This window comes from Pleurodeles waltl, chromosome 7 (genome assembly GCF_031143425.1).
Source record: "Pleurodeles waltl isolate 20211129_DDA chromosome 7, aPleWal1.hap1.20221129, whole genome shotgun sequence".
Taxonomy (NCBI): domain Eukaryota; kingdom Metazoa; phylum Chordata; class Amphibia; order Caudata; family Salamandridae; genus Pleurodeles; species Pleurodeles waltl.
The window spans coordinates 860816021-861392736 of record NC_090446.1 but is presented as its reverse complement, the minus strand read 5'-3'; the positions used below and the strand labels follow the sequence as shown (position 1 = coordinate 861392736).

Genomic DNA, 576716 nt, shown 5'->3' with positions numbered 1-576716 from the left:
CTGTGCGCCTACTGAGTGGTACAAAAACCTGTGAAGATGTTTGGCGGCATTTCAAGCGACCCCTTCAGTTACATAAGCTCTCTGCTGATGACGGACAAAAGCCAGAAACACGTGTCCAGAGATACGGCACTCTCTGCACCTACCTTAGGTGAAAGACTTTCTACAGCGATACAGCACTTGCTGCACCTACTTAGGGCAAATACTTTTTTTGAACAATTCTCACTATTTATATTTAAATGACTGCATTTACCATGATGCCTTGGGGCTATTTTCCACTTGAATGCAAGGCAGTGTGCTCCCTTTGTCTTTTGGATATCTTTTTCATCCCCTGCATGTCATTCTGAACAACTACAGTCCCTAACTCTGGTCTGCACATCATGTCAACTCCATGCCCTCTATCTCTCACTTGAGGCTGAAACATAACAGCTCTCTGCTGCGGCGGCATAGGCGGTACTATAGCTCCCTGCACTCCTGTTTGAGCAGCCTTTATTTGCTTTACCATCGCTTTCTTCTTCAACTTTTTCTGTTTTAATTCAATCTCGTCACTAAAGTATTTTGCATATTTCAACACCTCATCAATTGGTTTTGCCTGCCAGCAAACAAATGATTCTTAATCATCTGTCCTACTTCTGGTCTTAACCCTTCGACAAATCTGAACACAAAATGCAACATGTCTTTCGGCTAAATTGCTTTTTTACCACTGTACTCCTTGAATGCTTTTAACAATCTTTCAAAACAAGTATGTATTGACTCTTTAGTCTCTTGGACTGTTCTGTCAATCCTTTGCCAATCAATATTTTTAGGAGAAATTCTTGTCTTCAGGAACTTGATCACCTTATAATAATTTTTCATTACCTCAGGTTAAGGTGCACCCGTGACCTTATTCCTTTCTGGTTCACTTGTTGGCAGTCCACTGCGCTCTTACACTCAACCCATAAGTCAGCTGTATGACTATCTCCAATAGTGTGTTCAAGTGTTCCCACAGACATTTAGAAAGTTTCACAAATCTTTCTGTTTGCTGATACCAATTGACCGGCTTCTCTCTCAATTTTGGGTAATCATTTGTAAAGGACAATATATCACTCCTGTGCCATGGGACATAAACAAACAACCCTCCTGGAATCTCTCTCATCGGAAGCATCTTTACTGATTGCTTTTCTCTTTGAACTTCCTCAGACCCTTTTTGTGAATCCCGCTTCCGCTTATCTTTTTTCTTTGTCCATCTACCTTCCCACTTCTCTAATGCCCCCCAAATCTGAGCACTCTGCAACAATTCCCTCAAATGTACCTTCTTTCCTGTTGATCTCATGTGCTTGAAATCCTTTGCCTCAAAATCTCATCTGTGACTGCGTTTCAAATGCTTTGTTTTCTCAATCTCAATGTCATGTTTTTCTGCTAGCTCTGCCAATTTCTTTATTTTTTATTTTTATTAGAACACACAGCGGGTTACATGTTTGCAACACAAAAGACCATGAGTACATCAATGTTGTCATACAGGAGAAACACCCGTTCTAATCAATAATCATAGTTTCTGCTTTTGGAGGTCTCATATAAGATTAATTACTTAGCTAACACATTCTCGGGGGCCAAGAGCCATGCAGAAAAGGGTGCCCAAACTCTAGTGAGTCTTTTACCGGCCGCTGCTCCTTTTAGTTCATACAGACTATTCTCCAAGTGAAACATAGATAAAAGTCGTGAATACCATTGATTAAATTGTGGGGGGTCTACATCACGCCACAGAGATGCTATGCAGCTGCGAAATACCGACATTGCTATGAACAGGAAGTATCTATCTCGACTATTACAGACTGAATGATCAACTCCCAGCGAAACCATTTGAGGTGTCAGATAGATAGTCTGTTTCAAGATTTTCTTCAATATATCGGATATCTCGGTAATCAAACTTTCCAGTTTTACACATTGAAAGAACATATGGCAGAGATCTGCTTTCGGGCAACCACATTGTGGACACATGATTCCCACCATTTTACCCCAGCTCGCAATCTTAGCAGGTGTGTAATATAAATTATACAATACCATAAAATGTTGAGGAGCCCCTGCTTGTACTTCAATAAATAAGTTAAGTAGCTGTTTACATATCTCCACAAAAAAAACTTTATAGAATTCTAGTGGAATTAAATCCCCCCCTGCCGCCTTCCCGTTTGGCAAGGCGCGAGTTGCTATATCCAATTCTTCCAATGTCATAGGTGCTTCTAAAGCTGCCTTATCTTCCTCTCTTAACTGATCTGATATCTCATTGCCCGTAGCATCGATCCCTTCCTCTTCTTGGGGCTGTTCTTCCTGGGTATATAATTTTTGATAGAATCGTCTAAAGACTTCCATAATTTCTGGACCGTTGTGTACCATCCGCCCCTCTTCATTCACTAAGCTTTTAATGCTCCCAAATACCTGCTTTTGTCTTATTCTTAAGGCCAGCTGTTGGCCCACTTTCGCACTATACTCATAGCATTTCTGGCGATATACTAAAAATTTTACAGCAACCTTATCCATAAAAATCTTGGTGGCTTCTGCCTTAATGATATTCACCTCACACAGAATGTCTGAGATCTCTACTCCGCTGCAGATCACCTCCCCTAGTCGTTGCTCTGCTATATCCAACTTTGTCTGAACTAATTTTAACTGATCCATGCGTATTTTCTCCTTTCTTAACCCATAACTCAGGGTTTCTCCTCTGACAGCAGATTTAAATGTATCCCAAACTGTCTGGCAAGAGGCAGAGCCCTGATTTATCTTTAAAAATTCCGGGATCCATTCCTTCATTTTTTGGATATACCCTGGATCGGCTAATAGTGCCCTATCAAATGTCCAAGATCTAGGCTGCGGGCCCTTTCTCCCAATCTCCAAAGCCAGAATCAATGGGTTATGGTCTGATATGATTCTAGGAAGTCTGTTGACCCTTATTTGGTTTTGTAGAGAGGCTGTCACAAAAAAGTAGTCTAGCCTGACTAATTTCTTATGCGGGGCAGAGAAAAAGGTGAACCCTGAATCCTGCGGGCAACACAACTGCCAGACGTCGATCAAGCCATGATTAATAGCCAATGACTGAAGTGCCCTAAAAACTTTATTCTTTCTACCCAGGTAGAGTGTTTGTTCCTGAATGGGTTCTTTATTATCTAAATGTATATTGAAATCTCCACACATTATAATAGGCGTTGCCCAAGTCGTAAGTTCTAAATTAAGCCATTCCAGTATCTCTGGATCATCTGTGTTGGATCCATAAATAGAACATAGAGTGAACCTTAGCCCCTTAACCGAACATTCCAACAGAACCAGCCTGCCGAGTTTATCAGCAAATTGTTTATGTATAACCAAAGTACTGATCCGAGTTAATATCGCGACCCCTCCAGTGGTTGTGTGTTGCCATGTAAAAACCGCTAGATTCCACCCATAAAACTCCATTAGCTGCTTTTGTGTGCCTGGAATATGTGTTTCCTGCATACAAATAATATCGACATTCCATGACTTGAAAACCTCTCCTACAAGCTGCTGCTTTTTGTTATTATTGAGCCCACAAACATTCACTGTGGCAATACGTATTTCACTTTGCTGTCCCATTTTTGTGGATGTTGATCCTTCTGGCTCCCCTGTATGCCCCATTCAACTTTGCTGCTTTCACAACCTGACCCTTTTTCCACTGATAAGAGCCATCCCCACTCCCCCTGCTGTGTGTCCCATTATCCTTTTTGTCCCTGTGACCCCCCGCCCTCCTCTAACCCACACCCCAACCCTTACCCCTACAAATGGAATCGCCAGGCTCCTGAGCCTGTAAGATGGAGTTTGCCAGTCCCGTTAGCCCACCCATACGTAAAACACCTTCACACATCTATGGCTTGCCAATCCTTACCCGCGGCCCCTCGTCTTCACCCTCCCGATCAAAGCCCTTGACCAAAAACAATCGAAAAGAGGCAACAAAAAAAAAAAAAAGGAGATACATAAATACAAAGAAAGAAAAAAATAGGGGAGTAGAAAGCGGAGAGAAGGGGGAGTTTGCCTACCCCAAATCAGTATCACATATATTTACATATAAACGGCTATTTACGGCAATCCCTCCCCCCCCTTCTCCCGTACCCCCTGCACTTGACCGGTTTTCAGTTGCTGTACATATTCCCCTGCCTTAATTTCTGAGAGAAAAAATCTTGTAGTTGTTTTGTAGACAACTTTTAGACGCGCAGGGCTTAACAAGTAGGCTTCCGCCCCCAACTCTTGGAATTGAGCAATCATCTGCCTGAGTCGCCACCGTCTCTCTACTGTGGCATGTGCAAAGTCTGGCCTACTAAAGAATGATACACCTTCCACCATCACCTTTGAATTGGGGCGAGTTTTTTCAAACACAGCTTGTCTCAATAAAAAATTACCAAAATATACTATAATAGCCGTGGATAGCTCTGGTCTCTACCGGTAGAAGTCAAGGCTTGTTTTTTCCTCATTAACGGAAAGCGGTGTGCTCTCTGAATCTCCTTTTCCCAATCCCACCCAATCAGGTCTGGGAATGCTTTCTTAAAAAGTGAAGCTATGTAGGCCCTAGTATCCTGCCCCTCAAGGTCCTCCGCTATACCCAAAATCCTCAAGTTATTCCGCCGCTGGCGGTTTTCCGCATCTTCCAGTTTCCATTGAATATCCGAGATCTGCTGCCCTTGTGTCGTCGTCTGTGCTGTTGCTGCTTTAACTTCAATTTCCAGCTCCTCAGTTCGAGTCTCCATGGTGGCGATGCGTACACCAATGTCCTGGCAGGATTTGACCACTTTTTTAATGGATAATTGTAACTGTCTCTTTGCTGCTTTCATTTTCCTGCTCTCCCTCTGAGCCTGTTCATGATTCTGAACCATTGTCCTGTAAATAAGATCCAACGAGGGAGGCTCTGCAGGGCCACCCATAGAAGGGGACACTAGAGTACTACAGGCTGAATCGCTTTTCGATAAGGCCTGTTGGGTGGCAGTATAATCCCACTGCATTTCACCATCCTCCTCTTGAGGCTTAAGCAGGTCTCTCCTAAGCTTGGCCCCTGAACTACCCCTAGAGTCAGTTTGCTCGCCTGATTTTCTTCTGCATGTTGAGTAGTTAGACACCGAGATACTTGCTGCAGAGCTACTCTCAATATCTGAATCTGTTAAAGGAATTTCTTTGTCTAAATCTGAGTCTCTAGACTGATCGGAGAGAGAAAAAAAGCTTTCTGCTGTATCGAATGGCCCCTGATCAATGTTTGCTGGTTTCGCTTGTTTCCCCCTCTGGACTTGAGCTGAGGGGATAGTCTCATATATCGTTAAGGACTTGGCCATACCCTCAGCTTGTTGCGAGTTTAGCTTGCAGCTTAATGCACAAGGTTGTACTTCGCATTTCTCTGGATTAGACTCCTGAGGCCCCTGATCTGACTCTTTGGGTTCCTGCTCAGATAGCTTCTCGCACCCCATTGGGGGGGGGAACCACCACCTCCCCGCTATTTCCTGGACTTGTACTGGCAGTCTCTCGACTGGGTGGCTCCCTCCCCCTGCATCACATATAGGTGTGACTACTTCAAGAGATGTAGATGCAACAGGTACCTGCTCATCATTGACTCCTGGCACTTTGAATTCCGAATCACATGCTGCCTTTTCCGTGGACCTTTGCTTAAGCCGCATCATGCTAGTAAACATTGTTGGAACCGAGTACCTTGCGTCTTTTTCCATGTCAGTTATTTTATGCAGGCCCCCTTTCACATGAGGATTGCTGTGCTTCTTCAATCCGGGGACCGGATGTCTTTTCTCGTTCCTCCTGGATCTTGGTTCTGTCGTGCTCGTAGGGAGCGAGGGGTCCTGTTTAACTTCGGCACCATCCGGGCATCCCACACACCCCACATACCAACTAATGTTGCCAGGAAACGGCGGGGTGATCGCGCTCGGCGAGAGGAACAGGAGCGCGGATCTAGGGCGAGCGCCGCGCTCGCATCTTCCTGCGGGGCCCTCCGGTGCTTGCCGTCGCGGCCACAATCCTTGCGGGGGCCACCAGAAAGCCGCGGAGCGCCCCCAGCGGTCCGTGCTGCTGCGCATGGCGTCCGCGGCATCCACGCCTTTCGCGGGTGAGTGGAAGCCGCATGCGGTGTAGGGATGGGCTAGAGCGGCAGTGGCGATCAGCCGGGAAATCCGTCCGCCATCTTGGATTTGCTCTGCCAATTTCTGATGTATTTTACTCACTTCTCTTGTAATCTTTGGGCACAAATACCTCAGCTCTTCTTCAGTGTAAGATTCCAGTCTGTTAGCACCCATTGTTCCCTCAACTAGTTTGGTTGCTTCTATAGTCATTCTTAAACGGTTTATTTGATCTTCACCATTGGATGCATTTTGAGGAGTGTTTAGACTGTCTAACCATTCACTCAACTGCTGAGCTGGTAATCCCTGTATTGGAGTGTTACTCGCATTTGGCACTGGTAACTGTTGCACCACTGCACCTGAAGCTTGCTGTGTCAAAAGTTTCAAACTCTGACCCACATTCGGGCCATTCACTGCATCTGGGAGAGCTACAAGTGAACTAAGATCCATTAAAGGTCTAGATCCATTGATAGTCTGTCCTGCAGACGACATCATCTGTACAGGATCACTCACTCCCCTCCTCACAAGACTCTGTGACATTTCATTCTGTTTTCCTGCGTCTGATTTCTTTTGCGCAAATAAGGGTACCGATGGACCAAAGTAATTGGTAGCGATATTGCATCTGGCGCTACCCTAACACTTGCACCCTATGGGAATGTTACCCCATTGTCTGGTTCACAACTGGTGTAATATCTGACTGTGTTCCTGTCATTGGTGTAAACTTCGGCAAACCCTGCACCTGTGCTGAAGGCAATAACATTGAGGTCGGTTCTGTCTCAACTAGCATTGGCTTTGAAAGCACTTGGTCCCTCAGCACCATTATGTTCGAGACTGTCTCAAGAACTGGTACATCTGGATACATTCTCTTTACCATAGGTGGATGCATCTGCGCTTGAACCACAGTAGTAGTTCCTGAATTAGGTATACTCTGTACTACCCCTGGTATTTGTCCGCCTTCTGCCTGTACTGCTCCCTCAGCTCCCTGTGCTTGTGCTGGAGCAGTAGTAGTAGCAGCACTAGTGCCTGGATCCCCTGAATAGGTAGTTAAAGGTGGAGGTCAATCTCTTAACAGTTGCGTAATGAGATCCTCAACATCGGATCTTCATCAACATAAGACTTTCTCTTTTTCTTTTTCCATGCACTTTCATCCTCTTTAGCGCCATCCTCCTTCTCTGCCTCATCCTCCTCCGTAATGGCAGGAAACAATTTAGCACACTGTAGTGTCTCTGCTGTCCATCTCTTCTGTTCCCAATCCCATCTAGCTTCAGCTAAAGAATTCTCTACACGCTTTATTCTCCTTTTAAACTTCATTTCTTGTTGATGTCTAGCCACCAGTTCCCATACCTCTAAAGCCTCAAACTGTGCTGGTCTTGGTAACGGCTTCATCTCATATAATGCCATTCGCAGCTGGTCCAGAATTCTCAAATTATACGTTCCATGCTCTGGAAATGCTAAAGACCCTTGCTTCTTGGTTAGTTTACACCACTGCTTCAACCACAAACACAGTGCTACACCTCGCTCCTCCATCACAATGTAAGCCAGAGAATTTTCCGGTGGGGTCGGCTCCCCCACTGATGCCTTAATGTAAGAATCACCCTTCATTGCACTTCTGAATGCCTTGAAAAACTTAATTTTGTCTGTTTTGTTTATTTCGATCCAATAATGAAATTACTTTTACTCCCAAGATTCCCTTCACCTGCTTACTCAACCAATTGCCTCTTACAGACGGCTTCCAATCTGCTCGCGGCTCTCCTCACTAACTGACCAATCCCAGCGTGGCACAACCTGACGTCATACTCACACACAGCCGCTTACCAAATAACCAATACACCTGCTGGGTTACTACAGGAAGGGACACTATCGCTTCAGAGACCTTGCCGATTTTCACTAATGACTCTTTTGGCTCATGTAGCTATTCCTCTTTCTCAGTCTCCCTCATTCGCAAGCAAAATTCGACCCGCACATTTTCACTCTCAACTGATCAATGGGTCTGCCCTGGTGCACATAGAACTCGCTGAATCTCAGTCTAAATTTATTTTACTCACTTATCACTCACGCTGACTTATTGACAACGCTCGATTAACCTACTAACCCAGATTACAACATATACCCAAGTATCTCCTACACTTGTCAATATACTCCGGAGTCTTAGACCACGCAGGGTCCGTACATCACCAACAACCACATGGATAATTTTTTAGCACAAAGCACCACACACATGTGAAGTTCGACGACTTCCCTACTCTCATACTACGGAGTACGCACACTCCTACTAACCTCAACTGGAGTATGCAGACTCCCTACTTACCTCACATACATCACAATTCACCTGCGGTTTGCTTAAGCTTGTGCAAGCGCAACCTACCACTTTTACACTATCTCAAAACACGTTGAGAACATACCCAACTCTACTAACAGGATCCAGGATTTGGGAAAGTCATTTCTGGGCTTAAGGGGACATCATCTTGGCAACAATTGCCATTTCAGAAAAACAAAATTCAAACCTCATAAAAATATGAACAACTAATCCTAATTTAAACTACTACCATAACCAATAATCACCACATAACTAGTTCCCCAAGGAAACTAACCATCAAGCTGCTACCAAGAACTGTTAGCGCGCCTGGTCCTTAGTAAGTAAACTTACAAGGGGACACGTATAGGTCGCTGAACCTTTTGGATCGCATGGAGTATCCTAGTCATGCGGTGACTATTGAATCAATAATCTCACATCAATAATCAAGGAGACCACACTGTGAAACACAACGTTATACCATACTAATCAAGAATAACCACTACTCAGGAAAAGGGTTAACAATTTTTATTTCCCTATTGCTTACAATTCTAAAGCATCTGTTAGATCAACTTTATTCAAATCAACTCTTTATTAATTCATCAGTTAAAAGACATTGGTGGTCATTACAACCTCAGCAGTCTTTTTGCAAGACCGCTGAGGGACCGTTGTGCTGAAGACCGCCAGTGGAGGCGGTTTTCTGCTCGGCGAATTATGACTGCTGGCAGCCCTCTGTCCTTTTCCGGACAGAGAGCCGCAGCAGCCATACTGGAGGTCGGCGGGGAAGTGGAGGTTGCTCCACCTCCACGTCAACATAACACCACCCACCGAATCACACTCCGTGATTCAGCGTGGCGGTGTTCTGTTGACGGGGTGCTGGCGGCGGAGCAGCCCCTATGGATCCCGCCCCCTCCCAGAGGATCAACAGACCAGGTAAGTTGATCATCCATTATGGGAGGGGGTGGGGGGTGTTGTGTGCGTGCATGGAGGTGTGCGTGTGAGTATGTAGAGGGTGTGTGGGAGTGGGTGTATGCATGCGCGGGGGTGTTGTGTTTGGAAATGTGTGCGTGTCTGTCTGTATGTATGTCTGAATGGATGTGTACGTGTATGTCTGTGTGTGTGTCTGTTGGCATGTTTGTTGATATGTGTGCAGGTATGTGTGAGGGTGGTGTCTGCATGCGTGTATGGTGTGTGTCTGGGTTGCGATGTTGGTGGTAGGGGTGGGGAGGAGGGTCCTGCCACCTTTGTGGGGTGGCAGGGTGGCAGGGTGTGGGGGGAGGGCTCAGGGGTGGAGGGTGGGGAAGACCCCTATCAGTACCAGGGAAGGAATTCCCTGGCACTGATAGTGCTTACCGCCAAGGATTTCATGGCGGTTCCCAACCCCATGAAATCCATGGCAGTCAGCCGGGTCGTGATACCGGCGGCGGTCTTGTGACGGCCACCGAGGGCTGGAGACTCAAGTCTCCAGCCCAGCAGTCGTCTCCGCCCAGGCGGTCAGGACGGAGAAGTGGCGGGACCGCCATGGTCATAATTCCATTTATTTTACCGCCAGCCTGTTGGCGGTAAGACCGCCACTTTTCCGCCAACCGCCAGGGTCGGAATGAGGGCCATTATCTCTTAAGGAAACATATGCAACAATGCAATACTATAAGCTATGAATACCAGCATTAACAATGTAATTCAGCAATTAAGTTTGTTAGTCATTTGTCACCGTCAACGTCATCCCTAACAGCCTACCTGACCCAGATTAGCATTAGCATGGGGCTTCATTCGAAAACAATTTAGGGAAAACATTAATTTGGAGAAGTCTACCTAAGTGTGAATCTCTATAAACAGAGCAGTTGGTACCTAGAAGAAAAGGCACAAAATCGTTAGTCACATTTTCATAGCTACCTATCCAGGATGGATCAGCAACAAGTCAGTCTTCGTCTTCAGGTCATCAATTAGTCAGCTACAGATCAGGCTCACAGAGTATGAGCACAATATCAGTACCTCGGACATTGTCTCCTAACGTCATCAATTTTCTCCCCGCAGTTCTGATTCCTCCCCCCTTCTCATGACTTTTTATAAGGGTCTCCCAGTCCATCCCCCTAATTGCTAATTGGTCAGTCGGTCAGCAGATATGACTTTAACCCCTTCGCTGCCAGGCCTTTTCCCCCTCCTGTGCCGAGCCTTTTTTGGCTATTTGGTGCAGTTCGCGCTTAGGCCCTCATAACCTTTTGTTCACATATGCTACCCACGCCAAATTTGCGTCCTTTTTTGCCAACATCCTGGGGATTCCAGAGGTACCCAGACTTTGTGGGTTCCCCAGAAGGAGGCCAATAAATTAGCCAAAATACAGTGAAAATTTCGTTTTTTTCAAACAAATTGGAAAAAGGGGCTGCAGAAGAAGGCTTGTGGTTTTTTCCCCTGAAAATGGCATCAACAATGGGTTTGCGGTGCTAAAATCACCAGCTTCCCAGCTTTCAGGAACAGGCAGACTTGAATCAGAAAACCCAATTTTTTAACACAATTTTGGCATTTTACTGGGACATACCCCATTTTTACGATTTTTTGTGCTTTCAGCCTCCTTCCATTCAGTGACAGAAATGGGCATGAAACCAATGCTGGATCCCAGAAACCGCAACATTTCTGAAAAGTAGACAAAATTCTGAATTCAGCAAGGGGTAATTTGTGTAGATCCTACAAGGGTTTCCTACAGAAAATAACAACTGAAAAAGAAAAATATTGAAATTGAGGTGAAAAAAACATCAATTTTTCTCTACGTTTTACTCTGTAACTTTTTCCTGCAATGTCAGATTTTTGAAAGCAATATACCGTTACGTCTGCTGGACTCCTCTGGTTGCGGGTATATATAGGGCTTGTAGGTTCATCAAGAACCCTAGGTACCCAGAGCCAATAAATGAGCTGCACCCTGCAGTGCGTTTTCATTCTATACCTGGTATACAGCAATTCATTTGCTGAAATATAAAGAGTGAAAAATAGCTATCAAGAAAACCTTTGTATTTCCAAAAAGGGCACAAGATAAGGTGTTGAGGAGCAGTGGTTATTTGCACATCTCTGAATTTCGGGGTGACCATACTAGCATGTGAATTACAGGGCATTTCTCAAATAGATGTCTTCTTTACACACTCTCTTATATTTGGAAGGAAAAAATGTAGAGAAAGACAAGGGGCAATAACACTTGTTTTGCTAATCTATGTTCCCCCAAGTCTCCCGATAAAAATGATACCTCACTTGTGTGGGTAGGCCTAGCGCCTGCAACAGGAAATGCCCCAAAACGCAACGTGGACACATCACATTTTTTTAAAGAAAACAGAGGTGTTTTTTGCAAAGTGCTGACCTGTTGATTTTGGCCTCTAGCTCAGCCGGCACCTAGGGAAACCTACCAAACCTGTGCATTTTTGAAAACTAGAGACCTAGGGGAATCCAAGATGGGGTGACTTGTGGGGCTCTGACCAGGTTCTGTTACCCAGAATCCTTTGCAAACACATTTTCCTCACATTTCGGTGACAGAAAGTTCTGGAATCTGAGGGGAGCCACAAATTTCCTTCCACCCAGCGTTCCCCCAAGTCTACTGATAAAAATGATACCTCACTTGTGTGGGTAGGCCTAGCGCCCGTGACAGGAAATGCCCCAAAACACAACATGGACACATCACATTTTTTTAAAGAAAACAGAGGTGTTTTTTGCAAAGTGCCTACCTGTAGATTTTGGCCTCTAGCTCAGCCAGCACCTAGGGAAACCTACCAAACCTGTGCATTTTTTAAAACTACAGACCGAGGGGAATCCAAGATGGGGTGACTTGTGTGGCTCTGACCAGGTTCTGTTACCCAGAATCCTTTGCAAACCTCAAAATCTGGCTAAAAAAACACATTTTCCTCACATTTCGGTGACAGAAAGTTCTGGAATCTAAGAGGAGCCACAAATTTCCTTCCACCCAGCGTTCCCCCAAGTCTCCCGATAAAAATGATACCTCACTTGTGTGGGTAGGCCTAGCGCCCGCGACAGGAAATGGCCCAAAACACAACGTGGACACATCACATTTTTTTATAGAAAACAGTGCCTACCTGTGGATTTTGGCCTCTAGCTCAGCCGGCCCCAGGGGGGGGGGCAGAAATGGCCTAAAATAGATTTGTATCCCCCCAACCCCCCCAACCTCCCCCCGGGGGAGCGACCCTTGCCTATGGGGTCGCTCCTCCTGCGTGACATTGGCGCCCAAAAAAAAATCCCCGGTGCCTAGTGGTTTCTGCCCCCTTGGGGGCAGATTGACCTAAAATCGGCCAATCAGCCCCCAAGGGGGGCAGAAATGGTCTAAATACAATTTGCCCCCCAGGGGAGCAACCCTTGCCTAATGGGTCGCTCCCCATCTCTAAAAAAACAAACAAACAAAAAAAAAAAACACAAAAAAAAATTTGCCCTGGCGCCTAGAGGTTTCTGCCCCCCCGGGGGCAGATCGGCCTAATACCAATAGGCCGATCTGCCCCCAGGGGGTCAGAAATGGCCTAAAATAAATTTGCCCCCCGCCCCCTCCCTGGGGAGCGACCCTTGTCTACAAGGTCGCTCCCCTTGCGTGACGGCGCCAAAAAAAGAACCCTGGTGCCTTGTGGTTTCTGCCCCCCTTGGGGGCAGATTGACCTACAATCGGCCAATCTGCCCCAAAGGGGGGCAGAAATGGTCTAAATACAATTTGGACCCCAGGGGAGCGACCCTTGCCTAATGGGTCGCTCCCCATCTCTAAAAAACAAACAAACAAAAAAAAAACCACAAAAAAACAATTTGCCCTGGTGCCTAGAGGTTTCTGCCCCCCCTGGGGGCAGATCGGCCTAATACCAATAGGCCGATCTACCCCCAGGGGGTCAGAAATGGCCTAAAATAAATTTGCCCTCCGCCCCCTCCCTGGGGAGCGACCCTTGCCTACAAGGTCGCTCCCCTTGCGTGACGGCGCAAAAAAAAGATCCCTGGTGCCTAGTGGTTTCTGCCCCCCTTGGGGGCAGATTGACCTACAATCGCCCAATCTGCACCAAAGGGGGGCAGAAATGGTCTAAATATAATTTGCCCCCCAGGGGAGCGACCCTTGCCTAATGGGTCGCTCCCCATCTCTAAAAAAACAAACAAACAAAAAAAAACCCACAAAAAAACAATTTGCCCTGGCGCCTAGGTTTCTGCCCCCCCTGGGGGCAGATCGGCCTAATACCAATAGGCCGATCTGCCCCCAGGGGGGGCAGAAATGGCCTGAAATAAATTTGCCCTCCCCCCCCCCCAGGAAGCGACCCTTGCCTACAAGGTCGCTCCCCTTGCGTGACGGCGCAAAAAAGATCCCTGGTGCCAAGGGGGGCAGAAATGGCCTAAATATAATTTGCCCCCTAGGGGAGCGACCCTTGCCTAAGGGGTCACCCCCACCTCAAAAAACAAAAACTAAACAAACAAAAAAATTGTATCCCTGGTGCCTAGAGGTTTCTGTCCCCCCTGGGGGCAGATCGGCCTAATAATAGGCAGAAAAGGCCTTGAAAAAAAATGCCCCCCCTGGGAGCGACCCTTGCCCAAGGGGTCGCTCCCTTGTGTCACTTTCATTAAAAAAGACATCCCTGGTGTCTAGTGGGCGTTTTGACAGCCGGATTGCTTTACAATCCGGCGGCCAAAACGCAGAGAGAGACTTCAAAGGGAAGGAAATACATTTCCTTCCCTTTGAAGCCTCTCTGCCTCCTCCCCGTGATCGGAAGAGAAATGCTTTGCATTTCTCTTCTGTCTTCCAGCACGAAGGAGGAGGCATTGTGATTGTCAGCGCGAGCTCGCACGCTGACGTCACAGGGGGGGCTGGGGGGAAGACGGTGGAAGGGGAAGGGCTTCCTCTTCCATCCCTGACTTGGGGGGGTGGGGGGAACCCCACAGAGGGAGCGCTAGCGCTCCCTCTTGGCTGGGTGCCCAGGATGTAATGGTTACGTCCTGGGCACAGCAGCACTGTGCCGCAGGACGTAACCATTACGTCCTCGGCACAGAAGGGGTTAACCTATAGCTTTTGTTTACCGAATCTACAAATTTTCATAAACTTCAAGTTACACAAAATGGATTGGTTCTTCATGCGATGCTCTCATCATCCGGTCCTTCAGGTATCAAAATTGTTGCATATGGCTCTCCATTCACAAATAGCAGTTTCTATCATTTTTTTCCATGCAAAGAAAACATAAGTTGATGCTCATGCAGTACTAAATAGATTTAAATGCATAGTTTCGAATCCCGGGTAATCAATGCAAAGGGGGTGTTACGGTCAGCAACAGAGCATGTGTCCCTTGAATTTCAGCCTGATCTACGGATATAGCATGACCTGGCTTTGCCTGAAACCATGAGCAAACAACGGACATATGAAATATCACATTATATTTCAGTGTAAAGTGTGTGTAATTTCCATTAAAATCTACATTTTATATGGCTTACACTTGGATGGTTAACACTGTCTAGAAACGTCTTCCAGGGAGTGCACCTTCTATACAGATGTCACACGAAAACCCCATTGCTCAAGTCTGCGCATGCCACAATGTCTCAAATTTCACAGAATCAGCTGAGGACAGTGGAGGGGCCCAACTCTTTGCAAATAAGGGATTTCGAATTTATTTGCCATTTGTGCACTGCAGCAAAGATTTTCAAACTGAGGGGCCAATTTTCAAGCCCCTTGCACCTCGGGTGCATAACTTTTTATGACGCCCCAGTGGTGCAGACTGCAGTACCATATTTACAAGGCCACACAAAGCCACTTTGCGTGGCTTTTCATGGCCTAGTCGATATGGTGTAGGGCAACACAGTGCAAGTAACTGTGTTGCCTTACACTGCATCAGGGGGCATTTCATGGGCGTTGTGCTGGGTTTTCCCACTCAACACACATGGGTTTTGACACATTCCCAAATTGACAAGGATGTGTGGGGTAGCGCACTTGTGAGCAGGAGGAGGGGCCAGCCGCCACACGTCAGGGCAAGGAGCCCTTTAAAAACATTGTCGCGCTCCCGCTGCCGCGGGTAGCGCACTTGTGAGCAGGAGGAGGGGCCAGCCGCCACACGTCAGGGCAAGGAGCCCTTTAAAAACATTGTTGCGCTCCCGCTGCCGCGGGTAGCGCACTTGTGAGCAGGAGGAGGGGCCAGCCGCCACACGTCAAGGCAAGGAGCCCTTTAAAAACATTGTCGCGCTCCCGCTGCCGCGGGTAGCGCACTTGTGAGCAGGAGGAGGGGCCAGCCGCCACACGTCAGGGCAAGGAGCCCTTTAAAAACATTGTCGCGCTCCCGCTGCCGCGGGTAGCGCACTTGTGAGCAGGAGGAGGGGCCAGCCGCCACACGTCAGGGCAAGGAGCCCTTTAAAAACATTGTCGCGCTCCCGCTGCGCGGGACGCGCGCGGGCGGCGCCCGGGCCAAGCCCGGGCCAAGGGCGGGCCCGTCCTTGCCCGTCATTGCCAGGAAGAGCCAGGGCAGGGCCACCCCCCTAATAATTTGAACGAGGTAGGCTCAAATGTGATGCCCCTTAAAAGCAGTGCGCCTGGGTATATTTAAGTACAAACAATCTTACCCATATCGCACTACCTCCCAATTAGGGCCTATCGGCTTCTGGAATTTATTACCCAAGGTATTCATAACTCCCCCTTCGCGCACTAGTTATAAACGTCTTTGAGGCAAATAGCCTACCAAGATGGGGAAAAGGAAAGCTACCAGTAATCCTACTGAGCAGGGAAGGGCAAAAAGAGCACCTCGACACGCGGCCGAAAATTGTACGCTCACCCAAATTGACGATCTTATAGAGGAAGTGGAGAGTTTGCTAGCCACGAAACCCTCAAAATCTCGTAGGAAAGATGCTTCTTCCTCCTCTAATGTCATAAAATCTTTCTTCGCTCCTGTACACAGAGATTCGCAGATATCTATACCCCAAGGCACCAGCACAGAACTTAGGAAGTTAGAAATTTTAAAGAATCCAACAGAGAGCCCTAACTTAAATCTGCCTAACCAGCAAGATGGTGTATCCCCCCTGCCAAACTGCAATAACCGCTTCTTACCCCTTGTCCTACCATCGCCAGCTGAATTAGAGAGAACCATCTCAAGGGAAATTGAGAAACCAGTCCCAGTCATAGCCACTCAAGATGAACATCTAGCTGTCTTCCAGCTAGTACAGATAAGAGATGAAATTTTAAGCCTTAGAGAGCATCTTACATCTTTTACTCATATGATATATGAGAAGCTGGACGGCATATCTGCAGTAATTGGGGATATAAGGAAGATACCACAAAAATTAGACCTTAATTCCTTACCAAAGTCAGTTGAAACACCGGAAACACCCATCCCACAGAGGTGTAGGCGTCAAAGGGTCGAAATGGTAACACAGACTACTCAGGGGGGCAATAGCGCACCTCCTGCAGCGTGTGTTCGTAATAACTACAATCCACCCTTGGACACAGGGAATAATTGGAAGGTGCACAGAGAAAGACACCTAGATACAAGCTCCAAATGCCCCTTGGGAAATAACCTCCAATGCCAGACTAGACATAACGTCTATGATATTTACATAACAAACGTCCCGAAGCTAAGTAAAGATCAATTTGAGCAAGGGGATTCCCTTAAAAACAAAGTTATACATTGGATAAGAAGGACAAAGAAGTGTAGATCCATTATAAGGGACGATATAGTCATTGCACAGAGACTTATAAAAATAGGTTCAACATCAGATCTCATAGGGATAAAATTGACCAGTCAGAATCTAGTTAAGGGCCTTTTGGCACTTGAGGAAAGAATGAGACCGGGCACCTCCTCCCAAATGACACTTGTTCACAAACTTCCGCAATCATTGACAAACCGGTCTCCACAAGAGATAAATAGTACTATAATGGCCCAATATTCTTGCCCACAGAGAAGGGACCGAAAGCAAACCCATACTTCAGACATAGATTGACGCGAAGTCTCTGCCGTTGAAGTTCCTGCCGTTGAAGTTGGGAGCAATGGCATACCCAATCCCGACTCTTATACTACAAAAAATGACTTACCTAATATCCTGGGAGCAGAGCCTAAAACTTATTGTAGTGGCTCGCCAAAGGAAAAGTCCCAGCAAGAAATATTTTGTACATATGAGACTAGGGAAAATCTACCAGAAAATGGGCATGACCATGACCCACCGATTAAGATTCTATCCTGGAATGTGGCAGGCCTGACTCAGAAAATAGCTAATCCTGACTGGTGCAGACTTATAGATCAACACCACATCATTTTATTACAGGAGACCTGGGCGCCATCTGTAGTAAATAGAGAAGGCTATTGGACCTTCCAGAAGGCTGCATTACCATCACCATCAGGTAGGGCTTCAGGCGGCCTGATAATTTGGTTAAAACACGACTTGTTCCCAAAAGTTAAAGAGATAGTATCCCCTTTGAGGGATTTATTAGCCGTTGCAGTTGAAATTAGTACTGTTAAAGGTCTTGTTAACATAATAATTGTAAATTTATATTTTAGACCTGGCACCCAAAGGACCCAGACCATCCAGATGAGTTCAATAGTAGAATTTCTTAACTGCTTACCTATTGGGCGGGGTATAATGGTTGCGGGCGACTTCAATATGCAATTGAACCGCGGAGATGGCAATCAGCAAGAGGGATCCCAGTTCACAGACTCATGGGATAGATCAGGGCCGGTGCAAATTACATCTAAGAAAGAAGGAGGAGCCTTAGACCTACTGGAAGACCTAATAAAAATAAAGGGATTAAGAATAGTAAATGGAATACCAGATCAGACAATCCGGCGTCACCTACATATAGGAGAGGTGTATATACTAGCCACCTGGACTATGTCTTAGTAAATGACGCCCTCTGGAAATCCCTAACTGACATGATAGTTCTCCCTCGCATTGATAGTGACCATCTAGCCTTAAGTACCTCCTTTTCCACTATCTTATTTAGTTCCAAGACACTATCAACGTGGACTTCAAATAGTGCCCTCATTAGGACCAATGACCGTAAAAATGTGAAATGGGATCGGGTTGAAAGTGATGTAAATTTCCAGCTAGCGATCTATAGAACAGTTGCAACAACACTTTCCCCCCTGAAACATACAAATATCAAATTGGTTGATTTGGTCTATCTTCATAATATCTTGGCCATCCGACTAAAACCACACTTTCAGACGGTAAGGAGGCGGACAGAGACTGTGATTAAAACCTCTATGTGGTTCTCCAACTCCTGCCGTCAAGCTAAGATACACTTACTGGGAGCACTTAAGGAAGGGAATTTAAGAGAGATAAGGAAGAGCAGGACTGTATACAAAGATGTACTTAAAAATGCAAAAAAAGAATGGGCGAATAGGAATTGGAACAAGATGGTTGTGGCGCTCCAGGAGAAAGATCTTAACCTATTCTGGAAACTAGTGTCAGATAAGAGTAGCCCTCAAGAAATGGAAAGTTACCCTGTCATCCAGCCAGAAATTTGGATGACGCACTTTTCAAATATATACAGAAAACCACATACCAATAGCACTATTACACCCCTACTAAAACCTAATGATCCTGTTGGCAATACCCTAACGTGGGGGAGTACAACACCACCCAAATTTGACCTGGACTTATTCTCCATAAAAGAAACAACAGAGGCTCTCCAATCCACACGCAAGGGAAAGGCCCCTGGTCTTGATGGTATCCCAGGAGATTTATATCTTTCTCGTCTGACAACGTGGTCATTGTATCTAAACGCACTTAGTAACGAAATACTGAGGGGGGGAGGACTCCCTACTACATGGCAAGGAGCAGTTATAGTCCCTATTTATAAGAAAGGGCCAAGGGAACAACCTAACAACTATAGACCTATCAGTCTTATTGATGTTAGCCAAAAAATCTTCGCTAAGCAAGTGCTGAACAGATTACAGACATGGATAGATGATGCCCAAATTCTCTCAGAATCCCAGGGAGGCTTCAGAAGAGGAGTGAGTACAATAGACCAGGTATTTAGGTTTAACCTCCTCTGCTGGAAATACCTGTCATTCAACAAAAGTCAACTGTATGTAGCTTTTATCGACTTAAAAGCTGCTTTTGACATGGTACCTCGGGATACATTATGGGAAGTTATGGAGAGTTATCAACCCAATAGCGAACTACTAAGACTGATTAGATATCTCCATGAAGGGACTTACGCTCATGTACGTTGGTCAGATAGTGGCGACCTAACGGAAGCCATACCCGTCAATAGAGGGGTTAGGCAGGGCTGCATCTTGGCACCAACACTATTTAACCTCTACATAAACGGTGCTGTGGACCAATTGCTACACTGTAATCATGATGCCCCTAGATTAGCTGGAACCCCAGTCCCTATTTTAATGTTCGCCGATGACACCTTACTAATTTCAAGAACACCTATGGGCTTGCAAAATGAATTGGACACTTTTTATAATTTTTGCTCTAACAGAGGACTTGAAATTAATTCAACAAAATCTAAGTTTATGGCCTATAACCCACACAAACTATTTAGGGGGAAAATTATGATAGCAGGCCAACCAGTGGAGAGAGTCAGACAATTTGATTATTTGGGGATTAGGTTAAGTGACGACCAACGTTGGTCGGCACAGATTAAGAAGAGTCTGACAACACTTAGGCAAAGGTCTATAGTGATAGCTAAGAAAATAGCTAATACTTGTGAAGGGGAGATAACACCTGCCATCACCGTTTACAAATCAGTGGCAGTAGCGGCCTCAATTTATGGTGCCGAGCTTTGGGGTCATACCAACTCTAGGTGTCTGACCACTGTAGAAAACCGGTTTATTCGAAATTTCCTAAAGTTGCCGATGAGCACCCCTCTCACTCCACTAAGATTTGATTTAGCCCTAAATGAAATACACAATGAAATTGCATTAAGACCCCTAATGTATTGGATTAATCTTTGGTCCTCAGAGGACCGGTCCATTCTCCATAAAGCACTAGATGAATTTCTTGCAAATGACAGCGTATTAAAGATCCCTTGGTTCAGATACATCAGAGATACGTGTAAATTTCTTAAAATGGAGGAGGTGTGGAGTGCTCCCCACAATTTGGCAAAGAGAACAAAGGAACGTGTAAAAAGGTGTTACTGGGAGAGCATTTTGACCCAAATTTGGTTAAAAAATCATGGTAGTCTGACTTTGCAGTTCTTAGACCATAAATGTAGTCCCAAGTTCGAGGCCTATATGGATAATGTAAATCCTCCATATACCAAAACACTATTTATTAAATTTAGACTAGGGACTCTTCCGCTTAAGTCATTTACAGCGCAATGGAGACCGGAGGACTGCAATTCAATATACTGCCATCATTGTCAAAAGACAAAAGAGTCACTCGCGCACTTTATGTTTTTCTGCCCTAGATATTTGGTACCTAGGAAAAAGTGGATTGCTCCACTATGTAGGGCTATTGGGATAAGGGAATGGAATACGGCATTACGACTCCTAACAACTGATACAAATGATAAAATAGTTTTTTCTGTGGTGGGATATCTGCGAAGTGCATGGTTACTAAGAACAAAAGAACTATTATAAATGTGTAATTTTAATACATTGGTTCTAGACTATATTCACTTAATACATCAGTTTTTAACCGGATGAACCTAAAACCTAAACGGTCTGGATTTTAGTTTAAAGAATAATGACGATTTGTATGTTTTATAAATATATGACCTTACTATTTAATTAGGGTTCTTAAAAAAAAAAAAAAAAAGTAAATTATGCAATTTTCTTCTTTTATCTCGGATAACAGAGACAAATGTTAAAATTGGTCACTCAGCGGCAAGGTTCTTGTAAAATACACAGGTGACACGAACTAGAATTCTGATAATCATGTGCTTCTAATGTCCTGATTTTAGATTATATTTAATTAGTTTGATAAAATTTTAATTAATTGAAGTTAAATTTTAACAACCTAATACTTTTATATGTCTTTGAGATTTCGTAAAAACAAAAAATGTTTAAAAATAACGTTGTCTATACATTCTTAAAATTTTTAAAGTGCTATGCTTCTTAATCATGTTATGTCTTGTATTGTTTACTTTTATGGCTTATAGCCGAAATAAAGTTATATATGATGATGACAAGGATGTGTAAACTTGGGAATGCGTCAAAACTGTACACTTCTCCACTGGAAGCGTATCAAGGAGAAATGTCTTTATTTCTCATCTTCCTAAAAGTAGTATGCAGGTGACAATTGTCTTTGAAACTCACATTAGGCCACATTTCTTGTACTAAGTTTGAATTAGGTAGTCAAAGAGAGGAAGGTGAGGTTGGTGATGGTTATAGAGTATACTTTATATTATTAACAATATAATACACTATTATTTGCTATTTAGTCTTTCATAAACATCGCTGTCACTACTTGTTGATATTTATAATAGTTATTATTCATATTGTATGCACTCGCATAGTATTTTGATTTTAAAATAATACATCTTTAAAATAAATCCATGATTCCCTAGTGTTCTTGAGTGTGTCCTACCATAGGTTTAGGTTCCACTATTTATCCCTCTGATATCTCATATGTTTGACCTTTACCTATAATACATCTCACTTTAATAGAGCTCAGTGGGTTGTGGAGTGGTTGCAGTACAACTGGTTTTCTGTCTCAGGTTGTCTTTACTGCCAAGGAGTCTAGAAAGCCTATTTGTGAACCGTGTTCTGGAAAAGTCCGGAAAACTTATCAAAATAAGTCACAGGCATTAATCTGTTCTTTATTATTGAGAAGAACTCTCTTTAATGGTCACTATTAGTTCTACACATCAAACGTAAATTTACACAAGCAATATAATAATTTTTACCAACATTTTAAAAAGCTGAAACTGTCAATTATGGAAACAAATCTCTGTAGATCACACATATCCATGCTGAAGAACAAGGATAGGAAGAGGGACAAATAATGTCTGACTTATGCTCTCTCCATTTCTCTCCCTCCTCTGCTTCTCACCCACCCCAACATTCTCAGAAGAGCCATCACAAGTGAGGGAAGGCCCAGAAAAAGGAGCAGACTACCACCATGACTGACCCCACCACTCAGACCCCTCAGAACTACAGTTGCCCCACGTTGCCTTCCCCTAAAACTAAACAGTGTGGAGGAGAAGGCTGTCACAACCTGGCTGAGAGGATGTATTTCCCCACACATGGTCCACTCAACTTCTTTTTCATCACCAGGCATGCTTTCTTCCATTCCAAAGCTTCATGGTTAGTGTTAAGAAACAACAGAAGGTTATGATTACAGCAGCAGTTTGCAACATCCTCAGCTCTTTCAACTTGAAGACACCCACCGGTGTGTGACATTCTACCCATGCAGCCATATGCAACCTCCTAGTGACCGGGTGGCCTAGTAAACCAGAGGGGGCTGCCAGACCATAGCTTCCCCTTTGCAAACAAGTTACCACCCAGCTTGGGAAGTGGGAGCTTTTCTATGCAATTTAGGCCACACAACACTGATTCTTTCCTTTTGATTCACTAGCAGGAAGGGAACACCTGTTTCATGCCCACTACTGCTTGCAGTTTGGAACGGGCAATAGAAAGATTTTTGTGACTCATAAAATGGGTTTAGTATGTTGTGAAAATGTGTTTTTGGTCACAACACATGTACCATTTATGCAGTTGAAGAAACTATCCTTATCACCTTGCAGGGTTTATTCCTTATCAAAGCAACTTCTCCAATAGACAGGAGCAGCTCAAATTCAGGAATACCTCAGCTTGAGCAGGTATGATGTGGAGCCTGCAGAAGTTGATGAGGTTTAAGTAAAGGTCTGACTTTAGCAAAGGGCCTTTGTCAGCTTCCACTGGGCCTTTCTGCTTCAGGACATCAACCCTTGCTCTCTCTCTGAAGGGCTAGTGTGGCCTCACTGGTGTTTCACAGAGGCTACACCACAGACCCAAGTTTTGGAATAAATCCCATAGCTCTAATTCTGTATCATCTTTATATTCAGAGTCTCCACTGATCTCCTCTTTAAAGTCCTACTCAGGCTGTATCTGAAGCTCCCTACAGTATGGACTGGGCTTAACACCATTTGAACCTGGCTGGCCTGCTACTCAGGGTGCTCCAGCCACCAAAGGCTGGTCTGCCACAGCCTTAAGGGGATACACCTCACAGCTCTTGTAGCAGTCCTCAGAATCTAGATACCTGGTTGATTCCTGACAAGCACAACATTGCTCAACCTTTTCTGCAATCTGAATTCCCATATTTGTTTTATGGTGTCATAGCAAATGTCAAACTGTATTGCAAAGTACAATTCCTTTGGAATGCTGATGATTCATAACTGGTTAGCCTTATTGAGGATTTGTTCTTTAATCCTGAAATTAAGGATTTTCTAAAATAGCTTTGGGTTTAGCAGCTTCTCTAGGAGGATGAAAAGGGACATAGTGGCCTCTTTTTATGATATACTCTTCTGGGGCATCCGGGAAAATGTGAATTTTAGTCAGGTGAGTAACAAATTTCAACAATGGTATGAACATCATCTTGTTTTTCTGACATGGCAGCAATTTGTAGATTCCGCATTCAGAAGCTTTTTTTTAATCCTGTTTTGTTTTTGGTAGAGTTATTTCAAGCATACATCAATTTTGGCTTGTAGCTGTATCTTTGAATCTGCAGTTTGAGAAGCTTTCAATTCTACATCATCTAAATACATCAAAAATCTTAACATGTTTTCTTAGTGTAATTTAATTTACTGTGCCTCATGCAGGCTGTGAGAGGCATTGTAAATGTAGGCCCATATTTAATCTTTTTCATGCAAAACTGCTCTAATGCAGATTTGCATGAAAAAGTTTACTGCCTGCTAGCGCCATTCTAGAGCACCAGCCGGGCACCATATTTAAGGAATGGTGCAAGCCGGCATTAAGGGTGGGCTAATGTCAAGGAAATTGACTTTAGATGGGTGGGGGTGATGGTAGGGGGAAGGAGGCTGTGCACTAAAAAAAGACGTTAAGCTGGTTAGAGTACAAAAGAAATGACTAACCAGCCTAGCATCATTTCTCAACGCAAAACCTACTATACCACATGACTCCTGTCTTACAAAAGCCAGGAGTCATGTCCACCACCCCAATGGACAGCACAGGGGACAAGGGTCCCCTGGGCATGGCCATTGCACCCAGTGCCATGTAGGGCGGCCCATTTCAGGGCCCCCAATGGCACTTTTAAAAATTAAACCAAATACTTACCTCTACTTACCTGGGATGGGGTCCCCCATCCTCTGCTGTCCCTCTGGTGTGGGTGTCCCTGGGGAGGGCACCTGTAGGCTTATTCTATGGCGTTCCATCATGGAAATAGGCCCACAGGTCCCCTACCGCCTGCACTGACCCCAGCGTTAAATAATGGTGCTAAGCGACCTAAGCGTCATTCTTTCATACCTTTGGGATGAAAATCTTTCTGAAATATAGGACAGTAAATAGCAATACTTGCAGGCGTGTGAGGGCTGGGTATCAAGAAGGTTTGAATTGATCTGAGTTGAACACATATATTGATGGATTGATACTCTGTTGATCAATAATCTGCAAAGGGAAGTATGTTGATCAGGAAAGAAATTACATACAATCCCTTTCTCTACATAAAAACGAAGACCCAGGCTGGAATCACAAATATAGCTTTGATCTGATGAGATGACTAGGTTTCTTTTACGGGGTCTGCTGCTGGTGCCTTATCTTCCTCATTTGTTGTAAAGCTTGGTTGAGACACTTTTTTCCATTGCAGTATTTTTTTCACAAATAGTATTATCAATAGGAGACTGGTCTGAGGGTGGAACATAGGGAGTAATTGTTTGCTGTGTATGTTGATGGTGAGGCACAGCATGTTTATGAATGTCCTAATGCTCCTGTCACCAATTTCTGGAGTGTTACTTTCTTGATGAGTGGCTTTGTCTGTTACGATAGGTGAAGAATGCCTAGTTACTACTTGTAAATCTAATTGTCCTTAGTCCCTATTATTGTCATCACAGTCATTACTTTTGAAGTGAACTCCACCTCAAGCAGGAGACAAAAACAGGAAGGGGTGGGCTAACACCACCTACTGAGGGGTAGTACATATACCCCTATTACACACATCACTTCCTGCCCCTACCAATCTGCAAGAAGGCAAGATGGCATTGAGGGTCATAATGATTGTGACAAGGACACTATGAATTAAGGATAATTAGATTTACTTGTAGTAACAAGGCATTACCCCCTACGTCCCATGTCCTCCCTGAGTCATACCTTTGAGGTATAACAAAGCAAAAGATGGCCTTCAAGACCAACACAATTCTCAGCAGGGAATGGACAGGAAAATACACTAATCGGGCTCACCAAAATTGTAATCAGTGTAATGACAGAAGACATTAAATCATGTGGAAAATACAGCTTTCAAATCATTTTCCCAAATGATTTGCCCTCCATAACACTTTCAATATAGTAGAGCTTCACAAAGGTATGAGCAGAGTTCCAAGTGGCTGCACTACAAATTTTCAAAAGATGAACTCCTCGTGCTTCTGCCCATGAGGCTCCTACACCCCTTGTGACTCTACCTTGAATTCTTTCTGGCAGGGTAGTATTTAGCAAACAATACGTCAATACACCAGTAGATCTACTCCATCTACTTAAAGTAACATTGAAAACCCTGTGACCCACCAAAGGTTACAAAAAATGTTTAGATTTTCTATAATTCTCAAATCCTCGAAGATACAATTAAACCATTCTAATAAATGAAAACCATACTCAGAATGAGTGGAAAAAAACACCACAGGAAGCAATACTTTTTGTTCTCTGTGCATTTTGGATGCCACCTTAAGAAGGAAAGTTATGTTGTGTTTAAATAAGACTCCATTGTCCAGTATCTTTAAGAAAGGAGGCTTACACAACTATGCCCCAGTTCTGCAATTCCCCTAGCAGAAGTAACAGCCACTAGGATTGCCAATTTAAATTATATGTAAATAAACTGAAATAAGGGTCTCAAAAGGTATGCCCTGCAGCACTTTAAGCACTACAAGTAAGTTCCAGGGAGGAACTGAAGGTCTACATGTAGATCTAGAAATGGAAAAACTCTTCAGAAGTCTGACCACTAAGTCAAACTCAGTACAGGAAGTGTCCCAAGATTCTATAACTCCCCTTAACACAGCCTACTGGTCTCTGAGAGTAGTCATAGCCAATTAATCCTGAAACCCATCCGGAATAAACTGAAGATGAGAGGAGATTCCACAACGGACGGCAGAAATAGATTTGAAGGCACACCAAACCTCACAATTCCTCCAATGCTTGGTGAAAGATGTTAGCGTGGAGGGGCATCTAGAACCTTGAATAATCTCAGCTACATGTTGAAATACCTCTCGCCTCTGGAGCTCAGTCTCCAGACCGACAGAGCCAGTCTGTGAATGGGTATACACCCCACTGACCTGAGAGGGAAGGGGGACAATTGGACTCTCAAAGGAGGAAGAACAGCCAGACACTTCAGGAGAGGGAACCAAGCGTGTGTCGGCCAGAACGGGACTACTACTATGATGTCCTCACCCTTGAGAGAATGACAGGAATAGGTGGGAATGCACAAAGAAGCTGTGGAGACCAAGGTGATGACACAGTACCTTCCCTCTATGTTTCTCAATCCTGATATCAAGAAAAGAACCTTAAGAGATTAGTGTATTTTCTAGAAGTAAACAGATCTATAAAACGTTCCCCGAACCTTTGACATATTTGGATAAAATATCAGAGAACAGAGGGATAGGGTTTGAGATGAGGAGAATAACTTACCAAGTCTGTCTTTTACTGTATTGTCTTCTATGGAACACTCTCAGATAAAGATGTATCGTCGACAAGATCCCAACCCTCAAGGCCTCTAGATTGAGAGACAGACTTTGTTCCATCTTGTCTGCCCACATACTATACCGCTGTAGTGTTATGTGTCCTGATCAACACATGTTGATTCGGAATGTAAGGTTTGACATGCAAAAGAGCCTGCTCTCTACCCGTAGCCTTTTTGGACATTAAGGGGCATATTTACACTTTTTGACGTAAAACTGTGCTAATGCAATTATGCATCAAAATGTATAGTGCCAGCTTGTGCCATTCGACAGTGCCAGCCAGGCACCATATTTAAGGAATAGCGCAAGCCGACGTTAAGCTTGGGCTAGCGTCCAAAAAAAAGACACTAGCTGGGTGGGGGTGGCGTTATGGGAAAAGGAGGTTGTGCGACAGAAAATGACGGTAGACTGGTTAACGGCAAAAATGATACCGGTAACCAGCCTAGCGTCATTTCCTGAAGAACAACCACTCAAAAATGACTCCTGTTTTAGTGAAGACAGGAGTCATGCCCACCACGCCAATGGCCAGCACAGGTGACCAGTGTTCTCTGGGCATGGTCATTACACCCAGTGCCAGGCAGGGAACCCCATGTAAGGGCCCCCAATGGCAATTTAAAAAATATTTATAAACTACTTGCCTTATTCACCTAGGGTGGGACTCCTCCATCCTATGGTGTCCCTCTGGTGTGGGTGGGAGTTTTCCTGGGGCTTAGGTTGGGCACCTGTGGGTGTTTGAATCTGCTCGTTCTTATGAATGTTATTTTGATTTTAGCACTCTTCTAGTAACTAGGAGTTTGTCTGTAAAAGTTACATTTGGGGCTTTGTGGTCAACGGCTTTTGCTCCACCTGGCAGAGCTCGCATTGCTTGTCTAGTACTTGCCCGGCTTGTAACTTGCTAGCTGAAACCATAGCAGATTTGCTGTTCTTTTGCACAGCCTATAAAACTGATAAGAGGTAGTGGTTAATACTAATTATTTGCCAACAGCTGGGGGTAACCCAACTTGTATGAGCATTAAGGATATTCAGAGCAGATACTTGCACACCCATTTTTGTATGTAGTCTGGCTAGGTACCTCTATAGTGCCTGGTGTATAAGCAGAAAGTTCACAAATATGTTAGCAGTACGAGGAAAATGTTAAGAATGACCCATCAAGCAGAGTTGGTGTATTTTGCGAAACAGAAGGAATATTATTGTATGTTTATATATTAGTCATAAGTCTTACTCATCAGATTTTATTTTGTTTGTGATATGAATTGTAAATATATTGTTTTAAATCTTTAATTACAGCTGTGGCTTGAGTATAATGATTTTTTTTACTAATGTCTTAATTGAATTGTTGTTTTATCTTTTATAGTTTTAATTAACTGAAGTAAAGACCTCTGAACTAAACTGAGCAATAGAGGCTGTAGCATTGCCAATAACTACTTCAACCTGACCCTTAAAGATCATTTCTCCTTGGTCTGTAAGGTGGTACCCCAACTTAAGAAAGTACCATCTGTACTTACAACCATGCCCACTGGAACGTGAAGTGGAAACACCTGCACAAGGACTCCTCCTTCTGCCATCATTGAAGTTAGTTTGTGATCCACTCTGGGATACACTTCTCACAATCCACTGAAGATAGTTTCTAGTATACTGCTAGATGAGATGGTAGAGGTCTAATGTGCAGTCTTGCCCATGGGATCAGAAACACACAAGACGCAATGTGACCCTGAAACTCTGAGCCACAAACTCACTGTTGCTTCTTTTAGGGCCAGAAGAGACAGGAGAGTTGACCTCAGTCTCACTGCTCTCATCTCTGAAAGGTAGATTAGGACCAAGTCCATCCCATAATGGGTGCTGATGAGAGTGCTGTTCTGGGAGGGATCCAATTTGTATTTCTCCAGGTTGATGAGAAGGCCATGTTACTATAGGCAGTCCCTCATTAGATTCCAGCCTCTTAATGCCTCCACATTTGATTCTGCATGAAAAAGCCAGTCGTCCAGGTACAGAAAGACTTTCCAGACCTGAAAATAGAGGAGCACTATCAAAGGTGCCATAATTTTGTAAATACCTAGGAGCAGATTCGATGCCAAATGGCAATACCTAAAACAGAAAGTGCCCCTTCTGAGAGAAAAACCTAAGGTATCTTTGATGATCGGTGCAATTGGAATATTGAAATATGCATCTGTTAGATACATGGTACTCATGAAGGCTTGGTATGGTATTAACAGTATAATCCTCTGACCAGTCTCTATTTTGAAAGAAATCTTCCTTAAACACTTGTTGGCCCCTTTCAGGTCTATGATCAATCTGAATTGAACCTGAAGTTTTGGGGACCAGGAAGAGCCACAAGTACAATCCCCTATCTGATCTTGGGACTGGTACCACCTCTCCCCTCTGAACTAGACTGGGAATAATACAAATTCACATCATGCATTAAAAACTAGCAATGGCAGTGCAAACCATTTTGTTTTTTGTGAAGTGGGACGTTTTATACAGAGCTTCACAACAAATGTACAACATGGTGGCAGCAACACAAACTTCCTTAAAACAAAGAATAAAGGAAGGATAGGCGGCAGTAGCAGGAGCACCATCACACAATTCTCTCATACATACATAACAGGCATCTGCAGGAAAGAATTGAGGCCAAAGATGAAAAAGTTGTGACCACCCTTGTCATCTCAGCTGCCCTCACAAGTCTTCATGGAGTTTCCAGAGCTGTTTATTTAGCTTATTCCCCTTCAATGTTTTTTAAGTTAAAGTAACTTCTCAGGAATTGAAGCCAAAATTCTTTTGTATAGCAGCAAAGTTAAATAGTTGAACAGGTGTTGAAAAGCAACATCGCTAGACTCCCAGTGCTTTTTCCCCATTATCTTATGAATCCACAACTGCAAACAACAGCATTCTCAAATCGGAAGTGCTGGGTGGGGTACCTGGGGCTTAAGGACACTGGTGGTGGGTGTAGAGTCAGGCAAAGGAACTGAAAGGCTAGGGCCAGAAGTGGTGAGCCCTCAAAAGGGACAGTATGTGAGGGATACAGTAGAAGGAATGGCGATGAGAGAGCTGCAAGGGACAATGTGGGGAGCAGAGCCAATAAAGGAGCTGCTGTGCACCACACCTGGTCTGTGTTTTCTTTTGCAGGGTCAGCCCGGCTGATATCAAAGGTGGCAACAAAGCTGTGACAACCTGCAATAGACCCATACACTTGAGTGACCGCCACGCCGTGACCACAACTGCAGTGGTGAGATAAACACTACCAGCTGGCCGAAACCCCATCCTGCTCTATGGCATCCACTCAGTCCCACCGGAAGACAGTCTGCAGCCACAAGTGCAGGAGCAAAGCATGCCCCAGCAGGCACCACAGCCCCCAAGATGATAGAGCCAGGCAAGCCCTAGCATGCTCTGCACAGGAAGGAAAAGCAGAGCATGGCCATGCACCCCATTCCCTACCAGTTGGAGTCCAAGACCCTGGAAATCCCCAACTAAGGCATGGGGCATACAAAAAAAGGGAGCAAGCAAAGTGGCAAGAGAAAGAAGACTGCTCACCACCTGTACTCATAAGGTCCATCAAAGGCAGCCATCTTGAATTGGGATAATGTACCTCCACTCACAGGGGCCTCTCCAGTGGCAATTTTGATTGGGCAAGAAACCCATCAAAGGCGGCCATTTTGGACTGGGCCAAAAGCAGGCTCAAGCATTTACAGGGCAAAGTCAGCCATCCTAAAAAGGGAAGAATGCCTTGCCTGAAACCACTGACAAAGGGTGAAGGCACCCAGCAAGAGAATGTGCACCTCATACAAGCACACAACCATATGAAGCAAGATACCACATCTCCGATCAGTATGTTGCGAGACAGAAAAGCCAAATATGATGTGGCAGCTGTCTGAAGCTGCCACCACCATTTGACCTCAAAACCTTGGTGTCAGATGGGCCAACTGGATCGAGATATGTGATGACTTCATTGACACGCTGGAAGAAACAGAAAACACAAAGATTATCAAATACCTCAAGAATATAGCAGGTGATAGGGTCAGATAAGTCCCTAAAAAACTTCAGAAGGAAGAAATAACCTCATACCAGAAAATCAAGGACGCACTTGCCAAGAAATTAGACCCAAACCCAACATAGACTATGCACGATACATCTTCAACAGGGCATCACAACAACTGGGAGAAACAATGGACACATTTTTCGAGGGTCTGCAAATACTTCTCAAGCACTGCAATTTCAGTGACTTCAATGACAAAGAGGCCATGTAACCCAGGATAATCGTCGGGTGCTAGTCTGACTTATTCCGAAGAAGGATGCTCAGAGAAGCACAAACCCTAGACAAGATATGAACAGTGGCAAGCGCTGAAGAGCTGGCTGAAAGACAAACAGCTGCCATGGAAGCAGGAACCACTCCCAAAGATACAGTACATGCCATGAAGAGCTGTAACAAGACAAGCAAAGACAGAAACAAGCCTGCATCCGACAGACCATTGCAAGGGTGCTACAAGTGTGGGCTATCATTTGTCCACAAAAGAGAGTGCCCTGTACTTAGACAAACGTGCAAAAGATGTGGGAAAGAGAATCACTTAAAGTCCGCCTGTTGAGTGCAGGACAAAAAAGGGAAGCATGACCATCTCACAATGACAGAGAAACAAGAGGACAAATGCTGGCACGGCTGTAGGTTGATAGACAAGGTGAGGCATCATGTACATAACATGGAGCCCAATTCCAGATGGAGGCCATGCCCATAATGATCCAGTGACAATGATGATGAGGGCTACCTCCAGATGATGTCCGTAGAAAAATCAGAGACTCATCAAGCTACAATCGACCTGAAGATGGGAGCGAGCAGTACAATGTGTGGTGGACAGCGTTGTGTCTTTGAATGTAGGAGGAATACAAGAACTAGCATGCGTTCCACAAAAGCCGCAACTAGCAGAGACCCAATGCAAAATCTACACCTGGTCAGGTAAGAAGCTTCCAAAGGGCACTGGAAAGTTCAAATATTGGGGGTGAGAGACAGTCTCCAATGTCTATGTTCTAGAAGGACAATTGCCCATGCCCAAAGTCCTGTATCTAGAAAAAATAGGCAAGCTTGGGAGTAGCAAATGTACACCCTGCTGGAAAGGAGATACAGCAGATGAAGTCAGCAGGTGCGGTGAGAAAGAAATCCAATAGTCCAACTACATGTGAATAATCACTCATCGACAGCGGAGCATCCATAAATGTGATGCTATTCAGCAAATTCAGATAACTTAAGCCAACCCCACACTTAAAACCAGTCAGATGTCCAAGTATTCACATGTGTGGCATCCAAGCAACTAAGCAACCGAAGGTCATTCAAAGGAACAGTGCAACACAAGATGACTGTTAAAACAATCATATATGAGCTACAAGGAAAAGCATCAGATGCATGCCTCATCAGTTTTGCAATAAATGTGGAAATGGGACTGATCTCAGTTAACTATCACATAACACAAACCTATGAATAACCAAAACAATCTCCACGCTTTTTCGCAGACAAGGAAAACTGAAGCGACTAAGCTTTGGCAGCTGTTATCTTCCAAGATGTCCTTCACTGAGTTATCCAGCCAGTACCAAATGTGTTCAACTTCAGCAATGACATCCTAATATTCAGAGCTACCCAAGAAGCACATGACACAGTGCTCCATTATGTGTATCAACTATCCGCAGATGCAAGCCACACTCAAACCTGAGAAATACAAATTTCACAAAACAAATCTGAAATTCTTTGGCCACATATTCTCATGGGAAGTTATGATGCTAGACCCAGGCATAGTCAAGGCCAATGCTTTAAATAGGCCGGTACTGTCCGGTAAAGAGTACTGACACTTTTTATTTTGAGAGGTAGAGTACCTGCACTTCTCAAGAAAAATGCAATACTTTTAATTGGAGAGTACTGGCACTTCTCAGAAACAACTGCACTTCTATTTGTCCATTTCAAGCACTGGTCAAGACCCTCACCACCAGCACCTGCCACAAGATGTCAGCATGCTATGATCTTTCCTGGGCTTGGCCAGTTACTGTTCCAGGTATATCAATGACTATGCCACCATTAGTGCACCCCTCTACAACAAAACGTGGACTTCACATGGTCACCGGCGTATGAGCAAAGCTTTTAAAGAATAAAAACTGCAATAGAAAGGGTGGTTGTCATGACATACCTCAACCCAAAACTACACACAGAAGTGACAATAGACTCTAGCCTGGTAAGTCTATGGGCCATACTAATACACAGCAACACAGAAGCCCTGCAACATATTGTGACATACGACAGCAGGAGCCACTCCGACACAGAAAGGGCAACCTCACATCCTGAAAAAGAGAGCCCAGCAGTTGCCTGGGTAAGCAAACACTTCCACGTATTTGTCTATGGCAAATTATTTACCAGCATAACAGACCATACAACCTTATTAATCATTTTTGGCAACCCCAAAGCAAAAATGCATCCAAGGAGTGAAAGTTGGAGGATATTTTTACAGGAATAAGACTATGAAATTGTCCACAAGCCAGGAAAAGAACGAAATCACACAGACTACTTCTTGAAACACCCCTTGCAATCGACTAGACCAAAGCCATTAGTTGTAGAGGAATATAGCCATTTAACCATCCACACAAGCATACTCTGGCACTGTCAATCACACAGGTAGCTGCTGCAACAATGGCTGGTCATATACCTAATTGAGAGACAAAAGAGGAAACACCGCAAACAGTGGGAATGTGACTTTGAGGAAATCAAAGTGTCCAACAACAGCCAAGAAGAGTTAGCCGTGGCCCAAGAAGAAATTATACTGAGAGGGTCATGAATCATGATCCCCAACAGTGTACAAAAGCAGGCTATAGAGCTAGTGCATGAGGGACACAAAGAAATTGTTGCAACCAAACAAGTGCTACGAAAAACAGACTATGGGTTTCAAAACTAGATGACATGGTAGAGTCAGAACTGTGTGCATGTCACATGTACACATGCTTGTCCTCAGCAAGAAATAAATCATAAAAATAAAAAATAATAAATTGTCCTTTTCGGGGAAGTATGAGCCTGGACTTTCATGGCAATTTTAACAAAAAACTTGCAGGAGATATTTCACAAAATGAATTAATTTATATCATAGATAATCTGCGTTAAGTCAAACATCAAATCTGAATCAAAAAGTGATACGGCGAAATGAAAGTGATTACGTTAGATGGTTTTTCTATCTACAATGCCAATATACCAATGACTGGTATGGAAATACAAATAAAATGGATCACACTCCAGCCTAAAAGTGTTGCTGTCCTTTGATTAACTTCCTTTGAAAACCAGTCCAAATGTATCACATTTAATTGGATGGAAAGGAAGTATGATCACAGAGACCCATCCTGGAAAGTCTATCACATGAAACATGTCACACTTCAAGCCAACCACCGACCCACCCACCCGGGGTGATCAACACCCCCAGGGAGCCACCCGAAGGGCTAGGACCATCAAATGGCCAAACCAATGCAAGAAGAGATTCAACAGCCCACAACTCAGGTCGAGACGACCACTTGATCAGGTTGGAAAGTGAATTGCCCTTGACGACTCCTTGAAGAGATGTCAACTCATGCAAAGAGCCTGAGTTAGTGTTTAAAATGGGGGAAAGTGTGCAGTCACACACAAGGATACCACAAAAGGAACTAGAGGGCTAGCACTGGAAGTGACAAGCCCTCAAATGGGAAAAGAGCGTATTTTGTAAATGGATTAGGCGGACGTTTGGTGAACCTGGGTTGGCTTGAAGACTTCACCCTGAAAAAGTGATTATCGTTTCAGGGGGGCCCATGTTAAACTACATGGAAGTGATGGATAGTCCTCTGAACGTGATATATATATGTGAGGTACTTGAGAAATAAATTGGCATTGTCAAATACGAATCCCACTTTGGAAAATTTTGTGAAACTGGTGTACTTAATAGGAAACGTACCTTCATATCAAGTAATAAATATAAAAGTCCTACAACAGGACGAAACACTTGTCGGCTGAATCCTGTCAACATTTGCGAGAATACCTGCAGATGGACTTTTTTTGAACAGTTTAAAACTAGGCTGGATTATATATTAATACTTAGTGGGTGATTCTGAGTCTGGCGGGCGGCGGAGGCCGCCCGCCAGACTTCCCCCCTCCAAAATACCGCACCGCGGTCGAAAGACCGCTGAGGGTATTTTGGGTTTTGCACTGGGCTGGCGGGCGACCGCCAAAAGGCTGCCCGCCAGCCCAGTGCAAAACACCCTTCCCACGAGGACGCCGGCTCAGAATTGAGCCGGCGGAGTGGGAAGGTGCGACGGGTGCAGTGGCACCCGTCGCAAATTTCATTGTCTGCAATGCAGACAGTGAAATTCTTTGTGGGGCCCTCTTACGGGGGCCCCTGCAGTGCCCATGCCATTGGCATGGGCACTGCAGGGGCCCCCAGGGGCCCCATGACAACCCATACCGCCATCCTGTTCCTGGCGGGCGAACCGCCAGGAACAGGACGGCGGTATGGGCTGTCAGAATCCCCATGGCGGCGCAGCTCGGATTCAATTGGGCAGCGGAAAACCGGCGGGAGACCGCCGGTTTTCCCTTTCTGGCCGCGGCTGAACCGCCGCGGTCAGAATGCCCAGTGGGGCACCGCCAGCCTGTTGGCGGTGCCCCCGTCATTTTAGCCCTGGCGGTCTTGGACCGCCAGGGTTAGAATGACCCCCTTAATATCTTTTTAATGTATTTGAAGTATGATTATTAAAAATTGTATTTTGCAATGAAAACATTTGTGCTGAATAAGTAGATATATATATAGTAATCTGCAACATACCTATATATATTTGTAGTAATTACTGTTTCTGACTACATTTTGTTTTTTTGGTTTTTATTCTATCTTTGCATATTCTTACTGACAAATTGGGGGTCATTCTAACCCTGGCGGTCCAAGACCGCCAGGGCTAAAATTACGGGGGCACCGCCAACAGGCTGGCGGTGCCCCGCTGGGCATTCTGACCGCGGCGGTTCAGCCGCGGCCAGAAAGGGAAAACCGGCGGTCTCCCGCCGGTTTTCCGCTGCCCAATTGCATCCTCCATGGCGGCGCAGCTCGCTGCGCCGCCATGGGGATTCTGACAGCCCATACCGCCGTCCTGTTCCTGGCGGTTCGCCCGCCAGGAACAGGATGGCGGTATGGGTTGTCGTGGGGACCCTGCAGTGCCCATGCCAATTGCATGGGCACTGCAGGGGCCCCCGTAAGAGGGCCCCACAAAGAATTTCACTGTCTGCATTGCAGACAGTGAAATTCGCGACGGGTGCCACTGCACCCGTCGCACCTTCCCACTCCGCCGGCTCAATTCTGAGCCGGCGTCCTCATGGGAAGGGTGTTTTGCACTGGGCTGGCGGGCGGCCTTTTGGCGGTCGCCCGCCAGCCCAGTGCAAAACCCAAAATACCCTCAGCGGTCTTTCGACCGCGGAGCGGTATTTTGGAGGGGGGAAGTCTGGCGGGCGGCCTCCGCCGCCCGCCAGACTCAGAATCACCCCCATAGTGACTAATGAATTCATTATTTTGGACAGTTAGGACTCATGTGTGTGTGTGCTCCACTAATTGTTTTTTTTTTATTTGATATTTATTAACTGGTTTAGTTTTATTTCTATTCCAGTATACATCATTTGGCAATGGTTATGTTTTAGTGTTTGGGCACCACTTATGTACTTAAGAAAACTTGCAGCTAAACAAAAGTCATTGTTGCCAAAGATTTTAGTAAGCCGTCAAATGGGTCAGGAAACAGGTGATACAGTAGTAGGAATGATGAGGAAGGGGCACTCTAAGGGACAACGTGAGGAGAACAGAGAAGAAAGGAGCTGCTGTGCACCACACCTTGTCTGTGTCGTCCTTGCATGGCCTGGCTGGCCGATATCACAGTGGGAGCACCCAGCATTCCAATCCCCTTGAAAAAAAAAATCTTACAGGAAAATGACACTGTTCCACCCTCCTCCACCAGACCAGTACACTTGCTGGTTACCAGGGCTAAGTGTGGGATTCATAGATCTTTGCTGGCATCTATTTCTGTTCTCCATGCAGCTAACTACCATGTCGTTTACAAGGTATCTTGGCTTCTGACTTTTTCCCTCTGTCCTCCTGACTCCAGACACAGTCATAGTCTCCCCATGACAAAAGGCCACACTTCTGTGAAGCAAGCTGGAAGCCACAGGGTGGGATGACTCCCACCAGCCCTGACAGGTTCTCATTTATTGCATCCTGAAACACCTCGGAGGCTGATGAGATGCCAATGAGATGCTAAGCCTCTTGAAAATCACCAGTCCTACATGAGTAGAAAATGTTGTTATATATCTGCTTGATTCATCTACCTGGTGGTAGCCAGAGTTTAGGTCAATTTTCCAAAACCAACAGGCCCCATTGAGATTAGCCACTATCTCATTGATGGTTGGAGTGATATGTCTTTCACTTTCCGATGGCCTAGTTGGGCAATCTCATGTCCACACACAGTGGTAGGTCCCCTGGCTGCTTGGGTTCTGGGGCAATGACCTATGGTGATACCCATGGGGTGGGTCAGGTCCCCTTTTCAATCATTCCAGCTTGCTCCAGGTGTTCGACCTCCTTTTGTACCAAAGGCTGTAGATGAAACAAAACCCTCGGTGACGCAAGGCTCATGGCTGTACTGTTTCATCAATTTGAAGTTTAACTTGCACTCCTTTCAAACATCCAAGGCCCTCGAAGAGTCCTGGGAATTCATCCAGAATGTCATCTGCATAAGAATGGTGTACCTGCCTCGCAAAAAATACCAATCCAAGGTCTTAATTGGTGTGACACTCTAGTGGGGTACCGGTGTCTCACTGGGTGTCTCCCTGGATCACATGAAGCTTAGCGCATGTCTTGGTGTCTCCATGCACCACTTTCACTTCAATGTATCTCCATAGCAGGATGGGGTCCGTGGCCCTGAAGGTGTATATCTTTGCTTTCATTGGGAGTATGTCAGGTTTAGGGTCCAGTTTCTCATACTGACTAGTATCTATAACATTCACTGGTGCTCCATTGTCTGTGCTCCAATGTCCACTTGACATATGGGTGGAAGTCTTCTTCTCTTGTTGTTTCTGCCTGTGAATGATATTGTAAACACTTCTTCCTCTTCATCCTCGTCCTGAGCTGGTGAAAGGGCATCGTTCAAGGGTATTTGTGTCCTCATCCATCCTCTAGCGACAGCTGTCTTATGTTTGCAATTTGCCTTCCGTTCTTACCAGCCCCCAAGGCAGCACCTGGGGTGTGGCACATCTTGGAAAATGATTCAGGTGTCCACATTTAAGGCACGTCCTTCCTTGTGCTTCCTTGTGCTGGGCAACCTCTCGGCGGATGGTGTACGATTCCATAACTCCCACACCCTTTCTCACTAGGCCTTGCCATAGGTTTTGCTCTCACTGTCACTAGCTAGTGCAAGAATTGCATCTACCTGTTCCTCTTTGACCCTCACTCCTTGTGTAGAGGCCGGAACCAACGCACTCCATACTAGAGCCAACTCCATCTACCCCGCTCTGCTATTCACTGGCTCGTGAGATCAGGCCAGTGTTAAGATGTCATCTACTGAGATACCAGACTGCCGCATGATGAGTTTTTGCAGACTGGAAGATTGACACACTTGAATCAGTTGCGCCCTGATCTCATCTTGCTTGTCAGTGCACGGGCATGGGCTTGCCAGCTTGCGTAAATGTGCAAAGAAAGTGTCCACTGACTCCCCTTCCACCTGCCTGGACTACCACAGCTTAAACCTTTCATAATGGGGGTCAAAATGCCTGTTCAAAGCTGCTACCTCCACATCAAAATCATCATCGGCATCTGTGTTGGGTAAGTCCTAGAACAGTTCATACAGCTCATCACCCCACGTGTGCAGCATCATGGATCTCATCACAGCACCAACAGTTTCACACGTGGTGTTAAAATAATGCTAGTCTTCCAATTCACTTGCGCCATCGCAGGGTAGTTGTTCCAAGATCCGCCAACTACCTGAACGACGGACATGCCATGACTGACGCTGATCGCACTTCTGGGTGCCTGCTTCCCGCCGTGATGTAGACATCGCACTTGCTTTCAAACTGCTCTTTCTTTTTTTCTTTAAGGGCTGAAAATATCTGTAGCTTCTTCTTTTCTTTCCTTCTTTTTATGTTCTTCCTCTTTGGGCTGTCGACTGCCTATCACCTGGTCTCGAGCAGGCGCCGCTTCAGTCGAGGCTCCCTCCTTGGAGTCCACAGTCGCGCTCTAGTCAGCTCTGCATGCACTGCTCAGCCACGCCTCCCGGGTGCAGCCATGGTCCCTGCGGCTCTCCTTACTCACATGCCAGACCGCATCAAAGTGCCCAACAGTGATTTGCGGTCACCTTCTGATGGAATGTGGGACGTTGCGCACCCACGCCTCCGACAGAGACTAGGGGTAAGCCTCCAAGGCCACATATAACTATGGCAGAAAACTAACGTGATACACAGGACAAAAATATAGGGGGTCATTCCAACCCTGGCAGTAAAAGCTGCTTACTGCTGTCAGAAGACCGCCAACATACCGCCGCGGCCGGGGTAAACCGCCACGGTCATTCTGACCCACAACAGGCAATCCGCCAAAATACAGACATCCACAAAAGTCCGCCACACCAAAGGCCAGCGAGAAACTGGCGATGACCAAACCTCCACCGTCACGCCAACAGAAATACGCCCACACTATCACGACACACGAATCCACGTGGCGGTCTTTCAACCGTGGTATTCTATTGGCGGTACACACCGCCGCGCTCAAAATACACGCACACTTACAAAACACAGCCACATTGGACAATTCGAAACACACACACCTGATACACATACACACACCACTTCCACACACCCAATTAAATATAAAACACACACCCACATCACCCACAAACCTCCACTCCTAGAGAATCGGGACCACTCACAGAGAAATAGAGAACCGAGCACCCAGACGCGCATATTACATACACCCAGCAATATTACCACGCACTTCACACAACACACCAATACACATCACCACACTTAGCACCACACAATCCACCCCACACATCACCCACACCACCCCATGGCACCGCAAAGACACCCCAGGTTTTCTGAGGATGAACTCAGGGTCATGGTGGAGGAAATTGTACGGGTAGAGCCACAGCTCTTCGGGACACAGGTGCAGCACACCACCATTGCCAGGAAGATGGAGCTATGGAGCAGAATAGTCGACAGGGTCAACGCTATGGGACAGCACCCAAGAAATAGGGACATCAGGAAGCGGTGGAACGACCTACGGGGGAAGGTGCGTTCAATAGTATCCAGGCACAACATCGCGGTGCAGCGGACTGGCGGCGGACCCCCACCTCCTCCCCCAGAATTTACAACATGGGAGGAGCAGGTCTTGGCGATCCTGCATCCTGACGGCCTTGCAGGAGTATCTGGAGGAATGGACTCTGGTAAGTCTCATCTTCACTACTTCATCCCCCCCACCCCACCAGCATGCCAACTCATACCCCCACCCTCACCCTCAACCCCATCACACTTACTCCTTGTAAATGTCTCACCATCACAACCCACCCATCCCAACCCCAAGCCCTGCATGCGACCACAAAGCATGGACACCCATCACCAAAGCATGCCCACTGCACATCCCCATCCCCCCCAAACCACCGTCACAAAAGCCCCCACATAGGAATGCCAGCACTGGGGTACACGGGCACCCACCCATTGCACGCTATGGCACACACAGATGCAATAAGCATCCATTTATACCCCTGCAGGACCCGAACACCACGTCACCGCGCAGGAGGGTCCACAATTGTCCACTCCACCCCCAGAAGAGGCCCACAGTGATGACAGCACCTCTGTCGACCTGGATCTAGATGACCAGCCCGGCCCATCGGGGACCTCGGACAGTCGGTTCCCCTCAGACAGCCACAGGCCACAGCAGACCTTCCCCCCTCTGGGAACACCAGCACAGCACCCACCCAGCGGGCCCATCCCTCTGTCCCCAGGACACGTCAATCAGCGGTGTGTCCACCACTACAGGGCACCCAGGTTAACCCACCACCCCAACAACAGGGACCTGGGAGCGGTGGTAGTGGGCACACGGTCCAGGGGACAGAGGCCCAGGGAAACAGGGGAACTGGGAGGGCTGCAGTGCGACAGGGGAGGGGACAGGCCCAGGGAACCCAGTCTCCATGAGGCCCTCTCCTCCATCATGGGAGCCTACCATCATTCCCAGGAAACGATGGCGACGGTCCTGGCCAGGTTTCAGGAGATCCAGCTCCTGCAGGAGGAACAGTATTTGGGGTTCAGGGAGGAACTACGAACCATCAGTTCCGCCCTGGGCACCATTGTAGGGGCTCTGAATCAGGTAGTCACCACATTGCGGGACACTGTGGTACCACAAAGGCCCCTGACACTAGCATGGACCAAGAACTGCCTACCACCTCTTCCGGCGCTAGTAGACAGGAGGCCCCGCCACAGGACCAACAGGCCACCAGCACCCCACCCCCTGCAGAAGGAGAACCACCCCACAAACGGGCCCTGAGATCCAGGAAGAAGACAGAGTAAGATGCCAAGACCCCCGCCAGGAAAGGATACCTCCCTGATTGTCATCCCACTGTCCCACATTGTCACCCTGTCCATCCTTAAACTGCCCCTGTTCCACTTCCCACAGCCATTTGGACAATGCAACTGTGATACAAATATTCTGGACTCTGCCATGGACAATCCTCCACCATCACCCCTCACCGATTTGCAACCACCCACCAATATAGAGCACTGTAATAAACACAGTTATTGCACAAAACAATCAGGAATCTGGCTGTGATTTTGTACAAATGTGTTAGACATTACCGTTCCAAAATGCTTATTTACATTGTGATGCCAACATACCACTGTCACACAGCTGTAATCCATGGGGAAACAAAGCAGATGTCACGCAGTGGGGCCCACATCTCTGAAATCGGAAGGGAAAGTCACAACTCAGTTACCATACACTGTGGGAAAAGGACAGACAGTAGAGAGGTAGTAGTGTTTAAGTATATGTAATATGCCGGTGTGTATTCTTACCTGTGTGTCATTGAAAATACTGCTGTTTTACTGTGTTCCTGTTGTCTATGTCGTCTTCTTCGGCTTCCTCGTCTTCACTCTCCACAGGCTCCACAGCTGCTACAACACCACCATCTGGACCATCCTCCTGCAGAAAAGGCACCTGTCGTCGCAAAGCCAGGTTGTGAAGCATACAGCAGGCCACGATGATCTGGCACACCTTCTTTGGTGAGTAGAATAGGGATCCACCTGTCATATGGAGGCAGCGGAACCTGGCCTTCAGGAGGCCGAAGGTCCGCTCGATCACCCTCCTAGTTCGCCCACGGGCCTCATTGTACCGTTCCTCTGCCCTTGTCCTGGGATTCCTCACTGGGGTCAGTAGCCATGACAGGTTGGGGTAACCAGAGTCACCAATTAGCCACACACGGTGCCTCTGGAGTTGACCCATCACGTAAGGGATGCTGCTATTCCGCATGATGTACGCGTCATGCACTGAGCCAGGGAACTTGGCATTAACATGGGAGATGTACTGGTCTGCCAAACACAGCATCTGTACATTCATCGAATGATAACTCTTCCTGTTTCTGTACACCTGTTCACTCCTCTGTGGGGGAACCAAAGCCACATGGGTCCCATCAATGGCATCTATGATGTTGGGGATATGTCCAAGGGCATAGAAATCACCCTTCACTGTAGGCAAATCCCCCACCTCAGGGAAAACAATGTAGCTGCGCATGTGTTTCAGCAGGGCAGACAACACTCTGGACAACACCTTGGAAAACATAGGCTGGGACATCCCTGATGATATGGCCACTGTTGTTTGAAATGACCCACTTGCAAAGAAATGGAGCACTGACAGCACCTGCACTTGAGGGGGGATCCCTGTGGGTTGGCGGATTGGTGACATCAGGTCTGGCTCCAGCTGGGCACACAGTTCATGAATAGTGGCTCGGTCAAGCCTGTATGTCAGTATGACATGTCTTTCCTCCATTGTCGACAGGTCCACCAGCGGTCTGTACACAGGAAGATTCCGCCATCTCCTCGCATGTCCCAGCGGACGGTGCCTATGAAGGACAACAGCGAGCACAGAGTCAATCAACCCACAGGTACGTAACCACAGCTTGCACATAACACGATTCTCAATCCATTGAATGGTTTGTATGAGTGTTGATGCAAGGCCTAGGTATGTGTGATGCAGTAGAAAGTAAGCCATGTGGGCCCCTGAAATGGTGGCTGCCTGACCTGTGAAGTGCAACAATGGGATGTGAGGTAACTGCGCTGGCGTGGCACACCGTGGAGGTAGGCGGTCAAAGACCGCAGCGCTAAGCAGCATTGGTTAACATTGGACCCTATGGGTCTCAGGAGCCAATGACGATGTGCGCCGGCGGTCACGGTAAGCACCGCCGCGATACGCACCGCCGCGGGCGTGGCCGCCATTTTATATCTGCTTAATCACTCGATACCTGATCTTCGACAGGAGAGGACCTACACTGCAAGTGCTGCTGTGACCTCGGTCTGGAAGAGACAATGGCTGCTGCGACTGGTGAAAGGGCCCCTGCCTTCACTGCTCAGGAATTGGAGAAACTTGTGGATGGGGTCCTCCCCCAGTACGCGCTACTCTAAGGTCCTCCAGACCAACAGGTAAGTACACTGGGACCATGCTTTGTGGGCAATGCCTGTGTTGAGTGGGGTGGATGAAAGATGGTGGGGAGGGGAGCGATTGAGGCATGCATCAGATGAGAGCATGTGCCACATGGCAAGGGTGGGGATGGGGGGCCACTCACATTGAGCGTGCAGAAGGTGATGACTATTTTTCTCCCCCTGTACATTTCACATAGGTCAGCGCCCACCAGAAGATCGATATTTGGCGTGCCATCGCCAAGGACGTCCGGACCCTGGGGGTCCACCACAGACGGGGCACCCACTGCCGGAAGAGATGGGAGGACATCCGCCGCTGGAGCAGGAAGACGGCGGAGGCTCAGCCGGGGATGGCCTCCCAACGTGGGAGGGGTGCCAGTCGGACTTTGACCCCCCTGATGTCACTGATCCTGGCGGTGGCCTACCCCAATTTGGATGGGCGCGTGAGGGCATCACAGCAGACACAAGGGGGTGAGTACACTCTCATCCTGGTGACTTTGCGCGCCAGTGGGAGTGTCTGGGTGGGGGAGGAGGGCTGTGGGTATCCCTAGGCCAGGGCGATTTCTGTAGGCTAGGCCCCTCCGTAAGGCATGGCCCTGTGCCCCCGCCCCCCACCTCTGTAGGGTGCCAAGTACAGCTATTCATGGCCCTGTGTCATCTATGTGTGCAGATGTCGTCCATAGGCTTGTAGGCCATGTCCCACGGATTGAGTAGTTGACCCAAAGTGCGCGGCGTAGTGCAGGGGGCTTCTGTGTCTGTCCTGTCCGCCAACGGTGTCGCCAATGCATGTACTCAACATGTCTTTATTTTCTCCCCCCCCTTTTTTTTGTGGTCTTCCTGTTCATGTGTGCATTAGCATCATCAGGCGGAGGAGCAGTGGCATTGGAGCACGAGGGAGCTGCATCCCACATGGCCATGGAGGGCCATGCAACGGACTCCGAATTCACCAGTGGGACAGAGGGCGAAGGGAGCTCCACAGCGGGGACTCGGGCAGACATCAGTGACACCTCTGAAGGGAGCTCCCTTGTGGTGACGGCAACATGTGTGACCCCCGCAACAACAGGTACAGCCGCCACCCACCGCACCAGCACCGCCCTCCCAGCAGCCCGCTCACCCAGGAAGGTGGGCATCTCCTTCGCCCCAGGCACCTCAGGCCCTGCCCCAGTCACCCCTGCTGCCCTCAGTGAGGAGATCATCGACCTCCTGAGGACGCTCACTGTTGGGCAGTCTATCATTTTGAATGCCATCCAGGGTGTCGAAAGAGAGGTGCACCAGAGTAATGCATACCTGGAGGGCATTCATTCTGGTCAGGCTGCCCTTCAGCGATCGTTCCAGACTCTGGCCTCAGCACTGATGGCAGCCATTGTCCCTGTCTCTAGCCTCCCCCCTCCAACTTCCTCCACCCATACCCTATCACCTGTACCTCTGCCTATCCCAGACACACCATCAGACCAGCCTGCACACACCTCAACACCCAAGGGAAGCTCAGCCAGACATAAGCACCACACATCACACAGGCATTCACACAAGCAACATCCACATACAGACATACCAACACCCACTGCCTCCACTGTGTCCCCCTCCTCCTCGTCTCCCTCCTCCCTCCCTGTCACATCTCCACTCACACCTGCATGCACAACATCTTCAGCCACTACGTCCATCACCAGCACACACACCAGCACCCCCCGCACACGTGCACTCACCACCCCCACTACCATTTACACATCCCCTGTGTCCTCTCCCAGTGTGTCTGTGACCCCCTCTTCCAAGATACACAAACGCAGGCAGCCACCCACCCAACAGCCATCCACCTCACGACAGCCTCCAGCCCAAGCACCTGCACCCAAAGACACCAGACTTAAAACTCCTACAACCACCACCTCTTCCTCCACTCCCATACCCACTACACCTACCTGTCCCACTGCTCCTAAAAAGCTTTTCCTGTCCAAACTCAACATCTTTCGTCCAAGTCCCCCACCCCGTCCATGTCATAGGACTACAGTCAGCACCTCAGACACGACAAAACCGGCCACTGTCATCACAGTCTGCCATGGACTGTGGAGTGCCCCACCCTCCAGGGCAGCCAGTTCGGTAAGAAGCCAAGGCATGGGCAGCCCACCCCCGGAGAAACATCTCAAGATAGGCAGTGGCTGGCGCGAGAGGGTGAAAACACTAGGGACTAAAACCCCTACCATGGCTGCGGCAGGAAGTGTGGAGACAGCTGGCACACCGCCCAAGGTGGGGAAGGGCCACAGGCGATCAGGGAAGGCTACGAAGGGCATCACGCTCGACAACACCGCCATCAGCCCAGCTGGCCAGGAGGGCCCCGCCAGCCCCATCCCAGGTGGGCAGGAGGCCACCAACAGGCCCGGCACTGCAGCCCAGGAGGGCCCCGCCATCCACAAGTCAGGTGGCAAATGACCTCCCCGCCATGGCCGGATCCGCTGAACTGGGCCCTTCATCTCAAGCACCGCTGCGCTGGGCACCGCCGTCTCAAGCACCGCTGAACTGGGCCCTTCATCTCAAGCACCGCTGAACTGGGCCCTTCATCTCAAGCACCGCTGCGCTGGGCACCGCCGTCTCAAGCACCGCTGCGCTGGGCACCGCCGTCTCAAGCACCGCTGAACTGGGCCCTTCATCTCAAGCACCGCTGAACTGGGCCCTTCATCTCAAGCACCGCTGAACTGGGCCCTTCATCTCAAGCACCGCTGCGCTGGGCACCGCCGTCTCAAGCACCGCTGAACTGGGCCCTTCATCTCAAGCACCGCTGAACTGGGCCCTTCATCTCAAGCACCGCTGAACTGGGCCCTTCATCTCAAGCACCGCTGAACTGGGCCCTTCATCTCAAGCACCGCTGCGCTGGGCACCGCCGTCTCAAGCACCGCTGAACTGGGCCCTTCATCTCAAGTACCGCTGTGCTGGGCACCGCCGTCTCAATCACCGCTGAACTGGGTCCTTCATCTCAAGTACCGCTGCGCTGGGCACCGCCGTCTCAAGCACCGCTGAACTGGGCCCTTCATCTCAAGTACCGCTGCACTGGGCCCTTCATCTCAAGCACCGCTGAACTGGGCCCTTCATCTCAAGTACCGCTGCGCTGGGCACCGCCGTCTCAAGCACCGCTGAACTGGGCCCTTCATCTCAAGCACCACTGCGCTGGGCCCTTCATCTCAGGAACCGCTGAACTGGGCCCTTCATCTCAAGTACCGCTGGCCCATGAGCGGCAGGGGATGGCCCGCATCTGTGTCGGACAGGGCTGCACGAAGCACTCTGGGCACCAGGCCCCCTCCAGAACCAGTGGAGACTGTTATCCACTTATGAGACTGTGGCTTTGCACTCCCCAGGATGTAACAGTGGGAAGCCCACCCACTGTCTGGACTTGTGAGACTGTGGCTGTGCACTCCCCAGGATGTAACAGTGGGAAGCCCACCCACTGTCTGGACTTGTGAGACTGTGGCTTTGCACTCCCCAGGATGTAACAGTGGGAAGCCCACCCACTGTCTGGACTTGTGAGACTGTGGCTTTGCACTCCCCAGGATTGAACAGTGGGCATGGAGGCCCCTCGTGGATCTGGCGTTGTGCACTCCTCTGGCTGAGGTGCCCCCACTTCCCTTCCCCCTGAGGTGCCTGTAGTTTTGCTATCTGATGCCCCTGCAGTGTTCTCTCCGTTGGAGTCAGGTATCCTGTGTGGGCTTTGCCCATGTGATTTGGGCCCAGTGGTCCACGAACAATGCCTGCTACAATGCTCGGACTTGTACATTTATGTATATAAGAGTTTTTGATGTGTATATATATTTTTTTGGCAGTATTACAATATATTCCAATGTTTAGAATCATTTCCTTTGGTATTTGCATTCTTCCGGGGGGTTTGGAGGGTGTCACTCTGATGTGTTGCTATGCATTGATGTGTGTGTTGTAGTGGGTGAGGGTGAGGGTGGGTGTGTCGCGTATGTGTGTACCCGTAATAATTTCCCCTCCCCCCTCCCCTGTGTCGTAGGTACAGTACTCACCGTTGTCTTCTGCGCCGGCGTTCGTGCTCCTGGTAGAGGAGTAGGAACACTATCGCTGGGAGTATGTGGAGTTCGGGTTCCATGCTGTCCTGATTCCTCATGGGCTGTATGGAGGTGAGCGCTTTCCCTTCGAAATGGCTGTTTCCGCCGTGTTTTTATCGGCGGAGCTACAGCCCCGGAAATGGTGGCGGATTGGTAGGTTGTGATAGAGTGGGCGGTACATTGTCTCCCGCCTATCTGTTGGCGGTGACCGCCGCGCTGTTTGTTTGTCCGCCGTGGCGGGCGGTGTGTTGTTGTGGCGGTCGCTGTTGGCGGTTTCCGCCAGGGTCGGAATTCCATTTTTTTTCCCGCCAGCCTGTTTGCGGTTTGGCCGCAGCTTTAACACAGACCGCCAGGGTTGGAATGACCCCCATAGTGTATAGATGTACTACCTCAAACAGAAGGCACACACTTATTTATACCCTCGGCCGCGCCCAGCCCTCGGGATATGTGCCTCATACAAAGTATTGTAGTGGCCGGGTGGTTCACTACATCTTCCTCGCGTTTTATACTGCGTAAATGTACATAAACAAAAATGGAAAATCAAAATAATTTTCCCCGCAGTAAATGTGATCATCTCCCTAGAAAATATAGGATCATCACCTGCACCTAATTAACAAATAGTTCTCCGCTGTCTCCCAAATGCACCGTGAGTACATCCAGGGTGCGCGATCACTGTGGGAATTGAAGGTTCCTACCTGCCTTAAATAGCAATCTAAATCGGAGGATTGTATACATTTTGCCTTTTCCATACAACAGTTAGTTTCGTTATAATTGGGTAATTTTTGCTATCAGTAGTTAGTTTCGTTATTATCATTAATATAATTGGGTCATTGTTGCTTTCAGTAGTATGATGATTATTAATAACAACATACCATCATTATTAGTCTTATTGACTTTTTATTATAATTATTTTCATTCATAGCTGAGCTTCTCTTTCAACTTCACGGGGCGATGAAATTTTCGTCAGAGTTGGAAATTAATTGTTGCATTTATCCTTCCTACTACCATTGCCCATCAGTGATAGAAATCCTTGTATATTCCAGTAGATGGCGCTGACACGCCTCAGCAACACCTCGGCTACTTTCAGATTCACACGCGCCTACCTGCTGATGCCGCAGGCAGCTGCAACGCTTCCCACTCACGTGTCAGACCTCAGGCCGCTGATGGAAAACATATTTGCACAGCTACACGCCTCCATCTTCGGGGCCGGAGAGCAAAAGAAGTGAACTCGAAGGTTCATAAGCTGTATTAACCGCTGCGCAGCGTACAATGTCATCCTATGGCACAGCACTGGAACAGTCTTGTTTTTCTTGACGAGTACAGATTAACATCTACGCTCTTACTTTTGCGGCTGCACAGCCACTCAATGGCAGCGGCTCTCTCTAGGTGTGCGTGCACCCGTTTTTAGGCTTGGGGTTTCAAAGATTTCGCATTCGGTTTGCAATACTTTGTTTGACGCAGACCCGACACAAAATACATTTTAGCATTTACGAAGAAACAAAAATGTCGATTTGGACTGCTTTTTATGTATAGAAAAAAGTATTGTAACGCTGCCTTGCGTTACTTTGCATCGTTGAGGCGTTCCATGGGTGGTACATCGGTGTTCAAATGCATCCACCCACGGATTTTGAAGTAAACCCTGGACACAAGCCCTAAAAAACGAATTGGGGAGACTAACCAAATTAGACAATAGTCAAAGGACATCATGGTGTGTGACATCACAGAGCATGGCATCACAGCACGTGACAGCACAGGAAGTGACATCACATAAAGTGTTATAGATCTTAACAAGTGAAATTTTGCAACAGGGTTGTGCCAAAAAAGTGATGCAACCCCAATGAAAAATCTGAGCATCAACCTATACATTTATTTTTTTAAACTCTGTCATAAGGAGATTGGTAGCAAGGAGAAACATGACAATAAATCTGCTCTGACTGATTAATTGCAGTCTGCATTTTCATTTGTCTTATGGGGTAAAGGTACCTACTGCAGAGATCTTTGTGTGCCCAATAAATCTCAGGGAATAATAATGATGGCAGGATAACTCTGGAGGTTAACACATTTTCTGGAGAGATCTGTTTTTTGTCTACTCCCAGATTTGAAACAAAGTAGCATAGAGGGTTATTAATGTGTCTCCTGCAAAGTACCCCATGTGATATACAAATGACAGATTTGTATTTTATGTTGATAGGTCAGTTGACTACTGTTTTAACACAGAGATCCTTTTGTTACTTGCAGTTCATAAATTGTAATCCTTCTAATATAGCACAGTGAGCTATGAAGGACATATGACTCCTACACCTTGGAGCCCTCGCTCTCTTATGTAAAGTTCCTGTACATTGGTTTACACACATATGATGTATTGTACATTTATAATATGTACATGTGATGTAAAGTGCTCTTATGCCCTGCATTGGGATGAGTAGTGCTATAAAAGAAATAAAACAAAATAGCAGTATTAGAACTGTTATCTGTGTAAATACTGAAACACAACAACACACCTGACTCAGTCGTGGCTCGCGGGGATTCCTGGGGTGGGGCGGCACGGGGCGGCGGAATAACTAACATCTAATAAAATAAAATTTTAAAAAACTTACCTCCGCTCTCGCGCTGCGCCGCTCCTCTGCTGCACGCAGGCACAGTCTCCCAGCCTGCTTTTCCGCCAATCCTGACGCTGCTCAAAGCAGTTTCAGGATTGGCTGGGAGTGCCCACCCAGGGTGCTCCCAGACAGACTGGGAGCCTGTGCAGGCTTTCTCCAGCCCAGCAACTGTGCGTTGCTGGGCTGCAGAGAGCCCTGTGAGCATGTGCGTTTGGCTGGCTCGAGACGGCCGGCCAAACACACATGCACTCTTGAGGGGAGTGCACAGTGCACTCCCCTCCGCTCATCACCCCGAACGCCCCACCCCTTTCACAAGAAAGGGATAATAAACACTGTTTATTATCCCTTTCTTGTGAAAGAATTTGCAGCGGTTGCTTCTCTTTTGGGCCCAGCTGGAATTTAAAATAACAAAGCCCCCTCCCTGCCTGCATGTTGCTTCTCAGAACTAAAGCAGACAATGTGCAAATACTGCTGAGTATGTCCTGGTGTCTCAAACTGACACCGAGAAAAGTTCTGCATATTTCAGTGGGGCCCAGCTTAACATGGTGGATGGTGTCCACCCTGTGAAATTAGTGGGTGGATGCCATCTGCCCATGTATACCTCCAACTTGTGCTCTGCGCAAACCCATATTTACAAAGAGTTGTAGACATGGTTTGTGCGAAAATGGTGTACTTGCCTGAGGCTGGCTTAAGGTAAAGAAACCTCTCTATTTCTCCTCATTATTACCTCTTTGCATGTGTGCTGCATTCTGCAGCACACATGCAAAAGGGAAAGAAATCTCCAAGGATAGTTTTTGTTCAGGAAGGTGCAACTTCTTTCACAAAAACTATCCCGACTAGAATGCAGGAACCTCTGCACTATGGTGCAAGGGTGCCTGCAGTGGTGTGAGGCAGCCCAAAGTGCATCTGCATAGGGAAAGAGAGGGAACTGTGCCTTTTTTTTCAACATATCGTGCAGTTCTGCTTTCTTCCTTTTACGCAGCAGAGCACATTAACCTCACCTGCTGTGCTACATGAAATGTTTGTAAATCCAGGCATTAGAATAATAGCAAAACTCATGCACAGGAGCATATGTGCCACATGTGTGCATCCTACTGCTTACCAACACCACTCACAACAATAAAAGTGTAGGTGTCTAGTAACCACTGTGATGTGGTCCAGCACGCACACAATGACTGCATTGTGCACAGCAAACAGACAAAAGATAACAGGAGAAATGCTAGCAACACATCTAATCACTTGCAGTCGCTCGGAAAGCATTACAATACATCATTGACCACCATGCCACCTCAGATTATACCAGCCATGTGCAAATAATCATGGTCCTGCTCCAACAGTCCAGCCTGAACTGCCAAACCAGGATTTCATAAATTGGGGGTCAGAAATTATGTGGCAGCAGAAGGGGCTGGGGACCCGTGGTGCAGTGTCATGAAGAGCAGTGTCTTTTTAAAAGTTTGGCTGAAAAGAAATTGGCAACAGGGACACATTCAACTGTAACTCTGCTCTGTCTTACTTAATTGGTCACAAACAGTCTGCATTTTCAAATATCTTACTGGGTAAGGCACCATTTTCTGAGATATTTGTGTTGCCAGAAAGTTTCTGGAGATAATATTATGGTAAGATAACTTTGTTTATGTAATGCACTAGCTTGATAGATCTGTGAATCACTTAGCCACAGTTTTGACTCATCGTGACGTCGCATAGAAGTTTATTGTATCTGTTGCAAAGCACAACATGTAACATGCAGATTAGAATATTTGTATTTTATGACGATAGCTCAGTTCAGTGCTTTTGTTGCAGAGATCTCATTATTTGCAGTTCACAAGTTTTACTGACATTCAAATAAAGCAGAGGGAGGCAGGAAACAGCAGCAGGGAGCTGCATGCATAAGTTTAGAACCTTTTTTGTTATTTTTCACAATCTTTTGTTGTTCTAAAGCTGCTAAAAAGAGATCCTCTCAGTAGTAATAAAGTGTTATTAGTATAGACAACTACACCCACTGCATTGTTTTTAAATTCTGACTTTCTCTTGCCTTGAATCTTGCACTCTTAATATATAATGCAACAGTCGCGGCTCACATCGCTAATAAGGAGGGGGTGGGTGCAGGAGCGGGACTAAAATATATTTAAAAATAAAATAAAAACTTACCTCACTTCTTGCCGCACCCCTCCTCTTCTAAGCCTTGCTGCAGGCAGGCAGGCACAGGCTCCTAGCCAGTCCTGAGCCAATCCTGATGCTGCTCTGTGCAGGCTCTTTCCAGTCCGGCAACACAGTACCGGGCTGGAGAGAGCCTACTGCGCATGTGTGTTTGGCTGGCCCGAGACAGCTGGCCAAACACAAATGCGCTCTAAGGGGAGTGCACAGTGCACTCCCCTCCCTGCCCGTCACCTCCATGGCCTGCCCCTTTCAGCACGAAGGGATAATACACCTAGTTTATTATCCCTTCGTGGTGAAAGGTTTGCAGCTTCTGCTGCTGGCGGGGGGTGCGATTCTCCTCGGCCCTAAAGGAGGAGCCACCCCTGTAATGCAAGCTAGTTTGGATATATTACTCCTGTACCTTGAAATCCTGTCTTATGTAATATTTCTGGTACGGTAGTATATGTGTGAGTAAATCACTTTGACACCCTCCATTGGATGAGCAGCAGGATGAAAGAAAAAAAGTAACTAAAACAATAAATTAGTATATATTAATCAATTTGGTATTAGTCACACTCATACAAACAGATACTTCTGATATTCTTATAGTGCATGCACATGTCTTACATATAGGGGTTGAACAAAGTCAAAAACCTGTCTCCAAATCATTTATTTTCTTAAGCACTGTGAAGTGATGAGAGGGTGAGTTCCTATGTTTCCTTCTATTACACTGGCATCTAGGTGTTAGGTCCCATATAGCTCTAGCCAGGATGAGACCCAAAATCAGGCAAGAACATTCCCATTGGATAGAGTGCCCAGTTTAGCATTCCAAGCAACAAATTACAAGAGCAGATGTGTTATAGCACAGATGTTACAGTTGGTTTCCATTTCCCCTCCAGCTCACAACTATTTGTAAATCAGGTTACAAAATCTAATCTTGATAGCCCTATTTGCACCAGCCTCCTAAATGGATCCCAAATGGAGCAGTAGTAAGTAAAAACTGGTGTAAACATGTGTATAGCTGTTTACACCGGAGTCACATTTTAAATGAGGGCACAAGTGTATTCCTTGAGAGACATCCAGACCCAGATTTACTAAGTTTTTATTCAACGCATCATTCAGATTTGCTACCTTGCATTGCAGTGTGATGATCTGGTTGTAAATGGGTGAATGAAAGGGAACAGGTTGTGGAGGTGAGTGAAGGGAAAGGATAGACTGCTGTACAAATACTTTTGCTCAAGTGTCCCAATGAATAGCTATTGAGACTTGGTGAGTAGTTTCACCCACAATGTAATCTGTCATGGAGCCGGTGAAGAGCCTTTGGCTTACTTGTAGAGCACATCTAGTTCAGAGTTGCTTTTGGTAGGTAGATCTCTTTCCGAAAAAACGAGTGAAATGAGAACAAAATACATCACATGAAGAATATTTTTCAAGAATGTTAGCTAAATACAGTCGCTCTGATCGATCAAAGGCAAATTTGAGTACAAGGTAGAACTGATTGTTTGCAAATGTTAGTATCCAAGCATTTAAATTTGAAAGAGTAGAGAAAATATATTAGAGGTAAAATGTCAGGTATAACGTATCTGTGTAAAATAAAAATATGTAATGGTAAACAAGTCGAAGGTGTACCACTACATTTGTGAATTGTATTTAGACATACATTAACCCTTATTCTAAACCCCAACTCTTACTTCCTCTCCCTAACATATTTGTCCCTCACACCTTTTTGTCTGCAATTTTACAAGGTTTTGGGCTACCCCCTTTGATGCTGTTGCAGCGCAGATCCTTGTCTCATCTTATTATTTTATATTAGAACATTGGAAGTTGGCAGCTCCATTGAAAACAATGGAGTGCTGCAGGCTTTTACTGGCCAGTAAAAGCCCGCAGCGCCAACATTCCAATGGGCTTTGTTCACAGCAGCAGCTGTGAACAAAGCCTCACGGAGCCCGAGGGGATTCTAATCCCCTTGGGCTCCGTGAGCAATTTGTCTTTTTTAAGAGAACATTCTGCCCTGAGTGGCAGAATGTTCTAATAGCCTTATAACCCGCCGTAGCGGGCTCTACCGGCTATTAAAGGCCCTTTCCCTTGCTAAATGCCCTCGCCTTCGGCTCGGGCATTTAACTCGGGAGCGGGCCTTTAATAGCCGGTAGAGCCCGCTACGGCGGGTTCTAAGGCTATAATAGTGAGTGATTGGATGCTGCCTTAAGGTCGATGAACCTTTTGACCTGTATAGATTGTATTGGTTGCCACAATGATTATTGACACATGATACAACAACATTAAACAATAATAGTATTCACCAAAGAATCAATGTATGACACGCCATGACCCACTTGGCCATGAATAACCACACCTTTTAGTCTCAATTAAAATATTTATTTCCCTATATTAACAATGCTAAAGTCACAAAAATAATTCTCAACACCAAATGGTTCAAAGTGAGCAGCATCACAGACTGGCGAATTGCTCTGAAAAATCTTAGTTTAAACAGAGAAAATAAAACACTCAATAATTAGAACACAAATCAATAACATGAGTATTTGTACAAGAGAGATATACATTGAATTCAGCAATAGACAATGTTAAATCATGGGCATAGAGAAAACACCTCACTAACCTCAAATTAGCATGTTGGGCATCATGAAAAAGGTTTAGTAACATAAATTTAGAAAACATCTAGCTATGGCACCATAAAGCAGAATTTAAAGCAGTAGCAGTTTGGTACCTGTAAAACAAAAGACAAATACAAATACACAGAATTCATTGTTACCTCTCCTTAAGGTAAACAGCTCTAAGGTTACAGCTTCATCAGCATCAAAAATCGAAGCATTGGAAAAAAAAGGTGACAATTCAGAAATTTGGACTGTAAATTCTATGAACCATCAAATTAATTATATAAAGCAGGCAGCATAGCACTATAGGCTCTAAGCACTAAGTGCTAAAATAAGCACAGAGCTTAGAAAATAATTCAAATTAATAAAGTAACAGAAGTCAGTGGACTGACTGGCAAAACATGAAATTTCAAAGTGACAGATCATAAGAATGAGAAGTGAAGCCTCTAGAAACCAGGGAAATGATGCACATAAATGAATAACATGAATGACTGAAAAATGAATGCAATAAGAATCCCCATGTCTGATTCACAGATATTAAATTAAACTTGCTAAACGTCTGTGATTGGCTGAAAACGGCATATGTACTAAAATCATCCAATCACAAAATATCAGCACATCAGAAAATATTCCACTATTGACTTAAATATTTCATTTTTCCTCTGCCTCTTCCTTTTTGCGTAAGTACAAAAATATATTAATTATTGTTTCCTGCAGTCTTCTCTGCAGTGGGCTTGTGAAGGTCTGCTGCTCAACACATTCCAGAATGGATAGACATGAAGAAATATTAAAACTTTTTTTAAAATCAGCACCATACCCTCTGAAGAAATACATTCATTAGAACGAGAACATAGATTAAATTCACAATTCAAACAAAAGAAGCTTGTAATTCTACAGAAGCATTTGACACTTCCAACTCCGCAAAAACAGATAACTACATGTGAGGACCTTGCTTACTCGAGCCAGAGCAGAGAACAACTGTTTTAAGGAATACATTTCATTAGTAAAACATTGGCAGATGTTCAACATCAGCTCTGGCCTTGTTCTGCCGAAAGGCACTACAGAAAACTCAAGAATGAACACACATTTATTTCTAACAATATTTTTTCAAAGCACATGTTCTTAAAGAGACAGAATATGTTTCTTTCATCACTAAGTTAACAAATATAAATATATATGTGCAGGCCTTTCACTCTGATGGTGGCCACTAAGTAGGCACATTTCATGTTTACATTTATATATTTTTTTTCATTTGAAGCATTTCTCATGTTAGTGTGATTACATAAAATAATTATTTCATTTCAAATCTGCGCTCAAAATGCCGAATTTATACCACATCCTTTACTAAACCTTCACTTACTCCTTAAATTGCTTTAACCTTATACTAGCCCCGTACGTGTCACCTGATCTAACCTAATCTTAATTCCATTTCCTTGACCCAATCCTTGCCTTGGTACCAACACTAGGCCTGGCTCCAAGTCAATGTAAACAACGTCCCTTACTCGTTCCGTTTCACTCTAATTCTGACCCTATATCAATCCCTTACCACCACTTTCACACATAGCACAGTCCTAATACTTACCCTAACCCAACCATCACTCTGACCATAACCTTAATCTAATGCTAAACCTCTCTCTAAATCCAAGTGTAACCCATACAATTTTGTCACAACCTTTTGGTATATTCCACAATCCATAGAGTCTAATTTTCAACTTTTTAGTTACTCTTTTAATTCTATTTTTTTTTACTGCAAACCGTAGAACATGGGTTGAAAATAAAGATTACTTGCTAAATTTAGGGTTTGACATCTTAAGCAAGCAAACAGGAAAAGGGTGATTAAACTGTCATTAGAAAAACTACACCCATCACTTTGGACATCCACTGCATTTGAATAAAAAACTGCACACATAGTAGGGGTGGGTGAAAGATTCTGCTCTGCCGGCGTAGTTTGAGGAGTTTTGCTCACTGTGCATTCTGCCTGGAGTGCAGAGTTCCTATAAAACTCCGCCAACTGCCGTGTGGTGATATTGTTTCAGGAGCACCCCTCACCAGTATTAAGTTGGTGAGTGCAAGCAAGAATTTGTGTCCGCTAGCTTGATACTCAGGTGCTACAACATCTCCTGGAGAGATTTCTCAAAGAGAGCTGTTGCGGCAGGTCGCAACCGTTCCGATTGAGAAAGCTGCAGATTGCGTAGAAAATCTACTGAAGTGGTAGGACTCTAGTGCACTGTGTGGTGCAGTTTGCGCTGATTTTACAGAGCAGAACAAGCTCCTCGTGCTAAAAATCAGCACAAGGAGCGCTACATACTGAATTCCATCCGCTCACTGAACTCCATGGAATCTCACTGAGTTTTTATGTAACTCCACGGAATTTCGCCGAGTGAACCTCTGCGAGTTCTGCCCATCCTGCACGAAAAGCTGAGAGTCCTAAACAGCAAAATCGAAATGTAATCAAATAATACGTAACACTCATCACAACAAACATAACATGTGAAATTAATGAGTGCAAGATTCTTAAAAACATTCTTACAATATTTTGTATTTTCAAATTTGACAAGAATTCACCCTTTTAGAGCTAACCAGCAATCAGGTCATAGTGCTTTACACTTAAGAGAAATATTCAGATACATTTTCCAGTGACTATAATCCCACAATTTGATTTGAAGGAAACACATATATGTCCTATTTATGACACTTCTCCACAGGGTTGAAAGAAGGAAAAATGAAGGAGAAAAGGAGAACAGAAAATGCCCACTCAAATACCAATATAGTCCATCAGTAAACCCCACTGTCAGTTATAGCGTGGCTAGAAACTATTTATGAGAATGCAGTGTTACAAGACTGTTTCCACAGGCTCTAGTGCTACCCATAACTACTCTAGACAAATCAACGCTTGGGGAAATTAGTAGAGGCTGCAAAAGGCTATGCAGGCTATATATCCAATTGAGGTATGTGGTGTGGTTGTGTCCTCCTAAAGTCAGTCTGTACTGCATTTACTGCTCTATTCACTGTTCTATGTCTTATTAATTCCTGTCCCTTTCAAGGTAGGGGCTCCAAATTTGATTCTAAATGTCCTTTTGATAATTGACCCTGTAAATTATCTTTCTGCAGGATGCCACTCTTCACCCCCCATTCATCTCCTCTCTAAAAGTCTGTACCACAGAAGATGTTCTAATGCCAGTGGATATATTTGTTAGCCATTGCTATAGTGCTTATAATCCCCCTACTCCTATGGTGAGAAGCACCCATAACATCCATTAGGTCAAGTAATATATTTAATAGTGTCATATAGTGCCATGTGAACACATCGAAGGCCTTCATTACGGGTTTGGCAGTCGGAAAACTCCGACAGCCAAACTCACGGGGAGGCGGCAGTGGTCATACTGGGTGCCCATGCCCCTGGTCGTATTACAGTGTTTCCACCAATCAGACCGGTGGGAACAGTACTACGATATTGGTCTTGGCTCCCTTAAGGGGATAATAAACTCATGTTGTAGAGTGTTCGTCAGGGCTGTTTAGAAGGGGCTACGACTGGTTTGGAGAAGAAATTGCCTATATAAAGTCCTGACACTGTCCCTGTGACGTGACCCAACATCTTTAGATAACGGACAGTTGGGGAGTCTTGAAATGGGAATGGTCGTAAGCTACCTACACGTGCCTTGGTTAGACAGAATTCAGTCCACAAGGAAAGATAAGACTTGAGCAAGTTGCCTGTCAATAGTGATTCAAGGTGCATGATCCCTTGAATGATTTAGTCATATCAATGCACTTTGGATCCCCAATGACAATAGATGCAAATTGGCGCCGAGGCATGGACCAAGGACTACCTTTGTGATCTGTGTGAACATGTTTCCAGTTAAGCAGCATGGCTTTAATTGTACAGAGTTATAAATAGGAGCTGTTAGGGATTTCATCAGTAGGCTGGTGCTAGATCCCGCATACATTGAAGTAGTTTTGTTTTCAGATGAATCCACACTAGGGTTTTTTCTGTCAGCGGCATAAAATATTCTCGTTTTCACAGCTGATGTGCCTGATAATAATTATCTACATTTGGTAAGACTATGGGGGTCATTCCGACCTCGGCGGTCTTTTCAATAGACCGCCGAGGGACCGCCGTACGGAAGACCGCCAGTGCTGGCGGTCTTCCGCATGGGCCATTCTGACTGGTGGCAGCGCTCCGCCCGTTTCCGGACGAAGAGCCGCCAACAGCCATACTGGCGGCAGGCGGGGAAGTGGAGGTAGCTCCACCTCCACCGCCACGCCAACAGAACACCGCCCAGCGAATCACGACCTGTGATTCGCTGTGGCGTTGTTCTGTTGGCGTCGCGGTGTCGGCGGAGCTGCCCGTTCCCTCCCAGAGGATCACCAGGAACAGGTAAGGTGATCATCCGCTAGGGAAGGGGGGTGGTGGGGTGTTGTGAGTTATGTGCGTGCATGGGGGTGTGCGTGTGTGTATATTGAGGGGGCGTGTGAATGCGTGCATGAATGCGGGGGGGGTGTGTGTATGTGCATGAATGCGTGCATGAATGCGGGGGGGTGGTGTATGTGCATGAATGCGTGCATGAATGCGGGGGGTGTGTGTATGTGCATGATGAATGCGTGCATGAATGCGGGGGGGGGTGTATGTGCATGAATGCGTGCCTGTATATGTGTATATGTTGGGGATCGGGGTGGGGGACGGGGGTCCTGCAACCTTTTGGGGGTGGCAGGGGTGGTGGGGGGGTAGGGGAGGGAGTCGGGGTTGGGGTTGGGGGTGGGGGAGACCCCTATCAGTGCCAGGGAAGGGATTCCCTGGCACTGATAGTGCTTACCGCCATGGATTGAATGGCGGTCCCCAACCGCATGAAATCCATGGCGGTAAGCCGGGGTCAGGCGGGTTGGAATACCGCCGGCGGTATGTGACGACCGCCGGGCTGGAGACCCAGGTCTCCAGCCCGGCGGTCGTTACCGCCGTGGCAGTCGGAACGGTGAAGCGGCGGCTGACCATGGCGGTAACCGCCATGGTCAGAATACATGAAAAAAGACCGCCAGCCTGTTGGCGGTCTTACCGCCGCTTCACCGCCGACCGCCAGGGTCAGAATGACCCCCTATGTGTACGATGGAAGAGCATTGAATGGAACTTATTTCGAACTTTGTTCGGTCGTCCGTGCTCAGCCTCACAAGATCAATACAGTTTAGAAGAATTCCAAATGTAGGATCAGTCTCATAAGCAGAAGGCTGCCATTGCCTGATTGTGGTTCAGGTTTCAACAAGCAGAAGAAGAGTCATTCAGAGGAACACTGATACAACTATTGGACTCCCTAGCACTTTACAATGTAACTACTTGGCATGAGGCAAAAAATAGTCTTATACAGCAACTGCCAATGCCCACATTATGGGAGCAAGGTGTTACATGTGACTGCTTTAAGACCATTTTAAAGAATTTTTCTAATTTAATGACCCACAGTTGTTAAAAACATAGCAAATAGCACTTTGATAAAATAAAAAAACTAGCGATGAAATTAACCAAACTTAGTTTAATTATTAGGCATTACCATTAATCTGGAAAACTAAAATACAATATTTTCAACTGTGATTTGGTTTGTTTGATACAATTAAATCCACCAGTATTGGAATACACTAGAAAAGATCTTAAATGCCTTTTCTGTGGTTACAAACTTGTAAGTTTGGCACACGTGTTCTGCTCCTGTCCTGCTTTTGCAACGTATGCTAAAATACTTATTTCCATCACTTCTTAGACTCAGGGCCTCATTACGAGTCACTAGTCATGAGACAAACCAAACTCGTGGTGGCGGTCGGACTGCAGAGCACTCCTGGTGGTTGGATTGCCAGGAGACCTCTGCCACCGCCAGGGTCATGGATCTCGACTGGTTGGCAACGGTTGAAGTCTTGGTCAGCTACGGCAGCGCTGAATTCAGCACCGCAAAGTCCTGTCATGAAAAGGCTGGCAGAAAGGCACTGCTAGGGCCAACAGGAGGGCCCCTGCACTGCCAGTCCCCCCAGAATGTGCACTCTTTGCTATGGCAGACAGGGCGCTGGGGTCACACTCTATGCGATAGCATTGGTCTCAGCTCCTCGAGGAGCATTGTGAAGCACACATAGAAAGGGGAAATGCCTCTTAGGATTGTTTTTGGGCAGGAAGGCGTCCCTTCATGCACAAAAACAACCCTCCCTGTAATACTAGCACCCTTGCACCATGGCACAATGGTGCCTGCGTTGGTGCGAGGCAGCACACTGCCCCAGACCTGGAAAGCATCAAAAATGTGCTTAGCAGATATGGCATATTTTGCTCTCTCCCTGCTATGCAGCACACTGCAGAAAGTTTTCTTGCTGTGTTTCTCTGTCTGACTCCAAAAGGAAGGCATCAACCTGATAGCACCTCAAGCACCTCCACAAAGATTCTGGTGTCACCCAACTCACCCACCAGACCTTTGTTACATTAAATCACACGTACAATATTCTATTTAGAATGTTCCACAATTTCATGCTTTCCACTGATGGATTCCATGTTAAAGGTGCTGCTAATCTGCAGGGCTCTTCTCACTCTCTGGACCGACTCAGGATGCTAGGATGTCTCTCTAATAATTTGTCTCTCAGAATAATATCTTCATTCCTGGACCACTACTGCCTTTTTCAAGAAGAAGCACAGCCACATTTGCTGCTATGTTCAGGAAGCTATAGCACCATAACCACCTGGTAAGTATCAATGACTGAAGGAAGGTAGCAATCGCCCGTTTGATGTGTTGCTGACTCTCTTCTCCCAAATCGACAAAAGCATTATGGAGTTCTACACTTGCCTCGAATTGGTATTTTGGACATAGGTAACAGGAAGCCCCCCACTAATCTCCAGGGACTGACACCAGAGGTTCTGCCACTGCATAGACTGCTTGTCTGATTCCTGAGAGTTTTTATCAAGTCACTCGAGGTCCGCCTCTCAGCTGGACTTGGATCACACTTGCAGAGGAGACAGAATCATGTTTACTACACACATGCATGAGATGTTTGAGGCATTGGTTTGTTGTATGGTAAATTAAGGGGTTTATGATATTGTTTACATTTTCTAACAGGGTTCCCAGGCATTCCAGGTTGAAGAAGTACGGTAAGGCAGACCTGCTACTCCGACTGCTGATACTGTGTTATCTGCATTACTGCTCATTAGATCGGTGTAATGTCTACAGGACCTTACTGTTGTAGTTTAGCAGCGATTAGATTAAGCATTAGCAGAAGACATCTTGTATTTAGTAACTATTGTGAACATTTGGCGGAATCCATTTTGTATTCATGGCAGCCATTTTCTCTGCCACATGCTGCCATGTGCTCACCATGTGCTCTGTCCTACCTTTCTGTTAACTACTCTTGAAAATCTGCCTAGTGACAAGTTATATTTAGCATCTCTCACTTTTGCACATGCTCAATAAGGTCTGCAGCTGTTAGTCCTTGAAAATTGTTAGCTCCTCCTACCTGTCGACTGTGCATTTCCACATGACCTTATATGTATAGAAGTCTTGCTTCTATAATTGTACCACCTCCTTTTAGCCCCTGTGTGGGTATAAAAGGACCATGCTCTCTCAGTTCAGTGTGCTACTTCAAACATTACCGAAGTGTGCTGTTTGAACTGTAGTACCACCTCATGAGGTTAATAAACTTTGTCTTTTATTTCAGTTTCTGTGCCAACTTCTTCCTACATGGTCTGAGGACTTTGTGCAGAGAAAGGTGAACCCTTTGCACTAGTAGGCCTTGCTGAGGCTTACTTCAACAAATTGGCGCCCGAACAGGGACTCATCGGTGACTCGGACGCCCAACGGATTGGTCGCGACGAAGGATTAGGATCTCGTTGCGGACGATCAATGCCTGAGGAGACCCGAGTCTTGGCAACCACTGCGTTTTTCCCTTCCTTCTGATTTGACCATACAGGTGGCACCGGTCCTCGACTGAGATCCTTTTTTGTTCATTCGTCATGCAGTGAGCATTTGGTCGATTTTAGAACTTGGCAGTTGGAACCTGGACACCCTGTGATTGGTAAGAGCCGTTTTACGGCACTTGCTGTGGGTTTTGATGCCTTTGTTTGGTAATGTAGTTCAGCACTACTTACTGTGGCTCTCGTGTTTTGGGTGACTAGTCAATTTGTGTCCTTTGAATTGATATATAAATTGCAATTGATATAGGCAGGTAATGAGGAGAATTTTCTCCAATTTAATTTTGATTTGAACAGCACCTTATTGTAATGGTACCAATTTGAGACTGGAAGAATCGCAACCAGCACCCCCAGAGGGGACGCCAAATAGAGATATGTATGTTAAAAATGGTCTTTCTTCTATAATGTACAGCACATTATGGAATAAATACACTCGTGCGGATCCTGAGTTACGTTGGCCTATGCATGGGTCATTTGATTTGCGAAAGATTGAGTATGTGGAACAATGTATGTGTAAGCGAAAGTCTAGGCAAGATATATTTGACTGTGTACGAATGTGGGAGAAAGAAGTGCATGGACGAGTGGAGCGTGAGCAAGCCTTGCTTGACAAAGAGCAGCGGAAGAATGTATATGTGAAAGCATTGGAAATGAGAAAGAAAGAAATAAATGACTTAAAGGAGCTAGAAGAGAAAGAATGTAAATTACAGGTAACTGGCCAATACACCGTTAGGCAACCTCTCTATCCTATCCTTAATAAACCACATGATGATTTTTTGTTACTAGATCGCCCTCCACCTCTGTATGTCGTTCCTTCTGCCCCTCATGAGTTAGCTAAGGTCTCCAGTTCGGAGCAACAGAAGATGCGGGATAGTCGCTCTATGTTGTCTGCTGACTTTGCGTCTGAGCTTAGATCTATTGCTCGTAAAACAATTTGTAGCGTTGTCTCTGCTTCTGAACTTTTAGATAACATGAAAGGGTGGACGGAAAAGGAGCAGCTATATTTTACTGAGGCATTTGGCACAAAAGTTATTGAACTATTTCGGAACTATTCTGATGAGTTAGAGCCCGATGATGTAGCAGCTGATCATAAGCAAATGCGTGATGGTCTTTTTGTTTTCTCCCAGGTGGCTGATGCAATCAGGCGTTTGGTGAAATTATGTGTTGCAGCAGACCGTTTGCGAGAGGAGAAAAGGGCCGTGGACGTAGTTGCACGGACATCTCAGACCGGCGGGGTGCAAGCTTCTATCTTTGGAACAGATAAGATTATGATAGTTCATGCGAAACCAATGTGGGAGGCTGTGCCTTTGTATGTTCCTCCTAAAGGATCGGGTACAAGTGATGATAAAACTTCTGTTGATGCTAAGGGGTATTTTATTTATAATTGGGTATATACTCCTTGGAATAGGGCAGATGTAATGGCACTTAAAACAGCATTACCTGACCTGTGGAAAAATACAGCCGCCTTTTATGAGGAAGTTGAGGGAGCAATTAGTTCTTGTACTATGACTTTGGACAACTTGATTCTTTTGTTTAGCCTGAAGGTGTGGCTCTCATACAATATGTAGATGATATTTTGTTGGCAGGTGATACCCCTGAGCAATGTGAAAAGTGCACTTTGTCCTTACTTTCTTTTCTTGCTTCACACCATCATAAAGTGTCACGAAAGAAATTGCAATATTGTAGACCAAAGGTAACCTATTTAGGTCACCTTTTGTCTAAGGAGGGCCGTGCACTTACATCAGATCGTATTCAAGCAATTTTAGACACACCAGTACGCTCTACTCAGAAAGATGTTCGTGCATTCCTTGGTCTTACTTCTTTTTGTAGGCAATGGATATTAGGGTTTTCACACATTGTCAAACCTTTGCTAGCACTTTTGACTAAAGATACTCCAATGCCCCTCCCATGGACAGATGAATGTGAGACTTCTTTCCGGCAGCTACAACAAGCCCTTTGTTCAGCACCAGTGTTAGATACTCCAGATTACATGAAGCCTTTTGCACTTTACGTACATGAGAAAGATGGATGTGCATTGTCAGTTTTAGTACAGACACATGGCGATAAGCAGCGTCTCTTTGCATATTTTTCAGCGTTGCCTGGGTGTTTTCGTTCAGTTGCGGCAACAGCTGTGTCAATACATCAGAGTGAAGGGATAGTTTTCTCACATAAGCTGTTGGTGTTAATACCCTATGCGGTTGATGCTCTTTTAAATCAAACAAAGACGCAACATTTAACTAGCGCTCGCCTGATAGGCTATGAATTGACATTGCTGGCTCCTCACTTTACACTGAAGAGATGTGCAACACTAAATCCAGCCACATTGTTGCCATATCCGGTGACTCAGCCTCAGTCACAAGAAACACATGATTGTATATTCCTTACCAAAGAACAGACAAAGGGTCGTATTGATTTACAAGATACGCCCCTTCCAGATGTAGACGGGGAATTGTGGGTTGATGGGTCTTGTTTGAAGTTGCCAGATGGTACGACCTCAGCTGCATATGCAATCGGCACAATACACACGGTAGTGGAGGCAGCTCTTATACCACAGAAGTCAGCTCAAGCAGCTGAACTAATAGCTTTGACACGAGCATGTGAGCTTAGTACTGACTTATGTGTGAACATTTATACAGACAGTCGCTATGCTTTTGGAGTGGCTCATGATTTTGGTTTGCTTTGGAAGGAGAGAGGCTTTCTCACATCCCACGGGATGCAGATAATGCACAGAGAATTAGTGCACAACCTCTTGACTGCGTTAACATATCCAAAGAATCTAGCTATTGTGAAATGTAGTGCACACAAGAAAGTGACCGATAAGATAGGGCAAGGTAATGCTCTTGCGGACCACGTAGCACGTGAGACTGCGATGCAGCGAAGTACTACTTCTATGTATGTAGTGAAGTCACAAGCTGAACGTTGGCATAATGCTAGACAAGACGTATTAGATATACAGAAATCTGCTTCTGTGAAAGAATGTGACCAATGGTCTGAAGAAGGAGAATTGGATGATGAGGGCTGTTGGCGGAATAAGCAGATGGATAAATGGAAATTGCCTATAGCTTTTGTACAACCTATGGTTCAGATGGCACATGGGCTGGCACATGTTAGAGCTTCAACAATAACGAAGTTGCTTACGCAAGTTTGGGAGCATCCAGAAATTTCCAGTACAGCTAAGAGGGTAGTAGTCTTGTTTGATCTGTTTACAATACAATCCTGGAAAAGGGACACGTACTCCTGCGGGAGGGTTTGCTACACCAACTGCACCTTTTGAAGTTCTACAAATTGATTATATTCAGCTTGAACGCTGCAACAATTTAAAGTATGTCTTGGTGGTGGTAAGTGCCTTCAGTAAATGGATAGAGGCGTACCCCACAAAGGATAATACTGCCATTACCACAGCGAAGGTGCTTTTGAAAGAATTTTCCCCTAGGTTTGGTGTTTGCAGACTTTTATGGAATGATAACGGACCTCATTTTGTTGGGAAAGTTATTAAGTATGTCCTGAAAGGCTTAGGGATCAAACAGAAGTTCCATGCAGTTTTCCACCCACAATCAGCAGGGTTGGTGGAAAGGTATAATGCTACTTTGAAGCTGAAGTTAGCGAAGATACAGGCTTTCACATCCTTAACTTGGCCGGATGCATTACTGTTGGCATTATTGTCTATTAGGTCAGTGCCACACTCTCGACTTGGCCTTAGCCCATACGAAGTGGTTTTCGGGAGGCCAATGAACATTTGGGGAGTTCCTAAGCCAAATTCTGTATATGATGTACCTTGTGTCCTGATGAATGATTATTTGGCACAGTTAACCGACAATTTGGTTTCTATTCATCAACAGGTTCGAGAAGCACTTCCTGACAGATCTACAGGTGAAGGCCATGAACTCCGACCTGGTGACCAGGTGATGATTAAGTCCTTTGAAAGATCAAGCAGCTTGGAACCAAGGTGGCGAGGCCCAGAACAGGTGCTCCTTGCGACAAGGACAGCAGTTCGAGTGACGAACCGAAAGAATTGGGTCCATAGTACTCACTGCAAGAGAGTGCTACCTACCTTGGTGGAACCTGCTGTGCTGACCGATCATCGAGAGATTTTGACTACGGAGAAAGGCCGTGCTATACCACCTGATGAATCTGTAGAGGTCTTCCCGGACCATACGACTTCTGGAGTGTCGCGATATAATTTAAGACCGAGGAAAGAATCTGAAAATGTTTTGAAAAAAAACTGGTTGAGCTACCGCCCTGGGTTAGTGAAACGGAGAGCCAATGTGGCAAGGGGGGGGGATCAGCCATGCATTAGAGTAGTGACACCCGTCTTGGCCCGTGGTGAAGAAATCAGCGGCTGCCCAGGGATAAGAGCTCCAACGATTGTTTTTAATTCATTTCTGAAAGGGTCGATTATCACTGTTGCTAAAATGAATAACAAACTGATCATTAGTACTATGGGGTTTGTTGTTGTTTTGGTGGTTATAGCAATAATCACCTGGTTTGTTGAAAAGAAGGCTCCTGCTCGTGAGCTTTTTGTTGCCACTACTCCAGTACCAGAGGATCACTATTACTTTACGCTTCCCTATCAGGAGCAGAAGCACCGCCAATCGTACTTCAATAATACTTTCATTCAGATGTTGCATCAAACTCATAATGCTACAAATACTACTAACTGTTGGGTATGTGGAATAATACCTGCGTATCAAAAGAAAGGAGGAACACCTTTCATTCCTCTTCCATTTTCACACAATGGTTCTTGTCAAGCGTGGTACACGCTTTTGTTTGCATCTGGAAAAAGTACAGAGGGCGGACTTCTTTTTCGCCTTAATAAAGTATGCTACCAAGACAAAGATGGGTATCCCCAAGCCAAAGGAACTAAATGGGAATGGGAAGAGTATCAACCGGACAATGTTTCAATACCATATGTCTTCACAAATATAAGAGACTTTGACAAGAAAGAACAATTTGTGATTTCTGTTACAAAAACTAAAGCAGATTTATGTATACGTAGCATTGGGCGAATTCCAGTAGGGATAAGCGATTGTACCTTGATTTTAACTATTTAGGGTGTAAATAATAGTAGTTTTACAGCTTCACATAATACATATTTTGTTTGTGGTAACTATGGATATTACCAACTACCTGTTGGGTGGTCAGGTGTGTGTAATGATTGCAATATTTTTCACATGCTGTATCTGTATTCAGTGTGGTCCAATGTTCTGCTCCATGTGTATCACTGCTTGTATGCCTACCAAAAGAAATATTACAGAAATGAAAGCACAACATATGTTAGGTAAGGAAATAGCTGAAATGATGAGCATAAATATACGAGATGAATATTTAGATTATCCTAGAAAGACGAATGTCTTCAGCTAATGCTGAAAGGGTCGTCTGTTGTAGTTTAGCAGCGATTGGATTAAGCATTAGCAGAAGACATCTTGTATTTAGTAACTATTGTGAACATTTCGCGGAATCCATTTTGTATTCATGGCAGCCATTTTCTCTGCCACATGCTGCCATGTGCTCACCATGTGCTCTGTCCTACCTTTCTGTTAACTACTCTTGAAAATCTGCCTAGTGACAAGTTATATTTAGCATCTCCCACTTTTTTTTCTTTCTCAGGGTGTCTTTTTTAGTTGGGGTAATTGCTTTGCAAATCTATATGTTTGCTTCACTGGAACTTTTCCTTTTACACACATGATTTTTGTCCTTCCTTAATAAATCTAACATATTAGAACTGGCTGTCTGGTTGTGAAAGACCTTTCTGTAGGCCTACTGTAGGCCTAGAGACTGTCTACTGCTTCCATAGGTAGACATTGTTGTCACTCTAATTTTCTTGCTTTTTATTTGATGACTTTCCTTCCTTGTCTTGTGTTTTCCCGTCCCATGGAGCATACCTTCCTTGCCATCCTAACTGACTGTCTGACTTGTATCCTTCCACTACTGTCATTTAAATAACTACATTTTACTTTTTCATTAAGCACTCAATGACAGTGCATGTATTGTTTTGCTGTCTCCCTCATGTTCTTCTCTCTGCCAACTACCTACCCCATGCTCAGTATTGCTTTCTCCCTCCTGGACCGCTTTCCCTGTCCTCCCCCAGAGATCATTATTTTTATTTTCCCTCACCCTGCTTTCTGTTGCTTCCTCCACCCACTCCTCTGTTGCTTCCCTACTCCTGAACGTTAGTTTTGTTAAAAAAAATTGACCTAAATAGAAAATTGTAAAGTTGGATATTTTGGATGACCCCACAGCTGTAATTTGCTGCTGGGCACTTCACTACAACAAAAATTGTACACACGTTTTATGTACATATTTTAGAAATACGATGATAATAATTTATCAATATTTTAGCGTTTTTAATATAAATATGTCAAAAAAATATATATTGAAAATGACAATTTATAAAAATAATGACTAAATAGCATGTTTTAAAAAAATAGTATAACTACACATTACAATGGATGTACACCAAAACTATATCATATATGAAATCACAATTATTCTGAGACAAAAAAAAAGTTTTTTCTTGCAATTCAAAAAGTATTCTAAAAAATGTAGTTACTGAAAAATAATGTACAGTAAAAAAGGATTATATTAAAATAGGTGTTTAGAAAATGTACATAACACCCCAAACTTAACCGAACTGGGGAACGTTTTCCAATTTTGGGGTGTTTAAACTTACTATGCCTAATTCAAAATTCACCACATTGAAGAAAGTGTTGGACTTTGATGGATTCGGATTTATTACTGCCAGTTCAAACTCAGACTCATTAGGGAAGTTAACAACATTGGGGAAAGTTTTTAACTGGGAAGGGGTGCGATTTGCTATTCCCACTGCAAGTTTTAAAATATGAAGGCAAATGCTATACCTTTTTATTTAAAATTAACTAATATCACAATTTTTAAATATACATTACACTAAAAGGATCACATTACCAAAATACATTTTAATTATTCCAATAACACACAGAATGAGAACATTACATTGTGGCTAGTACCAAAAACTAAACGAATAACAATGATTTACTATAAATATAAGATTATTAACTATCTTTTAGAAAAATAATAAAAATATTACAATCCTGTTTTTAAAATAGAGTTAAATAATATAAGTTTAAAACATCAAGTGCCAAATAAAAGTGCAAAAATTCATTCAAACTAATCAATTGATTGCAATTAACTCAATTCTATAATTCAAATGAATATAAACAAAAAGGTTCAATTATCACAGAACAAAACACGTTTGATCAAGCTATAAACCAAAAATAGAATTATTAGAAATTATACAAACTATCACAAAATTAAAAACAAATGGCCATATGGGAAAGTAATGCAGTGCAGTGCAGCAAGTCATCCTGATGCGCTGCATTACATCACTGGAAAGGGCAGGAATCTGCCGTATTTAAGGTAAACAGCACATTCCCGTCCATTCCTCCTGCACTGGTGCACAATAGGCTGCCTACTGCAAACACAGGCACTCTTGCGCCATGGTGCAAGAGTGCCTGCGTTGCATAGAGGATTGTTTTTGTGCAGGATGGGATATCTTCCTGCACAAAAACAATCCTAAGAGGCATATTCCTCTATGTATGTGTGCTGCAAAATGCAACACCCATAGAAAGAGGAAGTAGGGAGGAGAAATAAAGATATTTCCCCGCGTTAAGCATTTTCCAGCTCACAGAATGCAGCCCATTGTGCACCTGCACAGGGGGAAAGGGCAGGAATGTGCCATATGCACTAAATACTGCTCATTCCTGCCCTTTCCCAGTGACGCAGTGCAGCACAGGAAGGACACTTGCTGTGCTGCACCACACGGCTTTGCCATAAATATGGATCTTAATTTTAAAAAGTATTCAAAAATATTACATATAAAATTTAAATTATACACAATTGAACAAAACATATATTTTCATAAAAAATAATTATGAAATTGTGAAAAATACACAAATAAAAACAAATACAATGTATTAAAAAAATAAAGTATACAAAATACACCTCGAAAACAAAATAGATTACAAAGATAAAACACAATATTTTTAACGATGTAAACAATGTTTTAAAAGCCCGGTAGTCTTACAGCTGGTATTCTGAACAGCAATATTTTGACATCGCAATGTTTCAAAACACGATATTTGTGACTTGTGATTTTTTGATGATATTCTTTTAGAAAAGTACCTTTAGCAGATGAAAATATACAAAATGTTGTTCAGCAACAAAATTCATAGAGCACAGGCACACCATTTCGTTATCACAGACCTTTCTTCCTCACAGTCAGGTTGTTTTAAAGAAGCAAAGCTCTTGTGTGTATGCTTCTTGGACTTCAGTGGTGCATCTTTATTCTACACATCAGAATTATGATTTCAAATTGCTACTTTCTTTCGGGGTTACTCAGTGTTTACACTTTAAGACCTATGGGACCACCTCTTTTCATTAAGAACCCCCTATAATGAGCCAGATAGGGCATTGCATATTTGTTATTTGATACGTGTGTATCTCACTAAAACACAAGGTAAGGCACCAGAATATAAAGAGATGGAAAACATTTGAGAATTTTCCAAATTCAAATGATCTCATAAAATACCTGCTGAATTGAGAACAGCAACTGCGGTGCAAATGTTAATGGATGTTTACAATGAGAAAGAATATTTAATTGCCAAAATACGGAAACCCGTTTTTACCCTGATGGAATTGCATGGAAATATGTAGAGCTTTTGTTTCATACTACAAACAGATGTCCACATCTAGTCCTTTAATTAGCAATATTAAGAACACCCCTGGAACATTATCATATTTGTATTAGCTGGATACAGAAATAAAAAAAACTGAAAAGTAACCCCTTCACTTGTGCAAAGTGCCATGTGTATAGATATTAGTAATTTATTATCTTTTGGGTTAAAATGACAACTGTTGTGAAGCTGCACATTATGCCAATTGTGATATGTATGTAATGTAGCAAAGGCAATACATTCATAATTATGCAGAAACAATTGTGGAATCACATATTTCCAGTGGACCTGCAGTTTAAATACAAATGATCCAGAACAAATTCTGTTACTAGAGTTATGTATTTATGAACATGAAAACTACAAAGAGAAATTATACTTCTAGAAGGATTCGGACCCAGCATATTTTATATATGGTGCTTTGGCTCTTGGTGTTTTCTGTCAACATTTTCCAGAGTGCACCTATCAATAGCTCATATATATGTAGTGAGAGGGAATGTGCTTTCTGAAACTTGATTCCTAGAGGTCAGTCTTAATCACCCATTTGGCCACTTACCATGCTTGCACGTGTATTTTGCCAACTAAATAGCTTCTCTAATCCAGCAGAAGTATGCAAGTTGCAATGCAAATCTCTAGGAGGTGTAGTATTTTTCTATGCCTTCCGTAGGCTGGTCCTTTAGCATTGCTAGTCATTTTTTGCTGGATGACTAAGTCTGTGAGTAAGGGACCTCATCTTGCTTTGCACAGTCTGAGGCAGGACAAAAAACTATTCTAGCAAGGACAGACATTGCTACACATTTTTTAGCATTTATTTACATTTATGAAAACGTTGATGACTTTGTATTGCTATTAGTGAGACATTTGAGCTACCAAACGTCCCTACAGCCAGACGGCACCTCCCTCTTTGAATTTGACTGACTTGGTCTAGTGTTGTTGTATTCCTCAGGGTGTGTTCCTGACATTGTCCCCTGGTCCAAGTTATGTCTCTCAAAACTGAGCATAGACATTGTTTTTTTGCTCATGTGTACCGCCAATAGCGCTGCTTCACTCCTAAACAACAACATGAGATTAACATACATTATCAAATACAGATTAGTGGTGTGTTATGGAGTTACACACATTGTGGTTCAAACAGGCCATTCATCAATCACAGCCCACACACGCGTGGCATTGCATACCATCTTGTGCCACAGAGTGGCCATTCTTCCAGTTTGGCTTAATCACAAGGAATAGGCAAAAAGATGGTATGCTTAACATTGGGAATGTAGTGGAAAATCAGCATTATCGATTATGCACTAGTAATGTGATAATGGTATGTCAGTTGTTACTTCATGATATTTTATACTGTGGTATATAACATATTAGTATTTACATTGAATGTATTGCATTGCAATGTAATGTACCTCTTAGTAAAACACCTGTATAACACATACCATTATATTGCATTACTTTTGTAACATTGCATATATGTTAAAAAGCAAATGTTTAATTTTCCCTCCAAAATTGTTTCCTACACATTTTACTATTAACACTTCTACAATGTCAAACCAAAGCAGAAAATATCTCTAACCAAGATGACAACCAAAGAAACACATAAATATAGGTCAAACTCTTTTCTTTAAAGAAGAAAAAGAAAATAGATTTTTAATCATCAATTTAACACAAAAGTACACAGACACAATTAAATAGTTTTGACAGGAAAAACGATAAAACATACTCAAATCGTATAAAAATATGTGACTACCATTTTGTGGTCACTTGTCTGGAGACCTCTCAGGTGAAAAAATGCGAAACCAGGACCAGAGCATCTTCACAGCACGGTGCAATCTCCATACGTACATTCTTAAGCACAACTTAAAAATAATAATAAGTAATTGTCTAGATGACCAAAAATAAAAATGAACAACAACATATAATACATTTTCTCACTATTCTACGTCTTTCAGTAAATTGGAATACTTTTCAAGCAAAAATAGATCTGTGATAAGAAGAAAAAACAAATTGCTACAATTTTCTCTGGTAACTAAACACAAAACATGCAGGATAAAATGTCACAAAAACAAGAAAATATAATGAAATTGATTACCAAAATGATATACTCACAGGGAAAAATTATTCTAATACGACAGATATCAGGTAAAAGCAGAATACCACAAAAACATTTTGCAGTAGAGGAACGAAACAACTGTTGCAGGCAGTCACAAGAATGACAAGAAAAATTCAAGCAAATTATACACACGGCAAAACATTAAAATGTTAAATATCAAAATACAAACAATTGTTTAAACTTTTAGTCTGTATTTCTGTAAAAATTGAAAATTGGAGAGCATGGCCCCTGTCACTTATGTGACCTCCAAAAGAGGGACCAATTACCACATGATATGGGGTACTTATAATGCAAGGGAAAACACACTGAACCAAGAGGGATTTGAAAGTGTGTCAGCTATTTCTCTACTAGCTGCAGGAGCATAATAGTTACTTGGGGGGACTTTGTTGAAAGAACCTCAGAACATATCCTCTGCAACTGAAATAGTGGTTAAAGAAACAGTGGCACAAATTAAGGCATTAGCCAGCATTTCCAATGAGCCCTTTTGTACAGTAGTAAGAGAGGTCACTCATAATGTCCACATGCATGCTACCGGTCAAATGGCTGCCATTCAAAATTGAAAAAAACAAATGACTAGGAAACATGGGTGGGTAAAGATCTTCTACTCACCATAAAACATTTGCAGACATACCTAACTGAGACATTTAACCTTGAATTCTTTCTACTGTATAAAAATAACCACTTTCTGAAATGCATACTCATATACGCTTACTCTGCATAGTAGCCATAGAAAATAGTGAAATTGGGATGATAGATTGTACTTTTAAAATTATGACCCATCCTTTCACCCAATTTACACTGCATATGCTAAAACTAAAAACACCAATATGCACCTGGATTACGGTTTGCTTTCAGATGGTGTTACACATATAATGAAGTTTTGACTGTAATCAGAGCAAAAACAAACAACAAAGGAATGATTATAATATTAAAAGGCCTTTCCTGAAACCCAAATTCAGGGGTGTTTATTTCCATTTCAACCAGGCTCTGGAGAAAAATGCAGGAAACATCCCTAGCAGCAGATATGTCTGAAAATACACTGCAACTCAAAAATAAAAAAGTATCTGCTTTCCTTTTGTTCCCTCCTGAATACGCAAACTATATCTAGAGAGCATTTATCCAATCAAATACCTTCAATGAAGAAAAATGGGCATGTTTATTAAATTATGGTGAAGGAACATGAATTGTCCACCTAAACAGATCGAGTGGTAGATGACTTTCAAATTGTTTTGTTTCTTTTATTGGTTAACAATAAAACAATAAAGTGCAGGTATAAGTGGGAATACACTATAGGCATGGAACACTCACTATACCATGAGTTGAAAGATACACATCTGGAGTGTTTTTAATCACATTAGTGAATTAGTGGTGCAGGACCAGTCATTGTGTATACAGCAGCCAACGGGTCATTATTGTAAAGCCCTTCAAAGGTGCCTTCTCCATGAAACAAGATAGAGCAATCATCTCTTCCAAATTGTACCTGGTTTGTGGTGTCAAGCATGGGGAGCAAGGAGTAGCACATTCATTCACAGCGCCCCTTATGTTTTGTCAACATCATTGGTCTGACTTCCTAAGTAGTATTTTAGTGAGCCCCAGGTGTCTCTTAGCTGCGCTTGTAGTACCTGTAGTTCTGGGTACATCTCAGGTGTCATGGTGCGGAACACATCATTTCTAACCAGTCTCACTTTTGGTAGTGATTCCTTCATCCATGAGCACAGTGCTGTGTGCTTCAGTAGTAATTTTAGTACTTACAAAAGTCATTGAGTTGCCTTGGAATTCATATTCTAATTCATATATCTACTCCCAAATGCAGTGTCAGAGATGTACATTCTACATGTGTGTCCACTATTTCTCCACTGGTCCGTCATACTGCTTTCCAGTATGCTCTAACTGTTGGGCAGTCCTATGCCAAATGGAATATCCTAGCATGGTCCCAGTTGCATCTAGTACAGTGTTAAGACTTAGTAGGGTCAATTTTGTATAAAAAAGAAAGAAAAGCTGTGCAATCTGTTCAGTAATTTAAAATGAAATTGTGCCCATAATATCTGAATACAAGCATTGTTTAGGTACATAGCTATTTCCAGATCTTAGCTTTTATAAACTCTCCCAGATCCAAATCCCATTGTCCATTCAGTCATGAGAATTAACCTCTCCCCTTAGGGGCCTGAATCATGTGGGTCAGTAGAAGGAACTTCACAGGCTTGCCGGAAATGAGGGCTATCTAGTTGACACCACATGTTGAACTCTAAACTAAGTAAATGTATCCCATGCATTTATTCCAGGGGAATTGTACCACAGGCAAAAATCTGATGTTGATAAATAGCTGACTTACTTGTGCCATGCCAGTTTTAAACAAGCTGGGTATTGCCACATTGTCAAACATTGAAGGAGTAGACGTGTATCCAGTTTGTATGAGCTGGACAGGCTTATGTAGCCTAATTGTAATATTTGTTTTTGGATTTCCTGCATATGCCCGGTCTCTTTCGATCAGAAGATCTGCATAGCGGTGTGGGTTAAGCCAGTATACAACAAAAAGAGATTTCATTTCATGGTTGTACTTTTCTAGGTCAGGTACTGTGAACCCTCCACTTTCAATCAATCAGTATTTATAGAGCGCGGCTACTCACCCGTGAGGGTCTCAAGGCACTTTCATATGGTAGTGTGAGGTCTCCCAGTTTAATCTAGGACTACAACCCCTTCCTCCACCCCTCACCCCCATTCTCCACCCCATCAAACCAGGCTGGTCAATGAGGATCTTAGTATGCCAAAGAATTGTTTGATAAGATGCATTGGTATATTGTTATACAGATACCAGAATCTGGGCAACACTTAGCATATTTATCATGGCAACTCTGCCCACCATTGATAAGGGCAGTGTTATCCATCACTCAGTCTGTCCAATTAATATTTCCAAAACCAGGCCATAATTATACCGACAACAAATTTCTTATCTCTCTTTATAATATACCTACATATGTAACTGATTCCTCACACTAGCAGAGTATAGAGATATTCCCCCAATTAATTTGTATGCACAATAGGAAATAGTGTGTTTTTCTCTAAAACTTTCTTCCAAATTGGCCTCCAGATCTTTCACAAAAAGCATTGTATTGTCCACATATAATGATAGTAATACTCATCTCGTTGGGAATATAATGCCCCTACGGAGATGACGGTTGTCAGCAGCACCATGGTCAGAGCGAAAAAAAAGGGTGACAGAGGACACCTCTGCTGCATTCCTCTCTAGACTTGGAATAGTCAGTAAGTGTACATTTCAATGTGCACTCAAGCCATTCAGTCTGAGTAAATGAAGGAGTCTTTTGATGGTGGGGCTTAGTCCCATCATGCACAGTACCACAAATAAAAAGGCTCACTCTAGAATCAACAAACATCAAGAGGGGAAGCGGAGCTTGGTATCCTCCAAAATGACTGCACCCTGCTAGAGCTCTGCCAGTGTGGCCATTGGCAGCCACGGTCCCGCTTCCGGGGTGCTCCCTCACTTACGTGACCGTCAGGAGTGGGCTGTATTCCTGTGGGAGACCCGCTCATAGAGGCCCGCTGCCACATGGAATCTTTGGAAGTGCTTTCACTGAAGGAGCCACTTTCTGGGCTTGCCTCTCCACTCTCTCCCCGGCATATTATCCAACTTCACTGGGACCTTGCTTTCGGCCGGTCCACCCTTGTAGACTGTGATACCTTCGCTGTAATTCTGCCACCTCCCCAAGCAAGAGGCAAGACAGGTGTGGCTCAATGAGCTCGAGTGTCCACCTTCACTGCTACCGGAGAAGACTTTAGGTGGATGATGTAGTGGCCCCTCCCCCTTTGGTCCTGTTACTTGGTGGCCATGCTTGACGCAGCCAGCATCCCTGCCACTGCCGGTTCTGGGGTGCGAGTTGAGGCATGAACCTGGGCTCCATCTCTGATTGGCGGCCCATACTCAAGGGGCCCCCCACCTAGCCCTCAACTGGAGGCGCCCCACTAGGACTTCTACAGAAGGCGTGCCCCTGTGGTGCTACGTACTAAACTCAGCAGCACATATCTAGAACCTGAGAGGCACCGGGAGAGTGACAAATGATCACAACTGTAGTGATTTTTGGGACGCCTCACTCTGCTTTGGCCAGGATCCATGTTTGGCCTGGTGATCCCCACTGGAGACCTCTGTCATCAGCCCCTACCACAGGGGTGTACCAGGAGCTCACAGGTCAAACACCTGCCAAGAGTTCTGATTTAGCACCAGACTCTAGAGAGGCGTTGGAGGGGCGGAATGCAGTGTGATTCCAGAAACGCCTCTCTCCACCTCCTCTGTACCAACTTGAGCCACCTGGGAGCTACACCAACAGCTGCCTGACACCTGTGTCCTCCCATTGCTTGTGAAGTGGGGCTTTTTGAATGCTTCACCACCCCTCCATGCCTCAGCCCAGGTCATCATCCCACCAGCTACAATTTGCGGAGGCAGTGACACGTTCTAAAACCCAAGCCCCTCCATGCTTTGGGCACCCCACCAGTGGAGGACACGGATGCCCTACTGAAGCAAATAATGGCCATTGGAACTAACATTGCTGACATGAATGACAAAATGACGAAGCTCACTGCGGAGATGAAGTCCCTATGGGTGGAGGTTACCATGTTCCATACACACCTTTACACCCTATATGCCGGGTGGACCATTTCGACACTCAGTATGGACTAGGACAAGGACATTGATTTACTCCTCCATAAAGTCATGGACATGGAAGATAGGTAATGCAGTGACAATGTTCATGTTCTTGGGGTTCCAGAGGGAGATCATATGCTGACATTTCTGGGGATTGTCATCCCCAAACTGTTGGATATCCACTTTCCTTAACCCTTAGAGGTCCAACGGACGCACATGGTCAACTCTGACTCTTCAGCTGCCATTGGCTATCCTTGCGCAATTAATATTGGTCTTCTGTGCCATCAGCATGCCTTTGCTATTCTCCAGGCAGTGAGACAGGCACCAGCACTGCTGCTTTTCAAGGGTCACCTTATCTCCTTCATGGCCAATTACTTGCAAGCCACTTCTATTCAGCTGGGACCTCAAGTATGGACTCCTCGATGTGGCATGCCTGAAGGTCACAATGGATGGAAAAACGTGCATCTTTGCCGACTATGGTGAGCTGATTGCCTTCCTGGGTGACTTTGAGGACTCCACAGTGGACACCGGAATGCTCTCCAATTCCTTGGCAGACATGTCGCCTGACAAGGCGGCCGGGCTCCCATTCCACCCATGACACCATGCCTTAGTGTACTCAGAGTCTGACCTGCAGGGCTTTAACTGGGTCATTGAGGCCTTGAGTGGGGGTCAGTATAAGGACAAGTCTTGCTCCCCCTCAAACAGCTGCCCCCATCCCCGCTGGGCTGATCCCTCACCATGGGTGCCCCTTCTGCTCACCTGCCGGCTTGTCCCTGTTGTGAGGCGTGTCCTTTTTCTTGTCCATGTGGGACTGCCCTACCAGACCACAATATGAATGTGAATATGAATATGAATTAGGAATTATATTGTTAGAGGTCACGTAGGATTTACTGTCTTTTTCATCTTTACCAGGATTTAATATTACAGTGATTACAGCTTCAGTGAGTGTGGGTGAGAATCTAACCTTCTCTAGAGCTTTCTGCTATAGTTCAGCCAGACACAGGGCTAATAGCATCTTAGACTCCTTATAGCAGTGGTTCCGAATGTTTTGACTTCTGTGGACTTCCACATTATCATTACTGGATCACGGGGGCCCCCACTAAATCATTATTGAAATCCGGGGGCCCCCCACTGAGTCAGTACTGAAAGATAGGGACCTAATCTGTTCATCTTATTTAATTTTCTATGCAGTCATGGACCCCCTGTGGAGGCTTCGTGGAGCCCCAGGGTTTCCCGGACCACAAGTTGGGATCCACTGCCTTATAGAATTCTGCAATGAGGCCATCAGAGCCAGCGGCATTTCCTCCTGAGAATTCCTCAAAAGCATTTTTTAATTTACTGCATGACAATGGCCTCTTGCAAGTTGGTAAGAGTGCCATTCTTTATTCGAGCCAATGCTATCCCATCCAGGTAGTCTATATGGATAGTGTCTGCATTTGTCCTGTGGGCATATAGGTGTTCGTAGTAACTCTTCTGCTCCTTCAGTATTGTATAATTTCCCCCCTTCTATCTCTGTAGAAGCGATTCTAAAGGGATGTATGGTGTTTTAATGGTGGGGCATCTGCAGCAGCCATAAAACGTTCTACTTTGTCTTTCACTCTTACCATATTTATGCACTTGTGCATTCTTCCACCAGGTATTTACTTCCCCTGCCTGCCATTTTCATGTATAAAACATGAGTCTCATTTATATTTTTGATTGCATTGGGAATGTGTGCTGTTCCATAATTTGTCCGGAGTTCAGTAGAGTGTTGTCATGCTTTTCCAGCTGCATTCTCCATGACTGGAGGACTCCACTGTGCTTAGCAATTGTTATTCGCCTACTATATAGCATGAATGCCTCCTAGACTGTTGCAAACTGTGCAATAGACCCTATGCTTATTTCAAAAAGCTCCATAATAGATGACTGCATGAGACCCCTAAATCCAGTATCTCAAATAGCCTCCAAGCGTAAGTGCCACAGATGCTGTTGTCACAGGGATTCAGTTATCTTTCACTTGTACAACAGGGGTGTATTCTGATAGTGTTTGTGGCAGATATTCAGGGGTATATTTATACTCCGTCTGCGCCGAATGTGTGTCAAAAATTTTGACGCACATTTGGCGCAAAACTTGCCCCATATTTAAACTTTGAAGCCCACGGACGCCAAAATCCCGCCGTGTGCGCCATTTGTCACCTTGCAAAATGTAAGCGTCTCATGATGTTTAAATTAATCCATTGCCTAAGTCTAAAGGTATGGGATGTCCAGGGTACATAGATGCTAACGTGTTACTACCACTTTCAAAATGAATCTGTGTATGGAACTATCATCTCACCCCCTGTGTAGACACAGGGACACCTGTATCAAAGTCACAATGCTAGGAGTGCACACTGTACTGCAGATCCCAAAACATACTGCTGACAACTGGTCAGCAGGCAAACACTCGTTCAGCCAAGTAAACAACACAATGCAGATGGTACATCCTACAAGCCTAGGAAGCAACACAATAACACAAAAGAGTCACAGACAACACAAGACAACTACTGCCATGCAAGGTGATATTAATGGGACAAGCTACATCAACATGATCCCGATCATTTTCTTTTTCAGCTGATCAGGGATATGGGATCCAGCCATGGATTATGACACCATTTGGCAACCCAAGCACTGCAGCAGAGCGTGCCTACAATGAGGCACATAGAAGGACACGCAGCTTAGTCGAGAGGAGCTTCGGCATCCTCAAGTCGAGATTCAGGTGCCTCAACATCACTGGTTGCAGCCTCCTATATTCCCCAGAAATGGTCTGTAAGATCATTCTAACATGTGCCATCCTGCACATCTTTTGCATACGAAGGAACATTCCCCTCTTAGAACCAGAGCCACAAATGCCTGAAGAGGAGGAAGAGGAGGATGCTGGCCTGCAACATGAGGGGGAACAACAAAACATAGCTGCTGGATTGCGTAGGCGCCAACATATTGTGAACAATTTCTTTTAAAACAGCTCACCATCACCACTGTATTAACTAATGTAAATAAACACCGATAATAATCACCATATCATGGTATGGCTAATCATTTGTGCTCACCTTTATATCTAACTATCAGAATAAGAGTGTAGCCTCATGGAGCATTGCTGATATACCGATCATGACACAGACATTTCCTGAGCAATTGTGATGCGTATTATACAACAGTCACATACATGCACACTGTAAATGACATATATCCTGTACATTTCACCTTTGAAGGGCAATAGCAGAGGACCACACCTATTTCACACATACATGTTGGCAACATGGTTCATCGCAGCATATGGCACACAACTAAGACACCATCAGTCTATAAGGGAAAAAAATGCCTCATACATGAGGCAGTGGATATGCTATTGCATTGGTAACAGGAATGAATGTTCAGACCCTTGACAGCAGTAAGTCGTACAGCACCTATCTTTGCAAGGACTATGTGTGACTAGAGTTCCCTAGAAGCAGAACATAGACAGCACAAGTGCCATACCTATGACAAGCGCACATTGCGCACATGACATTCCATGTACATGTCAGCCCATTTCCTAACTCCTGACACACCCATGCTCCTGGTCTCAACCCACCTGACTGAAGAGGTCCCTGGAATGGTAATATGTGTACCCCGATATTCCCTCCTCTACACACACAGACTAACAATAGTAATCCAGTGTGCTACACCCTTTCCTATGGTATGCCATTGTCATAGTACATCTAACTGCATGGACGTCAGGTCAATTAATACACTGGCTTGTAGTTTCTAAGCCCTGTTATCACCTGCACATTGCTTCCCGTGTGAAAGGTACTGTTGGCCATTTGAACTCGAATCTCACCTACAGGACTTGTGATAAACTGATGCAGCACACACCAGTTGTCGGTATGGCTAGAGGTTGTTAATTAGGCCCTAGTTAATGTAGGGGGTATAGTGGCTGACGTGTGACAGATGTCAGTTTGACGTTGTGCCCTTCCCTCCTGGCGTGGCTTTACCTTTGCTACATCATTGGCATGGCAGCATACCCCCATGGGACTGTTGTTGGTGTTGTGTTATGGTGTGCCCCAGCTTCTCTTTGTACAGGCCATGCCCCCATGCCATACCCCTTTACCCATGCCTCTCCATGTATATCATGGCTTCCATGCATTTTGTTGTCGCTCACATTTAACATTAAGTGCATTTTAATTCCCCATGCGACTTACCTTGCATGTGTGTTGTCTCCTGGTAGTCTGCGCTGTCCTGTCCTTGAATCCCTGTGGCGATCTCCTCAGGGATGACGGCTGCGACCATCTCCTCCATGTGGTCCAGGGCCTCCTGGTGTGCTGGACTCCCACCTCCAGTCTGCAGTGCTGCCTTCCTGGCCATCTTTTCCTTGTGTCTTTCCAAGTACTCCCAGGATTACCTGTCTCTTCTTTGGGCTGCCTAAAGTCCTGATATTCCAAGTCACTATTTTAAGTGTTTACATTTCCCTGCCTCTGCTGCCTATCGGTAAATGGTTTGCCTGCCATGAATCGATTCTTCACGTGACATACTTGCAATGTATCTGACCCATAAAAGAATAGCAATGCATCTTCTGCAGGTATAACATTTTGCCTTCACCACCTTCCCACTAGCTATGCTGAACACTCTAACTTTCAGTGCAATATTCCCACAATATGGTAATCATTTCACAAAACATTTACTCCTACGGGAAGTCCACCAATGCCATTGCAATGTTCCATTATATGATAAGTCCTGCACAAGTATGTTGCAGTTGCCATTTTTAATTTCCTGCATGGCAATGGGCTCTTGAAGGTAGGTACGAGTATGGCACATTGATTTTCCTGTATCTTCAGTACTGCAGAGGGACGCCTGCATTTCACTGTCTCAACAAGCAGTCTCCAAGCTCCAATATAATGTGTGTACTTACAGGGTCATATGCGAAAGACAGGGGCCAGTGGGGTCTCAAATCACTAGTCACCAATACCCTCCCTCGTTATCTGTCATGCACACTTCATCTTCTCCTGTATCTCCAGTGGCTTTGCGGAGCGGCTCGTAGGGAAATTTATGCCAGTAGTTATGAGGCATTGCTCTCCCCAAGTCACTAGAATCAATTCTCCTGGTCTCATTTATCATACTGAGACTGTCTTGCCTTCCCTTTTCCCACTCGGACTCTCTCTTCTTCAAGCAAAATTTCTACTTTATAGTACCATAGAAGAACTCATAGGGATTAACTTGAAATGGACAACTTAATGTCAAAGAGTGGAAGCAGTCAGGTATATCTAATGGAGTACATGAGACACCAGATCTGACCAGTGAAGATGAAGGACATTACTCATGATGCATTGACAGCCATATCTCTCTGTAACTTACCTCATTTCTGTAGGAAGGAATCTTGTACAAGGTGTGTACTTCTGTTAGTATACACCTACTCAATCTAGCAGTACATAACTCAGTGTACTCCTGTACAGAGAGATTTTCTATTGTATCATTTGTCATAGATGTCTTTTCGAGAAATACGTTGACTGTATGATAAACTTTTAATGAAACAACATAACTGACCCACCTCAGTAAGTAACTGGAAATAAACAAATAACTTCACAGTGCTTATTAATGGTACAGTGTGCTCTACAATTAGATACATTAGTTCCAGAGAAATGTAGGACAACAATATTTATTACATTTATTGCCACTCCGAGCTTGGACAAAAATAGTTATTACATTTTTCCCCACTCCGAAGTATGTTTGGCAGCCAACAGCCATTGAAATAGAACATTGAAATAAAAGCAGACAACTATCAGATATGCTTCAAAGATACAACTGTAATCTGAATAGAGGTTAGCTGACTCCAGTCTGATAAAAAAGTAGATTCCATCACTGCATAGGATACAATAAGTTTGGAGAGTATGTTATGTTCTACTTGAGCCAATCTGTCTATGTTGGCACATATATGTGTTGTGCATTTGTATTGTATTGTATTTGCACTGATATAGGCTAACTACTCCTCCCAAGGCACTGGAGTGCTTTGCAACAAACGATATGCTGCTCCGGAATGGAAGGATAGTGGTTAGTTCCGAGTTATTGGTTATTGCTGGTTTTTAGTATTAGTCTTGTGTGAGCATTCCATGCAGTAACTGTACTTTCTTTGTAGTAGACTAATTTCATAGAAGTTAAGTGTGATCATTTAGTGGTGGGGTATGTGAGTTTGTTCAGATGGTTTGTTGGGTTAATAGATGAGCTAGAGGAGAGTAGGTATTATTAGGGTGTAGGGGTTTGACTTTCAAAGAAGGAGAGGTTGTTATTTTTTAAGTGATCTTTAGACAGTTTGAAGAAATACAGTTGTAGAGATTAGGGCAAATATGCATGTGACTAAAAGTGGGCAGGCAGCAGATGGAAGGAAAGGAGAGGCACCAATCAAAAGCATTGAATAAACGTAAGTGTTTCATTCAGGGTTTTAGGAATATAGAAGGTGGTTTTAAGTTGGTTTGCAACATGAAGATGCAAAAACTGTGAAACGAAGCAGTATTATTTGCATAGGAGGTAGTGCTTTATTAGGTACTTTTCATAGGCACTAAAATCAGGTGAACAGTCGCACTCCTCCAGGCTACTGCTAGACGACCACTCCAGCAAGGTCAGCTGATCAGCTCAGTGGTTTTTAGTGAAATGTAATTGCTGGGCACATATATGAGACCTTCAATTATGCTCAAAGTAACCAGTAACCTCAATATCATAGTATTGTGATAAATCTAAAGATAAATAATATAAACATTAAAAATGCTGGAATGGATATCTTGTGTTGTTCATCCTCACGTTGGCTCACAGTATTAATTTACAAATGCAAAGTGAAATACATTTGGAATCCCCTGCATTGGTATGGCACCAGGTGGAGGGAGAGGAGACAGCTAATATTTGCAGTGTATTGCCTCAGTTTCTGTGGCTGGAGGGTGGCGATCCAAACACCGAGGTGAGGCTGGTGGTGACTGGGCTTGCTTTAGGATTTTATTGAAGGATGCGTTAATTAGACTTCCTAATTCATTGCCCGATGATAAGGGACCGGGCTGTGACTGCAAATACTGTTGGGAAAAGTGAAGGAAACTATAAGAAATTGGATTATTGGTTGATGGGGGTACGTATCCAGCTCAAATAATAACCACTACCCTTCTTAGAATGAAATGCTAAGGGCCTGATTATGACCTTGTCGGATGGGACACAAACGTTACGGATATCCCAACCGCCATATTACAAGTTCCAATATATCCTATGGATGTTGTAAAATGGCGGGCGGGATATCTGTCACGTTTGCCACAGACTATCCAATCCACCAAAGTTGTAAACAAGCCTTTAGGCACTAAATTAACTTGAGATCAAACCCCTGGTACCTATGACACAGAGCAGACAGGCTTAACTTAGATGCGATGTTTAAAATATGTATGTAATACCAAAACAGTAATAAAGTCAAAACCCATCACAAGAAAAATCCTAAACCAATTTAGAAACAATAGAATACATTTTCATAAATAAAATGACACCAAAGAAACCAAAATCTAATAAGTGAAACTGGAGTTATGAATGTTTAAAGTTTAAACATAAAAACAATGCAAAAAAGTGTTAAGCTCCAACTGCTGTCCTCTGGTTGTACTTTATTGGTACCTAGGTGGAAGGTCGGCTGTGTTGAAGTACAGGGACACAGAAACCAGGTTCGACCCATCTGAACTTTTACCTTAGAGTCAGAGCCCTATTTATGGCCATAGGGCACAATGCAGGGCAGCAAGTCACCTTGTTGCTCTGCATCACAGGGAAAGGATAGGAATGTGCAGTATTTATCCAAACACTGCGTATTCCTGTCCTTTCCCCGGCACTGGCACACAATGGGCTGCCTAGCGCCAATGCAGACACCCCTCAACCATTGTGCACGGTGCCTCTGTTGCATGTAAGATTGTTTTTGTGCAGGAAGGTCACTTTCACACAAAAACAATCCCCTGAGGCTTTTTCCTCTTTCCGAGAGTGCTGCAGACTAAAAGGGGGAAAATGAGGTATTTCTCCTCTTTATGCCTCACCTGGGGAGGAGTAGGTTTTTGGTGCATTCCCAGGTTTACCACTTTTGGTAAATCTGGGAATGCGTCACTATCCATGAGTGTTACATGGGAACACCCACGAAACAGCCCTGGAACACCTCCCTGTTTCAGAGTAAGGCAGTGCAGCGATTTTGCTGCACTGCTTTTCTCAATATTTATGAAGCCACTCAACCATGCATGGTGGCTTTGCATGGCATCATAAATCTCATTTTTTTGTTGCGTTGCCCTTTTACCATGTTTAGTGAGGAAAATGAGCAATCCCTCCTCAGTGGTGACTCTAAAAGAGTTCTGGGGTCAGCTCCTCTCCCACTGGGATTAGTGTATGTCTGACTGCAGGAGCAAAGAAGCTCCCCGCCCAAGTTTCAGCTAACATCTACGTGTGACAGGGTAGGCCTGTTTGAAGGTAACATCTACGTGTGACAGGGTAGGCCTGTTTGAAGGTAACATCTACGTGTGACAGGGTAGGCCTGTTTGAAGGTAATCAAGTTCCTGGGTGCAGCCCAGATGGTGATCCTGCCAGAGGAACAAAACACCTAAATGCGTTTTAATCTCAGCTATGGGAGCAAATGCACACCTCATCAAGGGGCAATTCAGCTCCTGAGTGACAGTTGGAATCATGCACATGGGTCCTTGGAGGTTTTAGGCAGGGAAAAGATAATTTTCTAAAAGTATATTGCCAATATGTTTATGACAAATCTGACTTCACCAGTGAATTGTGCTTGTAATATGTATTTCAAAAAAGTTCAAAGGGCTACGAAAAGTGTTTCCTAGCACTAGATAACATGATTACATTTATAATCGTTTCCTGGTGTTTTTCTATGGAATAGCCAACCCTGATACAGAGAAAATAGCCTTTCTGGCCTGTTCACTGTAAGGACATACTTAACATCAAACTTTTAAATATCCTACTTTTAAATAGCATGCACAGTTATTTATGGGCAGTAAGGTATACTTAGGAGTTACTTGTTATTATTTAAAAGGAAGGTTTAAGAGTGTCAAAATATATTATTTTAACAGGTTGAAACTGTAGTATTAAAACTGCAGAGCCAGGCTACAAAGGGTAGGCCTGCAGTCATGTTTGGACTGTCACCTAGGGGATGGCACAGTGAGTGCTGCAGTACACTTGTGACATTCAACTTACAGGCCCTGCTATACTTGTGAGTCCTATACTAGGGTTTTATAGGTAAGTTAAATATACCAATTAGGGGTATCCCAACTCCATCATGTTGAAAGAGGAAGCACAGGCACTTTATGCTAGGTGTGCAGGAATAAAGCGTACAGAATTCTACAGCCAACAAAAACAGCCAACAAAAACAGCCTACAAAAACAGCCAATAAGCAGTCAAGGCGAAAATTTGAAATTACACCGAGCAAGATATGTCTATTTCCAAGAGTGACCATTTAGTTAAGGCCCAGCCTCATCTTCTGTGATCACTTTTTCAGTTGGGTTGATGACAGTGAAGTGCAGGAACCTCAAACCTGTTTGTCCTTCTGTATTGATTTCTCCAGGCTAGAGACTACACTGGTGTTTATCGCCTAATAATCAGATTTGTGAAATACCTCACCCTTCGATAAATTTCATAAAGTCAAACATGCTGAAATTTAAAAGGACAAACATGAACAGTATTTACCATACCATGCGGATTTTGTTGCATTAAACACCCAAATCCGTATGTTATCCCTCGAAAACTCCTAACAAGCACTATATATTGCACCTGATAAATAACATACCTTCTGGTATCTTTATTTATAAGTTGCGATAAATAGCACCTTGTTACGATCCACTCTCAATCAGTCCCAAAGACTGCCTTGAGAGCAGCCGGGAAAGGGAATTTGAAAGAGGAAATAATCTAAACCAGTTCTGCAGCATGACAGAGTGGATGCACTTGCAACATGAATCAAGTTAAAATTCTGTAGTGGTAAATGCAGGGTTTACAAACAGTGTAGTTAAATAAAAATAAAAAAAACATGTTGCAGCGGGGTCATCATGATTTAAACATATTGCCATCCTGATGAAAAGCCAGGACGCCACTATCTCATAAGGTAATCGTGTTCATAACAATGGGCCTTGGTTTTCACATATCTAACAATGCTACAGATAAGAGTATTGCCTCCTCTTGTCATAATGCAAGGCATCCTCACCATCCTCGACTACTTCCACGAAGTTATCTCTGCTAGCCACTGATGCTTCATGTCTATCTCTACTGTTTTTCTTTCTACGTGTCTTTCTTTTATTGTTTTATTCTTTTCGCTTTCTGTCTTAATTTCTTTGTCACATCCATTCACTCTATTAGCTTTCATTTTTTTGGCCCTATTTCTTCTTTTTCTTATTTCCTTTTTGTCTCTTTCTTTGCTCTTTCCCTTCCCTTGTCCCATCCAATCTTCTCCCCGAGACCCGGTGCTTTAAAGATTACTTTTTTCCACATTTTATGTTTAAATAAATGCCCGACACAGACTCAGTCTTACAGCTCTAGGGCCAGGCTGTGCCCTTAGCACTACAGCAAGCACGCTCACTCATGGGGGATAGCAACCTCCTATCTGGAGATGTGCAGGCTACATCCCACTGAAGCGTCCGCTTTCCCTCCACTGGCCCACACACCTGGTAAATGTCCTCATACTCCATGTTCAGCTTCAAAGCAGATGTTTGACTGTGTCATGCTAAGGATCGCCACAGCTGACTTATGGGTTCTTGTATGTCATTGTCGGTGCTGTGTGCACCCGTGTTTATGTCTATATGTATTTTCGCAGGCTTGTGTAAGCTTCATTGTGACAGTGTAGTTTTGCGTGAAAGTGTGTTCGTCAGTGTTTTTTGGCTGTTATTGAAAATGCCTTTATTGAGTTCAACAGTTTTTACAGAAATGCGTGCCTTAGTCTTTGCTGACGACACTTGTACTACAGACGTTGACCCCAAGCAGAACAACCCTATCTATGTACTGGTATAGCGCGCAGAAGTAACCAGTTTACACTTTGTAGGAGGTGATTACTCACCAAAAAGTCTCGACAAAAGTCATTGAGAAGGCAGTCAACAGACAACTAACACGCTTCCTAGAAGAGAACAGCACTCTGGATGCTTCCCAATCGCAGCAACCACAGCCCGAAACTGCCCTCATCGCTGCCACCGATGACATCAGAGCCATACTGCACAGCAGCAAAACCACGGCCCTCACCCTCCTTGACCTCTCGGCCGCATTTGACACAGTCTGCCACCACACCCTACGCTCACCCCTCAGCAATGCTGAAATCCACGACAGAGCCCTGGACTGGGACACCTCCTTTCTCACCGGCAGAACCCAGAGAGTCTGCCTTCCCCCATTCCGCTCAGAGGCCACCGAAATCATCTGTGGCGTAACACAGGATTTGTCCCTCATCCCGACCCTCTTCAATGTCTACATGGCCCCACTCGCTAACATCACCCGATCCCACAACCTCAACGTCCTCTCATACGCCGAAGACACCCAGCTGATCTTCTCCCTCACCAAGGACTCCGCCAAGACCTACCTCCACGAAGGAATGAAGGCCATCACCAAATGGATGAAGAGCAGCTGCCTCAAACTCAATTCGGACAAGACGGAAGTCCTTATCTTCGGCTCCACCCCCTCCGCATGGGATGACTCCTGGTGGCCTGCCACTCTTGGAACCGCTCCGACTCCCACAGACCACGCACGCAACCTAGGAATCATCTTGGACCCCTCACTATCCATGACCCAGCAAGTGAACACCATCTCCTCCTCCTGTTCCAACACCCTCCTCATGCTTGGAAAGACCTACAAATGGATACCCACCGCAACCAGAACAGTCACCCAAGCCCTCGTAAGCAGCAACCTGGACTACGGCAATGCCCTTTACGCAGGAACCACGGCCAAACTCCAGAAGAGGCTGCAACGCATCCAGAATGCATCCACACACCTCATCCTGAACATCCCCCGCCACTGCCACATCACAGACCACCTGAAAAACCTGCACTGGCTCCCAGTCAACAAGAGATTTGCCTTCAAACTCCTCACCCACGCTCACAAAGCACTGCACAATACCAGACCAGAATACCTCAACAAACGACTCTCCTTCTACACCCTGACCCGGCCTCTCTGCTCCGCTGACCTCACCCTCGCACTGTCCCACGTATCCACAGAACTACAACCGTGGTAGATCATTTTCACACCTTGCCGCCAAAACGTGGAACACTCTTCCCACCCACCTACGCAAGACCAAAGACCTCCTTACCTTCAGGAAACTTCTCAAGACCTAGCTGTTCGAGCAGTAGCAGCACCTCCCTCCACCTTCTTCCCCTCCCCTGCTCAGCGACTTCAGACCCTCACAGGTGAGTAGTGCGCTTTACAAATCTCTGATTGATTGATTGATTGATTACTGCCATGCGACCAATTAACTTGCCATACTTGTGCAACATTCACTTTACTTGTGCCATTCACTAATTCCCCTCATCATCCTGTGTTCATGACTACCTCCTGCCACGCTTTCCCATCACAGTCTCCTTTCACATGTTCCTCTCTTGTCACCTACCATTTTCGTTCATAACCTGCCTCACTCTGCACCCACCAGCGGCACCCAGCTATATGCCGTTACCCAGCGAGCATGTTAGCAATACGTGCTACACTTTACATTTACTGATTACGCTCTCCTGCTCTCTTTGTAGGCCCATATTTCACCCCTTATACTCTCTCCTTTCTTCCCCCGACCAAACCAGGTTCTACCTAAATCACCACCTAAAATGTTTATATCACCTGTTAATGTATCAAATCGGACACTCCTATTATTCCACACAAAAACACACCTAAACATAACCTACACTATACTGCCCACAGCTCTTTACTCCCTCCATTTCCATGTCGCATCACACGTGCAGATCTTACTCACTCACACGTGCAATATAACACACAAGCCTTATTAGTCATCCCTTCCATGGATGGCGACAACTCTGAAATTCTAACACCATTGGGCCAATTATATGTTGAGGCAATAAGCTGATGGACAATGTGGAGGTTCAAAGGTAATAGGGAGCAGGAGGAAAGGTGGGAATTCTAGCAGTGCAGTATGCCTGGCAGCAAAACCCAAGTATAATGACTGATGTCCATCTAGGCTGCCGAGGTTTGAGCAGAAAACAACAATTTCTTCATGTTGGCAATGTTTCATGTTATATGTCTGACACTGAACTCCACACACCATCAAAACATGAAATATCTGTCAATACAAAGATATCAAAGAGTTTGGATTTAGAGTAACTGTATTGGGACCTTGATGAAGTGGGATATTATTGTTTATTGTGATCTTGAATTGTAATGCGCTATGGACATACTTTGAGCAGCATCATGTTTGAATATTGAAATTCAAAATATTAATAAAAGAACGGAAGTGAAGACTTTGGACAAGTTTTGTTTTGATTACAAGCAACTTACTTTGTCTACACCTGAAACCTAAGGGCCTTAAGGTAGTGCTTCTTAGGTCTGGCTAACTAGTTGGTCACCGGCAATTGACTTTAAAAGGGTGATCTGACCAGGTCAAAATCCTGGTTGCGGGGCATTGCAAGAACCTGTACAGAGGTTGCGATGTGCAGCGGTGGTTCCAGTGGGCTGCTGCGATGATGCGAAGTCCTGCGTCGAGGATGTGTTGTGCAGCAGTGATTCTGGGGAGCTGTGCCACTGTGATGCAAGGTCTTGAATGGAGGCTGCATAGCTCAGTGGTGTTTGTGAGGAGATGTGGGACGGCAATGCAAAGTCCTGGATTGGGGAGGTATTGCACAGCAGGGGCTCTGAAGAGCTGTGTCGAGGATTCATCATGCAGAGGCGGTTCCGATGTGGAGTTGCGCAGCAGGGTGTCGCATTGTGTTGGTTCTGCTTGGACCACAGCTGGGCTGTCAAGGCACATTCAGACCCACTTCTTAGGACCCAGGACTGGTGGGGCACCTTTTGGGGGTAAAACTCACAGCAGACAGAGTCCAGGTACTCCGTTCAAGGTGGTTGGAACCTTTTCTGTCCGAGTCTCTGATCAGGTGATCAGCCAACTAGCCGATGGAGTCCCACTAGTGGTTTTGAGTTAAAGATGCTTTTCACTCAGGCAGCAGAGTAGCAATCATTCTCGCAGAGCAGCACAGCAGTCCTGAGTCTTCCACAGGTCCAGAGGTATAGTGAAGAGCTGGGTCTGAGGGTCAGTTATTTATACCAGTTGGCCACATTGAAGTAGGAGAAGGTTCTAGTGGTTTCTACCCCCAATGGTGCTTGAGATTTCCCATCTCTCTACATTGGTCCCAGTTTCTCTGAGGTAAAGACTAGTGTCAAACTAGTGTGCTCAGAAAGAGCCTTTGTGATGTGCATGTGTGGTAGGTGACAGCTCCTTCCCATATCAAGTCACAAGTCGGAGATGGCCCATCCTGCCAAAACCTTTTCCCTATTTGTCTCACTATCTGGGAGCAAACACTGAGACCAACTGGCACAACTAATCATGTAACCAAGGATACAGGCTGCAGTTACCAAATGGTTAAGACAAGAAAATGCCAACTCTCTAAAAGTGGAATTTTCATAATTGTGACTTACAATCCCACTTTAACATTAAAGAGCAGTTTAAATTACAATTCTTTAGACATTAAACTCAAATACCTACTTGCTCCTACTTGAAAGCACATATTAAATGTAATACGGGAACCCAATCTATTAATATAGGAAAGGTAGGCCTTTCAGTAATGAAAACCAAATGTAAACGTTTTCACTATGAGGACTGTTGGACCTGACTATTTTTTCTGGGTTATCCCCAAAACATTTTGCCTTCTTCCTCATATTTTTTCCGACCTGTTTTTGTTGGCTTTAGGACTCTGGGCACTTTACCACTGTTAACCAGTGCTAAAGTGCATATTCTTTCTATTTAAGTTGTATTGGTGGTTGGTTTATCCATGATTGGCATATCTGATTTACTAGCAAGCCCCTAGTATAGTGCAGCAGGTGTGCACAGGGTCTGTTACTCAAATGCTACCAGTGGACTTGCAGCACTGATTGTGCCACCCACATGAGTAGACCGGCAAACATGTCTCAAGCCTGCCATTGCAGTATCTGAGTACACAGTTTTAAACTGCCACGTCGACCTCCCAAGTACACCCACTTACCAGGCCAATAACTTCCCTTTTTATTACATATACGTCACCCCTAAGGTGGGCTCAAGGTAGCCCCAGGGGCAGGGTGCAGTGTATTTAAAAGGTAGGATATGTAGTGGTGTGTTTTACATGCCCTGATGCTGATTACTATTAATTACATTTTCACTATTGCAAGATCTATCTTTTCCATAGGGTAACATGGGGATTGTCTTGAAATATCTCTTAAGTGTAATTTTCCATTGGGAGCAGATAGAGATGTGGAGTTTGGGGTTTCTGAATTCACAATTTAAAAATACATCTTCTGGTGAAGTTAGTTTTTGAATTATAAGTTTGAAAATGACGTTTTTAGAAAGTGGGCATTTTCTTGCATAACCATTATGTGCTTCTGCCTGTCTGCTGAATACACGTCTGGGTCAGGATAACAGTTGGGCTCTTTGTGCGTTCACACTGGACAGACACAAAAAGGGAGCTGAGGTGTGCCCAGCATATCCTGATGGCCCATCACCAGGCTGATGGCTCTTCCTGAGCTAGATTTATGGTGGGAGGAGCTGACACTTAGACCTGAATAGGGTTGTTCCTGCCCTCACACAAAGCAGTCTCCAACCCCATGGAGTGTGTTTGGGGTTAGGGAAGAGAAATGCAGGGTCTTGTGCACCACAAAGATTTCTCTTTGAAGTTTGCCTACTTCAAAGACAGAAATGGGTATACATCTGGCCTGGCGAATACTTCTAGACTGAGACATTCTGCCAGAAAGAAGAGCTGGATGCTATAGGAGGGACTGACACTCTGCCTGTTGCTTTGTTGTGCTGGCCTGTTGCTTGCTGCTTCTGTCCTGGGAGTGAAAGGACTGGACGTGGCTTTCTACATCTTGCTTCCAAAGGTTCTCCAAGGGCTTGTACTGAGCTTGCCACCTGTTAAGAAGCCTCGGGACATCAAAGACTTCATCTGCAGTGCCTGGGCTCTTCTGCTGAGAGTACTAACTTGCCAAGTGGTGCCAACTCCAGTTCCTGGGCCCTTGGAAGTGCAAGCTGGCAATCTGAAGGAGAAAAGCCATACATAAATGTTCCGTGTTGGAAGAATTGCTGCAGGGCCTGTCTCAAGGCTGAAGAATCAATGCAGCACCTGCCCCGCGGCTGGAGAATCGACACAGCTCCTGTCTGGTGGCTGCAAAATTGATGCAGCACCTGCTTCACCGTGCTGCCATCAACACAGCACATCTGGATTTTTCAGGCATCATCCCTGGGTGCCAATTTTTCATCAACCCCACAACACAGTAAAGAACCTGGGCCTCGTGTCCGGTAATCAGTCACCTTTACTGCGAGGAAAGCATAGCTGCATCACCTCCCCTGCGCAGTAAGGAACCAACATCTCACTTGCGAGGAAACAACTGACACATCACCTCCCCTGCGCAGTAAGGAACCAACGCATAACTTTGCTTTTCAAGCACCTCACCTCCCAGGTGGCCCGCATTTCCATGCATCCCAGGTACTTTGTGCTAAAGAGATACATCCATTTATTCCTATCGATTTTTTGACTTATGTTGGGTTAAAAAAGGTGTGTGTGTGCATCCACACACACACACACACACACACACACACACAAATACTCTTCACATTGCCTCTGAGATAAGCCTGTCTGTTTGGCCCAAGCTACCAAAGGGGTGAGCAGGGGTTATCTTAGCTGTGTGGCTCCCTTACCCTGACTAGAGTGAGGGTCAATTCTTGGACAGGGTGCAAACCACTGCCAACTAGAGACTCCATTTGTAACAAGGACATTTAAAAGTACATCTCCAGCTTTTTAAATACACTGCACCCTGCCTTCAGGGCTGTTTAGGGCCTACCCTATGGGTGACATATGTATTGAAAAGGAAGGTTTAGGCCTGGCAAAATGTTTCATTTGCCAGGTCGATTTCACAGTTGAAAACTCTGCACACAGGCTGCAATGTCAAGCCTGAGATGTTTAAAAAGGCTACTTTTTTGCTCTGCTGCTCTCTATTAACATTTAATTACAGGTCATGGGTACATTTAGCACAACTTTACTAGGGATTTTGCAGATAAATTGCACAAGCACTTTAGCAATGGTTAGCAGCAAGTGTGCAGTGTTATACGCTTCCTATTAGGATAACAGGAATGCGTATTAGGACAACAGAACTTAATATTGTGGAGGACTGACTCCATCCACACCATCATGAGCTGCTGGCCCAATTCTGGGCTATCTCACAATGCATCGCCCAAACCCCTAACCTTACTGGGGTGGAAGGTGATTATGGCAACCTAAACTAGATACTCTGACTTCCAAGAAAGTCGTGGAAACAGCTCTTACCCTTTTTCTATTACTCATAGATGTCCATTCGAATGCACAAGAGGTGTAGGAGATGCGTTTTAATACATTTATTGTAACAATTGTAGTCCTGCATAGAGCGAATGAGCTGCGATAATTAGGCAGATGAAACAAAGGAAAGTAACAAGCGTTATGAACATGGTAAAGAAAATAAATTGTCCAACCATGTTAAATGATTTCTAGAGATTCCTACTCGACACTAAGCCCAGACTGACAGCATAGTGCATGTATCTTCTGCAATCGCCCCATCTAAGAGGATATCCTTAACCCCCATACCTGAAGAACTAAATCAGGAATCAGCATGTAGCATAGCTGGCAATCCTTTTTGGGAAACTGGGAGATTAGCTCCAGCAGAGCTGCATGTTGAACATTGCATTCATCCCAAGATGGTCGCGGCTGGAGCGCCCTAAGCCTCCCCTGGGTCAGTGCATCATTTCTATAATAAAAGCCACACTGTGTTAGAGGCACAGCTCTGATGCAATGCTACGTTTAGATGTCAGAAGCTATCTCCGAATGGACAAGGCGAGTACTAAGATATCGTGTTCTGTGTTCCTAGCCTTGAACAGAACGTACTGATTATATGTGAAGAAAAGGCTAAATAAAACAATCAATCTGGTACCATATATTCCTAGAATAATATAATGCAAACAAGGTGTGTAAAATGTCCCTGCTAAAAGTGATGCAACTAAAACATGTAAATGTAAAATCTAAAACGAAGGTAAAATGGGACCAATGTGGGTGTTCAAAAGGGCAGCAGAGTCCTAAAGCCAGCAAGAATGAAGTCTGCAAAAACCAGAGGATGGAATGCACAAAACTGGGGGAAACCATGCTGAGGATGTCATGTTCAACAGTGGTTTTGAAAGACATTGATACTTTGAGCAAGGACAGGAAATACGTGCATTACTAAATCTCCAAAGAGGAGAGTCTGGCTATTGGAACTTTAAAAAATATTGGAGATTGTAATGAAAGTAGCAGATAAGGGAGGAGGAATAGTTACCAGAATACTAACCGTTATTGCAGGGAGATCATCTGCCACCTGTGTGACAAAAATTGCTATCAGACATAGGGCATGAGATAATAAAAAAAAAAATCAGATCAATAATTTGGGAGTTAACAGAGCGAACATTTGATTTTCTGAGCAAAAATTAACAGGATTTCTCAATAACATCACCACATACCCCAGAAATATACACTCTTGCTAAGATGCATGAAAGAATAAAATGATCTCCGGGAAGGCCCACAGTCCCTGGTGATGGGTCTGTTTTGGAGCTCATATGCCAATATAGTGATTTCTTTCTAAAAGCACCAATTTCCAGTACCAGCGCCTATATCAGAGACAGTGCACACTCCATTAACAAGGTTAAGGACAGGGAATTTGACACCAGTAGGAGCATACTGGTAACAATGGATATTTAGTCGCTGTATACTAATATGCCACCAGGGGAAGCCCTGCATGTGATTTAGGACATTCTGGGCCAGTGTAAACAGCCATGCAAGGTACCCAGCTGGTTTATGATTGCTCTATTGGATATTGCCCTGAGCTAGGACTACTTTAAATTTGATTTGAAAATGTATTCTACTTTCAGACTATGGCTATGGGTGCTGGCTTTCCCCCGATCTAGCGAACATGTTCATGGCAGATTTTGAGGAAATACATTTTTCACCCTGTTAGATCTGACAGCCTTAGGATGGTCATCCCCTCAACTTTTTGCCTGCCTCTCTCCACTTTTCTAACACTGTTTTTGCTGGCTTTAGGACTCTGCGCACTTTACCACTGCTAACCAGTGCTAAAGTGCATATGGTCTCTCCCTTAAACATGGTAACATTGGTTTATCTCCAATTGGTGTATTTGATTTACTTGTAAGCCCCTAGTAAAGTGCACTACATGTGCCCAAGGCCTGTACATTAAATACTACTAGTAGGCCTGCAGCACTGATTGTGCAACCCACATAAGTAGCCCCTTAACCATGTTTGAGGCCTGCCATTGCATGTGTGCAGTTTATATGCCACTTCGACCTGGCATTTAAAAGTACTATCCAAGCCTGTAACTCCCCTTTTCCTACATATGTCACCCTTAAGGTAGGCCCTAGGTAACCCACAGGGCAGGGTGATATGTAGGAAAAAGGCAGGAAATGTACATATGTATTTTATATGTTGTGGTAGTGAAAAACACCTACAATTCTTTTCCACTACTGTGAGGCCTGCTCCTTTTATAGACTGGAATTAGGTTTGCCCTCATATACTTTTTGAGTGGTAGATTCTGATCTGAAAGAGGTAACCAGGTCATATTTAGTATGGCCAGAATGGTAATGGAAAATCCTGCTTATTTGCGAGGTTGTATTTTATATCACTGTTTTAGAAATGTCACTTTTAGAAAGTGAGTATTTCTCTGTACTTAAAGCCATCTGTGCCTTACAGCCTGTCCCCAATCATCGTCTGGTCTGTGCTAGTTGACAGCTCCCTTGTGCATTCCACCCTGACAACCCCAAACACAGGACACTCAGTCACACCTGCATTCATCAGCATACTGAATGGGTCTTCCTGGGCTTGAAAGGTGGAGGAGCTGACACATTTCAAAGGCCAGTGGCCTGCCCTCTCGCAATGGACTACTAAACCCCCTACTGGGACCCTGGCAGACAGGGCTGAAGTGAAAGGGGAACATATGCACTTCAAAACCACTCTTTGAAGTCTCTCCCGCTTCAAAGGCATTTTTGGGTATATAAACTGGGTCTCTGACCCCACCAACCCAGACACTATAGATCTTCACCTGCACCTTGTCAGAGGAGCTGCCTGGGTGGCCAAAGGACTCATCTGGACTGCTTTGCTGAGAAGGACTGCTGCCCTGCTAGCATCTGACTTTGCTGAGAAGGACTTGGTCTTCCCCCAAAAGTGCTCTCCAAGGCCTTGCCTCCTGTTTTCTAAAGTCTCAGGGCCAAAAAGACTTAGGGGGTCATTCCGACCCCTGGACGGAAGCACCGCCAACAGGCTGGCGGTGCTTCCCTGCCCATTCTGACCGCGGCAGTAAAGCCGCGGTCAGAAAACCGGGTCCGGCGGTTTCCCGCCGGATTTCTCCGGCTGGGCGGGATTCTGACCCCCTTACCGCCAGCCTGTTTCTGGCAGTTTACACCACCAGGAAGAGGCTGGCGGTAACGGGTGTCTAGGGGCCCCCTAACAGGGCCCCAGCCTGCTGAAAAGCGCGACGGGTGCAACTGCACCCGTCGCACACCTGCAACACCGCCGGCTCCATTCGGAGCCGGCTTCAGTGTTGCAGGCCCCCATCCCGCTGGGCCAGCGGGCGCTAACAATGTTAGCGCCCGTCGGCCCAGCAGGAAGGTTGGAATGGCTGCAGCGGTCTTTTGACCACGGAGCGGCCAAATGGCAGTTCCCGCCAGGCGGGCGGCGACCGCCGCCCGCCGGGGTCAGAATGACCCCCTTAATCTCTTCAGTAAACCCCTTTTGCATTGAAAATTGTTGCACCGCCTGCCGAAATCGACACAAAGCCTGTATTGTGACCAAGAAATTGCCACACAACAGACCGGATCGACGCAGCCCTGACTTCCCAACTGGAAATTCAATGCAGTGCCTGCCTTACGGTATAAAATTTGCATTGCCTACTGGATCCACACAGCACCCATGCCTTTTTCCAGCACGTCAAGGATTTTCCCTGCATCATCTCTGGGCATCAAAATATCCCGACACCGCAGTGAGGGACTAAGACTGCATGCCTAAAAATGACACAAATCCCTTTCAGCGTCCACACATCTCCTCCTCTATGGTCTCTGTGCGTCATTGTTGGCGCATACCAGGTACTGTGTGTAAAAAAGAAACAACTGCTTCTTTTTAAGGATTAAGACTCTTTTAAACCTTTTAAAAGTGATATTTCAACTTGTGCTTATTGAATCTTTGTTGTTTTTACCTTATTTTATTCAGATAAATATCATATATTTTTCTAAACCTGTGTGGTGTATTTTTGTGGTGTGTTCACTGTGTTACTGTATGATTTATTGCACAAGTAGTTTACACATTGCCTTCCAAGTTAAGCCTAACTGCTCAGTGCCAAGCTACCAGAGGGTGGGCACAGGATAATTTAGATTGTGTGTGACTTACCCTGACTAGGATTGTGGTCCCTACTTGGACAAGGGTGTATACCTCTGCCAACTATAGACCTGATTTCTAACACCCCCCACAGATAACCCTTTCAATGAGAACATCGTACAGTGCCTGAGGAACATCACCAATGTTATTCTGATTTGGGTAGGACCGGAGTCTATGTTGCGTGAGTTCCATACCTGGTTCAATTGCAGATCCGAACACATTCAATTAATCTATTCACCAATATAGTGCAAATACCATTCGTGGACCTTTGGGTGAACATGGATGAAGGCAAGATTTTACATCATTCAACAAGAAGCCTACAGTGAGACGCTATCTACTGCAGTATCAAAGTCCCCACCCCAGAGGTCTTAAAGGTAACCTTCCATTTGGCCAGGATTTTTTCAAAGAATCAGACATCTTAGGATCAAGACTAATAGAACGAGCTTCACCACATAAGGGTGGTCATGCAAGAGATTATGGTTTAATCCAAGAAAGGTACTCCTAGGACCCAGAGTATGGGAAGAAGACTTATCTCACCTAATGTGTGCCAGCACATTCAGCACAATGACATTAAAATATGCCCTAAAACATTGAGACTTAGTAAAAGATCAGTTATCCTGCACAGACAAGCCACTATTTTCTTTTTTAAGGGGTGCAAATTGAAGTATAACATTGTCATGACAGCTTTGCCCAAGAGAGCTTAAACCACACCAACTTCACAGTGCGGTTTACCTCTTGGTAGATCACCAGAAACATGGGAGATGTCTAGCCTGCAAATATACCAATAACCCAAAAACCTTCTGTCATGGAAATTTAAAAATTAATTTGAAAAGGTTTACTAAGCGCAATTCGTGAAATGTGACTTATGCCATCTGATGCCCCTGTGACTTTATCTACATCCGTCATGCCACCTACATGGTCAAGAGTCGGATCCTGCAACATACAAGCTTCATTAATTGCACAGTCACAGGTGCTCCCCCTGCAGACCATTTTCAAGAACTGGGGCACACAACTGAGGAAACTTGCTGGCAACTGTTGGAGAGTAGGAGACATCTTCAATTTGTTGATAAGGAAGAGCTTCAGTGGATCGATCGAGTGGGTCCGATATTATATCTTTTCTATTCTAACTATAGTGAGGTGTTTTTGTTTGCGGTTTAGTTTCTTTTGGGCTTTGGTGTCAAATATACATGTTTATTTGCATCACGGCTATACTGTAAACATTTATGATGCACGACACTCTACAGTTGAGTTTCAAATGGGCCCATTCATGCCTGAGGGTTTGATTGGGTTTATATTTTGTTTAGTTTCAGGCCCCATGGTTTTATTGGATGTTACTCATATTTAACATGTATGTGTGCTGAGACATATTTACTATTTCATTGAGCGAAATCTATATTCCACAATAAGCAACATGACATTCAGCAAGAATCCAGGTACTCTTGTGCAGCCTTGTACATCGCATTTTCACATAAAGACAGGAGATAGTATTTCTTCTGTCAAATGTAGTCTCCAAATATTCGAGTACCACAACTCTTCAAAGGTTGCTTCCACAATGTTTTCAACCAGGACTGAGTTAGAACTTTTCATAAGCCGTTTGCAGCCTGTATTTTTGTAACAATTAAAGCGGGATACAGTGCTTGAACCCGTGGCTATTTCGTCTTGCAAGCTGCCCGATACACAGATGCAAGGCCAGAGTAAGTTCCTTTTCATTCAGCTTGAGGCCGGAGGGTTTCCTGTACACGGCGGACTTTCTTTTTGCTAATTTGTTTCTGCAATTTCATGTTTACAGATCAGCAACCGACCAGCATGACAGTGCTTTTTCTGGAATGGAAGAGAGCGATTTTCTACGTGATTACAATTATTGGCAGTGAGTGGTGACTTTTATCAATGTAACACGCTTTTGCTATAAATTATGCGACTTGTTATTGATTACGTTTAGGGAATATGTGTGCCAACCAATTCGTCTGTGTTGTTGCCTTAATTTCCTTTTAAAGGGATTTGTCCTCGTTTCCTTGTGTACCCATTAATGGACACAGTTTACGTTACGACATTTGGGGGAGCGGGGGTGAAAAACCATGAGAAATCACGGCTCGCCCAGTTACTCCTAAATACATTTTTAAGCCCATTGTAATATGAGAAAGGAAAGGTTGGGGAATGAATGTGCAGGGAATGGTCGCCAATTAAATTAAGGGTTTGGTCATCTTCTTACCGCCTCAATATCCTATGATGTTTAAGAGAGATTTAAAACCATGACTAACTTTGTTCACTTTCTGGGTCATTTGCATACGTTTAAGAAGGGTGGGGGTACTACTTCACGGGGCAGGATTGCCAATTAAACAATTCCGTCTTCTTTTTACCCCGTAGATACACACATAGGAAGGTTTTGAAGCCAAACACCTTCTGCACAAAATATATTTTTGTATGTTAAGTGATATGCTCAGTATGTACTGTTTGAGCACACACTGATGGCAGGGCCATATTCCTGATTGAGGTTTTCACTCGCTTGCCTCTATAGGTGCTTCTTACATTCAGTCCTGATGAAGACTCCTCAAAATTTGCCCGGGGGGGGGGAAGGGGGGGCGGATTTCGAAACATCAACACTATGACAGGCAGATTGACATTGTTTTTCGCCAGGATTCTACTGAACATGATGGTACAATTCTAAAAATTGCATTACAGAACAATCTGCATTGTCTTGTTCTTGTTTTATGATTACACATATACTCACCTATAACACATTCACTACGCTGATTACTGGAACACCTCTTTCATGTAAAAATATTGAAAGCGTTTTTTTACCAATCTGTAAGCATAACTGAAATTGAAACCCATTTTGATATTTCTGTATAGGTTGATTTTGTGATTAAAGGGAGCCTAGGCTTATGGCTTCCTCCAGTGGAACCACTGTTTGCCTGACTTTTCAGCTAGGCTGCTGTGGCAGCCATAGAGTCATACTTAACTTGGTGACTTTCATGGTGTCCTCATGCCTTGGATGAGCACACATTGCAAATAAATAACACCATTATTCCTGCACCACCATTTTACCAGGGTTCACCAATATGTCAGTTCCAGCAGTTAACAAGGGGCAGGTGCTGGGCAATGGACGTAAAGCTTATCCATGGCCTTGCATGCACACACGGACAAATACAAGACATTGTCTTTAAACTTACATTCAGCTAGCACTCTTTTCTCAAGTCCTGCTATGGGCTGTTTCAACTCTCCCACCTCAATCGCACAGAATTGCGTATTGTCTGAGAATCTTGGGCTGGACATGAAGGTATGGAGGTACCTGTTTGGTGCTCCGGGAGGAAGGAGAGAACAAGCAGTTGTGTAGGGCCTCTCTGGGACAGGATAGAGGCAAACAAAGGAAGTTTGGTCAGGATGTCAGTGCAGGAAGAGACCAGGAGACGGGTGAGCTATTTCAGTGCATCTTGGAGGTAGGAGTTGGGCAGGTTTGTGTTGCTTCTCAGGGTGTTGGGGATGGGGGGAAACACAGCAAATTGGAAAGTCTCTCTCGGTGCAGAAAGAGCAAAGTTATAGGTGAGTTTGATACTCAAGGTACAAGTTCGCATGTGCTCCTGGTGGGAAAGCGAGATCAGTCTTTAAGCCAGAAAATCATCTGCCCTCATAGAAACTTCCCCTCTGGCTGAGGGATTTTGTTTTTCTATTTTGTTATTTTTCATGCTGTAAACAGACACTCTTTCTCTGTTTTTTAGGTCTTACCTGAGACAGCTCATGTGCTGTCACTTGTGAGACATTTTGTTCCCATAAAAGAGGCTTAGGGCAAGCACAATACTTACCATTGCTTGGCTTCATCATCACTCATTTCCTTGCTTTTCAGTGGTTAGCTTGTGCCCGTTTGACTTTCGCTTCGTGTGCTCGTCCCTTCTCTGGAGCATGGACCAAGTACTGCTTCCTCTTGGCAGCCAGTGTCCTTCAACTAATTGTGTGCTTACGGCAGTGCTTTTATTTATTTATTTTTTTAAAAGATTTAGCACTCAAGAGTGTGTGCGTTTGCAAGCCATATCCTCTCCTCTCCCCTATCCTTTGCTGTGTAATTGTGTGACAGGTTACTCTTTCACAAATGTGACGAATAGCCTGTCCACCTTGTTACAATCTCATTGGCTATAATGTGATCTTAATACGGCGGGATATCCATTGAATTTGTGATGGAGTATTCCCATCTGCCAAACTCTGAATCAGGCTCTCTGTTTCCCATGCTCACTGTGCCACTGGAACCAAGCTACACTCCACTGAAAAGCCCCAATCAGGGTGAAAGTGGTATTGGGTTGCTTTTGTTCCTGTTCAGGGAGGACCTGGTCTGGCAGTTTGGGCAAGAGTGTTCCTATTTGAGCAGGATCAAGACTGACTGGCATATCTGTGGGTCCAGTCTGAGGTGGCATGGTGGGCAACTGAATGATAAGCTAGAATGCTACTCCATGCAAATGCCAGTAGCTAGACTAACTGCAAGCATTCTCCCATCACCTTTTGTGTGTTTTGTGTTATTTGTGGGCCAAGTGATCTGGAGATTTAGCAATGCAAATATACCTTCAAGAGATCATGCACTGAGAAACTATCTTTAGTACTGTCAAGGGTAAGAGATCTATGCCTTTCTATTGTGTGCAGTCGTATGATAAAAACCACTTGCCCTAAATCATTTTGGGACATTCAACACTACTGATGACCTTGGGCAATAGTGATGCTAATGGTGACAATTAAATACAGTCGTTTACTTTATCACTGCTCTAGATGCTAATCATCCTGTTGTCTGTAAAACAATGTAAGTGAACTAAAAGATAAGCAAACAAAAACTTAGTGCTTATTTGTTTGCACCAACTGTTTACTGTTCAAGGAAGTACAGTACATTCAAACGCAATCAAGTACAGTAAACATAGCACCTACGGAGGATCAGTATGTAAGGTGCAGTCACCAAAGTTTAGCATTCTCTCATGCAACCAATAATCACTTGGAGAAAGAACTGCAGCACGGATGTAGGTAAAATATCTGAAACCACGGAAGTGAAGCATATTTAAAAAACACTTTTATTTGGTCTAGCACGTTTATCGTTACTAAAAGAAATGTACAAAAAGTTGCTTGTGCCTGGCAATAAAGGTAGACAAAACAGACAAAAAAAGAATGAAAAAATATTAATCACATTACTATACAAATAACAATCGCCTCTCCAATAAAATAAATAAGTTACATTAAAGTCTTGCATAGTTAAGAATCTCCTTGAGTCACATTGTTTGTCGATTAGTGTAAACTGAACATTTTGATTCTCGAGAGCACCAAGAAAAGTTCGCATTAAAGATAGTAACAGGTTCTGTAGGGGACAAAAGCAAATTGGCACTTTTATCTTTTTGGGCTCCCCTCCCCACATAAAAACAGGTTTTAAATTTTATTCAGATGCAAGAGAGCCTCCAGGGGCAGCACATATGCGATATTAATAAATGAAGCATGGTATTAACACCCACTTTATTAAGAAAAAAAACCGAGAGCCATGTCGGAAGAGGAAGGGAGGATGTTGATCCGTAATGCTCCTAAGTAATGGGGAAAATACCTGTGCTTAATTACAGACACTCATAGGTGAAGCTTAGCAGCATAGAGGAAGCCAGTGCTTCCTTTTTCAGGGTAGAAAACACGTTTGTGGAAGACACCATGTTTTTATTTAAATTAAAGCGCCCCCCGTTTGGCACAGAATGTTCTTTTCGAGGACAGCTTTTACAGTCTGTTGTGAGAGAAGTACACAGCAAAAAAACCTTTTGAGGTCAGGTGCAGGTGTAACTTGGTTACATTTGTTGCCTGACTGAAAAAAGGCACCATATACATATAACAAAAGAAGCAAGAAAATGTGTTTCCAAATTTAGTATACGCTACGGTTTATCTCTTGTAATATAACACTACCTGGGGTAAACGTTTACTTTGATTGTGAACATTTTTTTTATTTATTAAAACTTATTTGTTTACATTTTCCCCCTTAATTTCTCTTTGACATGACATTGCCACATCTCTTCTCCATCTCACCAGTGTGGCTTTTTACACCATCTGAGATCATTAATGATCTATGGGAGAAAGGGAAATGGAAATATAGAAATACGGTGTTGTTTGAATGAAAAACTGGTAACAGTTAGAAGAAATGCATCCTTCCCATTGTTTGATGACAAAAAGAAAGCCATGTCTCCCAAAAGACAAAGTAGAAGCCAGCAAAAAATAAAAATATACCATCCACCTTCATGGTGAATGTGATAATGACAAAAAATAAGCTTCAATTTGTGCTCATGAAGCATTACGCACAGTATCCAAGATGCTGCAGAAATATTTCACATTCCTACTTTTCGCCAATTGGCCTCCAAAGGATATTCGCTGATGTATAAATGTTTAGCAAAATGGGTCATTTGAAAGCCTCAGTTTAGACGAAAATAGTAATTTTACAAAGCCATTTTACATTTTCTTAGGTGCAAGATTCATATGCAATCTATCGTCCTGGTGGCCTATACGAGTGAGGCTAACTTTCCAAAGTGTGAGGTTCACGTCGAGGTGTCTATGGAAGTAGAGAGCAGCCCCGGATTTTTTTTTAAGGAAGACCGTACTGTTAAGAAAAAAAAAAAATTTAAAAAAAAATTCTGGAATGTGTCCTCAACATTTTTTGCGTTAGATGTTTTTCTATTTAAGTACAATTGTGTGCAAGTTTGCCGTTCCTAGGTGTAGCTTACTGTGACAGACTATTTCTGAACAGGGGGCCTATTAGAGGCAATGTAGCTGTAGTTCGACTCAATAACCTGAGTATTCAACTGCAAAGGTGACAATCATGAGCAGAAGGCTACAGCATGTGTAAATGGTTTTGGCTGTTTAGGTACGGTGTTGGTACCCAGTATATGGTGGAGAGCAGCATGTTGGACTTAAAATGCTGTAGTTCGGAAACTACATTTCTTTCTTGCCCAGTTTGTGTTGATGTGCATACTTTCCATCTGGGGTTGAGATCCTCAGATCATAGGACATCACACAGCATAACCTCCCAAAAAGGATTTAATATATTGAAAGAAATATGTATGGTGAGAAGAGTTAGGGACCTCGATTGCTCTCACGTTTTGCTGCTTCATGTTATTTTGAGTATCTTTCAACTTAGTCACAATACCATGCACACTTCGAAAAGCTGTGTAAAAGGAGCAGAATGGAAGTACATGATAATGCGATACAGTTAAGGGTCTATGTTTCCTGGGCCCTTTCCTACTGAAGTGCTACTTCATTTGATACAGTGATATGAACTTTACATCTCATTGAAATATTTTTTAAATAAATAAAGTTAAGTCAAAAGGGGTCAAGCGCAGAGTTCTGGTGGCCATGTAAACCTAGAATAAGAGGCTAAGCATGGGAACTCTCTACTAACAAACTAGAGAGCCACACTCTAAAACCATCTCTGCACCACACTGGGACATTATTAATCCTGGATAACATGACTCATAAAAAATACAGTTAAAAAAATAATTATTTCACAAACAAGATTCAGTACAGAGTGAGAAAAAACAACACATTAGTTTGAGTTGCATTGAGGTACTTCTTGAGCATCAGATTCTTAAATGAGAGTACTGAACAACGCCAGGGCCCGTGGTGAGATGAGGTGGCCATTTGCTCTGATTGAGTATACCTGGACATCACCATCTAACATGGTTGGCACTCTCTTCCTGCCATTTTCTTCTTGACATTTGTAAAACTTCGTGCCTGTGGCACATCATTACTAAATGTGATGACTAGGCATCAAATCTTTCACATTTCACAGACAGTGATGCATACATATGTGTGACACAAATAAACTTAGAAGGAGCACGCAGAAGATAAGCTCAATGATACCCTGTATGGTTTTTATATGGCATTCTCTTTCAGTATCATTCAGCCTCCGAAATGACATAAGAAAATCCTCACCCAGTTGCTAGTATCACCCACAAGGTGTTGAGTACCCAGTTTTTTAATAATGAAGTCTCGTGAGAGGCACCAGTAATGCATGTCAGCTGACTCGCAAACATGTCCTAAGATGCCTCTCACTCTGGAGAAGCAATTCTGAAGAACAATGATAACCCTAGCCATGCCAATAGATGATTGCTTTGGACTGTAAGCAGTGGCCATCTCCTAGCTTAGCAAAATTCATACAGCTGGCACAATGGGGAGGCAGGTGAATCTGTAAGCCACTGGTGTTGCAGCTTGTTTAAAAAATCTCCTCGAAATTTCACATATTGCACATTCATAATTCCTTCACAGGACCATCGTGAGTTTGTGTTTAATATTTCACAGCTAAAAACAAGGAGAGTTGGTGGTGCCCTTCCATTCCAACTGTGTAGAGGTATCCCAATATGGGATGTAAGGCACTGTTGGTCTGGATGGAATGTAAGTTTTCCTAGGCCTCTCTAGACCCAAGTGAGTATTAACCATCGTTTCACACAGTGACCACACTGATAGATCTTCTATGATTAGCTCTTGTAAACTCCTCTGTTTCACTAGTCAAAACTCCATCCTGACCACGGGCAGTTCTACTCCTCTCAGGCACCATCATCCCGTGCAGTGTCTGAGAAGGCCTAGATGATCTGGAGGCAATACCCTCAGAAGCCTCTTCCACATAGAAATTGATAGAGTTGCAGTTGTCATCCTCGGGCTTCAGGATATATGTGCCGCCAGGGAACCTCTTCTCATGGATAGTGGGGAGCACATTAGTTCTTCCTGAAATCCCGGGACCCAACTCCCAATCCGATGGTTCTCCAGTCAAAGTGGCAGTATTTTGGCTCTGCTGTCTCCAGGCTTTGATCTCCTGCTCCCGCTTAGCCTCACTGAGCTTGTCCAGTTGTTGGGCCTTGCGAATGGGGGACAGTCGGAAATGACCTTTTAGTGCCTTGATGTAGTACCTGGCAAGAGGCAACAAGAAGTAGTGAGTTTCTATAAGACACCAGGCTCGCTGATCCACAGTTTATTTTCAAACATTTACTCCATTACTTTCACATAAACAAGTTGAAGTTCTGACAAGCTGTCAATAAACACTTGGGGGAAAGGGTAGAGTTTCATCTTTTTTCATTTTCCACATTACCAAATCACATTCCTGTATGACCAAACATGAGGGGGTTTGACAAATAATGGAATTTGGCCAATCAACAGAGGTGTATAGAAGATGGAAAGACAAGCCCCATTAAATATATAGATGCCAGGGTGCTACAAAAGCTGAAAGAAAAGGAAGGCAAAGGAGGATAATCGAGCAGAATAGGTTTTCAGATGATTCCTGCTTGTTGAATGTTCAGTCTTACGCTGTGGACCTCTGCTGAAGCATTCGCGGAGGTCTTAGCCAATTTTAAGTGAACATTTATTGGGAGAATGATGGTAAATTTCCAATGAAATAGCAGAGCTAATAGCCCCAAAGCATGATAAGTTAAATAATCATCCTCTTAACTCAACTTCTAATCAGTCACATTCACTAAATCCATACAAGGATAGATACATTAAATTCCCCTGCGGAGAATGCTCTTACATCAGAAAGCAGGCATTGAAGAGTTGCATATTGTCAATATCAGATCGAAGATTAAGTTGGAAACAGTCCTGATCGGAAAACTGAAAAAAAGGCAAAACCCTTCAGGATTGCCTTTATACACGGCACAACAAATAATTCCATTCTGGACAGCTGCAATACCTGCTCAGCACACTCCTGTATAAATTGCAGGTTTGGATTACACTATGCATGTATGATCTGAATTTGCTATTTTTAAAATGCGCACACTAGACTGAAAGAACTCTGTGGGATGCCATATCGATACTTGGTTCTGCTAGGGGTTGCCTTGGCAGCGCTGTCAGGCATCCAGATGGCAGGAGGTGTGAGCTAGTGGTTGAAGATGGATTTAGCCTAAGAAGCAGTGCAGCAAGGTAGCATGTGAAATAAACACTACAAAACAGACTAAGTCCCAGACCACCAAAATTAGTATAATACCTGGAAGTCACCCTACAAAATTTTTGTCTGCATGTAAGCACATTATCAAGCATATGCTGTAGGACTGACGTTAGAATAGGTCATTAATCCAATCTTGAAATTTGTGTGATGCGAGTCTAGCTGGATTTTACAAAGGTGAATATTTGCGTTTATAGTTAGCATTCATCAGTTTTGATTTATTTTACGTGAAACCGTGGTTCAAGTACTTGCACACAATGGCATATACCCATCTTGAGGGACAATCAATTTCGTTCTACAGAAGCATCTATAAACTCTTGAAAGGCTATATCATGCTTAGTCTACGAGCCCATCAGTCAACTGTCCAAAAAACAGACAATCATGGTATCACAGGCCAGGACAAAAGAAATCATGTAAAGTATACTAACCTTGGCAGAAGAGCGATAACCGGTGTGATTATACACACAATATAAAATGTGGCTTGAGACATCTGCACCTCCATGAGCCAATATGGTGAAGGGCTGTTGCAGAGTACGCAGATCCCGCTGTAGCCCAATGAGACAACAAAATAGGCCACAATGCTGCCAACAATGCTGACCCAATGGAACCATGTCTGTAAAGCAGAAAGAACACCATTGTTAATATTGTGCTTCAAAATATGTTGAATCATACTGAAGAAAAAGCACCCTGCCTTGGACTCCATGTACAACAGATCATTAGCACCTTTCCATTCAGTTGTATACTACATGGCCCCTAAATGAGGGCCTAGTTTCGATTCCACATCATTTGACAAGTTTGATAAAAATATGTTTAAGTCAACTATCATTTTAAAAATACACAACAGCTGGGTCTGTGTTTGGCACAATCATCCCTTTTGATAGGTTTTGTCCCCTACAGTCCATTAAGGACAATGAGATGCGAGAGGTACCAGAAACGTTTTAAAATAGTTAAATGTTAAAATAAGACATATTTTGCTTGATTAGAAAAAGTAGGATAGTTGGATCTGAACATGAAAACTGAGTCAAAAACAGCTGCAAAGTAAAAATATTGTAGTTCTGAAGACTCCGTCTCACTGGTCGCTTTTCCATCTCACACCTCACATATAACAAGCTAATCCAACTCAATTTATTACCAAATTATCCTTGTATAGTGTCACAAAGAAACTAATCACCATATTGTTCTCTTTAGAAATGTGTATGTACCACAAAAGAGAATAATAATCGTAGACTAGGGGTCATAGCCATTTATGTCCTACTGACTTCCATTGAACCTTGAGTGGGAACACTACTTCATCTACACCATCAATGCATGGTAGGATTTTCTAATTGTTCAGCAAAAATTGATACCTGCAAGACACTAAAGGGATCATCCATGTCACCACTCTTTTTCTATATACACACATGCATCTCTTGGAAAGTCCACTGAGCATCACAACCTGTAGATGTAGGCAAATGACAGTTCAGATCTATCTGTGTCTAAAGGTTGGGCGTGACATTACAGGAGTATCCTATAGTGTTTACTGGATGAAGGCAGTTATCAAAGTAACCAAAATAAAATAAATATAAAAAATGAAATAAAAAAGCAAAAAAAGGTACAAAACGAGGTGGAAAAAATGACCTAACATGAAGGAACACATAAGTAAAAATTGCCATGACGCCACTCCATTGGCTACCGATTGAATGCAGCATAAGATTAAAAGTCATATTTATGATACTCAAGGCCTGCCATGAAATCTAATGAAACATGTCCAATCTAAACCTCACCAGTGCCGATTCTGATACACCCATCACTCTGGCTGTCAAGATCACAAAGGATGAAAAGTGTTTGTGCACTCATCAGATTGCAATGCATGTGACCCATTCCTAATTAATTTTCCAATCATTTGCTCTTTTTCAAACATCTGATAGCTGTTATATTTAGACACATCATGTTTGTAGTAAGCAATAGTGGGCCCAGCTGCACCAAACCTCATCTTTCCCACCCAAATGCTATAAGACCCTCACTCCTCCTCATACCACCAAATGACCTATATACACCATTTAACCTCCATCAATTTGTTTGTATTCTATTGGAGTTGTCAATGAATGTTTCAAATGTTTTGTACAATACAAAAAACAAAAACATCCTGGCAATATCATGTCTGAGTACAGGAATATGGTATTGCTTGTCTATGATATGGATTGTTGCCAAATGGAGCATGATGATAATGAAAAACACACTGTAGTGATTTTCAATTTACTTTAAAAGAGTGTCATTCAAGTAATACTTCTCTACGAAAACGCTCAGCGTTTGGAGAGGGAATAAGTATACGGCTGTAGAGTGGGTTACAAGTGCACACATTTTCCACTGTTCTGTTCCTCAGAACATGTAAAGTGCACACATTTTCCACTGTTCTGTTCCTTAGAATATTTAAATCTCTGGGCAACATAGGAACAATCTTAGATGGCCTCGTCTTTGGCCTTGTATGTCCAATTTCCTTTCTTCAACCCTACCACCAAGGCAAATTTGTTGAACTCCACATAACACCCAAAGGAACAACTTCCAAAAAAAGAGATTACATACCCCACTATATCAGTCTTCTCTGATACAGACAACATTATATCACCATAAACTCTGCATGAATTTTAAAACATCTAAATCCTTTCAATTGGTTAAAAAAAACAGCTGTGGCACTGCATCATTTTGATACCTATGGTATAAATAGGAATTCTTCACAATTGTCTGTGATTTGCTACTTTGGCTGAGAAGGACATTTACTTGAAATTAGTTTAGGAAAAGTGTGTCAAGTTCTTCTCCCACTGAAAACAGAGCTCTAAATCGGGTGCACATTTTAACCAGAATCTAAGCACTATCTACTAATCAAAGCAACACATGCCTTTGTTTTCACATAACTAAGCAACAAAAGATATTTGCCGACTCCAAGCTTCATCAGAGCTCTGTTTTAATGAGCCTCATTGGTTAGTGACTGAATGTGAGAAGCAAGGTTCTATGGCTCTATGATAGTACCTACCCAGGTTTTAATATCTATAGCCAAGTGAAGCAGAATGGTAAAGAGGGAGATGGTGTTTATTGGAGTTCCAAAGGAGAGGATATCAATATCAGAATCCTTGTATACCTGTAAGACAACAAATCAAAGAGGAACATTGGTTAATCTGAAAGAATCACAGGAACAAAGCACATAGGAAAGCCAAAGAACAAGGGTGCGGCTGCACAAAGCTCGGGATGCACATTGATACTGAAGTAATTAAATAGTTCTTACTGGAAGACATGCCTCTCTAAGCTAAGCATTTCTATTTCAATTGAGAAATGGAACAATAAACAAATTTCACAAAGGCATTGATTGCTGGCTGAATAAACGAGTGATCATATACCCAAGTCCTTCAATTATTTGCATGCAACACATTTGGTTTCTGGGCACTGGAAAGACACAATATCTTCACCAAGATATTTAACAATGACTTCCACCAGTTGACCAGACCAAATAAGGGAGCCCCATTGTACAATCTGGGCAAAAAATTGAATCCTTCATGTAAGATGTTTGCGCCATTTTCTCACACAGTCATGTGAACAAATTTTGCAAGTGAAAGTGACTGCAGACTTCTGAACTTTTCTCTCCCTACCTGGTCAAAGGTTTAGACCAGAGTGGATATATTTTGTAAGTTATACAGAGGGAAAATATTTCTATACTTACAAGATATGGGACAAAGAAGCAGATAAGGCTCTGGTAGAAGGCATCCATAATGGCAACCCAAAATGTGGAACTCTTGTAGCACTAGACGTGGGAGAAGAGAAATTAAACTAATATGACTAGTTTGTGTGCTTTACTTCCATAAACACAAATAAAAATAAACATCCTGAATGCTTCTGGAGTCAAAATACCATTGGCAGTCTTGGTTAGCTATTACATTGTATCCATATTGGTAAGTAGACACAGAAAGGAACCCTTTGTGTTAAATATTTCTCCTTCTTGGCAAGTAAATATCCTTGTGTAGAATCAACAATGAACAATTAAAATGTATTATTATATGAACCATTACAGACCTTCCAATGAAGGTAGATAAGTACCAAGTTAACCATTGGACGATACAAACAAGATGAATTTATGAACATGTCTCATTTTAGGACCAACAAGAGATTGAAAAAGAGGCCCGTTGTGGGTCTGATGATAACATTTCAATGCCCCAAACTGAACGGCAACCAGAACTAATGACACTGAACACAAACAAGAAAATCTGGGACTTAAATTAGATACTAAGTAAGAGATAATCCTACATTCTAATATCTTTAGCTACATTGCCTGTAATCACTAATATCTCAAGTGCAACTGTAGGTAAGCTGACTGGCTTGGTGTGGCAGCATGGGTGAAATTGACCTCTAAAATATGGGTAAATTATCCAATAGTAATGCTCAATGAAGCCACAGAATATGCCCTTTAGTTGATGCATTCATGTGGCTTGCAGATCCATCACAGTTGCTTACGTAGTTGTTGAAATGCAAGCATTTAATGCTTATTTCCACTAAGGGGTTCACCCAAGAAAACCGCTGTACTGTCCAGGATGTGTGGGAAGGATTGTTTTTTGTGCGACAAACTGAAGGTTTATTTGTCCCTACTCTTGTTGCAAACAAGCCAGCGCTTCTCTTTAAAATGGCCAGCAAAGTTGCGCAGGCAACCTGTGGTGCGCATAACATCAGAAAGGTTTTCTGTGAAACTGTGTCACTGGCAAGATATGCATCAGCCTACTCTATTTTAGTGCATCCATTGTCTAAAGAATTTGATCTTCCATAGGTTCCAGTGGAGCATGAAGGGTGTTTCGGTATTCCCAGGCTAGGAAATAAACAGCTAAATCTCTATGTCTAATAATTCAAACCAATGCGACGGACAAAATGCACCAACTTTACCGGGGGAAGGTTCTCTAATAACTTACTTTTGAATCATCAAGTACTTTATTGTTAATCACTTGTACATTTCTAGAATGTTTAGGGCTAGGTAACTACAAATTCAACTTCTAAATGTCAATTTAATACTTTGAGGTGACTGGAAGGGTGTATGTCAAACGTACAAAAATCTTTATGCAAAGAAACTCACCTCTGAATTTTGCCCACTTTTGTAAAGTTCAGGCAAACTCATCAGAGTTTCTTGAGACACGTCTCGGTCGAGGATTCCGAACACAATGGGGGGAAGGGACGTGAAGAAAAGGTTGAAGAAAATCAACTGCCAGTAATCGATCATTGTTGTGCCCGTGAAGCCGCAGAAGAACTGGAACCAGAAGAGGAGGCTGACATAGGCCTGCAAGGAGTTGGAGGAGAGAAGAAAAGCATGACACAATTCAACTGGAGAAGGGTTCAAGCAAAGTGCTTTCTTATTCAATAAAAAAATGACATTAGGAACTTGCTGTTTTCTGTTCAAAGAAAAGAGGTTTCCCTCGTAACTGGACTCGGACCTTCCTGTTAGTACATTGTTTTACCAACATTTTAAATCCTTTACCGAATTTCAAAATATTATCAATATAAAGCGAGGTAAAAACTGGAAGTCACATATGAAGTATTTATTCACTTAAAACGATGAGCTACATGAAAACAACAGTATATTTCTTCCATAATTTCACCAAACTGATGTGTCTGTTTTGCATGTAATAATTTCAGCGTTTTCCAACCCCTCAAAAGACAGAACAAAATATGCTTTTGTCACATTTAAACATTTTTATCAGTTTGTGAACAACAAAGGTCCACTAATTATAAGTATAAAACAAAAATATCTGGGATGATTTCAGCCTGCTACGCAATCGTTTTATACTTAAGTTGTAGTATAACACGTTGTGATGTTCATCATTTTAAAAGATGCATTCTGAATTTTGACTCCTTATTACTGAGCTAAGCCAAATCTAAGGTTCTGCACATGATCACAGGCCTCAGATACACACATTATGTAAATGTGAAAAACAAATGATAGAAGCCCTGCCACACTTCAACCCTCCTTGGGATTGGTCTGTTTGCTATAAACAAACTATTTGCGCCCAGGATCATGAGTACAGGTAGGCTCATGTGCGTTATTGAGAATTATGACGGCTCTAAGAAAAAAGTACAATTAGCATGAATGATCTCCACGACTTGCTTTCCATGAATTGTGATTGCGAGAAATCAGGCTCGCAGGAAGTGACAGTATTTCAGGTTAACGGGTATTGGAAAAATGCATTATTTTTCAATTTACATAATTCCAACACATACAGCTCATTTACATATACATTAAACTTTTAATAAAAGGCAGAGGATTTGAGTGCACTGGCTATTGCAAGAGCTTTATAAATAAATGAACAACACAAAGGGAAATAATGTTTACATTTGCTAGCTATCGCGTGGTATATGCAGCATCCATCAACCTTCCAGATTTAATAGTCCTTTTGTTCCTGCTGTCTGCAGACCTAAAGGCTATATTGTGTGCAGCTTACAATGTTCTAGGAAGGAGGTTATTTGGCGAAAAGGATAAATAATCATGGCAGATAAGGACCAGCAGCCCCAGTCAATCTGTCAGTCCCCTGATTATCCGTTCCTCGAATTTCTAGCTTGATTACATTTTCAGAACTGTGCTTTGTCTGGGACTGTGGAGGACTCTCTTTTTTAATAATTTGGGTTCGATTTACAAATAGGCGGTTGCATGTTAGCGAGGAGTTAGTTGCTAATTGACTAACGTGGCAAGCGTCCTTGGTCAGGGCAGTAGCATCAATTCTGTGTTACCTTTTACTGGTTTGCACTTCAGAAATAGTTAAGCAATTGGCCCACACCGGCTTAAGGGGCGCATCAAAGGAAATAAACCTGGTTACATTCCTGCAGCCACATTATGGGCACAATTGTAAAACCACCCCTAAGGTTCTTGTGTGGCACATTTGTGAACTGTGCTCCACATGAGTAAAGTATGCTTGTGCTCAGGGGGGGGAAGGGCGGAGGGAATACCAGACGGACAGGAGACATACATGTGCCCTGTCTGCATTATGCCTTCAACTCCAAAAACCCTGTACCATGAGGGAACGGGGACTATGCCAGGCCCGTATATTTGATCACCTCTGTTGGTAAGGGATGTACACCTGTCTGAACTTATCACACCGCCTTTACTCGGACAGAGCTACAGATCTTTTGATTATGTAAGATGCAGTTCCGACCACCAAAATATGCACATCCTTCATATTTGTACATGTGAACATTTTTGGGGGGAATTTGCGTGAAAACAAGATGGGGAAAAACGTTTTGAAATGAACCATTGACTCTTCAACTACGCAGCTTTTAATGGTAGACTCTTGCCTGTGTTCTCTGTCTTGCCTGTGGAAAACACATTTCAGACAGCTAACCTGCTTCCATTTTCTTACGATAATGGCATTACTCCTAGTCCTACTCCCTCGCCTTCCTTTTCACCAATGAGGCCTCCCGCCTCCCCCCTAGACCCTCCCTTTCCCTTTTAAAACCCCCCCCACCCTTATCCCCTCCTGTACAAAAACCAAGCCCAAGCTGCAACTCGGACAGTCCGTACCGGGAGGGTGGGAAGGAACGGAAAAGGAAGGCGAGGGAGTAGGACTAGGAGTAATGCCATTATCGTAAGAAAATGGAAGCATTACCTCCGGTCCCTCCATCGCCTTCCTTTTCACCAATGAGACATAGCAAGAAAACACACAGGAGACGGACATCGAGTTGCAAGACCTTTATTTAATATCCTGCACCAAGATCACCCCAAATATTATCTCATAGAGCATAAGACCCGGTGACCTAACACCGACTCCAAACTACCCAAGTCTGACAGCCTGTAATGACGCACAAACGTCGAAGGAGAAGCCCAAGTGGCGGCCCTGCAAATTTTCACCACAGAAGTCCCCTGAAGCTCCGCCACCGTAGCCGCCATGCCTCTGGTAGATCTCCCCTGAATCCCTTGAGGAGGAACCACCTCTTTCAAGGAATAGGCCAACAGAATTAAAGATCTTACCCACCGACTCAAGGAAGCCGTGGAAGGTTTCTCACCTTTGCGTGCCGGACCAAAATTAACAAACAGCGAATCCCCCTTACGAAAAGGTGCCACCACCCGCAGATACTCCAACAAAACCCTGCGTACATCCAACGAATGCAACCGGACCTCCTCCCTTGAGGAGGGATTTGGACAAAATGAAGGAAGGATGACCTCCTGCCGCGAATGGAACGAAGAATTGACTTTTGGAATAAAGGAAGGCACCGGAACCAGAACCACCCTATCGGGAAAAATCTTACAAAAAGGAAAGGAACAAGCCAATGCCCCCAATTCCCCTAACCGACGAGCCGAAGTAATGGCTACCAAAAAGAACGTTTTTAAAGATAGATGGCGCAAATCACAGTCCCCCAATGGTTCAAAAGGGGCATCCGTCAACACATCCAAAACCAAGGAAAGATCCCATGAAGGAAAAGAACGTACCGGGCGAGGAAATAAATTAATAAGCCCTTGAAAAAAATCTAGGCATCAAGCGCCCTTCATCCTGAAGATTACGCCATGGTCCTCTGAAAGCCTGAATAGCCGCCCACTGTACCCGAAGAGATGCCACTGACAACCCTAAATGAGCACCGTCTTGCAGGAACTGCATCACCTCAAAGATAGAAGCGGAGGTAGGATCCAACTCACGACTTAAGCACCATGACGAAAACACCTTCCACTGTCTACCATAAGAAAGTAAAGTGGAACGTCTCCTTGAAGCCAGTAAGGTAGAACTCAAAGCCACAGGCACCCCCAGACCCGTCAATCCCCGTCGTTCAACTTCCAGGCCGTCAAGTGTAACCTCCTCAATGACCCCAATGGGAGGCAGGGAAACTCCAGGGGAGACGGACAAAGAGGCAGAGGCCATATCCTCCCGTCCGCCATCAGCCTCAACAACGGGAACCAATTTGCCCTCGGCCAAAGTGGCGCAATTAGGATAACCCTGGACCCCAGATCCCTTACCCGTAACAGAAACGCCCTGAGTAGTTGAAAAGGAGGGAACGCATACAAAAGGCCCTGTGGCCAAGGACATGACATCCCGTCCACCTCCCATGCTTGGGGACACCGAAACCGGGAGCAGAAGCGATCCACTTTCGCATTCTCTGCGGACGCAAACACATCCAGCACTGGAAGACCCCAAAGCCGAACCAGACGCTGAAACAGAGACATCCGGAGGGAGAAAAGTTGAGAGGAAGGAATCACCCTGCTCAGCACATCCGCCCGAACATTGACCACCCCCCGAATGTACGTAGCCCTGAGAGAAGGAACCCACTCCTGAGCCCACACAAAAATCTCCCTGGCTAGATTGAACAGAGCCCTCGACCTGGTCCCCCCTTTCTGATTGACATAAGCCTTGGCCACTAAGTTGTCTGTGCGAACCAGAACCGCCGCTCCCCTCAGGGAACCCTGGAAATGGACCAGAGCCAGGAATATTGCCCTCAATTCGCGCCAATTCGACGACCGACTCGCCTCCCGAGGGGACCAAAACCCCTGAATCTGAGCCGACCCCATCCATGCACCCCAACCGGAGAGGCTGGCATCCGTCGTCATCACCACGGGTCTCAGAGGCGATAAAGAAACCCCTACCCTCAGGTGGTCTGCATCCAACCACCATTGCAACTCTCTGCGAATCAATCCGGACCCTGGAACCATGTCCTTCAAAGACCCGGACCCTGGCGCCCACCTTCTCAGGAACCATGTCATCAAGCGCAGGAGATGGAAACGTGCCCAAGGAACCAGAAATATCACCGACGCCAAATGACCCTGCAGACGCAACCATAGAAGAGCTCGGGGAGCAGACAGCAACAATACCTTCTTTACCAAAGCCTGGAGTACACCCAACCTTTTTTCTGACACAGACACCAAACCTAGAAGAGTCTGAAACCGAGCCCCCAGAAAAACCAGATCCTGGGACGGCACTAAGTCTGACTTTCCCCAATTGATTAAAAACCTGTGGTTTTGCAGGACCCCCAGAACTTGGGCCACCTGCCTCTGCAACAGGTCTCGTGATTGGGCATGAATCAAAATGTCGTCCAGATAAGGATGCAGAAACACCCCTTCTGAATGAAGCAAAGCCACCAGAGGGGCCAGCACCTTTGTGAAAATTCGAGGAGAAGATTTTAGACCAAAAGGTAGAACGCAAAACTGATAATGGTCCTGACCCACAGCAAACCTCAGGAACTTTTGAGAGGATCTTGCCACAGGCACGTGTAGGTAAGCATCCTGCAGATCCAGTGACACCAGAAAATCCCCTTGCCTGACCAATGGAAAAATTGTCTGAATGGACAGCATGCGGAAATGCACTGTCCTGATCCAGGTATTCACCTCCTTCAGATTGAGCACCAGTCGAAATCCCCCTGAAACTTTCTGCACAAGAAACAAGACCGAATAAGTGCCCTGACCCCGTTCGTCTAGTGGAACGTGGGGAATGGCCCCCTTGACCAGTAAGTCCCGCACTCCGTCCAATAATGCTCTTCTCCGTGACCCCCCTGAAGGCAGAGGTGTGGGACGTACCCCTGAATCTGGAGGAACCACCACAAAATCTATGACATAACCATTGGCCACAATGTCTAGTACCCAATGATCGGTTATACTGTCCTTCCAAGCCGAAAGAAAGTGACTCAGTCTTCCCCCAACCGGCCCTCTGCCAGGCCCACAGTGATTGTCAGGACCCCTTCTTGAAACCACCCCGGGTCGCAGGAGCAGACTTCTTAGGCGCAAAACGCGGCTGAAAACGCCGTTTCCTAAATGAAAAGGATTTAGCATCCTTATTAGGAGAAGACCGGGAATGCTTCTTCCACCCTTTACTCGAAGAAGAACCCCCTTTATAAGGCAAGGCATGCTTCCGCTCTTTAAATGCCTTGGAAAGCATGGATGGCAATTGTTCTCCAAACAAGCTACGACCTTCAAACGGCAGTCTCAACAAGGCCGCCTTTTCCCCTGGGTCAGCCTTCCAGGAACGCAACCAGAGGGACCTACGAGCCCCAATCAAAGCCCCAGATGCCAGAGCCGAAGTACGGACCACGTCTGAAGACACATCAGCCAACAATCTTGCCTGCTGCTCCATACCAGCCAGGAGCTCTGAACATTCCGCCCCTTCCTGTACAGCCACCGCCAGCTTATCAAAGTCTTGAACCAACGACTGTGACGCATAAGCAGAATAAATCCCTGCCCTCAACGCCAGATTCTCTGCAGCAAAAGCCCTTTTAAGACCTGAATCCACTTTACGGTCCGTGGCATCCGTAGGCACACAATCCTCCGGATTGACTGCTGTTTTGCCAATCAGAGTAGCCAAAATTGAATCCAGGCGTACCGAAGGAGGCAAAACCTCCTCCCCCTCAAGCAAGTAAAGTTTCTGAAGGAATCGTGGAACCTGAGCCTTATCCACATCCTTCCACTCACGAAACACCATATCCTTCACAGGTACCTGAAAAGGCATGGCAAACTTCGAAGGTGTCTGATATTGAGGAAATAAATGAGAATCCGAGTTTGTAGGTTGAAACACTGGGAAACCCAAATTGTCCCGAACATGTGCCATCACTTCCCACATTTCTTCTCTGGAAACATATTTCCCCCCAGATGACGTCGATGGGGCCTCATTCTCACTCTCCGATGAGGACTTCCTTGCTGCTACTGAAGAGTGCGCAAGCTTAGATTGACCAGTCCTGGTCACGCCTGCTTGCAGTGCCCTGGTAACAGCCACCTCAATCATATCCTGCACTTCCTCTCTGGACATGAGGGGAGTACCCCTGCTCGGTAACTGAGAGCTCTCAGGAGTAGCAATGCTAGCCTCACCCCCCTCCTCCGAGGAGGAAGAAGAGACAATTCTACGTCTTTTCGCTGGAACTTTAGGCATGGTAAATCACCAAATCACACTGACTCTCACCCAAAATACTACCCTATATATAGGAACCTGGTCCTCCCCCAACAGGGCTCCACCAATCCCTCAAAAGGTCAACTTCTTTGGCAAAAATCATAAAAACCACGGGCAGAACGCCCGTCCTACCTGAAGAGCCTTCACACAATCGAATTCCCTCATTTCCCCGCGGCTCCGTGGCGTGGAAACCCGGAAACCGACACCCCAGCCACAGAGGGCCGGCTGACCCTGTCAGCCGGTACCCAGTACACATCTCACGAGCAGCCCTGCTGCTTGTCAAAGACGCGACCAGCCGTGGCACTCCTCGCGGAGCTCCGCGTCCAGAGGAGTGCCTCCATCGAAGACCTCCAGGCCCCGCCGTGCAGGTAAGAAAGGGAAAAGAAAAACGTCTAGCGTGGGCTAGACAAAAGAACAGGAGGGGATAAGGGTGGGGGGGGGGTTTAAATGGGAAAGGGAGGGTCTAGGGGGGAGGCGGGAGGCCTCATTGGTGAAAAGGAAGGCGAGGGAGGGACGGGAGGTAATGTTCATCCCTTTCAGCTGATTTACAACCTATATTTCTAAAAGTACACATCCCTTGCGTTCTTTATGTCCTTTACAAACGTAAATTAAATGCTTCGATCATAGCCCCACTGCTCCGTTTCCTGTGTAATTGCATATATGATTTCTCAAGCCTCTTCTTTTAGGATTTTGGTGTTAAATAACGCACTATGTTCATTTGCCATGGATCACCTCCCAACAGCATTTGCCATTTCAGAAACGTTTTCCAAAAATGTTAGTTGAGTGTAGTATTATTCCATAATGATAAAAGAAAATACATTGTGACATCTCACTCTGCTGACAGATCGATTTTATTTTTCATCACACAAGATATAGGACTTTAACGGGAAAGAGTTGTCATCGTAAATATCATGCTCCATGTAATACGACCCAGAAAGAGCACTGTGGAGGAGAAGCCCTGTTCATGGGAAAAATAACGTTGTGTGCCAGGAATATTGTGCCAGGAGACTGATTACATATAAGAACACTCTACCTGGAAAATAATGAAGAATGCATGATTTCTTCTCCAATTTAGCTGCTTACGAGCCATCCTTGTGGAAACCATATATTTTCACTGGATGAATTAATTTACTTTTTGCTGTGCTCTGCTGGTCTTTGGATTGTTTAGCAATACTTCCCTTGAGTTAGTTTCTGGAATATATCAAACTAAGTTTGTGACATCAAAATGTCTTATTTTCCAGGAAAACTAACATGGTAGATGCTCTAACTTCTCTTGTGTGGAGTATGATTAGCGGCCAAGATCACACAACAAGGGAAGGTGACATTACCATGGCCGTCCTTCAAAGTCGCTTTTTAAAGGTTTCTCAGTGTCTTCTGTCTCATGTATCCCAAGTGAATTTTTAAACAAATCTAAATGAAGAGGCCTAACAGAGCACCTAATGCTAGTGTTTAGCCAGCTTCTGAACACTCTTGAATTAAGCTGACAGGAGTACTGATATGCTGACCGACCTATGGATTTGCCAAGAGTTACTCAATTTGGTCACGTGCAGAAGTCCAGATTAGAACCCAGATTTAAAAAAACAATGACATTTAAAAATAGTGTTTACAATGAACAAACGCCCCAATTAAATCATTCATGGCTAGGTAAAACATGGAATTTTATAAAGTTTGCAGTTAAAGCTGACAGATAAGCAAGGCGTCCTTTCTAAAAGTAAAGATGTGTCACAAAATACATTGAGATACATTTGGACCCTGACCTTTTTGGCTGGAGCTCGCTCCCCTGCGCCGGCAGCACCACCTTGCTGTGCGGTTTCCCCGACCCCCACCCATGCGGCTGATCGCGTGTTCGAGGCCCTCCTCCACCCGCAGGCACCCGCCTGCGCCTCATCCCTGGTGTCTAGTGGGCGCTGGTAAGCATTACTAGACTGTGCATTGTACTGGATTTGTATTTGTGCGTCTTCCACTGTTTTTCACCGTATCCATTCTCATCTGTTTGCCGTAAGCGTTACTAGACTGTGCTTTGTATGTAGATTCATATTTGTGCGTCTTCAACTGTTTTTCACCGTATCTATTCTCATCTGTTTGCCGTATTTTGGGCCATTTTGCCCCTTTTGCGCTCCCCCGGCTTCTGCTTTCCCCGCCGCTGCGTCCCTGCGGCCCCGCCCCGCCCCCCTCCCGCCCCCATTCGCTCTCCCGTTCCCGCCTGCCTTCCGCCTCCCAGCTGCTCCTCCCTCCCACCTCCCCCTCTTAATGGCGGTCGCTGCGCGATGCAAGTGAGAGACCCCTGACCTTTTTGGCCGGAGCTTGCTCCCCTGCGCCGCCAGCACCACCTTGCTGTGCCGTTTCCCCGACCCCCGCCCACGCGGCTGATCGCATGTTCGAGGCCCCTCCTCCACCCGCAGGCACCCGCCTGCGCCACATCCCTGGTGTCTAGTGGGCGAAGCGTTACTAGACTGTGCATTGTACTGGATTTGTATTTGTGCGTCTTCCACTGTTTTTCACCGTATCTATTCTCATCTGTTTGCCGTAAGCGTTACTAGACTGTGCTTTGTATGTAGATTCATATTTGTGCGTCTTCAACTGTTTTTCACTGTATCTATTCTCATCTGTTTGCCGTATTTTGGGCCATTTTGACCCTTGTGCGCTCAACCGGTTTCTGCTTTCCCCGCCACTGCGTCCCTGCGTCCCCGCCCCCCTCACGCCCCCATTCGCTCTCCCGTTACCCCCCACCTCCCAGCTGCTCCTCCCTCCCGCCTCACCCTCTTAATGGCGGTCGCTGCGCCCGTCCGTGCCTGGACCGCACCCAGCGCCAGTCCCCCTGGCCCACCTAGCCAAACCCCCCCAGACAACACTACCACCCGCACTCCCTCAACCCCAGAGCTCGCCCCACCTGCATTCAAACCAGCCCCACACAAACTCAAGGCCCCTTCACCTGCCTATTCTCCTACTCCACCTCCCACGCACCCCACACCAACACCAAACGCAACAGCCTCCACACAACAACATCCGCACCCACCAAAAAAAAACACAACCTGCACATGCCCCACACCAATACCCCCTCAACCCACAGCAACACCACAACCACCCCCGCCAACACAATCACACATCACAACAACCACACCACTCTCAACCATCTCAGTTGCCTGCTACTAAACACCCGCTCCCTACACAAACATGCCATAGAACTCTGGGACCTCATCACATCACACTCACCTGACATCGTCTTCCTCGCAGAAACCTGGACAAACCTCTCATCCGAGCCAGATATAACCACAGCCACCCCGGAGGGCTAGAAACTCCAACGCAAAGACCGCCTTAACAAACCAGGAGACGGCATCGCCATCCTTCACAGAGACACCATCAAGGTCACCACCAACACCCTCAACACCCTCAACAACGTAGAACACATGCACTTCCTTATTCACATCAACAACACCACCACCCTCAGAGGCACACTCGTATACAGACCCCCAGGACCACGCCCCCCTTTTTGTGACACCATCGCTGACACCATCAGCACGCACGCTCTCATCTCCACAGGCTACATACTCCTTGGCAACTTCAACTTTCACCTGGAAAACCCTCACGACCACAACTCCTCCTCCCTCCAAGACAACCTCACCAACCTTGGACTCAAACAACTGGTCACAGCCCCCACCCACTCGGCTGGACACACATGACGCAATTTTCACCTCAAGCCAACACGTCACCTACACCCACACCACCAAACTCCAATGGACGGACCACCATTGCGTCCACTTCTCCTACATCAAACCGCCCACACACCACCACCAACCCACCACCCCCTACCGCATGTGGGACAAGATCCCTACAGAGCACCTGAACTCCCAACTGACACAAACCCCCCCAACACCACCGACCCCAACACCGCCGCACACAACCTCAACAAATGGATCACCACCTGCGAAGACTCTCTTGCGCCCCTCAGAAAAAACATCACCACCCACAACATCAAGAACGCCCCATGGTTCACCGCTGAACTCAAATGCAAACGCAAATGCAGCAAAGCAGAGAAAACATGGAGATAAGAACCCTCCACCACAAACTTCTCCGCCCTCAAAACCACCACACGCAACCACCACCAACTCATACGCACCACCAAAAGAGCACACTATAAGGAACGTATTGACAACAACTCCCAAAACAGCAAACAACTCTTTACCATCATCAAAGAGCTCTCCAAACTCAAAGCCAGCAACCTAGACCCCACGCACACAAAAACCCTCTGCTACTCCCTCTCAAATCATTTTCACCGCAAAATCCAGGACATACACAACAGCTTCATACCACACACACCCTCCACCTGCCAAACACAAACCCACCACATACACCCCCCAACCTACTCACCACCTGGGCCCCCACCACTGACGAAGAAACTGAAAAGACAATGAACTCCATTCACTCTGGCTCCCCCTCCGACCCCTGCCCCCATCGAATATATAACAAGGCCAGCCCCACCATCGCCCCCAAACTCAGAGCCATAATCAACAGCTCATTCGAAACCGCCACCTTCCCAGACCCCTGGAAATACGCGGAAGTCACCGCTCTCCTAAAAAAGCCCAAAGCCGACCCAGACGACCTCTCCAACTACCGCCCCATCTCCCTCCTCCCTTTCCCAGCCAAGGTCACGGAGAAACTAGTCAACTCCTGCCTATCCCACTTCCTCGAGGCAAACCACACACTCGACCCCTCCCAATCTGGGTTCCGCAAGAACCACAGCACAGAAACCGCTCTCATCGCATGTACCGACAAAATCAGATCCAGAGTCGACATGGGTGAGACCGTTGCACTCATACTCCTGGACCTCTCTGCAGCCTTTGACACTGTCTGCCACCACACACTCAGCACACGCCTTCACAACGCTGGGATCTGCCACAAAGCCCTAGACTGGCTCACCTCCTTCCTCACCAACAGAACCCAAAAAGTCAGTCTCCCACCCTTCCAATCCTCCGCCACCAAAATCACCTGCGGAGTCCCACAAGGCTCCTCCCTCTTCAACATTTACATGACCCCGCTAGCCAACATCCTCAAACCTCACGGTATCACCATCCTCTCATATGCTGATGACACACAACTTATCTTGTCCCTCACCCGCAACCCCACCACCGCCAAAACCACCCACATGCTGCACTCCTTGACACCGCTGCCTGGATGACAGCCAACCACCACAAACTCAACTCCAACAAAACAGAGATAATCATTTTTGGCCCACACAAAAACACTTGGGACTCCTCCTGGTGGCCCACCACTTTAGGCCCCGCACCCACCCCCGCAAACCACGCACGCAACCTTGGCATCATCCTGGATCCCTCCCTCTCAATGGCCCAACAAATCAACGCCGTCACCTCCTCATGTTTTTACACACTCCGCACACTGAAAAAAACATTCAAATGGATCCCCACAGAGACCAGAAAGACCGTCACCCACGCACTCATCAGCAGCAGGATAGACTACGGCAACACCCTCTACGCCGGCACCACACTCAAAATCAAGCGCAAACTACAGCGAATCCAGAACTCAGCAGCACGCCTCATCCTCGACCTCCCCCGCCATGAACACATCTCCCCACACCTCAAAGCCCTCCACTGGCTCCCCATAGACAAAAGGATCACCTTTAAGATCCTCATCCACGCACACAAATCCCTCCACAACACCGGCCCACCCTACCTCAACGAAAGAGTGACCTTTCACACTCCCACACGCCACCTCCGCTCTGCCGACCTCTCTCTCGCCACAGTTTCCCGCATCAAACACACCACCACTGGAGGCAGATCTTTCTCCTATCTGGCCCCCAAAGCCTGGAACTCCCTCCCCACCCACCGCCACAAGACCCAGGACCTCCTACTCTTCAGGAAGGGCCTTAAAACCTGGCTTTTCGAACAGTGATCTCTCCCCCGCCCCCAACTGCGCCTTGAGACCATCACGGGTGAGTAGCGCGCTCTATAAGTTTCTTTGATTGATTGACTGATTGACTTTGGAATGTGACATTAGGTGTACATTAAATCACATGACAGCCTTAGAACCGACTTCCTTTGAGGAACAAACAGTTTGTTATCAGAGTTTTGGCCCAGTCTAAGTCAAATAATGTTGTCAGCTTTGAACAACTGCCTATGACTATTAGGTAAGGAAGCAATACATCCGTATCAGCTCTGTAAACCCATCATCACTGAGCTCCACAATGCCACCCATCTTGTACTCACCACATTCTTGTAGAAGAAGTAGAGGACCATCTTAGCCAAGCGGGAGTAGCACCAGTGACCGTGGACCAACAGCAGCTTCTTGAGATGCTTGAACTTTGTGATGGCAAAATCACTCGACATTACAGCCTACGGCACCAACAAAAAAGATACATTTTATTAAAAATAAAATTGGCAAAAAACTGCACTTAACTAAAAGGTAGAATATACAGTTGGTCTACGACCAACTGTCCTTGGCAGATGAAAACAAAAGTCACTGAGTTCAGCAAAGTGATTTTTCCAAATTACTTTGATCGTTAGGGCCACTGCAGAAATTGTTAAGATTCAGTTCCTTAAACGGAGCTACGATTTCAAGATTTCTATCCGTTGTTTAAAGTCAGGCTATGCCAACTTCCAATTGTACGTGTGCCTAATCACTTCTTTGGTTTTCTAGACTATATTCTGATCAATTGAACTTGTATTTTTTGCACACAGTGACACGTTTTATGATTCATATTAGGATACGAGAAAGCTCTTGTTGCTTTGTAAGAGCAACATCAGCAAAGTTGAATGATACCACGCCTTGTGCTCTGTACTAAAGGAACTAGACTGTGATATAACTGTGAACACTTACTGTTGGAAAATGGGTTATTAATAAGGGCAGGTAGGTACCTACACCTAGCAACAAGCCACTAACCTCCACCTAGGTACAGTTAGGTCTCAGTAAATTAATCCCAGCTCAACCCTTGGTAGCTTGGCAACGAGCGTCAAGGCTTAACTTAGGAGACAGTGTGTAAAGCATTCAAATATCACAAAACAGTAATTAAATAAAACACAGGAAACAGTTTAAAAATCCAAAACCAATTTATAAAAATAGTTTATATTTTTATCTTTAAAATGACACAAAAACGATTAAAATCGGTTCAGGGGAACCGGAGATATGAATTTTTAAAGTATTATTATTTTTCTAGCGCTTAGAAACAAAAAGCGCCAATCGGGTCATCTGGTTGCACCAGGACCGGGACAAAGTCAAAGTTTCAGGCCGACCGCGATGGAGCCCTGCTCGGCTACAAGTCGCGGGAGGCCTCGGTTAAAAAGTTACCTTCTGACTTAGTCTTTATTTTGAAGTTTTTCTTCACCAGGACGAACCTGCCAGTTGAATCCGACCTCCTGGAGCCCTTGTCCAGATACGCGATGTGGGTTTCCTCGGTGGTGATTTCTACCTTCGGACTTAGTCGTTTTTTCGAGATGAAAATCCTTCGACCGGGGTAAACCTGGATCTTGATCCGACGTCCGTGGAGCCCTTCTCGGATACGATGGCTGGGAGGTCCGGGTCAACTTTTTACGTTCGGACTTAGTCTCTTTTTCGGATGTTTTTCTTTACCGGGACGAACCACGAAGTCAGGCCGGGTCGCGGTTGAGGCAAGCCGGCTAGAATTTCCGCGGCGGGTCGGTCCCTCTCTGGAGCTTTTTTACAAAATTTGTCAAATCTTCTCCAAACTTCTGGGGCTTCACCCAGATGTTCTTTTAAGGTTCTTTTGGGGTCCACAGCTCACCCCAAGGGTCCAGAAGTTCTGTGATGGTCCTTGGGGGGTGCGGACTTCAACTCCCAGAATGCACCTGGCGCAAACTCCTTTTTGGCCACTGGGCAGTGGTCAACTGGTCTCTTTTTTAGGAGTTGGTGCAGGGGACTCTGGATAGCAATTTTTCACCTGTAGCAAACAGGGAGTCCCTCCTTGAACCAGTTGAAGCCAGGCAAAGTCCTTCTTGTGGTGAAGCCCAAGTGTGCAGCTGGTGCAGTCCTTCTGAGTGCAGGGTCCAGGTGCAGGCCAGGGGTCCAGCAGGGCAGTCCTTCTTCTCCTTAAGTTCCTTCTTCTTGAAAGTTGGCGGGGATCTGAGGTGTGGGGGCAGGTCTGCCAGTTTTATTCTTGCTCCTGGGTGAAAAGCAGGGGGGCCCTGGTTCTCCAATCAGGTACAGGGTCGTCCCCCTGTGATGACCACTTCCTGGGAAGTGTGGCAAAAATCCATCCCAATAGGCAACAGTCTCTAAAAATCCAACATGGCTGAATCTGATTTTTGGAGTTTACATCTGGCTGAGCCCACCCACTGGTGTGGCTAAAAATCATAAACACACCCCTCTCCTGCCCTCTCCTAATCTAATCAAGGGGGCACCTAGCTGTCTGGGGTTGCAGGATGTGGGGGTGTTGCTGGGTGCTCCAGATGTCCTTTTCTGCCTTTGAAGACCAGTTTGGCAGCCCTCCCCCTTCCTGCCTCACCATCTGCTGAGGGGAGATTCTCTCCCCCAAGCACATTCCTTTGTGTGAAGCCAGGCCACTTCACACCTCATCAAGGCAGCCTGGCAGAAGCTGCTGCAGGCTGGCCAATCAGAGCACAGCAGCAAAAACAATGCAGAGCTGAAATTGGCAACTTTTTAGGTAAAGTCTAAACTTTTTACCTGAACAAGTTATATTAAATCCAACAACTGGAAGTTGTGGGATTTATTACAACAATTAATTTGATACCAAATTCTTGGTATGTAACATTTAAGGAGACTTTAAAATTTAAAATAAAGTCTGCCCATTCTAGCCTATGAAGGCCATTTACTTCAATGAGGGAAAAACAAATTTGGCTGTTTTTACCTCACCAGGGCTTATAAATCTATTTTTATAAAGTCCCTGCTTATAGTTACATGGCACCCAGTCCTAGGGGCACATAGGGCACACCTTAGGGGTGACTTATATGTAAAAATAAGGTAGTTTAAGACTTTGGAAGTACCTTTAATTCCAAAGTCGAATTTGCATATAACTTAAATTTAAAAGCAGCCAGCAAGGCAGGCTTGCTTTTAAAATGACACTGGGCACCTCAGCAGTGCACCTAGGTGTGCACCACCTATGCTGTGGTCCCTAAACCTACATGCCCTACCATATACTAGGGACTTATAGGTAGGTTAACTTAGCCAATTATAATTAGCCTAATTTGCATATCCATTTTACACAGAGCACAGGCCCTGGGACTGGTTAGCAGTACCCAGAGCACAGTCAAGAGTCAGTAACCACCAGTACCTATCCAAAAAGAGTGGGGGTGATCAGGCAAAAAAGGAGGACTTTCCTACACTTACCAACTCCCAGATACAGCGCAGCTCATAATGATTTCATACTATATCTCCTACTAAGCACTGCTAAACTTTCAAGATGTGGCCCCATGCAAATGAGGGAAAATGTTGTCTTTGAACCTATGCTATATTACACATATTACAAATGTGAGAACTGAAGCAAAGCGACCACATGTAAGCTCACTTCAGTGCACTAGTTGAAGGTGGTACACAGAGCAACCTCCTGAAGGTGTCCCTTGAAAGGGGAAGAAACAGGGTCCCAAAGGACACCTTACAGTCAGGTTCAGTAACCCACTGCACCTAGCACCATGGGGATCTCTGTTAACTTTTAAAACTTGGGCCAGGTTGCCACCTGTACAGTGGAAGGTGGACCAGTAGCTTCAAATAGCTGGGCCCACCTTCCACTAATGCACTGTACCTAGTGCAGGCCCAGGTCTGTGCCTGTACTGCGAATAATGCATTCATTGTAATAGGGTAGTAGGTTACACTGTCCTCATCTGCAACTGGTGCACTGTGGGTCAGACCAAGGCAGTGCACCCTATATATAATACAATCCCAGGATGCTTCTGTTAGTGTACTAGCAAAACACTATGAAGATTTCAAACAGCTGCACTGTAACCAGAACTACATCCCTGCAGTAATTATACAAATGAAAGATGACCGTTTGGTGCTTAAAAAACTGAACCTGCTAACAAAATAATGATAATGAAAATTGCAATTAAAGTGCATCCCAAAGTATATGAAAGATATTGAAAATGGACTGCACCATAAATTGAACTTTTAAACAGACTACATAGTGTACATGTGTACCATGCTTGTAAGCTATTGAAAATGTACAAAATTGTAAAATCAGATTATAATTATGCAATATATTGTAATTTGCACACAATTTTGTGTGCATGTTCATATAGACCGCTGTTTAAATTAAATTGTGTTACTCGATTTTGGGTCCCTTAAGACACCATATAAACAATGCTCCTAGCCCACAGTAGGTTAAATATACAATGTACATAAAACAACTATAAATGCAATGAAAAAAACATGATGGCAGGGGTGAGCTGTAAAAAGGATATGCCTTTCACCATCAATTCGCAAAAAATGCATCTCTGGTGAGCAGCTCACAATAAAATAGCAAATACAATGAAAACATTGCCTCCAGGTAGGAGCAGTTTTGCAGTTTTAAAGGTTTCTGGATTCACATTCTGTGCATCTAGTGGTTGGCTATACCTAGGTTGGATTCAGAATGGTTAGCCTTTAAGTCTTGCTCTATTTATTAGTTTTGACTTAGACAGTGCATGTGTGTCTCTGCAAGACTTTTGTTTACATATAGAGAGATTACCATTTGTCAGCTTCAGCATCTCTCTCACATGTTTTGCTCCAGTTTGTCACAGAATCTGGGCGTCATGTCCTCTCCTTGTGTTTGGCTCTCCCCTGGAGTATGGGCCAAATGTGTGTCCATTCTCTGCTAACGTTTTTGGAGCTACTTTTTTCTTTGTGTTCCAACACTATATATGAGTGCTTGTTTTTTTCAGTCTGTCTCCCATACCTCCATAACTGTAGCTTCAATTCTCTACCACCTGCCTCCCTTCCATGTTGCTTCTTTTTCCTCCCAACCCCTACCTAGTACTCTACACCACTCTTCTCTATGCTGCTGCACTCTATGCTACTCTACACAACTGCACTCTACGCCACTCTGCACTTCTCTACTCTATGCCAATGCACTCTGTGCCACTCTACTCTGCACCACTCTTCTCTACACCATTCTACTCTATGCCACTGCACTCTACTTTGCACCAATGCATTCTACAACACTCTAACGTACACCACTATATCACTCTACTCTGCACAATTCTACTGTATGCAACAGCACTCTACTCTCCACCATTGTACTCTATTCTCTCTCCACCACTTTTATGCCTCTGCACTCTAAGTCCACTCTACTCAGCACCACTTTACTCTATGCCACTGCACACCACTGCACTGTACATCACTATACTTTATACCACTCTACACTACTGCATTCCACGCCACCTTAATCTGCTCTGCACTGCACTACTGTACTCTACCTCAGTATATTATACAGCACTACACGCTGCACCAGTCTACTCTACTCTGCATGACTATGCCACTGCACTCTGTTACCCTTCTCTGCGGCACACCACTCCACACAACTCTATGCCACTCATGACTCCACACAATGGCTCTATTCCATGGCACTCTACTCTAGGGAACTCTGCTTCACTCTGCTCTATCCCACTCCAGTCTACACCACCCCACGCCACTAAATGCCACTCCACACCATTGCACTCCATGCAGCTGCACAACATGGCTAAAAGACATTGGCAAAGCCACTAGTTCTTGCATTGGTGCAAACTATTGACTTTGTCAATGTGTGTTTCTTGTTGTGGGCCTCGTCATGCTATCAACCATTTTGTCACTAGTCACAACTTGAAGGTTCTCATATGGTTGTCTGAAAATGAACTCGCCATCTTTATGTTATTTTTCCCCTTTGCATGGGTTCTCTTCTCATAGTTTGTTAATTTATTTTCCTTTTCTGCAAATGCACGTCATCTGGGGAGAAGATGGGTCACATGCAAATTCAGAAATTCCTTTAAGCTGCAAAACTACTCCTATTAGTAAGTAACCTTTTGTTCTGCAGCACTAATTTTTTCTTTAGTCACTTGTAGTGCATTGATTTTGTAACAGTACCCTCTTCTCTCTGAAGTCTGAGATAATTTGAGTGTTTTATTTCAAATGGGTGTTTCAAGGCTTTTTGTCCCACTTGAGCCTCTTTATTGTCTTGAATGTCCACACAGTAATGTTTTTGTGAAGGTGTGTATGGAAGACCTGTGTGTGTATGGCTGCCATACAGAAATTATTTCAGGATACATTTGCTAAGTAGGTAAGTGTTGCTATCTTACTCCTTGATTAATTAACTATTGACCTCTTTCTACAATGTTAATCCTGCTGATCTCTGGCAGTCTTAAATTACATTTTGCAGCAGTCCCCTTTGTAAATGGGAGGCCCTTCCATTGTTGTGCATAGCAAATGAAAAGATGATCTCCTCATTGACTGGTTTTGTCTTTTGTTAGTAAACATAATTGCCCACATTACATTCAGTGTATGCAAGACTTTTCCAGGCTGTTGGAAGAATGTATGTAAGTGTATAGCTTGGTGAACATGAAAATATGACCCCACCTTTGGGATAAACTGTGGATGTGCTTTCATCACGACTTTCTCCTAGTGCATTTGAAGTTATGGTTCCTGTGTTGTAAGGGACTGTATTTAGCTAACTCTCCTTAATTACATGTTCGTAACTAAGAAGGCTGTTTTCAGCATTAGGTATTTGAGCTTTACATTATAAATGGGTTCAAAAAGTCACCTTCATCAGTTGTGTCTGCACTAAATTGCGGTTCCTCTTAGGTGCGGAAGCTGCCCTTGGAGGTGCTATCCTCTTTATCCTTCTAGGAATTGGTTTGTAACTGGTGTGAAATATCATTTTCTCCCTGAGACCACCAGGCTGTTAACTGGCAGTGCCGATGGTCCGACCGTGGCACTTTCGCCACGGTCGTAATGCCTTGGTCGGACCGCCACTTTGGCAGCGGTCCGACCGTGTCTTTGGCGGTCTGGTGACTGCCAAGGTCATAATGAGGGCCTACATTTGGCAATCATATATTTGATTGCATTTTTAAAAGGGGTATCTGAACTTAACTGCAATGACATATTTAAACGTTACCAATTTAATACAATAATTATGAAAACATCTGGGGGGGGATGCACAGCATTAAAAACTTTGAAGACCACTGTCCTTTGCACTCAGGAGCCATGCTGCTAGGCTCAGGGTACCGGATGCAATAGCTGTCCTTCCTCTGTTAGAAAGACATGGTGTACTGGAATGTTATGACCCAACCCTGTGCCATTTCCAGTACATAGGAGAACCAGGTTTGTCTGGCTCAGGGCTATTAGGATCAGTTTCATGTACACCTGTTTACATTTTTGTATCACACATGGTATCAAGGGATTGAGTGCATCCCTCACCATTCTATCCACAGGGAATTCCCTAGCGACCATGGGTGGGAGAATCTGGTGGTCAAGCTTTTGCATTTTGACTTTTTCTGGATTGCAAACAAGTCTTAGGGCCTGAATACGACCTTGGCAGATGGGATACTCCGTCACAAACGTGGCCACCAAAAGAAAAAATAAACAAGAGAGAAGACTTAAAGACTAATTATTCCAGAGCTAATCACTAAGTGGCAGAATAATAACCCAACATGTTAATCCAGAATAGATTCATGCTACAAAGGAAACTACATCTAGTACAAATAATATCTATATAAAAGGATGCTGCATCAAAGACTGTTGGTATGAATTGAACTTATTTTAGCATTGGCAGTGATGCAAACAACTGTAAAGGAACAGAATGACAGTTCAGAAAGACGGTCCTCTATTGGACTCCACCAATTAGATTGGAAACCCTTGGATGGATGTTGATGTTATCATTGTTAAAGCAATGCTAAACTTTAACTTTCCTCAAGTGATTCACTTCAAAGGACTTCCATTTTTTTTTTAAGCTAGATATATGAGGATAAGAGTCATGATGTACTGTTAAAAACATATTTAATGACGTTCTTCCACATACCTGCATTCCTTCTTGTCCTGAGATTCCAATGCCTATATCAGCAGCCTGGATCATGCTGACATCATTGGCACCATCACCTGGTAAGAAAGAATTAGATTATTTTTGAGACAAATACACAGAAAGACTTACGGTCAGGCTGTTTGATCAATAAAACAGTGTGAAGCTTGAGATGATCCTTGATGTCTTGAGACAAAGTTCTAGAAAGGAGCAAACCTGGCCGGAGGTGATTGATAGGGATTGAGGTGAACATAAATGACTACTATTAGTGCACGCTACATACAAGGAGGAATAGGGGAAGATAACCAATCATATTTCCCTTTAGAAAAATTGTATTGTATTGGTCGGGAAGTCAGTCTTCTCGTGGTATGTCGATGGCCCATCTACTGACTTATGGCCGTTCATGAAGGACTATTTTATGGTGGTGTAGTTGTCAGGACTATTTTACTGGCTCCCAGTTTTGAAAGTTCACCGCATTATATTAAAGAATTTCCTATATTGGGGTAAACCTGTTACATCTATAGAATTGAAGCAAAATAATGATACCTCCTTACAGGTTTGGACTCCATAATCTAAAAACAAACCAGTTTTAAAAGAGTGCAGTGAATAGACCCATATTCCCAGCAGCATAATAATAAATATATAAATTAAATTTTTTATTTATAAGCAAAATCTGAAAATTGGGGTAGTGTTGGGTCTATTTCTCCAATTTCATTGTATATAATTTGTGTTTACATTTAAGTGTATAATTCAGGTTTAGGTGTGAAACATTTACTAACACAAACACAGTTTAATCAACTGATTAAGACCCACCTTAACTAAAAGTGCTAAAGCATTTATGGTTACACACCTCTGTTATTAGTGAATCATATTTCAGTGTATATGTACAGTATAGATGATACTCACTATCAACAAAGAAGCATGAAAGACTGAGTAGGCCCTGTCAGATTCAAAGGCTAGCTCATAGGTTTGTGGACCTGTTGCACTCAGAACCATGCAACAGGTCCACAACTCCCCTGAGCTGGCCTCATCATGCAGTGTTCTACTCAAGGAAGAACATAAGAGAGATAATACAGTCAGGGATGGGTTTACCAGACCCCAGGAATACAAGGTACTCTTCTGCACAGCCAACAGAATTCCATGTCTGTCCATTACTGAGCCACCTTCATTGCTCCCTAAGAAAACTCCCCATCACTGACCACCTTCATCATTAAAAGAATGTTTAAGACTACAAAAACTGTGTTCCACGTAAAAGGCTTTATGTTAAGCAGTAAGAAGATGTTTTTTTTTTTTTTTTTTTTTCTCTCTCTCTCTCTCTCTCTCTCTCTCTCTCTCTCTCTCTCTCTCTCTCTCTCTCTCTCTCTCTCTCTCTCTCTCTCTATATATATATATATATATATTGCTATCTATATCTAGCTTGGCGTGGATAGCACTGTGCTGATCCTATGCTTAACAACTTTGCTAGATAAGCAGACATTTGAGGTGAGCAAATCTAGAGTGTTGCTGGTGTTGCAGGGTGCTCCTTACTAGAGCTGCTCTTCACCTAAGTTTGGGAACTTTCCAGAGTTCTCCTTTGTTTTTTGCATAATTTATGCGTCCCTCTAACCCTGAAAGGGTCTTGTTTTGTTTTATACTGGGTGCTCTCTTGTGTCTGGAAAAAGCTAAACCCCTCTTAAGAGCTCTAATGAGAGTGAAACACCTGTCAGGGGTTGCTTTACTCATTCCAGGTTGGCTTGGACGGTATTTGACCAGTCCAAAGCTGTAATACTGTGCCTGGAGTGGTAAATGGCTTTTGTCATTTTACAGCTCGGCGAGGATGACACTGTGTCAATCGTATGCTTAAAGATTTTGCTGTACAAATGGCAAAAAGACTTTGTCACTATCTAGCTTGGTGTGGATAGCACTGTGCTGATCCTATGCTTAAAAACTTTGCTAGATAAGCAGACATTTGGGGTGAGCAAATCTAGAGTGTCGCTGGTGTTGCAGGGTGCTCCTTACTAGAGCTGCTCTCCACCTAAATTTGGGAACTTCCCAGAGTTGTCCTTTGTTTTTTGCATAAATATATTATATATATATATATCTATCTATATATATATCTATAACTATAGCTATCTCTCTATATATATAGAGATAGATATATATCTATCTATATAGATATATATATGGAAAATGTCACTTACCCAGTGTACATCTGCTTATGGTATGTAGTGCTGTAGATTCAAATGCTGTGCATATCTCAACATTTAGTGTTGGGCTCTGAGTGTTACAAGTTCTTTTTCTTCAAAGAAGTCTTTTTCCGAGTCACAGGATCGAGTGATTCCTTCTCTAGGTGATAGTGCGCATAGGCATTGACTCCTTTTTTAGATTGTTTTTCCGCAGGAGGGTGAAGTAAGGAGTGAAGAATTGTATATGTACAACTATAGATATATAAAAAGTAAATAAGATGTCCATGCAATTGTATATACAAATAAGTACTGCAACGACCACAGGCTCCCATGTCGTAACTACTACTATGTGTTTGTGTACTTGGAAGAAAGGTTCTTCTAGAGTAAATGCTTGAATTTCACTTACTCTTCTCAGGGAAGTAATTGCTACCTAGAAAGCAACCTTCCATGTTAGAAATTGAATAGCGCAAGAGTGCATGGGGTCAAATGGGTGACCCATAAGTCTTGTGAGTACAATATTAAGATTCCATGCAGGAGATGGTGGAACTCCTTGTGAAATAATGTGTTTGAGCCCTTCCTTAAATGCTTTTATGACAGGGACTCTAAACAGAGATGTCTGTTGTTTGTTTTGTAGGTAGGCTGATATGGCTGTTAGATGAATTTTAATAAAGGAATAGGCAAGATTTGCTTTCTGTAATTAAAGCAAATAACACAATATCTTGTACCGATGCCTTATGTGGATTTATATTTTTAGGTTGACAGTAGTATACAAACCGTTTCCAGTTATTTGTATAGCACTGACTGGTTGTTGGTTTACGTGCTTGTTTTAGAACGTCCATATATTCTAATGGAAGCTGTAGGTATCCAAGTTGTATGACCTCAGGAGCCAAATCTCCAAGTTGAGCACACTGAGATTGGGATGCCTGATTTGACTGCTGTTCTGAGTTCAGGTCTGGTCTGTTTGGAAGCTTGTGATGTGGTACTACTGACAGATCTAGCAGTGTCGTGTACCAGTGTTGGCGTGCCCATGTGGGAACTATGAGTATCATGGTGAGGGAAGTGTGATGCATTTTGTTGACCAGAAATTGAATTAACGGGAGAAGGGGGGAAAGCGTAAGCAAATATCCCTGACCAGTTGATTCATAGAGCATTGCCTTTGGACTGAAGGTGTGGGTATCTGGATGCGAAGTTTTGGCATAATGTTTTTTTGCTGGTTGCAAAAAGGTCTAAGTTTGGTGTTCCCCACATTTGAAAGTAATATTGAATCACTTGTGGGTGAATCTCCCATTTGTGTATTTGTTGGTGCGTCCTGCTTAGAAGATCCACTAGCAGGATGGACAATCGGGATGAGTGTATCCCCCTGTTTTTTCAGATAATACATTGTTGTCATGTTGTCTGTTCTCATTAAGACTATTTTGTGTATGATCTGCGGTTGAAATGCCTTGATGGCTAAGAACACCGCTAATAATTCCAAGTGGTTTATGTGATAAGTTTTTTGTATTGAGTCCCATTCCCCTTGTATTGTTAACATGGGCTCCCCAACCTGTCATTGACGCATCTGTTGTGATTATGGTCTGTGGCACAGGATCTTGAAATGGCTGCCCCTTTGTTAAGTAGTTGTGATTCTACCATTGCAGAGATTTGTAAGTTTGGCGGTCTAACTAGATCCTGTAGCCGACCCTGTGCCCAAGACCATTGTTGCGAGAGACACTGTTGCAGTGGTCTCATGTTTAGTCGTGTATTTGGTACTATCGCTATGCATGATGCCATTGTGCCCAATAGTTTAATGACAAATCTTACTCTGTAAGTTTGATTGACCTGTATTTGTGATATGAGGCAGTGAAAGGCTTGTATTTTTGTGGATTTGGGAAGGCTAATGCTGATTGAGTATTCAGAATTGCACCTAGATAAGGTTGAATTTGTGCTGGCTGCAGATGAGATTTCTGGTAATTGATTGTGAACCCTAATGTGTGTAGGGTATCTATTGTGTGTGTTGTTGGCATTTTAGAATGGTTCTCGATTTTATTAACCAATCGTCTAGATAAGGGAAGACATGTATGTGCTATCTTCTGAGGTATGCCGCTACTACAGCTAGATATTTTGTGAACACCCTTGGTGCAGTTGTTACTCCAAAGGGTAGTACCTTGAATTGGTAGTGCTTGCCTGAAATTACGAACCCTACATATTTATGGTGAGCTGGATGTATGAGAATGTGGAAGTAAGCGTCTTTTAGATCTAGCACCGTCATGCAATCTTGTTTTTGTAGTAGGGGAATGACATCCTGTAGAGTGTTCTTACAGGATGTATAGATTTAGAGGTCTGAGATCGTGAATGGGTCTGAGAGTACCTTCCTTCTTTGGTATAAGGGAGTATAGGTAGTATACTCCTGTTCCTTGCTGTGAGATGGGAACGATTTCTATTAGTTTCTTGAGTAATTGTACCTCTTGTTTTAGTAGAATAGTGTTTTCTGGAGAGAGTCTGACGCGTATGGGATTGTGGGATGTTTGAGAAGTAATTGTTTAGTGGGTGTGAAGTACCCTTTGAGGCTGCAAATTTTCCTTTGGTCCTCAAATGTTGTCCTCTGTAAGAGCCTCTAAATGACCCCCCCTTGAGTAATACTGCTGTCCTTACTTTGGATGGGAGGTAGAAGCCTCTGTAGTCTGGGTTTTAAAACCTCCCCCTAAATTGTGGTTTCCGAAAGGAACCCCGAAATGGTGTGGTATAGAGGGCTCCCATGGCTTTTGCTGTGTCAAAGTCTTTTTTGAATTTCTGTATGGTTGCGTCTACCTCTTGTCCGAAAAGGTGCTGTTTGTTAAATGGCATATTAGGGACCGCCTGTTGGATCTCCGGTCTAAAACCTGAGGACCTCAGCCATGCATGTTGTCTAATTGTGATGCTGGTATTAACCCCTTGGATGCGGCCGACGCCCGCACTACCTCCCGGTGCGGGTCACGACCAGTGGCCGACACCAGGGAGGGGGTTAATAAATCCTCGGGTGCCTCGCTCCTGCGCATTTATTTTGGTTCCCCGGGAGACACGGAAGCTCCCCCCGCCCCTTTTTGACGTCAGCGCGCCGCGAGGCATGCTGATGTCACTTTGTGGGTTTCCCCATCGGAGCAGGAAGTGGCATTGCAGCGCGCTGACGTCACTTTGTGGATTTCCCCATAGGAGCAGAAAGCGGCCTTGTGGCCGCTTCCTGCTCCAATAGGGAAAATGGCCACAAACGGCCTTCCCCATGTTCCGGAAGGCCTTGTAAGAAAGGGGAGACTCTCCTCTTTCTTACGTGGCCTTCCTGAAAGTGTTTTCTGGCCCCCGATCGCAGCACAGAGGTGTGACTTGTGTGGATTCCCCAAAGTTTTCTTACCCAGAGTATCCTGCAAAGCTGAAATGTTGAATAAAAACTCTATTTGTCTCGCATTTCTGTCACACAAAATACAGGAATATACTGGGATCCACAAAATTCCTACCACCCGGGGATTCCTCACCTGTCCTGATAAAAACACTACCCCACTGAGTGCCTACACCTAGTGCCTGCGTCAGGAATGGATCACCCCAGGGTCAACAGCTGCCTCATGTAAGGACCAACATTGACCGTTGTGTGATCTATTCCTGTCACGGGCACCAGGCCTACCCACACAAGTGAGGTACCATTTTTATTGGGAGACTTGGGGGAACGCTGGGTGGAAGGAAATTTGTGACTCCTGTCAGATTCCAGAACTTTCTGTCGCCGAATTGTGTGGAAAATTGTTTTTGTGGCCAAATTTTGAGGTTTGCAAAGGATTCTGGGTAACAGAACCTGGTCAGAGCCCCACAAGTCACCCCATCTTGGATTCCCCTAGGTCTCTAGTTTTCAAAAATGGACAGGTTTGGTAGGTTTCCGTAGGTGCCGGCTGAGCTAGAGGCCAAAATCTACAGCTAGGCACTCTGCAAAAAACACCTGTTTTCTGTCAAAAAATGGGATGTATCCACGTTGTGTTTTGGGGCATTTCCTGTCGCGGGCGCAAGGCCTACCCACACAAGTGAGGTATCAATTTTATCCAGAGACTTGGGGGAACGCTGGGTGGAAGGAAATTTGTGGCTCCTCTCAGATTCCAGAACTTTCTGTCACCGAAATGTGAGGAAAATTTGTTTTTTTTAGCCAAATATTGAGGTGTGCAAATGATTCTGGGTAACAGAACCTGGTCAGAGCACCACAAGTCACCTCATCTTGGATTCCCCTAGGTGTCTAGTTTTCAAAAAGGCCAAGGTTTGCTAGGTTTCCCTAGGTGCCGGCTGAGCTAGAGGCCAAAATCTACAGCTAGGCACTTTGCAAAAAACACGTCAGATTTCAATGAAAAAATGTGATGTGTCCATGTTGCGTTTCCTGTCGTGAGCATTAGGCCTACCCACGCAAGTGAGGTACCATTTTTATCGGTAGACTTGGGGGAACACAGAATAGCAAACCAAGTGTTATTGCCCCTTGTCTTTCTCTACATTTTTTCCTTCCAAATGTAAGACAGTGTGTAAAAAAGACGTCTATTTGAGAAATGGCCTGTAATTCACATGCTAGATGTGCAAATAACCACTGCTTCACAACACCTTATCTTATGCCCATTTTGGAAATACAAAGGTTTGCTCTATACCTATTTTTCACTCTTTATATTTCAGCAAATGAATTGCTGTATACCCGGTATAGAATGAAAACCCATTGCAAGGTGCAGCTCATTTATTGGCTCTGGGTACCTAGGGATCTTGATGAACCTACAAGCCCTATATATCCTCGCAACCGGAAGAGTCCAGCACACGTAATGGTATATTGCTTTAAAAAATCTGACATTGCAGGAAAAAGTTACAGAGTAAAACGTGGAGAAAAATGGCTGTTTTTTTAGCTCACTTTCAATATTTTTTTATTTCAGCTGTTATTTTCTGTAGGAAAACCTTGTAGGATCTACACAAATGACCCCTTGCGGAATTCAGAATTTTGTCTACTTTTCAGGAATGTTTAGCTTTCCGGGATCCAGCATTGGTTTCACGCCCATTCCTGTCACTAACTGGAAGGAGGCTGAAAGCACCAGAAATAGTAAAAATGGGGTATGTCCCAGTAAAATGCCAAAATTGTGTTGAAAAATGTGGTTTTCTGATTCAAGTCTGCCCGTTCCTGAAAGGTGGGAAGATGGTGATTTGCCTTCTTTGGCAGCCCTTTTTTCCCATTAAAAAAAACAAACGAAATTTTCACTGTATTTTGGCTAATTTCTTGGTCTCCTCCAGGGGAAACCACAAACTCTGGGTAGCATTAGAATCCCTAGGATGTTGGAAAAAAAAGGACACAAATTTGGTGTGGATAGCTTATGTGGACACACAGTTATGAAGGCCTAAGCGCAAACTACCCCAAATAGCCAAAAAAGGGCTTAGCACTGGGGGGGGGGGGGGGGGAGGGCCCAGCAGCTAAGAGGTTAATTCCTCTAGCTGCAGTGTCAGCTGCATCTAGAGCAGACCTGATCTGATTATTTGTTATGGCCTGACCCTCTTCCACAATTTGTTGCACCCACTTCTGGTGTTCCTTGGGTAGGTATTTCAAGAATTCTTGCATCTCATCCCAATGTGCCCTGTCGTATCTTGCTAACAGGGCCATGGAACTGGCAATACGCCATTAGTTGACTGCTTGTGTTGCCACCCTTTTCCCCCCAGCATAAAATTTTCTGCTTTCTTTGTCAGGGGGGTGGGGTATCCCCAGAAGACTGACTATTGGCACGCTTCCTGGCTGCACTGACCACAATAGAATCTGGTGGTAATTGTTGTGCGATGTAAATTGGGTCTGTTGGTGCAGGGTTATATTTTTTGTCAATCCTCGTTGTTAGAACCCTAGCTTGAACTGGTTCTTTAAATATATTTCTTCTGCATGCTTAAGCATATCAGGAAGCATTGGTAAACACTGGTATTGCTTATGAGTTGAGGATAGTGTTTTAAAAAGGAAATAATCTTCTAAAGGTTCTGCATGCATTTGTACTCCATAGTAGGCAGCTGCCCTGGATATTAATTGGTTATAAGCTGTACTATCCTCTGGTGGGGATGGTCTAGTAGGGTAGAGATCCAGATCATTGATTGGTATAGTATCCGAATCATACAAGTCCCATGGGTCTACAGTGTAACTGGAATCATCCCTATATTCTTCTTGTGAAGAACTGTGAGAGTGTGATGGTGAAGGTGGTGGAGTGAGAGGTTCTGGTGAAAAAGAAAGTTGCAGTGAATGTGGTGGAGAAAGCTTAAGAGGTTTCCGCTTTTCCTTCTTCTTGAAAATGTTTGCGGGTGGTGGGGCAGTATCGAGTCTCCTGAAATGCTAACTCTCTTTTAGGCTGTAGAGGCGGAGAAGTAATAGTTTTTCCAGTCTCTTTCTGTATTTGGATTTTTCTCTGCTTGCTGTCCATAACCTCTAAAATACCTAAAAAAAGGTTGAATGTCCAATTCCTCCATTTGATGTTCAGAGATATGTTTTGTGCCCTTAGTGGAATGTATAGTCAATGTTTTGGGCACCTGCCTCATCCGAGCCGAAAGCCCTGTCTCCTCTGTATAAGATGATGTTTTCGGCTCCGAAGTCGGACGAAAATGATTTTGGTCCGTAGCTGTTGGCCGAGGTTTCGGCTCCGAAGCAGAGCGTACTCTTTTGGGATCCTATGATGTTGGGCATTGACTAGGTTTGGAGGTTGAGACTTGTAATTTTCGGCTCGACCCAACACCGAAACAGGCATGGTAACCTATTGATGTAGTGTTTTGGCCTTTTTCAGCGCTGAACCGAAGGGTCGGTTGACGATTATTTTTTTTCGGGTGGAACCATGGCTTGACAGCAGTGGTGCACCCAAGGACTTGCCTGATCTTTTAGGAGCTGGTGTTGGGCAGGTGTACTCAGACATCGCGCTGCTGCTATTGGCTGGCTGTCATCGTGTGAACCCTGCTCAGATTCAGAGTCTGGGATCGAAACTGCCATTTGTGCCTGCTCCTCTTCAAGGGTGTCGGTGGTGGACTCCGTGTGCTTGGACATAACCTCCAGTCTTCGTGCCCTTCGATCGCGTTATGTTCTCTTCGATCGAAAAGACCGACACGCCTCGCAGATTTCTTCTCGATGTTCCGGAGAAAGATTGAGATTACAGACCAAGTGCTGATCGGTATAAGGGTATTTTGCGTGGCACCGAGGCCAGAATCAGAATGGAGTATGATCCATCATGGTATACCACAGTAGGCCCGAACAGGCCTAAGGAGGGCGCGAGCGCCCAAAAGGGCGTTTCCTTGATCCCAACAGTACTATTGGATCGAGTGCAGAAGAAACCACGTTCAAAACATTACTGACAGTATGAGAAAAGTTTAAGAGAATATAGAGATTCTGAATCGAATGTCTTGGAGTGAGAGGGAGGATGTCCGAACACGACAGTGGAAAGAAAACAATCTAACAAAGGAGTCGATACCCATGCGCACTATCACCGAGAGGAGGAGTCACTCGATCCCGTGACTCAGAAAAATACTTCTTCAAAGAAGAACAACTTGTAACACTCTTAGCCCAACACTAGATGGCGAGATATAACCAGAATGTGTATCTGCAGCTACACATGCCATCAAACATATATTCATTACTTGTTTATTCGGTCAGTTTGCCCATAACACATACATAAAAGAGATATACACACACAAAATCCAAATCACATCAAAGAATTAAAACCATAACAAAAAACAGTAAAACATTGCACGTAACATATTCAATAGCAGCAAGAAATGTTAACAACATTCCAACTAATAATGGCCGCATGGTTGCAGGTTATTTTAAATACTTTGCCAAAGTCTTTCACATGATAAAGCATACAACTGATTTTTCTTCCCCTTGGGGCTTATTCCAGATAGATACTTTGCCAGATTTTTTCACATGATAGGTCATACACTCAATTATCTTCCTCTGGCCTGGTAATTGTCTGACATAAAGTGGATATACTAAAGTGCCTTTCCAGTTTAAAGTGCATCTAGTACATCCTAAGGCGATTATCTTCCCGTGGCTTGGCAATTGTTGGGGAGAAAGTGCATGTACTATAATGCCTTTTCAGTTTAAAGTGCAAGTAGTACATTCCAAGGTGATCAAAGGCGTATTTTGGCAACTTCCCCAAACAAAGGCCTGTACGTTCCAATAACATTTCAGATTTTAACGGGCACATAATCACAACTTATTCAAGATTTTGCCAAATACATTAACATAAGTGGTCATTTGCCAATGGATCTTTCCCAATCTTGCCATCACAAATGTATAGAAATATTCTTGCAGGTCAATACGTAGACCCTAATATCTTACAAGAAGGTGCATATTTGTGATATTAACCAATTTAAATTTCAAAAAGTGCATTCCCTGGGGGAATGGCACTGTTTTAACAGCATCCCAAAGATTAAACTGAGTCATTATGCATTATTTGGAATTTGGCATCCGCAAAGCCAGGCGTGGAGTAAATACCTTGATACAGAATAGAAAACCCGCTCAGTATTTTCAGAGGTTAGTATGTGCATGGCATTTGAGAGTCTTGTTATGGATAATAGCTAACAGACTGAAATTAGCCACATTTCCTGGCTTTAGCAAAAGCAGGGCAGAAAACATTACACGTTCCACAGTTTCAATGGATAACAAGCACAGGACACATGGGCTTGAGGTTGCTTGCCCGCTATTTGTTACTAATCTCATTAACTGGCAAGGTTCCATATTACATTTTAAAAACATGTATCTTGCCAGTGGAGATTCTGTGCAGTTCAGGAACCGGGACACACAAAATGTCAATAAAATGCCTTGAAGAAGTGACAAATGCAGAGAGAGACATCCATCTAATCAGGATGTAATACCAGTATCTGTTATTTAGTTGGGCACATTTTCGGGGTTATCCCAGATTCTGGTAAATCTAGTTCATACATCCACCATTTTATGTGTTTGAGCAAGGTATTACCAGTTGTTTATCATACTCTATTTCAGTGACAGCTTGTTTCTCTGGGATTTACATGTTCAGAGTTTTAACCAGCATATCAGAGATTTATAAGCTGAAATATGTGTGGCATTCTTCAGCCCAAGGTCAAGTCGCCTTGGGTTGAGTGGGGCACTTGTGGACATAGCCAATAATGAACGAATAAACCTGTGTAAAATTTTTCCTAGGCCCTTTATATTATCAAGTGCTCCATAAAGAGCTGCACCCGATAAATTTCAAGGATCAATGAGAATGGTCTGAATATATATATATATATATATATACATATATATATATACATACACATATATATATACATATACATATATATATATATTCATATTTACTGGAAACAAACAAAGGTTAGACTAACATTATAGTTAGGTGCCAATTTTTGTGACAAGATAAACTTTAAATGTACAAAACCTCTGAAATTCACCAGTTATAGTGATTTCTGGTATTTATAACTCGTGCCTTAAGTGAACTATAACACGCGGTCCCGCAATGCATTTTTCTAATCAATAATTTAATTGCAAATGTTGCAGTGATATTATCAGTGGTGACCAGTGAATTATCACTGAAATTGTCACCTATCTATATTGTTACTTTAACCTTTGTTTTGTTCAGTGAATTTCTAGTTTTTTTTTTTTTTTTTTTTTTAAACATACAGTAATATTTTGTTACCATATGTAAAGCTAACATGCCTGCCATGCATTGTCAAAGGCCCAGAATCTTATCCACTGCCGGCAGCCAACCCCACACTGTGCACAGCCGAAGCAGAGATTTGGTCTACACCAATCCTCCTGCAGTCATCCAACCCCATGCTGCACTTGGCCTTTGGTAGTGCGCAAGAGGGAGTTTGCCCCCTGTGGGAGTCTAGAGTCCCAAGATGGGTGCTGCCACAGCACTGTTAATGTGGTGTCAACCAATCTGATCTTCCTGGGAGATCTGTTGGCCAGAATGAAACATACAAAGATTTTGAGCCTTAACCCCTTCTGTGCCGCAGACGTAATGGTTACGTTTTGCGGCACAGTGCTCCTGTGCCGACAACGTAACCATTACATCATGGCACTGGAACATGGGGGGAGCACTAGTGCACCCCCCAAGTACCTCACCCCATCCTGCCAGGGCAGGGATGGAAGGGGAAGCTCAGCTTCCAGCGCGATCGAAAGAGGAATGCAAAGCATTCAGCTAGGCACTTTCCCAAAAAAACACATCAGATTTCAATGTAAAAATGTGATGTGTCCATGTTGTGTTTCCTGTCACGGGCATTAGGTCTACCCACGCAAGTGAGGTGCCATTTTTAATCGGGAGACTTGGGGGAACACAGAATAGCAGAACAAGTGTTATTGCCCCTTTTCTTTCTCTACATTTGTTTCCTTCCAAATATAAGACAGTGTGGAAAAAATATGTCTATTAGAGAAAGGCCCTGTAATTCACATGCTATTATGGGGACCCAAGAATTCAGAGATGTGCAAATAACCACTGCTTCTCAACACCTTATCTTGTGCCCATTTTGGAAACACAAAGGTTTCCTTGATACCTATTTTTCCCTCTTTATATTTCACCAAATGAATTGCTGTATACCGGGTATACAGTGAAAACCCATTGCAAGACGATGAACCTAAAAGCCCTATATGTCCCCGCAACCAGAAGAGTCCAGCCGACGTAACAGTATATTGCTTTAAAAAATCTGCCATAGCTGCAAAAATTTATAGAAGGAAACATGGACTGAAATGGCTCTTTTTTCACCTCAATTTCAATATGTTTTTATTTTAGCTGTTACTTTCTGTAGGAAAATTTGGAAGGATCTACCAAATGACCCATGCTGAATTCAGAATTTTGCTACTTTTCAGAAATGTTTAGCTGTCCGGGATCCAGCATTGGTTTCATACCCATTTCTGTCACTAACTAGAAGGAGGCTGAAAGCACAAAGAATTGTAAAAATGGGGTATGTCCCAGTAAAATGCCAACATTGTGTTAAAAAATTTGTTTTTCTGATTCAAGTCTGCCTGTTCCTGAAAGCTGGGAATATGGTGGTTTTAGCAACCCAAACCCTTTGTTGATGCCATTTTCAGGGAAAATAAAAACGAAACACAAGCTTTCTTCTGCAGCCCTTTTTGAAAAAAATGAAATTTTAGCTGTATTTTGGCCAATTCCTTGGTCTCTTCCAGGGGAACCCACAAACTCTGGGTACTTCTAGATAGTTTATGTGGACAAAAAGTTATGAAGGCCTAAGCGCGGACTACCCCAAATAGGCAAAAAAAGGCTTGACACAGGAGGAGGGGGAGGTGGGGGGGAAGGCCTGGCAGCAAAAAGGTTAATTACTCAAAAACTATTCAACGGATTTACTCAAAATTACAAAAAACACTCTTTCTGGACAAAGATCTAGCTTTCTGCCAAATTTGGTGTAAATCTGTTCAGCAGTTTAGACGCGGTGTCTAAAGCTCCTATGGAAAAATGAGTGGGGAAAGCATGTTTTGGGACCCACCCCCCTTGACAGATCCCCCGAAACATTTCTAGTTAGACGTCGAGGTGATTTTTTTTTTTTAAAGGTTTTCTCAAACTGTGACAAAGATGTAAGCGAACCAAAAATCCAATTCCTATGGAAACATCATCCTAACTAGAACTACCCAGTGCCACCAGGGTGGGTGTGCACGCACACACATAAACCACACACACACACACACACACACACACACAAATGTAGACATAAATATATGCAAATAAAATAGTGTTTTGCTCTTTGGCAAGTGCTGCCAATTGTAGCAGTAACAAAGAAGGGAACAAAGATACAAGGGGGATGATGAGACTCTCACAATGAAGCAATATGTTCAAGCCATGAAGATCAGAAGCCAGGTTCAAAGCTCGGTTTCTCACCTATGGAGAGAGCACCAAGAGCAAATCTCCTATCTAATACAGATCATTAGAGACCAGAGGTCTCGCTAGAGGCACTCATCTGATCTCTCTGGCACATTTGTCACACCAGTCTATAAAGAATGCTCTGTCTATACTTAGCGATTTTAAAGTAATTTCAAATTGATGCATTACCCTTAAATTCTTACCCACCAGTGAAGCTGGCACTTTCACTGTGCCAGTCTGTGGGATAGTCACATGATATGAGATGTTACAGAGCTTTATATAGAGCTGTATGGAGCTTAGCATGGTCTTTCAGTGCTGTCGGAATATAGGTACCTTCACATCTAAGTCTCAAAGATCTCATCACATTCCAGATTTTATTTTCCGATTGGTTTTGTTGGATTATCAATTGTGTGAGTGTACTTGTCATGCATATGTTTGCTTGCACGTGTGTTTTAGCATTTAGTGTTGCTCAAAGTGTGTGAGCGTGTGTGTTAGAAATTGGGTTTTTGGTTGGCAGTCAGGTTATCCTCTGTCCAAGCAAGAATCCTCACTCTAGTCAGGGTAAGTCACAAACAATCCAAAATTAGCCTGTGCCCACCCTCTGGTAGCTTGGCACGAGCAGTCCAGCTTAACTTAGAAGGCAATGTGTAAAGTATCTGTGCAATAAATCATACAGTACCACCATATAGCACCACAAAAATACATCACACAGTGTTTAGAAAAATATATAATATTTATCAGGATAATTGTAGGTCAAAACGAATAAAGTTGCAATGTGAATTTGTAAAGATATCACTGAAAAGTGATATAAAGTGTCTTAAGTCTTTAAAAAGCAAACAAAGTCTCTTTCAAGCACAAAGTACCAGGTTTGGAGTGGAAAATCTCCACAGAGGGCCGCAGAAGAAGAGAAACGTGGAAAAATGGTGTGTGCGTCGATTTCTCCCCAGCACACACAGACTTGCGTCGTTATTTTTCATGCGGGGAAGTCGTGCGTCGTTTTGCGGCGCACGGACAGACTCTTTCTGTGGATTGCGGGGATTACCAGATGTCCCGGGTCTGTGCGAGGATTCTCCTGCTTGTTTTCCGGCTTGGCGTCATTCTGCAGGGCTGTGCGAAGTTTCCCTCTCACGGCAGGCGTCGATTTCTCCTCTGGAGGTCGGGTGGCGTTGTCCTTGCGAGGCTGTGCGTCGAAGTTCCGGTCGTCCCGAAGGCGTCGCTTCGATCAGCGTCAGTGTGCAGCGTTTTTCTCGCCGTGGAATAAGCTGTGCGTCGGAAATTTCGGCGCACGAAGCGTCCAAGTGAAAAAGAGAAGTCTTTTTGGTCCTGATACTTCAGGGAACAGGAGGCAAGCTCTATCCAAGCCCTTGGAGAGCACTTTCACAGCCAGACAAGAGTTCAGGAACGCAGCAGGCCAACAGCAAGGCAGCAGTCCTTTGTAGAAAGCAGACAGGTGACTCCTTTGAGCAGCCAGGCAGTTCTTCTTGGCAGGATGTATTTTCTGTTTCAGGTTTCTTCTCCAGCAAGTGTCTGATGAGGTAGGGCAGAGGCCCTGTTTTATACCCAAATGTGCCTTTGAAGTGGGGGAGACTTCAAAGAGTGGCTAAGAAGTGCACAAGGTCCTCTTTCAGTTCAATCCTGTCTGCCAGGGTCCCAGTAGGGGGTGTGGCAGTCCTTTGTGTGAGAGCAAGCCCTCCACCCTCCAAGCCCAGCCAGACGTGGATTGTAAGGCACAGAAAGATTTAAGTGCAAATAAATGCTCACTTTCTAAAAGTGGCATTTCTAGAATAGTAATATTAAATCCGACTTCACCAGTCAGCAGGATTTTGTATTACCATTCTGGCCATACTAAATATGACCTTCCTGCTCCTTTCAGATCAGAAGCTGCCACTTCAACAATGTATGAGGGCAACCCCAATGTTAGCCTATGAAGGGAGCAGGCCTCACAGTAGTGTAAAAACGAATTTAGGAGTTTTACACTACCAGGACATATAACTACACAGGTACATGTCCTGCCTTTTACCCACACAGCACCCTGCTCTATGGGTTACCTAGGGCACACACTAGGGGTGACATATGTAGAAAAAGGGGAGTTCTAGGCTTGGCAAGTACTTTTAAATGCCAAGTCGAAGTGGCAGTGAAACTGCACACACAGGCCTTGCAATGGCAGGCCTGAGACAAGGTTAAGGAGGCTACTTAAGTGGGTGGCACAACCAGTGCTGCAGGCCCACTAGTAGCATTTAATCTACAGGCCCTAGGCACATATAGTGCACATTAGTAGGGACTTATAAGTAAATTAAATAGTCCAATCAGGTATGATCCAAAGTTACCATGTTTAAAAAGGGAGAGAGCATATGCACTTTAGCACTGGTTAGCAGTGGTAAAGTGCGCAGAGTCTAAAAGCCAGCAAAACAGGGTCCAAAAAGTGAAGGGAGGCAGGCAAAAAGTTAGGGGTGACCACCCTAAGGCGTGTCAGGTCTAACAGTGTGTTTTTAACACTAAAAACAATAATATTCTGTCACAAAATTATCTGTAACATGAGAAGTGAAAAATCTAGGAAAAACGAATATTTTGGAACTGAAAAAGGTTTTCACGGCCAATGTAAATGTAATGATTGTATGAAAAATAATGAATGTATAGCTATTCATTTAATCAAAATGTTTAGATGTAATTGGCAATTTGTAATTGAACTAAGTATTCAAAATCAAAAGTCACCCAAACCACTGAAAATTATAATGTTTTACAATTCACAGGTAGAACAACTGCATGAAGTGATTTATATATTTTGTTTGGGATTGAAACAGACCAGGAGGTGGTAAAACTGGATGTTACTCTCAACTTGTGAAACATTCTATAGACATAGTGAGGCACTTACCAATGGAGAGGGTCATGACTTTCAATGTGTCTCGTGCCAGTTTCACTACCATGCTTTTTTGAAGTGGGGTGGCTCGGCAGCACAAGACCGAGCGGCAGCAGCTAGCAAGGGCTAGGAATTTCTTCTCCAAGCCACCCTGAAAGATTACGCTCAGTGTCCGCCCGTCGATCACTAACCCAAAATGAGGGCCACTTGTGATGGGACCCACTGATGAAGAGGTCTCACGCCACTGGAAAAGGCCTCGCTTCACCTTCTTAGGTTTGCAGAACTTCTTCACCTCTTCAAAAGTGCAATCAAGCAATGACTCGCAGGTCTCCTGTTCACAACAGCAAGAGCAGGAAGACACATATTAGGACAGATTACAGCCTTCAAGACATATTCATACACACCAGCTGTGCTTTTATTTTATTTTAAGTGACAACACTAAATTAGAAACTCAAATGCACCATTTTACAGATCTTACAGGGCAGAAATTTGATGAGGTTTGCATTTCACTAATATAGCCTTACAGCCAGTGCCAAAGACTATACTGTTTGTTAAAGGACCTGAAAAGGAGTTACAAGCCCAAGCTGCAGGCGAGGCCCTATAATGGAGGGAGGGTGGCCTTTCCCAACTTTATAGCGCAAGGTGGAAGGGCTATTAGAACATTCCATCCACTGGGGGTAGAATGTTCTAAATTAAAGTGGGAGAAACAGAAAGACAAACATTGGAACACATTAGCTAAGCAGGAAACCTACTGATTTCAGGGGAGTACTATGGGTGAAAAATGAACAACCGTTTAATATGCAAATGTCTTTATCCTGCAATGGGTCTGACCTGCTGTCTTGGAGGTCACCTTTAAGCCTCTTTATTTAAAAAGAGAGCTCAGTGTATTGATGGCTAGATGATGGTTGGATAGCCTCCTGAAATAAAAACTGTTAAGACGGCGCCTTACCGTTTTACATCAAGTCTGTTAAATGATAAAAAGTCAGCTTTTTCATAATTATTTCTAATTAACCATGTTTTTCTGCCAACATGTATTTTGTGATAATATTGCTTCTTCAAGGCTTACATTTGATGCAAAAGGATTCTTTCAGTTGTGTCTGCCTTGGCGTGAGACCTGTCACACGAGACACTGAAAGCTAAATGGTATCAGGGGCCATACAACTTAACTAAGAAGCTTTAAGAAACCACATCATGCAAAATTACAACTGAATTTATTTAAACTTTGTTCACCTTTCAGTTTAATAAACACAACGCTAATGGGGCACACTCCGACTCCGTTTGGGATGTGTTGTAAATATTGGCAGTAAAATGTTTATGGATGCCAAAACTACACAACAGTGTAACATTCTTCAATCCGTACTAGGCTCCCCATTGGTCAATCCCCTTATTTCACAAAAATTAGGTCTTTCATGCAAATTATGGAAATAAATTGACCTGTTGTAGTGAAAATAGGTAGGTTTGGCCACTGACTTTGTGTTTCACCACTGTGCATATAAGTTGTTCAATGTTCACCAGTTGCAGATTACATTTTGTATTCAATTTATCTGCCTATTGGCTTTATCGTGGTGTTAGAAATTACAATTTGTATTCAATTTATCTGCCTATTGGCTTTATCGTGGCGTTAAACATTGCAGTTGAGACATTGCAAATGAGCTGTTTTTTTCCACATGGTAAACTAAGCTTGTGTTCTTCGTATTTTCTCTTACCGAACACAATAGCGTGATAAGAAAGTACATATATTTTGTTTTTCTTCAGTGCAGGGAACAAGTTGGCGTTGGAAGAGGGAGCCTTGAAATATTGGCCAATTTTCAACGTTTTTTCTTCCAACTCTGACCTACAGTAGCCAGCACGTTTTTAATATTTACATCTGAGAGGGAAGGGCCTTTCAGAAGGCTGTTTTCCATGATTGTTTAAGTTATAAAAGGTGGCTCTGGGGAGTAGCAAGGAGAATTTCCAAAACCTCGGTCAGGATTGGACGTCAAATGCCTGACATTTTCCCGTGATGGTGGAAATCTTTCTCGCAGTTGAATTGGGGTCATCACCATGCTGGCATGAGAAAGATGAAGAGCATTGGCAGGCCCTATGGTGATGAATTTTGACTTTATTCTTTGCTTTGCAATTATGCTATAATATTATCACATATATATGCTGTGTACATTGCAGTTGAGAATCACTTTGATATATTTTCCTTTCATTGCTGTGACTATTTTTAAACGTGTGCCTCTAACCTACTATTCCCCTTTCTTAGGAACCTCGAGGTGGAATAATAATAAATGTCTTCTTTAAACTAAGAAGTGCATTCTAGAGATTTATGTCAGCTCGGTCATTAGTGAAAGAAAAACATCTGTACTGATATTTTGCAATATTCCAACCACCTGCTGATATCCCTATTTCACCTTCACATAAAGTCATCCATTAATTCTTTCATCCATCATTGTCCTTCCCTATTTCTTCCATCCATCCATCCCCCTACTCGGCCATACACGATGCCACCCATTTGTCCATAAAACTCTCTGATCTATTTACTCAATTTTTACCCACTCATCCATCCCTTTACTCTGCCATTCTTTCACCTGTTCATCCACCTATCTATCCATCCCTTTACTCTGCTGTCCTTTCACCTGTCCATTCATCTATCCATTCACTCATTTATCTACTACTTGTTCCACTCATTCATTCACCCACTCATCCATATATCCTTTCACCTTTCCTTCCATCTTTCCCTTTCCTACTTACCCATCTTTCATTCTTCTTTTCTTCTGTTTATTCTACTATTAAGGCCGTATTCTTTTATAACGGTACTTATCAGCTTTTGACTGCCGAGATGCAGACAGAAGAGACCCACAAAGAACTCCACTCAGCTTAAGGTGCTGATGCAGGGGGTTAACGATGCCCCAGCTCTTACCTATGGGCATATTTCTGCGCTCCTCAACTCATGCACACTATGGCCTGGGACTCATGGCCTGAATGTAATTTTTCTTAATGTGCATAATGCTGTAGGTTGGAATTGAAGGCTGAGTCAGTCCGCCAAGTACAAGTAGAGCACCGGGCTGTTGATGCCCTTAAAGTAGTTGATAATGATCACCTGCAGAATTGTATTTTTTGGAGACAGAAAACGCTGTGCTGTAACTGCGTTCACCTCGAGATGGACACCTCAGCAGGGATGACATTCAAGACGCAAAGCAGTTGGCAAAAAGCCATACTGCACTGTTTGTTTCAACACAACAACATAGTGTTATGTTGACCCAGCAACAGAACAATCAAGGAACTAAGCTGCAGTCAAAAGAAGGCGTTATGCGCCTTCGGGCATTGGCAGGACAGAAAACAAATCTTATATTTTTGTAGGGCGAAAAGATGTGAAATGAAATCACTCTATAAGCTTGATTCCAACACCGATTGTGTATGCGCCTGTATCCTTACATTGTGGATTTAATGATAGGATTTCATTTTCAATTTCTATAAAGCATTAGGATTTTTATATTACCTCCAGAACAGTAAGGTTCAGGACTGACTTCAAACGGTGACAAAAAACAAAGCATGCGAAGTTGACATAGATGCAAGGCACATTTTGTTTCTTGTAAAAAAATACTGTTTGCCGGCTTCCTGTGACTTCTGAAAGTACTGCTCCAAAATTGTTGAGGTCATGCTGTAAAAAGTACCAAAGACCGGATGTTTCTTTGCCCAGGTGGCGTTAACATTAAAAATAAAATAATATTTAAAGCAACTACAATAAGAAAAAAGTAGTAAAACTGATTGAAAAAAAAAAAAAGCGATGCAGTTTCTTCGTGATTTTTCAAATTGGGGTCAGGGCCCTTTTAGCAGGCAGGAGCTGCATTGCTAGTTCAGAGGACAGTTTGTGGGTATTTCTAACACTCATTTTCTATACATCTTAGGACTGATAGAGATGTGGCTCAATGAGCCTGCTTACTCGGACAACACACCTTGCTTTCAGTGTTGATGGTGAAGACGGTATCGCTCTGGTCCAGGAGCTGGCAGGAGTATGCTATGTTGATGGCTGTTTCCTGCTTGTCTCCTGTCAGCACCCATACCTGTATCCCAGCTTCTCGCAGAGAAGCAATAGTATCAGGAACCCCATCTTGCAGCCGATCCTCAATACCAGTGGCACCTTATTGACAGGAGAGCAATGAAAAAAATCACATTATTTTTATAGGTCACTACCTTAATGGTCCAAAAATCTCTCTTTGAAGCAAAGACTCTTTTATATCAACCAAGCTAACACATTCTCGCTATCAGTATTCAAAAAAAGTTCCTGTCTATAACATTCGTCTCTGGACAGTTGTGCACCTTGTTGAACCCATTGTTTTATAAAAAATAAAAAATAAAATATACCACCACCACCACCTTAACAGTTAATCACAAATACACCAATAAAAACGTCTGTTCAAAAAACGCTACTAAATCGACTTGACCACTTACACATATTTTAGAGCTAAACTCTTAGAATTCCACACAACCAGCTCACACACCACCATATAGATTCAGAAGCAAGTGTGCTATCTCTAATGGGAACTCTGAATAGAAGGCGCAGCCCTCAATAGGACAGCAGCTTTCCATTCCACTTTCATACTCTTCAGACACCTACAAGATAACATCTGGGAACCCCTAGGGCTCTACAGTCTGCCCACTGCTTTTGAATTTCTACAAGCTGCCACGGAAAACTGTGTTATGTTCCTTTATCTACGTGCTGCAACTATGCGACATTTCAAAAATAAGATAATTTTCCATTGAAATGACAGGCATCCCTAATTATTTTCACAAGGTGAACAACTGGACATCTAGAAACTATATAAAACTCTACATGAGCAATGCAGGAATCACATATGCAGGAACAACCTGACCCCAACACCCAACTATCTAGGCCAACCACCAAAAGACAACTTTATCCATGACAGCAAAATATCTTGAAATAATAACAGACTCTTTCCTATCATTAGAACCCTTCATCAACAAACTAGTCAAAACATGCTACTTGTACCTCTCACCTTGGGTTATATTTTCTCATAGCTGTCAAAATCACAAAAGGCATTGACTTATTATTCCTACTCATGTCATAGATAAACAATGCTTACAACTCCTTGACTTCCAAGCACACCAAACCAGATGATAGAAATGTGTGCGAAATACAGTTGTCTGATTTAATCTATAGAGACATCCAAGAGAGCTCATAAACCGATCCCTCTGACTTACACTTCCCTAGCAATAGACCAATGGAGCAAGTCTGTGGCACTCTACATTGTGCATTGACCATAAAATGGAATTCATAAAAGCACCACTACTCTATAAAAACCACCTTCATTCCACAAACCAAGGAATGAGTCTAGTGAGATGGAGAAAATGCATATTTCATACCTCGGATGAAAAAACATAAATAACATGGCATGCAGTCATTGTCAATTTATTGATCAGTTAATTAAAACCATTACAAATACAAGTAATACAACTCATGTGAAGCAATATCTTTTTAAAACAAATTCAACTTAAAACAGTAAAGAAGATAGAAGGACTGAAAGATATATGTTCTGGTGTCTATTCTGCTGCCTGGGATAGCAACCTCCTGAGTGCTGTCACATATTTTGCACATCTTGCCAATGCCCAGGGAGTGGAGTGTGAAAAGCAAAGATTAGATACCGTGCTTCCTGAGCCAACGCCAATGGTATTATTAATTGTCTTCTTTCAGCTGCTAGACCAGGACAGCAGCACAGCAGGTGTAGCCAGGTTTCTCGGGGGTAAGAGCAGAGCCTACAGGCGCTTTTTTGCCTCGGTGTGGACCAAGAAGGATTGGAGCCCTTAATTGGGAGGGCTAATGTTCGCATGTAAAGAATTTGGTGCTGAATGCCTGCGTTTATTTCTGCTAGGAGGTATGGTTGAGGGGCTCCAACCACATAAGTCATTTAGCGCGGGTACAGTTGTGGGTGATTTAGTGAAAGATAAGTCTGACTCAGAGTAGAGTTTCTTTGATCTTTTGTTAATTAGTATTTTACAGGCAGCGTAAATCAGTGAGTCTGATAGCTGGATGGAATCGGCCGTTTTGAAAGTCTTCTGCACCTTGCTTAATTGCGTGTGTCACGGATTGCCAAGGGTCTTGAATACTGTTCTCAAGTATGGTTTTTGTGTAAGCAAGTTAGCCTTCCTGAGACTGATGTAATATTTCAAGATTCCCGCTTGGCAGTCTATTTATTGTGACTTTAGACCCATTTCCAGTCTGAGTCTGGTAGGACATGTGTACTTAGGGTGTTGCAGAATTTTTAAATATGCCCTGCAATGGGCCTGTTCTATAGTGGTTTCCAAGGACCCCGGAAATGCCAGGTAACCATATTGCAGAGCAGGTAGTAATGTCACCTTTGTTACTCTCAGTATTGGTGCAGCCAAGGCACTTCTAAGTTGATTGTTCAAATTGGGAAGCTCGTATGCGATGGCAGCAGCTTTTTGTCTGATTGTGTTTTTCTGTGAACGACATCCCCAAGTAGTTGTATTTCCTGGCTGTGAGGAAGATCGGACTTCCCAATTGCCAGGTTGTGAGTTTTTTGTGCTTGTACCTTCCGAATATTAGGACTTTGGTCTTTTCGTAATTGACCTGCAACTGGTTGTCCTTGTTAAAATTATTCAGGACATTTAAGGCTCACTGTAGCCCAGTTTACGTGCAGTCCATTATCACAATGTCTTCCGCATACTGAATGATTTGGAGTCTTGTGGGACCCAACTTTGGTAAGACCAAACAGCTATCTTTCAAATATTTCTCCAAATCTGCAGTGTACAAATTAAACAGTAGCGGGGCCAAACACTCTCCTGCTTTAGGCCTCTGTTTGTTTCTATTTTCCGTGATATTGACCCAGGCCCGGTATGGACCCGGACCCAGCTATTGGAGTAGAGTGAAATGATGGCTTTTAGGGGGTGTGTGGGAATGCACCATAGTGACAACTTTTTCCACAGGGTATCGCGGTCGACCATGTCGAAGGCCGCACTGTAATTGACAAAACATCAAAATAACGGCTGATGACCGAAGTTGAATGCCTGATGCTGAAAGTATGCAAGTGCCACAATGTTATCCACTGTTGAGGCCCCAGCTCTGAAGCTAGATTGAAATAAAGGCTGGATTTGGCGCTCTTCTGCCCAGGCTTCCAGCTGATCCAACAGTAGTTGAGCATACATTTTGGCCTTCACATCCAGGAGGGCAATTAGTCGGTAGTTTGTTGCTAGAGAGCGGTCTCCCTTTTTAAAAATTGGAAACAGTAAAGAACCTCTCCAGGACTCCGGGACGGCGGTCAGGAAGTACACGTTATTAAAAAGGTCAGTCAGCTTCTCTGCCTAGTCCGATGGGGCACATTTGAACAGTGTGGCATGTAGACCATTGGGTCCTGGCGCCCTGTCCTTCCTAATCCTTTTTATGACGTTCTCTGTCATGCTCATTGAAAAGGTGGTTAGAGTTGTAAGAGGGAGATTGTCGCTTTGTCGGGTGGGGTCAGATGGTACTGTACACTGACCCGGCTGTTGCTGGCAGAACTTGAAGCCGGGTCGGTGTTTATGTATGGAGTAGTTACATGCGAGACCCATGCATATTCTGACACCCCGTTCTCTCTTGACTTATGGTCAATTCTTAGCTTGTTTACATAGTCCCAGAAGTCTTTAAGAAGCTGGAATAGGGTACCACATTCCTTCCTGTCTTTATCCTCCTTGTGCTCCCATATCAGTTTCTTAAGGGAACTTATGCTGTTTGATACATGCACCGCTGTGTCCGGTGTGGGCTTTTGCGTATGTCTGCGTAGGGCTCTGTGGAGTGCCCGCCTTTTTCCGAGGAAGTTGTTGTCCATGTGTTGTTATGCCTCTTTGGGCCGGGAGAGTAACTTGAGTGTGCTGAGAGTTACCCAGCAACAGCTTATGCAGGTCATCCACCGACTCCGTCTACCATTCTAGGGATGCACTTGGTACCCGGGGCTGAGCTCTTAGCCAATGGGTTATTTTAGAAGCATCTTCAGGTCTCCATTTAATTCTTCTAACCAGATGAACTTGCTCCATGCCCGTTGAAACCCCTACCACTACCTGCTGTTCGGCTGCTTGTGCTTGAAGTTCTATTGTACATTTCAGTGGATTGTGGTCACTCTCCGCCCTCTCAGTGATTTGAAAGTGGCTGACTCTCTGCTTCAGCTTTTCTGATAGGTAGATGTAATCAATGGTAGAGCCTCCCTTAAATGATGGAGGAAGGAGGCACCCAATCAGATTGTCCCTTTGCTCCTGTCAGGCTGATGATAAACTAAAAGTTGTGAAGAAGTTTTGGAATAGCTGACAGCCTCTGTCCAAAGGAAGATTCTCTGTATTTGCATCAAACCCATGTATGTTGAATTCACACAACATAATTATTTCGTGGCCAGGGTGGCTGAAGATGACCATTTCCAAGCTTTCCAGAAGTTCGAGGATTATTGCTGCTTTGGATTTACTTGGAGCATTTATGTAGGAATTGATTAATATAAGATCCACATTTTGCTGGTCAATTTTCACACCACTAATTGTTATTACTTAGGCTATTTTGCTGTTGATGGTGAGCTCAGTAGTTACCACGTGTTTGATGAAGATGGATAATCCACCAGACGGTTGACTAAAAATGCTGGGACGCGTGGCTGACTGGAAGATTTTGTGATAGCCTGGCAATAGAGAAGGGGTACATTCCCAAGTTTCTTGCATGCAACTAATGTCATTGGAATTTAAATAGGATGTTGCCACGCCAGCTCTGCTGATGCTCCTGAGGCCTGCCACATTCCATGACAAAATTGGCAGAGATTTCCGTGCTTGTGTAAGGTGGTGGTCTATGGTCCCCATGGTGCTAGTGCCGATACCTTGGCTTTTCCTGATCCCTCCACTTGCTTTGCGGGCATGTTTGTGTAACCGTGTGAACCTCTCTTCTGTTTTGTGTGCAGTCACCTAGGCCCAAAAGAGATAAAGACTGACATCCCTAAGTGCCTAAGACCAATTCCCACCTGCCTTACAACAATTCTACAGCTTATCAGGCATTATAAAACCTTGGAGCGAACACATGTTAAATAGGGAATACTAGACAAATAGGGAATACCCAAACATTCATGTAGTCTAATCTCCACTATCCAGTACTAGGTATGGTTTTATAGACTAGACCTTCAATTAATCAAGGCAGTAGGAAAAATCGATCCCATATTCCTATCACCCAGAACAACAAGGTGAACCAAGAGATAAGGTAAAAATGCCACCAACCCACGTAAACCTGCTCACAATGAGACACTGGCACTCTCTCCCACAAATGTATAACTGCCTACAACCAGGACTGTCAACAACAGTCAATCGTAACTCGCTCAGATGAATTAGTGACATGATTGTAAGGGCTAACTCCTCTCTCAAATCATGCATTTGTAAAGAGCCACATGCTGTCAAAAACATAGTCAAATGAAAGGAGATCTACATATGAAACCAGTTAAGACATTCTTAAGCTGAAGATATGTCAGCTTCCCTTGCTTTGGGCTCACTTGATGCTACTTAATAATTTATCAAAGGGCAATGTGCAAATGCTATTGACTTGATTATTGTTATTATGTCAGCAGATTTATTAGGGACCTGGTGCACAAGTAGATAAGGAGGACACAAAATGACACATCAAGGAGTCAATGGAGAAAGAGTTTTGAGGCTGTGAAGAATATAGCAAAGCTCCCATTGATCTTTACCTTTGGGGTGAAACATCTTAGAATGTAGTGTTGGATTAAAAGTACATTCTGAGGCATCCTGGACTGAAAAGATTTGTTCAGCTAATATTAATTTCATTGTATACCACAGACTATAACTGAGATAGCAGGCCAACTCAGGCTATCTAATACTAAATCCATGATATTCTCTAAATTTCCCTTTGCTGTGGTTGTTTCTCTGCATTGCCTTCAGCTACAAGCTGAAAGAAGCATTCTCTCATACATTTTCTTTAGAAATGGGATCCCTTTAAAGTTGTATACAAGTGGATTGTGACCGTGACAATATTGTAAAATGCAAATTATTCTCTTCACAAAACCTTCTTGAAATACGTTTTTCTCACTAACCAAGTAATGTTAGTTTGGTCTCAAGATGCTGTGCCGTATCCATCAGAAGTTCCTCCCTGTTGTCAATTGCAGCCTCAGCTTCTTGGCGGTAATTGGACCATCTCTGAAAGTCAGCTTCGCTCATTACCTATAAAAGATAGAAACAACTCAAACTCAACTAAGGAAAATTTAAAAGATTATTTCTCAAACAGTCAAGACCCCAGTGTATCTGATTGGCAGACAGTCACAAATTTATTTTGCAGGGTTATTCCCAAACCTTTCACTTTTTTCCTCTTATCTTTTTTCTGATCTGTTTTTGCTGGTTTTAGGACTCTGGGCACTTTACCACTGCTGACCAGTGCTAGAGGGAAAGTGCTCTCTGTCCAAATTGAACTGGTGATTGGTTTATCCATGACTGGCATATTTGATTTACTGGTAAGTCCCTAGTGAAGTGCACTGCGTGTGCCCAGGGCCTGTACATCAAATGCTAATAGTGGGCCTGTAGCACTAATTGTGCAACCCACATGAGTAGCCCTGTAAACCAGTCTCAGACCTGCCACTGAAGTGTCTGTGTGTGCAGATGTGTACTACCAGTTCAACCCAACCTAACCCAACCCTTCCCTTTTACCACATGTAAGCCACCCATAAGGTAGACCCAAGGCAGCCCCATGGGCAGGGTGCAGTGTATTTAAAAGATAGGACATGTACTAATGTGTTTTACATGTCCAGGTAGTGAAATACTGCTAAATTAGTTTTTCACTATTGTAAGGCCGACCTCTCCCGTAGGGTAACAAGAGTATTGCCTTGAAATATCTTTTAAGTGCAGTTTCCCACTGGGAGCGGATAGAGAGTTGGAGTTTGGGGTCTCTAAACTCACAATTTAAAAATACATCTTTTGATAAAGTTGTTTTTTAGATTGTCAGTTTGAAAATGCCCCTTTTAGAAAGTGGACATTTTCTTGCTTAAACCATTCAGTGCCTCTGCCTGCCTGTGTATTCCACATCTGGGTTGGCCTGCAGTTGCTGCTTCTGCCTTAGAGAGGACAAAAACGGGACGTTGCTGTGCATCCTGCTTGTGAAATTTCTCCAAGGGCTTGGACTGAGCTTGCCTCCTGTTTTGAAGTCTCATGGACATCAAAGACTTCATCTGCCAGCACTGAGGCTCTCTTGCTGAGACCCCTGACTTGCCAAGTGGTGCCACATTCAGTGCCTGGGCCCTTGTAAGGAGAAGGTGATAAAACCTGAGAGAAAATCCACGCACCAGAACTGGCCGTAAAAAAAATAATAAAAATAAAAAAAATTGACCCAGCGCCTGAACCGCAGCTGAAAAATCGATGCAGCACTGGTGAAATCAACGCATTCCCATTTCAGCATGGATTGTTCATTGCTAAGTGTCCTGATTTTCCACTCATCGTCCCTTGGCATCAAATCTTCAACATCACTGCACAGAACAAAGGCTGCTAATCCAGAAATCGGTGCATCCCCTTCCCTGCGAGGAAAGAATAAATGCATCGCTTATCCGGTGGAGAAAGAATCGACCCACAGCCTCACTTGTGAGTAAGGAATTGATGCATCAATTGCTTTTCTGATGCACCCTCGCCCCAGCTGCTTTATCTTTGACGCATATCAGGTACTTTTTTCTAAGACAATACATCCATCGAATCTTTTGGATTAAGACTCTTTTTACTTTAAAATATGATATCTTTACTTGTGTATGTTGGATTTTGGTCGTTTTGGTCTTGTTTGATTTAGAGAAATTTTGGCTACTTTTCTAATCTGGCGTGAAGTCCTTTTGTTGTGTTTTCACTGTGTTACTGTGTGTGTTTGTACAAATACTTTACACATTGCCTCTGAGATAAGCCTGACTGCTTGTGCCAAGCTACCAAGGGGGTGAGAGCAGAGGTTATCTGAGATGTTTATCTCCCTTACCCTGACTAGAGTGAGGGTCCCTACTTGGATTTGGTGTAAACTGACTGCCAACTAGCGACCTGTTCCAAGATGAACTGGTTACAAAATATTCTGCATAAGTGCTTCTTGTCCAATAGTAGTATCACTACACTATGACAGACTTCCTGAAAATAATCTGAGAACTTTGAGAAATCAAACATTTCCAGGGGCTCCTGATTAAGATTTTCATGAACTGGTAAAGGCCCAGACCACGACCTGGAAGAAATAACAAGTAACTTGGAAATAGGCAAATGAATAAACAAATTACTATTAACCACATCTCAAACCACTGCCCGTGGCAACAGCATTTTTAAGTATTTATTCAGCTCAACGAGGAATACCGTATTTTCCGGCGTATAAGACGACCCCATACTTTACCTGTTAAAATATAGGGTTTGGGCTATACTCGCTGTATAAGACTACCCCTCTTCCAATGCACACCAAATAAAAATTTAAAAACATCAGATTTGATTTTAACATGGTAATTTTAATTCAAATGCTTATGACATGCAGGTACTTAGTAGGAAAACTGTCACTTATAAACAGAAGGCTGTTTGTCATCAAACATGTAAACATAAAACAGTGCAAGTGGAATAGCCTGGAGCACATGCAGGAATACGTGCCTGTCCAGACAACTGCCAGCGAGGATTGCGGCACACGGTAAGGACAGCTCAACTCACGGTTGACCAATCAGCTCTGTGTCCACAAGTAGCTGAATCTTGTGGGATGCGGAACCCATCATACGCTTGGAATCGATTTCCAAATGCAACGCACGGTGGTTCAGCTACAGGGCGCCTGTCCCTGAAGTTTCAGCACACCGTATACCGGCGTATAAGACGACCCCCGACTTTTGAGGAGATTTTCAGGGGTGAAAAAGTCGTCTTATACGCCGGAAAATACGGTATTGTAAAAAAATAAATCTTTGGAAATGTATGGCATTTTAGTATGCATTTGCCAGAATTATAGTTCCCTGGTGACTTCTATAGTTTTTCTATCAGGGAATGATCCTGGAAAGCATTCAGGGATTTGTTAGAAAATAAAGCATGGAAAATTGCAGAAGGTAAACTGAGTGGTGAGCATATTATCAGGTCAAAACAATGCATTGAGAATTCTCTCAGCCACCTAGACATAGGCAGACACTAAACATAAAAACTGGATGTTACAGCATCAGTCAGATATGTGGCCAGTACCTCACTAGTGTGGGGTCTACAAGCCTCCTCTACAAACTAGCAAATGTGGTTTACGTGCACTTCTCTCAGAAAGTAAAAGCTACCAAAGGTCTCAATTGGCAAAGGGGCTTGCTAGTGGGAACTTGTGGGCTACATTAATCCACATACCCCAAACCATTGTTAATATTGAAGATGAGATAAAAGGGCACATAGTGTTAATGGAGCAGCTGGGGGGGTTTAAGACCATGAATCTCTAACTGTTGTTCTAAGACAACACGAGCATCACAAATTATGTTTTGACTACCTTTTTAGCGATGCACAGCGTCCTCAGACCATCCCGAGCATACCAATCCAGGTGCCTCTGTGTCCTAGACTGCACATTAGCCATTCTCTTCTGGTCATCAACATTGCCTGAAAAATATCCACGAGCCAGAACATTCCTGTTAAGTATTCCAGTCACATCTATTCACAAACACCAGAAATTGTAACACTAGCAAAAGTGGAGGATGAGTAATTAACCACTTCAAAGTAGTTGTATCAAAGTAACAATGTAATAGCTTGAATGAAGTAGATTAAGAAGCATTCCTAAAATCCATCCTGCTTCACAGGAAAGAAAAGTGTTTGATGCTCAGAAGTATCAATGACCAGCAGTGAAATTACAGGATCTTTAGGTGAAAGTGCTGATTGTATCAACACTTTAAACCATTGTGTAAGATTGTATTATGTGTAGAGCTTGTGAGGGTGAGCTGAGCACAAAAACTAAAGAAACACATTCACTTCTAACCTGAATTACCCCCAAAGACTTATATTTTACAGTAAAATGTAGAGTGTATGACTAAAGTATATCATGTGGAGAATGCAATTGCTACTGACTTTGATCCCTAAATATCTGAAAGTTGAGCCTCCTTCTGGCAAAAAGTGCTACAGAAAACTCCAGGGACTAGTTTCATGAGCAGTAGAATACAGATGTGGTCAAGGTTTCACCAAGAACATCAGGATTTAGGCCTGTGCAGTGTGTGTAAGTGCTTTATCAGCTAGAAGACATAGTGCAAAACAATTTGAACCATTTTAGGTTCCTCTCCATAATAGAACTCTGAAGTCTGAAATATTAATACACATATTTCTCGAAATTCATATATTAATACATGTTGAATTTAGCTTTTGCAAATTAATTGTCTCTGTCGTGGTCTCTATAAACTGCAGAGGACAACAACAACAGTGCTCATGAATCACAACTATGAATTTGTAGAAAATTAAACAGTAACAAAGAATAAATAAAGGAATATTATACTTACAGTGTGTAGGATCCTCCAGCAGGTCCATGATGACTGAATCAGCCCCCTTTGTGTACACGATGATCTCCTGTGTGATAGGATGGCGCACCACCACTGACATCCGCTTTCTGACAGAGTCAAAGCCCAGGGTGTACAGGAGCTCAAAGGTGAGGAGGGTACCGTGAGGCAGCCTCACTGTCACCTGCTCTGGGGTACGGGACACCAACGTAAAGCTATAGGCCCGGGCAGCATGCACTAGTGCAGCTTCATCAGGGCTTTCAGCCTCATAACAGAACTCAAGCTCCATCTGGTTCTCGGTGACAGCTGTACTGGTCTCTCCCAGGGAGGGTTCCCCACTGCTGGTGCTATTCTTGCTGCAAGTATCCTCCTTGGTATTGCTCGAGTCCGCTCCCGATGCCAAGCTGGAGGAAGACATGTTGTCCTTGGGTGAAGAGTTGCTGTTCCCTGGAGTTACTGTATTGTTTTTTCGAGAAAAGGTAGTTCTTGTGCCAGATAAGGAGGGAGAAGAGGATTGGCCGAGACGCAACTGCTTCAGCTTTTGGAAAAACTGCTGGAATTTCTCTATTGAGTTCCCTGCTTTCAGCAGTGATGGCCCTGTCACCTGGAAAAGACAGCAAAGGAGCACATCACAATTCAAAATACGATAGGAGGGAAGGGTGCTACAACTAGATGTAGTAAGCTTTTTACAGGTTGCAAACCCTTTGATTCCATGAATCAGAGGGTTTGTGTCAGGTAGAAAGCTTTTCTGAAAGCACTCAATACATTTATTATTCCAAAAACATTTACTGAATCACACAATGTGTTAAGAAATAATTACCAATTCAGATTGCTTTAATGAGGTGTGTTTTAGGTGTCCATTCCAACTACAGAATCTATAAATATATATTTATATATATTTATTTTTTCTTCACTGAAAAAAGCAGACACGTTATATAGTTAGGTTGTTTTTCTACCCGTACAAAACCATAGAAATTCAACAGTTATTGTTATACCTAAAGTTACTTTCCTGCATGATTATAGTTTCTTTAGATAAGTATAACTATAAGTATAACTAAAACTGCTGAATGTCTATGGTTTTGTTCTGGTGAAATGACAACCTAACTATGTCCTTGTAACCTTTGTTTTTTCAGTGAATTTCTATGTTTTCTTTAACGTAATCTAATATCTATATACCATATGATAATACAACCACCACTGAGCACAGCCTTCAGTTGTGTGTGCTGGGGGTTGGCCTCAGTCCCACGCTACATACACCCAACTCCTCGGCCATGCGCAGCCGACTGTTGGATACAGTGGGTGTATTTTTTGGGGGGAGGTGGAATTTTTTGATCCACGGATCATCTGTGAGTTTACAGTGGCGGTGCTGCTCTGAGCCCTGCAGTGGATCCATGGATCAGATGAAAAAAATAACTGAGCAATTATTTGCCCATGAGGGATCCCTAAGGGAACACTCCATGTGTCCTATGGGATCATGATACCTGTATCCCGACCCCCTATATGTTTTACACTCTGTTTTCTCACCCCCCCCCCGCTGATTTGAGAAATAAAATGTCGGCTGCAATTTTTCTGTCAGGTTAAGGCCAGTCAATCAGGTCTTCCAGTGGATCCATGAATCCTGGGGAAAAGCAAGTCGATCTGCAGAGGATCGCAGGCCCTATACTGATATTTTTTAAACTTTGAATAACTCTGACACTACTGAACAGATCTACACCAAATCACAACAAGTGCGATCTGTGGACCAAGATCTAGCCTCTTGACGAATTTGGTGTAATTCCGTTCAGCGGTTTGGGTTTAGCCATGACTAAATAATGCAAAATCCCTATAGACACAGAATGGGGAAAAACGTTTTGTGACCCCCTCCTTTTCTCGGCCCTCGCTATCGAATCCCCCCAAATCTTTCAACACAGCAGCTGAACTGTTGTAGTAGTTTTGAAAATTTGGTGGACATTCATCAAATGGCGCCAAAGTTTTTGGTAAAACAAAAAATGCTGCGTCTATGGAAAAAGTTGGTCCTAACTATAACTACCTATCACCAGTAGGTTATGGTTGGATATATATATATCCAAGAAAGAAGTGACTCAAACAGATGATCTCACTAAAGAACACAAATGTATTTCTACTACAATGTTTCAGCTTCCGCCTTCCTCAGGTAGTACAAGATTGTTTGCTCAGTGGCTGCACAGCTGACACTGGTGGATTTTCAAAAAGCATCATGAGTGAAGATTCCAATTGGAATGTGGAATCAATGCAGTCCTGAGAACAATCCTGGCCGCCCCATCATCTCTGGCAATGATACGGCCACTTTGAGCAAAGGCCTCTATTTCTGTCCTGTACCTAAGGACCATAATACAGCCAACATGAAGAGAGACCTAAAATCCTTTGAGAGAAGATGCAGACTTGCAGAATACATTAACAATAATTCTAATGTTGATCTGCCAAGCTACCTTCCAGATCCATTTAAGAAGTTCCGCCATCCCAAGTCATGGACCCCTCAATGTGGTAGAAATCCCGTTTTTGATACATATATTTTATCCATTAACAAACTCATCAAAGAATCAACACCTAAAAGGATTTTTGATAACATTACCAGAGAGGAAAGACAAGCCCTCTACCACCTTCAACAGAGAACAGATGTCATTATAAAACCAGCAGACAAAGGTGGTGCAGTGGTTGCCATGAAAGTATGTGATTATATTGAGGAGGGAATGAGACAACTGATGGATACCAACACTTACAAACCTTTAGAAACTGATCCCACAGAAGACTTGAACAAAGAAATCAATAACATGGTTGCAAAGTATAGGAGCTTAAACCTTATTGATGATACAGCAGATATACTTGTCCACCCCAAACCACGACCTGGAAGATTTTATATGCTTCCCAAAATTCACAAAATGAACAATCCTGGCCGCCCCATCATCTCTGGCAATGATACGGCCACTGAGAGGTTATCTTTATTTGTCGACCTGCACCTCCAGCCCATTGTCCAACAACTTCCATCATTTGTTAAGGACACCAGTCACTTTCTTCAGATTATTGAAAAATTAAACCAAACCTTTACATTTGATGATGACACTCTTCTGGCTACATTTGATGTTACATCATTATACACCAATATACCACATGATGATGGGCTTATGGCATTATCTGAAGCTCTTAATAAAAGAACTGTGAAAAAACCATCAACAAATGTGCTTACCAACATTGCAAGAGTTATCCTTAAATCCAACAATTTTACCTTCAATGGTAAACTCTATTTGCAGATACAAGGGACATCAATGGGCACTCGGATGGCTCCTTCCTATGCAAATATCTTCATGGGAAAACTGGAGGACTATATACTTGCGAGTTCTAACATCAAACCACTGGTATGGCTATGATACATTGATGACATATTTATAATATGGAATGCAGGAAGCAGAACACTTGAGCAATTTACAGCTTTTATCAACAGTATCCATCCTACCATCAAATTCACTGGCAGCAATACTACACAGAAGAGTCATCTCCCTTTTCTGGATGTGTTATTCACCATTCATGAACAAAAAATTATAACTGATCTGTACCACAAGCCTACAGATGCTCATTTGTATCTAAACTAGACTTCATGTCACCCACGCCACACTAAACTCAGCATCATCTAAAGCCAAGCACTCAGAATAAGACGCATCTGCAGCAATGAAGACACTTGTAAAGGCCATTTACAGGAGCTTGTTAGATTATTTAAAAAGCGAGGCTATCCTCTGAATATCATTCTGCAACAAATTGACAAGCCTTTGCAGTTACCCAGGGAAGCACTTATTTGGAATAACAACAGAAGAAACAAAAGTGACAGAATCCCTTTTGTGGTTGACTATCATCCATCAGCTCCCAACTACAGAAATATAATACAAACAACTTTTCCCTTACTATCTACTTGTGAAAAATTGCAAAAGCTTTTTCCAAAACCGCCAGTCATTGCTTACTGCAGAGCTCCCAATATACGATCACTTATTGTGAGAGCTGAACTTAAGCAATCTGTAACAAATGCAGGAGTTCATTGCTGTGATTCCAAAAGGTGCATCACATGTGAATACCTTTTACAAACATCATCAGTAACTAGCTCTGTTACAAAAAGGAGCTATGGAATAAGACAGCATCTTACATGTCGCTCTACATGCATTATTTATGTGATTCAGTGCCAACGTCAAAGCTGTAAAAAACAATATGTAGGTCAAACTGTGAATGACCTCCGTACACGATTCAGGAACCACAAATCGGCAATAATTAACAAGAAACTTGACCAGCCTGTAGCCAACCATTTTAACCTTGTGGACCATTTACTATCAGATTTGAAGATTTTCCCTGTGGAACATGTTTTAAAGGAAGAACTACTGGACATCAGAGAAAATTTCTGGATGTACCGTTTAAAATCACTGCATCCAGATGGACTGAACATCACTGACAATACCACTTGATTTCTGCATATCTGAAGAGTTCTCAGGACTGCATTGATTCCACATTCCAATTGGAATCTTCACTCATGATGCTTTTTGAAAATCCACCAGTGTCAGCTGTGCAGCCACTGAGCAAATAATCTTGTACTACCTGAGGAAGGCGGAAGCTGAAACGTTGTAGTAGAAATATATTTTTGTTCTTTAGTGAGATCATCTGTTTGAGTCACTTCTTTCTTTGATATTACATTTTCTTGTGGCTCATTGTATCCTTTGGGATCCAGATTTTTGCCCTGGCTGGCTGTTGTTTTCTTGTGATCCTGCATCTTCCAGTATATATATATATATATATATATATATATATATATATATATATATATATATATATATGTATGTAGACACAAACACATACATACATATACATACACATTGAAAAGTTGATGACTGCTTAGTTGGGGGTGCAACTCATTCCTCCCACTTTGCAATTTGGGACAATCACTCCAGGGAGAGTAGGCAGTGGTTGAGGGAACCACTGCCAACTCTCAATGCAGTTTTTCACAACTAAAACCTAAAGGAAAGAAAAGAAAGTGCAACCCTTTTCCTTTAAGGAAACTGGGCAACTTTAAAAAGAAAAAAAAGATATATATTTAGTTTTGTAATGCAAAGACAGGCAGGTTGGTCTGCAATTTGTGATCCGCTTAAGCATAGGCACGTCGTTCTGTAACCCACTCCGTATTGATATTTTACAATTGATTTTATAGTTATTAGTACTAAGGCCATTTCACAATAAGGCAGTAGGAAAATTACGATCGATTTTGCGACCACAATTTTTGAACATATGGCCCTGGTTGTTTACCTGTCACAAAAAATTGGTTACTTCTAAAATCATTTCAATACACACGCTTTGATGACAGAAAAACGCTCAGCGTGTGAATCTAGTCTAGGTTCAGGCTAGAAAACTACCTTCTTTCCAGCAATGCACCCATTGCTGAGATTAGTACACCAGCAATATTTAGGACCCAAAACAAGAGGAGGGTAACAGAAGAGGCGTTCTACCAGAAAGAGAAGTCACCCAATCCCTTTACAGTACAGATCACATTTGAGAAGACTTGTGGGCATTCCAATGACACAAATTCCCCAGCAATTAATTTAGATATGTTGGACATAGTTGGTAAGTGCTGCCAGTCGAACACCTGCAACCTCGTAAATGCCAGACACCACCAATACCACCCCACAAATTTATTGCTGGGACAGCCTATAAAGAATTCTTTAGACTTTTTAATCTTAATCTTCAAAGACAAATCTACGTCACTGTCTGTAACCTACACAGCATTTACTTACTTTAAGTAAATTCTGAAAACGCCAATGATCTACCCTACAACCAAACTTATTCCGAGGGTGATTACAATCTTGGCCAATTGAGGAATCATTTTGAAATGATCTACCTGCTAGAAATGGATGAAATGATTAAAGCCACAGTCAGAAAAATACAACATTTCTATTACCTTTTTCTTCTATACATATGCAATCTAAAACACAATGGCCACACTGAAACCAATCTATATCTGAGTTGTCTGGTGACATACGTACCCGTTGTCTGGGTTCTGTAGCAGTTGACACAACAACGGTGTTGCAAATGGCTAGTGCCAGGAAGAAATCTGTAATGGCAGAGTTAAGAGCACTATTGCCTGCTGGTTTTGTAGACTTCAGCCCCTCAATATGAACAGCAGCATCTCTCACCTTCTTCAAAAGCATGCTGTCTGGGGTCACGTCCTTTTCCTAAAGGGCAAGCGAAAAAAGTTATGAATTGGAAGAGCACCAAATGCCAACTGATTCTGGAATAATGCCTTTCGATTGGGATACGGCTAAACAACTGATTTTTTTAAAAAAAATTGATAGGTTAGCCAGAATTCAGGTTGTTCAACATTGCAAGTGTCCACTAACTTGTTCATAACTGCACACCAAAGATAGAGGCACGAATAACAAATAAGACCATTGAACTTAGTTTTTTAAGTTTCATTTATATAGCTCTCTTTTTTCTGTGTTTTGATTAATTTATATCTCTGTGAGTAACTTTCTTTTTCAAGTGCGTATGGTCTCGTTAGTCATCTTCTGCTAATTGAGTTATACATTTCTTCAATAACATTCTAATTGTTGAGGTTTTCTTTCTTTGTCCAATTGTTTGCTGTGTCTACACCTAGACATATAGCATTGTTTGCATAATGCAAATAACAAACAAATAAACAAAAATAAATGTTGCCCTGTTCAGTATACGGACAGCTGATACATAGCATACAGGCTTAAGTCTCGTTGTCACGCATAGCTCTGACAGCCATGTGACTTACAAATGGAAAGAATGTCAACATTTAATCATGTGAAGGAGCCTGCCATGGAATTGCAAATGTAAAGTTGCAACTGTTTGATCAGATTTATGAAAGGTCACCAATTTGCACAAGTTGCAAATTGCACAGCATGTTAACGGGCATTCAGTATTCTAGTACACCAGTGGGTACTTACATCTGAATTTAAACCATCTAGAGACGCATTAATCACATTAAAATAAGAATAGTTATTTACAATTACAATTAAGTAAAAAGAGGCTCATACTCACGATAGGACTGCTGAAAGCTACTTCAGATGTAGGAACTTCAAAACGCCCTTCAGATTTCTTCCGGTAGTGGCCATGGAATCGGGCTCGGGCACTGTGACATCGACGCAAGGTTTTGGTACCAAGGCTCCCCGTCTTGGAGATTGTGCCAACATCCAAGTTATTCAGAGAAAAGTTACGATTCCTGGACAAATCTTCAACGTCCAGGTCTAGATCCTTATGCAGTTCCAAGCGTTTTGCTGGAAAGAAATGAAACACCTAGAGCTTAATCATTGCCCACTTGCTGCATTGGGGGACATTAGAGAGGAAGCAAACTGCATGCATTGGGAATTGCCATTCCAAAATATTCAAAATGCAAATCCATCTAGTCCTCCCAGATAGATTTTAAATGTCCGGCTGCAAATCCAAATAGCTGATGACTACCATTGCAATTTGCAGTTTATTGTTAATCAGTAAAAAATCATTAAAAAATCGTGAAAAACTGCAATTGCCACTGGGCATACTCGTTGATAGGGATTACAGCTTGCACCAGAGTGCAAATCAGTGGGAAAAAGTGAATGCAAAAACATAAGTCAGAGGTCATGACCATTCTAAATTATCATTGGACATTTGTAATTTAAACAGCCCAATAAGGATTTTGGGTGCCACATTTACTAGCACTGTAAATGCATAGGTATATAATAGGAGGACAAGGTATCAGAGGACTCTAGTCAGGAAAATTAAATAGAGATGTGCAAAAAACTATTACACATTTTCTCACCCAAGATTCTTCAGTTGTGCAAGAAACTTCAATAATGTGGTGAGGTTTCAAGTCTTTTCCTAGAGAGTAAAATGTGCACAATCCGATATCTGCAGGTAGATCATTCATCCTGTTCAATTGCTTGTGTGTGGTGGGTTTGGAAGGGAAGTGGATTCTTACTCCTTTGAGAACATTTCAGATAAAAATGTAAAACATTTTGCCAAACCCTAATCGGCTTGCATAATGTCTTAACTGCCAACCAAATTGTTTTATGCTCTTAACTTACTATTACAATTTAACAAAAAATGGGGTTATTAAAACATTTTAAAACTGTTGGACTGTTAGCTAACCTCTTGTTTAACTCTAACTATTTACTTTGTGGAAAAATGCAGTGCCTTCTTTTTTTATGGGAGCGTGAGGTAAAAGTTGAAAAATATCCTGTTACAACTTTTGTTTCCAGAGACAGTTCGCATAGCATAGGAATATTTAGAAGTACAAACATTGGCACCTAAATGGGGTATTCGCAAATAATTTCTTACCATTCTCCTGATGAGAGAACTCATGGCCCGAGATGGTGCAGCGACGAAACACCATCTTGTTCTCCGTCAGAGTTCCAGTTTTGTCAGAGAAGACGTATTGGATTTGACCCAGGTCCTCTGTGATATTTAGGGCCCTGCATTGGATTGACATATCAATCTCCTCATCATACAGATCGATGTCATTGTGGATGAAGAAGATCTGCCCAACTTTCACTAACTCAATAGACACATAGAGGGAGATAGGGATCAGGATCTGTAAAGAGAAGGACCCAGTTTTGTTAGAACCTCATGAGTTATTGTGATACAGAAATTTCATCAACTGTTCAGGTACACATGTACTAGGTATAACTCACAGTGCCAAAACATGTTTAAACAAACATGGAGAGAAAAGTGCAGTACTGGCGGGGACAGTGGTGCTGCAGATCCAAGAAGGGCACGTGAACTCCTGTTATTACAACTGAGTGACTCCCGACAAACCATCCCAAGGCGCTGTGTACTTATTTTAGAAGTAACACATAAACTGCTAGCACTGCTTCTGTATAAATACTCACCATAAAAACAGAATCATTGGTTCAGTGATCCAATGCAGGCATGCATTAATAAATGCAACTATGTAAATGTCATGCAGGGCCCTTTGCAGATGTTTTGAGTTGATAGCACAAGTAGGAGGCACTTGTACTGAGTTAAGTACAAAACTGCCAAGTGCACTGCAACCTTTTATTAGATTGCAGAAGTTAAGTTGAAGGAAGGGTACCTGGCAATTAGATCGACAGCATATTTAAGAAGGACTGTTTGCAACTTTATCTCGTCATTTTGGCCATCAATACTTATAGATTGGTGTCTATGAAGGGTGATGGATTGTTCTATGATCTACTCTGTCCCTCGGAACGCTCTGAACAAACATAATGCTCTTTTGTACAGAAGATTTTCCCCGCAGCGCTCGCATCACACCTCCCTCTTTCCTGGTTTGCTCCAGCTCGATCATGAAAAGTGTGCCTGCTAAGATGTTGAATAGTCGAAGAATTCTTAGTTGATGAGGATGTTTATGTGAAAACAAGGAAAGAAAAATAGAGGCGAATCAGCCTTTTCAACAGCCTATCTCTCAATTTGTGGGCAAGGGTGAAGGGGCGATGTCCATCTGAGTAGCATAGTCATATTCTCCTCACTGATGGGAATCAGAGGTAAAACGGAGCTCAGCACTCAGCAGCAGTCCCAATTCCCCAAAAGACCCCCATTCTGTCTTTTCATTGCAGCCCCAGAAACATCTGATCTGCTTCTGCTTCTCCTTGGCAGGTGCTATAAATAGCAATATAGATGTTTTGCTGCTATTAACTTCTCTTCATATGCTCATTATCACTTCACATGTAACGATTTCTAGGTCAGGATTTTTTTTTTTTTTTAAGTTATGATCCAGCAGCTGCTTTTGTCCATCAGTGTGCAAGAGATTAGAAAGAGACTGTCTGTTAAAACGCAATGCCCTCACATTGATTGCGGCCCCTGGCACTGGCAATGGCCCCTCCTAACTGCTGCCTACAAGGGAAGATCCCTAATGACATCCAAGACAGCACAAAATTTGCCTTTTCTTATTTACCCAGCTTAGAAAATACTGTGCAATGCATTTACTTGGGGATAGGAGCCTGGCCTTCGTATATAACAATTCTGAAGTTGGAAGTCGGGCTGATTGCCTTAAAACGCTTCAGGTGCCTATGGCCACCTTACCTACAGTCAAAAGACAAGTCCCAAAGTATGTTCAGCCAGTTCTGTGTGTCAATCATGTTGTGAATATTAAAAGAAGATTCAGGGCTGCTCCTCTGACAGGAAGTTGCCTTTAGCACGAGATAGTGGTTAGCGGCATAAGGGGTGAAGCCATTCAGTCTTTCCTGTCCATGAGGCAGATCCTAAAGCCATGCCTCAGAGATCACGTAAGAGATTCACCTTTTTCTGGCTTCTTGACTCCAAAACATTTCACTACCGCTGTGGATGCCTGGACAGTCATGTATCCAAGTCCCATATTCAGATTTGTAACCGTAATAACCTACCCCAGATCAGGATGTTTGACTCGAGTCTGCCCCAGTACACCTTTCTGTCACCAGTTTCTTGTTTCACCCTCCCCATTGTGGAAATTCCCAGGAAGATGTGCCCTCCCACTGGTTGGCTGCAGTTATGATTTTGAAGATTACACACCCTTTCAATGACCAGATTTGTAATACGTTTTCTCAATATCTTGAAAAACAATTAGGAATTTCCTGTTTCTGCTTTGACTTGAAAAGGGGCTCTGCATCACCACAACACAAGAGACAGTGCCTAGCCATGAATGGGGCTAAGTATTGCTTTTGCACTCAAGGATGTAGTCAAACCTAGAGCACCAGATTAGCCATGTTGCTGTGCCCTGCCTGGAAGCTACTTGAATATTTGCAAAGAAAGGGATCATCACAATCTAAAAGCTAAATCATTAGGTTTCAAGACTGAGACCTGTGTGGAGAATAACTCAGGAAAGATACTATTCCCATCAGTCAGAGATGTGGAGGCCAGTTGCCTGGGACTGAAACTGTAAGAGATCCATCTGAATCAAATTAGATAGGTACCAAAATACTACACCTGTGTGCGAACCTACACATATTTTAATCACCCCAGCTTTGTGGGAGTTACTATCACCTAGGTCCATCCTATAGAAGAATACTATAGATTCTTGAGAATGTTCTTGTAGTTAACAAAGATCACCCTGACAATAGAACCATTGGTACCACCACCTTACAATGTGAAGGTGCAGCGGTATCACCATTTAAAAGGTACGGTAGTACCATAAAAGCTGAATTAAGAGTAGAAAGCTAGAACTTGGTTTTCAACTTGAGTAAAACACTAGCTAAGAACCTAGGCCACCAAAGATCAATAGAAAAAGTACACTCCACAATTCCTGCAGCCAGTGATGATTTAGAACAACCCTTACAATGTAAAATCAATTACAAACTATTCATAAAAACAGATAGAATAAAAAACATAAGAGGTGTGTTGGCTCATGTAATCTATTACCCACTGCAGAAAACTCAGCCTTTAATCCTTTGGAGTTGGATATATACAGGAAAGTCCAGGTCAGTCATGCCCATCATGCGTGTTTTAACAACAAGAAACAATTCCGTTACTTGTACACACTGCATACAGTTTCCAATACTACTGCTAGACTTCTAAAATGGTCTGATGTGCAAATACCTATGATTTTCTGAGAACTGAAATAAGCTTACTAGAATGTAATCTACTTCTAGTTCAAATGTTACACAAGTGTCAGACATTAATTTACACTGTTTGGAAGTCATTGAATGCATACCATTGATACCCCAAGATAGTAATGTCAACCATACCAGCCTTAAACATTGGGTACTGTTAGGCAACTCAAAATCTAAAGGACACACTCTGCATATCAAAAACTGATAGGTATTGTTTTTGCTTTGTGGGGGCGATACGTACCTGAAGCAGGATGATCATAGTCAGAAACATGAAGAATCCTCCCAAAGCGGGTGAGTAGTATGTTCCATCAGAATTGGGAACATCAAAGGGGGGATGGGCAGTGAAATGTGAGATCCAAATGCCGTACCCTATGTGGAGACAAGCGAACAATGAGAGTAAGCTTCACTAAGCAGTATTTAGCCAGTAAACAATGCAACTGCAGAAACTGTGTCATGTGATGTCAAGAGAGATTTTAGTCGGGTTATCATATCAACAAGGAGGTAATTTAGCTTTGGTTCTTCTTGGAACTGGATGCTCTGCATAGCTGCATACAGTGAAAGATAAATGGAAAGGAAGTTTGCTCTGCTTTAAGGGCTCAAATAGTGACTTATTTGCAGTACGAATGGTATGTTTATACCAGTATACCCAAAACGAAACTTCCCATAAAAAGGATTAGATTATTTTCCTAGGGGACTCTGAAAGACTCCTGGGGGCCTGAGGAAGAGTCCTTCTATAAAAGTCTGGCTTTGACACAGCTGTACACTGTATTCAGAGACGAAGACATGTCTGTAAATACCAAACGTCCATACAACCCCTTCACCTAGGAATAAATGCTTGTATCAAACTGAGGGGGGTACTTGATGATGCACAACAGGAGATTCAAACTCGAGCTCCTGACATTTTACTACTTGGAATTTCAAAATCTAAAGAGGCTTCAATAGGAGATACTTCCCCTGTTAAACTTTCCATGAAATTGAGGGTGCTGGCATGTTGTAAGTCAAGACTTTTTGTTGTTATGTGGTGTAGTAATGATATAGCATATCAGTGCAAAGCTATAAGGCACTGAATGACAATTCCAATGGACACTGAATTACTCAGCAGTCACATCAAATCATGTTTTTTACTCTGTTTTGTTTTTTGAAATGTACACAGGTTATAACAAGGATACAAAACGAGTCATTTAGCCACATAGTTGCTCATGGAGGTATGCAAAAGAACTTGGAGGTTTACATACATAAGCATGTGCTCATAAAAAGAGCGAGACCAAAAATAGATTCTAGTCCATGCTTCCCTAGTAAAGTGTGAAGGTGTAATATGTCCCCTGACAAGTGGTATATATCTAAACAACAATAACAAACCAAGGAGCAATAAGAAAGTAACCAAGTAACCCCACCCCACCCTTTCACAACGCAGTCACTTTGAAAAGAGAATAAAGGGGATAAAGAGAGAAGAGGGTCCCTGGGTGGTGCTCTGGAGGGGAAGGGCTTAAGAAGAGGTCCCTGTACTGATGGAATCTGGGTAATGTTATGGCCGTCTCATATTTTGTGGCTGATTTCAAGGGCGATATGTGCTGCTCAACATCTTATTTTTAGTGAAAAAGCTGGAGGGCATTGAAGGCTTGGCAGGGAAAAGCAAAGAAATTCTAGTCTGGACGTATAGTCAACAAGGAGGCACCAGATCACCATGAACGTCTTCTCAGTAAGAGCCAGTGTTTGGAAAATATGTTGCTAGGATATGCCAGAGCCCAAATCAAACTATTTTAAATGGTGGCGATTATGTCCTTACTGGCCATAAATAAAGTCTAAAAACAAAAATGAAGTTTTGGAGCCATTGTACTTCAAGCCAATAAAAAAAGAAAAAAGAAAAAAAAAAAAAAAAATCAATTTGGCTAATGCTCAAGTTTGGAAGTTCTATCTTCCTTCTTTAATGCTCATTCTTTTCTTCGTTTTTCCCTTTTCGTTTTCCCCGACTTCAGTTTTTCTTTCAATTAGTTCACCTTCCTTGTACATACGTATGTCCTTTCTTACTATCTGGCTTTTCTATAGTCAGTTCTACTATTTCTTACTTTTGTTCTGCTCTCTTTTCGTTCATTTGTTCGGTCAACCATTTTTCCTTTTTTTCGGATAGTTTTTCTTCTTTACACCTGTCCTTACTTTCTGTTGGAGCTGCATCTTTCCTTCTTTTCTAGGCTTGTTTTCTTTCTCTCAGTTTTAGCCCTCCTTTCCTTACAGACTATCATTCCATGTTACCCCACATTGTTAACCACCACCAACCTCCGGTTTCAATCCTATGCTGGGCAATTTACAATTGGTTTCTAATGTATACAAATTGCGAAAGTGGAAATTTTCATACTCTCGGTCTGAATCCAGAATGGTCATAGTCCTCACCTACACATAATGGCAAGGAAATCTTGGCTATTTTGACAAAGGCAGAGCAGCAAGTAAAATAAACTTACATGCTTCTCCCACATTCTCCACTGAGCCTATCCCACCATCATGTATCTTGCTTACCGAGAGCCCCTGTGAGGCACATGAGGAAGAGCAATCCAACGCAAAAGAAGACATCAATGTTCATTCGTCGCTCAATCTTGCTGCGCTTATAGCGAGGGCCACTGTTGTTCAACATTGCTTTGGTCTCATGACCTATGAGAAAAGAAATGGAAGTTATAAGGACCGTGGAACACACTAAGGGGGTTATTCCAACTTTGGAGGAGGTGTTAATCCGTCCCAAAAGTGACGGAAAAGTGACGGATTTACCACCAGCCGTATTACGAGTCCATTATATCCTATGGAACTCGTAATACGGCTGGTGGTATATCCGTCACTTTACCGTCACTTTTGGGACGGATTAACACTCCTCCAAAGTTAGAATAACCCCCTAAGTTTTGCAATTCAACTATATAGTAATTTGACTTTGCCAATGGAAAGAATGATGGGGCATGCCTGGCGAGCATTATTATTTACATGCCCAGGAATTCAGACAGCAGCAGAATACAGGTTTGCTATCTCAGTACCAAGCTTATGGAAAGCCTGGTAGGTATGGATGTGGGGTGGTAACTGTTGAGTTGGGGTCTAACTGTCTGGAATTACCCCTCCCCCTCTTGTGCCTTGAAGAGCCCTATTTAGGAAAAAGGGTGTCCTTAGAAGACCTGACCATTTGTAAATGATGCGTTTTCACTGTTGCACCACTCTTATTACCAGTTTTGTGTTGTGAATTGCACCGTGTTTAAAATGGGTCATGGTTTCCATAGAAGTAACTAGCATAGTATATTCACCTTGAAAGGATTTGTAAACTCAAAGTTCTTCACAGAAGCAAGAAAATAATATAAGCAAACTAAGTCCAACTAGAAAGGTGAACAATGATCCATGTTGTCTGCTAAATCTGCGTGGGAGAAAGCATTTTTACAGCTACTGCATGAATCTACTTGTGATCTACACATATAGCAGACTTCTAGGACAGTCAAGCACAAGACTTTATTTATGTGGGCACATTAGAAGCACGCTCTGTGAGGGTATTTTGTGGGGCATATACCTACACCGTCAAACCTAGGAATCCTTAATACACACAGAACACTATATATTGGGTATGCATAGAGGGGCAGTGACTTAAAAGGCCATGCTGTTTAGCTAAAGGTATGTACATATCCTTATCCATATGCATTGTAAGAAAAGACTGTGCCATCACTAGGTATGATGACCATCACCAATGTAAAGTCAGCTGCATGTCAGGCCCACCTTGGAACGGCCGGTAAGGTTAGGACACAGCCACTCATGTTCCAAGCTCTCCTGACATGTGAATGATTTCCCAGCCCTGCTAGTCTTTCATTAAAATCAAAATGTCAAAATAATCTTGTAATGTTTTCAAAACCCACCCTACCGCTGGAAAAATACAGAATGTAGAAAAACACGTATGTTTGAGGGGAAAAAACACCTGTGTAAGGGATGAGAGTTGCTAGCATGTGACCACCACACATCTCCTTCAATAGAGTAAGTTTGATTATGAAATTTCTTGGTCAATATTTTTACAAAGTTGCAGAGGGAAATTGGCCAAATCTGAGTGAAACTGTTAATGAGGAATTAGACCGAAGTGCTGAAGATATTCGGTTTACGCATTTGTTGAAATCAATGCAATCAAACACTGTTATATGAAAGGCTTGTTAATATATTACCAAGAAGCGTCCTGAGATGAGAAGAAACAGAAGAGAGACAACAGTTGTGATACATTCGAAGTAGCAGAAAGAAAAAAGAAAAATACAATGGTGTGGCAGGCCTTTAGGTGGAACACCAGTCCTGATTTACAGGGATGATGGTCCTGGAACACTGCTAGACAGAATAGCTGCCTAGTGGGTTTAGGGTGACCTAACACGGAGACCAGATATTGAGGAAGTGGAAAATTGCTGCTGGGGTGAGCCCACAAGGACACAGTCAGGGATGACGTTTTTGACAACTGTATACACCAATGGCCATTCTACCTAGCTATGTGGGTCCCATTACTAGAAAGACAAACTAAATGAGAGATGGTTCAAAGGACACCAAAGAGGGGGTCCCAGATCTGGGATTTTATCACTAAATAGGCAAATTCAACGGTCCCATCATTGGGTAGACAAATTCAATGAAAGGCAGATCAGAAGAAATGGCATCTAGAGTAACTAATTCTGGTGGGCTCATCGTTAGAGAGACATCCTCAATGACGTGCAGTTTGGAAGAGTACTCCAAAGAGCATGCAGGGATTGCCGCATGCACTTATTAACAAACCGCTCTGATGAAGACACTTCTGGGCCTTCCACTGGTTTATTACCTTTTGACATGTTTAGCTTCAATAAACTGAACTGCCAGATCATTGCATGTTTTTAATTTCTTGAGTTTTGTCGACTAATGGTCCTTCTGTTGACTTTTGGAACACTTCAATCACAGATTCATGGGGGTAGCTGATGGCGTGTTTGTCGGATTTGAAATTAGTTGCATGTGCATACAGAAAAGTGGAGAACAGGAGAGGTACGACAATACTTGCATTCATGCAAAGGGTGGACAGTACAAGCATGCATGGAAAGGCGGAAAGATGGAAAGGAGCTGTATTTGAGATATCTAGAGGGTTTATGGCTCTATCAGACCACACAGGGGTGCGAACAGGGGAAAAGAAGAGGATGGGTGAAGTTGAATTAAGAGATCGGCTGCACTGTACCTGCACAGCAGGAGAGTTATAAATGTACCCACATATAATAAAGAACAGGGAGGCTGCACGTGTGTACAAGGAGGGCGCAGATAGAAGAAGCTGGTGCATATGCCTAGAATAGAAGGGGCTAAGGGACAATCATTATACCAGCATCCACAATTGGAGAGCAGGGAGAATATTTTTTTTCTGTGAACAGATTAGTGTAGCTGGGCGAATGGCTTACCGGTAGGGGTGGGCAAGAATTCCGCTCTGCTGGCAGTTTGCAGGGTTTTCCCCACTCCGTGCGTAGTTATGAGAAAGTCTGCAAAGTGACACGAAGTGGAGTTTTTTCTCTCGCTTGTCAACGTTAAGTTGGTGAGCAAGAGTGAGAGAAATTGCTAAGTTGCCGAGCACGAGTGAGATTTCTGAACGCTAGAGGTTGCGTAGGCCGCGCCCGCTCATGATGAGAAAGCTGCGGCTCACATTGAGGAAGCTGCCGCTTGTGTAGAAAATCTTCTCTAGCGGCAAAAAGAAGTTGGCGCCCTCTGGTGCTCCGTGTGATGCCGTTCACACTAGTTTTACAGTGCTGGAGAAACTCCCATGCTGAAAATCAGTGTGAGCAGTGGGCCTTATGCAAACTCCGCCACTCACGGAACTCCCCGTAGTGTGACAGAGTTTTTTCAGCACTTTGCTGAGTTCCACATAGAAGAACTCCACCCAGGACAACTTACAAGTGGGACTGGGAGGAGTGACTGCACCTCTTGTGGAGTGGGAAGCAGACAGAGGCTTTGCCTATATGCATGTAGTGTGACATTGAATGGTTGTACATGCACATCAGAAAGAGTGAGGGTTGCTGTATTTGTGTTTATGAAAGGAAATAGATAATGACTATCTCTATATATGAAAAAATGAAAAATGATAGGGACTGGACCTCCCTGTAAGGACACGGAGGAAGACTGGGCCTGCACGAAGGGATGGGTGAATGAGAATTAACATACCTGCAAGCTGTACATGTGCTCTTAAGGTGCTGTGCTATGTTAGAAGAAACCTCAAAACAACTGTGTCTACAAACAGGGTACAAGGGAGAACGGCTGCACCTACATTTAGAGTGTGGAGCAGAACAGATGTACACAAACACAGAAATACATATATATATATTCCAAGTAGCGGTCGGGGACAAGGGGAAAGGCAGTACCTGCATATACGACAATTCCTACGACCTCCTCTGTGTTCCTGATGGTGCACCCCCGAAGCAAGAGGCTCTCGTTGCCAAAGCCTGTCCGCCTCTGGTCCGACGGGTCTCTTCTGAAAAGATGAAGACACAAATCTGTTCACATAACTGCCCTCCCATAGGAAGCACTGTGCTCTTCCTGGCAAGGTAGGAAAGGGTCTTCAACCAATACTTTTTACAGAAAGGAGCACCGACATCGCTTGCATCATAACAATATTAACCACATTTACGCTGCAAGAGTATGCGTAGAGGGAAGCTGGAGTTACTTGTAATGGCACTACTCTTTTTAGCGGGTGAAAGAGGCCGGGGAAGTTTCAGAAATGGAGGTTAAAAAAAAAAACATGATTATTGTTGTCTATTACAAGTGAATTGATTAGAGAAGCAGTGTCAATTTTGGCGGCGACAGACCTGGGAAACAGCCAGTGCTGAAACAGTTTCTCCCGGTGATGTGGAGGTGGACGGACAGAGCAACAGGACTCCTGATGCTACAATAGCAGGGTTCCGCAAGAGTGTTGAGGCGCATCACCAGAGACTGTCAGCAGCTAGGTCCAGTTAGGGATATTAGGAGATGAGAAAAGCACTGAGAGCTTTGTTTGGCTTGCAGCTAACACAGTACAGATACTTCTCTTGAATGTTCAGGAGCATTGACAGATGTTACAGGCCAAAAAAATCAATATAACTCACATATGGGGTTGAAGTGCATCAGCATAGCAGGTACGCACTAGGCTAGGGACATATTGGCAAGTGATGCCTAAAACCAGTATCACTGTGGCCAATGGATCGCTTTTAGCTGCATGTAAGAGGCTTGTAGTTTGGTTTCCTTCAGCAAGACAAATTTACTTCCCACCCATGTCACCTTCCTAAATCTGACCCTGTACGCCATCTTCAGTCAGAGTTCAAGTTATCAACGGTACAGCTGAGATCTCTGTATTGTGCGATTGTGTGTCAATGTTGGGTAGGAAAAGAGCAGCATAGAAGGCCCTGGTTGCACTGTCTTTTTTGTTACAATTATTTGTTTGCTTTTGCATTCACATGAGGGGCTGGATCGGAAATTACCCCCAAAATGTGTGATCTTAATTCCTCATGTGTCTTAAGGATCAGTGCCACGCCACTGGGGTGCAAGAGTGTTTCAAGCATACTTCCAGCGCCAGTCACAGTGCGCTGAGACTCTGTGACCATGGAGGCAGCTGTGAAGCACAAAACGTGATTTTTTCTGCTGACAACAAGGCTCATAATAGGAGAGGGTGTGATGAAATGCCTAGTTTGGAAACAATCTGGACAAGGGGTGATAAGCTCAAGAGCCAATCACAACCAATTACGTTGTACCACGCCAAGGTAAGGTCGTCAGATTCCACTTACAAGTCAAGGAATGCTCACAGAAGCTAATGACAAATTGAGCGGTTTTCTTTGTATCCAAATATGTACCCAACTCCATCGAACTAGTTTAATCGATCTCTGAAGACAAAAGGCTGTTTGGCCATCCTGGAATTCAAACTTATGACATGCAGGTTACAAACCACTGTGTTCTGCTGAAGGAACTGGAGTTCTCCGTTGAGGTGTGTACTTAACAGCAGACCATTTGTGAGCACACCCTCACACAACAATGCAGACAAAATGCCTTTTTTACGCAATGTTCTCTGCAGTTGAAGTTATCTGCATGTGTGTCCTGGGACCACACCTGTAGGAGGCAGCCATAAAACGAGGGAAGCTGTGGTCCAAAGTCCATGCAACAGCTACATAAAAAATAAAGCTTTCCAAGATAAGCTAGGCAGGCGAGTGAATGTGACGCAAAAGCACCAAAAGCACACAGACCACAGATGTTAGACTTTGATAGCATGATAAAATCCAAACATAGGCTAGGATATCATAAGCCACTATCATGGAAGAGAGCGAGTGAAGTGAATATTGGTGAGCTTAGAGCTTGACAAGGCAAAGTGGTACTTGCACACTCCTGGGTGAGAAGACTAGGAAATCACAGAAGAGGGACACTTTTATATAGGAGGAAAAGGAAGTGGTGTGGAAAAATTAAAGGGAAACCCCAGAGAGGGTCATTTGGAGACTGACCGATATGGACAAACTGCCAACATTTTGAGATTTCTCTTATTCTCTAGTATACAAGAGCATACACTATAATTACGGTTTGCCCGGATATCTGATTTTTTTGCACTTTGGCTACTTCAGCAAAACTCCAAAAGACCCTCAGAGTCTCACAGTCAAACTCTCGACTTTCTTTATATACTATGTGCAACTTACCTTACCTTATCTTCTGACAAAAAATATAGAGACACTTTTTTAGGGTCAAAAGCAGTGTTCCCTCCCTTGAAGCTAGGACTCAGTCACACTGAATACCTCAGAATGCAGTTGCAACCTGAATTTATAAATATGTTCTATGATAAATAAATTGTTATACGTAAAGCACCCCGCTGCCCCTGTGGCTTCAACTGAGGCTTTTAAAATGTCACAAATTACAAAAATGAATAAGTACAAGACAAGGTGTGGTTGGGAATCAGTCCATCTGGAAGTCAAATCTTTTGTACTGGCCTAAGAGCAAGAAAATGCGGTCATATTGTTGCAGAGCACTGCATGTGTATGGCAGTTACCACCGACTGCGCGGCTCGGTGAGTTCATTGGTCACAATAGACATCTGGTGGCATCAGTAGAACGAATCCCAGCAGGCAAAACTCAGCATCCAATCCTTCTGAGGTTGGAAAATATAGTTCCATTAAATTGGATAGTAGCAAATAAAACATTATTTGCAGGGTATACATATGACATAGGTGACGTATTACGCGCTATATACAAATATTTTATTATCATCATATAATTATTATCATTGTTTGGAAGGTACACGCTGCATCTGTAAAATAATCTCAATGCACTGCCTAAAGTAAGTAAGCTGCCTTGTGCGAGTGAAAGCAGTGCCAACAAAACCACCATTGGACAAGATGTCGCTCAGCAGTGTGTGTTGAGGGCTGTATCTCGCATTTCCTAGTGTTTTGTCTGGGTGTATTTAGGGTAGTATGTGAAAGACACCACTATTTTTATTTTATAAATTGTGAACACGAGGTCTGGTGGATAATGTAGTGTGTTGTGTCATTTCCTCCCAAGTTGCAAGTTCATGCTCCATGTGTATAAGGTGAAAGGAAGGCTCACTGGCACGGAAACGCCTGCTTTCCAATTCTGAGCTTTCGCTGAAGAAACCATGGCTTGTGGGAGCTGTAGTCTTGGTTCAGTGAAATGAGTTCCCGAACAAAATGCTTTGAAAAAGAATGTCCTGCACTAGTGTCCTCGGACACATGAAGTGATCTGTGCAAACTGTACATGGAACCTGAGGAGCAGAAAATCCTACGTTAGACCTGTAAACTGCACCCACAAATGATCACTGCTTTGACACCCGATTACATTTTTCTTTAAGATAGTTCATTCTCGTATTTCAGCTGCCTGGAGGTATTTTTGGGTGGAAGTGAGGAATTATGGAAAACACCTGCACCAAGGTGAATTTTTTTCACCGGTCACTTACATGTAACCTTTGAACTTATTGAGGTTGTTGGTTGGCTTCTCACAGACGATTATGTCCTTGAACGATTCAGGATCTAAGGGCGCTCCCTGGAAGATAATGGACAGTGTGAAGGTTATAGACAGAACAACAAAAAAAGCCCAGTTGAGGTCATAGCCCTTTTTCAACAGCCATCTAACATACATCGAAGTTTAAACTGTGACATGACGTAACATACATCAAATAACGTAAAATATAGACCAGGACTTAACCAACATATATTCTGTAACATAACGTAAACTATTCTCTTAGATATACCCAACATATATTGTATAACCTATCATATACCATTACATTTTAAAACATATAACTCACAAAAATATAACCAAGCAAAGCATAATGCCATTTAACCTGTACCGTTCCATTTTTTATACACCATACAACCTCTAAGATGTGACGTAAAAGTATTAACATATAATATATCATGCATACTATATAATTCAATAAACATATATTTATATTAAAACTATTCACTCCCCCGTAAACACACCCTTCATTTTAAAGAAAAGTAGTGTTTAGTCACTCCTAATTGGGCTCGCTTTTTAACTTGCAAGCTAATTGCACCCCAAAATACACACAGAAAAGGTGTCAGAAGAGTGAAAAAAACGTATGTGGGATGATGAATCATCATCCCGTGACAATTTAAGATTGAATGTCTCTATTTCTTGCCATCTCTGCCTCTGAATGCTTGGAACAAACCTCAGAGCTGACACTTTATTTGACTGTTAGTGCCTATGCCGTTATCTAATTAAATAAAAGACGCAATCCATGCTCAATGAAGGCCGGAACCGTTCCTAAAGGAAAGCTGCACATTTTTATAAAGAGTCTGGACACTTATCAATGTATATCAAATGCACTTTAATGTCCTGGGACACAACCTGATACGGACTTATTTAGGGATTTATTATGATGACTTTACTGACGCTAGAGTGAGATTTAGCATTATGCTCCCAAGGGATCTTTAGAGGGGAACTGAGTTTAATTGTTCGATCACCTTCTTTTCAAACTTGGTGCTGTGTATTCTGGTCCGACCCTTATCGAGAAGGTCAGCTTGATTTTAATTATACTCGGCGGTTCTTGTTGTGTACCCAACGAGCATGTGCAAGGCAGTGGTACACTATTAAAGTCCCTGCTGCCTCTACCGTACTAGTTCGTATTCACTTTACTCTTCTGTTATGGTATCTGATACAGACATCTTTGTGATTCTATTCATGATTTCGTTGCTTATACGACAGTGAGTTTTAGCTTTAGCACGACATTTCTGAGTAGAACTGTCTCAACTGTGGCAATGTATTTTTTTCAGGATTTTCTGTATTCTGGTCAGAGCCTGGTTGTAGAGATCTTTTTGGTTTTTCTTGTACTCACTCTAGTTGTTGTGGACCAAAGGAGCATGTGCAAGAAAGCGGTAAACTGCCAGCTTGACAAAGTATGTAGTGGGCACCCCAAAGGCAAGTCGTCTGGTCCTATACACACTGCAGACTAGACCACAAACTTTGAGCCAGGAAGGAAGGAGGCCTTACTTGAGACACCGACTACTTGATCTGCCTCCCCCTACTGCTGCAATTTTAGCTAAATGACATTCTAGGCTTGTTAACTTCCATACACACATAGAGGACCAGTAACTGGCGCTTTGAATTAGCATTACGCGCCTTTTTTTCTAATCTTAAACCACTCATTGAACACAGGGATATGATCTCTCAATTTATTAAATCCCCTAAACTACATGTATTCTTTTAAAAGGAGATGTAGATTAATGAACCGTCTCTTTCAGATTTATATTTAGCTGTTCCTCTAAGTTATAAAATCCTTTATGTAGACCACCAAGGTAAGCGATGGGGAGGAAGAGGTTTAGCAAACATTCAATCATTATCAAGAAAACTTAGTGGTGAAGATTTTCCTGCCTGGAGGTAGACAATGTGGAACATGCGTTTTCACAATTACTCCTAATGCCACAATGATTTTCTCGATTGTTCTGGTGTACTGCCCTCGAAGTAGTACCCACAATGTCACCCACTTATTAACCTCTTGGACTTAAGGAACTTTTAAATTCATTGATTTACAATATTTTGATGCCTTTGTTGATTCTTCAAATTCTGTATAATCTAGCACAATCACACGTCACACCTGGCAGTACTCAGTTGGTCAATGAGTCTACTCACGCACTGATCACTCAATCACCCTATTTTTGTGTCAGACAGATTTGCTTCAGACTTGCTTTACTTACCAGTTGACTTAGTCAGACAACATTGCTTTGATGTTCTTAGGACTTTGGCAAGACCAAATCTCAGTACATCTCTCTCTTGCTCATCCACCAGTGGTTAGGAATACATGTTCTAAAATCAACCCTGAACATCTTAATTCTCAGCTTGAAGCTGCCTCCGGTACAATGCACGAAGGGGAGCAGGTTAATAAAATAACGTAATTCTTGGAATCGAACCACATTTGTTCTTTTGGCAGGGAACCTAGGTCCAACTTACCAAAGTACAGATCATTAACCCTTCAAAGCAAAGTAAGGATTACAAGGACTATTAATCTGATTCTTCAGATGACGCTTGTCCAGCATCCACATTACAGCTAATAAACAATAGAGGGACTCCTGAGTAATGCAAACTATCTGGTGAATTTCTCCTTTGAATTGGCGTATCTTTTTCGGACTGAACAAGGCATGTATTATACCTCTTCTTAAGAAACTCTCTTTAGGCATGTCGCTATTAAGTAACAATGGCATAACAGAACATGAGGGAGCCCCCCTGCAAAGTATGTGGAGGCCTCGCCTACCAAACTCACTTTTGAGCTCTCTGACCACGGTACTGTGCTGTGGGGGCCCCCTGGAGCTCGGAACACCCCTCCTCCGCACCATGGTGGCAGCTACACTGTTCAGTAACTATTGCCCCTTGTCCTTACTGTCTTTCAATGCAAAGCTAGCTAAAAGAATTAATGCTCCACTAGAGAGCTTATTATGTGCTTCTTTGACTCAACTCAGCTCAGCTCAATCTGGGTTCGGCCCTTCAATGGACGGAGGTGGTGCTTGTTGCTATAGGAAATGACCTACACATGATTTTAGCTGAGAGGCAAGCAGTATTAATCCTTCTTAAACTCTCCATGGAGTTTGATATTGAGTGCCATGTATCTTTGGTGGAAAGGCCTGGGTGCGTTGGGGTCAGAGGCAATAGGCCAGACAAGATTTCTTCATTTTTCACCAAGTTCACAGCCAGACAGTTTTCACGCCTCCCTTCAGGCCTTTGCCCATTCCCTTGTTTTGCAGTGTCCCACAGCACCCCTCCTACAGCTTTGTGCTGTTTAGGCTGTATGTAGACCCACCCGCCTGCTTCATCTGTGTTATGCAGATGACCCACACCTTGGATAGTTCAGTGATTAACACTCATTCTGGCTGGTGGCCCGTTGTCTTAGTCACTGCTCACCCCTTTCTCAGCCCCTATAACAGGAAAGTGAAAAATCTTGGCCATAATGATGACCTATCACTCAAGCTCAAATGGCCAAAGTTTCAGCATCTTGTTTTTTTCTATCTTCTGGGGCTGAGAACCATCTTGCCTTTTACTACGGAGGAGTCTTAACACTGGCTTCCTGTGAAGGAGGTTATGTCTGTAAGCCACTGCATCTGGTTGACATCCCTTTCATTTCATAAAATTCACAGGCCTTCTTGGTCTCTGTATTCTGCCTCAGTATTCCCTTTAACCACATTCAAGATAAGGAGGTGGCAAAAGGATGGTCTATTTCCAGGTGGCAACCGCCTGACACGAAAGATTAGCTTATTTGAAACAGCTTAGCCTTCAGGAAAAAAACTCAAAAATTGGCTCTTGGAGGTACAATCAGGTCTGTTGGAGGTGGCTTCACACTGTTTATTTCCTATTTCAATGCCAGGACATACTTTTTGTTAATTTTGTGTTTAATATCCTAAAAATATAAAAACAAAGATGGCTGATGAATTTCCTTAACGACATCTGCACATATTTATTCAAGAAATTGGGGCACATTCTCAGCAGCAAGCAACTCAGTAAAGGGAGAAGTCCATACTTCCTCCAGGGTGTTTGGGGTGCCCTTTCCACTTCCTGGAAGCACTTTGATAAAAATGGGCCAACTAAACTTGCTTTTTAAACCATATGGCAGTGTACGTTCATGCAACACTTATTTGGTCTGTAGAATGAGAATGAACATAACTGGAGGTCTGAGTTAAACCTCCTGTAGTTTAACAACTCCTGAAACGGAGCTAGCCAAACTAACCTTCAACAAAAAGGGGTATATATATATATATATATATATCTCAGAGGTTGTATTGGAATAATACTGGACGTGGATACTCTCCTTAAACGCTTAGGGTTTATCTTCCTCTTTTCCCACATTCAGCCGTATTTTTGTCATCTCATCTAGCACTGAGAAATATCTGAAGGCTAAGCATAGTGCTCTAAAACAACCTCCAAATAGTGTGATAACCAAGCTTGATCCAACCCAAAATGTTTGCTGTTTTACCTTCCCCATGACATTGCGAGAAAATGGTTGCAAAATGGTGAATTTGTAGCCAGTGTATCCTATAATATGTTTGAAAAGCCATAGATTACAGGCAGTTCCATTTGATATGGCCTATCATTTCTTAGAGTAACTATCTACATTTCCACATTCTGCTTCCTTTCATTCGTCCATCCTGACTCTTCAAAGTAGATGCTCAATAATATGCTATGAATGATAAAACTCCTGTGAAGGGGCACAGAGCAAAAAGACAAAATATAGTGAACTCGGGCAGTACCCAGCAGAGGTAGACACATTTCGGAAGCTCAGGAAGTAGGGCTTTTGCTACCGTAATTAAGACGTTAAAGGTTTTGACTGAAGATTAGTTACATCAGCCTTATCTATCATGGTACCAAACAATACTAGCGCCCCCACCCAAAAACAATAATAAACATCAGCTTGTCAGTTTATAAAAATACACTTTTTTTCTGCAATACACACGCCTTTCATTTTGGAAACTGCATCGTAAAACTAAAGCTTACCATTTTCATTTCACCATACAGTTTTTTTCTGAAATGCCAGCTGTTCATTTTTAGTAAATAAGTGTTTGCTCCCCAAACACCAAGTTTTATTTTTCATTAAGTCTTCATTCATACTAGTACTATGCTAATGTTTCAGCAACGAACGCCATGGATACTCACAAATGAATGAATGAAAAATGTGCAAAGCCAAATGCTACTCTACGGAGTTTCCTGGCACTAAACTTGCAGAGCAACGCTCATATGCAGCCATTATAATTCCACTCTTTGTTTGCAATGACCGAGAAGGAAGTTCCGCCCTTCCAAACTGATAGGCTCAAAGGTCAACTGACAGCAAGCATGTCAGTGCTGGTTGGTAACATGGTGAACTCTTTCTGAAGTTATACACACCCACTGGAGGCTCTTGGCTGCTGAGACAGCACCCAATGGAAGAGTATCTGGTGCATCCCTTGGCCTATATACTCGCCCCACAGAACAATGACACATGCATGTCGACACATATACAGGCAGTAAATGTCCATGCTGCACAGTACACTACTGGTTGTGAAGAAACATTTTTGATGATTTGAGTTCTGCCCTTTGAGGGATTCAACCTCGAATGAAAGCTGGTGCATTTAAACAAAGGAATCTGCCTTTTTGCTTTCAACTGCTCTCAGCAAATGCTCAGAATACCGTCGAAAGGGAGTGTCACTCTAAACATGTCATTTTGGCACACTATGACGGTTGTTTTTATTCCATTTTTTACTTGTCATAAATGTCTTTATGGTTGTACGTGCTAATCCTGACGGAGGGAAACATTCACAGGGACTCGCAGGCAGAGGACAGGACAACGTTTACCTGGCTAGTTTATGAGACTCAAATACAATCCCAGATACAACCCTGGCTGGGAAAAGAGAAGGTTATCTTGATGGAATGTGAAAAGTCTAGTTAAAGGGCGTCTGCCCTTACGTCGCCATGAGGACAAAAGTAACACCGTCTTTGAGAGTATGGCTTGGACATGCTAATTACAGGAACATCAAAGCAGAGCAGGACTGATATCGCAACAGTTTTATACTTGTGATTTGTTGTTTCCTCGACAAGGCGATTGGGCAAACTTGGGGTCCCAATGCTGTACTTGGGACCCGGGAGGCCTTGGGGGCAGGCAGCACCTGCTTCTCTCGTTGGAGGCTGCAGGGGCAAGTTCTCGAAAATGGGAAAGGCAGTTTATTTTCATTTCTCTGATTCCTTCTTCCTTGTCCCAGATGGTTCCACACCAGTGGATAAGAACAAGGGTGAGGAAAGAGACGAGGTACAGCTACGGAAAAGTAAGGAGGTGTGCTAAACTGCAATGTTTGAACAAGGAGCCTTCACGATGGGAAGTGGCGCGGGAATAGCAGGTGGGGTCAGTGACAGAGTGGCTAATATTGAGTTAGAGGTGCTGTGAAATATCAATTTACTATGAACCTGCGACTTTGTGATAGGTGTCTTCTACTCAATTACACTGTTGGACTGTCAGCTCCAGACACCACCACTGGACCCACACCCAGGGCCATATGTACGAACACATTTTGCAATAGACACAGAATGGGTAAAACAGTTTGATACATCTGGCTCCTAGTCCTCTTCATTTCTGCCATGTCCTCTCTCCGCCATGTTATGCTGCACCCCGTCCTCACGCACTGGGGTGATGTGCCTATTGAGTAAGCGTGGATTCAGCATACAATTCACTAATTTCCACTCTGGTGCGAACAACGCACACCGATGGCTGCCTCTGTCCCTGTTTGCTCTTTTGCTCTTTCTCTGCTCAGAAGACAGCCACTGTTGACATATCAGCTTTTCCTCAGCACTTGTAAATATTTGGCTATTTCACACATCTTTAAGGCAAAAGGGTAAGAGTGAACATGGAGCTGGTATCCGACAAGCATGTGGTGAAGTTGTCAGGTAAATTAGCAGGTTGTACTTGACTCAATCTGTTTTACAATAAATATACAATATAGTCTTAATTTGAGAGCAATTAACGTTCTGTGGATGGAACTGGGTAGGGTGTTCAAACAGGTACCTAAAGAGGCAAACTAAGTAAGGAAGGATTCAAGTTTGCCTGGTTTTCTGTCAGAGGTGAGGCATTCAGTTGTGAGGTGGTAGAAGGTTTGAAGGGGATGAAGCAAAAGTACCAAAGATGAAAGAGGGGGGGCCTGGATGGAGGCCTGGGGGCACCTCCTGGGCATTCCCTCCCTCTGTCCCCACCACCGTGCACCTGTTTGCTGTCATGTGTATGCATGCCCTATACAGCCAGAAACCCCTCAGTGTTACCTACATATTACCCTTGCTCCACAACTACCACATAGGACTGTTCCCTAGTTTCCACTCACCTTTCCATTGGCATCTCTCCGCATGTCTTTACCCTTGTTCTCCCTCACCCGTACAAATGCACTCCAACTGGTTTCCCTTCATGAATGACCGTCATATCTCTTCTCCCCTGCCCTTTGCATATAACCTTCCCCAGTTGCTTCTGTTTCTCTTTTCGCTCTACTCTTCTCGTCTCCATGCCTGTTATATCATATTTCCGTGTGTCATTCCTATATTGTGGCTCTTTCCTTTGTGAATGTTCCATTCTTAGCCTGGCTCCTCCTCACCACTGACTATGTCCGGCACAGCCGCTGCTCCTCATCCCTGCATAGGTCAGTGCACATCATTTATCTCTTCACCTCCCAATGCTGGCGCTCTACTCCGGTTATGCATTCCTGCTTCAGCATTCCCCACCACATTTGTACACGTCCTCTCTACACATGTTTGTAGCCCGTCCTATATCTGAGTATTCATGCCCTCTCTCTTCATCCATGCATGGCTGCTGACGTGTCATGCTGTGCATAGGCTTCTCACTGTGTTGGTCTTAATGGGCAGCGGATTACCTGCGATGCTTTACATTATAAGGCTGTTCTGACAATATACGGAAATCAGACAGACAAGCTGGACTTTGTATCTAAAGTTGGAATGTTGCAAACAAGTCAGATTAAGAATGAAACCCAGTAACCAGGGTCCTGAAGGTTTCAACACATTCCGAAAGTACCTGATTTGACCAAGATCAGTTGCAGAGAAATGTTTTCAATACAAACTGGCTAACCTTTTTGTGTCTGTTTTCGTTTACGTGCTGCTTTGTTCTAAATAATGTGATGAATGGAGACGCTGGTGCAAACAGTGTCCAGGTTTCTTGAACTTTCATGCACGTGACAGCACCACCAGTGAGAGCTGGAGGAAGGTATTACCTTGGTGGCTGAAGTTCGTGAAAACACACCCATAACATGACCTATTCCAAGAAGGGCCCTCCCACTCTGGTACCTCATTATAGCTTCCGTGACACGTTGACATACCAAACCTGCCTTTTGGGCACACAGAACCTCTCCAAGCCACTGCTTAGCGCATGGCGACAGACAGTATTAAACAATCACAGTCACTCAATCCACCCATTCAAAAAAAGTTTCACCACAGGGACTTTCAAATTGCTGCGAAATTAACTTCAACTAAGCAACACCCAAGACCCCAAACAGCACTATGGTGTAGCTGGGACACTTGCTATTGTGAGCCCAGTTCTAAAACCATATCATGCGCATGCAAACCTATCACTGACCTAACAGCTATGCTTCTAACAAAATGTGTCTGCTAAATGACACTCATTCTCCTCTAGGGCTAACAATGCCAAGAGAGAGAGCCGTAGCCCACCTAATGGAGATGCATGTTTCTACAGGTGGCTTTGCTTGTGTCCTTCGTAGGGTAGGGATGTAACCCTTCCTAGGAGGTTGTGAAACCCTCCTATAAGACATCCTTAGATCTTTCAGCAGCAGTGCCTTTGGATGTTTCCATCAATCTCATGCTTCACTGTTCACCATAAAGAGCTCATTAAACAGCAAACCCGCCATAGGATAATTCTGCAGATCCCATTTCACCATCTGTTAAAATCCACACATCATGCTAAGTAGCTTTAGGACATGCCTACCTGATTGAAAAACCCCTTCACCACTTGTCTCTGCTTGAGGTTGGTCTCACCATCCAGGTTGGCTGTCTCAATGTGGCAGATCCCGTTCTGGTCCGAGGAATAGAGCAGCAAGATGTCTGCAGGGATGATTTCATTGCAGACCATCTTGATGAAGTCTCCGACGCGCACCTCTCGCCAGCATTTCTCCACATAACCCTGCTCTGCCCTGTGGTGGAATAAAGGGCATGCAGTGTCAGTAACAAAGACGGGACCTTTACCACACAACTCTACTGCAGGATGCAATTATTGGCTTCATAGAGCCTGTAAGAACATCATGAGCAATCCAAGTGGATGGATGCTGAACACATACAGTTTAGCCAAACAAGCCTTCAAGAGGGAATTTAGCTATGTTGCATAAAACCACATCATTTGTTAGGATTGATTACCCCACACCACTGTGTGAACAAAGGCCATAATATGTACAGGAAATACAAAAGCAGCTCACATCTTCTATGGACTATAAAAAATATAAGCTGGATCTAGTTCGAAGAAATGTTTATATTAGGGGAGAAATGTGGCCTAGGGGTAAGGATGCCACTGTGGAATTAGGAAACTTCCCTGCTTGACCACACTTTTATAAAGGACGAATGATTTCACCTCAAAGTGCCTCAGGTCCTATATGTGCAAAACATCGGAGCGTGTAAGAATGGATTAAAAACTGATATTAAATATTGAAATATTAGGGGGAACAATTCAGAAAATTGCCATTGGATCTTTCAGAGAAAACCTATTAATACGTTCTAAGAGATCCTGACAGTGCCCAACAACTTTGAGGATCTCAAAGGCACCTTCACCTGCTATGATGAAAAAAACACAGGACACTTGGATGAATGAAAAGTTTATTATGTATTAGTTACTCTTTATTTACCCACGTACAATGAGATGTTCCTTGTTATTTCTCGTGGATACAAGGTACATGGTATGATATTTGGCGATTGTTCCTCCTGGATACAAGGTATGTGCTGTATAACGTTCAGCAAAGGTATTATAATCAAATTGAACTCAGATGCATGCTTCAAACGTGTATCCATGAAGTCTTAAAAAGAAGCACACTTTAAAAGTGCTATGCAACCTACAGGAAGGCTGCCCTTCCTGACAAAACGACGAAAAACACAAACACACCCTGCCCCTCTTCCCTTCCCCCACCCCATCACCACTCTCCCCACCAAGTCTCTTATAAGGAGGTGGCTCGAGTGGTACCCCTAGGTAGTGAAAGTGAGGGTGGGAAGGCTGGTAAGGCTCCAGACAATTCAGAGTGATCCAGTTTTCCCACACTTAAGACTACCAAGTGCAGAAACACCCGGCCTTGTTTTAATAGGTGCAAAAAAGCACCTGGTCAAACACAGGGCCTTTGGGGACAGCAGTGAACAGAGGCCAGGGCTGGCGCCCTCTTCACTCTCACCCTGAGCAGTGGGGAAAGCATGTAATGCTCATTTAGTCCAGCAACCCAGCCCTCTTGCAACCCTACCCCTGCATAGCCCACGCCAAGCAACTTGCTATGGCCTCCCTGGTCCCATTTATCGATTGCTTGTAGCATGTGGTAAATGGGATTGCTGATTCGAGTAAAAACATGTGTAAAAGGAGCTGCTAAATCTGGGTATTGGAGGTTATTCCCCATTCAAGGGAGTTAACTCACGATCACTGTTAACTACTGGGTAAATAGTGTCTGGAATCATTGAGTCCCGTGCCAGTATATCCTCCACAGAGTTAATATGGAACTCGTAATGAGGACTCAAATGGCTAGCAGAAGCTTTAGTGCAGGTAAATGTTTTAAAATGGCTGACAGGAGAGTCATTCAGAGCCAGTCACTTCATGTTGTACAATAATGAACACCATTAAAGACACAATTTTGCCACAGCCATGAAGACCATTTCACCTCTTGCAAAAGGTGCATCTTAGCTGAATATCATTATGATGTATAAAATAAACTGGGGGACTTCACTTTCATCACATCTGGCATTCTTTTGGGGGGTATCAGCTAAGGTATCCCACAATCATCCTACAGATAATGCACTGTGGTCATCTTCCCTGCTTAATATGCAGCATGGAAGCTACACTGCCATTAACGACGACACTACAAGTAACGCCACGCACCGGCAGCCACAACGCAGAGGGGAAGATGTTTGCAGTATACCGAAAGTGAACCAAGGACGCAGCACAATGTTCAGAGCAGTGGGATGCCGGCGGTTCAGTGTCATGGAAACAAGGTTCAGGGAGAGGAGTCAGGTTGGACCAGGCCTAGATGGTCGTTGAACATTTATAGGGGAGAAGGGCATCATTAACTATAACAGAAAAAAAATAGTACGTTAAAGTCAGAGCTGAAAAGATGCCGGCGATGTATGTGTACTAGAGAACAATGAGTGATGCTGATGTAAAACCACAAATTGCAAGGGCTGAGCTAGACTGAATCATTATTGACAAAACTCTGCTTGTTTAAGAGGCTCAGGCAAGAAGGCTCTGAGACCCATTAGGAGGAAGTGAGTGGTGAGGAAGGTGTAGGCCCTTGAATGACTTAATAGTGAGGGACACTCAGGGCATACCACGGAAGATGGAACTGAAAGGAATGTATGGCCAAGGAACTTTGTCTGTTAGTGCCCAATCCATTGACATATTTTCTACATTAGTGGTATTCATGTGGTAACTGTGCAAAAGACTAAGCAGTGTTAAAGTACTAAAACCATCAAACGTGGGACTGTTTGCCATTATTGACACCTTTTACAGCAGAGAAGCCAAGTACTTATTGAACACAATATTCTAGGTATTTCCTCCCATGCGTACTCAGTTACGAATAAAAGCTCAACTCTTCACATCAAGCACACCTCGTCGAATATTGGGTCGGATTGGGAAAGAAAATAGGCTAGGGCATCAGAATAAAATTGGTCCCCATTAGCGAATCAGACAGCTATAAAAGTGACCCACCTTTGCAAATCGGGCAGATTTCAATTTGTAAAGATAAATTGTATAAGGTGTTTTGCAAAGTATGAGAGACTTCATTCCATTTTGCTTGCTACAGGCAGTGTTTGTAGTAATATGGAAATCAACAGTAAAAACCAACCCATCAGACCATAAAACAGGACCACAAACAGCCTAGAAAACGGTTCATACACCGACCGATCATTCACTGACCGATCATTCTTTATGGCGCTGCCAGAATGCCCTATTGACTAGGTCAAACCTGAATCGTACTGTCCATAGAGAGCCCTTCAGTACCTCGTCAGGGGTGTGATGCGAGACATAAATGCATCCCCCGTACTATATAGTCAGGGCTGCTGAAGGGGAAGACAATTATGCGGCAAGAAGTGGCAAATTATGCAATGCTATATAGCATATTTTGTGATAGTATCACTTCCTAATTTTGCCTTTTTTCACGTGGTAAGTCTATCTGGGCAAAGGTTTCACGTCTTAGTATCAGTTTGATATCCCAATACAGTAATATTTAAGTGAAAGATGACCTATCAACATTTTCATTGGACCTTCCACTGTGTGGCAACATGCGTCTGAGATTTTAGCAACTTTTGATCTGTTTGAGCTTGAAACTTTATTTTTTGAAAACCTGCAAATTATGCAGCAAATACAGCAGAACCATTATCATGCAAAACACTCCCGGGAAGCAGAATCAAATAATTCCGGGAGCCCTCGATATATTATATTTACATCGAAAACTAGGATTCCAGTGCTTGCAGGAGGTCTTATGCGAAGATACTTTTAATAACCTCTCAAAATTATAAAAGCTTTTCTAATTCTTCGACCCCCTCAAATCCCCCTCCCCCAGTTGGGCAATGCAAATGTTAGGCCCCTCTGCAGAATGTGTTGATGGGCCCTCAAGTCTCAGAAGCTCATTGGCAGTCCAGGGCACGTGCAGATAAGGAGGACGAGCAGATAAAGGGAACATCCACCTTTTCACCCCAGACTTCCAGCTATTGCCCCCATCTTTTAGTGTGTCTTGATCCCAGCGCACAAATTGTTGCAGCAGTTTCCTGGGCATTCATGCCACATCCTACCGTGAGGCACATTTTAAAGTTATCTTCATTATCGAGGCCTCAAACATTGCTAAATAGGGGTGTTGAGCACCTGTGTTATATAGAGTTGAAAATGCCATTGTATGAGTAGCATATGGAAAGGTGCAAATCCTCCCTTTTAAAAGGAGACACCATTTAAGGTGCTTTGTGAACAACACTCAGTTCCATATGTGGAACCCAAGACCATATCAAAAAGTCTTATTAATGCGATATTTTTGGTAATTGAGTAATCAGAAGTGCTCCCCCCCTCCCCGGAACTCCTGGTATATCCTGCCCTGTTCCACTGCATTTAAAAGCTCTTCTGCTGAGATGCCTCTCCTGGGCTATATGCTCGGATGTACCATTAGTGCCATTAGGTGGGGAGGGGTGTGAAACGTGATTGGGATGCAGACACAATCTGTAAACAGAGCTGCTTGCTGATAGGCCCTGATAAAAGGTCTCCACTCCCGAGTACAACACACTAAAGAGTGATCTCGTTTCATATCTGGGGCAAAGGTGCCCAGCTAAATATATCCAGAGCCATGGCGTGGAGGAGCTGGGAGTCTTGGCTGGTCACGTGCAGAGTGAGTGCAGGACAAAGGACAAGCCCATCAGCAGGGACGCATCCTGCGATGGGGCCAGACAAGTGTTATTGGCTCTTTACACGAGGAAGTACCTGGCCTAGTGGTAGTTTTACAACAAAACCCAACAAATAAAGCAATAAACGCTGCACGTACAGCAGAAGAATGTAGGGCAGAGGTGCAATGGTTGGCACACAAGTGTAGCAGTGTTGGTTTGCAATACAGAGGAAGAAGGCTGCTGGAATGAAGACATTGGATTGGCATGGGGAAGTATACTGTGGGGTCCCAGTTCTGTACTGACCTTGTGTGACCTTTCTGTAACCGCTTAGCTCATCGAATGCAGCGGTTAAGCTTTGGAAATTCCACCTTTTTTTGCATTAGTGGGTAAGGGTTCTAAATGGTGGTGGTTAGAAGAGGGGTCATGACACACGTATATGTTCCCCACAGTTTGGTTTCCCTTCTCTCCACAACAGTCCCATCATTGTTGGCCAGATGGTTTGGATTCGAGGGACACCCTCGCTATGGACCTCCCACTCTAATTTTCAAAAAAAACTTCAGTTTGAGCAGATAGTGATGGCTTCCAAAACACACTAAACTGGGCACCGTTGAGGCAGTACCAGCTCTTCGAGACTGGCTCTGGAGTCCACCGAATTCCACATCTAAGACCAAACAGACCTGTGGCACTTAAAGCATAACCGGGCTCGAGCTGTGATGAACTGCTGAATCTTCTCGTCCCCAGGGCAAGAGTCACGCAGATGCCCAGAGTCAGTGATACGTTGATAGCAAGCATTGCGCCTAGTAACCCAGGCCTGATAAAGCCTTAAATAGCTACATAATTTTGGAAGCTCAGCTGAGTGCCCTTTCACCCAGGCGTGGCTCTCAACCCAACAAACACAAAAACCTGCAAGACGTGGCTGGATTTTCTCTATCGTTCTTGAATGTATTTTGCGTTTAACTGTGGTTTCTGATTTCGTAGCGTTTGTACGAAAGAAACATTTCCTGTGATGGTGCACAGCAGCTCCCTACAAGAGGTAGCACACCAGCGCTCTTTGGATGTTTCTCCATAAGGAGCACTCAAACAATGGGGCACGTCTTGTTCTGTGTGCCCCTGGAAGCTATCAATGGACTCCTCCATTGATGTGGGCAACTATGATATGTATTTAATTTAACACATGAGAGATGAGTTATTGTGTGCACCCCCCGACGTTATAGGAGTAAGAGAAAGGAATGGTTGCCTCCTTGGTGATTCTGTGCTCCAGTACCACCCTCTCCCTGTGTGGGTCACCTTTGAAGCTAAAGCATGCTAGCTTTTTGTCTATAGAGTGCACTGCGGTTCTGTACGTCAGGAACCCTCCAGCTACCCCTTATTTGTGGGGACTATTATTGTTGGGAAGGTGAGGAGGGTGTTGTTCCAATTCTGTTTTCACGTGGTTTTGGCAGATCGCCCTGCTTACAACATAAGTGATAACCAAAAAGTATTTCTTATGTGAATAGATAATAGGGGAGACCCTCATTTACCTGTTGGGTGCACGCGGAGGCAACGTTACTTAGATAATGATTTTTTTTTTAAACCATCCCAGATATTACCTATGATATATTGCATTTTTCAAGTGAAGACAGCCACTTTTACTCTTGCATACAGCAGAGCTACATTTTATGAAATTGACAATAACCAATTGCGAAAAACTGAATGCAGTCTTCCAAAGCACTTAAGGGAAACAAATATTTTATATTCTGTCTGAAGGGGAGATCACAGCCCACGGACCCAAAAAAAAAAAAAAAAAACACAAGTTTTTGCCTGTACGAAAACGATACATTTATCAGAGGAAAAATAACTTTCCTTTTGGACATAGATTCTCATATTAATTGAGAGAGAAATCCTACCTATGCTCCCATCTTGAGATCATACCATACAAAGGACACAATCACTGCAAACCATACATGGTAGAGTATACCACTTCACTCATAGGAGGGGATTCTCGCCCTCAGCTGCAAGTAGATACTGTGTGTCTGAGAAAAGAAGAAAATGCTCGGATCCTTCCACGAGGTCACAACAACGCTTGCGATGGACAATCACTCTAAAGTACCTCATGGAAACACAGGGTATCACGTTGTGGAGACAATCACTCCAGCGCTTTCCTATAGGAGTATACTACTCCGTCCCTATCATAGTAGCGGACCACTACATTGAAATCATATCAGTTGGTTACAGCTGTCCTTTCAGAGGCTCTACAAGTCACATGAAACTACACTCTGCAGATGTGACAACCACTTAACCTCATCGAATAGCACACTCCTCATCTTTTGGGGGGATACAATAACTTTAGTCCTTAACCAGAGGCAAATAAAACCTTTTCGCGAAGGCTACCCTGCAACGAGTATACCACGTGACTAGGAGGGGGCATGGAGCGTGGACATTAACCAGATCTCGAGCTTTCAGCAGCCTTGCACCACTGCCCTATTTCACACAACAGGACTGGGAGTGCCCAGTTTAAAGACAGCGTGCACGAGGAAGGGCCGCGGGAAAAATGATCTTTAAAGTTCAGCTGAGACGTCAGGACGAGAAACATGAAGGAATGCACAGGGCAGGAGGGTGTGCACTGCTGCTGCTGTCACATCAGCAGCCTTAATTAAAGTATGTCAGACATGGCCTAACCCATGACTTTAAAATAGCTGCGAGGGCTCTTTGCGCATCCCAGGTCCTTCCAGTACAGGGCAGCGACTCGGTATCAGAGGCGTAGCTTGGGGGCTTGTGGGGTGTTGTACCCCTTAAAAAGTGTATTCTGCAGTAAATAGTTGGGTACAAGTGCCTTCAGTCGGGTAGTGTCTGTCGGATTTCACTTGGGAGTTTTACGTCACACTGCCAAAAACACACACACTCTCTGGTCTATGTTTTGAAGGTATAGTGCTAAGTTTAAAAATAAATTGCGTTTTAAGTACCCTTAAAAATTGGATTCCTCCTTCCTCTGCCACTTAAGCCCTCTGTTTGTCATACAGTGTGTTTTAACATAATGTCCCAGCGTGAATGTTGAGAAATCTGAAGCTCCTCCCTCCCCCTCCCACATCATACTGACCAACCCAAAGCCCCTGTCCAGTATTTATAGGCCTGGCTTCCAAGGGCCCCATACCATGTGCCACCGTCTCTTGTGGCCTAATGGTTATGGTTTGTGGTTCTTAGTCTGAAGGTTAAGAGCTCAAGCCCTTGAGACGGCCTGGTGCTTTGTTGGTTTAGTGGTTTGTCCACCTTGAAGGTGTGTGACTTGCTGAAGGTGTCTAGTTGTTGTGCGTGGAGGTGCTGGTAGATATGTGCAGGTGAAGGCAGTAACACTAGGTACCGCAAACAACAAGAACCTTGGTCAACTGCCATGAGTAAATCAACAACCATTCTTAGCATGGCATTATTCAAACACCACTTACCACCTGACACCTCTGACACATTCACAATGCCTACTGAATGATTCACAGGGAGCCAAAATGGCCCAACAGCAATGGCTGAATCTGGCTGGCTTAAAAAGCAGATGTCTGGTTCCTCACTACGTACACTGGCCCATAGCTATAGGCAGCAGAGAACTTTGTGGCACACCTGGGGGTAGGGCGAGATCACAATGTAATTAGAGTTGTGCAACTGTTACTGAAGGATCTCCGCTGTCTACAGTGCATACACTAGCCTAGTAACCAGTGGCAGCTACTGCCAATCAAGAGTGGTCAGGAGGGTTTTTTTTGGAGGGGGCGCTATAAAAATGAAAAGGGATGCTGCTCCATCCCGCTGCTACTCCTGGTCCTGCCGACAGCTGCTCCCTCTCTTCCCAGCAGTCACCACAGACGCCCAATCCAGACGCTGCTCTCATGCTAAAGCAAGCATGAGAGTAGTACCAGGATTGGCCTAGGCAGGCTGGTCTGATGCTCGCTCAGGCACAGTAAGCTTGTGCCATTTCTCTAACCCGCCTGTGTAACACAGCCAGGTTGGAGTTATAAGTGCGCATGCGGGTTTGGACAGACTAAGATGGTCGGACAAACCAATATGCACACTTTATAGTTATCACCACTCCTCTTCCCTATGGCCTGGCCCCACCCTACATTCCAAGCTGTCAGAGGGACAGCAACAAATAAAATGATAATAATATTGTTTTATTATCATTTTATTTGTCACTGCCTGTCTGACTAAGCGGGGGTGGGGCAGCAACGCTCCTCCGTTATTATGGAGGAGCCGCCCCTGCTAGTAACTCATCAAAAGAGCATTTGCTGCACAGATAGATCAGCTCACAAATGCGGAGCAGCAACAGCTCACCATTATGTGCTTCCGGGCTGACCCACATGCTGAACAGGTTTCTTTCATAGGTTTTCTTGTGGTCCAGCTTTTGAGGCTGACCAACGAGCAGAGTCACAAGCACTGAAAGGGACCAGTGTTCGATTTTACTAGCCAGAACAGTGTGCCATACTGACTGCTCAAAGGGGTTTGTCATCTGATGCCCTGTGAAGACTCTGGGGCCGGCAGTCACGATCCCTGCCCACCCTACCATGAACCTGCGTGAGCCTCTCACTGTCCTACCAACACCTGTGTCACAGAAAAAAATAATAAAAATCAACAGACTTTAAGAAACAGTTGGCAAAATTACTTGTATGTGGCACTTGTATAGTGTTATCCCAGTTAAAGACAGCACAGAGCTGCACAGGGTTAAAGGCAAAGACACAGTCAACAGGTGGTGGGAAAGGTAGCGGGTTTCTGGGAGCAGACTGTTATAGCATGACAAACACTGCAAGTTAAACAAGGATTTATTGCAGGAAAACAACCCAAGATAGGATCCGTGCTCCGTCAGCTTACAACTCCTCAGCTCTCCCCAACCGCCTTACTCTCAGAACCTTAGTGTCTCACAACTCCAGAAGTAAGTCCTGGAACACAGGGACGGCAAGGTTCCAAGTATGACTCACTTAAGCATTACAACACATCCCCCTCCCTATACATTGATGTCCCAGAGCCCAAACAGAACAAAAACAAGCAAAGAAATTAAGCAATGGAAAAATACAGTATTAAAATAACCCACAGCTAACAACACGTTAAGAAACATAGTCTTTCATCCAGCATGGTTTACAGCGTAGTCTGGACGGAACATTAGTAGACTCCATGGAAATTTTTGTAGAGAGATTTCCTCTCCAATCATTCAAGGTGGAAGAGCTCTCGACACCAGTAGAGGAGTTCTCCACACCAGACCATTTTGCTATTCTGGATATGCTCCACACATCCCCATTGTCCAGGATCACAACATTTTCTTTAACTTCCCTGATGCGGAAAGGGCCCTTGAAGGATGATTTACCCTTGGTTTTAAAACTCGGAATCTTCACCAACACTAGGTCACCAACCCTCCACCTCACCTTGCCAACACAATGCTTAGCATCAAAACGCAACTTGTAATTGTGTTGGTACTTATCTCGGAGACTAGGTGCCTTATCAAACCTATCTGGGTCCAAATCAACCCGATGTAGAGTGTTACTGAACCATGCCGGGAATAACTTAGTACGACCCACCCTTCCTCTCATGTACTCAAAAGGGGCTATGTTGGTGATGCTATTAGGAGTGTTGCGATGTGCCCACCACAGATCTCTTAAAAGAATGGATAAGGGAGTCCTAGTCTGAACAGCTTCCTGCACACAAGCCTTCACCATCCTATTCATACGCTCAGCTAAACCATTCGCTTGTGGCAGGTACAAGGCCGTTCTCAAATGCACAATAGCAAGGGAGTCTAGAAATTTCTTCATATCTTGTGAAATCAACTGCACTCCATTGTCCGTGACTAAATGACTAGGTATTCCTTCTTTAGAAAACTCCTCTTCCAAAAATTCAATCACAGTACGGGTATCAATTGAATTCACACATTTAGTCACAACCCATTTGGATGCATAATCCACCATGAGCATGACATATCGTTCATTCGGTGGTAACAGATGAAAGGGTCCCATGAAATCAAGACCTAGTTTCACCCAGGGTTTATCCGGGACCTCGACAGGAGAGAGAGGCGCTCTCGCCACCACTTTGCTCTTGTCATTATGTGCACAACTCAAGCAATCTTTCACAACAGCTTCAGCTTCACTATCCAGCCCTGGCCACCAATAGATAGTTCTAAGTCTGGATTTAGTTAAACTCCTGCCCAGATGCCCCTCGTGAGCCAGATTCAAAATTTTACTTCTCAGCCCCATGGGAGGAATAAATTTGCTTCCCCTAAACAACTCACTCCCATTTAAGGAAAGTTCATTTCTCTCATTCCAATAGCCTTTTAATGAGTCAGGTATATCCTTAAACTCTGGCCATCCCCTAATAATAAATTCACCAAGCTTATGTCTGTCCAAGTCCTTTTCTGCAGCTAACTTCCACTCCACTTCGTTGATGGCCGTTTCCCTTACCCAACCAACCATGACCTCATCATCCACTTCATCACCTCTGTCAACCGAAAAACGGGACAGAAAATCCGCCACAACATTCTTCGGTCCAGGCACATACTCTACAATAAAATTGTACTCTAACAATCCTTCCGTCCACCTCCGTATTCTCGGGGTCAATTCTTCATTTTTCTTAGGAGAAAAGATTTGGACAAGGGGTCTGTGATCCGTCCTCACCACAAAAGGTAGGCCCCACAAATAAAACCTGAAGTGTTTAACCGCCCACATACAGGCAAGGGCCTCTCTTTCTATGACCGAATAGTTTTGTTCCGCTCCTTTAAGAGAACGAGAAGCAAAAGCTATTACCTTCTCCTCCTGACCAGTTCTCTGCAGAAGAACAGCACCAAGACCCTTGATGCTAGCATCAGTGTACAAGAACGTTTTCGCACCTACATCGAAATGTCCTAAGGTGGGCATCACTCCAATACAGTTCTTTACAAAAGAGAAAGCAGTCATACATTCTTCCCCCCAGACAAACTCACACCCCTTCTTTAAAAGGGCTCTCAAGGGTTGAGTCGCGCTAGAAAAATTGGGAATAAATTTAGAATAATACTCCGCCAACCCTAGGAATGACCTCACGTCATCCTTTTCTCTAGGTTCAGGTGCCTGCATTATAGCATCCACTAGTTCCAACTTGGGTCTGATCCCTTCACCTGAAATGGTGTGTCCCAGGTATGACACAGAAGTGACTCTGAACTTAAATTTTTCCTTCTTAACAGTAAAACCAGCCTCTGCTAACTTACTTAAAACTACCCTTAATACCTTGTCATGATCAGCTATCGTCTTACCATGAACTAGAATATCATCCTGGAAACACAACGTGCCTGCGACCTCCCCCAAGATTTTTTTCATGATGCGCTGGAAACACGCGGCCGCCGAGGCTAGGCCAAAAGGCATCCTCAAGAATTGGTAAGCCCCCAAAGGTGTAACGAAGGAGGTGAGGTGCCTGGACTCGGGGTGCAAGACAATCTGATGGTAAGCCGAGGAAAGATCCAATACACTAAAAACTCTAGACCCACCTAAACTTGACAATTCCTCTGTAATGTTAGGTAGGGGTTGGCGATCTATCCAAATGTATTTGTTAAGATCCCTGAGGTCCACACACATCCGGGTGCGTTTCCCATTATCCTTGGGTGCCAAAACAACAGGGGCCAACCACTCTGAAGACTCTATCTCTTCAATAACTCCTGCTTCAAGTAACTTATTAAGTTCTGCTTTGAGAGGTTCTAGCATTAACTTAGGTACTCTTCTAACTTTATGTACTATTGGCACAGCATTTTTTTTTAGTATAATCTTGTGTTCAAAATTAGTTAGACACCCTAAACTATCACTGAACACACTCGGAAACTCATTACAAATTTGTAACGTATCATCTTCAATGTTTACCACCATGACTTGATTGTCTGCATTGGGATCTAATTTAATACCCATGTCTCGTTGGTGTCGCCATCCTAACAAGTTATTACCGCGTTTAGCTACATAAACCTTTCCTATGGTCACTCTGTCTTGGAATTGTATCTTCATAACTCTATATCCTACTATCTCTATTCTGGTTCCCCCATAGCTGACCGGGTTGATGTCGGGTTCAATGAGAGAGTCCAGAGACTCCCCAAAAATGGCTTGCCAGTTCTTAACACCAACCATAGTGTAGGGAGAACCAGAGTCTGCTAAAACCACCACTGTTCTATTATCAAGTTTAATAGTGCATTCAGGCATGACCACGGGACCCTCATCAATTGTGCCCGAAACCTGCCCAACATGGTCAATCTCTTGACACACACATAATACCATCTTATTGATATTATCGGTAACACAATCAATGTTGCTCTTATCGTTGTTGCAAACTCTAGCATAGTGGCCCTTCCTCCCACATTTTCTGCATAAGGAGTTACGTGCAAAACAATTGGCACTGTTAGCAGCATGACCCACGTTACCACAACGATAACAACGCAACCCTTTAATGTCTCTTTTCTTCTCTTGAATGGATGCTTGTGCTTTAAAGTCATTGCTAACCCTAGAAACTTCTTCTTGAACCTTTGGTAAATGCACAGTAGCCATATTGTCCCCTTCAGTATGACTCATTTCTTTGATCCAGTTGCTAGTACTCTCCATTCCTTCAACGATGGCAATGGCTTCTCTTAAGTCGGGGTTTTTCGTTAAAAGTTTTTCCTGAACCTTTTTACTGTTGGTACAGCGCACAATTTGGTCGCGAATAAGAGAGTCTGTGATTTCACCAAAATCACAGGTGCGTGCCAGAGTACGTAAGGCAGCTACGAAATTCCCCACGCTCTCAGTGGTACCTTGAGATCTTGCGAAAAATTTATGTCTCTCCAAAACAATATTAAGTTTGGATTCGAAATGTGCTGCAAGGATTGCCACTGACATCTCAAAAATATCTCTAGGTTCACCATCCGCTCCACCAATAGCCAAAGGTTCCAAACTGTCATATATATTTCTGCCTTCAATTCCCAAGTTGTGTAGAAGAACCGCTTGTTTCCTGGCTGGTGAAAATTTTTCTCCACCAATAGCTATTAAATAAGAATCAAAAAGGTTTTTCCACCTTTTCCATGGAAGAATGGGGTCACCTTTGTCAGATAAGAAAGGAGGTGGTTGTGACATAGTAGGTGTAGCCATAGTAGCGCACAAGAAAATTAAGTTTAAATCGAAACACAAGTAAAAATAAATAAATGAAGAAAACAAGAAAAATGTGAGTTCTCTTTCCTTTTTTTTCCTTCGTTGAAATTGTTGAAACCGATGGATAGAGAGAGACAATTATATTTAGATTATTATGGCTTGGACACAGTTACACACAACTCATTATCTGTAGATCAATCCTGAAATCTTTAACCGCTTGCACAAAACACCAAAGATACTGGTTGCCAAGTTCTGCACGTAACGGTCTAGATCCTGAACCGCTCTCTCAAGGCACGCGTGACGTCAGGATTGCCCAGTTCTACAAATAAACATGCGCGCAAGGAGGCGCGAGGGTGCACGAGAGAGAGGGCGCGCTACGATAGACAACAACGGCCACAGCACGAGCTTCGACAGCTGTCTCCACACGGGAAGAGGTAGGAAAAAATAAAATACGACTGAAATCTCCGTTGTGGCACAGTACCTCAAGTACTCCTCCAGCAATCTTCAGTTTGTAGACTAATTAGTCTCAAACACCATAAGCGGAAACGCGGATCCAAAAATCAAGTGGCCGACGAGTCCGTGGGTTCAGAGTTGGTAGATCGTCGCCAGTGTTATAGCATGACAAACACTGCAAGTTAAACGAGGATTTATTGCAGGAAAACAACCCAAGATAGGATCCGTGCTCCGTCAGCTTACAACTCCTCAGCTCTCCCCAACCGCCTTACTCTCAGAACCTTAGCGTCTCACAACTCCAGAAGTAAGTCCTGGAACACAGGGACGGCAAGGTTCCAAGTATGACTCACTTAAGCATTACAACACAGACTTACACTGTTACTGCACTATGATGTAGCGTTCTCTGAAGAGGTGGGCTTCGACTCTTCCTAACAGCGTTAGGGCAGTTCTCACCCATACAGGGATGATGCTGTATATCCTGGGTACATGGATTGAAATGGGCTCTTGTCTCGTTTTAGTTTTCTTTTTAACACTTCTTTGCTTCCAATCCGAGGATGTCCTACCGAAACTCATACCATATATGGTAATATCAGAACATTATTGACTGACACTTTGGGAACTAATGATGGACTTTGGCTACAGTCGACCAGTGACAGCTCCCCACTAAAACAGAATAAGAAGGGATGACATCTGAAAGGCGAGTCGCAGAAAATGTATAATTCTAACATTTTAAGTTGACAAATGCAAACATGTTTAAAAAGCACAGGTTTTGAATTTTAGGCTTTCGTAAATTAAATACACTGAAGTCACGTTGTGATGGGCACCCGTTTTGCCTCAGTTCTCCGAGACTCTCAAGGCCTCATTGGAAGGTGGAGAGTTTAAAGCGCTATGCAGTATTGGACTGAACCTGAACAACAGCCCATTATGATGAACATATCAACGCCCATCCCTACCTACTCTAAACGAGGACATTTTTATGTTCTCAAACAACAGCTGAGGTTTCCACAGCATGAGGCACAACAACAGCTTTACCTCCGTTCAGTGGAGCCACTGAAAGCCTAAGGCCACGCTCCATAATTAGATGTGGTTTGCCTTTAGAGGAAGTGAAAAGAAGTTCATTGTATTCTTAAAATGCAGCCCAACAATAACAAGGCCTCCCAATGACGCCACCGCCTTAAGTTGAAGTCTGAGCAAATCAGTGGGTGGAGTGCCGGAAGCATAAACAACGACTTGGTTCATATCATCCATGCACTCTCGAAGCTAGGCAACATCTAGTCAGCCTAGAAGCATGGGGTACGTTAAGATGGTATTCTTCAGGGCATCGAGAAAGTCACTGTGTAAAGGAGCACAGTGCAATCTGCCTCACTCAAGACTAAATATGGAGAGCAGGGGGCAATATGCACCTCCTGGAAACTAGACAGTGGAAGAAGACCATGATTACTCAAGAACCAAGGGCACGATGTTGATCACTTACGTGCATGATAGAGGGAATACAGCACTGTAAGGACCACATATGAATGTGGTGTGAGGAAACATGACAATCTCAAAGGCATTTTATAATTCATTAATCTAATTTGTACAGTGCTTGATTATATCAAAATAGCCTCCTGCACGGGAAGCCAAGTAAATCATCAACAGTGTACACAGTGGCGTAGCGTGGGTTGTCAGCACCCGGGGCAAGGCAAGTAATTTGCGCCCCCTAACCCGTGGATTTTAGCACTTGCGAGTGCGAGCGCTCTCCCCCTCCCCCCCCCCAGATGTTGCGCCCGGTGCGGCCGGCCCCCCCCTGCACCCCCCACGCTACTGAGTGTACAGCAGGAATATGGATTTTGACGTTTTGCAATTCATATCATCCCAATCTCTTTCGGCAACAACATGAAGATGAGATTAAGACATCTGAACAACAATTAGATTGAGGGGAAAAAAACACATCCTCATATCGATTATGCAGCTTGGCCGGTATCATAATTGCACCAACTTTTGGGGTCAAAAAAGGTGTCATGTTCTCACAATTTAACATGCAAAAATGTGGTAAACGGGATGGTCTAGAGCAATTTTCAAGTACTTTTGATAACTGATGAGAGGCTACATTTAGGCTGGTGGTATTCTAAAATGATGATTTAAATAAACACATCTTAGGGACGCCTAAAATGTTTCGTTCCTTCAAGACGTACTTCTGCCTTGTGATCTAGATCTTCATTATTGAACGGCCCGCCAAAACAGATGAAGACCTTGCACTAAGCTGATGAATGGTAGGCAGGCTTCCACTTGCTATTTCCTACCCAGGGCTTACTCTTTGTATCAATATTCTCTTACAGGGTGGACAATAAACTATTTACATCATTCCAATACTGCAACGTGAGAACGGTCCCTCCTACCCATGAAGGACTGTGTTGTGATAGTACAGTAAAGTGCTGCATAAACTGATATTTTTACGTAGGTCAACGTTTTTCAGTACTTTACCGACCAAAGGAAGGGTAAACAATGAGATGGACACAGGGAACCGGTAACAGGCTGCCTTTGCATCCCACCAATATTATTCCTGGCAACTGTGCTTTCAAAGCCATCCTCTGCAAGCAGGTGTTCTGTTAAGGAGCAACACGTTCTGTAGTAAGAGATGAACTCCATAGCTGGCTTATTTCACAAACTGTTTTACCGATTTGTAAAACAATGGGGATATGCCTTCTCCTTTAAAGTCTTTCAAGTGTCAAAAAATATATTTTATTTTCCGATATTCGCATCAATTGTATGGAATTTGAAGCTCATTTTAACTATTTCAAAAGCGTGCTCATTCCAGGCTAAGGCGCCCCTGTAATGCTATTTTATAGAGTACTCCAGGTTGCTGTGTAGGTCTTATGTTTAAAGGTCTGATGCATTCTGGAAGTTGTAACTTTGATGAATATAGAGCAATTAGAACAAATGATTACCGTACAGCGTTTTGTAGAAATGGGAAAGTAGATGGATAGCCATTTTGTCTGTTGTCATTTATGTAAAGATGCTGAAAGTTTAGTACAGTGGTGTAGCTATCAACAGTGCAGCAGGTGCAGAGACAACGGGACCCAGTGTTCAGAGGGGTCAAGTTCACCCAAATTAGTGCCAGTTCTTACAACTGAAGGGATTGGGAGAGGGTGCCGACAGAGTGAGTGCAGTCGGGCTACTGCTAGAAAGACTCAAGCAGGACTGCCACACGGCCCCAGAAGACCAGGCACAGACCAAAAAAACTCCCATGAAAATGGGGATCACTTGACATCAGTGCTAAGCAGGAAATCCGATTACTGGGTCACCTTCAGCAACCAAGACAAGATTACCGTTCTGAAAGGAAAGGCCTGACAGGATTACAAGACATAAGGGAAACACGTCCGTAAAGGCACACTGGTCCTCTCAGCCACTCACGCTTTCTGCAAGGTGTGCTCTTACAGAGGAGATGCTGGGAACCCATCGGTAAGCGCGCACGTCGGAAGGGCAGGCTTGCCTTCAATCTTTCCTGAAGATAAGCCCCGGGCCAAGGAAGACACAGACATTCAAGTCCTTGGCAGTCACTAAGAGTGCAATATTTATTTATGTGGTACAGAAAATCGCGCGTATGTAGTTGGGGCACTGTATTTGTAAAGATGTTCACCGCTTAACGAATGGCCTCCCACTTACCCGCTGCATGCTCCCTTCTAGTGTATTATAAAGTGCAGCCGTCATGTTATTATGAATAGAGCTAATAACAACCATATCTGAGCCACGTTTGGAGGACAGTAAAATAGCGATGCAGCGGATACACCACAGCCACACTCAGCCCTCGCGGCTTCAGTAACGGGGTATTACTAAACTGAACGGAACTCCTTTTATCAACCTAGGAATCTTGAAAGGGTGAGTCGGCCGTGATGGGATGCTAACATGCGACCTTCAAGCTTAAGTGCTACAATACAATATAAAGTACAATATTATACATCAATCTGTTTCAAATGACTATCTTCAAGCCGATTGGGGTCTCTGCTTTGCCTGTTCCAGGTATATTTCCACAGAAATAACAGGCATCTGCAATGCAATATGTCTCACATTTGAGAGAGTTGGAGCTATTGGCTTTGTAGATGACAAGTTATTTTACCTATGTGTTTTGGTTTGGAGTGTAATGGGTGTATGCTAAATGCCACAGCAACCCTCCCAGGCCTGTTGCTGCAGGAGAGAGGACAAAAAGAGGCCACCATATGGGAGTGTTTTTGCCTCATTCCTACAGACCAGCTGTGAGAACCTAAAGATGCACCATTTCTAGCGTGTTTACCTAAACTTTTATAGCACCAAAAAAGCCCAAAAGAGGCAGCTTTGTGGCATTTAGCCCAGAGAATGTTGGGGTAAAAAGAATTAGAAGCAAAGAAAAGGGGGCAGCGATGTTAAACTGTGTTAAACTTTTAAATGAATTATTCCTCTACATTGGCAATACCAGCCTAATTTTTTGAAACATTGACTGTATACTAAGAGAATAACAGAAGAGGCAGCTTAACTGAACAGGAGGCTTCAAATATGTGCAGATTGGTGAAACAGAGCTTCAGTGGTAGATGGGCTGACATGATAGGTTCCAAAGGTGCTACATCAGTGATCTTGGGTCAGTGTTTTAAATGGGAATACGAAGGGCTGATGCTCTGTATTCATTTAAAGCACTGCCTTGGGTTAATAGTCTCATGACAGCCCTCAGCCGAAGACTGGATTCCGTAGAACAGATATGTGTATGTGTACCTGAATCTCCTGGCTTTGACAGTGCCTTTTCAGTGCATATATTTGTGCACTGGCTGATGGTTTTGAAGTGAGAATTCTCTCTGTTGAGGTGGCTACTCAAAATTTGAAGTCTTGACCTTGCCATCTGGACCACTCAGAGTAAAGCAAGAAGCCCGGGTTTGGACAATAGAGTGTTTTTTTCTCCTAGGCCAGTGGTTACCAGTGAGCTCCTACGAAGTGAGTTCACTGGCATTTTTTTGGGCTATGAAAACTATTCAAATATATGTTTTTCTTGGGTATCGAAGGTAGGTCCAGAACCATGTCAAAGATTCTTGATACTCACATATGATAAATTACGTAAAAATAATTTATATGGAACTTGTCTACACAGGGGTTACCCTGCAAGCTTTGCATGGATCCTGCCTTCCCAGTACTTCAATGGACATGCGTGTTCTATAATGAAATGCAATACAGTGTTCTAATAACCTCAATGTATACCTATAATAATATGTATTTAGCACAGAAGAACCACAACATGAAAATGGAATAAAGCTGCTGTGCAGTGCACTGCTTCCTGTGTCACCTCGTATTCTATAAATAGGCCACTCACTCTATCAGCTTGTGAGGTGACTGACTTCTTTCCTCTCTAAGCGAGGAGAATGATGACAGAGGCCCAAAGCAAGCGTTTCCAGCAAGTAGAAAAATCAAGTGTTCAAAATATTTTAAAAGAAAGCACTTTTAGGCCCATACGAATTATGAAGTGAAAAGTTATCCAGCCAGAGGATGCTATGAAGCAGCTATGGCTTTGCAGCCCAAGCCACAGATGACTGTTTCAGAATGCAAAGACCTGAAACTAGCAAATTAGGCCAAACGTCTGTGTACAGAAGCAAACAAAGACCGTCTGACCACAAATCACTGGCTTCATTTTAAATGGCAAGTTAGAATGAAGCAAAACAGGAACATAAATATTCATATTCAGGAGGGGGTATTGGGCTGCCACATGGCCTGGAGTAATGGCTCCTCCAGTTATGTTTTACGCTTGTGTTTTTTTTCCAGACATAAGGGGCCACATTCACTAAGTAAACCTACAGTCTTAGGTCGTCTCCTACATAAAGGAGGAGGTTTTCGATTCTGATTTTGGAATCCTCAAAGAATTCCAGAAGTAATCCTGGGAGCCTGCAACAGTCACAACTTTTCAGAAGTACTCACAATTGTAAGAAGCTACACTTACATAACTACTCACGGAAAACAATTCCATATGATAAAAAAATGTTTACTAAGAGATTTACCTTTTCTAACTTTTCCCCCCATTTTGCACAGGGAAAATGTGTTTCCCAGTGGAGGATCAACATTTCCTTCAACTTCACAACTTTTAGGGATGTTTCCCCTTATTTAGTTACTGAGAAATGATTTACTCCGGTCTGTAACAGTTAGTCTCTAAACTTTCACAGGCTGGGAATGTTTGTGAGTAGTTATTTCATACATTTGTCAGTGTGCACTAATTCTCTACGGCATTCCCCACAGTGGAATGCACACTCCACACCCATGAGAGCAGATTTACTCCAACATAATGTTACATAATAAAGGTGTTATATTATCTGTGTATTAATTGAGTTATAGGCTCCAATGCATATTCCACTTTTCTAAATTGAACCATTTACACACGTAAGTTAAACCTATACATGCAAATGACTGAATCGTACAAGGAGTGCTATGAGGCACATAAGCCCAACTTCATGCTTCCTGTAAATCATTTGACAAGTAAATCTCATGGTGCCCAATTGGGTGCTGGGATAAGGTTTGCAGACATAATATACCCGCAGACCAGGAAGTGGGCATTGATCCAGCCAATGGTGGCCACTGTCCATGTCACTGTCGTGGCACTGGATACCACAGTGGTGGTGCCTTGTATTCTATCACGTGGATGCTTGGTCCCCTTTCCAGTTTAGACACAGTTTGATTGTGAGGCACAGCCGTGAATTAGAAATCACACAGACCTTTTCCTGATGGCAAGAAACTCTGTGTGAACGGTAATATTGTATACAATATTCTGAGAAATGGTGAAGCACATTCCGCTCCATCATTTTTAGCTTGTCTGTGCCATTAGAGGCTGGGACAAACCATGTGAGAATTATTTTGGCCCAGCCATTAAATGGACTTTCTGATGGAGCAGCTGGGCCAGGGAGAGGTGAAATTTTCAGCTCCTCAGGCAAAATAGAACTGTGCCAGTGGTGCAGTCCTCATATAGGTTTTTAATGTAAATTGGCAATAATTCCACCTAACCACTAGGTGACTCCATAAGGCACCTTGCTTACACCACAGGGCCTTGTTAGCCCATATAACATCTGAAGGAGAACTTGTGCATCTCCAAATGCTTAAATAAATAGAAAGCATACAGCATTAGTGTAGTCGTAAAACACACAATGAGAATAAGCTAAGACAGTCATGTCCCACTCAGGCAGCGACTCAGCTCTGATCTCTCTTAAAGTCAAAGAAGTTGTCCAGAAATAGTGTAGTCATGTGACAGGAATATTTGCGAGTATTGAAGAAACCAAGACCCGCTGCTCTGAAAACAGATCAATGTTTTGGTGATGCTAAGAGCGGATGTGTCCAAGGCTGTTAAGCATAAATAGATGTTGTGTCAGCCTACAAATTCTCATTGTCACACAAGTAATAAATAGGAATCATACATTACTTTAGAGAAAATATTAACTCCTGTGTTGGAAACCTAGACTGCATCATGTATACATAGTGCAGGCATGAAAATTATGCAGTTCTGTGATTCTGGCATATTCTGCAGTGAGACAGATCCTTTGCAGAGGTCATCTGGTCACTTTTTAGTTGTTGACTCTTGCGGTCATGCATTAAACTGGTACTAATAAGGAAAAATCTTTGCTCAGACTGTATTAATGTGTGTTAAATGACATGCACCGGCTCAACATCCTGTGATTCTGGGCAAATCACTTAATCTTCCCTTGCTACCAAAAATGTGTTCTTGTGTAATGTAACTGGCGCTCATGTAAAGTGCTGTAATCCCTGTGCATTGAGTTTGCGCTAACTGATCTCTAATTGAAGAGGCCCAATTTACATCCAAAGGATAGAAGTTTTTTGCTTTCAAGCTTGAGGCCATGAAGCGCTTGTGTCTAGAGTGGTGACACCTTTTCCCCCCATTATGGAGACAACACCTTTCCCCATCTTCCTGCCTAGACTAACCTGGTTGGTGACTCTCTGGAGGTTATCAAGAGCACATGCTATCACCTAGTGTTAATCTCTATTGAAGTCAGTTGGTTAATGCACCCACTACAGAGGTCTTGACAGAAGAATGTCACAGATTACAATCCTGACAGATTTTTCACCTCTTCATCTCTGCAAGGATGATGCAAATTAATTATAGTGATTTTGTTAAGAATGGCACCTGCTTTGCAGTGCTATGAAATGGCAGAACCTGTATTACCAAGTGCTATATAAAAAATGAGTTATTCCCAGACTGCCCCAACATGCACCAGACAAAGAACCCTAGGGGACAGGATGTGGCATAAGGGCCCGAGCTGGTGACTTTGGAGCTAGGGTAGACGGTTCCAGTCTCAGCACTGGCTCAACATCCTGTGATTCTGGGCAAATCTTAATCTCCCCTTGCTTCCAAAAATTAATGTGATCTTGTGTAATGTAACTGGTGTTCATGTAAAGCCCCGTAATATCTTTGTATTGAGTTTGTGCTATATAAAACTGAAAAAAAAAAAAAAAAAAAGTGCTCCAATACCTTTGTGTCGAGTTTGCACTACATAAAACTGCCAAAAACAAAGACCCCCACCTCCCCCACACACACATCGCAAAGAAACAGCAAGATGCCCGAAAACAAGGAAGCAGGATAAACAACATACTGCCATGAGCGCAAAGCAGCGAGGCAAAAGAAAAATAGTGAGCCACACCAAGGTACATGCCTGATCGTGCAATAATCCATGTAACAGAGTTAGTCTCCAAGGTGGTAACGAAACAGCCTGAAGGGAAGACAAACCATGCATTTACCAACAACATCAAGGGATTTTTGAAAGGCAGGGCCAGAAATGAATGAAAGTGATGGGCATGAGATGGGTGTGGTTAAAGCCCACAGAATAGATTACAAAATGTCAAGTGGAGCACCGCTCAAGCGCTGGCCTGATCGACCTAAAAATGCAGTCCAGCAGAAAGCACTGGAACCTAAAGGCAAAGCTGTGTTTTGGAAATGAAGTGTACCAGAGCCTCAAGAAGGACTGGGATGAGGAATGGTTCAAAGTGCTGAGCACTCTCAGAGATTCACTGCTGCGAAATATTTAGATAGCAAAGCTTGAGACGAAATAGGGTCCGATATTTTACTTTGGCCACCAGTGGCTTCCAAATATTGGATGAACTGCAATGTCCCCGTTCTCTGGTATCTACACGGGTTTACCACCTTGATAGGGCTCATTCCCAAAGGAAAGGGATTGTGTGTTCATTTATTCATCCAGCTAGGAGGGAAGACCGTGTTGATCTCCATTCTGCTGCCAGACCTAAAATCAGTGTTGGATGAGCCTTTTACATGACAGACTGGTGCAAAGTCATGCTGCCTCTGCTGTCAAACATACCAGCTGTGAAGCCTACAATTTTACAACTTTCCCGTTTTCCTTCTGGGCATCTTCATTTCATCACAGTGGGGAAATAAAGAGGGCAGCTCTGTTCCGTGGATATTGAGGCCTATGGGTTATGCGGTTCATAACTCATGCTAGGTAATCCCTGAATCAATCAATGAATAGGACTACACACGCGCCCAGTTATCACAAGAGTCTCCCATCCACCGCTCCTATCACAGCCCACTGCCTCAATTGTACCTGCTGCTATGGTGCCCCAAATCAGTTATCACAGTTGTTAAGTTCTTGCTTTGACTCCCGGACTACAAAGGCTATGTTACTGAGTATTAATAAAGCGCAGTGTCGGCTAATTATTTGGCCTCTTAGCACTTTGTGGGGACACTAGCCTGCGATTGTGATTCATCCAAGGAAGGCTTCCCACTCGTGAGCATTCATGGTCAATCTGTGTGAAATGGACATCCTCCACTATTATAAAAGGCCCCAGATATTTTCGAGCAGAGACCCGAAGCCTAAATGACAACTTTATGAGGGGTGCTTTTCACTCTTGGCTGAGGATCAAGGAATTCAGGGCAGGCAGTGTAGACCTTAGCAAAGGTACACAGTTCCCGCAGGATTAGGAGGAGAACAGTGTGGGCTCACGACAAAACGCTGCGGAAAAGAAACGTGGCGACTGTGACAACACAAGGGAAGTTAGGGATAGGTTTGTGAAGGTAGAAAGCTGAAGGAGCGCTGGGTGTGGACGTGGTCAAAGTCATGAGAGAAAGGGAGATTCTTCAGGATTCCCCCATGACTCTTATCAGGCCCTAAAAAGCAACCCAAAGTTAAATATGGTGAATCTTGCAAGGAGGATCTGATTCGTTGGTGCCTCGGCATCCAAGTGATATAAAGCCATTCGAAAGTGACCATTTTGAGGGTCACATCTGTGCAATGGATATCGTACAGCACCTGTCTCAATGTTTGATCTTGCTCCTGTGTCTAAGGACTTGTTTGTGGGACGGGTGGCTATGACCCTAATCATTAACCCGCTCCCTGAGATGCTTTCACATACACCCACACCTGACTTCTTCATTCCCATCACATGCTTTAATAGGACAGTTATTAACTCCATGTTTGCCTCTCAAAACCTGCTTCCCCGATGCCCCCTTAGGATGGTCTGGTCGGAAACTGACTACACCTTTTACTGGTTTATGCTCAATTAATTTACATCAATTTACCACAACTTTTTCCCTTGTGCAAGTTCGAAGCCCCCCGTCTCACGCATACAAAAAGGCAACTGATGCAGGGGTACACAAGTGAAAAGCGTTGAAATTACAGGACATGGTATTACTTCCTGCAAGTCATGACTTTGTTCCAGTGAAACAAACAGTCTTGCTGGGAGGCACAGGTAACAGTGGTATTATTTTACTTCAAAGAATAGCAAATTATTTCCGTAGGTTGTCTTGGAAAGTGAGCTGAATATTATGCAGTCATCAAGCAGAGTGTCCCGGATAGAGGAGGTGAAGAGGGATGGCAGCCAAGGGTCGAGGTGCCAAATCACTGCCAGTCACAGAACAAAGCTCACTTCACTGAAATCCTGTCTGCGCACGAACAAGTCACAAGTATCGAGTCCTGTTCAAGATCCTTTCCCAGCTACTGTGTTTACAGCACAGACTAATGCGGGCAAACAAAACCACGCAAGTAGGCATCTTTCATGCTAGATGTTGTCTGTGCATTTTATTTGTGTTCTAGCCTTAAAAAGGTGATGCTATTATTAATTCATAGACTGATGTGGGGAAGCAGCTTAGGGGAAAACCTAACAACACTCCCTTGCGCCAGAGTCTGCTTCTACCATCCAGTCCGAGTCGGGTGAAGTACTCAATGGACGAGACAGGAATTACAGGTGAACAATTTCAGAATTACTACAGGTGAGTAGTTTATCCTTACTCTTTACACTAATTCCCTTTCACGCCCAGCATGTGGAAAGAGATAGTCAGGGAGTGGTGGGTGGATGGGACATCTTGAGCCAACTCAAGCAGAAGGCAACTAGGTTATGGAAGACTGCACGTGTCAAGGTGGCTTCCAGAATGCAGTCTTTACAGAAATATGAAGTGTCACCCACTTGACTGCCATGAGTATCTTAGAAATAGGGACGTGTTTTGGAAAATCATGTCAGCAATACACTGGCCATAATACAAAACTCAGAATACAATTCAAGGTGGAACCGTTAAATTTAAATCTTTCATATTTGGTGCATTTTACTATAAACCTAGAACAAAGAAGGGCTACCTTTGATACCTTTTGCATCAAACAACATCTCACATTCAGATTGTGCAGCAGGATCTGAGACATGCAAACTTAGGTCTAGGAAAGGAGACGAATGCAGGACCCTCACGATTTATATTTATTTTTCAATATTAAGCAGTAGTGTTGATGACCAAGTGTTGTCTTTCTGTCTTTGTCTTGAGTACAGAAACTGTATCCAACCAGTGACAGGCCTTGGGTAGCATGATAATGTTGGGACAAGTACCTCCTTATGATACGCTACTCGAGTTTCTCCATTCCCACAGTGTTTCCTGCTGCAGGTATGGGATCTGTCCTTTTCAGGCAGTCCCAGCCTGGGAGCATAGGGTAGTTCTATGTGTGTGTGTGTATGTGTGTGTGGGTTCGAGGGCACAAACAATATCAAAAGTGCCTGGATCACTACATAATGTTTGGGGGAATACACAAACACACCCATCTGTCAGTGCCCCAGGGTGAAACACAGAAGCACAAAGTGTTTATGGAAATGATCGGTAATCACTAAGTGCTGTTTGTAGGTACACAGTGGCAGGAGATGGCCTGGTTACTCACTGATGTTTGTGGAAACACAAGAGAGAAGGAACGCAGGCCCTGAGGCCAACACTCTGTGTAAAATCAACACACATCATGATGAATTAAGCACACGTTGAGGAACTTTCTGACAGCCAGCACGTTGTTTGCAACAAGGCTGCAATGTATTTTATGGTGCAATCCCGTGAAGTGTTTAGCAGAACTGTACAGCCTTTAAGAAACCACTATTGCCAATGGAAGGGTCACAGAGGTTGCCAATGGAAGGGTCACAGAGGAGACCAATGAGGGTCCTTATTGTCATTAGTAGGCAAGGACAATGACAGGCTACCAGGTCTCCGCAGTCTTTACCGATCCTCACAGAGACCCTCACCATGCATCTCTACATGGCCGATTCTAAGCAAGGGGTGGTCAAGTCGTATTCAGACAGAGCAGGGCTGCCACAGCATAAGATGATCAAAGGCACAGTAAAGTGGGAAGTGGAAGCATAGTGTTAGAAATGGGGTTTCTGGTTGGCAGTCAGGTTACCTCCTGTCCAAGCAAAAGCCCTCACTCTAGTCAGGGTAAGTCACACACTATCCAAGATTATCCTGTGCCCACCCTCTGGTAGCTTGGCACGAGCAGTCAGGCTTAACTTAGAAGGCAATGTGTAAAGTATTTGTGCAATAAATCATACAATACCACCATATAGCACCACAAAACTACACCACACAGTGTTTAGAAAAATATATAATATTTATCAGGATAATTGTAGGTCAAAAAGAATAAAGTTGCAATGGAAAATTGTAAAAATATCACAGGGAAGTGATATAAAGTGTCTTAAGTCTTTAGAATGCAATACAGTGTCTTCCAAGCACAAAGTACCTGGTTTCTGGTGGAAAATCTCCTCAGAGGGCCACAGGAGAAGAGATGCGTGGAAAAAGGGGTGTGTGCGTCGATTTCTCCTCAGCACACACAGACTTGCGTCGGTCTTTTCCACGCGGGGAAGTCGGGCGTCGTTTTCCGGCGCGCAGACAGTCTCTTTTTGTGGATCGCGGGGATTACCAGATGTCCCGGGTCTGTGCGTGGATTCTCCTGCTTGTTTTCCGGCTGCGCGTCGTTCTGCGGGGCTGCGTGTCGAAGTTTCGATCTCACGGTAGGCGTTGCGTCGATTTCTCCTTGGAAGTCGGGCGGCGTTGTCCTTGCGAGGCCGTGCGTCGGAAGTTTGGTCTCACGGCAGGTGTCGCGTCGATTTCTCCTTGGAAGTCGGGCGGCGTTGTCCTTGCGAGGCCGTGCGTCAAAGTTTCGCACTCACGGTGGGCGTCGCGTCGATTTCTCCTGGAAAGTCGAGCGGCTTTGTCCTTGCGAGGTTGTGCGTCGAAGTCTCGATCGTCCCGAGGGCGTCGCGTCGATCAGCGTCGGTGTGCGGCGTTTTTCTCGCCGCGAAACAAGCTGTGCGTCGAAATTTTCGGCGCACGGAGCGTCCAAGTGAAAGGAAGAAGTCTTTTTGGTCCTGAGACTTCAAGGAACAGGAGGCAAGCTCTATCCAAGCCCTTGGAGAGCACTTTCACAGCCAGACAAGAGTTCAGCAAGGCAGCAGGGCAACAGCAAGACAGCAGTCCTTTGTAGAAAGCAGACAGGTGAGTCCTTTGAGCAGCCAGGCAGTTCTTCTTGGCAGGATGTAGTTTCTGGTTCCGGTTTCTTCTCCAGCAAGTGTCTGATGAGGTAGGGCAGAGGCCCTGTTTTATACCCAAATGTGCCTTTGAAGTGGGGGAGACTTCAAAGAGAGGCTAAGAAGTGCACCAGGTCCCCTTTCAGTTCAATCCTGTCTGCCAGGGTCCCAGTAGGGGGTGTGGCAGTCCTTTGTGTGAGGGCAGGCCCTCCACCCTCCCAGCCCAGGAAGACCCATTCAAAATGCAGATGTATGCAAGTGAGGCTGAGTACCCTGTGTTTGGGGTGTGTCTGAGTGAATGCACAAGGAGCTGTCAACTAAACCTAGCCAGACGTGGATTGTAAGGCACAGAAGGATTTAAGTGCAAAGAAATGCTCACTTTCTAAAAGTGGCATTTCTAGAATAGTAATATTAAATCCGACTTCACCAGTCAGTAGGATTTTGTACTACCAGTCTGGCCATACTAAATATGACCTCCCTGCTCCTTTCAGATCAGCAGCTGCCACTTCAACAGTGTATGAGGGCAGCCCCAATGTTAGCCTATGAAGGGAGCAGGTCTCCCAGTAGTGCAAAAACGAATTTAGGAGTTTTACACTACCAGGACATATAACTACACAGGTACATGTCCTGCCTTTTACCTACACAGCACCCTGCTCTAGGGGATACCCAGGGCACACATTAAGGGTGACTTATATGCAGAAAAAGGGGAGTTCTAGGCTTGGCAAGTACTTTTAAATGCCAAGTCGAGGTGGCAGTGAAACTGCACACCCAGGCCTAGCAATGGTAGGCCTGAGACAAGGAAAAGGGGCTACTTAAGTGGGTGGCACAATCCGTGCTGCAGGTCCACTAGTAGCATTTAATCTATATGCCCTAGGCACCTGGAGTGCACATGACTGGGGACTTATAAGTAGATTAAATAGTTCAATCAGGTATGATCCAAAGTTACCATGTTTACAGAGAGAGAGCATATACACTTTATCACTGGTTAGCAGTGGTAAAGTGCGCAGAGTCTAAAAACCAGCAAAACAGTATCCAAAACGAGGAGGGAGGCAGGCAAAAAGTTAGGGGTGACTACCCTAAGGCTGTCAGGTCTAACATGTGTCCCCCCCAGCTGAAAGTGGGGAGAGCTACCCGACCTCCTGGGAGCTCTCATCGCTAAGGCGGAAGTACCTGGAGAGACCATCAGCATTGGCGTGGTCAACCCCTGGGCGATGTTCCACCGTAAAGTCCATCCCCCTGTAGGGAAATGGACCACCTCAGAAGTTTTGGATTCTCACCCCTCATCTGCATGAGCCATCTGAGGGGTCTGTGGTCTGTCTGAACTAGGAAGTGAGTCCCAAACAGGTAGGGCCTCAGCTTCTTCAGGGCCCAGACCACAGCAAAAGCTTCTCTTTCAATAGCACTCCACCTCTGTTCCCGTGGTAATAGCCTTCTGCTAATAAAGACTACCGGTTGATCTTGGCCTTCCTCATTTAGCTGTGCTAGGACTGCCCCTATGCCATGCTCTGAAGCGTCTGTCTGCACGATAAATTCCTGGGAGTAGTCAGGGGCCTTGAGCACGGGGGCCGTGCACATGGCTTCCTTTAGGGCGTCAAAGGCTTTCTGACAAGCCTCTGTCCAATTCACCAACCTAGGTTGCTTCTTGGACGTGAGTTCTGTCAAGGGGGACACAATGGTACCATAGCCCTTGACAAACCTGCGGTAGTATCCGGTGAGGCCTAAAAAGGCTCTCACCTCAGTCTGGGTTCGAGGTGGTTGCCAGGCCTTGATAGTTTCGATCTTGGCCTGGAGTGGCTGCACCTTGCCACCACCTACTAGGTGTCCCAAGTACACCACGGAACCCTGCCCAATCTGGCACTTACTAGCCTTGATGGTCAGGCCTGCCTGTTGCAGGGCCTGAAGCACCTCCTTGAGGTGGAGCAGGTGTTCCTCCCAGCTGGAACTGTAGACAGCTATGTCATCCAGGTAGGCTGCACAGAAGGCATCCTTGCCAGCCAGGACCCCGTTAACCAACCGTTGGAAGGTAGCGGGGGCATTTTTTAATCCAAACGGCATCACTCGGAACTGGTAATGGCCGTCAGGGGTGGAAAAGGCGGACCTTTCCTTAGCCCCCTCAGTCAGGGCGATCTGCCAGTACCCTGAAGTAAGATCAAACGTACTCAGGAACTTGGCAGCGCCTAGCCTGTCCACGAGCTCATCAGCTCGGGGGATGGGGTGAGCATCAGTCCGGGTGACTGAGTTGAGACCCCGGTAGTCCACACAGAACCGGAGCTCTGGCTTCGCACCTGGGGCAGTAGCCTTAGGGACCAATACCACTGGGCTGGCCCAGGGACTACTGGATTTCTCAATGACCCCTAGAGTCAACATCTTGGAGACCTCCTCCTTGATGCTGGCCTTCACCTTATCCGACAACCTGTAAATTTTGTTTTTCACAGGGAGACTGTCACCGGTGTCAATATCATGAACACAGAGGTGGGTCAGCCCAGGAGTAAGGGAGAACAGGGGGGAGAACTGCTCCAACAGCTCATAACAGTCTCCTTTCTGATTTAGAGTCAGGGTGCCAGACAGAATGACCCCGCTTACTGACCCATCACCTTCTTGGGCAGAGAGGAGGTCGGGGAGAGGTTCACTCTCCTCTTCCGTTCCTTCATCTGTGACCAGAAGCATGTTGATCTCTGACCTCTCACAATGAGCTTTTAGTCGGTTCACATGGAGCACCCTTAGGGGATTCCTAGGGGTTTTGAGGTCCACTAGGTAAGTGGCCTTCCCTTTCCGCTCCTTTATTTCAAATGGGCCAGACCAGCGGTCCTGGAGAGCTCTGGGCTCTACTGGCTCCATTACCCACACTTTGTCTCCAGGTTGAAACTCTACCAGGGTGGCCTTCTGGTCATACCATTGTTTCATCACCTCTTGACTGGCCTCAAGGTTATCTTGGGCTTCTTTCCAGAAGCGGGTCATCTGGTTGCGGAGGGCCAACATATAGCTGACCACATCCTGAGGGGGTGTCTTTGGAGCTTTCTCCAATCCCTCCTGGACAATGCTTAAGGGTCCCCTGACAGGGTACCCATAGAGAAGTTCAAAGGGACTGAACCCTACCCCTCTCTGGGGGACCTCTCTGTAAGCAAAGAGAAGGCATGGTAAGAGGACGTCCCACTTACGCCTCATGGCCTCAGGAAGGCCACCAATCATGCCTTTCAGGGTCTTGTTGAATCTCTCCACAAGACCGTTCGTCTGGGGGTGATAGGGTGTGGTGAACTTGTAAGTTACACCACACGCATCCCACAGCGACTTCATGTATGCGGACATGAAGTTAGTGCCTCTGTCAGACACTATTTCCTTGGGGAACCCCACACGGGTAAATATCCCCATCAGGGTTCTGGCCACCACCGGTGCAGTTACTGTCCTTAGAGGGATTGCCTCTGGGTAACGGGTGGCATGGTCCACCAAAACCAGGATGAACCTGTTGCCTAAGGCAGTTTTGGGGTCCAAGGGGCCAACAATGTCGATGCCCACCCTTTCAAAGGGGGTGCCAACGACAGGAAGTGGAATCAGGGGGGTTTTAACCCTTTTTCCTGCTTTACCACTGGCCTGGCAGGTAGGACAGGATCTGCAGAACTTGTCTGAGTGTGTCCTCATTTTGGGCCAATAAAAGTGGGTGACAAGCCTGTTAAAGGTCTTGCCCTGCCCCAAATGTCCTGCCAGGGGAATGTCGTGAGCCAGACCCAGTAGGAAGGTTCGGTAACATTGGGGGACCACCAGCACACGTGCTGCCCCAAAGCCCGGAACCTTAGGCTCACTGTAAAGGAGATCATTCTCCCAATATAGGTGGTGATCGCCAGAGGCGTCGCCGGCTGCCTGGTTTGAGGCTTGTTTCCTCAAACCTTCTAGAGTGGGACATTCTTTCTGCGCCTTGCAGAAGTCCTCCCTGGTGGGTCCACCCTCAACTTGCCAACCAGCAAGCTCAGGTAAGTCACCTAGGGCGGCGATGTCTTCCCCAGTTGGCTCGGAAGCCTCCTCCTCAGGAGCCCCGTCAGCCACTGTGGGAACAGCGGGGGCCGGTTTCCCGCACCCCTGGTCCCCCCTCCTGGCAGCTCTCTGGGCCATCGTTCCAGGCTCCAGATGCCCTTGACTTCCCTCTCGGTCAGCCATGGACCGTGTGGTCATGCAGACCCACTCAGGTAACCCTAACATCTCCAGGTGAGACCTGAGCTCCACTTCTTTCCAAGCAGTGTGCTCAAGGTCATTGCCTAACAGACAATCTACAGGCATGGCAGGACTCACAGCTACTTTCAGAGTACCAGAGACCCCCCCCCACTCAAAGGGAACCAGAGCCACCGGTAGGTGACTCTCGCGATTGTCAGCTACTCTGACCTGGTGGAATGTATTAGGCATTATCTGCTCTGCTGACACCAGCTGACTCTTGATAGTAGTCATACTGGCTCCTGTGTCACGCAGAGCCTCCACCCTCTGCCCATCAATGGTGACCCACTGCCGGTACTTGGAAGTATTTCTAGGCATGTGGGCCTTGGGCACCATTTCTCCTTCTCCCAGGGACACTAGGGAAATCTCTACCTGTTCCCCAAAGCTAGTTGGGTCCATCTCCCCCCCGAGTGCTACACTAGTCAACCCAGGTGCCTGTCCGGTAGTGGACGGTGCCCTCTTGGGGCACTGAGGATCGCCTTTGTAGTGACCATATTGGTAACATTCCATGCATTTGGGGCTAGATTTTCCTGACTTGTCAAATGTCCCTGGCTTTCTCCCAAATTTGGAAAAGGAAGGGTTGCCACCCCCTCCCTGGGAATTCTTTTGGGGGCCTTTAGAGAGTTCCTTATCTGTAAGTTTATCTCCCCCCTCTTTCTTCTGTTGGGAACCCTGACCACCTTTGTGGGAGTCCCCCCCAGGTACCTTTTTGGACACTCTGGTGCTAACCCAGAGGTCCGCCTCCTCAGCAAGCTTCCTGGGATCAGTCAGCTTACTATCCACTAGGTGCTGGCGCAAATCTGTATAAGTAACATTAAGCATATGCTCTCTCAGGATCAAATCATATAAACTTTTATAATCTGCTACTTTGTTGCCCCGCACCCATCCATTCAGTGCCTTACTAGAGAAATCAAAGAAATCTACCCATGTTTGTGTGGTTTGTTTGGTGCTGTCCCTGAACCTCTGACGGTATCCCTCAGGGGTCAGCCCAAACTTGGCAAGTAAAGTGGCTTTCTGGAGTGGGTATGTGTTTTGATCCGGTGGATCCAATGTGAGAAGTGTGTCCCTCCCCAATGGCGGCACATAGCCCCACATAGCTACCCCCCATTGCCCTTCAGGAACCTCATGAGCCCTTAGTGCAACTTCATAAGCAGCTAACCATTTATCTATGTCATCTCCCACCACAAAACTGGGCACTACATTTTTGGGTATACGAACCTTCTTTTCTCCAGCAGGTCCTGTCTGTATGCTGCCACCATTATTGCTGGATTCAGACTGTCTTGCCTTGATCTCCAGCTCCTTGAGACTCAGTTCAAGAGCCAACAATAGTTTCTTTTCAGCCAAAGCTCTTTCAGCTTCCACTTGTTTGGCTGCTCTTTCAGCTTCTGCTTGTTTGGCTGCCCTTTCAGCTTCTGCTTGAATCTGTTTGGCTGTCCTTTCAGCTTCAATCTGTTTGGCTGCTCTTTCAGCCTCAGCTTGTTTGGCTTCTCTTTCTGCCCTCCTCTCCTCCTGTTGCGCCTCAATTTTCAGTTTTGCCATTTGCAATTGGAACTCCCTTTCCTCTCTCCTTTCCTCTGCGGTCAGGCTTTGCATGGAGACACTGCTCCCTGGTCTGGAAGGGTGCACAATTGCAGTGGTAACACCATCCATAGATAGTGAAAATCCTTCTGAGGGGCCATTTTCTGGCTCCCCTTCCTCATCATCCTCTAAATGGGCTTCTGCCCAGGCCCTCAGCGCCACCTGAAAGTCCTCCTTTCTGGAGGCCCCTTGGGTGGGTACCCTCAATGCCCTGCAGAATCCTCTTAGTTGTTTGACCGTGTATGTATCCAACTGGACTAGGTCAAAGTCCCCTGTCTGAGACCCAGTCAGAGACATGTTGAGTGAGGATTTAGTTTTTGAAAATTGTCAGGAAAAAACGGATTTTCAAAAAGAGATAAAAACCAAGTTGACCTTCAACTGTGGGTAGGTAGTGAGATACTTAGCTACTGTATGTCACTGCACAAATACAAGTCCTATCCTCACCGCTGATCACCAATGTTAGAAATGGGGTTTCTGGTTGGCAGTCAGGTTACCTCCTGTCCAAGCAAAAGCCCTCACTCTAGTCAGGGTAAGTCACACACTATCCAAGATTATCCTGTGCCCACCCTCTGGTAGCTTGGCACGAGCAGTCAGGCTTAACTTAGAAGGCAATGTGTAAAGTATTTGTGCAATAAATCATACAATACCACCATATAGCACCACAAAACTACACCACACAGTGTTTAGAAAAATATATAATATTTATCAGGATAATTGTAGGTCAAAAAGAATAAAGTTGCAATGGAAAATTGTAGAAATATCACAGGGAAGTGATATAAAGTGTCTTAAGTCTTTAGAATGCAATACAGTGTCTTTCAAGCACAAAGTACCTGGTTTCTGGTAGAAAATCTCCTCAGAGGGCCACAGGAGAAGAGATGCGTGGAAAAAGGGGTGTGTGCGTCGATTTCTCCTCAGCACACACAGACTTGCGTCGGTCTTTTCCACGCGGGGAAGTCGGGCGTCGTTTTCCGGCGCGCAGACAGTCTCTTTTTGTGGATCGCGGGGATTACCAGATGTCCCGGGTCTGTGCGTGGATTCTCCTGCTTGTTTTCCGGCTGCGCGTCGTTCTGCGGGGCTGCGCGTCGAAGTTTCGATCTCACGGTAGGCGTCGCGTCGATTTCTCCTTGGAAGTCGGGCGGCGTTGTCCTTGCGAGGCCGTGCGTCGGAAGTTTGGTCTCACGGCAGGCGTCGCGTCGATTTCTCCTTGGAAGTCGGGCGGCGTTGTCCTTGCGAGGCCGTGCGTCAAAGTTTCGCACTCACGGTGGGCGTCGCGTCGATTTCTCCTGGAAAGTCGAGCGGCTTTGTCCTTGCGAGGTTGTGCGTCGAAGTCTCGATCGTCCCGAGGGCGTCGCGTCGATCAGCGTCGGTGTGCGGCGTTTTTCTCGCCGCGAAACAAGCTGTGCGACGAAATTTTCGGCGCACGGAGCGTCCAAGTGAAAGGAAGAAGTCTTTTTGGTCCTGAGACTTCAAGGAACAGGAGGCAAGCTCTATCCAAGCCCTTGGAGAGCACTTTCACAGCCAGACAAGAGTTCAGCAAGGCAGCAGGGCAACAGCAAGACAGCAGTCCTTTGTAGAAAGCAGACAGGTGAGTCCTTTGAGCAGCCAGGCAGTTCTTCTTGGCAGGATGTAGTTTCTGGTTCCGGTTTCTTCTCCAGCAAGTGTCTGATGAGGTAGGGCAGAGGCCCTGTTTTATACCCAAATGTGCCTTTGAAGTGGGGGAGACTTCAAAGAGAGGCTAAGAAGTGCACCAGGTCCCCTTTCAGTTCAATCCTGTCTGCCAGGGTCCCAGTAGGGGGTGTGGCAGTCCTTTGTGTGAGGGCAGGCCCTCCACCCTCCCAGCCCAGGAAGACCCATTCAAAATGCAGATGTATGCAAGTGAGGCTGAGTACCCTGTGTTTGGGGTGTGTCTGAGTGAATGCACAAGGAGCTGTCAACTAAACCTAGCCAGACGTGGATTGTAAGGCACAGAAGGATTTAAGTGCAAAGAAATGCTCACTTTCTAAAAGTGGCATTTCTAGAATAGTAATATTAAATCCGACTTCACCAGTCAGTAGGATTTTGTACTACCAGTCTGGCCATACTAAATATGACCTCCCTGCTCCTTTCAGATCAGCAGCTGCCACTTCAACAGTGTATGAGGGCAGCCCCAATGTTAGCCTATGAAGGGAGCAGGTCTCCCAGTAGTGCAAAAACGAATTTAGGAGTTTTACACTACCAGGACATATAACTACACAGGTACATGTCCTGCCTTTTACCTACACAGCACCCTGCTCTAGGGGATACCCAGGGCACACATTAAGGGTGACTTATATGCAGAAAAAGGGGAGTTCTAGGCTTGGCAAGTACTTTTAAATGCCAAGTCGAGGTGGCAGTGAAACTGCACACCCAGGCCTAGCAATGGTAGGCCTGAGACAAGGAAAAGGGGCTACTTAAGTGGGTGGCACAATCCGTGCTGCAGGTCCACTAGTAGCATTTAATCTATATGCCCTAGGCACCTGGAGTGCACATGACTGGGGACTTATAAGTAGATTAAATAGTTCAATCAGGTATGATCCAAAGTTACCATGTTTACAGAGAGAGAGCATATACACTTTATCACTGGTTAGCAGTGGTAAAGTGCGCAGAGTCTAAAAACCAGCAAAACAGTATCCAAAACGAGGAGGGAGGCAGGCAAAAAGTTAGGGGTGACTACCCTAAGGCTGTCAGGTCTAACACATAGTCTATAGCGCACAATGCAAAATGCCTCCAAGTGCCACCAGTGACCAAGCATCGAACTGACAAAATATTGTGTGCTCATGTAACTTCTATGTGCAAGAACAATCACTGCTTTGAAAACCCAGAATCTGTGTCACAAAATCAAGACTTGCCCATATTTTCATATTTCTCATGGGAGATGATGCGTCAGAAGTGTTGAAATCCACAAATTTGTAACTTTTGGGATATTGACGAACATTTGAAATGATCTACCTAGACCAAAAACTTGGACTAAGGTGGTTTAAGTGGTGCACTAAGAACTCTAACTCCTAGTTTTAAAGAGCTGCAGGAAAAGGAATACTTTCACTGGGGCAATAGTTTCCGTGTAAAAAAAAACAAACAAAAAAACACACAAGCCTTGGCAAAGCCAACAGCTCTCGCTCTTCTTACACATGCAATGGCAAAGTTAACAAGTCTGGCTTTTTGTTAGGGATTTTGTTTGGTTATAGTTTGGTGACTTTATGTGTGTTGCTCCTACCATAATGAAAGAACCTCTTGGACTACATTGACATGGAAGATGGGGGCAGGACTCGTCTGCTGAACAAAGTGCATTGTAGAGTTAAGCTTTACCCTTAAAGAATAGTGCAATAAAAAGGAGTCAGATGTTTGCATTGTAAGTGAAAAACGTAAAAGGCATAACCACCAAAATATTGCAGGAAAGAAACTTAAAAAAAAATAGCTAGTATTTTAGGTGCAGCTGTAAGAACACTTGTTTGCACGCAGGGGTTATAAGAAGCAAAAAACTTGCAAGGGGGGTTAGTAAAAAATCCTTAGCCTACCAAAAATCCAAACAGGATACACTTTGTAAACAACAAAAAGCCATTAATTAGCATTCAAAATGTTAACATAGCAGTAAAGTAAATACATTAAAAACTGAAAATTACAAAGTAAACTTCATGTTGCTTTTGCAGACTAATAAAATAACATATTGAGCACCATCACCAATGGCAAAACAAATGGCACAATGCAACAATCCACAAAATCACTGTGGCCTTGAAAGATAGCTCATCCAAAGTCATGACAAGCCATGAAAGACACTGTGAACGCCAATCTCTAAAAAGGGCTGATCCACAGACTTATCTCGGTACTACTAACTATATGTACTTTTCAGGTTGAATCCTGCCTATCAGACAGCAAAATTCTCTGATTTGCTAAAAGCATCTTTGGGACATTCAGAAAGCTTTCCAGTGCATAGATTTCACCAGCTCCTTACCATTGACTCTATAACTCACATTTTCCGGCTCTCTATTTGCTGGCTTCATTATTTTTTTTTTTTTTTTTTTAGACTGTCCAGGGTGAGCTCCTCCTTCCCAAGGAGTAAAGCCTTTTCACAACAACTCCCCTTGTTTTCTTCTGTGAGTGCTCTGAGTGCTCCTTTCTTTAAAAAGGCCTGTAACACTTGCTCTTATCTTGTCACATTTGCCGTGCATTCAAAGACATAAGTCAAATGTCAAGCTCTGTCTTCCAGGGAGCTTGGTATTTACTTTTCCTTCTCATTCTTCAAAGTGAGAGAATCTAGGTGATAATCTTGCTGGTTTTTCGGGGTAGGAAAGGTTTTTATTGTAGCACACCACAACATTTAAGTGAACTGTGTATTTTAGAACATATCGGAACACACAAATGAAGCATTTTTTATTTTTATTCTGGCGTGTGTTGGAAACAAATGACTTAATATGATAAAAACAAATCAATGCACTAGGTGATGACACTTTCACACACTATAGTTTGTGTAATGTATAGTTTTATTAGTAAAACTGTAGATCTGCGTAAATGTAATGGTCATTTAAATTGCAAATGGGTTGTCTGTAATGGCAGTGTGCTACAACAGCATGCATGCTCCACTTGATGCCTCTTCACTCTACACCACTCCACCCACTGAACTCTTCTACACCCTGCACCACTCCACTCTATGGCTCTGCTCTACGCCACTCTATTCTATGCCAATATACTCTTCACCACTGCATTCTTAAGCACTCCAGTTTAGACCACTCCAATATACTCTGCACTATGCCACTCCATGCCATTCTCAAACACTGCGCTCTATGGCAATACACTCTATGCCAATGCACTTTAGTTTAACACTCAACTCTATACCAATCCACTGTAAACTACTCTAATCTACATCACTTCATTCTGTACCACTGCACTCTACACCACTTTACTCTTTGCCATTACTCTCTTCGTCACTGCACTCTACCCTGCACCATTCCATTCTACGCTACTTCACTCTACTCTGAAACAGTCTTGTCTGTGCCACTGCCCTCTACCCCACTCTACTCCACTGTATGCCACTACAGTCTACTCTAAGCCACTCAACTCTACACCACTGCCCTCTATGCAGATGCACGCTACGCAAATGCACCATTGTACACTATGCCACTTTATGCTGTGCTAGTGTATTCTATGCCACTCTTCTCTGCAACACTGCACTCTCTGCCACTGAACTCTACGCAGATGCATGCTACACAAATGCACTCTACTCTGCACAATTGTACTCTATGCCACTTTATTCTATGCCAGTGCACTCTATGCCATTCTCCTCTGCAACACTGCACTCTCTGCCACTGAACTCTACACCACTCTACTCTGCACTCCCTTCCAATGCACTCTATGCCTCTCTACTCTGCACCACTGCACTCTTTGCAACTCTATTCTGCGCCACTCCACTTTACACCACTGCACTCTACTGTTTACCCCTACCCCACTTAACTGTACGCCACTGGATTGAATGCCACTGAATTCTATGCTGCTGCACTCTAGCCACTATTCTCTGCAATACTCTATGCCAATGCACTCTTCACCAGTCCATTCTACTTTACGCCACTCTACTGTATATCACTATGTGCTTCACTCTATGCCACTTCATTGCTCAACACTTTATGCCACTCCACTCTACAACACTCTACTCCACTCTTCACCAATCCACTCTACACCACTCTTCTCTATGCCACTAACTTTAAGTCATGCTGAACAGCAGCCATGCTGGTGTACAACATGGCTAAACACATTGGTAAAGCCAGTAGCTCTTGAGTAGACACAACCCATTGGCTTTGCCAATGCTTGCTTTAAAAGTATTGGTAATATGAGGTCTCTGGATATTTAAAGCAGTCTGTAGTGAGACCTACGAAGAGAAATAATTTGTGCAAAAGCACACGTTCTCTAAATCTACACTTACAGATTGCTTGCTTTATGGATGATACTCTGGAGTACCTTTAGGAAAGCCACCGTACCTAGTTGTACATCTATGCATCAAACATTTATGAATTTCTGGGAAATGGTCCCTATGAGCAGAAATAGGGCAAGCAGATTCTTTCTTACCCAAACACTATTTTAAGCATTCCACACACAACTTGCCATTTTTGAGGATCCAGAGATAGAAAGGTGACCATAAAACTAGTGTTGACTTTTCCCGTACGTCAGGTTAAAGCAACTAGAAAAGGAACAATAATAATGTATCTGTGAAAGATTGGTAATTTATAACATGCAGATATTTGGAGAATCTGATTGGTGATGGCTAGCTCATATTGCTCTATATATCCCCGATCCAATGATTACATTGATCCAGCTAGAATATGGTGACTGGAGGGTTTAGATTCATTGTATGGTTTCTGTGGAAATTCAGTTCTTGGTTGGGACATATAGGCGAAAAAGTACTTATTTGCAAACAGGTAGAACGTTTAGAGGGATAACAGTGGACACAAGACTAAATCCTAAGGTATTCAGAATGGGCCAGTGCTCCAGTACGTATTGTGCAGGATCGAGAAGGTGATTTCGTGGGGTACTAATACTTCTCATATGGTACTCAGCCTGGTGTGGCGTAACAGCACTTCTCTGAAGTTTCTGACCCAGGGATATGAATAGGTGCATGCCTAACAGAGAACAGATAGGGCGGTTGTACCAGTTCTTTAAGATAACCGTGAGCCAGCATGGTCTGCCAGAACGTGTGTGATAGGACACAGCCAGGAGTAGTTCAACAGCCCTTTGGCAGGTCTCACCCGCAAGTAATGTTCCAGGGTTTCTCAGATACTAATAAGTCAGAAATAGTGTATCAATACGTCCCTGACAGCTCTGACCCGAAGTAGAGTGGCAGTATCTCTCTGACAATAATGAGAGAGAAAAATAGCAGGGATACAGAGAAAGTGTCCCAGTAGGCACCTCGAAGTGATGAACCAGCTTGGAATGCTAGTGCTTCCCTGATGGTGCACAGCTGAGGATAGCGCACTGGCCTTTCTCCACTTCTCTCAGAATACTCCACTTTTTTCTTAATACTCAACTGGAGCCAGTGTAAAATTAGATCTTTGGGTAAGTAGAACGCACTAGTACTTTTCTGAAAGAAGCCCGCCCATGCTGGGTACTAGTCCATCTCTCAGAGTACTCAGCTAAAATATAGTGCACAATACTTCTCTGTTAGATTGCAGGGTCAATACCTCCGATTCCTCCCAGTTCTGAGACGGTACAATGGCTGCCATAAGAGGAAGGATACTGCAGTCCTGGCGGACTGATTACCAGAGGCGGGGCAGCCACTCAGGAGCTGGCCGTGAAACGGAGCCAGGTGCCAAAGTCGAAGCAATATTTAGAAGCGTGAATCGTCTCATTCTTTCCACAGTCATGTGGGAGGGGGCCCCACCTCCTTCCTCTCTCTCTACACAACAGTTCTATTCTAATTTAGTTAAAATGTAGATGCTCTACATATTCGTCTATCAAATGTTTGAAACAAACAATTAAATGTGTGTTTTCCTGCCTCTCGTGTCTATATAACCTTCTCACTGGGTACATTAAAAGGGAAGTTGGGGAAAGTTAAATGTCACCCTCTGGGGCATTAGCCACCACCAGCCAAAGCGGAGACTCAAAGGGGAGCAGCGGCGCAGCCAAATAAAAGCCCAGGATGAGGCAATGAGCTTACTATTTGACTTGAGTTTAATGTATAAATTGTGCTTTATTTTAGTCCAATGACTGTTGAAAAATGTACATTATGAAATTTCTCAGTTGTTTCCTCCTGGTGTGTGTAGATTTTTGTGCCCAAACGGCAGACAAAGACTGTAGTACATCAGCTTTGCTAGCCACTATATTTTTCTCATAATACCCAAGAATAGTCAATCTCAAATGTGTTTTGCCCTAGGCCCTTGTATTATTTGTGACATGCTCTGGAAGCCCAGTGGTTGTGCTGAGATGTTAGAATGGCTGCTCAGAGTGGATGATGCCCTGGGGCACACATTAATACGGTGAAAAGTCATTCCCATTTCCAGATTAAGATTATCCACATTAGGAGCCGATGAGCTCCGTAGCTGGGTCTCAGCTGCAAAACCAGAAAGCACTAGCTACAATCATGGCTCCTTCACTCCTCAAGCTGTGTGATCCTTAGAAAACCATATAGTGTTCCTGTCCCTTAAAGGTAATTTATCCAGCGGTACAGAAAGAAACTTTGAAATCATGGTCAAAAAGAGTATTAAATGTTGCTTTAAACACCTTACAGTTTACACTACATCGAAAAGTTGGTGGTAATATGTTTGTGCCATGCTGCAGTAGTCTAACAAAGGCAGGGGAGGCGAAGATTCTAAATGTTGATATATAAACTGAGCGCAATCTTGTCTACGTGAGTGTTGACAAATGCTCATTTTACCTTTTAGAGGGATCAGAGCTCTGTTGTTCAAGTCTCGGTTTCGCTTAAAACCGAAGATCAGGTGCAGTTGCAAAACAGTGTGGAGCGCTCTCTGCTAGTGCCATGCTATCTGCCTGTCTAACGTGCATAGGGAACCCACATAACCCCTGTGGTACTGATTGAATAAACCACTGTGCATGTATAGTATGTACAGTCATTTTGTTACACAATTTAATTTGAGTTTTATTCATGATCATACAGATATTGTATCAAAATAAGTGCATGAAACTCATTGGCACATATATTCAAAGTGTTTCGTTAGAAAACCTCAAGTCTATAATTTAATATATCTGTTCGAAGTCTAAGCATATTACCAGGGTGAGGCCAGTTCAGTTTTATATGCAAAGAGGCAAACAGGAGCTTTTCCTGGGCAGTTGCAATTAATAAACAGCTCCTTAGGTAATTCCACGTCCCTTTATTCATTCTTCAGAGACGTTCTTTAGTTTCAAATGTTAACTGCTTGTGCAATTGTGCCTTGACGTGTCTTACTTTTTCTCTGCTGAAGCCGGGGCAGGCAAAGAACAGGGGGATAGCTTCTATTGGTGCAGCAGGTGCAGTGGTACCAGGGGACCACTGAACCCCGAGTGTAGACGTGTTTCACAGTTTCGACGGTAGGCATGGGGCCCTTCATTGCACTAGTACTCATGACACACTGCCTACACCACTGGCAAGGCCCAAAGCTGCTGAATAAGTTCTGCCTCGACTGCCAGCAGCAAGAGGCTCAATTGTAACCTCCTATGACTCCTTGTCTATTGGCTCGGATTGTTTTGATATTATATCTCAGTCAAGTTACCTCTCAAATTGAAATGCGTGCCAACGAGTGCACCGCCAATTTGACAGCTATCTTCTGAGTGACAGCATTGTCAAGCAATGCTCTCCAACCAGACTTGCTCTCTGGAGACTTTGGAGGGGACTGTAATTAAATACACAGCCACAGATGTGGAGCGACAGCATCACATATCGGTCGTGAACCTGAACATTAGAATGAAATGACATCACACGACTACTGCAACTCTTTAAACGCCTGCCGAAACAAGTCACCCGACATAATTCATTTTGCATTCCAGTGGGAGCAATTATAACGTGGCATCTCATTCCTGGGCTGGAAACATTCGTGCCCACACCTCAGGGCTTCCGGTAAAGTCATAGCGAGTCTCTTCCTTGCTCGTGCTCCTGTCTGGTATGGCCTTGTGAACTGCACTGCACACTCATCCTTCTAGGGCACCTAAGAGGGTGTGTAGGTGTCAACATAATCCACCATTGCCAGATGTAAGCAAGGAAGATGTTAAGATATCGATAAGTCAACAAGGACATCTGGGCCAATGAGTCCAGTCTACTTCTGTGTCCCCTGCTCAACTACTGCTGATGCTTTTTGTGTTTAATACGTGTCCTTAAGTAATATTTCATAATAAATACTGTAGAACATAGAAAGGATGTATTTTATATACGCATAATGTATTATGCAACCCATGTAGGTTTATAAAAGCACAGAATTCAGTTAAATTGGGACTAAAGTGTGGTTACAGTTGCAAATTAAAACTGAAACAATCACAAATCCACTTATTGTGGTTAGGATCACGATCAGTATTATAAATCTTGTAACTTATCGTGCATATTAGATTCCATATCATCATCCTTACCACTATGAAAGAAGAAACTGCAAATTTATTATTAACTGTTGGTTTTAATACACTGTTATTTAGTTACATTTTACTTTCAGGTAGAGTTGTTTATAGGTATAAATACTGTAAGATCATATTTGTTGCAATTGGTGGTCGAGTTACGCTTAGCATGGCTGTTGTGTATGGATTGCATGGTTATTGTGTGACTTAAGGATTGTGGTCCTAACTGTAATCCAGGCAGTCGACCAATGGATGACATAAGCCACCTCGAAGTGAATGCCTCTGAAACTGAAATACCTAGGGCAACTGGAGAACCTATGATCCTCACTGCGCTTGTCCTGACTCCTATGCCACTGCCAAAAATATCTAAGGAAGTAAGAAACCTCGGAATTACCATGGAGGCCAGGCTGTCAATCAATGCACAACTGGAAAAGGAAGCCAGATCAAGGTTTCTCATATTAAAAACACTGCAAAGCATCTTCCCCCTACCTAGGATCCCATTACAAGGTTCAAGCTACCATCTCCCTTGTAGTATCAAAACTGGATTATGCTAATGGTCTGTATTACAGCTCAACGTTACCAACTATGGGAAGATTACAGAGACTTCGGAACACGGCTGCTAGACTACTCTTACATGTAAAGAGTACATGTAAAGCCACAAGTACATATTTCTCCTGCCTCGGGGGACCTACACTGGTTATCATTTGCCAGAAGATCCACCTTCAAACAGTTGGTAAAGGATCACTCTTCATCGGAAAGAAAAATCAACAAATACATAAAACAAAGAAACTTATGCTCAAGAAAAGCTCACTGCCTCAACATTTCTACTTGCAAGACAAAACCCATGGGTGGAACATCTTTCTCCGTTAACGCAGCCAAACTTTTGAATTCACAACCCATATACATAAGATCCATTGACAACCATCTTAGGTTCAGAGTATTAGTTAAGAACTGGCTCTTCCCTGCATGAGAACTATACAAGACAGTGTACCACTACAGTATACTAAGGCATGACACACTATGCTTCTCATAGGCTAGAGACGAAGTTGATATACATCGGTCATTGTACTTTGAACTATGCTTCCTTTTATCAGCAGATTCGTTCATAAAAATAAAAAACGTTTATTGCACCTCAAAATACATGGGTATATATCACACAATGCCATACTTGCTGCTTCTCTGTACATGTAGAAGCATATATGGAAGAGTTTTTGCCTGTGATTAAAACTTTAAGAAATATAATGAACAACTGCGCATACTTCACCACAAGATAAATATGCAGATCAGACCATGTAAATATGACTGCTGCTATGCACATATGGGTATTTATATAGAGGGGTTTTCTCCTGCCAGTACAACCTCACTATGTGCCATGTGTACATAAAAGTTATTTTTTAATTTTTTAAAATAAAAATTCCTAATTTCGAACTTTATCCCATCCCTACTCTGTCTGACTCATCTCAAACCTTTTTGAATACTATGAAAACCCAAACATCCTTCTCAAACGTTGCCTTCTTTTCTTATCTGTGTCACCCAACTAACAGACACGCACTACTCACCCTTTCAAATCCATTCCCATCATTTTATCTCTACTCTAAACCTTACTAAACACATAGAAAAATCAAGAGCACAAACCTAACAACTAATGCACAAAAAAAAAATATATATATATTATCAATCTATTAACTGTTATCCTCTATTATTGGTTTCTGGAGGCATGTGCTACTCACCACAAAGCACTCCCACGCCTCATCTGGGGTAGTAATTACAATTTCAATGTTTTTTCCTTTTTAATTTGTAGCCATAACTGCACACATTATCTATGCACACATTATCTATGGTTTAAGTGAATGTCTAAGGTTTTTTAAACATACATTAAAGTGTTATATGCAAGCCTAACCATAACTCAATTTTGACCTTTTTTCACTGAATTATTGTGGATATACCACATCCAACCGTCCCTGTGGCCTTCCCCCATGGAGATGGTGAGATAACTGCTACTGCACATGCCCAATAGGTGTGTTTAGAGGAGGCTGGGCAAGGCCCTTTGACCAACCCACTGCAGGCAACTAGTGCATAGCAAAGGTTATGCATGACGGGGGTTAGTCAAGCACATAAGTAGTGCACCAAATTTTGTTTTAAAATGTGTTTCAGGATTCACCAAAAAGTAATGGATGACAAGAGAAAAAGCTCCCATCATTTACTCGGATAGCATACCTTTATTTTTTTTTAATTAATTTTGCAAATTATTTGTGGATTTACAAATCCACTGAGGATCAGCGGATTAAAAGTTATTTTATGTTATGTGTGTTTGTAAAGTGCACTATCACCCACACAAGGGTATCCTGGCACTGAACAGTCCAGATAGCGCTATAACTTAACCACTTGTAGTAAAGTTCTACTTTCATGACAAGTTTGGTGTAATTCCATTCAGCATTTTTTTCTGCAGAGTGGAGCAAAATCTATTGGGAATTAAAATCAGATTTTTTAAAAAATCCTCTTTATTTTTGACTCTTCTTGAAGGATCTGCAAGAAACTTGCCATGCTGAACCGGACCTAATCATGACTGCACTCTGCATAGTGGTAGTGTGTAAAATATATGCATATACTTTCACTTTAAAAATGTCACAGTTAAAGTACAATTATGATTGGAAATTAAAACCTAAAAAACACTGACATTCCCAAGTTATGGTTAGAGCCACAGCCCATAACTTGCACCTCGGCCAGGTAAACTATATCTTCTTCACCAAATGCAGTGCTTGAAAGTCTCAACCCTTGATATGACAGCTGCAACAATAAACACTGTAAATAATCTTACTGGTGAGATTACATTCCAGATTCGTTTTAACAATATGAAAGCATCATCTATGAATGTAGTATTATTTATTGGCTTGAGTATGTATCAATATTTAAGTTAGGCTGTTAGGTGTTTTTACTTATTGGTATCAGTATTGTGAGGTCATAAGCATTGTATGTGGTGTGTGAGTTATAGTTTGCATGGCTGTTGTGTGAGTTATGTACTACAGTCCTAATCTTATCATGCAAATTTCAGTGTTACTTCTCCTCAAATCAGACCCATAATTGGACTTCAACTGTCTTTGAGTGAATTTCTAAAGTTTATTTTTTTAAATCTACAAAAGGTCTTCTATCCAGTGCTAACCATGACTTCAATTTAACAGTTGTTTTTATCACTGGATTTTTGAGGTTTTTGATTGTGCCACATTTAACAGTTCCCTGTGCTCAACCTGTAGACAGGCTGTACTGGCCATCCCACTGTGAGGGGCCAACTCACTGTGAGTGGTCAAACCCTGCAGTAAAGTTGCCATTTTTATTTTAATACTTGGGGTCTCTTCAGAGCCCCACTACTTGACCCAACGGGACACTTTAATTCTCCCCATGCTCCCTTAAGCTTCCTTCATGTTTTTCACGATGCAAAGATCAAGTTCCTGGATCCTAAAACAGTGGCCACAACATTTTTACAAGGTATGGTCAGGCAATTGGAGAGCTTTGGGTTCACAGACCATAAAGTGACAATTGGCGAAAAAGCTACCTCAAAAGGATTGGATTATTTTTTTAACTGTGGCACACAGATGATCAGCATACCTTGGTTTGTGAGCCATCTGCCGGCTATCGGTCCAGATATCGCTCTCTCAATAGGTTTGATTGAATGAGGTCTAAAAATCACTTTTCTCATGCTGATTTCTGAAAAACTACTACATGGATTTACACCAACCAGGCAAAGGCATTGCTATGAATAAAGTTCTACTTTCATGGTAAGTTTGATGTAATTCCATTCAGCCATTTGTTCTGGTGCTATGTCAGACTATACAGGTGTTAAAATGAGAAAGGCCTCTTTTTTTGACTGCCCTCTTCTTTTTGCCCTGTGATTGACAGATTTGCAAGAGACTTGCCATGCTGAACCAAGTAAGAAGAGCATTTTAGTGGAAAGTTTCGTGCACATTTGTTGAACAGCACCAAAGGTATCTGGAAACAACACAGCAGCTATTCAACAGACCGGGCACTAATCATGCCTGGCCTGCTTACGTATTACATCCTATGCCAGGGTAATTTACTTCAAACGTACGTAAAAATTCCAAGAGGATGCAATAATTCATTTGCATATGAAATAGCAACAGATGCTTTCATACACAGAGCACTATGGTGAACTGTATCATTGACTCATCACATACAACTCACTACTACAATTCTTATTGAAGGGCGCTACTCTAAAAACGAGGCAAGATTGTGGCACACTGGGCTCATAAAAACAACATTTATCCCGTTTGATGTGGTTTTCCACTAAAGCCCACAGAACGAGTACCAAGCTGTTCTAACTCCCTTTATCGGGCCCGTCAGAATTTTCGGGCCCCTCTTCATGAGACCCTCAGTAGAACGTTCACAGCTAAGATGCCTTGTACAAAAGGTGACCGCAGCAGCTTTGTCATGTGATTGCTAAGTCTGGGCGAGCAGTCATCCCTACAAACCGGCGGATTATGCACCCACTGGGGGGGTTCCGTATAACTTGCAGGTCCAAGATCCCTCACCAAGTCTGGTAAAACAGTGGGCTGAGAAACCGCTCCACGCGTCTGTACATTTATAAAATGCCTTCTCAGCCTTCCATCTTTCAGATGTCTATAACATGCGTACCACTTGATTGGGACACATTATAAAAGTGTGAAGAAAAGAGTCAACAATTAGTGTTCGCCATAGAAATTGTTATTAACATTTGCAGGCCAAAATCAAACATGATTAAGCATATTTGGTTTAGAGTTGCTACCCATTTCTGTCTGACACCTCCCTCCCCAACCAAACACACACACACACACACACACAAGCTTCTGGCAAGCCATACAAAACATAAACAGCCAAAAAAGTGAAAATAAAAACTCTGGCCCAGTCTAATCGAATCTCAATCAACATTTGTTGCCCTTAATTTTAATGTGAGCTTAACTGAATACAGCTCAACAATCCTGGAAGAATGAAGGGCTAATTGGAGAATTCAGTCCATGACCAGCTGGGTGCATAGAGATATGTGCAGCGAGCTGTTACCCACAGACCTCTTTCACCTTTCCAAGAGGCTGACAAGTTAGTACGCAGCTTTTTTTCAACGCTGTAATATCAGAGCGCGTTCAAGGGAGTTTCATGGCAAAGTAGAGACTGAAAGACCTTCAGGGAGACCGGGCATGTTTAGCAAAGCATAGGAACGAGTTCGTCTGCAACCAACCTTCTCCATAGTCTTCTTTAGTGTGATAGTTACACTTTTCTGGAAAACACTAGATTTCCCATATCATATTCCACAGTCACGTGTAAACAGGCCTATTAACTTAACACAATGCATCTACTCGCAAGGCATATTCAACTAACAGTGTACTCAGGGCCTAGGTAAGAAAGACCCTAAGAGCCCAACTTTAATCAGGGAACACTGCAGAGTAATGTACACGTCTCAGGTTCGAATCTTGGCATGGTAGATTTAAGCATTCGTCCTTCCAAAGCTAATAAACTGATTACCACTGAGGTCGGCATATTTCACGTTGAAATAGACAGTTCATGGAGTAAAACGCACTGTAAAATGGTTACTCTAGTACACTCGATACTACGTAAACTTTCAATGCACCCGCACTGGAAATGAAGCCTGCTGGATAAATCCCAGCTCAGAGCCTGAATGGGTACAGTGGCTAGAACGTTATCGGCTTATGGGTGAGCTTGCACTAGAGGCAAGGGCCACCTTCAGATATCAAGGGGGAATGTTTCCTCCGCTTAATATTGCCTGCAGAATGTCTGGACTGTTACTTTTTTGGGGAGCCAGATGAGAGGCAACAGCTCCCTTACAGCTTTACAGAGTCACTAGTTCTTTCATTTAGGAAGCAGTAGCCCACAATTCAGACTAGGGCAACAGAAAGCACACAAATGTGATGAATTCCTGGCCATCCACACAAAATAACAGACGGCAAGGATGAGGGATAGGTGGGCCTTTGGACCACAGGGTGATGCCCCCGGCTTAGGGAAGTGGCACCCGGCCTTTGCATGCCTCTGAGTTGATTAGCCCAAGAGCAATGTCAGTGGGTCCTCACAAAATTCTTAATACACCCCACCAAATCATTTGATATTATGCCACTGGAGGCAAGAGGCCCATTACCTGCTGTAGATGAGGCAGCCCATTTTATTTATCTCCTTGTCCGACTTGTACCTCCTCAGGTCCTCCCAAGCATCCTTGATGGCAGTGATGGTCAGGATGATGCAGATAGGGATGATGGCCACTGCCGGCTGGAAGGCATTCACCACCGGCACGAAGTTCAGCGCTGCCACTGCCACAAAGTAAAGGTTGGCAAAACGGTGGAACTGTTCAAAGAGGTTCTTGGGCACGAAGGAGAGCACCGTGTATTTGGTGGTCTTGATCTGGTTGGTAGCGTAGTGGCGGTTGGGCTGGTCCTTCCAGTTGAACGTCTCGTAAGGTAGATTAGAGGACACCTCGCGCTTCTGGTCTTGGAGTTTCCGTCGCCCCGGGATGGCCAAATTCCAAAACTCGGCCATTTCGGACTGACACCAATGAACTCCTGCACCCCGTTTTTTTACCTCCACGTTCAGTTTGGACGAATTTCCACGCGCATGCTGGCTCCCTCTAAAGCAGGATGTTATGGCTCTCCTCAAAACAACGGAAAACGTGAAGAAACAACTTTACTGTTCCGGCTCATAGTACTGCTACTGATAAAACCGCCCTCTCTCACATCCATCAGAGGCAGCTTCGCGGCGGCCTTGTGTCCCTCTGAGGTGGATTCCTTCCTTGGACGTCCGGCACAGCAGGCGTCTTTCAGTGGTGGCCCTCGCAGTTGGATTCCTTCCCTCAAGCCGGGCTGCCTCGCTTTACTTGCCTCAAGCCGGGCTGCCTCGGCTTTACCGTCCTCGCAGCTCACCTGTTGCACTCACACGTCACTCCAGCACCTGTAGCATTCCACAAACCAGTTAGACACAGGTCAGGAATGCGAGCGCTGGGTCCTAGAGCCGGCCAGGTTCGGAATCTGATCATTGAAATAACGAGGGACGACACGTACAGCACAGGTGATCCACAGGCAGAGTGATGGAGTTGAACGTGACCAGGTATATAATTGTTAAATGATGTACAAACGGATTCGGAACACTTTGTGCACCCCGCACAAGTACTAGAATTCAGTGCTTTAAATGGAAATATAGACGTGCAGGTACTCCATATTTAAAGTATGTTTGTTCCTCAGAAGAGCCAGTACTCTCCAATTAAATGTACAGCAGCAGTGTTAAGAAGTGGAGGTACTGCCCCTTTCAAAGTTAAAAAGTGCAAGTACTCCGTGTGGACAGTATCTGCCCATTTGAAGCAAATCGAGACTGTACAGACAAGGGGCCTGGATGCAAAGATACTTGTTTAGAATGTACATACAGGCGGTGGAAATGCCACATGCATGGCTCCACAGTGTAGAGGCAGAACTGGAATGCTTAGAAACATGGTCTGTGTGTACAGATAGAGTCCCTATGCAGAAATTCACGATCAGAATGTAAACACATATAAAGTTTAAGGAGGCAGGATTAGAATGAATTAAGAACGGGTTATAATGAACTATACAGGGGAAGCAAAGATACCAGGATAGCATGCACCGAGTCATCTAAAACAACATGTTTTTTATGAGAAATAAAGGAAAAAATAAATACTTTCTATCCCAGTGGCCTTGCCTAAGCTCAGAGTTATGGTTTGATTCGGCTGAAATGCTTAATGAACAAGTTACTAACCTTCGGTAATGCCTTATCTGGTAGAGAATCTACCTACCTGCAGATTCATTACCTTTGAATTCCCTGGCATCAGCTTTGAATCTGGAATTTTTTGCTGAGCAATACCCTGTGCATGCCGTCAGGTGGCGTCCTTCGGATCCGCATGCATCATTCGGCTCTGCGTGGTGACGTCAGCGTCGTTGGAGCAGTCTATGACATCACGGTCGTCTATAAAGGAACCACCCCAGCGCACATATGTCAGTTCTTTTACCCACAAACTTCCACACCAGAAGCACAGAGTCATCGATAGGACGAACAGTTTGTCTGTGCAAAACTAGGGCCTTAAAAGGGATAAACCCTAACCCTACTAGACATATCCGCAGAGCGGGGACGCATGGGTGGGTGTAAGGAATCTGCAGCTAGATAGAGTCTCTATTAGCTGCAGATTCCTTACTCTGAATAGATACCCAAGCCATATCCTCCTGGCGGTAGGCTGTTTATAAATCTCCTTTACACTAAAAAGTTCTGTAGGACTGAACGGGCAAAGTGTCCGTCCCTCCGGACCGGATTGTTCAGGCAGTAATGTTTTGCAAACGTGTGCAAGGACGCCCATGTTGCTGCCTGACAGATATCCAGGACTGGTACGCCTGAGATAGCGCAGTGGTAGCAGCTTTGCCCCTGGTAGAATGAGCCCTCAGGAGGCTGCTTCCTGGACAATGCATAGAAGATCCTAATGCAGAGAATGACCCAGTGCAAAATGGTTTGTTTCTGCACTGTCCGACCCTTCTTTGCTCCCACCTACCCCACAAAGAGTTGGCCATCCACCCGGAACTCTTTTGTGCAGTCAAGGTAGAACAACAAGCTCTTTTTGGGTCCAGCCGGTGGAGTCGCTCCTCTTCTTTAAAGGGCTGCAGTGGAGCAAAGAAAGTGTGCAGGGTGATGTTCTGACCCAGATGAAATGGGGTCACTACCTTGGGGAGGAAAGAGTCATGAGTTATGAGAACCACCTTGTCTGAAAATATGGTGAGATATGGTGGCTTGGATGAAAGAGCCTGCATCTCACTCATCCTCATGGCATTTATTATTTCCACTAAAAAGGCTGTCTTGATGGTGAGCAGCTTGAGGGGGCAGTTGTGTAACAGCTCTAAGGGAGCACACATAAGAAATGTGAGGACCAGATTTAAGTCCCATTCGGGCATAACAAAGGACGTAGGGGGAAACATATGTGTAAGTACTTTAAGGAAGCTATGTACAATGGGAGATTTGAAAAGTGAAGGCTGATCAGGCAGCCGAAGGAATGCCTGAAAGGCAGAAAGATAGCCCTTGAGAGTACCAGATGCAGAACCCAGCTGGGCAAGGGATAGTATAAAGAGAAGGATATCAGAAAGAGTAGCAGAAAGAGGATCAATAGACCTTTCTGTACAATAATATACAAAGTGTTTCCAATAGCAGGCGTATACCGTTTTAGTGGAGGGACGCCTGACTGCCAGAATTACTTTTCAGACTTCAGGAGGAAGGTCAAAAGCCATGAACTGCTGCTGCTCAATCTCCACGCATGAAGGCGCAGAATTGACAGGTTCGGGTGGAGAACCCTACACTTCTGCTGCAACAGAAGATCCTCCCGAAGGGGCAGCCTGATCAGAGGATCAATGCTCAATTACAGAAGCTTGGGATACCAGACTCTCCATGGCCAATCCGGAGCTACTAAGATTACTTGGGCCCGGTCATTCTTGATCTTCTTAAGAACTCTGGGCAGAAGTGGTATGGGCGCAAAAGCATACAGGAGGCCTGAATTCCACTTGCAATGAAAAGCGTAGCCGAGCGATTGCCGCCTTGGAAACTCCAATGCGCAATACTGCTGACATTGTGCGTTGTCTGTGGAGGCAAACCGATCTAACAAGGGCTCTACCCTCTGCTGAAAGAGTCCTTGTGCCACCTCCGAGTGGAGCTACCATTCATGATCTGCTAGCACAGATGGCTGAGTTCGTCCACCCTGGTGTTCAGAGAACCTGCAAGGTGTTCAACCACCGGGGTTATGCCCTGATGTTCCAGCCATGTCCAGAGACTCAGCGCCTCTTGACAAAGGGTCCACGACCCCACACCGCCCTGCTTGTTGCAGTACCACATTGCAGTGGTGTTGTCCATGAACACCTGCACTAGCTTCCGTTTTACAACAGGAAGAAATGCTTTTAATGCCAGTCGGATTGCCCGGAGCTCCGGTAAGTTGATATGGAGTCCAGATTCCACGGGAGACCAGCGACCTCTGATTTCCACCTCTCCCAGATGGCTGCCCCATCCCACAAGTGACGTATCAGTCACTACTGTAAGTTCTGGCTGGGGAAGGGAGAGGAGTCTGCCTCTGACCCAATTGCAGTTCACTAACGACCACTGCAGGTCTTTTGCAGTTCTCTCCGAGATCTGAACAGTGTCGGTAAGACTCCCCTGATGATGTGCCTACTAGAACTTCGAGTCCCACCGCAGAGTCCTCATATGCCACCTGGCATGCTTGACTAACAGGATGCAGGAGGCCATGAGTCCCAACAGCCTCAGTCTGTCTCACCCAAATCCAGGATAGAGACCGAAACATTGGTTTCATAACATGAATATCCTTGATTCGCTGCTCTGGAGGATATGCCCGAAACAGCACAGTGTCCAGAATGGCTCCAAAGAAAGGAAGCTTTTGAGGGGTAGTCAGGTGTGACTTTGGCACATTTATAGTAAACCCCAGCGAATGCAGGAGGTCAGCCGTAGTCTGAAGGTGGGTGATGAGAGCCTGGGGTGTAGAAACCTTCAACAGCCAGTCGTCGAGGTAGGGAAGACTGAAACCCCCAACCTGCGCAGATGAGCTGCTACCACTGCCATCACTTAAGTGAACACCGGAGGGGCACTGGTGAGACCGAAGGGGATCACAGTAAACTGAAAGTGCTCATGGCCCCCTTTGAACCACAAGTAACGCCTGTGGGCGGGCAGGATGGGGATGTGAAAATACCCTTTCTGCAAATTCAACACTACCATCCAGTCTCGGTGGTCTAGGAGAGACAAGACCTGAGCAACAGTGAGGATCTTGAATTTCTCCTTTCTGAGGAAGAGATTGATGTCCTGCAAATCCAGATGCATGTGGTCTTGCAGAATCACACTAGGAGGATTTGTTTACGGTGATCCCCTTCGGTCTCACCAGTGCCCCTCCGGTGTTCACTTAAGTGATGGCAGTGGGAGAAGGAGGGCTCGGTGGTTGCTGACCTCTGGCTGGACCCTCTGCATCTAAAGGTATCACAACCTCATCCTCACACTGGATACTGAGATGATGGAGGACGGTGGCTGATTTGAGGGGTGGCCTGGTACCCCACCCCATCAGATGCCTCAAAAGGGGCGAAAGGCAGAATGCTGACGAGCTGGAGCCAAGAGGCCCAAGGATCTGGCCATAGCCAGAGAGTCCTTGAACTGCTCAAGCGCAGAGAATGCCTTTTCTCCAAAAAGGCATGAGTCATCGAAGGGCATGTCCATAAGGTTTGTCTGGACATCCCCCGAAAAGCCAGAAATATGAAGCCGGAAATGGCATCGAAGAACCACTGTCGGTGAAATCACCCTGCCCCGTGAGTCGGTCGTGTCCATACCACACCAAATCGTAAACTTGGCTGCGTCTCTCCCATCTTTGATGGCTGGAGTGAGAGTGTCCCGTATGTCCTCAGGGACCTGGGGCAGCACCTGTAACACCGTATCCCAAGTATGGGAAAAATGGCCCAAAAGGCATGAGGTATTTAATGACCTCAATGCCAGGCTGGAGGAAGAAAACATCTTCTTACCAAGCTGATCCAGCCTCTTGGATTCCCTATCGGGGGGAGCAGAAGGGAAGGCACTATGGGATGTGGAGACCTGGACCATCAAGCTCTTTGGGTGGGGTGTTGGGTGAGGAAACTAAGGCCAGTAGTAGCTGGTCGATGGCAGTGGTCGATTGTCCTACTTACAGGAGCCCCTGTGCTGGGTTTGGACTACGTCTCCAGAAGGACATCAATGAGGGCATCGTTGAAGGGTACCATTGGTTCCGATGTGGAAACCCCTGGCTGAAGCACCTCTGTCAGGATGTTAGTCCTGACTGGCACAGTAGGCAACTCTAGGTCCAGTACCTTGGCTGCTCTGTGCACCACCATGGCATTTGAAACTCCCTCCTCCGTAGCAACAGAAGGAGGTGAGAGCATGCCAGTATCTGGAGAAGTATCCAGTCCACTGGCTTCCCCTAGGCCCTCATACCAGTCCTGCTCCAATCCATATTCTCATGGGTCCTCAGACCCCTCTCATTCCTCACATGTGCCTGGCTGTTCAAAATAAGGCTCAGGCACTGATCTGGGTCTTGTCTGCACCTGCAAAGTTGTAATTGGCATCGTACGATGTTGTTCTGTCTCCAGATCATCCGAAATGAGGATGAGGCTTGCACCACCAGTGGGTGCCAGCAGTGGGGGGAGCATCAACATCGGGACCTATGCCGGAGGAGGTCAACTGTGTGGAACTGGCATCGATCTGGATCCGATATCGAATCCTGGGGTCCCCAACGGCGTCAGAGCCGAAGCCACTGACAATGAAATCAATAGGGCACCTGCCAACCCCGCGGTGCCTGAAGGCTCACCAGCAGGGGCAGTCCGATCAAATATGAGGCACATGGCTTTGTAAATTTCTTTAAATTGAGTGAGGGTCGCTCCAGCTCCTGGGTGGGGGGGAGGGGGACGCGAAGTCTGCCCTGGCATCGGTTTCGTGGAACCGTGCATGGAACGTCTACGTTCCCCGAGTTGCCTCGACGGTCGACGGGCATGGTGAAGTTGAAGTCCTCTTGGACTTCTTCTTCTTCTTGTGCCTCTTACCCGAGTGCCCAGAGGACCTCGAGTGCAAAGAAAAGGACATGGGTTTCTGGAGCGGTCCCATGACCTCCTCCTCGCGCGGGACTGTGACCTCCTAGGAGTCGTGCCAACCGATGTAGACTGCCAGGCCGCCATGAGCTTCAGAGACCACTCTGTCAAAGCTTTCAGGGCCATGGCCCGGCAGTCGGGACACAACTTGGAGTCGTGGTCTCTGTCGAGGCACCAGAGACATACCTGGTGGGGATCAGTCACCGACATGGCGTGATGGCATGCACCACATGGCTTGAACCCGGTCCTCCTCGAGGACATCTTGCACAGACGAAAAAAGCTTTGACAAAAAGGTTGAAAAAGGCCTGCCAAAAAAGGCAGAGGGTAGCTCGATCCTGGACCTGCGTTAGGGCTGAGGCAAATGCTCAGCTCAGAGACAGCGCAGGTATATGCATTAGAATGCACAGATTATGGCTTGGGAACACGTTTGGGGTGAAATGATACATACAGGATTAGAATGCATAGATTTAGTATGAGAACCCAGGGTTAGAGTGAATGCACACGGGGCTAGAGTACACAGATAGTGGCTTGAGAACATTTTAATAGGTAGGATTACATGTATACAGGGCTAGAATGGACAGATGTGAGAACGCAGACGGCTAGCAACAGCGCATGCTTAAGGGGTAAGACTGCACAGAAACTGTCTTGAGACTACATATATGGGGTAAGAGAAAACAGGAACATAGTGAATGAGGTGTGGTTAGTATGCACAGATGCTGTCTTGAGGACACATACAAAGAGTAAGATCATACACAGCATTAGTCTACGAACACCCGGTTCGTAGTGAGTACATGCAAAGTTCGAATGCACATATATTGGCTCGCATGTACATACCGTGGGTAAATGACACAAAGATATAGGGCTAGTATGAGTAAAAGCAAATGGATTAGAATGAAAAGATACTGTTTGGAGATCACATGCATGGTGTATGATGATATGTATAGAGAGTTAGAATGCACAAATACAGAGTGAAAAGTAACACGTTCTGAGTCACATAGAATCTTCTGTGAGTAGGTTTGACTTACTCTGGGATTTTTCAGGAGTAAGAACTGTTAATAAAAAACGCGTGCGCTATTCATAAGTAAAGGATTTAAATTACAGTGGATACAAGTTTAAATAGCACAAACAGGGGAACTCAAGAAAACACATATGGGTTAAAGTGCAAATATATGTAACATAGCTTACAGAGAGGAGCAAAAACTAAATAATGTGGTAGTGAACAGTTGAAGTGTTCAGAACGCAAAGTTGTAGTGGGTGCCCTAGAGCAGTGGTTCCCAACCTTTTGACTTCTGTGGACCCCTCCTTTATCATTACTGGAACCCGGGGACCCCCATTGAATCTTTATTGGTATCCGGGGACCCCCCAATTAGTCATTACTGAAAGCCGGGGACCGAATTTGTTAGTATTATATCATTCTCTAAACAGTTGCGGACCCCCTGAGGAGGCTTCGCGGACCCCCAGGGGTCCCCGGACCACAGGTTGGGAACCACTGCCCTAGAGACATTGGATTAAAATACACACACATATGGACAGAAGTAAAACATACAGCTGCAGGATTAAAACATGTGAGACAGAATACACAACCTGGCGGGGTGGTGTCTGGGTTAATTTGCATCGATGTGCTACATGTTGCATATTCGTAGCGTTGCTTGGCAGCAACATAAAAAATCAATATGCACATTTTATCTGTAAAAAGATTGATAGTTGCTGCAGAAAACAGCACTGACCACCGCAAAAAACAGAATCTGAGCAAAACAATACACCCTTATAGCAAATAATAATAGCATCTGAGCTCAAGTAGGTCTCAAAGACAAGCCACCATATGCACTGTCTGCTGCATGTCACAACCACTTCGAAACCAGGGTGAGAAGGTACCGATCATGACTGTCTCCGCAGGGCCATACGAATGGCATAGTGCGCCCAATGAGTATAACATAACCCACCATAGTGGTCAAATGTAGATAGTGTTGCAAAAAGTACTTGAAATTGAAGGATTTAAGTGCAGGTACCCCATCCCAGAATACCTGTTGCTTCTGAGAACTTCTGGTACTCTCCAATTAGAAATATTGAAAACTTGCAAGAATGGAGATGCTCTCCCTCTCAAAATAAGGAAGGGCGGGTACTCAATCACTGCCATTTTAAAGCACCAGCTGCAAAGCACACAACAGGATTAAAACACTTAGCAGTGCTGAAATACACACGGGGTACAGACACAGAAAGGGATGACGCTGAACTTGATTAGAACCCAAACCCTTATTTCTCCAGAAATTGCTGAGGAAAATAGGCCACTTTTTAAAAACACATTTTATTGGAGCTGATAAGTGGCAGCTATGACGGGGTAAACTGAAAAAACTTGCAAAGGCAGCAGCGCAACAGTGGAACATGCTAGAGTGTTCATGGGAAGCGAAACCTCGGAGTCACCATTTTGATGAATTGGACATATTTAATTAAAGATTTCCTCAGTGCTTAATTTGAGACGGTGGTTGCCTGTGGGGTCCATTGGCACTTAGTTTTTAGAACCAGCACTTATTTTTCCGCATCAGACATTTACTTTGAGCAAGAGAGGGAAAACACACTCAAAGCTGAAAGACTGGGAAAGCGAAAGACAGAAAATCCATCACAAAGAGAGAAAGCAGGAACTTGCAAACCTGAGATAAGGTGGCAGGGAATGTCTGATAGTGTATTAATGCGGAATGAGGTAGATTTAAGACTAGACAGCCTTGGTATTTCACGCACCGCCATTTTATAGCATAAATCACAGGCTTCTTAGAAGAGCTTTGGGCACTGGTACTCATTCTTTTCCAAATTAAGCACTGGAAGGTTTATATTCTTTTTACTCATGCATATTCCTAAAGAAAAAGTTATGTTGCTCTGAATGATGCTCTGCCCTCAAACAGAGTGGATGCACATTTTTTTGTTGCTCTTATTGCTCTTAGCACATCTCTTTGCGGGTTGCAAAGAGACCTATAAAAAAACTGATGAACAGTATCTATCCTTCTATAGGGAGGTGTCAGCACTGTTCCAGAGAAGTATATCAGTCCTGCTGAGTAGTGATGGTGGTGCCTTATTACAGATAAAGCAGAGCCTGCCAAGAAGTGATGGTACTCTCTCATTAACGATATACCAACATCTACCCTGAGGTAACAACACTAACCTTTTAAAAGGAAAGCATGTAGAGTTGAAAGTCCTTGCATGTTTGGGAAAGCTTTGCCACCATGGACCCGAAAGATGCTCTCTGCACCAACTGGCGGAATGTTTGAAATTCGAAGAAATGTTGGGCTTCGATTGGCCAAGGTTTCCTGAAAGCATCCCGAAGCAAGACAGTTGCAGTCCCTACCTGGTCAGCAGCTGTACTTCATTTCGTCTTTATAAGGATGCTCTGTATCGGCCAGGCCTGTTGAGGAGCCTTACTGTTGCAGCTTGTTGTGGATAGACAGAAGGGCATACTGGCTAGTGCGTTTGGAATTGCAAGTCCCTGAACAGCAGGAAAAAAACAAGACTTGTTGTTTGCTGACTTCATGGATAGCATCTGGAAGAAATGAACCATGCTTATGACTTCTCAGCCTAGCGGGCCAAGACCAACACAAAAGTATGCATGTGACCAAGAAGTCAAGGACTACCACAGAAGCATACCACAGTGGTCTTTAAACGTTGCCCCCATCTTCCCCCCCAACGAGCACAATGGTTTGGAGCTAGGCCCCTCTCACACTTTTGTTGGGAGTGGATAGAGTGAAGGGTAAGACAGCAAACTAATTAATTAGCACATTGGAAATTCCACTGAAGTAAAAGCCAGATTAATGTCCCACACCAAAGTCAAATCTAGACCGCCTGTGAAAAGTGCCATTCTGAGCTTTCTCTACAAAGGTCTATCCTGACCACACTACAAATTCCCACCCAAATTCACCCTACAAAGTTCTCACCTACGCAAAGCTCTATCTCGCCTTCTTCTACAAAGCACCACCAGCAACACTACCTGCAAAACTCTGCCCAGGCCAAATTCTACACAGCAGTGTGCAGACATCCTGAACGAAGTCAACTCAAACACCACTCTGCAGGACACCATTTAGGACCCATCTTTAAAAACTCAACCAGATTTCACTTGAATAGTCAAGCTAAAACTCCCTATAGGCGTGCCTTATATAAAGCCATTTCCAGACCCTATAGTCAGACTTTCAAATAGTGACTACAGGGACCCAATGTTACATACAGTGCCCGTAGGGAGCAGCAGATGTGTATGCCTGTTTTTTGTGCCCTAGGAGCACTGCAATATTACAGAAAGGGCCATCCTCTGTTCGTACACCATATTATGGACATGGGCACAGAGGTATAGAGGACCCCAGATGGCACAGTGACTGTGTGCCACAAACAGGTGCCTCACTCTTTGTATGTAAGGGTGCCCCTGAAAGCAGCACTGTAGAAGGGGTAAAAGGAGAAAAGGAGACCTATGATTCCTCCAGACATTCCTTTGCTAGCAGATGCAATCAATCACTGCACCTGCTTGCAGGGGATAATTGCTTCTCCTCTAAAATGCAGACAGATGCCACCTGCACAGTGAATGTGCTAATGTGAGTTTTTGTCTATCCAGAGGGTAGTGCATTATCAGTAGTAGGACGTTCTGTCTCAGTTTGTGCCCAGCACACAAATTGTAAGGTGTTCCATGGCACAGAGACAGTGTGGTCTCTTTGTAAAATGGCCCCAGTACCACCAGTGGTTTAATATTTTGGATGGGGGAGTACCAGCACTTTTCAATAGTAAACCGATACTCTGGGATCGTGCATTCCTGCATCTCAACGTTGAAATTCCCAATCATCCCACACTTTAAGTCCTACTCACCAGCTTCCTTAAAAGAAATGGCTAATGTTTCTCTTCATGGTCTCCCAGAACCCCCAAAAACCACATTAAAGCTCATTCTCTCTTCCAATCCCATCCAAACTGCAGCTCTCTGCTAGGGTTGCCACCCAACAGGTTTTTGTAACAGCCTGTCCAGCATTTTTAAGTCTAAGCCCATAAAATCCTAGGAAAAGCAGGGAAATCCTGTATTTTTCTATTGTGCAACCTAAATATAAAACAACAAGAACATAAGGAAAGCTTCTAAAAAGTATGCAAGAGCTGTCTAAATCGCTTCATTGGGCTTATCAGAGCAAACGGCTCTATTACTTATACTTACTTAGCTAAATGCTCCATTATGAAAGAATCCTGACAATTTTTCAGAAATTATTTTACTTCAACCGGCTCTTGCGTGGTCCAGAATAGCAAAACTTGAAAACATGGGCAGTATTGTTTTTTTAAAAGAAATATGGCACCACAATACATTGGCATGATCCCACTAATGCCACACTGTGCTTTGTTTTTATTGCAAATAAGAAGTTAAAAAACGTCGGTGGACACCTCTACAAATAATTGCAAAGTGCTTTCTTAGCACAACGCATCAGAATCCTTAGCCAGCTCGCTTTCTCACCATGTTTCAAATGTTTGTCCAGTGGGCACTGCCTACACATCAAGAAGGAGCTAGATTCAATACAAGCCCAACGACCTTTTTCAAAATAAGCTATAAATACACAACAACAACAACAGACTAGAAATTCACAAAAGAAAACCTTGGCTGAGTGGTATTCGGCTGTCCCTTTGAGTGTGTGGGCTTGTGCCCTCTTCTGATGCCTCCAGCCACCTACCCCAGGGGGGGCACACCCCGGAGCTTGAAAACCACTGCATTACGGGAATGTGAGTGTGCTCAGCTTGCATCGTCCAAGATCCCTATGGCAACATCCTTGGCTCTGTAGGGGCAGGAAGGTGGCCCTCTCTAGCATAAAGGCTGTCAGAGGTTTGTCCTCATGAGAACTCCATCACTTATTGCATTGTTTTATTGGCTGCCATCCATCACCCTGATCCCAAGACCACTTAATTTTCTCACTACCACTTACAATTTAGGAGATACCCATGTTTGAAATGACAAAAAAAAGAAAACGTACAAATTCACTGAAAAACAAAGGTTACTCTAACGTTATAGTTAGGTGACTTTGTTAGTGACAGCATTAACGTTTTGAGCTAAAGAAACCATAGAAATTCACCACTTATACTTAGCAGAGCTAACTAGAACTTGCGCTGCATGCAGTTACAACCTCACATATGGCATCACTCACAACATGTTTTATGACACCATTTATAACATAATTCATGACATCACCTAACTATAATGTTACTTTAGCCGTTGTTTTTTTAAAGTGAATTTCTAGCTTTTTAAATGTAACATAATATTTAATTACCATACGTGACTGCATCCCCACAATACATGGCTGAAGGCCTTGCGGACAACCTCCCACATGTAGCCAACCCCACACTGTGCACAGCCGTCAGCATTCCCCCTGTGGCAAACCCTCATAAAGGCAGCCAACCCCAAATTGGACAGGGCCTGCAGTCATTGCCCTGCATGCAGCCAACTGCATGCTATGGCCAGGCCTGTGGCCATCACCCCCAAAGGCAGCCAACTCCACATTGCACACAGCCCTTGGACGTGCATGGTAGGGGATTGGCCATAGGGCCTAGCCCTGGGTACCCCATTACCCAGGGCTTTTTGTTTTTTTTATTAAAGGGGAGGGTGGCTGTGCAGTACCTCTCCCCAAGCCTCTTTAGGCCCTGGGGATCCCATCCCCCAGGGTGGTACATACATGTTAAAAGGGGAGGGGGCTGCACATCCTCCTTCCTCGAACATTGTAAGACCCTTTGGACCTCATCCTCCAGAGCCATTTCTAAAAATAAAGAGAGAGGCTGCCACCCTCTCTGAGCGGCTATCCGCCCCAGGAACCCCATCCCTCATGGCCTCTTATTGGAATAAGACTCCCTGAGTCTTGGTGTCCTGTGGTCTGCATCCCCCAGCGCCATGTTTTTTTAAGGGGGGTGCGCAGTCCCCCTTCCCGAACCTTTATTGGCCCCGGTGATCCTTTCCCCTGGGGCCACTTATTTAAATAAAGGGGAGGGTGCTGCAAGGCAATCCCCATCCCTGAACCTTGATAGGCTTTAGGGACCACATCTCCCAGGGCCACTCTTTCAAATAAAGGGGGGGGGGAATGAATGGCCCCGCTCCCTGAACCTACTTCGACTCTGGGGATCCCACCCTGGGGGCCCAGCCTGATTTTTAGGGGAGGCGACACACAGTCCTTCCCCTGGTTGGTTCTCACCCTGGGGACAGCATCCCCAGGGCCCTGTACTGTACCGTTAAAAGTGAATGCCCTGGCTCCCACCCAGGGCACCCAACATACTCTTGTTGGGGGCCACACAGGGGGGCTACTATGGCCCCAGCCAGCTTTCCGTATACTGCAGGAGTCACAATTGCTCCCCCCAGGAGGGAGCTGCTCCTAATGCTGCTCCCTCCAGGCATGAGCAAAATTGTGATCTGTTTGCCTTCCTGCTTCTGTGCAAATTAAAAGTCCACTCCCACCGACTGGGAGCATTTTCAAAGCTCCTACCTGTTGGGAGAGGACTTAGTGTTTCCTTCTACTTGGTGAGAGTTTTGAAAATGCTCCCATCAAGCAAGAGCAAACACAGGTTTCCCTGCCTGCGCCAGTGCGGGTAGGGAAACAGTTATGTCCTGGGGGTGGGCTCCTGGGGACGTAGTATCTGAGCTGGCACTGGGGGCCTCCCATTCCTTAAAGTAATCTGCCCTAGTGGGGTGCAGCCCTCTTTCCCTTGTTTAATGATTTTGGCTCTGGAAGTGGGCTCCCTGGGGCTTCCGATGGCCCAGTGAGGGGGGCATCGCATAGTCCCTCCCCACAAACTATGTTTTCAGCCCTGGGGGTAAGCTACTTAGGGCCTCTGCAGGCTCGGAGAGGGGGGGCATGCAGCCCCCCTTCAATTTATGAACACAACTCTGGGGTCAGGCTCCCCCGGGCTTATAGTTAACAAATGCGGCCTGTCTACCATGTTTTTTTTAATCCTGCAAGAGTCTTGCCGGATCGCTCTATTTTTTGCTGATTATTTTCTTTTTAGCCTGGTGTTGGGGGAGGTCCCCCATGGGGGCTAGATGTTCAGAGTATCCCTACCCTGCCAAGTTATGTTTTTTTACTGACTTCAGGACAGGAGAGTAAGTTGTTGAGTCCTGTAATGGCTGCTAGCAACATTATTCTCATGTTGCTGGCAGCCAATCAGAGCTCTTGTGAAAGCCTGACTCCCACAGGGAGCAAGATGGTCCAAAGAAATGAAGCTCCCTGGGCCAATCAGAACACTCTATTTTGAAACTGCCGCTCCTGTGAGAGTGTCTCAAAACTCTTGGGGACCCAACTGTCCAGAAATATGATTATTTTTTCAACCTTAATTTATCAAAAATATATTATATATCAATATAGAAGACGACTCTGGGTAGTTCTCGAGTTGAAGGCTTAGGTGAAGAGCAGCTCCTGAATAGAGCACCCTACAACACCAGCGACACTTTAAAATTGCTCAACTCAACTGCTTTTCTAGTAAACATTTTAAGCATTGATTAGTACTGGGCCATCCACGCCAAGCTGGATTGGCAAACTACTATCCAAGCCAACCTGGAATGAATAAGAACAACCCCTGACACACATTTCACTATCATTATAGCTCTTCAGAGAGGTTTAGATTTGTCCAGACAATACCCTTTCAGGCTTAGAGTGCCGCATAAATTATGCAAAGTCGAAGCTGAGAACTCTGAGTGTTGCTGATGTTATAGGGTGTTCTATATAGGAGCTGCTCTTCACCTAAACTTGGGAACTACCCAGAGTTCTCTGCTTCTTTTTTGCACAATTATGCAGCACTCTAAGCTTGAAAGGGTATTGCTTTAAAATATATATTTAAAATTATTAGTAGGTCAGTCTGACATCTGTGCTGTCAAAACACAGCTCCAAAGAACATTTACTCTCTTTATCCCCACTTTTACAAAGATCCAAGTTAATTCCCTCACCTTTCCACATGACAAGAGGCCATTCATTATCACGGCCCATTTGTTGTAAAATATATTCACTCTCCTTTTATCCAGAGACAACAAAATGTAGAAAAAATATTTTATTCGTAACCTAATGAGTATTTAATCCTTGCCCAACATAGACATGTAAACGGTGGTGTGCATCTTTAGGCCAAGCTAACTAGATATGAATTCCAAATATGGATGGCTAGTTGTTTCCTATTTGTAACAATGGATTATATTGTATAGTGGCTGGCAAAGGTAGGGTACACCATAATGGACTGTACTGGATACGGACTAGAAGGTTAGGACATACTTGTGATGGATTACATTGGGAAATGGCTGGTAGAGTTAGGACAGATTATTAATAGATTACATTGGGTAGTGACCAGCTAGATCTGTTTATGGACCTGTGTGGGTATTTGGAATGTCGATCTGCCATTCAGGTAACTCCTAAACCAATAGTATTTACTATCAATTTTTGGAAATGTGACTGGTTTATATGTGTAAACATCTCCCTCAGACTTGCTGGTAATTTTAGAGAAATCCTTCACTCTGAATCATCCAATAGCATTACGGGCGACAACATATCCTGTGAACGCATCTGATGCAGCTGCATATTTTTTACTTCCTTATTACCCGGGACCGTGGAACTCTGGTACGCTGACTCCACATCAGGATTGGTGTTGTAATATTTTATTGTTCCCATGTCAAAGAAACGTGCCTAAAGAATCCACACCCATGTTAACGGTTTAATTATCAGTGGTGACAAAGCTGCCCTTCCTGGAAAAAGTGTTACTTTGTTTCACAGACAAAACCTTCTCAAAGAAGTATACACATACGCATCACAGCGAGAGAGTAACCTTTTAATGAAAAAAACATACATTATATAAACAGTTTGAGGTAAGGATTTAGGGCCTGATTTAGATTTCGGTGGACGGGTTACTCCATCACAAAGGTGATGGACAGCCCATCTGCTGAAATCTAAATCACATTATATCCTACGGAAATTAGATTTTGGCAGACAGGCTATCAGGGACTATTGTGACGGAGTACCCCGTCCACTGAAATCTAAATCAGACACTTAGTTTGGTGATGATGAAGTTCAAGGTGGTGCCTTTTCCACAGTACTGTTTTCACAGCTAAGGGCACAGTCCATGAGTGTCCACAATCTAACACAGATCCACACCAACCAAACAACCACAGCTTCTCTCTATGCCAACAGCCAAATACAAAAGGGAATGTGTGCACTCAATACACATACAGAGGAAGATAAAGAAAGGTATTATTGGCAGGTCTCTGGTTTGAAGGAAACTAGAATAAATTAAGAATTGTCTCAATGTGAAAAAAAAGTTAACAAAGAGAAAAAACACTAGCAAAATTGCCTTCAAATGGTCACTCTATACATTCCAATATCTGGGAATACATATCTGATTTGACAATAAGGAACTGCATGACCATACAACATATGTCCAGAATCAGATGCAAAATAACTACAGCCCGCTTGTCGAACACTACATAGAGAAAACCCACAGAGATGATGAACTAAGGTGGTCAGTACTATACGTGGCAGAGAAATATAAACTGGTAAAGAACATTCCACCATTTTGCACAGAATGGAGGCTAGATTGATAGAAAAATACAACACTGCGAGGGGCTGCTTAAATGACCTAGATGAACTATGGTCTTTGATAAAAGAGCAATAGCATACTATATTTGCAAGTAGGCTGTATGACCCAGGTGGAAGACGTGCCCTGCTTAGAATATTTCTAAACACCTACTAGATGTTACAACACAAGAATTCTATTTATTTACACTACATAGCGCGTGAGCTACCCTGCTTGCAAAACCCTTATAACCTCAGTAAGCCTCAGCACATTCCACATCGTCAAAAAGCAGTCACGAACACACTGGTTCATGGAATAATATAGAGGACCGCATTCATTCACAGTACGCCTGTCTACAATATCTAGTAGACCTTTTTCACGTTGCAACATAATTCAACAGTACAATATTCAGCAGGACGAACACACAGTACATACATTTCAAAATGGCCACCACGTTTCACATTAAAAACGTAGGCAAGTTACTCTAAGTCCTTCTTCTTTTTCCATTCTTCATTCTCAGGCGGACAAAAGCCGAAAAGCATTCAAATCTATCTACACGCTTGCACCGCACATATGCTGGACACGACAGCGGCGTGAGGTCGTCGCACAAACTATTCAGAGATACCCTACCGAGGTAGGTTTTTATGAGGCATGACCGTGCCTGTTAGCACACTACAACGCTTAGTAAGGCTAATAAAACCATAATGATAGCGACCCTAAAACTGCCCTCCTTGTCCCCTTTTTTTCAAAGTCCCGTAACAAATGGAAACAGACCACGCGCCGGCTACGCCACCCGCTTGCAAAGTAAGATAGTTCATTATAGATTAGCTGATTCTAAATTATAGCCATGCTTATTTTGTTGTAGCTTTAATATAGTTTATATAATCCACAGTAGATCTCTAACAGACGACAAAGGCATTTGTAATGTTCCTTGGCTATTCCTAAAACAGTGCACACTTCATGTAAGTAGAACAAAGTGCAGACACACAACAGAGGGCACACATATGCAGGCATGCCCTTTAATAATTCCCCCTTCCCCCTTTCCAATCACAGGGATGGAAACCGAGTGAGGAAACATTCACAATCTGAATGACACGGTTAGTTGCTCTTCCATATTAATAAATAAAGTAGTGAGCACCTATAACACTAATAGAGCTTAACAACCTACAAAAAACAAGTCATTATGTATTAACTTTGTGTCTGCAATCATGTTTTGAAATCAACAATCATAACAGGAGGTGTGTTTTCACCTGTGCACTTACAGTGCACATAAATGGGTGCATGTTGTCTTCACTGATGGGTGCTATGATAATTGATTTACGATTAGTTTTAAATCTTAAAACCGCTTAAAAGAATACACGGTTCGGTGCAAACAGAAAGGTGAACAGTGCATCTTTTGAGCACTGGTGGTCCTTCAAACATCTATGTGATGTCCATAGAAAGATGATATAACTATTCATTTTGTAATATAGGCACTGAGTGTCATGTCCTGAAGCGGCCAAACAAACCACAAAGGCCGAAACGCGTTGACAATACAGATTTCGGAGGACTGCCCTTGGAATTTAAAAACTAAGGTTTAAAGAGACAACAGATGGTACCATAAATACACAGTACGAATAAGACCCTATCAAGTGATACCATAGGACATTCCTTCCGGCACAACAGACTGCTAGCTCAAAAGAGTGGCAGCATTTAAAAAGAGACTCCAGTGCAAAATAACTGTTTCCTTCATATATTCTTTTTGAGTTTTGTTTGTTACATTCATTTGTTTGTCTATATTTAATGTCATGTAAGAATTATTGTGTGATATATGTGTAGCATGGTTCCATAACACTAATATGGACCACTATTTTTAAGAAGCCTTCTCACAAATTGTTGTTCAAACTTATTTATAATAGTAAGATTGCTGAAGGGAAAAGCCCCTAAAGAACAGTCTAAAAGTATTGAAAATAAACGAGACAATAAATGTCTTCAAGTGAGTAATTTATTTCCTCGTTCTTGACAGACGGCATTTCATATATTTATTTTGCCTGTATACCCTAGCTCATATCAACATTTACGCCAAAGGACATCAGGCATCGTTGGTGCAGGTTCCCCTTAAGAAAGTACACAATTTCATTGTTAAGCTCAATGTAAGTTAATGACAGAGCTATTGTAGTGGATTCTGAACCTTCCAAGGTTTGAGTTGTAATTCTAGGTAGTACAGTGGAGAACTCATACTTTCATGTAAGAAACTCACTTTCTTCTTACAGTGGTTGATCTAAAATTATCGGAATTTTTGTTCAAAGTCTGTTCAAAGACATTATAGACTAACTTCCCTTTCCACCGTTGTTAGACTTTTCATCCTTGGCATGGTGTCCCTTAACTTTTTGCCTCTGTTTCCGAGGTTGTTGATGTGTGCTGGACTCTGATTTTGCTGTTTTTGTTGCTCAGGGCACTTTACCACTGCTAACCAGTGCTAAAGTGCAAGTGCTCCTTTACAAAATGTGTATGTAATTGGCTTATCCATGATTGCCATAGTTGATGTATTAGTAAGTCCCTAGTACAGTGCACTAGAGGTGCCCAGGGCCTGTAAATCAAATGCTACTAGTGGGCCTGCAGCACTGGTTCTGCCACCCACATAAGTAGCTCTGTAATCATGTCTCAAACCTGCCACTGCAGTGTCAGTGTGTGCAGTTTTAACTGTAAACTCGACCTTCCCTTTTCTTACATGTAAGGCACCTCTAAGGTAGGCCCTAGGTAGCCCCAAGGGCAGGGTGCGGTGTATGGTTAAGGTAGGACATATAGTAATGTTTTATATGTCCTGACAGTGAAATATTGCTAAATTCGTTTTTCACTGTTGCAAGGCATGTCCCTCTCATAGGTTAACATGGGGGCTACCTTTAAATCTGATTAAAGTGTAGATTCCCTTTGGGAGTGGATGGACATGTGAAGTTTCGGGTCTCTGAGCTTACAATTTAAAAATACATATTTTAGTAAAGTTGATTTTAAGATTGTGTTTGAAAATGCCACGTTTAGAAAGTGGGCATTTTCTTGCATATACCATTTCTGTGACTCTGCCTGTTTGTTGATTCCCTGTCTGGGTCAGTTTGACAGTTGAGCTGGTTGCACCTCACACTAGATAGTGACACAAAGGGAGCTGGGGTGTATCCTGCATATCTTGGTGAGCCATCTGTGCTAGGAGGGAGGGGAGGAGTGGTCACTCACACCTGAAAGGGCTGTGCCTGCCCTCACACAATGCAGTCTCCAACTCCCTGGTGAGTGTCTGGGGCCTGGCCTGGGCAAGGCAGGATTTCACATTCAGGAGAGACTTTGCTTTGAAGTAGGCCTACTTCAAAGGAGAAATTGGGTATAAGAAGGGCACCCAAAACCACAGACTTTAGAACACTTCTGGAAACCAAGAGGAACCTCTGCCTGGAGAAGAGCTGAAGAGCTAAGGAAGAAGTGCTGTCCTGCCTGAGACTGTTTTGTGGAGCTATCCTGAAGTTGCTGCTTTTGCCAGAATAAGAGGGCAAAGACTGGACTTTGTGTGCCTTCCATCTTGTGAAGATCTCCAAGGGCTTGATTTGGAGCTTGCCTCCTGTTGTTTGAAGTCTCAGGGACAGCAAAGACTTCTCTCTGCCAGCACCTGGAGTCTCTGGAGAGACTCCTACTCTGCCCTGTGGTGCCCATCCAGTTCCTGGGACCCTGAAAGGAGAAGCAAGCAGCCTAAGAGGAAGATATCCATGCACAGAACGCCGTGCGGGGAAAAGATCGACTTGACTCCGATCTGCGGCTGAAGAAACAACGCACCGCCGGCTTCGTGGCTGAAAATCGACACTCTCCTGCAACGCGACTCAAGAATCAACGCACGGAGCAGGAGAAACGACGCGCAGCCTCGCTGATGGAGGCTGGTGAGACCGCAACCCGTGCTGCATGGTTTTCGGATCATCGTGCGGCTGGATTTCCGACGCAAGTACCGCTGGGCATGTAAAAACAAAGAAGGCCTGCCTGGACCTGAGAGTGCTGACGGGATCGATGCATCGCTCTCCTGCGGAGAGAGGAAACAACGTGCCTGTACCTGACGAAACGAGAAATGATGCAAGGTCTCGCTCGTGAGTGAAATCGACGCATCGCAAGCCCTTTTTCACACACACACTCACCTGTGCAGGGTTATTTTTGACGCACCCAAGGTACATTTTCACGCTAACAGTGTCAGTGTGTGTTTAAAACTACATGAAGACTCTTTTTGCTTTTTAATTGATAACTTGACTTGTGTATTGTGGATTTATGTTTTTTTGGTCTTGTTTTGTTTAGATAAAAATTTCCTATTTTTCTAAACTGGTGTTGTGTCATTTTGTAGTGTTTTCATTAAGTTACTGTGTGTGTTGGTACAAATACTTTACACCTAGCATTCTGAAGTTAAGCCTACTGCTCGTGCCAAGCTACCAAGGGAGTAAGCAGGAGTTAGCTGAGGGTGATTCTCTTTTACCCTGACTAGAGTAAGGGTCCTTGCTTGGACATGGGGTAACCTGACTGCCAACTAAAGACCCCATTTCTAACAACAGTATATAAGGGGTTCATGAGATTAAAAGGGCCATCCAGGGCTGAGAAACAAATAGTGCTCTTTCCTCATCCTGAATCTCTAACATTCACCAAAAATAGGCATTCAAGAATGTTGCTGTGTTTGATTATGTCTACTGGGGATTTAAGACTTTTCAGGACATCATTCCCTGGATGGCCCCTTTAAGGGCACAGTCTCACCTCATTTTAGACTTGTTGTGTATGGCACTTGCACCATCAATGGCCAACATAGTGTATTCGATTTTTACTGTAAGAATCTTTGTGTCAACTTGCTTCGTTCCATGGCTTATTTTGCTCGGGATCCTTCCGTCAGTGGCTGGAGACATTGTTAATCACACCTTGGCTCAGTCCACAGGAGAGTTTGTTTCAGTTTCTGTACTTCTGTGTGTCCTCCATCCTCAATTGCAATGTACAAGGAGCAAATTTAGATCTGACAACAGTCAGTGTATGGTCTGCTAGCACTGGGGAGTATGTGTTGACAATAGCATTGAAAAAAGGATGTATTTGAAAAGAGGTTTGTTTTATTCAGGGCTGGCTTTACCGCTGGTGGCACCTGGTACAACAGTTTTTTTTGGTGCCCTCCCACGACCTCCTCCACTATCACCTGCCAAAAGAGCCCATTGCTCTATAGTCCCTCACTTGCATACTTTCATTTGTTTTAAAGCGCTGGTAAGGTCTAGCTTTACTGATCTACTCAGCTATCCACATAAAATACAGATCTGCTCCTTGCAGCAGGAATATCAACCCTCTGTGCTACTTTATGGCGAGTCAAAACTGCCAGTAGACAAAACTGATCTCTCTCTCTCTCTAGCATGAATATTAATCACAAGAGTTATCTTGACATTTTTATTACTGCCTGAAAGATGGACACAAGGAACTCTGCAGCAGGTGCTTTCAAATTGTAAGTTGTTGCCAAACACAGCGCCCTGCCCCCCGCCCTTGAGGTCCCTTCCGGCCTCCCCCCTTTCAGGGCAGCGCCCAGTGCAGCCGCACCAGTAGCATTGCCCTAAAGCTGGCTCTAACTACGATTTTCAGATGGTTTTGTCTGAGGGCACTCCTCATTGGCACACAAACCCAAACCTATGGACTTTTCCAATGATTGCTTAACAGCGGCACCCATTGCAAATTGGCGGGATGATGGTCATGTATTTACAGCCCCCTAAAATGTCCCTTAACTCAGGGTATAGAATTTACAGGGTGTGACAATGAACTGACTCTGAACTTTCTTTCAGAACGTGGGGAATGACAGCACTGCGTCTGCGTATATTGCTATTCAGTCAAAACATGCTTTGGGTAAACTGCAGGGGTGCAGTAATTGACACACATGTATTTCAACCCTTGGGTAAACAAGAGTTTGTGCTGACATCTAAATATCGCCGAGAACTAGTAACCAACTAGTAACCAATGCATTTGCAAAACGCATGCAAGCTCCCCGGGAGCACTGGCTTATTTTTTCAGTCCGGAGAAGAACAAAAAGTGATGGATGGAATGGGTGAAATATCCACATCCACCGGTGATTAGTTTGGGTTGCCTTCCAGTCCATTATTATTTTTTTGCGTACTGTTCCACAACGGACAGGGACCGACCATATGATATGAACCTCGCCGCATTTCTTGTCTTCAAAAGCAAGGTTATAGCCCTTGGAATGTTTGCTGAATACAGACAAGACCTTACAGCAGAGATCTCCAAACTTTTTAATGCCGCGCCCTCCAGCTGAAAAATAAAAATCTTTGGGCCCTCTCCTTAGGATTTTGCACAATTATTGTATAAAGATGGCAATATTTAAATATGTCTAGACCTATTTAAACATTACAGTTAAGTACTGTTACCTTTTTAAAGATGCAAAAACATGCTTCTGCTTAAAACAAAGGCCTGTCGTGTGTAATGCTTCTTTTGGCAAGAGTCTGGCACCCCCCCATCACTTGAGGCCCCTCCACCCCCCAGTTGGAAGACCTCTGCCCTACAGTGTCCTATTACCTCACTCTTAGCTTGAAAGTCTAACCGTGCGTTGAAACGCGAGCACCTCCTTTTCTTGTACAACAAGGGACAGAAGACGGGGAGCAGCTTCCTCCTCACCCCTACACTAGCACATGAAGAGTGAAATTGGTGAATGTTGCCACAGGCAGGTGAACAATGGCAGGGCACACAACACTTTCGTGTCAGTCAAGAAACTTCAATGATAATTATATTGGCGTTAGTAGGGCAGACATTTGCACAATGGTTCCAGAGAGAATGCGTGGGGTTTCATTGAGGCAGACATCCCAGAGTTATAGCCACACACGAGAGCTCTGAATACCTTGTTGATTTCCGCAAATCTTTGGTGTTACCACAACAAACAAGCATAGCTCGAAGTAATAAACAATTATAACCCTATAGTAACGCGATCATACACCATAATACTAAGGTAAAATGGCTAAACATTACATAATATTAGTGGCATGTATAACAGCCATAATTCACTCTTCATTTTGTGCACTAAGTTCTTAAGAACTATCATTCAAGATAGTAAAAAAAAAAAAAGTCTATCTTCTTACAAACTATCGAAGTTTAAAAAGTCTAGTTTCATTTTAAAATTGATTTCTACACATCTGCACTATATAAGAGACAAACGACTGATTTAAATATTGTAATGTCATGTAAATAACAATACGAGTTGTTTTTAGCCCTAGAATTTATTTTCAATTTTTAGGCTGCACCTTAAAACGAGTTTGGAATGAAAACGAGGATCTGAGCTGCTTTTATCTTGTTGGGACCGCTGCTGGTGCTCTATCATTTTGATAGTATAGGTAGGGCAAATATAAAAGTAACATGGAGGAGGATTGGTAATCGTAAAACTAAGGGTGTGCAAAGCTTTTTTTACGCTGACAAAGTTTAGGCAAGGCTCAACCTTCAATGTTTTCACTATGCAACATTTTCTGATAAACGTTTGCCTGCACCAATGTAAACTTTCTCCAGCCCTTGAAGATAATGTTCACAAATCTGATAAATCATTTCCCCTATAAACTAACACAACCTTGGAAATTGTATGCAGAGATGTATTCTTCAGGTTTACCTTTTGAAAACATTTTCTATGAACAATGACAAAAGCATGCAGAATGTTTCACTTTATGATACGAAATAAATTGTCACAAAATTCAATATTTTTCACACAATTGTGGGAAAGTATAAAACCCTACACGTTTGTGAAGGTTGAGAAGATATCTGTAGAAAGGAGTTCCTGAAGAATACGAGAAAAATCCTACCTCTAAAGAATGAGAAAGTTAATATCATTAAAGTAGTTTGTGGTAGGGTGTTTGCTTCACGTGCCAATAACAACGGGAGGGTTGCAAGCATTGCGGTTATTTGCAATTGAAAACTTGTTATCAAATGAAGATGGCATGTACATTTGTGACCATCGCTAATGGATTTTCAGCGTGATAAAGTTTGTGCTTTGAGGTTTACTGCAGTGGGAATGGTGCCAGCAACAGACTTATAGAGAGTTGTTCCAGTAAGAAAGATGGAGCACCACAGAAATAGGATTCCAAAATTTGCTTTGTTCATATCCATCTACACTGATGCAGTTACCCATCGAAGATGACCCATGTGGAATTTCAAAACAGATCACTACTCAAAAAACTCATCAACATTACACATCACAGTCCTAACAGATTCAGTGTTCTTGACAGAGAAGAAGCGTCCAAGAGACTCCAGTTCAGCTCTCAAATGGTGCTCATCAATCATCAGTACCCACTCTGCTATTGACATGAATGGTCCTATATTGCCTTGTAGCCCACCGTAGCGAGCTATACCGGCCATTAAAGGCCCGAGCCGAATGCCTTTAACAAGGGAGCAGGACTTTAATACTGTAAGGCCTTTGTTCACAACAACAGCTGTGAACAAAAACAATGGAATGTTGGAGCTCTGGGCTTCTACAGGCCCATGGAGTGCAGAGCACTCCATTGTTTTCAATGGAGCTCCCAACATTCCAATGTTCTAATTTCTGATAAAGAATGTCACATATTAAATCACGTTCCAATTATAGACCATCCATAATTTCTAACCATCACATGCCTCTAATCAAAATAAACCATAAAAATAAAAGTCCAAAAAGGAGGTTTGAATAGAGATTGACTTCCAGATTCAGCTGCACAGATGACATTCACCTTAATCTACTCTGTGTTTAAATGCATGGCTGTGAGATACACAACTGATACAAACAACACATTTAGCTTTGCAGCTATGTACCAACTTATAGGACTCAACACTAGATTCATGGCAAAATTCCCAATGTTCTGATGGACCTAACTGACCTTCTGCACAGCTAATCAATAAAATGAATGCACATCGGTTCACCAAAGAGGCCAATGTACCAACCGAGGGCCCAACAACTAATATAATATCCATTCAGAACAATGAGCATTTCAAAATTCAGATACAGCGGCAACTTTGATTCATATAACTCTTATCTCCCTCCATGTACTGAACCAGTAATTTTAGCCTTCTCCACATAGGAAACGAGAAAAATTTCATATATACTTGACTTCTCATGGAGCACAATCATACAGAATTTAAACATTTTCACAATGTGCCTGGACCTACATCAGCATGCACAACAACCCAGAATCTTGAATGGGGCAAATCTTCGACAACATTTGCACCAAACAAGGTAGCACCACAAAAATGATAAATTCAATACAGTACCTTAAATTGACTAAGCATATTACAATGTGGGGTTACCAAAAAAATTGGAATAAAAAAGCCTTTTTCAATATCTACCAAGAAGTGACCAATCAAGAAGCCTTAAACATATCCAATGGCGACTCCTCAAGAATTCTAAGTCTTGTTGCAGTTTTTAAAATAAAAAATATCAAAGTACTGTGACTCTCTTCCACAGTCTTCATTATCTCCTTATTCTCTGCTCCATCATGGCCCACTGCAGCAACGACTTGCCATGTTCAAATCAGTTCTTACAAAGGAGACAACCAAGTTGACATTAATGATCAAAGCATCTAATATACTGTGTATTGCATGAAACACCTTATTTGTTGTAAACTCACAGGACCAGTATGATGCACCGCTCTTCATTGGCAAGCATAGTCCATAGGGAAATACGGGGAGTGAGAAGAATATAGTATGCACACTCTTCTAAAACCAAGTCAATGAAAATTGAGATAAAAACTTTGGAAGCCGCAAGATAATTGCCTACTTTGCAGTATATTTACAAAGAGTAAGTGCTAAAATCATCCCGCCTTTTTGTAACTCCGGTGAGCAGTTAACCAACTTTCTCTTCAGCTACGGTGTACTTTACATAAGAGCGGATTACTCAGCCAAACTAACAGCACCAGTACCAAGAGGAGAAAACAAAAAGGGTCTTCTCACCCTCTAGTTTGGGTATTGCAAGGAAGTTGCCATACCTCCACCCAGCAATCTTCTCATTGGAGCTGCGTATTTACTGGGGGAGCACCAAGGTTTTGTAAGAGAGACGAACTTATTTTGAAATCTATCACTTAATCGCTTTATTGAAGACAGAAGTGAGTTGGTCATGTGCTGCATGGGTGGCTGACTATCGCAAATTTACCCACTCACCACAAAATGTTGCCTCTGCTTCTTACAATTGATATACTTTCCCTCATAATCCAGCACATACATAAAAATAAATGTGCTTGGCAAAGCTATATTAATTTGTGGGCGTGCATTATACCAGGTAATTAACATTGCATCCATGTAACTTTCAACATAATTAGTGATGCCGATTACTTATTCTTGAGACATAGTGAACAGCCAATTGAAACCATTATTTTTGGCAAATTACTTACCAAGACATAACCAAACCTATCCCAGCAAACTCAGCAGTTTCACAACCTCCAATCAGAGTTGTAACCCACAAGCCGGACAATCGTTTGGGTTACTATTGAAGAGAAGCTCATCCCCCTACTCGATAAAGACCAGCATCTTACTCTGATGTTTCATGATCCATCTGCAGCATACAACAAAGAGAAAAAAAACAGCAGGACTACAGTGGGACACTCCTCCATAAACAGAAAAAGAGGAGGCAGTCTGCAGAAGCCCATGTTCACATCTAGGATGCAGTCTGCAGATAACAATAAGGCCAGGTCTCTTTTCCAACAACACAGAGGAGCAGCAAACCAAAAAAGGTTACTTGGATAATGGGACAGGAACTCAAAGGACGACGAAGATATTACAGTGGGCCAAACACCAGAACATTGAGTGCATTGGTGTATATCCCACTGCAAAAAGACCAAGAATAATAGGTTCTATATAATCCTCTTCCTGTAACTCATTGTGTATTGTCTTCACTGTTCCACCATCTCTCTGTTATTGTTTAGCTGGCATATGCCTGTCTTGTTCAGCGTTTAGATTAGCGTATGATTCACTTTCATGCATGCCCTGTTGATACACAAAACTAATATATTTAATTGCCTAGATTTCATCCAACATTAGAGGATAGAAGGTTTTGTTTTCCTAAATGGAACAAAACTGAAAATGGAGCAGAAACTGAAATCCTACACCTCAGAAGCCATAATTTTCTATTTGGTCCATTTTACTGGCTCTCTGTTATAGGGCCTCTCACTCTACTGTCCAGTAACCTAAAACCGGTGGATTATCATGGAAGCTCTCATTCACCACTCACATTCATGTTACAGTTAAGGATTTCAATATAGTACAATCTCCCTCCTTTGCAAACCTTGCTAAAACTTTGCCTTATCAATGGGTGTCTAGACTACTGCAGTGTCAGCTGTAGAGTCCTCCCTAAGAATCTGTCAGGCAGACTTCAAATACTCCAAATTTATGATGTGCCTGAACTCACAAATATTTGACCATGCGAAGGCAGCTTGGAAAACACTCCACTGGCTCCCAGTGGATTCTATTATCAAATTCAAGACCGTCTATAATTTGAAAGGTTGAAGCAAATCCTGTGTATCTTTTCAAAAGATAGGTACTACACTTCTCAACCCAATGCACCTTAAACCGAAATGTACTTGTAAGTCCCTAGTAAAGTGCACTACTTGTGCCAGGGCCTGTAGATTGAATGCTACTAGTGGGCCTGCAGCAGTGGTTGTGCCACCCACATAAGTAGCCCATTAACCATGTGTCAGGCCTGCCATTGCAAGGCCCCTGTGTGCAGTTTCACTGCCACTTTGACTTGGCATTTAAAAGTGCTTGCCAAGCCTTAAACTCCCCTTTTTCTACATACAGGTCACCCCTAAAATAGGCCCTAGATAAACCTTAGGACATGGTGATATGTGGGTAAAAGGAAGGACATGTGCATGTAGTGTAAAACTCCTAAATTCGTTTTCCACTACGGTGAGGCCTGCTTCTTTCATAGGCTAGCATTAGGGCTACCCTCATATAATGTTTAAGTGGTAGATTCTGATCAGAAAGGGGTAACCATGTAATATTTAGGATGGCCAGAATGGTAATACAAAATCCTGCTTATTAGTGAAGTTGGATTTTATATTTCTACTTTAGAAATGCCACTTTTAGAAAGTGAGCATTTCTCTGCACTTAAAATCTATCTGTGCCATACAGCCTGTCTCCAATCCACGTCTGGCTGGGCTGGTTGACAGCTCCATTGTGCATTTCACCCCAACAAACACAAACACAGGATACTCAGTCACACCTGCGCTCATCTGCATACTGATTCTTCCTGAGCTGGGAGGGTGGAGGGCCTGACACTTAAATTTCAAAGGCTAGTTGCCTGCCCTCACACAATGGACTGCCAAACCCCCTACTGGGACCCTGGCAGACAGACCTGTACTGAAAGGGGACATGGTGCACTTCAAAACCACTCTTTGAAGTCTCCCACACTTCAAAGGCATTTTCGGGTAAATAAACTGGCTCCCTGTCCCCACCAGATCAGACACTTCTGAACCTGCAACCTGTCAAGAGGAACTGCCTGGCTGCCCAAAGGACTCATCTGGACTGCTTTGCTGTAAAGGACTGCTGCCCTGCTGTTGCCCTGCTGCCCTTTGACTTTGCTGAGAAGTGCTCTCCAAGGGCTTGGATTGATCTTGCCCCCTGTATTCTAGAGTCTCAGGGCCAAAAAGACTTCATCTCTCCAAGGAACTCCTTGTGCGCCGAAAATCGGAGCACAGCCTGCCGAAAACGATGCACAGCCTGCCCTGCGACGAGAAAATCACCACAAATCTGAATTGGAACGATGCAGCCTGACTTCCAGAGTGAAGATTGACACAGCCCCTGCGTTGCGACTGGAAATTTGATGCATAGCTCTACCGGATCAACGCACAGCCGACCCAGAACAATGCAGCCCAACTTCCTGAGTGAGGAATCAATGCAGTGCTTGCCGTGCGACAGAAAATCCAATGCATCGCCTACCGGATCGACGCAACGCCTGTGACTTCATCCCGCATGCCCAGGATTTCCACGCATCATCCCTGGGTGTCAAAGAGAAACCTGCATCGCAGTAAGAAACCAAGACGGCGTGCCAGAAATCTGCACAAAGCCCCTTGCAGTGTGGAAGGAAACAACGCATCATCTGTGCTACACCAGAAATTCTGACGCACACCTTATTTTTCCACACATCTCATCCTCTGCGGTCTCCGTGCGTGTAATTTTTGATGCAAACTAGGTACTTTGTGAAACCAAGAGACAACTGTTGATTTCCAAGATTGAAAACTCTTTTTAATCTTGCAAAAGTGATATCTCAACTTGTGCTTATTGAATCTTTATTCGGGTCGAGAGGAGAGCATCACATGGAAGTAACACAATGGTATCCATAACACCACCAAGTAACTTATAGCACAAATGATCAGTATATCATCGCAAGCTTGGACACCAACAAGAGATCCTTGCTGGTGTGGTCCCTGAGGGCCCAGTTGATCTATTATAAGTATGTATATATATATATATATATATATATATATATATATATATATATATATATATATAGAGAGAGAGAGAGAGAGGCGCAGTACGGAGAAGCAGAGACGCAGGATGCAGGGCGCTGACGGGTGAGCGGGGCGAACAAACAGGCAGCGGTAGCAAGTACGCTCTGAGGAGAACTCCCAGAGGAGAAGTCCCCAAAAAAACGTCACATGGACGGGGGCATAGGCTGCGTGTGCCCATGAAGAGCGAGGGTCTGTGCCCCCTCGGGACAGCTTGAACGCAGCCAGCAGCCTCCTCTGAGGATAAGAAATGACCCCCCATCCCCGGCACTGAAGCACATGCCACGGCCGCCTCTGATCCTCAGCTCTTCCCCTTGATAAGCGGACTTGCGCCCCTTCTGGGTTGCCCTGGGCTGGGGCAGGAGCTGCCAAGCCTGACGCTGCACTCCCTGACCCTAACTCGGCCTGCCCAGACAACAGACTGACGCCTCCCCTTGCCCACCCCAGACTTGCAGCCAGGAAGGGCATTAGCCGGACTTCCATTCAGCAGCTCTGAACAATGAGCGGATTTGAAACAACATGAGAAGTGCAAACCTGGGAGAAAAACTGGAACTCGGAGACCTTTTGTGGGTTTTTTTCCACTTATTTTCCTGCTGTCGTGATGACTCTTTTCAACCCACTTCCTTTCTTCTGAACAGATCTCCACCTGAAGCAATTGAAAAACTCAATTAAAAGATGCTTACCTTCCCCTCATTTTTTTCTACAATTTGGGAATTGAACAAGCCAGGACATCAGCGCTCACAGCGCACCTTGTCGCCCCGCAACATGGGCCACAGAACTTTGTTGGGCACTCCCCATCCCAGGAGGCTACCAGCACGAGGGGGGGGCAGAGCCAGGACATCAGCACTTATAGGGAAGCCCGGGCCATGGGTGGGCCCGTCCGTGCCCGTCAGAGACCGGAAGAGGCCGGGCTGGGCCACACCTCCTGATCTTAAGGTAGACGTCTTTTGGCCCGACATTTTATACATTTTTTGTTATATCTACTGGAGCCTTTGACACCTATTACAGAATGGGGAAGCGTAACGCTCAAGGGAGTCCCGTGGCACAAGCTACATCATCTAAAATCCCCAAATCTCACAAAACCTTGAAAATATTTTCCAACTGTACCACAAATGGAATTGATACCTTAATTGAAGAAGTTGAGTCTATGCTAAAAGGGAAAGAGCTGAGCCACAATGGGGTCAACTAGTGTTTCTCTTTCATCCTTCTTTAGCCCCAGAACACCAAAAAGGGCCAACCCAGCTAGTTGCATGGATCCTGTTTCAAAATTGTTAACTCCAGCGGACCTGATGTTATAGTTGCTTCAGAGGCCGAAAGACACAGTCCTGTCCAAATGGCAGATAGGGGAGTTGTTGATAGCACCGCTATTGTGCATGATATACCTTGCTGTAATTGCTTTTCTGCACTAAGAGACCTTGACCACATTTAGTGAAAGGTCACTTGGACCATAATCAAGGAACACCTAGTAGGCAGGCTAAGGGTGGAAATTTTCAGATAGAAGTGGTCAACTTAGTTATGGATTTAAAACAAGAGGTAAAGGATTTAAAATCACCTTACTCTGTTCGGAGGTTAAGAAGACAGCCTGGAGATTCCCCAAGTCCCAAATCCACCCTGCCTACTACCAGAAAGTGGAGAAAGGAAACTGGCATGGGGCCTGACAAGCTATTGTCCAAAACAGGATCATCATTGGGAAGTACAAAAGCTTCCAGAGGAACTAACCATAGCATTTGTCATCCACAGTCTAGCTCTTGTATGGGAGAGCCATGATATACCCCCGCTAGGCAATCCACAGAAATTAGCTATAAAAGGGACCACTTAATCTATGTGTGCGATGTCCCGAAACTAGCAACCAGCTCGCATGAAGATAGTCTGTCATTAAAAAACAAGGCTATCCATTGGATAAGGCATGTCAGGAAATGTGGCTCTATCATTCACTCAGACATTATGCTTGCCAAGCGCCACACAGGCAAGCCAGGTCATCTGGATACTGTCGAGCTAGCTAGCTACCCCTGATCTGGCTAAAGGCCTGATATCCCTGGGGGCCCGGAAATGCATTACGCAATGGTTCGAATATCGTTCTGCAAACACTTTGTACCGTTGGGGACACCTTAGTTCAGGGGCCATCTGCCACCCCTGGAAGTGGGGTTGTCATTCCGGGTTTTGTTGAGCCACCCTTTTCCAACTTAACAGTCCCTCCTGTGGACACGCTCTGGAGGGCGCGCAAGACCCGAGGGAAGTGGTCGAAACTCCCCAACAAAATGCAAAGTCCTGATTTATCAGATATTGACTGACTAAAAGAAGTAACAGCCCCCTTGAACATCATATTGCATGAAGGTGGTAACTCATGTAGGAACTTGGATGGTAACTCCCAGGAGTGCATTATGGGGAGTGATATCCTGGATGAAGCTTCAAGGATAGTAGAAGATCCAGTAATTTTGCCTCCAGTGCCTCGTCATAATATCGTCAACAAAACTCATCCAAGACCTAGACCCTTCCTTTCTTCTTTAATTTCCTGGAACATAGCAGGCCTACGGAACAAGATTGGTGATCCTGATTGGGGTTCCCTTATTGACTCATGTAGTATTTGTCTTTTTCAGGAAACATGGGCTACTACAAACGTGCATACCAGGAGTACATCTCATTCTGCAAGGAGGCCATTCCTTCACCAGCAGGGAGGTCAGGAGGGGGTCTTATTACGTGGGTAAAGATCTCTTTAGCAGGGGAAGTGAAGGAAATCCATTTGATTTCACCTGATATTTTGGCGGTTTCAATCAAACCGAAATCAGGATACAACATATCAGGCCCCTTTAGCAAAACCTCAGAGACCATTCTCCTTGATAAATACACTTGTGGCAGAATTATTTTCCTCACACTTTATCATCATAGGTGGTGACTTTAATACCTTTCTAGGGCCCAGTTTCCTCTTTGCAGAGCTTACCAAGGATGAGGATGCAATATGGGGAATTCCATCCTTTTCCATGCTGAGGAACCAGCCTAAATATAGCTTAAGGGTATTGCAGGTTATTGAGCTAATGTTGCTATATGGCCTGCGGCCAGGAAATGGGCGCTTTCCCTCAGATACTCCAGCATGCTCGACTTTTTTTTTTAGAGGGTCCTACAGTAGCCTCATTGATTATCTGCTTATTGACGTTAGGATTTGGTACAAAATCAAGGATGTTAAAGTGGGAGACCAATGTTGCAGTGACCACTTTCCCCTTATGTTGGAGTGGGTTAGATGGTTCCCTGTTTTTGGGTCAAACTACCAAGACCAGGGAGTTACGCTCCCTCTGGTGGTGGCTAGCAACCAGCGTGTACTAAAATGGGATGCTTTCACGAACAAAGGCGCTCTAGTAGCTCGAATGCCTGACTTGGTCTCTAGTCATATAGCTTCCCTTGCATCTAATCTTCATTATCCTGTCCAGATCATGGACAAACATGCTGAGTTCTTTGCTTCCCTGAAGGCCCTCTTTATTAGGGATAATAGGGATAGCGGGAGGCGCAGTATCCACAAACAAAACCCATGGTTCAATGACTCCTGCAGGAAGGCCAAATATGGACTTATGGTTGTGGTCAGATAACAGGATAGATCAGCTATAATGTTGGCAAGGCGAGACTATGCTGCTGCAATCAAGTCTAGTAAGGAACAGTGGGTGGAGGAGATACGGCAGGACTTGCTGGCAGCAGCAAAGGACTCCAATGCTAAGCGATTCTGGTCCTTGGTTTCCCAAGAAGGACGAAAATTGAGTTCCAGGCCTGATTGCCATATTTCTCCAAAAACCTGGATTTATATTTTACCAAACTCTACAGTCAGGACCTTGCTATTGGGGCAGACAAAGGGTGCATATACGGATAAGATCGATGGGACAGGTGCTTTTACACCGTTCACTAGGAAAGAAACAGAGATAGCTATCATGGCCCAAAAATCATGGTAGGCTCCTGGATTAGATGGGATTTCATCTGACCTTTATAAGTCTGATTTGAAATTATGGGGCCCTTACATCAACCAAGTTTCAAATCCTATTCTGGAAAGTAACACCCTGCCCCATTCCTGGAAGAGTGCAATAATTGTCCCTATTTACAAAGAAGGGGACAAATTGGCTCCAGGGAATTATAAGCTGATTAGCCTCTTAGAAAACCTCCAAAAGATCTTTTCTTTCCGGGTTTTGGATAGGCTTAGAGCCTGGATAGAGGATAATGGCGCCTTAAGTCATTTGCAGGCAGGTTTTAGGTGGAAGACGGCCACGGTGGACCAGGTATTCTGCTTCCTCACAATTAAATGGAAGGTGGTGGACCTGGATGCCGTTAGGCGGTTTGTTGCCTTTGTTGATCTTAGATCCACCTTTGATTTGGACCCTCGTGCCAAGCTTTAGGAGACCCTGACTAAAATCGGAGTTCCAGGCCCCTTGTTAAATTTGATTAGGGAACTGTACTTAGGGAGTTTTGCTAGAGTAAGGTGGGGAAAGGATGATGAGTTATCTGACGAGTTTCCCATACAGAGAGGTGTTAGGCAGGGGTGTGTCTTGGCTCCCACACTCTTTCTACTTTTCATAAATGCTTGCATCCCGTATCTATTTGATAGTTCAAATGATGCTCCGAAATTGGGGGGGGATTAAGACACTGTGGCCCTCATTACGACCTTGGCGGGCGGCTTCAGAACGCCGGACGGCCGCCAATGCGGCTGCACTCCCGCCGTGGCCATTAGGAGATACCCTCTGGGCCGGCGGGCGGAAACCTAGTTTCCACCCACCAGCCCAGTGGGGATCTCGGCCGCAACACAGGTGCCGGCTCCACATGGAGCCGGTGGTGTTGCGGCTGTGCGACAGGTGCAGTTGCATCTGTTGCGCTTTTCACTGTCTGCATAGCAGACAGTGAAAATCTGCATGGGCCCTGTCAGGGGGCCCCTGCACTGCCCATACCAGTGGAATGGGCAGTGCAGGGGCCCTCAGGGGCCCCGTGACTCCCCGTACTGCCAGCCTTTTCCTGGCGATTCAAACCACCAGGAAAAGGCTGGCGGTAGGGGGACTCTTAATCCCCTTGGCAGCGCTGCAAGCAGCGCTGCCCTGGCAGATTCAAACCGCCGGGGCCATTGTGGCGGGAAACCGCCAGCCACGGCGGTGTGACCGTAATGCCCAGTGAAGCACCGCCAGCCTGTTGGCGGTGCTTACTCCGAAACAGCCCTGGCGGTCTGGGACCGCCAGGGTTGTAATGAGGGCCTGTGTTTGTTGTTTGCTGATGACACCCTGGTTTTATCCCAGGCTGCCTCTGGATTATCTAGGCTTCTGGAGAAATTTTTGGGTTTCTGCAGGGAATACGGCCTACAAACAAACAGCTCCCAAACCAAATGCATGGTATTGGGTGACCCAAAATTTAGAGCAAAGAAAAGCATAATATTGGATGGCAAGGCCCTAGAACGTGTTACTGCTTTTGCCTATTTGGGGATTAGATTAGAAAACTCCCATAAATGGCCTTCACACCTGACAAAGTGTACTATGTCCCTTAAACAACAATCAGGGGGTATTCTGAGATTTGCTGCTAGAACGCCTACCTTCCCCATCACACCCGCAGTGGATATTTATCAAATGCAGGCTAGAGCGGGTGCTTTGTATAGCACTGAGTAGTGGGTTTATGGCAAACTTAACGATATGGAAAGAGCAGAGTCCCTTTTTATCAAATCCCTCTTAAATGTTCTTTTGAGCTCTCCTACCCTGCCTATTCAGATGGTCCCAAATTTGTATTCTAATATAGGCATTGCTGCTCTGAGAACGCTACAATATTGGATTCCAATTTGGTCCACAGCAGCTTTAGATCCTTATAGGACATGGCTAGGAGCGCTCTTGGGAGACCCCAGGTTGAGAAAATCCCATGGTGCCAGTATGTAAAAAGAAGTTTCCTCAAACTTGGATTGGGCTCTTATTGGATGGATCCTTTTCATCTTCCAAAAAAAGCCTTGCAGAATTTGAAGGATGCTTACTGGGAGAGTATACAAACATCAGCTCTAGCAGCTGTCCCGTCGGGTAGCATGACGGACAGTATTTTATCATTCAAGTGTCATTATGAGTTTGAGCACATTCTTGATATTATTTCACATCCTGTGGCACATGCACCTTTTAGAAGATTCAGATGAGGATCTTTACCAGTGTGTGATCTTACTTCTAGATGGAAGCTATCTGTCAGTCTAACAGATCTCTGCCCGATGGGGTGCAACACTAGGGAATCAATCAGTCATCTTTTATTTCACTGCCCTGCATATAAAAAGCAGAGGGCCCGTTGGATAAGACCACTCTGTAACTCCATGGGCATTAGGGCTCTCCACTCAGGCCTTAGGATTTGTATTACTAGCACCCATGGGCCGGTGGTGTGTGCTGTGACAAAGTTTTTAGCAGCAATATGGTGTATCAGAGCAAGTCTCATGTACTGATACAATATCTACTTAAGGATAGAGCCTGTTTTTCAATTGATTTAGTATTGTTATTTTAGATTTGTGATTATATATTTGTACCTAAATAGACCTCCTTGCAATATGGGGAGGAGAATATCAAGGTTCCAGGAATTCAAATCTACCTGTCAAAGTTTTATGTGTTATTTGTTTGATTTAGAACATGTGTATGGTCAATTATTTACGCCATAGGCTTATGAAATTCAAGTAAATCCAGCCATATGTATTTTTGATAGAATAACTCAGTGTTTGACTTGTATGCCCTGGGCCTTGGCAGTGTAAAAGCTTTTTAAGTATTTTATCCTCATTTTATACGCTGTATTGTGAATTGTGATCCTATGTGTGTATTTGCATTGCTTTTATGGTACTTGCTGCCGAAAAAAGCTCAAATGATGATGATGAATCTTTATTGTTTTGACCTTAATTTAACCAGATAAATATCTCATATTTTTCTAAACTTGTGTGGTGTATTTGTGTGGTGTTTTCACTGTGTTACTGTATGATTTATTGCACAAATACTTTACACATTGCCTTCTAAGTTAAGCCTGACTGCTCAGTGCCAAGCTACAAGAGGGCGGGCCAGGATAATTTGAATTGTGTGTGACTTAGCCTGACTAGGATCGTGGTCCCTATTTGGATAAGGGTGTATACCTCTGCCAACTTAGAGACCCCATTTCTAATACTGTTGCTTAAACTCTAATTGGCTCTCATTCATCCGTATATCTCAGCGCTGTCAAGTTACTGTAAGATGACAACAGGCACTTTACAAAACACCTAAATGAACAGATATGTTATGGTGGAAACAGGAGTATCAGTAGTACAGGGTTTTTGTCATTAGAAAGGATTCTGACACATTACACATTTCAAAGAGGACATCAACATTTATTGGAAGATGAATTAATGCTGCATTTGGCTATCATGGTGTGGACCAGGTGTATGTGGAAGGGAGGCAGTTAATTTCTTTGTGACTGATGGATGGACTCTCCCTACCCTACATTTAGAGGATCTGTGCTGCAGTTGTAGTCACACTAAATGAGAATGCACCATTTTGTGACTGTGTAGTGGTTGCCAGCATAGCAGGGCTGTACCATTCAAGGGCCACATTATGCAAAGTGGCCCAGGGGCCCAATGGGCATGTGCATCCACTTTGTACGCACCTGGGGCACTTTGATTTTACAGAAAGGGCCACTTCCCTAATACTGATAGGACTGGACTTCAAGTAGCTCTATTGTGAGAAAGCTTTCCCTCATTTGCATGGGGGCATGGTACTATAGATGTAGGCTCAGAGGCAAACATGCCCTGAGGAGGTGCACTGACAGTGCACCAAGAAAAGGTGGTGCACCTCTGAAGGCAACCCTCTGGAGGGGAGAAAGGAGCTCTCATGGACCCCACATTCATCGTCCTGCAGATGTGTGCAGCCACTCATTGCACCCATTTGCAGGGGGGCCTCTGTTTTCTCTTTAAAATGCAGCTAAGTTGCCGCCTGCATCGTGAAACACAGAGCGCCTTGAAAGCTTTCATTGAATGTGCTGCACCCAGGACAGCGGGAGTTTACGGCTGCCCTGGGGGCATCACGTGTATCATAACAGGCCACACTCTCTTGGTATGTGCTAGGCGCACCTTTTTAAAGGTGTCCCATGGCACAAACGGAACATGCGCTCTATGTATAATATAGGCCTGGTGTCACTACTTAAAGTTTACATAGCTCTTTAAGAATATGGAAATTAAAAACTGTCTGCAAACAAGCTTTAGTAATACTGATGAGTTTGTCATGCCACCGTAATATCCTGGCCAAACATGGTCCCATAGGCTCAGACATATATTGTGAAAGCCAAACCTGGAGGCAAAGCATCAGAACTTTCTCAAGATGTGAAATATGAGAGAAGGTCAATTGGCATAAGATTTGAAGAAAAACAAAACATGCCACTTGCCCTAGGCAAATGAGAAGTGAAGAGATGCCTAGAAAGAGAGCAATAGCCGTGACAGGACAAATGGTCAAATACATGCAAATTATGGTGAACCTATTGAGTAGTTATACACATGATCCTGTTTTTTTAACTAGGATTGCACAATACTAATACCACATACATGCTTGTCAGTGTGGAAGTTAGCCCTCTAACCTTGTGACAACCAATTCTGTAGCAGTAACCCTCAGCTGATCATAAATAGAGGTGGGCGTAACACGCATAATTCATTGTACCATAATCACACAGAATTTTCCCTCAAAGTTGCTCTTAATAATATGAACAGGAGTAATTGCATAAATATTGCGAAATTGCCAAAATTACACTGATTACTTTGGTGCAATGGAAATTCTGTTCAGATCTACCATTTCTTAGTAAACTCATAAAAATCGAAACATCGTTCCTGAAAAAATAGTATTACAATAACTATCAAGAAACTGGAAAATAGCCATACCTCTAGATTTATTATAACATCATTGTGATGTAAAGAAAATACTTTGCCAAGTATAAAACAGAATAAACCCTATGGAAGTGCAGGACATGCTAAAACCAGGTGTTGGCATAACCGGTGTAATTCTCTGTAGCGTGATTACTGTAAAATTGCTCATAATTATGGGGGGAGCGTAGTCTAGCATTTAGTGCACACTTGCGTCCAAAATGGGCCAGATGATATATACTGCTCTAAGGAACGAGCACTAAATGCTAGAGGACACAAACAGCAGAAGCCAGCAGCTGCTCGTGTTTTTAGTTCATTGTTCCTGTGCTCCTACGGTAGGTTTCTTGATCCAAACTACTTTTAAATACTCAAGCTGGCATAATTGCATAATTTTTGTAATTTTGCATCACAAGAGTAATGAGTACTGAAACTACTCTGGTTAGTGCGACATCATTAAAATGTCCCCCAGGCCTACATAAACCAAAGTTTAAAAGTCACAAACTTGCAATCTCTATTCTGAGGAAATAAATCAGTAAACTATGAGATTATCAAATACTACCAGCGCACCTTGATAATTGGTATGCACTCCCTAAAGTGTGCAGACAGTTTCTTATTCCACATATTCTTGTATCATAGGCCTGCTGCTTGCCTCAACTTCAGATCACTCAAACAATGTTCTAAAACACACACTGATCCAAATTGCCCCTGGGAGTTCCCAGTAAGAATCCGAAATTGAGGCATAAGAAATCAACATGTTTTGACATTTTCGTCAATATGGTAAGCTAGGGTTCAATTGCAGAAAAGCATCTCTGCTGCTCCTGCAGCCCCTTGTTCCCTCAAAGTCATGGGCCACCTCAGGGGTGGCAGGCTGGAAGCAGGCAATGGAAAATGGACATCAATTTTCATGTAACAAAAGGCATGAAAATCTAAGGAAGAATGGACGATGGTGCACAGACGCTGTTAGGCAGGGGTTACATGTGCCTAGAGGCATGCTCAGCTCGAGGTCCTGTTGGAACCTCGAGCCCACCATGAGTCAAGCTTCCATATGGCTTCTGCCTGCCACTCTCCCTCTACCCAGCATGTAGCGTTATGGCCAGAGCTATGACATTGGAACTGGGGAACCAGGTTTGAGTATCAGGATAGATTCAATACATGCTGTGATTCTGGGCCAAGCACTTGATCTACCCTTGCTAATAAACAATGAAGGTGACCCTATGTAATGTAAGTGGTGCTCATGTAAAGTGCTCCAATACCTTTGGGTCGAGCATGCGCTTATGAAAAATGCACAAAGAAGTAAAAATAAAGCCTTAACATATGGACAGACAAATAGATACCCATGTACTGACTGGTTTGTAAAACGTGAAACCAGAATCCCAGGAAAAATCATGGTTTCCCTGCTTAGATTGTGTTCTCTTAGGCAAATACTTTATTTCCCCAGGACTCCTTTTTTCATTATCATGTAGGAAAACACTTTCAAATATATGCGTTCAGAATACCAGTTGTACAAAAAACTATTGTTTGGTTAATAGACATAATGTTGCTGTATAATAATTTGGGCCACATAGAGAGTTTACGACAACTGTCTTGCATCATAGCTTACTGATGGCTCATGTTTAAAAACTTCTAATAAGTACTCCTTAGTGCAGTGCTATAAAGTGACACATTAATGTTAAAGCTTCCACATGTTAAAGAAATACACTTTTTGAATTTTGAAAGGGCTTTATCATATTTTACGTGATGTTTGCTGTATGGTTTACATAGCAAAAATGTCAAGGCTCTACTCGTGCACAGGCTCTAGGAGCTAAGCTAGATCCTTTGATAGGCTCTGACTTGGCTCTCCCTGTCAATTTTCTGGCTTGCCCACCTCAACATCTGCCAGATCTTACCCTGTGGAGCTGAATACAAATGCCAGCCCTAATGAAGTGGACCTTTGCTTTACAGAGCACATCCACTGTGGAATAACGTACTACAAAGGCAGCGAGGTACAGTTGTAGCTCAAAAGAAACAAGCTCTGCCAATAGGTATGGTGATGGCTACCAACCTTTTGGCTTTGTCAATACTTGTCTTGCTATGTTTTAAAAAATGTTTTGTGGAGCTGCTGGGCTCTTGCTAATATAATTTGTTAAAAAAATCTCCCACCACTGGATTGTTCTCTGTTCCCCATGCCCACCTCTTTGAAGACAGAATTAATTCCCTTCCAGCCTTCCTCTGCCATCATTCTTCTGCTACCTTCCCTTCAACTTTGTTAAGGTTCTTATCAACACTCTACAGTTGTAAGTGAATAGTCTCCATCATGCAGCATCCCTTCTTTGCTATTGACAAAATCATTAATTTTGGCACAAAAGCACGTCAAACCCCATAGATACACCATCACTTCCAGCTGTAGCTGACTAACATAGTGCACTTCAAAAACTTCTCAGCCTAGCCTTCAAATCAGTGCTTGGAAACTCACCTCCTGCCTCTTCCAGGACATTCACAGGAATGGTGTACCCCTCTCATCTTCAGCTCTTATGTGCCCATCGTACATCTAGTGCCTACTAAAACTTCAGGTCCTTCTTACTTTGTGAACCTCCCAACTGAGTGCGCTCTCTGTTAAACTCCAAGCCAAAGTCGTGCTCCCCACTTTCAAGTAAGTCCTCAAGGTCCACTGTTTCAGCACTGAGGCGCTGCCCCAATCATAATTACCGCTCACCCAATCCAGCTTCCTCAGCCAAACATACGTCAGCTGTAAAATATCCTGTATATTTTATTCCAATATAATCATATGCAACATTTTCTACCTGCATGCAGCATATCGCCATTTTATCATCTCACCGATCACTATCACCACCATTTTATGACTCCATTTCTCAATCAAGCATATCACATATAGTCTGATAGTTTGCAGAACGTTTATTTCACTTTGATTTTCATTCAGCTTCAACATCAATGACATACAAATATCAATATTCTTTGCACTAGCTAAATAAAATGTTGCAGAGCTGGGTTTTAGTCACTAATCAGAAAAAATAGTCTATTTCTGTAGCGGCAGCTAGCAACAGGAACGTTAACCTCTCTAAAACAGTCTTGCGACATAGCAGGAAACAATTGAAAGCCTTGAGCTGGGAATAGGTGACCTACACTCCGGTCATGCCCATTGAGTACCTACAACCAGGAAAGCAATTCACAATTCACCCTTAACTCACTTAAGTGAGACGCTGATTGTGTTTTAAGGAAGGCAATACATGAATATAATTGGACTTTTGCCAGTAAATATGATAAAGCAACACTTATGGAAAAAAGATTGCTTGTAATTTACTTTTTACAGTCATGGGTGGAATGTCACCCACCACAAAACATGCTGACACACGGGTTGTTACCCAAACAGAAGACAAAGGTTAATAAACCAAATCACCTTTTAATCTAGAATCCACCCTTATGTGACAAAAGTTCAAAGGTTCAATTTGAACTAGCTTGACAGGCAGACCTATTTCTAGGGTCAGGTACAGCATCAAAAGATCCCTATAGAATGTGCATGAACCCAACAGAGTCATTCAACAGAGAATCTAATCCTCAAGGAAAAACCTATTTTGGAGACATTAGAACGAAAAAAACTATACTGGAGATTATACACAAAGTCCTGTTGTTGAGAATGGAATCTCAGACGTCCTATGACACGATCAGTTCTAAGTCACATTTTATATATTCACGACATTTATAGTTCCATTCAAGATTATAATTCAGTTCACGACTGAATGATTGATAATTGGCTAAGCACGAATGAAAGAGCACTCTCTGTATATCTAAAGCTCAAAGACACAAGATGAAGAACAATACCCACAAACTGAGGCAGCCAGGCATTTCATTTGAATCCATCATCTTCATGGACCAGCAAATTACTCAAGCCATTCCTTCCTCGGAGTTTTAACTCAAATTGTTGAGTCAAATCTGCCTTCTCTAAAAGAAGGTATCATTGCAAAAGAAGCCCGGCCATAACTGTGTCACCATAGAATAATATACTTTTTATGCATTTTGGAAGTCCACATGAACATGCTACTGCTTCTACATTCTACAGAATGCTGCTGCTACTAGGACGAGTCTCAAAACACTGGCGTGAGAATTAATTTCTCCCAATAATCATGAATTGCACATGTGGCTGACTGGGGACAGATAATATTTAATTAGGCTTTTGGCTTAACCTAAAACAACATAGTCAGAGCCCACTAAAATTATTTTTCCCCATCAATCGTAACCGGAAGAGACAGTTAGCCCTCTTATTGAGCCTCAAGCAGTATTAAGTGAGGTAAGAGAATGAATTCTTGCCTGACACTAAGATGGCCCCCACACACGTTTAGCATGAATTGAGGGTCTTTCGGGCTAAAGAGACGAGTTGTGTGATTCACATAACTGGCTACGAGGATTCTAACCACCCATTGGCAGAAAATATGTACAGAAAATAGATCGCCATGTAGAAGCCCTGTGATTTACAAGGGCTCTGGCAGGAATAAATTTACCAAAAAAGTATGATTCACAAAGGTGGCCATGTTAGAAAGGTGCTGTTTCACTTTATAATAAAATAACCCCTACATGAAAGGCTGTGACACACCAATATTTTCTTCTGTTTCATGCATTTATTTAAAAAAAAATAGATACATGCACAAATCGAACAAATCCCACTTAAATAACATAAGGACGATAAAATTAAAATAATTAAATTAAACTTTGGATCAAATCAATAAAAGGAAATGTAGAACTCACTCGTTACAAACAGAGATGATTCTGGAGTCCCCTTCCTTGGAATATAAACATGTTACCTGCGGACAGGCCCATTTCGGCTGTTTGACCGTTATATATGTAAAAAATGTTTTGTTTTTTTTAATTTCAACGCGCTTTGGGGATATGTTGCCCTGTGGCATCAACCCAGCCCACAGTCCACCATCTCCAATTACTTGCGGGGGCATTAGCCCTAGCAGAGCCCTCTTCTTCTGACTCATCAGCCACTATTCACTCAGTGTGCACAGTTTTCAAACGTTTGGCAAAAGACTGAACAACACTGTTCTCTTGCAGTTTTGCTCAGACTACATTATAAATGCTGATAAAACACGTTTTTCAAAATATTTGGAAAATACAGGAAAAAAGGGCAAGAGGAAAAAAGTCAGAAAACCGTAAAACGTACAAATTAATTGTTGTCATCACCCTAAGGTCATCTACACAACATACAGAAAAAACAGACTGACTTTCAACGACATTACAATTAAAGATTTATCAACGTCAAAACAATGACAGGGCCCTTTGAAAGTCTGGTAGACCACATTCAGACCACATTCAGGGAACCTCAGGGCAGGCAGGTGCTATTGGGACACAACTGTTGTGGCTTGGGTCATTTGCCTCTGGAGTCCTGGGGCCCATCCTGCTTTAGCGCTGTACATCATGTCATACATACCCTTTCCGCACTTGGCTCTCAGGGTAGTGAACATGGGCAGGTAAAGTCTTCTCAGGGAGGTGGTCTGGGGGGTAGAGAGTCAGAACTCACACTATAAAAACTGAAGTTCTCTAATCATACCAAAACGAGATACCACACACAAGACATGTTAATCACCACACAGTTGCTTACTAGTGTGCTGAATCATCACCATTAAAGAACAGGCGCAGATTCACTCTGGATGCAGATGAGCAGCTTCCCTGGTCTCTGTAACTCATAGGACAGCAGGGCAGGTAGGATCCCAGATCAAAACACAGACAGCTCTTCCAGCAAGTTGTGCTGACGTCTGGTGCTGTCTCCTTACTTCTGTGAAACTGGCTGTCCCAATGACACCAGCCCTGGATCTCAGCAGTTGAGTACTCTGCATAGCATTCCCCTCCCTATTCTTGAGAAACCTGGGGCTATGACCGAGAGGGTTGATTGGTCCCACTTTTAAGCACACATCCTTGACAGGGGATGGTGATTCCGTTGCCAAGGCCCAGATACTGACTTGGAGTGTTTTTTTTTGTTAATATTTTGTGGTCTTACTGTAGCGCAGACAGTGTTTGTCAAAGGTGTTGCCTCTCAAAGTAGGTACTAGTGTTGCTGGCTCCATGAATGAGGACCCAAAACATGCACACAATGACATGTGAAACTCTGCACCTGGCTATCACTAACCTTCCTGAAGTAGCACTCAGTGAGAGACAATACTGGCAAGTACTACCTAGAAGCTTCCCTCCCTCTAACAGACTGCTGACTCACCCCATTGCCCTAAGGTAAACCCAAATGGTGGTGCTCAAGGGGGACTAATCAGCAATCCCTTGCTCAAAAGGTCATTGTAGAATTTCTAGAGGCAGCCTCGTACCCATTTTCCCACACTTCGGTGTCTAGGGTTGCAACCTCCATCTAAGGAATATAGGCAATAAACTTCCACTACCTGGGGAGACTATACTACAAGCTCCATCTTGGAGCAATCCAAAATGGATCCTACTAGTCTCAGCAATCTCACACCTGCATCCAAACGGAGTCCTGCTTCTACACACGTTACAAAGCATAAACTTGACAGCACATGAGATGTTAGTGCACTGGTCTGAGTGCCTAACACAATCAGAACTTAAAGCCAGTGGTGCCAATGGGAGCCACAATCCTCCTCAAATAGAGAATAAAATATATTTTCATTGCTGGCATTGAATTTAAATAATACATTGTAAGCTGCCACCAATACCTAATGCCATTAACTCAGGACATAGTAAGCAGTCTCCTGTCATCTAGAGGGCACACTTGGTGTGCCCCTCCAGGTTTCAAATCCAAGCATTGGCCTTCACAGTCAATGGACAGGCCGAGGCCTCTGCACAAGAAGGATTGCCACATGTGCTGGGCCAAAAAGTCAAAATACCAGATATGACATGCTGTTTGCTGACTCAGGGGAGTGGTACATGCCTGTTTACCATGCATCAGACATTCTTATCCCAACAGTGTCATTTACATAATAACATGCCACCAGCTGCACACAAACATACAGAACTGGTGTACACAGAGAAGTCTTGATTCCATGGTTTTGAGCTGCTGTTAATTTACATTTCGTTCATACTGAATGAAAGTGAGTATCCTATTATGACAGGTGAACCATAACTCGCAAAAACAGCTATCAGTGGATACACAAAATCTATTGGATTTTATAGAACAGGGTGGACATCACATATTGCTGCCTAGAAAGTATGTCAAAACACAAATCTAAAGTATTTACCTAGTTAATTCTCAGCATGTTTTCTTATTATTTTCACTTTGTATCTTTTCTGTATTGAAATGTTTTAATTCAAGAATGACCCATACCCTAAAAAAGTATGTTTCATGACTGTTTTTCTTATTGTGGTATGCTGTAAAATAATCATGTGCACTTTTTACAGTACATAAAAAAATATTCTGTACCTCTGACCCCCTTTCCAACGCATTGTTTTCATCCTTAAACTTCATGAATGCCATCCATCCACCCTATTCATAAATGTTCTGATTATTATTCCTTCATCCATTATTACATGGCCGGGTTATATAAATTGTGCATCTCTCGAGTTTGCTCTTCTTCACAGTAATGTTTGATTAGCTTAACAGCTACATCATCCGCTATTGACACAAGTGCATTTTTCTAACATAATTCATTCTGCTGAAAAATAGTTGAACTGGGACCAATAATGTTAACTTACTTGCGGTACACTGTTGTTTTCAAACGGTTGATCTTCCGGTCTACCTTGTACCTCCTGAGATCCTCCAAACCATCCTTGACAGCAACGACCCCAAGCACTATGGCTAGGGGGATCATGGTGATTTCCTTATGAAAAACCTGCACCTGGGGCATCCAGTTCAAGATGGCGAGGAAAAAGAAGTACATGTTGGCGAATCTAGAGAATGAAAAGGCACGAGTCATTGGCTGCTTTCTTGTGGACTACAGCAATATTAAAAGTTGCAGAGAAATTTTGGCAATTCTTTTGAAGTCAGCAGTGAGTAGTTTCGTTGCCATACTTCCCTTGGCAATAAGGGGCAGAGTGTGACCAGCAGCTCAATCTGCTTCCTTTCAAGAGGCGTCCCCCAGACACTCACAGCGTACCTACCATGTTAGGAGAGACTCTCAATTTGAGATCTACCTTACAAGGAATACCAGTGGATGAAAACCTGCCCTGGAGCTGGAAATCTTTGAGGACCTGAAGTTTGGGGGGGGAACATTGGGGCTCTGAAAACCCATTAGATGCAACTCATTTCTTATGAGATGTAAGGCTTACGATGTAAGGCTTAGAGATGATGGAAGTGCTTTGGCATGTTTTTGTAGGAATGAGTGCCCTATGACGTGATGGATCTAAGCCCTCTCTTTTATATAGAACAAGTGTCTAGTCATATGCATTTCTTAGATTATTTGCAGACTATGGAAGTGCCCGTACTGCTAAAGAAAAGATAAAGTATTGATAACTTTTAGGTCTGGCTTTCCGTCTTAAACCTATTGTTAGCTATTCTTTAAAATATACATAAAATAGCCTTGGGCTCCACCAGGAGAAGCATTTCTCTTTTATCTCATGCTGGTGACGTTGTGGTGGATAATTCTGCCTTCTCTGGGTGTTTGTATTGAATGCACGATGGACTATGCTGCATTTCAAAAATAGACTGAATCATTATCTCATGCATGAACACAGAAAACAAACAGCTTTTGAAATATTTAGCCAGGAATCAAAATGCAAGCCAGGCCTATGATTCTTTAAATAAGAAATTGTACATAAAAGGTGCAAAACTCTGCATTTTGCCTATCTAGTCCTTTTTTGTTTTAAATAATTTGATAAGCAGGTCCATTGCACTATTACCTGGTTGTCACACCACTGATCTGTAGTGTGTGGCAGAACACAGTGACCCTGGGAAGGAATCCCATGAGCGAAGGGTGCAATGCGGAGTTTGAGCACAGTAATATGAGAGTGAGAAATAACACAGTGCAAGCAGCACAGAGCAATGCCTGTGGAGCCAAACATAGCAAGTGCCATACAGGACACCAGGTGTGAGGCAAAACAGTCAGTGTGAGACAGAACACGGTGATTGTGTGGCAGAATATAGAATTTTTAGGGAAAATCAGAACTCACAGTTTTTGGGAAGAATGCAGATCTAGGACTGAACACAACAAATGAGGGCGAGTGAGCCAGGAGGAGGGAGTCAGTAGGATAGATCTATTGGGCGGAAGGACACGAGCATTGCATGGAAAAGTGCGAGCCAGGGGCTGTGTACATCGAGTCTAGTGAAAAATGAAGTGAGGTTGGGTTAGATTAGCAAGTGTGTTGGGCAAAAAGGAATTAGAGACAACTGGGAGTGAGCGAAGGGGGGAAGAATGCCATATGTCTGGGGAAGAATTGAGCAGATATGACAGAGTGTAGAGTGTGGGGTGTGGGGTGTGAAGAAAGGGCACCATCGTGGAGGAAGAAGGGAGGCAGTGTGGTGAAAATGTTTTTGAATGTGTGGGAGAAAGCATCACATGAGAGACAGAAAGAACCGTGTGGGACAAAATAATACGAGTACGGGCAGGAAGCTGGAAATAAGTGTGCAGAAGTATTTTGTGGTGGGGTTAATACTTCAGCATCTAACAGGATCAAGCAGTTGCCAGTTGTGCGCTGAGAGTGCCGGATTAAACCCTGTGGATGTCCCTTAGCAGTCGACATTTCAGTACCCCCTCTTGCAAATTATCTCCTAATAAATTATTTATTTTACCAACCAACAATTTTAATAAACCAATTTTATTACACATAATATTACACTTACATAGTTGGCACCGATTTTTTTTTTACAAACTGAAAGCTGACAGAAAATCAGCTTTTAAGAGACAAACTTATATAAATCTGATGTCTATCTTTTATGTACTTTGTTTTGGATACATTACATTAATACAGTATTTTTTCTATGGAATAGTTAAAGTTACGTTTTCGTTTCCTTGAGTTTATTCATTTTTTTCTATATTTTGGAAACAGTTTAAGAAAGCTTGATTGTAATTTTCTTTCAAGATCAAATCAATATTATTTTGAATAGTTGTTGCGGGGCCCCTAAAAGGAGTGAGGCCCATAGGCCGTGCCTACTTTGCCTATTTGGTAACCCGGCACTGTGCGCTGTATAAAAGCTGTGTCGCATAACAAAAGAGCGTGGTGTGCGAGGCAGAAAGCGTGCCTGTTGGGACCAAGAGAGCTATGGGCCGCGGCGCAGGACAGTGAGACTTAAACTGCGGGCCGCCTCCGAGTGCCGTCAGACGATGCTTGTTGCCTGCAGAAGCCCAGTCAATCGGCAATAAAGAATTAAAGCCCACCCAGCGTGTCTGAGGCTCTTCAATGCAATAAAAGTTTTACATCTGAAAGATGAAAACGCACACCAGCCTGAGGCGTGAATTAAATCCAACTTATGAAGCAGAAGCAGCAGAAAGATTTATGGTTCAAAGCTGGATTGCGAAAGAAAAGAACATTACTTTTTCACAGCAAAACAAATCTGTAATTAACTATATGAAAATGTGATCGAAATGTGTGCGTGGTGGATATTTTCAGTGCACACCGTGGGTGCGCGGTCAGAAAGAAGGCCAACAGCTTAAAGCTCGGGCAAAGTTTAGGAAATATTTACCACGTAGCTGTGTTAGTGTAAAGCGCCAAGAGGCAGGTGGAAGAGAAAGGTCAGAAAGAACTTCTTAAAAATAAAATAATTGCATTGAGCTCTTTCCTGTTTTGGTTGCACACATTTCACAACTGTCCACAAATGTGGAGCTTAAAGTCTTAATAGCATCAAACATTGCTTCTCCTACTTCCAGGTATCACTGTCAAGCGCCTGTCTCAACTGAAGACAATGATATTCATCCTCTTTACCAACAGCCCAGACTGGCCCTTATCCAATCCCACTGTCCATCGCTTTCCAGCTCCCTGGCCTCGCCATCCAAAAATTTAATATAGTGCTTAAACTTGAAGGTGACAAAGCACTTTCAAACATTGTCTATAAACCTGAGAACAGAAACGCTTGATCCCCATTCAAAAAGTGATATCAGTGCCCATAAGAGTGACTAAAAGGATTGTATTGCATGTGCCTTTCTGTTGTGTGGAATCACACACATTTTTATGCAGCAACCATTTTTTCTTTTTTAATAATTCTTGGTATTTCTGATTACTGCATACAAGTATACAACATCCAGTGTTGTCCATCACAATCATTGTAAGTATAATGTGTGCAACAGCCTACAGCCTGAGACATATTCAAGAAAATACAGAAAAGTTATATATATATATATATATATATATATATATATATATATATATATATATATATATATATATATATATATATCCCTTTATTTAAAATAGCAGCGTGGCACTATTCGGGACACCCATCTAGGTGGAGATGGGACACAGCCACCCACCCAAGGGTGAGATTAGGCCCAAGGTTATCAAAATCCCGGACACAACATCAATTACGAGAGGCTATTGTATATGGCATTTCGATAATATTTGAGAATCCAAACTGATCGTCATGTTCTTAATTCAAGCAGTCTCCTGTGATGCTTCCATTTTCTGGCGATAATGGCATTACTCCTAGTCCTACTCCCTCGCCTTCCTTTTAACCAATGAGGCCTCCCGCCTCCCCCCTAGACCCTCCCTTCCACTTTTAAAAAAAAAACCCACCCTTATCCCCTCCTGTACAAAAACCAAGACCAAGCCGCAACTCGGACCGTCCGTACCGGGAGGGTGGGAGGGAACGGAAAAGGAAGGCGAGGGAGTAGGACTAGGAGTAATGCCATTATCGCCAGAAAATGGAAGCATTACCTCCCGTACCTCCCTCGCCTTCCTTTTAACCAATGAGACATAGCAAGAAAACACACAGGAGACGGACACCGAGTTGCAAGACCTTTATTCAATATCCTGCACCAAGATCACTCCAAAATCCCACCCCTATTACCTCATAGAGGATAGGACTCGGTGACCTAACACCGACTCCAAACTACCCAAGTCCGACAGCCTGTAATGATGCACAAACGTCGAAGGAGAAGCCCAAGTGGCGGCCCTGCAAATTTCCACCACGGAAGTCTCCTGAAGCTCCGCCACCGTAGCCGCCATACCCCTGGTAGATCGACCTTGAATCCCTTGAGGAGGAACCACCCCTTTCAAGGAATAGGCCAACAGAATTAACGATCTTACCCACCGACTCAAGGAAGCCGTGGAAGGTTTTTCACCTTTGCGTGCCGGACCAAAATTAACAAAAAGCGAATCCCCCTTACGAAAAGGAGCCACCACCCTCAGATACTCCAACAAAACTCTGCGGACATCCAGCGAATGCAAACGGACCTCCTCCCGTGAGGAGGGATTTGGACAAAATGAAGGTAGGATGACCTCCTGACGCGAATGGAACGAAGAATTGACTTTCGGAATAAAGGAAGGCACCGGAACTAGAACCACCCTATCGTGAAAAATCTTACAAAAAGGAAAGGAACAAGCCAATGCCCCCAATTCCCCCAACCGACGAGCCGAAGTAATGGCTACCAAAAAGAACGTCTTCAAGGATAAATGGCGCAAATCACACTCCCCCAATGGCTCAAAGGGGGCATCCGTCAACACATCCAAAACCAAAGAAAGATCCCAAGAAGGAAACGAACGTACAGGGCGAGGAAACAAATTAATAAGACCTTGAAAAAATCTAGGCATCAAGCGCCCTTCATCCTGAAGATTACGCCACGGACCTCTGAATGCCTGAATAGCCGCCCACTGAACCCGTAGAGATGCCACCGACAACCCCAAATGAGCACCGTCCTGTAGAAACTGCATCACCTCAAAGATAGAAGCGCAATTAGGATCCAACTCATGACTCAAGCACCAAGAAGAAAAAACCTTCCACTGTCTACCATAAGAAAGTAAAGTGGAACGCCGCCTGGAAGCCAGTAAGGTAGAACTCAAAGCCACAGGAACTCCCAGACCTGTCAAGCCCCGCCGTTCAACCTCCAGGCCGTCAAGTGTAACCTCCTCAATGACCCCAATGGGAGGCAAGGAAACTCCAGGGGAGACGGACAAAGAGGCAGAGGCCACATCCTCCCGTCTGCCATCAGCCTCAACAACGGGAACCAATTCGCTTGTGGCCAAAGTGGTGCAATTAGGATAACCCCGGACCCCAGATCCCTCACCCGTAACAGAAAAGACCTGATCAGTTGAAACGGTGGGAACGCATACAAAAGGCCCCTCGGCCAAGGACATGACATCCCGTCCACCTCCAAGGCCTGGAGACACTGAAACCAGGAGCAGAAACGATCCACCTTCGCATTCTCTGCGGACGCAAACACATCCAGTACTGGAAGCCCCCAAAGTCGAACCAGATGCCGAAACAGAGACTTCCGGAGTGAGAAAAGTTGAGAGGAAGGAATCACCCTGCTCAGTAGATCCGTCCGAACATTGACCACCCCCCGAATGTACGTAGCCCTGAGAGAAGGAACCCACTCCTGAGCCCACACAAAAATCTCCCTGGCTAGACTGAACAGAGCCCTCGACCTGGTCCCCCCTTGCCGGTTGACATAAGCCTTGGCCACTAGGTTGTCCGTCCGAACCAGAACCGCCGCCCCCCTCAGGGAACCCTGGAAATTAACCAGAGCCAGAAGTATAGCTCTCAACTCGCGCCAATTCGATGACCGACTCGCCTCCCGAGGGGACCAAAACCCCTGAATCTGAGCCGACCCCATCCACGCACCCCAACCGGAGAGGCTGTCATCCGTGGTCACCACCACGGGTCTCAGAGGTGACAAAGACACCCCTACCCGCAGATGGTCTGAAATCAACCACCATTGCAACTCCCTACGAATCAATCCGGATCCCGGAACCCTGTCCCTCAGAGAACCGGACCCTGGCGCCCACCTTCTCAAGAACCATGTCATCAAGCACAGGAGATGGAACCGCGCCCAAGGAACCAGAAATATCACAGACGCTGAATGACCCTGCAGACGCAACCATAGAAGAGCTTGGGGTGCAGCCAGTAACACTACCTTCTTTACCAAAGCCTGGAGTACACCCAATCTTTTTTCTGACACCGTCACCAAGCCTAGACGAGTCTGAAACCGAGCCCCCAGAAACACCAGATCCTGGGACGGAACTAAATCTGACTTCTCCCAGTTGATTAAAAACCCGTGGTTTTGCAGGACCCCCAGAACTTGGGCCACCTGCCTCTGCAACAGGACTCGTGACTGGGCATGAATCAAGATGTCGTCCAGATAAGGATGGAGGAACACCCCCTCCGAATGCAGCAAAGCCACCAGGGGGGCCAGCACCTTCGTAAAAATTTGAGGAGATGATTTTAGACCGAAAGGAAGAACGCAAAACTGGTAGTGTTCCTGATCCACCGCAAACCTCAGGAACCTCTGAGAAGACCTCGCCACAGGCACGTGCAGGTAAGCATCCTGCAGATCCAGCGACACTAGGAAGTCCCCTTGTCTGACCAATGGAAAGATAGTCTGAATAGACAGCATGCGGAAATGCACGTCCTGATCCAAGCATTCACCTCCTTCAGATTGAGCACCGGTCGAAATCCCCCTGAAACTTTTTGCACAAGAAACAAGACCGAATAAGTGCCCTGACCTCGTTCCTCCATCGGAACGTGGGAAATGGCCCCTTTGACCAGCAAGTCCCGAACTCCGTCCAATAATGCTCTTCTCCGTGACCCCCCTGAAGGTAGAGGGGTGGGACGTACCCCTGAATCTGGGGGAACTGCCCAAAAATCTATGACAACCATTGGCCACAATGTCTAGCACCCAACTATCGTTGACACTCTCCTTCCAAGTTGAAAGAAAGTGACTCAGCCTTCCCCCAACCAGCCCTATGCCAGTCCCACAGTGATTGTCAGGACCCCTTCTTGAACCCACCCCGGTTCGCAGGAGCCGACTTCTTATGAGAAAAACGTGGCTGAAAACGCTGTTTCCTAAATGAAAAGGATTTGGCATCCCTATTCGGAGAAGATCGGGAATGCTTCTTCCACCCTTTACTTGAATTAGAACTCCCTTTATAAGGCAAGGCATGCTTCCGTTCCTTAAACGCTTTGGAAAGCATGGATGGCAACTGCTCTCCAAACAAGCTACGACCTTCAAACGGCAGTCTCAGCAAGGCCGCCTTTTCCCCTGGGTCCGCTTTCCATAAACGTAACCAGAGGGACATACGAGCCCCAATCAAAGCACCAGAGGCCAGAGCCGAAGTACGGACCACATCCGATGACACATCTGCCAATAATCTGGCCTGCTGTTCCATACCAGCCAGGAGCTCTGAACATTCTGCCCCTTCCTGAACAGCCACCGCCAGCTTATCAAAGTCTTGCACCAACGACTGGGCCGCATAAGCAGAATATATACCTGCCCTTAGCGCCAGATTCTCAGCAGCAAATGCCCTTTTAAGACCTGAATCTACTTTACGGTCCGTGGCATCCGTGGGCACACAATCCTCCGGATTAACTGCCGTTTTGCCAATCAGAGTAGCTAAAATTGAATCCAGTCGGACCGAAGGAGGCAATACTTCCTCACCCTCAAGCAAGTAAAGCTTCTGTAGGAATCGTGGAATCTGAGCCTTATCCACATCCTTCCATTCACGAAACACCATCTCCTTCACAGGTCCCTGAAAAGGCATGGCAAACTTAGAAGGTGTCTGATATTGAGGAAATAAGTGAGAATCCGTGTTCGAAGGCTGAAACACGGGGAAACCCAAATTATCCCGAACATGTGCCATCACCTCCCACATTTCTTCTCTGGAAACATATTTCCCCCCCAGATGACGTAGACGGGGCCTCATCCTCACTGTCTGATGAAGACTTCCTTGCAGCTACTGAGGAATGAGCAATCTTAGACTGACCAGTCCTGGCCATGCCTGCTTGAAGAGCCCTGGTAACAGCCACCTCAATCATATCCTGCACTTCCTCTCTGGACATGAGGGGAGTACCTCCACCCGGCAACTGTGAGCTCTCAGGAGTAGAAATGCCAGCCGCGCCTTCCTCCTCAGAGGAGGAAGAAGAGACAATCCTACGTCTTTTCGCCGGCACTTTAGGCATGTTCAACATCCAAATAACACTGTTTGGCACCTAAACTCACTCCCCATATATAGGATCCTGGACCACCCCCAACAGGGATCCACCAATCCCTAAAAAGGTCAAATTTAACGGCCAAAACCATAAAAACCTCGGGCCGAACACCCGTCCTACCTGCAGAGCAATCTCACTCGTATTTCCACAGTTCCCCGCGGCTCCGCGGAAACCTGGAAACCGATGCCCCAGCCACAAAGGGCCGACTGACCCAGTCAGCCGGTCCCCAGTACACGCCTCCCGAGCAGCCATGCTGCTCGTCAAAGACGCGACCAGCCGTAGCACTCCTCGCGGAGCCCCGCGTCCCGAGGAGTGCCTCCAGCGTCGACCTACAGGCCCCGCCGTGCAGGTAAAAAAGAGAAAAGAAAACGTCTAGCGTGGGCTAGACAAAAGAACAGGAGGGGATAAGGGTGGGGGGGGTTTAAAAAGGGGAAGGGAGGGTCTAGGGGGGAGGCGGGAGGCCTCATTGGTTAAAAGGAAGGCAAGGGAGGGACGGGAGGTAATGCACATTATCCTAAATCTGAATACGTAAAGGTGAACTGCAGGAGGCAGTCTGGCTTAACAAAAGATGGCTATTTTAAGAAGGGCAAGTGTTTTTGAAAGACCTGTCTGTCCTGTGGCAGAGCCCTGTCCCACTCCCTAGAACGCACCCGACTCTTTCAACTTATCTACAATATCACTATAATCCTGTCGACCCTCGTTCTACAAGTGAGCTTTCCAGTTTGTTAAAACCACTGTCGACAGACCCCCTACATTTGAAATCGGCTGCTTTCCCTTATCATTTAACACTGTTTCGGGGCAGAAGAATTGAGAGAGCTGAATGCCCCTCCCCCATATTTAACAAGCAGCAATTGGTGTCTTTCAGTTCAGCCTGAGCTCGTCCTCTGCCTAACTCCCTGCCATGGTAGAGCAGGAGGTTTGAACAGCGGCACCAAGCCCCCTACCCGCCAGCTCAGAGCCTCTCATGCCCACCGGCACTTTCCTCACCCCATGCTCGTACTCTGCACCAGCCCCCGCTTCCTTTCACCAGCTTTACAGAGCAGAAGCAGGTAAGAAATGGAAGTGGGTCTGCCCTTGGAGTGGGGACACTACTGGTAAGTCCGGGGCTGCATGGCGTTCCCCATTATGGGGAACAATAACTCATAACAGCTGGGTTCATGTGCAGGGATCCTTGTTTTCCAGCCAATGGTATCCCCGCACCTAAACTCGGCCACCTCGTGACTGGGGCCGTGATGTCAGGGTGGCTGTTTTATCAAACTATAGAGGCCTCAGCCTTGCATGTGACATCTTCCCATGTCCTCAAGCACCCAATGTTCACCATCAGTCCTTCTGAAAAGAAACATTCCATAGGAGCTGTCGGAATCGACCATTGCATGCCTACCTGTAAAACTGCTCCAGGAGATTTTTGGGCAGGAAGCTAAGTAGAGAATATCTGGTGGTACGGATGGAATTGCCACTGTAGTATCTAGAAAAGACTTTCCAATCCTTCTGACACACATGGTTGTTTGGGTGCACAACACGCTGCTTCTCCAGGGTGTGTAGAAGGCCCTTCTTGTTGTGCCCCAACAAAGGCGTAGACTCTGATAGATCTGCAGAGGGCACTACGCCAGCCAGGCGCTTACACCGGTACACTGCGGAGTCCACTGAGAAGGCCATGTCCTGTGTGGAATAAAAGAATACATGTGTGGTTTAACAAATAACATATCTGCATCATGCATCATTTTGTGGGTGCTGGCATGTCAAAGGGTGCTACACTGAGTAAATCACATGACTTAGACACAACTGTTAATGTCTCTGTACACAGTATTTTTTTACGGGAGCACAATTAGTGATCGATAAAATGGACCATTGAGACCAAGTCTTTATTAGCAGCTAACATACTGTTACCTTTTCATCAAGAGTGTGGATCCTCCATCTACCAACCCCTGACCCCGCTTACTTATCTGTGTGTCTGCTTCGGTATTTCGGTCTCTCTCTCTCTCTCTCTCAGGTGACGTCTCTTTGTCCTGGTGCCCCTTTGTGTCTTTGCCAGTTTGCTTACCTCAGTCTCTCTATATCTGTCTACATATAAGTCACCTGTTCGTAAATGAACACCCTTTTGTCCGTGTGTCCAGCTTGTGCAAACCTGTCAATTTGCCTTGGAGCATGCATTCTTGTCTGTTGCTTTGTCTTTTTGTCATCTGCGCCCGTCTTCCATCAGGGTTTCTCTCCAAGCCGTGTGTTCGTCTACCCAATATGCATTTCTGCAGCTTGTCCATTTGTGTGTTGGGTTTGTCTATCCATTTTTTTCCAACTTGTCTATCTGTTCACCTGTCTGTTTGGTTCATAGCTGTCTCTGTTTACATACTGAGTGATCATGCTCTGTGGTACAGATTTATTGGAGACATACAGCAGATGTGCTCAGAGGAATAGTGGGATAGTCCCACACACATCGAAATGCTGTATGTTGGAACCCCACACAGCAAGCACCAAAGAAGAATGATATTGGATTCAGATTTGTAGCCATTTTGCTCCCATTGACTCAGTGATATATTAAGATACAATGGTTGCAACAAACACGCCCCATCCTAGGGCAATGGAGGAAAAAACACCAGGAAATTGAAGATGCCGGAAGAGCTTCATTGAAAAGTATATGAATTTAAGATAAGCTGAAGGACGACTTGGGAGGCTGAAGAGAAGTATTAACCGAATTCGTCAGAGATAAGAAAACCTGCTCTTTGACTCAGCAAACCTGATGACACAACCTATGTAACGTGGGGAATATGAAACAACTGATGTTTTTTCATTGCATGTCTGAAGATAGAAGGCTATTAGAATTCATTCGTAAACTTCATTGTGACAGTGCTTTGAAGACTATGCATCATTGATACCGTGTCTGGTGCACAGATGTAACCATATCCTTGAATGAGAGAGAGTTTATTTTTGCACTTAATACTAACATAACAGTTTAAAAATCTCTGCTTCACACCTGGAGTAACTGGTCTTGTTCTGGATGCTACATCTCGAGTATTATGTGCTCTTGTGGAGGCAGCCACTGAAGCACTGCTTCCAGTTGTGCAGCAACACCAAGACAATAGTGTTGTGGTGTTCATGCCACAACAGGGGGAGTGTGCTCAGGATAGACAGACATGGTTCAACCACATGTCCAATGAAGGAGGCTTCAGGAAATAGGAGAAATGGTAAAACACCTAATGGGAATAATAAACATTGATCGCTGATCATGGTGCACCAGGGACTGGAAGTTCAGGATAATCTTTTATCATAATTTTCACAGAAGCGGTCCCATAGCCCGACATGAACACAGAACAGTCTACTCCACACAGGAGGAGTAGACTGGAAGCAAACACCTTGGCAAGCTGGTGCAATGATTATTGATTTTTTTATTTTTATTTCAAGCATATGCCTCAACAATAATGAGAAAAAAAAGAAACATGCTATCACCTAAATGTGGTGGCCCTATGCTTGAAGTAAAATGTTAATATTTTTAAAAAATTAACCACTGTACATAACTTTAATAGAACAGTACAGGTTCTTTCTAGCACACAGTTTCTGTAGAACAGGGACAGAAAGTCTTCTTAGTTTTAATTCACACCACAGGAAAATATGATTCTTATTAGCTCAAAGAAAAAGTTCTATTGATTTTTAAGTACAGTAAACAGAAGACATATTTATACCCACAAGGATGAACATTTAATAAAAAGACTACAGAATGGAAAGAAAAAAAAAATCAAAGGCAAAATAAAGTATTGGCCCATCAACCGTGAAAATGAAGAGCATTTACTTTTAAGTGGATGTGCACATCCGATTAGACAAAATGCTAAGACCCACAGCGCAAGAATCCTATGGTTGAAAAGTGATAACTATTGCCCGTTCTATATGCTTTGGTGGGTGGAGGCAAAATGTGAATGACAGCCGAACAGGCCCGTGGCTGAGGAACATTAACCGACTCTAAATGCATGTAAATGTGAAGGTATTTTTTAATGATATTGTTTTTTATTACATAAGGCTGGTGAAAAATCTGTAGCTGTCTCTATGCCAGACCTAAAAACAAAACAAAACAGAATTCCTCAAATGATACTTCAAACCTAGTCAGCACTACTGACTACCTAATATAACAGCGCATGAAATAACAAAAACAGTCACATACTAAGGAACAGCCAAACACACTGTTGCTCGGGAATTGTCGTTCGTGTTTAAACAGGACTCCGCACATATAACTAATGTCTGTACTTGTGTTCAACACAGCAAACTGAATGATAAAGCATATTTACAAATAATTAAGGACAGTTTATTCTCCAGAAACAAGAGGGGACTCACTTATTTCTAAACGCGTCCAAGTGCATAAAACAGAGAGCTATGCTATAGGAAACAAAGGGATTTGCCTAGGATCACACAATGTGTCCAAGTGAGAAAGTTGAGATTAGAAATTAGTTTAACAGTTGCACCGTCAACTAATTAAAAAGTATATGATAACTGGGCATCGCAATTTACTGTGACAAAGGAAAGAACCTTGTTCACTTTTGCCTTTGGCATACATTTATTTGAGTGGCATTTATATACAAAGGGAAGGTGACTAAATATTCTCAAACTATTGTAATCAATTGGCAGCGGTCCTGGGAAAGTTGCTTTACATTTTGTCTGTAAAGATCAAGAGATCCGTTTGCCATAGGTACCCCCAAGTGCAGTATAACAACAGTTAGTGAACCTTCCTCTCCCCATTACAACAAGCACTGGTAAAAGCAATAGGTCTGGCATTGGCTGATAGCCTTTTGGCATAATCATTGCTTGTTTTGTCATGTTTTTATTAAACCGTTATTTTTGAGGGGTTGTCAGGCCCATCCTCGTAACACTCTTGAAGGAGATTTAAATTTGACAAAGTCAGCTTCGATTACCTTGTTTTTTTCCCTTCATGTGTGTAAACCAAGAGGCCAGCCCTGATTCTAAAGCCATGATTTTTAAGGCCATAATGGGGCTTCTAGGATCTCCAGTCAACTCTGGACTGTGACTGAATCCTTGGCCTGGGCAATAAGGTTCCCGAACCACACAGATTTAAGGCCATAATAATGGCAAAACATCACAAAATAAATGTCTGGCAATATAACAAATACAAAACAATCCACAAAAAAAGAAAAAGCATTTTAAATTGTTCTCCAACATTTCAAAAGGACCTCATCAGCACTGGTCTCAGTATTAAGTATTAATGCTCCGCGCTGTAAGGCAGCGAGGCTAGGTGAGAGGGGCAGGTGTGACAAGTGCCTTCTCGAAGGAGAAAGCCTGCAGCAAGTTTGAATTTAATCAGGGATAAATACATTTAGCCAAATCTTCATTCCTGGTTCCCCTGGGGGTGAGGGAGAATCCGAAAATTGGCATTTTTACATGACAGCAGCCGAGAACTGCTGTACAATCATTTTAAAGGTCCTTTGAGGATTAAGCATGATGGTGAGTAGAAGATTCTAATGTTCAAGTCTTTCAAACGGCAATGTGCCACCCCAGATTGTCCGATGGAAATCTCTGTTCCTGGCACTTATCGAAGGGCCCCCTCAGGTCATTCACAGAAGGTAAGATCACAGAAAATAAAAATGAAAAGATGCAGACTACTGCTCAGACAAGGGTGGTGAGATGGCACAGTGGCTGGGGACCTCTGTATCAACCTTTCAGGCATCAGACAGAATCCCGGCTTTTTGTCCTTCCCGAGTATAAACGAGTACAACTGATAATTTGATCCACTAGAGATAAGTCACAAACTGTTTTAATCGCAAATGTTTGACATGCCTAATGTACAGGTGAATGTTACAACATCGTTTGCATGTCCCACAAGACAAAATTGATCATGCCCCATCATCCTTCTAGGATGGGAGGGAAAGTGACCTGGGAAAAGAAAGTAAAGATTGCATATTTAACACATATTTCTGGTCCTTTGACATATGGAACAACTGCTTCACTGTTTCATTGCATAGGATGGCATCTTCTGATTAAAAGGGCTCACGGAGGTTCCAGCAAGAGCCAATGATTGGCACTCCGGCCAAATTTCCACATGGAGCGCCCACAGAGTTCCATAAGCACCCTGTTGAGTACACCAAACAGCATTATAAACATGTTAGATAGTTGCACAACTGATTATCCAATACATTTAACAAGTACTTGGGGATATAACTAGTCAAACTGACTCATCCATGCCTGTCAGTGGGTGTGGCACAAGTGATTCACGGCAAAGCTGTGACCTATGAGGATTCACCCAGCCAACCTCCGGCTGCTGCCACTATGAGGTGTGCACGCGCCACATCCTCCGGTGCCAGAAGCTTCTATGGAATGCCAGCTAATCTGTGATGGCTCGCTCATGGGTGTTGAAACGTGGAGAGAAAGATATGCGGAAGAAGCAATGTTAAGATGCCAAAAATATAAACTTTCTAAGACATCACCCTCTTTGCCTGCCCGGGTAGCTCAGTAATTAAAATTGTACCTGCTGTCTGCAATATTTAGATCTCTCTTTTTTTTTTTAGACCAGGAACATTAATTCTCATGGCCTATATGCAGTTAACTAATTGGGGAGTATTGTCTGGAATCAGGCATTTCCAACTCTGTAGAGATCGGGTGATTAAAGTAGCGAACTTATTGGCATTTTAAGTGAATTCAAGATAGTGGTTCAACAATTCTGGGAGTATTTCTGTAATTTCCGGAGCACATTAGGAATAAAGCATTCGTCGAATTTCAAATAAAGGAAAAAAATGCAGAAATCTCTGTCAAATTGCAGAATTACATGTATCCGCCCATCATGTTTTATGTATGGAAATCCCACGTGAAATGCAGAATTTAAAGCAGCAGATGGTGTTGCTGAACAGAGGCTAGAAGCTCTGCCCAGTGATCATGGCTTAGTACAGGTGATGAAAGTCAGAGTGACTCAAGTTCACGCTTGGCGATGGTGATGAGTAACATGCTTAACAAGCCACATTCCTCTGGAGTCTGAGATGCAACCAGGCGGAGACGGAAGTGCTAGTCTGCTAACACTGGCCGCTGTGCGTGAGCTCCTGCTGTCATCTAATTGACAATTTGTATTTATAGTCACAGATACTCAACAGTGGTTCAACCAAGTATCCACTGTCGTAATACTCCACAACTGTTTTCTTCTGCGTTGATGCGTCTCTTCTCATTTCCGGTGTGTTGGTACCTTTCCGTTCAGCATCCATCTTTAGACTGCAGTTTGTTCCTCCAGTCACTGGGTTCCAGTCCCTGTTCAAGAACCATGTCTGGGCTCTCCCTCCATTACTGATCACTATCTCACACACCAAGCCCTACTTTCAATAAATATCCCAGTCTCACTTCCCATTACTTCACACACTTTATACAGTGTGCACAAAATCTTCTTACCGTGCAAATTCAAGCAGGGCTGAGATTTTCACAGCTTCTGCCTTTGTTTCTGGTTCGCTTGCAAGAGGGCGAGCATTCGTTTTCTCCTCTACGACCACCCAGCCAAAGGAAAACAACACAATCATTGTCATTCTAAGTTGATTTTCTAAAAAAAATAACTGGTCATTGACAGTTCTATGCGTTGACAAATCGCCCTCCTCTCGAATGATGAAAAGCTGCTCTTGTCAAGGGTTGAGACTATTTGTCAAATCACCACAAACATTTCTTGAGAGCTTACTATTGGACTCTGAATCTTTTGCCATTCTGTACTCATTATGCAGAATCACGACCTTTACACCCTTAGGGTGTCGCGATATTTCACACTTTGAAACACCATGTTAGTAGCATAGGTCTTGGACATATGCTTCTTTAAATATTTTTTCGGGGCTTGAAATCTTTGCTCATCTTGCTACAATAAGAAGAGGAAAACAGTCCCTACCGATGACACAGGATAGTCTTACAAAGCCGGCACTGGGCTGGTCATCACTAAGGCACCACAAAAGAATGATGGACGGAGTGTTGAACAATGCAAACACTCACCCCCAGTCACAGATCTGGGTTTAATCCATCGTTCTTTTGCTCACCATGCCACCCCAGTTTGGACCAGACTTGACACTGTTCCTCATGGGAACAGTCCAGCCCGAACTGCCAAGCCAGGTCCTCCCTGGACCAGAAACAAGCATCCTGGGACTGGTTTCAGGATATCACCCTTCATCAGCCAGGCTAGCTTGAATTTTGTTTTGTGATGTTGCTTTGTGCGCCCTAAGTGGCAGGGGTACGCCCAGACGTTGGTCCCTTGCTCGCTGCACACTGGATTCAAGTAAGTGGCATTTGGGCAGTGTATATTTTTTACAGGCAAACACCATGTATGTGTTTTCTAGACAAACATCATGTCTCCTTTCTCTGATGTCATTGTATTGCGTGGCTTATCTTGCCATACAGGAGCTATCTTCCCAGCTATCCAGCAATCTGATTTGGTTACTTCTATCCTTTTAGGGTTTCACCTAAGACAACTGTAGTGCTTCTGTTCTTATCTCGTTTTCAGCACTTACATATTATATCAGGAATGCACTTCTGAGTTCAAAGAAGACTTTTATTGTTGTTAATTCTTCCCCAACCGCTATTTCGTAACTGACGGATTAGTAGATTTCAAGCACACGTTAATGAAAACAAAATATATCAGTTTGCAATATACACAGCAGGTTACATTTATAAGATATTGAATGCAAAGCAAAACAAATACTTCACCGTGTGAGAAACTATTTACAGCTTCATCTTTCTAGGGTCTGCAAGCTGATGACTCCTTGTCAGCTGCGAGAAAGAGATTTATCTACCCACACGGGATGCTGGCAACTGGCGCCTAGTTCCAGCACGAAGTCAGGCAGATTCGAATCTAATTCTCTGAAGCCTGTGACATCCGTTACAAAGGTGTGCCCCCTCCTCTCAGACTCGGGAAAACTACGCAAGCCTTTGGAGATTGGCCAGATCTCCTAGACTGCTCCTCTTCCCAAGCTCAAGCGGAGAGAAAAGCACCCAATGTACCCTCTCTTATCAGGTCTAGTCTACTGTGAGAAGAAAACAGCTTGGTTCATCTTGTGCAAAAACACAGCTTGGAAAAATACAGCTTGGATTCTCAACTGCAATGTCTAACTCCACGTTAAAGGCAATAGGCAGCTAACCTAAATATCAAATGCAATGTCTAATGTCATATCAAAGCCAATAGGCAGCTGAGCTGAATACAAAATGCAATGTATAATATCATGTCAAAGCCAATAGGCAGCTGAGCTGAGTATAAAATGCAATGTCTAATATCATGTCAAAGCCAATAGGCAGCTAAGCTGGATACAAAATGCAATGTCTAATATCATGTCAAAGCCAATAGGCAGAATACAGAATGTAATGGCTAATGCAATGTCAAAGCCAATAGGCGGCTAGACTGGATACAGCATGTCAAAGCCAATAGGCAGAATACAGAATGTAATGGCTAATGCAATGTCAAAGCCAATAGGCGGCGAAACTGGATACAGAAAGTAATGGCTAATGCCATGTCAAAGCCAATAGGCGGCTCAACTGAATAAAACATACAATGTGCTACTGGTGAACATTGAGCAACTAATATGCGCAGTGGTGAAACACAAAGTCATTGGTCAAACTTAATCAATGGCAGGACAACAACCCAGGTGCGGTCTATTACAAGACATATTGTTTTCTAACCATGGGCTCAGAGGCCACCCATTGTTTACTGTTAGTTGGTTTCATTGTCACTCTCCTTTACTTGCTTTTTTACTCCTTCCTCTTCGTCAGGATGTCTCCCACCTGGAACATGGACCCAATACTTGGGCCCTTCAACTGATGATTTTTCAGGTGTTATTTTTAGGTTGAACGTGCAAGCACTCTGGCCTGTTGTCATCTATGTGGGCTTTTAATCACGCCCACCACATGCCCTTCACTATCACTCATTTGTGGGCTTGCCGATACGTTTGACAGTGAGCAAACTTCTTTTTCCTTTTGTGTCACTCCTTCGCACTCCTGCTCATGGCGGCCATGGTGCTTTGAATCCGATCACTTATGTCAACTGTTTTATTTTTCATTTTCAATTTAAGTGGCAAGAAAAGTCCAGTTAGGAATTTACAACATTAACAGCTCTAACTCTAGCAAACGCGAGACCCATTGTATTGCAAATGCTTGTTCTTTTTGTGTTTAAGCACTCTAGGACAGTGTGTGGTTTTACAGTTGTCCCTCTCAAGTACTTTTGCTCCCTCTGTATTCCCCCATTCCTCCTACTTCTGAAATCTGTGTTGCTTGCCCCGATCACCCCTCCCTTCTTGAGTTGTCCATGTTGCTTCCCCTCACCTTCTTTCCTTCCATTGTCCAAATTGCAAATCTAAACCCATTTTCCCTCCATTGTCTTTGTTGCTTGCACACATCCCCCTCCCTACTTCCATTGTCCATGTTTCTTGCCCCAACCAGCCCTTTCTCCTTCTAATGTCCGTTTTGCTTGAAATGATCTTGCCCTCCCTCCTTCTGTTATTCACCCTTCCTTTTTCATTGCCCATGTCGCTTGCCTCTACTTGCCCTCCCTCCTTCTGTTGTCTGTATTGCTTGACCTAACCATTTTCCTTCCTACTGCGGTCCAAGATCCTTGCCCCACCCGCCCACCCTTCCTCCTTTTGTTGTCATTGATGCTTCCCCTCTCCTGTCCTCCCTCCTTCCATTGTCCATATTAGCCACAGATGTGTTGCTGTACAGCATGACTAAAAACATTGACAAAGCCAATTCTATGCATTGGTGAGAGCCTTCGGCTTTGCCAATGCTTGTTTCTTCAGACTTTAGTCTTGTTCTTCCAGTGACACCCCCTCAGAAGGTTTTAAATCACATCTTCTTGGAAATCTAGTGTTTAATGCTCTTTAAACTTCTGACCGCACAACACTATTATAAGGCTTCCACAGGTCTTATTGTCTATATTTTAGATAACAGAATTGTTTTAATATGTGTGTAGAAAGCCTTCTCTTTCAGCAATGGAACATGGCATTCTGCGACGACTTGACATGTTTTTGTAATAAAGGGAAAAAGTAGCCTTAGGACATGGGCGACCTTGGCCAACTCTGCAATAGCAAGAGACAGGGAGAAACAGAAAGTCTGTGGATTCATACTGGAGAGAACGGAATTACCCTTTTCTCCCCTCCAGGGAGTGCTTGTTTCCAGATATTGCTTCATTTCTTAAATAAAAACATAAACCTGACAAAAATAGAAAGCTGTATACTCTTAGCGGGTCTAGGTTAAAACACAAAGCAGTGCACAAGAAACCATGGGCAAACAAAATGAATTCCCACATTGTACTGCACTACCCTGCAATGAGATTTGTTTTTTATTGTGTACAACAACAAATCGGTTTCGGTGGCTAACAAGTAACCAACGTGTAACTAATGTGAAACCATTTTATCTAATGTGAAAACCAACACACGAAAACGGCAGAACAAATCAGGAGATGAGGTCTAGAGTACCTGTACGTTGGGGTGCTGGGTTCGAATCCTGACTTCAGCACTTGGCTCAATATCATGTGATTCTGGCCTAATGATTTTCATTGAGCTTAAAAGTGTACACATGGGAAGCTCAATAGTAAATGCGACATGTAATATAATTGCGTATTTCAATAATATAAATCTCAGTTTGATGTAAATGATTGTGTATTATCTTCCAACATACCCTATAGTGGACTGCACCCTTTGCCTTGTAGTTAATTTAGTGAAATATAAATATAAAATGTGTGTGCATTAAATTTCCATTAAATATGTCAGCAATAAAATATAAATAAACCATACACTGGCCACTTATCCGTCTCTGGTCTGTGCTATAAGTAACATTTTTATATCAAATATCAAAATATCTATAATGGTTTGATTCCTCAATAACCTAATATTCTCTCGATGCAAGATTTCTTCCTCTAAGAAGCAGGTTTGGCAAACAAAGCCCTTCCTTCCTCGAAGGAGGGGGCAAACCAGACACCAACCCTGCCCCCTTGTTGAGATACAAAACCCTCGGATAGCTAGCCTATTCAAGAGAATTAGGGAGTGACTACACTACAAACACATATAGTTTGTAAACGTGGCCGCATTTTGAATGAAAAAGGAAATTCCACCAAGACTTGATAGGTTTGAATGATCACTTTACTTTGTGGGAGGGAGTCACGTTGTGGGATCATCTGCAACGTTTTGGGAAAAGTGCTTGTAAATAGAGCACGTTAAAAGAAATTAAAATAATACCACTTGTGCAACCTTAATAGAAACTAAAAATACTCCCAGGGTGAAAGGGATCTACCCCATGTAATATTCAGGAAAATCGGACATTTAAAAAAATATGAAGAAAGAAAGTGTGAAATTTGAGGAAGCAAATGTAATGGTAAAAGCAACAGAGAGTAGAGGAATGAAGAAGAAGAAAGAGCACGAAAGACTCCATGCATGGTCCTAAGACACAACGCATTGGTTTAGAAAGAGAAGAGGGTGGCGTACGCCTTTAGATAGCAAGCACTTTTAATAGCTTGCATGGGTTTTTTAATCAACTTTTGGTTCAACTCATACACAAGTCCCTGTTTTGCACCCAATTTGCACTTGTAGATAATATTTTCCTTCCTATCACCGGAAAGAAAGGTCCATCATCCTAAAATGGGTATTTAAGGAAAATGCGAACAACCCCAAAAATATTTCCAGGCACAAAAACTTTCTCACTAGCTTCCAGGAGTTAATTTCATCAGCCAAAACACTCTAAGGAAAATACATCTTCCCAAGAAAAGCATTGAATCAAACAGAGTCTAGCAAGGTCTGGAGCTTTAATCCTGCAAGCTAGTTGGCACACTCCACGGGTAGATGCACAAAGCTGAAAAGGGACCTCTAAAACACATTTTACAATTCTTCCTTCAGGGAGCGGCACCACAGACGGCGCCACATATCAAACAATAGTATCAATGCTTCCGCTATTTCCTGGTTAATAAGTTCAGGTAGAGCAGGCAGTCGTGATCCACACCAGCCTGGAACGTACACGCTGTATTAACTCCTTTTCCACCCCAGGTGAGGATGCTGCAATGACAACAATCTCAGTTTCCCTCACTGATACACTTACTCTCACTCCGATAAGTAGATCGAGTATAGCCAAACAGACAGGCGATCCCGAGTGATCATCAGAGCAGTTTTACCTCCTCAAAGGAATGAGATCATGGCACAGAAGCTCAACTGGCACCCCAATGCGTTCTTTGGGCTCTCTGCTGATCTGCGAGTTGGAGCTACGTTTGTGATGCCGCCATTTTTCGTAATTCTGTCAAGCCTCAGAGCAAAGACCACTAACTCGTTTTTTGTAGCCCATCGGAGATCCACTGAGTGAGCCAAGATTTTTCTCTTGAAACTCGGAGGTGAGTTTTGTTCAACGGTGAAAGCTGACAGGCTTCTTCGGTCTTTGAACAAACATCAGCGACCTCTCGCAAAGCCACGATGTCGCATACAGAAGTTCTGATACATGAGATTTTTGTCAATGTCCTTTAGAAGTCAGTATCTAGGGACGACCTTGTTTTTGGGACTGATTCGCTCAATGAAGAGCATAGGAGTGGTTATTTTGAAATGGACTATCAAACTTTCATGAACAAACGTATGGAGGTGGACTGGTATAAAGTACGAAATGTATCATTTGCATTTCATCATCGACGTCATAAACCCATGTTACCACCTCATCCATCAATCGACTAATTTTAGGGACCTTCTATAATCAATGTAATCTGCGGGGATTTTCTTGCCCTTTGTGCTTGAGCAAAATCTCACCATCGGCCACAATACTGTCAAGTCTCTGCTTTGTAAAGCATTGAGATACACGCTTTTACTTCTTCCCTAGGTACCGCTCCTTTGTAAAATCTGGATCTGAAACCTCGGACTCAGATTTTTTCTATAGAAACAAAACCTGCACCTACATAAGGACCACTCAAACCAATATATATATATATATATTTTCATTTCTCTACATGTTAAATATCTATATTTTAGAATACTTTTACCATTCGTAGGTAAACCATTGGGGTTTTACATTTTTTGGGTTCAGCTTCTGAATTTTCCTTTCATGGGGGATATTCTCAGCATTTCTATAGAAAGAATAGCAGTGAGAGATTTGAAAGACATTTACAATACTTTCAGTTTCAAGTTGTTAGCTTACCCTCAATCTCTGTGCAATATGTGGTTACTGGCTTTGCTGTACCCTTTTTAATTCATGTTTCCAATGAAAATTTCCCATAAACAGAGACAACTGATTTTAAGATCCCATTTATTTTAGTTAATATAACCTTAACGTTTATGGCAAAAAAGTATGCATTGCACACAGAGGAAGCCAGCAAAAGGCAACCCCTCTTTAGTCATTGGTTGTACTGTGCGTCAGTGTTATATTGGGCAACATACATTCACCAGCCACTGCTTGACTGCACTGACAGTGATGACGTGTGAAATTTTGCTTACTACTATGTAGGCTGACAGGACAGATGTACATCTTCCTGCGAAGAGCACGATCACGGCATGGTGAGGGGAGGTGTAGGGGATAAGGATGCCTGTCTCCAGACATCGCTAGCTTTTGATGGAGCTGCCTTGAACCTTGAGACCACGGACTCCACCACTGCTCTCAGATGCTTCACCAAGGGTGAGGGGATGAGAATCTTGGCTGGTTACTAGTATTGACCACCAGTCTGCCTTTCAGTGTTACTGCCCCCAAGCTCCACGGCCCTTTCATCTGGCACATAGTGAAGTTCTGTTAAGATCCGAATTAACAAAAATACATTTGCAATCAAAGTAATGGAAGAGCTTTAAAAATTCTGAGCAGACAGTAAGCAGATTGAGCTTTATAGCTTCATCTGTATCCTGACTGACTGTAAACATGTCAATTTACTGAATTAAGTACTGGTCGATACCCCCAAGAGCTTTCTCTTTCATCATCTTTTCAGATGCATGGATCACTGGACCACTCAGTGTTTCATTCAAGATTTCGCTATATCTACAAGTCCTGCATGAGTTCAGATCTCCCTGTATTGTCGTTGGGCTGCTTTACTGGAATGGACACAGGCTTGGCTTCTCAGGACAGCTTAAGGGACAGTGCCCTAAGTAACAGGTACTTCTCTTTTGAAGTTGTGGCCCAAAGTTTCACAGCTCAGGCGTGTTTACGTAATGAGAGGCAAAGATGGATGCCCGAAGGGCACCTAGCACCAAAGTCTGTAGGCCTCACTAATTATGGGGTGGTTCGACATACATTTTTTAATCAGTAAACATAAGGCTGTGTCCAATTCTAGTACGGGCCTTTTCGCTACATTAATACAATTTAACAGGCACAGGCAGGTTTCTTTAGGGGCTCATTTCCTTGCACTCTACTGCCCATTTGAATCTGTATTTCAATAATGACAATGGAAGAGAGCAAAGATGTCTGTGTTCACAGAAGTATCACTTCCGGGCATTCGTTATATTGGAGTTTCTCTACAATGAGGCCGTTGTTTACTAGAATCCAGATCTAGCCACACATTTGTTTGGCATGCAAATGTATTCTTGGATGCGGAACAAGCACAGAAGAGGTTCCTTGGTTGCTTCCAGTTTCATGTCAATTGTTCATTAACCATTCCTGTGTAAAACATGCAGAATGCAGTGTACTGTTTCATTTTTTCTCATGAAGTTTCTTCCAAGGCATTCCTTTTACGGGTGATGTTCGATTCTGTGTTCGACAACGTACCTCTTATCTGTTTTTGTTCTAATTCATAATTTGGATACAGGTGTAAGGCTACGAGATGAGTGTCATCTGGGATTTTGTGTTCAAGGACTTGGCAGCCACGTAACACAATGCATTCTGGGAAATCTACTCTGTGTTCATCTAGATGGAAACAGCTGGAGTAAAGTTCAAATGTAGAAGGGTGTGTACAAAGAAGCAATTATCTGGATTTAGTGTCCCTGTTGACAGGAAGCCATCTGGTAACTATGCAAGCGGTCTTTGAAAGCATACATGCTGAATGAATTTTGGGTTACATTGAACACTGAACTGAATTGTCTCGACATCCCAGTTTGTTGGTCAAATAAATGATGGAAAGGATTAATGATTGACTGCACAAATCTGGTTATGCACTCATGATTTCTGGTCAATGGTGCAAATTACAGCATGCACTAAAGATTTCTGAGTGGTGGTGCAAATGTGAGCATGTATTAGTTGTTACTGAAGGATGGTGCAAGTCTGGGTATATACTGAGGATTTGTGAATGATGATGTAAATCCAGTGGTCAAAGTGGATGGACCTGTTGGGAACGATACTCCTATCTGTTTTCGATTTACAACAATAGTTTGCATCCTTTTTATGAAGACACAACTGAGTGATGTCCTCCTGTGCTGTAGTGCATAGAGGAAGGGGATAGACCACTCAAGAAGCATTGAAAAAATCCTTTCAACACTGGTGCGCCAGGGTGCCTGCCTTCTGGAAAAGGTGTAAATGTGTTAAATAGAATCCTCAGAAAAGCTTTTGAGACAAGTCGTGAGTGGACTCCAGGATAAAAGCCCTTTTCTCCATCGAAACCCCATGGTGAAGTGTAGTTGTAAGTTGGACAAACCTATGAATAATTTTGCAGTTCACGGAGATGCACGTGGGAGATGCAAAGGCACTTTTGCAGACAATGTCAACCTCACTAAGTGCCAAACCCACCAGCAGCCATGGAGCAAGGGTGGGCAGCAGAGAACATTAAAAGCCAGGGACTCGCCAGCAGTGGACAAGAAAGCAAGGTAAAGTTGAATACTAAACATAGCCCTAGTTTGAGACAGAAGCAGGAATCATTACTTTGTATGGGCACATGTTTGTGCACTGGGTTGAATGAAAGCTGTTTTAGATTACATGCCACGGGAAAAGAGAATGCAAACAAAGGGAAGCAAACACGCAGTGTAAAATTATGAAACATTATAGAGATTGTGGTAGGTTGGTTGGTTCTTTTGGTAGTCACGGGCTGAAAACTGTAGAATGAAGGCTTTTATAATATAGGTACTAGAATACTGGTCCAGCTCATGCACCAGTTTCAATGGCCATGCACCATTCAGTCCCGATGACAGCCCAAGTGCATGTCTGTTTCATTCCCTTCCCCTTGCAGGCTCTGGAGAGGCTCAAGCAGTGCTGGAATGGCGTGGGAATTACTGTTTCGGGAGGTGTTAATGACCCGGCACCGGCCCCAGTGGCTCCTCGTCTGTGACCCAGTACAGTGGCACCGCCTCTCCTGGACACAGGCGGTGGCACTCTCACACTCATTGGGTGGTTCTTCCCGCGAGCAGCTGCCTGCAGACAGTCTATGGGATGTTGTTTCCTCCCTCGAGTGGGTCTTAACGTAGTCAGACATGCCATTTCTTTTCACCTGGGCCGGCCCAGGGGGCAAAGTTCACCGATAATTAATTTATTTTCAGTAAGTAGGTCCTGGGCATTGCGCAGGTGCCCAATTTCAAACGTCTTCTCCAGAGGGAGCAGCAGCAATGAACTGGTCAGGTAAGCCGGCAAGAAAAAAAACTAAAATTTTGCGGTTTTTTGTTGTCTGCATCTGTATTTGTGTATAGTATATTCTGTCTAAACGTCGGGTGTGCACGAGTGTATTACCATTAGCATTCACGGTTATATTAAACATTTCATGTACTCTAATGTAGTTTACTTACACGTATAAAAAAACTAATTTATTGCGAAAAATTGAGCAATCTATGTATAAGCCAATAGGATGTTTTATGTCAGCATCACTGAGCATCTCACGTTTAGCAAAGATTGTTGTCAATGTTTACAGATTTGGTGGGAGAGGTTGGATGAAATGTATTGTTTTTTATTTATTCAACAAGTCTTTGCCCACTCATAGGAAAGAGAGCTGCTGGAATCTACCTCAGATAGCACAGTAAGTAAGGTTTAACGCATGAGAAGATTCAGCCAAAAGAAAAGAGTCGAAATGTGTGACGTTGTACGGTACTCTGCATTGGAACTCTTAAGCGGAAGTCCGGTTTTCAAAAGTGATATTCATTTGAGTACATTTCAGTGGCTACAATCTACTGTCCAGTTACCTGTAATTAGACACATTAAACGTCCCGGAATAAGCACGTCGGTGTTGTCCTAATATGGAAATGAAGAGTTTGACCAACTTTCATTATGCACAAATGCAGAAAATGTGTTCAGCCACCAGGCAGAGAAGTAGTTAGATACTGTCGGGAGTATGTAATGATTCTGTTAATCACTGCCCTAAAAGCCACTGCCGTCTCCACAGCAGAGAGAGAGCAGCGGTTCAGGCCTAATGGAAGAATGAGTTTCCTGTTAAGAAAGACTGAGCAATTTGCTGATTGTGCACTGCAAAGGCCCCTCTTAACTCAAAATTATGAGCGAACTTGGCTACTCCAGGGATGGTATCTTGTAGGGCACAGGGACATAAACATACCACCGATTAGGAAAGTAATGATTGGGCTTTCCTGTAAATTATCTCAGGGGTTTATGCCAGAAATATGCTCGAGTTTGCTGTTAAGTGAAGGGTTAAATACAGTAATGTTTGTAAAACGTGGACTGTTCGTGATAAATAAAAATAGGCCAGGAAAGTTTCACTACTTCAGTTGTACTTGTCAAGTTCTTCTGGAGCACTCCTAATAAAAAATAATAATGCATTTGTACTCTCAGACTGTAGGCGTTAGGCTGACTGCACCTGTCCTGATCCGGCACTGCCTGACTTTGTCCTCTTTCTGCCTCTGAACTCCCCCCCTCCCACCCAGAGGTGCAGCAATTTGCGGGCTATTGGAGTTATTTCTGCCATTTCCATAACTCGATACATGGATCAAAAGTTAGCATCCCCTACATTTCTGCGCCAAAGGTGTCTGTTGGAAGGCCTCTTTAGGAGTAGTGCTGTGTGCGCTTCTTTTTGTAATGTTTGCAAACAAACTGCTCTCACCACCTCTTCTCCCACCTACGAAAACACGGGAACCTTCTTCTTCATGTCCTTCTTAATCAAAGCAGACAAAACTTACAATTCGTGTGAGACAGTTCAAGGATGATTAGATTGACTGCAGAGAATAATAGTCAGGGGCGGCTCCTCCATTAGGACAGAGGAGCGTCGCCCACCCTGCCAGCAGCTGCAGCTGCAACACCTTTACAAGGAAACAACAATAAACAGTGTTTATTATCGTTTCCTTGTAAAAGGGCGGGGCCATGGGGTGACGAGTGTGAGTGCTCAGCACCCCCCCTCAGAGCGCATGTGTGTTTGGCCAGCCGTCCCGGGCCGGACAAACACACTTGCGCACAGGGCTCTCTCCAGCCCAGCAACCCAGTTGCTGGGCTGGAGAGAGCCTGCAAAGGCTCCCAGTCTGCCTGGAAGCACCCTGGTTGGGCCCTCCCAGCCAATTCTGACGCTGCTGTGAGCAGTGTCAGGATTTACCGCAGGTCAGGCTGGGAGCCTGGGCCTGCAGCATGCTGAGGAGACGGAGGAGCGGCGGCACAGCATGGCGTTCAGGTACGTTAAAAAAAAAAAAAAAACTTGTATAAATATTTCCCCCTGCCAGCCCCTCTACTCCCACGCACGTCCCACCTGCCCCCTTTAACTCCCGCGAGCCGCGACTGAAAATAGAGAGAGGGATCAGTGGGTTAAAGCACCTAAGCTATATATTGGTGTGTTAAATGCAGGTTACAGGTTCAAATCCTTGTAAGATAACCATCTCCAGCAACACATTGAGGGTGCAGACCCTCTATGCCCAGTGGATAAAAATCACAGGCTTCTTGCGATTTGCAGATGTGCTTAAAACGTCAACAATCTGGACTTTAAAATCAAATCAGTCCATCAGTAAAATGTGTAGTTGGGCCAAATATTTTATATGCATTTAGGTGTAAATGGAAAACCAATTAAAGAGTTACAGTATGCTATGATGTTTAGCCATGCCACTGCCCACAGATCTACACACCAAGCCCCAAGTGCCCTCAAGATCATAGTTTCATTATTTTTTTAATGTTTTTACCCGAGTAAGCCTGAACATGCACTAGAAATACTGAGAAACTGGGCCAATGTAAAGATACACCACATACTTCTAGCACATGGACATATTAAACGTGTATTATGGTGGTAACCTTTGATATATTGTTGGCATTCTAGACAATGGTGCCCTGACACCACTGATGCTTGCATTAAGCATCATTACTACCTAGGGAGATTGAGGCTCATACTGTCAATGGTCAATGGAGCACTTACCGCCTGGGCCCGCTGGTGAAGTTGCTGCGTGGTGCTAATGTGGCTCACTACTGCCTGAGGCCACTGAGGCTTACTTATGCCTCAGGCCATTGAAGCTCATTACGGAATACAGTCTACATGTACGAATGCCAGAACATCTATGTCCGTGTGTCCACAGGTAATGGTTGTCCATCTGCTTGTGGGCATGAAGTACATTGAAGTCAGACATATAGGCTTTGTCAAATCCTGCTGGTTCTGCGATGTGCAAGTTTTATTAAGCACAAACCATAATATAGGATAATCAGCTCGGGAAAAGCAGTAATAATTCACCCAATTACATTTATTGTTTTCAAGTATTAACCTGCTGACCCATCGACACTGAATGACATGGTCTTAAAATCTTGTCATAACTGGTTGCCGTGTCAGATTCTGGTTATGACAGCCATGTTATCTGTGAACAAGCGGAACATGTTTAGTCTTTCTGCAATGCCAGGATTATCCTTTGAGCAGCCCTCTGGATAGAAATGCAAACATGTAATGCAGTCGCCGAACAATAAAGGGCCAAATTCTAGTTGGACCCCGGATCCAACCAAAGGCTCTACCATTAAATGTATGTGCTGCTCAGAAGCTATTGAAGTCAATCAGGAAGGTAGCCTAAGGTGTCTGGACCTCAAGGAGGATCCTGGTGTCCACTCCATCCCCATTTTCATTTACGTTCCCTCACTGAGGATCACATATTCCTGTCCAGGGCTTTATCAATCATTGTGCTCAAGTGTATGAATCCTATTAGTTCGATACTAAAGAAGCAGTGTAACAATTCACAGACCGAGTTAAACTGGCAAACGACATTCCACAACCAGAGCGTGGGGCACCCTAGCAATTTAGAGCAAGTGGGTACACAATCTCTAAACTGACCCTGTGTGCTCCTAGGTCTGCCACTACAGGTAGGAATCTACCAGGAGTCCTTGTTTCTCTTCCATCAGTTACTCGAAACTTCAGAGGGGCCTGGTTCCCTCGGTCTCCAACACTTGATGAACTTAGAGAATTCCTGTACGAATCTATCACTTTCTTTGAACCATTGTTGCTCGGGCTCACACAGTTTATGTAAGCAGCAGGAGAAAATCCTCTGTAAAGTGAGCAGCGGAGGCAGCAATTCTATAAATATACATCCAGCACTTCAAGATGCACAGGGCACAAGCCTTTACACGTGATGGCCACAGGTGACAAATTTAAATTAAGTGCTTGAGATTGTATGTCATGGAGCGGGTGCTTGGTTCAGAAGAAGAAGGCGCTGCACACACATCCGGAAGTGAGTCATAGATGAGCTTGGGAAGTGAATATCCTCTGTCTCATACACTGGCACCTGCATAGCTCAAGTGGCACATTAGGCAGTTGTAAGCCACCTATTTCACCACATGTCCACTTGCATAATAGTTTACATAGTGCTTAGTGCTGCTATTTGAACGTTTTCTCAACAGCACCGAATGTTGGAAAATAAAGCCAGGGAGGCACAGAGAGTCGAAGGGTTCAAATAAACATACAATTTGCCCAAATGTCAGGACTCAATATTAGAACCCAGGGTACAGGATTCTGGATTCCCCAGTGCACCTACAAACCACTGTCCTTACACTGTTACACACAAGGAGTGTGGAAGGCAAACAACAAAGCATCCATACTCAAGTGTCAACCAGACACTGGGAGCATGTATGTAGGAGATACGAACCTACAACTCGACGAGAAAGTGAGACACCTCTAACCAGAGAAACAGTGAGTAGGGAACTATTTGAGAGCAAAGCAAAGAAAGGGGAGAGGAAGAATGCATCAAACGGAGAGGAAATCGCGTGGATGTTCTTCTACCAGTTTAATTAGTAGCTCCGCTAATCTCAAATTCCAACAATTGTGATGGTGACATTTTGCTAAAACCACGATGCTTGTAAACCGGCGGTTTCTCATGTAGCAAGCAACATTTGTCAGCAATTCTAGCTCTTCTGAAGTCGAAGTTTGGGGGGGGGGGGGGGTACTTTAAAATGGAGATATATTGTCTTCCACCACAACAAAAATCTTTTGAAAACATGGCTTGACATAAACAAGCACGTTTTAAACATATAGACTATAAACCTGTAGGTCTCCGAAACATTTCTGAAAAGGAAGTCATGAAATATTTCATCGCTCTAATGTTTGTCACAGTAACCAAGAGAATCGTTTCTCTGTTTGTACATGAACTGTAGAAAATGTTGTGCCAGGAAGAAATACAAGACGCACAACAGAACAATGGAGAGCTCGGGAGAACTTACACTCATGGTATACATTTGTTTCTTGTTGGTTTCTGCAGGGTGAAGCGCCCATGCTCTAGCACAGTGGTTCCCAACCTTTTGACTTCTGCGGACCCCCACTTTATCATTACTGGAACCCAGGGACCCCCACTAAAACATTATTGGAATCCAGGGAACCCCACTTAGTCATTACTGAAACCTGGGGATCTAACCCGTTAATATTATTTAATTTTCTAAGCAGTTGCGGACCTCCTGAGGAGGCTTCGAGGACCCCCAGGGTCCCCGAACCCCAGGTTGGGAACCACTGCTCTAGCATCTCTCTCTCACCAGGTGTAATGAATAGAAGTGTAGGAGTTTTTGGCAATGCAACAGCTACACACTCATTTAATGACACCTAGGGAAGTGCTAGTGTTGAGGGCGAGGTCAAAACCGAACTTCTGCATATTAGAGATCTGAAACAAGGGTGGTAGTGGGAAGGTGGCATAGCCCGCCGGGTTCACTTCATTTATGTTGGTGGACCAGGACTCTGTTCTGCCAGCTGTCGGGTGCACTTGGACTAAAAGGGATACCACCATTGTTCTTCAACTAGGCATGGCCGGTGTAGACAGAATTGCGGATCCCAGTGCCACTTATTTGCTATACAAAACAAACATTTACAATGCAATCGGCGCCGGATTTGCTCCAGTTAGAGCTATTGGCGTTGCAAATTCCTAACTAGACTTTTCTTGCAAAATAAATTGAAAATGAAAAGTAAAACATTAGTTGACAAAAGCGAACCTGTTCAAAGAACCATGGCCACCATGGGTGCGAAAGAGAGACACAAAAAGAAAAATAAGTTTGCTTGCAGTCAAACATTTAGGCAATTGTGCAATTATCCATGCAACAGGATCAGTCTGCATGGCGGTAACAAACCTTCTCCAAGGAGGGACAAACAAAGCAGTTACCAATGATAACAAAGGATTTTTGAAAGGCAAGCCCACAAGTGAGTGAAAGTGACGGGCTTCAGGTGGGTGTGCTTAAAAGCCCACAATACTTAAAACAGGTCAAAGTGCTTGAGCGCTCGACCTAAAAATGGAGAAAGACGAGCAACAAGGGTGTAGGTTTCAGAAAAGGACAGACAAAAAGGAGCAGAAAGAAGTGGACAGAGACACAGAAAGAGAAGGCTAATTACAGGGAGAGAGGAAAAGAGCAACAAAAGAGACACACTGGAAAAACATGTGAGGTGCAGCAGAGAAAGAAAAGTAACTGTTTAAGTAGGGAAAGGGGTGGGGAAAAGCTGGAAAGGCGATCCCGAAGGGAAAGGTATGGAAAAAAGATGGAGAACTATTGGTAGAGGACATTCAGTATGAGAGAGGAGAACGATAGAGATGAGGGAGGTGAGTGAGAGTGGTGGGGAGGCTAAGAAAATAGAGTTGGTTCAGTCTAGGGACTCCGAAGCAGGTACTCCATTTACCCAGTATCTAAGAGCACGTTACAAGTCTCTGCTTGATATATAACATTCAGGACTTCTCCAAAATGTAAGTGCAGTGAGAGATGCCTGTCACATGCAGTGCATGAGTGTCTGCCCAAATGTTACAAACCGTGCAATCTCTCCTGTATGTCTACACTATGCAAAAGGGAAAAATATCAGTCTCTTATAGATGCCAATCAAAAGCACTCAGCACAAAGCACTATCTTCTACTAGTATGCCTGTCTGACTAAGCCCATGGTGTAACCTGTGCACTGCCTCCTTTGGTCCATTATATCTGCAGATAACATCTCTGCACACAGTGCAGTGTCTCCTCCCTGTGTGCCTGTCTGACTAAGCCCATGGTGTAACCTGTACACTGCCTCCTTTGGTCCACTTTTCCTGCCAATAATAACATAGTGCGGTTTTTCTTCCCCGTGTGCCTCTCCACACTAAGCAATACGGTGCAAGCTGTGCAGCCTATGTTGCTGTTCATTGTCTGTCCATTTTAAGGACATGGTGCAAATAGTGCATTGCCTCAATCATTTCTGCATGTCTGCCTGCACTAAGCACACAATACAAGCTTGTGGTCACTGCTTTTCCCCCCTCTGTGTCTTCCCAATGTTTACAGTCCCTGTCTGCCTACACCAAGTACCATACAATAGTCCAGTGTCTCTGCCTGTGATGTGGCATCCACACTAAACACACTGTACAAACAGGCAGCATTTCCCCTCATGCTGTTTTGCATCACTAAACAGGAGACAGAAAGAGCACTATTTACAACCTGCTTGACAACACTAAGCACATGAAACATATGCAGTGTTTACCGTTTTATCTGGCTAATCAACTGTGAATTACTTAATGAAACATACAAAAAGCACAATGTTTACAGACTAGCAACTCTAAAAGACACAAAAGGAAAAATGAAAAGTAAAACAGTTGACATAAGAGCCGATTCAAGTGCCACGACCGCCATGAGCGTGGTCATGAAGGAGACACACAAAAGGAAAAAGAAGTTCGCTCTCAATCAAGCATATCAGCAAGCGTGTAATTATCCATTTAACTGGGTTGGTCCCCAACGCGGTAACAAAACCATCCCAAGGAGGGACAAACGTAAAGCATTAACCAACGACAACAAAGTATTTTTGAAAGGCAAGCCCATGAACGAATGAAAGTGATGAGCGTAAGGTGAGCGTGGTTAAAAGCCCACATAGATACCAACACATCGGAAAAGCAGTGCTTGTGCGCTACTATGCATGAACTAAAAAGACCAATCAAAGAAGCAGTAATCCAAACAAAACTTGCACAACATTATCACATTATTTGTGGAAAAATACCACAGAACACGTAACACACTAACAGCACTTGGGTTTTTACAGTCGAATTTGAACTAGCACAGGGAGATATTTTAAAATTATGAGTAGGTCACCAAGAGGTCACAAGGACAACATGACGTGCATACTGCTACTGGCCCACCTGGTGGTGCACCTTTCCACCGAGAAGATGACACATCCACCAGAGAAATGTCAGGCTGTGGAACCAGGGGATGCGAGTTGTAGGGCCACCTTTACCAGTCCAGCAACACCCTTGTTATCCTGGACAAATGCCTTTAACTTGTTAGCCTCAGCTCCCTTAGCTGTCAAAAAAGAAGGATTTTCAAACGAGAAAACTACAAGTATTAAATGCAATCTGAAAAATTGACATTTAATTTTCAGTTGCATGCCATCAGTAAATTATGCTATAAAAAACGACCCAGATCTCAACAAATGGTCTCCCAGTACACTGGGAGAAAAGAAAATGTAGAAAAGGTGTAGAAAAGAAAATGGGTTTTTTTAATTGCCCTTATCCAAAGAAATTCTTTCCGGTGCAGAAACTTTGAAACAATCCTGTTATAGCATTGTGAACCCGTACTATAGGGAATATTCAGTCAGTGCTTAATTTGTTAAAAAGAAATGCTGGAGGTCAAAGTTTTTCTTAGGAGTCCACTGCGGCACTGCTCAATACTGAGGTTATTAAAAAACAAGCTTGTGCACTCGAGTCCACCTCATGTCTTTTTCTTCACCACCCTGTTGTACTTTTTAGCTCTTTGATTTACTCTCTAGCTTACTCTTCATTCCTGCTTTACCCCTTTGATCTATTTTCCTATATTGATCTTCCTCCTTATGCCACCTTTTTTCAGACTCTTCTGTGTCTAGCTCTCTGCATCAGTTTGGCAATGGAAAACATGTTCTAGTCCCCAAGAATGAGTGTTGGTGCTCATCTACAAACACCTAGAAGGTAGTGCAAAATGGTAGCTCACAGCTGGGTATTCTTCGAAAGCTAGTGCCAGCCCAGAGGCAGGAGCCTCCTTGTAAGCAACATAACCCGCAAATGAACCATGACGTTACCAAGCCTGGGCGGTGCAGTCACTGCTGGAACACAAAGAGGCATGCTGTGTTACTGGAGTCTGCGGTTTGGAAGTCAACCAATCTTAATGTGGAACTCTACTTAAAGTTTCAGCAGGGAGCCAGGTTTCCTGTATAGTCACAAAAAGGGGGTTTGGCAGTGCTTACTTTGTAAAAGAATAAGTGCTGTGGCCCAAAATATCTTTGCTCAGGAGCCCTTCGGCACCGCTGCTGAATGCCATTGTTGCCAAGTACCAAGGCTGTATATTCTTTACTTCACATCATGCCTCTTTCTTCCACCAACATATTCCCCCCCGTCTCTTTACTGCACTCATAATTCTTGCTTTCTCCTGGTGTCCATGTTTTCTGTCTTTCCCTTTATTCGCCCCCTCCTCTGCTGCCTTTCTCTCTTGTTCTGAGTCAAAGTCAGACAATTAAAAATAAGTCCTGGTCCCCAAGAAAACAGTGCTGGTGGGCCACATCGGCAGCTACCAGCTGAAACTAAGCCCTGGGTTCTGGACTGTCCTACTGACTATTCTTCAAACAGGCCGATGTTTTGACGAATCTAAAAACATGAGTTCTTTCTGCGGGACAAACACAAAATGTCTTCCATTTTGCATTCTGTACCATACCAAACAATTCTCTTCTCTTCTATGCTTGAAATGTGTTTGGTAGAAAAGAGAATAATGCAGACATCTTCAGCTCACTCAGTAAAGATTCTGCCTACATTTGAAAAAGAAGATGCATAATTCATTTTTAATTAGTACGAATGCAGTTGAAATGGACACCAAGGCACTTTCGAGAGGGAACTAGAACAAGAATATTTGCAATGTGATTCAGTCTTGATCATTACAAAATGTTCATGAGGGGTCAGAAGCCAACCGTAGCTAGGAAGTGTTTAGAGAGCACATAGGTATACACAACAAAACTTTAATCTCAGGATATAGCTGGGGAAAAAGTTGCAGTAACTATATGACTTTCTCAGGAAGAGCTAGTCAAGGATATATATAGAGTCAAAGATTGGTAATGCACCATTTGTATTTAAGTGTCACATGTTATTCACTGCTCAGCCACTGCTCAGTTGGGAGGCACACGCTCTGCCTGCATCGCTAGAGGGGAATGCGCCGAGTGACAAGCAAGAACTCTTGGTAGAGCATAAGGCTTGAATGAGTTTAAGGAGGACAGTGTGTGGTCTCTAAGCGCCCTGTTTACAAGCACTTTGCATATTTTATGGCACCCAGCGCACTGTGACCAGAGGTGGTAATGCTACTCCTGCTAGTGCTGTGTTTTAGGTGATGGACAGTGGTCTTGTGACAATACGCATCACCAGATAAATGGGAACTTTCTTTTTCAGCACTAGTCAGTCAGCGCTGGAATAAGAGGGCGTGGTATTTGGGGCACAGCAGTGCAACTTGCTTGGGAGAGTGCCTCATCAGTGCCTTAGATTCCAGAACTGTGTGTTGAAGTGGAGGCCCTAGTTACCTAGTCATGGACATCATGAAGGAGAGCAGCAAGTTGATGTTTGATTGGGACAAGTCTGGAGACAGTGAAGATATACCACCCAAGGCGTCCTGGTTAATTTAGAAAGAGAGACAAGACTATGCAAGTGCATTGAAGCCAGGCATGAAACTGTCTTGTACAAAGTTCTACTGTGCCATGAGGTCACAGGAATTTGAATTATCACCTGAGTGACGTTTGTCCAATTGAGATGTTAAAATATGACATTCATTTAATTAATCTGCTAGGTTGTTTGGCATTCGAGGTGTTCATATGATTTTATGCGCCTGTGGTAAAAAATGTGCCTAGTTTCCCACTAACTGAAGATTATTATGTTGAAGATTTTCGTTGATGATTCTTGTGTACTGATGTGGCATACACATCTATTGGTATTGCAAGTGTCCGATTATATTAATAATTATAGCGTGCTGAATGCGTAGTGCTCTAAGACAGGTTGGGAAGTTTAAATAATTCACCAGTAAGTTGTTTTGGGAGTCATGTGAGAGCATTTACTTTCAACTCCATATGCGGCATAGTTAGCTGTTTGGAGGAAGAGGATCTAGTGCCCATCTGCATGTTGTTGTGTAGATATGTATTAGATGTCCATGTCCAAGTTTCAAGTGTGTGGTGAAGAGTAGTACCCTATAGGAAGAGAAATGCGTGTTGGTTGAGAACTGGGGAAGGGCAAAAGCTATAACTTGTATGGGTTCATAGGCCATGGTATACGAAGGTGGGGAGTGTAGAACCCTATTGTGAGACGTTGCATGGGAGATAATTCATTGGTGTGCTAAGTTGGGTAACAGTAGTACTGTGGTGTGAGAATTTTCAAGGGGTGGGAAGTTAGGAGGAGAGTAGCACCCTGTAGGAAACGTTGCATGGCAGAGTACCTCATGGATTTGGTGTGGGAGAAGACAAGTATCATGCTGGTAGAGGTTGCATGGGGAAGTGACAACTGGAGTGAAAATGTGGGAGAGTGCAGTTGTCGTAGATTGACTCTTGCTCTAGGCAAGACTGCTGGTTTAAGGATGACAGTACTTATGTTAGTAGGCGACTATGCCAGTCCTACAACAAATCACAACTGTTGTCCCAACCCTTCCAGCTCACAAGCAGCACCTCACCAAAAACCCAAACAGTAAAAGGTGATTTGTGGCAGCCTTGACACATGGACTGAAGAGTGTGACATCTCAGGGAGTGTCGAGATTAAACGGAGATTACCCCTTTCTCACATGAATAACATGTCTCAGTCAAACACAGGCAATGAAGAAGATGCAGTAAAGTTTCAATAGGCTTTATTTAGCAAAACTGCAATAAGTTGCATGGGCTGCAATGATTAGGATAATGAGCAGTGCAAGAAACAGAATGGTAAAGACAAGAGTCATTAGTACAAAGACCCCCACCATCTTGCAATAACATGTAATGACATAAAGTATGAGATATGTCTTAATACCCTAGCACAGGGTTCTGCAAAGTCGGTCCTGGAGAGCCGGGTCCATGCCAGATTTTTAGCATACCCACATTTAGAAAAATGAAGAATTCTGTAACATCCGGTTTCTAAATGTGGATATGCTAAAAATCTGGCATGAACCCAGCTCTCCAGGACCGACTTTGCAGAACCCTGCCCTAGCATAATGAGCCTAACCGCTAACCTAGAAGAGAGCTAGGTATGTTAAACCTAATCTGCCAATGCCATGTCCATGAGTAGAGCCCCCGACCCTCGTTACCTTGGAATGAGGTCTCTAGCTCAGACTCTGTAGGGACACGAAGACTGGGTCAGCATCAAGGTGACGTGCAGCATTGATGTCGATGGCATATGGTTGCAATCCCTCTGACTATCTGTTTAAGTGAGGAGTATTTATACAGATCTGCTTAGACACATGACGTAGGCCTGTTCCCAAACAATAGATAACAAGACATGCTTGGGATGGTAATCTCTTATAAACAATTCTCTAAAACAGTGAAGAGGGAAAGTACCTAATGTGAACACCTATAGTTTGTTTATCTTTGTCGCTTGATATGGATGCCTTCGTGCAGTGGCACTGATAACGCAAAATTAAAACATGGACCTAACTAAAAACAAGGCAGCCATCTTAAAAAATTTAATTACATAAATGTGCTAAAACAAAGCAAGCTAAGTAGGGTAAAAGTCACTAGGTGACGGGCACTAGTCCGCAAGCCAATGGCTAAGCTAACTCCTCTATCCCATTAAAACAAACTAGGATTCACTACACAGTACCCTGTCATGTTGTAGGTTATAGCCACATGTTTCGCCTGAGTGTGCTCTGGGTCCAGTCATCTTTCTACACTAATGGAAATATTTGTCAGGAGTGTGGTACATAAGGCTGAGTATGTTTGTGCTTGTCTTGTGGTGCATTGTGAATTATGGAGTCAGTGTTGTGCTTTATTGGCAGTGTTTGATGTTACTTTACTGTGGTGTAGGTGAGTACTCCTTTACCTGTTGATTTATTCTGGTGTCAATGGTGATATTGATGGACTACTCTAGTTTTATTTGTGTTGTGTCAATTTTTCAGTATGTATCTACTGGAGTCTGCACTATTGTATTTGGAAGATGTCCTGAAATGTGTTTGTGCAGGTTAGGTACCCTTCTCAGCCAGACACTGGTTCATGTTGGTCTGGCCAGCTAGTGTGACTTAGATGTGGGATTGTTGGTGTGGTGTTGTGTGTGTGTGTATATATATATATATATATATATCTCCCTTGGGGAGATGTGTGCATTGCTTGTAAAAGATAAGGTGTGTGAGATTGTTGTGGCTATCGCACCTGCATAACTTAGTACTGTGTTGTGGATGTATGGGGACATTGTTTAGGAATGTAGTTGTGATTAAAGGCTTTACATTGGACTATAGTCAAGTACATTTTGAGTTGAGGTGAGGTATGGTTGAAATTACCCTTGTTTTTTTTTGTAAACATTTTCTTTGGAGGTGACGGGGAAGCCCTATATCAAAGGAAGCCTATGGGTTCTGTGCCCTAGCTGTCACACAACAGGGCATAAAAGAATACATATCCTGCATGCATAAATTGTGTCTGCTGTCATTGTGAATGTACAGGCATGCAGTGGTAGGGTCTCATGTCTCATGTCCAAGGCAGTCACAACCTAATTGATGTCTTGTTTCTTTATTTGACATGAGGTGTGGGAAGACTTGTAGTTTGACTCATCGCAATTTCTGTGACTGCAGTTTGGTGGGCCTGTCTGCCTTGGAACTGGAGAGTTTAACAGGTTGTTGTTGGGTGAATGTGCACCCAGACATGCTGGAGACAGAGTCATTATGTATGATTGTACTTTTTATGCAAGGAAATGGGTATTTGATTTGTTTTTTTTGCGATGAGGAGTGGTGTGTAGAATCCTGTGTGTCCCTATTACCTGTATGTCTGAGCTGGTGGCTGGAATGCTTAGAATGAATGATGTAACATAATGTTGCTGTGTGGTGTGGAGTGGAAGCTAGAAGACGAGGACTAACGAAGAGAGGAGACTGAACAGAACCTGCCACACTTTTGGCCATCTTTCTCCCCATCTCCACCCTCCCCATACACCATCTCCAGGCCCGAACTGAAACAATACTTGGCCATCTACAACATAGCTCCACCCCCTCTGCACATGCCCCATGCACTAGGTAGTGGTCACATGATGTAGTAGAGTCAGCGCTCTGGAGTGCACTATTAGTAGAGGGGGTGCAGTAGAGCGCTAGAAGCAGAAAAGAGCACAAAGGAGGGAGGAAGAATACAGACTAAGGGTCTGATTACAACTTTGGAGGAGGTGTTAATCCGTCCCAAATGTGACGGATATACCACCAGCCGTATTACGAGTTCCATAGGATATAATGGACTCGTAATACAGCTGGTGGTATATCCGTCACTTTTGGGACGGATTAACACCTCCTCCAAAGTTGTAATCAGGCCTTAAGTGTAGGAAGCTGGCTCTGTATATACTATGTCAAGAGGCTTGACAGAGGCAATAATAAATAATACTAATACTCTATTTGTGGTAGTGTGGTCGAGCAGTTAGAGGGTAATATTAAACATTTGTTGTACACACACAAGCAATAAGTGAAAATACACACTCAATGACTTAACTCGAGGCCAATAGGTTTTTTTTATAGAAAAATAGTATTTTGTTAATTTATTTTTAGAACCACAAGATTCATTTAGCAGGTAAGTACATTAAATGAAAGGTACTTTCCATAGTAATAGTTGAGACTTTGAATAGATTCAATATTGTACACAGTTTTCCTTAAAATGGAAAAAAGCTATTTTAAAAATGGACACTGCAATTTCCAACAGTTCCTGGGGGAGGTAAGTACAGTACAGTTTCAGGGTAAGTACCACACTTACGGGTACAATCTCAGGTGCAGAGGTCAAACAGCAGCCAAAATAAAGTGGGCGCCTATGGAAACAGGTGGTACTCCGGTTCCACTCTGCTTGTAGGTAAGTTCCCGTCGGGGTTGGAGGAGTACTGGAGGGGCCCCAAGTAGGCACAAAAACCACACCCTCAGCGGCATGGGGGCGGCCGGGTGCAGTGTGCAAACAGGGCGTCGGGTTCTCAGTAGAACTCTGTGGAGGGACCAGAGGGTCAGGTAGGCGCTGCAGGAAAGGTACAGGGGGGTCCCTCCTGGGCAAGCTACCTACTGGGCAATGATGAGGGGCGCCTGCTGGTCATTGCTGCACCGGTGGTCGGTTTCTCACGGGCCTGGGGCCTGCAGGTGTAGTGCTTCTTCCAGGCGTCGGATATCTTTGTCCCGGGCAGTCACGATCAGGGGGGTCCTCTGGATTCCCTCTGCAGACATCGTTGTGGGTGTGCAAGCAGGTCAGCCCAGGGTGGACACGTCGTCGGAGTCACCTGGGGGTCCTCTCTGGATAGTTGGTTTCTCGGAATGCGGGCCGGTGGGCATCGGGTGCAGAGTGATGGGGACTCACACTTCCGGAGTTAGGTGGAAGTCCCTTTAAAGATGGATGTCTTTTCTTCTTGTTGGGCAGAGCTGCTGCCCACGGGAGTTCTTGGTCCTTGGTGATGCAGGCAGTCCCCTGGAGGCTTTTCAGTAGTCGCTGGTGCTGAAAGAACGCGTCACTTTTCGGTTGCAGGTTCTTTGAAGCAGGAGATGGGCTGGTAGGGCTGTGGCCAAGTCAGTTGTCATCTCCTTTTCTTCTCTGCAGGTTTTTCAGATCACCAGTCCTTCTTCCGAGGTCATCAGAAATCTGAAGAGCTGGGTTCAGGGTCGTGCCTAAATACTAAATTTAGGGGTGTGTTAGTGTTATAGGGGAGCAACCAATGGCTACCATTCCTTAGGGTGGCTACACCCCCACTTGTGCCCACTCCCTCTGGAGAGGGGAGCACATCCCTATCCCTATTGGTCCTAATCCTCCAAAGCAAGATGGAGGATTTCTCAAGGAGGGGGTCACCTCAGCTCTGGTCACCTTAGGGGCGGACCTGGCTGAGGGGGTGAATCCTCCTTGTTTTTCTCATTATCCCGCCGGACTTGCTGCCAAAAGTGGGGGCTCGTCCGGGGGAGGAAATCATCTCCACTGGCTGGAGCGCCCTGGAGGCATTGTAACACCAGGCCCGAGCCTTCAAGGATCACTGCCAGGTATTACAGTTCCTGCGGTAGCGGGGGAGGTGTGAAGCACCTCCACCCAGTGCGGGCTTTGTTTCTGCCCCCAAAAAGCACAAAGGCTCTCACCCCAGGAGGTTAGAAACTTGTCTCTCAGTGGCAGGATGGCACAGACCAGTCAGTCCTGCACTGAAGGATTGGGTAAAATACAGGGGGCATCTCTAAGATGCCATCTGTGTGCATCTTTTAATAAATCCTACACTGGCATCAGTGTGGGTTTAATATTCTGAGAAGTCTGATACTAAACTTCCCAGTATTCAGTGTAGACATTATGGAACTGTGGAGTTTGTTTTGACAAACTCCCAGACCATATACTTAATATGGCCACACTGTACTTACAATGTCTAAGAATGGACTTAGACACTGTAGGGGCATATTGCTCATGCAGCTATGCCCCCACCTGTGGTATAGTGCACCCTGCCTTAGGGCTTTAAGGCCTGCTAGAGGGGTGAATTACCTATGCCACAGGCAGTATTTTGTGGGCATGGCATCCTGAGGGGCATGCCATGTTGACTTTGCCTTTTTCTCCCCAACAACACACACAATCTGCAATGGCAGTGTGCATGTGTTAGCTGATGAGTCCCTTAGGGTGGCACAACACATGCTGAATCCCTTAGGGACCTTCCCTGGTCACAGGGCCCTTTGTACCACTGGTACCTTTTACAAGGAACTTATCTGTGTGCCAGGGGTGTGCCAACTGTTGAAACAATGGTACATTTTTAGTGAAAGAACACTGATGCTGGGGCCTAGTTAGCATGGTCCCAGCACGCACTCAGTCAAGTCAGCATCAATATCAGGAAAAAAGTGGGGCGGAGGTAACTGCAACAAGGAGCCATTTTCCTACAGTAAGGATAGAAGAATGCTGGCAGAATGAGAAGGAAAAGGATGAGGGTTGAGATAGTCAGTAGCATTGGATGAAGGATGAATGATACAGTTTTGAAGAAGAATTAGTGTGAAATAGATTTACTGGACATAGTAATGTGCTTACCAGGCTTTGCTTGTCTGTTGTAAGTGGCTAGCTAACCCTCATGCAAATCTGCCACACCCTTCTCTTATAACTGGGCCTCACCACCTGCCTCTGCCTGGGTAGGGGGAAAAAGGGGAAGCTGGGGTGCTGTCTTGAGGTCATATTTGTGGTGGTTGTGATTTAAAATATGAGTATGCAAAGCTGTGTATTTTTTTTCATTAAACCTCTCAAACATTACACGAAAGTCTACAAATGCAGAAAACGTGTCTCGCTTGCTTCTATCACTCATGAAAGTCACATGAGATACAAGGCTGGTTGGAGTATAAAAAATTGCATAAGGGGTAATAGCATAGATTTCGGATAATGCAAACTTTGTGAAATTCACAAGAGTCATTAAAATGTGCCCATGTCTATTATAGGAGGCCTCTGCTGGTCCATCTTTGTCGATCACCAACACCATGCTCAGGCTTCACGTGCTGTCTTTCTCTACAAAATGACGTGCACAAACAAGATATGAGACAGTGCTTGTTGCGTACACATGCAATGGCAAGAGGCTCTCTGACCACGCCCTGTGATTCTGCCTTAGTAAACAAGACCCCTGAAAATGTCTCTGGTGAATGAACTAGTTGAAATCATTGACTGGGAATTGCATAACAATACGAAGAACAAGACATGCATCCAATCCACAATTATCGAAAACATATTTTACTAGGTTTCGGGCTAGGGCGCTGTTTAGGAGCAGGATGTGATGCAATGACACAACCATGCACCCATACCCTTTTCTAGCTGTGTCGAGCTGAGGTGTTGGCTTGCTTGAACAGTGGTTCCAGGGAAGATTTGATTTCGAGTCCGACCCTTACCCCCTCCAGATATCGGGTGTCCGGGTGCTTCATTAGTCTAATAGTAAAGGGTCTTTTGGTTTGGTTGACTCAGCTCTCTGGAGAGTGTGTGGTAATGCAAGGCGCAATCATCTGCACTTTGCTGCAGTGTCTTCATCAAACGTAGTCTAGTTGACGTGTTGAGACGGAGTAAACTGAGCCAATGAACGGACGCATTTGTACAGTGCAGCTCTACCCAATGAAGTGTCTCAGAGCCCCTATCCTCAAAAATATTAAAACCAAGTTCCTTGGGTTTTCCAAACGGATCTGCTTTCGTTAGCTTTCTATGTTTCATTTCTGCATTTAACCGAGGCGAGGGAGAGGCGGCGGTATGAGCCTGGGGGTTAAAAGGTAAATTGCTTATCAACTTTGATGACTACTTTCGACTTTGGTTCATAGACAGAATGACAACAGTTAACAAGAAAGGATGTGACAGGGTACTCTCTCCTTCAGCTGGTGCCCCACCCTCTCACTGATGCATTGTGGGTATCAAGGCCACCTTAAAGTGGGCTGCGGCTAAAACTGGGACTCAGTAGAATGACATTATTCCTTTGGAAGGATGAGCCCCTGAAGAACTAATGTAAGGTGCAGTCACACTCTTAGTAACTGCCCAAGCAACTGACCTTCACCTGTAAAGTATAGTGCACTGTAGTAATAGAGCATGGCTTGCAAGGCATCTCCAATAAGGCAACTCCAACACTTTATCAACAGAGTTAACGTGAACTTCCCACTGACAAAGCGTGTGGTCAAAATGCTGGGGCTGTGGATGGCACAGTAGCGCTACATCACAAAAGGGGTGAGATGCGACACTAGTGTTCATGGTGGTAATTGGTTAATAGAATATTGCTGTTAATAAAAACACTCCATAACAAATTAAACAAATTAACTCAAAACCGCAATAGTCGTACCAATCCAGAATTCACTGTGCGACCTCTTGTATGTACAAACAAACCTTAAGACGACTGGCATAGCCAATGCTTGTCACCACTTTCTTCATAAAAGAAGCTTTGTACTGTCACCTTAAATGTATTTGTTTTACTAGTCCAAGGGGCAAAAGATGAGGGCCAGCCGTGCTGCTGATCCGGTCTTTAGGCCCAGTGTGTGTCTGCAGTCACCAGGCCCCATGGCACTCCACCCTTATGCTGCCTGCAGGGGTTCCAGAGCAACTATCTTCCATTTCCAGCATTCTGGACACCTCTAAGTAATTTCCCTGTCCAAAGCCAGTTCTTTTCCACTGCTCTTCTCCACTTTTTTCCCTCTTGAAATGGTTTAATGTAAGAAAAAAAACAGTACGAACCACATTGATTCCTTCGGCGAAGAGCACCATAGTCAGAATCAAAGATGTACACGTGTTGGGCTAGTGAAAATGCTCCAACTTGTGGCCTAGGAGAGGTTTACACGTCTCCGTGCCGTGGCTCTAGGACTCAGCCCTGTCTATCCATCAATTCCATTGAACAGTGAGGTTACAGGACGCCCAGGGACCCGCCTCTCTTTAGAAGAGCAGCACCTCACGCCTGAACAGCACGGCGATGACTTTGTCAGAGGGAGGGACGCTCACCAAGCATCAGCTTTCCGCTCCAGCTGCTACTTCAGCATCCGTAACTCAATTAATTACAACTCCTGGGGCCGCGCTAAGTATTACCTGCCTCCGCTGTACCTGACTCAATCCTCTTAGTGGATTACACCGCGCGCCACCCCTGGGGCCGCCCGCTCCGGCGGAGCCATCCTTCCCTCGCTTGCAGCATGGACGTCCAATGAGCGTCAACGGCGGCGAGGGACGCTCGAGGCCCTTTTGAAAGATTCCCAGAGAAAATAGGACTGTTGTGTACTGGACGGACCAGAGCACACAGAGTTGGGCAGAGGCCACGTGCTCTTCCAGTACACACTGCACATGAAGAACTCAGTAATAATGTCTCAGGTGTTCCCGCCAAACTAGGTGGTCGACTGCGCACCCCCCAGTCAGCCTTAGGTGTGTCAGGCCACACTAAATTTTAAGTCAGTACGTATATACAGTACACTCCATTCTTCTGTGGAGCCGGGGGCTGTAATCCCGAGCACTGTTCACCAGAACGACTCCTTCGATATTTGACTTTTTAATTCCACCCGCCAGTGGCTTTAGTCTTTTGGGGTCACAGAAGTTATTTTTGTGGGGCACTTCACAACAGTCAACTCCGTGATAAGAAGACGCGATTGAAATCTGCGTAGACAAACAGGGAGCGAGTTTATTTATAGCACAGCCGTTACTAAAATTATGGTTGCAATTGTTTTTATAAGTGAGGAAGTTGTAGTTTTGGGGGGCCCTGGGCATCTACAGAGGTCTTCAGGAAATTCGGTAGCAGGTACTTGGTTGCACAGGAGTACAAATGAGATGAAGCAGACTGCTCTGCGATCAACCCTGATAGGGAAGACGTGGGTAGAGGCAGTGCTTAATTTGAGTCGGTGGTTTCTAGTGTGGGGCACCAGCACTTATTTTTGGGGGCCAGCACTTATTTTTGAGGGCCGGCACTTATTTTGCTGTCTCAAGCATTTACTGCAAGCAAAAGCCTCATATGGAAAAGATGGAAAAAAAGAAAAACAAAACAGCTTCACAAAGGGGAAAAGCTGCAAGGGGGATCTGAAGGGGCAGGGGTGGCTGTAAATGGATTGTGGCTTTAGTATTATGCTGCTTCAGTATTTAGTGCTTGCACCTTTAGTTACAGCAGCCGCGTGTTTCAGAGGGGATCTTTGGGCACCGGCACGTTTTTACTTACAAATTAAGCACTGGGTAGAGGGGAAAAGCAGCTGAACCATGCAAGGAAACTATAGATTACTCAGTAGGCGGCCATCGCAGGAGGCCAGGAGGAGCTGGATTGGATTTGATTTTTGCCCAGAAGGAGAAACGGAGATAGCGTGTTTTAGAGTGATGATTAATAAAATTGTGTGATTAACTGACAGAAAAAAATGTGCATTTAAAAGTGCACGGCTGAAATGAAAATGAGGCCTACACTGATAAAACAGATATTCCGAAAATGAAAATAAATCACTGTCTAATTAAATGTATTTTATCTTTTAATAACAGAGTAATGAAAAATAAAATTACATGTTCAGAAAATAGATAGTTTGAATTTTATGAAATTTTGTACTGCACATTTTACTGCATTTTTTTTTAAACAGGCCTATGTTAAGCTAATTCAGAATGAACTAATGTGATGCTTAGAAATATTGATGGCAGTAGAAAGTTTCTGTCCTGTCTGAAACATCCTGTGTGATGATCTAAAGTCTGAGAGAAATGTTCTGGTGCTGTAACATTTGTAGCACTTTATTTAACTTCCTAATAGATAAGGTTCCACAGAAAACTAAGGCTTTCAGTAGGTTTATGTAACTGAAACATGTTTTATCTGTGCAAAACTGGCAATGACGTTGAAGAAGCTGAACCAATGAGAGAGAAAAATTAAAACAAGAATGCAATGAAGAAACATGTATTTAGTGTAACTGGTTCTGTCCTAACTACATCATAGCCTGACCAAGGGTAGAGTAGCTAGTTATTTTCTGGAGCTTAAATATAGCAATGTTAAGGTGATGTCAGACTTATTTCCTTCTTGCCCAAGTGCAGACTTCTTTTTCTTTCTTGCTGAAGAGAGACTTATTTCTGCTGCAGTTAATGTCTGTGCTGTGTTCAGACATGCATTTATTCCTGCTAGTAAATAATGTGCTATTTCAGATGCATTAAGGCCAAACCTTACTGAACTGTTCCGTATATATGTCACTGACCACTGAAGATGACCAGAAGATGCTCAGCTGATGAAGATTTTGATGCCTGCTGAACCCATTAAGGAGAGGTAAAACTTAATGCATACATTTGTCTTCCTTGCAGGATTTCATGTTTTTCTCTTCTAGAAACCCAACCGCTATTTTTGTTAGTGCCATAGACAGATGTTTTCAAAAGTAGTTTTTCTTCTTTTTTTCTTTTTGCATGAAGCCCAACTTGATTAATCTAATTAGGGTAATAGTTAGAATGTCACATTCTGAATTTGGCTGCGCATAATAACGGATTTTGTATAATACATCTGTGTTAATTCAATGCAGTCAATCTCAAATGTGTATCTGATATTGCTGTTATTCTGTATGGGAATTCTTGAGTGCCTAATAACTCATATTTTGTCAAAGCTGAGGTTCTTTAAAAGGTTTGGTTAACCTGTGCTATTCATGTATCTTTATAATTTCGTTTTGCGCTAGATCCACGTGATTTTAGCATTGTTAATCTAAAGGGCAATACACGTTTGAACTTTACTAAACTGGTGTGGTGATTCATGGCCAAATGGGTCATGGTGTGTTTATATTACTGACTCCAATGTTGACTAATGATGGTATTGTTTGGTTTTGTTTATTGTTGACTTCATTTGTACAGAGCCAAACAGTCACACCTATCTGAGTCCAAAGGTTAATTCAACCTCATGAGGGTAAATGGTTGTTTACTCTTACATGTCCCCTCATAAATGGATTATCAAAACAAATATAAGGTAGGAAGTGCAAGCATGTGCTAAAAGTCAATGGATGAGGCACCATAAGTGCACAAGTGCTCCACCTACCAGTCGCTAAAGACTTAGGGCCAGATGTATCAAACATTTTTGTGAACGCAAACGGCCCAACTGGCCATTTGCGATCGCAAAAATGCATTTTGGTATGTAACAAGTCCAACTTGAGATACGGTAACGTGTTACAGAATCGCTAGTTAGATTTGAGACTACATACCGATTCGGTATTAGGAAGGGGCGTGTCAAGGGAATTCCTTCCTAATACCGAATCGCAGAGGTATGTATGATTGTTTTGTGACAGTGAATGCGGTCGTAAAACAATCGCAGATACCACCTATTTCAAGTAGGTGGTAGCCCATTCGCAAAGGGGAATGCATCCGAAAACATTTTTTAAGAGCAGGAAGTGGTCCCACGGACCATTGCCTGCTCTTAAAAAATTAAAAGAAAACTTTTCATTTTTCATTTTTAAACACATCCCATTTTCCTTTAAGGAAAACAGGCTGCATTTAAAAAAAAAAAAAAAAAAAAAAAGATTGCTTTAGTGAAAAGCAAATCATAGACATGATGGTCTGCTGAGCCCAGTAGGCCACCATCCCTGCGATTGTAACCATTCGCAATGGCTCCCAAATTGCGAACTACCTCATGAATATTGAGGAGGTAGGCCCATTGTGAGCCCTTGTGAATCGCAGTATGAAACTCCTGGAGTTTCATACATTCCATTAGCGATTACTTAATCACAATTCGGTAATCGCTATTGGATAAAATGATACATCTGGCTCTTAGTCTCTGAAGTTATGTCATCCTTGGAGATTCACCTGCATGAGTAGCAAATCCAGGGACGTAGTTTTGAGTGGATGGGGGGGGAGGGTTTTGGGTGTTGTTCCCTCCTAAAAAATTTATTCTGTAGTAAACAGTCAGGTACAGGTGCTTCTGGGGGGGTCGGGATATGGGCGAGTGTCTGTTGGATTTCACCTGGGATTAATTTCTTTCTCTCTGTTAGTTTGAAAAATATTGTCATTTACGTAATTCTAACGCACGCACCTGCTTCTCATAAAATGTATTTTCAAAAGATACTCCAGTGTGATTGTTTGGAAATTCTGAAGTTCACACCCCCCAGCCCGACCCCCCCATCTTATTGACCAACGTGCCTCCCTGAGGAGGGGGTGTGGGAACACAGCACTACAGGTACTGATGTCACAGCAAATTCACTGTACCAGGCTCCATATCGATGCTGAGAAGAGGGCTCCCTGTCATTAATATATATGAAGCAGCACAGCTCGTTTGCTTAAACAAGAGACATTTCTAACATAAAATCAATTGCTTTGGATTGAAACAAATGTGACTGATTTACGTTAGGTAACAATATATAGGTTAAGGCAGTGGTTCCCAACCTTTTGACTTCTGTGGACCACAATTTTATCAATACTGGAGCCCGGGGACCCCAATGACTCATTATTGGAATCCGGGGACCCCCACTGAGTCATTACTGATAGTTGGAACCTAATATTATTAAATTTTCTAAGCAGTCGCGGACCCCCTGAGGAGGCTTTGCGGACCCCCAGGGGTCCCCGGCCCACAGGTTGGGAACCACTGGGTTAAGGTACCTCCTGCAATACAGGATGCTGAAAGGTACCGGGTTTGTTCAGTGGCCATAAAGAGCCACAGTACAGGATGGGGTCGAGTTCCTTCTCCGCTTGAGGAACTCTGGGGTGACTAACACTAAAAAAAACGTACAGAAAGGGTTTTTTTTTATCTCGTATAATACTTGGTCCTTGCTTCTCTTTCCCTTTTTTTTTTTTTTTAAATCACCTTAACTGTCACGTGGCTCCATATCATGTGTGACACCCTCAAGCCAGTCATAGATTTTAAGACAATACTCTGTTGAAAGCAAAACTACATGTCCAAGGATGTACCTCACTGCAGGGTAAAATGCTGGACTGGTTGAATATGTCCCAGATGACAAGGGCGACTTGACCGCTGTGGTTTTAACAATCTTAGTTTTCTGTATTGCTCGCTTTCTCGTTTATTAGAAGTGCTCCGGGATTCCACAGGCCTGGTTTGTACTCACTGCGAAAGAAATGCTTTGCGTTGCTTCGACTGCTAGCAGCACTACACCCTGCTTCTTACAGGATGACAGAGCCCACATAGAGGCAATGAGAGTCCCGCAATGGAAAAAAAGCATCAGGTTGTACCTCCACCTGAGGCCAGCACTTACAGTGTCTAAGCTGGGTGGAGGCTGCCCTGTTGTTACAAGACACATGTCATTTGTTTATGCACTCTTCTATAGCATGAACATGGCCTGCAGGTGTTAGAGTGCGTTACAATACACAACTATATTACAAAACAACAGATGACACGGACTATGCCAATAAATTGTTATATATTATTAAAAGTGACTAGGCGCTTCAAAATGCACCAGTAATACTATTATGAATGTACTAAAAAAATAATAACACATGCCTGCAATCCCTATATAAAAGCCAGGCCCGAATTTCCTTATTAAAGTTGAGTTGTAATATCATAATGCTTGCAGCCACATCAAGCAGCCTAGGGTGAAGGCAGAGCACACAGCAGGATTACTGCTGCACTTCAAACACTTGAAACCAGGACTGGCTTTTGAAAACCGCTTTTAGCCGTCTGTTGTCCAAAGACCCCTTGCGGACACTACCAAAAGCCTCCAGTGGTCTTACAGCCTGCCGACTGCTTACCATTGGTTGGCTTTCCTGTCACTCTCATGTGCCTGCTTTCAATCGAAAGGATTGATGGATTAAACCCAGATCTGTGACTGGGGGGTGAATGTTTGATTGGTTCCGCAGTTCGTCCATCATTTGTGTTTGTTTGCTTTTAAGGTGGCTTGTCTTCCCCTTTTTGTGCTGGTCTCTTCACTGGAGTTTAATTTCCCTAACATTTTGATTGGATAACTTGTATCCTTCCGCTGATCACACACTTCATGGAGTGCATTTGTTTTCTTGATGTCTCCCTCATGCAACTTCTCCCTCAAATATCTACCCCACTCCACATACTCTATGTTGCTCCATACTGGAACCACCCCAGGCGCGTCCATTGCTTTCCTCATCCCAGTTTTTTTAAATTATAGTTTCTATTTTATTTTTCATTTCCACCCCCGACCTCAAGTTCGTTCATTGCTGCCCCACGTTGTCCCTGTTGCTTTCCCTTGATGCACTGATTTCTGCATCTGCTCCCGCACCTCTCACGTCACGGTCCTTTTTTTAAAATAAATAATATTTTTTTGGGAAGTCCAATCAGCATCCCATCATTTACTTCTAATATGTTAGCTCCGTTGACAAACGCGACAGCTGATTATTTAAGCAACAAAAGCAGCCAATTCAGAGAGTAGCGCGACCTACGAAGCAGATTACGGTACTTCTCCGTGTCCTACGCATGCCCACAAACCCAGAGAGCCCAAGAGCCCCGCAAAGTCTACTAGAGCCCCGTCCCTCCACTCTCCCTCGAGTTTACTGGAAGCTGCGACACTTCAAGGGTGTTTCCTTTCCCCCCTTGGACAGACGTCTCCATTTCCCCAATGCACTTTCTATCTCCTCCGGTTCTTACCGTATCGCTACTAAAAGCAATACAGTGGGCATAAAAGAGGTGTCACTGGCATTCTCAGCAGAGAGGCCAAAGACTGAAAGGGCTCAGAGTGGAAACGTGCTGCCTACCGTCTTTGGCAGTTTTGATGCAAAGGAGCTTGCACTATAGTAGACCTGATGCTCCTGGGCAGCATCATCTATTAGCATGAAAGGCACAAAGTCATTTGTTAAAGCTCCTAGAGGCAATTCAGTTCACAGTGTGTGCGGTACAAACGTAATGTACAATCGCTGAGGCACCGGCTAGGATAGGTGACTGATTTTATCCCGACCCAACCGCCTCATACAGATACCGCCTTTCTGCGACACTTCTCTGTGCTCCCTGCCACCATGAGGTTCTCACCCCACGTTAGTTCCTTCGCCGTGCTGCACTGTCAGACTCTGGGTCACCTGTGTATTCTTCTCGAACTGGCTATTTTTCTGCAGGTCACATGTCCCTGTATGTATTCTTGTTCAGTGTGTGTGTTTGTTACAGTTCTTTCACCCCCTGGAGGAACAGTCACTAGCCTGGTTCAGCTTGAAAAGGAGAACATTTTCACAGAATGTATGTAAGACAAGTGACTCTACCGCTAAGTTATCATTCACTTGTCGGCAATACAACATGATCGAATTTAGAAGTGCTTTGTAAGACGGGCATCGCCTCACCACAACAAATGTGCCTACCCATACCCCACCAAACCTCTACCACCTTCCATCACCCCAAATCCTTCAGAACCGGTTAAAATGACAATCATTAGTGTGAAGAATTCATAATGTCCTTAACATCATGGACGTGTTCTGCATTTTATTAAGTTCCTATGAAGTTCCTGCCCGAATTAGACTTGGGCAGAACTTCCTCCACCATAGGCACATCAGGATGAAGGTTATTCCTCCTGTACATTCTCTCTCTCTCGCTCTCTCTAATCTATCATCTAGATCAGAAATAAGAGGATTTGCTGTTATCAAAGTGGCCAATGCAGTAATGTGGCACAGAGATCCCTTTTTGAGTGGTCATCCCTATGTTGTCATTTTTTGGGGGGGACTCGACTGCTAGTAAATTTCGAACTTTAATGCTTAGACACTGCTGTCCATTTCCCAGTGTATATGCTTTGACCCCTAAAACAAACTCCAAATCACACAAATATTTAATTTTACTTTTAGACCATTGTATTTACTAACAACTACATGTATGACATTTCAAATTAAATGTACACGTGGACCGGAGGACTATAATGCGTCATCCACTTTGTGACCCTCAAACACGTGACAAAGGTCTCCACTGAGGCCTGGTAGAGTGCAGCCTGCAAACTCTTTTTTTTGCAAAAAGACTTGTAAAATTAAGCTCTAAGCACGAAATAAGTCACCCCTAAAATGATCTAATTGCCCAATAGGTAGAGTGCATATTTCCTACTAGTGATACATTTCTATATTAATGTTAGCATGTACTACAGTGAATAAATCACTGAACGTGAATTTCAGTGTAATGTCTTTAGCTGTTCCCACACGAAATACTGGCAAAGCAGATTCAATCACCGCTTCTGCACTGCCATGTAGGAAACAGCTACAGAAACAGTTCAAGAACTTCTCCAGTTTTTAAAAATTCAAGTCATTGGTAGAATTGAATGCTTTCTAACTAGTTAGGAAATATAACTGCCATTAAAGTTATATATATTTGCCTAAGCCACTATAGACTAATTAGCCGCTGTCTGCAACTGGTGTCCTGAGCTGTACAATTCTTGTGTATACCCTGTTGGGTTACTGAAGGATTCTGCTTTGTCCTGCAAGACATCTGTCTAATTTTTGTTGTAGGTGTAGGGCCTGCCAACCTGACAGTTCCCATGTGCCTTCCCGCGAGGTCCCTTAAAATGTAATCCCGTAGTTGTTTCAGCACCAGAAGAAAGCTTGGAAAAAAATTGAATTTTTTTCCACTAGAGCTTCAGAAGGAACTGCTGGAAAACCTATCTGACCGACAGTTCCAGAGCAACGGATTGGATTTCATCACTGTTCTATAAGGTTCAGGAGGCACCATACATAGGTTTTGTGATTTTTTTTTAGAAAGGACAGATGATCTATCTCCATGTAAGGCAACAGCATGATTTACTTACCCATTGAAAATTACATTTGAAAACAAACATGTCCAAATGGTTCTGGAACCTTAGATAATGGATCCACATCCCATGTCTGGAAAATGAGCCCAAAAGCATGTGAAAATCTTCAGGACTAAGAAAGGGAGTGCTCTGTACACAACCAGGGTTGAAATCTGCATGAGAGCCAGTCTCCCAGGGGTAATGTAACCTGAAGTTTGCAGTGTCTGCTGGAGCACCTGAAGGTCTTCATAGAGTCTCGAACCCTTCCTGCCTGCTAGGCGAGAGAATGTGCATGCTTGGACCTGCAGGGGAAGACACTGTCTAAGACGAGGAGCTCAGATTGTCCCCAGCACGAGCAACAACCAGAGGAAACAGCTGACCACAAGGCAGCAATTCCATGAGTGACACATGTCACCTGTCTCCCAGAGTGGTATGTGCTGTGAGCTGGGCCAAGTCTTTGAATTGCCAAGTATCATTGTCTTATCACCACCCTACAGCATGCCCAAGAGGCGTGTGCTGCGACTTCTGACCTCAATGTCAGCGATTCCTCTGCAACTGCCAAAGACCCCTACCTTCTGCAGACAGATCCAAAAACTCCCCCTGCCCACCCAAGCACCCTACCTGCACTCTTCCTGGAAGATATGTTCTGCCTTGGGAGCCTACTACACTGAAGCCAACCATCGGTCAAGTTCCTAGTGATGCTGCCACAGCAGGAGCTGTACTGCTGACTGTGTCCATCCTGCACTACTCAACACTGCACTCAGAGTAACAAAACAAAGATAACTGAAAGGCCTTACGGGGGGTGGAATGAGAGGCTGAAGAGAAAGAGGAATTCTGACACATAAATGTAAGACATTTACTGGATAATCTTAATTTGGTGACAGTGAGCTGAACTGAGTGTGCATCTAAATATTGGGCTACGTTCTCTTTTGAGTGAACTCCACCTGTGCCTAAGCTATTCCTGAACCCATGTTATACACATAGGCTTATAAAAACAAAGAAACCTCAGTAGCGAAGAAGGGTGCAGAGGAGGTGTAGCGCCTCAGTGGAGATTGCAAACCCAGTCACTGAGAACCCTGATTCCACTTCATAGTATTTCATTTTGATGAATGATAAACATAATTTCTTGTAACTAAAACATAAGCGCTGGGCTGGACCATATGCTATTGGGTCTTCTGGAAGACTGTTGAAGTCCAAGGTCTTTCCCTCACACTTCCTCCCTGAGAAACCTTTGTTTCTCCTCACTGCCCTGAGAATCAATAATGGGAAGGGTGAACTAGGCCTAATTTGCAGAGGCATGTCAGGACAGACCCAGGGTACCAGTGGCAAACTATATCAAGGACCACTGTTGGTACCCAGGGCCCCTGACTGCTCTGTGCCCATAACACTCATGGTATGCAAGTAGAAGATCCACTTAGACAATGCACTCTGTGGATGCAACTGTTCTGATAGAAAAAAAGTGATAGGGATATATTGACACTGGCCCCCGATTTTAACTGCACAGGTGGCAGACTTCACCCAACATGAAAGTTCAATTCCAACTAGTTGACAACTATGAGAGGTTCCCTGCTTCTAACTAACAGAGCACCTGGTGTTCCACAGGCTGTGGGCTCTATTCAGTTGTTACAGTTTCTGGTCTTATCAACGTTAAGTGTAAAGCCGGAGCCCTCAAGTCTATTATCTGCCTATGGATGGGCACCAAAACATAGTTTGGTTTTAAGTATTCTAATGGTATTAATGGGTTTTAGTTAGTACTAGTAAACAAATAATTTACAGTTTTCCATAAATTAAAGTAGCTGTGCATCCAGTTTAAGAGAAGCACAGTTTGCTCTGCCTGTTACCATGTGTTCCTCACCCAGCAATTCTTCAGGAACCACATGCCATGAACAAGATGTATATATAGCTCACTCTTCCACCTGGCAGCAGCTACAAAGCTTCTCTCCAGTGGTGAAAAGTGTGATGCTGGAGGGCACATGCAATCTCTAGCATGAAAGCATGTGAAAAGAAGGAAAGAGCTGCCTGGCCATAGTGACAACGGGACCACAGTGATGGTCTACTGAGCATGGAGCTGGCCATACAAGTGGTGCACAAGGCTTGTTTCCTGGTTGGATGGTGGGGTCTATTATTTTCGATCTTGCTTTTTTCTCTTTCCTCTCTGAACGGCTGGAGCCTAATAAACTGATTTGTTCAGCGATGACCACTGGGTGCTCTCCCACATGAGTGTCACACCGCTCATACTTACTCAGGAGCGTATTCAAGTACAGTTCAAAGCCTACTTCTGAGGTTTGCAAAGACAAAGACTTATTTTAGAGGAAATAGCCTTTAAAGGCAAATCCTTCCATGGGAGAGGGATCAGAATGTATGTCAAAACAAAGCATGCTAAAACAACGCATGCCTGAACAACGAGGTCGGAACAACAACTGTGTTTTTACCACTAATGCCTTTACCACAAATGCCTTAACAACGATTTTTCGTTGTAAAGGCATTCCTGGTAAATGCATTAGTGATCGGCATGCATGGTTCCAGCATGCATCCTCTCTGGCCCCCCAACCCTAAAAATGATCACGACCCCCTCACCCCTCCCCTAAAACCACACCAACCCCCCCACCCTTGCCCCTAAAACTACCCCAACCCCCCACTTCGTCCCTAAAATTACCACAACCCCCACCCTGCCCCTAAAACCTAAAACCACCCCAACCCCCACCCCTAAAACAACCCCGACCCCCATCCCTAAAACCTAAACTACCCCAACCCCCACCCGTAAAACCACCCCACCCGTAGACTACCCGAGCCCCCCACCCCACAAATTACCCGACCCCCCAACCCACCCCTAAAACAACCCCACCCCATCCCTAAAACATAAACCACCCCACGACTACCTGAGCCCCCCACCCCACCCCTAAAATTACCCGACCCCCCAACCCACCCCTAAAACAACCCCACCCCATCCCTAAAACCTAAACTACCCCAATCCCCACCCCTAAAAACCTAAACCACCCGACCCCCCACCCCAAATACAAAAAATACCGCCCCCCCACAACGCCCATAAAACTAAAAATGCCCAGACCCCCCCTCTCCGCCCCTAAACCACCCCAACCCCCACCCCTAAAACTAAAAATACCCCACCCCCAAACCTAAACCGCCCGACCCCCCACCCCTAAAACTAAAAATACCTCGACCCCCCCACCCTGCTCCTAAAACTAAAAACACCGCTCCCCTCCCTCGCCCCTAAACCGGCCCCACCCCCCATCCCTTAAAATAACCTCGACCCCCACCCCTAAAACTAAAAATACCCCAGTCCCCCTTCCCCAGCCCCTAACCCTAAACCGCCCCAAAACAAAAAATAACCCGACCCCTCTCCATTAAACCACCCTGACCACCCAAAACTAAAAATACCCCAACCCCCCAACCCAGCCCCTAAAACAGCCCCACTTACCTGACTGATCACGTCATCCTCCTCAGCTGACTCCCTTCTTCTGTGCCTTAACCACGCATGTGCGTGGTTCAGCACATGCGTGGTTAAGGCACCAAACAACGAAGTCGTGGTTAACAAAAGCGTTGTTCTGCTTTCGTTGGCCACGACTTCGTTGTTACGGAGTAGTGGTTAAGGCCGTGATCAATCACTTCCTCCAAATTTCACCTTTCCGCGATCTTATTACATATTGGGTGCAGATTCCGGATCTGCACTGCAGCGCACCTTTAAGTGGGTGCACCGGGCGCTGACCAGGGCTTTGAGCTCAATTACACAAAATGGGGTGTTCTTAAGGTGGGTGCAAAACTGTGCCTGCACTAGAAACAGAACATTGAGGAAAAGCTGCTAAATGCTATATGAAAACACGGCTTCATCTTTCACTGCAGTGAAGAACCCGGCCTCGGGTTCAAAGGAGGTGCGGTTTCCTCTCTCCGGCAGAAGCAGTGACTCCAGAAGCGAGCCGGAGGATTCTTGAGGGGTCCATAGGGGTGCGCTCTGTGTCACCAGTGGGCGAACATACAGACACAAGTACCCGCTGCTCCCCATATGCACTTCGTGTAATACAGCCCTCCTGTTAATTTATTCCACCACAAACTTTGCTCTTTGTGGGAAACTTAAGGAATTATAGAGTGCAACTAAAGTTATCAAGATAAAGACACGACAGATCGCGAGACGTACACCAGAAGAAAGGGCCCAGTGGCGGCCCGTCCTTTAGGGCGGAGGGGCCACGCCCCCCCACCCCATGAAGAGTGTCTTTCAGGCTGAACAAAGGTCAGCCTGACAGACACTCTTCATGTTCAGGTCAGGCAGCCAGGAGCAGACATGCGCGATTTGCGCAGACTCCTGGCTGCCTGAGCTGAACTTTGCTGGGCTGAGGAGATCACGACCCCTATGGGCGTGACCTCCTCGGCCCAGCAAAGGTGCCTCGAGGCCCTCCCCTGGGTGACGAGGAAAGCGTCACCCATTGGCACTCTCCCTGGGCGCTTCAGGTTTAAGCCCTGAAGTGCCCAGGGTGAGTGTCAATCAGTGACACTTCGTCACAGAGTGAGGTGGGGGTCAGCAGTCTCACTGACCCCATCCCACTCTGTGACGAGGCTGGGACTGCTGCCTTCCCTCATTGGCTGCCAGTGAGGGAAGGCAGCAGTCCCAACCCTCCTGGGACCTGGAGGCTAAAGGTAAGTGTGTGTGTGTGTGTGTGTATGTGTGTTATGTTTTACTTTGAATGTTTGGTGCGCGTGCATGTTTGAGTGTTATGAGTGTTGTTAATGGATGTGAGTGCGTGTGTGTGTGAAAGAATGAATGTGTGTGATCTTGTAAAATGAATGTTTGGTGCGTGCGTGTATGTTTGAATGGAATGAGTGTTGTTAATGGATGAGCGTGTGTGCGTGTCTGTGTGTGAAAGAATGAGCGTGTGTGTTTGTGTGTGTGCCCCGCCCGCCCCCCTCCCAAAGCTGCCGGCCGCCACTGAGAAAGGCAGACACTTTTTAAGTGAGATCCTCCTCAGGTGAGACACCTGAACAAGTTCAGTGCCTGCTGCAGAAATGAGTGTTTAACCCGAGGCTCGCAAGTTCAATGCTGTGCTCAGCACACTTACCCAAGAGAGTTCAGATACACCCACTGGTGAGATCTGTGTGCTCCAGAGAGGTCGCATACACAAATCATGCAGGGCCCACCCAGCCACTCATCCCACCGAGTACAATACAGTGAGTTTCACTTTCTTGGCGAAAAGTAACAGCTGACATTTTAGGACTTTTGCATTGGATGCAAAAATAAAAGTGCTACTTCAGACAAATATCATTCAAAAGTTTGATAATGCAGCTGAGAAAGCTGTGCTATGGTGCGTCATATGAGAAACCAGAATGGCGATGGGTATTGAGGTAAACAAAGGCAATATCATTTTGAGAACACACCATTCATAAAAATGACAATAAAAGACAATAACCTGTGCAGGACCACATTCCACTAAAGTAATCCCTTCCCCTATGGGTGTCAGTGCTCCCTCTAGACACTGCAGTCAGGGCGACCGTTGACAGCACTAATCCCAACGACCGATCTCATCCCCTACTGTCCGTTTCAAATATCTGTTGATCTGTGACAAGCCTGTCGTCAGAGCAGCCCAGCTCACTGCAACAGAAGATCCACTTCCTCATACTCAGGACCCACAATGCAGACACGTCCGGACGCTACAGTGGGGAGCTCTGCGGGTGGGAACACCGAAGAGAGCTCTCCTCAAAGGCCGAGGCGTGAGGGGAAAAAAACAAGAGCATAAGCTTGGCTCATAGGCTTTAAGTTCCGTAGGGGATAATATACTGTACACTGTAAATGAACTGTGTAGATTTATATAGTGCGGCTCATCACCCATGAGGGTATCCAGGCGTTGTCCATGGGCACCGGAAGATTAAGTGATTTGCCCAGAATCGCAGGTCATTGCACCAATGCCGTGGCACGGATCCAGACCCACAGCTCCTCAGGCAGTCGCTGTACACTATGAGGATGATGCAAGTCATGAGGAGTTCTATGACCACACAGAGCCACAGTGCTGCAGGCCAAGTGCACTTATAAGGGGGCAGGAAGCCCAATATGAGTTCCATGCCCTTCTCATTGAGCCATCCACGACAGTCCTGATGTCACAGGAGCCTCCTGCCTTGGCAGATTGTGCTGGCTTTTGTGGTTTCTCTCACCAATGGTTAAGTGTGCAGGGTGGATTGCATACTCCATGAGAAAGTTCATGGCAGCATGATGGGCCACCATGGGTGGCAGGCTGATAGAGAGGTGGGCGCAGTCATGGCCTCAAGTCGCAGAATGGTGTAGGTAAAGTGCGTGGCTTCTCTGCTGCCTCATATGTGGCCCTGCAGGGACATGCATTCCCAAATGCGAGGTAGTCCGTTATAATAATGCACTGATGTTATGAAGCAATTTTCTTATTAAAGGCACACTGTGAGGTCAGGATGCACCAGAAATAAGAAATAAATCTCTGCACAGTGATGTGTATATTTTGCATATCAGATATTTATGGCATAACCTTTCTGAACATCCTTACTTTCAATATTCTTCACTATCCTCACTTTATCAAATTCTAGTGGTGAGATAGTAGTTTTATCTCTTAGTAGTTTATAACAAGATGACCAAGTAAATATCACTATGAAGCACATTTAACTCTACTTCTCAGTTAATCAGAGTTTCACAATGCAAAGGCTAAGGAGAGTTAGGACAATTTTACCCTCGTGGTGTCCTCCTCATCAGTGAACAGGCTCTTAAAAAAAAGACTATAATTCAATGCCTTTTGATTTTATTTTACAAAGATCATTAATGCCCTTAGGCAAATTGAGAACCATACCATCATTTCAACGGAAGTACCTTAAATATATTGTTGGAAAGAATTAAAGGTCTCCCAACTTTATGGGGACTCTCAAAAAGCACAGGAGTATTCACACTAACCTAAGCAAGCTGAACACTTCCAAGAGTGGCTAGGGTATGCCCAGACGTGGGCCCCTTGCTCGCTGTGCCACTGGATTCAAGCTAGCTTGACTGATGAGGGGAGATACCACAAAACTGGTCCCAGGATGCTTGTTTCCAGTCCTGGGAGAACCTTGCTTGGCAGTTCAGGCTGGACTGTACCCATGGGGAGCAGCAGGGTCAAGACTGATTTGCATATGGCTGAGTCCAAACTGGGGTGACGTGGCGAGCAAAATAACAATGGATTAAACCCAGATCTGTGATTGGGGGTGAGTGTTTGAAAAGTTTCAAAACTCTGTCCATCATTTTATTTTGTGATGTCACTTCCAAGAGTATTCCGCCGCCTCTAAACTCAAGAGTACACAATCCGTAGGAATTACATATAAATGTGTATTTGTACATCATTATTTTCACCAAGAAAAAAAAATTACTGTGTGAGAAAAAAACCTTAATCTACGCTTCATGACATATCTATTTGGGTATTTTCCACTCCCCCAATTTGCACATTTATCCTCAGTCTTTTTTGTCATTAAGTGTAGGTTTCAAACTGGGTGTGAAAAACCTTTGTAAAGGATTACGAACACTAAAAAAGTTTTGACTAGTATGGTGTTGGAATCCTTCCTTTCACTAGCCTTTGCCCTACATGGAACGCCTATGTCCTCATTCTAACCCTAAATCAACGACATGTTTTGAGTATGCCCTCAATCTCACCCTAAATCACTGCCAATTTACTGTGGTGCTAATTTTCCATCTGTGATGTCTGATAGTGGCTGTAAGGATGGCCTGTACTCCTCCTCTGTGGGTGAATGACCCCGCTGTACACAACACTTGGTAACAAGCATTGGCAAAGCCAATAGGTCTCGCCTACACAAAAGCTTTGGCAATGTGTTTTTGTGATGTTGTACACCAGTGTTGTAGACTGTATTTGTTGGAGTAGAGGGTTTGAGTGGAGTAGGGGTAGTAGAGTGACAGAGTTGAGTAGAGGGGAGTAGAGTTCAGTGGTTCAGTCGTAGAGAGTGTCAGAGTGCAGTGTATTTGAGTGGAGGGAATTTGAGTGTAATTGGGTGGGTTGGATTGGGGTAGAGTGGATTGGATTGGAGTGGGTTTACTGGGTGGGGTTGATTGGATTGAAATGGGGCAGAGTGGGATGGATTAGATTGGTTTTGGGTGGGTGGTTTGGATTTCAGTGATATGACTGGGGTGGGGTAGATTGGATTAGATCAGGGTGGTTTGGAGTGGGGTGATTTAGAGTGTAGTGGGATGGCATAGACTAGACTGGAATGGGGTGGATTGGGCTGGACTGGAGGGAGTGGATTGGATTGGATTTGGGCATATTGGGTTTGGATTGAGCTGGACTGGAGTGGGGTGGATTAGACTGGAGTGGGATGGATTCAATTTGAGTGGTGTAGATTGGAGTGGGTTGGGCTAAATTGGGTGGACTGGTTGGGGTCGATTAGAATGGAGTGGGTGGGTTGAAATGGGTGGGTGGATTGGGTTGGTGTAGACTGGAGTGGGGTGGATTTGAGTTGGGTGGAGTTGGATTGGGGTGGAGTAGAGTGGATTGCATTGAGGTGGAGTGGATTAGAGTGGGGTGAAATGGATTGAGTGGGGTAGATTGGCCTGGAGTAGGTAGAGTGGACTGGAGTGGGGTGAATTTGACTGGAGTGGGGTAGACTGGAGTGGGGTGGAATGCAGTTGTGTGGACTGGAATGGAGTGGAATGTGTGAGGCTGGATTGGAGTTGGAGTGGATTGGAGTGGGTAGATTGGATTTCAGTGGGTGGATTGGACTGAGTAGTGTGGACTGGATTGTGGTGGATTGGATTGAGGTGGTGGCAGGATTAACTGGATTGGATTGAGGTGGATTGGAGTGGGGTACAATGGATTTGGCTGGATGCGGATGGTTTTAGGTGGGTTGAATGGTAGTGTGGTGGACTGGATTGGAGTGGGGTGGGTCATTTTGCATTGGAGTGGGGCGGATTGGAGTGGGACAGTTGTTTTGGATTACAGTGGGCGAGATTGGAGTGGAGCATATTGTTTTGGTTTGTAGTGGGGCTGACTGGAGTGGGGCAGATTGTATTGGATTGGAGTGGGGTGGTTTCGACTGGGGTGGATTGGATTGAGGTGAGGTGGACTAGAGTGGGGCAGATTAGATTGGGGTGGATAGGATTGGAATAGAGAGATTTGGAGTGGGGTGTATTGTTTAGGATTGCAATGGGGCACATTGGAGTGGGGTGACTGTTTTGGTCTGATGTGGGGAAGAATGGAGTGGGCCGGTTGTTTTGGATTGGAGTGGAGCACATTGGAGTGGGACAGATTAGAGTGGGACAGATTGTTTTGGATTATAGCGGGCAGATTGTTTTGGATTGGAGTGGGACAGATTATTTTGGAGACAGGCAGATAGGTTTGGACTGGAGTGTGGCAAATTGGAGTGGAGCAGGTTGTTTTGCATTGTTTGGATTGGCGTGGTGAAGATTGTTTCGGATTGGGCGGGCTAATTGGAGAGGGGCAGATTGGAGTGGGGTGGGTTGGTAGGATTGGAGTGTGGTCGATTGGAGTGGATAGGATGATGTGAATGGTTTGGATTGGCGTTAGGTGGACTGGATTGGTCGGGTGGATTGTATTGAGTGTGCTGCATTGGTGTGGGGTGAGGTGGGGTGGATTGGCGCGGGGAGAGTGGAGTGGTGTGGAATGTTATGTACTGCACGATTATGTGTTAAAGCATCATTTCGGAAATTAGAGATAAGAGATAATGTTGCTATGCAATATTTAGAACTAAATAATCCTTATCTTTTGAGAACAGCGCCCACGCGCAAAAACAAAAGAAAACATGATGCAAAGTGAGAAAAGAAGACTTGGCAAAATAAAAGAAAGTTAACTATAGAAAATAAATCTTTGCACTTTTGTTTGTCCTGCTGGGTATGTTTTGTCAGCCACAAACCACCTGTTTGCATCGCAGTAAAAGTTAAAAAGAACAAAATAGTACTTCAATTATGTAGGGAGCAGCAGACAGGCATTGATTAGGTTGAATCAATCAGTGCTTCCTCCCTGCTCCGGAACGGAAATGATGCTTAGTCTGCAGTGACAAATTACGAGGCTATAAAGAAGAGTGCCAGCAAGCCAACAAATGGTAAACAACAGGCAGGCTCCACGCCCTTTGATTGATTACAAGTGTCCTGCAAGTGAGATGCATGCCCTAGCAAATGCTCTTGCAAGCTCGCCAATAAGGATAGGTCTCCAGACAGCAAGCTTGACTGTGGTAATGGGTCTCTCAAGCACCCCCTTGGAAGAAGACATAGCAGGGTTATGCTGTATTTTTAATACTGAGCCCCACTCCAGGACAGTGTGTATTACCATGAGACCAAACACCTGAACTGTAAATGTATTGATCAAGTTCGAACCTGCTCAATGTAGAGAACCAGGCGGTGTGCAGACCGATTTAAGGCTTGGCTGATATGACTGGTTCGTCTTTTAGAAGCTCGTGTACATGGAGTCTGTCTATAAACTCCTGGTCCCTCGACGGCAGGGTGGAGACAATTATAGTTAAATTAATTAATAAAAGTGAAAACGAGATACAGTCAGTGCTGCAGAAAACATTAAAATAATGTTTTCAGTTGGGTATTTTCTGCAACATTGGGAACTTAAGTGATCGCGCCCTCTGGCGTTTGTCATTGGTCGTTACAGCACAGGACTCGACCCTATTCGGATACGATTTACCTCCTGAAAATTTAGAATTAAGCTACGATTTACAGAAAAATGTGTGTGAGTGGGTCCCTAAATGATAAGACATGAGGTTGGCATTGGACGGGGACAGGAAACGAGTGGTCCTTTAGCATGAAGTAATAATGAATCCCAAAGTCACGCTGAAGATGTCGCCCCTTGTCATTCAGAGCTGACCCTACATACCATGGGATCATCAGGGAACACGGCGCGTCCCCTCTGCCCCCACCCTCTCCAACTGGCTCTCCTAGAACTGCGAGTCTACTCTGCTGGTCACTTGTTTTAACCTAGCTACGGTCGATTCAGCCATTCATCCTTCAAAAATTAACATAATCTGCACTGTCGATTTAGATTTTAAAACAAAACTTTATCAGCTAAACAGAATAAATAGGACGTGCCCTCTCAAATTCTCTTCGCAAATAACCTAAGAGCCAGCGACCAGTCGCTGAAAACAAAACAAACCAGCAGTGATAGTCGTGGGAAGCAGAGAAGTAGGATGTTTTAGAAATATGACACAGGCCCGATGCTAACTGAGGCCTGTTCCCTTGTATAACTGCTCATTTATGATTAAGCAAAGATTTAACATGGGAATTGTGCATTGGGATAATGGATTCGCAGGGCCACAAAAATGTAGTTAAACCAAAGCCTGCATAGGGCAGTACCGGATGCTGACGTGAGGGGTCGGGGGAGTAGGGGTTAAAAGATTGGAGATTGCATAACACCAAGTTTATCAGAAGCACAAGTGAAACAATTAGCTGCAGGTCGCTGTTGTAAAAGTGAGGTGAAACCAACTACAACTTGCCTACTTGTTAATATTAGAAAAGGGGTCTCTAGTAGGCAGTGGTTTGCACCATGCCCAAGTAGGGACCCTCAATCTAGTCAGGGTAAGGGAGACCCCCAGCTAAAATAACCCCTGTCCACCTTCTTGGGAGCTTGGCATGAGCAGTTACGCTTATCTCACAGGCAATGTGTAAAGTATTTGTACATGTACACACAGTAACACAGTGAAAGCACCACAAAAGTACTCCATATCCAGTTTAGAAAAACAGTCAACACTTATCTGAGTAAAACAAGACCAACACAACAAAAATCCAACATACACAGGTAAAGATATCACTTTTGAAAGGTTTAAATGAGTCTTAGTCCATAGGAATCAATGGTTGTATCTTTTTAGCACAAAGTACCTAGGATGTGTCAATAACAAAGATGATGCGGGTCGCAGACGAGGTGAGGTCCCGAAAAAGCAAAGTAATGCGTTGGTTCCTTACTGCACAGGGGAGGTGATGTGTTGCTTCCTTACTGGCATGCCTAATCTGCCTTGCCAGTACTTCAACTCATGACAATGCAGACTACTCCAGAATAAGACATTAAATAAATCCCACAGACTCTAGTGCTCTCAAGAGAGGTCTACAGTAATTCCATCAGAGTTGGAAATCCCACAATCCATATTGTCCTCATCAAAGTAGCACTACATGTTGTCGCCATACTAGTTTTTGGAGTCAGTGAGTTTGGTCACATTTCCCCCATTCTATTCTCCATGAATGGGCTTCCAGCCATTAGTGGCTTGTGGGAGGGAAAAGGGGTGACGTGTGGTGGGGGAGGTGGTGATTAACAAAACATTAAAAATATGTATAATGAAAAAAAACATATCTTTTTGCTCTGCTCTGTGCCTTGCCGCTTCCCATCCACTCCAAGATTGAACTGCAGGTACCATCTGCCAGCCTGCCCTGCATCTGATCCTTACGCTGCTTTCAAGGTGCTGGCAGCATGAAAGCAGAGTTAGGATTGGACTGTGCGCCCAGCCAGGGTGCTCTGTGGCAGAGAGTAAGTCTCTGCCTGCTGTCTCCAACCCAGCAATTCGGAGTCTGCATTGCTGGGTAGGAGATAGCCCAGTGCGCATGTTTGACCAGCCCGAGACAGCCAGCCAAACATACATGCGCACTGAGGGGGTAGTGCTGTGCACTCCCCCTTTTCCTCATCACTGCCCCTTCACTATAAAACAATAATAAACGTTGTTCATTATTCGTTCTTATAGTGATGGTTTGCAGCTGCTGCAGCTGGCGGTGGGGGGGGGGGGGGGGGGGGGTGGGAGGGACGCTTCTCTGCAATAGCGGAGGAGCCGCCACTGCCTCCGACTGAAATAAGATCCAGTTTCAAACTGGCTAGGATAGCGCACAGAAGTGGGCCGGGACTACTAGCTATGGTGCCAGGAGACTTCACATCTGCAGATGAGAAAGAGCGCTAAAGAGCATGAAATCTCCCGAATGAATAAACAGACTGCTGATTGATAGACCACCCTCGCCCTTGTCAAACCACATCTCCCTTACGCTGTCACTTTTCCACCTTTGAAACATGGACTCCAGAGGAATCTGAATCTCAACTCAGTGGGTTTATCACACTCACTAATAGCTCTACTTCAAGTGCATGTAAGTTAACTCCGCACTTTTGTTGGTCATCATTTTTTCCAATTATAAAGTGCTCCAATTCCTTCTATGTTATGGGCCTTATAGGAAAAAAACATTCATTACATACTGCAGGTGTCGGTTTCAATACCTGATGAAAGTTCTTCCCTTTAGGTGCAGTGGCCAAGGGCAGAACAGAGGCATATGCTATGCTACCCCTTCCTGGGGCGTGATTACTGTAGGGCTGCAATGCACGTCAACAGGGCGAAGAGAAAGAGGCTCTAACTTCAGTCTTGATGACAAGGTGCAGTCACTAATCATGCAAGTCAGTTTATTCCTAAAAAGGAAGAAAGCCTGGGGGTCTTTCCTTTTCAAGCTGCATGGATGTGTGCACCTGCCCATCTTGTATACCCGGTAGCAGTGTTAAAGTTCCACACCTCAGGGTTAGCGCTTGACAACACCGGACCTTCCTGTGTTTGGACTTTCCAAGGGATGCTGAGCAATCTCAGTCCATGGCTCAGGGAGTCTGGAGTCTGAAGCTGGAGAAGACAATTCATACGCTGGCCCAATCAACAAAAAGAACCATTTTGTTGACGCCAGAAGGGTCAATGAAACCGCGAGGCATGATCTTAGCAACCACACTTGCCATTTTAACATAAAAATCTAAAGTATGTGCAGAACCACCAGAAGTTTTCCTAAGCATGCTGATGTGATAAATACTGGCAAGATTTCTGTTTTTGTAGGGCCAGTCAGATTTCCAACACACAGAAAGCACCACATTCAATAGTACAATGAGTAAATTAGTGAAAAAGACAAAGAACAAAACCTTTTCTATAATGAGAAGTAGAAAATAATCTCTTCCTACTTTTGTAGCGCCAAGCAACCTTCCCAGTCAAAGCGGGCGCTGTAAAACATTGAGCATAGCTTCATTCTCCTCAGACTGCAGACCTGCCACAAAGGGATTTTAATCAAGAGTCAACGCAACCAGGAAAGAATCGGGCTATGAACATTCCAAGCAGACGTTCAGAAAGTCATAACCTAGAAAAGTACATCAAGTCAGTCTCGCCAGTCGTTGGTCTAGGGCAGGACAATTAACTATTAATAATCAGTTACATAAGAGTGCTGTCTCTTACTTTTCTATTTAGGACTACATTTTTAACTGAGCATCTGCAACCTCCATATTTAATGTGCACATCCTGTATTGAATACAAGTTGTTTCGAAGTAAATCAGATTCGCCTAAGTGCCACAGGAGGAACACAAGAATTCTCCTCAGTTGTTCCTTGGTGCAAGTCGCTCATGGAGTCCTGCTTTCACATTACATTTTGTTTGCTTTGTAATCCCACCTTTATATGGGGCAAGCAAAAACTATGAAATTGCCAAAACATAGCCAAGCCCGTTTGAGCTAATCACACACCGGACAGTGCAGGGTCTTTTGGAAATGTGCAACTTATTTTGTAGGGGTAAAAACAATGTACTTTGTATTATCATTGGTAGGATCTATTTAGGCGTCAAACTCACCCTAATTTCTATGTTAAACGAGGAATACTTTTATGAACGGACACTTTCATAAAAACCCAAGTTTGAAATATCATAAAAAACGAAAGCCTCAGTTAACATTAGATGGACCTTCAATAACAAAACCTCTATTACAAATTCCGTTATAATGTTAATCTAATGCATTTCAACTACCCCTTCCCATCGGGATCTTTACTAGTCCAAAAATAATCTAAACCTGAAAACCTAACTCTTAACAGTAGGCTAACTTTGGCACCAACTATACTTCAAAAAATAACTAACTATAACCATCACTCCAACGATATTGCTGCCATTATTAGTGACCTTTACCACACCCATGGCCCTTTATTTTTTATGTCCAACTGACATATATATATATATATATATATATATATATATACACACACACACACACACACACACACACACACACACACACACATTCACCTAGAAACGAATATATTTCATATATAGGGGATTATGTACAAGATTTTAATGATATTTTTAATTGTTTTGCAGGCTGGCGCTAAGAACAAGGAGCTATATATCTGATTATTTGGTGGATGAGTTGGGGACTGACTCCGTGGTATGTTTGTGCCCACTTGGGCCTTATGTGGGAGAAGACAGTGACTTTGGTTCATGAAAAGGAGCTGGGGATATTGGAATATGGACATTGAGGATGATCAACTCAAATGAATAATCGTGCATATGTGGACAATACATAATAGGAATTATAAATATGTAACTTGGTTTCTCGTCATCAATCGGTCCTAAAAAATATGCGGAGTATGGGCTGATTAGTGGTATTATGGTAAAATACTGTATGGTAAAATACTGATACGATGTCAAGGCCAGCACTGGGTATGAAATATACTTGTTTGTAAGTTAATTTATGTGAATGCACTATCACATGTGGGGTTATAAGCCGGGGAAACATGGCAGCGAGCAGGTTGAAAAAGGCAGTTAATGCCGAAACGCGTTCCTGTTCCTCTTTGCCAAAAGGAATACATTTGGTTACACTTGTTTCATGGAGCGCCTGTCATCCTTTTATCAAAGGAGAGAGTGCGGATTGTGGATGTGGTGGCACGCATTGTTAAGGCACCGCTTACGTTTAGGAGCAGGGGAGGCAACGGCGACATAGAAGTGAAGATATATATATATATGTGTTTTATAAAATCTTTTTGTCTTATAAAATCTTTCTGCTTGAGAAGAATTAAACTACATCTACCAGAAGCCAGTGCAACAGTAGGAATAAGGAGAGAACTATTCCAGTAAAATGTGAAAAAGTCATGATATGCGAATAGCATTTGGTAAAGGGTTTTTGTTTTTCAATTTAGTTTATACATATTTTGAGATGCTAATGGGCAGTTTTTGATGACTTTTTTGAGTATTGTGTGTTTTTTGTAAAGTTCATTTTGTTTATTTAAGCGCCAAACCAATGCACAGGAAACACCTGTGAACAAGGTCCGGTTTGACCGAAACGCGTCAGGGGATTCCTGTCTTTTGCTCTGCCGTAATCTCACTAATGGAATAAAGTAAATCAAATAAGGCACAACAACGGAGTGCGTTTTTTTCTTTTGTAACAGAAAGAGAATTAATTTTATATAACACGGTCGTCCTACCGAAAACCGGCACCACCAAACAGAAAAAAAGTGCGCCGTAGCACGCTATTCAGGACAATCTCTCTTTTTCATATATATATATATATATATATATATATATATATATATATATATATATATATATATATTTGGGTGAGACCTTTCAGACATTTGCGTCCATGTATTCTGCGTGGTCTGACACAGCTTTAGAGGAATATGCATCCATCAGGGCAGGGAATTTTGTCAATGTTTTATTTTCTCATAAGGGTTTGGTAATGAGGAGTGAAGTAGCTGTAGTTTGTAATTGATGGGATGTATGTGTTCTTTGACACATTTACTATGTTGTAAACAACATTATAAATATTATGTTTTTTGTCTAGGAAGTGCGTGCTGTTTGGATGCCCTGGCCTTTCATAAAGAACATGATGAATTACCGTAGACTTCCATGATTAATTTTTTACTTCGCTGCCATGATAACATTATGTCGGATTTACCTTTTTTGGTTCACAAAGTAAAGACCTGCATACACCTAGACTTTTTTAAAAGTGTAAAGAAAATACTGTCCCTTTTTCAAAGTGTCTTCTGCAAATTTGTGTTGAGTATGTCTTTTAGGTTCACCACTTACAGCACAAATTGCATCTTCTCACACCTTTTGATAACAGTCTTCCTTGAGTTTACTCTTAACACTGTTAAGGCAGTCAATTCAGTAAACAGTTCCTATTCCAAACTTCCACTTTTTAACCCTGGATGTTGTTTCATTAAAGGATTTTCAGGTGGGAGCAAAGCACACAAATGTAACCCAACTATTAGTATGCCCCCTAACCAAAAGACACATCCATTAACTTTGTCAATGCTTGTTTAATAGTAATGATACACTGGAACATATTATGGACATCCCTCATGCAGTAACACGCCTCACCGAGGGCCTGTTGAACTAAGAGTACATCGCTCAAACACTGATGAAACTCCCCTGGCTGCCTCTGCTAGACTGTACCACCTTTGAAACCAATTGTATTATCTTGAAAACCTTCACGAGAGGCACTCCTGATCATCTGGTTGACAAGTTCACTGCCTCCGGTGGCTCTCTACGAATCCGCAGCCAGGACACAATCAGATTAGAGATGAAGAAGTGCAAAAAGGAAAAAACAAGGTAACTGGCCTTCATCCTCTATGCACCTAAGATAGTTAACAATATCCCTGTATCCATCAGTGCTGCCCCAAACCCTGCCTAATGTAGTGAAGAGCGGAAGGCGTGCCTCCAGAACAATACACCATGATGCAGCAACAGCCCACTTTTGCTCTTAGAAATCAGCTAACCCTTCAATTTCACATTGACTGTCTTTACCTTGGAACCTGTACAGTGTTCCGCTGCCTTTCGGCTAGGTTTGCACTACATCCATAGATCACATAAATCCATCCGTCAATTTGACCAATGTTAACTTTATTTTCCTATAAATGTTAATTAAATATATGTTTCTTCATGTGGTGATGTCCTCCTGTTTTCCAGCTGTACACAATGACTGCTGTCGGTTGACGCATGCTACGCATGCCCCAAAAGTCAGCGAACTGGCTGACCTCCAATTATAACAGAAAATTGAAAATAGGAGTCCGACCAAGGGCACGGTTTTTGGCTTGAATGCCTCAGACGATATGGTGCCACTTGGCAGCCATGTCAAGAGCAATGTCGGTATCTGCGGCTTGTAGCCTGGCACAAAGTACCCTGTTGACTGATAAATATTGTTGCGAGTACTAATTTCATTCTGACACCAATTAGCAGTGGAAAGCAAGGCCAGGCTTAAATCTGTCCAATTTGGTTTTTATCAGAATGCACATTTTTTTATATAAATAATGCATCAAATTTGCAGATTTTTCATCTCACGGCGAGTGCTTACAGAAGGCAGCGGGGACTGATTTTAATTATCTTATGAATATGTATTTTGTGAGCGCTTGCAGAAGAGAGAGGGTGGCAGAGCGGGCAAGGAGGATATTTATTAAATCTCTAGGAAAGGAAGCTGGGAACAAGCTTATAAACTCATCATGCCCTGCGAGCACAATCTGAATCAATAAGCAGATCCGGGCCGGTGCTGGCAAACTTCAAGGCGGATTACAAATATGACAAGCTAAGGATTAGTCCTCAGTCAGTACCTTTCATAGACTTGTACTCCTGGCCCAGGGTCAGATTGGTCAGGTGCCAGGGCTCTGAAACTGGGCGCCGTTTTCACAACAAGGCGGTCTATCCAGGAAACTGTAGCTAATTCTTCACCATTGCAAGGCTTAATTCTAGCGTACTAAGAAGGACTGCAGTTCATAAAAATGCAATAGAAAGCCTACAAGTGGAGAGCGCTCATTTAGCTTGGTCTTCTTTCAGAACACTCAGACAGCCCTCGTTTGTTGAATTGATCCAGGAGAGGCCATTTTGGAAAGGGTTATTGCCAGTGCTTTAAATGGGAATAATAAGTGCAGGTACTCAACTGACCTGCGGACTAGGGTGGGGCTAGGGATAGGCCTGAAGGGTGGAGAAAAGGGGCGGGGCTTACATGTGCACATACGTTGGGAACAAGATTTTCTTAGTGTGAGAATGTGCATGATGACAGAAACATTTCTTGTATATCTCGAGTATTATTTTTCGTCCTTACATTAGAGTATTATATTCATATTTAAGTGTGTAGATTACCGGTGCATGCAGCACATAAGACATTTGTATTATGCAAAGTAATTATAGTGTGAGAATACTAGGTTCTATAATGTGAGAGTGCTATGCGTTGTCTTTACTTATATTTCACACACGTCCAACTACGTGGCAGTCAGCACGTCCTGCATGACACAACTACTGCAGTGTGATAGACTTCACAGGATCTGACTGGACCCAGTGCCATCAATCATGTTGTGGCGCAGTCCCCGTCCAAACTCCCATGGAGCGCCAAATTAATGCAAATGAGGCGCTGCTGCAGCAGCACAGGACCCCCTCTCACAGACGTCACAGCGATGCTCAGCAGCACCTGTGCTACTGTACGTAGCCATTTCACTGGCTAGCCTTTGCGCCTCACGCGTACCGGTACGCTCCTTCACGAACAACACGCTCTGGTTCTAAAGGGCAGAACAGTTAGAAGCGCCAGTCCGCAGTACCGGTTAGTACCGGCCCAGTTAAAGCACTGGTTATTTCAAAAATTGTTTCCTTTTTAGCGAACATTTGTGATTTAAGAGGAAAGGTACATACCAAATGGCCATACGGCTTCATTTGGTGCCATGTTTGGCAAGTTACCAATGTATACACGTTTGCAACACAGCTCAAGAATGCATCAAGAATTAGTCAGTAATTTGTGTTTAGGACTCTGTAGTTTTTGACAGCTATTGTGCATATCTGAAGCTGCAAAGTACATCCAGGTTGGAAAACCTGGGGTAGTCTCCAATTACATGCCTTTGATGTGCAGTTTTCTCCAAGTGCAGACATATTTCTCTGGGGAACGAAGTTTGAAGTAATCAAAATTCGCAACAAGGCTCGGACTGGGTTGAACTCTCAAATCGATTATGTAGGTGGGCTGAGGGATAATGCGCTCGGTGACATTTCATCATCCATTTGTTTTTCATACTCTCAGGTTTGGAATTTCTAATTGAGCATTTTGACTTCCAAAATGCCCTTTCACTTCCTTCCTACGGTGAATTGCAGTTGTCTATTCAGAATTTCTGATAGCCATTCAAAATATTGAATGTTCTAGTAACATTCCAGTGGTCAGATGGAATTCAACATGTTGCTTTCAAATGGAACTTATTCAGATCTCTTAAATGTTGGTAATAGCCTGCTTTTATATTTTGACGTCTGTGCCATTCACCACTTTACACTATAACATAGACCAAATACAAATTAACCTAACTATACTTTTTTCCTGCTCCATGTGATCTACAAAATTAAGTTGCTTTGTAGTTCTTGCTGAAAACCTCTTCCTTTTGTTGCAGCCAAGGACTCCCATAATTAATGAGAATCAGGTTGCCGATTAAATTGCCATAAATAACAAGGGCACAACTGTATACAATTGTCGAGGCATATTTTTATTGAGGGATTTTACTGTCTGCACCTGGCACAAATTATACATCAGGCACCCAATACACGAAAGGCTCCTACCCAGTCCTAATTAATAGCCTATACGAGAGGCTGGCTGGTAGAACATCTTTCAGTTTTCTACATTGCACCATTCTGTCTGCTTTCACATAAGGCATTCAAATACATACAGACACACAAAAATGTGATATTTCATACTTTCAAGGCAAACAGGAAAAAAAAGAGTGAAAAGCTTTAGTTTTTGGGGAGCAAAGCCTTAATAAATGCAATCTATCATCCATTTTTAGTCCATTAGTTCTTAATGTTTATTGGACAAAGAATGCTTTACTATACACTATACAGATGCTGCACACAGGGGAGTTCTGTGACCACACAGATAAACAAGGCTGAGGTCCTTCATAAGGTCACAGAACTCATCGGTACTTGCACCATCCATTTAAAGTATGGCAGAAGGAATTTGGTTCCTTACGATCCATGGTCACATCATTAGCCATCCCCCAAAAAAAAAATCTCAGGTCTCTTGTTTTTCATATTAAAGATACAGTATGGCTGCAGATTGTAGAATAAATGTGGAGCATATTGAATGTGCTGCTAGTAATTTGGTGCAACTTGAACGTAAGTCACTTTAAAAAAAACAGCAGTAGTTACAAATGTGTGGTTATGTGCAGAGAGATCTCTGCTTTTGCAAAAGGAACTCCAGCGAGATCAAAAATAAATGCCTCTTTTCTTCTGATGATGGCTTATTTCAATGAAACAGTTCAGAAGAACAGAAAAGCTATTTTTCCTTTTTATTGTTTAAACATCAGATGTAATTGTGGTCTACGACCTGCCTTTACTTCACAGCAGACATTAGGACATCACAACTCAAATATAACTTATTACGGTAGAGCAGCTTCGTAGTTTTCATTTTACAGGCAACTAGTGCTGTCACAACTAAAAGGAAAGAAAACTGGAGATGTGTTTGTATACATCTATTTTAAACGTCAATGTGCTATAACAGCAATAATAATAATCATAAGAACAATGTTACTACTAGTACTAATAATCCCACTAATACAAGCTGGCATTTTCCCTGGGCGGCCAGGTATGTTGGGCTGCCTGGGGAGCAAGAAGGCAGTTTGAGGGGTATAGAAGGCCTGCTTGGAAGTTCTATCCTTCAGCCAGTCTGACTGGTCTCGTGAGCTACATAGTATTTGGTGGCCCCGCTACCATCCATACCCCCGGCCAACCGCAAAGGATCATCTCCATCCTGCCCATGAGGGTTGCAAATGGAGAATGTGGGAGGAAAAAGACATAGTGCAGGACGACAGTGACCGGAAGAGCCGGGCATTTGTTAGTGCAGGGACTTAATTAATCGGGGTGACAATTAGCAGCTCTCATCCAGTACTCACTAGATCTAGTGCTTCACTTTCTACTTCTATTGCCTACATGGTTGCCCACTTCGGGGTTAGGGCCCGAAACGTTAGGACGATACTCCTGGGCAGCTAGCTCTGTTAATCTGGGCTGTATTTATTACAGGTGAAACATTATGTCAAATGCATTCCAATTCACTTTCAGAGCTGCAGTACCTCAATCGATTAGGAAAGACATTTTAATCTCATGGTTGTAGTTACGGGCCAGTATCTGGCATGCATTTTGCAATGGCTTCTTCACAATTATCAGTAAGTATATCTGGCCATGCAACATCTACCCACTAGAGTTTAAAATTAATATTTCTGGTATCCACCACACTACTTGATGGTAAGGTAGATACAATTTGTACAGTGAGTCTATTACTAGTGCGAACTGTAAAATGAGGTTACACACGTTGCCATGGCAATGGGTGCATCCTGAAAGTTGCATGGTTGCTTGGCATCCATCTTGCCATGTATTCTTAGATGCTCATATCAGTTTATAGTACTGTATATTTCTGATTGCTGGGTCTATTGAAGTATTTAATGCTGCACCTGATGTAGTAATATCTCACATGCAAATAATGTTTCTTTCCACAAACTCACATCCGCATATTGCATGCTATCTCAAATCTTCGTCCACTATACCCCTAAAACACTACATGAAAACTGAACTCAACATAAAACTTTCAATTCCTTCCCTGCTTTCCTTGTTTTGACGAGCCATGCATGCTCTTCATACCTCATCTATCTACATGTAACATGTGTGCCTTAATCTTCAACTCTAGTTCTGTATTTTTTCAGATTACTCACACTTCGTTTTATAGATCACAATCGCTCCTTCTTTGAAACCATATCTCTACATCCTAATACTGTGTCTCCCCTAGTTGATCTGTTCACTCCACCAACCATGTGCTGCTCTCACAACGTTATCACTAATGTTCACATCAAATTCCTAACGATTCAATCTACCACAAAGAAATTTGAGTACATTTAAGGATTGGCTACTTGAGAGCACAATACTAATCCCAATAAAAACAATACTAATAAGAACTGGATTTAAACAATAACCTTGAGCTCTGGAGGTTCATGCTACTTGCTGTAAAATGCTTCAGCATCTTGTCAGGTTGTCAGGTTTAGTAAGCTCTCCATAAGTGCAATGGCAATATAATACTTCTACTATTAATAATACTCTACTCAGCCAGTCAGAATGTTCAAGGTGCTGACACTAATTGATGTTTGTCGATGTCAGAGTCTCTGTGTGAGAGTGGGAAGCAGGAACACTGTAGATAGTGATGATTGGCCTGTTTGCATGTATTGATCGCACCTGCAAATTACCCTACTGCCCGTAGCCTGTGAGATGATAACAGTTGTTAAAATGTCCTTTTCTTATTCATATGCTATGGTCTATGCACTGGGGCCCTTATTTGCAGGGTAGGGTATTAACCGTGGTTGTTTCCCTCTGGAGTGGCCAATAGTAGGGTGTGAGAAAGTAGCCTCTTTCTAGCCTTGTTACCCCCACTTTGGGCCTGTTTGTGAGTGTATGTCAGGGTGTTTTCACTGTCTCACTGGTATCCTGCTTGCCAGGGCCCAGTGCTCATAGTGAAAATCCTATGTTTTCAGTATGTTGGTTATGTGTCACTGGGACCCTGCTAGTCAGGACCCCAGTGCTCATAAGTTTGTGACCTATAGGTATGTGTTCCCTGTGTGATGCCTAACTGTCTCACTGAGTCTCTAATAATCAGAACCTCAGTGGTTATGCTCTCTCTTTGCAATTTGTCACTAACAGGCTAGTGACCAATCTCACCAATTTAAATTGGCATACTGGAACACCCTTATAATTCCCTAGTATATGGTACTGAGGTACCCAGGGTATTGGGGTTCCAGGAGATCCCTATGGGCTGCAGCATTTCTTTTGCCACCCATAGGGAGCTCTGACAATTCTTACACAGGCCTGCCACTGCAGCCTGAGTGAAATACCGTCCACGTTATTTCACAGCCATTTACCACTGCACTTAAGTAACTAATAAGTCACCTATATGTCTAACCTTTACCTGGTAAAGGTTAGGTGCAAAGTTACTTAGTGTGTGGGCACCCTGGCACTAGCCAAGGTGCCCCCACATTGTTCAGGGCAAATTCCCCGGACTTTGTGAGTGCGGGGACACCATTACACGCGTGCACTACACATAGGTCAAGACCTATGTGTAGCTTCACAATGGTAACTCCGAATATGGCCATGTAACAGGTCTATGATCATGGAATTGCCCCCTCTATGCCATGCTGGCATTGTTGGCACAATCCCATGATCCCACGGGTCTGTAGCACAGACCCGGGTACTGCCAAACTGCCTTTTCAGGGGTTTCACTGCAGCTGCTACTGCTGCCAACCCCTCAGACAGGTTTCTGCCCTCCTGGGGTCCAGCTAGGCTTGGCCTAGGATGGCAGAACAAAGGACTTCCTCAGAGAGAGGGTGTTACACCCTCTCCCTTTGGAAAAAGGTGTTAAGGCAGGGGAGGAGTAGCCTCCCCCAGCCTCTGGAAATGCTTTCATGGGCACAGATGGTGCCCATTTCTGATAAGCCAGTCTACACCGGTTCAGGGACCCCTCAGCCCTGCTCTGGCGCGAAACTGGACAAAGGAAAGGGGAGTGACCACTCCCCTGACCTGCACCTCCCCTGGGAGGTGCCCAGAGCTCCTCCAGTGTGCTCCAGAGGTGCTGCTGGCACACTGGACTGCTCTGAGTGGCCAGGGCCAGCAGGTGACGTCAGAGACTCCTTCTGATAGGCTAGCAACACCTGAAGGAGCCTATCTTCTCTCCTAAGTAGCCAAACCCTCTTTTCTGGCTATTTAGGGTCTCTGCTTTGGGGATTTCCTTAGATAACGAATGCAAGAGCTCATCAGAGTTCCTCTGCATCTCTCTCTTCACCTTCTGCCAAGGAATCGACTGCTGACCGCGCTGGAAGCCTGCAAAACTGCAACAAAGTAGCGAAGACGACAACTGCAACTCTGTAACGCTGATCCTGCCGCCTTCTCGACTGTTATCCTGGTGGTGCATGCTGTGGGGGTAGTCTGCCTCCTCTCTGCACTAGAAGCTCCGAAGAAATCTCCCGTGCGTCGACGGAATCGTCCCCCTGCAACCGCAGGCACCAAAGAACTGCATCACCGGTCCTCTGGGTCTCCTCTCAGCACGACGAGCGAGGTCCCTTGAATCCAGCAACTCTGTCCAAGCAACTCCCACAGTCCAGTGACTCTTCAGTCCAAGTTTGGTGGAGGTAAGTCCTTGCCTCCCCACGCCAGACTGCATTGCTGGGAACCGCGTGTTTTGCAGCTACTCCGGCTCCTGTGCACTTTCCGAGGGAATCCTTTGTGCACAGCCAAGCCTGGGTCCACGGCACTCTAACCTGCATTGCACGACCTCCTGAGTTGTCCTCTGGCGGCGTGGGACTCTCTTGTGCAACTTTGTGTGAGCACTGTTTCACTCCACTTTGTAGTGCCTGTTCTGGCACTTCTGCGGGTGCTGCCTGCTTTTGAGAGGGCTCCTTATCTTGCTGGGTACCCCCTCTGTCCCCTGACGCAATTGGCGACATCCTGGTCCCTCCTGGGCCACAGCAGCACCCAAAAACCCTAACTGCAAGCTTTGCAGCTAGCAAGGCTTGTTTGCGGTCTTTCCGCAGGAAAACACTTCTGCACAACTCTCCACGGCGTGGGACATCTATCCTCCAAAGAGAAAGTTTCTAGCCCTTGTCGTTCTTGCAGAATCCTCAGCTTCTACTGTCCAGTAGCAGCTTCTTTGCACCCACAGCTGGCATTTCCTGGGCATCTGCCCACTCTCGACTTGATCGTGACTTCTGGACTTGGTCCCCTTGTTCCACAGGTACCCTCGTCTGGAAATCCATCATTGTTGCAATGCTGGTTTTGGTCTTTCCTGCAGAATTCCCCTATCACGACTTCTGTGCTCTTTGGGGAACTTTAGTGCACTTTGCACTCACTTTTCAGGGTCTTGGGGTGGGCTATTATTCTAACCCTCACTGTTTTCTTACAGTCCCAGCGACCCTCTACAAGGTCACATAGGTTTGGGGTCCATTCGTGGTTCGCATTCCACTTTTGGAGTATATGGTTTGTGTTGCCCCTATCCCTATGTGTCCCCATTCCATCCTATTGTAACTATACATTGTTTGCACTGTTTTCTAATACTATACTGCATATTTTTGGTATTGTGTACATATATCTTGTGTATATTTGCTATCCTCATACTGAGGGTACTCACTGAGATACTTTGGCATATTGTCATAAAAATAAAGTACCTTTATTTTTAGTATATCTGTGTATTGTGTTTTCTTATGATATTGTGCATATGACACTAGTGGTACTGTAGGAGCTTCACTCGTCTCCTAGTTCAGCCTAAGCTGCTCTGCTAAGCTACCATTATCTATCAGCCTAAGCTGCTAGACACCCTATACACTAATTAGGGATACCTGGGCCTGGTGCAAGGTGTAAGTACCCCTTGGTACTCACTACAAGCCAGTCCAGCCTCCTACATAGGGTTAATTAGAGCCTAATACAATGATCAGGTATGAATCGAACACGACTGCCTGAATTATCTCTTGGTGCTTCAGTCGTACTTGTTGTTATACAATGAAACTCGTATGAAGCTCCTGAAGGATAAAATGATTGAGTTGCCGCTCTCAGAACACAAGCCACTGATTTCCAAAAGAGACACTCTCTCGCTCTGTTTCTCGGTCCCGCTGAGGCAAGTGTTTAACCCTTTGAACTATGCTAGCAAATACAATGATGTACCTAACACAAATGTACCTGTTTTAGTAGACTGACATTTAAGTTTTGGTGTAATACCCTTGGAGACTCCTACTTGGTAATACAGAAGTGTTCGCTTCCATTAATGGTTAATATATGGCCACTTGTACATGCCATAATTTCTCCTACTCTCAGGCTGCTTCCTAGATATTGTCCTCATCCTATATATTTTTTCACAACTTTTAACACTGACATAATGCTTTCTGAGTACTTAATATCTCCTTGTCCTCTTATTTAGGTCTAGCATTAGCCAAGATCTTTTGATTTACCTACAGTTTTATGTATGATATATTTACTTACAAGGAATTTCAGTCAGTCCTCTTCATCCACTGGTCTGTTATTGTTTCTTTCATATTTCTTTTTTAAATTCCACCCACTACAGCATGGGCTAAGGGTCATCCCACTTCAGCCACTGGCTATCTTCTCTGTGAGTGATGTAATTTTGTCCTTTCTAAATGAGCACATCCAAACACAAAGCAGCAACCTAAAATACCAAGGACTATGCTGGCAATGTGTGTTTTTAAGAGATAAAACAAAAAGAATGTATCTAGCCATTTTTAGATTCATGAGGGGGGCGCAGTTTTCCCAACAATAAACTTGGTGAAAAAACAAACGACAAAACAAACACTAGCAAAAACAAAATGTTGGCAGATATGTTGGATTGGCCTATGCTTGATTATGGACTGCGGTTTAATGTAATCTTTTTCATTGTTTTCTTTCTGCCCTCTGGTTAAAGGTGACAGCCTCAGTCTCAGGCTTTAGGTGCAGCCTAACCTCTGCTTTTCAATTCTGATATATACTGTGAGAAGGAGTTCTACTATTACATGGAAAAAGTATACATTGCCTTGCCAGGACCGATTCTTAAAACCCAACAATACCCATGGAGGATTTTGACCATATCAGAGAATTTGCTCTTCTGTTATTTGCAGTGCTTAAGGATTCAGAAGAATAAGAATTATCTAGAACCTAGAAGACTACTATTTTAGGTCCCGCCAGAGACAGAACATGTGCTGTACCTTGCAAGACCCTTTTATATCTTACAGGGGGCTTAGAGACTGCCCGTTGCTTTCAATTGGCAAGCTGCATTGTTACTCTCATTTGCTTGCTCCTTATGGGTCAGCTTCCTTAGACTTTTTCCCTCTGTGTGTATTTGACCCTGTCCTAGGAAATTAAAGAATTATTTGTGTTCCTCCACTGCATATTTTTCAGGCACTGGTTTTTTTCTCCATTTTCCTTAAGCACTCTACAAAAGTGTTCGATTTCAGCTGTCTTCCTCGTATACTTCTCCCTCTCCGTGTTATTCCCCTAGTCTATCCTGACTGCCGCACTCGCCATTGTTCATCTGCTTACCCCAGCCCCTTCCGGCCACCCTCCGTTGGTGTGTGCTTGCCCCTCCCATACTCTTTTGGCAATCCACTGCCCCTTAACCCCTCCCACCCATCCTCCATTGCCCAGGTGCAAGCACCCAGCCCCTCCCATCCTCGGTTAGCCGTCTGCTTGACCCAGACCCTCCTGCTCCACCTCCATTGTACGTCTGCCTACACTCCAGACCCTCTTGCACATCCTCGGTTGTCTGTGTGCTCCCCCAGGGTGTCATTGCCTCCCTCACTTTGCGTTGCTGTCAACCTTCCTGCCCTAAATGTTGCCTCCCTCCTACTGTGTTGTCTTTCTCCCTCCCTGTGTTGCGTCCCCCCTCCAATCCTCCATTCCGAGTTGCCTCCGGGGAGTAATTAAAAAGAAGTGCTATGATGCAGCTAGTGCTCCCCGAGTCATAGCACTTTTTATTTTATTCCTTTCCCCACACGTCCTTGTCTACTGTGTTGCCTCCCACACTCCCTCTCTCTGTATTGCCTCAGGAAAGCAATTCAAATAAAAAGCGATATGATGCGGCGCGTGCTGGCAGCACCATAGCACTTTTTCTAAATTACTTTTAGCCTTGCTGCACAGCTGATGCCCTGCTCTACAACAACGCGACAAAAGATTCACAAAGCCAATGTGACTTGCAAAATCCTTTTGCATAAGACTTCTGACATTCTACCATCTCACAACCACAAATACAGACCTTTATTCTGTCTCCCCAGCCAGAAAACATATCCCTCTACGAGGTGTCCTGCAATCGTAGCAACCCCCAACTGGCAATTTACCAAGCGCTTACTCTAAAAAGTCAGTGTCTTACCTGTGGTGTTGGGATCACTTCATGCCCCAAACACAATTTCATGCCTGGAATATTCAACTGCCCCAAAACAGTCCTCTAAATAGAATCCTGCCATCAACCCACCCATAAAAAAAAGATATACTTCTGGTATACTGCCATGAAAAGACTTGTGGAGAGGGTCAGAAGAAGCAGTGACTGACCACATCCAGTGCCCTGCTAACCACCAGCACAGGTGCCTAGGGATAGAGCGAGCCTGCGCGAGCGGCTCCTCTGGCAGCACTCCTTGGCTGTTTTACACTTACAGAAAGGAAAAGAAGAGCAAGGCTGCTCTCGCACTCCTTTAGCTCCTGGTTGTGCCACAAGAGTGCATACGAAGCAGGAAAGACGTGCTTCTCTATTAGAACCAGTAAGCATGGAGTTTTACCTGTTGTAACTGAATACAACCGAGAGCCAGAAACTGAACGTCAAATAAGTAGTCAAATACACACCTTTCCCAGACTCTTCCTCCATTTAATTCCTTGCCTATGACTTACTTAAATACATCTTCCGTTTGCAGAAATTGTAGCACGTTAAAGGCATTAATACGCAGCATGAAGTGTGCTGCCAACACATTTTCAAGCCAATTTTGTGGTTTGACAGGAGTCGTTCAGTTACTACAGGTCAACAGTGATGTAACAGCTAAATTGTAATAAGAAAACTAGGCAGACTTTTTTATACAGATATTGCAGGTGCATCATACAGAATTACACACTATGCCTCCACCATGTATCACAAGAATGGGATTGACAAAACTGAGCACAGGACAGGGCCATTCTGCAGTAAGCTGTCTTTGGAAAGCTTTCTACGCTATCATGGTTTTCCTTTTTTGGTATGTTTTTGCAGTGGCCTAAAAGGACAATAAATTGTGTTTGTGGCTAAATCCAGGATAAACCGTGAGGGTGGAGCTAAGCCTCCAAATCGAGAACCGAGCCTTATAGAAACAAAAGCATTCTGTGGAAGGGCAGAATCAGAGGTAACCTATATTTGGCAGATGCTAATTCCCAAAGATCATCTGGGGGTGGGTTAAAACAATAGCAAACTATAGCAGGGGTGTGCGAAAACTTCTGCGTTTCATTTTATAAAATAATTCTGTTTATTGTACAAAATGCATTTCGGCAGTGTCTCAAGTAACTTTTGCTTGAAGAGTGTACCTTGCACCAAAAAGTTACGTAAGGGACCTGCAGGATACTGGTTTATGGAGAAAATTTCCCGTTTGAGGAGAAAATGTCTCTTGGCAGGACATGTTTTTTTCACTAGAACTGAACTCTTGGCAAGACATTTCTACCAGAATAGAGATCACGGTATGACATTGTGCGTGTGAACCAGTGGCCTGCTGCAATCTCCTGAGACTTTTTTTACCCGAGGTATACCCATACACACACACATCTATGTAAAATTACTTAAAGCTAAATATTTCTAAATTTCATTATATCACGTAATGGGAAATTCATACATTTTGCAGATTTAATTACAATTTCACCCAGGCCTAATTATACTCTACTTGCTATGTGCAAGGGTTCCAGTATATTTAAATGTACGAGGCAAAGTTCTTATCCTGATCGTCATAACTCCGTGCATAGCAAACAAATTAGGGAGCCAATCCGGTGCAGGTAAAGTGCTAGGTTTCAAACAGAGCCTAGTGCTTTGCTGGCTGCCAGAGAAGGCGATGTTCTGATAAATACTTCCCTCTGAAAGAAATACTGCCAGCTTATCTCCAGTTCCTGTAATTCATTAGAGGCGGCGCAGCATGCATCAAGTGAATTCTTCATTCAGGACTTTTTAATGACCAGAGAATGATTAATCAGCAGCTTCCTGGGGCAGAATCGATTTGCCTAAACTCCGAATGGTAAATAAAGGTGGACCACACAGGCTCACTCCATCCCATGGGCGCGTCTTTCACTGACGCCTGCACCGGGACTGCATAGCAATGTCGCGGGCCCTGGGCCGACATACTAAATAAATGATGGACACAGACACATGGACACAGCCCTTTTTATTAGCAGGGTCGCTTGACCAGTGACACCTGTGATGGAGGGCTTTGGGGTGAGTGGGAAGCGAGCCCTCAAGGAGTGGCTGGTGGAAACACATTATTATAGAACACTAGATCGTGACTAGCCGGTCACTTCAGGCGTGCCAATATTCAACAAAAATCCATAGTGCAAATGACTACAAAGACAAAAATGCATTATTAATATTCAATAAACTCAAGAATGGTAAATTATGGGAAGAATGACCAAGCTTCAAATACAGACAGCCGAGGCAGGCCTGATCATTCAGCACTAACGCCAAACAGAGGAGATCTGCAAGGATCCACGTGCAACAGCAGCATGTCGAAGTGCATGTTTTTTAAAGGCCTCAGTGCTTGTACTAGCAGACAGCAGACATTGTTTTCAAAGCTCACAGTGCTGCGGTTAATGAGCAGATTTATGTGCATGACGTCACCTCTTACAAATCCTCCTACCCCACACACGTATCTGTGGCACTGACAGATAGCTCATGGTCTACACCAGGAGACTAATTCTTTCATGCCTGGGTTTCGTCATAACCTCTCTATGGGGTCATTGTGGTTTTAGTCATTGCCATAAGTTAAGGGTTACAGTGAACCCATTGCCCCAGGGGATATTTTACTCTAGGTGCGCACTATCTTTCACAGATCCTTTGTAATTGGATAGCCTAGTCCAATTTATGGGGAGTTGCTATGAACTCAAGATTACATAACATAACCGGTGCATTTATAGAGCATATACCCATTCCAAAGAGGTCTATTTGTGCTATTGACAGCTTACAGATATTTAAGGATACCAAACTACATGGTACTCATTTGGTTGGATTCAGCAGGGTGAAAGGCAGAGAGCACCAGCTTACATTTGAACCTGTGAACAACCTCAGATCCCTGCAGTGGATACATCAGGCAATGAGATATCTGACCAGGCTACAACAACCAGAATGACTAGGTTGGACGCGTGAAGGTTGATGGAGGACCCAGGGAGAGCCTGAACTCACTCCCCCAGGAGACCACGTGGCAGAGGTAGTGCTCCTTTGTTGTTCTCATGCCTGGAGTCGCTTTAATTCAAACGTCCAGTCCCACTCTGCGGGACGCGCAACGGTTGACGGAGGACCCGGGGAAAGCCTGAACTCACTCCCTCAGAAGACCACGCGGCATGGGTTGGGCGCTCCATTGTTGTTCTCACACCTGGAAGCACTACATTTTGGATACCCGGTCCTGCTGTTTGAGATGCGCCCAGGCACATGCCCAGGCGAAGACCCGGCAGATAGTGGGCCTGTCTGTACCCATCAGTGTCCCAATGAGGCCAGGCCCACTCTCTTGGTTCCAGGGCAGAATATCTATGACAGCTTCAGACCCCAAGACTCTCTAAGCTCACCGAGAACACCCCAACCTGGATCCACTGAATCCCCACTCTTCCTGCATGCCTGGACCCCCCCTCACGACAGACGAGACTCGCTCCACCATGAGCAGCATCCACTCTGGAGCCCCCACTGACCCCTTCCCCTACTACATCTTCAACAAGGCCAGTGCCTCGATCACACCCAAGCTCCACAAGACCATCAACAGCTTCCTAGAGTCGGCCACTTTCCCCGAGGACTGGAAGCATGCAGAGATCTGCCCGCTTTTGAAGAAACCCACGGCAAAAATGAAAAAATTGGTACGATAGTAGGAAAAAATATAATCATTACTACAACAGTGAAAATGTGAACCAATCACTGCAAAACAATTAATTTGTACATTTCTTTTCATATTATTTTAATCAAGCGATAAAATAGCCTAAATTAAATATATCACAATACTTTAACCACAAATTACATATCCTACAAAGACATAATATATACATAAATCAACACAAATAGAAAAATACAATGCACTTCGACAAAAAATGTACTCCAGTCATCCTTTCATTTTCAGGAAATGTGGTTATTAGCAATGCTTTAAATGTTAATCCACATAGGAGATGGTTGTATCATGTTCACATCTCTGAACAACAATTACTGTTGTTTGTATTTAAAGAAAGATGTGTCTCAAAAGCATTCCTTATAAGTTTTAATTAACGTTTTCTCACAACCTCTCCCTAAACAACAAGGTCGGTGCGTTTCAGACCTTTCTAATTGTGAGCCTCTTGAGGACTATCGGAGAGTGAAGTACTGCCGACTTTAGACAACAAAAATGCAAAAATGCAGACGATATATTGGTGAAATTTAATTGGAAATATCTTGCTGAAGTAATAACCACCAAAAACACAGTAATCGACTGATCAGGGGCTCAGGAACTGAGTGTTGAAGAAACCCACAGCTGACCCCCACGGATCTCAAGAATTACCGCCCCATATTGCTGCTGCCTTTCCCAGCCAAGGTCGCCAAAAAAGCAATCAACGCTCAGCTCTGTAAACACATCAAGGACAACAACATCCTGGACATCTCCCAATCAGGATTCAGAACTAATCACAGCACTGAGACTGCCCTGCTCGCTGACACAGATGACATCCGCTCTCTCCTCGACCGCGGCAAACAGCAGCCCTCATCTTACTAGACCTATTGACCACCTTCGATACAGTGTCCCACCGCACCCTATGCGCCAGCCTCCACACAGCAGGCATATGTGGTAAGGCCTTTCAGTGGATACACTCCTTCCTGATAGGCAGACCGCAGAGAGTCAGACTCCCGCAACACCTTCCAGAATATACAGAGATCAGCTGTGGGGTACCCCAAGGATCCTCGTTTCCACACCCTCCGACTCCTAAGGAAGATCTACAGATGGATCCCAAGTGACTGCCGCAAAACCATGACACACGCCCTGATCACAAGCAGGCTTGACTTTGGCAATGCCCTCTATGCGGGAACCACCAAGAAGAACCTGACCAAGCTACAACAAATCAAGAATGCCTTGGCCAGACTCATCCTGAACATCCCCCACCAAGAACACATCACAGGACACCTGAGAGATCTCCACTGGATCCCCATTGAAAAGAGGATCAACTTCAAGCTCCTCTGACACGCTTACAAGGCCTTCCACAACCTTGGACCCATATACCTCAACCACTGCATCACCTTTTGCTCCCATGCCAGACCTCTTTGCTCCTCCCAGCAGTCATTTCCCACCAAACCCCACATAAGGAAGTCCTCGGCTGGAGGAGATCGTTCTCCGACCTTGCTTCAAAATGTGAGAACACCTTACCACTCCCCCTCAGACAGTTGCCATTGCTACCTCAATTCAGGAAAGACCTCAAAACCTAGCTCTTCGACTGAACCCTGAGGACATACCCCACAGCGCCCTGAGACCCTACTGGTGAGTATTGTGCTCTAAAAAATATTGATTGATTGAGGAGTTTGATATATTAGGGGTTCCCTGGAACTGGTGATTTTATCTAGATGCTCTGTAGTGGCTTGTTCCCTCTCAACTCTTTCTCGGGTTATACGTGCTCTGCCTCCCATATCCCATCTATTGGGTTAGTTAATTTTGGTAATATGGGGAAGCAGAAAAAACTCAAGTGCACCATAGCTTCTGCCTCAGGGTGACTCTGATGATCATGGGCGCATTTCTTTCCTGCGCTGTTGACTTAATCAGCCAAGTGATTAATTTGGCTAAATGCCGTCTTTCCCTGTCCTCCCCTCCCGCCCAGCAAGATGCGCCTGCAGCCTGTTTGGCATCTCCGGTCGTAAGATCTGATTCTTTATTGTCTGTGAGCGGGAGCCACCCAAGCAGGACTATGTAACACTGGAGTCTGATGCCTCACCCTAGCCCAAGAAGAACCATCTACCCTGATGCCAGAATTTATTGTATGTAATTTTTCAGCTAAGGGGACAGGGAGAAAATAAAGAGGCCCAAGTCAACAATTAACTCCAAGCGTTACGGATAGATGACAAGGTTTCCTCAGGCCAGGAGGTAGGAAACCAGGGGCTCAAACGAGTCTCATTCGAGGATGCTTTTTATTTTGCCTTGGATAGTATGCTAAAGCCTATAATGGAACGTAGGTTGGTAAAGGAAAATCTTAGAGAAGCCCATAGTGTCCCTTGCCACATAGGTGTCATCTAGTTAAGCTTCAAAGGATGCCTCAAATCACCAGGGTTCTCTGAATAACAGCATGAGAAGAAGCAACACTGTACACTGTACACACAACACAATAAGGAAAACAAAGAGAACCTACAAAGAAGACCACATCTTTGAAGAAAATATTTGGGAGTGCAGGAGGCATTGCAGGTGCAGGCACAGTTACTGGTCCTGTACCATAAATCACAGGACAGCAAGTGGACCTCAGGCACAAAAATAAGTGCCACCTAGGACCAAAAACCTACTTTGTATTTATGTACGGCCTGTGCCAGGTGCCACCCTATAAATCCCAGCCCCATGTTACATTATTCTGTGCAAGTCTGCATTCTTGCGCTCACTACAGACTCCTGTGGGTGTAGCCCATAAAGTGCCATTTGTTAAGATATGTCTTGAAGACAGTGGCACCGGCTTGCAACGACCTTCCTCACCAATGAACCACCCCATCAAACCATGCATACATTAGTCGGTGTGAGCCACAGGGTGCAAGCAGGAGGGTAGAGAAAACATATTGCTATGCATCACATTGCCAGTTTGTGCAATGGCCACTGAGATGACCACATGCTACAGAAAACTGCATCTAAGCTGCTGGTGCCAGGTTAGACCTCAAGCAGACCTCCTCTCAGCTCTAGCATGGGTCTTTGTCAACCATAGGTGGGTTTACCCATTGAAGGGCAATGTCAGCCCACTGGCTTAAACATACCAAGAACCAGCTGGCAAAGTACTCTTCTTGAATATTCCAGTGTGAAAAAAAGGATCACCATGACAAGGTACGGACAGCGATGGTAAGTTTACAGGAGCTGCACAACCTAACTCTGAAGTCTTAATTTACTAATAAATTTACTTTATTACTAGAAAGTTTGAAAATGATACGTGTTTTATTTTGGGTTATGTCAGAGCACGCTATTTTGTATATGTTAACATGCCTGAGACCTCTTTTTCAAAATCACATGAAAAGTAGGGAGTTCACAAGTCATTGTTTTTGCTAAATAGATTAAGGCGCTGCACATCCCCACCCCGTTCTAAAGCACCTTGTGTAGGATCACTAGAACTCAGAAACTAGTGTAGCAAACCAATAGCCCTGGCAAATCTGCACTAACATGTGAACCCCCTGCGCATCATGAATGAAAGTAGGAACCCGCGGGACACAGGACCGCTTTCAAAAACCAGTGACCTCTGTAATACACTGGACCGTCCCCATCAGCACATCTAATGCAGGAACCGGTGGGCTTAAGGATCTAGTTTAAAAAACCTCCGTGGGTTCAAAAGTAACCAGAAGATTCAGAAGTTAGTAAACACCAAAAGAACTTTCAAACGCGTGACAGATCAGCATAGCATACAAATAGTGTAGGTCTGCCGGGAACTAGGATCTACACCATGGGTTCTCACAAACATTTTCCCAGGGGCTGCACTCTTTGGTCTGTGTTGTGACCGAGGGCCGCATTGATGTTCGCAGGGCAGTAGTTCGAGGGCTGGTGGTGGGGAGGGGCAGTGGTAAAGTGGTTGTAGGGTAAGTGAAGCGTATATATCTAGTGTCTTAATTGCGCAATGTGAAACCAGGAACGGGTACAAATCCCGGCTTCTCCACTTAACCAAACTGTGTGATCCTAGGCAAATGTTTGACTTCACTTTTCCTCCTTTTTCTTCATCACATATAAGAACCTTGAAATACATCTTCAGGATGTATGCTGCATAATACCTTCTGTGTCTGATTTAATCAAATATAATGTTGTTCGTGTACAACAGAAACCCAGCCCTCCCAAAGAGTTCACATAACAGCTGGCTTGCCTCTTAGTTCACAGTTCACATTGTTGCCAGTGTGTGGGGGAAAGAGGGATGAAAGTTTTTTAATTTATGTTTGAAAATGATCACTCTAAAAATACTTCTCAGTTCAGTGATATAATTGTGTGTACTAAGGTGAAAGGTTCTGCAGGTTAATGAAATGCACCTTTTGAACTTCAAACAGATCATACTTTTATATTTCTGCTGCATGAGGTCTCTAATAATGAAGGTGTTTCTAAAGTTGAGTTCCAGGACACCCTAGTTACTCCCTTTTCAATTAGCCTCTGACTAAATACTTGCCTGTTTAGTTAAGAGTGTTTAGTGCTGGTGCCACGCCGAATAAACAGCAGCATAGTGCTGCTGTTGACCTGGGGGGGCACATGTAAATGTTTGGAGGGCCGGATGCGGGCCCTGGGCTGTACTTTGAGTATCACTGATCTACACAGTAACAATTTATGAATAGGGCAGAAATTGTTGGTCTTCGACAGCTTATTTTGGGATCTCCGGGATGGTATGAGCTAGGGCAGAAAACCCTCTTTATTAGTGCTAGAAAAGAAGTGCAGAAACCACCGGGGGTCAAGAATAGGGGGGAAACTCTTGCGCTTCAGAGCTAGTGTAAAAGCTAGTGGGGTTTCACGAACTGCTGCATGCAACACTGTCATTTCGAACCTAGTGCAGGAACCCACAGGCCTGAGGGTGCGTGCCAGGAGCTATAGGGTTTACAAATGGATGTGAAATATGCTGGGGTTTTGAGTCTGTTCTAAGAAGCCCCAACCCCTGGGGGGTTAAACTTTTGAACCTTTAGGCCTTGCACTAGAGCGTGCGCAGCAAAGCAATGAGTGCACCGCTGCGGTGAAGTGTGAGCACGCACGCCCCCTCTCCCCACATCGGCGTGACAGGAGGCAGCACAGTTCAATAGAGAGACGTGGAAGCTCCTTTGTCAGAAAAGAGCGAGCGCCTGTAAACAAGGGAAATGGCGGAATAAATGAGTTGACTGAACTCCTCTCTTCCCCGGGCCTGAGTTGTCCCCGAGGACATAGATCTAATTAAAAAGATCCGGCTGACAGCACGGACGAGCTGTACTGCCTGACAGCTGCTCCCGCCCGAGCCGCCCTGAGCATACCTGCGCCAGGCTCCCCTAACCCGAGCTTTTAACCCGCCTCCTCTCCCTGCGCCTTCCCGCCACCTAGGCAGGTCCCCGTCGGCCCTTCTCTCCCGGATGCCTTGGCGCAGCATCTAACCTCCTTCTCCGAGAAGCCTTTGCGGGCTTCAGAAAAAATCATTTCATTTTGAGCAAGGCATCTTCTGGCAGCCGCCAGAGAAAGGGATAACGACAGAGCTTCTGAAAGTGCGGGAGCAAAACGGAAGCTATGTTTGCATTTATAACGTGTTGCCTTTTCCTATCATCTTGTCCTTTGAATTCTGTATTATTGTTGGCGAACAAGGTCCCCGCCCCACCCCCCAAAATACCTATTCTGATATGACCGTATTACTCGGCGATGGCAGTTTAAGCCTCCAATTGACACTATTTTACGAAAAGCTTCTTTGACGATTAACTACCCACATATTTACCACACAGTGAATTTCAGGTGTTTGGTGGTTTTCTGGGTTGCTCGTGTTCAAAGTTTTTCATGCATTGGAGAGGACATGACAAGTCAGACGTGTAAACGCAAACAAGGTCAATAACAAGGAAAACTTTGTGGGCTGGAAAATCGCCAGACAATGCATGGTGCTTGTTTAACGAAGAATGCTGGAATTGTCTTGAGAGCACACATGCGCGATCACAATTCACATTTCCAGGCTATGACTTTGCATCCTCCCGAAGGGTTTAGACATGAGTAATACGCACTTGTAATTAAAGCAAGTTCTAGGTGTGCCTACTGAAGACAGTCCCTACAGGCTCCATTACAACCCAAGGTATCCTGAAGCATCTGCACGCAGGATGAATTTGTGGACTGTATATGCTCCATTTTAGAAGATGAAATGGAATCCTGAGGCCGATTTGACCATTCAGGTTTGACAGAACGAACAGAAGCTACATCGAAATCCTTCCGACTGCAATTTGGTTGACAAGCCAAGGCTACACCCTCTCTTCCACTTAGAATCCACCACTAACATCACAGCTCCAGCACCAGGATCCTCCTTGGCTCTGGGGAAAAACTTGCCAACATTCTGTGGGCAAAATAGGTATGGTTTTTAGAAGTTTCAAAAATGGCAATTACTATAAAGACCACATGATTGATTGTGTTTGACCTAGGTCTTCAAAAACGTGTGCAAATATAATTCATTTACAACATGTCTTAACCACCAACCTATTTTACCAACAGAGGCACAACGCCAGAAAAATGCAGGTGGTAAGCTTGCTTCCTGGGCACTAAAACCTGTGCCAGCCCAGCTAGTTCAACTAATGAAGTAAGAACTGCCAGAAGCGTTGGCTGAGTTTCTAAGAAGCCAGGAACAGAAACAGTTCTTCTGTAACCTCGATCTACTTTGTGACCCTACATGACACTTCTTTTGCTCCTCATCGCCCTTCTGTCTCCTCTCACCATGTTTGCCTACGCTTTCCTATCACCCAAGCCTCCTTTATAGAGTGCTACAGGCAAATCTGAGGTTTTGCTTCTGCATGACAGGACAAGCAGTTGTGACAAACAATTTTCATTAGAAAAATATTGTTTAATGCATAACTGAATCTTTCATTCTACACAGATTTGGATACTTCCAGGTGTGAGACAAAAAGGCAGTGTGCAGCATATTAGTGAGTAGATACACTGTGCTTATTTATAGATTTGTGCGTGACTTAGCATTACTGTGACAACAGCACCTTGAGTTCGACAGCACACCTGCATCAGAAAGGTCACTTTAATACATGGTGATCGCACAACAAATAACCTTTCAGCTCTGCAATTAGAGCAGCAAGCCACGTGAACAGCGGTATGCTAAATGTTCAGGCAATGCTCTGCAGGCGTTCGCTAGCCAAAACAAATGCACCTGCATGCCAAAAAATTATAAGCACTCGAGGAAATGTGTAATGCAGAAGAGGCTCAGAGACCGAAAACTATCGAACTAATTATCTATTTCCCAAATCTTGGCAGTGAGTTACGAGAGTCGAAAAATCATTTTAATGTAGCTGTGAAAAGGAGGAAAAGTAAAAACTGACCAAGAATTTTAAATGCGGGGGAAAGATGGTTTACCTTAATTGGCCACAAAGAAAGCTTAAAGAAGCACCTGTAACTCATTACGTTATAGTCTCATACAGTTGTGCCTCGCTCGTTTTTAAGATACATGTCAGTAGAGAGCATTTAACTCACCGAGACATCTCGCCAAATGTCGGCCAGTGCCAATACTGTTTAATTCTGTAGTTATAGGGGGCAGGACCGACCCGCCTTCAAGATGGCCGTAGTGTACAGGATCCATTATCTGGACCCCCCTACAGCTGCTCCTGCTCACAGGCACCGAGGGTCGTGTCACGGCCCACAAGGGGAAAGGGAGCTCAGCTACCTGGATGGCCTCCAGCACACCTCCCAACCTAATTGTAAGCGTAATCACGGATCAGTGGGGGCCTCGGGCCTCTGGGCCCCCGTGCCACTGAACCTATGTTACCGATGTAAGTAACATCGTTGGTTGCACAAGGCAGAATATCCGAGGCACCATGGCTAGACACAAGGCTTTCCCTGTGGAGAGGGTGAAGAATGAGCCGAGGAGGTGCGGTTTCCACACGCGACTGGCTGTGCGAGAATCCCGTACACTTTTGCCTAGAATCATGAATGCAGTTGACATACATGACCATTGGGTGGAGCGCTTTGCAGAGAGGCCAAGTATTGGATGAGCATGCATTCTGAAGAATTGAATGCCCCATCCAGGCACTGTGAGAAACATCCACTGCCTTTAGCCTCAACTCAAGAGTTCTCAAACGTGACCAGAAACTTTTCTGTGTTACTTTAGCTGAGCCTGCAGTTATGGCTGAAAAACAAAATCCTCTGCTTTTTGTGAAATTGACAGCAATTTTGTAACCTACTATAAGTGACATATAACAGTCAGGGGCAGGAAGTAAAACCTTGATGGAAGAGACATGAATTCCATGCTCTACGATATCAGTAAAACATATGAATCAAAGAAACCAATACCCACCCACAACATGACTCATACTGTCATCTGCATGTGGCCCAGTTCACAGTAACATTATTAAAGAGTAATATGCTCCTTGAAAAGAAAAATGTGAAAAAAACATCCTGATAAAAGCAAACACCGTTGGCTAGTGAATTAAGTTAAACATGCGGAAAGTAAATATAAGCTACCTCGCTGGCATGGATTATCTTCCCAGTTTATGCAGCCATTGTCCAGAACCCGATCAATGTTGTTCACCACGAATATAGGAACAAATAAGAGGGTCTCAATAGGGACCCATTTCAACATCAGCTCTTAACTACTGCTTGGTCCCAGACCCGGAGCCAACCCCCCCAACCCACCACATACAGACACACTCTCCTGCCCCCAATTCAAGCCCTGGATGCTGGACTTTCCTTCCCCGTGTATTGCAGCATCCAGAAATGCTCAGAAAGATCAGGCTTTGGAGCCACCGATTAAACGGGGCTGACAAGGCAAATGGATCCTTTTTCACTGAGCAGTGACTTGCACTCTGATCTGCAGAAGAGGAGCGCTACCACTGAGGCTGCGGTGCGCGGAATAGAGTGGGACTTGTCGGGAGAAGTTCTCAACAGGTTGTGAAGAAGCAGGAATTAGGGGCAAAATGTGAAAACTGGAGAATACTGTAAATGAGGCTGATGGATTACATGAGCTGGAAAACTTTAGGAACAAAAGCAATTGATGCCCTAGTGTAAATGGAAGCTAGACTTAGGATTCTGGAAAATTGGGGAAGGGCTAACCGACTGCGTCTTTGTTCTGTAGGAGTTCAGCAGGAGTCGGAAGAATGAAGTATGGCGGAGGTCATAACTCAACTGTGTGGGTTCTAGACAAGAGAGGGAATGTGATGTGGTGGTGAATGCCTTCTGACGGTCCCTCAATGCATTAAAGATTGGAGACGGTACCACTGGCACAGTTTTGGAAGTGGTCCGCTCAGTGAAGTTTGGGAAGCTGATTCTCCATGCAGCTGAGAACTCTTGATGGGGGAAAGCTGAGTCTTGTTTTTCCCCGACCTGAATCTTCACACTTTCATAAGAGAGCATTTATGATCATTAATATGAACCTCATTCCCAAGGGATGTTGGGCTTCAGTGACCTATCCTGTCCAGCGGAGGGTGGAGTACACAGGGGGAGATGTACTACTTCTCACAGGCTGAATCAGCAAGGGCATTCCTGGAGGGCATGGATCATGATCCAGGTTGATTTCAAGGTAGCTGAACGCGGGGCCTCCTTGTATATACCTGGGGTGTGGGACGTCAGCCCCGGGTATGTCTCAGTGGGAATTAGTAAAGGGGGAATTGCTCACTGTTTCCATGTATGCTTTTCTTTCTTCTTTAATGTCGTCCCTCAGCTCCCCTGTTTACCCCCGACTTGAAAAGCGCCATTGCGATTGCTTATGGCTCTACGTTTGGGAAACTGCTTAACTGAGGGCTGTTGCAGTTGCATTTCTTTTTAATAGTTGACTTCCTGGTTTGTGTTAGTTGCGAACTCGGTGTTCTTCTTATCCTTTATAAAATCATCATAAACCCCACCTAGTGTTTGTCTGCATGATACTATCAGTAAACATATTCAGATCCAAATCTATTCTTGTATAACAAACTGTGATTTTTTTTAAACATACTGTAGAAACATTAGCAGCTGGGTCTGTGCTGTTAAAAATAAATAACAAGCATTTGCAATGCAATGGTTCTTGAGTTTGCTCGAGTTAGAGCTATTAGCATTGTAAATTCCTAACTGCACTGTTCTTGCCACATAAATTGAAAATGAAAAGTAAACAGTTGACATAATCGAGCTGATTCAAAACTCCACGGCTGCCATGAGCACAAAGGAGAGACAAAAAGAAAAATAAGTTTGCTTGCAATCAAATGTATTAGCAAAAGTGCAATTATCCATCCAACAGGGTCGGTGGCCAATGCGGTAACAAAACTGCCCCAAGGATGGACAAACGTGAAGCATTTACCAGTGATAATAAAGGATTTTTGAAAGGTAAGCCCATGAACGAGTGATAGTGATGGGTGTGCGGTGGACATGGTTAAAAAAGTCACAGACACATTACAACAGGTAGAGCGCTTGCACACTCGAACAAAAAAGCCAGGACCAAGTAAAATATCAAATCTGGCACAAGCCCAAACACGATTTCTGTACACAGTGCTGTGCAGCAGGTTATAGATACATTACAATTGCTCTCTCTTTAGATGTTTGCCTACAGGCAAGGGCGTAGCTTGGTGAGTAAGACTGGAGGGGGTGTGAGCTTCAGATTTTCCATCGAATACAAAAAGCCGGGCACATGAGAGGGGGTGAAGGGGCAGTGGAAAAGGAGACAGATGTGGATTGGTAAGGGAGAGAAAACCCAATATTCTGTAAAGTAAGCAACATTTTCTAAGACATTTAAAGAAGAAAGGGAGAGACTGTGTGCACGTTTTTGTCTTGAGGTTTTTGTCACCTCATGATACCCGACTAAAATCACCTGTACCCAACTATTTGCCAGGAAAAACATTTAATATAGGGATGTACACCCAAACAATCCCCGCTCCTAAATCTATGCCTCTGCTACAGACTGATTTAGCGGTCTGTTGGCAATAATCCTAGTCTTAAAGTGGACTTTTTGTCTGCCTCATGACTGACAGGATTCCTCATCTATTTCAGTTCCCTGCACCTGACTGAATGGCGTTCCTCCCTATTCTTGTGATTATCCTGAACGAAGAGCAGTGATCAATTTGAATCTTTGGTGGCCAGTGGGGGCCACCAGCACTTATTTTTGAGGACTGGCACTTATTTTTCCCTGCATCAAACATTTAGGAGAGCAAGAGAGGGAAAACATACAAACCAGAAAGACAGAAGAGAAAGATAAAAAAATCATGATACTGAGAAAAATCAGGATTGTGCAAGAATGAGATACAGGGAGACTCCAGTAATGGATTAATGAAGCATAAAGTAGATGTAGGACTATGCTGCCTTGGTATTCGGTGTTCCGACATTCAGTTGCACTGACCGTGGGCTTCTGAGCAGAGCTCCGGGCATCCACACTCTTTCTTTTACAAGTTAAGCACAGCCTAGGAGTTATAATCCTGTCACAGTACTTTGATTTGATGAGTTGCAGCCTTCCCCTGCTGATGTCCAACTTTGCATGGTAGTGCATAAGGGAATATATTTTCTCCCTTTCTCTGTCACAATCTGCACCCTTCTCTTTCCCGAGACGCTATTCTTATTAACATAAAAGCACCCACAGCATCCACTTTATCCTCCTATCCTCTCACAAAGTGCCACAGTGCACTGTTTTGATACCAAGCCACCTTCATTGGTTATGAAACCATTTCAAGATAGTCACCCATGTGTGTGCAACGGCGAGCAAAGGCAAGGTGGACAAGTTGGCATGATTATTCTTAAAACATAAGAAAAATAGAGCCACTGTACTGGCATGAGTCCATGGGCATCTTAGAATTAATTCTCTTTTGATTTAAAGAAAATAATTTCAAGATTGTTAGAAATTGAGCTTCTGGTTAGCTAAGGTATACAACTAAGCCAGGCAGAACCCACCTCCCTACTCAGGGTAAGTCGGATACAAACCCTAAATCAACCTGTGCTCACCTTCTGGTTGCTTTTCGCAGAGCAGTCAGGCTTAATTTAAGAGGCAATGTGTAAAGAACTTGTGCAATCCCCAAACAATAACACAGTTAACACACCACAAAAGAGTCTCCACACAGATTTAGAACAAAATAGATTGTATTTTATCTATTTTGAAGAAGACCAATACAACATAAATCAAATGAATAGTGATAATGATGTGCAAATTAGGAAAAGCACAGTATGCAGGAATTCTCCCCCATGTGAGACCGAGTTGCGGGGGCAATACAGCTGCCGGTTGGAGGGTGAGTGGATGGGCAATTAGAACTTCATATGCCCCAAGCCGGGGCTCGGGCAGCACACAGCAAGGAGCGCTGATTAAGAAGTGCAGGAACTGCGGCCATGCATCGCAGAGTGCAGGCTTTTACGAATCCTTGAGGCGTCTTAGCGGGAAGGGCAAAACAGGCAAGCCCCTCTGGACACTCTGGGTTCCGGAGAGATGGTCCCTGGGTCCTTAGAGTGCAGGGAAGAGATCAGCGGGCAGCAGGGTAGCACCACTGGGCAGGACAGCAGTTCATTGGAACAGTCAGGTCTAGTAAAGCGTTGATCCTGGCACATAGTCTTTTCTCCAGCAGAATTTCCATGAACACAGAAGTGGACTGTCTGAGTGGGTCAAGAGGCTTAGTATTTATACTGATAAGTGCCTTTGATGTGGTGGGTAACTACAAAAGAGCTCTTGTGAAGTGCAAAGGTCCCCCTTTCGGGCCAAACTTGGCTCCAGACTGCCAGTGGGAGGTAGTCAGCCTGTCTGTGTCAACTCTAGTCACTGCTCTTTGAAATGTAAGTGGTAAGGGCTTGCAATCTCCTCCCTAGGAAAACCCATCAGTACACTGATGAATGCAGATGTAGCTGAGTAGCCTGTGTTGTGGGTGTCTGAAAGGGCTACACACAAGTGAAGCTGTCACCTAGCCCAAGCAAGATGTGTTTTGTAGATACTTAAAAGGTACATGTCCCTCCTTTTGCTTACATGGCACCGTGCCCTAAGGGCTACCTAGGGCCTACCTTAGGGGTGACTTAAATGTAAGAAAAGGGGAGTTCTGGGCTTGGCAAGAGGTTTTAGATGCCAAGTCGGGGTGGCAGTGAGACTGCACACACAGGCTCTGCAGTGGCAGACCTGAGAAATGCTTACAGCTACTGAAGTTTGTGGCACAATCTGCAGTGCTGCAGGTGCACTAGTAGCATTTAATTTACAGGCCCTGGGTATATGATATGCCACTCTACAAGGGACTTCCAGGTAAATGAAATATGCCAATTGTGGGTACATCAATGATACCATGTTTTAGGGGAGAGGCACATGCGCTTTAGCAATGTAGGCAGGCCCGGGGGAGCCACGGCTGCACACTGCCCCAAGAAGCTGGCACTGACCTCTAGGCGCTACCAGGACTATACGACGCAGAAAACGGGGGCGGCTGTGCAGTTCGAGGGCACGGTGTGCACATGGCCAGTGAGTGCGCTCATGACTCGAGGCAGGGCATATGCACTTCCGAACGGAGCACAGCAAGACTCATGCACATCAGTACAGTACTCAAAGCACATAGCACCTCGAAGGCACCACTGCATGTGGACAATTTGTCATGATGGTGTCTGTGCACGTGACTAGAGTGCTCAGAGTGCTCCTGGGCATTCTAGAGCTGCGAGTAGGTGGCATCGGTGTGTGCAGCCACAGATCCTCTCGAGCACATCTGTATTCACGTGCAACATCTCTGGCCCCTCTTGCATTTGCAGTAGACATTCCAGGATGGGTGGTGCTTGACAAATATCTTTAAAAGTAAGTGCCAAGAAGCCAGCACTGGCTGGGGGCACACAAGGCACGACCACCCTCTGCTTCAGCAGGTCACCAGTGCATGTGGGTGAAGCTATATCACAGTGCTTGTCCATGGAGAGACCGCCTATTCACAGACGTGAACTTGTACAGTGCCTTGAGACCCCCACGAGTAATTTGTTGCACTTTATAAATCCTGATTGATTGATTAGCAGTGGCAAAGTGCTCAGACTCCTAATGCCAACAAAAATATACAAAAACAAAACAGGAGGTACAGGCAAAAGGTCTGGGATAAGACCACCCTAAGGGTGCCAGGTCTAACAAAGATGCGCACCACACATGAGCATGCATATATGGAAGCCAGATTGGAATTATGTTGGTTAAAGCAAAATGAAAAAAAAAAAAAAATGGCTGCCACATGTGCATATAGCTGCCACCTTGGCATGGCTTTTTTCAGTGCATTCAAAAACCATAACTTATACATCAACAGAATCGCATATGCCCTCACCCATGATGTGACCTACTTAACTACAAATATCATAAGTAGGTCAGGGAAATTATATGATTCTGTGGCAGTTTTTGCATAATGGCGGATGCAGGGATCATTCTGTAATAGCGGCCTCATAAGAAAATGTTGTCTTGTAACCAATAAGAGAGTCTTCATGTTTGGAGTATGCAGACTTGAAATGAAGGACTTGAGAAATAGAACCCTAATCCAATTAGATTATTTCATTGATTAAATTGGATCTGCCTCCTGTCCTTGAACCTGAACCAGAGTTTGCTGATGATTAGCCGGCTAACGGTCCATTTATCACTAACTCTTTTACCCTTCAAAGTCCACCAACTAATTTATTGTAAAGATATTTTCTCGAAAATTACTGAATGGATTTATGCCAACCTAAGCAAAGGCACTTTCTTGAGTAAAGTTCTGCTTTACTGTCAAGGTTGGTGTAATTGCATTCATCAGTTTTTCTGCAGAGCCAAGAAAACAATGGGAGCTCAAATAAATAGGGAAGTCTATTTTGTGACTCTCTTGCCTCCTCTTGACAGATCTACATGAGACTTGCCATGCTAAACCAAAATTGAACTTCTTTAGAAAGTCTGATGCAGATTCTTCAAACAGGAACAAAGCTATTAAGAAAACAATAAAAAGTTTTTCATTGGATAGTATGACCTATACTCTGGCCTAACCATAACTACACAGTTGCTGTCAGCAGCGTGTTAGATGTATGTATCTGTATTTATGGCACAGCTTAGACCCATGGGGCATGACGTTGGATGACCCATGCTCTGACTTTCCATACTATCTTTTGGTGAGCTTTTAAGTTTATAGTTAAGAGCAGTGCGTGATTTGAGTCGGTGGTTTTCAGTGGGAGGACACCAGCACTTTTTTTTTTTAGGGCTGGTACTTATTTTTCTGCAACAGGCAATTACTGCAAGAAAAAGACACATATAGGAAAGACAAAGGAAGAGAAAGACGAAAAGGTATTACAAAGGGAGAAAGCAGAAAGATGCAAGAGTGAGCTGAAGGGGCAGTAAGTGGCTTTAAATGGATTAAAGATGCCTGAGATGGTTTTAGGATTATGCTTATGTGTTCTGTGCTTTTGCATTGAAATGCAACAGCCACGTGTTTCAGAGGACAGCTTTGGGCACTGGCACGTTATTATTCACAAATTAAGCACTGTTTAAGAGTCAATTCCAATCACAGCATAATCACAAATCATGAATACTTTCTCTCCAAAATTCCTCCAACTGTATGACTTTCAGCTCACGAGTTTGAATATTAGCAGAAGGTTGAGGTAAAACTACGATTTTAGCTATAGCATTGGATTGTATACAGAACAATCATGAAATACACTGGCGAGGTGCTTACTCTGTAGGTCAGGAATTATTAAATGACAAGAAGTCTCATTCGAGTAAGGTTCGAATTCTATCGAGTGCACACCTTGAGACTTCCATGATAAAGGGAACAGAATATTTATACAAAATCTAAAGTAATGAAAGGGAGGAAATAAAATAACTGAACGTTAAGTCCAAAGCAAACAAGACTTTTCCTTGATGACTCATCATCCCTAGGAGCCATTTCTTAGTAATTTGAACTCATTAATAAAAAAAGCTTTTTATTCCAATTTTTCACCGACGGGAACATAACTTTCTGCTTCGAGATAAAGAACAAAAAGCAAGCCAAAAAAAATATGCTAAGCATTCATGCTGAAATTAAAAAACACTCTTAGGTGGCACAAAGTAAGAAAAACATTTAAAGGGGTAGTTGGCTAACTGAGGCCAATTTCCATCCATTCGCAAGTTTTTACTTCTGAAAAACACATGAAAGCAAAATGCAAGCCTTAACGCTCACTCCTCATATGCAGACATTTATGGTATGCACATGCCCAACCATAACTACCAGCACAGAAGGAACACGGGCACAGAATAATTTCAGATCTACCACTTTCATGCAAATGCTTCAGAAAGATGGAAATTAAGATATCAAATGCTTATTGGTTTGTTTACCAAGATTGCCCTCGCCACTATAGGAGTTTCTTGGCTGTAGCCACACTTGCACCACATGCATACATTGCTTCTTTGGTTACTGATCAAGGAGCACAGGCATTTTCCTATCAATCGCTAAAAGGTTGCCACCATTAGGCACCGAGAGAACACGTTAAGGATTAAATTGTTCATACGCTCAGCATGCATGAAAGGAAATTATGTATTATTAATGAAACCCTCTTAAATGCAGCACCACGGAATACACAAAGCCGATGCATTAATGCTGGAAGGGGAATTACAGGCGCATTGAGGGAGGGGGCATTGTTAACACCGTGCAAGTCAATGGCACTGATTGTGTATGTAGTGTTGGAATACTCCTGCTGTGCCGCTGTATTACACAAGTCAAAGTGGTAATTATAGAGCCATTTCTTTAATCATTTCTATGGTAGTTAGGAGTCGCGCAGGCAAGCGCATTACATATGAAATCTACTAGAGGATGGTTGGTGTATTTGGAGGTGTGATCAAGGAAGTGGGTCTAGTGTGAGGCACAGACCCCTGGTCTACTGAAGACATGGTCTATTTGTGCAGGTGACTTCACAGGAGTAGGTCTGGCCTAGTATGTAGGACGTTTGGCCTAGTTAGGGGGCGGGGCAGTGTGTGATTTGGAATAGTACAAGAAAATATGGGTTAGTGGGAGGAGATGTTAAGTATGAAGGTCGTGAGAACTTGCTGGAGATGTGGTCTTGTAACAAGAGATGTAGTCTCTGGTCGACTTGCATGCTGGCCAAAGTTTGATATAGAAAATACAAAACATACTTATGAAATGAAATAAAATGTAAAATACATTTTTTTTGTTATACATACTACAATCTGACGTTTTTTGGTTTTGGGTCATCAAATCTTGAGTCAAGTTATATCATGTAATTTATAAAGAAAAGACGTTTTTGAATATTTAAGAGAGGAATCAAGTTTTGTCAAGTACTTGATTTGTGAACAGCATTGCTAATGACACAACCACAGGCCTGATTTCCAGGTGGACAGATATCCAACTTACCTGTGAGACTGGAGGAGACACTATCTTTGCAAGATTGTCATCATGCCCCACGCTGTGTGCTTAGCCACCCTCGGTGCCTGTTTAGTTGTGAGGAGCCAGGAAGACACAGAGGGCCTGGAACTGCAGTCAAGGTCTGTGTCAAGTTGAAGGGCACGTTTGTCTTCACCTAGCTCCTAACTGTGTGCAAGAGGAGTGCTAGACTTGCGTAGTCCCAACAGATCAGAGTATTGTCCTGGGCCTTAGTAAACCAGTGACTAGCCTGAGAACAAATTATGCCCGGTCAATGTCCATAGAGGTGGACAGGCCTATTGCTAACGAGAGAAGTTATAGAAGACCTGCCCCTCTCAATGGCTCTGGGAGAAACAAATGACAGATAAGAGCCAGGTTTAAGCAGGTTGCCTCTTTCTGTCCTGTTAAATCTGGCCTTTTGAGAACTTGTGTTGGCCAAGGTGGCTGAAAGGAAACAGCAATGGGTAGCTATCTTTTGACACTATTTTTGTTATAGGTGTGAGAAAACAACGATACATTCACAGAACAGAGAGGAAGGGTTTACAAAGAGTTTGCAAAAAAGAGAGAAGCATCAGTAGAAGAGCAATGAAGAATGTGTGTATAGTGTGCCAACATGAACCGTATCACCTCTAATTACTTTGCGGTGCCAGGAACGGGTCAGTTCAGTTTGGCAGATGAGGACGCTGAGGCACAGGACGATACACCAGTGTGACCTGGACCACTTCATACGATCAAGTGGGGCTGCTGGAATGAGCGTGGAGGCCGCTATTCTGAATGCCACTGGAAAGGGCACTTGAAAAATCCATGTGGAATGGAACTGAATGACAACGTGAGGACAAGACAGAGAGAATTTAAGGGTCTCTGGCAAAGACACAGAAAATATTTAACGGTGAAAAAGAGGTGGAGGACAAGTGGGAGACATTGAGACAAAGCCCCAAAGAGCAGGTTTTCCTTTCCTACTCCTAGTGCGATGCGTCTATAACCCAGATGACGGTCCGACCATGCTCCCAATGTGCCTACAGTCCTTGATGGAAAATGTGGGCCCAGACAAATGAGGCCTCGCCAGACCTGCCACCCTGAAAGCCCATGGTCAGATCTAGAGCACTGGACGCCGTGGTCGCACCACACGCCGAAGCTAGCGAGGTCAACTGACCCCAACACTTCCCTCGCACTCCCGCACTCCAACCCTTTCAAACTCTGGGTCCATAAGGTCACATGCGAGAATGAGAGCCACAAATACCTGCCTGGTCCCCTAGCCCTCCTTGTGGTCTGTGCCCAGTGTGACCAATGTTGGAGTGTAACTTTTAAATTAATATTAACATGAAAAAGCTTGCAATATATTTTGTAATGATGCTGCTTAGAAAATGTGTTAACGTAGAAATTGATGCACGCATTTGAAATGTGCCCACAGGGAGTGGCCATCAATGTACACGAAGACTAATGAAACTAATCAGTGATGAATTAATAATACACTAATGTATGGATTTGTATTAGCATATTATAAATTAGAGTCATGTATTGGGGTTATGCTAAATTAATCACTAGACCTTAGTTAGCGAAGGTCTGGGCCTAGCTGCCTGGTCTCATATTAAACTGTGTTTTTCTAACATGCAATGTGCTGCTTTCCTGAAGGACACAAAGCTGTACTTTTCCAGAAGCTAGAGATGTGTGTAGTCGTAGTAAATTCTCTCTCATGGAACCCGACTTGCTCAAGGAGACATTCTTGCCGAATGCAACAGTGTAATTCATAACAGGTACAAGGCTGTCTAGAGTGGGAGAAGACAATGGGACTACTGACTGGAGTGTAAAGTGTAACTTTTCATTCCTGACATTCCTACCGATGAAGACGTCAACAACGTGGGCCAATCAACTGCATGAGAACTGTGTTTTGTCGAAAATTCTAGTGAGGCGCGTGGAGAATTATTGGACAGAGTTAATGATGCACCAAAACTGACCCAATGAGGAATTAAGGGCTAGTTCGACAGTTTTAATATAACCGCTGGACCCGAGGAGAAATCAGCCATTATGAGCCATTACTGGACATTCCACTTGAAGCTATACCTTGCCATTTTGAGACTTTGTCGTTTATTCTTCTAATACTTTAAGCCATCTTCTATTTGTTCCTTTCCTGATACTTACTTCTCCTCTTTATGAGGGAAGTGCCTTATTCTTAGCTATGCCATACTTAGACTTGCCCTGTCCTATCCTTGTTGATGGTGAATCGACTGATGTCCTAATGACGAAGACTGACGCTGATTGCTGATTCGTTGAAGGGGTAACTATCTGATGAGGATTGTAGTTGTCTGTTTGCCTTTTCTTTCTAGGTACCAACTGCTCCTTTGATAGAGGCCATAGCTAGATGTTTTCCAAATTTGTGTTTGCTAAATTGTTTTGCATGAAGCCCAACATGCTAATGCTAATTCGAGGTTAGTTAAGGTGTTCAATAAAATCTGACGCAAATAGACAAATGACTGGGTTCTTGCTTTGTTGAATCTTGCACAACTGAGACTTTGCTAAATTGCTTCTTATTAACGATGTGATAATGCTGGATAAGTGTTCTTTGCAAATTGATTAAGTGTGTTCTAATTACAAGTTTGAAGAGTTACTAATGAGATTGAATGCTAATGAGATTAACGGAAATGACTTTAGATTGTAACTAATAGGGAATAAATATCCTAATGCTTAATTAGATTGGTGTGGTTATTCAATGGCCGAAAGGTCATGGTGATTGACTTATTGTCATAGTGATTGTGATGTTAAAAAGATATCTCGCTCTGGGAAGTCTCCGAACGTGGTCAAAAGGTTGTCGCCTCGTAAGTTTACTTATCAAGGTCCTGACGCTCTATCACCAACCGTACTAAAATCAGGGTTCGGACTACAAGCCACTCTTACTTTGGCACGAGTTAAGCCAGCTAATCACTGGCTGTCAAACCTTCACACACTGTGGCCAACTCCTCCTGTGCACAGAACAACCATTTGAGCCAGACTGGCACTGTTCCTAGGTTGCTGCGCAGGCACACAGAAACGAAAGGTTGCAAAATGACAAAAAAAAAAAAAATCAGCATTCATCTACCAAGTTCAATCACTTTGCCTCACTGGCTCATGTGAACTGCTGGGGCACAGCTCCGTGAGTAAATAATTTTGGTGCTTTAATGCCATCTAGAGAAAAACTTTCCTAAATTACTTTTTGATGATGATTTATTTTTTCTTCCAATTTCTGGATATGTGGTTATGGAATCATTATACCAAGAGTGTTATTTTTTGATGTACACACTTTTATTCGGAATTCAACATGTCTTGTTAAATGAACTAAAGGATTTCATCAGGCAAAGATTATATTAAACACACAAAATGTGATGGCTGCGAGTCTAACTTGTGGCAATCTTTTCCTCACCATGCGACCTTATGTACCCAGCATTTAAAAATCAGTCTTGATCCTGCTCCAAACGAACCAGTCCAGCCTGAACTGCCAGGCCAGGTCCCCCCTAAACCAGAAAACAAGTGACCCAAGACTGGTTTCAACCTGACTGGGGCTCTTCAATCTGGTGAAGCGTGGTTCCAGTGGCACAGTGAGCAGGGGACCCATGCCTGGGCATACACTTAATGCATTACATTATATATAAACAGTGGCGGCCGGCAGCTTTGGGAGGGGGCGGGCGGGGCACGCACACACACACAAACACACTCACAGACTCATTCTTTCACACACAGACACGCACGCACGCTCATCCATTAAGAACACTCATTCCATTCAAACATGCACGCACGCACCAAACATTCATTTTACACAATCACACACATTCATTCTTTCACATACACATGCACGCACGCACTCACATCCATTAACAACACTCCTAACACTCAAACATGCACGCGCGCACCAAACATTCAATGTAAAACATAACACACATACATACACACACACACACACACTTACCTTTAGCCTCCAGGTCCCAGGAGGGTTGGGACTGCTGCCTTCCCTCATTGGCTGACCCTAGGTCAGCCAATGAGGGAAGGCAGCAGTCCCAGCCTCGTCACAGAGTGGGATGGGGTCAGTGAGACTGCTGACCCCTCCCCACTCTGTGACGAGTGTCACTGATTGACACTCGCCCTGGGCACTTCAGGGCATAAACCTGAAGCGCCCAGGGAGAGTGTCAATGGGTGACGCTTTCCTCGTCACCCAGGGGAGGGCCTCGAGGCACCTTTGCTGGGCCGAGGAGGTCACGCCCATAGGGGTCGTGATCTCCTCAGCCCAGCAAAGTTCAGCTCAGGCAGCCAGGAGTCTGCGCACATTGCGCATGGCTCACTCCTGGCTGCCTGACCTGAACATGAAGAGTGTGTCAGGCTGACCTTTGTTCAGCCTGACAGACACTCTTCATGGGGTGGGGGGGCGTGGCCCCTCCGCCCTAAAGGACGGGCCGCCACTGTATAAAAAGGTGATGGCAGGATGCTTGCAAAAAGGCTAACCATCGACAATCCCTCGGGTTAACAGTCCAACCCACTGTTCTTTATTCCATCACTGTGGATTTGATGCCACGCTCCATGTGGTCAATGGTATGTCCACACGTGGGTTTCGTGCTCCTGGAATGAAGTAGCATTGGACTGAAGAGCCTCAATCGGCGCGAACGGGTCCTGGGTAGATTGTGTTCTTGTTCAGGGAAGACCTAGCTTGGCAGTTCAGGCTGGAGTGTTTTGAATGGAGCAGGGTCAAGATTGATTTACATATGTCTGGGTCCAAAGCGAGTTGCCATGGGAAAACTGCAGATGGACTCGACCGCTTTCCGAGCGACTGCCAGTGGTTAGACTAATTGGAAGCATTCTGCCCCATCACCTTTTGCGTGTTCAAAGAGTATATTATCCAGGTTTTCTTTAGCATGTTTCTATGATTTGTTTTTGGTATCTAGATGGTACACTTTTGCTGCCTAATTATAATACGTGATTTACCTGTAACACTAACGTTTCACCTTTGATTTCTTCACAGCTTCAAATGCATTACGTTCTCCTGCCACCTTGTGGTATTATCAGGAATAACCTTTGAATACGTTTGAACAGTGGAGTGTTTCTTATCAGGCCGGTGATATTGCAGTAACCCGTGCGCCTTTCTTTTCTGTAGTCATTGTGCCCACGTTCCCTTTATTTCAACTTCTAGAAAAGAAAACAGTTATTGAAGTGCACACCAGCTTTCGCCAACAGCATTCTCGCTTTAGGTTATTAGTTGCCTTAGGGGATTCGTTTCCATGGATTCTGGAGCCTCAGCAGATTTTTTAAACCAATCTCCGAAAGCTCTATTCTCTCCTGCAGGCCTAGAACATTTTTCCTTGAAGCCCAGCGGTGGAAGTACATTAAAAAAATGTATGGGAACGGTGACGTGTAATGGGGGATGGTGAAGTGAGCCTGAGGTCAAAGGGATGGCTAAAAACCAAAAAATTCTGTAACGTTTTTCTTTCACCTTCAGGTAACTACATAAAAAATAAGGCACAGCTTCAAAGAAAAACAAATGAAAGTTCAGTTATTAAGTGGGAAATGCACGTCTCATAATTGTGGAGAAAGGAGGAGCAAATAGGCAACACACTCAACTTTAGGGACCGGGGCCAACTATATGCAAATCACTCTTGGCCTCAAACCAAAAGCAAAATAAAGGTACATTTGGACACATACTTTGGTTAATATGAAATCACATGTTTCTTGTGTATAGTCATCCTCTTGTGAGGTGCTGTACATTCTGTTCTCATTGCATGACACTCTTCGTATTTTAAAGTAGATGTTTGCAACAACAGAGATGAACAGAATTTACTCTGGCTATACAGCTTGAGTTTAGAAAAATCTCCGGGGTTATACCCCAAGATATTTCCAGTACGTGGACACTGGAAAAAGGCATATCTAGTAACTAAGTAGAGGAGGTCCCAAAGTCGGAGGAGCCGACTTTGAAATGGGAACCACGCTTGAGTCCCGGCATTGGCTCAACATCCTATAATTCAGGTAAGAACAATACCTCCCCCACGCCAAAACACATTCTGACCTTGTGTAATGTAATCTGGCACTCATGTTAAGTACTTCAATGCCCTTGGGCCAGGTCATGCTTTATATTAAAAAGGGAGGGAGGGTATGACCAGACATGGGTCCGGGCTCACCATGCCACTGGATTCTAACTAGCCTGGCTGATGAGGGGTGATACCCCGAAACTGGCCCCAGGATGTTTGTTTCCAGTCCAGGGAAGACCTGGCTTGGCAGTTCGGGCTGGACTGTTCACAATGGGAGCAGGGTCAAGACTGAATTGCATATGGCTGGGTCCAAACTAGGGTGGCATGGTGGGCAAAAAAACGATGGATTAAACCCAGATCTTTGTGACTGGGGGCGAATGTTTGCATTGTTCAGCATTCCGTCCATCATCTGTTCTTTTTGCCTTTATATATAAAAAAGTCTGCAACTTATTTTATGAAAACTGCAAAAATACCCTCACTGAAGTATCAGCCTCTACTGCACTACCAGAAGAGGACTCGTGTATTGTAGTGCAAATCAAAGCGCTGGCCGGATATATTTCATTCTCTTGAGAAAGACCATGGTGAGGTTGCGATGACAATAATTAACTGGTTCGCTGTCCCCCGCATAGTGGGTGAGGGGCATGTAATGTCTGTGTCCTGTGTGGAGGGACAGGAGTGAAGAGGTGATGAGAGTGATGACACAGGAAAAAGAAGGACTAACAAATATTCATATATCATGTAACCAAAATTGTATAAGGTAGTGTGATTTTAGCAAAGAAAAATAATGCACGTGGGAAATTGTGCCCATGGGGTAGTTCGCCATCATTATAAACGGGCTTAATTAATCATGAAGAATTGACAAATGTAGTAATCTGTCATAATTGCAAATGTATTCTATGATTTTCTTGTTGAAACTGTTTTATGCTTAGCTTAAATTTAGCAGAGGTTTTGCCTAGTTGCCTGGTCTCGAATTTAACTGTGTGGTTTTCACTTGTATTAACAAAGACATATTATTTTACTTTAAGCCTGTATTTTTCCAGTAGAGATGACGAATACACTTATCTCAAGGTTTCGTGCTAGGCCGGTTTCATCCTCTTTGAAGCAAGGTCAGTTTCTGCAGGTGCAGACAATAAAGGCACTAAGATAAAATTAATTGGAAAACTTTGTTGCAACTTGTGTTCCAAGGCTCCAAGGACAATGTATGCATAAATGAGTACTAGGAGAAAGACACTATTCATTGGTCAAATTGAAGCCACCCTATGAACCCTCCAATGGAAGACCCTGAAGAATTTGGAATGTTTCTTACTTAAGCCCACCGGACAAAGAGAAGTCAGCCATTTTCCTTGATGCCATTTTTGAAGCCAAATGCCAGACGCCATCTTAGACGACATCTTGATGCCATTTTCTCTATTCCAGAGAAAGAGACTTTAAGAATTCTCACCCTAGAGACTTTAACTTTAAACCTGCCCCGCATTGCCCATGCAGTAACTTTTACCCCAGTTTCTTTGCTGCCGCAAGGAAACTTGCCCTTAACTTTGCCCCTTTGAAATCTGCCCCATGCTGATTGAACCGGTACCTGAAGGACGAAGACTTTCTTGAATGCTGATTGTATTTGGTAATTATGAAAGGATAATTGTATTATGCATTGTGTTTTTCCTTTTAGGTACCAACTGCTATTGTGATAGGGCCCAAGCTAGAAGTTTTCTAAATTTGTGTTGACTAAATTTGTTTTGCATGAAGCCCCACATGCCAATGCTAATTAGAGGTTAGTTGAGGTATTCATCTGATGCACCATGCTAAATTGAAATCTTGTTATGCTGACCGATGTATGAAATTAGCCAAATTCAATTGCTTATATTAGTGATTTGCATTGCTATAACCGAGTGTATTATAATCCAGATTTTGCATAGATTGCGTTTCTTCAGTCGCTATGGACAGCTAGTAATGTTCGTATACATATATCATTTAATTTTGAGACTCATGTATATTGTGTTAGCTTTGTTAATATAGGGAAATAAACTTACTAACTTTTAATAAACTGGTGTGGTTATTCATGACTGAAAGGTCATGGTGTGTCAAAATACTGATTGTTATTGATTTCTAATGTGTTATTTTGATCTATTAATTAAATATTGGGTATCGATTACAATAGTTATTGATTATTGATTTAAGTGATCTGACTATTCTAGGATGAGGAGAGCCCAACTCGGTTAAAAGGTTCACCTACCTCCGGTGTGTCCAAATACAAGTAATTCATGAGGGCTGGACGCGCTATCAGTAGATGGTAGCAGAGATTGATGGTTACGCCCTTTGGGACCCCATCCGAACAATAGACAGAGTCAAGTTAGAATTTTCTTTGATAAAACAAGTTGGAGAGATGATGATGCCTTAAATCCCTAGTGACTTTCCTGGAATCTCGGAGCTTGCGAATGGAGGAAATGGAGGTGTGAGAATGTTTTCGGCGTTTCTAGTGACAGTATGAGTGAAGTTAGGGTTTTGCGCTTGCACAGCTTATGCTGCAGATGTATTGTGAAGTTTGTGAGGATTTTAGGGGGTTACGAACCCCAATCAAAATTTTAGAGGAGTGTTACTCCAAAGTGTGAGAGTAGGGAAGTCGTCGAACTTCACATGAGTGTAGCGCTTTGTGCAGGAAAAATTGTCCACGTGGTTGTTGATGTTGAGACGGGCCCTGCAAGGTCAAGAGACTCCGGAGTATGTTGAAAAGTGTATGAGACACTTGATTGATGTTGTAATCTGTTCGGTTTAATAGGTTTATCGGGCGTGGTCAACAAGTCGGTATGAATATTGAGGAATGAAAGAAAATTTTCGACTTTGAGATTTGACGAATTCTAAGGTGCGCTAGAATAATTCATTGATCAGTTGAGAGTAAAGTTTGCGGGTCAAATTTTGCTTGCGAAAGTGGGAAACTGAGAAAGATGGAATAACTGCAGAGGCTAGTGAAAAATCCCTAAGGTTTCTGAAGCGATTGTATTACCCTTTCTGTAGTAAACCGACAGATTTGTTTCTTCTTTTTGGTTAGTGCTCGCGATATATTGCAGAAATTAGTTTTGAGTGAAGCTGAATGAAGGAGGACAAGCCGCAAGACTTTGTCAGCCGCAGTGTGTGAGTGTGACGTCACTAGGAGCCGCGCTGGGATAGGTTGGTTGGCGAGAAGGGTCGCGCACGGAGTGGACACAGTCCATGAAGCGCAATTGGTAGGGAAAGGCAAGCGAAGAGTATTCCGGGAATTAAAGTCACTTATTGATTACGTATTTTAGAGAAAAAAAAAAAACGGAATGATGAAATTTTTCAAAGCATTTAAGAGTGGCTTGAGGGGAGATGTATATATCAAAGCAAATATAGGAGAAGAAACACCGCCTGAGGGTACACCAGCTTACATCGTGATTGAAGAAAAGGCTGTCGCACCATGTCTTTGGTTAAAGCAATGGTGTAAATTAACAGAAAAGCATGCAAGTGTAGCGTTCCCTATCCATGGGTCGTTTAATTTAAGAGTTTTGGAGAATCTAAGATTCGCACTATACGACATGAAAGTACCTCCAAGACCAGCACAATTTGAAGCATTAGCAATTTGGGAACTAATGGCTAGAAGGCAACAACAAAAGAAATTTGAGACAAGAGTGAGAAAAGTAGAAAAGACACTAGCGGATGCTAGATGGGATAGTACTCAAAAGGTTTGGAGATCAGACGTATTGCAGGGAATTAAATTGTTCCCAGCAATTACTGACGAAGCAGAGACGGAAGGAAGGAAAGCTACCCATAAAACAAACAAGAGTCAGTCCAGAGATGGAGAAAACAACAGAAATTCAAAAAGGTCAGACGAGTCAGATGATGAGGAGTTCATTATGCAATTGCTAAACGATCACCCGCCACCATATGTGGAAAGCGAAAATGGCCCAAGCACCAGTACTGCCCCTCGGGAACCAATACAAGGTAATGCAACACCGATTTTGAAAATATCACAGAGGCAGAGCAGTCCCGATATGCCTTTTACATCACAAATACCACAAGTTCAGAGAATATATCCTGACGTGCCTAAATTGAAACCTGTCAATGATCATCAGTCGCAGGTTCAAAGGCGCTATTGTGATGAGCATAATCTGGAAATTACTTCTAACTGAATGGTGCAGGGAGGACAGAATTACCAAAGACCGACATTGATTCATGCCGAATCAACACAAATTTTGATGCCTCAAAAGCAAATGCAAGAAGTGCCGAGGTACACTTGAAGAGCAGAAAACCAGTTAGACATGCCAGCAATGATGAACCATAATGTGGGAATTAACATGCCACAGAATTCGGGGAACAGACAGAATCCAGATGCAATATCTCTGCCTATCACTGTAGGTCCGCCAGTACCATTATATATACAGGCAAACCACTAGTAGTGCCGCTAACTTCAAAAACAGAAACGTTACAGAAACCATCAGTAGCAGTCGATGTAAGTGCTACATTGATGGGACTGAACGCGCAACAGTTAACACAATGGTTGAACAGCCTGAACTCCCCACAGAGTACACACAGCGGGAAGGGAGAAGAATATTTGAATAAGATAAGATTGGGCATGGAAGCAGATTAACCAGTAGAAGGAACGATGGGTTTGAACAGGCTAGAATCATACACAGAAGAAGAGTTGAGATACATGTGCCGTAGAATTACAAGAGAAGTAAGCAACATACATAAGAAGTTACAAGAAATTGCAGACAGAAACAAGATCGATATAGGTAAGACCAAACAATTGAGCAGAAGTTACAGGTTAGACTTTGAGACAAAAGATTTCGAACACATGAGATCTGCAGGAATGAAAACACACCTTCGAGAGATAATGTAAAGCGCGCAGGTTTGGAGATATTTAAACAAATGGGAGAGCAGGTGTTAAGAAAAAAGGACAAGAAGAAAGAAAGTACCCCAGACCAGAATGAGAAAGTACAACAGAATGATGATCTGATAACCATGTTACCAATGAGAGAAATGGCAGGGGGAAAACTTGTACATGTACCGTGGCACAGGTGTGATATTCAATCCTTTACGGATGACTTCCCTAAATTAAGAGAGAAACCGATCGAATGGTATCAACAAACAGATAGATTTGTGAAACTCGCAAAATGTCTTTGGGAAGACTTGAATACTTTATTCGAAATCGTAGTTCCAGCAGATTTGTGGGAAGATTGTAAAAGGGCTGTAGATTGGCCAACAAGTGAACCAGAAAGAGATAGGGACACAGGTGCACCATCACCTACGGTAATGAGTTTATACCATAAGGTGATTGAGCATTTGAAAACAAAGGTTGCATCGAAAAATGTGGATTGGCAGAGGATTGACAGAACGGCACAAGAAGTTAAAGAGTCGATACATGCATACTATGAGAGATTGTTGAAAGCGTTTAAACATTACAGTGGCACGGAAACGATTGAAGCAAAGGACATGCTCTATTTTGTGTTCAGATTTGTGGAAGGGTTGAGACCCGAGATTAGCCAGATGATTAAAATGCATTTGATTTGTTGGCAGTCAAAGTCGATCGATGAGGTGTTGAATTATGCAAAATACTGCAGTGATGAGATTGAGATGAAACAGAAAAAGTTGAAGGAAAAAGTGATGGTGATGCAGCTTAGAGCAGCTCAGACAGGTTTGCAAGGTTTTCAACAACAGTTGCCACAACAGCAACAGCAGGGAAATGCTATGTTCCAGCCACAGATGAGAGGCAGAGGCCGAGGAGGTTTTGTGAATAATGGTCCTGATTTGAATACTGTGATGATTCCAAATGGTATACAGGCATGAAGAAGGTGATGCCATGTCACACGTGTGGAATTGTCGGGCATTGGAAACAGGAGTGCCCAATGTTGGTTCAAGAAGGTGTAGGTCAGCAAAACAATGATGTCAATACATTTCAGAATATGAGAGGACCGAAATTGAGAGGTCCAAATCTTCAAAATAATGTAAATCAGATGCAGGGTTTACAACCCATACAATCACAGCAGGTGCAAATGCCCTGTGTACAAATGGCACAGTTGCAGCCAATGCAACAGCAGTTTCCTATGGTACCTAATCAGCAAATGCAAATACCCTTAGCACCAATGAATCAGCAACAAGTAATGCTTCCTCAACAGGTCACGGGTCAAGGAATGAATCAAAATGACAAGGACACCAATTCCCGTTACACAGTGAGAATGGAATAAACAATGAATGGGAGAGTGAAAGTTCAGATGAGGAGGGAAATTGTATGCTTGCAGCATCTTTGGAAGTTGATCAAAAGGGTCCGTATGTAGAAGGAAGAGTTATGGGTCACCGCATTTCATTCTTGGTTGACACAGGAGCTACACGCTATACAGTCAGAAGCATCGAAGTACCAAATTTGCCGCTTTTCAAGGAGAACGGTTCAAGTAGTGGGAGTAGCAAATAGGTATTTGACAAACCCAATCACAGATCAAGTGCAAGTCAGGATTGGTAACTATCAAGGGTCACATAAATTTGTGGTGTGTGACTCGAGCCCGATATCACTATTAGGGAGAGACTTATTGTGCATATTGGGATGTTCGATTATGTGCTCAAATGATGGAATTAAAATTCAGACAAATAGTGATGAGGAAGAAGAGGACAGTTTAGGAGGGGACGAAGTGGAAACTGTCGATGAAGAGTATCCCGTGATTACTCTTTATCCAATGCTCACTGAAGCAGATATTCCTGCTGAGTTACAGGAAACAGTTGAAAAGGAAGTGTGGGATATGACAGGGAAAGAAGTGGGATTGGTCAAAGGAGTGGAACCAGTGAAAGCGACTGTCAAACCTAATGTAAATTTTCCTCAGACTCCGCAATACCATATGTCGCAAGACACTCTCATGAAAGTCGCCCAACTCATTGATGAGTTTGTAAAACAGGGAGTACTGAGAGAAGTACTAAGTAGTCCATGTAATTCACCAATCATGGGACTAATAAAACTGAGTGGAAAAGTCCGAATTGTTCAAGATCTGAGAAAAATAAATGACATAATAGTCAAATGTTGCCCTGTGGTACCAAATCTAGCTGTGATAATGTTTCAAATTCCCTGTGATGCAGAGTGGTTCTCAGTCATCGACTTGTCACAAGCATTCTTTTCTGTGCCTCTTCATGAGGACAGCCAATTTCTCTTTTGTTTCAAATTCCTGGACAGAGTCTACAGTTGGTGTCGAATTCCTCAAGCGTTTTCGGAGTCACCATAAATTTTCATTCAGATTCTAAAGAAAGATTTGGGATCATTGGAATTACCTTTTGAATCAACATTGGTACAGTATATTGACGATTTGCTGATCGCGTCCAAGACAGAAAATGACTGTACGGTTGACACTATTGCCCTATTGAACCACTTGGGAAGGAATGGACACAAAGTGTCTCCTTCAAAATTACAATTCTGCCAGAAGAAAGTGAAATATTTGGGTCACCAAATAGAGAAAGGGTCGAGAAGAATAATGAAAGAAAGAATAACAAGCGTACTTCAAATGAGTCCACCCAAAACGAGGAGGGAAGTGAGAAAGTTTTTGGGAATGGTGAGCTACTGTCGCCAATGGATTCCCAATTTTTTGGCTCTAGCCACACCTTTGCTGAAACTGACCCAGAAAGATGCGCTGGATGAAATAGTGTTGAAAAGAGATGAAATGGATGCTTTTATTGAATTAAAGGAATGCATGTGCAGAGCTCCAACTTTAGGTATGCCTGATTACACTAAGCCTTTTACATTGTTTTGTCATGAACGTGATGCATGTTCCTTGTCTGTCTTGACTCAAGCCCATGGTGGCGTAAACAGGCCAGTAGCATATTTTTCAGCTACTTTGGATCCGGTCGCAGCAGCCCTGCCAGGGTGCTTGCGTGCCGTAGCAGCAGTTGGTATCAGCCTAAATCAGAGTGAAGGATAAGTGATGGGACATCCTTTAATAGTCATGGTCCCTCACTCAGTCGAGATACTTTTGACACGTTCCCGAACACAGCACATGACCGGTGCTAGGCTTACAAGGTACGAGACAATAATTTTGGGTTCACCTAATGTGCAGCTGAAAAGGTGCACTACGTTGAATCCAGCAACCTTGTTTCCCTGTGAAAATGTCGAAATTGAGAACGCTGAAGACATCGAGCACGACTGTCTTCAGGTGACTGAATTTTGTATAAAACCAAGTCCTGCTATCAAAGATACCCGATTGGAAGAGAACGATCAAGTTATTTTTGTTGATGGTTCATGTTTAAGAGATGCACTAGGAATATTGAAAGCAGGATATGCCGTATGTACAATAACAGGTGTTCTGGAAGCATCCTGGCTTCAGGGAGTTTACTCTGCACAGGTAGCAGAACTAGTAGCCCTTACTAGAGCTTGCCAACTTTCCACATTAATGAAAGTCACCATTTACACTGGCAGTCAGTACGGATTCGGAATAGTACATGATTTTGGACAACTGTGGTCACAGAGAGGCTTCATGACCTCTTCGGGGTCACCAGTGAAAAATGGTGAAAGAATAAGAGAACTGTTACACGCTATCCAGTTGCCAGGAGAAGTGGCAGTGGTAAAATGCAGTGCACACTCGAAAACACAAGACTTTGTTTCTTTGGGAAATGGATAGGCAGATCAAGTCGCAAGGTTTTGCGCATTGAACTGTATATTGCTCAGAGACGAATGGAACTTAATAAATGAGCCAGAACTTGAACCAAGTGAAGCCTTTGCTTTATAAGTTGTAGATACAATTGAAGAATTGAAATTCCTACAAAAAAATTTCAGTAAGATGAGAAACTCTCATGGAGCAAATTACAATGCATAAAGAAACCAGATGATTTGTGGGTTTCAAGTGAAGGGAGATTGGTTCTACCAGACAGTCTTAACGCAATTGGCCAGGTTGTATCATGGACAAGCCCACCTTGGGAGGGATGCCATGATTAGATTATTCAAAATCGATTGGTTTAATCCCAAATTCCATCAAGTTGCTGAAGCAGTTTCCCATCGTTGCGTCATTTGCCAACAAATGAACGCAGGGAAGGGAACAGTAGTAAATTTTAGCCACATTGGAAGAGCAGGTGGGCCATTCAGCAGGATGCAAATGGATTTTATTGAGATGCCTATGCATGCAAGTCTACTCTTGCAAAACTACTCTTGAGAGAACTTATACCACGTTTGGGATTCCCGATCTCTTTAGAATCAGATAGGGGAAGTCACTTCAATAACAAAGTAATCAAATTACTGTGTGCAGCATTGAACATTGAACAAAAGTTGCATTGTAGCTACCGTCCTGAAGCATCAGGACTAGTGGAGCAAATGAATGGCACATTGAAATCAAGGATGGCAAAAATATGTGCATCAACAAACTTGAAATGGCCTGACGCATTGCCCTTGGTGTTAATGTCAATGAGAAACACACCTGATAGAAAAACTGGACTGTCACAGCATGAAATACTCATGGGCAAAACCATGAGACTTCCAGTAGTTCCTGCAAATGCTCTTGTAAATATTACAGATGATATGGTGTTGGACTACTGCAAAGGTCTAGCTGATGTGGTACGCTCTTTTTCTCACCAGGTGGAGGCAACCACCTTGCCACCGATCCAAGGTCCAGGACACGCCCTGAAAGCAGGTGTCGTGATAAAGAAACACGTGAGGAAGTCGTGTCTGGAACCCTGTTGGAAAGTACCTTTCCAAGTGATTCTGACAAATACCACCGCTGTGAAGTGTGCGGGAGTTCCCAACTGGATTCACGCCAGTCACACGAAAAGGGTGACGTGCCCCACAGAAGAGGAAGTTGAAGCACTGAAATCACCAGCGACTGACAAGAGAGTACCAGGCACCGAGACAGGACAAAGAGAACCTGGAGGTGAACAAGCAGAAATAGAGGAAGGGGAAATATTTTCTGAGGAAGAAGAACTGATCAATTTGAGGAGAACCGAGGTGAAGGAGCAGGAGAGCCTGATGAGAGGAGGGCTTTCCCATAAGCCGACGATACAGGAAAAGAAAAAGAAAACCTGATTGACCTCCTAGGCGGAGAAGACAAGACAGGACAGAGTGAAATTGTTCAAACTCTTCCAGAACCGGTTGCAGGTCCATCAGGTGAAAACAGTGCGAAACGGAGACAAAGCATATCGCCAGTGAAATTAAGGACTAAAGAAATACTGAACGAAAGTGAAGGGCCAAAGTTGAAAGAGAAAAGAAAAGAAGTGTCTGTCGCAATAACAACACCAAGTGAAGAGAAAGACCCAGCCAAGGAACAAGGCACCAGCGAGAGAGAATCAAAAGGAGATGCAAAATTGAAAAGGAAAAGAATACCGAGCAGAAGATATTCTGGTCTAGAGTGGGCATACATAGCCACTAACGATTGGTCAGACGAATTCCTATCTCTCAGTCTTGAGAACGAAGAAGCAGAACGTCACTTTGGCACTTGAGAAGTAAAATTTCACGGACATTACCGAATAAGACATTGACAACCTGATTGACTTTTGAACTGGATAAGACATTGCTAACTTGATTGACTTTGAAACCGATCTTGAGACAAAGCTGCTAAACCGATAAGAGACTAAGCTGCTAAAGAAAACCGTGTGAACATTGAACTCGTTCAGCTTTATATACATATCTGCAAATTGATTTGATAAAGTGTCTCCAACTTTCTGATTCTATATAGATCATGACAGGCTACACTACAAAAGGACACAAAATGAAATGTTGTAAATACATATGTATAGGCTCAATAACTGCATGTGTACTAATCATTGTAGCAATAATTCTTGGAATGCATGAAGAGAACGAAAGAGACGCGAATGATGCTTCTACTTCTAAACCTACTACTGAACTCACTCCTTTGAAGAAACTCGAACAAGACGAAAGATATTTGCATGATAAGAAGGAACTTTCGTCCAACGTTTTCTATCGCTTGTTGAATGAGTATGTTGAGACAATGAATGCGAAAGATTGTTATGTGTGTACACAAATACCTACCTCAGTAATAGAAGGAGTGACATATCATAGCATGCCTCTTATGTATGGAATTTCATGTAGTTTATTAATGACCAGATTTTATGGCCAGGAGTATATTCACTACTTTTATTCCAATCATGATGTTGTATTTGCATATGTCCCCATAATTGAGTACCTGAGTAAAATAGCAAGAGATTATTATATAAAGTTAGTTAGGGGTTTCTTTGAGCCATTGTCACCTTTTCACACAGCTTAAGCTCACAGAGAAAACCTTACATGCTTGCTTTCACCAATAGAGAAAAGTTTTTTAGATCACACTGACGATAGGAGGAAAGTGGAGAAGGAGAAATTAGAAAGGGAATTACACAAAAGGACATCTGTAGATAACTATGCTTTGCCGCGATAAAGACACAAGGGAAACTAGCTTTAGATGAAATACACGTAGGGAGGCTTTGTATATATAGACCTAAATCATACTATGACACAATCTTTGTGGGAACGAGTGAATGTAAACATAAGTTTTTGTTTCAAGCTAAGTGGACATTCATGCTGAATGGACAAGACCCAGTTATTCCAGGGGTATATTTGTGGACTCAACGCCTATTATCGTCTTCCAAAAGGATGGCATGGGAGATATTATTTGGGAATAGTATTTCTAAAGATTTATCTATTGGACGACTTAAAGAATTTTCCAAAGCTGTCTGAATCACATCATGTTCAGAAAAGGGAGACAGCTTCTGGTGTGGTAGGAGACATATTTGGAGTAATGATTCCTTCAGTAGGAGTCATATTGAATTCAATTAAAATACGAAAGTTGTCTACTATTGTGGATAACATGTTGACAAGATTCTCAGGAGCTATAATCCTGATGGATGCTGAACTTGCTGCAGAAAGAGCTATGACTCTTCAAAATCGGCTTGCTTTAGACATTCTTTTAGCAAAGGATGGCGGCGTTTGCAAAATGCTTAGTGCACATCACTGTTGTTCTTATATTCTGGACAACAGCGGGCAAATTAGGAAAATGCTTACAAATTTAACTAACGAAAGTACAGATTTGAAGGAATTGAAAGAACCAGGAGTATGGGAAAAGGTTCGAAAAGGATTTGCTTCTGTGGGAAATTGGCTCAGCAACATTTGGAACGGACTATTATTGAAAATAGTAAAAGGTATAGTAATAATATTAATTTGCTTATTAGGTATTTGGGGAATATGGAAAGCTATTAAAATATTGAAAACAAGAAACAAAAGGAAAAAGGAAGAGAAAGAACAAAATAAAATGGTAGAAATATACAGAGAAAAATCAAAGGGAACCAAAAGAAAGAGGGAATTGACTGAAGTACCAAATTACTAAATCAGAATTTTAATGGAATAACATTTGTGGGAAGATTTGATGTGATGACATAATTAGTCATCAGAGGAGGGATTGATGACGCAGGAAAAAGAAGGACTAACAAATATTCATATATCATGTAACCAAAATTGTATAAGGTAGTGTGATTTTAGCAAAGAAAAATAATGTACGTGGGAAATTGTGCCCACGGGGTAGTTCACCATCATTATAAACGGGCTTAATTAATCATGAAGAATTGACAAATGTAGTAATCCGTCATAATTGCAAATGTATTCTATGATTTTCTTGTTGAAACTGTTTTATGCTTAGCTTAAATTTAGCAGAGGCTTTGGCCTAGTTGCCTGGTCTTGAATTTAACTGCGTGGTTTTCACTTGTATTAACAAAGACATATTATTTTACTTTAAGGCTGTATTTTTCCATTAGAGATGACTAATACACTTATCTCAAGGTTTCGTGCTAGGCCGGTTTCATCCTCTTTGAAGCAAGGTCAGTTTCTGCAGGTGCAGACAATAAAGGCACTAAGATAAAATTAATTGGCAAACTTTTTTGCAACTTGTGTTCCAAGGCTCCAAGGACAATGTATGCATAAATGAGTACTAGGAGAAAGACACTATTCATTGGTCAAATTGAAGCCACAATATGAACCCTCAAATAGAAGACCCTGAAGAATTTGGAATGTTTCTTACTTAAATCCACCGGACAAAGAGAAGTCAGCCATTTTCCTTGATGCCATTTTTGAAGCCAAATGCCAGACGCCATCTTAGACGACATCTTGATGCCATTTTCTCTATTCCAGAGAAAGAGACTTTAAGAATTCTCACCCTAGAGACTTTAACTTTAAATCTGCCCCCCATTGCCCATGCAGTAACTTGTACCCCAGTTTCCTTGCTGCCGCACGGAAACTTGCCCTTAACTTTGCTCCTTTGAAATCTGCCCCATGCTGATCGAACCGGTACCTGAAGGACGAAGACTTTCTTGAATGCTGATTGTATTTGGTAATTATGAAAGGATAATTGTATTATGCATTGTGTTTTTCCTTTTAGGTACCAACTGCTATTTTGACACGGCCCAAGCTAGAAGTTTTTATAAATTTGTGTTGACTAAATTTGTTTTGCATGAAGCCCCACATGCCAATGCTAATTAGTGGTTAGTTGAGGTATTCATCTGATGCACCATGCTAAATTGAAATCTTGTTATGCTGACCGATGTATGAAATTAGCCAAATTCAATTGCTTATATAAGTGATTTGCATTGCTATAACCGAGTGTATTATAATCCAGATTTTGCGTAGATTGCGTTTCTTCCATCGCTATGGACAGCTAGTAATGTTCGTATACATATATCGTTTAATTTTGAGACTCATATATATTGTGTTAGCTTTGTTAATATAGGGAAATAAACTCTCTAACTTTTCATAAACTGGTGTGGTTATTCATGACTGAAAGGTCATGGTGCGTCAAAATACTGATTGTTATTGATTCCTAATGTGTTATTTTGATCTATTAATTAAATATTGGGTATAGATTACAATAGTTATTGATTATTGATTTAAGTGATCCGACTATTCTAGGATGAGGAGAGCCCAACTCGGTTAAAAGGTTCACCGACCTCCAGCGTGTCCAAGTACAAGTAATTCATTAGGGCTGGACGCGCTATCAAGAGCCAACAATCACAGATTAAACAGAGGGAACACATTGCATGGGGTGAGACAGTATATGCAGCTGCTGAGCTTGTTATCTCCGGCAGTGCTGCACTAGCCCCCAGGTGTATAGGTGACACGCCGCTGGCATGTCCTACCACACGTCACTCATTGACCTTGGGTGCCTCGTTACTTCATAATTTAGCGACAGCGGGTACCAGCTCCTCAATCCAAGCATCAAGAGGAGTTTACGAATTGCAGAGAGTAAGAATATTCTGTGCTTCCTGTCACATGAGATCATATACATCGCGGTCAATTACCAACAATTCTAACATGCATAAGTGCTGGGGGCGAGAGCCTGTCACCTCATCACCATAGGTCCCTGGTTGCTCTGCACCACCTCGCGATTCTGGCGCCCCCAGGGGCAGGGCGAAATGTATGCGTCCAGTTTAAGGGCACACTAGCACCACCGTACCCCGCCACTCTGCAGGGTGAGTGCGAAGATGAATTATAAACAGACATTTATGCAGCGCAGATCGCAATCATAAGTGTCTCTTGAGCCTCAAATACTAAGTGCTACACCTCTCCAAAGCAGTGGTGTCTAATGTATTATTCTTGAGCAATAGTGATGGGATCCTTGGGTCTGTGATAACAGGAAGGCCCCAGGAAGCGGTTTTCAAATCACTGTAAATTATAGTCAACCTCAAGAGAACCTCAAACATGCAACTGTTAAGTGGCACAAGGTAGGGGTCAAGCAATATTCCTCTACATAGGTGAATGCATTCCATCATCTCAAAATACTGGCTGCACTAAACTTTACCCAATTCTGACGTATTCAGTTCACCAGCTTTTTTTCCAGTGAAATATTGTGTGCTAATTTCTACATCTATAACTTATGCTCATTTATTAAAGTAACTAAACAAATTGTGCAAGTCAATACATCGCATGTAATTTCAATAAAATCTTTGAAACATGAAGCCACCACACATTTTGTAGCGCAGAGACCTCACGAAGTGCTGTTTACAAAAGGAATGATGATATGCATCAAAGTAGTATCTTTGACAAGCAGTAGCTGACAAAACTCAGTTTCACGCACATTCGAAGCCCACAAGCCTCAAGAAAACCCCTCCCATTAAAGTAAAATGATCACCCCTCCAAAAAAAATCAAACTTCCATAAAATAAATCAAAAGCTTTTAGAAAACATTTGAACTAATACACATTTTTAACAGTTTAAAAATGCATTTTTTTGTAAATAACGTCTTTATTATACTTATGATACTATATGGATAGGTCACATTATTTCCACATAATTCATTATTTTTTTAATTTATACCTGTGACATTTTAGCAAGGACATTATTTCATGCAGGCATTTGTTACACATACTTCTGACTTCTTCCCTTCAGTACAGCATGCACCCTGAGCACCATCCCACACACCCAAGCTCTTACTCACTTTTCATTCACATGCTGGCCTCCCTGACGCTCCCCGCCCTTAGTAGACCTCAGTACTCAGTTTGTAAAATAAATAAATATAACAAAATAAATGAATAAGTGTAGGCAACTTTTTTTTTTTTTCTTAGGAGACTGCTCCTGGCACAACTGAATACCAAGGTCTCGATTCCACCTCGTGCCTCTTCCGTCTCTCACCATACACTCCAGGTCTCTTTAACTCACTCTTGCAGGTTCCTTCCATCCCTGCTTTCTTCCTTTTGTCACAGTTTTTCCATCTTTTCCTTTCTCTTTACTCGTTGCTCTTACTTTGACTTGTTCGTTCAAACTCTAACAAGATAGCCTTAGAACCCGCCATAGCGGGCTCTACAAGCCATTAAAGACCAGCTCCTGCGTTAAAGGCCAGAGCCAAAGGCGAGGGCCTTTAACAAGGGGGAGAGGGCCTTTAATGGCTGGTAGAGCCCACTACGACAGGTTCTAAGGCTATTAGAACATTCTGCCACTAGAGGGCAGAATGTTCTATTAAATAAAACAAATTCCTCGGAAGCCAGAGGGGATTAAAATCCCCTCAGGCTCTGTGAGGCCTTTGTTCACAGCTCTTGCTGTGAGCAAAGAGAACATTAGAATGTTGACGCTCTGGCCTTTTACAGCCAGTAAAAGCCTGGAGCACTCCATTGTCTGCAATGGAGATCCGAACGTTCCAATGTTCTAATATAGCCTTAGAACCCGCCGTAGCGGGCTCTACCGGCTATTAAAGGCCCGCTCCCGAGTTAAATGCCCGAGCCGAAGGCGAGGGCATTTAACAAGGGAAAGGGCCTTTAATAGCCGGTAGAGCCCGCTACGGCGGGTTCTAAGGCTATTAGAACATTCTGCCACTCAGGGCAGAATGTTCTCTTAAAAAAAACAAATTGCTCACGGAGCCCGAGGGGATTGGAATCCCCTCGGGCTCCGTGAGGCTTTGTTCACAGCTGCTGCTGTGAACAAAGCCCATTGGAATGTTGGCGCTGCGGGCTTTTACCGGCCAGTAAAAGCCCGCAGCACTCCATTGTTTTCAATGGAGCTGCCAACGTCCAACGTTCTAATGAAAAATAAGTCCTGGTCCCTGAAAATAAGTTCCCATGTCCTCTACCTGTAACCACGGGCACAAACTAAGCACCAGACTGACTCTGCTTCAGCTTTCTCAATGTATAGATACCTGACACACCCCTAAAGATCAGCCAGATCCCCCTTTACATATATCTGCCTGAGAACAACCTAAATTATCAAACCTTTGCTCTTCACGAGCTGAAGTGCAAACCCCTGCAATGCATGCATATCCCCACGCAAAGTCGTATTTTTTCCCCTTCACCCCAAAACCCAGCCTTCTGAATGTCAAACTAGCAGCAGCATCTGAATTCCACAATATTTCTCACCTACTTCTGCGCGGTTCTAGTGCTTCGAGTCCCATGTGTGGTGAAAACATTCAAAGCGAATGGATCCTTCAAATGAGTTATTACTGTCCCACGGGACTGTCTCGTCGCTAAAAGAAAAAAAAAAAAAACAGAAACCACAAACCCGTTAAAGATAACAAATATAGCAAATGAACGTACTTAACATAATTGTAGACAAATTAAACATTATTTTTTCGCAATTACCTATTTTTATTGCAACACAAACTTGTAAGCTTCTAGTATTGCACGCAACCACAAATGTGGCATTGTGACACCTTACATGACTCTTCCACGTGGTACAATACTGAGGTGAACGGTAGGTGAACAGCAGAGGCTGAGCCCCTTTGTATTAGCCTTCCTCATTTGCTTTTAAAAGAAAGGGGACGTTCATGTTATAAGGGCAACGGTGGTAGACACCACACACTGGAAGTCATGTAGTCCCAAGTGGGTAGTGGTGGACTGTTTACGATAAGGTAAGTTCAGTTTTGTGGTTACTCAGAAGCTAACATCGGTGATGATGCCAGAATAGTCAACTGAAATCTTGCTGCAATTTCCAGTGCACTTTAAATTATTTTAAGTTGTTCAAGCAATCTTGCCACTTCCATGCTCAAATACCAGTTTAAAATAGATTGTAAAGACTAGACAAGTCATAACAGGAGAAAACAGACAGCATTTAAGAATGCTGGTGGAGCGCTGTAAATTGTAATCCCACCTGCTGACATTCCATTTGCACGGCCCACGCACTTGTTTTTGTCCATCTAGTTTGCTTAAAATTAGACTGACAAAATAATCGTTCTGGGTAAGTCACAAAGCACTTAGTTATTTCGAAAGGCCTCTCAATATGCGGCTGTATTAAATAAATGCACCAGAATGGTCTGTGCTGATTCGAGGTGGGTGTGGGGAAAAGTTGCTCTTGTCATATTGAATGAAACAAAATTAGTTCTGAGACAGCAAATCTGGTACATTCCGAAGCTTCACTCAGCTTCTCTTCTACCCTTGAGCACCAACAAACTCTGAGGTAAGATTTGAATATATGTTGCCAGAAACACTGACCAAGGAGACAGATGAGACCACGCCTTCTGAGGCTTCCCACCAAGAGCATACCAAAAGAAGAAAAACAGCCAGTGTACCAGTTGTCAATACCATGAGAAACTGAAGGTGGCATCCTCCCCAGCCTTGGAGCATGCACAAGAACATGCCACACATGGAGCTCGTATCAACATCTTTATTCCTCAGCATACAACATTCAACTAACCTCTTAATATCCTGTAACCATTAAAAATCACACCTTAACAGCTCCCAGACTGATTGTGTGATCCCTTTCCAGGAGTCCAATCCAGAGCCACGGGGTCTTCATGCTCACAGTCCCAAGACACAATATCTCCCCCCCTTATTAAACAAAAAGATAAACAAAGAAACATGAACAAATTGCAGCATTACTGTTCCTTGATCAGCCGTCTGGGTGCTAGCACAATTCGGCCAGACCAAGTGAGATGAGGTAGTCCAGCTGTACTCGGGGTGGACCTCAAAGGTAGAGGGTCTGATGTCTGATCAAGGCTTTCAGGTGGAACAGCTTCTTCTGGGCTTGCAGGGACTGATATTCGCCTAGACTGGTCTGAAGTGGAATGAGTCCCTTGTAATGGATCTGCTAGGTTGGTGGGCTATCATCTGTCCCTTGCTCTGCAGGATTTTTGGAGGTTTAACTTCAAGTGGAGGATCTGTCTTTAGTTCCATTTTTGTTTGAAGAGAACACAGTCACCCTCATCCAACACGACCTCCCAAGTTTGACGACGTTGATTAGCATAAGTCTTCATCTGATGTTTCCGAGCAGTGTCAGTAGCATTAACCTCATCATCTTTCAGAGTTCGCTCATGCATCCATTGTGGTAATTTGGTTCTTATAGATCTCCCAAACATCAGGGTGGCAGGACTCTCACCAGTGGTAGAGTGAGGAGTCTACCAATAGTCAGGTATGGCGTGGCACAATGCTTGCCTCAGTTCAATGCTGTCCATCAAGGCATGATGGATCATTCGTTTCGGGGTCCCCATAAATCGCTCTACAAAACAGTTAGCTTGAGGCCACAGGGTGTGCTTTTCTGATGCTTGACACTGAGTTTTGTCAGAAGCTCTTTAAACTGCTTACTGTTGAAGAGCGGACTATTGTCAGATTTGAGTGTGTCCGATATACCCCAGACTGCAAATATGTCATCTAGCTCAGTGCTTAATTTGTAAATAAAGAGGTGCCGGTGCTCAAAGCCCTTCTCTTAAACAGCGGCTTGGACTGCCACTCGGACACTGCCCTGAGGGCTGTGCAGTTTCTCCAGCCCAGCTGTTCAACACAACCGGGCTGGAGAAACCTTGGCCAGCCTAAGATGGCTGGCCAAACATACATGCACACTTAGGTCACTCTCTCCGCCGACCCCGCACCCTCTTCCCATGGCCCAGCCCTGCCCTATCCATGCTGGTGGCTGAGCCAGCAGCTGAAAGATAAAACAATAAAGAAATATTATTTTTCAGCTCCTGGCTTAGCCAGGGGGCGACGCTTCTTTGCCCTTTATTTTTGTCACTACATGTTGTAGGTAGGAAGACGTAAGACAGAGCAGATAAGGAACATCTACACATGAAGGAAAAAGATGGTGGATGCGGTCTAAATTAGTGGATGTAACATGCACATAGAAGAAAACTAGTGAGGTGTGCTATACCAGAAGCTGCCTAAAGAAAGGTTTGAGTCTATGGAATTAGAAAGCTATAGTAAATGCAAGTTTGCATTCGTTCCGAAATAACACCCCTTCTCAGCTTCCTCGTTTATTCAGGGCAGGCCTTCTGCCACATCGAGGAAGGCTACATGAATGGTAGTCTATTAGCAGCACAAAAAGCAGTGGGATGCACAAAACCGTCGGTGGCGACACAAAACGAAGCCTCGTCGCACCCTCGCTGCTCACTCAGTGGTCGTTCCGAATGGCGGAACACGCAAATCTGCGACGACACACCCGGCCTTGATTCCGGTGGGATCAACCTGATGCCTTCTGTGCACGTGGCAAAATCCTGGGACTCGGCTCTAAGCGCCGCAAACCCAAGACGCAGGGTGTCCCAGGAACAGAGTGCCAGCTGTCATCGAACAGCTGTTGGGATGCCAGCACGTCCCCTGCCTGACTGGCAGAGGAAACCCAGCGCCCTGGTCCCCCAAGGGGAGCATCTGCAGTGCGGAGGAGAAGATGGATGCCTCCTGAGACGTACCTGCTTAGTATCAGGAAATTACAGCACCTGCTGAGCGCCACCATATGCTCTCTCAGGACGACAACGGCGCTGCTATCGTTCACGGGGAATGCTGCGCCCCGGCCGCGGGAGGCTACCCTTCAAAATCCTATTGTAGCACAAATATGTGTAAATCACATAATTAAATAAACTGATTTCGCACCGTTCAACTGTTATGTTTTTACTTTGCTGTTTTATTGCCATATGTTGTAATAATGAAAATCAGGAGGGAAAATGAGACCCAGAGAATTTAATAGAAAGTGTGTTAATTTATTTTGGGCCTTTATCTCTAAAGATAATTATGAAATACACTATAGTTATAAAGAAGCATCTTCAGGTAAGTTATTTAGAAAGCTTGGCCATTTATTTGTATCCTCACACATCAGAGCTATTTGTTTAGACTTATATTTCGTTTGTTTGTTTGATTAATAAAAACCATTAGAAAGCAAAAGAAAATCACAAGTTAAAATATTTTATCACGCTTACGCCTCATACAGAGCGGGACAATAGGAAAACTTTCATGCATAACATTAAAAGTAAATCACTCTTAAAACGGCCATCATTATATTAGAACATTGCTGGTTTTCAATATACTATGTAAAATACGACAAGGAGGCCTGAAAAGGTGATGGAATCTTTTCATCTTCACAGTTTTCCAAATAACACCTGTAAAAATATAATTATCACACTTTCAACTCGTAAAAAGAGGCACAGGTGTGAATAAATCATCCAAAGAGGCACAGAAGTGAATCAATCATCCAGTACATTGTAAAATAAACCGCTCCTAAACCCGTCATTGTTAGGAGAGAACATTGCCGATTCTCATGCTGTCTTAAGTACTTCCCAGACTTGTACATCTAAAGGATGATGGCTTCTTCTTCTTTTCGCACAAACAATCTGAAGCATTCAATGTTCCTCTAGCCTATTAAAGTTCCCCTAGAGACGAGTCGAAGAAACTGACTATTCTGAATATCAATTGCATATCATTCCAAAGCAAGCATGCATCACGTGTCATTGACCGTACAAAGCACCAATCTTATAAAAAATGGCCTTAATAATTTTCTACGGAGCTTCAATAAGTTTGGGCATGAGCAAATTATATGTGCCATAGATTTAGCCCCCCTGTCAACAGCTTCTACAGAATTTAGAGGGCTGTAGATTTAAAGATTTCTAACAGCTTGATTTTCTGCTAGTGCTGAAAGCTGGAACCTATATTGCATACCGTTAGTTCCACTTGGTGCTTTGAGGTGAATTTTCAAATGGTTCGGAAGTGTCGGAGAAATACATGGACAATAGGACCCCCCCCCCCCCCCCCTTTACGGCTTCATTAAGGCTTGAATGTTCTCACCGAAAGTGGAAGTTATTAATGCATCTTTAACCTTCATTTTGATTGAACTATCGTTCGTGTTATTTTCACATTACTCTATTAGACCAAGCTTGTGAATTTTACTTGCGTTTGGGAGGACATTTTGAGAGTGAATTTTCAGTGAAGAGCATGGGTCTTACCAGATCAGATTTTTTTAAAGTTCCTTCAGCAGAGTTTTTTTTTTTTGTTTAGCTGTAAACATTATTTGACAAGCTGAAGGTCTACGACTCCTAAGAGAGTGGTTAGACCAACTTCGAGACTTAATTTGCATACAGGACTTTGGAGGGCCTAATATAAATCTCACAGTGGAAGAAAGGATCTGTTAAAGGTCCATAAACTACTTCACCCCATAAACAGTCGAGCCGTATTTAATGGCTAAATATAATTTTGCTCTGAGCACCTTCAATATAGATGCTCCTGTTGGGCTCTATAATTTAGTGTATAAGTACCGTAGTTTTTATTCCAAGTACTGACCAATACATCAAAGCCTGAAATTGACTAGTTTGTCTCACATTTTTAATTTAATAAACACCCAGGTATTGAAAACGGTCTGTTTGCTTAATTTGTTTCTTCTCTGATACTCTATATGTTAGTATAATTACTTTGCCCAAAAAACAATCACCGTTTTTCCCCTCATTTAATTTCAGATAATTGCTTATATTATACACGTAAAGAACAGCAAGTGAGCATTGCAGACCAATGCGAGTATTCTAAAAAAGAATGGTCTCATCACATATTTTAGTGCAAGTATCACTTCATTTGGGAACAAAGCTGTGACCATCGTGACTGCTGAGTATAGATTAATTATAAAATCGGCATAAACCATCCCTGTTTTAATCCAAGGTCAGTGCTTATTTTTCTGCAGATTGATAACTGATGATGCATTCCCTAGTTTCATTCTGACCCAAGTGTCTGTATACAAAAGACGGACTACTGGTAATAGGGTAACTGGGATTCATCATGCTGGTAATTTCTCCCATAGTACCGATCCATTTACTCTGCCAAATGCCAGGCTGAACTCTACATAGCATGAGCATAGAGGTGTTCCGCCGACAATTGCTTTTTGATCCTTCAGATTCATGCCCAAAATGTTGTCTATCGTCTCATTCCTTTCTGGAACAGGTTTGATGCAGCGCTAATGTTTTCGACTGGTTAAGCCGAGCTCAAGTTCGGAGAGAAGAATGCGGAAAAATGTTTGCATCGCTGTCCACTGAGCTCTACTAAGCTCTGACAAGTACCGAGAAACCGTTGGAAACAGGTAGAATTAAGCATTGTGTAAAAAAAAAAAAAAAAAACTGTGTAGACACATAATTCCTCGAACGGAGGTAGGCACTACATCATGGATTACACAGCACAGGAGGATACATGTCGAGCTGGGTGAACGTGATGGGGCACACCCATGCCATAGAAAAACAACTGAGATTTGGAGATGCCAGGTAGGACCCCATATGACTGAACTAAAAAAAAAAAAACTAAAAAAAAAAAAAATACACAAGTAGGCACTAAAAAGGGGGAGGCTCACAGAAGCCGATCGCTGCTTTGCATATATAGGTCGATGTCCACTTTTAATGCCTTCAGATTAGGAGAGTCACTTTTCCAGAAGCAGAAAAAAAAAAATCAGGGGAACAGCCAGGGTATTTTGGGGTGAACAGGACAGAGCGGCAATTTCACTGTATGTCAGACGCCTGCAGAGTGTGACTTTCCTGTTGTGGAAGTCCTATAGCACTGTCTTTTGAATGAATGAAAGGCAAGACAGCGGTTGGTGAGAGGCACTGGATCGATAAAAAGGAGGTTGTGAGGTAGTTCAGGAGTTTTATATTGTTCTATAGAGCTTGAGCGCTATCGTATAGAAGCAGTTAAAGTAAGGGAGCCTGAACTGGAAGTATGCAGCCTTCAAGAAGTGGTGTGGGTAAAGTCCAGTTCACAGCACAAATACATTTCATATTTCATGAGGGCATTTTATCAGTACCAGCAGGCAGTATGCTTGGTTAGCAAATACATGTAGGCTGAGACTCTGCATGCTTGTGTCATGGAGTCTGTGCAAGCTCCAAAATGTGGGAGTAATGAAACTGTCCTAATGTTTGGTTTATCGACTCAAGAAACTCAGGCCCTCATTACAACTTTGGCAGTTTACGGACAAGACCGCCATGCGAAATGCCACCACCATCCACCAGTGGTGACAAAACAGCGACAGCCATATTTCAAGTCACAAAGAACAAACCGCCCAAATACAGCCACAAATCCAACACCGCCAGGCAGCCTGACTGTGAAATGGTGACTGACCTACCGCCGGGCCTGCCACGCTGACCCCGTTCCGACTGCCCGATTAGGAGTCCGTTTTCAGCGGAACATGCACGGCGATACACCAACAGCAGTCTGCACCGCCACGGTACAAAAAGGCACCGCCAATAGTAGCGAACATCGTATTGGACAGTTCAAATTCCACACAACACACACACCTACTCACAGTACCATATAACACCCCCCCACACACCCACAATCACTTGAGACTACCACAACCGGCCACAGGGACAAGAGCCATGAAGCACCTGACAAAAACCTGCACACTTTGCACACACCACCACCACAACCCACCAGCACCCACATCCAAACACTCCCACACCACCAATCACCCTGCACTGCACCCTACCCACACCCCCCCCCCCCCCAACATCTCACGCCAGAAGCACCCACGCTTCACAGAAAATGAGTTGCAGGTCATGATGGATGAGATCGTCAGATTAGAGCCACAACTGATGGGAGTCCAGGTCCAGCAAACATTAGTGCCCAGGAAAATGGAGTTATAGCAGAGGATCGTCAACAGGGTCAATTCAGCTGGCACCTATCCATGCACAAGGGAGGATATCAGGAAGAGGTGGAACGACCTCAGGGGGAAGGTCCATTCCATGGCATCCAGGCACCAGATTGCCCTCAACAAGATTGGCGGTGGGCCCCCACCTCCTCCCCCTGACTTAACATCTTGGGAGGAGAAAGTCTTGGAAATCTTGCATCTGGAGGGCCTCACTTGTATCAACGGAGGTCTCAACACTGGTATGTCAACACCACCCCGGCACCAAACACTCCTACCCAGCATGCCTACCCACCATCCACCTATCCCCCCCATCCAACACTACTGCAACCCCACAATCACCTTATGTCCCTCCCCTGGATGCCACACCACCCATCTTCCACCATCCCCACACACTCCCCCCTAATGCATGGATAACAATCACATTGTGAAGTACCACAACTCCCACAATGCATCACACCCCACACAGCCAAAGTTCTCTGTACCACTTCACAGTGGAACACCTGCCTGGACAACCATGTCACAGCCCACTCCTACTGGTTGCTACAACTGCCTCCCAACACATGGCAATGACAGCAATGCCAACCACCATCCACAACCCACCATGACACATAGAAACCATGACACTATTCCCGTACCAAAGTCAGTGTCTGCAGTGCTGCAGATGTCTTTGCCATCATTAGGAAGCAAATCGAGCCACTGCATGCACCACACCATGAAAATGGTGACTACACATCCACATACCAACTCACTCTTTCCATCCACAGGTAGCCTGGCCACTGCCACCCAGCAGAGGATGCCAGGGTCAGACAGCACTCCCCGGGATGAAGGCCCCAGTGGATGACTGGATGGGGACGAGTTGCCTGGGCCATCTTGGGCAACTGGTCACTACACTCCCAGCAGCCCCACCCTGGACACACTGGACTCCCCTTCCCATGTGGCTAGAACACCTCAGCCAGCCCCTTCTCCCCAAACCTGAGACCCAGGGACCTCACAATCAGAAGTGTGCCACACAGTACATGGGCCAGAGACAAGGATACACACCCTACACAATGAAGGGCCTGGTGCTACTGGAAGTGGGCACACTGTGCCAGGGGCACAGGGGGCTAGGGGCAGTGGGACGGGATCAGTTGTTCAAGGGTCAGTCAGCCACAACAACTGACTGCCCAGGAGGCCCACACCCAAATCCTTGATGCATACCACTAAACCCAGGACACAATGGGCCAGATCCTCACCACTGTGAAGGAGACCCAGAGGCTGCAGAGTGAATACCATCAGGAGGCCATGCGGAAGTGGCAGACCCACAAAGCCACCATGACCTCCATGGCAGGGGTGCTGAAGGAATTCCCCACTATCCTGCATGAGTCCATCTCCCACCAGCATCATTATCCACAAACCATCTGAGCCCTCCATGTCAGCGGCAGCTAGTGGAATGGAGGCCCTGCCACAGGACCCACAGGACACCAGCACTCCTACCCCCTGTAGCCGACGAGCCCCAATGTAAGCAAGGACATCCAACCAGACATCCTGCCGGTACTGATGCCAAGACCACCATCCGGAAGTGACCTTCTCCTGAACATTCTCCTTGGTTTGTCACTGAAGCACCCTGTTGACTGTCCACTGTCCTCTCTCCATTCTCCCAAGACCACCAAACTGGACCTCGACTAACCACAGTTGGGCCAAGTACTCGGATGATCCCACCCGCCATGGCCCCACTCATCAATCCTTCCACTCGTACTTCGCAAATAAACACCATTGAGCACAGTTACTGCCTACGTCTTTATTGTCATGTGTATGACGGATACTGATATTACATGTGCAACAGTGAACCCAATGTCCTGCAAAGGTATCTGTGTGTGGCAGAGGGGGAACAATGTGTAGCAAGGACAACAGTGGAGCAGGCAGTGGCTTGAGAGATGGGTCAAGGGAGGCAACAGGTGAGGCAGGGTCCAGAGTGCACCAAAACAATATCCTGAAAGTAGAACAAGACAGGGGCATCATTGACTATAGCCGTCACATATGCCAAATCAACACACATGTACTGTAGCTACAGGAAGCCAAGGCTGAGATGGCAAATCAAGTCCAAGAACATATGGTCATAACAAACCCACTCTCCCAAAACATACCACCCAAATTGTCCCTCACTCACAGCAAACGGAGCCACACATTAGGCAGTGCAAACTGCCATGAACAGTGATGTTGCACCACCTCCCAATCTCAAATGCCAGGACAGGATGAAACACAGAGAAAACCACCTAGTGTAGCACACATAATGCACTGGCTCTGGCAATTCAGGGAACAATGGTCCTGCACATAGATGTCACATGTGCAGCCACGCAACAACTGGATGAGAATAGCACTGACCTGTGCACAGTAAGAACCCAACTCATGGCCACATGTAACTGCCACCCAAACCCACCCAGAGTCAGAGCTCCAATATACTGTTATTACACACAGCAGGTGGTAGCAAGGCACAAGGCAGATGGTGGAACAGGACACATACCATACATATGACACATACCTGTATCTGAGTGGAAGTATTGTCGTATCAGCTCTGCTCTGGAGGCAGCTGCATCCTCATCTTCCTCATCAACACTCCCCATGTCCGATTGATCAGCCACTGGTACATCTGCCACCTCCTCTGCATCCAGCAATGGGATGTGATTTCTTAGGGCCAGATTGTGTAGCATGCAGAAAGCAACAATGATCTGGCACACTTTCTGGAAATGTGCAGACACTGGAATCTGGCCTTCAGCAGGCCAAGGGTCCGCTCAACCACCGATCTTGACCTATGGTGGACCTCATTGTAATTGTATTCTGCAGCTGTTATCGGATGCCTCACGGGTGTCAGTAGCCAGGGAAGGTTGGGATAGCCAGAGTCACCTAGTTGCACAGAGGTAAGGCCCATGTCAAGACCAGGAAGGTGTAGTACAGGTTGTGAAGAGTATTGAGTGCAGCGGAGCACACATATGTAGGGATACATACCAATGAGCAAGGCCCGGTCCTTCTGTAATTGTGCCATAATGTGTGGGACGGTGCTGTTCCACAGAATGTAGAAGTTATGCACAGACCCAGGGAACCTGGCCGTCACTTGTGTGATATATTAGTCCGCCAGATACACCACCTGCACATTGGTGGAATACAAGTTCTTACGGTTTCTATACACTTGTTCACTCCTCCTGGGTGGCACCAGGGCAACGTGGGTGCCATCTATAGCCCCCATTAAATAAGGGACATGTGCCAGATCATAGAAGAAAGCTTTACAGTGGGCAAATCAGCATGATGTGGTAACTTGATGTAGCTGTGCATATGTTGTGTGGTGTCTACTGCTGTCCCTGTTCTGCCACTCTACTTGACTTTTCCCTTCTGTCTGTGTCACCTATGCAGGTCAGCACCCATCAGAAGAAGGGGATATGACGTGCCATCACCAAGCAAGTGCGGACTTTGGAGGTCAATGCTCAGCAGAGCACCCACTGCAGAAAGAGGTGGGAGGACCTGTGACGCTGGGCCCGGAATACAGTGGAGGCCCAGCTGAGGACGTCCTCCCAACATGGGAGGGGTGCCTGTCGGACCCTGACCCCCCCCCGCTGACCCACATTATGGCGGTGGATTACGATATGTGTTGTCATAGTGACTCTGGATGTGCACTATTGGGTAGCTGAAGCGTGGGTACTTGGTGGATACACGTTCACTGTGGAAATTAGACATCCGGGCAGGATTGGCATCATATTTGTGTGGCCATGCAGTCAGTGAATGGAAGGGCAGTCAGTACCAATTTTGTATCTGGGCTGTAAGCTACTCCTCCCAAGATGTGCTAGGCAGCACAAGCTAACTGGATCACAGCATCTGTGGTGTCAGGCCATTGTAGTTAGTGGATGCCAACCACTGTCCTGGGGGTGAATGTTGGGTCCTCAATCAGCTGCCAGGTACTGTATGTGTAGTGAGGCAACGGAGGGCAAAGATGTTACTGTGCAATTTGACTGTGGGCTAGTTGGCATGCCAACTAGCCATGCTGGATTCTGTTGGTTCTGTAGTCCAGGAATAGTGTCTCTCTACAGGCATGTCAAGAGGGCAGATCCTGGGCAGGTGTGGGGGGTATGCCTCTCATCATGTATACAATTGCATCTGTATCAGCTTCAGCGGTGTACATGTGCATTGCTGTGGTGACCCCCATGGTGTTCCATTGTTGTAGCATGTGTTGGTGAGGGAATGGCGTGCCATAGCATGACATCAGAAGATGATGTAGTTACTCTGTGCAACTGTTGTGCTGGCATTGACCGACTGCTTTTTTCGCTTTTTGTTTCTTTTTCTCTCTCTCTCTCTCTCTCTCTCTCTCTCTCTCTTTCTCTCTTTCTCTCTCCCTCTCCTGCCCTCTCTTCCCCTCTCCTCCCCTGCGTTTGTGTGCATCAGCATCATTTGGCGAAGGAGAAGGGGCACCGGTGAGTGGGGATGCTTCAGCCCAAGGGACTCAGGAGGTCGACACCAGTGGAGCGGAGGGAACCAGTGGGACGGAGGGCGAGGGGAGTGCCATGGGGGGACAGGATTGATGACAACATCTTCGGATTCTTCCTCCGATGGACGCTCCCTGGTGGTGGCAGACCCATCTGGAACAATCCCAGCACCATCCTTGTCCACCACCCCCCTTACCAGCACTGCCCTCCCTGCAGCTCCTCACCCAGTTGCCTGTGCCCGCTGACATAGGAGGGTGGGCATCTCCTTCGAGACAGGCACCTCTGCCCCCGCCCCAGTCAGCCTCAATGAGGAGGCTATTAACCTGCTGAGATCCATCTCTGTGGGGCAGGCAATCATCATGAATGGCATTCAGGGACAGTCATCCCTGATGAAGCAAACAAATGCGTTCCTGGAAGGCGTTCACTGTGCCCTGTCTGGCCTGCAGAGATCATTTCAGGCTCTGGCCTCTTTCTTAACAGCACCCAGTATCCCTTCTTCTGTCCCCCATCCAGCTACCTGTTCCCAAACCCACATCCCTCTCCCCTCACCCATCCAAGGGAAACTTACTGATCCACATGCATCCACATCAACAGACACAGTATGCAAGGACAGACACAAGCACCACAAACGCCACCACCGTCATGCACACAAACCACATTCAGATCCAGACATGCCAAAATCCACTCCCATCACCGACTCCCCAACCACCTTCCCCCTGACAGTCACAACACCACTCACACCTGCAGTCAGCATCTCATCAGTCCCAGATACTGCCACATGTGCCCTCACTTGCACCATCACCACAATATCAGACCCCATACATGCGTCCCATACACGCATGCGCATGCACCACGACTATCTACACCCCACATCCACTCTACCTTCTGACACCAGCCCAACATTCACCCACACATCCCCCCTGCCATCTCCCTGCATCTCCTCCCTCTCCTCCTCCCAGTACACCTTAGTGCCTATATTCGCCCACACAACAGTGACCCAGCACATACTTGGCATCCACCCACACACCTGCAGCCAAGGCATCTCCACGTACACACCTCACAACCATATCCTCTCCCTCCACTCCCAAACATCGTTCCCATGACCTACATTATGCTCCTAAGAAAGTTTTCCCTGTTCCCCACCACTGTCCCTGTTCCCCCCAAGTGCCTTCCACGCCTCCCCTGGTCATCACTATGCCCCTCCCCTGCCTAAGACTTCCACCCCCACCAAGCCAAGCCCAACTCCCTGCTAAACCAGCACCATCCAGGGGCAAGCATAAAGAGCCCCCCTGCCGAGCCCAGCCCAAAAGAACCTCCCTCCATGAAGCACCACTCACCCCTGAGGTGCCTGCATGCCCCAGCCCTGTGGAGGCCAGCAAATTGCAGGCAGAAGTCAAGTTGGGGCGTGCTACTGTGCCCCCTGTGTTCGGAGCACTGCAGAACTTTGGGACTGGCCCTTAGGCCCCTTTCTACATAGTTTCATTACTATTTTAACTTTTATAATATGTCTGCACCACTGCACCATTGGCGTTGATGGTAATAACCTTGTTGTGGCTTTCGTTCAACGTGTATGTGTGGTGAATGTGAGATTTTGTGTGTGTTGTCTGTGTGTACTAATGTCCTTCCCTCCAGTGTGTGCTAGGCTGGTATTCTTACGATTGATGTCTTGGTCGGCATCACTAGTCCTGGAGGTCAATGGCCAGCAGGAGCATTGGGAAGACTTGCAATTCATGTGCCATGGCGCCTGCGGACGTGCCTGTGTACCTGAAGGCAAGTCTTCCCTTTTATGTTGTTAGTTTCTGCCATGCTTTCTGTGGTGGTGAGACCGCCCTGGAAATCCTGGCAGTGTGCAGCCTCCTTATAGGTTTGTGGGGAACTGCCTGACCGCCAGCCTTGAGATGCCTGCCGCCAGCTGCGGCGGTCTGTCCACACCGGCCGTTCGGACGGAAACCTGTCTGTGTTCTGTAGTTGCCTCCCCCTTCTCGTAATGTGGCGGGTCTTCACTGCCGGGCCTGCAATGGTGCAACAACCACCTACCCCGTGGGGGTCCACAGACCACCATACTCGTAATGAGGGCCTCAGTTTGCTATTTTAGTTTAACAAACTTTCTATAAAAGAAATTGTTGATAGACCGCCCCTTAAATATATTGGTAATAGAAAATTAAGTCAATCTAAAGCTTCTATAAATCATAGAATATGTTTCCACTTGAAAGGCGTAGTATACCATGATCTTGTGGAAATAATTCAAAGTAAAAGAAAGATGATAAACTATCATTGCCTACGGGAGTGATCAATATTATATCCCTCTCAGTCAAAGGGACCCTAATGAAGTAAGCACACTCCTTTAAGCCAATACTAAGGAAGCACAGACTGGATGTGTGGGATCCAGAACACAACTGGACAGTCTATGATGCCCCATTTCTGATGAAGCACATTAAAATAGCAGCCTACTTTCAAAACGAATTCCTTCAGAGAGAGATAGGTTTCATCACAAAAGAGGCAATGAGTCTGCAATTAATTTTATTCTGAAACAAACTTAACAACCATTGCCTTCCATAAACTCCTACTTCAAACACCAATGCCCTCATTATGACTTTGGCCAGAAAACTGCCAGTGATGGCGGTCTTCCACTAATCATATCATGAGTACTGAAAGATTTCCACTACATTTTGGGTGGAATTCCTCCAGCAGTCGTGCTGGCAGTCAGAGGCACATGGACGGTTCCACCAGCAGCCCGCCCCTCCAAAAGGACTCCACCAGCCATATTACAATCTGTAATACGGCCTGGCGGTGTCCTGATGGCGGGGCGCTGCTGGCGGTGGGAGTGCCCATTCCCTGCTGGATGACCTCGCCGGACAGGGTAAGTAGGACATCGGACAGGAGAGAGGGGTGGGAGGGCAGGGGTGTTGTGTGTGCTTGGGTGTTGTCTGCGTGTGTGAATGTCAGTGTGCATATGTGTGTGTGTGTGTATGCGTGTGTGTATGCGTGTGTGAATGTATGTATGCGTGGTTGAATACGTGTATGAATGTTGAGGTGAGTGCATGTATGAAAGTTGACGTGAGTGCGTGTATGGATGCTTGTGAGTGAATGCGTGTATGGATTCTTGTGAGTGAACGCGTGTATGGATTCTTGTGAGTGAACGCGTGTATGGATTCTTGTGAGTGAACGCGTGTATGGATTCTTGTGAGTGAACGCGTGTATGTCAGTGTTGCTGTATAAGTGTATGCGGGGTGCGTGTGGGTGTCTGTGTGCGTACATGTGGGGATGGAGAGGGTGTGAGAGGTGCTGTACTAGAAGGGAGGTTGGGGAGAGGGGCTCTGTACTAGATGAGGGGTGGGAGGTGCTGTTCTGGTAGGGGGTGGGAGTGTTCGGGTTTGGAGGAGGGGTGCAGGGGTATTGGGCTTACAGGGGTGGGGGAGTTGTCTACTGGTGACAGGCAAGGAATTTCCTGTCACCTGTAGCCTTTCAGCCAAGGTTTTCGTGGCTGTGCTACCGCCGCGGAAACCTGGTGGAAAGCAGAGGCCAAGCTGCCACACTCATAACGTGGCGGTCTTCACTGCCAGCCTGCCAGCCCATCGGCAGTGAAACCACCACTGTGGCCCTGGCAGTCAGAAGACCGCCAGGGTCACAATGAGGGCCTAAGTGATATAAAAAGTCAAGGCACCTTCCTTCAATGGATTAAGACATACTAGGCAGAGAGTTTTCAAAATATCAGGTTTCCCTTTTCCTGCTCAGCAGCATTCACCAATCTGGTTGGTGTTGCCTCAAAGCTGAATAATACACCTTGTTTTCTTATGTGTTCCTGCTCAAGCACCCAGTGTTCGCATAACGAGCGCATTGCTTTTGTATGCAGTGGCATAACCTCAAATGAAGGGGTAATAATTTAAACTATGGAGACGAATGCACCTCAAATTTCACCCCTGCTCCCGCCTCATAGATGTGTGTTAGGCAGGGTCAGTGGAATTTTGCGGCAGGGCTGAGTAAATTATGCCTCAACAAGAGGCAAAATGTGCAGCGAAATGCGGCACATCTTGTGATAGTAGTAATTCTTGATCTTGATACTTGTTAACACTGTTTGAGCATTAGATAAACCTCATTAGTACCCGGTTAACACCCAAATATCGCAATATGCAACAGAGTGGTGACCAGTCAAGCTTTGCAAAGTGCCTTTCACTGTGTGTGAACACATGTCCCTGGATTTTCTGTAACTTTTGACCGTTGGCGCTAGAAACTATTTTGTTTGTTAATCGATCACCAGCTGTATACTCTGCAGAGTTTATGTAGCAAATGCGGCAAATCTCTAACTATGCAAAAAACACTGGGGCTGCACAATCGCATAATTCCAGACTTCCCAGTGTTAGGCAAGGTGAGGGCTGCTTGTGGGGTGGGGGTACGGGGGGGAGTTGAGAGCAGACTGAACAGGAAGGAACTCAAGAAACAAATTAAGCGCGATACACCTTTAAAGAAAGAAAGCTTTTCGGCACTATCAGTTCAGGTTTGTGAGGTAATTAATTAAACACAGAGACCACAATCTACCACCTATCTTCAGCTCACCTACAGAGGATTGTCCAAGATGAACTCCGGCGCTTGCACAAGTTCACGGATTTACCTGCAAGACTCGTGACTTTTGTTCTGTATCTGCAGCCCTCGTAGAGTTTAAGCAAACAAAAGGGTTTTACTAACCTAACTTGCCTTTCAACAAGTTTGCCTTTAGCCCTACTTCTTCAATGGACACATTTCTATACATGTAAGAGAAAATAATTACTCTGAAGGGCGGGGGGGGCGAAATCACCGACGAGGAGCAGACATTGACTGTCAGCCCAAGGGGTGCCAGCACATATTCTTACAAACTCTGCCCTACGATAAACTGACAAGGACGAGTGCTACAGTAAAGCGGCCCAGGCTTCCCCCATCGGTCAAAACAGACCACACCTCACACATCTCCACTCCGAGTTAAAATAATCAGTCCTCTATTTCTGACAAAAAACGCAAAACATTCAACAGAAATGCCCTATCTTGATCGTAGGGTCTCCAACAAGGGCGCCCTTCTATTGGTGAGAAAGGTGCAGTGGGACCGAGCCCAGAAGTCTGGAGGGCCCACTGAACCCCGATTGTGGCAGTATTTCACAGTTCAATCAGCAGCGCAAGGGGGGATGTGTATTGCACTTTTAAAAAGGTAACAGAACTTGACATATTTAAAAAATGTGGTCAAGTTCTGTTACCTTTTAATATTTAAACACTGCCAATTTAATAGAATAATTATAAAAAATTCTGAGGGGGCCCCCGATGATTTATTTTTTCCCACTTTGGTGTGGGGGGCACGGCTTTAAAAAGCTTGAAAACCACTGCTCTAGGGCCCATAACACACCAGGTCCACCACTGGTCTCCAGGTCAGGCCTTGCTGTCCTATCAGCCCACACTGGCCCCACAGTCCTGAACCCTTATCCACACTACACAGCCCTGGCCCTTCCCCCACATCTCCTTCCTCACTGCCCCCAGCAGCATAGCACTGAACAATAGTCTCGACCGCCCACCCCTCCGTTGAAGCTGCAGTGGCCAAAGTGTGTACACTGCTCGGCTCGGTCTGCTCTTGTGGCGTCATTGTTAGCACTTTGTGTCAGGGCACCTCTGTTAGGGCACACGGGAAACACTGGGTGGCAACCCTGATGTGTGGTATTGTTTTAAGAGGCGTAACGCTGCTAAGATGCAATTGTTTATATTATGCACTCATCGAGTTGTTGTCAGAGAATGGTATGTGGTGAAAGACAATTATTTGTGAGTCAATAAAAAATGTGATATGGTACAGGAGGGTTACATTTGGGTTATGTTTCTATATGTGCTCTAAAGCTGCTGCCAAAGCTTGACAGAAAGCAACAGATAAAATGTAAGCGAAGATAAAATATTATACCACTCATGGGAATGCGAAAACGGCATTTAAATATCATCTGTTGCACTCTAAATCACGTTTCCCAATTAATAAAAACTGAGCTTAGTCAGGCCTCAAAAGCAGCAACATTTGAGCTTGGCTGGCACATTTACAATGGAGGGTCTTCACAGACTGAATAAAATGTATTTACTGATTTTATGGTTTACTTTTATGTTTTGCTCTAACGAATGTGACACACAACTATTGATCAGAGCGATAAATGTATCTTATTGTAAGGCATGCTGCTCAGCCCATTGGCCTACTTATAGTTTATTCATTAAAGTAGGCACCTGCTGTAGCCTATCCAGCAGCTAAACACAAATGGCTGCTGAATCTATGCTTCTGGCTTTCTTCTTGATGATCTCTGCCTTTCTATTCATTTCAGACTTTCCTGAACAGCTTTTTCCCAGTAACCCTTTGTTCACCTCGAATTCATCAATCTCAGACTTCCAATGAGGCTTTAGACCTTGCAGTCTTAAGGCAACCACCTGCAGGAACATTAGTAAACAATTACTGACCAGCGGGGTATTGATCAAAGTGATATCCCTATATTCTCCTCATATTTCTGGAAATCACTTGGTGAACTGAGGAAATGACACGTTGTAGGTTCTGGTGTTTCCATATGAACAGTACCTAACAGGTGAAACAGGACATCTTTCTCTCTGAAATCTCAGAGCGCACCTGTGTCATGCTCAAAGATTTCTCATTGCGAAGGCAAAACATCAACTGTCAGATGTAGGGTGAGACCTACATTATGACACCCAAAGATGGGTCGGAATGGACTCTGTCTGAATGCAAATACAATCTAGGGGGACATTATGCGCTTACATCTGCCTGGTCTGATGCCCTGGGCTCCTTTCTGCTTCTTTAACTAGGTCCATCACTCGGAGGTCATTGAGGCCTCCAGCTCTCCCTCAATAAACAAACAAAATGTGATCAGGATGTCTTCTTCCCCTCCATGTTTCTTCCAGACTATTGCCCCACCTCTGAACAAAACTAGAAGTGATCACAAAGCAGTATGCGCCCCGCTGCGGCCTCAGCCTGCGATGATCTGGCCACATCCACGGGCGTAACAGAGGCCCCTGCAGCCCCTACTGATGCGACTGTGAGGGGGCCCTTCAGCATCTCCTGTTAGGGGGGGCCTTTACTTCTTGTTACGCCGCTGGCCACATGACCCCAGCTCACCACTGGCTGGTACTCGTAAACAAATGAATGCGCTTGAATTCGTTTACAAGGCCACGCTCAGCAAAGCTCGAGCCTATTGTGTCCTTATCACCGGAGATCGGCTTCATAGGACTATTGCCGACCACTTCCTGTGAGAAAGAAATGCCTCAGGAGAACCATCTGGAACATCCTCCCTGGCCTCTCTCGCGACGAACACTTCCTCAAATATTGTAAATGCAATAAGACCCACCTTTCCCATCAGGCACGGTAGGACTTCGAAAGTGTTCTTTTTCAGTTTTCTAGCTAAATGATTCCCTCTTGTATTCATGCTCTTGCGGGCCCTGCAGCAGGCCTTTAGTAATCTGCCAATGTTATTACAAAAACAATAGATGCGCAAAAAAAAGAAAAATGCTTCGATAAGATGCCGCAGCAGAAACTTAAAATGCAAAGGAGAGGGTCAGGCTATCGGTAGCATTAGCAGGAGTTCTGGGATCTCTATATTCAACGTTGCAGAAAGGTCAACAACTATATTTTACATTTATTAACAGCATGCCCTGGGGGACGGACACATTTGCAAGCCCAAGCTGAATAAAATGAGTTTCTGTGCTTCAAGCAAGTATTTGATTTGCTAGTTGGGAAAACATTGTGTGTTAGAGAACGCGAAGGGTAGAAGTAAGAAACGAATTAAAACAAAGGTCAGTGTTGGTTCTTTTATTGATGATGTCACAGGAACAGTGGTAGGTCGTGGCTGAATGCGTTCTCTGGAAAACACTTTCTATGGGTACATGTATGTGTACGTGAGTACTTTTGACTAAGGCGAGGTCAAATTTAAATTACGATATCGTCATCTGCATAATTCCAAAAATTTCCAGTTATGCTTGTAATGCGAAATCCCCAAGATTATGCCACAGCACATAATTGTACGGTGTTATTAGGAAAACTTTAGAGCAAGCGCTCAGCAATACGTTTCTGACCAGACCGCAAATGGCTCTTTCCTTCCCATGCCACTTGAGGTTTTCCACACTCTTTTTGTAACCACAAAATGCATCCTTGCATCAAAGAATGACGAGGGCACATTTCATGCTAAAATATAGAGCTAGGTGAAAGATTTGCATTTTACTTATTTAAATGCAATTTTGCATACTTTTTGTGAAATATCACAGAATTATACAAAACAAATATTGCAAATTTTGCTCCCCCCCCACTTGTGACAGCATTTTCCTAGATACTCCCAAAAGTGTATGGTGTGCTCCTGAGTAAATGGTGTATTATGCAAAGTATACAACCTCCTGACCAGAGAATGGATGGGCCGTTTGTATGTTTGGCCTCTATAGTGCTGCCTATCGGAGCCTTGAGTAACAATGTTAAGGAGACGTTCTGAGAAAAGTACTACGATAGCAGCCTGTCATGGGGAAAGCCAAGTACCTGGTGTCCTGCAGGCAAAAGGGGGAGGAGGGGGAAGGACATCTTGCAGTGCAAGGGCCCAAAAAAAAAAAAGAGTTCTGCGGCTGAAAGAGTCACACAGCATGCCCTGCTAGCCTGAAAACGAATCCCTCCACCAGCATTTCCCAAAGTTTTGCCAGGAAGTTAATCTCCGAGTAATAAAGTGAACACTATATGTAATATGCTGTAGCACCCACTTACTCCAAGACCTGATTCCACCAAAAATGCCTTCAACCAGGCTGCTGTAGGACAGGTGGGGGTTCTGCCAGCATCGGGAATGGGGGTAGTAGCAATAGATTACAATCCGTAAACTTGCTGCTGATCCCAAACCCAAGTACCTCCTGTTGCTCTAAGTTAATGAGTGATTCTCACCGACAGCAGAGAGCCTGCAGGAGAGCTGATGCCTCAGCTTACAGTGGGCGGGTAAGTATGACCTTCCTTGGTTGCACCGGCCCTTGCTCTGGTCATACCTAGGCCCGTTGGAATTATGCGATTGTACAGCTGTGTTGATTTTCACATAATTATAGAATTGCCGCATTTGCCACATAATTAATCACCCGCCACATAACCTACAGATTTATAATAAACTAAAAATTCTAGCCCAAATTGTTCCAAAATGACTAAAAATGCACCAACACATGCTGTCGCTTCGTGGAAGGCCCTTGGCAAAGCTGAATTTGTCACCTTTCTGTTGCTTATTGCTATATCTGAGTGTTATTCTCATACTAATGAGGTGGAAACAATGCTCAGACAGTGTTTATAAGTTTAAAAATGACAAAATAATGAAAGAACACTATTACAACATGTGCTGCGTTATGCCACATAATTTTCCTTTTGTTGCAGCATAATGTACTCAATCCTGCTGCACAATTTGGCCCTCTCTTGCTGCATAATTCCAGTGGCCCTGGTCAGACCTAATGCAAGGTGTGACAAGTGATTCTGAAGGCCAAAGGGTAGGAGCCTGCATACCTTCAGGTTGGTGAAGCTGCACACCAACCATCCTTTTGGTCCTGAAGGGACTAAGCAATGAGTTCCACCCACAAAGCAAGAACCTGAGCACAGAGCTCTGATCCAACTCCATTTTGGTGTCTGTGCAATATCTGCAGCAGACCCCGACCAAGCATTCCTCAGCCGCTAGCCCAAGTCTTAGCACTTTTGTGAAGGCTTCTGGTACAGCATCCCGGCCAAACCCAGGCAGCGCAGTCATTGGTTTCCTGCTGCACAGATCCACATCCCTGGTGTAAGGTGCTCAGTGACTCCATCTCAGCATCGGCCTACAGCTGTCGCCCCCTTGCTAGCTGCTGGTTTGCAGTCCCTCAGCAGCCTCTGTTGCAAGTCAGAGGTTTTCTGCCTATGCCACCCGAGTGTGTCATTGCATTTCTTCCACTAGGATGAGGGCTTCATTTCATTGGAAGACTACAGCTCTGAGACCACACTTCTTCAAGCACTTACACTAGCCAGGCGGTTACAACTCAACCTTGCCCACCGTCAGTAACAACCTGGGTGACTACGAACAGCACAGCAAGCTCGAGCTCCCAGCACAGACCGGTCTGTCCAGTTCCACCCGGCTTTCCTTAGACAAGGCCAGACGCCTGTGCTGCATGTGCCAGTCTCCCACCTTCGACCCACAGTCCTGGTTGGTAGGAGGCTTCATCCTTGCCCAGTGCTGCTTGGCGTAATCTGTGCAGAGCCTTATATTTCCAGGCAGATGCTATGCCCACCCTTTCCTCCATAAACCCTTGACATCAGTGCTTAATTTGTGCTTGCTGTTTCCGGTGCGGGCACCAGCACTTATTTTTGGCGGCCGACACTTATTTTTCTGCCTCAAGCATTTACTGCGAACTAAAGACACACATGGGAAAGACTGAGGAAGAGAAAAACGAAAAAGCGTCACAATGGGAGAAAGCTGCAAGAGTGAGCTTAAGGGGCAGGAGGTGGCTTTAAATGGATCGAAGAGGTTCGAGATGGCTTCAGGATTACGCTGCCCCAGTAGTCCGTGCTCGCACATTTAATTGCAGCAGCTGCGTGTTTCAGATGAGAGGTTTTGGCACTGGCACGTTTTTATTTACAAATTAAGCACTACTTGACATTGGTATTATCACCAACTCCTCTCAATGGTCCCCCCCTACACACTTTCTTTACCCATCTCTTTTTGTCCTTTTGTTCTCGATGCCCAGATTTTGAAGAAACGGTCCGGGTAAGGGCAAATACCGCATTTGTAAATGCTTGCTAAATTTTTGATTTGATGGTGGCATACCCACTTGATCTGCTCCTTTGTGCTTTGCTCCATACTAACTCCACCCTAACGTGCTCAGTCTCTATCAAGCACGTGCACTACAATTTCCATTCTGTCATGTGATCAACATATGTTTGGAATGTTGTGTAGTTATTGAAATTTGTTCCTTTCTGTGCAACGTTTTCAGACTATGAACCGCGGATGATTCACTGCAAATGTGGTGTTTTACTCAATGAGAGTTACACAGAGTGCAGAAAATGTAGAAAGGGGGTAATCACCTTGCACCTGTGTAGTTTAAAAGAAACTTTTTTTGTAAATATTGATGTTCCTTCTTCCCGTCTGCCTAATGGCGTTCTTAGTCAGGCAATGCTTAGGCGCCACGTTGGGAAGGGGAGAGGGTTAATGCAAAACAGTGCCTGGTGGAGTCAGTGCACTTTGTTAGCAATTGCTTGCAATGGCGAAGCTAGGGTGCCATGAGCACTAATGGAAGCACGAACAAGAGGGTTCCAAGACTAGTGAAGAGGTGGCTCTTCCCTACATGATCACACACAACACAACTACAGCAATAGGATGATCTAGACATTAAAATAATACATTTAAAACACTTTACCCCTGCTATGGGTATTTGTACCTTACACACTTATCTTGTGTGTGTATAGTGACATTGTAATAGGTCGGTATGTGTAGCTATATGGGTCTGTCCTTTGTATAGCATTGCATCACCAAATGTATGTATTTGTGAGTGCATATATGTGTCTGTAGAAATATATGTCTATAGCTATAAAAAAAAAACGTATGTATATGGGGATTTATGTATAAATATGCCTTACATTAATACGTGTATCTGGTATATAACTGTTGATGTACATACACATACATGTACATATATGCATCAATATGAGGTTAGGCATCGACCTCTGCCTTGCTCTACACTCTGACTCATCCCAAACCTTTAATACTACAATGGACTCCCAAACAAGCTTTCCAAACTCTTCTCTTTCTATCCAATTCATCCAACTAACAGGCACACCTGTCCTTCCCTCCAAATAATAACTCCCACCTCCCCTTTCATGATCCACTTCCATTAATCAATCTCTTTTTACAACACTGGAATAAAAGTGTGAGATCTCAAGACTGCAAACACCACAACTAATCCTACAAGGAAAAGGAAGCACATATTGCTAATCTACTACTTCTTTTCCTCTAACCCTAAATTGCAGAATAGCGTTCTTCTCGCCACAAAGTGCTTCAATGCCTCACTAGCGGTATTGAGCGCAGTGTAAATGCATTTTACAATTACAATTTAGGTAACAAACTGCAACAACCTAAGAGATGTAGAAGGCCCCTCACACACACGGCTTTATTAAAAGCTATGCCTGTGGTTGCTTTGTTGTGAGCAATGTGTGTAAGATTTCTTTTCCAGCTTTAAAGGGTAGCCAAATTCTGATGCACTCACATAAAAAACTGGTGAACCGCTTCTCCCCATTAGAGGCCTTGTGCATTACTCATCCCTTTCCACACTAGCCGCTATGCACACGAAGATACATTTCATTAGTCACTAGTAAGGCAGTGATGACCCAGCAGGAGAGCACTTGTGGGAAGTCACTGAGCAGGGCAAGGTCAGTGGAGCAGATTGTCCCACATGACCGCTGACCATTCGACACACAGCAGAACTCTGTTCCCACTGGATAGTAATGTTATTGGGAAGTGTTCCATCTCACATATGCCTGCTGCTTCATCAACCAAGGTTCAACCCGACCTGGCAGGTAACAGATTCATGCACCTAGCTTCTCTCAGGAGGCATGGAATCAAAGGACTGGGAAAAGGACAACCAAATACCTTTCTATTACCATATTTCTTATACCCCAGGACCATAACCACTGAAACTAATCAAAAGGATAGGAATTCAATGTCATTTTACATACATTGGAGTACGAGAGCGATCACGGGGATTCCCGAGGGCTATGAAACACGGTAATTGTTAGGACTACATTACGAGGGGTGTGCTAATACTTATTGACAATAAGTGAATCATTGGGTTCCCTTGACAATACCATGTATATGCGTGTATCCCTTGGATTCTCCATTTGATGAGGGTAATTGGGCACCCCAGAGAGAGAGAGAGAGAAAATGGTGGATTGCTGGGTGCCCCAGGAATGGTAGTAACAAGAGCTGCTTCATTCCCCCAGGAGAAAGAGAGAGTGCCTTCCCCTCAGCCTCTGAAGCTTGCACATGAGGCTTTGAGGGTACCACAAAGAGTCCATCTGACCAGAAATACATCAGAAAGTCAGGACTGACAGGCCCCACCAAAATGATAAAGATGTTTATGTTTTTATATTTGTGTGCGTCATTAACAAGTACAATGTATTTTCTTACTCAGTCACAAAAGTATACACTCATATAGTACTGTTGCTTTCAAAAGTAATTCTCTATGATGTGTAGACGTGTGTTTTTCTGAGGTTTGTTTAACATGCCTCAATTTAAGTGTAGATGCCCTCTTGTCTAAGATGAAAGTCTCCCTTGTCACTCATGTCTTTCCCCCCACTCCAGGTTTCTCCCAATTTCTATAAGACACAGTCAAGCTGAGATGCACTTGTTTATTTCAATTGCCATTGTATATGCTGCTCTTGAACACCCCCCGCTCAGTTACAAACTGCAACTTTCACCACAAGGTTCTTCAGCTGGTTGACTGTGTCCTATTCACTCTTACAGCACAGCATTGTTCATTTGTCTAATTTGTTCTAGCATCTCCAGATGACACTATCATAGAAGGGGCTGAAGTGAGATAATGCATATATGTTAAGGAAATAGGAGGATTATATTTAAATGAGCTCTGATTTGCTGAGGAAATTATACATTTGTTCCCACCACAAGGATTCTACAGTTTCTGTAATGTTATATGCAAAAATATTGTATTAAAGCCCTCGTTTTTAGGGTTGAGCCAGAAGACTGTTCTACTAGGAATGTTGTTTATTATTCTTTCAATTTTGCTGCCCACTTGGGACTTAGAATAATTTCTAATTTTGCATTTCTTTATATATCCTTTTATTTGAGAGCATTCCTGGCATTGACTCTGTACTACTTTGTAACAGAATACTGTAAAACATTGCTCCACCCACATCCAGGATAAGAAGGTAACAACCACCATCCTTGGGCTGCCATTGCTGGCTGATGGAGCAAAGAGCCGGGCCTTAATCATCCAGATATCTAGCCCATGCTTTAGTCGACTATTAAGGTTCCACAACAGCAGCCTGTGAAAAAAGTCCACAGAATAAACAAGCATTTGCAATGCAATGGGTCTCACATTTGCTTGAGTTAGAGCTATTAGTGTTGTAAACTCCTAACCGGACTTTTCTTGACACATAAATTGAAAATGATAAGTAAAACAGTTTCACATAAGAGAGCCAATTCAAAATGCCACGCCATGAGGGTGAAGGAGACACCCAAAAGGAGAAAGAAGTTTGCATGCAGTCAAATGTATTAGCAAAAGTGCAATTAGTCATGTATCATGGTCGATGTCCAAGGCGGTAACCAAACAACCCATAGAAGGGACAAACGTAAAGCATTTACTAATGATAAAGGATTTTTGAAGGGCAAGCCCATGAGTGAGTGATAGTAACAGGCATGAGATTGGCGTAGTTAAAATCCCAATTAGATAACAACACGTCGGAAAAGTAGCACTTACGCACTGCTATGCTTGACCAAAAAATCCATACACTACAAATTTAACTAAAATTATGCCAGTACCTTTTTCCAAGATACTCCACACTTCATTTGGAAGGAGAGGAGGAAGGGAATGAAATGAAATATTAGCTGGCAAGTCAGAGATTAGCACAAGGTTGTTTTTTAAGCTTTGGCCTGTACACATGCCAAAGGGTACAGATTTCAGTTTTAAGGGACGCTTCCAGTTCACCTAAGAGGCAGCCAACATACGACCTAAATAGATCATGTCCACACTTGAAAAAGATGCTTCTTCATGCTTCATCACATAACATATCATGTAGAGCTTCATATTGCACTTGTGCCATTTCTAAACACTCTAGTCCCTGTGGGATTTTAAAAACATTCACTTATTTACATGCATTGAAATCTAAATAGGGCTAATGAAATGCTGAATATCCTGAATATTGTGCACAATTCGCCTCCCTCCACCCAGATCAAACTTGAACAGCCCGGACCTAACCCCACTTAGACACACAAACCCACTAAAATGGGGTGTGGGCAGGGGGTGGGGGGTGGCACGAGCCACTATGGCTGCAAAGACCACACAATGGTACTGTTAGTGCGTCAGACCTTAATTAGTAAACTTACAAGGGAGACACAAATAGGTCAATGAACCTTTTGACTCGCTTTGAGGTTTTCCCACAGTATATCCCGTACATGCACAGATCAATAACCATTAACAATCAATAACATTAGTAATCAATAGGAGTCAGTAATTGTCACACATCATGACCTCTCAGTCATGAATACCCACACCTTCTGTGTAAAAGTTAGAATGTTTATTTCCCTATATTAACAATGCAAAGGTCATGTAACTCATTCTCAAGATCAAATGGTAAACATACAGAAACAACACTGGCTGTCCAAAGCAGTGAAAGAATCACAACCTAATCAAAGCTTGAGCTACTACACATTCTTAAGTTACAGTGCAAATTAGTAACAAGAATAACTGCACAAACGATATTGGATACATTTAGATTCAGCAAAGAAATGACATCAGCTGTTATTTCATGTAGCGAACCTCATCAGTGGGATCCCGAACTAACATCAGATTAGAATAGCATGTTAGGCTTCACGTAAAACAATTTAGTCACACAAATTTGGAAAAATATCTAACTATGTCGCTATCGAAATAGTGGTTGGTACCTAGAAACAAAGCAAATATACAGAGCAGACAACATCAGTGATAGTATACCTCCCCTCATATGGATCGGCAAGCTCAGATAGTCTTCGTCATCAGGACATCAATCTGGTCAGCAAGGCATCAGGATTCAGCATCAAAGTTCAGAAAAGGCAAGGTCTCTTTAAGCAGTAAAGTTAAGCACATCCCTTCTCAAGACGGTCTAGAAATAATAGCTTTTTAGCAAGCTAGAAATTGGGCAAATGGTCTGTCTTCTCTCAGGGCAGTCTGGCTAAGTTAGATTTCCTAAAACTACTTCCCACATCCTAATTGGTTCATGAATCGCATGCTCACGCTTTGTCCAATAAAACTAAAACTTCAAATCTACATTCCTGCTAGTACATGGTTCACATGTCGGCAATTGGCTCCTTTCCTTCTGTTTTCAACATCTGGCTTGTCAGGTATCAATATTGTTGCAGCTTATACTTCAGTTAGTATGGTCTTTGTCTTTTCCTGGGAAAGGTAGTCCCACACACATTACATTAAACAATGTTGCAGTAGCAAGTACATCATCTCCTAGCAAGCAGTACTATGAGAAAGATTTTTAGCTACGAGCACATGAACAGTACAGTGGAAAATCACAATTTAATTCTATAAGCATCCATTTTATAAAACGCCTAAGAAATGCAGCTTGACATTAGGCCGTGCAACTAGGCCAAGACCTCGCTAAGTTGAGGCCTACGATTAAGAAAGCTAATGCATAATGCATAACCCTCAATATGACATATTACTACATTAATCAAACATAATCTCAACATTTCATATTAATAAGTCATTAATAAGTACTCTTCGTGAACATTGGCAGCCACTCAGGTGGGCGCACCTTCAAATGCGTGCATTATTTTTCTCTATATTATCACATTTTCTATGCAAATCTGACACTCAAAATACATGAATATTCATTAAGAATTTCATTGACAAACTCAGCGTTAACAGTACTGAGGAGCGAAACCTAAAGGCAAGACGTCAATTAATCAAGGATTGACGTGCTGGAATAAATGAGTAATGTGCCTGCCTGCAGAATGGCAGGCACCTGGTTGCTGAAGGCGCAGGTAGCTGCTGACAAATGTGCTACAAATAGGAACGATGAAAGGAGGGTAAAGAATGCACGTGGCCTCCATCCAGATGCTCCCTGGGGGCAAAGCAGAATTTGATTGAATTTTATTTTTTTCGCATTACTCTAGCATTAAAGGCTGCCTCCTTGACAGCAGAGGACGGTGAGTTTCTTGCGGGACATGGAGTCATGTGCCAGGACTCCTGGTGTGAAGGCAGAATGCTGCTGGCTTGGCTGCCAGCATGATTTATTGCATGTGTATCATAAACTGATACATCGCAAGGAAGAAGAGGCAGGTCACCACAAGCCCAAGATTTAGGTCTGGGACTCTAGTACTTGGCATCCTAATGTATCGGGAGAAGCAGGTGTTTGAACCAAAGTTGTTTGACTAAAGTTCTTCCCAGTTAGGTACCACTAAGGTTGAAAGCTTTCAAGACATATAAATATTCTGAGCTCCCACATTTAATGGTGTATGTGTTATTGATAGTGGTAATGGTAACAAAATGAGCGGATGTCCACTGTGGTGGTCTCACTTCCGTACATGCAACACTGGAAGAATTTATTTAAACAGCATGTGAAGCTAGGCACTCTGGTTGTCTCACCGTAGTGCAGGAAGCAGTCATCTCAACAATACGTATGGCTCACCACTGTGGTGGTCTCACCTAAGTCCATTTGTCATTGGAAGTGGTCATCTCAACAACATGCGTAGCTTACTACTGTAGCTGTCTCACCCAAGTGCATGTGACACTGGGCACAGCCATTTGTGTGGCTGACTGCTGTAGTATTCTCACCCAAGTGTGATTGGGGCTGGAGAGGCCATATGTGCGGCTGATCACTGTGGTTGACTCACACCACAGCAGTGGGGCGCGTGGGAGGTTGTAGTGCATGTTCCAGTGGGCTGCATTAGAGTGGGACCTACTTGCAAAAAACTGTGTCAACGTGCAGGAGTGTAAACCAGTTACTAAATTTAAAATGGACTGAGACAGACACAGTGGAGAAGTAGTGATGTGAAAGCAAAGGTAGACATGAAGACTAAAAGAGATATTTACAAACATTGATGAAACCTGATTTTGTTACACCATACCTGGAATGCAGATACTACAGTTTATATAACTACAGAGTGCAGTTTTACCACATTAATAAGGATTTTGAACCGTGAAATGACTGTGGAAATCAGTGTTTGTGCATTGATTTACACAATTTTCTCCTTCATTTCGGGCACTTTTTCCATGATACACGCCACCTGCTTTTGACAGGATAATGTGTCCAGAGAAAAACCTGGAAGGTGCTCCAGACCTTGTATCCAGAGTCGGCCGGAACTTTTGATTCCATTCAAATTAGGATCTATTGAGAGCCTAACTAGGATAGACAAGAAAGAAAAATTTAGACTACATCTACCTTGTAGTCCTCAGCTGGTGACAATACACAAGTAAATATAGAGAAAATCCTACAGATGTACCTACAAACACATTCAAAAGGTTGCAGAAAAGTACAGAGCCAACAGCTTCCTGAGTGTGATAGCAGCACAGCCGCTCAGTGTTGCTTTCTCCTTCTTACCCACACACTTTCTAATAATCGTGGATAAAGGAGGAGCAAGTAGGCAAGTTACTCACCATCACTGTACACATCGGGGCCACAAACCGCAGAAACAATGGAGGTGAACCCGGAAATAAACTTCGGCGTTAATGAAATCGCCCATTTCTTCCCTTTGACATCCTCGTGAGATACTGTGTGTTCTGTTGTCACTGCTTGTCTCCTACACACAACTAGCTGTTTGTAACAATAAAGATGAGCAACATCTATCCTAGATAGACACCTTGAATTTGGGAAAATCTCCCGAGTTAAATCAGAAGACCTTTCCTATATGTGGACACTTGAAAGCACCGGTTCAATTATTGATCTCTAGTGTAAAGTCCACTGTTGCACAAGACGTTCTTCTGCGTCGGGAAGAGAGGTATGAGGGTCACCACAAGCTGCAGAGCTTTGAGATTGCATAGGGGATAAAGTACCCACTACTGTAAATTAAAAGCATATTGGAAATCACTGAGGAATGCCAAAACCATGTAGAGGAATGAGGTTGAAGGCAGAATTTTTTTATTAGGCTGCGAAAGTTGAATGCAATATCCTCATTATGTCTGCCGGGGTACTTTATCCCACATAATACATAATTCCACTATCACCTTTCCCACAAACCACTTTGGTGCATAGCTCTTTCATTTGAAAGAGAGAACATGTTTGTAAACATAAAGAATACAAATAAAACCTCTAGTGCAAAGTTTTACACCTGAAAAACCTGTTAGATACTTGTTGCAAACAGATATTAGAAACAGTTCAATACAAGTAATTTTTTAAAAAGAAATAAAAGCGCCAGTAGCTCAGAATGTGTAGAAGCACGCAGAAAGATGCTAGCTAAAGAGCACAAAAATAAACATATTCTCTAATGTATTAAAATGGAATAGCAACAGTCTGTTTTCATTGCTTTAAATTGCTGCCTTAATTATGCTCCATGACCTAACCTGCCTTTCACCTTGGCTGCTGGCAGCAGGCATTGTGACATCAGAACTCAAAGGCAATAACTTAACAGCTGAGTTCCGATATTTTTTAATTTATTATAAGCGACTGGGTGTGTCATAAATTGCAGATTATAAATAATTTAGAGAGTGTCGTTTATACAGGGATTATAGACTCCCCATGTATTGCATATGCATTATGGATTTGCGATACAGTGTTTGAGTCTTTGCACCCGAAAACACAACAAGAGTAATGGATTTATGCTGTTCTTCGGCGTATTCGAGTAAATGGTGACGTAGCATCGAGGGACAGAAGAGCAGGGAAGAGCCAACAACCACAGATTGAAAAAAAGGGAACGCGTTGCTTGGGGTGAGACAATATGTGTCGGATCTGAGCTGGTTATCTCCGGCAGTGCTGCAGTAGCCCTCGGTGTATCGGTGACACGCCGCTGGCATGTTATACCACACGTCACCTATAGACCTAGGGCACCTCGTTACTTCTTAATTTAGCAACAGCTGGTACCAGCTCCTCAAACCAGGAGCCAAATACCCAGAGGGTGTCATGAATTGCACAGTGGAAACATGTTCTGTGCTTCCTGTCAAGTGAGACCACGTGCATGCTGTCAATTACCAACAATAATAACACACACACACCCCCACCCCCGCCCCCGCCCCCGTAGATGCTGGAGGCAAAATCCTTAGCTGTTCGCTCCCGACTCAGAAACGCGGCTTCTCTCCCTACGTGCCACTACGGTCTACTTGACCAGGGCACCATGTCTCTGCCATGTTTAGAGCACAGCAGGGGCACGCCTGCCATCATGGTGCTCTGCAGGTTGTTCAAGGCGGCAAATTAATAGGGAGCGCTGAACCAGGGACAAGCCAAGGGGTCTAAGAGGCAGAACCTGCTCCAAAAACGTACGTGGTATGGCAGATACACAATAAACGTTATACGATCAAGATTTTACAATGAAAAACGTGTGCTTTAGTATTTGGAAGCTTAGTACATTAATTTTCATTGCTGAATTGAGTGACACCTATTGGAAGTAAATGTTTGAAAACACAAACTTTAAAACATTCATAAACCACTTTCTCAGTCTGCACTGAATGCCATACCATCTGTGAACAATAGGCACTGCAAGCAGAGGTGTGGGGTGCTGCAGCAACCCTAAAATAACCAAGATGGAGATCACAGATTAAGCCATACCTGAACAAAAGTCGTGGTGTAGCGTCCATGTGCAGCACTGCCAGGTGAGGAGGAAGTGGGCTAACTCACACCCAACTCCCACCTACATGTGTCCCAGGGACCTACTAAACTAGTGATAAAGTCACTGCAGGGGAAATGGAAAAAAGCCTTATGGTTTGGGCCCAGAGGATAATAAGTTTTTGACGCTGTTGGAAACTGACAGCTACAAAATATGACATGGGCATTTACAATGTCATACAACACATCACAAAAATAGAAAACTTAAAACACCTCACCTCTATGAAACACTTTCATCTCATTATTAAAAGGGTCTATCAGGCACAGGATAGCAGGGTAATATTAATCCAATATTTTGATAGAAAGGAAAAAAACAGAAGTAGATTTTGAGGACTTGTCTTTGGGTCCTAGGGCAGTTGGTGGTTAGTGAACCGTACCCCTGGAGTCTATTGTTGTTTATCATTGATGTTTCAGCTTTTAAGATTAATGAATTCCATTTGTATTGGTGAGTTGCACATATTGTAAATTCGTGGCACCAGGAAACAGTCAAGGCTTCCTCCAGGAGGTGATAAAGGGGATGGAACCAACACAGACATTAACAATAAATTATATCAGAACTCAAATGCAGGACGACACAAACATCAGACTCAATAGGAGATATCATGTGAAGTGATAACAGAAAGTGAATACTCTTCACCCCCCTTCCAGTTAATAGTTATGCTTGTGTGAAAGCTGAAATTAATTACTAATTATTTGTTATGGGTTAAGAATTTGCTTAGAAATTAAGCTAATATAGAAAATAATGTGCATTTTAGGAAATGTGCCCATTTGAGTGACCGTCATACATATGTAATGCTTTTAATTAAACGCATATTATCATCAGTTGAGGGGTACGCATACAGAAAATTGTAGTAATATGTTCTAATAATGATTATATGCTATGTATTTGCTTACCTTTATAGGTCTTAAGTTAGCGAGGCTTGGGCCTAGTCTGCACAACCTCATATTAAGTTGCATTGATTAACAAAATAGTGGGAAATGTACTACTTGAGATTTGATGTTTCTAATCTTCAAACTGTGCTGACCAAACATCTTGCAGATGTCTTTAACTTTCTCATGAGAACTGCCTGCGAGAATGTTTCATATTAGGAGTTGTTACTTTGTATAGTTTGATGTGTGAGAAAGTGATATTCCCAGGAACTAACAATGAATGCACTGACTGAAGTAGGGATGGCAACAAGAAAGATACCCGACGAGTCTGACGATGGGAACAGGAGAAGAGGAGCCAATCATCGACATGTGAAAGACAGTTTCGTTATATCTTAGTTTTGGGCTTTTATTCTTATTAGACTAACTGTATACGTACGATTTTCTGACCAATGAGGATGTAGGGAGGTCTTTAGGAAAATTCTAACTTACCTTAATGGCACGGAGGAGAGAGGCTCTCATTCTATTTTGACTTTCCCCGTAGTGTCTCCCCTTGAGGAGCTGAACAGTTACTGATGACTTTTTTTTCCTATCTTTGACTTTATTGTCTAAGTTTCAAATGCTGAATGCTGATCCCTTAGATGTTGTTTTTTTAAATGGTTCAGATAGTTAGAGTCCCTGTGTCTGAACCATTCCCTTTCACTGCCCAATGCTGAACCTGACCGAATGGATGTCCACCTGATGAAGAGAAATCACAGCTTGCTGATGCATATTGAGGAGAGGTATAGCAAGATGCTATTGTCCTTGTTGTAGGTTTTGTTCTTTGTTTCTAGGTACCAAATGCTATTTTGATATAGTTAGATGTTTTTTTTAATTAACTTTAACTAAACTGTTTTGCATGAAGTCCAAACATGTTATTCTAATCAGAAGATTAGCTAGAGAGCCCTGAATTCTTAACTGGCAATTAAAAAATAATTGATGTTGTTCACCTGTTGAATCTAGCTGTATGTTATTTCTATTGCACAGTTATTTTGCTATTAATTTTTACTATGACTCTCGGATGCTTAATTGTTAATGTTTCGGTTAAATTGATATTCTTAAGAAGATTTGGTCAACCAGTGTTATTCATGTACGGTTACCATTTGGTTTTGAGACTTAGTATTGTTAATATAGGGAAATAAACTTTCTAACTTTCACATAAAGGAGTGGTTATTCATGGCTAATGTGTCAGGGTGTGGGAAGGCTACTGACTCCAAGGAGTATTTGATGATGTTTATTGATTGTAATTGCATGGAGTTACGGACTTATGGTGGAATCACTCTAAGCGTAGTCAAAAGGTGTATTGAACCTCTAAAGAGTCCCCTTAGGAATTAAAATTAAAGACCAAATAAGGACAGACACGCTCACACTTGTCAGGACACTTTTTAAAATTCTTAGACCTACTGAGATGGCACTGTTGAGCTACTTTAAACACTGTGATAAGGAAGATTTCAAACTTCACTTTTGGGCATGATTTACAACAAAATAATCTATATTTCAGCTTCCTTATCAAATCCGTTTTACCATAATTGTTCAATACACCATCACATTCAGTAAGGTATTTGTAAATTGTACGAAGACAGCACATGAAATCATTTCTATGCTCCTCTGAATATAGGAGCCTTAGAAATATGTCCAAATATTCAAGGAGGGTAATTTACTTCTCCTGCTCTCATTGTGCAATGTGTTTCCATGCTCAGTAGCGGCGGCAGGGTATGGAAAGAGGGGTATGGTTTCTTCGAACAAAACACAGGCCATTCATGGGCACCCACTCATCAACGATATTTCTCTGTTGGCCAGGGTTTCGTGGGCCCTAGTGCAAGGATGGGAATGGGCCCTTTGGCTGTGGTTTACTCTGGGTCAGGGTGTGATGGCCTCTTGTGCAAGGATGGGAACGGGCCTTTTGGTCGTGATTTGCTGTGGGTCAGGGTGTCGTGGCCCCTAGTGCAAGGATGGGAATGGGCCCTTTGGTCACTGTTTGCTGTGGGCCAGGGTGTCGCAAGCCCTAGCACAAGGATGGGAATGGGCCCTTTCCTCGCTGTTTGCAATGGGCCAGTGTGTCATGGCCCCTAGCACAAGGATGGGAATGGGCCCTTTCCTCGGTGTTTGCAGTGGGCCAGTGTGTCATGGCCCCTAGTGCAAGGATGGGAATGGGCCCTTTCCTCGCTGTTTGCAGTGGGCCAGTGTGTCATGGCCCCTAGTGCAAGGATGGGGATGGGCACTTTTGTCACTGTTTGCTGTGGGCCAGTGTGTCGTGGCCCCTAGTGCAAGAATGGGAATGGGCCCTTTGGTCACGGTTTGCTGTGGGTCAGGGTGTCGCAAGCCCTAATGCAAGGATGGGAATGGGCTCTTTTCTCGATGTTTGCTGTGGGTCTAGGTGTTGTGGCCCCTAGTGCAAGAATGGGAATGGGCCCTTTGGTTGCGGTTTGTTGTGGGCCAGGGTGTCGCAAGCCCTAATGCAAGGATGGGAATGGGCTCTTTTCTCGATGTTTGCTGTGGGTCTAGGTGTTGTGGCCCCTAGTGCAAGAATGGGAATGGGCCCTTTGGTTGCGGTTTGTTGTGGGCCATGGTGTTGCAAGCCCTAGTGCAAGAATGGGAATGGGCCCTTTGGTTGCGGTTTGCTGTGGGCCAGGGTGTCGTGGGCCCTAGTTCAAGGACGGGAATGGACATTTTGGTTGCTGTTTGAAATTTGAAAATACAGCAATAATCAAAGCTCAGTGGGCACCATCAGGCCTCTGGCCCCCAGTGCTACTGCACCTGCTGAACCAATGAAAGCTACGCTCTTGGGTGAGGGATAGAAACAACACCACTGGCATACAAACACAGTTACAAAAATGCTCCAGGTGAAAATCAAAGCAGAGTTCTACCATGAACAAAATTCGAATAAGAATACAATAACCACATCCTTAAGCAACATAAAGTCATTTTGTTAATACTGCCTCACAATAGTAAACAAGCATGGGCATTGACTACGGGCCATTTGGCTTTGTCAATGTTGTTTTTTGTCATCTGGTCAATGTAAGAAAGAAATAAGAAACGTCGCAATGAAGAACTACTTTTCCTTTGAAAGGCTACAATGCCAGCACTCAGTGACGTCAGCCAGTGGCCGAAGTGGACAGGCCCACTGTCTATTGCTGCAGTGGGCTGAGTTACAAAGTGAATAACAGACCAATGCATGATGAGGGTTGAATGAAAGCTAGTATAAGTAATTGTATAATAAAAATAAGTATAATAAAATTAAAAAGGTCCCAACTAACACCAGACCTATAAGTGCGATTCCATTTGGCTCATGAGAAGATCGCAACTACTTTCAGATGCGTCATCTATGCCAAAGTGGGTAAATGCAATGACAGAGGGGAAGAGGAATGGCTTTCTCCCGAGTGCTTGCAAATATCGAGTGGAGACGGTCCAGTTTATTCCTGCAGCAGCTGTTAAATCTTTCAGACCTTAAAATCACTGATCCACATCTTAGGCGAGCCAGCTCAGCTTTTGATTGGACGATGGCATTTAAAGTCTATCATCTAAAAGGCTTTAGATAACACTGCTATAATGAAGCCAAGATATAGTAAAATCGACATTATTGTCAAGCGCTATCTATGGCAGTACACTGAAACAGAAGAACCTGCTGGCGGGAAACTCTTCCCAGTAATGCGTTGTTGTCATTTGACTTTTCGTTCCCAGCTGTTCAGGACTCATTTCGCCAACATCCAGCCTGAAGAATTAACACAAATTAGCATTGCCGTAATAATGAGCCTATGTTCTCATTACAAACTCATAATTTGAGAAGAATTAGGAAAATGAAAGCAGCTACTGTGCATTTGGATTTCGAAATGCGCCCTTTTAATAGTAGCTCCAAGAACATCTTCAAGAGCGTCAATTCATCAAAATGCCAGGGGTAGCGGAAGTGACATCACACGCCATTTGACCTTTACTTTCACTCACACAAACACATGCTTACACATATACACGTTCACACACCCACTCACATAAGCACACTCTACCCCACAAGAATGCACACAACATACATTTAAAATCACTTTTTACTTGCCTCCGCTGCCAGGGAGAGTTATATTCCAACTAATAGAACTCCATTTTTTATTACACGAATAGTGAATAATATAATGTTATTCGCTATTAGTGCAATACAAAAATGCCAGAAAACCAGGAAACGGGAGTCCCAAACAAGTTGCCTTCTCTCCTCCTGTCTGATTTTGTCACCTCTGAGGCCAGGGGGTCGTCCGTGAACATCTCTACAAATGGATCACTGTGGCGTAAACGTCAGGTGGCATTATGGAAGGATCTGGCCAAAGACATGAAGCATGACTGTGAAAAGATGCCTCTGGGGCAGCGTGCTGCAGCGTGTTGGTGGTTGCTTATAAGTACAGTGGCGGTAAGCCGCTGCAGTGAATTGTGCTGCATTAGACTCAGGGTGTAATATGGGCAGTGATGAAGATGACTAGGCAGAGCACAGATGGCAGTGATGTAGCCTCGGTGTTCTGGAGCATCTGAAGCCCACTCAGAGCAACAAATAGCCACATTTCAATGATTCTTGACTGAAGGGAAGATGGCACTAGTCAGAAGTGGGGTTTCAGGTTCTTGTTGATAGAAAGGGGGTGTCCTTTACTACCAGGAAGCATGTTTCAATATGTATGTTGCTGAGCACTGTGAAGCCACCCTCTGTCTGTTGGAGCTATATTGTGCAATGAAGTAGGTTTTGTTGGGGAAACGGAAGGCAGCCTTATATTATTGATGGAATACTTGGAGGTAATTCCATTGATGAATGTTCCACACTAAATTGAAATACTGGAGAAAGCCAATAAAGCAGGTTAAGCTTGTGCAGTGTACTCTCTTCTGCCAATTATCATTGAGAGTTGGGACACTACTTCTGCATTAGGCAGAGGCCATAGAAAAGCCTATCATCCTAGAAGAGGTCTGGTCTTGGGGTTGCCTCATCCAAGTAATGTCTCCATCTTTCCTACATGTTAACGGTAGCTGGGAGGCATGCATAGAAAACAGAGTGGCATATAAAATACCAGCAACAGGGGCAACAGTTTTGTTAAAGAAGAGAAGATTGATGGAAAAGTCCAAGAGAGGTCCAGGTGTACTTGGATTGCAGATGAGCAATATCTATCTGGTGGTGCTTCCTGTCTTCTACCCTTACAACTAGATCATAGCCATGCAAAGACAACCCACATGAAGCAGCACAACCCCCAGTGATGGCAGGTGGTGAATAAATGTTGTCAGTTTTTTTAAAGGCAGTTGGCAAGTTCACAATAGAAGCACTGCATGCTGATCATCATCTTCAAAAGTGACAATGTCATCTTTGATGATCCCAAGGGCCGGTTCTGTCCAAAGAGCAAGCAACAAGTCATCTGAATCGCACCACCATCTGAAACTTAACCCCATGAAAGACAGAATTTCTCCTCTTCTCTCCTGCACACTGTAACCTACCAAATAAATACTGGTTAACCTCCTCAAATCTTCTTTGCTCCCTCCCTCTACTTAACTCTCTAGACTGAACACTGGTCTAAACTTCTACGCTCATTTCAATAGCATAGCAAAGAGCACCCAGTTCCAACTCAAGTTTGGCAAAGGGATCAAACCACTAATTCCTGCTGATGACTTCCAAATGGTAGTTCAATTGGTGGTCAGGGATAAACTGCACTACAGTGATTCTATACTAACTGGCATTCCTAAAATCCACCCTGCCCCTTGAAGGCAGCCCTCAACTCTGCTGCTCGCCTGGTCTAGGGCACAATACGTTCGGACCATATCACCCCCTATCCTAACCACACTCAATTGGCTTAGCAAGGATTACCTTCAAACTGCCCTGCATTATTCACAAAACCTTACATGAATGCTCTCCGAACTCTTTCACAAATAAGCTAACAATTTCAGGTGGCTCCCGTTCCCTCAGAAGTTCCAACTCAAAGCATCCGACTTTCCCAATCTTCAGAAAACTGAGACCGTTGAAGCAGTACTTCTCTGGCATTGCCCCCAAAATCTGGAACGCCATCCCACCTACCATTAGGGCAACCCCTCACATATCCTCGGTTATGCTCTGATGCCCCTCGGGTCTGGTCTGCAATATATAAGACTGAAAATAAATAAATAAATCCATAAAGTTATCATCCCGCTAAAGGCCCTAAATTTGGGACACTGCTATGTGCTCTGAAGCCTTCAACAAAAACAGCAAGTTAGAAATTAGCTCAAGTCTGTCTTTAGAGGATGTAAGAACTTATATTTCAATGTGGAGAACCTACCTTGAGGTGGAACCCAGAGTGAGTACATGCTTTCATGAAATCCAGGATCATAGGAGGTATGGGTGTGTTCTGAGGTAGACTCACAACTGATCTCATAAAACAACTCAACTTTTTCCAGACCCCCCCCCCCCCCCCCTCCCCTCTGCACCATAAAATGTTTCACTGACACATTTGGCCTGGTATTTTTCAATATTGGGACTCACTGGCCTGAACCTACTTCACTCTTCTTAATAGAGCATGTTGATATGCTGAAGGATAAGCTGACTTTTGGTGATATGCTAAGTCCATGCTATTGTTAGAAAGCCTTACCCCTAGATAATTAAATTATTTAACTTGCTCGAAATAGATTCCATCCAGCTTTCCCGTACCACTGTAGGATTTATGGGCAGTAAATGCCTTGACCTTTATTTTATTGATAGTTATCTCTAGCCCAAGATTTTTACATGCCTCAGAGAATCTGTTCAATAAGTTCTGAAGTCCCACTGGTGTTCTTGATACCAATAAAGTATCGTCCATAAACAAAAGTGATGCTACAGGGCAACCAGCAATATTAGGTGGACCTCTATTACCGCAGGACAAGGACTCAATTAGCCCATTACTGTAAAAAGGTGAATAGGGTCAAGGCCAATACTCATCCTTGCCTCACCCCCATCCACCTTAATGCGGTAAGTGGGCTCCTCCCCCGATGGTCTAATACCTCCAACAGTTTCCACCTAGGAATAAAGTCGAAAGCAGCCTATAAATCCACGAAGACCATATATACATTTTTTTTTTTTACCACCACATATTTCCATAATATAATCAAGAACCTAAACAGCTGATCCATGGTACCAGTGTTTTCCCTAAACCCAGCCTGAAGGAGCGAGAAAATGTTTTTTTTCCTTATCCAATCCAATAATCTACCTAAGACATGTCTGCAAAACAGTTTTTGAGTTATATCTAGGAGGCTATTAGGCCTATAATTTGCAAGGTCGCTTTTATCCCACTTTTTATATACCGGGACCACCTCCGACCCTAACCATGAGTCGGGGATCCGTGCTCCTATCATAATGGTGTTACACCAATAATTAAGGCTAAAGCTCTATAGTCCCCTTTCAGAGGGGAACAGGTCACCTGGGATTTTATCCAAACCCAGTGCCTTGCCACACTGTAGAGTTACTTGTTTCCTCAAGCTGAAAACAATGGGTTCAGGCTCCCCAGAGGCCCACTGGCCTAATATCCCAACTGTTCCCTCGACTTCAAGGCACTGGTCAGCATATAATGCACTAAAATTACTTTCCCACAGATGAGGTTGTATGTGGTTATCCTCTTCAATAACCTGTCCCCTAGTACCTTGTGCCACAAGATGCCAGAACAATTTACCATCCTTATTTTTAGTTGCTTTAAGTAAAGCTCTCCACTGAATTTCCTCCCAGTCCCTCTTAACCACGTTTATAGCTTTTGCATGTAGCTTCCTTTTATACGCCACCGCTGTTCTGCACCCAGATTTCAATGCTTCTTTCATTTATTCTCTAGCAGTCTTACATGATTTATTATACCGTTCAATTTTATTTAAGCATTTAGCATTGCCCTTTGTTGCTTTGTAGAAGAAGGATTTGATGTTTTCCAATAATTTACAACAACAATTCATATAGATACTGGCCTCAATCTTGGGCCATTAAATCCTCCTTATATTATTAGTTGTGACTAAAGGATAAACTGCCGCTGTCACTGGAGTAGCTCCAGGGTCAATCAACATGTAATCCACACCAATTATTACCATATCACTCATATACCTCCAAGAATGTAAGTCTAATACAATATAATCAATTCGTGAACAGCCGTTGACCCTCTTACATGTATGCTTTAACTGCTTATCAGAACTGGAGCAACCGCTGCATGCTTTCAGACCATGTTTAAGTGTTAGTAAGGTGATCTGAAAAGCAACGTTTGTTTGCCTGGCTAGGCTAACATCATCCAAACAAGGGATCCCCCACTCTTTGTCTTCCTCCTCTGAGGCCACTACCAGCAGATCCGAAAGTACCAAAAGAAGATAAACTCCCTCAATCCTTTTCAGTAAGTCATACAAGGCTATTATTGAAGGTGATTCCTGATGCTGTGAGGGGAATCTGTTATAAATGGTAACCACAAATGCTGACTTTAGTCTCTGTGTATCAGTTAATCTAACCACCAGTATGTCTCTGGAGCGAACATCTGATCTGTTTATTATTCACTGCAAGTTAACATTGATCCATATAATAATGCCCCCTGCTGGCCGTCCCTTTGGAGGGGGGGTTGCTTCAATGTTAATATTTGTAAAACCCATCCTATGGACCAAACCAGTGGCCCATGTTTCTTGGAAGATGCACACATCAAAGCCATCTACAAAATGTCCCCAACTCTCGCAATTTAACTTGGGCTTGATGCCTGCCAAATTCCAGGAGAGAACTCTTCGCTTCCTAGAAGCTGTAGGCATGGGGAGCTGGGTGGAAGTTCTCGGGTAGCCCCTTAATAAATTCCCTGATGTTTGCTTCCCCTTCTCCTCACTTCAGTTAATATTGAGGACGTCTGCTTTGTTAAGCTGAGACCCCACTGCCCGTTCCATTCTATAACCCTGATGGTGTACTACCTCCATACCATCTGCACCTAAAATAGATTACATATTGTACTGGCATCAATCCAAGTCATCCAGGCTGGCTAAGGGCTCAAATGAATTGTGTGTACAAAACTACAAAATGTGGAGTACTGTCTTTAGTCTGGGTTTTATGTATAGGAATATCAGCACGAGTTCGGACCCTGGGCCTATAAGTACCCCAAATGAACTGTCTGGATGCTCTTCATAGAATGCAGAGGCGGATGCCAGCTAAGGGCATTATGGAAACATTCCACAGAAGCAGATAACTTGAAATAAAAACACAATCACATGCCACCTCTTTTGGCCATGGGCCAATCCAAGAGATCCTCCCAAACATTTTTAGGTCAAGAGAGCAAGTGCTCTGACCTGTAGTAAGTCTTGTGGGCTTTTAACCACGGCCACCGCTCGCCCATCACACTCAATTGTTTATGGGCTTCACTTTCAAAAATACTTTGTTATCAATGGTAAATGCTTTACGTTTGTCTTTCGTTGGGGTGGTTTTGTTACTGCCATGCAGAATGCCCCTGCTACATAGTTAACTGCGTGATTGCCGATATGTTTGATGTGAGCAAACTTCTTTTTATTTTTGTGTCTCTCCTTTGCACTCATGCTCATGGTGGCCATGACGCTTTGAATCGGCTCGCTTATGTCACCTGTTTTACTTTTCATTCTCAATTTAAGTGGCAAGAAAAGTCCAGTTAGTAATTTACAACGCAAATAGCTCTAACTCGAGCTAATGCAAAACCCACTGCATTGCAAATGCTTGTGATCGTTGACAGGAGGTATATGCAACTCCCCACATGGGGAAGTTAACCAATTCATAGTTTGTTTTTTTAACTATAAAAATCCTCAACTGTAACAGAGGGCAAAACTGGTACATTTTTTAAGATCAGAGCATACCGTGTACACTCAGGCGGAAGTTGAAGCTTGGACGATAATTTGACCCCCTAGTAGGGTGGTAGGTCTTCTTTTACCCCAGCCCTCCTGAGATCATTTGACAGTAGTGCTGCCTTTGTGGCTATAGCACACTTCACAGCCTCAATAACAGGCCTAACAATATTAGTTGACGGCTTAGAAGCATGTCTTAATACTTGTGGGCACAGCCCCCTTAAACTAACAGAGCCTCTGCACAATTCACTACTTTCCAGATTATCCCTGGGTAATCTTTGCGAAGGTGCCAATTCATCTACAACATTTACAGCATCATCATCGACAGTGTTAGTTAATTTATCCACTGAACACATCAAACCCAAACAGTCAAGTTTAGCCTCTATTTTCCCTAAGTGTAAATAAATCAATTCAAATTGTTCTACCAGAAAGGTCTTCAAGTCATCACCAAAAGTCTTAGGTGTATTAAATGTAGGACCCCCCATTTGTGTGTCCGTGCCTAACTACAAAGGAGGTTGTGGACCAAGGCTGGATGTCCATAGTCTCTTAGGTTTCACACCCAAGTCCGCCTTCTTCCTTTTCCCAGTTTGGCCATTCTTTTTACCACAGTTGCAGCACATTGGGTTAATTCCACCCACTTCTGCAGTTAGTGCAGTGATGGTACTGGCTGGGTCAACCTGCGTGACTAAAGACTTTCTGCACATATGGGGCTGCCTTGCATCCACTCAGGTCAGAATGAGCTATATTTCACCCCCAGTTACATTCTCTCCAGTGAGTGGGACCAAACTGGTAGGAGATGTTAAAGATGAGGGTAAATATAGTCTTCGTTCTGCCCGCTGTATTTCATCATCAATAGTCTTGACTGCCTTGTTTAAGAACCCGTCAAGTGTTGCCCCCGACCCTTCCATTGCAGTCACTGGAGCTTTATGCTTACCCATAGCTGGACAATTACCAAAGTCCCGGAAAATCCTCTAGCAGGTGTAGGAGTGATGGTCCAGCCCAGCCTCTGGCAGTCACGGATAGGCCAGTCCTTGGCTCGGGCTTTGCCTGCACTGCAGGGTTGGTGAGTCAGGTTTAAGTGCTGGTTGGCACAAGAGCAGAATGATGAGCGGCTCCTGCCGTGCTGCTATCTGGGCCCCGTACTCCTTCTCTGCCCTGCTGTGAGCTATCGGCGTCCCACGCAGCAGGGTTGGTAAATCAGGTTTAAGCATGGTTGGCACGAGTGTCTGTGACGACTGGCTCCTGTCGTGCTGCTATCAGGGCCCCGTAGTCCTCCTTGGCCTTGCTGTGAGCTCTGGGCATTTATTTGAGTTTAACAAACTTACTTAAGATAGTTGAAGCGGTCTTTAACTGTGGAATTGCAATAACCTGCATCCCACCATCTTCTATCCCTCTAACACTTATTCCTAATATATGGAAGGAATTGGGACGAAGATCCAGCAAAGTATGGCTTGCCTTCTGAAATATGCCAAGAAGCTTCGTCTGGGAAGCCAATGAAGTGCTCATTTTGAGCCAGTAGCACCATCCAAGATAAACAGACCAAAGTCTTCAGAGCAAGCAACCAAATTGAGATGGATGCTTGATTGGGCGATCATGCTCCATCCCCATCCCATAAAATGGGATTTGTGTTCAGTGATAGTGAAACGGATTGGACCAAGCAACATTTCCATTAGGAAACAGTGGGTGAGTTGGTCCAAACATTCCAGGACTTGTTTTCTCTCTACACACTTTGCAGATGAACCTCGCTCTGTTTTACCAACCTTCCCTGCGACAGAATATGAGAGCAGGGTCAGCTTTAGGGGCGTGCGAACGCACTGGGCGCTGACCTCAGGGAGGGCGTTGTGTTTAGCAATAACATACAATTTAAAAGCACCTGAAACAGAGTTCCTTGTACACCCAGCTGTCAAGCAACAATACAAATGTAAAGATAACTCCTGATAGAGAGAGACAGATTTTTGTCCAGTGACAGTTTTGACTCGCAATAAAATAGAGCAGATGGTTAATATCTCTGCTCAAACAACAGATCTATATTTTGTGTAGTTAGCTTTGTGGATTAGCAAAAGGTGGCCTTTACTTGCATTTCAAAATAAATTAAAAGTATTTGAGAGAGGGGCTATGGAGAGGTGAGAGGCACTTCTGCCGGGTGGTAGTGCATGAATCCGAGGAGGAGGTCATTGGGTGGGGGGGGGGGGGGGGGCAAAATAGATCATCACACAAGGTACCATCAGCTCTAAAGCCAGCCCTGTACGATTAAGGAATCTCTGAATCCACTCTTACTCCACCTAAGCCAGGGACGGAACAGGTTCTTCTTGCCTTTTGCTGCCAACTGGGCATTTGGAGGGTATGCTACCTCTGCATGAAGAGTTAAAGGATAGAGAAGGGGGGGGGGAAATTGATGTGGCTCCCCTAATGACCCAAATGCATTCTAAGAAAAAAATGCAACTAAGCTTCAGCGTGTCCAAAAAAAACGTAATTTCCTGTCCTGTGAAACACATTGTACCTTGCCTTGCATTACTTCATGAAGATTTCCCTTATTTTTTCATTTTTTGTCTTTCCATATACATTGGAGGGAGCATAAGGAGTTTTATTGTTTCTGTCTCCTAACTGTGGTTTTTATTAAATACACAAATGGAAGAAGCAGTTTGGGGTGGGAGCTCGTTAAAATGTCAATTTCAGATCCATGCATTGCATCTGCCACAACACCACACGCGTTTGCTTTCCTATAACATTAAGGAGCAATGTTCGAATGGTTCTTGAAAAGCCATCCTCAAAGAGAAGCCATAGACACATTCAAAATACAGGGAGTGCAGAATTATTAGGCAAATGAGTATTTTGACCACATCATCCTCTTTATGCATGTTGTCTTACTCCAAGCTGTATAGGCTCGAAAGCCTACTACCAATTAAGCATATTAGGTGATGTGCATCTCTGTAATGAGAAGGGGTGTGGTCTAATGACATCAACACCCTATATCAGGTGTGCATAATTATTAGGCAACTTCCTTTCCTTTGGCAAAATGGGTCAAAAGAAGGACTTGACAGGCTCAGAAAAGTCAAAAATAGTGAGATATCTTGCAGAGGGATGCAGCACTCTTAAAATTGCAAAGCTTCTGAAGCGTGATCATCGAACAATCAAGCGTTTCATTCAAAATAGTCAACAGGGTCGCAAGAAGCGTGTGGAAAAACCAAGGCGCAAAATAACTGCCCATGAACTGAGAAAAGTCAAGCGTGCAGCTGCCACGATGCCACTTGCCACCAGTTTGGCCATATTTCAGAGCTGCAACATCACTGGAGTGCCCAAAAGCACAAGGTGTGCAATACTCAGAGACATGGCCAAGGTAAGAAAGGCTGAAAGACGACCACCACTGAACAAGACCCACAAGCTGAAACGTCAAGACTGGGCCAAGAAATATCTCAAGACTGATTTTTCTAAGGTTTTATGGACTGATGAAATGAGAGTGAGTCTTGATGGGCCAGATGGATGGGCCCGTGGCTGGATTGGTAAAGGGCAGAGAGCTCCAGTCCGACTCAGACGCCAGCAAGGTGGAGGTGGAGTACTGGTTTGGGCTGGTATCATCAAAGATGAGCTTGTGGGGCCTTTTCGGGTTGAGGATGGAGTCAAGCTCAACTCCCAGTCCTACTGCCAGTTCCTGGAAGACACCTTCTTCAAGCAGTGGTACAGGAAGAAGTCTGCATCCTTCAAGAAAAACATGATTTTCATGCAGGACAATGCTCCATCACACGCGTCCAAGTACTCCACAGCGTGGCTGGCAAGAAAGGGTATAAAAGAAGGAAATCTAATGACATGGCCTCCTTGTTCACCTGATCTGAACCCCATTGAGAACCTGTGGTCCATCATCAAATGTGAGATTTACAAGGAGGGAAAACAGTACACCTCTCTGAACAGTGTCTGGGAGGCTGTGGTTGCTGCTGCACGCAATGTTGATGGTGAACAGATCAAAACACTGACAGAATCCATGGATGGCAGGCTTTTGAGTGTCCTTGCAAAGAAAGGTGGCTATATTGGTCACTGATTTGTTTTTGTTTTGTTTTTGAATGTCAGAAATGTATATTTGTGAATGTTGAGATGTTATATTGGTTTCACTGGTAATAATAAATAATTGAAATGGGTATATATTTTTTTTTGTTAAGTTGCCTAATAATTATGCACAGTAATAGTCACCTGCACACACAGATATCCCCCTAACATAGCTAAAACTAAAAACAAACTAAAAACTACTTCCAAAAATATTCAGCTTTGATATTAATGAGTTTTTTGGGTTCATTGAGAACATGGTTGTTGTTCAATAATAAAATTAATCCTCAAAAATACAACTTGCCTAATAATTCTGCACTCCCTGTAGTATCTTCAGGTCTCCATTCATAATAAAAGAGTGACACATGGTATCTGGACATCATCTCCTTGACGACTCATTGCAATATGTAAGGGAGGTCTCCCTTGTGCTTGTTAAGACCTGTCTCCCTCCACCCTTACTTTGCTCTTAAGAATCTTTAAGTTGGTTTCAGCATTGCTAAATTGTTTTTCACTAGAGAACGAGGGGTGGCTTGCAACTTCCATGGGACTCTCAGTGTTCTGTATATGCCCTGGCATTAAAGACACACACCCCAAACCTATTTTTAAACCCAGACCTTTTTTTGAGTTTAGTGGGCAGCATACTTCATCAAAGTGAGGTGGATAGCTCATCCACCATATTGAGAGTGTCACTGACTACAGAACACCTGTAACATGAAGGAAGGGACATCTGCCACGTGGCTGACAGAGTACCCGTCTGGCAAACCCTAAGTAAGAGCCGCTATCTCTTTTAATAGAGCTAGAGTTGGATGGGCACCTTCAATACAAGGGGAGATGGATGGTCTTGTGTCAATATTATCAACTGTGGAGCCAGGAACATGGAGTTAATCACTTGACTGTACATTGACATCTGGATACATCACTTCTTCTGATTCTCTTGTGTTTCTTGATCTGCCGAACCCCACTCGGAGCACCGACAGCAGCAGGATTAAGAGCTATTAAGAAAGTGGACAAGCTAAAAATGTTGGAATGATTTAAAATGTGATTTTTAAAATAAAGCAAGCCGCGAATGGAAACAGACACAGCCCCTAAAGTGTCTGGATCAGAGGTCTTCAAACTGGGGGGCGGGCCCCCCTAGGGGGGCCTGAAGTGATCCCAGGGGGGCCCCAGATTCTGGCCAAAATAAATATTATGCAGATAACAGGCCTTTATTTTAAGCAGGAGGATGTTATTGCAGTTTTAAAAAGGTAACAGTACCTAACTGCAATGTTTAAATAGGTTTAGACATATTTAAACATTGACATGTTTATAAAATAATTGTGAAAAATTCTGAGGGGGGCCCATTGATTTTTATTTTTCAACTGGGGGGGCGCGGCATTAAATAGTTTGGAGACCTCTGGTCTGGATCAACAACAATGCCTGCCTACCTCCAGTCCCCAAAGGACATCGTTGGAAAGGTGGACTCTAGCCTAGCTGCACAGGTTTTTTAGGCCCTCTAGTTAGTGAGAACAGACGTCAGTGGACAGTGGGACCAGCGCCTGTCACTGCCTGTGCAGTGAATGCTGTGAGTTTGAATGAGTTAGCCTTGTGAATTGGCCACTATGCCTGGCGTCTTCTGTGCAAGTGTGTGAATTGTGTATTGTTGTGCCCCAATCTGCAGACTGTGGCGTTTACTGTAAAATTCGACACTCTTTTTTTTACTGTGCCAAAGGTTTGTGACGCCACAGGGACCTGTCAGCCATTAAAAGACAACTTCGACAGCTATGAAAACCGAATTGCTTTTGTAGATAGTTCCAGTACATTTTACGCTCAAATCAGTTCGAGTGCAGCACATTTTGCTGCCTTTAGAAGCTGCTTTAATGATGTGTTTAGTCAGCAGTATGTCGTACATTAAAAGACAAAACGTTGTCATTTTATTCATATGGAATAGGTCTACGCTTTCCAACAATTCAGATTATTCTAAATGTCTTTCTTTTCAATGAGAACAAAGTAGTAGGGAGAATGTGCGCGCACGTGCATATATTGGTATTGTAATAAAGGCTTCGATATAGCTGCTTTTTTATATATCATTCAATAGGTAACAATGTACACAGCCAGTCCACTGTGCACATTTACGCTTAGGTTCATAAAATGCCAATAGAGCTCCGAAATTGCAATGATTCTAGAGAGTGCGCTGTTCCTGGCAGGGAATAAAAGACCATGAAACATAGCTCTCCTAAGCCCCTGTGGAGAAGATGTTCGTTTTTATACTCCAAAACTTTCTCAGGACTGTATTGTAGAACATTGTCCTGTCCAGGGGCGCAGAGGAGCTATATTTCAGACTACGGATGTGGAAAGCTAGCTGGCGTACTCCTGAGCCTACTCGGGCAGTGTAATGTGAGGAATAGCTGTACTGCCAGTTGCCTAAGCCTGTACCTTCTCTTTAACGCAAGGGATAGGGCTGTAGAATCTAGGTAACCCCTGCATGAATCAGAGGGAATGATGCCATATAAGGCTATACCATTTTTATCCAGAACCTGGGTTTGTACAATCTTTGTAATGTGACAAATTCTTAGGTCTGAGACCTTCGGCTATAAAACATTTTTTGACAAAAGAGATCAGTGGATCACTGTGCCATCCTGAACTTGGAAGGTCTCTGACCTATGGACGAGCTCACCTGACTGAAACCTGCTCCTGGGAGATGCCCTTAACCTCGGGAATAGTTTTGCAGCTAGATACTTGCACCTGTAAGCTTTAGGTAGCCTGAGGGACATCCCTGCTGTACTACACATGCACTTGGAAAATCCCCATTACCATGGACTAGACTGGGACATCAGTGAGGTGGGAGATTTCCTGAAGGGCTGCAGGGTGGGCGATTTTTGATGCTGCACAAGAATACTAATCTGGGGTACTGTAGTACACCCTGGAATCAGGGGCGTAACTATAATTGGTGAAGCAGGTACAGTGGCACCAGAGCAAGAGCCTTGAGGGGACCTTTGAACCCCTATAATTTCAATATTTTGCTACCCCAACAGAAATCAAAGGAATCATTTCCTAGCTTGCAGTAAGGCCCACGGCATTCTTTCTATGCTACTTCCGGGAATAAACAGGAAGTGCTCTGCTGCATCCTTCCACAAGGATCCTCCGGAAGGCCAAACTTGCTGAAATTGCTGGGCCAACCCTTCTGTTGGGTGCATTAATTTGAGAAGTATACACAAACAAACACATCGTTTTCCACTCTAAAGCCACTGGTGGTAAACTCTTTGTGCCCTGGTGGGTAGCTCTGCTAATAAATGCTTACGCCTAGAAAATCTCTTTAATTATTGGAGGGCTAGGTCTGCTGTCATAAGCTTGGTGTTGTAAAATCTATGTCACACTATAATGGATTTGCAGTCAGGCGCGAGAGCCGTTAAAATGGGGGAGGGGGGGAGAGCGGAGTGAGAACCTGAAGCATATATCACCTCAGAATGTCACAGCCTGTAATCTCCGAGTAACACGAGTGATGTATCCACTATCAGCAAAGCAGGCAGGCTTTCCTGCATCACCATGCAACATAGTAACAAAACCACAGCGCTTGCAAAGTGACGGTCCCCAACCGTATAGCACATAAAACAAAACAAAAAAAGCATGTGCTAAAAAATACAATAGAAAATATTAGACAGTCCACTCAAACTCATAGCTAGGTCCACTGAAATTGTGTGACAGGGGAGGATCAAATTATGCTGAATGGCTGTCTAAAGAAATCAAGCAGCAACAAGAGCCATATCGTGAGGTATAGCAAAGAACATTTTGTGATAATATTACTTCGTTGTTTTATCATTTTTACACATATTAACACGTTCTGGGCAAAGGTTTTAATTCATTAGTACCAGTTTATCACCAAAATACAGCAATCAACAGAAAGGTGACCAGTCAACAACCTTTGGGAAGATCCTTCCATTTCACAAGAAGTGTGGACTTGTTTTAGTTAGAAACATTTTTTTACTTAAATCTGCATATTCTGCAGCAGATAATGGATTATGCGGCAAATCCATAGTTATACCAAAAACGCAGCTGCCACAAAACAGTATAATTCCAGGGTCCCTGCTCACAGATTTATGTAAATGGCACAGCACCCGAGTCAAATATTTGGTAGCAGGAAGCCACTAACAGAACAAGCAGTGGACAACTATTCGCCGTTGTTTAGTAAAATAAGTGGCAAAATCCGAGGTCCCAATCATCGAGGCACAAAATACACATGCAACCACGCATACATTTTGCATTAAAGGGATACACGCTGAGCTAAAAAGGGCTACATAGTGACCTCCTTCAATTTGATAGTACCATGACTAATCACAACATGAAACAGTCCTATTATTGTACAGATATGAGAAAAACACTTGACTACTGTGACTCTGGTCATTGAAAAGCCCAGAGCAACTTGGAAACCCATGGCCAAATTCTCAAGAGCACTTCTACTAATTGCAGAACACTGAAAAGTGATACACCAATGCTGGTAACATAACATAGTTCTGCAGTAAGTGTCATGAACCATTGTGATCTTTTACCTGGAGGTACATCATTTCTGTCCGAGACCCAAGCCTGGAAGCTAGACCAGGAAATAGATTTTTGTATAAAGCATGAGAGTTCAGTGTAACACGTGGGACGTCTCCTTTGTCTGAAGTCTAAGCCTGTACATCATCTGTAATCTGAGATGCAACTCTGGCTCTATTTCAAAACCTGTGTAACCAGAAGAATTTGTTTTTGTTGTACAAAGATACCATGGGTATGTTTTGTGAAGCCTAAGTAGAATTCCGTCACCCTGAAGTCGGAGAATGCGGCATCTCTGTTGACCACAAATTACTGTAATACTCAACTGCTCCATCAAGAGGTGGGAACTGGAGCTCTGCAGGCCACTCGTGTCACTTTCATTGTTAAGGACCATCCGACTCCATGCCCGTTTGCTCTAAAATACTGCACAGCATCAAGATGAATGAATGTTTCAGTTCAAAAGCTCAACCCTTCAGTAGAATCAAGAGGCATTATTTGCACAAGTGCCAGGAAGCAATTAAGTGCTACTCTGCATCAATGTATAAACAAGCATATACCCCCTATGCATTTAAAATGTATACTTAATTAAAAAAAAATCCTGATAATGCTGAAATAGATATCATAGTGTGGTAAAATATTTTCAAATAAAAATGTATGCATCAGCAATGCCAGTTCAGATCGTTCTGTGTCGTGAGCAGAAAAAAAATAAAAAAAATAAAAAAAAATCTGTAGTCCAGGCTTCTCCAAAGCGCAGCTCGTGGCCTACTGGTAGCACTCCAGCTACCGGTAAGTAGCTCTCCTGAGTGAAGCCAACCCTAGGGTAAATTAGAAGCTTTTTCTTGGTTGAATTAATATCAGAACTGAAAAGTGTACATACATGATGCAAGTGTGTGTGTTTTTAGAACTCAAAAGAGGATGTATGGAGAAGGATGACTGAAATTTCAAAATATATGTAAAGCTGATATTTGGAGTGATATATCATGCATGCTAGGGAGACTTTTTACTAATATTATTACTTCGGTGCCAGGCTCATAGCAACTAAGGCTGTTATATGTTACCCAGGTAGAGACATTCCACAATAACAAATCATTGTTTGTGTTACTGCTGGCGGCTGTGCCTCATGCACTGAGGTGATCAGCGCTGGTAATCTTGTAAATGGTGGGCACCAATGTAAAGTTGTCTGATTTAGTCACCATTACAATTCTAAAAATATTAGTAGCTCAAGAGGTTTTTCAGTGAACATGAGTAGCTTTTATTACTGTAAAGGTTGGAGACCCCTGCTGTAGGCTAGGTAATTCCAACGACTGTTTATTTCGAAGTGTTCCACATAGTGGGTCACAAAATGTCTATGCCCAAGGCGCCGCAAATCCTTAAAATGGCTGGCTGGGATGAGATAGGGACAGTCACCTGGTAATAACCATGATAAAGAGATGAATTGAAACTCAGGGTCCCAAAATATGCGTGTTCCCAGGGAGGTGATTCGGTCTCTAAGAGGCTGGCAGGGAGGGTGGGAGTCAGGAAAGTGACAATCATAGTATCACCACATGCGACTAACCCAACCCAAGGCACATACGAACCAATGCTCCTCAGATCTCCACTTGCAGCCTCAGTCGTTAGTTATCTCCAGTTCCCCCCGGGCTGGAGTCAGATGATTTGTAGGGTGTGCACACAGTGCTGCGAAGCAAAGAAACGCGCTTATCCCGCCCGGTCAGTAATGAAGTTCCAGGCACTTGTTTTCGTCTTCTGGTGCTTTCGGCTTTCATCTCTTCAGCAGTCACTGAATCAGCTGCGCCAGGACGTGTCATTAGAAGGTCAAAAGAAAGAGCCTGCAACTTCCTGAATAACAATTAATTAGAATCAATACAAAATCAGATGAAGAGATTAGGAAGGGGGATGTGTATACCGTGGAGCACATTTAGATTTCACCGAGCTGCGTCCCGCGGCGCAATCAACAGGGATCGCATTAATTCTGCTCGAGCTGAATCTGTCAGGCATCCTGCAAGGATGTGGGAAGTGGAAAGGCCTATTGCCTGGGCTCTCAGAACGCGGGATGGGGCACATGTTCATGCAGCTTGCAGCTGCCTGCTGGTGCATTAGGGTCAGGATACAAAAGGCTAATGGCAGCATGGACGAAGAATGCATTGCACACAAGGGTGACTTGGAAGGACATGAAGGAAAACCAATGTTAGGGTAGGAATACACGCTGTTGTGCTCAATGCCAAAACCCCACAGAGAAAGGAACGAATCTTCGAGTGAAAAATACCCGGGGACAGGTGACATTGCTCTTATTTTTAGGGTCGAACGTGCAAAGTACTCTGTCCCTGTTGTAATATCTCTGCTGGCTTTTAACCACGCTCATGTCACGCCCATCACTTTGGTTGGTTCATGGGCTTGCCTTTTAAAATTCACTTAATTTAATTAGTGAAAGGCATGAATAAGTCATGCCTTCTCCAGTGTTTAGCCCTCCGAGCGCACCGCCAACTACTGAAAACATACGAGGCTCCATGTTTTCTGTATGTTTTTTGGACTACTTTCTTTTTATTTCGTTGGCAGCGCAATCTCGCTGGGCAGTAGTCGTGCGCTTTGCATGACATTGACCCGGTTACATGGATAATTGCACTTTTGCCGATACGTTTGACTGCAAGAGAACTTCTGTTTCCTTTTGTGTGTCTGCTTTGCACTCATGGCAGCTGCAGGCTCGCTTATGTGAAACAGTTTTACTTTTAATTTTCCGTTTATGTGGCAAGAAAAGTCCGGTTAGCAGTTTACAATGCTAATAGCTCTAACTCGAGGAAAGACGAGACCCATTGCATTGCAAATGCTTGTTATATAAAGTAATTGTTCAGAGTTTGGCATTGAGGAGCACTTGATTGTGTCCGTTTAGGAGGTGTTATATTAGTTTTGTAATGTACAGGTGCTTCTAGGGTGCAAGCAGGCCTGTCAAAGTCTTTTGTGGGGCCTGGGTCACAAATGGCTCCCTCTCTGGTTTTCTAATAACACCAGCATTTTCTACAAAATAAAAACAATGTGCTGGGACACATTTGGAGGCAGCAGCAACATACTTCACCACCTGGTGGTAACTAACGTATTCGGCAGTGCTGTTTTTCAGTGTCTCCCTAATCCTTCCCACTTGACACACACCACTCTGTAATTTTCTTGGAGAATGGAGTAGATCTTACTTTGTCTTTCAGATGGGAAGAAAAACTTTAACAGACATTGGGGGTCATTCCGACCCTGGCGGTCATAGACCGCCAGGGCCGGGGACCGCGGATGCACCGCCAACAGGCTGGCGGTGCATCCAGGCCAATTCTGACCGCAGCGGTAAAGCCGCGGTCAGAAAAGGGAAACCGGCGGTTTTCCGCCGGTTTTCCCCTGGCCTGAGGAATCCTCCATGGCGGCGCTGCAGGCATTTTTCTCTGCCTTAACCACACATGTGCTGAACAACACATGAGTGGTTAAGGCAGAGATAAAGGAAGATCCATCTGGAGAGGACGCAGTCAGGTAAGTGGGTCTGGGGAAGGATGGGTGTAGTTTTTAGGGGCGGGGGAAGGGGTTGGGGTGGTTGGGTTATTATTATTATATATATATATTTTTTTTTTAAGGTGTGGGCAAGGGTGTCGGTACTATGTTTTTTAGGGTGGGGTGGGGAGGTTCGTGGTTATTTTGTTTTTAGGGGTGGCAGTGGGGGGTTGGGGTAATTATGTTTTTAGAGCGGGTGGGGGGGCGGGGTCATTTTGTATTTAGGGCGGGGCAGGTTATTAGGGTTGGTCTGGGTAATTTTGTATTTAGGGTGGGAGTGGGGGGTTGGGGTAATTTTGTATTTAGGGCAGGTGGGGGGCGGGCTATTAGGGGCGGGGGGGTCAAAGTAATTTTGTATTTAGGGCCGCAGGGGGTCAGGTTTTCTAGGGGCGTGGGTGGGGGGGGGGGTTGGGGTAATTTTGTATTTAGGGGTTGGGTTGTTTTCTTTTTGGGGGTGGGGTCGGTTTTAAGGCTCAGAGTGGGTGTGGGGTATTGGGTAGTTTTTAAAAGTGGGGTGTTGGGGTACTTCTGTTTTTAGGGTGGGGTGGTATGCGACAACCACACATGCCGTTTCCACACATGCCTTTACTAGGCATGCCTTTACAGTGAAAAATCGTTGTAAAGGCATGTGTGTAAAGGCATGCGTGTAAAGGCATGCATGGAAACAACGTGGCCGTTGTTCCGAACGGGTTGTTCAGGCATGCGTGTTTGGTGCATGCATGGTTCCATCATACAACCATTCAAAAGAGGGAAGAGGAGAGACCATGTATAGCCTTAGAAGAAGAGAGTCAACATGAAGTGCATGGCTTTTGGTCAGTTTAAAAACTTGTATTTCTGGTTAAATATGCTAACTAAATTTTTGATCAAAATAAGTCAGTTTTCTTGGGAATGGAAAAACGCTGATTTATCTCCTCATCAATAAATCGTGCCTGATGTCCACACAGCGAGACTGGCAGAGTATTTGTTCTTTGTCCCCACAGAGACAAAGCCATATTGAGAGGATCCTTGGCTTTTATGACCACTAGAGAGAAGGTGTATTCCTCATTGCTTCTTTGGCATTGGAATGCACTTCATTGCCATCCTCCCCCACACCCGTGAACCCACCTTTCACCCTTGAGTATTGAACAGTTACGTCTTTGCTTGTTGGCTACAGATAAGTGTCGAGAGGCGAGGGTCCTTTCAGGGGTGAAGTGAGACCAGTCTATATGCTGCTGATATAGAGGACAGCAGAAGTCTTTACAAAGTCTTTTAAGCCTTGGATTCAGACCTATATGCGTTCTTTCAGAGGTGCAACTAACATGTGACTGCCTACCTACATTCCACAGAAAAGCTTTAATATGTCAAAGGTTCCACTTGTCAGTCAATAATCAGACAATTGGTCAACTTCACCCCAGCCAAGCAGGGTTTCAGCTTGTGTCTTCTTTACTCCCCCACACGACTAGTTATGCCCCAGTATATACCATCCATGCTATCCTGTAGAGGGCTACAATGTGCAACGGTTGTGATCAAAGATCGTGCATGGGGACAAAAAAAAATGATGAGACCAATTCAGTCATGGGATACAACCAAAATGAAATGAAGTAGGTATTGGTTTATTAGGTATTAAGAAAATAGACATCAAAAAGACTTAGTGTTTCTGCTTTTGTTTCACCTATTGGCTTTAGAGTTTGTCAATCACGTCTTGGCTCAGCCCAGTGGAGTATCTGTCTCCCACCTAAGGATACTAACGTTTGGGTATATCCTTCCATGCTAATTTGGTGCACACTTTGAACTGCATAATGTACTACTTAACAAATCCAGCCCTCTGTCACACTCCGGCTGGTATTACGTGGTGTATATTGCCCTAATGTGCTAATGCTGCATGCATTAGCACCTTAAATCCACACCCCTTGGCTTTACAATGCTTGTTTTTCTTAATGTGAGCTTCACTGATATAAGGTAAGCATCGGTTTAGAATAAGAATCTTAAACAATGCCTTTCTGGTGGGAATCCACCTACTAACGGGACAAAGCTGTAAGTTTTAAAATGTGGGAATTTTACAAGCTGTGAGTCTCAGTTTCTTTCTTTCGATTAATTTTATTTAGATGTCAAGTGACAAAGGATGTAAACAGGCTCTTAACTAAATGTGTAAAGTTCAACTTCAATGCAACACCCAGGCTCTTGCTCCGATATTCTGTGTGGATGCTGCGTGTGAGTATGCATGGTGGATGTCTGGTATGTGTATGGTAGCAAAACATCTTGTGTGTTAAGAATAGGATTGCTGGGACTAAAGGGATCGATTCTTGACTGCCCCTGGTGTAGCATGGCAAAAGATGGAGGCTAGATATAATTTCCCCAGGCAGTGGAAGTTTATTGTCCGTGTTTTCCAGAACCTTGAGAGTTTAGAACCAGACAATAATGTAAGGGCTGGGGCCCAGAAGTCCCTTTCCATCGTGTTGCCTGCAAACTGGGTCTGACAGATTCTGAAGCACTGGGCAGTGGGGATTTTACCACGATCACAGAGTATTAGTCAACTGTAGAGGCAGGATCATATAATCATGGTATTTTAGTTCCAAAGAAGGTCGTTTAAACCTTCAACCAAATCTTCAATCAGTCCAGGCACATCATGACATAGGTGGAGTAGCAGCCTGGTCCCGTCCTGAATGAGAATGGAGGAAAATGGAAGCCAGAGTGAAGACCCTCACTAGCAGGGTACCCTGATCTCTGCGGAGGTCTGCATCATGGAAATGGCAATGCTTGCTCCTCCGGTTATCCTTTCTCCCTTGGTGGAGCGAGACACTGTAGGAGGCAGCTGTTGTCTCTTCCGCAGTAGCATGAGCATGGTTCGGGATAGGAAAGAGTCACGATCACTAACGCACCATTTCTGCGCGCCCTCCCCCACCCAGACAGATGCCATAGGACAATTACCTGCTCCCAACCACCCCTGCTTCGGGTGCACTGGTGCGGCAGCACTGGGCAGCAGAGAGGGATCGGCCTGGCTCACAGGCCAGGGTGGGGAGGGGTGAAACATTTCAATAGCAGGGGCAGGTAGAGTACTGGGGTTCCCTCAGGAGTACATGTTGAATACACATGCAAAACACAAGGTATACTCACCCTTTATCTCACACCAGGGTCGGACTGGGACAGAAAATAGGCATGGCACCAAAATGAAAGTGGCCCACAATAATGAATTACATAACCTAAAAACATTGCCCGCGCAAAATGAGACAGTTTTGAACTTGTAAAGACACGCTGTACAAGTGATTTGCAAGGTATGAAAGACTGCATGGACTTGAGCTTGCTGCAGTTAATGTTTGTTTTAATATCAAGGAAATCAACAGAAAATATCGTCCTAGCATAGCAGAAAGACAGCCAACGAACAGCCAATGAAACAGTCCACACACAGACCTGTCAGACCCGCCCATGGGGTACTGCCTGATTGCCCTATAGGCCAGTCCAACCCTGCCTCCCACACACATGCAGACACAGAAGTGCACACACGACATCAATGACGCATGTAAGCCCCAAGGCCTTGCAGCAAGATATTTTATGTGACCAGCGTTTCCTCCCACCCACCTGGGTGCTCCCACTCTCACGCCTGATGCGACATACACCGGCATTTGTTCTTTGACATATATATAGCGCACAATTTCCAGCATCGCAGCCCATTCACCAGTCCGGAGTTATTTTCCAAAGAGTTCTGAGCTTGCCATTATAATTAAATTGTATGAATCCTGCACGGTGTGGGTGTTGAGGCCACACGCTATTGCACAGAGAAGGTATTATTACTAAGTGGTGCTTGTGCAGAAGGTGTGAATATTGCTGTGCACGCGTATGGAAGGCATTACAGAATAGGAGCGATGAGGGGCTCGGATTCCAAGTGGGTTGGATGAATCCATAGGTAGCGCAAAGTCCTGAAGGAGTAAGCCCTAGAATTATAAGTAGTGTGGAGTTTACCACACCTGGTAAATACTGGGCGCAGCAAAGTCTGCACCTCTTCAATCTTCTGCAGGTATATTGTCAAGTGAATCCTGCAATATTTACGGGGTGAAAATGGCTGATACATTTCTAGGGGATGAGGATTGTGGGAAAGCTCCAAATCTCCCGTTTTTGAAGGGCAAACCTCGTAATGGGCTATCATTACCTCACCAAATAAACACTAAAACCCAGGCTATTGGATTTTATCGGGTGCAAAAATTATCTCCACCCCCTTCAGAACACTTGTGAGCAGGTCCTAATGTGCAACCTTACGCTTAGTGGGCTGAAGATGTCTGGATCCTATAGCATCAGGAGGTACAGAACGTGACAGCTTGGAAATAGTTATCGATAGTTGGGATTGCATCTGGACATTGCTCCAAACAAAAGGATACCCCTTTAGCTTTTTCAGTAAGAAATACAGATGTTCAAAATCCCCCTCTACGAAATGTACACAGGTAATACCAATAGTTTGGACTTATATTTTTGTTCTCAATTCTTTTTATTAACAGCACAAGCATACCCAAAGTCTGCAGATAGTAGTTTGAACTTTTATTAAGTGAAAAAAGATCCACAAGCTTGATACCACCTAGAATCAGCAGTGCAAGCTTCCCTTGGACACACACTACATATATACCATGAGCATTAGGAGCAGAAGCTTCCTTTACCCATAGAAAGGGTCCGACAAGGGGCTCAGAAGGGAAAGCTTCCCTCTCTCACAGATCAGGTACATCATGGCACTGCAGGTGGAGTGAGACACCCTTACAGAATCATTACAGGCTGAGCGTCAGGAGTGCTAACATCACTCACACACAGAAAATGTACAAAAAATGCCAAACAACAGCGTTGATTGCTATCTCTCATTAAAGAAGTACTACACGTCACTAGTGCAAGGCACCCCCGCCACACAGAATACGTATTACGAGGGCATTAGCAGTGGAGGCTTCATCACCTCAAGGATGGGCCAGGCATGAGCAGCAGACGCTTCCATGGCAAGTAGGTTTGGAAAAAAGCATCAGCGCCTTTGTTTCTAGCAGCAGACAGAGCTCCCCCTCCCCCCCCCCCCAAGTGTAATTTATCCAAGTCCCTCGGGTGATTTATTTGTAGGAAAATGATCGGAAACCTCAAACAAGTAGAGCATGCATCAGGATATAGACATCATCAGTGCATGCCCCACTTTACACTAACACAACATTTACAGTATGTGCATCAGAAGTGCAATATCCACTGAAGAACAGGTACCACGCGGGCATCAGTAGTGCAAGCGTTAGTCCAACACACATCTGGTACTACGTGGGATTCACCAGTGCAAACTAATCATGGCAACAGTGCAAATGGCCCCGCTCATGAGAAATGCGTAGCATGGACATCGGCAGTGCAAAATCCCCTTAAACACTCCTTCAGTCATCAGCTGTGCAAGCTCCAGCCTCTGACAGAACAAGTGCCATATGCATCAAAGCGCTGCAAACTAGCCACAGCACGCCATCATCGGAACAGGCTTCCCTTGCTCAAAAAACAGGGACATTGTGTCATCGGCAGTCCGGGTCTCCCCCCTCATAGAAAATGGAACAGCTGTGCAGACCTCCATTGCACAACCAGAACAGTAAGCACATGTGCAGCACTGGTGCAGGTTGCGCTCCTTCAGATAGGGGGTGCAATATAGCACTGGCACAGCAGTGTGGCCACTTGGCCCTGGTGCAAGGAAGGAAACAGGGCACCTCGCTGCTGTTTGAATTATAAAGTGAAGTCATAATCAGTGTTGAGTGGCCCATCTGTGCCCTGGGCCGGGTGCTACTGCACCTACTGCACCAGTGGAAGCCATGCCTCTGCAATTGACGTGTCAGGTTACACGTCACATATCAGGTAAGCTGCTGTCCCTCCCATAACAGGTATGACATAGAGAGGGGAGTTTTCACGCCGATGGGTAACAGAAAGTGAGAGCACGGGGATCAACAGTTTTGATCACTCGCACACCAGGTACATTGCAGGCAGCAACCGTCCACCCTTCCTCACCAACACCCCCCCTCTGGGTAATGGATGAGGCCATCTGCAGACCCTTTCCCCGTTCTCTGCCACTGAAGAGGTCTTGTGCAGTGCCCAGGCTGCGGGGAGCACAGAGCGGGAGCCAAGGTGCAGGACGATGCCCCAATTGTCCTATTCCTCTTCTCAGGGTAGCGAGAGCTCGGCTGACGAGGGACGGAGACAGGGTGGGGACGACGGAATAAGCTTGGCTATTGGCCGGTAGGTTTGGAAAGCGGGGTGTACGGGAAAGAAGCGACGCAGTTTGTTGATAATAATTTACTGCGCTAGGTGCGCGCCCCCGGCTCAGGGGAGCGCCCGCGTCCCTGACATGGCGGCGCGTCACTCATACAAACGCCATGGCTCTCCGTATGGTGGGGGGGGGGGGGGCAGCGACGGTCCCATGCTTCTCTGCAGCAGACACGGTGCCAACAAGGCTGCGAGTGTCAGAAGCAGAAGTTGCTCTGTTAGCAAGAGAAGTGAAACTGGCTCGGTCACACCACCCAACGCGAGCGGAGACCTTCGAAAGGTTACACGTGTGTTTTTTCCCCAAGAGCAACCAAACCTTAAATCATCTACCTGTATTAATGTCGCTGCAGGCACAATGGAGGTCAAAATGCCATGGGTAGCGGAATTGACCTTAAGTGCCATTTGACCCCTGAATGTCATTTTAGGAAGCGACATCGCACGACCATTCACCCGATTGTGTCTTTAAGGGTGACATGTGTGTGCTCTTTTATCATACTGAAATCAAAGCAAGAGACACAACGGAGATAGATCAAACGTTACTAATGAAACAGATTCATCTAGCAGGGATACATTAAAACCCCAGACACTTAACCACATCCTACAAAAATTGTTCCTAAACGTGTGGTCAGTACCTGACAATACATGCAAGAATAGTGATGCAAAACAAAACAGCCCTTATTATTATTAATTGCAAGGTTTACGTGAGACAGGGACTTATCAGATATCTACCAAAGAGCCCGAACTGTGAAATGCATGTGCGCTGTGCAAGACTCTCTTCTGATTGGTTTAACAGATTATTAAATTGCTACACCCATAATAACATTGACTATGCATATTGTGAGATTCCTTCTACTCCTAACATGTCGAGACGAGACCCTGGCACCAGACCTGTGCTGGTCACAACCTCGTCTGCCTTCTCGAGACCCCAGGAGAACAGCCTACGGTCATGCCTGATGCCTAAAATGACATACAGCTGCCGGGCCCGACAGTTCCAGACTGGGGACATGAGTGAGTGGCATGAAAAGGAACACGGGGAAATAAAGGGGAGGCGCAAGGGGGCATAATGGGGGGTAAGCAGACATATCATGCGCATCATTAATAACAGGCGTCATACTTCGGGAGTACACATGGGCTGGGGAAGAGTCACAGGCAGGCTCTCTCTGGCTGTGCCTTTGCCTTGCTGGCCAATGAGGTCGATTGGAAATCTCATTTCACTTAAGGCCACTTAAGTTCCTTAACTTAACTTCACTTCAGCTCCTAAAAACAGGCTCGGTGAAAACGAACCGAAGAATAGTAATGGCCTACGTACTCACCTGGGGTGAGCCAATTGAGCTAAAGGGCTAGTGGTCAAAGTTCTGGTGCAAAATTATAAAATGAAGATCAGTTTTGACCGCACTGAAAGAAGTTGCGGTAATTTTTCCTGTTACGTTTACTAGGGATTCAAACTATGTTCTATGAAGAGTCGCATATTTACCTAAATATTACTGTAGGCAATATGGTCAGGCAGAACTCACTTTTTTGAGCGGGAAAGTAACTGCTGTTAACGAAAAACATTAAATACAACCGTAATAAAAACCAATGAACTCCAATGTGAGTGGTGCCCTCGTACTCTTGATATTTGAATACGTTCTTCTTCCAGCGTGACTGTATCCCCCTCCTCACCATGACTCCGTTCAGTAGCCACCTGGGGTTTTCACTTCCCACTACTACCAAGGGACCCAGAGCTTCCAGATCAGCTTTCTCCTGAGTTGAAAGCCGTGGCTGCCTCTGTGCATCAGCCCGCCCCAGGAACCTGCGAATCATATGATTGACAGGTATTCTGTGACGCAGTAGCTAATGGCAGAGTTGTCCTTTGTGAATAGTACGCCCTAATTTTCACATCAGACTACTACGCATACCTTTTATTTGCAGCTGTGCGAGTTTGAATCTATTTATATTTTGTGATTTTCAGCCACTTCCATTCATTCATTATTCAAGGGATGCATGACGCTGTCTTTTGTAATGTCATCAAGGCTAAAGGTCATGTGATATCATGAGGAGAAAGGCGGTCAGATGTCCAGTATGCCTTTTAGTGTCTTCTTTTTGATAGGGGTAGGCACCGTTTGGTGAAATGAGGAAGCTTTGCACATCGTGGAGTTGCCCTCCTTTGCTGGAGGTGAAGGTTAATGCACGCGGGGACAATCCGTGAAGATGTCATAAATTATAAATTAAAGTCCATTGGCGGTGTCCCATAGCAGAAATTAGTGTATGTTAACCACCATCCGCTCACCTAAGGAACATGGAGCTGTGGTCTATGGGAAGGGGGCACGGGGCTCGGGGGTGATGGAGGACAAGCAAGCAGGGCCTCAGACTGATGACTTCGCCAACGAGTGTGCATGCCATGAGTGGAAGTTACTTTTGCAATGCTTAAAAATATGGTCGTCTAATTGGTAAAATTCACGATCCACAGATTTATTAGTAAGATTTTAGAAATTATTTGGAATTTTAAAATGATGAATACATGTTTAATTGTGAAAGCAAAATCTCAAAGAATTAGGGCCTGAATGAGTACTCGTTATTTTCCGAACCGTGCATAAATTCCCGTGTACACATGGGTCAGAATTACGATTGAAAGGTATTTAACGCATCCAATAAACTTAGGATGCATTAAATACCTCATGCTTCGTTAACTTAACAGGGGAAATGTGTACGGTATTTACCATGCCATGAGGATTTTGGTGTGTTAACCACACTGGTGTAATGAAACTTAAGGGAGGCCCCCTGCAAAGTACATAGAGACCCCCTACATTCATAAAACTACGCCTGTAAGCCATGGACACTATGAAAGGTGAAGTGGCACCAATAAGTAACAACTACATAATACTAAGGGGTTTGAGGAAATTTCAATAACGCCATATTCGGAAATCCATGAACTGAAATTTCTAATTTTAAATAATTCCGATTTTTTTTTTAAAATTATTATTTTTTTTTAAAGAAAAGGCAGGCAGGCATGCATGCTTGCCCATTATTTCCTATTTCAATGACTATAGACATACTGTCCTCCTCCCTCTCCCACCAGGTGTAGGCATTCCCTTCAGCCATTAAGTATCTTTAATGTAAAACTAAAATATTGCCCAACAGGAGGCAGCATGGTACATTTCATGCTGTCATGTTCATTTCTTTGACTCTTCTGTCCTGCACTCATGTGATATTAGAACAGGGGTCTTCAAACTGGGATGTGTCCCCCACCCCTATATGGGCCTCAAGTGATCCCAGAGGGGGCACCAGGGTCTGGCCAAAAGAAGCATTATGCTGCTAACAGGGTTTTGTTTTAAGCTGGAAAAAAAATGAGCAGCAACACACCACTCGTTAATTGGCCACCACCAACATGTCATTTATACCCAAGGTGAGAGTATGTGTGAAAAGAGAAAGGGCTCCAAACACTCTTCAGAACCCCCACTTCTAATAATCACACTGTAAATACTTTTACAGGTTAGTAAGGCCTGCCTGACCAGAATATTGTTTGGCATCATGTATTTGATTGCATTTTTAAAACAGCAACAGACATTTACTGCAATGTTTAAATGCGCCTAGACATATTTGAACATTGTCAAATAATTGAATAATTGTGAAAAATTCGGGGGGGGGGGGGACCGCCGATAATTTATTTTCCACTGCCTTAGAGGGTTAGTGCCCATGTTGGCTCCTGTCACCCAGCACTGCCTGGGTCAGGAGAGTAGGGGAGGTAGTTGACTTTCATAACTGGTACTGTACTGTCCCGAGCCAATGCCTTACTCTGCATCCCTGAAACAAGAATCCAAAGCGCCACAATACAACTCTTTTCTCCTGGTTCCCCAACTTATGGATTGCTCGTTCCTGACGACTGAGAAGCACAATTAGTTAACAAACATCAGGAACAAGCTAACGTTCTTAGCAACTGATAAAATCACATCAGTACAGAAACTTATGGGGCCACAAAATACACCCACAGTTAAAGAAACCCAGCTTCAGGTGCAGTGAAAGTTATATATATTTTTTTAAATAGCCACGCCACCTTTTTAGGTTTCCTGCCGGCCAGGTCTATTGTATTTTCTTGAAGTACTTGCTCATTCCTTCCTCGGGATTAGTATGTAGTCCTGATAACCTCAAGGGCGCAGCAGAACTAAAAGTTACTTCTGCAAGCAATTATAGGTGCTTGTACTGTGAAATCACCTTAGATAAACCCCAGACAGGGGCTCATTGATTGCTCATTTATATTCTGCTAAATCACGGCTCCTGGAGAGGAAAGCACGCAACGTGCTGTGACATACAACAGTGATGGATATAAAGAGCTAATGGAGGACAAGAGAAGGAGAAGCGAATCATGAGGTGAGGGGGGAAGCTAGAAAGCAAGATGTTAAAGAAAGAACCATGAGAAGATACATGAGAAGAATCCCAGCAAGACAAAAAAAGTTTGAATTGAGATGTTGGGAGATCGACAGGAGATAGAAATGTGGACAGATTGGAATAGCCAGTCCGGTACTAGATGAGGGGAGTGGATCACTTTGAAAACAAGCATTGGCAAAGCCAATTGGGTTTTGCCTTTTTTTTTCTTTTCCATCCTAGTTTACCATCTAACTGGATTATAAATGTTATAAAAATGTTATAATAATGTTTGTTTTAAATTTGATAAGGTGTTAATAGTTGTTTATGTTGTGATGTGTGTTGGATTAATAAACAACAGCATAAACAACTATTAACGGTTTATCAAATTAAAAATAAACATTATTATAACATTTTTCAAATATATTGTAATCAGTTAGATAAAAAGAAAAAACAAAGGTGAAACCTATTGGCCTTGCCAATGCTTATTCTTGTACAAGTTTTATAGCGTGAAAGTGACTCGAAGGTATTAGAGCGCTTTACATGAGCAACAGTTACATCACATAAGGATGCATTCATGTTTTTTTTTTTTTTTAAGTAATTTGCCCAGGATCATATTATGTTGAGCCAATGCCGAGATCCGCACCTGGTTCCCCAGTTCCAAAATCGGCAGTTCTGGCAGTTACGCCACATGGTAAAATGAAACACACCTTAAAATAGGCTAAACATCAGTATTGATTGAAATGCACACCTGTATTATTCGATTGCACTATACCTAGAGGTGAGTTTGCAGTACAGAGCTATGATCTTTTACATTGAGACTGCAGCAATGACACACTTCGAAGAGTGTAAGCTAATGAGAGAGTTGCTAAAGGCTGCACGTACCAATGAGACCACGCAAGGATCAATTGCTCATTAGTGTCGGGGTGCAGCACTTGGAGCTCTGATCTGACAGCGCCACAGCTTCCGCTCCACGTGACTCCCTTACAGCAGGGAGGAGCTATGATCAGGGACACCAGAGCAAAGGAGAGGAGCAGAGTGCGTTCATTGGCTGGATGAAATAATGATTCATTTTCATACTCCATCATTGGCTTGGTTGACAGTGGCTCCTTTTATTGGCTGGCACTGGGGGTAAGGCTGTGGGATGATCCTGAGTGCTTCATTATTAACTGCAGACTGATGCGTGTGATCGCAGCTGATGCTACTTGACCAGCCCAAGGAGGAAGTGCAAGTGTGCCCAGTGGTGCTTTCAACACAGAGGAAAGTGTAGATTCAATTTTCCCCACTAGGTGCTTCCATATTGCACAGCTGTGCTTAAAAAGATTGTACTTATTAGTGAGCTATTATATATGGTGAGCTAGATATTTTAAAAGGAAAAAACATAAAAAGAATGACAGCCGCATTCAATACATCATCCTTGTATATGCATCTTCGTATGATACAGCTCCAAAACGTGATGAACGGTCAAACGCCCACCTGGGTTGCATGCCCGGGTAGTTAGCATTGCAACGAAGCGGCCTCAGTGCGTGCAGTCACAGCCCATACTTACTGCTGACAGGCTCCTGGCCTCTAAAAGTTAACATTTAAAGGCACTAGCCAAGTAGGTTTTCCTGAAATCCTGACAACAGTAGTCAAATTACCTTCAAACAAAATACAGAATTGTGGGCAGTACTGAAGTGTGTGTTCGGAAATCTGTGTCAAACAAGGTTGTTAAACACAAACGACGGACTCGCAATGCATTTGCATCGCAAGAGTATCTTCAGAGTGTGGGGGGGTGAAACTTCCTGTGGAGTGGAAGCACACTGACATAAAGCCAATGGCAGAGACCGGAAGGAGTACTTAGTCAAGAATCCACCCATCGGCATAGACAGCAGGACGACAAAGCAGCAGAGAGCAGGAAGTTAAAGGAGACAACGTGCTGGCCAATCAGAAGCAGGTAAATTAGAGCAGCAGTGGACTAAGCCAATGTTAAGTTAGGGGTGGTTTCTAAGCCCCCTTTAAGATTTTTTTTTTTTTTAAAATCAACAAAGGATTTCGTAATCACAGCTCACAAGCACATGTGCAGGCGAAACCTAAAAAGGAGGAGAGAGAAATGAGGGTATCCAGAAAAGGAGAACATGAAATGAGAGACAAAATAATTTTGTTTTAAAAAGGAGGCGTAGCAGTGAAAAACAGCAAGATGGGCAGAGGAAAAACGGAGGAGAACTAGTAGAGAGAAAATAGAAGTCACAAATTTAACACAGAGAAAAGGGGAAAAAAGATAATGAAAAGGAAGATGAGAATGCAGTATTAGGACACAGATTGTAATTGTATCTATATAGTGCTTACTACCCCTGACGTGGCGTCCAAGTGCTTTTCGGTGAGTAGCACGCTACACGGGAACCCAAAATGATTAATGGTGGATTAGTATAGGGAAATAGGAGTATAGTATTAGTGTAGGGAAATGCGAGTTAATTTGAGCAGTGGACATGTGGAGTCTGTTGAACACAAGGAGAATAAAGACTGAAAAAAGTAAAGAGGAAGAGACAGACAACACAGACAGACAGCGACACAAAGGTCAAGCATTGGGAAAGCCAATAGGTCTTGCCTACGCAAGAGCTATTGGTTTTCCCAATGTGTTTTAACCATATTTTACACCAGTGTGGTTGCTGTTCAGCGTGACTAAAAGTTAGTGGTATGGAGAAGTGTGGCATGGAGGGTCAGAGTGGAATGGTGGAGAATGGGGCAGAGTGTTGCAGAGAGGAGTGGCAGAGAGTATCATGTATTGGAGTGGCACAGTGTGAAGTCATGTAGAGTGGCGTAGAGTGGACTGGTGTAGAGTGCATTGCCGTAAAGTGTTGCAGAGTATAGTGGCATAGAGTGGAGTGGCATTGAATTCAGCAACATACAATGCAATGTCGGAGAGTAGAGTGGCGCAGAGTAGAGAGGCACAGAGTAGAATGGAAGAGTGGCATGGAGCGCGATGGCGTAGGGTGCAGTGGCGTAGAGTTGAGTGATGCAGAGGGCAGTTCTTCTGTTAGACAATTAAATGAATGTACCAGGGAATGTATGTGACATTAACAAAATAGTGTTTTGACTCTGTCACATTTAAGACAGTCATCAATTTTTAGATGCTCCTGCCCATAGTCAAGAAAAATTATATTGGAGAGTCTAGAAATGTTCTTGGGACAATGATCTTGGTGTCCAAAAATACTTTATTTTACTTATTGTCCTCTGCCAGAGTGTATATACATAACTCCTCTTTAACTGACAGAGACCCCTTGGAAACATGTAATTGTATCTACATAGCAATTACTGCCATCGACTAGGCATTGAAATGCTGTTCAGTTAGTACCACTCTAATTCGGAACCCATAAGGAATTGTGGTGGATTAGCATAGGGAATTAAGAGTTAATTTGAGTGGTGGACATGCGAGTCTGCTAGTTGTATTGAATAGAATAATGGAGGAATAGAAGAGGGAAGAATCTAAAAAGTATTAAATGGGAGATCATAGTAAAAAGAGGAGGTGTAGGATGAGTAAAAAGGAGGCATGGAGGAGGGAAGAGTCCGTAGAAAGGGATTGGGGAGACTATAGTAGTAAATTGAGATTTGGGATGAGTCAAATGAGAGATACATGAGGGAAGAATTTAGAAAGGTTGTTTGGGAGATCACAGTAGTAAGAGAAGGTTTGGGGTGAGTCAGGAAGGATAGAGGAGGGAACAGTCTAGAATGTGTTATTTTGGAGATCATAGAAGTAGAATGAGGTTTGGAATGCGTCGGCGAGTGAGATAGAGGATAGATTGAGAGAGATATAGGGTGAGACGGAGTAGTGCATTGGAGAAAGTGAACGTTTTTTCTTCTACTATGGGAGTAAAGTAACACATATATAGATAAATGACCACATAGAAAGGATATATATGAACAAGGAAGATAATATATTGAGATTTAAAGTTGTATTGTATAAACGCAGACTTTCAAGTGTTTCAGTAAATGAAGGTCATTTATTTGTGCATTTTATATAACAATATTTTAATGTATTTTTTTACACTTTACTTTTCCTCAATATTGAGGAAAAGATAAGATAAAAAAAAAAAAATACCCAGTGAAGAGCTTGTAGTTAAATAGTTATAATATACACCTATTAAGCAAAATAAATAAAAGCAGGGACCATAAGCATCTAATCAAACAACTTAAATAAAAACTATGCAATGATCTATAAACATAAGTATAGAATATGAACCTATATAAAACCATAAGTAATATATACCTTTGTTAAGCACATCTGAAGAGTATTTATACATTTTAAACTACCAGAATTATTATACATATTTGTACAAAGAAATACGCATATAGTGATGAATACATATATCAAATTTTAAATGTTTACATCCACAGAGATATGCTGAACATTCATGTTTGAGTACGTTGGTTATGTAGGAAATAGCCAACTCTTGAGTAGTCTTCTGAAGATCAGCTAGTTATCTGTGGATCTTTTATTTGGGGGTAATGGATTCCATAGTTTGGCAGCTTGTACAGAGAAAGATGTACCACATATTGTTGTTTATGGGCGAGCACAAAGTGCTCTGTCCATTCTGTAATCTCTCTTTGGGCTTGAAACCACGCCCATGCCACATCAGTCACTTACTTTGTGGGCTTGCCTTTTACAATCCGCTTGCTTTCATTTGTGAAAGGCATGCATACGTCATGCCTTTTCCGGTGTTTAGCCCACCTTCACAGCACTGGTAAAGTACCAAAAACATACGAGGCTCGATGTTTTCAACCTGGAGTCCCGACTACTTTATCTGTTTATTTTCCACGCAGCGCGGTTGCGCTGCATATTACATAGCACGATCGCGCTGCGTTCCCTTTTGCTTTACAATGCGAAGAGCTCTAACTTGAACAAATTCGAGACCCGTTGCATTGAAAATGTTTGTTCTTGTATGGTGGGGTTTTGAGGCAAGGCACCTATCTTGAGTGCAGTTTCCTTTGTTGAGTGTATTTGGTGATTTTATTCCTGATGAAAAGTGGTTCTGTTCCATGTATTGCTTTGTGGGTGATACAAAGCAGTTTGAAGGTGGCTCTTCTGGTAACTGGTAACCGAAGTAGGGCTCTCCAGGCAGGTGAGATGTGGGCTTTACATGTTGGCGTAGCCTGGCAGCAGAGTTCTGAAACCGTTGTAGTCTTGTCATAGTTAATAGAGGTGATCCATGGTAGAGGCCATTGCATAACCCAACTTAGGCAGTACAAAAGAGATAGTAGCCTGAACCTTATGAGGAAATCCCAGGTGGGGAAAGATGTGACACAGAAATTTCATGAAATGTGCAATGGAACCTTCCCTACTTCACCCACATTCAGATGTTGTAGTGGAAGACGTCCTTCTTTGCACCACACTTAAGTGGATAATAGAAACTTACTATAGGCACCTGTTGAAATCCAAGCCTGAATATCCAACTTCTGAAGGCAAATGAGCTACAGATAGGCAGCAGTCAAATGTAAATGACCCTAGCTTCAGCACACTCATCCTGGCTATCTGTCCACTGCCGCTATTTGCTTTTCCAAAGAGGCAGTGGTTTTTCTATACTGTGCTTGTATCTTAGTTGATGTCTTTAAACTTCCCTGATGTATTAACCAAATAGCTAAGGTTTATAATGCACAGGAACCATGTGCAGTTTTTTACATTGTATACATGAAGCAGTCTTTCAGGTCCTCTCAGACTTCAGTGATACTTTATTCTGCAGTCCTAATTGCTTACACTTAGATCACCATTTATTCCCAAGCCACCATGCAAAACAATTTATCATCCTTGTTTGTCAGAATAATTAGGAAACAGATAGGTTTTCAATGCTTTGAAATGGCAGGTTTTCCTTCTTTCTTAGATCCAGTGGCAGGCTGTTGCAGAGTCTGACTTCTTTCCCCCCTAAACCCAATATTAGTTACTTTGGACTCTAGTCTAAATGAATAAGCGAGGTTCAGCTGATATTGAGGCATTTAGAGGTCAATAACTCTTAAAGACCTCTATTAAAAACGTTGGTCAAGTTCTTCGAAGTATCTTATGCATCATGCCATATCCTGAACCCTGATTCACTTTCCTATGGATAGCCAGTGAGAGAGCATAACTTGGATGTGATATTATGTTTCCAGAATGTGAATTAAAGGAGTAATTAGCTTCCTCTGTAAAGTATATAAATGACTTTCATATAAACGTGGGGCACTCAAATGGATACTAGTAAAGTGCACACATGAGTAAAATGTTTATGTAAACTGCATTTATTCATCATTTTGCAAGTATGTTTATGCAACAATGCTTAGAAATGTTATTTTCTATAATCATTTTGTATTCATTGTTTTCATGAGAAATGTGTGGAAAGACATTTAAATTAAATGTGCATTTATGTGTACGTTAGCTTTGCCAGAGTGAAGGCCAAAGTTTCTTTGTGTGTGTTTTAACCTTCAACACAAAGTCTGTTTTACTGCATATTTTCCTAAGCTGCAGGTGCGAAGGCACAAGTATCTGGCTAAAAAGGTCTATTGTCAGAAGGAGATATGGGGCCCTGAGAAGATGTGTTACAAAGGATGGAAGGAGTACCCTGGGCTGGCAGCTGAACTCCCCTCTGAAATTCCTGAGCACAGGAGTGACCCAAGGTGGAATGGAAGCATGAAAGAATTCAACTGTCAATTAAATGTGTGGTTTATAACTTTGTTGTTTAAAAGAAGGGGTTTGACAATTATGTCAGCCCCTGGAAGATTTAAGATTTAAGTTTTGTTTAGTCAGTTACAGATGTAGATTCCCTTTGCCTCTTGACCGAAGTGGAACTATGCGAAATAAGGACCTCACTTTTTATTTTTCCCAAGTGGCTTTATGCTACTCACATCTCAACAGAATTTCTACTGAGGTTTCTGTGGTGCTGACAGTTTTCTCTGAAATCCCCTTAGTAACTAGAATAGTTAGCATTATAGATTCAATGGTTAGGCAGGAGAACTTGAGCCTGTATTCACAGCATCATACATTTTTCGTTAATTTCTGTATTGCCGCTATTGAAATGTTGGTTCTTCATATGCTAGTAAAATGTAATGGTGTGCAGCAGCTTTAATTCTCATACGGTGAATCTTTACATTTATATCATGGTTTTGAGACTTATATATGTAAGTTTGTCTTTAATTCTGTAATAAAAACCTTTTAAACTTCAAGTTGGTCTTAGAGATTGAATGTGTGACCAAATGGGTCACAGTGTAATTAAAGTTGAATAATTTGATGGACTTCTCTTCACCCCTTAGAATTTAGAAAAGATTAACCAGACCCAAAACTTTAAGAATAGTGGCAACCGCTGGATCACCAGTGTAGAGTTAATACAACTGGATTCACATCTTGACTGCCTTGAACCTATGCTATGATCCCAAAAGAAGAATTCTGAATTTATGAACCCACTGTAATAATGTTCGAGAGCTGTGCAAAACAGGAATGGGAGTAGCCAAATCGTGATCCACTTTTGTTCTTATTAAAAAGTATAACTGTGTTTTTCAGATGCAACCAGTTGTAATTTACTGAACGACATCAACTAAGAAGTGCAACTCTTCAACACATTTTTTTATTTTGTGCTCCATAGTCAATTGTGAATCAAAGGTTGCTGACAACGTTTTACAACCTTCTTTCAGCAAGACATTTTTTTTACAATTGTTTTGGAACGTGTTGCTTCTGCTCAGATTTGGAGTTAAGTTCTCGTTCATCCAGTTATTTTGAAGCCTTATTAAAGTACATACATGTAAGAATATAAGGCATTAACTTGAGTGAGCTGGATAAACAACTGTATATGTCAGCTGCATAAGTATGAAGTCCCATACTCACAAATTTGTGTAAGAGTTGCCTACAGATATTAAAAATATATTGTTAGCTATGGCACAGAGCAGACAAGCTTAACTTAGAGCAATGTGTGTTGTATTCATGCAATACCAAAACAGTAATAAAGTAAAAACATCAAGCAATAAAATTCCCAACCAAATAATAAGAAAAGAAGATTATAATAAGGAAAATGATTAACATGTAATTAGTAAAACAAAACGACAAAAGTCCCATAAGGGGAACCAGAGATATGAATTTTTAAAGGTTTAAGAAAAAATAGCTCCAAAATGCAAAAAGTTTTCATCTTGATCAATAGTCGCTGTAGGCTGTGACCTAATAATAGCTTCAAAAGGCACAAAGCTCCAATCATTATCAATCGTCGCATTAGACTGTGTCCTAAAAATAGCTCCAAAAGGCACACAGCCCCAATCTAATCAACAGTGATGGACTGTGACCTATGCACAATTTCAGGCTGACTGTGATGGAATGGGGGTTGAATGTTTTACCTTAGAACTTAAAAAAAAGAAATCAAAATCCTGCAGTGGGTCAAGGTAGCATGCTGTATTTGAAACAATCTTCACAAAGTCAGATGGTTGTTGGACAAGGTACCACTGAAGCCGTTGGTTTTGGCAGGAAAGGCTCATTGTGGGTAAAGTTAAAATTTTGTGTCCAGGGAAGTCCTTTCATTGGCAAGATATTCTTAGTGCCTTCACTGAGTTACGATTTTTACATTTAGACTTAGGGCCTCATTTAGATCTCGGCGGAGGGGTTACTCTGTTTTGACGATGATGGATATCCTGTCTGCCAAAATCTAAATACCATTGTTTTCTACGGTATTTAGATTTTGGTGAATGGGAAATCCCTCACCATTGCCACAAAGTAACCCCTCCGCCATGAGTTTGAACTCTTCCAGTGGGCAACGATGGCCCTGTGTGTCCAACCATGGGTTCCATGAGCCTACTACCTTCTCACTGAGTGTTCTCTACATCAGATTTTATGTTGCAGGGAAGCTCAGAGAGGAAGAGAACCTTTTTGCTCAGCCCGGCAAGGCCACACTTGGGCAAACAGGTAGGGGTAGTTTGTCCTGGTCCTCTAGAAGTCCAAAAAAGCTTTTCAGGGTTGGGAGGAGAAGCACATTTACACATAACCAAGGTCCCAGGACCTTAAGAACAGAACTTGGGGGTCAAGACTCACTCCATTAGGGTCCAGGTGAGGGCACTTCAGGTAAAGGTCACTTACTGTGTGTTGTGGCCCTGTAGCTACTCAGGAGTTCATTTAACTGACCCTTTGAGTTTACTTCTTTGTCATGGGTAAAAAGTGGAGCAGGCCAAGTGCTTTATGACTCCTCTCAAGTCACAAACAGCAGGTCTAGTCCTCTTCTGGTTTTCTACAGGTCCATAATGTTTTCTGAAATGAGTGCTTGGAGGTGTCATTTTTATGCCTGGCACCAGTTAGCTGGTAGGGATGACTTCTGGCTCCTTCTTAACCAATGGGATAAATATTCCCAGCCGTAACCTTACCCTCTTTTGCAGCAGTTTCTGATTGCCCTCCTGCTATCAATTCCACAGTGCTGCTCTCCTCAAATTCCAAGAAAGGAAAACCTTTATCCCTTTGTACACAGCCTATATAGGAGTGTGGCTAGAGTAATGACAAGCCCCCTCCTCTGCGGTCACTCCAAACCAGTTCTGACAGCAACTATTCCCCCACTAGATTGGTGCCACCCTGACTGAGAAGCCAAAAGGTGGGGCCTTTCTGGGGGTCACCTAAAATTTGCTTGTGACAGGGGAGGTCCCTTTGAATTAAATTAAGTTCCTGGGCCCACCTAATGTCCTCTTGCCAGAGGATCAAAACATCTGACACTCAAGCCATTGTTTCTGCTCTGGGAGCACTTTTCACACCTCATTACGGCTATTCCTGACTGTATTACTACTGGAAAGCTAATGGAAATTAGCCTCCAACAGCTGCAATCAGGGAAAAGATAACGTCTTTAAAGTTTTTGAATAATATTTTTTAAACATTCAACATCACCATTGAGTTGGATTTTCAATATTTACTAAAAATAGTGCTTTCTATTTCCATTCCATTCCCATTTCCTGATGCCTGAAAACACGCTGAAGTCAGACCACTACTCAAAAAACCCTCCGTTGGCCCCAGTGAACCTAAAAACTACTGGCCAATCTCCCTGTTCCCATTACCAGTGAAAGTACTGGAAAAGATCATCAACAAGAAACTTATGATATACCTGGAGCAAAACCAGCTACTCAACACCTCCCACTCCGGCTTCCGCAACAATCACGGCACCAAAACTGGACTGATCTCAGCTGCCAACGACATCGCAATCATCCTCGACTGAGGTGAAACAGCAGCTTTGATCCTCCTCGACCTCTCGGCAGCCTTTGACACGTATCCCACCACATGATGATCGAAAGACTACACCACATTTGCATCCAAGGAGATGCACTCAGATGGATCACCTTCCTCCTCACCAGAAGAACCCAGAGGATCCACCACCCACCTTTCACCTCTGAACCCAAGGAGATCACCTGTGGTGTACTCCAGGGCTCATCCCTCAGCCCTATGTTCTTCAACGCATATATGACCCAGCTAGTCAACATCGCCAGATCCCATGGTCTCAACATATTTTCCTATGCAGATGACTTTCAACTCATTCTGTCACTCACAGATGACCACTCCCCCACCAGAACCGGCTCCCGCAGATGCATGACAAGTGTAGCTGACTGGATGAAGAACTACTACCTGCTGCTGAAGACAGACAAGACAGAAGTACTGATCTGTGGCAATAGCAGCAACAAATGGAATGACTCCTGGTGGCCATCAGACTTAGGACCAGCACCCACTCCCTCCGACCATGCCAGAAACCTCAGAATCATTACTGACAACAAGCTTACAAAGAAATCACAGATCAACACCACCTCCTCCGCCCTCTTCCTCACTTTGTGCATGCTATGTAACATCTTCAAGTGGCTACCTATACACACAAGACCCACCGTGACACAGGCCCTCATCATCAGCTGAATAGACTACAGCAACACCCTCTATGTAGGAATTGTGGCACGTTGCCTACAGAGACTTCAGACTATACAGAGCACCACAGCCAGACTCATCCTTTGCCTTCCCCGACGAACCCACATCAGGCAACTCCACTGGCTCCCTGCACAGAAGGGATGCCAATTTAAGCTGCTGACCCATGCACATAAGGGTCTACACAACCAAGGGCCAGGGTACGTTAACCACCATCTGAAGTTCCACCAACAATTGAGAAGACTATGCTCTGCCTCCCTTTCACTTGCCCATTCTCCCTCCATCACCTGAAGCAGAAGTGGAGGACGCTCCTTCTCTCACATTGCAGCAAAAACCTGGAACAGCCTCCCCATGCACCTCCGGACCATCACCTCACTTCCAAAATTCCGAATGGCTGTCAAGGCGTGGCTATTCGAATAAGCATCTGGGACCTGGAAGCATCTGGATACCCTTTTGGGTGATTAGCCACACTTTATAAATCCTGATTTAGTTACAGTATTTTAATCTGTACTTTGATTTCCTACATAGGCCCGCGAGGCCTGTCACAATGCAAACAGCTTTTTGGTCCATGTCACTGTAGAGACATGACAATATTAATAAGATGGCCATTTCCTACAAATGTCAATAGTTTAAAAGGGAAGATCAGTTAAAAAAAAAAAGCATTGGCAATGGCAACCGGTCTTGCTTGTATAGGTGAGCAATGCAATTGACATGCACCTTAGTGTAGCACATTGCACCACAGCAAAAAAAAAAAAAAAATGCTGTATCTTTATAATTTTACTACATTTTGAGCGCTATAGGCCTTACAAGAAAACTCACCAGTAGGAGAACAAGCCTTCACAAGGATAATAGGTCTGGCATTTCTATGGCATTGTTAGACCTTTTTTCAATTTGCCGACTCACTTCATCATCAAGAAAAAAATATTTATTTGCTAATGCTGAACAGCATTGGTAAAAACAAACAAAATTACACATGTGCACATGCGTCACCAAATGTATCCATGAGTCATGACAGTGAGTATTTTTTTAAAGCTTTTATTTTATTATAAAAGATGTAAAAATGGCTGCAGAGGGAGAAATTGGGAAGAAAGAGAGGAGAAGATGGTGGAAGAAGTCAGTGTTGACAAGCTGCTATAGCCCGAGTAAAGGATCCATGGGAGCAGTGGCAAAACAGACAAGCATGGTGTGGAAAAAAACCCAGACAAGAAGGTGGGAGGAAAGCAACAGATGAACTGGTAGGGAGAGGAGAGCTTGGTGTGTGAAGATTTGAAGGGGAAAGAAGCGCACAAGGGAGAACACAGAAAAAAAAACTCATGCACCCCAATGGAGTGCTAAAAGCAAAAGAAAAAAGGTTCCCTGAAAGTAAGCAGTAAAAGGATACAAAAAGTACTACACGTATAGTAAGGAAACTATGCTCCACAGGAGTGACAAATACCGCAGGAGAAGGGAAAACCATTGAATAAGATTCATAAGAAAGCCAGCAAATTATAAGTAATGGCCTGATCAAAGGCCCTCTATATGGAGACAATGGGTCTTTGACAACAGGGGCTAAAATTGCCTGTAGTCAAGACATAACAAAGGAAAAGGATAAACTGAAAATGGATGCTTCAAAGGAAGAGCACAGGAGGGGTCACACCATTTTTGTTTCACATAATCTTTAACTGCATGATTACAAATAAAAGTGGCGCTGAGAAAGGGGTTGCACTTAGAGTTGCCTGTAGTGCAAACAATGGAATTACAGTAATAATTAGCCATTTCTTGTTTATATAGCACTTCTTGTTACAACCACCCCAAACTGATGCTTTCTAAATAAGAAGTGGTAGTATCACCAATTCACATGTATGTATTGCATCAACCTATTGGTCCCACTGAGTGTTTTTATCAATATCACTGGCTGTTCCTCAGAAGTTAATGTATGAAGTTATTTTAGGAATCTACTTTGCAGGTTGTCTAAGTAATATGTTACTATCGTATGTAAATTAACTATATTAAGTTCAGAGAAAGAAGGGATAGTAAACAGATTGACCCTGAGAAGGAGCGCCTGTTCAAAGGTTCAGCTTTGGTTCTTAGGAAAGCAGATGTGTGCACTAATCTCCGTTACAGACAGGGATTACCCAAGCATGGATTCAAGGGTTAAGTCACTTGTATGGGTTGAGCTTATCAGACAAGCATTCTTGGAAAAATAAATCCGTAGATACTGCTCACATAGGTATTGGCATGCATTGACATAGCTAACATTTTTCTTAGCATTCAAACTTTGTTTGGATGCATTCGGGAAAGTCTGTCTGAAAGGAAAAGAAGGCTGTTGGCGTTTCTTTCTTAAGGACACTAATGAGAGTCAAAGAATACGTTTCTGAAATGTTTACTCTAAAACAACAAAAAGGCAATTTGTGGATTTCTCCAGAAAGAGGGCTATGCAGCAGTTGCCATCTCTGGGTCCTTGAAGGAAGATTTTGGACATTGAAGCCCGAGTTCTAAAAGGTTATCATCCAAGTGATAAACTATGAGAACATTCGGTCAGCAGTTTACAGAAGTTGGCAGCCGATTGTCGCCAACAGTTGAACATGGGCTCTGCACCTAAGTAGCAAAGAATATAAAATGTCAACCAAAGTGCAAACCAGTTGCTTCCGGTTTAACAAAAGCTCACATCAGGGAGTGTGAGAATGTTGGGGGGAGTCATGACAGCAGCAAGCCTAAAATGTGCATGATATTTTCATTTCATAGATCATAACCTCTCCTCATCAATACCCTACCCCTGTAATGTAACATGTCCTAATCTCCATCGGCCTAACAACCTAACAAACAATTCACCCGAACCCATACAGTCCCCACTAATAATCACACCTACCTGGTATTAATCTATCAAAAGTAAATGGAGTAAATGCATTAAATTTGTCAGCAGAGTACATGACTAATCGCAATAACCAACATTAGCCACTAACCTCGAATACCGGAGTAGCGTGCATCTTGCCGTTAAGTGCTTCAACACCTCCTAAGGGGTAGTAAGCGCTATATAAATACAGTTTCAACTACAACAAATTTGCTCCACTCTTTAATAGCTTTTCAACAGACCTGCCTAGAGGTAAATTGATCCGTTTCGACATGGCTACTGTAATGTTCTGGAAGATAAGCATGCAGGTGGTTTATGCTGGTAAGGTTCCAGTCACCCTGTGAATGTGGACCAGAGGTGACGATAGATAGCTATTAGAAAACAGGCATTTGCAATACAATGGGTCTCACATTTTCTCGAGTTAGAGCTATTAGCGTTGTCAACTCCTAGCCAGACTTTTCTTGCCACATAAACTGAAAATGATAAGTAAGATAGTTTCACATAAGCGAGGCGAATTAAAGCGGCACAACATCAGCATGAAGGAGACACACAAAGGGAACAAGAAGTTCGCCCGCAGTTCAACGTATCGGTAAGAGTACAATTATCTATGTAACAGTGTCGGTGACGAAGGCGGTAACCAAAATGCCCCAAGGAGAGACAAACGTAAAGCATTTACCAATGATAAAGGATTTTTGAAGGGGAAAGCCCATGAATGAGCGATAGAGGTAGATGTGAGGTAGAAGTGTGCCAAAGGCCCAAATAAAAAACAACATCAGAAAAGCAGCGCTTGCGCGCTGCTATGCTCTACCTACAGTCTGAAAGGCCAAGAGAAGGACTCTCTAAGTTACAGACCAAATTAGTGTCTGTTATGTTTATGTGTTGTGTGCCAATGCTACATTGGCGACAAGGACAGTGGGACATTCTGCGCTCACCTGGCAGCTGCTGCCATGATTCTGGTGAGTTGTTTGCTATCACGGCTCAGTCCTAACATTGTGGGCTGATCTGTACCCGACCACAGTGCCAGCTCTCTGAGAGACTGACTATGTGACTTCTTGGCTTGCCAGGCTACACCATTGCCTGGATACACTGCACTTCTGTCTGGAGTGTGGAAAGTGAACTCATCACTGTTATTAAATGGTGGTGTATAGGCACAGCAGAATACGGTCACTTTTAGTACATAGGCAAGTGCCGTCAAGCAACGCTCCCAGTCTTAAGCCTGTACACCCATGCGTGAGCAGCAATACCATCAACTGAGCCGTCTTTTTTTTTTTTTTTGTAATCTGGTTACGTTGACATGCTACAGGCTACCTGATTTGACACCACTACACACCGGGCTTAAAAGCTTTGCCCTCTTTCTTTGCATTGTTCACCCCATGCAAGACTCCTGGGCCATCAATGGTGATGTCCATTCTGACTATCTATCCCTCAATGATTTCTGGGTCCCCCTTCTTGCAGGCATTCAAAAGGAAGTTGCAGTTTCTAAAGGCTGGAGATGTACTTTACAGCCACATGGGCTTCAGAGGAAGGAAGGAGGCCCCTACGGCTACACCTGGCAGTTCATGACATTTTCAAATTGTCATGCAGCTTTGTTGAGGCTGGCCCATCGCACACTTACAAAGACCTTTGGGGCTGCCTTAAATGTACACTTTGCATTGATGACAACCCTGATTATGAATAGGGCCTAATCCTCCAGTCTTAACAAAACCCAGGGGAGTCAATAGATGAGCTTTATGATCAGTTAAAAGAGCAGGCCAGTACATATTTGCTAGGGTTACATTCATACAAGGCTGAACATCTGTGAAGTTGTGGGTGTAAACTGTATGGGAGCCAGCAAAGTAATTGCCTGATATTTTGATGATGGGGAGCTCCCTTGAACTCTGTGGTGCCAGAGCCTCCAACTTTGAAACCACACTCTTCAAATCTAACAAATTGGAGCTGGTTAACATGGTCACCAAAATGCCCGCTTGACCTAAGCCAGCATCTAAATTGACTTCAGAATTGATTCTGCTGGCATTGCCATGGAAACTTTCCCACATCGGACTGTCCAAGTCTGGTTACGAAATGGATGGCTTGAGGAAAATGAAATCACTTTGTGATGGTGTGCCAATCATCTTGTCCAATCAGGCCAATCAGAAAGACAATGTCTGTGCGATAGTGTTAACATCCCTGTAGAAGATGAAGAAGAAGTAGTAGAGACAGTGCTCATAGTGTATGTGGTATATGCCGCTGACCAAAGATCATGCGAAGCACACCCATTGCAAAAACTTAGTGGGAGACCAACCAGTTCAAAACATTCAATCGATGTGGGTGCATTATTCATCATATGTGAGATGACATTCCCATGACCAGTGAATCAGACAAAATTAAGGCCCTAAAATATAAAAGCCTATGTTATGGGCATCTGAATCCACAATCATTAGCAGGAATGTTCACTGTGGAACTAGATCATTAAAGCTAATCAGTCCAGGGCAAAATCTAAGTCAGCAAAGAGGATGAAAGTCTTCATCTGATCCAATTTGCTTAGAGTGTACATACAAATGAAATGGAAAACCTTCTCCACATGATAAGCTATTCCATGGCATTGGCTGTCTCACAGAAAAGACAGTGAAGCTGTATATCAACCAATCCATCCAACCAGTGGACCTCCAACACTGCAAAGTTGAATTTCTTCTTCTGCCAAAAGTAGAGTCAGAGCTACGCATACTCAAAGAGACCAATGTAATTGAACAAGTCAATGGATCCACTCCCATGTGTCTCCCAATTGTGGTTACTTGAAGCTTCAAACAGTCAGGGGAGGTGCAGCTATGAGCAGACATGTGCACCCCAAACCAGACGATTGAAAGAGAATGGACTATCACATTAGCAGTCAGTAAGCTGATGAGTAAATCAACTGGGAATGTTCTTTCTCTGAAACGGATCTCAGATCAGGGTACAACAAGCTTATGTGTAACCCAGCTCCATGATCAACATCACAACCTTCACTAGACACCTTGTTCTCAGAAGACATAAAAGCCTCAATTTCGAAACTTCCAGTGAGCCATTTCAGAACACTATCTGAGAAGGTCTATCTAGACGAGGGGTCACCAACCTTTCTTGCAGTAGGAGATCACCTCAGAGCATCAGGCAGGATTGTCTGCAGAAATGTAATATAAAGAAGCTTTATAGATTTTGAATGCCTCTACATGAATCATATATAATATCCCTACCTGTAATGCCCCTAGCAGCAAAGTAATGACATGAGTAATAAGCCCCACAAACAGCATGATTTATCACTAAAATGTCAGCTTTAAATATATTTTGGATATTAAGCCATTTTTCGCCAACCATCTGCATTTATGTTCTGAAAATACTCCCATTTTCTCTCAGAATACCCACTTTTCAATTATGGTATACATTTATATTAATGCAACTAAGCTAAAGCTTTTTATTTAGTTCACTGGGTAGCACAGAGGAGAGCTACTTGCAGGTAGCTGGAGCTACTCATTGGAGAAGCCTGATGTCAACTAATCAAAGTTATCAATGTCAACAATAACATACTTATTAGAAGACCACCATTTTTGCCTCACAAAATTCCTATAATGCCACCAAAACAGTTGGCTCACGCTCAACCCCACCAAGTGTGAGTTCCTAAAACAAGACATCAGCTTTTTTGGCTGCTGGTTTTCTGCTGTTGGGGTTGCCCCTCACCAAGTCAAGGTGGAAGACATTTAGGGCCTGATTTAGACCTTGGCGGTCACACCACCAAGCCTCATCGGCAGCGTACCTGAAAAGAATGCCAAGTCGATGGTGTTCCACTCACCGTATTTAGATGTTACAGTTCTGCAAGTGGTGTATTAGCAGCAGTTCGCTGATGGAGGGAGGACATCGCGGGGCCCCATGGACATCAGAAAATGGCAGTAGCTGAGGAATAGAAGTAAGTTACACATACACACTGTACCTTTGCCACATGTCCCCCTGCATCACACACACGACAAAACACACCACATACACACCCATATCCATTGCAATTCCACCACAACACAACCGTACATGCCGCATACACACATTAACGGACATCCATGACATCATACACACCATTGACACTGCACCCACCATGACGCAACCACAGCAATCAACATGACAGCGCACACATCTACACAAACACACTCACACACCAGCACAACTACACACATCACAACAATGACTGCCACACAACACTCACCTAAGTGTTGCACGCAGCAACACAACAACATCAATCCTATATGCAAGTGGCACGCATACTGACAACCACAGCACCCACTCCAGCTCTCTCCACCTCACCCAGCCAATCATATCACATAAACACAAACACGTACTGACTCACACACACAACTCGGAGCACAATGTGACAGTTACCGGCCCCTGGCATGGACACAGTTGACAAGTGTGACTGTACCATCATTGTGGTGTCAATGAACACTGGCACCTTAATGACAGGTGTGTATGGGTGCAATATATGTTGTGTAACAGTGTGTTCCCATTTGTGTCTGACCCAAGCATGTCCCCAACATATACATGTCACAGTAAACTAAAAAAAAAAAAAAAAAAATACTGTGACATGTATATGTCTGCAGTTCTCCCAAGCTCATGTGCAGTGCCCCCCCAACCTACACAGTCAATGCAGGTTCCATACCTTTGTGTCCAGCGACCGAGGGAGGAGAGGTTGTGTTTTCTCCACTGCCCAATGGCAGCAGTGACGGAGGGTGTTGTCCAGTCATCTCCAGCCGAAAACGGGAGTGGAACTGGAGAAAAAAGTGAGTTTTCACCCCTTGCCCATCCCAATCTGCCAACTCAGACTTGGACGTCAGGTTGCCACTTTTTGCTTGGCGCTAAAGCACATCCAAATCTGCATGGTGCCAAGTATGGCTGGAGTCCCGCCACCAGCCACTCTTTCCTCTGGCACCATGGTGGTGGATGGGAATCCTTGGCATAGTTGGAAGGACTCGGGCAGGTTATTATCTATGGGACCGCCAACATCTAAATCTGGAGGACAGACCGCCAAGGTGGCAGACGGGTTTACAGTCAGAAAACCAATGGAGGGACCATTACCACCAACATCTAACTTGGGCCCTAAGTCGGCTCCTCGTCCCACATCCAAGACTCAAGTAAGTGGCTCTCTGGGCATGGTCACTTATTATGGCTGATCCATAAAGAACTTGGCAACCTTAACAGAACCTCTGAGAGCTCACCATAATGTCTGTGGCATGAACCTGGGAAGAGGCACAGTAGATCGTGTTTTAAAAGACCAGTATACCCTGTCTGTAGGAATGACTCTGTCCTAGTTTTACCCAGGAAAAGAATCACAACTAGTCAGCAATGCCAGCACCATGATCCTGGGGCTGTCCCATCTCAAAAACAGGAATGTAGGGAGTGGGCCCTCATGGCCTAAACTAGGAGGGCGTTGACTGCCATGGACCAGTATGGTTCACAGATTGAATAAGAGGCAATTGCCATTCACTAGGGCTGTAGGCATATCCATTTACAGTTTGCACCAACGATAAGCATCTCATTCGGTTAATTTAAGTATCCTCCTCAAGTCTCCCCAAGGGGTGAAAAATCCATTTACAAGAGTAAGCATGGTCTGTGGTCTATCAACCAGGCTCTCACGACCCAGCAAACTACTTGTCAAGGCACTCCAACTGAGCACCCAGCGAAGATGTACCATGTATGTGGATACAGAGGAGTATGTCAGGGTGGTAGTTAAGGCTTATGTCCCCTCCTGGCACCCCTGGAAGATAGCGTGACCGCTCTAAGTATTGATGGCTGTCTACCACTGCCTCTCCAAGCCATTCGCAAAGGTAAATTGAAAAGTTCATCAATAACTTCACAGCATGCATACCCGAGCCATGTCTCCATTCTCTGTGACAGATCAGAGATATGAGGGAGTCTTCCTCCACCATTAAGTTGGGTGCCCTATCTCTGTGTTATGGTGAATTATTCCCTTTCACAGTGCTACAAAGTCTATGAGCAACAATGCGGTTGAAACCCGTGCCAGTTTAAAGTATTTCTGACTGCCAAGTTTTTTTGGCTACAGTTTTGGTGGAATGTAGTGTTGTGGGAGCAGAGCAAGCACGCACAGCACTGTGGGTTGTGCTATTATGGCCTGCATCACCGTGTGGATCTGTAGGTTCACTCCAGGGTGACATCATACACCTAATAAAAATAATGTGAAACACTGCAAAAGGGGCTCTTGGAAAGTTACAGTGCAAGTTCCTGTCAGGTGTATGTGTGTGCCCCGCCCTAATGTTACAGCCAGTGTTCAACTAAGCAGGAGCAAGGCGCCTGCCTCCTCAGAACACAACTAGAAACAAATATTGTGTTGAGCTAAAGGACACCGAGGGATTAGGTGCAAGCACAACATGTCTGTTTTGGGGATGCTATTGGTGGTAGCCTTGCAAATCACACCAAGCCTTAGAAATGTTCCTGGCATCGGTTAAATAAATAACCTTCCTATAACTGGGAAGGCAGACAGAAACACAAGCCTATAGTCGCTCCCCAAACTGCACCCAGCCAGGGCTTTGCAGTTCTCGAACATGTTTCGGCATGGCATTAGGCTGGAAACCGTCCAAACATTCAGGGCTCACAAGGCCGCATAGCACAAGAGCAAATATCCGTACGAGGTTATGGTTCCAGTATCAATTATTAAAATAAACAGGGTAACATACTGTAGACAGGATCATTATAAGTTTGCGGCAACCAGAGGCAAATTACACAAGGTTGACTACTTTATGAGGGAGGAAAAGGGACATTTTTTTTCAGTTGGGGTATTCTGATATCAGGGTGGTCTGCAAGAGGAAACCAACAAACTGCAAACACTGCTGATACAATACTACCAAAGAGAGAGACACATTGCGTCCAGCCCACACCACAGAATAACCATTAGCAAAACCAATCAGTCGCACCCTTGGGGATATTGGCTTTGCCGAGGGCTAAATGGCTTTAGCCATGCAGCACAACATCCCCAATGCTGTTCTGCATGGCTAACGAATTAACAAAAAAACAAGCTTTGGACGAGCTGGCTGCATCATTTCGTAGGCCCACAGCACACATGCCTACGCAGCTGCCTTTTGTCTTTTTAGTTACCGATCTGAGTTCAATCGATAACTAATAAGAACAAGCATTTGCAATGTAAACGGTCTCGCGTTTGCTTGAGCTCGAGCAATTAGCATTGTAAACTCCTAAACGGACTTTTCTTGCCACATAAATTGAAAATGAAAATAAAACGGTTTCACATAACTAACTAGACTTTTCTTGCCATATAAACTGAAAAGTAAAAGTTTCACGTAAGCGCGCTGACGGCCGCCATTAGTGCAAAGCAGACACACAAACAGAAATAACAGTTCACTCGTAGTGAAACCTATCGGCAAAAGTGCAATTATCTACGTAATCGGCAAAAGTGCAATTAACTATGTAACAGGGTCGATGTCATGCAAAACGCTCGACTTCTGCCAAGCAAGCTCGCACTGCAAAAGAAGAGAAAAAGTAGTCCTCAAACCAGACGGAAAACAGCTAAACTCGTATGTTTTCAGTACTTGGTCACTGCGCTCGAGGAGGGCTAACCACCGGAAAAGGCATGACATATGCATGCCTTCCACTAATGGAAGCAAGCAGATTTTAGAAGGCAAGCACACGAACCAATGAAAGACACGGACGTGACATGGGCGTGTGTTGAATCCCAAAGAGATATAACAACATGGAACAGAGCGCTTTGTGCTCGCCCGTAAAAAGAGAGCTTGAAAATACATATACTTTTCCTACACAATTTAGGTCACACACACACACACACATATATGTACATTTATATATATATATATATATATATATATATTCACTTAAAAAAACAAAGTTTACAAGGATGGTATAGTTAAGCTCACAGTTCTAGTTAGTTATCTCAAGTCACTATAACTCATGCCCTAAGGTAACTATGACTCACGCCCTCGCAATCCACAGTTTGTTCTTCAAAAATGTTACTGCAAATATTGCATTGATATTATCAATGATGTTATCAAAGATATCTTGAGTGCCCTAATGTGTGGGGTAATTAGCAGTGCATTTCTATTATTTTGTATGCTTAAAATATGATCCTAACTTTAACATCCCTGTAACATTTGGTTTTTAAAGTTAATTTATTTTTTAAATTTGATTTCCTAACTGGTACGTTCCTGTAACCTTTGTTTTTTTTCAGTGAATTTCTATGGTTTTCATTACTATACGGAAATCCAACCACCGCTGCAGCCAGACCCTGTGGCCAATCCCCGTAACTCCCCAACCCCACACTGTGCACAGCCCTTTGGCCATGCACAGCAGGAGTTGGCCGGGGCCTCTCTCTCTGGGTGTGAGAATAGATATAATAGGGTGTATGTAAGGGAGACAGTGGCAGTGAGAGTGTCTGTCTGGGTGTGAGAGTGGGTGCATAAGTGTCTTAGTGGGCGAGTCAGTGTCTGTGTGGGTCTGTGAGTGGGTGTGTCAAGATTTCAGTGGGTCAGTGACTGGGTGTGTGAGAGTCTGAGTGGGTCGGTGAGTGGGTGCATGAGTGTCTGAATGGATCTGTGAGTGGGTGCACAAGGATCTGAGTGGGTCTGTGAGTGGGTGCGTGAGTGCTTGAGTGGGTCTACAAGGGGGTGCGTAAGGGTCTGAGTGGATATGTGAGTGTGAGAAAGAGATTGAAAAAGAGAAATTGAGGAAGAAAGCAAGTAAAAGGGAGAGATGTAGGAAGCTGGCCTGGTGTGTGGTGGGTACCTAAGGTACTTACACCTTATACCAGTTAGCTACTATTAGTGTAGTGTAGTGTAGGCAGTGTCTAGAAGCCAGGCTCTCTAGGGTAGCTGTGAATGAGCAGCCAAGGCTTATCTAGGAGATATGCAAAGCTCGTGAAATACCACTGTAGTCACACAGTACTTACACACCTTAAAGAAAACACTCTACTTTTTCTAGTGACACAATTACCAAAAAGTAGTAGAGAGGCAACCATCCAATAGGAGGTAAATAACACACTAGATATGTACACTAGTAAATAGAAATAAGGCATAGAAAGCAGTAGAAAACAGTGCAAATAGCAGTAGACAATAGTGACCGTAGGGGGAGCACCAACCATATACTATTTTTTTTAAAATGAGAATGGAGGACCCCAACCTAAGTGGAATGTATAGAGGGGAGCTGGGGAACTAAAAAAAACCAAAGTTAAGTACCACAGTGCCCCCTAGTGACCAGGAAGAAAGGAGTAAATTATTGGATTTTCCCAAAACCACCCACAAGGACTAAAGAGATAATGAAACACCCGACAAAACTGCAAGGAACCAGTGGTGGATGAATGAAAAGGAAGATCTGGAAAAGAAGGGGACCAAGTCCATAAGTCACAGGAGTATCCGGTAGTGGCAGGAGCCACTACCGACCCATCTGTGGTTGCAGGAGTTGGTCGATGGTAGGACGAAGACGGTCAGCAATGCAGCCCTGGAGTCGGTGAAGAGTTCCTGGAGGATGCAGTCGACGTCCCATTCTGGATGGAAGATTACAGTCTCACTGTGGCATGGAAAAGCCCCCAACAAGCCTTGGCAAAGGCAAGGGTCGCAGTAGAAGAAAAGTGGAGCGGTCGGGGACCAGCAAGGTCCAGAAGGACTCAGACCAAGAGGGGAGGGGGGCTCAGGGGACACTCAGTGATGAAGAGAGAAACCCACTGGAAGAGGACCCAGGAGTCACAGAGGAGTCCACTGAGCACAACTGGAGAAGGGTCCCACACCCCAGGAGAGGCAGGCAGAGGGCTGTGTGTCGTAGGGAAGAGTGCTGGGGTACTGCCCTATGTGGGAAGGCAAGGGCTTACCTTCACCAAAGTTGGACTGCTTGCATAGAGGACCAAAGGGACCACTCCAGACCTCCACCCGTGATGCAGGATCCACGCAGCTCAGGATGAGAGGAGATCCACGCAGCTGGTTGTCATTGCAGTTGGTGCCTGCAGATGCAGGAAAGTGATTCCTTCACTCCAAGGGAAATTCCTTTTTCCTTCTCGTGCAGGCTGAAGACTTGCTGGGGAAATGTTGCAGAAGCTAGAAGGAGCCGTGGGAACAATATTGCAGATTGTTGGTTCTTGAAGGGTCCAGTCACAGTTCCAGTGGCCAGAAGTCAAAGTAGAGGTTCCAGAGGAATCCTGCTTGGAATCTTGCAAGCCGAATCTGAGGACCCACCCAAGAGGGAGACCCTAAATAGCCCTGGAAATGGGACCTAGCCAAAGTGACCATCTATCAGGAGGGTGCTCTGACGTCACCTGCCTGACCTGGCCATTCAGATGCTCCCATAGGAGCTGAAAAAGCAAGCAGCAGCAGGGCAGCAACCTGTCTGAGGGGTGGCAGCAGCTTGGGCTGCCTGGAAAACCCCAGAAAGCTGTTAGAAGCAATGCTGGGGGACCTCTAAGGAGACCCCAGAGTGATGGAATCAATCATCCAATAATGGCAACAGTATTGGGGTAAGATTCTGACATGTTTGAATCTAGGCATGTTTGGTATCAGAGTTACCATTAAGTAGCCAGACATAGGTAGTGACCGATGTCCAGTACATGCATAAAATAGTGTCCTCGCACTCACGAAGTCCATGACAATGGAGCTAGAGTTTGTGGGGCACCTCTGCTCATGCAGGGGTGCCCAAACACACAGGTACCTGCATCCTGCCCTCTGGCTAGACGGGCCTACCATAGGGGTGATTTACAGTGACCTGGTGCAGTGACCTGTAGCGGAAAGGGTGCATACACCCTTTCACACAGGCTGCAATGGAGGGCCTGCAGAGATTTTGTATGGGCTCCCATGGATGGCATAATACATGTTGCAGTCCATGAGGGGGCCCTGGTGCCACAATGCCCTGGGTACCATGTACCAGGGTCTTACATGGTGGCATAAAAACAGGAGTCGTAGCACTCATGGTATAAAAAACAGAGTTAGAAGTTGTTCATATGTCCAGTCTTCTTCGTAAATTATCAACCAACTTGTGTTTGTATCACAGTCCAAATTTTATTAATACTGTTCAGAAATCCTCCACAAGAACAGCCTATATATAATGTTCAGATATCCTCCATAAGAACAGCCAACACGTGTTTCATCCTCTGAGAAGTATCTCTCATTAAGGACTTCATCAGGGCTGAAATAAAATAGAGTAGTGTCTATGTATATGTTATGGAATGATAATAGGAGCAGAAAATTGGACCAAATTCAAAATGTGACAATAGTGCGGTACGCAAATGCATGCTCTATTGTGACTAGTGTGATAATCATTAGATAAAGGAAAAACACAAGCCAACAAAACAACCCAATTAAGAATAACCTTAAGTACAAAGTGAAACATCTTGATCCGTGATCATAGTTAGGGTCTAAAAGCGTGACAAAACATGTGTAAAGATCAGAGTGCCAAAAGATCATTCTCAAACTAAGTGCACGTTACTACAGACAATCAAAGTAAGGATAATCCATGTGACTAAAGTAGAAAGGGACCCCGATTTGTGTCAAGTACTGTTACTTAGAGGTTTACCAGTATAACAGAAAAACATCCAGGAAATAATCCTACATAAACCATGTGGGGCGAGAAAAAACCTCCACTAACCTTACTGTACTTCATATATTCAAAATAATCATAACGTTAGGTAGTCTCCGAATAATATCTACGATGGGATTAAGAACGAATAAAAAAGCAGTAATGTGGTCAGCCCCATCAATCTTGCAATTAAATATCAATTAGAACTATACTTCTAAAAGCCGATAAGGAAAATCCATGTGGATATTCAGAAACGGTAAATATACAAAATCTCACCTCCTGTCAGAATGTCAGATTGAATAAATATAGGAAAAAGGAACACCGCGCGGTCTCATTCATCCGCAGCGTTCCCGAATCTAATGGCCGCAATGTATCTGAACGTCCGGGAAACGGACGTCCGATAAACGCCTGTTCGCAACAATTATGGAAATAGAGAAAGGGCTAATACTTAGAAGAAACGAACGCCATCTTGGAGTGTCTCCGTTAATATGCATGTAGACAAGCTTAGTATTCCTAAACCATCTAACAAGTCTCCGAGTAAAAATATAAAGGTCACCATATACTTGCGCCATATCATAATATCTAAAATTGGACAGTCTACAAAATATTATAATAAGCTAAGCCATCTTGATAGTCTATAATGTCAAGGAAAAATGGGGCAATAACTAATGAGTAGCCATGTAAGGTTAAAAAGTCCTTATGGATACGGAAAATATGTTGTAAGTAAACCTCTGAGTAATTAATAATCTGCCCAGAAGAAATATACCCAGTGTCAAGAGAGCAGGAGACAACAGTAAGAGGCTTGTTCGAAAAACATCCTACCAGTAATTATAAATATCTATACATAATGATATGTGTCACATTGGAAACATCCATAGCATCTAATAAGGCAGCAAATAGTGTCAATATATATTCAGTGACAGTCACATGGTTAGTATATCCTCCAAATGCTATCAGTCTAAATCCATTAAATACTGATAATCTAACATCCATAGCATATAATAAGGCAACAAATAGTGTCAATATGAATTCAGTGACAGTCACATTGTTAGTCTATCCTCCAAAATGCTATCAATCTAAATCCATTAATTACTGATAATCTAACATAATATTACAGTATATAAACAAGCAACTGCGTACAGAATAACTGTAAGTAAGTAGTCAGCACATAGATAGCAGCATATTATTATGGCAACACAGAATGAGAGTACAAGCATAGACATAGTTATTGTTAATGTAAATATAGTTAAGCCTAATGTACCAAATAATAATGAGTGAGAGTGCATTTTCAATGGACTAACATTTAACAATCATTCATTAGATGAGTTCCCAGGAAGGCCCGGAGCAACCAATAACACTTAGAAAATGAATTGAGGACAGTAAGTTAGTCCCCTAAGTAGTATTCCATCTCAAAGTTGGTATTTAGGCCATCCTCCACAGCTCTAAGTTTTAAAATCCAATAGCATTCCCTTCTCCTGAGTGCTAGCTCTCTGTTACCCCCTCTAGGGTCTCTTTTGATGTGATCAAACCCAAAAAATTCGAATCCACAGGAGTCATTGCGTTTAGGGCAATGTCGCATGTGATTCACTATGGGGTATCTCCCATCATTTTGTCTGAGGGCTCTGAAATGTTCACTTGCCCTGATTCTGAGTGGTCTGATAGTGCTGCCTATATAATATAGGCCACAGTTGCATAAGATCATATATACAACAAAATTGCTGTCACATGTGATATTGTAATTGATATTATAAAGTACCCGAGTAGAGCTCCTAAATGTGCTGATACCCGATTTGGCCCATCTGCACATGCCACAGTGTCCACATTTAAAGAAACCCTTACTTCGGTTGCTCAGCCAATTGCCTGGGTTCTGTTTACTGCGAAAACTAGGGCATAGAATATTTTTGAGAGTTTTGCCTCTTCTGAATGTGAAAATAGGGGTTCTGGGGATCACTTCTTTCAAATTAGGATCGGCTTTGAGAATGCCCCAATGTCTGTTCATACATTTTTTAAGGAGCGTCGCTGATTCCGTATAGTTGACTATACATCTAATGGTATTGTCTTTGAGTTGAGGTTTATGACACAATGTGTACGATCTTTTAAGACGCATCGCCCTGGTGCGAGCATTTTTAATCACGTTGGGAGAATACCCCCGTGCCTTAAATCTGTTGCTCATATCCTTGATGCATCTATCAAAATCTTCTTCCAGGCTACAATTGCGTCTTGCCCCTACCATCTCACCGTAAGGTATTGAATTAATTTGGTGGATAGGATGTGCACTATTAGCATGTAAGATGGAGTTACACGAAGTATCTTTCCTGTACAGACGACTCTCTATTTTGTTGTCCTTAACAAACAGTTCCACATCTAGGAAGGAAATATTAGATATACTCTGTTCGGATGTGAAATGAATATTATAATCGTTGTTGTTAAGATATTTTACAAATTCGTTTAGTTTTTGTCGATCCCCAGTCCAGATCATCAAGCAATCATCGATATATCTGCCCCAATAGAGTATGTCTGTCATCCAAGAACTCCCTTCTTTGCTCCAGATCTTATTTTGCTCGAAATGTCCCATAAAGAGATTCGCATAAGCTGGCGAGAATTTAGACCCCATGGCCACGCCTTGTCTCTGGCGGTACCAGTCATTTTTAAAAAGAAAAACATTGTCATTCAAAATCAGATCAACCATATTGACCAACATTGTCGTGTGGTCATACAGTCGCGCAGGTCTTTTGTATAAAAAATGGCGCAACGCCTCCTTTCCTTGTTCGTGATTAATGCTGGTGTAAAGAGAGGTAACATCTAGTGTGACTAAGATCATACCTGGTTCCCATGTCATGTCCGTTAATATACTAAGTATGTGTTTAGTATCTTTAATGTATGATGGTAGGTTGATTACAAATGGTTGTAAAAAAAATGTCAACATATTCCGAGAGCCTCTCTGTGGGACCTCCTATGCCTGATACAATAGGCCTGCCTGGGGGGCATGTAGGGTTCTTGTGTATTTTAGGCAGTATGTAAATGCAGGGATTCTTGGGTCTGTGAACACGTAGGTACATATACTCCTCTTCCTTTAGGAGAGACTGATTAAAGCACTGTAGTAAGAATTTGTTAATCTTGTTAGACAGTGCGGGAATGGGATCTGTGCGAATCTTCTCATAGCAAATACTGTCTCCCAATTGTCGAAGGATCTCAAGTTCATAATCCATGGTGTTCATAATCACAATATTACCCCCTTTATCTGCCTCCCTTATAGTGATGTCTTCATTACTACGTAGTTGTCTCAGATTAATCATTTCTGTTTGGTTTAGGTTACAGTGCCAAACGTGTGTTCGAGTGGTATTTTTCAACTCTAGCTTGTTAAAGTCACGCCAGACCACCTTGAAAAAAGTATCTATACAATTATCCTTCATAAGGGTGGGAGTCCAGGTAGATTTATTCTTTAAGCCGCTAGGGAGTGTTTCTGATGGAATATCCAATTCCGATAAAATCTGTGTTAAGATAGTAGGATCTTGTTCATAATTGGCAATAGACAGTAACGTGGCCGTATCCTGAACGTCCTTAATGGATAAGGAATGGCCCTCATGGAGGGCGTCCATTAAGGTACCTTTATGTCTGTAATCAGGTAGATTGATAAAGTGTTTTTTCAATTTCAGGCATCTAATAAATTTAAAGAAGTCGATTTTAGTACTCTGAAAATCTCCACTCCCACCTGGACAGTAACCCAAACCCTTACTGAGAAGTGTTAGATCATGAGTAGTGAGTTCAAGACTGGATAGGTTAATGACATTTATATCGTTATTGACAGAGTTACCTATTTCCCCCTGTTCCAAGAGCGTGGTTTCATTCCTTTCTTTATATCGGTGTTGTCTACCTCTCCCACCACGTCTGGTTTTCCTGGCTCTACCAATCGCCGATTTGTAACCCATTGTCCTTGTCGTATTCTCTGGACCTCTGCTAAAAAAGAGGCAGTGCCCTGTTGTGCTACTATGTCACATCTAGATGTATTTGAGCCAACTCTTGTCTCACTGTTACTGGTGGATACACTGTTCAAAGAGGATGAAGAGCCCGCCTCACAATTCGGCGGGAGTTCAATCCTTTTGATCAGGTGATCATATTTGCGTGAGAATGTGAAAATCCTACCATTTTTGTAGTCCAGCTCATCTCGTCTAAGTTTACGTGCTTTTCTTTGTGCAACCTCATTCTGATGTTGATCTATGATTTCATTAAGAATGTTGAAATTTTTAGCTGTTGGTTCTTCCAAATTCATATTTTTAATTTCTGTTTCTAATTCCGTAATCTCCATTTGGAGTCTAGTGACTTTCCTATCTGAGTTTTCTATCAGAATATTCATGAGTTTAAGTGAACTTGACACTAATTCTTGTTCCCAATCATTCAAAAGATCCGGATCAAGATCATCAAAAGTGGGAAAAATGTGCGATCTTAAACCCCTTGGTATCCTCTTAAGTTTAATATATTGTTTTAAGGTGGCCCCATCCCACCATTTCGAAACTTCCTGTTTCTTCAGTTTCTCTAATTTAAATTTTTTATCACGTAACCCATTTTGTTGTGTGAGGTATTTGTACCTTGTGGTTTGAGTATAGTCCCTGTCTGATCTAGGTTTCCAAATATGTCTGCTGCTAATTTATCACGGTCCATAACTACAGCAAAGAGTACAAGACAAATAGTCTACAATTAATCAGCAGGTCTGGAGCAGCACCCCTATGTTACAAAACGTAATCAAAAACGCAATGACTCCTGTGGATTCGAATTTTTTGGGTTTGATCACATCAAAAGAGACCCTAGAGGGGGTAACAGAGAGCTAGCACTCAGGAGAAGGGAATGCTATTGGATTTTAAAACTTAGAGCTGTGGAGGATGGCCTAAATACCAACTTTGAGATGGAATACTACTTAGGGGACTAACTTACTGTCCTCAATTCATTTTCTAAGTGTTATTGGTTGCTCCGGGCCTTCCTGGGAACTCATCTAATGAATGATTGTTAAATGTTAGTCCATTGAAAATGCACTCTCACTCATTATTATTTGGTACATTAGGCTTAACTATATTTACATTAACAATAACTATGTCTATGCTTGTACTCTCATTCTGTGTTGCCATAATAATATGCTGCTATCTATGTGCTGACTACTTACTTACAGTTATTCTGTACGCAGTTGCTTGTTTATATACTGTAATATTATGTTAGATTATCAGTAATTAATGGATTTAGATTGATAGCATTTTGGAGGATAGACTAACAATGTGACGGTCACTGAATTCATATTGACACTATTTGTTGCCTTATTATATGCTATGGATGTTAGATTATCAGTATTTAATGGATTTAGACTGATAGCATTTGGAGGATATACTAACCATGTGACTGTCACTGAATATATATTGACACTATTTGCTGCCTTATTAGATGCTATGGATGTCTACAATGTGACACATATCATTATGTATAGATATTTATAATTACTGGTAGGATGTTTTTCGAACAAGCCTCTTACTGTGGTCTCCTGCTCTCTTGACACTGGGTATATTTCTTCTGGGCAGATTATTAATTACTCAGAGGTTTACTTACAACATATTTTCCGTATCCATAAGGACTTTTTAACCTTACATGGCTACTCATTAGTTATTGCCCCATTTTTCCTTGACATTATAGACTATCAAGATGGCTTAGCTTATTATAATATTTTGTAGACTGTCCAATTTTAGATATTCTGATATGGCGCCAGTATATGGTGACCTTTATATTTTTACTCAGAGACTTGTTAGATGGTTTAGGAATACTAAGCTTGTCTCCGTGCATATTAACTGAGACACTCCAAGATGGCGTTCGTTTCTTCTAAGTATTAGCCCTTTCTCTATTTCCATAATTGTTGCGAACAGGCATTTATCGGACGTCCGTTTCCCGGACGTTCAGATACATTGCGGCCATTAGATTCGGGAACGCTGCGGGTGAATGAGACCGCGCGGTGTTCCTTTTTCCTATATTTATTCAATCTGACAGGAGGTGAGATTTTGTATATTTACCGTTTCTGAATATCCACATGGATTTTCCTTATCGGCTTTTAGAAGTATAGTTCTAATTGATATTTAATTGCAAGATTGATGGGGCTGACCGCATTACTGCTTTTTTATGTGTTCTTAATCCCATCGTAGATATTATTCGGAGACTACCTAACGTTATTATTATTTTGAATATATGAAGTACAGTAAGGTTAGTGGAGGTTTTTTCTCGCCCCACATGGTTTATGTAGGATTATTTCCTGGATGTTTTTCTGTTATACTGGTAAACCTCTAAGTAACAGTACTTGACACAAATCGGGGTCCCTTTCTACTTTAGTCACATGGATTATCCTTACTTTGATTGTCTGTAGTAACGTGCACTTAGTTTGAGAATGATCTTTTGGCACTCTGATCTTTACACATGTTTTGTCACGCTTTTAGACCCTAACTATGATCACGGATCAAGATGTTTCACTTTGTACTCAAGGTTATTCTTAATTGGGTTGTTTTGTTGGCTTGTGTTTTTCCTTTATCTAATGATTATCACACTAGTCACAATAGAGCATGCATTTGCGTACCGCACTATTGTCACATTTTGAATTTGGTCCAATTTTCTGCTCCTATTATCATTCCATAACATATACATAGACACTACTCTATTTTATTTCAGCCCTGATGAAGTCCTTAATGAGAGATACTTCTCAGAGGATGAAACACGTGTTGGCTGTTCTTATGGAGGATATCTGAACATTATATATAGGCTGTTCTTGTGGAGGATTTCTGAACAGTATTAATAAAATTTGGACTGTGATACAAACACAAGTTGGTTGATAATTTACGAAGAAGACTGGACATATGAACAACTTCTAACTCTGTTTTTTATACCACGAGTGCTACGACTCCTGTTTTTATGCTGTTGTGTTTCTCTGGAAACATTGGAGGATTGAGGGAGATCCTCTTGTCAGAAGCACCGTGCCATGAACTGAATGTGTTGTTTATTCTATAGACTTTCTGTGAGCGCCCATATCCTATGAATATCTTCCTCGTTGTCACTGTTTTTTCTTACATGGTGGCACCAGTATGCCAACGGTCAAGTGTAAAAACCGTGAACAACTGAATTTAGGGAAAGAGAGCACAGTCAATGGGGTCCTGGTTAGCACGATCCAAGTGAAAACAGTCAAAACACACTGACATCAGGCAAAAGGTGGGTGTAACTATGCCAAAAGAGGGTACTTTCCTACAAGAGACAGTGATTTTTTAGACTTTGGTGGATTATATACTTAGAATAACATATTTCTGGACAAACAGAAAAGAAAACTGTATTTGTCAATTAAAGAGTGAGATCACTTTTCAGTATAAACCTTACATTTTTAAATTTCAAAATAAAGTAAAATGACCACAGACACACCTGTGGAAAGACCATTGCAACAAATATCTCTCTCTCTTTCTCTCGTCCATCCCATTATGGGCTGGAAGAGAGTGTGAGAGACAGGACAGTGGGGGAAGCCTCAAGTCCCTCTGTGGTCCTAGCCGACTCCCCACGTCCTGTGGGAGTCAGCATTGCTCCCCCAAGCAGGGAGCTGCTTTTAGTAGTATCTCCCTGCTTGAGGGACCAAAGATTGCATCTGTCTTTCCTGTACATTTATATTTAGTTGCAGGGAAGACAGATGAAAACTTTGCTTTCCCAGGGGAGGTGGATAATCCTTAGGGCTGCGGGGGGGCTGCTAGACTCCCTGCATTGAATTTAAATAATGCCTCAAGATGGTGGGGGTTTCAGGGGCACAGGGGCCATGCACCCCTGAACTTATTTTATGAATCGCACCAGTGGAAGGGAGGTCTGCATGTCCCCCCCCCGCATTGACAGGGCAGATGAGGCCCGGGGAGATGAAGGGCCAGTGGTCCCACCCGAACACAATATTTTTGGCCCCAGGGAGGTGGTCCTCCCTGGGGCAGCAGGTGGCTTACCGCATTGAAATATCAGTGCCCTGGGACATGGCCCACCTGGGACTTCCTCTGGAAGAAATGTAAAAGCCCACACCTAGTTTTAATTATTTTTTACATGTTCGCCGGATCATGCAGATCCGCTGTAAATTGCAGCAAAAATTCAAGGTCAGGGTGACTCTAGCCTGGCTGAGTGCGCTGAAACTAATATAAATGGCCAGAAATGATCAGGTCCATGTAACAGGGTCAGTCCCCAGGGCGTAAACAAAACAGCAAAAAGGTAGGACAAATGTAAACTGTTGAAAGCTGGTTATTAGTAGAGACAGGCAGGCTTAACTTAGGAGACAGGTATGTAAAGCATTTAAAATACACCAATACAGTAAATAAATTAACAAAACAAAATCCCACACCAATTTACAAAAACATTAAATATTATCTTTAAAATGACACCAAAACAACAAAAATCCAAGAGGGAACCAGAGTTATGAATTTTTAAAGATCACATTAAAAAATGTGCTTTCTCGTGCTTAAAAATCAATAGAGCCAACTGGGGACATCCGGTTGTGCTTGACTGGGACAAAATCGAAGTTTGAAGCCGACCGTGATGGAGCCCTACTCTGATACACTAAGACTCGGTCAAAATTTTACCTTTGCACTTACAAATTTCTCTGGAGCTTTTCTCTCTCTCAATGTCGTGCAATCCTCCTCAGCAAACCACTTTCAATGCAACTTCATCTGACTGCTTTTCTGCGGGGCCGTGGTCAAATTCTAGAAGGCTGGAGCTCCGGAGCTTTCAGCTAGACAAATCCGAAATCCTGACCAGGTCTTGGTTTAAGGTAGTTGGCTTGACTCGCGACAGCGAGTACGTTCACTTATGGAGCTTTTTCCAAAAGTTGCTCCAAACTTCTGGAATTTCTTTGTGAAGTTCCTCTTGAGGGTACAAAGTGTTCAAAACACAAATTCAAGGGTCTAAAAGCTTTAAGATGGTCATTGAAAGTTTAGAATCACAATTCCCACAATGCACCTGGTCAAGTCCTTAAAAGTCCACTGGATGCACTCTAGACTGGTGACGTTTATGATAGTTGGTTCAGGCAAGCTCTGTTGCTTTTAAGGAGTCCACTCCAGATTCCTTTTTTAAGCAAGGCAAAGTCCTTAGGGCTGTTATTCCAGTGTGCAAAAGGAGCAATACTTCAGTGTGCAGTCCTCTGGGTTGCAGACCAGGGTTCCAGCAGATCTGAGTTGCAAAGCAGATCAGCCACTTCTATTCAATCATCTTGGGGGACAAGCTGGAGGGCACCCTTGTCCAATGAGCTGCAGGGTGCCATCCAAAAGCATGACAGCTTCCTCCAAAGTGTAGCATTTTCTTGCCCTACAAAGTTCTGCCATTTAAAATTCCAAGATGGACGATTTTTCTCCAGAGGAGCAAGACCTGGTTAAACAAACCTACTGGTGTGGCTCATTTCAATTAACCTTGCCCCTACAGACATCTGAAAATTCATTTTCTGGGCCTTCGATCTATCTGTGGGGTGAAGGGGGAGAAGGCAGGCCTGGCTGGCATTCCTTTCTGTTCTGCTTCCTTTGAAACCCAGTTCGATTTACCTAGCCCCCTTCCTGGCCTCAGCATCTGACAACCTCCCCATCAGATAACCCTGTTCAGTGCAGGCCACTTATCACCTCGAAGCAGCCTGCCTAATCCTGTTAGAGCTGATCAATCAGGAGAGGTCACTAGCAAGCTGGAATTTGGCACAGGAAAGTTCGTTCTATAAACTTCTTTTCTGTGTTAGTTATGATATATTCAGTAGTGGCAAGTTATTGGATGAATTGTTACCAATCTTTTAAGTTCTTTCATGATACATTTAGCTCCTTCCTTGCATTACTTATGCTTAAGGAAAATATTCCCATGTGAGCTTATGGAGCTAAACATTTACTGTGAGGAACAATGAAAGGTGCAGTTTTTCCCTCACCAGGGCATATAAGATATCTTTTATAATACCGCTGGTTATAGTTACATAGCACCCCACCCGTGTGGCACCTATGGGAAACCTTAGGGGTGACATATGTAAAAATAAGGTAGATTATCACTTTGGAAATACCTTTAAATCCAAAGATGAATTGGCACACATTTTACTTTTTAAAGACAGTCTGCAAAGCAGGGCTGCCTTTAAAAATGACAGCAGGCAACACAGCAGTGCAGGAAATCTACAGGGCCTGTAACCTTCCCTGCCCTATTAATTACTAGGGACTTATAGGTAGTTTGAATCGCTCTTTTCCCATTATCTACTAGCGATTTACAGGGGTCTGTCATTGCCAATTGCAATTGTACCATTTCACATTATACCTTTTTTAAGAGCATTGGGCCTGTTAAACAGAGCCCAGGGCACAGTCAGGGTCAGCTACCACCTTTATCAATTAGAAACATTAGGGTAAACATGCTAAATGGATGACTCTCACAAACGTTTTACCAAAGAAACCAAAGAAATTTTGAAAGGCAGACCAAGGAACAAATGAAAAATGATGGGTGTGCTGGAAGCCCACAGAGCACACACAGCATGTCTTGAGAGACCGTGCAAGTGCTGCCTAGGCGTGACCTAAAAATGTAGCACCTTCAATTGCAGGACAGGACACTGGGATTTGGTCTCACTGTCCTGAAAATAGAATTAATAATGGCATATAAGTGGCAGGGTAGGGTCACCCTGAATACCTGGCTTTTGTGGGAGTGGGTTCCCAAATGGACCCCCTATGGCCCAAAATGTAAATGAAATTCACCAGTCATACATAAATGATCTAAATATACCTTGCACCACTATGATGGACTGCATATAACCGCACATATTAAATCACTGATGACATTTGAAATGCATAGTGATGCAAATTATACTTAGGTCAGTTATGAAATAAATGTCTGTAGAAAAATCCAATAATTTAAGGAAATATCATCGATTTTTCAATTGTTTAGGCTGTCAATTTGCTCAGCTACTGGCTGGAATTTATGGTGACAGAATAAAGAGTCATTCAAAGGAAGCCCAATTTTCTGTATTTTTTCTGATTCTAAAAATAAATGCAGACAGGAAATGTATTGTTTTCTTTCTGTACTTATCTGTAAAAAACATGAAAAACTGAAAAGTGGGGGCGATGTTTCCAGGCAACACCTAAAATGAGCAGATTAGAGGAAGGGAGACAGCACAAAGCTTCATTAATAAGGTGTATTACAGCAGCAAAAGGACTTTCAGAGCAAACCTAGGACCCATTCCCAACAGACAGCAAACAAAGAGCTTGCAACCAAACACACTATATGAGCATGGAACAAATGCACAGAAAATAAAACATCTATCAGAGAAAACATGTCTATAGTACTTTGACCTGGGCAACTTAAAATATTTGATTACATGGACACTTCATTTTCTACATGTTTGTCAACTTGCTACAAACTTGCCACATAATCTCACATCTGATGACCATTTTTCAGATTTTAACATAAAATGATTACTTCCAGTGAATCAAAAGGAATTAGTTTGTGAAAAAGAACTGCTTTCTTTTATGTGCCAATTGCTGTATTCAAGATTTCAAAAGTATCGGTAAAGCCAATACTTCTTGCGTTGATTGCCAGATTTCTGGGGTTTGTGAATAGTCGTTTTTTAGTTATGATGTTTTTGCAGAAGTTTATTATTGTGAAAGTTGAATGGCCCTCATAAAAAAAAAAAAACATAATAAATTAATGAAAACAACAAAAAAACGAAACCCAAAAATAATTTTTGCTTTCATAAAGCATACATTGCCATAGTAGTCCCTGGTACTTAAGGGAACCAATTCGTGTGTGAACTTGCTCCATATAAAAAGGCAAAATGTCATCACTCACAGTGAAGTCAACCCCAGCTGAAGTAGTCTGACCCACTGACTCATTCTCTATGATGTGGCAGGTGGGAAAAATGTCAATGACACAATAACAGAACAATGGATGAAGTGGGCTGGAAGAAAGCCCATATATGAAAATATATTATAAATATAATTCTAGTAAAATTGAAAGATATTGGCTAACACCAGATCTAAAGATAAGATAAGAATGGTCGCTGGTTACTGAACACACTACTAGTTGATGGCGTGCCGTGGAAGGTAGTGGCTTTTGTATGCATCAGGAAACAAAATATAATGTACACAAATATAATAAAACAAGCATTTGCAATGCAATGGGTTTAGCATTTGCTTGAGTTCGAGCTAATGGTGTAATACATAACTGGACTTTTCTTGTCACATAAATTGGTTAACCCATAATTTGGTCCTTTCTGCCACATAATTCTAGTGGCCCTGCATACAACTAAAGCACTTCCGTTTACCTTCTTCCTCTATCTGCAATTGAAAATGTTGCATTTATTTATTATATTATTATTTTGGGGTCCCCCCAACCTAGTGTGGAGACCCAGAGATGACCTAGACATAAAGAGCACATCGAGTGGCGAGTTATAGGCAAAAATGTTTTGTAAAAGGAATACCCTTCAAAGCATAATGGTTCTGAGTGCAATGAATATTGTAGTATCTAGACTGTAAAGCTCAGAACAGCCACTAGAGGACATCACTATAAAAATACAATTTGTAAGAAACATGGTCATGTACCCATATAGTCAGCCTCTAGAGAGCATAACCCCATGAAAACAGAATAGCAAAATGTAATGCAGTGTAACCATGTATTTAACCATGTATTTAGCCCCTAGAGGGCGTAGTGCATTACACATTTTCAGGCCTACTAGAATAATATTGCAAACAAGGCCCTTAAAACACAGACTACTCACAGCTGTAAAACAAAAGTTCCAGCCTTGAGCGAACTTTAAAAGACACTGACTGGTGGGTGCCCAGAGATGCCATAGACAAAAAGTGTGTCTCCTGTTCCACATTTTGATGGTGGTCCCAATGCCTTAGGACCACCACACGGTGAGTTATGGGCAAAAAATATTTGTAAAAGGAATGCCCCGCACAGCATTATTGGGCAAGTTTCTGAGTGCAGCTAATATTGTAGTATCTTGATTGTAATACTCAGAACAGCCCCTAGAAGACACAATGATAATAATTACATTTAAAAGAAACATGTCATGTAACCATATAGTCAGCCCCTAGAGGGCAAAGTGACATTAAAACAGAATGGCAGAAAGCAACAGTGTAACCATGTATGTACCCTCTAGAGGGCGTAGTGCCTTAAATGTTTTCAGGCCTACAGCAAGACTATTACAAACAAGGTCCTTAAAACACAAACTACTCCCAGCTGAAAAACAAAAAAGTACAGACATGAGTGAGCTTAAAAATACATCGAATGGTGGGAGAGGTTACACTAGGCTTTACTTTCACAGAAATGTGTGATTGCCATGAACACAGTAAAGACCACAGATCACTGAGACGTGCTGGGGGGAATGTGGAGGCAGGCTGGCCATGCTATTTCTGTTCTCAGGCATAACTAACAAATGTGTAGACGCAGTGGCCATGTATGTGGAGAGGGGAGCTCCAGCCAATGAAGAACGTTTTTTAGATGTAACCTTTTATCCAGAAGTTATTTTCAAATTTGACAAGCTAAAATACTCCCAACTCAAAAGTACAGTTCAAATTAAAATAATTTAAATATATATATGTTTCAATATTAGTATAAATGCATTTGAAACAGCAACTATATATTTAAGCTTCCATTGTCTGTTTTAACCACATTTTCTGTTGTTGCTCTTAGAGACCTGGTGTGACACTATGGCAATCTGACGTCTGCCCATCTCGAGCTTGTGTCTCACGTAGTCCTTCTTCTTTGACTTTTGTAGTCACCATGACACCTTTGTGCTACTCTAAGCATCTTGTGCAGTCAAAGGTTAGAACATTAAAATAACCTATCCTCAAATTATCAAATGTCTCTGCGGTAACGCGCAGATAAGGCGCAGAGAGCTTAAATACATAAAATGCAAAAATATGTAAATAAATAAATAAATATGTATAAAAATCATTGCTTGAAATGGAAAAATGAAAGTGCAGGTACTCTGTGCCAGAGTACCTGCTTGTTTCTGAGAAGTGCCGGTACTCTCCAATTAAAAGTTATGTTTTTCTTGAGATGTGCTGGTACTCTCCCTCTCAAAATAAAAGTGCTGGTGCTCCGTACCGGACAGTACAGGCCCATTTAAAGCACTGTGTATATATATATATATATATATATATATATATATATACACACACACACACACATATATATATATATATATATATATATATATATATATATATATATATATATATATATATACACACACACACACATACACAAACACACACACACACACACACACAATTCCCTCAAATGGAGGAGCCAGTTCTGCATTTGCTCGTATTCTAATTACAGGTTTCCTCAATCAGCGATTGGCTGAGAAAGGTTTATATATTATAATGTGAGCTGGGAGAACAAATGCTTGGTAAACATTTGAACATAGTCACTAATTTTTGCAAAAGTTGCATTCTTAGAATGAAATGAGATACTGATGGATTTGTATTCCAAGTACGAACCGGAACTAAGCCTACCCTAATCATGAAGAAATCAGATTCTAGGTGCTTAAATATAGCTCTGGGTTGTGTGTATAGGTGTGTTATTTGAAAGGACAGAAGGTTACATTCGCCTTGACAAAGATTGAAAGGGTCCCAGGAGGAGGAAGAAACAACATACGGCCACAGCGTGAAGTGGCAAGGCAAAAGAAAAAATAGTGTGCCACACTTAGCTATATGGCCGATCGTGCAATAATCCATGTACAGGGTCAGTCTTCAAGGTAGTAACAAAGCAGCTTCAAGGCAGGACAAACGTAAAGCATTTACCTACAATATCAAGGGAACTTTGAAGGCAGGCTAGGGAAAGAATGAGGGTGAAGAACATGAGATGGGTGTGTTGCAAGCCCACAGATGTAGATTACATCATGTCAAGAGACAGCGCTTGCACGCTTCCTAGGATCAACCTAAAAACGGGTAGTAAAAATGTTTTCATCTTTTCCAATAAATATATATATATTTTTTTTGTTTTGTTTTTTTACAATTCAGGAATCCATCTTTACAGAAAAGAAACTATTATTAAAGCTGTTGTTGTTTCAAAAAGGAACCATGTTGTGTCTCTTTTTAAGGTCTGGTAATTGAATCCTAAAATGCTTCCTTCCTAATCACATGCTTAATAAATTATGAACCCACAACATTTTTTCTGAAAGGGACAATTATTGATGGAAAATAGTGCTTCCAGTGGCCTACTAGTAAGAACACAGTGTAAGCTTGAACTAGAAGACACGTTTTGGGAAATAACAGTGACTCAATTGATATCTTAGTCACACATTTGTAGGGCTAGATTGATAGTGCGGCTGTTGCTAGACCTTTTGCAATCAACAGAGAAAGAGCTTTAAGAAATAATAATAAGAAAGGGTCTTACGTTACACCGATGAGTAGTTGGTCAGCTCACTTCGGCAATTGTTCTCTTCCCCTGTAGGTGACGGCACTTCATCTGAACACATGTACACATCTGAGATGTGAAGCAGTGTGCTCCCAACCCCCCTTCCGGTTTACAAGGCTCCCTTGAGCCAGCGAGCTGACGAGCTTTGGAGATGCACCTGTGTGCCTGTGAGTGGTACTTGACCTGAGAGGATTTCGGCAGCATTTCCAGCAACTTCAGATGAATTTTCTTTGTTCTCTAATCTCTACTGATGAAGGGCTAAACCCAGAAACAAGTGTCTAGAGATATACAGCAATGTCTGCACCATCCTTGGTGAAAAACTATAGATAAGGGCTAACTGTGAACTGCATTTACCAGGATGCAAAGGGGCGGACTGTGCTGGGATGTGAGGCAGTGTGCTCCCAACCCCCCTACATGTACACATCTGTCTGAAAATAGTGGCACTCCAGTGCCATTTGGCAAGTACTTTATATTTCTAATTTCACTTTCTATAGGTCCTCTAGTTTGTTTCCTTATGTTATTTTTTTTATTTTTTTGTGGAATACCCAGCAGGTTCCTAGACAGTTCTACTGGGCTGCTCGCATGTTGCTCATTTCTCCCGCAGTAAACACCATCCTGCAAGGCCTCAGCTTCTATACCGGGCATCCATCTTAAAGTGGGATTGTCTATTGCAAGATATTGTTTTAACGTTTCATGACAGCCCCTGTGTTTAGAAGCAATGCAACAGCCATCATGGATCATGGCAGCAATTATACTCTATGAACAATACTATTGCAAGATGGCCTGCCCGTTCAATGTTTGCACAGTGGTCAGTTCACGTAAGTTGATTTGAGGATAGCCAACAATTTTTTTTTTTTATTTTTTTTTTTTAACTTTTCCAGGATGGCGGACAACCTGTTTCTAAACGTGGCTACCAAATATCATTTGAAGTTGACTGTCAGCTACAATGCCTTATTTTTTATTACCTGCATGTGCCTGCCACATTGGGGCAGAGGCATTTTTCCTTCTTTTTAATTTATGTTGAGTATGTTTGTTGAGCTTGTGTTTTTGAAGGGGGTAAGTGGGTGACTCAAAGAATGAGCTATAGGATGATGGAACGGATGCATGAGTGCAAGGATGAGTGACATAGTGCTAGTACCAACATTTGGCAGTAACTGAAGAGGCACTTTCAGTGCATTGCCGAAGGATAAGTGCTAATAAAATGATGCTGTTGTACTTCCAGGTAAGTCAAATCATTATTTTTTGTGAATAATATTTGGATCTATTTTGTATTAACATTTTTTTAAATCTCATTGTGGTAATAAAGGCACAAAATGCCATGCACAAACCACATATTTTCCTTGACTGTGCTAAAAGATAAACCACATCCTACAAAAAATCCTCAGCAAAGAACAAGATGAAGTACCACACATGAGGGTGCATTCCATCCAAACCATTGTACAATCTGACCAGTACATCCCACACAGGAAGATCCACAACACAGAAAGGGAGAGGCAGAAAAGTGAACAAGCATTTGCAATGCAATAGGTCTCAACATTTACTTGAGTTGGAGCTATTGGCATTGTAAATATATAACTGTACTTTTTTGCCACATTAATTGGTCAACCGCGCCGCATATTTTGGTCCTTTCTGACACATAATTCTAGTGGCTATGAATATAACCAAAGGGCTAGTAGGCCTACTGTTTTTTTTTGTTTTTTTTTTTTACACAAGGCCCTTAAAACACAAACTACTTCCAGTTGCAAAACATATTTACTTGGCAGTTGGTACAGGCAACATTGCCCGTGGGGCACTGAATAAATAATTCTACTCCCAGAATGCATGCTTACAGGATCACTGTCCCTTTACTGCAGTCTGAGAAGTCGAACAAAACGTCCATGATTTTTCACATGCTTAAGTAAAACCACCTCACATGATATTAATGATCCTCAATCAGTCTTGAACTGAAATATTAGTTATAAAATATTGACCATTGTACAGCATAATCAACTGTAAGCTCTCCTCGAAGTTAGTTTTATAAATACAAGCACACACAGCTCAAGTTTCACAGACTCAAATGTGTATAGTTCATCTAGTCAGGTTTTTGCTTTGTATTCGAAGCTTGTATCACGTTATAAAAATAAAACTACAAGTGCCAGAATGCAAAACTGAAAAATGAAGCTAATCATACATTGAACAAGGGAGCTGGACAATTCTACGAATGCTACTCCAAGGGCTGGCTTCCAGCTTGTATCACATTATAAAAATATAACTACAAGTCCCAAAATGAATATGTGTACTGCAAAGAATGTGAACTTAGTAGATCCAAGTGCACATAATGTAAAAATATCAAATAACTCTGGTGATTAATGTTCTTTTTGGAGCGAGAACGTACCTTTGTCTAGTGGAAGTATGGACTCATGATAAGGTAGCGCAGAGGGTTAATGTTCTTTCTGCAGAAAAAATTTACTTTTGTCTAGTGGAAGCTTGGAGTCATCGTAAGGCAGCGCAAGGGTTAATGTGCCTGCTGCAAAGAAAGTGTACCAGTCTTCATAAAGTGCAAGTAGTATAAAAATTTCTAAATAACGGTGGTGATTTATGTTCTTTCTGGAGAGAGAACGTACTTTTGTCTAGTGGAAACTTGGAGTCATCATAAGGTATCGCACATGGTTAATATGCCTGCTGTAAAGAATGTGTACTAAGCAGACCAGACTGCATATAATGTAAAAGCGATACCACTGATCCAATTTGTGCTCCGAGTGTGGTGAGCACCATGGCAGCCAAGAGAACATACTTTTTGTCTAGTGGAAGCTTGGTGTCATCATAAAGTAGTACACAATGTTAATATGCTGCAAAGAATGTGCTTATAATTTTAAAACGATACTGACGATAGAGTTCGCGCTCTGAGCGCCATGGCAGATACGAAGCGCAGACAAAAGAAACAAGCATTTGCAATGCAATGGTCTTGCGTTTGCTCGAGTTAGAGTTATTAGCTTTGTAAATTCCTGGCCGGACATTTCTGGTCACATAAATTGAAAACAAGAAGTAAAACAGTTGACATAAACAAGCCAATTCAAAGCACCACAGCAGCCGTGAGGGCAAAGGAGACACAAAAGGAAAAAGAAGTTCACTTGCAGTCAAACCTATCAGCAAACTTGCAATTATCCATGTAACAGGGTCGATGGCCAAGATGGTAACAAATCTTCCCCAAGGAGGGACAAAAGCACCGCAGTTACCAATGATGATAAAGGATTTTTAAAAGGCAATCCCATGAATGACTAATAGTGATGGGCATGTGGGGGGTGTTGTTAAAAGCCCACAGATAGATTACAACACATCAGAGCTCTTGTGCTCGACCTAGAAAGTCGTCCGCCCACGATAAAGTATATTGGCAATTGTGAAATTATCCCTGGAACAGGGTCAGTGTCCAAGGCGGTAACCAAACCACCCAAAGCAGAGACAAACATAAAGCTTTCACCATTGACATCAAGTGATTTTTGAAAGGGAAGTCCACTAACAAATTAAAGCGATGGGTGTGAGGTGGGCATGGTTAAAGCCCACAATACTTACAACAGGTCAAAACGCATGTGCACTCGAAAAGCTTCACTAGGGGAGTATCCCAAAAGGAGGAGAGGGGGTCCTTGAGGCAGGCACCACACACCGACAGGCAAAAACTACAATGGGATATGGTGAGTAGAGATGAAAGGACAAGCTTGGAACAAGCAAAGGGAAAGCAAACTATGAGCCTAATGCAATACAAGGAGCAAGGTCTCAAAGTAAAATGGAGAACAGCATCCAAAACGCAATGGATGTTTTTGGACCACCCCTGAGAAGGGTCACACAGCCTCATGTCCACTGGAAGAAAGAATGGAAAAAAGGCTTGAATCACATGATTGAAAATGTGCCAACACCCAAAAAAAAACATTTTCTGGGGTGAATCCTGAGCCAACCCATAACCAACTCAGAAAGAGCAACTGAAAAGTGGAGCAGTTGGAGGACTCCACAGGTAAACAACCCAGAGTGCACAGATTGCCTAAGCCAGTGGTTGCAAACCTTTTGACTTCTCTGGACCCCCACTGTGTCATTACTGGAGTCCGGGGACCCCCACTGAATCTTTATTGGAATCGGGGGACCCCCCGCGCTGTCTTATTACTGAAAGTTGGGGACCTAATCTGTTAATATTATTTAATTTTGTAAGCATTCGCGGACCCCCTGAGGAGACATTGCGGACCAAATACCAAATAGAAGTGAGGTCCAAAAAGTCAGCAGCAGGGAACAATCCATTTAAAACCAGCAGTCGAAAATACAGTGCTTCCTAGCCCATCAGATAGGGAAGCAAACCCAGGATGACAAGGCCCCATATACCGAGAGAAAGTCCAGAGCCATCAAGGAGCCGAGATGATAGAGCACCTCTAACCCATCCAAACACAGTAATAACCCTACAGGTGGCTATAACGTAACCACCCAGGAGATAAAGGGGGGCTTACAGCCCATTGGCACTCTTCAACTAACACAGCTCTGGTTGGGGGGGGGGGAGAAATAGACACTATGGGCCTGATTACAACTTTGGAGAAGGTGTTAGTCCGTCCCAAAAGTGACGGTAAAGTGACGGATATACCACCAGCCGTATTACGAGTCCATTATATCCTATGGAACTCGTAATACGGCTGGTGGTATATCCGTCACATTTGGGACGGACTAACACCTCCTCCAAAGTTGTAACCAGGCCCTATATTTCCATTAAATATTCTCCAAAATACATTTCCCTTCATGCTTTATAAACCACACCTGCAGAGCTTTGGGGCATTTGCATGCATCCCGGGTCAAGACGCCATCAGTAAGTGGAGGTATGTAAAAGTTCACTGAAGAGAGATTGAATTTAGGATAAATTATTCAGTCACAACTAAAAAATAGAAATTGCCAAAGCCAATACGTCTGGTATTGGCAACCAGCCCTTTGGCTTTGCCAATGATTGTTTGCCAAGGTTTTTGCACAGTTTTATTGTGGGGGAGGATACCGAGTATGTCAATATAAAAAAAAAATGGATAAAAGCAAAAATATATATTAATTTCGATCTCCAAAAGCAGGTTTCCATGGTCGTCCTTTGCTCTTAAGAGAACTACTTCAAATTTGGATGCATCCTTCTACAAGGGCAGACATCAAACTTTATTGCTGGGTGAGATGCAGGCCATCAGAAACAAAACAAAAAAAAAAACATTGTCTACGCACAAAAATACTGTTGGGTCTCAAAAAGCACACAACGCCATAGTAGACCCTGACACTAACGGGGTCTGTTACTTTGAAAACAGTAGAATACATTTACTCTCAGTGAAGTTGGCCAATGGGTGAAGTGGCATGCTCCGTTGTCCCATGCTATATTATGTAGTGGGAAGAAGGAAAATGTGGCTGACTCAAAAACAAACCAATGGATGAAGAGGGCTGGCTCAAAGCCCCAGTAAAGAAGTGCATTATATGTAAAATTTTAGTAAAATCAAAATGTCTTGGCTCAAACCAAACCTAATAATGCCCACTGCTCTACTACAAAGTGTTTAATTCTGCCCTGAAGTCCCACAACAAATAGCTAGGCAATATTTACAAACATTCATGTTTCTTGTATGTTTGGATCCTATCAGCCTGGGCCTTGCTGAATGAAGTGCAATATTTGGATTACTTTCCTCTTCTCACCATGTGGCTCCCACAACATAACCCTGTGAAACTTTGCACGCTGCCGTGAAGCGCTGCTGCTAAACTCCAAGCATCCCAAATCAAAACCCGGCAGCAAATAATGTCGCTATTAGTGCCACAAGTTAGGAAACCACAAAAGGAAAGTAAAAGAAATGAGTATGCATGTTTAAGGTGACCAAATGGCTCCATATCCCCAGGACACCTTTCTGTTGTTGGAATTTAGTTTTATCATAGTTTTCAGGTGTTTTGGTCCAACTGGCTCAATTAAAATAAACCAAAACTACAACTCCCAGAGCGCACCGACATGCAAAAAAAAAGTTCGGGAAAGAAACAGTGTTTGCCCTTTGACATGGAGTCATCTGGTTACCCTAGGCGTGATGCAAACTGAAGTTCCTCTATGATGTTTCTGTAAATTATGGTGAATAGGCTCGGGGGCATACAGGGTTTCTGGTGAAACCCCTGGGGGCACAGTCCTCCACACCACCACGAGCTGTATAATGACCTCAATGTTCAGTCGTGCATGGTCACTCAAAATCCCCGTGGCCTCTGCACCTCTGTTAAGAGAAGTAACAGTGCAACAGGTAACGAGCACAGTCAATGTAAATTACAGGCTACAAATGTGGGCGGCAGCAAAAGAGCATTGCCTACAACTTATAGCAACGGAAGACGTTGTGAAACTTACAGGTGCACAGGCACAATATTTCATGAAACAAAAAAATAAACACATGCAGTCATCAATAGTTGAATATGTGCAGACAACGAAACAAGGCACAATTTACAGTTCACAGGTTAGTGCAGCAAACAAAAAGTTTAAAGCGCTACATGTAACTTTGAAGTTACATGCGTCGCAAACTGTCAACAAAACACGGCGTGACGCTCCGAGAAGCAGCACACTGAACTTACTCAGAGGACAGGGTTTCAACCTCGCGTCTACCGCAGCGCCTCTGGCCTTGCTCGGACCCTGACCCGGGGCAGGGCGGGTCAGACCCTAGCCTGGCTCTGGGGGCTTCGCTTGAGTCCTGCGGCTGCGGCGTGCGCTTCCTCGGAGTCGTGGCTGCTGGACAAGGAAGAATGAAAGGCGACTCCTGGTAGCAAGGAGGGAGTGTCCTTCAGAGTTGTGGGTGTCTGCCTAAAACAGGGTAAAAGGACTGGATGACGAATGAAAAGGCGCTGGGGCGACTCTGGCTGCTGAGTAAGGCAAGTGGTCCTTGAGTGTGAATACAGAAGGGGGGGGGGGTGGGGGGTCTCCCTTCCCCCACTAACGCCCAGCTGTGTTCAGGAATGCAGCTGCTCAGCTGAGTTTATAAGGAATACGGCCCCTCCCCTTCAGCCACTACACAGCTCACGTAATGCGTTCATCAACACACATATGCCAAGAAACAGCCATGCCATCTTCGACTTTATGGGGTGCCATCCACAGACTAAACTCTCCGGAAAAACATCCTTCCCCAGACCTGGAGCTGACAGACTCACCTCCCAGCAGCTAATACCTATGACAGTTCGAGACCCCTACCCCAAAACTCAGGAATCAATTCCACTCCATCCCAGAGACTCAGCCTTCTACCAACCTTGATTTATGGGAAATCGATGTCGCCAAACTAGAGCTCAAAGGAGGAGTGAGTCCCGTCCAACCAGATCTGAGTGCTCAGGACTACTAGCAACAAACATGCCAGGAATTCATTGCTTTTACCAAACCAGGCCACGTATCGGAGACTCGGTACTACTATCAGTCCAGATCTCAGCACCCACCAACCCTGTTCCCAGGGACCCATGTCTCCCCCTTAACCAAGGTGTCAGAGACTCCTACTTTGTCAACCAATATAAAAAAAGACTCGCACCCAACTTATCAAAGATTTAGATCCCCCAACTAACTAGATACAAGAGACTCAGCCCCACAAATCCAGCTTTATGTGAACTCAACTCACGATTATAGGTTTCAAGAAGTCAGTCTGCACTAAGGCAAATCTCATGGACCCAGAACTCCCCCCAAACAAGGTATCAGAGAGTCCTACTACAACCAACATATCAAAGATTTGCAGCACAACAACAAGTTATCAAGGACTTATACCCCAAATAACTAGATAGGAGAGACCCAGCCCCCACAAACCCAACTTTGTGTGAGTTCAACTCGCAATTGTAGCTTTCGAGGAATCAGTCTGAAGCAAGCCAGATTTCAGATTTACCTCCCTCCAACCCAGATATGAGAAACCCTGTACTATCACTAACCCAGAGAGCAGGCCCTCACGACTGCTCACTAACCAACATATCAGACTCATACCCCACCAACCAAGATATCAAAGACTCAGGGCCCCACCAACGAAGGCATCAAAGACTCAGGCCCCAACAACCAAGACATTAGAGATTCTGACACCACAAACCAAAATAGCAAAGACTCGGACCTTTCCACATTGTAGAGACTCAACACCACCAACCCAGGTACTACAAGGTAATCAGACCTCATCAAATCAAGAGATACAGCCCCAGCTTCTTAGATTTGAGGGACTTTTTCTTATTACTGATGTATGAGCCTTCATCCGGGGTTATCATTATTGCAGCAGTTGATGTGCCAGCAAGTGAATGATGGAGGCCCTGCACCTCAATTATAATGGTTTAGTTACTTCCCAACCATGGAGAAAGGGACCAATTTTCCCTGCTTGCCTTATGGCCCTTGCTACACTACTGAGTACAACATTGTAAATCCATTTATCCATGATTCAGCTCAGGTACACCAAGCTCTAAGTGCCTTGCCCTTGCTCCCTTTCCAGATCAATGGGGATTTAACCCAACCTAGCTCAACATATCTGTGACCATCCTGATCTCTTGGAATTGGGCCAACATTATCTCAGGTAGTCAACCCCTACCAATCCAGGTGGGAGGTAATTCAACCAGTGCAACTGATAACTGCAGGAACACAGCAGGCACAGCCATAGACCTCAGAGCACCTCGATTCTGGTGGTCTGCATATGTGTGACCCCCAACCAATATATCTGTGGTGCAGCATCCACAGCTCTCATGGCACTCAGACCTCATACGTCCAGATCTGCAGGAGTCCCAAAACTTCCATGTCAGGGTGTCGGGATGCATGCATCTGATATTTGGGTTTGTATGATCAGGGAATGAAGCATCACCAACCAATACTGATCTGAGGGCCCTCGTACCTCAGGAACTGCCTTCCAAACCAGGAAAATTAATCCTAGAGTCCTATAAACTCAGTTCTCCTCTCCACACTCAATGCTCATCTCTGAAGGATTCAGTGCTTGACATGCTCAAAACCGTCGGAGCCCCAGTCCTTGTCAGCTGGTGTGTCGGAGGAGGGGGTGTTGTTACAGCAACCACCTCACCAGAGCCCTGGCAGTCTCTTCCACAAAACCAACCACAGATTAAAGGGAATCCAGGAGTGTTTCCCACTATCAATCCGGAGGATGTAAGGCTCAAACACAGTTCGGTTGTTATTTCCCCCATTCGCTCGGATTGCGGGGTTGAATGTCACTAGTTCACGTTCTTGAGAACGAAGCCCAGACAAAAAGCAGGCTTGCTTCTGGGGGTTTCCCGCCACCCTAGTCCCGCTACTGCTGCTGAGAGTGCTCAGTTTATTAGAATATGTTGCGGCCTGAGGTACCTCGTGATCAGGCAGCAAAAGGGTGAAAAGAGGAGCCTGGGTTTCCCTCCTGCCCTTCCCCAGGTTGCCCAGAATCAAATGTAAAAAACACTGACAAGATCCGTTTGGTTTTGAAACCTGGTGCCATGCATATTAAGGACAACGATTTTTGTAAACCTTTGGGGCAACTTTTCAGAGAGATGGGATTTGGAGAAAAAAAATTGACACGTGATTGCTTAGGGATGGTTAACTCGAGATGCTATATTGGCGAATTTCTCACACAGTAAAATTTCAGCAGGTAAACTACCGCACATTCAGTGTAAAACGAGCAATTAAATCACGTCGGCGCTTTCCACTCCCTTTTCTGTTAAACATGTAGGTTCCGGCTGGCGCTTTTTAGCGTGTGAAACAATCATAGCAGGGGAGGGTGGGGTGACGCGTTCACCCTGGACTGGGGTTTATCGCGCGCTGCATAATAAAAGCAACTCAGTCAGCCTCAGCCCGCCCTTTTAAAATCAAAGGGCGGCTCCCAGGCAAGGGCTGCAGGTGGAATGCGCGAGAGGTGGAGTAAATGAATGGACACAGGGAAAACCCGCTCTGCAACAACAGTCAGCTATTCCACTCTGTCTCAGCCTCTCCCTGCCCCTGAATAGCAGAACCAGTGAAGCTGCAACCAGGTGAGCTCTTGGCACTGGAAGTTTGCACTGCCTGTGACGTAACACCTCCCCCCACCATTTTAAAACAAGTATTGACAAAGTTACTCTTCTCATTCGCGAAGTCAAATGTTTTATAATACCAAATTAGTGCTGCAAATCACACAGAAACCCAGATGACACAGGGTACGTGTGAGAGGGTTAATCTGGTGCCATGCATCTTCCTTGCTTTCTCTTTGCATTCTGGTACTTGTAGTCGTACATTTTACAATGGGCAAAGCAGACCTTACTAAGGGTGTGCAAGGTTTTTGTTCTTCTGTACCATTGTTAAGCCTTTTTTTTAAACTTTGAAGGGTTCACAAAATCTGCAATGTTTGACAAAAACGCAGATAAAAGTAGGATTTCCGAACAAGTGCTGTAAACACACTATTAGTGTCGAATCTCTTGGGGAGAACAAACCTTCGCATGCAAGCGAAGATGGGTGAAGCTGGTCACGTCGTCACAGGGCTAGAATTTACCAGGATGGATTTGAGAAGGAAGCTAGACTAGCTGAATTCTAGTCTGTCATCAGTTTTCCTGCTTGCTGCCTGATGTAGTTGCACAGGGTAGCAAAAAACGATGGCATGGAATAAGGCCCAAGGATAGTGCCACTAATTCAAGCATCTCATCCACTGCTTTTTTGCTGCCGCAGTTCAGTGCCGCTGGTGCTTGCTAAGACAGTAACAGTACCGTTCTAACAATGTAGGCAAATTCCTTGCACGGGGGTACAGATTTGCGGGGATGAGAAATTTATCAATTTTAATTTATTTAATCCTGTTTGCATTGCAATCGGTGCCCAGAGAGATCTGTGTGATGGTGAATAATTTGGAGTATGCAAAGGGTTGTATTTTTAAATGTTGTTTATATGATGACCCGTGACTTGTAAATCACATTATTTCTTATTTTGCCGTATAAGCACACACTTAATAATAATGTTAAACAGACTCGGAATTTGAGAACACCACTAAGCAGTGATTTTGCTTTTAGGTTACAGACCAATCTGCTAAAATTAAACCTTTCTTGATGGGAGTTTTCAAACGAGCATCTCGTACTATTATTGAAACACCACCAATGTCCATATACTGAGACCCCCTCAGTGTATTGGAAACCCAATGTGTAGGGAGGTAAGTACTATCAGAGAAAGTGTCGTTGGTGCAAGCTGTCTTAGGCACAGTTATGTTATTGTATGTTACAATACGTGGCTTTAAAAGCATATGCCCCAAAAGATGTTATGCACCAACTGTCGACTGGGGCAGTGGACAGGTTAAAGGTTTTTGGGTAGTGCGCCTAGAGTTCATAGCTCGTCTAAAAGAAAGCTGTTGATAAATCACTGAGAATCGGAAATAGGTTTCTACGAATTAGCATCCTGCTCCGAAAAGATTTCCCCCAAAAGAGGCTTTGCGAATACTGGGCTCATTATGGAGAATTGAGGTGCATAGCAAAGGGACCAGTGACCTATATCTTCCAAGGGCATTACGAGTCTGCTCAAACTTGTCTGAATTTTGTTGTGATTCAAGGTTGGAGATGTGAGGTCAGGTCTCCATCTCATTTTCGTCGTCACCCTATGCGTTTCTGCCGCCTTGGTACTATTAGGAGCCTTCCCGAGATTACCCCGCATGCTGACTGCACGCTCAGGACCGAAGGGCAAGGTGGCTGGCTGACTGCTCGTTGTGGCTATGCTGAGAGCGGGGGCCTTTTGGTGAGTTCACGGGGGTTGTATTTCTTGGAGGTGTGGGGAGCAGGGTAACCGACTCGCTCCTTGTTATCGTGCACTCTTCCCAGTCATGGATTTCACTTACTAACTTTTGAAGTCCGGTGTATGGACGTGAACCAAGACTACAGCACCCAGAATGCATTAGGTGGTAACATGCAAGTCAAGGGCTAAAAACAGTTTCTGGGTTAACGTGGAGTGAGGTGGCCATTCAAGAGCGAAGTGAGAATTTGCTGGCCAGAACACGTTTTCGTGGTATGGCGGAGCTTATCCGTGTGACCTTTTTATGGAAATAATTGCACATATATGCTTTGCATCCGTTGTTCTGCGTTGCAAATGGTTTAATTAACCAGCAGGAGAGGCGGTCTGTTAAACTGCTTTGCTTTGCATAATTTTCGTTCAGCACAATGTACTTGCCCTGCTGAAATGCAATTTATATGAATTTCATGTTGCCCCTTGTCAGGAGAGCAGCCCGCTCAGTTTTGTTTATCCAAACTCTCCAGGTTTTGATAACTTTTACTACCCTGACTGAAAGTAACACGCCATAATAGTACAATTCACTATCTTTCAAAGCCCTGCATAGTAAGAGCTCTAGAGATGCAATCATTTTCTCTTTGAGGTTTGTAGTCCTACATGGTAAACGGTCAAGCCAAACTGCAAGTACTAGAATAAAAAAAATGAACTTGGGAAAGTAGTCGTGCCCCCTGGTTGAAGTGCACTTAAAAAAAAGTGTATGAACTGTGATGCTGTGCACAAGGGGGTGGGGTGATGAGACGTAGGAGAGTGGTCTAAGGTGTGGCTAAAAAAACAACATATTCTGTAACTTTATTTGGTCTTTCACCTTTTGGTAACCATATATAATAAAATAATATAAATACATAGAAAATAACACAGTTTAAATGAAAATTAAATACAAATTATATTAATCAGTTGGAAATTCACTATCTTACATTATGAAAACTCTGAGTTAATGTACTGCATCAGAGGCCCACAGAATTGAATCCTGGGCGGTGCAGTGGAGAATAGTAACTTGTGTATGTTTAGTGCTACAAGGTCCCAGTCTGACCGAAAGCACTGTGAAAATGAAAGTCAATATTTGAAATTGGTGCTACACACAGGATAAGAATGGTTGCTACAAAATGCACAAAAAGTTTTGAGATAAAAAGTATTTCGAAAATGTAGAATGTTTTCAGACTGCACTTAGTGCCATTGTTTAATCACTGTGTTTTAAAAGCATATAGTTTACAGTTTAGCTGGTAGTTCCCTTACAATAACCCTAAAAAATAATTGTGTGTCATCAGGAAGGTTCAAGTGATACTGTTAGATAGTGTTAGACTTGGCATTCTTGGCATGGTTTCCCCTGTCTTTTTGCTTCTGCTTCCTGTATTTTTGACTGTGTGCTGGGTTTAGTTTTTGCTGGTTTCGGTACTCTGGGCACGTTACCACTGCTGACCAGTGCTGAAGTGCAAGTGCTCTCTATCTAAATTGTGATTATGATTGGTTATCCCTGATTGGCATATCTGATTTACTAGTAAGTCCCTAGTAAAGTGCACAAGAGGTGCCCAAGGCCAGTAAATCAAATGCTACTAGTGGGCCTAAAGCGTTGATTGTGCCCTGTCCCAGACCTGCCACTACAGTGTGTGTGTGGGCAGTTTGGAACTGCCATCTCAACCTTGCAAATGCACACACTTGCCAGGCCTAAGCCTTGCCTTTTACTATATATCTCACCCCTAAGATAGGCCCAAGGTAGCCCCATGGGCAGGGTGCAGTGTATTTAAAATATAGGGCATGCTCTGGTGTGGTTTACATGTCCTGGTAGTGAAATACTGCCAAGTTCTATTTTCACTACTGCGAGGCCTATCCCTCCTATAGGTTTAATTGGGGATTGCCTTTAAATACCTTTTAAGTATAATTTCCCAGTGGGAACAGATAGCAATATGGAGTTTGGGGCCTCTGAACTCACAATTTTAAAATACATATTTTGGTAATGTTGGTTTGTTGATTGTGAGTTTGAAAATGCCACTTTTAGAAAGTGGGCATTTTCTTGCTTAACAATTCTGTGTCTCTGCTTGGCTGCTGAATCCACATCTGGGTCAGACTGACAGTTGGCCTGTTTGTGAATTCACTCTAGACAGTAACAAAAAGAGAGCTGAGGTGTGTCCTGCATACCCTGATGGGTCTTCTTGGTCTAGAGTGGGAGGGAGGAGCTGACACCTGCACTTGAAAAGGCTGTGCCTGACCTCACACAATACAGTCTCAAGTCCCCTAGAATGTGTCTGGGGCAGGGCAAGGAAGAGGCAGGGTCACGTGCACGACAAAGACTTTCCTTTGAAGTCTGCATACTTTAAATGCAGAAATTAGTATACGTATTGGATTGCTGCCCCACAACTTTAGAACACTTCTCAATCAAGAGGAACCTTTTGCCAAGGAGAAAAGCTGTGAGGAGGAGCACTGCCCCTTTGCTGTGCGTTCTTTGCTGGGTTGGTCTGCAGTTGCTGCTTCTGTCTTAGAGAGGGCAAAGACTGGACTTTGCTGTGTATCCTGCTTGTGAAGTTTCTCCTAGGGCTTGGACTGAGCTTGCCTCCTGTTAAGAAGTCTCAGGAACATCAAAGGCTTTACCTGCCAGCACCTGGGCTATTTGGCTGAGACCCTCTGATTTGCCAAGTGGTGCCACTCTAGTCCCTGGGCCCTTGGAAGGAGAAGCTGGTAAAACCAGAGCCGAGTGGCAAAAAAATTGAGAAGGCATCCACACCACAGCTGTAAAATAGACGCAGCACCTGTCTCGCTGCTGCAGAAATCGACGCATCGCCAGCTCAGTGCGACTTCATCCTTACAGTGCATCTGGATTTTCCACACATTGTCTCTGGGTGCCAAAACGTAGGTATTACTACACGGACCCTAGGCTGCCTGTCCGGAAATTGACACATCCCTTCCCTGCGAGGAAAGAATGAATTCATCGCTTGCCCGGCCGGGAAAGAATTGATACATGGCCTCACCTGCGTGTAAGGAATCAGCACATCGCTTGCTGCTTTATTTTTTATGCATACCAGGTACTTTGTGCTAAAACAACGCATCAATTGATTCTTAGGGCTTAAGACTCCTTTTCAACTTTAAAACGTGATATCTTTATTTGTGTATGTTGGATTTTTGTCATTTTGGTCTTGTTTGATTTAGATAAATATTGGCTATTTTTCTAAACTAGTGTGGAGTACTTTTTATGATGTTTTCACTGCGTTACTGTATGTGTTGGTGCAGATACTTTACACATTGCCTCTGAGATAAGCCTAACTGCTTGTGCCAAGTTACCACAAAGTGAGCAGAGGTTATCTGAGCTGTGTATCTCCCTTACCCTGACTAGAGTGAGGGTCCCTACTTGGACAGGGTGTAAACCGATTGCCAACTAGAGACCCTATTTCTAAGAGATACCATCAAATAAAGCCAATACTGGCTTCCAAGCCCCCTTTATATTTGCAGATTGACCATTTGTGCACTCTTACATTTCTTTCAGGCAAGCAGGGCGCCCGGCAAGAAGGCTTGTTTAGCTTTCTGTCCCTCCCTCTTTTTCACAGTACTGGAGACTCCCTACCTAATAATTCAGCAGAAGCATTTAAACCCTGAGTCAGGTGTCTTTTCGCAAAAAGTATGGGAAATGTTTTTTCTAAAATTAAAAAAGGTATGGGCACGTCTTGCCCATAGATGTCAATTCACCAAAATGCCAGGGGTGGAGAAGTGACATCACATACCCTTTGACTCTGATGGCAACAGAAGGGATGTCACATGACCTTTGACCCTGATGCCATCATCGGAAGTGACAACAGTAATGTTTTTTTTTTATAATGTACAATAAGTTGAAGATTAACAAAAATAGCAACAAAGATGCTAACAAATCAATATAATTTAGTTAATTTAGTTACCACCTGTATATGAATAAGGGAGCTGTCATGATATGTTTTGGAGTAGCCATTGCCTGTGGGCAACTAATACTTTATATGAAAATAGATAATAGTTTGCCAAAGCAGCAAAATAACAGTTTAAAAAATGAAAAAGCCTCTAACTTTTCTAGCTAAATAAATGGTGCTCATGTTATTGACCCCACTAAGTCTGACTCACATGTGCAAATAGCTTTAGGACTGTAGTGCAAAATCTTCCCTACATGAAAATTACATCATGCATAGCTTTCCATGCTATTTGGACCTGTAGTGCCTTTCTGCCTAACCACTATTAAATTGTCTGGGTTTGTATTCCCACACCAGAGGTCAATAGACCCATATTTATTTTTGATTTTCTACAAGTTACTGTAAAAGACCTCTATCTACCCTTGAGACTGGATAGTACTTTATAACGGGTGCTATTTCTTTGTGCTTTACTGAATCGGATTTCAAAACTCATCTTCTCCAGGGAGGATTGCTACCTGGTTGTTTTATTACCATCATGAACAGTATTTTCCATGTACCATGATGTCCAACTGGTAAAGATGTTTTCCCCTTACCAGTACATACTTAGAACAGTAAATATATAGAAGTAAAAGCATTATCCCTTTGGTGTGAAGGGCAGCCTGAAGCCGTCCTCCACACTGGTGGTCGATGTAGGAAATCCCTCTGGTGTGGTCATCCCAGGGATTTACTTAAACTGAGAATAGCTTCAGAAGCTTCCCCAGCTCCCAAGGCTATTTCAGTTTTTCACTGAATTGACGATCGGCTTGCATGGCGTGCTTACATCATTTCAATGAAAATGAAATGGGCAGATGAGCTAATTTAACTTTTTCTGGATCAGTGCTCGTGGGACATTCCCAGCCCCCAGCACCGATGCAGATGGGCAAGGCATCATTGGAAAGGGGGATGCTCCCCTTTCCAGTGGTGCCTCTCCCTGGTGGATCGCTGCTTGGGAATCACCTCAAGAGGGTGCTCCCCGAGCGGAAATCCACCACTAGACACAGGGAGAGGGGGAGCAGCCTCTTCGGCAAGGGCTTTTGCTCCCCTGGATATTTTATTTTTGAAATTCAGTATTTTTGCCCACCAGGGGTGGGCCGATGGGGGCAACAGCCCCTGAACTGCACCCTGGGGAAGGGGGGGGACAGATAGTCCACTATGCACCAGGAACTATTTTTGTATATTAGTTTAGGAGTGGGGGCTCCCCAAAATGGATATGGCAATGCCCCTACCCTGCCCCCCCCCCAAAAACATGGGCACAGTCGTTCTGCCCCTCTGATGGGCAGAGGGGGTTATTACCCCATATCAATTCCTGGGGGGAGGGGGGCAGAAAGCCCACTAGACACCGGGGAATGATTTTTAAAAAATTTTTTTAAGAGGGGTGAGGGGTGCCCACAATGGGCATTGCCATGCCTCACCCCAAATAATTGGGGACCAAAATCTTTCTGTCCCCTGAGAGCGGGTGGGCAGATGAGGTAGTAGCTCCTAATCTGCCTCCAGGGGGCAGAAAGACCACTAGGCACCAGGGATTATTTGTTTTTTTAGAAATGTCTATGGGGGCGCCTGCCCAGAATGGGCATGGCAATGCACTCACCCCCCCAAAAAAATGGGTACAATCTTTCTGCTCCTCTTAGGGAGCAGATGGGGGTAATTGTCCCTGATTCGTCTCCCTAGGGGGACTAGATACCACACTAGACACCAGGGTGTTAAAAAAAAATACAGGGGTGGGTGCTGCCCACAACCTTGGTCATGGTTATACCCCCACCCCAATTGAAGGGGGCAACAGTCTTTTTACTCCCTCTGTGGACTAAAGCATCCAGTCCCAATGGCAAGCAAGAGGACATATGATTCTTTTGAGTGTTGATTTCACATATGGGCCAAGAGAGTTTGGCTAACTCCCAATATCGTCCCACTTCCAATAAAGAACAACTGCAGTTTTTGGGCTTGGGAAGGCTGCCACCCTGAAAAACACTTCTGAAAACTGGACATCTGAGGGAGTCCAGGGTGGTGTGCCTCACATGCACCTCATGCGACAGTCCGGGCACCATATTATGGCCTCAGTGGTAGTGCCGTGGTCGGACCTCCAGCACTGCCAGGATTAGTCATCCCGGCGGTCCTTATTTGCTATGGCAGCACTGCAAGCAGCGCAGCTTTGGGGATTACAACTTTGTTCTCCGCCAACGATTTCATGGCGGTTTCACTGCTATGAAAAGGCTGACGGAGCACGGGTGTGGGGGGGCTCAGGGTGTTCACTGTTTGCAGACAATGAATATTGCAAGGGTGTTAGTGCACCCTGCACACTACAGCATTGCCACCGGCTCTATTACCAGCAGGAGACAATGCTGCAGGCCATTTCCCACTAGGCCAGTGGGCGGAAACTGATGTTTCTGCCTGCTGACCCACCAGAAAGGTCATAATGGGCACGGTGGGTAGGCAGCCACATTTTGCGTCAACCTCCCTGTCAGAATTTCGGCGGATGGGCTTTTCCATCTGCTGAAATCGTAATGAGGTCCTATGTCTACCCACACAAGGGAGGTACCTTTTTTATTGGGCAACTTAGGGGAATACCAGGTGTAAGGAAGTTGGTGGCTCTCTGCAGAATCCAGAAGTTTCCATCACAAAAATGTGAGGTAAATGTGTTTTTTTTAGTCCACGTTTGCAAGGGATTCTGCTTCATAAAACGTGGTGAGAGATACACAAGGCAGTCCACCCTGAATACCCTAGGTGTCTAAATGTACAGGTGAGCTAGGGTTCCCTAGGTGCCAGCTGATCTAAAGTCCAAAACCTAGAGCTACTTACATTTGAAAAAGAGGGTCATTTTCCAGTGGAAATATGTGCTGCATCCATGTTGCTTTTTGGGCCATTTTCTGTTGCAGGCACTAGGTCTACCCACATAAGTGAGATATCATTTTTATAGGGAGACTTTGGGGAATGCCTGGTGGAAGAATGTTTGTGCCTCCCCACAGATACTATAACTTTCCATCACAGAAATGTGAGGAAAATGTGGTGTTTTTGTAGTCAACATTTGAGGTTTGCAAGGGATTCTGGGATAAAAAACATGGTGAGAGCCACGCAAGTCAGCCCATTCCGGATACCCCTAGGTATCCATTTATAAAAAGTGTTCAGTTTGGCTAGGTTTCACTATGTGCTAGCTGGGCTAGGGTCCACAATCTAGAGCTAGCCACAAAGGGAAAAGAGTGTTAGGTTTCACTGGAAAAATATGATGCGTCCATGTTACATTTTAGGCTATTTCTTGTCATGCGCACTAGGCCTACCCACACAAGTGAGGTACCATTTTTATCAGAAGCCTGGTGGAAACACAGAATAGTAGAACATTTGTTATTACCTATTTGATTTTGCATTTCTGCCTTTCAAATGTAAGTCAGTGTGACATTTTGAAAAAAGAATATCCTCCAAATCACATGCTAGTACTGGTACCCACAAATTCAGAGATGTAGAAAAAAACACTGCTCATAAACTCTATATCTTGTGCCCATTTCAGAAAAACAAACGTTTCCTTGATAACCAAATTTCACTCTGCCTGTTTCACTAATAGAATTGGTCTGTACTTGGTACTCAATGAAAAACCGTTGTATGGTGCAGCTAGGTTGTTTGCTCTGGATACATTGGGTTCTTGGAGAACCTACAAACCATGTATATCCGCACAACCAGAATGGTCTAGTGGATGTAATGTTATATTGCTTTCCTCAATCGCCCATCGTGACATATAGATGAAAATGCTGTCACAAATGCCTGTTTTTTTCATACTCATTTTCAGTGTTCCTTTATTTCAACAGTTATTTTCCTTGGAAAAACCTTGAGGGATTTACACATATAATCCCTTTCTAATTTCAGAATATTGTTTACTTTTCAGAAATCTATAGCTTTTATGGATCACCCATGGCTTTTACACTGGTTTCCACCACAAACTGGAAGTAGGTTGAGAGCACAAAAAATTGGGAAAATAGGCTACCTCTTAGAAAAATGCCAAAACTGTAGTATAAAATTCAGATTTTTTTATTCAGCTCTGCATGTTCCTGAAAGCTGGGAACATGTTGACTTTTGTACAGCAAACTGTTTGTGAATGTTATTTTGGGGGGAAAAACAGACTGCTTTATCCAGAGCACTTTTCCCCTATTTTTCTGGAGCAACTTTCCTCATACGTTTCTAAAAAACTAAATTTTGCTACATTTTGCCTATTTTCTTTGTCTCCTCTAGGTAAATCCACAAACCCTGAGCACTTCTAGAATCTCCTGGATGTTGGAAAAAATGACAAAAATTTGGGGTTGATAACTTGTGTGGACACAAATGTTATTGAGACATAAGTGTAGAACACCCCAAATAGCCAAAAATATGCTTAGCACTGGGGGTGTTAGGCCTAGCAGCAAAGGATTTAGAGTGTTTTAGAGCTTTCTAATTTATATCTGACCGATAATTAGAGTAAGGAAAGACAGAAAGGTTATGTTAAAATTGGAAAAAAGACAATTTTGAGTAAAGAGACATTTAAGTATCATGTCCGGGCTTTTGCAGACTCCTAAAATGTGAACATATAGACAGGTTTTTTTCTCTTGGAAAGGTGAAAACTCTACCTCCTAGATTTTGGGCCTAATTTAGAGATTAGAAGATTGGTTACCCCGTCACAATGGTGATGCATATTCCGTCTGCTGAAATCTAAATCCCATAGGAAGTAATGGAATTAAAATTTGGCAGACTGGATATCCATCACCATTGTGATGGAGTAACTTATCTGTCAATATCTAACTCAGGCCCTAAATCTTAAATGCTCAATCCTACCATAGAGCCATTTAGGAATACTTGGAACTTATTGTGAAGCACAATGTCACAAGACACATAGGGCCTGATCTAGAGTTTGCCAGCCGGGATATTCCATGTGACGAATATCATGCCCACCTTATTTCAGGTGCCATATGATCGAATTCACTTGTAATACGGAAGACAGGAAATCCATCACATCTGTGATGGAATATCCCACCTGCCAAACTCTAAGTAGGGCCCCTAGACACAAGAGGTAAACAGTAGTTAATCAGTATTATCTGCCCACTTATCACTGATTACCTCAGGACTGAATAAGAAGCCTTAACTAGATCTAAAGAGCTAGCCGTCCTACAGCACTCATTGTAACTCATTGTAACTCAGTGCACACCTTGCACTTAAATACAGAGTTATAACACCTTGGATTTCTAAACACTGGGAGCACATAACTTAGAGTTAAAATAGGATTCTATTTTAAAGGACACCTTGACCCAGGTTTACTAACACTTTGCTCCTGGTTTGGTCACAAATGAGATCCAAACCTATTGCAAACTTTTGTAGTGTGATTTATGTTCCAACACAAATCATAATTTGCTTTGGAATGTTTCACCAAAATAGCACAGAGTAGTGCAATGTACTACTTATTGTGAAAGAGGCATACTATGTGTTGTACCTGGGCATTCCCATAAAACCACAAATTGTTTATTCAAACCACTATCTACTAACATTTGTTGACCGGGATTGAAAATGGTATGCCTCCTGGAGCCAAATGTAACTTTGAAGCAACTTACAAAAATCTTCACATTTTCCAGCTTTTCCTGTATGCTGCACTGTACAGCACACATAAAACTGTGGGAAATGGTTTAAAGCATAGGTTTTGTACCGGAAGGCTTCCCTTCCCATACAAAATCTAGGATTGACAGCATGGTCTTGCAGCGTTAGCAGGGCCTGGTACAATGTAGCCATGGTTTGGACTTTGGAGATTCCACCAAGGACTGCAAGGTCGTCGCTGATGGTTGCTGCCAATGCTAAGATTGGGTCTCACTGGAGCTTTGCATTGGAAGTTGTTATTGGCACCAGAGATTTGTCCCAAACTGGCCTGTTCATGGTTAAAAAGAGTCAAACTTCAGGATTTTCAAACTTTACTTCAGGAAGAGCCCTCACAGATTCCAGCCAAGGGTCCAAGACCTGGGGGCACCTCTTAGGGATCATCACTCAATTCAGCAAATGCCAGCAGCAGGATTCAGGCTCAGTCAATTACAGCTGGTCAGCTGAGCAGTTGCAAGGAGGCCATTGGCAGATGTTTTTGCCCACGTAGATCACAAAGGAGGTCAACCAACTGACCACTAGAGTCACTCTGTGTAGCCTGGCATCAAGGAAAGCTTGTCTAGTCTTCCTTCTTCAGACATCAAGGCAGTCCTTAAAGCAGTAAGGCAGATTTTCTGGCAGTAGGGCAGTTCTGAATCTTCCACAGGCCTGGAAATGTTCTGATGAGTGGTTCTGAAAGTACTATTTTTTTATACCTGGCACCAGCCTTTGTGTAGGGGAAATCCATGACCCACCCCCACAACTGGTTCTGGTCAGTTCTTACTCTTCTCCCAGTACCTTTCCAAACTGTCGAGTGGGATACGGCAAGGTCAGAAGGACTGGTGTCAGGTTCCTTTGTGTGTGTTTTGGGCAAGTTACTTTCAAATGTAATCAGTGAAGAATATAGCTCCTCCTCCACCATTTTGCCAGGAATGACGTCTCCATGTTACACCCAGATTTTATTATTTACGGCCTGGGCCCAACAAACCTTTTTTTTGGGGGGTGGGGGGGGGCATTAACAGGCCTAGGCAGCTGGAAACTCTTAGAAAGGCCTCAGAAACATTAGGGGCAGGAAAATCACAATTTTCTAAAAGTGACATTCTCAAAAGTATGATCTAAAGTGTGACTTTATTATTAAAGGGGATTTTAAATTACAGTTGATTTGCATGTGAGCAGCATATCTCATCTGCTCCCATTCTTTATTCATTATTAAGTGTAATAAGGCAACCCAATGTTAACCTTGGGAGAGATCAGGCTTTACAATAGTGAAAACAACTTTAGGAGTTTTTCACTGCTAGACATGTAAAATGTACTACCTCTTTGAAATTATTCACCCTGCCTGGGGGTGGTTAAGACCTACCACAGGGGTTACTTATAGGAGTTAAAAAGGCAGGTTTAGGCCTAGCAAATGGTTTATTTTGCCAGGTCAAAATGGTCATTTAAAACTGCATTGCAGGCTGCAGGGGCCGGCCTGAGGCATGTTTTAAGCGGCTACTTTAGTGGGTAGCACAATGAGTGATGTGGCCACATATAGACTACAGGCACTGGGTACATGTTGTTCCATATACTAAGGACTTCCATGTAAATTAAATAACCTAATCGGGTGTAGAAAAATTGCACCACGTATGTAAGGGAGAGCACAACCACTTTAGCATTGGTTAACAGGGGGGAAAAGTGCACAGAGACCCAAAAAGCCAACAAAGTGGGTTCAGCCCAGAAGTGTGAGAAATTGGGTTGTTTGACTGGGATGTGAGCCATGGTAAGGCAGCAACCACCATTCTTGTCAGGGTAATGCAGAAGCAAACCTCCAAATTGACCTGCGCTCTCCATCTAGTAGCTTGATACAAAGCAGTCAGGCTTAACTTGAAGTCGTGTGTAAAGTATTTGTGCAGGATTTCAAACAGTAAAACCCTGAAAATACCACACAAAGGATCCCACACCAGGTTAGAAAAATAGAATTTGTTGTTTGACTCTGTTGCCGGGGGAACGGATCTCCCCTTCCGGCATTTCTCCACTTCCAGGCAGCCATAAAAGGACGTGCCTCCCCGCGGGACGCGCTTATCGTTTGACTCTGTTGCTGGGGGAACGGATCTCCCCTTCCGGCATTTCTCCACCTCCAGGCGGCCATAAAAGGACGCGCCCCCCCGCAGGATGTGCTTGTTGTTTGACTCTGTTGCCGGGGGAACAGATCTCCCCTTCCCGCATTTCTCCACCTCCAGGCGGCCATAAAAGGACCCGCCCCCCGTGAGACGCGCTTGTTGTTTGACTCTGTTGCCGGGGGAACAGATCTCCCCTTCCCGCATTTCTCCACCTCCAGGCGGCCATAAAAGGACCCGCCCCCCGTGGGACGCGCTTGTTGTTTGACTCTGTTGCCGGGGGAACGGATCTCCCCTTCCGGCATTTCTCCACCTCCAGGCGGCCATAAAAGGACGCGCCCCCCGCGGGATGCGCTTGTTGTTTGACTCTGTTGCCGGGGGAACGGTTCTCCCCTTCCAGCTTTTCTCCACCTCCAGGCGGCCATGAAAGGACGCGTCCCCCCGCGGGACACGCTTGTAGTTTGACTCTGTTGCCGGGGGAACGGATCTCCCCTTCTGGCATTTCTCTACCTCCAGGCGGCCATAAAAGGACACGCCCCCCCGCGGGGCGTGCGCCTGGGCGAAGACGGGGCCAAGACGGGCCAGTCATCGCCCGTTTGAGGCCGGACCGGGCCCAGTCTCTTTCCAGGAGACTCAACAACACGTAAGATCAGTACCTTACTATATATTGCGTGGCCAAATCATGGGGAAAAGGAAGGCTGTTGACCTGCCGGCATCCTTGAATGACATAAAAAAACAGAAAAAGCGTTCCAGGAAATCAGCCAACAAGGTCTTAGGATGTGGCCCCAAATCACTCGAGGAGATAGACCTGCTATTTGAGGAGGTGGAGGCTATTTTGAACAGGTAAATGGATATTAATGGAGCCCTGCCCTCCAAGAAGGCCCTGCCTCAACCTAAAAGGATCCAAGAGTTCTTTAACAAGAGGAAGAAGGCCCAGACCACTGACTCTGTTATTCAGATTGAAGAAGCAGGGAACTTGCCTAATACTAGTGTCACTAACCCCCCACCTAGTCAGGGGACATCTCTAGTAGAGGAAGTAGAAAGTATACCCCTTCCACTTAGCCCGAGATAAGGCTGGTTCCCAACCTACCATGCAGAAATCGATTTGGGCCTTTGGCTGAGGAGGGCAATTGGATTAGGGACCACGAAAACTCTAAGGCTGAGCTGATTATTGAGGATGTTATCTCCATGCCAATTCCTATTCCTACTATTTTTTCTGAGCCACCCGCTAGTGAGGTTAATCTGTCTTCTATCCTGCAAAGAATCGATTAAGTTAGGAACCTGGTACTGCAGCTAGCCAAATTTCTTCAGGGGAAAATGGTAAATCCATCGAGCTGTAAATGCCTAATGGTAGAGGTGGCTGGAAAAGGAGGAACCTTGGCGGTTGGACCAACTCCACCGACCTCAACTGCACATGGGGGACCAGCCATTCATTCCCAGAGCAATGGGATATACATAAGTGATACAGAGGCCATTCAAACTTCCTTTGTGAATAACTCTACCAATGAGCGCTCAGGTATTAATTACATCCCTGTGGACGGGGTCCCCATGGTGATTTGCGCCGACAATCTTGGCAGTCCTCTTGTTTCCCTGAGTAGCCAGACACCTGGGAGGTGTAATACTATTGCTAACACACTAGATAAGGGTGATTGTACCTCCCTCAATGTTAGTAGGCCATTTGTACCTCCCCCTACCTGTGACCTAGATCGTGCTACTTCCTTACATAGAGTCTATAACGACCCAGCCATCTCAACCAAAAGTCTAGGTTCCAAGAGTAGGAACAATACCCTCTTTCTGACTAATGTCCCGAAGTTGTTGTCAGGGTCCGTTGAGAATCATGATTCCCGGATTAACAAGGTTACCCACTGGCTACGCTTCTGACGGAACTGCCTTTCGGTCATACGCTTGGACATCTCTAAAGTCAAGAGATGGAGCCCCTTGGGGTCAAACTATGATGTAATTTCAATTGCGTTCCTTGACAAGACCTTGGTGGACCAACTTATTGCCTTCGATGAACGAACATATCAGCACAGGGGGCAAAAAGGGGGAGGTATTTCCTTAGTGTCAGAATTAGACGATGCAAGTCTGGCCCCTGTGTATGGACAGTTGGCTTACATCAATAGGAGGGATCCCCTGATACCAGCTGAATCTATGCAGTCCAAATTTGTATGACTATCCCCAAGACAGTCAATACTCCCTAGGGACAGACCAGAGGAACCGCAAACGAATAGACCTGATGGACCCACCACGAACAAGTTGATTCCAGAGGATGTTTGCCCTCAACTCCATGGTATTGAGCCTGACAACACTGGCCTCTCAATAATGACTTGGAACTTAGCTGGCCTCACCAGGAAATTGGACGATACAGATTGGCTTACGTATATAAAGACTCAAGATGTGTGTCTTTTCCAAGAAACTTGGGTCAAGGATAGAACCAATATAGACGGGTTTCTTTTGTTTAATCTCCCTGCCCAGCCTTCAGAAAAAGTGATAGGTCGTGCAAAAGGGGGGCTATTAATTCTTTTAAACACAAAATTGCAATGTGACTACAAGATCTTAAAATTTGATAGTGTTGATATGATGGGCTTGCAAATTTCCTTTAAACAGAGTTTTAATGTAATTCTTATCAATGTCTATGCGCGATCCGTTCCACGAGTATCAGAGTCTCAGACCCTAACCTTGCTCTTTGATTTGTTAGATACTTTACAAACCAAATTTTACTTAATTGTGGCTGGGGATGTAAATTGTACCTTTGAACCTTCTGTGCTGCTTAGTGGCCTAACAGTGGAGGAGGATGAATTATAGGGGATCGCACAACTGGACAGCAATTCCCCCGTGCCCACGTTCACGAGTGGCTGTTCAGTTGGCCTCCCTATGTCTAAAGTATGGCCTTAGGGCCTGCAACGGTCGCACACCCTCTGACATAAACCTCTCACCCACATTCAAACGAGGCACAACGACAAGTGTTATTGATTATTTCCTAGTGGATGTGCGACTATGGCCCTTGTTGAGAGACATGAGGGTGGACTTGAGATGTGAGAGTGATCATTTCCCTCTGTTACTCTCCCTCTCGGGGAATGCATTTGGTAGAACCTTGAACACACAATCTACATTGGTTTCCCCTCCCACCTTAAATAACTCATATACGAAGGCTGGGTGGCCAAAGGTGATGTCGAACCCCTATCTGTTACGTGAGATTTACCAAACGCTTATAGATAAATTGGAAATTTTTGAAGATCTTGATTCTGTGGATATCCCACTTCTCTGCATACATGAAACCATGACTGTTAAATTGCAAAGTTTTTTTTACAAAAAGACTGGGGCGAGATCGCAATGTGGGATACCATCGAACAATAGATGGTTCATGCTCCAGGGCAAAATCTGGGCTAAAAAAAGCTATTATAAATGGGCCCTTGAGGGTAATTCAACAAGCTAGACGTATCTACAAGGAGACCACCCTACGAGCAAAGAAATCTTGGGAAGACTCCATTTGGCAGGAGTTGTTGGATGCCACGAAATTCAACAACAATTCATTGACTAAACGAGAGAGAGGGGGCAGACCTTGCCTAAGGAATCACATCCAACCCAAATGTTGGATGGAACATTTCTCTTGTCTCTATGACAAAATCGATTCTCCTGTGGCCTTTGACACACACTCCATGTTAGTTTTGAACTCTGCCAATCCCCCCATAGACGGGAGCCTACATGATACCGAGGACCATATCAGTTTTTCCCTAAAAGAAACTGCTGATGCAATTTATTCCTTAAAACCCAGCAAAGCTCCAGGACCAGATAAGATCCCAGGTGACCTCTTTAGATCAGAACCAGCCATGTGGACCTGGTACATCAACCTACTTTCAAATAAAATCACTGAAGGAGGACAGATTCCCACTACATGGAAGGTTGCTGAAATGATTCCCATCTACAAAAAGGGCAATGTGAACCTTCCATCAAACTATAGACCGATTAGTCTCTTAGATAATCTGCAAAAAATCTTTGCCAAACAACTTCTAGGCAGATTATCGAGTTGGGTCTTGGAACATCAGATTCTCTCTCCCCTTCAGGCGGGGTTTCAACCTAGAATTAGTACGGTGGATCAGGTTTTCAGGCTGGCCGTGCTATACTGGAAATATGTAGCTTAGGCAAAGCAACCCTTATATGTTGTCTTCGTTGACTTGCGATCTGCTTTCGATTTGGTCTCTCGAGAGAAGCTGTGGGAAGTGCTACATAGAATAAGGACCCCAGCTAGTATAATTCAGTTATTGGAACGAATGCATGTAGATACATATGCGCAAGTGAGATGGGGCAATAAAGGCGAGTTGACTGATAAATTCCCCATAAATAGGGGCATCCGCCAGGGATGTGTGTTAGCTCTGCTCCTGTTTTCTCTTTTTATCAATGATGTGGTACAGGTATTAATGGCATGTCAGAATGATGCTCCCTCCCTAGATGCCCAGAAAATCCCCATCCTCCTCTTTGCAGATGACTCGCTACTCATCTCAAAGACTCCTATGGGGTTACAAATCCTTGTTGATAGATTCAATCTATTTTGTCGGAACTACGGTCTGGAGTTGAATCTTAAGAAAACGAAACTAATGGTATTTCACTCTGGGCCACGGAAGAAATGTACCATTAGTTTAGATGGTGATCTTCTGGATAAGGTTAGTTCTATCGATTATCTGGGTGTGAGGCTCACAGATGCATTACATTGGGAAGAACAGGTTAGCAAAAGTGCTGGACTCCTGCAACATAACGCAGCACCTATATTGCGCTTTTATAGGAGCACGACGACCAAAGCTGTATCTCCAGCAATCAAGATCTATGTGGCCAGGGCACAGGGAGCTGCTGTCTATGGCGCGGAGATATGGGGCTTTTCTAACAGCAATAGGATAACTACTGGTGAGAACAATTTTGCGAGGTCCTTATGTGCGTGCCCTTCCAGCACCCCATTGATCCCATTGTTTTTAGATCTGGGATTAAAACGGATAGCTGACTTAATTATCTTAAGAACTTTGTTATATTGGCTAAGGCTATGGATCGTTCCTGAATTGGTTGTTTATAAGAATTCACTTCTAGAACTGCTAGAATGCCCAAATTCCACCTCCATTCCATGGGTTAAGCATGTATCTAGCTGGCTCCATACCTTGGGCTTAGGAGACTTCCGGGAGAATCCACACAAACTCGAGAAATCCCATGCAAAAGTCTTGAAGTGTGCCTATTGGTCCTATGTACGAAACAATTATATTAGCTGTAAAGCACGTGGCCGCTTAACCAATCTCTTCATTGACTTCAAGTGGTATGCACATTTTGAACCTTACTTAGATATAATACCTGATCTACTAGGCAAAGGAGTATACGCTAGATTTGGTTTTGGAACATTGCCATTGATGACCATGACCAGCAGATGGGGACCAAATGCCACATCTGAAATTTGCCCTGTGTGTGGTAACACCCCAGAAACAGTCAAACACTCTATGTTTTTTTGCCCTGCATATTCACTCCCCAGGTCTAAATGGATCCGCAAAATCTGTCGGGAAATGAAGATAAGGAAATATGTCTTACCCTGAGGCTCCTAAAAAGCCACTATTCTAATGTTTTAATTTATGCTGTTAGCAAATCTTTAGTGGCAGCATTGCGCATATGCAATTTTTATATAAAAAATGATTTTTAATGGGTTTTACAGATTGGGTGATTGGAGTATTATAGTTAGACATTGGTTTTAGGATACTACATTATTTATTTGTGATGATGATATTTATTGTTGTATCGCTTTGATGGTCTATTGATCGAATAAAGCTTGTGTTGATGATGATGATAGAATTTAATTGAATTAATACAACAAGACCAAATCGACAAAAATCCAATGAGTAGAACTTGAGTTTTGAATTTTTAAAGAAATAAACTAAAATAGAGCATAAAAACCTGAAGTGTCAACCAGCGATATCTGGTTGTGCTGGACCGGAACAAAGCCAAAAGTTCAGGCCGACCATGTGGAGCCCAGGACTGCTACAGGGACCCAGAAAGACCTGCTGAACTAAAGTACCTTAAATCCTAGTTGCAGAGTGTTGAATGGATCCAAAGCAGAGATACGATGTGCAGCTGATGTGATGTGTTGTTTCATAGATATGGCAAAGCTGTGTTTTGTGAGGTAATGTTGCATCGTCATTGAGGATCCCATGCATTGGGCTTATGATGCGAAGGTTGGTGTTAGGGATGCCTTACGCAGCTGAGGCAGTGTGTCAGTTCCAATGAGCACTAAGGGTGTGATGTGGAGCTGTACTATAGTCATCAAGGCTGCCATTAACAAGGGATGTGAGGAGCTTGTGCAGTGGAAAGTGTTGCACAGTCTAGGTTCTGAAGGTGATGCATCGGTCCCAAGATGTGGTGATGCAAATCTGTTTCATCAATTCCAACTCATGCAGCAGCAGAGATGCATCAGTTCCGCTGGGGCAAACAACATAGGCCCACTTCAAAGGGTCCATGATTGGGGTGGCACCCCTTGGCAGGATAGACTCATAGATGGCAGAGTCCAAGTGCATTATTTTAATTTATTTAAAAGGAAGGTTTGGGTCTGGCAAAAGGTTTACTTTGCCAGGTGGACATGACAGTTTAAAACTGCACACACAGGCTCTGCAACGGCAGACCTGAGACCTTTTTAAAAGGCTTCTTAAGTGGTTGACAGAATCATTGCTGCAGGCCCACTAGTAGCATTTAATGTGCATGCCCTGGGCACATGTAGTGCATTTTACTAGGGTTTTATAGGTATGTTAAATATGCCAGTTAGGGATAAGCCAGTGCTACCAGGTTTTAGGGTAAGAGTACAAGCACTTCACCACTGTTCAGCAGTGGTAAAGTGCACAGAATCCTATGCCCAGCAAAAATGAAGTCAGGAGAAACAGAAGGTCTGAGGACAAAAGGTTAGGGGAAACCACACCAAGGATGCCAAGTCTAACATGAAGGCAAAAATTCTACAGTGTCCGTGCAGAAAGGGTCAAAAGGGTTATTCTCAAAATAAGCATACCATGTGGAGGAAATTGCAAGCACTCTTCATTCACCATTTTCTTATTCCAGGTATTCTTCGTATTTCTCAAAACAGATCAAACTTTCTTAAGAAACTTCATCTTTGCTCCTTGCAAAAAGCAGCACAGAAACTATAAATTTCAAATTCAAATAATTGGCAGAGTTCAACAAATCACAACGCATTATTCAGTGACATATGCATCCACACCTAGTGTAACACCACTAAACTGACTGCTTGCAGCACGGCACTCAGTAATGTGACAACCAATCCTAGAAAGCCCACACACTAACCAACCAATCCCACTGCAACACCTAATGGTGTAGCTTGCAGAACCTCTCAGCTGCTCTCAGTCCACTTGAATCATCTCTGCAGAAGCAAACATTGAACAATTTATTTTGTCTGTTCCACTGTAAGAAAATCAAAGTCAACACTCACTCTAGGAATATAGGAGATACTACCCTCCTAGCCCTATCAAACATACAAATTGAATTCTTGGCCAGTGGGAAATCACTCTGATTAGCGGTATCTACTCCTGTGCACTGAGGATCAGCCAAACACCAATCCCAGTTAGTACAATCTCACAGTAGATGTTTATTAAGTGCATTCCTGGTTGTGATGTTGGTGCTCCATGATCCAACAACTCAACCTTAATCAACGAGTCAAAAACCTTAGCATAACTCTGTATGTATCCTAGGATCTTGGATTATGATTAATCTTCTAACAATACTTCAACTGTTTTGCAGCAAGTGTGTTACTCTTCATATGCACTAAGTGAAAAAGCTCTTCAGTTCTCAACTTCAACATGGAGCTCTCTTTGACCCAAATTTGAAGCAGCAACTCAAAACATGACAAACCATCAAAAAGCTCAAATAACACAACTCTCGACAACTCACAATAAAAAAAGAACAACACCATATTTACAGTCATACTCCTAGCACACTGCAGCTGCTTTCAGGAATGTTGGAAAGCCATCAATACTCTGTGTGGGTCCATGGAAGCTCAGAAATGCAGACTAGATCAAAGATAAATTTCCTCTGTCTGGGCCATATTTTCAATGCCTAAGGCTCAGTAGAAACCATCCTCCACTACCAAATTGATGGACCACTTTCTAGCGCAAATTCTGGTGAAAATTCAGGGCCACAAACTACTTTCTAATGAATCTTTAGTTCCAACTAGTGTTAATCTTTAAAATTCAATACACTTCAATAATGTGAAGCATATTCTGCTCCACAAGGAAGGCAGAGCATGGTTAAGGTCAGTCCCTAAAGTTTAATAAAAATATTAACAAAGTTACAAATTCAAGTCTTCAAACTAGTTATTAATCATTACATTAATGCATTAGGTATTATATAGTTCACAGTAATTCAAAAGTAATGAAAATAAATACCAACTATTATAAAGTTGTCTCGAAAAGAAAAAGAAGCAAAATCAGTTCTTCCTTAATGAGAACGACCTACTCTACTAAATTGGTGAAAGGTTCTGGTAGGAAGTCGGGGAAGAGTGGTTCTGAAAGTCATTTGGAAGGCATCTGATCTCTTATCTACTCCAAGTTAGCTTAAATGGCACAATTCTAATGTTTGATACACCTACTCATGGTTCCAATATAACAAACCAATCAGAGTTAATGCCCAAGAAAATAACCAGGTTCATTATTTTCTGAAGCTATTACCAACAAAGCTACTTTAAGTGTCCTTCAAACGTACAGCTGTCTGCATCATAACGAGATACTATGTATCTAGATGTACTTTACAGGTGCATAACACTAACTAATAAGGGCACTCAGCAGCTATTATGTAAAAAAAATATATATTTCACATGAGAACATGAACAAGGCCACATTCACGATTTAAACTCAGACTCAGCTTCTCATGGAATAAGGAAAGACACATTATGTGAAGCAGGATAGCAACCAGGCATCAGCCATTTTAAAATACATGTCTAAGTTAGCTATAGTCATCTAAATGTGAGCAATGCACAATCAGTACATTTGCGTGTTTCATGTTAATGTCAAAATAAATGAAAAACTCTTAAAATGAAAAAATGTCTCTTCCAGTGGTGGTAATGCAAAATGATGTCGCCCCCTTCTCACTTGCAGAATATGATGAGGAGGGTCTCTGAGTCTCCGGTATATCTCAGTTAATCATTGGCTTTAGCCTTAAGTCCACCCCCACCTCAAAGGTTTGGGGGCCCACTCTAGGTTTGCTTCCAGCTCCCAGCCCTTTCACTGTAAGGACCTGCATTAGGCCCTGGTGATTAAGACAACATTTCCTATGATTAATCAGGATATAATCACTGACACACTGGTACTTAGTGCAAAAGGCCATTTATTAGGACAGGATTGCATGTCATACATCAACATTATGTATACTGAAATTCAAACTGTTTAACAAACCCCCCACCCTTTGAACATCCCTCCATCCTTTTTCCATTTCATCCTTTCATTTAGGGTGGGCGGGCGTACAAAACTTCCTTCCCGCGAGCGAGCTGGCGCGGAAGAAGCCGGGCCCCTTTTCCCACCGCCTACTTATACCTCCCCTAACTCCCTCCCCCACGTACCTTACGTCCAATCCCTGTCCCTCCTCGTCACTTCCCGTGCCCCGAATGATCCCGCGGAGAGAGTAGACTGAGTCTACTCTCCGCAGGACCCTTCAAAGTCGTGCTGTAAGGTAAAAATTAATTTCAGTGTGCTTTCTTGTTACACAGAGTAGACAAGTGATTCTTGATTTATGACTTAATGATACGAAGACCATCTAAAAATCTATCTACACAAATCTTTAAATTAGGCTACGAATCTATCGTCCCCAACATTGTGCTTTGGCGCAGCATTCTCAATTTCTGATCGTTCCAGTAGTAACTCTTGTAGATATCCGCATAATATTCCATGATTACGATCGTTATATTGGCAATGTCTGGTGAATTAAGAGACCTACAACTACGAACATTCTTTCTAAACACCTCACACGCATTTGCTTTATTACTGGAGCCTTTTCTCATTTTCACCATCAACCTGTTAACACTATCCACTTGAGTCTTACATCGAGGATAGTTTGAACTTGAGCCAAAGGTTAACTACTACTTGTAGCGTACTCCGCCAAACCACACATAGTGCTGCAGTGTCACCTAGTGGTTAGTTTGACTATCGCATTCGTCAGGATTTGACGTATCGTATTAACAGGGGGTGTGAAATACCACCTCGCACTTCGGACATTAGATTTTTAAAAGCTTACATTATCCTGACATGCCGCGCCATTGGTTATTCACTCCCAGTTTTGTTATCGGGGGTACAAGGGATGGACCAGCGATTTTAGAATTTGAGTTCATGTTTGACCTGACACTTTATGTGATACATAATCTTTTATTTGGAGTGAGGACATTTAATAGAAAATCCAGTCACCAATCAATGGGCCTCAATCAGTTTTCCACACTTTCAGATGCTTCTTTATCCGCAGTTGTTAGGGCACATCAGGTCGCATCCTTTGTGATGTTTTAAGACCAAAGATACCCTTTATCACTTTAATACTGCATACAAGAGGTATTAGCAAAGGTGGCCTAGGTACATTTGAACCAGGAACCAAAATTCAGTTAATTAAGAAAACCAAAACAAAAAATCCATACCGAGAGACGCGTGGTGAACAATAACATTTATTGTTTTATCGGTATGACTGTTGTGTTATTTGTTTAAGTAGCACGCTTTCTTGTTTTTCCATATCTCCCTGCTCTGGGTGTTTTCTTTTTCACTTACTTGGCCATGAGAAGGGTGGTGTATTAAATGTTGACTGATAAACTGTATGGTGTGCACCTATTGTTTGTATTTAGTTAATACCAGATGCCTTGTTTGTGAAGCGTTCATTAATCAAAAGCCACCTTTATTAGCGGAGCGAAGGGCATCCCATTGGTACAGATATTCTTTTGGGAAGCTAGAGAAGGGCTCTGGGATTGTTGGGGTGGTAGCAGCAGGGACTCTGATTACTCTGTGAGATTGGTGGGTGTGAGATTTCCCAAATTTCCAGCTGGGCTCAAGATGATTCTACTAAGTGCAACCAGAGGAAGGTGGGCTGTGGAGAGGGAAACGTCAATGGGTATTGAGGTTAAAGAGGGTTCAAGAAAGTTAGGGGTGCCAGTGAGAGAGTGGAGGATAATTTGAAAAGCAAACAAGCTTTTGATGACATTTCAATCTTCTCATCCAGGTCCTCTATGGGTAGGTAAGAGAGGCAGAGACGTTTTAAGGCATGGGCAAAGTGGGGTCTGGCCCAGGGCCCCAGCCTTTTAGGGGTCCCCTTGAAAGAGTTAGCTCTCTTCTGCAGAGTCTTGACCTGATAACCTTGAATAATTCGTAAACTTACTGTTTAAAATATAGTTTTTCTTTCTTTCTTTTTTTTTTTTGTCGGTGATGTGTGAACGTCTATTACGGGCATTTTGCAGAGAAATGTTGTGCTTATGTTTCATGTAACATCCATCAAAAACGTTTCTTTTAGATACGAGAAATGGTTGAGCGTCACAGATATTATTTGCAGTAATGTTAGTTAGCTGTTGTATTACAGTATTGAAAACTCTCATCATTATTCCTTAATATTCGATGCAAACACAATTAGATTTTGAAATTGTGTGCATGCCTGTGCACAGTCAGTGACCGGACCAGAGAGGGCATTAAGAAGCTGAAATTGGATCATAAATTCAGAGTTGTTCTAAACAGGGCCCCCCTACGTTTTGCTCAGGGCATCTAAAAAAATTAAGATGTCCCTGAAAAGAGGCGCAGAAAAGATTGCAGTACATTGGTGAGCTGAGCATGCACCACGGAGACTATGCACACTTAGAGTTCAGTCTCCAGTTCAGATAAGTTAGAAGGTTGATTGTCCGCTGCAGTGATCTGTGTGTAATTTATAAGCCAACAGTTCAAAAGTCAGGAAGGTAGTTTGGTGGGATAATGCATGTGTGTGTGAGATAGAACATGCATGCTTAAAACATGTTTCAATTTTTTCTTACATATTTGATCATGAGTGACCTTAATTCCAAAAAGCGTCAAAGTGATTGACAGTGGACATATTTAAGTTGACACCTGAAGTGCTGAACATAGACCAGTATTTTGTGTGTGAGGTCTGTTTAAACCCAGAAAGCAAATGAAAGAAGGTGGTGCCGGTGTGGGAGATACCAGTATGTTTTTAAGACATTTCTCAACTTTTGAAGTACGGTGTGGGATCCTGTGTGTAGCTACTGCTAGAAATGGGGTCTTTGGTTTGCAGTCAGGTTGCCCCCTGTCCAAGCAAGGACTCTCACTCTAGTCAGGGTAAAGAAGAATCACACTCGGTTAACCCCTGCTCACCCCCTTGGAAGCTTGGCACGAGCAGGCAGGCTTAACTCACAGACAATGTGTTAAGTATTTATACCAACACAGACAGTAATACATTGAACCAGTCCAAAATGACACAACACAGGTTTCGAAAAATAGTAAATATTTTATCTAAATAACAAGACCGAATACAATAAAAATATACAATACACCATTAGGAATTTGACCATAGTACTTGAAAAGACAAAAATAGTGCCTAGAGCCACAAATGCTGCAATTTGATGTTAATCGGCGTCACAACGGAGTTGTTTCCTACAATGCGACGCTACGAGTGCCGTTTATGGAGTCATATGGACCCCCAGGTACAGTACCCTAGTAAAAAAAAAAACAGGCCGGTGCACGGAGGCGGGGAGCGAGGCATCGTTGGATCTTATGTGGCATTGGTGCTATGGGGCAGAGGAGCAGAGGCATCGCAAACAGGTGTTGGGTCATTACTGCAGAACAGTGGAGGTGAGGCGAGTCGGTCCCTTGGTTCCAGCAGAGACGAAGTCCAGCAAAGTCACAATGCTGCGGGGTGATCTCATGGGGTCGTGATGACCTCACAGGGCCGCAGGCGCTGCGATGGTGTCGGATTTCACGGACGTTGGACTTACAACACTCCGATCTCAGAGAGGTTGTGCGGGATCAGCGGCTGTGATGACATGAGGCCTGCGGAGCTGTTGGGGTCGTCACACTTCTGTGAGGTCCACGGATTCGGGGCAGGTTGCGCCGCGGTTTCCGTGTAGTGGTGTCCTTATCGAAGTCGCACAACGGTGTCATTAGACAGGTTTTTCTCTAGAAATTAACTTCCAGGGGCCCAGGAACTGGAATGGCACCATCTGGCAAACTAGAATCCACAGCATGCAGACTGAAAACTGGATGGTGAAGCCTTTGCTGTCCGTGAGACTTCAAAACAGGAGGCAAGCTCTACTCCAAGACTGACTATAAACGAGTGTGCTGTCTTTCGTCAGGGACTTTGATTCATTGGCCAATGCCTTGCACTTTCTACTCCAGTTTTTTTGTGATTCACAACTTATAACTAAATGCATTTACAGAATCAACTAAAAATTGAACTCTAAAGTTTCTTTTGATATTCCCTTTTATGCATCCTTCAATTCAAATGTTTCTGAACAGGTCTTAGGGCTTTTTGAGTCTTGAAAGCGAGGTAGATAATTTTGGTATCCACATCGCACAAAGTTGACAGAAACTTAGAACTCTGCTATGTCGACTAGGATGGACCTTTTTCTCAAACTGAGGCTAAAATCACAAAATCAAAAAATTTCTTTGACAGTGAAGCACATTTTGTCCCACAGTAACACTATACAGGAGAAAGTTTCCAAACCATGAGAGAAATTGGTAATAATACAATCTCAAATCAAATCAATTAGGCATAAAACAATAGTCACCTGAATACATCATGTCTGGATATAATCCAAGTGATTCACATTGACAAATTCAAGTAAATGTTATTAAACCAAATGTATGCAAATTAAGATAAGTTCCATTCCAAATAAAGGGGAAAGCCCTAATGCCAATCTAAGGCTGTGGGTCAGTTGGGGAAATATAGAAGCAGCGGGTGTCAGCAAAGATACACTGAAAGAAGAACTAATGAAGGTTCTGATTAGAATGAGAAGGAATGGGCTTGTTCTTGAGAATTATTGTATGAGCAGGAAAATAAGGTGCATTGGTCTCAAGAAGGAAATGGATGTCCACCTGCAAAGGTTAAAACCCTAACTTACTAAATAAGTCACACTGTTTAAACATGCATTTCACCCAAATGATAAACTCTACAAATTCCTACCAAATAGGAACCAATTAAAAAACATTGTTCTTGCTGTACTTGTGTGGGCCTCTTTCTCATGAATAATACAATTCCAACTTCTTCCATCGTCTCAGCCTTCACAATATCACACAAGGGAGCATTCCCCTCTTCTGCCTCCCATCCTGTGCAGGTGCTGAGGAACCTTGTTCAGTTAATCAGATCTGATGCCTGTAGTAAAAAAGAGAATTATGCTCCACAAGCAGAAATACGTTTTACTCACCAAATTGAGGCAGGTATCTAGGCCCACTCTTACAACGTTAAGATTCCTATACCCTATCTAGAGTTAATCCTAAAACTCATTTGTTTCACTAAATCTCAGTCTAAAACATTGTGTGCCCAGGTGTAACTAATGGTTATGTGTGTTACAGGTTAAATTTCATTAGGCACAAACATATTTAGGTGACACCAGTCAGAGTCTTCCATTTGGAACACTTTGTCACTAAAACTCCAGAAAAAAAACATTTTCTGAGATTTAGGAGTACTAAAAAAGTTTTGACTTTATCGTTAGCTGACATCCATTAGGCAGTGACTGGTTTTAAATTACAATTCTTATTTAAAATACCAATAGGGTTTTGATGTACATTGTGCATTGCTAATCCCAAACATATAGCAATAGAAATGGGCTTTTTACAAGAGTTGTCATTCCTGAATTTTCAGTAAATGGAAGAAAAATAAATGCCCAGTTGCCAAGTGTAGGTTGGAAATGCAGGATTCTGTTGCTAAAGATGGATTGCTGAGAAGTAGGGCCTGAGATGGAATGGCTGCCAGCATTCCCCCTACTTTTCCAAAGGACCAGGGAAAACGCAGTAGCTGAGGGACAGGCACTGGTGGTCACATATGTACCATTTGTAACTACCAATTACAATTATTGTTATTACTTATTTATATCAACGTGTGAACAAGCACTCACAAAGCTTGGCTAATAGAGAAGTGCTAAGAAGCAGCCAGCATCGATCACTACTAGACATCACACGTAATGGTTCCGGTATCATTCTCTTCTGTTCTCTGTTTCACCCTTACAGTACAATTTAATATTTTCAATTTCTTTTGGGTAAACAAAAAAAAAAACATTGCTATGAGAGCACTGTTTTTCACACTTTTGACACTGTGACCTCTGACCGTACAGTAAGCGAGGCAGTATCTTTCTGAAAGAAGGTAAAATGAGAGTGAAAGAAAATTGAAAATAAATAAATAGCTATTATGATGAGAGACAGCCAGCTCTAAACACATCGGCAGTTTAGACATTACTGTGCAAGAAATGAAAGACAAAGAAAATTCTACTGAACACAGAAGGGTCGAAAATCAAAACAGCGTCTGAAGGTAGTCACATCAGCCTACTGGTTACAATAAAATGTTTTCAAGAAAATCACGTTTCGGTAATATTTTTCAGTGTAGTCGTTTTACAAAAGCTTGTGCGTACACCCACTGTATAATTAGATTTCAAACCGAAATGTTCCATTGCCGCATCTCAGGGAGGGCACGAACATCGCTGGTGTTGTGTGTCAGGTGGGGGAGAGGAGTCACACACATCAGTGAAAGAAAGCAGAGGGCCTTACCACCTCCACTGTGACACGAATGGTCATGATGGTAGGCCCCGAGGCTCTTGGTGCCACCGCGCCCCTTTAGAAGTGGAGCAGCAGTATTCGGTCCCTGGTCCAAAGATGTTCAGGTCATTTGCTCTCTATGAAGCAGATCCTGGGAGTCACATGCAATAGGAGAAACACTGGCAAGATATTGCAACGTGGAGTGCATCTAGTAAATGGGGAAGTAATACCGAGGGTGGGGAGCTACCATCACAGAGGAGGGGGTAGGGGAAGCAACATGGGTTCATGGCTAGGGAAGCAAAGCAACTGGGGAGAGCAACATGATGAAGCAAAAGTAAACCCATGAGAGAGCATCAGGAGAGGGTGGGTAGACTCCGATTGGCAAGAGAGAGAGCACAACATGGAGAGTGAGGGAGAAGAGAAACACAATCAGGAGACCGCTGGAAAACAACTGCACCCTCACGAAATGCTTAAATAAAATGAAAAATGTGGCACCTTAAAAATGTTCAGAGGAAGGGCACAAGGAATTCCTCCATTCTCCACCATAGGGAAAACACCAGAAGAGGAAATAAAACCCACACAAGTGAACAAATAAGACTGAAGAAACAGAGTTACTGTGACGCCAACCAATGGTAGGCCATGACCGGACTCGAAGGCACCTGTAAGCTAACAATATTTTTCTCAAGTTATGAACTGTCTTGTAGACAAGAAATAATAACAGAAGAAAACCTTTTCTCGGCGGGGGGTAGAGAAAACAAATTGAAGCTTTAAATGTGAATAGCTGCTTTTCTTCAGATCATTAAAGAGCCATCAGGTCTCAAAAAGTGTTAATCGCTTTCTTTGGGTGTTTGGGGGACAGGAGGATGGTTGGGGGATCATCAAAACAAACATTCTGAAAGGTTCAGTTTGGCATGCACCTCTGGCTAAGGTGCTGCTGATTCCATGAGCAAAAGCTACACAGACTCTGGCATACCCAATGCCGTGTCCCTAAACAAAACTACCGAATTTGGAATGCATTTAGAGGGGGGTTGTGGTTGACACAACAAACATCTATTGAAGCTATGTCACTGGGCAGCAGGTAGTCATATATCGGATCACAGAGACTCTGTTGGTAAATAGTCAACAATTTTATCTCTGTTCATACAAATTTCGGTTTAAACTGAATAAATGCATAATTGTTTCATAATCTTGAAAGCAAAACTTTTCCAGTAACAGTAGTTTACTGTTTATGGTACTCTAAAAAAATTCCATGGTACTTAAACCATTCTGATATCTTATACTAGTATTTTGGCTTAATCACTAATAGATAAATTGTACTCAATGGAATGTGATAAAGTCTTTTAAAAAAGTATTTTACATCTTTTATATATAAAAGCAACTGTTTGCCTATAATCAATATAAAGTAATTGATAAATTTCTCTAATGTCACTCTTGAAGATCATTACTTGTAATAATAAGCCAATTTTATGGAATCTTGCCTTCCTTATAAATTATAGGGAAATAATATATTACTGATACTATGGGATGTTGTACTTAAGTAAGCTTCATGGGAAACTAAATGTTTGTTGAGGGGGATGACGTGAAACCCTACCCAAGCAACAGCCACAATTCTCATCAGGGTGAACCACAAAAAGTCACTAAACTAGCTTGTGCTTAACCCCCTGGTAGTTTGATACAAAAACAGTCGGACTTAGAGGCAATATGTAAGATATTTAATGCAGCACACAAACAACAATAAAGTGAAAACACAACAAAGGAAAAAATCTTACACCAATTTAGAAATTAGAGTAAATTCGAATAAACTACTTGACACCAAAACAACAAAAATGCAATCAGTATAACCGGAGTTAGGCAAGTTGGAAGATTTAGGTAAAATAGTGTCTAAAAGCACAATGTACATACTGTGGTTATTTGTTCACGCTTGATCGGAACAAAGTTACAAGTTCAGGTCGGCCACGATGGAGCAGACCAGATACATAGACCAAGTTAGTCCCGTTGAGTATTGTACCTTATGTCCTTGATACGAGGCATTGCGTTGCATCAAGGACATAGGGTTGCATTGTCCAGTGTTGGTTCTGAGATGCTATGTGGGGTCCTGCATCAAACTGAATCATGCAGCATTGGTTTCAATGAGAGGCTGCAAGGGCTATGATTGAGGCCCTGCATCATGTTGCTTCCTGCTGTGGCGGTTTCGATGAGGAACTGTGAGGGCTGCATTGAGTTAGGGAGTGAGCACAAGCACTTTGGCACTGAATATCAGTGGTGAAGTGCACAGAGCACTAAGGCCAACAAAAACAAATGCAGAAAAATAGTTGTGGTGAAGACAAAAAAGTGTGGAGGGAGATCACTCTAAGGCTAACAGATCTAACATGTGTTCCCCCCGCTGAAATTGAGGAGAATTTCCCAACCTCCTGGGAGTTCTCATCACTAACGCAGAAGAACCCGGACAGACCCTGAGCATTGGAGTGGTCTGACCCAGAATTAAGTTCCACCATAAAGCCAATTCCCTGTAGGGAGATGAACCACATCAACAGGTTGAGATTCTCACCCTTAGTGTGCATGAGATATCTGAGGGGCCTGTGGTCTGTCTAAACTCTGAAGTGAAGCCCAAGCATGTTTGGTCTCCGCTTCTTCAGTGCTCAGAACATAATATTCCACTTCTGTTCCATGGCAAGTAACCTCCTACTGATGAAGGTTACAAGGTAGTCTAGGCCCTCTTTATTTAACTGGGATAACACCACCCCTTTGCCATGCCCTGAGGCATCAGTCTTTGCAATGAATTATTTGGAGAAGTCAGTGTCCATGAGTACCGGGGCTGTACTCATGTCCTGTTTGAGGGTGTCAAAGACTTTCTGGCAGGCCTCTGTCATGATCACCTTCTTGGGCTGCTTCTTAGAAGTCAGCTAAGTTAAGGCGGCAACAATGGTGCCATAGACCTTACTAACCCACCACCTATAGTATGAAGTGAGCCACAGAAAAGCTGTAACTTCTGTTTGAGTTTTAAGAGGTTCCCAGACATGGATAGTCTCTACTTCGGCCTGGAGGGGCTGAACCTTGCCTCCAGCCCAAGAGGTGTCCAAGGTCACTACAAAACCTTGCCCAATCTGGCACTTACTGCCCTTGATAGTAAGGTCTGCCTGTTGAGGAGACTGAAGTACTTCCTGAATGTGAAACAGGTGGTCCTCCCAGCTGCTACTGTAGACAGCTATGTCATCCAAGTAAGCAGCACTGAAGGTCTCCGTCTGGGCTCGGACCTGTTTACCAACCTCTGGAAGGTGGTTGGGGCATTCTTGAGTCCAAAGAGCATCACCCTTAATTAGAAGTGGCCCGCTGTAGTTGAAAATGCTGACCTTTCTTTTGCCCCCTCAGTTAAGGCAATCTACTAGTATCCTGAAGTGTGGTCAAAAGTGGTCAGGAACATCTCAGCCTCCAACCTGTCAATGAACTCATCAGCTCGGGGGACTGAATTGAGCTCTCTGTAGTCCACACAGAACCTGAGTTGTGGTGGGGTGCCCAGTGGAACGGCTTTGGGGACCAGAACAACTGGGCTGGACTAGAGAATACTGGAGTGCTCAATTACTCATAGCAGAGGACCTGAATGCTGGTCCTCACTTTGTCTTACAACCTGTAAATCTAATTCTTAACAGGCATACTGTATCCAGAATCTGTGTCATGGGTACCCAGGAATGTAAGCCCAGGAGGGAGGTAGAACAGGGAGACAAACTGTCCTAACAACTGGCAACAGTCCCTCTGCTGTTTGTCAATGTTCTAAACTGCAGCACTTACCTGAATTCCAGGAGTTTCCGATGGGGTGATGCTGGAAACCCTCACTGCTCAAGCACTAACCTCGACATTAGATGATAGACTCTGTGCCAGCATCAGATCCGAGGAAAAGGATGGAATGGGATTAACACGAGAGAAAGATATTGTGCAGGGTTGATTGCACCTGGTCATGGGATAGCTGCGTCAGCACCCCAGAATGTTGCATAGCTACTTCATAGGGCATCTGTCAATAGGAAATAAATAATTAACTCTGCTCCCACATGAACGTACATAAATTGTGCATTTGTTTACATGTATTCTGAATCTCACCCTAAATACACAGGATAGTGCCTAAAAACCATAACCTGTTCTCATAATTAACATTCTTAAGGGGTTCTGAATTCATAGGTGATGTGACTTACATTTGATCAATGCAAAAAGGAATATCGAGAGAGGTTGAATGATCCACTATATCATTGGATATTCTCTTGAGTTATGACCATAGAACCATGTAGCAAGGGATAACATAAAGACAGCATCACAATTTGTACAATAACCATTTGAGCCCTTTGATAATGTCTCAAGATGTGCAGCTGTAGCACTGTGTGTAATATGTCAAATGTAAAATCTTTGCAATGCGAGCCTCTGTAGCGCTTGCAATAACTATTTTGATACCATCAACCAAGATTTTGCCACTTTGCATGTGTGTCTTTGTGGAGATAGTGTTTTAGTGCCAACAATCAAGGTCTTTATCTCTTTTGAAAATGTGAGTCTTTGTAGCGATATCAATAGTGTTGCAATTTCAATCACCAAGGCCTTGTCTTTTGAATAGGGGAGTCTCTGTGTAGCGCTTGAAAATTGCAATTATGCGGGCGGTGCACTGCGCTATGCGTTTGCATCGAACCTTGTCTGTGTCTTTGTTTCTCTGTCTCTTTTCTTGCAAGAAGCAGAAGATTCCGAAATCCAAATTTGCTGCGGGTCATCAAGAGGAGGAGTTGCTATCAGGAAGCCATAGCGAGAATTGCCACAGGAGCCTGGCACCATGAGCAATTAAGTGATGCATGATGAGACAAGGCCAAGCAACACTGTGCGTGTGTAAGCACCTTTTATAGTCACTGCTGCACATCAGCCAAAAGCATGTGCAGTTGTGAGAGTAGGTACACGAGCAGCTGGGTGTGTGTGGGTGCGGCCATTGGAGCACATTGGTGAGCACCTGTGCGGATCATGTGTCAACTGGCCATGTGTTTCAGATTGTGCATGGTTCTGTTTTCAGCACTAACCCTGCTACCAGGAATGTGTTAACCGAAACACTGAATCACAAATGCATACAGCATAAATTTACCACTGCAACCAGGGATGTCATAGTGTTGATACATCATGACCCAAAATAATACAAGTCACAAAACTTCAGTACAACATTTTCTAAACCCCAGGAGGGGGGGACTCTGTTAAAATGAAATGACTCAGTTGTTTAGGAACCTTAACACACTAGTTGGGCATTATATGGGCATGCATTAGCAAGTGCTGGAACCCTGACACTGTTCTGGGGTCAAGGTAGGGGAGAGGTTGACACCGTGCTCTGACTCATCTTTCTCTTTGGAGGATAGGAGATCAGGGTGAGGTTGACTCTCCTCATTCACTCTATTATCTGTCAACAGGAGCATGGTGAGCTCCGGCCTCTCATAGAGTGGTTTGAGGCAGTTAATATGGAGTATCTTTAAGGGGTTTCAGTGTGTCTTAAGGTCCACCAAGTAGGTGGCCTCCCCTTTCTCTCTTTTACCTCATAAGGCCCTGTCCAATGGTATTGGAGGACACTGAGCTTAAGTGGCTCACTCACCCATCCTTCATTGTCCTCCTCCATCTCCATCTCCTTCTCATTCTCCTCCTGGTTGGCTTCTAAGTTCTCAGAATGTTTGCATCTTGTTTCTGAGGGGTAGCATGTAGCTAACCACATCTTGGGGTGGGGCTTCTTGGGAGCTTGCTGCCACCCCTCCTTTGTTATACCGAGAGGTCCCCTTACAGGGTGTCTAAAGAGGTGTTAAAATGGGCTAAACCCACCTCCCATACAGCGACTGATGTGACATTCCAAAACTGAGCCTCTGTCAAATGTTTTTAGAGGTCAGAGCTAGCATATGTCCAGTTAGGACATCCTAAATAAGAATACTAGAACCCTCACCCATGTACATGGCATGCTTCATCATTGGGTTCAGCCCCTATGCCAAGCATGTGCTTCAATGCCTAGCAGACACTACTACTCAAAAAGACAGGGGAGACACTTTGGTGAGAGATCTTTTCACTACCCAATGTTGTGATCAGTGCACAAGTAATGTGAATGGATACTTCAAAATTGTGCAGGTTAAAATCGGCTTAAGATTCCCTATTGAACATGCTACACCCAGCTCCTTTCTGTGGTAACTCTCTGTAGGCTAAAAGCAGGCAGGGTAAGAGGACGTCCCATTTCTGCCTCGTGGGGTCAGATCATGCCCTTGAGGGTCAGGTTGAATCTTTCCATTAGCCGCTTGATTTGTGGATGATATGGTGTAGAGAACTTATAGGTTACCCCACACATACATCCTATATGGACTTCATGTAAGCTGACAATAAGTAGGTGCCCCATCAGACAACACTTCATTGAGGAACCCCCCTTATGTAAAAATCCCCAACAGGGCCCTAGCCACTGCAGGTGCAGTTATAGACTTCAGAGGGATGTCCTCTTGGTATCTAGTGGCATGGTCCACCAAGAATAGGATAAACCTGTTATCTAAGACAATTTTTGGGTCCAAGGGTACAACAATGTCGATGCCCACCCTTTCAAAGCCAGGTGCCAATGACAGGTGATGGATTCCAGGAACACTAGGGCTTTTTCCCTGTTTTCCCACTGGCCTGGCAGATGGCACATGTCCTGCAGAATGTATCCAAAGCTGTCTTCATAAGGGGCCAATGAAGTGGAAGACAAGACTTTCAAAACTCTTGTCCTGCCCCAGGTTTCCTTCCACGGGTATATAATCTGTGAGTCCCAGTACAAAAGTCCTGTGGCACTGCGAGACCACCAGCACACATGTTGCCTCATGCACAGGTGCATCAGGCTATATAGGAAGTCATTCTCCCAAGAGATGAGGTGTTCTGTACAGGTGTCACAAGCTGCTTGGGCTTCAGTTTGCTGCTTCAAGTCCTCTAGAGTTCAGCACTTTTGTGTCCTTTACAGAACATCTTCCTGGTGGGCCCACCCTCATCTTTTCATCCAGCAAGGCAAGGGAGATCCCCCAGGGCAACAGAGTCCACCTCAGTGGGCTTGGAGATCTCCTCCTCCTGCACCCTATCCACTTGATCCATGGGAGCTTTGGGGCTGGCTTCCCATGCCCCTGCCCTTTCCTTTCTTGGCAGCTGCCTTTGCCATTTTTCCAGGCTTCCCTGGCTGCCTTCCTGGGCTTGCAGACCCACTTAGACAACCCTAACGCCTACAAGTGTGACCTGAGCTCCTCTTATTCCCATGCAGTGTTCACCAAGGCATTGCCTAACAGGCAGTCCACAGGTGTGGCAAGGCTCAAAGCTATGTTAAGAGAACCTGAGACCCCCACCCATTCATGGGAACCAGAGCCACTGGGTAGTGACTCTCACAGTTGTCTACTACTATAGCCATTTGGAATGTACTGGATATCACCTGCTTTGAGGATGTCAGATGACACCTTACCGTAGTCATACCGGGTCCTGTGTCAGGACCTGTAACACTTATAGCACTTAGGGACAAACTTTCCATTGTTCTCATCTCCAACCGACATTTTGTGTGATCAGATTGAGGCTCTATCTCTTCCCCTGTGATCTATGATTGGGGGCTTTGAGAGAACTAATTTTCTATTTATATCCCCTCCTTTTTTCTTTTGGTGAGAACTTTGACCACCCTTTTGGAAGTCCCTCCAGATGCCTTCTTGGTCACTCTGGTACTGGTCTACTGGTCTGCCTCTTTAGAAAGCTCTCTGGGGTCAGTGAGCTTACGATCCACTAGGTTTTGGCGCTGCTCTGTAAAACAGATATTTTGCATGTGCTCTCGCAGGGTCACATTGTACAGCCTAATATAGTCATTGACTGTGCTACCCTCCACCCAACCACTCAGTGCCTTGTTGGATTAATGTCAGAAATCCACCCAAGACTGGTTTGGGAGTTTGTGGCTGCCCCGGACACTAAAGCAGTCCCTCTTGGGCCAACAAAAACGTAGCAAGGAAAATGGCCTTCATGGGAGCTTACTGCATCTGTCCTCCCACCTGTAGTGTTAGAGGTGTGTCCCTCCCCAATATGGACATGGTCATTCCAAGGGCTACCTCATATTCAGAAAAAAAACATTTACCTGTATCATCGCCACCACATAACTCAGCACCTGGTTTTGCAGAATCCAGACTCCCATCCCTCCAGTGGTCAATGAGGGTACACTGCCACCATTGCTACTGGGCTCTGTTTGCTTGGCCAGGTGGCCAGCTTTCTCGGAGCTCAGCGGCCATTCTCCTCTCCTCCATATGCACCTCCTCCTTGACTGCTTCCAATTTCAATTTAGCCAGCTGTAGCCTTGTCCCCCCTCTCAACCTTCCTGTCCTCTAGCTCCTCTAGGGACAAACTGTTGTAAGACACAATGTTCCCTGCCCTGGCAGGGGGCACTACTATTGGGAATGAGCTGTCCTCCTCCCCTGAGTGTTGCAGTTTAGACATGCACCCAGGTCCTCCTCTTGCTCCCCCAGAGGCTTCATCTCATTCTCTGCTGTTTAGCAACAGGTGGGCCTCCTCATAGGCTTTGAGAGCCTTTTGAAGCACATAGAGCTCTTATTGACTTGAAGCTCCCTCTCTTTGCAGAATCCTCTGAGCTTAGCTACAGTGCAGCTCTCTGGGTTGCTGAGCTCAAACTCCATACTTGCAGACAGAGTCACAAGTACAGACCTTCCAGTAGAATGGAAGTGAATGTTGAAAAAGCAACAAATGGCCAAACAAGAAGAATCTAAAAAGAGTTTGAATATAATTTCAAATTATAATAGGAAAGTTTGTGTTACATAAATCACTGTGTGGCACTGCACAAAAACAAGCACTGGATCCCACCACTGAGCACCAATGTGAGAAACTAGGATGTAGGTTGAGGAGGCATGAAACCGTACTCAAGCATCAACCACAATCCTGGTCAGAGTGAACCACAAAAATGTACTAACCTGTGCTTAATCCTCTAGTAGCTTGGCGCAAAAGCAGCCAAGCTTAACAGAGGCAATGCATAAAGTAGTAAAAACAGCGATAAAGTGGAAACACAACACAGTAAAAATCCCACATCTATTTAGGACAATAGAGTACATTTTAATAAATTATTTGACACTAAAACAACAAAAATCCAATCAGTAGAATAGGAGTTATGCAAGTTTGAAGATTCAGGTAAAAATTGTGACTAAAAGCATAAACGGCCAAATGTGGTCATCTGGTTACGCTAGACCGAGAACAAAGTCACAAGTTCAGGTTTACCACAATGGAGTGTGGGTTGGATACAGGGACCAAGCTAGCCCTGGTAAGAATTGTGCCTTAAGTCCTATGCAGCAGTCTGTGTAAGTTCTGAGATACCATGCAGGTCCTGCGTCAAGTTGCATCAGTGTTGGTTCCATTGAGGAGCTGCAAGGGCTGTGTAGACTTGCATTGCACTACTTCGAGTTGGGATGATGACCACAGCTGGGCTGGCACAGCACCTTTAGCCCCACTTCCACGGGTCAAGCATTGGGGTCACCACTTGTCGGGGTTAGGAATCACAGCAGGAAGAGTCCTGATACAGGGTCCAGGGTGCTGGAGCTTATATCCCTGTAGCACAGAACAGGAGGCCAGCCAACTATCCCTTAGAGTCACTCTTGTGATACTGGGTTTAAGGTATTGGTCCAACCCTCCTCCTTTCATCAGCAGGACAGCAGAGCAGTTCTTCTTCTAAGTCATGTCCCAAAGTGATTTGAGAAGTGGGTCTGAGGGTCCTATTTTTAAACCTGGAACTTCCTTTGAAGTGGCAAAACTTCTGGAGATGATTCACTACAAAAATATCCAAAATGTTCCCCCTCCCTTCCATGTTTCCAGTCTATCTGCAGACACACAGACACAATAGAGTAATGAGAAGTTGTGATAGTGGAGGCATGGTCTTTTGAAGTGCAAGTGGAGCTGTGCACAGCCGTGCCCCCTAATATCCTGCCTAAGATATCCAATCCTGACACATCCAAGCCCTCTATTATGTGGCTTTCTGTGAGGAATAAACAACGACAATGGTTTGGGAAAGAAAATGGCAACTTTCTAAAAGTGGCATTTTCAGAACTGTGACTTAAAATCTGACTTTGCTATTAAAGAGGATTTCAAATACAATTCCTCAGACACCAAACATGTCCTACCTGTTCCTAATCAAAATGTAATAATGTAACTGAATGAGGGAGCTGTTTTGCTTTCACTAATGACCGAGCTGACAAAAATCTCTGGAATGCACTTCTCAGTTCAAAGAAGACATTTATTATTATTTCACCACAAAGTTCCTAAAAAGAAGATTAGTAGTTCGAAAGCACACATTTAAAAATAGTCACAGCAATGAAAGAAAAATATACCACAATGATTCTCATCTGCAATGTACACAGCAAATATATGTGATTTATTTCATAGCATAATTGCAAAGCAAAGAACAAAGTAAAAATTCATCACCGTAGGTCCTGCCAAGCTCTTCATCTTTCTCATGCCAGCAAGAAGATTACCCTGTTCAACTGAGAGGAAGAGATATCCACCCTCATGGGACAAGTGTGCGTGTCAGGCATTCGACGTCTAATCCTGACTGAGGTCTTGGAAATTCCACTACTACTGAGCAAACCCACCTTTTTATATCTTAAAGAACCGAAAGGGCCCTCTGGAGAAAACCCCTCCCATGAAAGAGAAATATTCAAACATGCTGGCTACTGTAGGTCAGAGTTGGAAGAAAAGCATTGAGAACTGGCCAAAATCTCAAGGCTCTTCTCCCAAGGCCGAACCGTTCCCTGCACTGAAAAAACATGTACATTCTTATCATGCTAACTGGCTAACTGTTCAGTGAGATAGAATATGAAAAACAAGCACAGTTTACCATGTGGAAAAACACAGCTGCATTTAACAAGGTCTCAACTGCAACGTCTAACGCCACAATAAAGTCAATAGGCAGCTAAACTGAATACAAAA

The 576716-nt window shown here is 43.9% G+C and overlaps 1 protein-coding gene and 1 pseudogene across 3 annotated transcripts; one reads left to right on the top strand and one right to left on the bottom strand.

Moving 5' to 3' along the window:
• Positions 1-105174: 105174 nt before the first annotated feature.
• ATP10B (ATPase phospholipid transporting 10B (putative)) lies at positions 105175-533675 on the bottom strand. 3 transcript variants are annotated; one of them, XM_069199372.1, is made up of 24 exons: positions 533351-533675; positions 420479-420585; positions 304195-304472; positions 294434-294628; positions 197621-197825; positions 188612-188697; positions 185056-185165; positions 181220-181351; positions 178950-179077; positions 175488-175740; positions 174213-174448; positions 173192-173380; positions 167169-167769; positions 166178-166284; positions 162780-162906; positions 156654-156838; positions 152728-153043; positions 135875-135951; positions 128148-128273; positions 115158-115358; positions 113763-113843; positions 113082-113186; positions 110500-110684; positions 105175-109046 (listed from the first exon to the last, which is right to left on the bottom strand). In XM_069199372.1, exons 3-24 carry the CDS (start codon positions 304467-304469, stop codon positions 108584-108586), a joined length of 4383 nt encoding a protein of 1460 aa, XP_069055473.1. In that variant the 5' UTR covers positions 304470-304472; positions 420479-420585; positions 533351-533675; the 3' UTR covers positions 105175-108583. The 3 variants fall into 3 exon arrangements, with proteins under 3 accessions (XP_069055473.1, XP_069055474.1, XP_069055475.1); XM_069199373.1 differs by having other exon boundaries at positions 420483-420585; XM_069199374.1 differs by lacking the exons at positions 294434-294628; positions 304195-304472; positions 420479-420585; positions 533351-533675 and adding an exon at positions 247468-248238.
• Positions 525942-525995, top strand: LOC138247551 (U6atac minor spliceosomal RNA; annotated as a pseudogene).
• Positions 533676-576716: the final 43041 nt, after the last annotated feature.

Excerpts from the sequence above, each read along its gene's own strand:
- ATP10B (XM_069199372.1), bottom strand. The coding sequence starts at position 304,469 with ATGGCCTTCTCAGTGGACTCCGCAGTGTACCGGTGTAAGCGCCTGGCT. Across the intron at positions 197,826-294,433 it reads AAAACAACAGTGTACCGCAA|GGCAGAGCAGGGTTATGTGG; the intron begins GTAAGTTAACAT and ends ATTCCACCACAG. Across the intron at positions 173,381-174,212 it reads TAGCTTTCAGCAGTCCTATC|GAAAAGGACGTGACCCCAGA; the intron begins GTGAGTATGAGC and ends CTTGCCCTTTAG.